General features: G+C 45.5%; 15 protein-coding genes, 2 long non-coding RNA genes, 1 other non-coding gene and 8 pseudogenes across 73 annotated transcripts, besides 59 other annotated features; 13 read left to right on the top strand and 13 right to left on the bottom strand.

Moving 5' to 3' along the window:
* Positions 12,272 to 12,566: a silencer, noted in NCBI's record as "tiled region #10633; HepG2 Repressive DNase matched - State 5:Enh". NCBI's record gives its function as "represses a minimal TATA promoter and a strong SV40 promoter by Sharpr-MPRA in HepG2 cells {active_cell/tissue: HepG2}" and the evidence as "EXISTENCE:reporter gene assay evidence [ECO:0000049][PMID:27701403]".
* Positions 44,820 to 45,846, top strand: OR5BD1P (olfactory receptor family 5 subfamily BD member 1 pseudogene; annotated as a pseudogene).
* On the top strand, positions 73,113 to 74,041 carry OR5AZ1P (olfactory receptor family 5 subfamily AZ member 1 pseudogene; annotated as a pseudogene).
* Positions 120,749 to 121,020, top strand: LOC107984365 (cytochrome c oxidase subunit NDUFA4-like). Its single transcript, XM_047427966.1, has one exon. It carries the CDS (start codon positions 120,772 to 120,774, stop codon positions 121,018 to 121,020), a length of 249 nt encoding a protein of 82 aa, XP_047283922.1. The 5' UTR covers positions 120,749 to 120,771.
* Positions 122,093 to 122,618: an enhancer, noted in NCBI's record as "OCT4-NANOG-H3K27ac-H3K4me1 hESC enhancer chr11:57636197-57636722 (GRCh37/hg19 assembly coordinates)". NCBI's record gives its function as "activates a minimal SCP1, AML or CMV promoter by ChIP-STARR-seq in primed H9 embryonic stem cells {active_cell/tissue: H9 hESC(primed)}" and the evidence as "EXISTENCE:reporter gene assay evidence [ECO:0000049][PMID:30033119]".
* Positions 122,619 to 123,143: an enhancer, noted in NCBI's record as "OCT4-NANOG-H3K27ac-H3K4me1 hESC enhancer chr11:57635672-57636196 (GRCh37/hg19 assembly coordinates)". NCBI's record gives its function as "activates a minimal SCP1, AML or CMV promoter by ChIP-STARR-seq in primed H9 embryonic stem cells {active_cell/tissue: H9 hESC(primed)}" and the evidence as "EXISTENCE:reporter gene assay evidence [ECO:0000049][PMID:30033119]".
* On the top strand, positions 124,063 to 125,041 carry OR5BA1P (olfactory receptor family 5 subfamily BA member 1 pseudogene; annotated as a pseudogene).
* CTNND1 (catenin delta 1) lies at positions 171,803 to 229,541 on the bottom strand. Of its 22 annotated transcripts, NM_001085458.2 has the most exons (21): positions 229,224 to 229,541; positions 202,188 to 202,306; positions 199,670 to 199,958; positions 197,262 to 197,333; positions 195,614 to 195,766; positions 194,351 to 194,886; positions 189,147 to 189,610; positions 187,539 to 187,722; positions 186,563 to 186,680; positions 185,308 to 185,461; positions 184,865 to 184,882; positions 184,360 to 184,428; positions 183,051 to 183,178; positions 182,803 to 182,953; positions 181,877 to 182,069; positions 181,120 to 181,234; positions 179,857 to 179,944; positions 176,970 to 177,032; positions 175,843 to 175,949; positions 175,342 to 175,428; positions 171,803 to 175,046 (listed from the first exon to the last, which is right to left on the bottom strand). In NM_001085458.2, the coding sequence occupies exons 3-21, from the start codon at positions 199,862 to 199,864 to the stop codon at positions 175,035 to 175,037; spliced, it is 2,907 nt and encodes a 968-aa protein (NP_001078927.1). In that variant the 5' UTR covers positions 199,865 to 199,958; positions 202,188 to 202,306; positions 229,224 to 229,541; the 3' UTR covers positions 171,803 to 175,034. The 22 variants fall into 22 exon arrangements, with proteins under 22 accessions (NP_001078927.1, NP_001193814.1, NP_001078928.1 ...); NM_001206885.2 differs by lacking the exon at positions 175,342 to 175,428; NM_001085459.2 differs by lacking the exon at positions 184,865 to 184,882.
* Positions 172,163 to 278,820, bottom strand: TMX2-CTNND1 (TMX2-CTNND1 readthrough (NMD candidate)). Its single transcript, NR_037646.1, is given in 21 exon segments — positions 172,163 to 175,046; positions 175,843 to 175,949; positions 176,970 to 177,032; positions 179,857 to 179,944; positions 181,120 to 181,234; positions 181,877 to 182,069; positions 182,803 to 182,953; positions 183,051 to 183,178; positions 184,360 to 184,428; positions 184,865 to 184,882; positions 185,308 to 185,461; positions 186,563 to 186,680; positions 187,539 to 187,722; positions 189,147 to 189,610; positions 194,351 to 194,886; positions 195,614 to 195,766; positions 197,262 to 197,333; positions 199,670 to 199,958; positions 202,188 to 202,306; positions 253,675 to 253,735; positions 278,536 to 278,820. It is a non-coding gene; the product is annotated as a TMX2-CTNND1 readthrough (NMD candidate) (long non-coding RNA).
* Positions 190,591 to 190,830: an enhancer, noted in NCBI's record as "active region_4733". NCBI's record gives its function as "activates an Ori minimal core promoter by ATAC-STARR-seq in GM12878 lymphoblastoid cells {active_cell/tissue: GM12878}" and the evidence as "EXISTENCE:reporter gene assay evidence [ECO:0000049][PMID:35858748]".
* Positions 198,772 to 199,066: an enhancer, noted in NCBI's record as "tiled region #6223; HepG2 Activating non-DNase unmatched - State 14:Gen5', and K562 Activating DNase unmatched - State 5:Enh". NCBI's record gives its function as "activates a minimal TATA promoter and a strong SV40 promoter by Sharpr-MPRA in HepG2 and K562 cells {active_cell/tissue: HepG2 | K562}" and the evidence as "EXISTENCE:reporter gene assay evidence [ECO:0000049][PMID:27701403]".
* Positions 202,621 to 202,800: an enhancer, noted in NCBI's record as "active region_4732". NCBI's record gives its function as "activates an Ori minimal core promoter by ATAC-STARR-seq in GM12878 lymphoblastoid cells {active_cell/tissue: GM12878}" and the evidence as "EXISTENCE:reporter gene assay evidence [ECO:0000049][PMID:35858748]".
* Positions 206,587 to 207,087: an enhancer, noted in NCBI's record as "H3K4me1 hESC enhancer chr11:57551728-57552228 (GRCh37/hg19 assembly coordinates)". NCBI's record gives its function as "activates a minimal SCP1, AML or CMV promoter by ChIP-STARR-seq in naive H9 embryonic stem cells {active_cell/tissue: H9 hESC(naive)}" and the evidence as "EXISTENCE:reporter gene assay evidence [ECO:0000049][PMID:30033119]".
* Positions 210,854 to 211,739: an enhancer, noted in NCBI's record as "NANOG-H3K27ac-H3K4me1 hESC enhancer chr11:57547076-57547961 (GRCh37/hg19 assembly coordinates)". NCBI's record gives its function as "activates a minimal SCP1, AML or CMV promoter by ChIP-STARR-seq in primed H9 embryonic stem cells {active_cell/tissue: H9 hESC(primed)}" and the evidence as "EXISTENCE:reporter gene assay evidence [ECO:0000049][PMID:30033119]".
* Positions 211,740 to 212,626: an enhancer, noted in NCBI's record as "NANOG-H3K27ac-H3K4me1 hESC enhancer chr11:57546189-57547075 (GRCh37/hg19 assembly coordinates)". NCBI's record gives its function as "activates a minimal SCP1, AML or CMV promoter by ChIP-STARR-seq in primed H9 embryonic stem cells {active_cell/tissue: H9 hESC(primed)}" and the evidence as "EXISTENCE:reporter gene assay evidence [ECO:0000049][PMID:30033119]".
* Positions 212,582 to 212,784: a silencer, noted in NCBI's record as "fragment chr11:57546031-57546233 (GRCh37/hg19 assembly coordinates)". NCBI's record gives its function as "represses an EF-1alpha promoter that drives an FKBP-Casp9 reporter gene in an ReSE screen in phorbol 12-myristate 13-acetate-treated (for megakaryocytic differentiation) K562 erythroleukemia cells {active_cell/tissue: K562(+PMA)}" and the evidence as "EXISTENCE:reporter gene assay evidence [ECO:0000049][PMID:32094911]".
* Positions 238,177 to 247,829, top strand: BTBD18 (BTB domain containing 18). 3 transcript variants are annotated; one of them, XM_047427405.1, is made up of 4 exons: positions 238,619 to 238,697; positions 239,138 to 239,213; positions 240,107 to 240,278; positions 245,195 to 247,829. In XM_047427405.1, the coding sequence occupies exons 3-4, from the start codon at positions 240,155 to 240,157 to the stop codon at positions 247,207 to 247,209; spliced, it is 2,139 nt and encodes a 712-aa protein (XP_047283361.1). In that variant the 5' UTR covers positions 238,619 to 238,697; positions 239,138 to 239,213; positions 240,107 to 240,154; the 3' UTR covers positions 247,210 to 247,829. The 3 variants fall into 3 exon arrangements, with proteins under 3 accessions (XP_016873617.1, XP_047283361.1, NP_001138573.1); XM_017018128.2 differs by having other exon boundaries at positions 238,177 to 239,213; NM_001145101.3 differs by lacking the exons at positions 238,619 to 238,697; positions 239,138 to 239,213 and adding an exon at positions 239,524 to 239,802.
* On the bottom strand, positions 247,793 to 249,852 carry SELENOH (selenoprotein H). 2 transcript variants are annotated; one of them, NM_170746.4, is made up of 4 exons: positions 249,626 to 249,852; positions 249,389 to 249,534; positions 249,096 to 249,226; positions 247,793 to 248,480 (listed from the first exon to the last, which is right to left on the bottom strand). In NM_170746.4, the coding sequence occupies exons 1-3, from the start codon at positions 249,745 to 249,747 to the stop codon at positions 249,126 to 249,128; spliced, it is 369 nt and encodes a 122-aa protein (NP_734467.1). In that variant the 5' UTR covers positions 249,748 to 249,852; the 3' UTR covers positions 247,793 to 248,480; positions 249,096 to 249,125. The 2 variants fall into 2 exon arrangements, with proteins under 2 accessions (NP_734467.1, NP_001308264.1); NM_001321335.2 differs by having other exon boundaries at positions 249,116 to 249,226.
* Positions 249,341 to 249,510: an enhancer, noted in NCBI's record as "active region_4731". NCBI's record gives its function as "activates an Ori minimal core promoter by ATAC-STARR-seq in GM12878 lymphoblastoid cells {active_cell/tissue: GM12878}" and the evidence as "EXISTENCE:reporter gene assay evidence [ECO:0000049][PMID:35858748]".
* Positions 249,661 to 249,710: an enhancer, noted in NCBI's record as "active region_4730". NCBI's record gives its function as "activates an Ori minimal core promoter by ATAC-STARR-seq in GM12878 lymphoblastoid cells {active_cell/tissue: GM12878}" and the evidence as "EXISTENCE:reporter gene assay evidence [ECO:0000049][PMID:35858748]".
* Positions 250,031 to 250,150: an enhancer, noted in NCBI's record as "active region_4729". NCBI's record gives its function as "activates an Ori minimal core promoter by ATAC-STARR-seq in GM12878 lymphoblastoid cells {active_cell/tissue: GM12878}" and the evidence as "EXISTENCE:reporter gene assay evidence [ECO:0000049][PMID:35858748]".
* TMX2 (thioredoxin related transmembrane protein 2) lies at positions 250,370 to 278,750 on the bottom strand. Of its 14 annotated transcripts, none has more exons than NR_144934.2 (8): positions 278,536 to 278,750; positions 253,675 to 253,735; positions 253,317 to 253,507; positions 252,913 to 252,989; positions 252,573 to 252,679; positions 252,315 to 252,369; positions 252,083 to 252,212; positions 250,370 to 251,244 (listed from the first exon to the last, which is right to left on the bottom strand). NR_144934.2 is itself a non-coding variant. In NM_001347895.2 (8 exons), exons 3-8 carry the CDS (start codon positions 253,396 to 253,398, stop codon positions 251,098 to 251,100), a joined length of 609 nt encoding a protein of 202 aa, NP_001334824.1. In that variant the 5' UTR covers positions 253,399 to 253,557; positions 253,675 to 253,735; positions 278,536 to 278,750; the 3' UTR covers positions 250,370 to 251,097. The 14 variants fall into 14 exon arrangements, 10 of the variants coding, with proteins under 10 accessions (NP_001334824.1, NP_001334822.1, NP_001334823.1 ...); NM_001347895.2 differs by having other exon boundaries at positions 252,304 to 252,369; positions 253,317 to 253,557; NM_001347893.2 differs by having other exon boundaries at positions 252,083 to 252,233; positions 252,304 to 252,369.
* Positions 265,355 to 265,854: an enhancer, noted in NCBI's record as "H3K4me1 hESC enhancer chr11:57492961-57493460 (GRCh37/hg19 assembly coordinates)". NCBI's record gives its function as "activates a minimal SCP1, AML or CMV promoter by ChIP-STARR-seq in primed H9 embryonic stem cells {active_cell/tissue: H9 hESC(primed)}" and the evidence as "EXISTENCE:reporter gene assay evidence [ECO:0000049][PMID:30033119]".
* Positions 265,855 to 266,356: an enhancer, noted in NCBI's record as "H3K4me1 hESC enhancer chr11:57492459-57492960 (GRCh37/hg19 assembly coordinates)". NCBI's record gives its function as "activates a minimal SCP1, AML or CMV promoter by ChIP-STARR-seq in primed H9 embryonic stem cells {active_cell/tissue: H9 hESC(primed)}" and the evidence as "EXISTENCE:reporter gene assay evidence [ECO:0000049][PMID:30033119]".
* Positions 272,777 to 273,494, top strand: PPIAP42 (peptidylprolyl isomerase A pseudogene 42; annotated as a pseudogene).
* Positions 275,280 to 275,790: an enhancer, noted in NCBI's record as "NANOG-H3K27ac hESC enhancer chr11:57483025-57483535 (GRCh37/hg19 assembly coordinates)". NCBI's record gives its function as "activates a minimal SCP1, AML or CMV promoter by ChIP-STARR-seq in primed H9 embryonic stem cells {active_cell/tissue: H9 hESC(primed)}" and the evidence as "EXISTENCE:reporter gene assay evidence [ECO:0000049][PMID:30033119]".
* Positions 279,128 to 287,634, top strand: MED19 (mediator complex subunit 19). Of its 3 annotated transcripts, none has more exons than NR_157587.1 (5): positions 279,128 to 279,380; positions 286,114 to 286,370; positions 286,528 to 286,624; positions 286,708 to 287,041; positions 287,237 to 287,634. NR_157587.1 is itself a non-coding variant. In NM_001317078.4 (5 exons), exons 1-5 carry the CDS (start codon positions 279,164 to 279,166, stop codon positions 287,303 to 287,305), a joined length of 735 nt encoding a protein of 244 aa, NP_001304007.2. In that variant the 5' UTR covers positions 279,128 to 279,163; the 3' UTR covers positions 287,306 to 287,633. The 3 variants fall into 3 exon arrangements, 2 of the variants coding, with proteins under 2 accessions (NP_001304007.2, NP_703151.3); NM_001317078.4 differs by having other exon boundaries at positions 286,947 to 287,041; positions 287,237 to 287,633; NM_153450.4 differs by having other exon boundaries at positions 286,708 to 287,633.
* Positions 279,158 to 279,497: a silencer, noted in NCBI's record as "silent region_3357". NCBI's record gives its function as "represses an Ori minimal core promoter by ATAC-STARR-seq in GM12878 lymphoblastoid cells {active_cell/tissue: GM12878}" and the evidence as "EXISTENCE:reporter gene assay evidence [ECO:0000049][PMID:35858748]".
* Positions 286,009 to 287,208: an enhancer, noted in NCBI's record as "BRD4-independent group 4 enhancer chr11:57471607-57472806 (GRCh37/hg19 assembly coordinates)". NCBI's record gives its function as "activates an origin of replication core promoter dependent on BRD2, P300/CBP, MED14 and CDK7 cofactors, and independent of BRD4, by STARR-seq in HCT116 cells {active_cell/tissue: HCT116}" and the evidence as "EXISTENCE:reporter gene assay evidence [ECO:0000049][PMID:35650434]".
* A 2,526-nt stretch (positions 287,635 to 290,160) lies between the features above and the next one.
* On the bottom strand, positions 290,161 to 323,229 carry ZDHHC5 (zDHHC palmitoyltransferase 5). Of its 5 annotated transcripts, none has more exons than XM_011544900.2 (12): positions 323,103 to 323,229; positions 318,149 to 319,322; positions 308,800 to 308,921; positions 302,678 to 302,835; positions 301,140 to 301,312; positions 300,906 to 301,008; positions 298,641 to 298,732; positions 297,428 to 297,560; positions 295,300 to 295,423; positions 294,470 to 294,582; positions 291,925 to 292,784; positions 290,161 to 291,477 (listed from the first exon to the last, which is right to left on the bottom strand). In XM_011544900.2, exons 2-12 carry the CDS (start codon positions 318,250 to 318,252, stop codon positions 291,312 to 291,314), a joined length of 2,148 nt encoding a protein of 715 aa, XP_011543202.1. In that variant the 5' UTR covers positions 318,253 to 319,322; positions 323,103 to 323,229; the 3' UTR covers positions 290,161 to 291,311. The 5 variants fall into 5 exon arrangements, with proteins under 5 accessions (XP_011543202.1, NP_056272.2, XP_011543203.1 ...); NM_015457.3 differs by having other exon boundaries at positions 323,156 to 323,229; XM_011544901.2 differs by having other exon boundaries at positions 322,747 to 323,116.
* Positions 322,151 to 322,788: an enhancer, noted in NCBI's record as "NANOG-H3K27ac-H3K4me1 hESC enhancer chr11:57436027-57436664 (GRCh37/hg19 assembly coordinates)". NCBI's record gives its function as "activates a minimal SCP1, AML or CMV promoter by ChIP-STARR-seq in primed H9 embryonic stem cells {active_cell/tissue: H9 hESC(primed)}" and the evidence as "EXISTENCE:reporter gene assay evidence [ECO:0000049][PMID:30033119]".
* Positions 322,528 to 322,597: an enhancer, noted in NCBI's record as "active region_4728". NCBI's record gives its function as "activates an Ori minimal core promoter by ATAC-STARR-seq in GM12878 lymphoblastoid cells {active_cell/tissue: GM12878}" and the evidence as "EXISTENCE:reporter gene assay evidence [ECO:0000049][PMID:35858748]".
* Positions 322,708 to 322,907: a silencer, noted in NCBI's record as "silent region_3356". NCBI's record gives its function as "represses an Ori minimal core promoter by ATAC-STARR-seq in GM12878 lymphoblastoid cells {active_cell/tissue: GM12878}" and the evidence as "EXISTENCE:reporter gene assay evidence [ECO:0000049][PMID:35858748]".
* Positions 322,708 to 323,428: a biological region, named in NCBI's record as "NANOG-H3K27ac-H3K4me1 hESC enhancer GRCh37_chr11:57435387-57436026".
* Positions 322,789 to 323,428: an enhancer, noted in NCBI's record as "NANOG-H3K27ac-H3K4me1 hESC enhancer chr11:57435387-57436026 (GRCh37/hg19 assembly coordinates)". NCBI's record gives its function as "activates a minimal SCP1, AML or CMV promoter by ChIP-STARR-seq in primed H9 embryonic stem cells {active_cell/tissue: H9 hESC(primed)}" and the evidence as "EXISTENCE:reporter gene assay evidence [ECO:0000049][PMID:30033119]".
* Positions 323,158 to 323,397: a silencer, noted in NCBI's record as "silent region_3355". NCBI's record gives its function as "represses an Ori minimal core promoter by ATAC-STARR-seq in GM12878 lymphoblastoid cells {active_cell/tissue: GM12878}" and the evidence as "EXISTENCE:reporter gene assay evidence [ECO:0000049][PMID:35858748]".
* Positions 323,598 to 324,177: an enhancer, noted in NCBI's record as "active region_4727". NCBI's record gives its function as "activates an Ori minimal core promoter by ATAC-STARR-seq in GM12878 lymphoblastoid cells {active_cell/tissue: GM12878}" and the evidence as "EXISTENCE:reporter gene assay evidence [ECO:0000049][PMID:35858748]".
* Positions 328,333 to 328,402: a silencer, noted in NCBI's record as "silent region_3354". NCBI's record gives its function as "represses an Ori minimal core promoter by ATAC-STARR-seq in GM12878 lymphoblastoid cells {active_cell/tissue: GM12878}" and the evidence as "EXISTENCE:reporter gene assay evidence [ECO:0000049][PMID:35858748]".
* CLP1 (cleavage factor polyribonucleotide kinase subunit 1) lies at positions 329,478 to 333,581 on the bottom strand. 2 transcript variants are annotated; one of them, NM_006831.3, is made up of 3 exons: positions 333,483 to 333,581; positions 331,261 to 331,888; positions 329,478 to 330,578 (listed from the first exon to the last, which is right to left on the bottom strand). In NM_006831.3, the coding sequence occupies exons 2-3, from the start codon at positions 331,864 to 331,866 to the stop codon at positions 329,907 to 329,909; spliced, it is 1,278 nt and encodes a 425-aa protein (NP_006822.1). In that variant the 5' UTR covers positions 331,867 to 331,888; positions 333,483 to 333,581; the 3' UTR covers positions 329,478 to 329,906. The 2 variants fall into 2 exon arrangements, with proteins under 2 accessions (NP_006822.1, NP_001136069.1); NM_001142597.2 differs by having other exon boundaries at positions 331,453 to 331,888.
* Positions 333,938 to 334,107: an enhancer, noted in NCBI's record as "active region_4726". NCBI's record gives its function as "activates an Ori minimal core promoter by ATAC-STARR-seq in GM12878 lymphoblastoid cells {active_cell/tissue: GM12878}" and the evidence as "EXISTENCE:reporter gene assay evidence [ECO:0000049][PMID:35858748]".
* On the bottom strand, positions 338,442 to 352,967 carry MIR130AHG (MIR130A host gene). Its single transcript, NR_186232.1, has 2 exons — positions 352,671 to 352,967; positions 338,442 to 341,045 (listed from the first exon to the last, which is right to left on the bottom strand). It is a non-coding gene; the product is annotated as an MIR130A host gene (long non-coding RNA).
* YPEL4 (yippee like 4) lies at positions 341,431 to 346,256 on the top strand. 3 transcript variants are annotated; one of them, NM_001363487.2, is made up of 6 exons: positions 341,431 to 341,658; positions 343,679 to 343,870; positions 344,052 to 344,376; positions 344,549 to 344,592; positions 344,938 to 345,046; positions 345,273 to 346,256. In NM_001363487.2, the coding sequence occupies exons 3-6, from the start codon at positions 344,236 to 344,238 to the stop codon at positions 345,360 to 345,362; spliced, it is 384 nt and encodes a 127-aa protein (NP_001350416.1). In that variant the 5' UTR covers positions 341,431 to 341,658; positions 343,679 to 343,870; positions 344,052 to 344,235; the 3' UTR covers positions 345,363 to 346,256. The 3 variants fall into 3 exon arrangements, with proteins under 3 accessions (NP_001350416.1, NP_659445.1, XP_047282487.1); NM_145008.3 differs by lacking the exon at positions 343,679 to 343,870; XM_047426531.1 differs by having other exon boundaries at positions 341,431 to 344,376.
* Positions 342,920 to 343,059: an enhancer, noted in NCBI's record as "active region_4725". NCBI's record gives its function as "activates an Ori minimal core promoter by ATAC-STARR-seq in GM12878 lymphoblastoid cells {active_cell/tissue: GM12878}" and the evidence as "EXISTENCE:reporter gene assay evidence [ECO:0000049][PMID:35858748]".
* Positions 347,574 to 348,073: an enhancer, noted in NCBI's record as "H3K4me1 hESC enhancer chr11:57410743-57411242 (GRCh37/hg19 assembly coordinates)". NCBI's record gives its function as "activates a minimal SCP1, AML or CMV promoter by ChIP-STARR-seq in naive H9 embryonic stem cells {active_cell/tissue: H9 hESC(naive)}" and the evidence as "EXISTENCE:reporter gene assay evidence [ECO:0000049][PMID:30033119]".
* MIR130A (microRNA 130a) lies at positions 350,057 to 350,145 on the bottom strand. Its single transcript, NR_029673.1, has one exon. It is a non-coding gene; the product is annotated as a microRNA 130a (primary transcript).
* Positions 351,348 to 351,927: an enhancer, noted in NCBI's record as "NANOG-H3K27ac-H3K4me1 hESC enhancer chr11:57406889-57407468 (GRCh37/hg19 assembly coordinates)". NCBI's record gives its function as "activates a minimal SCP1, AML or CMV promoter by ChIP-STARR-seq in primed H9 embryonic stem cells {active_cell/tissue: H9 hESC(primed)}" and the evidence as "EXISTENCE:reporter gene assay evidence [ECO:0000049][PMID:30033119]".
* Positions 352,774 to 352,833: a silencer, noted in NCBI's record as "silent region_3353". NCBI's record gives its function as "represses an Ori minimal core promoter by ATAC-STARR-seq in GM12878 lymphoblastoid cells {active_cell/tissue: GM12878}" and the evidence as "EXISTENCE:reporter gene assay evidence [ECO:0000049][PMID:35858748]".
* Positions 352,854 to 353,043: a silencer, noted in NCBI's record as "silent region_3352". NCBI's record gives its function as "represses an Ori minimal core promoter by ATAC-STARR-seq in GM12878 lymphoblastoid cells {active_cell/tissue: GM12878}" and the evidence as "EXISTENCE:reporter gene assay evidence [ECO:0000049][PMID:35858748]".
* SERPING1 (serpin family G member 1) lies at positions 376,495 to 393,658 on the bottom strand. 2 transcript variants are annotated; one of them, NM_000062.3, is made up of 8 exons: positions 393,621 to 393,658; positions 393,022 to 393,094; positions 390,966 to 391,464; positions 389,174 to 389,308; positions 385,130 to 385,333; positions 384,796 to 384,935; positions 379,407 to 379,626; positions 376,495 to 377,015 (listed from the first exon to the last, which is right to left on the bottom strand). In NM_000062.3, exons 2-8 carry the CDS (start codon positions 393,070 to 393,072, stop codon positions 376,762 to 376,764), a joined length of 1,503 nt encoding a protein of 500 aa, NP_000053.2. In that variant the 5' UTR covers positions 393,073 to 393,094; positions 393,621 to 393,658; the 3' UTR covers positions 376,495 to 376,761. The 2 variants fall into 2 exon arrangements, with proteins under 2 accessions (NP_000053.2, NP_001027466.1); NM_001032295.2 differs by lacking the exon at positions 393,621 to 393,658 and having other exon boundaries at positions 393,022 to 393,132.
* Positions 408,770 to 408,937: a silencer, noted in NCBI's record as "fragment chr11:57349879-57350046 (GRCh37/hg19 assembly coordinates)". NCBI's record gives its function as "represses an EF-1alpha promoter that drives an FKBP-Casp9 reporter gene in an ReSE screen in K562 erythroleukemia cells {active_cell/tissue: K562}" and the evidence as "EXISTENCE:reporter gene assay evidence [ECO:0000049][PMID:32094911]".
* On the top strand, positions 414,238 to 415,123 carry RPS4XP13 (ribosomal protein S4X pseudogene 13; annotated as a pseudogene).
* Positions 423,308 to 423,667: a silencer, noted in NCBI's record as "silent region_3351". NCBI's record gives its function as "represses an Ori minimal core promoter by ATAC-STARR-seq in GM12878 lymphoblastoid cells {active_cell/tissue: GM12878}" and the evidence as "EXISTENCE:reporter gene assay evidence [ECO:0000049][PMID:35858748]".
* On the top strand, positions 423,408 to 439,681 carry UBE2L6 (ubiquitin conjugating enzyme E2 L6). Of its 2 annotated transcripts, none has more exons than NM_198183.3 (4): positions 423,408 to 423,494; positions 430,911 to 431,006; positions 436,720 to 436,906; positions 438,834 to 439,681. In NM_198183.3, exons 3-4 carry the CDS (start codon positions 436,795 to 436,797, stop codon positions 438,983 to 438,985), a joined length of 264 nt encoding a protein of 87 aa, NP_937826.1. In that variant the 5' UTR covers positions 423,408 to 423,494; positions 430,911 to 431,006; positions 436,720 to 436,794; the 3' UTR covers positions 438,986 to 439,681. The 2 variants fall into 2 exon arrangements, with proteins under 2 accessions (NP_937826.1, NP_004214.1); NM_004223.5 differs by lacking the exon at positions 423,408 to 423,494 and adding an exon at positions 423,671 to 423,758.
* Positions 424,921 to 425,270: an enhancer, noted in NCBI's record as "active region_4724". NCBI's record gives its function as "activates an Ori minimal core promoter by ATAC-STARR-seq in GM12878 lymphoblastoid cells {active_cell/tissue: GM12878}" and the evidence as "EXISTENCE:reporter gene assay evidence [ECO:0000049][PMID:35858748]".
* A 1,389-nt stretch (positions 439,682 to 441,070) lies between the features above and the next one.
* Positions 441,071 to 453,748, bottom strand: SMTNL1 (smoothelin like 1). The gene is made up of 8 exons (NM_001105565.3): positions 453,701 to 453,748; positions 447,969 to 448,702; positions 447,587 to 447,719; positions 447,423 to 447,474; positions 445,307 to 445,462; positions 444,996 to 445,110; positions 444,691 to 444,842; positions 441,071 to 441,375 (listed from the first exon to the last, which is right to left on the bottom strand). The coding sequence occupies exons 2-8, from the start codon at positions 448,698 to 448,700 to the stop codon at positions 441,231 to 441,233; spliced, it is 1,485 nt and encodes a 494-aa protein (NP_001099035.2). The 5' UTR covers positions 448,701 to 448,702; positions 453,701 to 453,748; the 3' UTR covers positions 441,071 to 441,230.
* Positions 443,344 to 443,403: an enhancer, noted in NCBI's record as "active region_4723". NCBI's record gives its function as "activates an Ori minimal core promoter by ATAC-STARR-seq in GM12878 lymphoblastoid cells {active_cell/tissue: GM12878}" and the evidence as "EXISTENCE:reporter gene assay evidence [ECO:0000049][PMID:35858748]".
* Positions 443,414 to 443,483: an enhancer, noted in NCBI's record as "active region_4722". NCBI's record gives its function as "activates an Ori minimal core promoter by ATAC-STARR-seq in GM12878 lymphoblastoid cells {active_cell/tissue: GM12878}" and the evidence as "EXISTENCE:reporter gene assay evidence [ECO:0000049][PMID:35858748]".
* Positions 444,110 to 444,179: an enhancer, noted in NCBI's record as "active region_4721". NCBI's record gives its function as "activates an Ori minimal core promoter by ATAC-STARR-seq in GM12878 lymphoblastoid cells {active_cell/tissue: GM12878}" and the evidence as "EXISTENCE:reporter gene assay evidence [ECO:0000049][PMID:35858748]".
* Positions 447,050 to 447,940: an enhancer, noted in NCBI's record as "H3K27ac-H3K4me1 hESC enhancer chr11:57310876-57311766 (GRCh37/hg19 assembly coordinates)". NCBI's record gives its function as "activates a minimal SCP1, AML or CMV promoter by ChIP-STARR-seq in primed H9 embryonic stem cells {active_cell/tissue: H9 hESC(primed)}" and the evidence as "EXISTENCE:reporter gene assay evidence [ECO:0000049][PMID:30033119]".
* Positions 460,410 to 460,589: an enhancer, noted in NCBI's record as "active region_4720". NCBI's record gives its function as "activates an Ori minimal core promoter by ATAC-STARR-seq in GM12878 lymphoblastoid cells {active_cell/tissue: GM12878}" and the evidence as "EXISTENCE:reporter gene assay evidence [ECO:0000049][PMID:35858748]".
* TIMM10 (translocase of inner mitochondrial membrane 10) lies at positions 460,589 to 462,879 on the top strand. Of its 2 annotated transcripts, none has more exons than NM_012456.3 (3): positions 460,589 to 460,685; positions 461,109 to 461,224; positions 462,425 to 462,879. In NM_012456.3, the coding sequence occupies exons 2-3, from the start codon at positions 461,154 to 461,156 to the stop codon at positions 462,624 to 462,626; spliced, it is 273 nt and encodes a 90-aa protein (NP_036588.1). In that variant the 5' UTR covers positions 460,589 to 460,685; positions 461,109 to 461,153; the 3' UTR covers positions 462,627 to 462,879. The 2 variants fall into 2 exon arrangements, with proteins under 2 accessions (NP_036588.1, XP_024304204.1); XM_024448436.2 differs by having other exon boundaries at positions 461,050 to 461,224.
* Positions 462,978 to 463,258, top strand: RN7SL605P (RNA, 7SL, cytoplasmic 605, pseudogene; annotated as a pseudogene).
* Positions 465,044 to 465,641: an enhancer, noted in NCBI's record as "H3K27ac hESC enhancer chr11:57293175-57293772 (GRCh37/hg19 assembly coordinates)". NCBI's record gives its function as "activates a minimal SCP1, AML or CMV promoter by ChIP-STARR-seq in primed H9 embryonic stem cells {active_cell/tissue: H9 hESC(primed)}" and the evidence as "EXISTENCE:reporter gene assay evidence [ECO:0000049][PMID:30033119]".
* Positions 475,418 to 475,487: an enhancer, noted in NCBI's record as "active region_4719". NCBI's record gives its function as "activates an Ori minimal core promoter by ATAC-STARR-seq in GM12878 lymphoblastoid cells {active_cell/tissue: GM12878}" and the evidence as "EXISTENCE:reporter gene assay evidence [ECO:0000049][PMID:35858748]".
* On the top strand, positions 475,641 to 506,809 carry SLC43A1 (solute carrier family 43 member 1). 7 transcript variants are annotated; one of them, XM_005274358.6, is made up of 16 exons: positions 475,641 to 475,899; positions 476,142 to 476,243; positions 477,219 to 477,385; positions 490,014 to 490,191; positions 490,300 to 490,355; positions 490,488 to 490,564; positions 493,498 to 493,590; positions 495,179 to 495,312; positions 497,172 to 497,350; positions 499,481 to 499,627; positions 499,717 to 499,752; positions 499,981 to 500,119; positions 501,951 to 502,092; positions 502,354 to 502,427; positions 504,125 to 504,248; positions 506,101 to 506,809. In XM_005274358.6, exons 2-16 carry the CDS (start codon positions 476,209 to 476,211, stop codon positions 506,245 to 506,247), a joined length of 1,728 nt encoding a protein of 575 aa, XP_005274415.1. In that variant the 5' UTR covers positions 475,641 to 475,899; positions 476,142 to 476,208; the 3' UTR covers positions 506,248 to 506,809. The 7 variants fall into 7 exon arrangements, with proteins under 7 accessions (XP_005274415.1, NP_003618.1, XP_011543622.1 ...); NM_003627.6 differs by lacking the exon at positions 476,142 to 476,243; XM_011545320.4 differs by lacking the exon at positions 493,498 to 493,590.
* Positions 489,732 to 490,505: an enhancer, noted in NCBI's record as "H3K27ac-H3K4me1 hESC enhancer chr11:57268311-57269084 (GRCh37/hg19 assembly coordinates)". NCBI's record gives its function as "activates a minimal SCP1, AML or CMV promoter by ChIP-STARR-seq in naive H9 embryonic stem cells {active_cell/tissue: H9 hESC(naive)}" and the evidence as "EXISTENCE:reporter gene assay evidence [ECO:0000049][PMID:30033119]".
* Positions 490,506 to 491,281: an enhancer, noted in NCBI's record as "H3K27ac-H3K4me1 hESC enhancer chr11:57267535-57268310 (GRCh37/hg19 assembly coordinates)". NCBI's record gives its function as "activates a minimal SCP1, AML or CMV promoter by ChIP-STARR-seq in naive H9 embryonic stem cells {active_cell/tissue: H9 hESC(naive)}" and the evidence as "EXISTENCE:reporter gene assay evidence [ECO:0000049][PMID:30033119]".
* Positions 496,909 to 498,108: an enhancer, noted in NCBI's record as "MED14-independent group 3 enhancer chr11:57260708-57261907 (GRCh37/hg19 assembly coordinates)". NCBI's record gives its function as "activates an origin of replication core promoter dependent on BRD2, BRD4, P300/CBP and CDK7 cofactors, and independent of MED14, by STARR-seq in HCT116 cells {active_cell/tissue: HCT116}" and the evidence as "EXISTENCE:reporter gene assay evidence [ECO:0000049][PMID:35650434]".
* Positions 501,352 to 501,852: an enhancer, noted in NCBI's record as "H3K27ac hESC enhancer chr11:57256964-57257464 (GRCh37/hg19 assembly coordinates)". NCBI's record gives its function as "activates a minimal SCP1, AML or CMV promoter by ChIP-STARR-seq in naive H9 embryonic stem cells {active_cell/tissue: H9 hESC(naive)}" and the evidence as "EXISTENCE:reporter gene assay evidence [ECO:0000049][PMID:30033119]".
* Positions 507,999 to 508,328: a silencer, noted in NCBI's record as "silent region_3350". NCBI's record gives its function as "represses an Ori minimal core promoter by ATAC-STARR-seq in GM12878 lymphoblastoid cells {active_cell/tissue: GM12878}" and the evidence as "EXISTENCE:reporter gene assay evidence [ECO:0000049][PMID:35858748]".
* RTN4RL2 (reticulon 4 receptor like 2) lies at positions 513,809 to 530,815 on the bottom strand. The gene is made up of 3 exons (NM_178570.3): positions 530,447 to 530,815; positions 523,253 to 523,734; positions 513,809 to 515,181 (listed from the first exon to the last, which is right to left on the bottom strand). Exons 1-3 carry the CDS (start codon positions 530,475 to 530,477, stop codon positions 514,432 to 514,434), a joined length of 1,263 nt encoding a protein of 420 aa, NP_848665.1. The 5' UTR covers positions 530,478 to 530,815; the 3' UTR covers positions 513,809 to 514,431.
* Positions 514,378 to 514,847: a silencer, noted in NCBI's record as "silent region_3349". NCBI's record gives its function as "represses an Ori minimal core promoter by ATAC-STARR-seq in GM12878 lymphoblastoid cells {active_cell/tissue: GM12878}" and the evidence as "EXISTENCE:reporter gene assay evidence [ECO:0000049][PMID:35858748]".
* Positions 514,378 to 515,363: a biological region, named in NCBI's record as "H3K27ac-H3K4me1 hESC enhancer GRCh37_chr11:57243453-57244281".
* Positions 514,535 to 515,363: an enhancer, noted in NCBI's record as "H3K27ac-H3K4me1 hESC enhancer chr11:57243453-57244281 (GRCh37/hg19 assembly coordinates)". NCBI's record gives its function as "activates a minimal SCP1, AML or CMV promoter by ChIP-STARR-seq in primed H9 embryonic stem cells {active_cell/tissue: H9 hESC(primed)}" and the evidence as "EXISTENCE:reporter gene assay evidence [ECO:0000049][PMID:30033119]".
* Positions 515,168 to 515,317: an enhancer, noted in NCBI's record as "active region_4718". NCBI's record gives its function as "activates an Ori minimal core promoter by ATAC-STARR-seq in GM12878 lymphoblastoid cells {active_cell/tissue: GM12878}" and the evidence as "EXISTENCE:reporter gene assay evidence [ECO:0000049][PMID:35858748]".
* Positions 516,537 to 517,037: an enhancer, noted in NCBI's record as "H3K4me1 hESC enhancer chr11:57241779-57242279 (GRCh37/hg19 assembly coordinates)". NCBI's record gives its function as "activates a minimal SCP1, AML or CMV promoter by ChIP-STARR-seq in naive H9 embryonic stem cells {active_cell/tissue: H9 hESC(naive)}" and the evidence as "EXISTENCE:reporter gene assay evidence [ECO:0000049][PMID:30033119]".
* Positions 517,099 to 517,178: an enhancer, noted in NCBI's record as "active region_4717". NCBI's record gives its function as "activates an Ori minimal core promoter by ATAC-STARR-seq in GM12878 lymphoblastoid cells {active_cell/tissue: GM12878}" and the evidence as "EXISTENCE:reporter gene assay evidence [ECO:0000049][PMID:35858748]".
* Positions 522,492 to 522,941: a silencer, noted in NCBI's record as "fragment chr11:57235875-57236324 (GRCh37/hg19 assembly coordinates)". NCBI's record gives its function as "represses an EF-1alpha promoter that drives an FKBP-Casp9 reporter gene in an ReSE screen in HepG2 liver carcinoma cells {active_cell/tissue: HepG2}" and the evidence as "EXISTENCE:reporter gene assay evidence [ECO:0000049][PMID:32094911]".
* Positions 526,326 to 526,921: an enhancer, noted in NCBI's record as "H3K27ac-H3K4me1 hESC enhancer chr11:57231895-57232490 (GRCh37/hg19 assembly coordinates)". NCBI's record gives its function as "activates a minimal SCP1, AML or CMV promoter by ChIP-STARR-seq in primed H9 embryonic stem cells {active_cell/tissue: H9 hESC(primed)}" and the evidence as "EXISTENCE:reporter gene assay evidence [ECO:0000049][PMID:30033119]".
* Positions 526,971 to 527,475: an enhancer, noted in NCBI's record as "H3K4me1 hESC enhancer chr11:57231341-57231845 (GRCh37/hg19 assembly coordinates)". NCBI's record gives its function as "activates a minimal SCP1, AML or CMV promoter by ChIP-STARR-seq in primed H9 embryonic stem cells {active_cell/tissue: H9 hESC(primed)}" and the evidence as "EXISTENCE:reporter gene assay evidence [ECO:0000049][PMID:30033119]".
* Positions 528,565 to 529,103: an enhancer, noted in NCBI's record as "H3K27ac-H3K4me1 hESC enhancer chr11:57229713-57230251 (GRCh37/hg19 assembly coordinates)". NCBI's record gives its function as "activates a minimal SCP1, AML or CMV promoter by ChIP-STARR-seq in primed H9 embryonic stem cells {active_cell/tissue: H9 hESC(primed)}" and the evidence as "EXISTENCE:reporter gene assay evidence [ECO:0000049][PMID:30033119]".
* Positions 530,539 to 530,808: a silencer, noted in NCBI's record as "silent region_3348". NCBI's record gives its function as "represses an Ori minimal core promoter by ATAC-STARR-seq in GM12878 lymphoblastoid cells {active_cell/tissue: GM12878}" and the evidence as "EXISTENCE:reporter gene assay evidence [ECO:0000049][PMID:35858748]".
* Positions 531,908 to 531,967: a silencer, noted in NCBI's record as "silent region_3347". NCBI's record gives its function as "represses an Ori minimal core promoter by ATAC-STARR-seq in GM12878 lymphoblastoid cells {active_cell/tissue: GM12878}" and the evidence as "EXISTENCE:reporter gene assay evidence [ECO:0000049][PMID:35858748]".
* Positions 539,321 to 539,653, bottom strand: RN7SKP259 (RN7SK pseudogene 259; annotated as a pseudogene).
* Positions 541,044 to 541,160, bottom strand: RNA5SP341 (RNA, 5S ribosomal pseudogene 341; annotated as a pseudogene).

The raw sequence follows: 560,937 nt of genomic DNA, 5'->3' as shown, positions 1-560,937 counted from the left end.
CTACAATTGATTAGTATACCTGAAAGTTACCAAGGAGTACTTCCCCAACCTAGCAAGACACACCAACATTCAAATTCAGGAAATACAGAGAACACCACTAAGATACTCCTCAAGAAGAGTAACCCCAAGACACATAATCCTCAGATTCTCCAAGGTTGAAACAAAGGAAAAAATGTTAAAGGAAGCCAGAGAGAAAGGTCAGGTTACCCACAAGGGAAGCCCATCAGACTAACAGCGGATCTCTCTGCAGAAACCCTGCAAGCCAAAAAGAGTGGGGACCAATATTCAATATTCTTTTTTTTTTTTTTTTTTTCAGACAGAGTCTTGCTCTGTCGCCCAGGCTGGAGTGCAGTGGCGCAATCTCAGCTCACAGCAAACTCCACCTCCCGGGTTCACACCATTCTCCTGCCTCAGCCTCCTCAGTAGCTGGGATTACAGGCGCCCGTCACCATGCCTGGCTAATTTTTTTGTATTTTTTAGTAGAGATGGGGTTTCACCATGTTGGCCAGGATGGTCTCCATCTCCTGACCTCGTGATCCACCCACCTCGGCCTCCCAAAGTGCTGGGATTACAGGCATAAGCCACCACGCCCGGCTTCAACATTCTTAAAGAAAAGAATTTTCAACCCAGAATTTCATATCCAGCCAAACTAATCTTCATAAGCAAAGAAGAAATAAAATCCTTTACAGACAAGCAAATGCTGACGGATTTTGTCACCACCAGGCCTGCCTTACAACAGCTCCTGAAGGAAGCACTAAATATGGAAAGAAAAAACTAGTACCAGCCATTGCAAAAAACACACAAAAATATAAAGACCAATGACCCTATGAAGAAACCACATCAATTAATGTGCAAAATAATCAGCTAGCATTATGATGACAGAATCAAATTTACACATAACAATATTAACCTTAAATGTAAATAGGCTAAATGCCCCCAATTAAAAGAAACAGACAGCCAAATTGGATAAAGAATCAAGACCCATTGGTGCGCTATATTCAGGAGACCCATCTCACATGCAAAGACAAATATAGGCTCGAAATAAAGGGATGGAGGAATATTTACCAAGCAAAGAGAAAGCAAGAAAAGGCAGGGGTTGCAATCCTAGTCTCTGATAAAACAGACTTTAAACCAACAAAGATTTAAAAAGACAAAGAAGGGCATTACATAATGGTAAATGGATCAAGGCAACAAGAAAAGCTAACTTTCCTAAATATATATGCACCCAATACAGGAGCACCAGGATTCATAAAGAAAGCTCTTAGAGGCCTACAAAGAGACTTAGACTCCCACACAATAGTGGTGGGAGACATTAACAACCATTGTAAATACTAGACAAATCAACGAGATAGAATATTAACAAGGATATTCAGGATTTGAACTTAGCTCTAGACCAAGCAGATTGAATAGACATCTACAGAACTCTCCACCCCAAATCAACAGAATATACATTCTTCTCAGCACCACATCGCAATTATTCTAAAATCAACCTAATTGAAAGTAAAACACTCCTCAGCAAATGCAAAAGAATGGAAATCATAACAAACAGTCTCTCAGACCACAGAGCAATAAAATTAGAACTCAGGATTAAGAAACTCACTCAAAACCACACAAGTACATGGAAACTGAACAACCTGCTCCTGAATGACTACTGGATAAATAACGAAATTAAGGCAAAAATAAATAAGTTCTTTGAAACCAATGAGAACAAAGAGACAACGTACCAGAATCTCTGGAACACAACTAAAGCAGTGTTAAGAGGAAAATTTATAGCACTAAATGCCCACATAAGAGAATGGGAAAGATCTAAAATTGACATCCTGACATCAAAATTAAAAGAACTAGAGAAGCAACCGCAAATAAATTCAAAAGCTAGCAGAAAACAAGAAATAACTAAGATCAGAGCAGAACTGAAGGAGATAGAGACACAAAAAACCCTTCCAAAAAAAACAATGAATCCAGCAGCCTGTTTTTTGAAAAGATTAACAAAATATATAGACCACTAGCCAGGCTAATAAAGAAGAAAAGAGAGAAAAATCAAATAGACACAATAAAAACTAATGGAGATGTCACCACTGATCCCACAGAAATACAAACTACCATCAGAGAATACTGCAAACACCTCTACACAAATAAACCAGAAAATCTAGAAGAAATGGATAAATTCCTGGACACATAAACCCTCCCAAGACAAAACCAGGAAGAAGTCGAATCTCTGAATAGACCCATAACAAGTCTGAAATTGACGTGGTAATTAACAATCTACCAACCAAAAAAAGCCCAAGACCAGATTCACAGCCAAATTCTACCAGAAGTACAAAGAGAAGCTGGTTCCACTCCTTCTGAAACTATTCCAAACAATAGAAAAGGAGGGACTCCTCCCTAACTCATTTTATGAGGCCAATATTATCCTGATACCAAAACCTGGCAGAAACACAACAAAAAAAGAAAATTTCAGGCCAATATCCCTGATGAACCTCAATGCGAAAATCCTCAATAAAATACTGGCAAACTAAATCCAGCAGTACATCAAAAAGCTTATGCAACATGATCAAGAGGGCTTCATCCCTGGGATGCAAGGCTGGCTCAACATATGCAAATCAAGAAATGTAATCCATCACATAAACAGAACCAACGACAAAAACCACATGATTATCTCAATAGATGCAGAAAAGGTCTTTGACAAAATTCAACACCCCTTCATGCTAAAAACTCTCAATCAACTAGGTACTGATGGAAGATATCTCAAAATAATAAGAGTATTTATGACAAACCCATAGCCAATATCATACTGAAGGGGCAAAAGCTGGAAACCGGCACAAGACAAGGATGCCCTCTCTCACCACTCCTATTCAACATAGTATTGGAAGTTCTGGCCAGGGCAATCAGGCAAGAGAAAGAAATATAGAGTATTCAAATAGGAAGAGAGGAAGTTAAATTTTCTCTGTTTGCAGATGACATGATTATATATTTAGAAAACCCCATCGTCTCAGCCCAAAATCTCCTTAAACTGATAAGCAACTTCAGCAAATTCTCAGTATACAAAATCAATGTGCAAAATCACAAGCATTCCTATACACCAATAATAGACAGAGAGCGAAATCACAAATGAACTCCCATTCACAATTGCTACCAAAAGAATAAAATACCTAGGAACACAACTTACAAGGGACATGCAGGACCTTTTCAAGGATAACTACAAACTGCTGCTCAAGGAAATAAGAGAGGACACAAATGGAAAAACATTCCATGATCATGGATAGGAAGAATCAATATCGTGATGCCTACCAAGCTACCTTTGACTTTCTTCTCAGAATTAGAAAAAACTACTTTAAATTTCATATGGAACCAAAAGAGACCCTGTATAGGAAAAACAATCCTAAGTAAAAAGAACAAAACTGGAGGCATCATGCTACCTAACTTCAAACTATACTACAAGTCTACAATAAACAAAACAGCATGATACTGGTACCAAAACAGATATATAGATCAATAGAACAGAACAGAGGTCTCAGAAATCACACCACACATCTACAACCATCTGATCTTCAACAAACCTGACAAAAACAAGTACTACGGAAAGGATTCCCTGTTTAATAAACGGTGCTGGGAAAACTGGCTAGCCATATGCAAAAAGCTGAAACTGGATCCTTTCCTTACACCTTATAAAAAAATTAACTCGAGATGAATTAAAGACTTAAACATAAAACCTAAAATCACAAAAACCCTAAAGAAAACCTAGGTAATACCATTCAGGACAAAAGCATGGGCAAAGACTTTATGACTAAAACACCAAAAGCAATGCAACAAAAGACAAAACTGACAAATGGGATCTAATTAAACTAAAGAGCTTCTGCCTAGCAAAAGAAACTATTATCAAAATTAACAAGCAACATACAGAATGGGAGAAAAATTTTGCAAGCTACCCATCTGACAAAGGTCTGATACCCAAAATATACAAGGAACTTAAACAAATTTACAAGAAAAAAAAACAAACAACCCTATCAAAAAGTGGGTGAAGGATATGAACAGACACTTCTCAAAAGAAGACATTTATGTGACCAACAAACATATGAAAAAAGCTCATCATCACTGGTCATTAGAGAAATTCAAATCAAAACCACAATGAGATACCATTTCATGCCAGTTAGAATGGTGATCATTAAAAAGTCAGGAAACAACAGATGCTGGAGAGGATATGGAGAAACAGGAATGCTTTTTCACTGTTGGTGGGAGTGTGAATTAGTTCAACCATTGTGGAAGACAGTGTGGCAATTCCTCAAGGATCTAGAACCAGAAACACCATTTGACCCAGCCATCCCATTGTTGGGTATATACCCAAAGGATTATAAATCACTCTACTTTAAAGAAACATGCACATATATGTTTATTGCAGCACTATTCACAATAGCAAAGACTTGGAATCAACCCAAATGCCCAACAATTATACACTGGATAAAGAAAATATGGTACATATACACCACGGAATACTATGCAGCCATAGAAAAGAATGAGTTCACGTCCTTTGCAGGGACATGGATGAAGCTGAAAACCATCATTCTCAGCAAACTGACACAGCAACAGGAAAACAAACACTGCATATTCTCACTTATAAGTGGGAACTGAACAATGAGAACACGTGGACACAGGCAGGGGAACATTACACGCTGGGGCCTATTGGGGGGTGAGGGGGAAGGAGAGAGAGCATTAGGACAAATACTTAATGCATGCAGGGCTTAAAACCTAGATGACGGGTTGATGGGTGCAGCAAACCACCATGGCACATGTATACCTGTGTAACAAACCTGCACGTTCTGCACATGTATCCCAGAACTTAAAGTATAATTTTTTTTAAAAAAGTATGTAGAATAAATGTCAACAAGTAAACCATTACTATATCCTCTCTGCATGTTATTTTGAGCATATGACTATACCTTCTCTGCACTTCATTCTTACATGTAAAAGAGACTTAATAGTACTTCTTTCCGGCATTGTCATGAGGAGTTTCTGGGATTATGTCTGTATAGTGATCAGCAGATAGCAGAAACTCCTTAAAGAACTCCAACACCCCCATCAGAGTTGCTGCTCTCAAACAGTAATCAATAGGAATATTACTAGACCCTACTATATACTTAGCACCTAGGAATCAGAGGGGATGGGGCATGAAATATCAAGAAGAGAGGATACAGGTTGAACCTCAGAGACTGGAGAGCATTAGGTGTTAATTGCAGCAGGAACATTTCACTGGATCATAGCTAAGGAAGTCAAGAAAGGGCCACCAAGAGCTATGGGGCTAGAAGGAACCTAAAAACCATGGGAAGATGAGCCTTTATCTCCAACACGGTCTTTCCTCCAGAACGCAGAATGGGGCCTGAAACCAAGCCTGAAATCAGGACCTCAAATTGGCATCCCAGGTCTGCCACTCATTTTCTATGTGACCTTGGATAAAGTACATAACCTCTGTGGTGTATGTTTTCCAATCTCCACAATGATAATAATTATGCCTAGGGCTCAAGGATATTGTAAAGACATATATATACATATATATATACATATATATGCAGCCTCTTCCTCCCGGATTCAAGCAATTCTCCTGTCTCAGCCTCCTGAGTAGCTGGGATTACAGGCACGCACCACAATGCCAGGCTAATTTTGTATTTTTAGTAGAGACAGGGTTTTACCACTTTGGCTAGGCTGGTCTCGAACTCCTGACCTCAGGTAATCCACCCGCTTCGGCCTCACAAAGTGCTGGGATTACAAGCATGAGCCACCATGCCCAGCAGATTTTTTTTTTTTTTTTTTTTGAGATGGAGTCTCACTCTGTCGACCAGGCTGGAGTGCAGTGGCATGATCTCGGCTCACTGCAACCTCTGCCTCCCAGGTTCACGCAATTCTCCTGCCTCAGCCTTTCACGTAGCTGGGACTACAGGTGCCCGCCACCACACCCGGCTAATTGTTTATGTTTTTAGTAGAGACGGGGTTTCACCATGTTAGCCAGGATGGTCTCGATCTCCTGACCTTGTGATCCGCCCACCCAGCAGATTTTTTAAACTGGAAAAGGTGCTTAGTTCTACAGCATTTTTGCCCCCAGGGCAAAAACAGAGACTGCACATACCCTAACTTAGAAGCAGGAGATGAGCAACACATCATTTACCCACGTAACAAACCTGCACATGTTCCTCCAAACCTAAAATAAAAGTTGGAAGGAAAAAAATAAAAATAAAAAATAAAGGCATTCTTTATGTAAATATATATGTCAACTTGATAAAATACATATTCATTACTTTATAGATTAATACATACTAAATATGAAAGAAATGTATTTTTTTTAATTTTTCATCCAGTTTATGGTATTTTTGTTTTATGGTAATTACTTTTAATTTTATCAGAGTTTTCCTTCATGGCTTGTATATTTTATATCTCATATAAGAAATTAATTTGGTGTATGGTTAAAAAAAAAGCAGCAGGAGATAAGAAGAGAGTTGACTTTGGGATTGTAGAGATAAGATTTTTTAAGTAGTAAAGTATATGTTATAACCAAAATATAGGAATTCCATGACAGCATATATACTCTCTTTGATTCTCAGACACATGACTAAGGCAAAGATCATGCTTTTTGTTCACCAAATCCCATTTATTTTCTTCCTATGGGGCACAAGGAAGACTGGTTCTGGATAATAAAATGCTTCCAGGCTGAAGCAGTGAAAAAACCCTATGTGAACCTCCAGATTCTCTCCTCCTTTGCCATGAAACCAGAAGCACCAGTTAGCTGAGTCCCTCTTCCAGCCTGCTCTGGATACCCAATATGAGCGAGAAATAAAATGTTGTCATGTAAAGAGATATTCAATGTCTGTATGTTTTATTGCAGAATAGCTGAAGCTATCCTAATACAGTAACAGGGAAAAAAAGTTTAAAAGAGAAACATTTTTTGAAAAAGTTTTAATTCTTTTTAAAAGTCGGTGGTAATATTAATCTATTCATAATAAGATAGAACTTGAGGCTAAAACAGGCATTGAATTTTACAATATCATTTTATATTGTTAAAGGTAATTCCATCAAGAAAGTATATCATGAGACCTTGTGAATTTAAGCATGTGACTTCAAAATTTTATAAGAAAATCTGCTAAAAAGTAAGGAAAAATGACATGCATAGAAGAAGAGTCATATGAGAAGCCAATGAAGTGGTTTGAGCAGAGAGGTGACATGGTCTGACTTAGGTTTCAAAAGGATTGTTCTAACTATTGAATTTTGGTTTTAACAGAGTGCAAAGAGGTAAAGGCAGACACAGGAAGACTAGTTAGGAAGTTTTTGCAATAATCCAGGTGGGAACTCACAGTCACTGGGACTAGAGAAGCAGCAGGACAGGTGATGAGAAGTGGCCAGGTTCTGGGTACATTTGGAAAGTATAGGCAACAGGAGTTTTTGACTGGTGGGATGTGAGGTTCAAGGGAAAGAAGAGACGCGAAGACAATACCAAGGTTTAGACTGAGCCACTAGAGGGATGGAATAGCCCCCAGCTCATGTGGGAAAGGTTTGGGAAGAGCAGGTTTGCTGGGAGAAGATCAGGAGTTTGGTTTGGGATCCAACAAAAATTTCCTTTTAGACACATCCAAGCAGAAAGACCAAGTGTGAAATTGGATCCATGAGTCTGAAGTTCAAAGGAGAGAGGACTGAAGATACCATTTTGGAACTCATCAACTTATAGATCATATTTAAAGTAATGAGGCTGCAAGAGAGCGAGCCGGGAGTGAGCGTAGGTAGGGAAAAGAAGCTGTCCAAGAACTATTTCCTGAGCACTTCTACATTAAGAGGCTAGAGAAATTAGGAGCAACCCACAAAAGAGACCGAAGGAGCAGCCAACAGCAAGAAGAAAACCAGGAGAATGAGCTCAGTGAGTGCTAAGCAAAGAAAGTGTCTGGGGAATTCCAAATTGCCAACTGCATCAAATGCTGCCAATTCCTTAAGTAAGAGAAAAACTGAATTCACCATTAAATTTAGTAACACAGAGGCCATTAAAGATGTTAAAAAGAGCTGTTTTTAGTGGAGTCGTGGGAATGAAAGCTTGTTGGAGTGAATTCAAAAAGAAAGGGAGAAAAGAATTAGAAACAATGGGTGTGAACAACTATTTAGAGAAATGTGGCTGTAAAGTGATGCAGAAAAATAAAGCAATAGCTAAAGGAGAAAGTGGGATAAAAAGTAAATTTTTTTCAGCTAGGAGAAATAACCTAATGTTTGTGTGCTATTTGCATGTTTATTTATCTATCCTTAAACGTGTAGTGAGAGACTCTTGGTTCCCAGACCTTCTATTCCAGCAGAGAATGAAAGAATATGATAAGCTCATGACTGCTTCAAAGAAGACACCACGTTCCGCATGACTAGGCCCCAATGGTGCAGCTGTCTCCAAACCCTCACTATTAGTACTGCACCAAGAGGCCAACAGATTACAGATGAGATGGTATATAAGACCATCCCCTCATTACCATACTGCTGTAATTTAACTGTTTTTTTTATTATTATCAAAAGACTTCATTATGCAGTTTAAAGAGTTGAACAGAACCACGAGACTTGTAACAAGAAAAATCTTCCCTGGACCACTCCTCCCTCTGCCCGGGACTCGCACACCAAAGCAATCACTTTCAAATCTGTCGTGTATTTCTCTTGTTTACTGTCATATTTCTAGATCACATGCTTTTAGAATTTTTTTCATTTTGTTTTTCACTTCAAGATTTTAACTTTTTACTTCCTAAAATAGAAAACAGAGATTTAGCTCTTTTAACCTATCTATCATCTCTATATCCCTTTTCTATCATTCTCTCAGTAAAGTTATATCAAGATTTTTTCTTAAGTTACTGTTCAATGTTTGCATTATTGGCTATAAAAATGTAATTCACAGGTTTGTCATTTGGTATGTTATGATCACATATCCTTTCTTGTATGACTTTTTGTTTTTCCTGAATTAATAATTGCCTTAGTTTTTCATTTGCTTACTTTTCTATGTACCCATAATTAACGCTTTCTCAAACTATCCCCAGACTATTCCCAACCAGAACTAAAAACCCATCTCCATGCTAGTATATCAGTTAATCCATTAGTTCAATGTATTTCTCAGAGGCACACGTCCTGGGACCCTGCCCACTCCTGCTCCTCTCTGGACTGGACATTCTCTCAGCTTGATGTGTGGCTCCCTTCCTGAAACTACCCTCAGCATGGGAATTCCTTTCCTGTCTTCTGTCCTCTGTTTGTTGGATCAAAGATCTTCTTCCATGGTTTATTCCCTAATTTTGCCACTTCTTCTGTAGTGTCTTAAGACAGGATGCCCGAGAGGTACACTTTTATGACTTGGCATATCTGAACCATTCTTTATTTCACCATCACATTAATCTAATTGCTTGGCTATGTATAGAATTCAAAAGTTGTGACCACCTTCTCTCAGTTTTTGAGGTTATCATCTCGTTGTCTCTGGTTTCCCGTGCTGTCATTGAGAAGTCCAACATCATTCTGATACTCATCTTTTGTTTGTGATCTCCTTTTACTCTCTGGAAGCTTTACAGGATCTTCTTATTATACCCCGGAATCTGAAATTTCACAATCATGTGCCTTGAAATAATTCTGTTGTCATTTATTTACCCAGGTACCCAGTGAATGCTTGAATTCTGTCCAAATTTTCTGTCCTTCCTTTCTGGAATTCCCATTAGTTTGATGTTAAGATTCTGTGCTATATCTAATTTTCTTATGTTTTTTGTTATTATCTTTTTGTTATTATCTTTTTTGTTATTATCTTTCATCATTTTATTCTGTATCTTGAGGATATTTTCTCAATTTTATTTTGCAAATCTCCTATTGAATTCTTTAAAATTAATTCTTTAAAATGTCTTATTATACTATTAATGTTCCAAAGTATTTTCTGCTTTTTAATGTTTTTTTATAATACTCTTTTTTATTATGGATACAGTTGTTATTCATTCAATCAATATTTGGTGTGTTTGTTGTGGGATTTTTTGTTTTTCAGACAGGGTCTCACTCTGTCACCCCAGCTAGAGTACAGTGGCATGATCACAGGTCACTGCAGCCTCGGTCTCCTGGGCTCAAGTTACCCTCCCACCTCAGCCTCCCAAGTAGCTGGGACCATAAGCACAGAATACCATGCCCATCTAATTTTTTATTTTTTGTAGGGACAGGGTCTTACTATGTTGCCCAGGCTGGTCTAGAACTCCTGGGCTCAAACAGTCCTCCTGCATCAGCCTCCCAAAGTGCTGGGAATATGGGTGTGGGTCCCCACGCCAGGCTGATCAACAACGTTTATTGGAACTCCCCTTGTGCCAGTCATGAGTACTGGTGAGAGAAAAACGGACAAGACACAGTCTCTGGCCTCATAGAGTTTACATTCTGCTGAGGGTGGCAAAGAGTAAACAAAAAACTAAGAGATGTACTATATAATGTTAGGAAGTGATAGTGCTAACAAAAGAAATTAACAAGAAATGGAAATAGAAAATAATTGGGGGCAGTTACTCTGTTTTCTCCAAGTTGCTCCAAAGTCTGTTTATTGACTTTGACCTTATCTTTCATCCTAGTGGCTTTCTCCAAGAAAGTTTAGCTGTCCTTTCATATTTAAGACTGAGGCACAGTTCTGTCTGGGCAGGACTTTCTGGTTCTTAGGCATCAGCAAAGAGCAAGTGAGAGGGGCACTGGCCTTTGGTGGTGGGTAAAATGGGCAGCTCTCTTCTGGTTGGTGGTCTCCCCAGAGAGGACTTCTCCACACTTCTGCCTGGCAGCTATGAGCCCACCTGCCAGCATTCTGGGAGCCAAAGGTAAGTGAGCAAGCTAGAAAACCCTCTTTTAGGTTTCCATTAGTCCCCATGTTCAATCTGGCACCTGACAACTGTCCTCAACTGTGCCTGGTATGTACAAATCCAAAAGCTCTTGTGGTTCAACATTTCCCGAGAGACACTTGCCTCCAAAAATCTTTCGCTGTAGTGGGGTAAGGAATCTGGGATACAATCACTCTTTATTCAGACTTTCAAGCATCTTCCTGTTTTTAGCCCCAGCCTACCCCTGCCTCTAGAATAGCTTATGTCTCCAGCTCCTGAGTCTTTGGGGAGTTCTGCAGTGAGACTTAACTAATGTCTTGCTAGCTCATCCCTTCCCTTCTGTAGGGATTTAAGAGTTAGCTTTCTTCATCTCCCAGGTGCTCTGCTGTCCTTTTATGCTCCCTTTGTCCTTATAGATTTGTACCTTTTTTCCTTTTGCCAATATTTTAGTGGAGTCATGGAAGAAATCACATGTAAAATTATATGCTCAATCCCTCATGTTTGACCAGAAAAACTCCACTGTGGCAGCCACTCCTAATTGGTGCTGACAAAATAAAAAATAATAATTCTAAATCACTGTGATTGTTAATCTGAGTTTACTGCTGGGCAAAGCAGGGAAAATATGATCCAACACAGAGAAATTCAGTCCTGTGGGTTGGGGCCAAAAATAACTCAGAGGCAATTAGCCTAAGCCTTGCAGGTTTCATCATTCATAAACAGGCAGGCACCAAGCCTACCTTCTTGGGCTAAAGTTAGGGTTAGGGTTAGGGCTAAGACTAGGGCTAGGGCTAGAGTTAGGGTTAGAGATAAGGCTAATGTTAGGGCTAGGGCTAGGGTCATGGTTAGGATCAGAGTTAATCCTGAGTGTACATAAAGCCCAGGAACCCTGTGTAGACACTCTCGCCAACTAAAGACAAGAGCAAGATTTGTAAATGCAAAAGCCATAAAGTTCCCAAGAAGGTGAGGCTGTCTGATTTAAACAATGTACTATCTTCTTAGTTTCAGACTGACCTGTAATAAATCTCAGCTCAAGTCATTTGTTGAACTTTTATGTCTATTTTTGTTTTTTTCAAACTGTGTGGTCAACATCAGATTCATTAGATTGAATGCAAATAAGGCATCTGTCTGAGTCACAGACATGAAGCAGTCACAAGTTTACCACCAGGCTGTTTCTCTGCTGATTCTGATGAGTCTTCTGAGAAGCAGTTGCTCTAGTTTTCATTTCTATGGTCCTGATCTTGCAATCTCTCACATTCTCCATGCTCAAGGTCTTGCCTAGAGATAAGTCTGCAAGCCCATGTCCAAGACCTATCAAAAATTGTCTTTATTGCTACTAGATATCCATCCCCACTTCTTCCTTACTTACAGAAAAGCAATATTTTTGAGTATCTGGCAGCAATATTCCAAGCTGAAAATTATATGTTCCAGCCTCCCTTACAGGTGTCCCTGAGATCTGGCCAGCGAAGCCCAAGTGAAAGTTGCCTGTGGATTTTCTAGGACTGTTTTATTTTCCTAACATGAAACTTATCTCTTCTTTTGCATATTCTTCTTTTTCTGCTGCCTGGCGCTCCACTCAGCAAATGGTCAGTTAATGAGTACCTGCCATTCTTCCAAGCTATGGCGATATAGCAGTAAGCAAATATCCTTGCCCTTGTTGTGTGTACATTCTAGTGGACCATCTTGCAGTAAGAAGGAAAGCAAATAGAATCACAATCAGCCTCAGCTTTGACATTTCAAAGCACCTGAACCAAAGATGGGAACTTACTTGAGAAAAATAAAATCTCATTTAGTCATATTTTCAGTTACTTGCAACTGGACACAATTACTAAACATACTACTGCCTTTTTTGTTGGTGGGTGGGGGGTCGGGGGGACGGAGTCTTGCTCTTTGTCACTCAGGCTGGAGAGCAGTTGCACGATCTCAGCTCACTGCAACCTCGGCCTCCCAGGTTCAAGCAATCCACCTGCCTCAGCCTCCTGAGTAGCTGGGATTACAGGCACCCACCACCATGCCCAGCTAATTTTTGTATTATTAGTAGAGATGGGGTTTCACCATGTTCGCCGGGCTGGTCTTGAGCTCCTTACCTTAAGCGATCCACCTGCCTCAGCCTCCCAAAGTGCTGGGAATACAGGTGTGAGCCACTGCACGCAGCTGCCTTTCTTTCTTTAACTACAGGTAAGTTCCTTTATAGTTAAGATATCTGGAAGACACCTTGATGGAATAAAATGGTTTCTCAACCTCAACACTCTTGACATTTTGAACCAGATAATTCTTTGTTGTGGAGCTGTCCTAGGCACTGTAAGATGTTTGGCTGCATTCCTGACATCTACCAACCAGATGCCAGTAGCCGCATCCCCCTCCCAAGATATGACAATCAGAATGTCTCTAGACATTGTCAAGTGTTCCCTGAAAGCCAGATTTTCCCTGGTTGAGAACCACTCGCATATGGATGGTGGTGCTGGCAGAGCTAAGGCAAGCAACAAAAGCCAACCCAAACCCAGAGTATTTGGAAACAAAGCATTACTTCCTCCATCGTGGAAAGAATCCAATACAGCTAATCTACCTCTGGGGAGCTGGCTGCCCTTCCCCCCACCCTCCAGTTATCACAGCATTCCAAGAGCTCAGGGCCACTTGGCCACTGCTGCCAACAGTCCCTGCACTCCACCACAGCAGGTCAGACTTGGTGAGAGGAAAAGGGTTGTTGAGTACAGGCACAGCCTCCCTTCCTGCCACCACACTCACTTTGTGAGCACTGAGGTATCTGGGATACCCCAATTTTTGTGAGCATTGGGATATCTGGGAAAGGAGTCTAACATCTCACAGAGTGGGCCATCCATCCTACTTACGTAGTCACAAAGGCCCCCTCTGTATCAAGGCCTTGTGGCAAGCATTCATGTGGGCCACAAATAGCTCCTCACTTCACATTTACCTGAGAGGTCAGTTCACAGACACCTTCACAGGCCTCCTCAGCCATTTCCCAGTCTTGCTTCTTCCAAACCCTTAACCATCAGAGCGTGTCTTTGTCTATTTGGGCTGCTATAAAAACCAAATACCTGAGACTGAGGGGCTCATAACAACAGAAATTTATTTCTTCCAATTCTGGAGATTGGGAAGTTCAAGATCAGGTGCCAGCACGGTCAGGTTCTGGTGAGGGCCTGCCCCTGGATTGCAGACTGCCAGCTTCTTGCTGTGTCCTCACATGGTGGAAGGGACAAGGCAGCTCTCTGGGGTCTCTTTTATTATAAGGGCATTAATCTCACTCATGAGGACTTCACCCTTGTGACCTAACTACCTCTAAAAGGCCCCACCTTCTAATACCACCACCTTGGGGGTTAGGATTTCAGCATGTGGATTTGCAGGAGACACAAATATTCAGACCAGAGTACAGCCCAATTGCAAGTCAGGGGTTATTTCCTTTTTTTTTTTTTTTTTTAAAAAAAAGAAAAAAGTTCTTTGCTGAAAGAGGTGACTTTCCTCCAAAATCCTAGCAAGCCAATTTGTCCCATGCAGCTTACAAAATTTGCTGGGTCTTAAGAGCCTAGCTGCAGAGCCAATCAACTTAAAAGCTTTTACCCCCTGGAGATGCTTTCCCCTGGCCCAGCTCTCATCAAACCTGGTGGCTTTTCAGATCACCCAGTAAATAGGTCAAATAGGTGTTAAATGTTATTCATAGTGATTTACTAGGAACTACATCAGGATGAGTAGTGTGGTGTGTGTGAAAGTTAATTTTATTCAGCCTCTTAGGGCTAGCTGATTGGCATAAAGAATATTAGAAATAACTTTCACTAGAGAAATTAAAGTTTAAGACACGGTTTACTTCGAAACCACCAATGTGATGATTGATGCAGGTTAGGATTATCAATGGGTGCTAAATCAGTCTCAGAGTATCACCCCACAGGTCGCTTTTTAATAACAAAGAGAAAAAGATACCTAATGGAAATAAAATCTGGCAGACATCAACTTAATTATGTAAACAAATTAATACCACCAGTAATGGGGAAAAAATGACATTTTGTGTCTCCTACATGAGAAGAACACATTATCTGTGTAGAGTTCTTGCCAAAAATATCTAGCCTAAATCTAATCATAGGGAAAAATTCGAGAAGTTTAAATTATAGAGCATTATGCAAAAACACTGGTCTGGACTCTTCAGAACTTTCAGTATTCCAAAATAAAAGTTTTAAAAATCTAGATTAAAATTAAATTTAAAAACTAATGGACACGATAACTAAATGCAATGAATAATCCCTGATTGGACCTTAGATTCAAAATAAATAGATATATTATTTTATTATTAAAACAATTGGGAAAATTTGAATTTGAGTATAGACTGCATATTAAATTTCTTAAACATGATCATGTAATTGTGGTTATGTAAGAGAATGGCCTTCTTCTTAGCAGCTAGTATTTAAGGTGAAGTGTTTAAGGGTAAAGCATCATAATGTTCCAACTACTTTCAAGTAGTTTGGAAAAAGATACATAAGCATAAACTCACATGTTCATCAACAGATGAATGGATAAAGAAAACGTGGTATATGCATTAAAATGGAGTATTACGCAGCCTTTAAAAAGAAGGAAATCCCTGTCACATTCAACATGCATAAACCTTGAGGACATTATGCTAAGTTATATAAGCTAGTCACAAAAGCACAAATACAGCACTTTTCCACTCACATGAGATATCTAAAGTAGTCAAAATTATAAAAACAGAAAGTAAGAAAGTGGTTGCCAAGGACGGGGAGAGTGGAGAAGGAGAATTAGTTTGTTTCTGGCCATCAAGTTTCAGTTTTGCAAAATGAAAAAGTTCTAGAGATCTGTTGCACAACAATGTGAATATACTTCACACTATTGAACTGGACACAAAAATAGTTAAGATAGTAAATTTAATGTGATACGTTTATAACCACAATTAAAAATAAAATAAAAATTTAAAAATATAGACCCATATATGTTCATGACTTATGTATGTGTGTAGGTAAATATATGTATATATTATTTCTTAGAAAGAAAAGTAGGCAAAGCAAATGTGGGAAAATGTTAATAACTGTGAATCTGGAGAGAAGATATGTGGGTATTTTTATATTATCCTTTCCCTTTTTCTAAAAAAGGAAGTGGGGGCTAATCTGTGATTCACTTAGAATTGTGTAACAAGGCTCATGGCCCTTCCATGAATAACGTATTTTTTTAAATTAAGGCAAGCCCAACAGTTTACATGGGGAGAGGATGCTTGGGCTAAAGTCACTTGGGCCCATTTCTCTACTTTTTGGAGGAGTTTGCCCATCCTGCTGTAAGCGGGTATCTGCTTTAGAACGAGATTTTCATTACAGTGCTGGTCAGCGTGGCTGACCACACAAGCAGAGCCCCCTTCCAAACTCCAGACCAGCTGTTCATGCCTGCGAGCCAAGAAAGGACTGTACAGTTGCTGGCATTTGGTCTGAGACTTGCTCTCATACCAACACTCCGGCAGCAGCAAGCTTGTGTGGGTGGAGATGCATAAGGCCTGCACTCGCACCTGCTTCTAACACCACTCACCGAAAATAATCCGACACTCACGTCATGTCGTTTGGCAACAACAGGGCACCAACTGTGGAATGTGCGCCTCTCCAACCCAAACAGGCATACAGTGATGTAATGCGGGGTGAAGGAAGCAAGTTGCGGAACAGTATTTCGGAATGATACCATATGTGTTAGAAAGCAAAAAGGGAGGAGTGGAGAAAGAAAAGGAGGCAGGGGAGAAAAGAAGGGAGAGGGAGAGGAAAAGAAAGGTAGAAAAGAAAAGCAAAAGGAAGGAAAGAAAAAAAAACAAAAACAAAACCCCTGTCTGTGGATGTCTGTATGTATATATATCATATATATGTTATATGTAATATATAATATATGTAATAGATATGTTATATATGTAACATATATGTTATATATGATATATATACACACACATTTAAAATCTGAAAAAACATATATCAAACTATTAACAGTGGTTATTCTTAGAGTGTTTGAAGGTAAGGATAAGATTTTCACTATTTTACTTCTTTTTCTTGTATATTGTATAAATTTTCTGAATTAGTCCATCTTAATTTGAAATTTTCTTTTAATTTAATTTTTAAATTTTCTTTTAATTAAGAAAAATTAAAGCAAAGGACTATTTAGGGGAGGGATCTTTCTCCTTGAAGGAAAGGGGCTGCTGCTGTCACTTTGAAGTAAATAAAGACAAAGTGCAGTCTAGATCAGAGGCCCATACACTGTGGTTAGTGGACCACACATGGCCTGCCCCTATTTTTATAAACAAATTTGCATTGGAACATAGCAGCCTCCCTCATGCTATCAACAACGAAGTTCTATAGTTGTGACAAGACTAGATAGCCTGCAAAGTCAAAAATGTGTATTATCTGGCCCTTTACAAAAGACATTAGCCAATCCCAGTTCTAGATTTATATTTACCTCTGAGATGGAGTTATCTATAAGAATACCAACTCCATTAGAACACCAACTCATAAATTCAAACTCTCAGAGGAAGGAGTAAAAGGTAAAGGCTAAATTTATTTTGTAAACTCTAAAAGTTGAAATCACAAATGCGCCTCATTATAAAGACCTTTTTTTTTTTTTTTTTTTTTGAGACAGTCTTGCTCTGTCACTCCAGCTGGAATGCGGAGGCATGATCTCGGCTCACTGCAGCCTCCACCTCCCGGGTTCAAGCCATTCTCCTGCCTCAGCCTCCCAAGTGGCTGGGACTACAGGCACCCGCCACCATGCCTGGCTAATTTTTGTATTTTTAGTAGAGATGAGGTTTTACCATGTTTGTCAGGCTTGTCTTGAACTCCTGACCTCAGGTGATCCACCCACCTCGGCCTCCCAAAGTGCTGGGATTACAGGCATGAGCCACTGCGCCCAGCCAAGACCTTCTTTATTCACCCAATGTGAGTACATCCTAACACAGTCCTGTCTGTCATTCTTGGTTGATTTTCTTCAAAGAATTTATCACTGATTGATACATTCTCATTTGTTTATACTGGCCTTTCTCATCACAACCTAAGAGCCATGAGAACAGGAATCATCTCATTCTTATTTGTCACTATATCCCCAATGCCTAGAACACAGCCTGGCACATAGTGAGTGCTCAATAACATTTGACGAATGAATGAATAAGTCATTCAATCAATCTATGATTCAGTGGCAAAATGTGTATATCAGGGTAAGGAGGGATGACGATGCACTCAACAGCAATAGGAAACAGACTCCAAAGGTAAAGACAAAGAGCAGTCAGTGAACAGTCCATGAACATCTTTGAAGATGAACTAAAATGCTTAGTAATTGTGTACATGTGGCTTCTATTTTTCAGTTGAATTCAAAAATAACATAGAGAGAAATGAAAGAAATGTCTGCCTGGGGGAAGAGACTGCAATGAGATGCAGCAGCGTCAGGGCTGGGGTGGAGGTGCTTTATTATGACTTCTTTGTTTAAGGCAGGTCTCAGGGTCATCACCTCAAGGGCAAGGTGGAAAGATGTGGGGAATTCAAGCATGTTCCTTTTTGAGGTTCAGGCACAGTCAGTGGCTCAGAGGAGGAAGGAAGTGGCTGAGGGTCCAAGCTGGAAATCCTTCCCTTTCTCTTGTTTTTTGTTTGTTTGTTTGTTTGTTTGTTTGATCATAAAGCTACCTACCAGGTGGGACCCATCAAATCTTCAAGCACAGCCCACTCCCCTCAGCATACACAGTGCAAAGAGGGCTATAAACTGAGGAACTGTGTCCAAGAGGAGCCGGTTCCTCTGGGGGAATCCCAGTCCTGGAGACATAAGAGGGGTACCACAGGGTCTCTCTTTTCCTTTACTCCATTCATCCCTCTGAGGGCAAATTGGATTATCAAATGCCTGGGGGTGAATTATCAACTACTTACAAGCGGTCCTCACACCCCACATTCTAGCTCCCTTCTGAAGGGAGTGGTCCTTCGTTTTTCCAGAGGAATAGATGACAGGCTGAGAGCCTGGAAACCTTGAAAGAAATGAGATTGTTTGCCCAAGAACACAGAGAAAAGAGATAAAGGAAATGTGAAACCTTTCCTCTTTGGAAAGAAAGCATATATGTCTCCTGGGAATTTTTATTAGGTTTTGCCATAGATCAAAACTACCTCCCCGGGACACAGACAGCTTTTCAGTCTCCCCAAGAAATTTTCAGTAAAATTGTCATTACTCATTAATCCTTGGTTGCACTGGATTTTTGGGAAATGATAACAAAGATCCTGCCTCAAGGTGGGTGTAGGGTCAAGAACAGAGACTACTCATGGTGCCCAGTCACATCTGAGTTACAAGAATAGCCTATTGTATTCTGCGGCCCTGGAGTTCTTATCTCTGCCTCGATGAAATGCAGAAAAATGTGCAACCTTGAAATACAGAGAGACCCATTCACTCTCCTAGGTGAAACCAAAAAGGCCTGTACTGTTTTAGAAACAAATTAACTCCCAGTTGGCTAGCAGATACCAATGGAAAACAACAACTCATTCAAAGATAAATTAATCCTTTGTACAAATAGCCGAACTCGAATACCAAAACTAGTACAGACCCACATCCATTTACAATTTCTTCAAACTTTGTACAATATGCCCCATTCTCTCAACTGAACAATCTAATTGTCTGAAACAACCTGCATCTATAATCCTCAGATCCTGGATTTTTCCTTAACTATTTCACTGCAGCTCCTTCCCCGGGCAGATACGCTGTACCTGACTGACGAGTTTCCAACCAGAGAAGGGAACAGCTATATGCCCAAATGTATACTTTATAATCTTAAAGGAATCCAATTCAGAGATTTCTATTTTTATGATCTCCAGATCTCTACTTTTTTCTACAGCATCGGCTTCTCTCATCTATTGCTTTTCCCCATGGGTTATGTGGTATTTATACCATCTCAATTTGAACCTCCAGGAAATTCACAACACAAATGTACAGATTTACCTTTACCCTTGGAGCCTGCACTCCCTAATCAGACTTAGCTGCCTCCACTGTAGTGATCCATCTGGATTCAGACCCAACTTTGCCAGTATTTCCTCCAGGTTTTCAGCAGGTTCCTCTTCCTCCCTCACCTGAGTCAGGTGGTCCTTCCACCTTCCTATTTGTTGCTGGGGCTTAGGGGAGTGGAGTAAGAGGGTGGCAGAGTGCATACATGACAGTACAAAAAAAGTTGCACATAAAAAATGGTATAAAGTGAATGTCCTACTCATGTGTCCCCTGGCCAGGGTAACCACTATTAAGATTTTGTCACATGTCTGATAGACCTTTATGTATATATAGTTTATGCAAACACATACACATGCACACACACAACATGCACATGCACACAACACGCTCACACACACATACACACGCAGGGTCATATTGGATATCTGGTTATGTGACTGGCTTTTTTCACTTGCTTTATATATTCATTCATTCCTAACACACTTAATGAGCATCTATTCTCTTCCAGTGCCTTCTAGGCCCTGGGAACATATTAGTGAACAAAACAGACAATTCTTGCCCTCAAGGAGCTTACATTCTTGTGAAGAAGGTGGACAAGAAAAACTAAGTAAGCAGATGGTATTTCATATGGCAATGTATTCGTCTGTTCTCACGCTGGTAATAAAGACATACCCGAGACTGGGTAATTTATGAAGGAAAAAGGTTTAATGGACTCACAGTTCCACATGGCTGGGGAGGCCTCACAATCATGGCAGAAGATGAAAGAAGAGCAAAGGGATGTCTTACATGGCGGCAGGCAAGAGAGATGAGAACCAAGCAAAAGGGGTTTCCCCTTATAAAACCATCAAATCTCGCCAGGCACGGTGGCTCACGCCTGTAATCTCAGCACTTTGGGAGGCCATGGTGGGCGGATCACCTGAGGTCAGGAGTTGGAGACCAGCCTGACCAACATGGTAAAACCCTGTCTCTACTAAAAATACAAAAATTAGCCAGGCATGGTTGTGGGTGCCTGTAATCCCAACTACTCAGGAGGCTGAGGCAGGAGAATCACTTCAACCTGGGAGATGGAGCTTGCAGTGAGCCAAGATGATGCCATTGCACTCCAACCTGGGCAACAGAGTAAGACTCTGTCTCAAAAAAATAAATAAATACAACAAAGTTAAAAAAAATCAAATCTCATGAGACTTATCCACTACCATGAGAATAGTATGAAGGAAACTGCCCCTATGATTCAATTACCTCCCACTGGGTCCCTCCCACAACATGTGGGAAATATGGGAGCTACAATTCAATATGAGATTTGGGTGAGGACACAGCCAAACCATATCAGTAATAAGTGCTATAAAAAGTGGGAGAGGGAAGATTGGAAGTGGGATATTGCTATTTAAATGATACTGAAAAAAAGTCTCTCTAATAAGATGATATTTGAGCAGAAACCTGGGATTCAAGTTACAGGAGGAAGCTGGAGTGGCTGAAACCAGCAAGAGGGACCTGCAAGCAGCTATGTGGGGTGTGTGCTGGAAGAGATCAAGTAAGGCTGTGAAGGCCACAGTGGAAGCCTTCCATTCTGAATGAGACTCATGCTGAGCATAGAAATATTCCTTTTTTTCTCATTTCCATTCCAAACCATTTTTCCTCCCCTACCACCCCACAACCCTACCTTAAACATTTTTAAATTATTCTTATGTCATCAGATTCTACCCCCACCACCTTCCTGTGACTGTCATACGCAACCCCAAGTCTCCTCTCTTTTGTAGAGACTGTAGCTCCCGGCTCAAGATCCTTCTGTCAGTGACCCTGTTATCCCTGTAACTCAGAGGTTCTCAACCTCGGCTGCACATTAAAATCACCAGTGGTGCTTATAAAAGAATACATGGCTGGGTACAGTGGTTCACGCCTATAATCCCAGCACTTTGGGAGGCCGAGGCAGGTGGATCACAAGGTCAGGAGTTTGAGACCATCCTGGCCAACATAGTGAAACCCCATCTCTACTACAAATACAAAAATTAGCTGGGCGTGGTGGCAGGTGCCTGTAATCCCAGCTACTCGGGAGGCTGAAGCAGGAGAATTGCTTGAACCCAGGAGGTGGAGGTTGCAGTGAGCGGAGATCGCACCACTGCACTCCAGCCTGGGCAACAGAACAAGTCTCCGTCTCAAAAAAAAAAAAATTACCAAAATGGATTAATGAGCCAGTCTCCTCCAATCACCCACCAATTCCCAGATGTTTGAATTCTTCATCTTTCTCTCCATGGCTTTTTCAATCAGTTGTATGTAACCCAAAGAACTGTACGTTGATTTCCTTTGCCCTAGATTCAGAATATTTTGAATCAGAACTTTATTTCCTCTATTCAATGCCATGCAGTCTTTCACCTAAATCTCCAGTGGACCTTTATTTGCTGATTCAAGAGGTTATCCTGCTAAAGATATAAACCTAGTAACATTCAAAAGAATGTCTGTTTTTTCTATATGGTCAAACTGATACAAGTTTATGACACCCCTGAGAAACAGGGGAATTTCTGTAAACATTGTTAAAAACACCACGTTGTTGGTACTCACTTCACAATTCCCTCATGGTCCCAAAGAGCCAGGATAAGCTGAATGCTCAGGATTATTGTTTCCTGACCTTATCAAAGACACAGAGCTATGGGAGCAATTTCAGATGCATGTAGAAGTAAAGCTACCCAGGGGCTGGCTGTGGTGGCTCACACCTATAATCCACACTTTGGGAGGCTGAGGTGGGAGGATCACTTGAGGTCAGGTGTTCAAGACCAGCCTGGCCAACGTGGTGAAATCCCATCTCTACTAAAAATACAAAAATTAGCCAGACATGGTGGCACATGCCTGTAAAGAAGGAACGAAGGGAGGGAGGGAGGGAGGGAAGAAAGGAGGGAGGGAGGGAGAGAGAGAGGGAGGGAAGAAGGGAGGGAGTGAGGGAAGAAGGAAGGAAGGAAGGAAGGAAGGAAAGCAGGCAGGCAGGCAGGCAGGCTACTTAAGAGCTGAGTCAGGAGAATCATTTTAGCCCAGGAGTTCCAGATCACCCCAGGCAACATAAAATTGTCAATACTAATAGAAGTGGAGGGTAGAATGATGGTTACCAAAGGCTGGGTGCTGAGGGTGTAGGGGCGGAGGGGAGAAGAAGGAGGAGTTTTGTTGATCAAAGGGTACAAATTTTCAGATAGATAAGAGGAATAAGATTTGAGATCTATTGTACAGCAGAGGGACTATAATCAATAATATTGTGGTGTCTATTTCAAAATAACTAAGAGTAAATTTCAAATGTTTCACCATAATAAATGACAGATAATTACACAAGGTGTTGGATAAGTTAATTAGCTGGATTTAATCATTACACATTGTATACATATATCAAGATATCACATCATGCTCCATAAATGTATACAATTATGATTTATTAGTCAAAAATAATATTGACAAACATAAATAAAACTGTCATTTGTAGATGATTTGATTGTGTACATAAAATCTCAAGGAAGTGACAGATAAACTACTGTGACTTGAACAAGGTCTCTGGATACAGGATTAACATTCAAAACCTAATTGAATTTCTATATTTTAGTAATAAACAACTAGAAAGAGAAATTTTTGACCATTTACTATTATATTAAAAACTTAAAATACCTAGAAATAAATCTAACAAAAACTATTTAAGACCCCTAACATAAAACTACAGAAAAACTTCAATTAAAGAAAACAAGTAAATTGATGAATACACTATTCTCATGTTCAATATATTCAACATTGTAAGGATATCAGTTTTCCCAAAGTTTATACATAGTTCAATATAATTCTAATCAAAATCCCAGCAGAATTTTGTAGAAACAAACAGATTTTTAAATTTATATGGACTGCATTAAAATAAAAAACATCTACTCATCAAAAGACACCATTGAGAGTAAAAAACCAAATCGCCACGTAGGAGGAGACATAATCATGCATTTATCTGATGAAGGAATGATATCAAGCATTTATAAAGAATTTCTAATAATTAATTTAAAAAAAGGCCGGGCGTGATGGCTCACGCCTGTAATCCCAGCACTTTGGGAGGCCATGGCGGGCAGATCACCTGAGGTCAGAAGTTTGAGACCAGCCTGGCCAACATGGTGAAACCTCGTCTCTACTAAAAATACAAAAATTAGCCGGGTGTGGTGGTGCACACCTGTAACCCCAGCTACTTGGGAAGCTGAGGCAGGACAATTGCTTGAATCTGGGAGGCGGAGGTTGCAGTGAGCCCAGATCGCGCCACTGCACTACAGCCTGGGCAACAGAGTGAGACTCTGTCTCAAAAAAAAAAAGAAAAGAAAAAGAAAAAAAGGCACCTAACCCCCTTCAAAAAAAAAATGGATGTCCCAGTCACCCCTGGGGTGACCTAATCAATAATGCATACTACTGCATCCTTGAATTCCCTCTTCCTTGTTCCTTTTATCAACTCCTTCTCCTGAACTCTGGCTCCCTGGGATGGCAATGCCCAAATAAACTAACCCCATCCAAACTTTTGTCACAGGCTCTACTCTCAGGGGAACCCAGCTAAGACAGCATGCAAAAGTAGTTGAAGCCTGTAGACCTTAAGGCTTCAACCAAAAGGATGGAGACCAAAAGTTTCTATTTTTCACTATGCCAGACAGGTCCCCACGGAAACTGGGTCCTTTGACTGGCCGAAAGGGAAAAGAACACTTCTATATTAAATACTTCTTATGCCTTTTGGGACATTTTGTTTTCTACAGATGTTTCTGAGGCAGCCAGGAAGAGCTCCTTCAAGCTGCACCAAGTTCTTTTGCTTTCCACATTCAGTCCCCCACAAAAGATGCCGCGAAGGCCTCAGCCAGCTCAACATGGGCACGCCTGAAGTATAAGGCAATAAACAAATGTTCCACAAGCAATTCTGGACCAATGACAGAGCTGCAGCATACATCCTTCTTTCTTTCATCTAGATTGTGCAGTATTGACCAGATCTATAACACACATTTTTATTGGTTTTCCATTGAGAGTGAAAATCCAAATCGCCACGTAGGAGTTTCACTTAGTTTCTTAGTTTTGCTTTTTCCAGTCCTTCCCTCCTGTTTCTTGGATTCCCTTCCCAAATAAATGACCCACATCAAAAAAAGAATAATAATAATATAATAATGAGTAAACACTTGAATAAAGACTTCACAAAAGAGGACACCCAAATAGCCAAGTAGTATATGAAAATGGTATTTAAGCATACCATTCAACTCAGCAATCCCATTACTGGTTATATACCGAGAGGAATATAAATCATTCTACCAAAGACACATACACATGAATGTTCATTGCAGCATTATTCATAGCAATAGCAAAGATGTGAAATCAACTTAAATGTCCATGAATGACAGGCTGGATAAAGAAAATGTGGTACATATACACCATGGAATACTATGTAGCCATAAAAAAGAATGAGATCATATCTTTTGCAGGAACATGAATTGAATCGGGGGCCATTATCCTTAGCAAGCTAACGCAGGAACAGAAAACCAAATACTGTGTGTTCTTATTTATAAATGGGAGCTAAATGATGAGAACCCACGAACACCAAGAAGGGAACAATAGACACTGGGGCCTCCTTGATGGTGGAGAGTAGGAGGAGGGAGAGGAGCAGAAAAAATAACTATTGGGTACTAGACTTAATACATGGGTGATGAAATAATCTGTACAACAAATCCCCATGACACAAGTTTACATGTACAACAAATTTGCATATATATCCCCAAATCTAAAATAAATTTTTTAAAAAATGGTATACAACATCAGCTGTCATTAGAGAAATGCAAATTTAAACCATATGAGATACAACTATACACATAGAATGGCTAAACAAAAGGTTTTTTCTTAACTGACAATGCCAAGTGTTGGCAAAGATGTGGAGGAACTGGATCACTCATATGCTGCAAGTGGGAATATAAATAGGTAAAACCACCGGGCACAGTGGCTCATGCCTGTAATCCCAGCACTTTGGGAGGCCAAGGCAGGTGGATCACTTGAGGCCAGGAGTTTGAGACCAGCCTGGCCAGCATAGTGAAACCCCGTCTCCACTAAAAACACAAAAATTAGCAGTGCATGATGGCTTTCTCCTGTAATCCCAGCTACTTGGGGGGCTGAGGCTCAAGAATTGCTTGAACCTGGGAGGTAGAGGTTGCAGCTGAGATCGCGCCATTGCATTCCAGCCTGGGTGGCAGAGCAAGACTCTGTCTCAAAAAAATAAATAAATAAATAGGTAAAACTATAACAAACCTGCACATGTACCCCCTGAATCTACAAAAATAAAATAGTAAATAGGTAAAACCACTTTTGAAAACAAATGGTTAGTTTTGTTTAATACGTACTAAAACTAAACATGTGCATCACCTATGACCCGGAAGTTCCTTTTCTAGGTATACACCTAACAGAAGGACGCATGTGCCAAAAGAAGCATACAAGACTGTTCATAGCAGCATCATGCATAATTAGTCCAGAACTGGAAACAACACCAATGTCACCTACAACAGAATGGTTAAATTGTAGTATATTCCTTCAGTGGAATGTTATACAGCAAATGAAAGAGAACAAATTATTGATCTGTGCAACACTATCACAGTAGGTTGAAGGCAATAATTAGAAGAAAAATGAAGCCACTTTATGTTTGTCTCACTGTTGGGTTATTCAGTAAACTTTCAGAGAGCTATTGCCTGCTGTTGTGCAGTAGAATGTGATGATAAGCAGATGTTTGAGGAAGTGGAGCGTGATATCTGATGGTAGAATCCATAGAACACAGCAAACTCCAGTCCTTCAGAGCGGACTTCTGGATCTCTCCAGGGTGCATCCACTGCCTCCTCTGAGGCCTCTACAGATCTCTCCAGAGTCAGAAGTCTAGAGACAGGGTTTTCTTCATACAAGCTACCTGCCTAACAGGGCTTTGTTTTCCGTAAGAATTTCCCAGTGGGACAGGATATTAAGGATCCCCAACTGCATATGAGAGGTGCTAGTCCCTTCCATCTCCACCTTGGAGAGGCATCCTCTGTAGTCCATTCTTGTTGGCTCTTCCAGTCCTCACACCTTGCCTCAGGGAACCCAAATACAGAGAAAAAAGCAGGATTCTCAGATTCAGAGCAGAGAATTCAGCAGTGGATGAGAAGAAGCTGAGATTCTGAGCACCAAACTAGAGGTAGGCAAAAGAATTCAAAGTGAATGAAACTATTGCACAAACAAACTTGGTACAGAGAGCCCAATATTCGCTCTTTCACCTCCCTGAGGTTTCCTCTATGTGCTTCAGGGGCCAAGCTACCTCATTTCTATCCTGCACATTAAATTACCACTGGGACAGAACCTACATGTGCTCAAAGGATGGAGTTAAAGTGGACTTGCCACTGAGAAATTACACCAGTGCAATGGTAGCCTCCTACTGCACTGGTAGGAAGGCTATTGAGCAGAAATGCTTGTGGACCGATTCAAGATGCTCAAACCAAATGGTTTATTGAATCAATAACAAAAACCAGGGAAAAGCAAGGGGAAAGAGACAAATTTAGGAAACAGTGCAACAAGGTGGAAGAACCACACTAGCTGAATTCTGTGTTACACAGTGTGTGTGAGTGTGAGCCTCCATTTCTCATTCTCTAGCTCTCTCACTCTCTTGCTCTCCCACATCAGCCTTTCTCCTGACATATGATCATAAGAACATTGAGTTGAGAAGGAACAAAGGACATGAGCAGACAGGCGGTGCCTGGGGCCAGCAGGTGCTCCATCAGAGAGATGCAGAAACAAGTATGTCTAACCAACAGCTGTTGCTCACCAGCGACTTGCTAAGCAACCATGCCTTACCTGCAGCATGCCTTGGGAAGAAAACAAATGGAACCAAAAGTGGGGATCACCCAAGGGTGTCCGTCTAAGATTTCATGAATACTGAGAGCTTCATGAAGATATAGTGACTCACATGCCTCATAAATATGAGATGCTTTTTGGTCCTTCCATGGCTTCCTATAAATATTCATCACATATCGTCTCTACCTCCTTTCTCACAAGTTTTTTGGCTCTATATTTCTTTCTCTTATTTTCTATAAAGAGTGTTCTTAAATAATACAAACACTTATTACAGGTCTCTCTGTAAGAAGGATTTTGAATCTGATCCTCAAGACAGAGAAAGTAAAAGAAAGGGACAAGAACCGAAGCCACAGAAATTCACAGGGAGAGAGAGGAAGGACACCTCAGATGGCAGGAGACAGATTCAGGAGCAGCAACTGAAAGAGAAAACATCCAAAGCCTGCAATAATGACAGGTCTAATTTGCAACAACCAGTCAGTATCATTGGTGTGCTCCAGGAGATGACATCCACAAAGCTGCAGTGTGAATGAGGCGCCCCGAAGTTGTGAAATGCAGTATCCAGCCAGAGGTGGATGGGAAAAAAATGAAGACAAATGAATGCAAGCAGAGATCACTTAGGGAAAAAAGGTGACATTTGAGAGGCAGGTTTCAGCCACCCTTTGGGGTGACTCCAGTTCCTATGACAAACAGAACCCCAGTCCTGCAAGGGGCACAAATCTAGAGAGAAAATAGTAGGTATGCTGTTCTCAGAATCTGCTGCTAAAGCAGAGGGCAAGAATCTCTTCAAGGATGGGGATGCTATGGCCTGGAGTGTGGTGTTGAATCTGCCTATGCCTCACCTGAAAATAATTGTTAATTATTTCTGTAGGTGAGACCAGTAATATCAAGTAATTTCAAGATAACTAAACCCTCAAAGGTTGGGATCTCTGGGAAGAAGTAAAGATCAAAAGTAAGAAGAACGTGGTATTGGTCCTGACTCTGCCACTTACCAGATATGACCCTGGACTAGTCACATCACTTCCCTGAGCCTCCATTCCCCGCCCCCGACCTGCCACATAGTATGGAGACAATTACGTTTCCTGAGTAGACCTTAGAGGATTTGTATGAAGAGAGAATAAGGTAAAATACGCAAGCTGTTGCTAAATATACAAGTTGCTTTTATTATTATTCTTACAAGTGATTTGCTGTGTGATCAGAAGAAAATTGGTGATGTTTGTCAGATCTCAGATTTCTCTTATGAGAAAAAGGAAGAACTAATAACCTCTCTGCTGTTAATGAGAGAAAAGAAATGAATTGTCTCAAGCCCCCAGGAAGATGTCATTGTGTGTTTGCTCTATGATAGGTTTCCGTGCAATTCTCCCTCTCTAGAGTTTCACATTCATTAAACTTTAGAGGCCCCCAGGGGTGGGACTTGGTAAATGAAGAAAGTCAGTCCTATACTAGGAGCCCTAGAGGGTCCCAGGCCCAACAGGATCTCTATCTTCAGGCATCACTCCCCATATATCCTGGACCACCAATCATTGGCTTCCTGCTCAGCCCTGGGACAATCCAAAATAAGCCAATTCTCACAGAGGCAGATGGAAAGGCCACAGAAGAGCTCAGCCAGAAGCCTTCCCAGAGAGGAGAGATCCAAGGGTGTTCCAGGACTGTCTGAGAGCACCCACCCCTAGAGGTGGTCCAAAGGACCAAAAACCACAGTGAGAAAAAGTCACTCCCAGGGGTCTCCAAGAGCTGGACTCCAAGGGTCAGTGCACTCAGAGATGATCCCCACCTCCAGAAGGTCTTTTCTCCTTTGCTTTACTTCTTACACTGTACCCTCAAGCCTCTACTTAGAAATAATAACAAGCATTGAATACTTTTTCTGTGCCAAACACAGTGAGAAGTGCTTCAAATGCATTGTCTCATTTAATCCTTCCAGCAATCCTAAGAGTAGAGACTATTATTCCCACTTTTCAGGAGACAAAACCGAGTGAGGTTAAATAACTTGCTCAGGGTCAGGAAACTAGTTAGGACTAGCACTGGGATTCAGATCCACATCTGGCTGATGCCAAGTCTCATGCTCTTAATTGAGAGGGGATAATGTTTTCCAGAAAAGCCACCACAGACACAATAGAGGGAAGAAACTCTTCTAAAAATGCAATGAAATGTCCAACTGTTTGGCAATACATTTGCAGTGGTTGGGGGTGGTGCAGGAAGGGGGGGTGCAGAATCCCTCTCTTCCCCCAACTGTTCTAGGCCATTTTGATGTTATTCATTAGTCCTTGGAACTGGGTTCTCAGGGCCAGATACTCAGGGTCTACATGTACTCCTAGGTTCTGGGCCCCTGGACAAATAAGTTTTCCCCGGACATCTCATTACTTAGGCTGCCCCCAAACACACACTTCATTATGAAATTTAATATTTCTCTTCTATTCACTTATATTAAAATATCTTTTTTAAAAAAGTAACTAGTTAGACCAACTGCTAATCACTGTTCTTTGAGCACACATATGAACTAGAAAATTCTATTAATATAAAGAAGACATGCCTTTTCATCCTATATAAGGGAGGAGACCCTCACATGGCCAGGATTCTCTCTGACATTCTTAGGTCCAAGCTAGAAGGAAAGTATCTAGTTCTCTGGGGCTTCTCCCTTCAGCGACTCCACTGCCTTCATGACACTCCCCTCATCAGCCCTCCAAGTTACTTCCAGATATTCAGACCAAATATGAGGTCACTTTCATGACCAGCCCTAACACAGAGGTCCCAGCTATGAGGCTCTAGCAGTTTTAGGGAGTTTTAGGAACAGGGATGAAGAGCTTCCAGTCTCTGTTCCTCTCCACAGGTATGCACCTGCCTCCTGCACTAAGCCCACTCAGGCTGCCAGCTAGCAAGACTCAAACTCTAAGGAGGGTAGAAATCAGGCGCAGATCTTGTTAAAACACAGATCTGATTCAGTATGTCTGCAGTGAAACCAGATTCTGCATTTCTTTTTTTTTTCTTTTTCTTTTTTTTTTTTTTTTTTTGAGACGGAGTCTCGCTCTGTCGCCCAGGCTGGAGTACAGTGGCGCCATCTTGGCTCACCCACAAGCTCCGCCTCCCGGGTTCACGCCATTCTCCTGCCTCAGCCTTCCAGGTAGCTGGGACTACAGGCGTCCACCACCACGCCCAGCTAATGTTTTTGTATTTTTAGTAGAGACAGGGTTTCACCGTGTTAGTCAGGATGGTCTCGACCTCCTGACCTCGTGATCCGCCCGCCTCAGCCTCCCAAAGTGCTGGGATTACAGGCGTGAGCCACTGCGCCCGGTCAGAAGCACCCAGCGATGTCGGTGTTGCTGGTGTGCAGCACTTAATTACTGACAGGGAAAGATCTCCAAGACATGTTGTTAATTTTTTTAAAAAAGCAAGGTGCAGAACAATATATATAGTTTGTTACCATTTGTATCTTAATGCCATTGAATCTTTTAAAAGGTAGAGAAGAATATATATGTATACATATTGCTTTTATCACCAATGACTAACAATGGAAAGATCCATGAGAAACTGGTAGCTTCCAGGAAGAGAGCTGGGTGGCTGAGGAAGCAAAGGGAGGTGGGAGAAGGACTTATTTTCACTCTAGTCTCTTCTCAATTTTATGCCATAGAAATGTATTTCCCACTCAAAAAATCAAAAACTAAAATTGAAACATAAATCTCTTGCTCATTCTGTGTTTTCAGACACTCAAAATACCAGTGAAATAGATTCATTCAACACACATTTTTGAGTACCCTCTTGGTGAGACCCTGGGAGAGTTACTTCTTCAAACAGGGATTAGAATAGCACTGACCAAAGAGCGTATGCTCAGAAGCTGGAGTCTCTGAGGGTTGCTGATTTCTCTCAAGGGATCCAAGAGACCTGCCACTGAAGAAAAGAATTGCCAGCCTGCGTTCTCTCTAGCTCAAAGAAATTCTGCACACATGGGTCGGATGGCCTCATAAAGGAGGGATCAATGGTAACAGCCTAGGAGGCTTCCACACATGGATCACTGAACTGGAGTCTGTGACTAAGAACTTAAGGTGGAAGAACAATTACTTCCCCTAAAAAATCTTGTAAGGACTCATACTTCACTTAGGATATGTTCCCTTCTCCCGAGTTATTTCTGGTTTAAACATCTGACTTTGGCTGCCTGATTTACAGTAGTTCACCCTATCCACAGTTTCAGTTACCGGTGGTCAATCATGATCTAAAAATATTAAATGGAAATTTCCAGAAATAAACAATTCATTAGTTTTAAATTGAACATGATCCTAAATAGTGTGATGGAATCTTGACTGTCCCACTCCATCCTGCCCAGGATATGAATCAGTCCTTCATACAGCATATCCACAGGTGTATATGCCACCTGCTCATTGGTCAATTAAATAGCTGTCTTGGTTATCAGATTGACTATCACAGTATCCCAGTGCTTGAGTTAAAACAACCCTTATTTTGCTTAATAATGCCCCCAAAGCACAAGAGTAGTAATGTTGGCATATTATTATAATTGCTCTACTTTATTAATAGTTATTGTTGTTAATCTCACACTGTGCTTAACTTATAAAGTTTATGATAAGTATGTATTCATAGAAAGAACATATCGTATATGTAGGGTTCGGTACCATCTGCAATTTCAGGCATCCACTGGGGGTCTTGGAATATATCTGCCTCAGGTAAGGAGGACTAGGGTATTGGGTTTTACTGTACTTCCCTGGTTACCGTGTGTCTTAATTCGTTTTCTGTTGCTTATACTGGAATACCTAAAACTGAGTAATTTATAAAGAAAAAATATTTCTATGCTATGGAGGCTGAGAAATCCAAGGTCAAGAGGCTGAATCTGGTGAGGGCCTTCTTGCTGATGGGGACACTCTGCAGGGTCCCTAGGTGGTGCAGGACATCATATGGTAAGGCGGCTGAGCATCATGGCCCAGGTCTTTCTTCCTCTTCTAATAAAGCCACCAGTTCTACCCTCATGATAACCCTTTAATCCATTAACAACCCATATATCCATGAATGGATTAACCCATTCATGAGGGCAGAGCCCTCACGATCCACTCACCTCTTAAAGGTCTCACCTCTCAATACTACTACATTGGGGATTAAATGTCAACGTGAGTTCTGAAGGGAACAAACATTCAAACTGCAGCACCATATTGTACTTCTTGCTTCTCATTAAGTACATTCTTTAGCTTGCATCATTTATTTTCTTTCCTGATCTACATTATCCCTACCCAGTGAAGAAGGGACTAAGCCAACAGCTCTCCACATGGTCATCCAAGTTCAAATCTCAACTCCTCCATTTGTGACCTTAAGCAGTTTACTCGCTTCTCCACTGAGGTCAGGATGGGGGAAGTGTCTGGCCTAGAGGATAACACAGAGCAGGAGCTCAACAAATATTTGTTTCCCCATCACACTATTTCTTCCTCAGGCCATACCACCTGGGATCATCATAAGCACTTCATTCTTTTCAAAGCGCCTCTGTCCATCTTCTCAGTCTACTGAATCCCAAAAGTCCAGCCAGGATTTGTCCTCTTCACTTCACAGACTCTGCTTTCTCCCATGAGTTGCCCAGTGTCACATTACAAAACGTGGAAGAACTGGACTGTACCCCAACCCCACTCCTATGGCTCCTTCATACTTCTCCCCTCAATCAGCTGAAATCCACAAGTGTTTGGGCTCCCACAATGTACCATTTTGCAAGGGATTCTTTTTAATATCCAAGTCTTTTGTGCAAGAAAAGAAATATCTAAAGCTGTTTTATAATTGGTTATAATATTTTAAGTTGTCAACTTAGAACTTTTTTGACCATTAAATGCAATTACCAAATACCATGTTTAATTATCTATCCACTAATGTTTGTTTTAAATTTTAAAGCAATCACAACTTATCTTTAATTAATATTCCCTTAGCCCAAAAACTTAACAAATTAAATTCCCCCAAATAACTTAAGCACTGTTTGCAGTCAAGTTCTCTTAATTCAAAGTAAAGTCACAGGCTAGGCGCCGTGGCTCATGCCTGTAATCCCAGCACTTTTGGAGGCCGAGACAGCGGATCACTTGAGGTCAGGAGTTTGAGAGCAGCCTGGCCAACATGGTGAAACCCCGTCTCTACTAAAAATACAAAAATTAGCCAGGCGTGGTGGCACATGCCTGTAGTCCCAGCTACTCAGGAGGCTGAGGTGGGAGAATTGCTTCAACCCGGGAGGCAGAGGTTGCAGTGAGCCAGGATCACACCATTGCACTGCAGCCTGGGCAACAGAGCAAGGCTCTGTCAAAAAAAAAAAAAAAAAAAAAACAACTAACATTTAAACTCTGTTTATAGACTTAATTAATTACATTATCTTAAACTTTTTAAACTATAATCACATATTTAATGCACCTGATTACTCAAGCCCTTCAAATGTCTTCATGAGCACTTAAACAACTCTTGAAATATACAGCCAGGCGTGGTTGTTCACACCTGTAATCCCAACACTTTGGGAGGCTGAGGCAGGTGCAGTGCTTGAGACTAGGAGAGTTTGAGACCAGCCTGGGCAACATAGCAAAACCCCATTTCTATCTTAAAAAAGAAGAAAAAAAAGTATATATTTAGTAAATCAAATGTCCTTATGCATTTTAGCAGAGTCAAATCAAATATAAAATTAGTTAATTCAGTGTTATCATCCTCAATATTTCAAGTCAAATTAAGCAGATCCTCTTAAATGTTTCAAACACCTTAAGTATATGCATATGAAATGTATATGTATTCAAATATGTATTCAAATTCATATTAAATTATATAATTATTATAAAAGCACATAGATCTATATACATAGGGTTGTCAGAGATTCAGGACCAGGGTTGTGAATTCAGAGATTTGGGCCAAAATTCAAGACTGGTAGAACAAGGTCGGTAGAATCCTCCCCAGAAGATTCTACCCACCTTTATGTCCACAAGCTGATCCCCCTTCTATAGCCAGGTTCTGCTGCTATGACAACAGGCCACCATAGGCCCTGACTTTCAGCCAGTACTGAGTTTCACCACCCTGTGCCTCATGTTTCAAGTTCGACTCTATCCCAATTCTTATCATACCTATTCTCCAATTTTTATCACCTGATTTGGGAACACGGAATGCTGTTTTATACTTTGTTTTACCTTTTTAAAAATTTAATATAGAGACAGGGTCTCGCCATGTTGCCCGGGCTGGTCTCAAACTCCTGGACTCAAGCAATCCTCCCACTTGGCCTCTCAAAGTGCTGGGATTACAGGTGTGAGCCACTGTGCCCGGCCTGGAATCACGGAATTCTGAATTCATTCATCTGGGTAGTAGTTCTCCTCTTGACAGCCTGTTTTGCTTTGAAGAAATCCTTCTTTATAGTTTTCACTTACCCATTCAACAACTTCTTATTGAGGGCCTACTATGTGCCAATCACTGGAGACAAAACAAGGAACAAAATAGACAAAAATGCCTCCCTTCATGGCCTTTGCATCCTAATGTCAAGATAGAGATCAAAAACAAAACTAATAAGTTATGTGTATATAGCAAGTTAAAAGAAAATAAGTGGCCAGGCATGGTGGCTCACACCTGTAAATCCCAATGCTTTGGGAGGCCTAGGCATGTGGATCATCTGAGGCCAGGAGTTTGAAACCAGCCTGGCCAACATGATGAAACCTCGTCTCTACTAAAGATACAAAAATCAGCCAGACATGGTGGCAGGCTCCTGTAATCCCAGCTACTCGGGAGGCTGAGGCAGGAGAATCGCTTGAACCTGGGAGGCAGAGGTTGCAGTGAGCAGAGATGGCACCACTGCACTCCAGCCTGGGCAACAGAGTGCAACTCTGTCTCAAAAAAAAAAGAGAGAGAAAAGAAAAGAAGTGCTATGAGAAAAAATTAGAGAAGAGAGATCATGAGTGCTGGCATTGGAGAAGGTTTAGTTTTAAATAAGATAGTCAGGGAGAGCTTCAGACAGTAGACATTTAAGCAGAAAATGAAAGGAGATGAAGAAGGGACCACATGGCTAACCAGAGCTAGGATACTCTGAGGAGAGGGAACAGTGGGTGCAGAGGTCTTGAATCCCACCTGGCATGTCCTCAGTGGAATGAGGAAGCAGGTGTAGGTAACACAGAGTGAGAAGCATGAGAAGAGTAGGAAAAGAGACAAAGATAGAAGAGAGGAACGGGGTAGTGGCCAACTGAATAGAGCAGGGCTTTGAGGGCCATCGTGAGGGTCTGACTTTTACTTGTGTGTTAACAGAACCACTCTGGCTGCTCTGCCCACAATAACGAAGCAGGACACCAGTTAAGAGCAATTGCAATGGTCCAAGCAAGATATGACGGTGTCTTGCAAAGGGTGGGAAGTCAGACTTTTCAAGGTAGAGCCAATATAATTTTCTGAGAGATTTAATGAGGAGCGAGAGAAAAAGGGGTCAAAAATGGCTTAGAAGTTTTTGGCCAAAACAACTGAAAAAATTACGTTGTCATTCCTGAGTGAGGAAGACCTTCCTATCTAATTGATAACTAATTTATACTCATTCATTGACACCAGGCACTGTGACAAGGACTAGAACACAAATTCTCAAGATATTAAATAACTCTCCTCCTTCTAGGAGTAAGAAAATTCAATAGAAAAGATGAATAGGCATTTTTAATGTTAAAATACAGTGCCATTAATTCCACTAAAGACCTGTCTTTGAAATTCAGGGGAGAGAGAACAGTGACAGAGCTCTTAACTGGATTTGGAAAGAACAAAAGACATTCTATTAATAATAAGAAAACATAGACTATGGAAAGGCATAGACCATTGTCTTTTCAGAGAAGAAAGTTGTTAAGAATTGCTGGAGGGTAAAATGAGAACAACATGGCATGGACATGTGTCATAGAGGACATCCGGCAGACCAAGGATTTAGACAGTCGTGATACCTAAAATGCAAAAGCAACACACGTATCCCACGATGGACGAATGGAAAAGAAAAATGTGGTGTATTCATATAGTAGAATATTAGCCTTAAGAGGATGGAAATTCTGGGCAGGCACAGTAGCTCACGCCTGTAATCCCAAGACTTTGAGAGGCTGAGGGGGGCGGATCACCTGAGGTCAGGAGTTCAAGACCAGCCTGGCCAATATGGCAAAAACCAACCCCTACTAAAAATACAAAAAACAAAATTAGCCAGGTGTGGTGATGGGTGCCTGTAATCCCAGCTACTCGGGAGGCTGAGGCCAGAGAATCACTTGAACCCAGGGGCAGAGGCTGCAGTGAGCTGACATCATGCCATTGCACTCCAGCCTAGGCAACAAGAACAAAACTCCTTCTCGATTAAAAAAAAAAAAAAAAAAAGGATGAAAATTCTGACACATACACAGCATGGATGAACCTTGAGGACATTATGTTCAGTGAAATAAGGCAGTCACACAAAGAAAAAATAAATACCACATAATTCCAGTTATATAAGTTACTTAGAGTAGCCAAAATTATTGAGACAGAAAGTAGAATAGTAGTTGCCAGGGGCTGGCAATGGAGACAATGGAGATTTGTTGTTTAATAGGTACAGTTTCAGTTTTACAAGATGAAAAGAGTTATGAAGATGCATGGTGGTGATATTTGCACAATATTATGAAAAAAATTTTTTAGACATGAGGTCATGCTATGTTGCCCAGGCTGGTCTTGAACTCCTGGGCTCAAGCAATTCTCCTGCCTCAGCCTCCCCCCTGTGACTACAAGTATGCACCACCACCCCCAGCTGTGAATGTATTTAATACCATTGAGATGTACACTTAAAAATGGTTACAGTGGGACCTGGGCAAGATGGCCAAATAGGAACAGCTCTGGTCTGCAGCTCCCAGCAACATCAGCGCAGAAGGCGGGTGATTTCTGCATTTCCAACTGAGGTACCCAGCTTATCTCATTGGGACTGGATAGACAGTGGATGCAGCCCGCAGAGGTTGAGCAGAAGCAGGGTGGGGCGCCGCCTCACCCAGGATGTGCAAGGGTTGGGGAACTCCCTCCCCTAGCCAAGGGAAGCCATGAGGGACTGTGCCATGAGGAATGGTGCATTCCAGTCCAGATACCCCACTTTTCCCATGGTCTTCGCAACCTGCAAGCCAGGAGATTCCCTCAGGTGCCTACACCACCAGGGACCTGGGTTTCAAGCACAAAACTGGGGAGCAGTTTTGGCAGACATGAAGCTAGCTGCAGGAGATTTTTTTTCATACTACAGTGGCTCCTGGAATGCTAGTGAGATAGAACCGTTCACTCCCCTGGAAAGGGGGCTGAAGCCAGGGAGCCAAGTGGTCTAGCTCACTGGATCCCACCCCTACAGAGCCCAGCAAGCTAAGATCCGCAAGCTTGAAATTCTCGCTGCCAGCACAGCAGTCTGAAGTCAACCTGGGACACTGGAGCTTGGTGGGAGGAGGGGCATCCACCATTACTGAGGCTTGACGGTTTTCCCCTCACAGTGTAAACAGAGCCCCCAGAAATTTCCAACTGGGCGGAGCCCACCACAGCACCACAAAGCAGCTGTCACCACACTACCTCTCTAGATTCCTCCTCTCTGCGAAGGGCATCCCTGAAAGTTAGGCAGCAGCCCCAGTCAGGGGCTTATAGGTAAAACTCTCATCTCCCTGAGATAGAGCAACTGCAGGAAGGGGTGGCTGTGGGCGCAGCTTCAGCAAACTTAAACATTCCTGCCTGCTGGCTCTAAAGAGAGCAGCGGATCTCCCAGCACAGTGCTCAAGCTCTGCTAAGGGACAGACTGCCTCCTCAAGTGGGTCCCTGACCCCCATGCCTCCTGACTGGGAGACACCTCCCAGCAGGGATCAACAGACACCTTATACAGGAGAGCTCTGGCTGGTATCTGGTGGGTGCCCCTCTGGGACAAAGCTTCCAAAGGAAGGAGCAGGTGGCAATCTTTGCTGTTCTGCAGCCTCCACTGGTAATACCCAGGCAAAGAGGGTCTGGAGTGGACCTCCAGCAAACTTCAGCAGACCTGCAGCAGAAGGGCCTGCCTGTTAGAAGAAAAACTAACAAACAGAAATGAATAGCATCAACATTAACAAAAAGGACATCCACACAAAAACCCCATCCAAAAGTCACCAAGATCAAAGACTAAAAGTAGATAAATCCAAGAAGATGAGGAAAAGCAAGTGTAAAAAGGCTAAAAATTCAAAAAAAACAGAATGCTTCTTCTCTCCCAAAGGATCACAACTCCTCACCAGCAGTGAAAACAACTGGATGGAGAATGAATTTGACGAATTGACAGAAGTAGGCTTTAGAAGGTGGGTAATAACAAACTCTTCAAAGCAAAAGGAGCATGTTCTAACCTAATACAAGGAAGCTAAGAACCTTGAAAAAAGGTTAGAGGAATTGCTAACTAGAAAAACTAATTTAAAGAAGAACATAAATGACCTGATGGAACTGAAAAACACAGCACAAGAACTTCGTGAAGCATACACAAGTATCAATAGTCGAATCCATCAAGCAGAGAGAGAAAGGATATCAGAGATTGAGGTCAACTTAATGAAATAGGGCATAACAACAAGATTAGAGAAAAAAGAATAAAAGGGAACAAACAAAGCCTCCAAGAAATATGGGACTATGTGGAAAGACAAAACTTACATTTGATTAGTATACCTGAAAGTGACAGGGAGAATGGAAACAAGCTGGAAAACCCTCTTCAGGATATTATACAGAACTTCCCCAACTAGAAAGACAGGCCAACATTTAAATTCAGGAAATACAGAGAACACCACAAAGATACTCCTCGAGAAGAGCAACTCCAAGACACATAATGTCAGATTCACCAAGGCTGAAATGAAGGAAAAAATGTTAAGGGGAGGCAGAGAGAAAGGTCAGGCTACCCATGAAAGGAAGCCCATCAGACTAACAGCTAATCTCTCTGCAGAAACCCTACAAGCCAGACGAGAGTGGGGGCCAATATTCAACATTCTTAAAGAAAAGAATTTTTAACCCAGAATTTCATATCCAGCCAAACTAAGCTTCATAAGTGAAGAAGAAATAAAATTCTTTACAGACAAGCAAATGCTGAGGGATTTTGTCACCACCAGGCCTGCCTTACAAGAGCTCCTAAAGGAAGCACTAAACATGGAAAGGAGCAAATGGTACCAGCCACTGCAAAAACATACCAAATAGTAAAGACCATCGGCACTATGAAGAAACTGCTTCAACTAATGGGCAAAATAACCAGCTAGCATCATAATGACAGGATCAAATTCACACATAACAATATTAACCTTAAATGTAAATAGGCTAAATGCCCCAATTAAAAGACACAGAATGGCAAATTGGATAAAGAGTCAAGACCCATTGGTGTGCTATATTCAGGAGACCCATCTCACATGCAAAGAAACACATAGGCTCAAAATAAAGGGTTGAAGGAAGATCTACCAAGCAAATGGAAAGCAAAAAAAAAAGGCAGGGTTGCAATCCTTGTCTCTGATAAAACAGACTTTAAACCAACAAAGATCAGAAGAGACAAAGAAGGCCATTACATAATGGTATAGGGATCAATTCAACAAGAAGAGCTAACTATCCGAAATATATATGCACCCAATACAGGAGCACCCAGATTCATAATGCAAGTTCCTAGAAACCTACAAAGAGACTTAGACTGGCACACAATAATAGTGGGAGAGTTTAACACCTCACTATCAATATTAGACACATCAACAAGACAGAAAATTAAAAAGTATATTCAGAACTGGAACTCAGCTCTGGACCAAGTGGACCTAATACACATCTACAGAACTCTCCACCCCAAATCAACAGAATATACATTCTTCTCAGCAACTCGTCGCACTTATTCTAAAATTGACCACATAATTGGAAGTAAAACACTCCTCAGCAAATGCAAAAGAATGGAAATTATAACAAACAGTCTCTCAGACAAAGTGCAATCAAATTAGAACTCAAGATTAAGAAACTCACTCAAAACCACACAATTACATGGAAACTGAACAACCTGCTCCTGAATGACTACTGGGTAAATAACAAAATTAAGACAGAAATAAATAAGTTCTTTGAAACCAATGAGAACAAAGAGACAACATACCATAATCTCTGGGTCACAGCTAAAGTAGTGTTTAGAGGGAAATTTATGGCACTAAATACCCACAGGAGAAAGCAAGAAAGATCTAAAATCAACACCCTAACATCACAATTAAAAGAACTACAGAAGCAAGTGCAAACAAATTCAAAAGCTAGGAGAAGACAAGAAATAGCTAAGATCAGAGCAGAACTGAAGGAGATAGATACAAGAAAAACTCTTCAAAAAATCAATGAATCCAGGAGCTGGTTTTTTGGAAAGACTAACAAAATAGACCGCTATCCAGACTCATAAAGAAGAAAAGAGAGAAGAATCCAATAGACACAATAAAAAATGATAAAGGGGATATCACCACTGATCCCACAGAAATACACACTACCATCACAGAATACTATAACCACCTCTACACAAATAAACTAGAAAATCTAGAAGAAATGGATAAATTCCTGGATGCATACACCCTCCCAAGACTAACCCAGGAAAAAGTCAAATCCCTGAATAGAACAATAGCAAGTTCTAAAATTGAGGCAGTAATTAATAGCCTACCAACCAAAGAAAGCCCAAGACCAGACAGATTCACAGCCAAATTTCACCAGAGGTACAAAGAGGAGCAGGTATCATTCCTTCTGAAACTACTCCAAACAACAGAAAAAGAGGGACTCCGCCTTAACTCATTTTATGAAGCTGGCATCATCCTGATACTAAAACCCAGCAGAGACACCACAAAAAAAAAAGAAAATTTCAGGACATATCCCTAAAGAACATCCATACGAAAATCCTCAATAAAATACTGGCAAACTAAATCCAGCAGCACATCAAAAAGCTTATCCACCATGATCAAGTCGGCTTCATCCCTGGGATGCAAGGCTGGTTCAACATATGCAAATCAATAAACGTAATCCATCACATAAACAGAACCAATGACAAAAACCACATGATTATCTCAATAGATGCAGAAAAGGCCTTGGATAAAATTCAACACTCCTTTATACTAAAAACTCTCAATAAACTAGGTATTGATGGAACGTATCTCAAAATAATAAGAGCTATTTAGGACACCCACAGCCAATATCATACTAAATGTGTAAAAGCTGGAAACCGGCACAAGACAAGGATGCCCTCTCTCACCACTCCTATTCAACATAGTATTGGAAGTTCTGGCCAGGGCAATCAGGCAAGAGAAAGAAATACAGAGTATTCAAATAGGAAGAGAGGAAGTCAAATTCTCTCCATTTGCAGATGACATGATTGTATATTTAGAAAACCCCATCATCTCAGCCCAAAATATCCTTAAGCTGATAAGCAACTTCAGCAAAGTCTCAGGATACAAAATCAATGTGCAAAAATCACAAGCTTCCTATATATCAATAATAGACAGACAGCCAAATCATGAGTGAACTCCCATTCACAATTGCTACAAAGAGAATAAAATACCTAGGAATACAATTTATGAGGGATCTGAAGGACCTCTTCAAGGAGAACTACAAACCACTGCTCAAGGAAATAAGAGAGGACACAAACAAACGGAAAAAATTTCATGCTCATGGAGAGGAAGAATCAATATCATGAAAATGGCCATACTGCCCAAGGTAATCTATAGATTCAATGCTATCCCCATCAAGCAACCATTGACTTTCTTCACAGAATTAGAAAGATAAAACTATTTTAAATTTCATATGGAACCAAAAAAGAGCCCATATAGCCAAGACAATCCTAAGCAAAAAAAAACAAAGCTGGAGACATCACGCTACCTGACTTCAAACTATACTACAAGGCTACATTAACCAAAACAGCACGGTACTGGTACCAAAACAGATATATAGACCAAGGAACAGAACAGAGGCCTCAGAAATAATGCCACACATCTATAACCATCTGATCTTTGACAAACCTGAAAAAACAAGCAATGGGGAAATGATTTTTTTCCCTATTTAATAAATAGTGTTGGGAAAACTGGCTAGCCATATGCAGAAAACTGAAACTGGACCCCTTCCTTACACTTTATACAAAAATTAATTCAAAATGGATTAAAGACTTAAACGTAAGACCTAAAACCATAAAAATCCTAGAAGAAAACTTAGGCCATACCATTCAGGACAGAGGCATGGGCAAAGACTTCATGACTAAAACACCAAAAGCAATGGCAACAAAAGACATAATTGACAAATGGGATCTAATTAAACTAAAGAGCTTCTGCACACCAAAAGAAACTATCATCAGAGTGAAAAGGCAACCTACAGAATGGGAGAAAATTTTTGCAATCTATCCATCTGACAAAGGACTAATATCCAGAATCTACAAGGAACTTAAACAAATTTACAAGAAAAATACAAACAACCCCACCAAAAGTGAGGGAAGGATACGAACAGACACTTCTCAAAAGAAGACATTTATATGGCCAACAAACATATGAAAAAAAGCTCATCATCACTGGTCATTAGAGAAATGCAAATCAAAACCACAATGAGATATCATCTCATGCCAGTTAGAATGGCAATCTTTAAAAGGTCAGGAAACAACAGATGCTGGAGAGGATGTGGAGAAATAGGAACATTTTTACACTATTGTTAGGAGTGTAAATTAGTTCAACCATTGTGGAAGACAGTGCGGCGATTCCTCAAGGATCCAGACCAGAAATACCATTTGACCCAGCAATGCCATTACTGAGTATATACCCAAAGCATTATAAATCATTCTACCATAAAGACACTTGCACAAGTATGTATATTGCAGCACTATTCACAATAGCAAAGACTTGGAACCGACCCAAATGCCCATCAATGATACACTGGATAAAGAAAATGTGGCACATATACACCATGAAATACTATGCAGCCATAAAAAAGGATGAGCTCATGTCCTTTGCAGGGACATGGATGAAGCTGGAAACCATCATTCTCAGCAAACTAACACAGGAACAGAAAACCAAACACCGCATGTTCTCACTCATAGGTGGCAGTTGAACAACGAGAACACATGGACACAGGGAGGGGAACATCACACATGGGGCCTGTCAGTGGGTGGGAGGCTAGGAGAGGGATAGCATTAGGAGAAATAGCTAATGTAGATGGCGGGTTGATGGGTGCAGCAAACCACCATGGCATGTGTATACCTATGTAACAAACCTGCACATTCTGCCCATGTATCCCAGAACTTAAAGTATAATAAATAAATAAATATAAAACAGTTACAATGGATCCTAGATTCAATCCATCTGTGTAACCAAAAACCACTTGTATTTCTAAAGCTACTGAAATTTAAAAATTTAAATTAAAAAAAAATTGTTGGCCAGGTGCAGTGGCTCATGCCTGTAATCCCAGCACTTTGGGAGGCCGAGGCAGGAGACAGGAGTCTGAGACCGGCCTGACCTACGTGGTGAAACCCCATCTCTACTAAAAATACAAAAAATTAACCAGGCATGGTGGCAGGCACCTGTAATCCCAGCTACTTGGGAGGCTGAGGAAGGAGAATCGCTTGAACCTGGGAGGCAGTGGTTGCAGTGAGTTGAGATCGCACCATTGCACTCCAGCCTGGGTGACAAAGCAAGTCTCCGTCTCAAAAGAAAAAAAAAAAAAAAAAAATTACAATGGTGAACTGAGCACAGGGGCACGTACCAGTAGTCTCAGCTTCTTGCAAGGCTGAGGCAAAAGGATCACTTGAGCCCAGGAGTTTGAGGCATTTATTATATTTTGTGGGAAACAATACTAATGTAGATATTATCCTAAGGAAGGCAGAGCACCCTTAACACATAAGCATGAGTGTGACATGATGGGATTCATGTGGGGTTTGGTGAGCAGTGCACCACCTGGGCATAAATGCAGCTTTTCACTTGTAGAAGACATTAAAGGTTACCTTTTTGATAAGGATGTTAGTATTCTTATTTCACTTCCTCTTATTCATTGTCACATAAAAAACACACCAGAGGTTTGGCCTTGGCGCAGAATCACACCACAGTGATGAGATTCATGCTGCTGGGCCTCGGACTACACAGATTAAAAATCACTTCTAGTCCAGGTGGGGTGGTTCATGCCTGTAATCCCAGCACTTTGGGAGGCCAAGGTGGGCAGCTAATTTGAGGTCAGGAGTTCAAGACCAGCCTGGCCAACATGGCAAAACTTCGTCTCTACTAAAACAATACAAAAATTAGCCAGGTATGGTGGTGTGCACCTATAATCCCAGATACTCAGGAGGCTGAGGCAGGAGGATGGCTTGAGCCTGGTAGGCAAATGTTGTAGTGAAGGGAGAGAGTGCCACTGCATGCCAGCCTGGGCAATGAGAGAGAAACCCTGTAAAAAAAAAAAAAAACACTCCTCACTCCTCTTTGCTGTCTTCCTGCTGACCTACTCCGTGACTCTGGTGGGCAACCTGGGCATGACAGATCTGATCTGCCAATCTGCACCAGCTCTGCCCTCCACACCCCCATGTGCTTCCTCCTGAGCGTATTCTCCTTCCTAGACATCTGCAGTTCCTCCATGTGCACCCCAGGCTGCTGATCCACTTTCTCACCACTAACCATCCATCTCCTTTGCAGGTGGTATAATCCAGATGGCCCTCATGACCTTCTATGGCACAGGGGAATGTCTGCTGCTGGCCATCGTAGCCTATGACTGAGTTGTGGCCATTTGCCACCCTTTCCCCTAGCATATCATCATGTCCAAGGGGACTGTGTGCCCAGCTGGTGGTGGTTACCTCTGCTGTGGGGGTGCTCATTTCAGCTCTAGACAGGATGCATTCATCTCGCCCTACCGTGGCCTAACATCATTGATCATTACTATGTTCTGTTACATTCCCCACCCCCATGCTCCAACTGGCCTGCTCAGATGCCACTGTGGCCAACATGATCCTGTTTGTCTCTTCTGCCTTGATCACTATCCCTACCATCTCAGTCATCTTGGTCTCTTACACTTACATCCTGGTTAATCAGTGGGATGAGGTCCCTGGATGCCCAGTGCAAAGCTTTCTCCACTCGTGCCTCCCACCTCACTGCTCACTGCCTGTTTTATGGGTTTGTGTTCCTTGTATACATTCCACCCAACCCTGAAATGGCCTCAGCCTATAACAAAATCCTCTTCACCGTTGTGATCCCCATGCTGAACCTCCTGGTCTAAGGCCTGAGAAATAAAGATGTCAAAGTCGGCTGGGTGCTGTGGCTCTTGCCTGTAACACCAGTACTTTGGGAGGGCGAGGTGGGAAAATCACTTGAGCACAGGAGTTTGAGACCAGCCCGGGCAACATAGTGAGACCCTAACTCAAAATCAAATTACCTTTATGTCTTTAAACAAAACCCTCTTCTATTATAACAGAAATCAATCTTACTAATTTAAAGGGAAGGAGGTGGGATTTATTATGAAACCCAAATGTCAACTGAGGTTCAATATCTTTTTGAGACTCAAATAAAATGGGCTTGAATTCCATTTTGTGTGTAGCAGAATCCCCACATCCCTGACAACCTGTCTGGAGTCTGAAGGAGCAGCGGGTAGGATGTAGATGGCTTGTGTTTTACCTGGTTCCCTCTAACTCTGAGTTCCTGAATTCACTGAATTACTTTAGCTTATGAACCACCTGGTGAGAAGAGAAAGAACGGGGCTAAGACTGTGGATGGTATAAAGGGGAAGTGGGAAATAAAATTTTTACTGTCAAGGGTCCTGGAGGGGAGGAAAAAAGGGAGGTTTTGGCAGGTTGGGTTGAACCAGCACAGCTAGGCTTGAGCTCCATGAAGAAGACAAAGAAGCAATTGCGTCTTCATGGGGCAAAACCTCCTCCTTCACGTGTAATTTTACAGAGTAGTACTGCTTCATTGCTCATAGATGTCAAAATGAAACATTTTCTTAGAAAATTAAGTAATCCATGGGCGAATCTGTTGATCAGTGCTTCAGAATGAAACTAGAATTACATCCTGGCCTTATTTACAGATTTGAGGTAGTTTTTCTTAACATACTAAATATATAGTGGGCTCCAAGCAGGCCCCTATCATCACCATCACCACTCTAACACTCTGTCCCAGACTCAGGAGTTGACAGATTGAAATCTCGTCATGAAAACAAGCCATTTGCTCTCCCTCTCCCTCTCCCCCTCCCCCTCCCCCTCCCCCTCCCCGGTCTCCCTCTGATGCCACCAAAGTTGTGAAAGCCGAGGCTGGACTGTACTGCCGCCATCTCGGCTCACTGCAACCTCCCTGCCTGATTCTCCTGCCTCAGCCTGCAGAGTGCCTGGGATTGCAGGCGCGCACCGCCACACCTGACTGGTTTTTGCATTTTTTGGTGGAGACGGGGTTTCGCCGTATTGGCCGGGCTGGTCTCCAGCTCCTGACCGCGAGTGATCTGCCTGCCTCGGCCTCCCGAGGTGCCGGGATTGCAGACCGAGTCTCGCTCACTCAGTGCTCAATGTTGCCCAGGCTGGAGTGCAGTGGCGTGATCTCGGCTCGCTACAACCTCCACCTCCCAGCCGCCTGCCTTGGCCTCCCCAAGTGCCGAGATTGCAGCCTCTGCCCGGCCGCCACCCTGTCTGGGAAGTGAGGAGTGTCTCTGCCTGGCCGCCCATCGTCTGGGATGTGAGGAGCCCCTCTGCCCAGCCACCCAGTCTGGGAAGTGAGGAGCGCCTCTTCCCGGCCACCATCCCGTCTAGGAAGTGAGGAGTGTCTCTGCCCGGCCACCCATCGTCTGAGATGTGGGGAGTGCCTCTGCCCCGCCGCCCCGTCTGGGATGTGAGGAGCGCCTCTGCCCGGCCTCGACCCCGTCTGGGAACTGAGGAGTGTCTCTGACCGACCGCCACCCCGTCTGGGAGGTGATGAGCGTCTCTGCCCGGCCACCCCGTCTGAGAAGTGAGGAGCCCCTCCGCCCGGCAGCCGCCCCGTCTGGGAAGTGAGGAGCCCTTCCGCCCAGCAGCCGCCCCGTCCAGGAGGTGGGGGGCAGCCCCCGCCCGGCCACTGCCCCATCTGGGAGGTGGGGGGCGCCTCTGCCTGGCCGCCCCGTCTGGGATGTGAGGAGCCCCTCTGCCCGGCCGCCACTCCGCCTGGGAGGTGTACCCAACAGCTCATTGAGAACGGGCCATGATGATGATGGCGGTTTTGTCGAATAGAAAAGGGGGAAAGGTGGGGAAAAGAAAGAGAGATCAGATTGTTACTGTGTCTGTGTAGAAAGAAGTAGACATGGGAGACTCCATTTTGTTCTGTACTAAGAAAAATTCTTCTGCCTTGGGATGCTGTTAATCTATAACCTTACCCCCAACCCCGTGCTCTCTGAAACATGTGCTGTGTCAACTCAGGGTTAAATGGATTAAGGGCGGTGCAAGATGTGCTTTGTTAAACAGATGCTTGAAGGCAGCATGATCGTTAAGAGTCATCACCACTCCCTAATCTCAACTACCCAGGGACACAAACACTGCGGAAGGCCACAGGGTCCTCTGCCTAGGAAAACCAGAGACCCTTGTTCATATGTTTATCTGCTGACCTTCCCTCCACTATTGTCCTATGACCCTGCCAAATCCCCCTCTCCGAGAAACACCCAAGAATGATCAATAAATACTAAAAAAAAAAAAAAAAAAAAAGAAAACAAGCCATTTGCTTAGCAGATATTTTCCCTTTGAATAATAAATTCCCTTAGGGCCAAAGAGACACAAAGGACCAAGGAACAGAGAAGAAGGTGCAAACCCCTCCTTCATCACCCTGATAAATGCAAGCTTTGCTTCCTAACCTCACCCATTCCTATGCACACACCACCCCATGGCCCTAGGCAACCCAGTCATAGACTAAGGAGTCAACAAAATTCCCAGAAATAGACTAGTGAGTGGCCTAAAAAGAATGGAGGATAGGCAAGGCAGAGGGATGAGTGCAGGAGCAGTTAAGTTTGCCCAGACAGACAAGACGTCCAACTCCTTTGGCCCCACACATACCCCATCTCCAAATGGGGCCAGTCCTTTCTACCTGTCTCTCTTCACCTAAAACCATCTTCCACAGAACCTAATAAAAGTCAGCAGATGAGATATTAAGTCCAGTGTTACTGCTCTCAAGAGCATTTGAATTAAATTTGTATGTACACTATGTCTTAGATCGCCTAGAGCCCACCCAGTACCTGAAGATCAGGAAATTTCCATCAGGTGAAAGTGGGGCTGCAGGGAGGGAGCAGGGGCAGATCAAGCTGCAGATAAGAGACTAGTTTGTGGTCCTGGACTGACCACCAAAGCACTGGGCTACAACAGACCACAATGCTGACAAACAGTCAGTATCAGATGCATGCTTATTGTTACCGATGACTGCTGGATCTATCAACTGAGAATAATTAGTTAATCATCCCAGATCTCAGGTCTTCCATATGTGGGATAGAGACATGATCTCTAAAATCACTTGTTTCTGGATAGAAAGGGGAGTACATTGCTTTGGATCCCTGGATATTAATCTTGTTCTCAAGGGTCTCAAATTCATTTAAACAAATCCTAGAGGCCTTTGGGGTGACAGGGGTCAGACGTGGCACTGGGATCTTAGGTGGAGAACTCAAGCTCTCCAGTGGCTGACAGCTGTCACTCACCAAGTGGGATGTCTCTTCAGGCATCACCTCCAGAGACAACTCGGGGCCACCAGTCATCAACTCCCAGTGCTGTCCCTGGAGTAACCACACATATGCCAACCCCCACTGACTCATAGGAACTAAGCAGCACAGGATGGAAGGAGCTGAATGTAGGTGAGCTAGGGGCCTTCCCTTGGAGAAAGCATCCCAAGGCAGCCTGAACACATCTCCAGTTGAAGGTGGTCCGAGGCCACTAGTATCACAGGGAGGGAATGACATCTTCTAGAAGATTCCTGGACACTGCCAGGAAGTGGTCACCCTGCCTCCTCCACAGGTCAGGGTACTGAACTTTGGTCCCCCTCCCCAGAGTGTCATAAACCAGTTCATCCCCACCCTCTCCAAGACCTCAGAGAAACTAGCCACCAGCCCCAAGAGGCTGGAAGAGATGAACAGCAAGCCCAACCCACAGGCAGTGTGTGGATATGCTCCATAAAGATGGATTTGCTCCAGGGAGGGGGCACCAGTCATGCTCAGAGCACCATTTTTCTACTCCTAGGTGCTTATAGAGTATTTTGTTTGCTGTCATTCTAAGAGGCCAAGGTTTCAACGCCAGTGCTCCAGAGCTGTTATTATGAGAAAGCTCTATGCCTGCAGATCTGTGATGTGCTGCCAGATGAACGACACATGTGAGATCCAACCTCCGGGTCCGAGCTGTGCGGCTTCCCTACAGTGTTATTTTTGTTTCCAACAGCATAGTTTGCTATTCTATTCATTTGTGCTTTTAAGCTTGGAACTACAATTCTTTGTAAAAATGACTCTAATTACTCTATGTACACAAAAACTATCAGCAAACAAATGCTGTGAGCAAGGCTGGGGGCTCTCAAATGGTGCCCTAGAAAAACTAAAGCAAGAAGGAAGACCAGAGAAAGACTAAGATCTATGGGCAGATGGAGATCCTTCCACATTTTCTCAGGGGTTCCCACTCTGGCATCTCTGCCTTCATGACTCTTCCTCTTCTGATGTCTCCAGTTCACCAGAGTTGTGCTCAGATATTCTGTCCAAATGTGCGGCCTCACCCTGGCAGCCCCACAGCCAAAGTCCTCAGAGCAGAGCTCCTTGGAGAAGCCATTCTCAAGCTCCCAACATCTCTTTCCATCAAGCAGACATTTTCACTCAGTGTGATTATCACATCCCATGGTTAAATCTAATTCACACATTACTAAACACTCGCAACTTACCAGACATCAGTGATCTCTGGTACATGCCAGCTCACAGATCACTTCTTAGCCATGGGGCTGAGAGCCGCTCATGAATGTGACAAAGGCAAAAGGGATGATGTTAGCTGTTTATTCATGCTCTCACCAGAGAAGAAATCTCTGTTCAAATTGTTCCCATAATTCCAGGAATCTGAAGGGATCTTAATTTTACAACAAGCACAGGCTAGAAGGATCATGCTAGCACTTTTCCTAAAAGCCAAGATTTCTCAGCCTCAGCTTCTTCAACCCAGTATTGGCTTCGTGCAAACTCTGCATTTTTCCTTTGTTTCTTCCTGAGGCCCTGTCTTCTGTGCTACATTAATCTCAGATCACAGGTCCCAGCATGATTAAAACCTTGGGAGAGTAACACAGCTGAGTTACTATTCTGTTACTTGGGTGGATTTCCCAATGTAGGCATGCCAAACATGTGTGTGTTAGCTTGTTTCCACAGTAAGACTGAGGAAAGTGCCAAGGTACAACTCTGCCAATACAAGGACATGTTTAGAAATGGTGCTCATCTTAGGTGTAATCCTCTGAGCAATGCCGAGAGTTGGAAGCACAGGGTCCTTTAGTCCTTTGCTCTCTGACTAGATAGGACTGGAACATCAGCCAGACCCTCTCCATGAGGCACAAACCATTCACATCCCCACTTTTAAGATGAAGAAACTAAGTCACAGAAGCATGACATAACTTGCCTGAGATGCTGGGGCCACAGAAGGGCAAAATGAAGATGTCATTCTGTGTGACCACATCACTGATGCCAGCAGCCAATAGCCTTTTAATGGCCTACGATGAATAATGCTAGGGGAAGTGAGGAAACTGATATCGAATGAGCATCAGCTGTGAACCATGCTCTGTGCTAGGCTTTTTACAGCACAAGTGTTTAATCTTCATACAACTTTGTTTACAAATTATGCCAGGTTTAGACATCAGTCTAAAACCAGATTTAGATGTCAGTACTGTCTGATCACATAACCCATGTAATTTCTGTTTCTGTATCTACATTTTTCTGTCCCATCATTTCTGGTTTCATGGTGAAAGAGAAATAAGGAATGTTGGGTGCATGGCTGTGTAGCCTGGGTAGCTAGTAGACCCTGTTATGCTTGTTGTCACCAGGTGTGTGGCTTCATTAAACATTCTCTACTTGATAGAAATAATATGAGAGATAATATAATAACACAGGTTAGAGCAATTATTCAGTGTAAGGATGACTTTTAACAGCTAATATGTGCTGGGCACTAATTAAAGGCCTGAGATTGTTCTCAGCACTTAATAGATGTTAAATCTCATTTGATTCTCACAAACTCCCTTATGAGATAATTAATATTAACATACTCATTTTCTTGGACAAAGAGATGAAGGTCATACAGCTTTATGTAACAGAGCCAGAATCCAGTCCTAGGTCTGGCTATCTCCAAATTCTGTGTTCTGAACCTCAAGGATATACTGTCTCCCTAAGGAGGAAAAAACAGCGAGACTGGACAAGACTGCCCAGACACAAACACCAAGCTCCATGGAGCCATCACAGGGACCCTGTAAGGCTTTGGGTCTAAATTCCAGATGATCCATTAGGAGTTATTTCAATTGTCTCTTGTTATGTAAAAAACCACCCTAAAACATAGTGTCTTTTTTATTTATATAAATTTATGGGGGGTACAAATACAATTGGTTGCTTGCATAGATTGTGCAGTGGTTAAGTCAGGACTTTCAGGATATCCATCACCTGAATGACATACATTGTACCCAATTAGTGATTTCATAGTGTTTTAAAACTACAAGAGTTGTTATTTCTCATAATTCTGAGGGTTAGACATTTGATCAGGGTTTGGATTGGTGGTTCTTCTGTTCCACATAGTCTCAAGTGATGGGTTAAACTCTAGTCCTGTAGCAGGGCAGCACCAGGACAATTGATCAGATTTCAGAGAGCAGAGTGGCGACTCTAAACCAAGGATAAGCCAAGAGCCAAATATCAGGGGAGGAGGGGTAAGACTTAAAAATCCAAGTCAAGACAAAAAAAGCAGTATCACGAGTGAACTCAGAGTCAGACATGAAGTCAGGACAAGAGATAGTGCTTTGAGGAGCAACACATATATAGGATTCCTTGCCCTGGAGGCCACTGGAGGTCATGAGGAGCCAGACTGAGGATAAAGAGGTATTTCCAGATCCCTTAAGGCTCCTGCTTTTGCACAAAGTTTACTTGGAGTTAAGCATCTTTTGAAGATTCCTCTGACATCCTGGTGACTACACTGACCTCTCCTGTGCATCAGTAGAGGCAGTGGCCAAAGGCAGCAGTTCTGAAGCTAAAATGAAACCTGCTATTATTCCAATACCTGCTTCTTCACCTGTCCCTGTTTTTTTATGAGCTCTCCACTCCCAGGAACAACACACAGACAGAAGCCCATTTGTCACTGGGACAGTGCTGAATTATTCCTGCAGAGTTACATTCCTACAAAACTCTGCTCACTACTGTTATCTGGCTGTGTATCTCACTGCCCCGGCTATACTGCAGACTCCCTGTGGCAGGAATCAAACCTCATCCTTCATTGTATCTACCCCTGAGACGAGCACTGTGCGCAGTACTATACTTAATCAGAGGGTAAGGAATGTGTGTGTGTGTATATATATATATGTGTGTGTGTGTGTGTGTGTGTGTATACATATATATATGCACATATTTCACTTCTTCCTTTTTGAATTTTAGGCTTCCAGGCAACAGATGATAAAAAGGATAGCAGTTGTTTTTATTCTATAAGGCTCAGGGCCTCAATCAAACACTATTCCTTCCTGAAAAATTTGCTTTCTCAATAATGATAATGAATAGCTAATATTTAATGAGCATGTGTTATATGCCAGGAATTCTGTGAAGCACATCGTACATACCATTTCATTTAACTCTCACAATAATTCTATGACTAGGTTACATCTATTTCACATATAAGGAAACTGAGAGTCCAATAAATTAACTGGACTGTGATATACAGTTCATAACTGGTAGCCAGGTCCAGCTGATTTCAAAGTCCGTACTTTCCTATAGTGCCTAAAACCTCTTGAGGTTTTGCAGAAAATTCCATAACAAGTCTACATTTCTACTGTCTTCAAAAAAACCCAAAGTGCTGCTCTCATATTTTCCACTGGGGCCCAGCTTTCTATTAATCCCAGAGAGTCCTGACTCCCACCAGTAATTTTCACTTTCTACACAACACCTGAAGAACAACTTGGAACAGGAAAAAAAGAAATGGGCTAGAAGAAACAAAAAGAATTAGAAAATGAAAGGAGGGCCCCCAGTGCTACTGCCTTGGCCCTACCCCTCTGGCCACCGAAGAGCCTGAATTCCCTAAACCACTTACCTCCTTCTCAGCTCCTTCCTGAGTCCTATCTTAATGCCAGCAAGGAGTTTTCTTTGTGAGTCACAACGAGAAAGGAGGCCACTTCTTTAAACAAGGTTTCAAGAGTGGGCAATCAGTGATTTATTGATTGAATTAAAAATTCGGGACTAGGGCTGGGAGCTGTGGCTCCTGCCTGTAGTTTCAGTACTTTGGAGGCAGAGACTAATGGATAGCTTGAGGCGAAGAATTCGAGACCAGCCTGGGCTACATGGCAAAACCCTATCTCTACAAAACAATACAAAAAAAAAAATTAGCCAGGCACACTGGCGCACAATTGTGGTGCCAGCTATTCTGGAGGTAGAAGTGGTAGGATCATGCCGGGCACGGTGGCTCATGCCTGTAATAGCAGCACTTTGGGAGGCCAAGGCAGGTGGATCACTTGAGGTCAGGAGTTCAAGACCAGCCTGGCCAACATGGTGAAACCTGGCCTCTACCAAACAATACAAAAATTAGCTGGGTGTGGTGTCTGTTCCCTGTAGTTCCAGCTACTTGGGAGGCTGAGGTGGGAGAATCGCTTGAACCCAGGAGGTGGAGGTTGCAGTGTCGCCATTGTACTCCACCCAGGGCGACAGTATGAGACCCTGTCTCAAAAAAAAGAAGAAGAAGTAGTGGGAGGATCACTTGAGGCTGGGGAGATGGAGTCTGCAGTGAGCCGAGTTTAGACCACTGCCCTCCAACTTGGGTAACAGAGCAAGACTCTGTTTCAAAAAAAAAAAAAAAAAAAATAGGGGCTCGGAGAAGAAATGATGTTGCTTGAAGTATCCAACTTGAACATTGTCCCCAAAATCAGAAAGAGATTTGTCCCAGAACCTCAATTTTTCCTTGTGCAAAATGAGGAAGTTAGAAAAGCTGATCTATGTAGGATGCCTTTTCAGACTGACATTGACATACTATATGAACCCTCTTAGGAGTATCAGTGACCCTATATACTGATGAGCTAAACTACATTCATAAAGGCAACTCTAATCATCACCATTAGAGAAATAAAGATGGCCCAAAAAGGAAACAAAATGCCCTCAGGAAAAAAAAAAATGGGATGTAAAATGCCCTCAAGTAACCCTGGGGAAAGAGTAGATTGACAGCTGGTAGCTCTTCAAAACACCACCAGAAAACCTATTGACCAGCAAAAGCTACATTGATTAGACCTACTGTAGAAAGAAAAAATATCACCTGGATGAAATCCCAGTATTTTCTCAAAAGTCCTATATTTATAGGACTTGGGGGTCTTGACTCAAGTGATACAAGGTCACTCTTTCAAGGTAGGTAACAGGATTGGACAAAGTTTGTGACATTATAGTTTAGGATTGACAGGCACAGGAAGGGAAGTGCCTGGAAGCAAATATTAATAAAAAACCATTGTTTGTTGAGCAAATTGTTTGTCCAGATGAGTAATCTATTGTCCTGATAGGAGAGCTGTTGGCCCAGAGGAGTAAACTATTTGTTCGTATAAATTGTTCAGATAAAAGCCAACAGTGATTTATTGGTTTACAGCCATATCTTCCCAGGCCTTAATTTCCTGTAACAATTAGTTAAGTCATATTGCCACAGTAAGTCTCAGTTATCAGTCCCAATAGTTAAGGTATGTGGACATAGATGACCTCAATTCTCAAGTTCATTTTATCATTTCTAAAAACCACTATACTGTTCCTATGGAAACAAACTTCTGTTCCTCTCACTAGTGACACTCTGCCTGGTTATAATCCTGAATATTTCTACAACTCTGTCCCACAGAGTGAGCAACAGGGAAATCATTTCAGCTGGAGAAGAGTTCACTGCCATAGATAGAGAACCTATCCATGCCCCGAATGGTTCAGGAATAATCAGTGCTATGGTCTGAATGTGTCCCCCAAAAAGCATGTGTTGGAAATTGAATCCGCAATGCAACAATGTCGGGAGGAGGGGACTAACAGGAGGTGTTTATGTTCCACCCTCATGAATGAATTAATACCAGTTATGAAAGGGTTAGAGGCCATGAGTTTGATCTCTTGCTCTCCCTCCTGCTCTCTCTCACCACATGTCATGACTCAGCAAGAGGGTCCTCACTTGATGTGGTCCCCTGGACCTTGGACTTCCCAACCTCCAGAAATGTGAAAAATAAATTTCTTTCCTTTATAAATGTCCAAAGGTTGATATTCTGTTTAACAATGCAAAATGGACTAAGACGGTCAGTATCCCCCAAAAATGATACAAAACATCCAGTAGAACTGAGAACAGTAATAAACTACTATGGTAATGTCAAGAAATTTTAGGATTTTTTTAAATTTAGTCAAGACCAGGTCTGCAGCCCCAGATTTCACTGGCTGTGTATAACTTTTGACAAGCACCTTCCCCTCTCTGGGCCTCTTTTCCCACTCCCAGACATTTTGAGCTAGATGTTCCTCAAGAGTTATTCCAACTCCAGCTTTCTGGGTTATTTGACTTCACCCCACCAATGTAAATCTAGCCCTTATCAAAAAGATGCAAAGATGCCAGGCACGGAGGCTCATGCCTGTAATCCCAGCATTTTGGGAGACTGAGGCAGGTGGATCACCTGAGGTCAGGAGTTCGAGACCAGCCCGACCAATATAGTGAAACCCCATCTCTACTAAAAATACAAAAATCAGCTGGGTGTGGTGGCATGCACCTGTAGTCCCAGCTACTCAGGAGGCTGAGACAGGAAAATCACTTGAACCCAGGAGGCAGAGGTTGCAGTGAGCCGAGATCATGCCACTGCACTCCAGCCTGGGTGACAGAGCGAGACTGTCTCAAACAAACAAAAAAAAAATTGCAAAGACAATAAAGGACATCCATTTGGCTGCTGATGTAGCCTTTAGATGGGTTTTCCTTTTTCCTTCAAGAGCCTGTCATCTAAGATCATGGACCCACACTACTCAGAATAGAATGATCACAATGCCATACACAAGCAAGCTCTAAAAGCTCATAGCATATTGTCTTTCCCGTCTACCACAAATGCACTGCCCTTTGGTTCTGCATCTTTCTATTTCCTAGAGGATCCTGCCAGTAAAATGTTGATGGTAAAACATCAACATTTCACTTCCAAGTGAGCTTTTCATGAAAGATTTGCTGGCCAGTATACCCAAGGGAAAAGAAAATAACTACCCCCTAATGACAGACAGGTGTGTTGACTGCCTATGCTTGCTTACTAACGATTAAGTTTGTTTGGAAGAACTTGTAAGCTGGGAAGATTGTGATCCAAGACTTTCATGGCAACATAACAACTATCTATCGGGTTTGCAAGAATGGGTTCATATAGGACCTGCCACTAACAACTAGAACCTTCTCATATTTAAAAACAAAATGACTGCCATAGGTCAATTAGCTAGATGCAGACTCAGTAAGTGCAAGGAAGCTGTTCCACAGGGGAGACAGGAAGGACTCTAACTGACAGGCATAGACAATCTGATAGTCACGATAGAGCTGGTGTCATAATTTAAAAAAGAAGTTTGTCTTTGAAGAATACTTCAGGCAACGGAGGCCGCTGTATTAAAAAACAACACCCAAATCTCATTGCCTTGCAGTAGCAAAAAAGTTTATTTCTTGCTCATGTTAATGTCCATCCATAAGTCAGTGATGAACTTTCTGCTTTTCACTCCAAGACTCAAAAGGATGTAAGAGAATACCTATGCCTTGGACTTCACTGGTGTCAAAGCAGAAGGGAAAGAAGGGAAGTGGGGAACCAGAGGTTGGCTCCTAAGGCTTCAATACTCAGAAGTGGCACAAATTACTTCCATTCATACTCCCTGAGCCAAACCCAATCATGTGGCCAAGCTTAATTTAAATGAAGAAAGAGACTGTATAACCCTTCTTATCCAAGAGCTGCAGGGAGGAACATTGACTCTTAGGCATCATCATAAACTCTACCACAAAAAGGCTGAAAGGTTGTTGCATGTTCATGAGAAGACAATTGACACAATGAAGGGGCCAATTTTTTTGGGAACCAGACAACTTGTACAGGTTGGAATGCAGTGAGGAAGGTCGGAGGACACAGCACTGCTTTACCTCTCCAGGTGAGATTCCGCGGGTCTTTCCCAAGTGAATACCTCTTACCTGCAGGAAACATGGGCAATCCAGTCCCTCTTCTGTTGAGACTTCCTCCCAGATCAGTAGTGTAGGGACTGCATCTCTTTTACACAAACAAGTTATTTGCCTAACAAGGCCCTTTTCTTTGCCTGGTGATTTTCCCTAGGGCTGTGAACACCCAAAGTGCCAGGATCCCAAGGAGAGAACAGTCTCTTCCTACCTACCTGGGAAAAGCAGTCTGTCTACATCATGTTCTCACTGGACTTGGCACTCCAGGCCCCATACCTCCTCTCAGGAGGTGTCTATCAGAGAGCTATCCATAACAGTGAAAAGTTGGAAATACCTTATTGTCAATCGATGGGGACCAGTTAAGTAAATAATGATACACATACAACAATAAAATAATATGCATCCATTAAATATGATGATGTAGGCTACTATTTATTGATATGGGAAAATGTTCATGACATCTTGCTGAGTGAGAAGGTCAATGGCAGAATAGCTTGTATAGTATGAATCTGTGTATGGAAAATTACAGTCATGAACACACTGAGATATTTATGTCTAAAGTAACAATAATCGACTCCCATTATCTGTGGTGGTGGGATTTCAGGTGACATTTTACTTCCTTTTTGGTTCTCTTCCATCTTCTTTAATTTTTTTTTTACAACTAGCATGTGTTACTTTTACAAAGACAATAGAGCTATTTGGAGAGGATGGGAAATGATTTTTTTGAGATGGAGAGATGCGTTTTCAATATTGTTAAGTGAATGAAGCAATTATGGTATAATCATGTGTGTGTGTGTGTGTGTGTGTGTGTGTGTGTGTATACACACAGATATCTCCAAAAAAATACTACCAAGCACGTTTCCCAGGGACATTCAGATGATCAAAGAAAATAACATTTGAGAGCTCCACACCTATGTGTTCAAATACACACAAGTATTGATGATTGACATCACCAGCATTTTCAATCACTTTCTGCGAGACCTGGAGATTATGTTGACATGTGTCCCTGTGTACCACTTGGTCTGCAGAGCCTTTTGAGGTTCATTAAACTGAAAATAGAAGCCCATAAGGGATGGACACTATAAGTGAAGAACATCTAGCCTCATATTTGGTGGAGAATCCCTGCTCCTCAGGGGTTCCCAGACACCCTCACCAAGCAAGATCTCTCTGCCATTCCTTGGAGAAAACTTGCAGTGCTGGGTCAGCCTCTGAGAGATCTCATCAAAAATTCCCACTGGCACATTCCCGCAGGCACATTCCTCAACTCTGAGAGTCAGAATTAAAGCCAGTTGAATCTTAAGACAGGAGTCTTCCCAGCAAAAAGTACTCTCAAAGCTTTGTTACTTACAACTGGCTGAAAAGTGCTCCTGAGAAAGCTGGCCAGAAGCAACAGATGAAAAAAGGAGAGAAAGAACACACAGCCACCACCCCCGTCAAGAGGTCTCCAACACAAAGCTCATGGGTGGATGGTCTCTGTTCAACCACAGGTAAGTGGGCTGGGGGTGGGATCCTATCACTAATAAGAGCTCAGACTCCTTTATCCTCCTTCCTCACAAGTCAGGCCCAAAGTTCCTCAAAATTCCCAGGCAAATGGGAAAAAAAAAAAAAAAATCAGAGCTTAGAACCGAGAAGCAGCATGAAGTAAATAGGAAATTAATTTCCTTGGGAATCTGTCCTGGGGCCTCTTGTATTTCACAGCTCACGCTCTCCCTGGCACATCTTAATCTCTCTTAGCTTCAACTGCCAGTTCTATTGTATATATCCGAGACCTCAGAATCCAACCTGAGTCTGCTCTCCTCCTCACACTGACATCTTCAGTCCATCACCAAATCCAAACATCTCTCAGATTCATTTATCCCTAGCTATATCCCACACTCTAGTTTAAGCTGTAACTCCCACCTGGATGACTTCAATATCCTCTCAACAATCTTGCCCATCCATTGACCCTCCTCCAATCATTTCTCTACAACTGCATTCAGAGTGATCTTGTCAAAAAGCAAATATGACCATGTCACCTTCCTGGTGAAAATTATGTAATGGTATCCCATTAAAAAAAAATTTTTTTTTGAGACAGAATCTCGCTCTGTTGCCCAGGCTGGAGTGCAATGGTGCAATATCAGCTCACTGCAACCTCTGCCTCCCGGGTTCAAGCAATTATCCTGCCTCAGCCTCCCAAGTAGCTAGGATTACAGGTGCCCTCCATTACGCCCAGCTAATTTTTTATTTTTAGTAGAGATGGGTTTTTGCCATGTTGGCCAGGCTGGTCTCGAACTCCTGACCTCAGGTGATCTGCCCACCTCAGCCTCCCAAAGTGCTGGGATTAAAGGTGTGAGCCACTGTGCCGGCCCAAAAAAAACAAATTCTTTAACATGGTCTAGGGGACTAGATAAAAGTTTGGACTCTAGAACCTGACCACCTTAATTCAATCCCCAGCTCTGCCTCTTATTAGCTGTGTCTTTGGGCAAGTTACTTGGCTTCCTTTTGTCTTGACTTCCTCTAATCAACATGGAGATATCAATAGTACCTCCCATAAGATGGTAGAGAGGATTAAATGGGCTGGGCGCAGTGGCTCAGGCTCACTATTTGCCATGCTGTGTTCTAGGCACTGGGGATATAGTGACATAAAATTGAGAAGATTCCTGGCTGGGTGTGATGGCTCATGCCTGTAATCCCAGCACTTTGGGAGTCCAAGGTGGGCCAATCACTGGAGGCCAGGAGTTTGAGACCAGCCTGGCCAACATGGCAAAATCCCGTCTCTACCAAAAATACAAAAACCAGCTGAGCGTGGTGGCACATGACAGTAGTCTCAACTACTCACGAAGCTGAGGCAGGAGAATCGTTTGAACTGGGGAGGCAGAGGCTGCAGTGAGCCAAGATCGCACCACTGCACTCCAGCCTGGGCGACAGAGCAAGATTCCATCTCAAAAAAAAAGGATAAAATGAAGTTAAAGGTATTTGGAAACAATGCCTGACACAAAATAAACACTCAATAAATGTTACAAAACACTGCCACCGGCTTGCGAGGTTCAGCCACACCACACCTCCTCTCTCTTTGTCCTGTATCTACACTGGTCTTTATTCAGCTCCTCTTCCTCACCAACAACCCTCAGACCTCAAGGTCTTTGTGTACACCATTCCCACTCTTCCTTCCTCTGGAAATGTCTTCTTAGGGAAACCCTTCTTGACCTCCCAGAGCCAAATCCCCCAGTTTTAGGCTCATAACATTGGGCACCTCTACTTCAGAGCTACTGTCCCAGTTGCAGTTTTTCAATAATGTGTATGATTGTTTCATTCATGTTTATCCCCCCACCTAAACTATAAACTCTGCAAAAGTAGGCACCATGTTTTTTCCTTGTGATTGTATCCTCACCTCCTACACAGTGCCCAGCACACAGTAGATACACAATAAACATATTTTGAATGACTGAATACATGCCTTCACATCTCCATCTCCTATAGGAAACTCCCTCCTAAGCTTCAGAACAGTACACCCACCAGTCTCCTGAACTTCTGTATTAGACGGTCCCAGACTCACCGCATCCTTCCTCAAATCTGTTACTGTTAGAGTAAATGACGCCACTATTCATCCATTTACCTAAATTAGGAATCAGGAAATCATCTCTGACCCTCTTGTGGGCCACACATCCAATCAATGAGCAGGTACTAATAAACCCATCTTCTAAATACTTCCTTAATCTTTCTATTCTTAAACTCTCTGAAGGCAAATATCTTGTCTACCTTAATTACCATTGTGTCTCCAGTACTATAATAGGACTTAACTATTTGTGAATAAATAAAATAACACTGCCCTAGCTAAGGCCAGTATGATCCTTTGCCTAATGTATCTCCCTGGCTTCTCTCTAATTCGTTTTTACATCTGAGTCTGACCATGTCACCATCCTGCTTAAAACCTTTTAACTGCTCCCCACTTACGGGACTCTGCCTTCAAAGCCAGTCCTCCAGAGGCAAGACAGTATTTTCTCATGGTCAACAATGACCAGGACTGGTTAACAAATGTCTATTTTTAAAAAGGAAGGAATAAAATGTGCCCAGACTACTCTGGTGGTCCAAAAACATCAGTTTCTTCTCCCATTCCCTAAAGCTCTTCCTATCAAAAGGAAAACGAATTATTAAAACAGCTGAGACTACAAACTACTAAGCACTGTGCTTTACAGACAAATATCAAGGAATACAAGTTGTAACCCAAACCAGTGAGTTCCTTAGTGTCCTCAAGAAAAGAGCAGAGCTATCAGAGATAGAACTGGAACCCATCCGTGGTTCTGTAATAGATCCGTGGGGACAGGAGATCTTCAGAAATTCTCAGAGATTCTCCCATCTTCAGATGGCCTCCACTTTCATAAACCTCCCCTCTTCTGACCTTGATAAGCCTCCTCTCTCCTGTCATGTCAGAACACTTCAACATTCAGCCCAAGTGCATTCTCATTGTCATTGCAGCCCCTCCTCAAAGTCTCAGCAGGAGAACTGGAGGAAGCTATTCTCCTGCTCTTTCAATCAGGAATTATTACTGTGAATCCAGAGTTCTCCAAGGCTTTATCACATATCACACCCCAGTGTTACAGCCCACTCATTCCTTAACGATATCAGTTTGCTAGAGATGTGTGAACCCAGCTCATGGACCCATTGAAGAGATAAGCTAGGCAAATTGTCCCTGCCAACTTCCTTCATGTTTTCTCTCTGCTGAGGTCTTTAAGGACCACAATAAACAGCATCTCTCTTTCCTATGCAAATTCTCAACGAATTAAGAGATAAGGTATAGAAGCAAGGCAGATAGGGGGCAAAATATTACCTGCATCGCTGACAAAACTTTTTATTGCAAAACATGATTCATACCTGTAGGTGAGTGGTCTTAAAACTGAACCCCAGAATTAGACAAATTTAATGACCAATTTTAAGATCTACATTACAGAGGAGCAGAACAGAGCAGAACCTATGCTTCCAAGGAGCAAAGAAGAAGGCAGAGCAGAACTATACAAACCCAATCTCTTATATGAAACTCACTGATCACATGAGGCACTCACCCTCCAGGAGAGGGGGGTAAGAATATTATACAATAGCTCTCCTTCCATATGGAGGGAAACATCATGAATAAAGAAGCATCCTCTCTGGCGCTCTCCGCAGCTAAAATCTGCTCAAATTGTTTACATTTCAAAAGGCCTGAAGTTGTCAATAAGATGCTGATAGCACAAAACCACGTTACAGGCTTTGATTAGAGGCCACCTATTTCTAGCTACCCCAGGTTGCTCTAAATGAGGCTCTGCCTTATTCCTTCTTTATTCCCAGCCATTTGACAACCAGTATACCATGGGCACCAAATAATCAGAACAGACACCCAGGCAATCAGAGCAGACACTTACCATTATGCTCTACAGGACCTTACTCATGATTATTTGAAAACCTAGATGATGAGGATCCCAACAAGCAAATTTGTGGGAGCATGAGAACACTGGAGAGAAGTTTCACTGGCATGGAATTTAAGAGGGTATGCCCTTTGACCTTTGCTCCCTGCCTAGAGATCTCCATCACCCATTCTGCCATAAGAACTGTGTCCTTCATACACTCGTATGTTCATCGTACCACTATTCACAGTAGCAAAGATAGATAACCAGCCTATGCCCATCAGCGGTGGACTGGATAAACAAAATGCAGTTATATATACACCAAGGAATACTACACAGCCATAAAAAGGAACAAAATCATGTCCTTTGCAGCAACGTGGTTACAGCTGGAGGCCATAATCCTAAGCAGGCACAGAAAACTTAACACTGCGTGTTCTCACTTACAAGGGGGAGCTAAACACTGAATATATTTGGTCACAAAGATAGGAACAACAGACACTGGGGACTACTTGATGGAGGAGGTTGGGAGGGGGACATGAATTGCAAAACTACCTATTGGGTACTGTGCTCACTACCTGGGTGACGGGATCATTTGTACACCAAACCCCAGTGACATGCAATTTACCCATGTAACAAACCTGCACATGTACCCTCTGAAATAAAATAAAAGTCGAGAGAAAAAAAGAAAGAACTGTCCTTCACTAGACGCCAAAGCCACCAATCTGGCATGTTCTACTGCCTTCAGTTCTTCTTGGCTAAAACAAAAGCACTTGGTCCTTTGACATGGTTTTGTCCAGCTGGAATTCCACATTTGCTGTAGCTACCTATTCTCACAGTCAGATATTTTTCTTAGTAATGAACAATAACACAGACTTTGTTTTCTTTTTTTTTAATTGATACATAATGTTTTACATATTTATGGGGTACATGTGAGTATTTTTTACATACATAGAATGTGTATTGCTCAAGTTAAAGTATTTGAGTTATCCATCACCTTGAGTATTTATCATTTCTATGTGTTGGTAACATTTCAAGTCCTCTCTTCTAGCTATTTTGAAATATACAATATGTTGTTGCTAACCATAGTCACATTACTCTGCTATCAAACATTAGAACTTATTTCTTCTATCCACCTGTAAATATGTACGCATTCACCAACCTGTCTTCATTTCTCTTTCCCACCCTCACATTCTTCCCTGCCTGGGGTAACCATCAGTCTATTCTCTATCTTCATGACATCAAGTTTCTTAGCTCCCACATCTGAGTGAAAATGTGTGGTATTTGTTTTTCTGTGCCTGCATTGTTTCACTTAACATGATGACCTCCAGTTTCATCCATGTTTCTGCAAGTGATATAATTTGATTTTTATGGCCAAATAGCATTCCATTACATATATGTACCACATTTTCTTTATCCATTTGTCCATTATGGGATACTTACGTTCATTCCATATCTGTGCTATTGTGAATAGTGCTGTAATAAACATATGAGTGGAGGTATGCCTTTAATTACTCTGATTTCTCTTCTTTTGGATAGATACACAGCGGTGGGATTGCTGGATCATATGGTACTTCTATTTTTAGATTTTTGAGAAATCTTCAGTATTTCAACCAACAGCATATGAGTTCCCTTTTTTCCGTATCCTCACCAGCATCTGTTATTTTTTGTCTTTTTAATAATAGCCATTCTTGGCTGGGTGCAGTGGCTCATGCCTATAATTCTAGCACTTTGGGAGGCCTAGGTGGGCTGATGGCTTGAGGCCAGGAGTTCAAGACTAGCCTGGCCAACATGATGAAACCCTGTCTCTACTGAAAATACAAAAATTAGTGGGGTGTGGTGGCACCTGTCTGTAATCCCAGCTACTCAGGAGGCTGAGGCATGAGAACTGCTTGAGCCCAGGAGGTGGAGGTTACAGTGAGCAGAGATTGCGCCACTGCACTCCAGCCTGGGCAATAGAGTGAGACCCTGTCTCAAAAAAATAATAATAGTAATAGCCATTCTAAATGGGGTAAAATGACATCTCATTGTGGTTTTGATTTGCATTTCCATGATGAATAGTGATGCTCATCACTAATTATCAGGGAAATGCAAATCAAAACCACAATGTGATACCACCTTACTCCTGCAAGGATAGCCATAATCAAAAAACTAAAAATAATAGATGTTGGCATGGATGTGGTGGAAAGGGAACACTTTTACACTGTTGGTGGGAAACTAGTACAACCACTATGGAAAACAGTGTGGAGATTACTTAAAGAACTAAAAGTAGATCTACCATTTGATCCAGCAATCTCACTCCTGGGTATTTACCCAGAGAAAAAGAAGTCATTACACGAAAAAGATACTTGCACACTCATGTTTATAGCAGCACAATTCGCAGTTGCAAAAATATGGAATCAGCCCAAATGCCCATCAATCAATGAGTGGATAAAGAAAATGTAGTATACACACACACACACACACACACACACACACACACACCATGGAATACCACACAGCCATAAAAAGGAATGAAACAGTAGCATTTGCAGCAACGTGGATGGAATTGCAGACCATTATTCTAAGTGAGGTAACTTAGGAATGAAAAACCAAACATCATATGATCAAACTCCTGAGTTCTCACTCACAAGTGGGAGCTATGAGGACTCAAAGGCATAAGAATGATACGATGGACCTTGGGGATTCAGGGCAACAGGTGGAAGGAGGGTGAGGGATAAAAAGTCTTTTATATATAATTTGAATCAAGTAGTGTGATGCCTCTAGCTTTGTACTTTGTGCTAAGAATTGCTTTGGCTATTTGGGCTCCTTTTTAGTTCTGTGTCAATTTTAGGATTGTATTTTCTATCTCTGTGAAAAACGACATTGGTATTTTTATAGAGATTGCATTAAATTTGTATATTGCTTTGGTCAATATATTCATTTTAACTACATTAATTCTTCCAGTCCATGAGCATGGATGGCTTTCCATTTTCTTGCGTCGTCTTCAATTTCTTCCCCCCAGTGTTTTGTAGTTTTTCTTGTAGAGATCTTTACCTCCTTGGTTAAACTGATTCCTAGGTATTTTGGCTGCAATGCAGTGGCACAATCATAGTTCACCGCAATCTCAAACTACTGGGCTCAAGCAATCCTCCCACCTCAGCCTCCCAAGTAGCTGAGACTATAGGTGCACGCCACCACATCCAGCTAATTTTTTTTATTTTTTGTAAAGATGGGCTCTTGCTATTGCCAAGGCCGGTCTTGAACTCCCAACTTCAAGCAATCCTCCTGCCTCAACCTCCCAAAGTACTAGGATTACAGTCATGAGCCACCACATCTGGCTTATTTCATCTTTTGTACTATTATAAATGGGACTGCCTTCTTGATTTCCTTTTCAGCTATTTCATTGTTGGAGTATAGAAACACTACTGATTTTTGTATGTTGACTTTGTATCCTGCAATTTTACTAAATGTGCTTATCACCTCTAGGAGTTTTGTGGTGGAGTCTTTTGCTTTTTCTAAATATAAGAAATGTAATCCGCAAAGAGGGACATTTTGACTTCCTCCTTTCCAATTTGGATTTGTTTGTTTGTTTTTACCTGATTGCTCTGAATAGGACTTCTAGTCCTATGTTGAATAGAGTGGTGAATGTGAGCATCCTTTCTTGTTAGTTCTTAGAGGAAGGGCTTTCAACTTTTCCCCATTCTGTATGATGTTAGCTGTGGGTTTGTCATATATAGCCTTTATTATTTTCCTCTATGCCTAGTTTGTTGAAAGTTTTTATCTTGAAGGGACATTGAACTTTATCAAATGTTTGTTCTGGCCAGGCACAGTGGCTCATGCCTGTAATCCCAGGCCTTTGAGAGGCTGAGGCAAGAGGACTGCTTGAGGCTAGGAGTTCAAGGCCAGCCTGGGCAACATAGAAAGACCCCCATCTCTATTTTCTTTTAATATTTTTATAATAAAAATTTTTTTTAAATTAATGCTTTTTCATCTGGGCGTGGTGGCTCATGCCGGTAATCTCAGCACTTAGGGAGGCTGAGGCAGGCGGATCACGAGGTCAGGAGTTCGAGACCAGTCTAACCAATATGGTGAAAACCTGTCTCTACTAAAAATTAGCTGGGTGTAGTGGCGCGCGCCTGTAGTCCCAGCTACTTGGGAGACTGAGGCAGGAGAATCACTTGAATCCAGGAAGCAGAGGTTGCAGTGAGCCATGATTGAGCCACTGCACTCCAGCCTCGGTGACAGACCAAGACTCTGTCTCCAAAAATAATAATAATAATAATAATAATGCTTTTTCTGTGTCTGTTGAGATAATCATATGGTTTTTGTCCTTCATTCTGTTCGTGTGATATATCACATTTATTGATTTGTATAGGTTAAACCACATCACTGTTTCCCTGGTATAAATCCTACTTGTAAATGGCATATTATCTTTTATCCAGCCTCAGCTTTTCTTTGTTGGGAAACTTCTGTTTGTCTATTTGTCAGTTTGTTTGTTTTTGAGACAGGGTCTCCCTCTGTTGCCCAGGCTGGAGTTCAGTCATGCCTTCATGGCTAACTGCAACCTCAACCTCCTGAGCTCAAGCAATCTTCCCACCTCAGCCTCCCAAGTAGCAGGGACTACAGGTGTATATCACTATGCTTGGCTAATTTTTTTGATTTTTTTTTGTGGAGACAAAGTTTCACTCTGTTTCCCAGGCTGGTCTCATACTCCTGGTCTCAGATGATCCTCCTGTCTCAGCCTTCCAAAATGCTGGGATTACAGGCATGAGCCACTGCACCTGGCCAGGAAATTTCTTCATTACTGTTTCAACCTCATTACTTGTTATTGGTGTTCAGGTTTTATATTTCTTCCTGATTCAATATTGATAGGTTGAATGTTGCCAGGGATTTATCCATTTTCTCCAGGTTTTCCTATTTGGTTAGAGAATAGTTACTCATAATAGTCTCTGGTGATGTTTTGTATTTCTGTGGTATCAGTTGTAATGTTTCCTTTTTCATTTCTGATTTTGTTTATGTAGGTCCTCCCTCTTCTTTTCTTAGTTAATCTAGCTAGCAGTTTATCAATTTTGTTTATCTGCTCCAAGTACCAACTTTTTGGTTTTTTAAATTATACTTTAAGTTCTAGGGTACATGTTCACAACGTGCAGGTTTGTTACATATCTATACATGTGCCATGTTGGTGTGCTGCACCCATTAACTCATCATTTACATTAGGTATGTCTCCTAATGCTACCCCTCCCCACTCCCCCCACCCCACAACAGGCCCCAGTATGTGATGTTCCCCTTCCTGTGTCCAAGTGTAAGTACCAACTTTTTGTTTCATTGATCATTTGTTTTGTATTTTGTTGTTGGTGTTTTTTTTGTTTGTTTTTTGTTTTTTGTTTTAGTCTCTATTTTGTTTAGTTCTGCTCTAATCTTTATTATTCATTTCCGTCTGCTAATTTTGGGCTTGGATTTTTTTTCTTGCTTTTCTAGTTCCTAAGATGTATCATTAGATTGTCTGTTTGAAATTTTTTTACTTTTTTGATGCAGGTGTTTATTACTATAAACTTCTCCCTTAGTTTCATTCTTCTGCATGTGAGTATTCAGTTTTCCCAGCAGCATTTATTGAAGAGACTATTCTTTCCCCAATTTAACTTCTTGGCACTTTTGTTAAAAACGAGTTCACTCTAGATGTATGGATTTATTTCTGGGTTCTCTATTCTGTTCCATTGGTCTATGTGTCTGGTTTTATGCCAGTACTATGCTGTTTTGGTTACTATAACTCTATAGCATAATTTGAAGTTCAGTAATGTGATTTCTCCAGTTTTGTTTTTTTTGCTCAGGATAGCTTTGGCTATTCTGGGTCTTTTGTGCTTCCACAAAAATTTTAGAATTATTTTTTCTATTTCTGTGAAGAATATCATTGGTATTTTGATAGGGATTGCATTGAATCTTTAGATTGCTTTGGGTAGTATGGACACTTTAACAATATTGGTTATTCCAATGCATGAACATGAAATCTATTTTTTTGTGTCCTTTTCCATTTCTTTCTCCAGTGTTTTATAGTTTTTGTTGTAGAGATATTTCACTTCTTTGATTAATTCCTAGATATTTAATTTCATTTGTAGCTACTATAAATGGGATTACTTTCTTGATTTCTTTTTCAGATTGTTTGCTGTTAGAATATAGAAATTCTACTGATTTTTACATGTTGATTTGTATTCTGCAACTCTACTGAATTTGATTATCCATTATAATAGGTTTTTGGTGGAGTCTTTAGGTTTTTCCAAATATAAGATCATATCATCTGCATACAGGGATAATTTGACTTCTTCCTTTCCAATTTGGATGCCCTTTTATTTCTTTCTCTTCTCTGATTGCTCTAGCTAAGACTTAAAATACTATGTTGAATAACAGTGGTGAAAGTGGGCATCTTTGTGGTGTTCCAGATCTTAGGGGAAAGGCTTTCAGTTTTTCCATATTCAGTATGACGCTAGCTATGTGTCTGTCTCATATGTCTTTTATTAGGTTGAGGTATGTTTCTTCTATATCAAGTTTCTTTAGAGTTTTTATTATGAAGGGATGTTGAATTTTATCAAATGCTTTTTCAGCATCAATTGAAATGATCCTATGATTTTTGTCCTTCATTCTGTTGATATGATGTATCACATTGATTGATTTGCATATGTTGAAGCATCCTCGTATAGTCTCTCTATTGTTTATTTGGCTATAAACAGCATCAGTAGTATCTGTGATTTCCTTGGTGGCATAGGTTACAGTTATTAGTTGAGGCTGTGATGGAGAGTGGGACTGTCAAGTAGATCAGAGTTTGGGTTCCAGTGGTGGCGGCAGTGTGCTGAGTATGTCTGTCCTTGGGCTGCATGACAGTATATGACTGGCACACAAGGTAGGTCAGAGTTTGGGCCCCAGTGGTGGCAGCAGTGGGCTGAGCATGTCTGTCCTTGGGCCGCAGGACAGCGTATGCTGTCTCCAATGTCAGTGGGTCCAAGAGGGCCAATCCTTGGGCACCCAGCTGACTTATTGGGGTAGTAGCAGCAGTGGTCTGGGGTAGTAGCAGCAGCAGGCTGGGCAAGTGGACGGGTTCTTGGGCCCCTGGGCAGCCATTGTGACATGCGTAATGACAACTGCAGTGGCAAGACAACCCTCTGGTCCCAAGTGGTCTGTACTGGTGTTGGTGGTGGCTGCAATAGGCTGCATAGGCCAGTCCCCAGGCCTTCAGGTGATGCGTGCCAGCTATGGTGATAGCAGCTGAGTGGTTAGGCCCAAACTCCGGCCCTCAGGAGAGTTCAGGTGCCAGTGGTGGTAGCCTAGGCTGGGCAATTTACTGGCCCCCAGATTGTGTGCTCTGGCACAAGAGGTAGAGGCTAAGCCAGGCCAGACAGACTTGTCCTTAAGCCCCCAGTGGTGAATGCAGGCAAAGTTGTGGTAGGAAGGAGCAGGGCAATCTTTAGGCCACTGGCAGAATGCTCAAGTGGGCAGCGGCCACACTGCTGCTCTGCCACTGGAGTGGGAATGCTGCCTTCAGTGGTGGGCAGCCTAGGCTGGCAGGTGGGGAACACATGTGCCACTTGCACCTCAATCCCTGCTGCAGTAAATGGTACCTTGCTCATTCCTCAGCCCCAACAGCGGTACTCAACGCTTTGGTTGCACTTCAGCCCCGGGTGTGGGTAGCTTTCTCTCCTAAGCCTCCAGGGCCACCTCAGGCCCCTGGACTCCAGGACAGTGTGCAATCTATTGGGGGCAGTGCTCTAAAATGGCAACTTGCTGGAGCTGCTTAGGTTTCAGAAAGTGTGTGGGACCCAGTGCAAGCTCCCTCCCTTAGGTACTGCCATCACACAATCTCCCCAGCAGCTCCCTATGTTAGTTTCAGGGCCTTGTGAGGGTCAAGGGCTTTCCCGCAGCTAGGATTTCAGGAGTCCTCAGTGGGAATGTGGACTACTAGGGTCTCTCATTTACCCTTTTCCTGTAGTGGGAACCTCTCTCAGCTCCCAGCCAATCTTACCAAACAGGGATCTCAGGATTCCTTCTTTGCTTGAGGTATTTCCTATCACTTTTCTGTTGAATTCCAGTGTTCTCTCCTGGATGATCTAATCAAAGTGTGATTATCTGCTCACTGTTTTGGTTCTTCGTAGTGGAGGAGGTAAATACAAAAATGCCTCTAGTCACCCATCTTGAAACATCCATCCGTTTTCATTTATTTCATTTTCTTTTTGTGGATTATTAGTTCAGTCAATTGACAGAGATCAGTTAAGCCCCATCTTCTGACAATTACCCAAGAGGTCTCTCTCAAAGCGCCACATACTCACCAAGCAGAAGCATCCCTAACTGAGTGTATTCATTTTTTATGGCTGCTATAACAAAGTAACACAAACTGGGTGGTTTAAAACAAAAGAAATGTATTTTCTTGCGGTTCTTGAGGCCAGAAGCCTGGAACCAAGGTGTGAAGCCCTCTGTATCCTCTAGAAGAGTATTCTTCCTCGCCTCTGACAGCTTCTGGAAGCCCCAGGCATTCCTTGACTTATGGCAGCCTAACTCCTATCTCTGCCTCCATCTTCACATGACCATCTTCCCTTGTCTGTCTCTTCACATGATGCTGTCCTTGCTATATCTCTGTTTTCTTTTTTTTAAGACAGAGTCTCGCTCTGTCACCCAGTTTGGAGTGCAATGCCACAATCTTGGCTCACTGCAACCTCCACCTCCCAGGTTCAAGCAATTCTCCTGCCTCAGCCTCCCAAGTAGCTGGGATTATAGGTGCCCGCCACCATGCCAGACTAATTTTTGTATTTTTTGTAGAGACAGGGTTTCACCATGTTGGCCAGACAGGTCTCCAGCTCCTGACAAGTGATCGGCCCACCTCGGCCCTCCAAAGTGCTGGGATTACAGTCATGAGCCACCGCACCCAGCCAGATTTCTTTTCTTATAATGACATCAATCATGTTAGAGTAGAGTTCACCCTAATGAAGTGTGACCTCACATTAACTTGATTAAATCTGCAAAGATCCTACTTCCAAATAAGGTCACAGTCACAGGTACCAGGAGTTAGGATTCCAACGTTTATTTTTGGAAGATATAATTCAACACACAACACTGGGAGAAATTACTGCACTGCGCATTCTAATGACTGGAGGCATCTGATTTCCTGTGTCCCAGGCCTAGGGGACAAGCACTATTGGAGTATTTGCTTCCAAACATGACCCACACTGATCCTTTTAATTATTCCCTCTCTGGGGCAACAGACCAGGCCTCCAATACCTGCTGCAGATGCTGGTTCCCTGTAGAACAGGAAATTTGGGAACAGAAAATGATTCTAACTACATAATAAGGATACAATTCCTAGAACAGGCTGAGGTTTTTTGTGTTTTTTTTTTTTTTTTTTTTTTTTTTGATGGAGTCTTGCTGTGTCACCCCGGCTGGAATGCAGTGGCGCAATCTGGGCTCACTGCAACCCCCATCTCTTGGGTTCAAGTGATTCTCCTGCCTCAGCCTCCTGAGTAGCTGGGACTACAGGCATGTGCCACCACGCCTGGCTAATTTTTTGTATTTTTACTAGAGACGAGGTTTCACCATGTTGGCCAGGCTGGTGTTGAACTCCTGATCTCAGATGATCCACCCACCTCGTCCTCCCAAAGTGCTGGGATTACAGGTGTGAGCCACCACACCTGGCCAGACTGAGTTCTAATTCTACTTTCCTTATGTACTAGCTTTGTGACCTTTGATAAGTTGATCATCTCATTTGGTAAGTTGATCATCTCATTAAATATAAATGGATATAATATTTAAACAGAAGGTATGTATGAAGTTTCAATAGCTGCTTTAAAAATGAGTTAGCACGTGGCTCATAGCAGGTGTTCAATTCTTACCAGTTCCTCTCCCTCTTTCCCTAACACTGTCTATCCTGGGGATATTTAAAAATCTCTGGGCACTGACCCTAACTCTAGGGTACACACGTGTCTTATTTGGTCTCTCTGCAGTGACATGCACACCATGGTGGAGAACCACACCCAAGTCACCTGGTTCCGCCTGCTGGGACTTACAGAGCAGGAGGAGCTCAGAGGCATCCTCTTTGTGCTCTTCCTGCTCATGCATTCAGTCACTGTTATGGGCAACCTGGGAATGATCACTCTGATCCATGCAGACCCACAGCTCCACACCCCCATGTATTTCTTCCTGAGCGTCCTATCCTTGATAGACTCCTCGTTTTCCACAGTGGACATCCCCAGGCTGCTGGAGAGCTTCCTCATCTCAAGCCAATCCATCTCCTTTGCAGGCTGTATGGTCCAGATGGCCCTCATGATCCTCCATGGTACTGCTGAGTGTCTGCTCCTGGCCATCATGGCCTATGACCGATTCACCGCCATCTGCCACCCTCTCCTCTATCACACTATTATATCCCAATGTCTGTGTGCCCTGCTGGTGGTGACCTGCTATACTGTTTCTGTTGCCAATTCAGCTTTGCTGACTGGGTGCATCTTTAAGCTGCCCTACTGTGGCCCCAATGTCATTAACCACTATTTCTGTGACATCCCCCCTGTGCTCCAACTTGCCGGTGCAGATACTACGAGGTTGAGACCATTATCTTCTCATTGTGTGCCTTGCTCATCCTCTTTACCATCACCATTATCCCAGTCTCCTATGCCTACATCCTCGTGACCATTTGCAGGATGCGCTCCCTGCAAGCCCAGAGCAAAGCTCTCTCCACCTGTGCCTCCCACCTCACCATCATCTGCCTCTTCTATAGCACCATCACCTTCATGTATGCTCAGCCAAGCTCTCACAATTCCATGGAACACAACAAGGTCATGTCTGTCTTCTACACTGTGGTCATCCGCAGGCTGAACCCTCTGATCTACAGCCTGAGGAATAAAGATGTAAAATATGCTTTGAAGAGGAGATGCCTGTGCAAGCTGTCTTCATAATCAAGTGTGGAACATTGAGCATCCTATCCCAAGCTGTAACATGGTAGCCACAATATAAAGTATGGATAATATTAACCCTTAGATAGAGCAAAGTATGTGCCAGCACTAGTTTAAACACTTGACACATTATCAACCCATTTAATCTTCACAAGTGTATGAAATGGGCACTATTATTATCCCTTAGGAATCTGGGGCACAGAGAAGCTGAGTAACTTGCCCAAAATCACACAGCTGATAAGAGGCAGTCTGGTTCCAGAGACTATATTCTCAACCAATGCACGGTACTGACTTTTTCTGATGACTACATCTCAAAAAAGAACAATGGCAGCATTCCTTAAATTCCAGATATCATAAGGAGAACCTGGATCACAGCATTATAAAGTGGTGTGGGAGGTTTGTCACTGTATGGGAGGTTGCCTCGATCAGCTCGGGAGGCTTGCATTTATTCATTAAAATTAGTTAACAAAAGCTTGAGTCAACACCATTAGAGGGTAATTGACATTGTGGACTTTCCGAATAAAAAGTATACATCAAAGGCTTAAGGCTTAAGATCACAAGCGTAAACAAGTTAACTAGATAACTTCCCCACATCCCATCGTTTACTACTCTAATTTATTTAACTAAAGGTAATGGGACCAGGCCGCCTTCAGCCCGGTCTATTACCGAGGTCATATGAAAACCCTCAGGCCTTCCAAAAGGGTTTTGTGGCTATCATAACTAATATTTTTCCCACCAGCCTGATCAAATCCCAACATCAGGGACCATGGGGTTTGGAGCCTCTGCACCCACACCTCAGTTCACCTTGCCTCTGAGTGACTCCTTCTCTTGGCCTCTGTGTGATGTTGGGTCAGTCACCTAGATCCTGACCCCCCATTTTCCCAGGTGAAAAGTAGACAGTAACACCCATCTCAACTGGTTATTATTAGGCCTCCATGAGGGAGGATAGGGGCTCCCACAGAGTCTGGCACAAACAACTGTTCACAAACTGTTGGTTTCCTTGCTTTCCTGGGGAAACTGCTCCACAGGATCACATATTCTTATGCATCAACGTTTTTTGAGGGTGAGACCATATTACATAGTGTATTAGTCCATTTTCATACTGCTATGAAGAAATACCCAAAACTGGATAATTTATAAAGAAAAAGATTTCATAGACTCACTGTTCCACATGGCTAGGGAAGCCTCACAGCCATGGAGAAAGACGAAGGAGGAGTGAAGGCACATCTTATGTGATGGCAGGCAAGAGAGCATTAGCAGGGAAACTACCCTTTATAAAACCATCAGATCTTGTTGAGACTTATTCACTACCATAAGAACAGTACGGGAAAACCCACCCTCGTAATTCAATTACCTCTCACTTGGTCCCTCCCATAACACATGGAGATGATGGGAGCCATGATATTAAATAACATTTTGGCTGGGCAAGGTGACTCGCCTCTGTAATCCCAGCACTTTGGGAGGCTGAGGTGGGCAGATCACCTGAGGTCAGGAGTTTGAGACCAGCCTAGCCAACACAGTGAAACCCCGTCTCTACTAAAGATACAAAAAATGAGCTGGGCATGGTGGTGCACGCCTGTAATCCCAGCTACTCGGGAGGCTGAGGCATTAGAGTCACTTGAACACAGGAGGCAGAGGTTGCAGTGAGCCGAGATCGTGCCACTGCACTCTAGCCTGGGCAACAGAGCAAGACTCTGTCTCAAAATAAATAAATAAATAATAAATAAATAATATTTCACTGAATCATGAGAAAGTTCTTTCTTTTCCAATCCTCTTTTTTTTAGCTCTTCTAATATTTTCAAAGTTGAAGTCTGTTTGATACTAGTTTGACTTTAAACCTTCCCTAATCGTGTCTCCTTTTTAACAGAGAGAGCAAGTTTTAGCACTTAACAATAATTAGCTAATATTTAATAATGTTATGTTGTTTTCCTATTTATTTTTATGTTGCGCTTTTATTTATGATTTTAATTTAAAAGGTTTTAAATAACTGTTTAAGACAACCCAAGTTTCAGAAAAATCACAACACATGTGATACGCAGGGCAAAGAAGGTAAACAAATGACTTTAGGAACATTTATATAGGTAATTCATGTTTTTCAAAACATTTTCACGTTCATTATTTTATTTGATCTTCACCAAATGCTGTAAGATAAGTAAGCCAGGTGTTATTACTTCCATTTTACAGATAAACAAAAATAAATAAATCTGAGAGGTTTACTTGATTATCTCTAAGTCTCACTGGAAGGCCACACAATAGCTTAGAACAGAGAACCCAGGGCTCCTGAATTGTGATGGAACCCCCTGCACACAGTTCTCAACTTCCTTTCAGAAAAAATAAATAAATAAAAGTTCTTGATCTTCTCGTATTACGGACTGAATTGTGTCTCCCCTAAATTCATGTTAAAACCCTAATCCCCACCACCATCCCTCAGAATGTGATGGCATTTGGAGATAGTGCCTTTAAATGGGTGATTAAGTTAAAATGAGGCCTTTAGAGTAGGCCCTAGTCCAATCTGACAGGTGTTCTTATAAGAAGGGGGATATTTGGACACAAAAGAGATGCCAGGGGTGCACACAGCGGAAAGACCATGTGAGGATGCAGTGAGAGGGGGGCAGCTGCAAGCCAAGGACAGAGGCTGCAGAAGAAACCAGCCCTGCCAGCACCTTGCTCTTGTATCCATCTCCAGCCTCCAGGACTATAAGAAAATAGATTCCTATGGTTTGAGCTACCCAGTCTGTGGTATTTTGTAATTGCAGCCTGAGCTGACTAATGCAGCTTCCATACTCAAGGCTGCCTCTTGGCCCAATATGGCTGCTGAAGCTCTAGCCATCAGTTCAATGTTTGAAGAAAAAAGGTGGAGGAATGAGAAAAAAAATGCCAGCTGCCTGTTCCCTTTGGTAGCTGCTATGGTGTGAATGTCCACCCCGCCCCTTCCCCCAAAAAAAACTCATGTTGAAATTTAATCATCATTGTGATCTTATTAAGGGGTGGGACTGAAAAAAGGTAATTAGGCCGTGAGAGTTCTGCCTTTATGAATAGATTAATGCCATTATTGAGTGAGTGAATTCATGAGAAAAGCAAGTTTGACCACCACCTCTTGCTCTCTCTTGCTTTTGTGTGCCCTCTTTTGCCCTTTCCCCTTCCACCAAGGGATGACTCAGTAAGAAAGACCACGTCAGATGGAGGCCCTTCAGCCTTGGACTTCCTAGCTTCCAGAAATGAAGAAATAAATTTCTTTTCCCTATAAATTACCCTGTATGTGGTATTCTGTTATCAGCACAAAACAGACTAAGACAGGAGCCTTTCCGGTAACAGCCTCTCGTTAGCCAGAACTTAGTCACAAAGAAGTCACATGTTTGCAAGGGAAGCTGGGAAATATAGTTATTAGCTGGGGACATTGCCATCTTGAGTATTTGGGGATTCTGCTTATAGAAAGCGGTAGAGAATGAATACTGGATAGGCATCTCACAGTCTTGACCATTCCTCCCTTATGTCTACTGCCCAGAGCAGAGGATGGTAGAGAACTGAGGGCACACCCACAACCCTATACTTCCTGCCAATAGATTGTGTGTGGACAGAATGAAACCGCCTTTGCAAAATTATGACTGAGACAGTGAAAGACATCTAACTTAATCGACTCCATCTTGCTTCTAACCTCCAAGTGGTCCTTGTTCATTCCTGGGCATAGGCTGAACTAATTTTGGGAGAAACTTAGTTTATAGTTTATAGTTTTTTGGTTTTTGGGTTTTTTTTTTAGACAGAGTCTCACTTTGTCACCCAGGCAGGAGTGCAGTGGCATGATCTCAGCTCACTGCAACCTCTGTCTCCCAGGTTAAAGGGATTTTCCTGCCTCAGCCTCTGGAGTAGCTGGGATTACAGGGGCCTGCCACCATACCCGGCTAATTTTGTCTTTTTAGTAGAGATAGGGTTTCACTATGTTGGCCAGGCTGGTCTTGAACTTTCTGACCTGAAGTGATCTGCCTGCCTCAGCCTCCCAATGTGCTGGGATTACAGGCGTGAGCCACCACATCCAACCTATAGTTTATAGTTTAAAACAAAGATGATAACAGCCCTTTCCCAAAGCAGACTTCCTTCTTGCCTGGGGACTAAATTGCCTTTGTAGGACTAAAATTAGCCACAAAATTAGAAATTGTGGTTTAGGAGCCATGCAGTTGGAGGCTACAAAATACTGACCCTCCCTAAACTGCTCCTAAGATCAGTGCTTGAGATAGTTTGCAGACCCTGCACTTGACGGATCAGCTGGCACCACTTAGATTGATTACCTGGCTCATCGGATCTTGTGGCCCCTGCACCCAGGAACTGACTCAGAGCAAGAAGACAGCTTCGATTCCCTATGATTTCATCCCTGACCAATCAGCGCTCCTGGTTCACTGGCTTCCCTCAACCCGCCTAGTTGTCCTTAAAAACTCTGCTCCCCGAATGCTCGGGGGAGACTGATTTGAGTAATAATAAAACTCAGGTCTCCTGCACAGCCGGCTCTGTGTGAATTACTCTTTTTCTACTGCATTTCCTCTGTCTTGATAAATCATCTCTGTCTAGACAGTGGGCAAGGTGAACCCATTGGGCAGTTACAAGCATACTAAGTTTAAATTTTCTAGCCAACGTAAAAAATTTGATGAGATAATGTCTTAGACATTTGGGCTGCAAAAATACCATAAATAGAACGGCTTATAAACAGAAATTTCTTTCTTTCTTTTTTTTTTTTTTTTTTTGAGATGGAGGCACCCACCACCACACCTGGCTAATTTTTATATTGTTAGTAGAGATGGGGTTTCACAATGTTGGCCAGGCTGGTCTCGAACTCCTGACCACAGGTGATTCTCCTGCCTCAGCATCCCAAAGTGCTGGGATTACAGGTGTGAGGCACCACGCCCAGCCACAGAAATTTATTTCTCACGGTTCTGGAAGCTGGGAAGTCCAGGGCAGGAGGGCCTGCATTTGGCATGGTCATTCTTGCTGCCTGGAAGCTTCAGTGTCTGGTGAGGACCCACATCCTTGTTCATTGGTAGCACCTTCTCACTGTGTCCTTACACGGTGGAAGGGGCAAGGGAACTCTGGGTTTGTTTTTGGTTTTTTGTTTTTTGCTTTAATGAGGGCACTAATACCATTCATGAAGACTCCACCCTCATGACCTAATCACTTCCCAAAGGCCCCACCTCCTAATAACATCACCTTATGGAATTAGGATTTTAACATATGAACTTGGCTGGTGGGGACACTAACATTTAGACCTTAGCAAAATCATATTTTAAAATTTAATATTCCCAGCTTCTCTGGGAAGGAAAAATGAAAGAGTTCACTATTCTTATTCTCAGCCATAATCATCTGGTGCTGAGTTGCAGCTACGATTTTAGACAGGCAGACTTTCCAGTTCTCCCTCAACCCAATTTTCTCCACCACTCATTATTAAAGGTGTCTGTTGCTTTTTTATCACACCACGTTTTTTCTTACAGTAGACAACCTGTCCTGGCCTGAGCAGGTCATGCAGTTAACATACTTCTTTTTTTGCTAGCATCTTCCCCAGTGCCTGGAAAGTGCGGCTCCCCATTCCTTCTGTCAGAGGCGTGTGAACCACAGCAACTCCATCTTGAATAGGAGCTGGGTAAAATAAGGCTGAAACCTACTGGGCTGCATTCCCAGAGAGTTAAGGCATTCTAAGTCACAGGATAAGATAGGAGGTCAGCACAAGATACAGGTCATAAAGACCTTGCTGATAAAAACTGGTTGCAGTAAAGGAGCCGGCCAAAACCCACCAAAACCAAAATGGTGACGAGAGTGACCTTCGGTTATCCTCACCACCGCACTCCCACCAGTGCTGTGACAGTTTACAAATGCCCTGGCAACATCAGGAAGTTACCCTATGTGGTCTAAGAAAGGGAGGCATGAATAATCCACCCCTTGTTTAGCAAATTAACAAAAAATAATCATAAAAATGGGTAACCAGCAGCCCTACAGGCTGCTCTGCCTAAGGAAGTAGGCATTCTTTTATTCCTTTACTTTCTTAATAAACTTGCCTTCACTTTGCACTGCGGACTCTCCCTGAATTCTTCCTTGTGCGAGATCCAAGAACCCTCTATTGGGGTCTGGATCAGGACCCCTTTCCTATGACATATTTCTGGTGACCACAGCAGGGACTACAGTGCAGCAACCCTGACCTAAAGGCTAACTTTGGGTAAGTGGTGAGGCCTGGTAATATCTTTCTTGTGAACCACAAAAAGGACAATACTGAGGAGGTCCCTGAGCCAAAGGAAATAGACTGCAGCACTGATTGGACAACTTTGGTAAGTGGTGGGGTACCCGGGTAAAGAATGAGATTGGGTTAGAGGCCCAGCTTAGGGGATTTAGAGTCTCTCCTAAGACAGAGTGGGTTAGAGGCCACTCTTAATGAAAGTCAAGGGGGGAGGCTGGCAAGATGGTTGAATAGGAACAGCTCCGATCTGCAGCTCCCAGCGAGATCAATGCAGAAGGTAGATGATTTCTGCATTTCCAACAGGGGTACCCAGCTCATCTCACTGGGACTGGTTAGACAGTGGGTGCAGCCCACACAGGGTGAGCTGAAGCAGGGTGGGGTGTCACCTCACCCAGGAAGTGCAAGGAGTTGGGGAATTCCCTCCACTAGCCAAGGGAAGCCGTGAGGGACTGTGCTGTGAGGAATAGTGCATTTCAGCACAGATACTACGCTTTTCCCATGGCCTTCACAACCCACAGACCAGGAGATTCCCTTGGGTACCTCAGCCACCAGGGCCCTGGGTTTCAAGGACAAAGCTGGGCGGTCGTTTGGGCAGACACCAAGCTAGCTGCAGGAGTTTTTTTCATACCCCAGTAGTACCTGGAGTGCCAGCGAGACAGAACCATTCACTCCTCTGGAAAGGGGGCTGAAGCCAGGTAGCCAAGTTGTCTACCTAAGCAGATCCCACCCCTGTGGAGCCCAGCAAGCTAAGATCCACTGGCTTCAGATTCTTGCTGCCAGCACAGCAGTCTGAAGTCGACCTGGGACACTAGGGCAATCAGGCAAGAGAAAGAAATAAAGGGTATTCAAATAGGAAGAGAGGAAGTCAAATTCTCTCCTTTTGCAGATGACATGATTGTATATTTAGAAAACCCCATCGTCTCAACCCAAAATCTCCTTAGGCTGATAAGCAACTTCAGCAAAATCTCAGGATACAAAAATCAATGTGCAAACATCATAAGCATTCCTACACACCAATAATAGAGAGCCAAATCATGAGTGAACTCCCATTCACAATTGCTACAAAGAGAATAAAATACCTAGGAATACAACTTACAAGGGATGGGAAGGACCTCTTCAAGGAGAACTACAAACCACTGCTCAAGGAAATAAGAGAGGACACAAACAAATGGAAAAACATTTCATGCTCATGAATAGGAAGAATCAATATCATGAAAATGGCCATACTTCCCAAAGTAATTTACAGATTTAATGCTATCCTCATCAACCTACCATTGACTTTCTTCACAGAATTAGATAAAACTACTTTAAATTTCATATGGAACCAAAAAAGAGCCTGTATAGCCAAAACAATCCTAACCAAAAAGAACAAAGTTGGAAGCATCATGCTACCTCACTTCAAACTATACTACAAGGCTACATTAAACAAAACAACATGATACTGGTACCAAAACAGATATATAGACCAATGGAACAGAACAGAGGCCTCAGAAATACCACCACACATCTACAACCATCTGATCTTTGACAAACCTGACAAAAACAAATGATGGAGAAAGGATTCCCTATTTAATAAATGATGCTGGGAAAACTGGCTAGCCATATGCAGAAAATTAAACTGAACCCCTTCCTTACACCTTACACAAAAATTAACTCAAGATGGATTAAAGACTTAAACGTAAGACCTAAAACCATAAAAACCCTAGAAGAAAACTTAGCCAATACCATTCAGGACACAGAAATGGGCAAAGACTTCATGACTAAAACACCAAAAGCAATGGCAACAAAAGCCAAAATTGACTAATGGGATCTAATTAAACTAAAGAGCTTCTGCACAGCAGAAGAAACTATCATCAGAGTGAACAGGCAACCTACAGAATGGGAGAAAATTTTTGCAATCTATCCATATGACAAATGACTAATATCCAGAATTTACAAAGATCTTCAATAAATTTACAAGAAAAAAACAACCCCATCAAAAAGTGGGCAAAGGATATGAACAGACACTTCTCAAAAGAAGACATTTATGTGGCCAACAAACATATGAAAAAAGCCCATCATCACTGGTCATTAGAGAAATGCAAATCAAAACCACAATGAAATATCATCTCATGCCAGTTAGAATGGCAATCATTAAAAAGTCAAGCAATGACAGATGCTGGAGAGGATGTGGAGAAATAGGAATGCTTTTACACTGTCGGTAGGAGTGTAAATTAGTTCATCCATTGAGGAAGACAGTGTGGCAATTCCTCAAGGATCTAAAACCAGAAATACCATTTGACCCATCAATCCCATTACTGGGTATATACCCAAAGGATTATAAATCATTCTATTATAAAGATACATGCACATGTATGTTTATTGCAGCACTGTTCACAATAACAAGGACTTGGAACCAACCCAAATGCCCATCAGTGATACACTGGATAAAGAAAATGTGGCACATATACACCATGGAATACTATGCAGCCATAAAAAAGGATGCATTCATGTCCTTTGCAGGGACATGGGTGAAGCTGGAAACCATCATTCTCAGCAAACACAAGAACACAAAACCAAACATCGCATGTTCTCACTTATAAGTGAGAGTTGAACAATGAGAACACATGGACACAGGGAGGGGAACATCACACCCCAGGGCCTGTCAGTGGGTGGGGCGCTAGAGGAGGGATAGCATTAGGAGAAATAGCTAATGTAGACGATGAGTTGATGGGTGCAGCAAACCACCATGGCACGTGTATACCTATGTAACAAACCTGCACATTCTGCACACGTACCCCAGATCTTAAAGTATAATAAAAAATAAAAAAAATTCAAGGACACTTGACCGACCTTGGGTTACAGGCCCAACTTAGGAGGGTTAGAGTCCCTACTAAGATTTGGGGGATTAGAGGCCCCTCTCAGTAAATTATTTCATGGCTAAGAATAGGTTTGGCATTATGGGCTATTAACTGCCATTCTCTTTGGATTAATCTGCCTTGCGCTCTTTGCTGATGGCTGTGGATGACTGGGTTAGGCATGTACAGGATCATGGGACATGGGAAGCTTTTTCCTCCATAAAAGGGGAAACTTGAGAGTTGATGGGACAGCTGGAAAAGATCCCTTTGCTACTGAGAAGCAGCCGCCTGAACTTTTCAGTGTCACTGCAATGGTTGGGTCTTCCTCTGGCCTCCCTGATTATTTTGCCTTCCCCACCCTGCCACAGGCAATGCTTTTCTCTCTCTCCTTTCTCTTTCTTATCTTTTCTATTACTCAGGGCAGCCATCTTGCCAGAGACCATATGTTGAAACTCTAAGTCGGAGGTTGGATTAAAGATGACAGGGCCCATATGGGTGCAAATTTAAGCCTTGCCAGTTTGATAATGGGTGCTAAGCAGAGTGGCTAATGTCTACGTTTTATCACAAGTATTTTGCTCTGCTCAGAATGAAAAAATAATTTTTCTTTATGCTGCAGCTTGGCCCCCAGGGCAATGGTGCCACAAGCCAGATCGCTAAGGCCTCTCAGGAAAAGGGAACACAGAAGTCTGGCATGCCAGAAAAAGGGTAAGAATTTCTTACCAGTCAGATCTCTGGCTTCACTCTCTCTGTGCAAATGGTTGAATGAATGGTTAAAAAAAAAAATCAGTGTTTATCTTCTCTGTAAAGTTTTGATTAATGCAAAAAAGAATTCTAAGGCTGGTCTTAAGCTGGTGTATTCTGTGCTATGGATCGTTTTTCTGTGTCGAGGTGTACTTTAAGATAAAACACAGGCTTAGAACACCTGTAAGCCTGCTTTTCAAGATGAGCCAGCAAACTGGTTAGTAACAAACTTGGTTACAGGTCCCTGAAACAAACAAAAAACTGGATGAAGTCTCCACCTTGTTTTATGTCCTTGGGAACTTGACTTTTTTGTTTTTTGTTGAGGAGTCTCCCTCTGTTGCCCAGCCTGGAGTGCGATGGTACTATCTCAGCTCAGTGCAACCTCCACCTCCCAGGTTCAAGTGATTCTCCTGTCTCAGCCTTCCAAGTAGCCGGGATTACAGGCGTGTACCACCACACCCAACTAATTTTACATTTTTAGTAGAGACAGAGTTTCACCATGTTGGTCAAGCTGGTCTTGAACTCCTGACGTCAGGTGATCCACCTGCCTCAGCCTCCCAAAGTGCTGGGATTACAGGCATGAGCCACCATGCCCCACTGGGAGTTTGACCTTTTAACCACACGGCAGTACTTTATTTTGGTCTCCATCTTCAGGAAACAGGAATTTTAGGGTTCATGTCATAATTAGCTCTAACAATCATATTAAATAGTTAAAAAGCCTTTTCAAGCTCAAAATTAACTACTGTAGACTCTTTTTGGGAAGGGAAATGATGACTGCTCTGTGCTCTAGCTCAGTAGCAGAGGTTTTGCACTTTCACAGTGGTGGTCGGGGTTTGATTCCCCACCTAGGAAGTAAGTCGTTTCTGGTTTAATATCTGTGTGACTTTGTCTATTCTCTTCTCCTCCACGGACTGTCTCAAATTTTCCTTTCTCTAAGCACCTGGGAGATTACCTTTGGTAAAGTTCAAAAGCCAGAAATATCGACCATTTGGCCTAAGAAATTCTAAAATTAAAGAGTGCTATGGTTAGAATAAGTTTAATTAAAAGTGGATATTCAAGCTCTAACAGCCTGGACTCCTTGGAGGAAAAAACAGGAGGTACCAAAGACCCCTTTCCTGGCCCTGTTCTTCCAAGGGCTCCAGCTTAACCCAGTAGTCCAATTAAGAAACTTAAAAACTGGCAAATGAAAAACCTTACAACTACTGTAGTCATCTTCTTCTGTCTTTCTATGTAGCCATATATGTGTTGTGTGTAATGTTTATATAAAAGAACTCTAATTAATTGGCTTAAACAAAAATATGCACTTAAATCAAATATTTTGAAAGCAAAATAAAAACTGTAATGCCTTTTAGTTCATGTGGCTTTAGTAATCTTTAAGAAACAATAACAGCTTTGAAAATTATTGATAAAATAAAAACATTCAGTCTATATTAGGCAGGTCAGATAAGTTTGCTAAATGCTTTAAGGTCATAAACTACTTCTTTAACTTTTAAAAATTGTTCAATTTACCTACTTTGAAGCCATTAGATTCTAGATAAGGCCTGGAAACATGGAATTAGCCATGCCCCCTGGCTATACAAAGATTATAAAGAAAGAGATTTTATATAAGAAAGGATCTTGTATGGTAAATTCTTGTCCTAAAGTAAAATAACTGGTTATTTAAAAGGAGGGCAAGTCAGAAAGTCAAAGAATGTCTCAGATGGTCTGTGTAAGTCGTGAAAGGATTTGTGAAAGGGAATTTATGCAAGAAACGTTGTACAATTCAAAGGTTGTTAGGCCTCCTAAATGCTTCATAAAATGCCACTATGACTCTTACTGTACAATTTGGTTGCTTAAGTAAGGTAAGGCCTGAGGACATGTGGAGTTAGCCACACCCCCTAGCTATGCTGGAGAGTCAGCCCTTATCTGCCTTTCTGCCTGGTATATCCTGGGTAAGGCTCCACACCTAGTACACAATTAAAATTACTTACTAACCAGGGTTTTCACCAAAGTAAGTTGCTAAAAGTTTAACATTGTCACATATAATTGAGACTATTGAAGAAACAATTTTACATGTAAGGTGTGTAAGGAAAGTAGAATGTACATTTGGTAAAAGATTATAAGAAGGCATAGGAATGTGGATTTTTTTGCCTAAAGAGTTGAAGAATTGTTTTAAGTTAGTTAGAATAAAGCTAAGGTTTAAACAAGTTGTGGAAGGTTTAAACAAGTTGTGGAAGGTTTATAAAAATTAATTGTAAGAGATTCTGTGTGTGAACACATTGGCTAAAGTTAAAGGGGTATTATTCAGTTTTTCTGTAAATTAAATAGAATAAAAGCACAACAGGTTTTTCTTAGAGTACTAATCTGCTCTTTCACAAAAAAAATGTAAAGGGTTATAAAGGTTTATAAGAATCTTACCTTATAGTTAAACATTAAAATTGGGTAAATATGTCTAAAGTTTTATTAAAAATTGGGTTTAACATTAATAATACATTAATACAATAATAATAATAATGCAATAATATACAGTCTGAAAAGGGGAGGCATGAATAATCCACCTCTTGTTTAGCTTATCATCAAAAAATAACCATAAAAATGAGCAATCAGCAGCCCTCGGGGCTGCCCATCTATGGAGTAGCCATTCTTTTATTCCTTTACTTTCTTAATAAACTTGCTTTCACTTTGTGCTGCAGACTCACCCTGAATTCTTTCTTGGCATGAGATCCACCAACCCTCTTGGGGTCTGGATCAGGACCCCTTTTTCCTGTAACACTTCCTTTGTTGGCCTGACAAATCTGTTTTGTCGTTGTTGTTGTGTTTTTTGTTTTTTGAGACCGTCTCGCTCTGTTGCCCAGGCTGGAGTGCAGTGGTGTAGTCACAGCTCACTGAAGCCTCCACCTCCCAGGCTCAAGCGATCCTACCACCCGGCCTCCTGAGTATCTGAAACTGCAGAGGTGCACTACCATGCCTAACTAATTTTTATATTTTTTGTAGAGATAGGGTTTCATCATGCTGCCCAAGCCAAGAATTCCTGGCCTCGAGCGATCCACCCGCCTCAGCCTCCCAGAGTGCTGGGATTATAAGCGTGAGCCACCACGCCCAGCCCAAATCTCTTTATTATTCTAGTTCCAGCATAAAGGTAACTTTTTCTGGGAAAACTTCTTCCTCTCTTACAGATAGAGTTCATTTGTGCTCTGGTTTGCCTTTGTTAAAGAAAAAACAAAAAGTTATCAGAAACCAAAGATTGAATGCTGAATGAAAACAAATTTTTTTACTTTCATGCAGGAAGCCTGATTCGGCACACAGTCTAGGAAAGCCACAGATCTGAGGATGCAGGAGGAGAAACAAGGCAATTTTCTAAAGCTAGAAGACCATAAATTGTCTCCTTCCCATGTTAGCAAACCAAAGTCTCTGGGTGTTACTGACTGGCTGCCAACACTTGGGTTTTTAATTAGACCAGATCTGGCTCTGTTACAGGTGGTCTTCTGCAGACACATGAGGTGGTTGGCCCAGGGTTGTGGCATCCGGCAGCCTCAGCTGAGTACGTGCAGTGCCCGAACCAGGGTGGAGTCACCCAGTTAGCCATGTGCAGTGTGCCTCGCGCGACAGCAGCCTAGGAGACCAGACAGGTTGATGACTCATGCTACCTCCATGCTAGCACTCACCACGCTGCACTACAAATGCCAGTTTTATGTTCTCTCCCAGTAGACATGAGTGACTAGAGCGTTTCTTTGTCAATGTTATGTCTCCAGTCACCCAGCCCCTGGCCCACTGTTGGAAACAGAAAGTATAAACCAAAAATAAAATTCTAAGCCCTCCAATTGACTGAATAGACGCCCCCTTCTTAGCCTGGGGACCCAAAGAAACCTGAAAAACTAGTTCAGGCCACGATGGGAAGGTGGAGTCAGACATGCCATATCCTCTTCTCCCTTTGGAGTTCAGGCGCAACTGACCAACATTAACAGTAAAACAGAGATCCTCAGACTGACAAAACAGGCTCTCTGTGGCAATAAGATACCAAATTCCAACCCAACTCTAGTATAACACCACATGACAGATAAGAAAGGAAATCACAGTATTTTACCCCAGAATATGTTTTTTACCATATTTTGAGAAATGACCCTACACAGCTATCTTTTGTGGGGGAAAATTTGCATCTGTAAAGAATCTCTGTTAACATAACTAGATCTATTCCTTTCCAGGCCCTTCCCATCCTGAAGAGATTAACTGAGAGTCTAGCACCTTTTAAAGGTCTAAATAGGAAACATTTGCCATCAATTGTCACTAAGGATAGCCACCTAAATACTTTCTCTGGATAATAAGAACCTTGATCCCCACAACCCCTTATCTTAATCCACACACTCCTCTCTCTTGATTCCAGGTCTTTAGATAATAACTTAACTCTTTTGACCAACTGCCAATTAAAAAAATATTTAAATCCACCTATGACCTGTAAGCTCCCCAACTCCCACCTCCCCCCACCCCACTTCAAGTTGTTCTGCCTTTCTGGACCCAACTAATGTATATGTCATATGTATTAATTGATGTCTTAATTGTTGCTTGACTAAAATGAGATGACGCAGCGAAGGGTCTGGCATAATGTGTCTGGCACATAAGAGCTGCTCAGCAAATTACAGCTCTCATCCTAGGGTCACATAAGGCTGAATAGTGGGCAGGAATCTTTCTCCCAAGAACAGGGACAGATGCCTCTTCATAAAGCCCAATATAACTGATATAACTGCTACAAAGTGTGCCAGGGCCGCATCTTTCCAGCAAGGAGCTGATACCCCACACCTCCTAATCAGCAAGCTGCACTCATAGCCTTTTTCCCATAGAGACAGCAATCTGGGAGTACCCACTGCCTTGCACCCAGCAGTTCTCCATGGGACAAGCTGTACCTAACTGTGTATGGGCAGTGGGAGCAGGCAGCAGTTCACAGTCTCATCTAATCCTAGGTTTTATTGTTACCTTTGTTTCCCAGAGGAGGTTGCACAGATAGGAAATTGTAACATCAGGATGCAGCCAGAGCCGGTGGGATCCAGAATACAGGCTCTTCCTCCAGCTCTGGGCAACCCCACTCATCACTCTGAGCCCTAGCTGTCTGTTCCTTTGAAGCCTCACTGCCACTGACTCCTCTTTAAAGCCCATTTTTATTTGTTGTGAGTGTTTGGGTTTTGCACCCCTAGCTAGACTATAAATGCTATGAAGGCAGAGAGTGTGCCTTACAGAGCTGGGGTTTATAATCAGGGCTCAATGAAATCTGGTCAAGGAATTATAGAATGGACCTGTCTAAACACCAACAGTGCTGCTCCCCAGAGACCCGGGTTTCTGCAAGAAATTCAGAGGCAAGTTTTTATTCCCTCTGAGAAAACCCTAGCGGCTCCCACGGGCTTCCTCCCTCAGGTGCTCAACATCTGCTCAACAATCCTGGTTCTGGCCAGGAGCTTCTGGTGAGCTCCACGACAGCTGCAGAGGGAGGAGGGAGCAAGAAGAAAAGTAGATGGGCAAGGTAAGAGAATTGGGAGGCCCATCCCCTCTGGGCAAATCTCCAAAGAGCCTATCTCCTGCAGGGAGAGGTCTCTGCCAGGGGCGTGGGGCAAGTGATTCACACCTGGGAAGAAATGCTCCGTTTCTCTCCACCAGCATGAGTTTAGGCAGGCTCAGGAGCACAGGGGAAGGGCCATGAGTCACTGACAATCAAGAAAGAATGGGGGAATGGGACAGGACGGAACAGGTCTCCCCTATTGTGTCAGCATCTCCAGCCTCCCTCCTGACCCCTGTTCAGAGGCAACCAAAGGCCCAAGGCCCTTTCTAGACCTCGGTCAGGGTCTCTCAGCCTTGACACTACTGACATATGGGGCCAGATAATATTTTGTGTAGGGCACTGTCCCATGCACTGTAGAATGTTTAGCAGCATACATGGCCTCTACCCAAGAAGTCAGTAGCACCCTCCCACCAGCTGTGGCAACCAAAGAAGTCTCCAGGCTTTGCCAAATGTCCCCTGGAGATTGGGAGAAATCAGCTGGCTCATTCTTCTTCCCTTCCTTATTCAGAATGTGTGGTGGGGTCTCAGCCTTATCTCCTCTCCTCTAGCTGCCTCTTCTGAGAAATCCCTGAAGATGATCTGTCAGGCCCTTATCACAAAAGGCCTTTGCTGCTGCTTCTTCCAGGGCAGTTGGCAAGAAGTAAATAATGATCATGTAGAAGTAAAAATTTCCAGAACTTAGAGAGGGAAGGAAGAGCCAGGAAGGGAGACAGGAGTCCCCATCTTACGGAAACTGAAAGTCCAGATGGACTGAGGCAGCACTGTCCAACAGAAACATAATGCAGGCCACAAATATGGGCCACCTGTGTTCATTTTAAATGTTTTGAGTAGCTGCATTCAAAAAATAGAAACAAGTGAAATTATTTTTGATAATGTATTTAACCCAATATATCCAAAATATTGTCAACATGTAATCAATATTTTAAAATGAGTAATCAAGTATTTACATTCTTATTTTTCCATACTAAGTCTTCAACATCCAAAGTGCATCTTCCATTTACAACTTATCTCAATTTGGACCAGCCACTTTTCTAGTGCTCAAAAGCCACATGCAGCTAGTGGCTACTATATTGGGCAGCACAGGACTGAGGTTTCCTTACAAAAGGTGAAGATCACCCCCACACTTCTCCTAGCACCAAGGGGCTTCCAAAGGCCAAGACCTTAACTACACAATGGAGCAATCTAGTCTCCAAGTTGATACAGTATTTGTAACTCAGAGAACAAGATACCCATTTCAAGTGCCCACTACCTCAAACACCATGTCCCCTCCTGGGCAGATAAGGCAGCCTGCAGGTTGTCTCTCTGGTCCTTTTCAGAGACTTGGACCTCAACCATTGTTCCACTTCACACCTCTTGTCAGGAAGAAAGTTATAAATCCCTAGGTTGTAAATTACCCTAACTCCATGCTATACACAGACTGTTGCCTAGGAGTCAAGTACCTCCAACCACCCTGTACACACCCAGTATTTCCCCTGGAGCTGAGTTTGCTCACCACTTCTGTGGATCCTGCCCTGTGTACCATTAACAATTCCCTAACCATTTACTCATATCTACTTCCTGGTAGACAGATAATGTCCTCGACTGAGCTGAGCACCTCTCATAAATTGATAAATCCCTAAGCCTTGCTGACAAATTCTTTAGTTAAGGCACAAGACCTGGGATTGAGACTCCTGATGGAGATTTATAGCCTCTGGTTATGAGAGGGATTCTCTGCTTTCCAATAGTTACTTTTCTGTCAATCATCTTCTTTTCTTTTTTTTTTTTTTTTTTTTTAAAAAACACAGGGTCTTGCTCAGTTTCCCAGGATGGAGTGCACTGGCTCAATTATGGCTCAATGCAGCCTCAACCTCCTGGGCTCAGGGGATCCTCCCACCTCAGCCTTTCAGTAGCTGGGACTACAGGTGCACAGCACCACCCCTGGCTAATTTTTTTTTTTTTTGTATTTTCAGTAGAGATGGGGTTTCACCATGTTGCCCAAGCTGGTCTCAAACTCCTAAGCTCAAGTGATCCACCCACCTCAGCATCCCAAAATGCTGGAATTACAGGTGTGAGCCACCATGCCTGGCCCACCTTCTTTTCTTGTTCTGCTAGGATGTGCATCTTGAAATCAACTCACCCTGCCTAAAGGGAAGAAATTCCAAAATCTTCCAAAATTTTTCCACTTGTTATGTTTTCAGATAATCATTCAGCAGCTTTTAAAAAAAAATCTTGATACCCCTAGTACATGATGCTGGGCCTATAGCAGGATCTCAATAAATATATGTATGAATTTGCTGCAGATGGCAAATACAGCTGATACCCTGGGTTGGCAGGGAGATCTCTCAGAGATCTCCATGTTTGAAGCTCAGGAAGGAATGACTCTTTATCTGCACAGTTTCCCAATGCCCTACCCTTTATCCACAGAGGTGTGGGCGGACAGCGAGGTTTATGACTGAAGTCAGTTCCAGCATTCTGCCTGCACCAAGCTGGCAGTCCAGAATCCCCTCCCTTTGTGGATATCAAAGCCACAAGCCCCAGCTGCAAAAACTTACCCATTCCCCTTCTCCTTGGGACCACTGCTTCAAGTTTCACTTACTTTTCTGGCTTTTAAGAGCCTCTTCAGTTCTGAATCTTGGGGACTTTCTTAAGTTTTAAGATCAGTCTATCTTTTGAATTACTTTTGAATTATTTTGTTATTATTCTTCTGTATTTCTGTGTTTGAAATGGGGAAGGAGTTTCTGTTTCTGCTAAGTCTCCCACACTGACTGAAAGTGCCAAGCTGATGTACTAATGCAAATCTGATCATCTAAATAGGCTTAAATGATTCCCCATTTCCTCAGGGTAGAGTTCCAAGAGCAAAACCTAAACACGCGAAGTCATTCAGGATCTGCCCCAGATTGGTTTCCTGAGTTGTTTCTTGGGCAATCCCACACTCACACCCTTTACTCCAATGTCACTAAAATATTTGCTGTGCCCCCAAATTAGCCATGGTCTCTCACACCTCCTGGCATTTAAATATACTGCCTGTCTGCCTGGAACTTTCTTCCTTCTCCTCACTACTCAACCTTTATAATTTACTGGAGATGTTGTTCTCCACAACCAGCATCCCTGACATCTACCCTGCAAGCCTAAATTAATCCCCCACTTCCACTTTTGTGTTCTCTTAGTCTGCTCAAATCTCCTCCCACGGTGTGTTAGTTCATTTTCACACTGCTATAAAGATCCAGAGACTGGGTAATTTATAAACAAGAAGTTTAATTGACTCACAGTTCCACGTGGCTGGGGAGGCCTCAGGAAACTTACAATAATGGCAGAAGGTGAAGGGAAAGTAGGCACCTTCTTCACAAGGCATCAGGAGAGTGAGAGAGTGAAGGGGCAGTGCCATACTTTTAAGCCATCAGCTCTTGTGAGCACTCACTCACTATCATGAGAACAGCATGGGGAAAATCCACCCCCATGATCCAATCACCTCCCACCAGGTCCCTCTCTTGATGTGTGAGGATTACAATTCGAGATGAGATTTGGGTGGGGACACAGAGCCAAACCATATCACACAGTACACAGTATTATAATTGTCTTTCGCTGTAGGATTTTGTTTTGTTTTGTTTTCTCAGGAAACACCCACCTCATCCACCAGGTGAAGTTTCCAGCAACCATTTTGTTCTACAAGACTCTACCTAGAGGCAAATTTTCCATGAAGCTGACAAACCAAAGGCTTCAAGGCTCCTCACTTGCCCAGACTCCAGGCCCAAGGAAGGCAACAGCTATGTGTTTACATGGCTATTTTTTTTTTTTGTAAAAATTTGTAAAAGAAGCTATCTTAACCACAATTGGTTAAAATAAACCCCTGTATCTTTCTACCTTGATTTCCCCTCCTGAAGCTTTAGAGTGGCTGGAGGCAACAGGAGGTCCAGCTAAGGGGGAGTTGAGGTGTAGATACACTACTTTTGGGGAAATCACCTGAGGTCAGGAGTTCAAGACCCACCTGGACAACATGGCAAAACCCTGTCTCTCCTAAAAATACAAAAATTAGCCAGGTGTGGTGGTGGGCGCCTGTAATCCCACCTACTTGGGAGGCTGAGGCAGGAGAATTGCTTGAACCCGAGAGGCAGCTGTGGCAGTGCGCTGAGATCACGCCACTGCACTCTAGCCTAGGCGACAGAGTGAGACCATTCTCAAAAAAAAAAAAAAAAGTGTAGATACACTACTTTTTTTGTATTTATATGGTTTGTAGACACTTTCATATTTAGTTAAATTATTGATAGTCCCCTCAGTGTAGAATGGCTTCCAGGAGCACTGGTATCACCCACTGTACCTGGCATCTTGTTAGAAGTACAAAGCCAGAGTTCAGATCACCATACTCATGTTGCCTGACTCACCTACATGCATATCAGTGGTAGAGGGAAGACAAGGTCTGAAATGCAGTTTGAAGATCGTCTATGGAAACCTCCTCCAACTATCAGAGTTAACTAATATAAACGTTACATCCTTTTTAAAATGTTGTAATGTCTTTGATATTTGTCGGCTTTAGAACATTTTTAATTTGTTGTGATTTATCTTCTCATTCATTCCAAGAAATGATTTTTTTGTGAGTAATCTTGTTTTCTTAAAGAAGGATTTCCAAATGGTATAACATTCAAGCCCCACAAAAATTGCACTTGTCCCTGATCCTATCCCCTTATTACAGCTGACCCAGGTTGGAGCCCATATTCTTTCACACTGAAATTTAGATTCCACTCAGAAACTGAAGTTTCTGTGTGGCTAGAACTGTAACACATAAACTTTAAAGCCACAAGGTGACCATGTTTCTGCCTGTGGGTGAAATACTAGAGAAAGCTGGGAGGCAGAGAGGCCAGAGGAAGGGAGTTCTGTCTACTTCCCAGACTCTGGTTCCTGCCTTCCTTCTTCCCAAGGGGCCTGTTTTAGTTATCTACTGCTGAAAAATAAACTATCCCAAAACTTAGTGTGGCTTATAACAACAAACACTCATTACCTCACAGTGTTCTGCAAGTCAGGAATCTGGGAGCAGCTGAGCTGAGTGGTTCTACTCAGGGTCTCTCAGGAGGTTGCAGACAAGTTATCAACCACAACTGTAGTCAGCCTAAGACTCCACCGGGGCTGGAGGAGCAACCTTCAATGTAGCTCGTTCACATGCCTGTTAGCAGGATACATCAGTTCCCTGCCAAGTGGACTTTGCCACAGGTCAGCTTGAGTGTTCTTGCAACATGGCAGCTGGATTCCCTCAAAGAAGGTGGTCTAAGAAAGAGAGTAAGGAAAAAGCCAAAAGGGCATTTACGACCATAATGCGTTGGATTGTGTATTCTCAAAAATCTATATTGAAGTTCTAACCCCCAGTACCTCAGAATGTGACCTTATTTGGAGATAAGGTCTTTAAAGAGGTAATCAAGTTAAAATTAGGTCATTATGGTGGGCACTAATCCAATATTACTAGTGTCCTTATAAAAAGGGGAAGTTTGAACACAAAGACAGACATAAACATGCATACAGGGACAAGATCATGTTAAGATGAAGGCAGAGATCCAGGTGATGCTTCTATAAGCCAAGAAACACCCAAAACTGCCAGCAAACCACAAGAAGCTAGGAAAAAGGAACAGAATAGATTCTCCCTCACAGCCTTTAGAAGGAACAAAGCCTGCCAACACCTTGGTCTTGGATTTCTAACCTCAGGAAAGGCGACAATAAATTTCTGTTGTTTAAGCCACCCAGTCTACGGTGCCTTGTTACAGCAGCCCTAGCAAACTAATACAATGACCGAGTCTCAGAAGTCACACATCATCACTACTTCCATGTTCTATTTGTTACAAGTGAGCTGCTAAGTTCAGTCCATACTCAAGGGGAGGGGAATTACACTCTATCTCTTTCAAAAAATTTGTGGGCGTATTTTAAAACCACGAACAAGTCCATAAGATACATTTGAAACCTTATGATAAACTCTTCTGTTGTTTAAGCTAACTCCAATTGGATGCAGTAGTTCTTCATTTAAAAGCCTTGTTTTGTTTTGTTTTGTTTTTTGAAAAGTCTTTATTAAGAATTTATCGGGGCCAAGCACTGTGACTCATGCCTGTAATCCCAGCACTTTGGGAGGCTGAGGTGGGGAGATCACATGAGGTCAGGAGTTTGAGACCAACCTGGTCAACATGGCGAAGCCCCTTCCCTCCTAAAAATACAAACATTAGCCAGGCAAGGTGGCAGGTGCCTGTAATCCCACCTACTTGGGAGGCTGAGGCAGAATTGCTTGAACCCAGGAGGCGGCAGTGGCAATGAGCTGAGATTGCACCACTGCACTCCAGCCTAGGCTACAGAGTGAGACTCCTTCTCAAAAAAAAAAAAAAAAAAAAAAAAGATTTTATTTTTATCGGCCAGGCATGGTGGCTCATGCCTGTAATCCCAGCACTTTGGGAGGCAGAAGTGGGTAGATCACTTGAGGCTAGGAGTTAGAGACCAGTCTGGCCAACATGGCAAAACCCCCTCTCTACTAAAAATACAAAAATTAGCCGGGCGTGGTGGTGCGTAACTGTAGAACCAACAATTCGAGAGGCTGAGATAAAAGGATCACTTGAGTCTGGGAGGTGCAGGTTGCAGTGAGCTGAGATTGCACCACTGCACTCCAGCCTGGGTGATCTGGGTGACAGAGTGAGACCCTGTCTCAAAAAGAAAAAAACAAAACAAAACAAAGAATTTATCATAGACTAAAAATGAAGGCACAGAAAAATATATTCCATGCAAATGGAAACCAAAAAGCAAGATAGAGTAGCTCCACTTATATCAGATAGAATGAACTTTAAGTCAAAAACTCTAAAAAGAGAAAAAGCATCATTATATAATGATAAAGGGATCAATTCAGCAAGAGGATATAACAATTATAAACATATATGCACCCAACACTGGAGGACCAAAATACATAAAGTAAATACTGTTAAATTCAAAGGGAGAGATTATAATACAACAATAATGAGGGACTTCAATGCCCCCATTTTCAGCAAAGGACAGATCGTCCAGTCAGAAAATCAACAAGGAAACATCGTATTTAAAATGCATTCTAGACCAAAGGGACCTAACATACATTTACAAAACATTACATCAAACAGCTGCATAATACACATTCTTCTCAACTGCACATAAAACATTCTTCAGGAGAGATCATATGTTAGGCCACAAAACAAGTCTTAAGAAATTTGAGGCCAGGTGTGGTGGCTCACACCTGTAATCCCAACACTTTGGGAGGCCATGGCAGGTGGATCACTTGAGTTCGTGAGTTCAAGGCTAGCTGGGGCAACTTGGTGAGAATTTATCTCTACAAAAAATACAAAAATTAGCCAGGCATGGTGGTGCACATCTGTACTCTCAATGATATAGTTTGGCTCTGTGTCCCCACCCGAACCTCATGTAAAATTGTAATCACCATGTTTCAGGGAGGAACCTGGTGGGAGGTGATTGGATCACGGGGGCAGTTTCCCCTATGCTGTTCTCATGACAGTGAGTGTGTTCTCACGAGATCTGATGGTTTAAATGTGTGTGGCACTTTCCCCTCTCCCGCTGTGCCATGGTAAGATGTGCTTGCTTTCTGCCATGATTGTAAGTTTCCCAAGGCCTCCCAGTCATGCTTCCTGGGAAGCCTGCAGAACTGTGAGTCAACTAACCCACTTTCTTCATAAATTACCCAGTCTCAAATAGTTCTTTATAAGCAGTGTAAAATGGACAAATACACCCAGCTACTTGGGAGGCTGAGGCAGGAGGATCACTTGAGCCTGAAGGGTTGAGGCTGCAGTGAACTGTGTTTGAGCCACTGCACTCCAGCCTAGGCAACAAAGTGAAACCTTGTCTCAAAGTAAAAAGGAAATTTAAGAAGAGAGGTCACATCAAGTGTCCTTTCTGAGCACAATGTTATTAAAAAAAGAAACTGAGTTACAGGAGGAACTTCAGAAATTTTACAAATACACGTAAATTAAACAACATAGTCCTGAATAATCAATGGGTCAATGAAAAAATTAAAAGGAGAATTTAAAATGTTTTGAGGCAATCAAAAATGGAAACATACCAAAACCTACGGAATACAGCAAAAGCAGTTCTGAGAGGAATGTTTATAGGAATAGATGCTTACATCAAAAAAGAAGAAAGATCTCAAGTAAACAACCCAATATTGCACCTCAAGTAACTAGGAAAAAAAGAACAAACTAAACTCAAAATTGATAGAAGAAAAAGAAATAATAAAAATCAGAACAGAAATAAATAAAACTGAGGCTAGAGAAACAATACAAAAGATCCATGAGACAGAGAGTAGGTTTTTTTGAAAATATAAACAAAATCAACAAACCCTCAGCTAGACTAAGTAAAAAAGAAAGAAGACTCGAAATCAAAGGTGAAAAAGAAAACATCACAACTGATACCATAGAAATACAAAGAATCATATGAGACTATTGTATTAGTCTGTTTCATGCTGCTGATAAACACACACCTAAGACTGGGCAATTTACAAAAGAAAGAGGTTTAATTGAACTTACAGTTCCATGTGTCTGGGGAAGCCTCACAGTCATGGCAGAAGGCAAGGAGGAGCAAGTCACGTATTACATGGTAGCAGCAGGCAAAGAGAAAGAACTTGTGCAGGGGAATTCCCCTTTTTAAAACCATCATATCTCATGAGACTTATTCACTATCATGAGAACAGCATGGGAAAGACTTGCCCCATGATTCAGTTACTTCCCACCAGGTCCCTCCCACAACACGTAGGAAATCAAGGTGAGATTTGAGTGGGGACATGGTCAAACTATATCAACTATTATAAACAATTATATGCTAACAAATTGGAAAAAATGGGAATAAATTCCTGGACACACACAATCTACCAAAATTGAATTATAAAGAAATAGAAAATCTGAACAGACCAATAACAAGTGAGAAAATTGAATCAGTAATAAAAAGTCTCCTATTAAAGAAAAACTCAGAACCTGATAGCTGTACTACTAAAATCTACCAAACATATAGAGAACTAATACCAATTATTCTCAAACTATTCCAGAAAATTGGAAAGAAAGAAATATTTTCAAACTCATTCTATGAAGCCAGCATTGCCCTGACACCAAAACCAGACAAGGAAAAAACAAAAAACAAAACAAAACAACAAAAAAAAAACTATAGGCCACTATTCCTGATTAACATAGATGCAAAAATCCTCAACATAATACTAGCAAACTGAATTTAACAGCACATTTAAAAGGTCATTCACTATGTACGTGGGATTCATCCCAGGGATGCAAGAATGGTTCAATATATGCAAATCAATAAATGTGATACATCACATTAGCAGAAAGAAGGACAAAAAGCATATGATCATTTCAATAGATGCAGAAAAAGCATTTGATGAAATTCAGCATCCCTTCATGATAAAAATCTCAGCAAACTGAGTACAGAAGAAACATACCTCAAAACAATAAAGGCCATATATGACAAACCCACAGTTAACATCAAATTGAATGGGGAAAAGTTGAAAGCTTTTTCTCTAAGATCTGGAACTAAACAAGAATACCACTTCTATTCAACATAGTACTAGAACTCCTAGCCAGAGCAATTGGACAAAAGAAAGAAATAAAAGGCATCCAAATTGGAAAGGAGAAAGTCAAATTGCCCTTGTTTGCAGATGACATGATCTCATGTATATAAGACCCTAAAGACTTTACCAAAGAACTGTTAGAACTAACAAATGAATTCAGTATAGTTGCAGGATACGAACATATAAAAATCAGTAGTGTTTCTTATGCTGATAGTAAACTACCTGAAAAATAAGCCAAGAAAACAATCCCATTTTTAATAGCCACACAGATAATAAGGTACCTAGGAATAAATTTAACCAAAGAGGTGAGAGATCTCTACACTGAATATTATAAGACATTGATGAAAAAAATTGAAGAGGACACAGATAAATGGAAAGGTATCCTGCATTAATGAACTGGAAGAATTACTATTTTCAAAATGTTCATACTACCCAAAACAATTTACAAATTCAATGCAATTCTTTTTTTTTTTTTTTTTTTTTTTTTTTGGTGGGGCAGGTGTGGGTTGGGGGAGGGAAGCAGAACAGAGACTCACTCTGTTGCCCAGACTGAAGTACTGGAGTACAGTGGAACAGTCTTGGTTCACTGCAACTTCTGCCTCCCAGGTTCAAGTGATTCTCATGCCTCAGCCTCCTGAGTAGCTGGGATTACAGGCATGTGCCACCATGCCCAGCTAAATTTTGTATTTTTAGTAGAGACGGGGTTTCGCCATGTTGGCCAGGCTGGTCTTAAACCCCTGACCTCAGGTGATCTGCCCACCTTGGCCTCTCAAAGTGCTGGGATTACAAGTGTGAGCCACCATGCCCAGCCCGATTCAATGCAATTCTTTTTGAAATACCAATAACATTCTTCCCAGAAATAGAAAAACAAATCCCAAAATGTGTATGGAACTATAAAAAATGACAAATAGACAAAGCTGGAGGCATCACACTACCTGACTTAAAAATGCACTAATAACCAAAACAGCGTGGTGTTGACATAAAAACAGACACATAGACCAAAGAACAGAACAGAGCCCAGAAATAAATTCACACACTTAACAGCCAACTACATTTGGCAAAGTTGCCAACAACACACAGTGGGAAAGGACAGTCTTTTGAATAAATGGTGCTGGGAAAACTGGACATCCATATGCAGAAGAATGAAACTAGACCACTTTCTCTCACCATATACAAAAATCAACTCAAAATGGGTTAAAGATTTAAACATAAGATGCAAAACTATGAAATTACTAGAAGAAACCATAGGGGAAACACTTTATGACACTGGACTGGGCAAGCATTTTTTTAATAAGACCTCAAAAGTACAGGCAACAAAAGCAAAAAATAGTCAAATAGGATTAGGTCAAACTAAAACACTTCTACATCACAAAGGAAACAATCAACAAAGTGAAGAGACAACCTGTAGAATGAGAGAATATATTTGCAAACTACTCATCTGACAAAAAGTTAACATCCAGAATATGTAAGGAACTCAAACCACTCAATAGCAAAAAATAAATAAATAAATAAATAAATACAATTTTAAAGTGGGCAAAAGATCTTAACAGACATTTATCAAAAGAAAACCTACAAATGACTGACAAGTATTTGAAAAAATGCTCAACATCACTAGTCATCAGGAAAATGCAGATGGAAATCACAAATAGATATCACTCCGCTCCAGTCAGAAGGCTACTATTAGCAAAAAGACAAAAGATAACAAGTGTTGACAAGAATGTGGAGAAAAGGGAACAATTACACACTGTTGGAGGGAATGCAAATTAGTACAACCATTATGGAAAACAGTATGGAGGTTCCTGAAAGAACTAAAAATAGGACTACCATACAATCCAGCAATTCCACTACTGGGTGTATATCCAAAGGAAATGAAATCAGTATGTCTAAGAGATATCTGCACTCCCATGTCTATTGCAGCACTATTCACAATAGCCAAGATATGAAGTCAACCTAAGTGTCCAACAGCAGATGAATGGATAACAGATGAATGGATGAATGTGATATATATATGTGTATATATATACACACACACACATATACATATATACATATATACGTATATATACACATATATACGTATATATACATATACATATACGTATATACACATATACATATATACGTATATATATATACACATATACATATATATACGTATATATATACACACACACACACACAATGGAATCTATTAAAAAGTCCTGTCATTTGTGACAACATTGAGAGGACATCATGTTAAGTGAAATAAACCTGACACAGAAAGACAAATACAGCATGTTCTCACATGAGGAATTTTGAAAAGTTGTTCTCATAGAAGTAGAGAGTAGAACAGTGGTTACCAGAGACTGGAAAGGGTAACAGAAGGGGAGGAATAGGGAGAGGTTGGTCAACAGTCACAATTTGATAAGAGTCACAATTTGATACTCTATTACATACAGAGTAATTACCATTAGCAATAATGTATTATATATTTCAAAATAGCTAGAACAGTTTGAATGCTTTCACCACAAAGAAATAATAAATGTTTAAGATGATGTATGTCCTAATTACTCTGATTTGATAATTATACAATGTATACATGTATCAAAATATTGCATTGTACACCATAAATATGTGCAATTATTATGTTTTAATTTTTTTTTAATTGAGATAGCATCTCACTCTGTCACCCAGGCTGGAGTGCAGTTGCACAATCATGGCTCATTGCAATCCCTGCCTCCTGGGCCCAGGTGATCCTCCCACCTCAGCCTCCCGAGTAGCTGGGACTACAAACGCACATCACCACACCCAGATAACTTTTGTTTTTGTTTTTGTTTGTTCATTGGTTTGTAGAGACAAGGTTTCACCTTGTTGCCCAGGCTGGTCTCGAACTTCTGGGCTCAAGCAGTCTGCCCGCCTCTGCCTCCCAAAGTGCTGGGATTACAGGTGTGAGCCACTGTGGCCAGCTAGAAAAATTTTTAAGAATTTATTTATATGTCACTCTACTCTAATAGGTTCTGGAGGATACTCCAGATTATCTGGAATCTAACCTAGGGCTGGTAACGTTTGTTGTAAACATGAACACATCGATTAATTATGTCAATAAATAACATATTCCATTGGTATATCTTTTTTTTTTTATTGGAGTCTCGCTCTGTCGCCCAGGCTGGAGTGCAGTGGCACGATCTCAGTTCGCTGCAACCTCCGCCTCCTGGGTTCAAGCAATTCTCCTGCCTCAGTCTACTGAGTAGCTGGGATTATGGGTGTGCACCACCAAACCCGGCTAATTTTTGTATTTTTAGTAGAGACAGGGTTTCACCATGTTGGCCAGGCTGGTCTCAAACTCCTGACCTCATGATCTGCCTGTCTTGGCTTCCCAAAATGCTGGGATTGTAGGAGTGAGCCACCACACCCAGCCTCTGCTATCACTTTTTAGACATCATGTAGTGCTTTCCCAGTAGATGTTTGACTTTTGTACCCTTACATAAAGGTATAAAAGTTTTCATACAACTTCATACATTCATGCTTCGAACAAGTATGTATGGAGGGCCCACTATGTCTGCTGGACTAAGCGCAGGAGATATAGTGTGATAATTAAGAAAGTCTGTGCCCTCAGGTAATGTCTAGTCTTGCATTAAAATTCTGTCAGACCATGTGTCCCAAGTTGGCATTCAAAAAACATCTCCGGTGGCTCTGCCTATGTCGGCCTCTGCAACCTGGGCCTTATTTGCCAAGCATTTCCATTTTCTGGGCACTGGATGGTACATTGAGGCCAAGAGCCCCTGCCTTTGAGGAGTGGCTGTTTTAACAGGAGCCAGATGGTGAGAGAAACACAGTTGCCTGAAGTTTAATTTTAATGTTCTGTGAATACTTTTTTTTCCCTTTCATGCTGCAGGGGATCTGGGCCAAGGACTGTGAGTGGTGAAGAGGAAGAGAGAAATGAAAAACTAAAAATGACAAACAAGGGAAGCAATGATACATTCTCACTTGAGAAGTAACTGAGAAGACATTGCTGGGGGTTGCTGGGGGTGTATGCAAATGAGATGTAAATGTGACATCCACGCCAGCTCAAAATTTTAGGGCCTTTTTATTTTAAATACTTGGATGTGGGACATTGGGAATATTCTCCTGGAGTCTACTGTGCGAAGTTATTGACTGCTAACCTCATGCACCCTCACTATGTATTTGATCTTGGCTGAAATGTTTCCCCATTCTGGCCCTTTGTACCTCCTCTCACATGACAGAGTTGGATACATAGTCTTTAAGTTTTCATCCAGCTTTTACATAGGTTCCTAGAGAGTAATAATTTCCTTTGCCATCAGTATTTTCAAGAAATCAGCCCCAGAAGTTGAACACTCCTACAAGGCCTAATCATGGTGAAGATTTGTGGGGTGGGGGGGCGGAGGGTGGGGTGGGAGATGGAGGAAACAGGAAAAGATTGTTTTGGGAAAGAATTAACTACACAGGTCAGAATAGGAGAGACTAGAAAAGATGGGGCTTGCCAGGCGCAGTGGCTCATGCCTGTAATCCCAGCACTTTGGAAGGCCAAGACAGGCAGATCACTTGAGGTCAGGAGTTCAAGACCAGCCTGGGCAACATAGTGAAACCCTGTCTGTACTGAAAATATATATATATATATATATATAAATTAGCTGGGTGTGGTGGCACATGCCCATAATCCCAGCTACTCAGGAGGCTGACGCAGGAGAATCACTTCAACCCAGGAGGTGGAAGTTGCAGTGAGCCAAAATCAGGCCACTGCACTCCAGCCTGGGCGACAGAGCAAGACTATGTCTCAAAAAAGAAAAGAAAAGAAAAGGTAGGGCTGTGCCCAACACAAAGTTGCGAGAAAGTCCCCATGATTTTTTAGGATCCACAGAGATACAGAAACCATAGGTTATCTGTGTCTTCTTGGCAGGTGCACCTAACACAATGCTCTGTACATATTAGGTTATAAAATTTGTTTAATTTTTGAACTGAGAAAATTTCATAGAATTTATTTTCTTGGTAGCTAGTAAATTCTCTAGTATTAAAGGTGTCTGAGCAGAGACTTGATGCCCACCTATGAAGGTTGTTGAAAAAGGTGAATCATGCATTAGTCAATGCCTTTTAGAGTGGTCCTCAATGTCACTTGAAGCCCTGTGATCCTACATTTCTATAAAGTTTAATCAGATTAGATTGAATTGAATCCTCTCAAACTCTCAAATTTTAGGCCTAGCTGCCCCTAAGCCTAATTTGTTTTTTAAGATGGAGTTTTGCTCTTGTTGCCCAGGCTGGCATGCAATGGCATGATCTCTGTTCACTGCAACTTCCGCCTCCCGGGTTCAAGGGATTTTCCTGCCTCAGCCTCCCAAGTAGCTAGGATTACAGGCATGTGTCACCATGCCTGGCTAATTTTGTATTTGTAGTAGAGATGGGGTTTCACCATGTTGGCAAGGCTGGTCTCGAACTCCTGACCTCAGGTGATCTGCCCACCTTGGCCTCCCAAAGTGCTGGGATTACAGGCATAAGCCAATGCACCTGGCCCTGAGACCTAAGTCTAAGTCCTCTTGTAGCCTTCTCTTGCACCAGCACCAACCAATGTTTGGTTATCCCTCCCATCTCTAATCCCCAATCTTTCATTTGGAGCCTAATCTGGGAAAAAATAACAACCTATCAGATTCTCTTATCCTGTACCCTTCCTGAGACACCATCAGTCAACTTTCAATTCACTTGTTGGTTCCTTTCATTTCTCCCGAAGTCATTTCCTTCAGCCAGTTATTTATTGGTTATTACTTCCGCCACATATTTATTCAACCAATAAAAATTTATTGAGCACCACTGTGTATCCTGTTACGTGTTTGGAGCTATCTAGAATACTGAACATGCAAACAGGCCGGGCACAGTGGCTCACGCCTGTAATCCCAGCACTTTGGGAGGCCAAAGCAGGTAGATCTCTTGAGGTCAGGAGTTCGAGACCAAACTGGCCAACATGGAAAAACCCCATCTCTACTAAAAATACAAAAATTAGCCAGGTGTGGTGGTTCACACCTGTAATCCCAGCTACTTGGATGGCTGAGGCAGGAGAATTGCTTGAATCCAGGAGGTGGAGGCTGCAATGATCCAAGATCATGCCACTGCACTCCAGCCTGGGTGAAGGAGTGAGACTCTTTCTCAAAAAAAAAAAAAAAAAAAAAAAAAGAACGTGTAAACAGCAAACACTTTGGTCCCTGCCCTCCATAGAGGCTAAACTGCCACATGTTTAGTAATTTTCAAAATGAGCTTAAGGCAGTTTATTACCAAGAGCTAAGTGGCATATCCAGTGTGAAAATGCTGTAGGATTTCAGAAGAAAGAAATACTACTTTCAGTTAGGGTGGTCTGGAGCAAAGGAAGTTTAAATTAGACATTTAAATATGGGAAAGATAAATCTTGACGGGGAGGAACAAGAAGAAGACAGGAATTAGAGCAGTGTGTTACATGCAAGGGTCTGACTGGATGGAGCACAGGGGAAACCTACGCTGACAGACATGGGAGATAAGACTGATATTTTTTATACAGAGTAGGAGGCAGCTATAACCATGTTTCTGAAAGCTGTCATCCTCAGCATTACAGTCCTGGAGGCTGTGACCCAGCCCCATTAACACTAGGGGCTATTTACGACTGAAGTAGGAAATGTGAAGTCATCAACCCTGAAAGCCTCATTCCAGCTACTTCCTACACGCAGAACCTTCCTAGGAATGAAGCATGTGTTGGCAGCAGCAAGCATCATTTGCAGGAAGGTCAGCAATCAGCCAGCTGGAAGGGAAGATGGGGTGGGACGTGGAGATTTGAGTGAGAGGGTAGATGTAGGTGGAAGGTTGAGGTGACAGACTGTGAGAAGGGTGGAGAAGAGGAGGTGTACCTGAGATATTGTTAGGAAGCACAGACATGTTGAGATAAAATTACTTGCAACTTTGTCTGCAGCACTGTGCTATTTCAGCACCCTTGTGACTGGACAGCACTTTCCCCCTTTGGCCACTCTGAGTCTGTTATGTGATATCTTCTTCCAACTCTACTTCTGATTCACCTTTTCCCTATTCTTTCCAATGGCCATCTCCACTGCCCTTTACCATCCTCAGCAGGCTGCCTGAATGAATTACTGTCATCTCCTTGGAGATGCCTGCATTTAGCAACCCAAGGAAAATCTATTCTACTAGGATGCAATCAAATGGGTTGATTTTTTTGTCTTTGTTTCCTGGAAGACAAAACTACATTTGGCAATTTTAGTGAATCTAAATTGCAACCCATAATCAGTATAAGCTATCATTCACTGGGAGCTAACTAGGTGCCAGGCACTATGCTGATCTACATACTGTGCATGCTATTTCTTGTTTGATTCTCACAACATTCCTTGTGAGGTAGGAATTTTCAACTCCTCTTTACATAGATGAGGAACCTGGCAATCACAGATATTATGTAGCTTATCCAACACTATACCACCAATAAATATCAGAACCAGGATTTATACCTGGTTTAAGTGATTTCCAAGGCCAAAGTGTGGACAACAGGATTTTAGGTGAAACACAAGTTAACAAATGTATTTCAATAGTTATTGTATTAGTCTGTTTTCACACTGCTATAAAGAACTGCCTGAGACTGGATAATTTATAAAGGAAAGAGGTTTTAATTGACTCATAGTTCAGCATGGCTGGGGAGGCCTCAGGAAACTTACAATCATGGCAGAAGGCAAAGGGGAAGCAAGGCACCTTCTTCACAAGGCAGCAGGAATGAGAACAAATGCAGGAGAAACTACCAAACACTTATAAAACCATCGGATCTTGGCCGGGTGCAGCAGCTTATTCCTGTAATCCCAGTACTTTGGGAGGCCGAGGCAGGTGGATTACTTGAGGTCAGGAGTTCAAGACCAGCATGGCCAACATGGTGAAACCCCTTCTCTACTAAAACCACAAAAATTAACCAGGCTGGTGCGTGCCTGTAGTCCCAGCTACTCAGGAGGCTGAGATGGGAGAATTGCTTGAACCCGGGTTGTAGTGAGCCGAACTCATGCCACTGCACTCCAGCCTGGGCAACAGAGCAAGGCTCTGTCTTAAAAAAAAAGATCTCATGAGAACTTACTCACTCACTCACCATCATGAGAACAGCATGGGGGAAACCACCCTTATGATTCAATTACCTCCACCTCGTCTCTCTATTGGGGATTATGGGGATTACAATTCAAGATGAGATTTTGGGTGGGGACATAGCCAAATCATATCAGTTATACATTTATTTTAGTATGCATTAAAGATACAACTGTTGCATTACATCCATGGACTTTAATGAAATTGGCAGGTCTAGACTTAGTTTATTTTTAAATAAGTTGGATTTTTTAAATATTAAGTAAATATTACAACTAGAATGAAAATTGGCAAAAAATATGACTGACTTTTGGAAAACACTGCACTAGGCTAGACTTTGCATATTATTGAGTGATATTTCTGAGAATTTACCCAATCCCCAATCTTGCAAATGCCACTATAGCATATAATTTCCCTATAAAATGCATAGTCAACAAAGGCACACTGATATGCAAATGCTAGGGGTTCTGCTAAATGGACTCACTAGGAAAGTGACTCATTGCAAACACCAGTGGGGCAGTGCAGATGGTTGAAATTCATAGCTCAGCAAAATTGCAAGTTTTCTTTCTGAAAAATCTTCAAGGTTAATTCGGTGAGTTCCTAGAGTCCCTTGTAATCAGCTCTCACCAAGTACCTATTCCTACTTCATCTATATTGATGTCTCCCAACCTGGAATTTTGGAACTTCTGGAGATCCATAAAGATCACAAGAGAGGTATCTTAGATCTAATATTAATATCTCCAAAAGCTGATGAAAGTGACACTTTAGTAAAGCAACACAGGCTAATTAAAAACATCAAGTGTTGCTGTTTATAGTTGGAATAACATAAACTCTATGCAGTAATTCTAATTATTTTTTTCTTTTTTAGAGACGGAGTCTTGCTCTGTCACCCAGGCTGGAGTGCAGTGGGGCAATCTTGGCTCACTGCAAGCTCCACCTCCTGGGTTCACGCCATTCTCCTGCCTCAGCCTCCTGAGTAGCTGGGACTACAGGCGCCCGCCACCATGCCCAGCTAATTTTTGTACTTTTAGTAGAGACGGGATTTCACCATGTTAGCCAGGATGGTCTTGATCTCCTGACCTTGTGATCCACCCACCTCAGCCTCCCAAAGTGCTGGGATTACAGGCGTGAGCCACTGCACCCGGCCTAGTAATTCTAATTTTTTAATTTTTATTCAAAACCTGGTTGGTAGTTAGTCTTTAATTTATAAAAATGAGAACTGCTCAGGTAAGGTGGCTCATGCCTGTAATCCCAGCACTTTGGGAGGCCAAGACTGGAGGATCACTTGAGACCAAGAGTTCGAGACCAGCCTGGGCAACGTGGTGAGACCTCATCTCTACAAAAAAATTTTTAAAGTTAGCTGGGCATGGCGATGCATGCCTATAGTCTCAGCTACTGGGGAGGCTGAGGTGGGAAGATCGCTTGAAGCTGGGAGTTAGAGGCGGTAGTGAGTTGTGATTGCATCACTGCACTACAGCCTGGACAACAAAGCGAGACCCTGTCTCAACAACAACAAAAAATGGGAGCTGCATTACATTAATAAGTGTTTTCGGAGGCAGCCACAATATTTCAGTATATGAAGTTTACAGAATATACTGCTTTGAGGTGAAAGGAGAGAGCCACTCTTGTAAATGATTCCAGGTTTGTTACCTATTAATGTCCTATTTTGTGCTGCACTTTGCTCTATCCAAGGATTTTTTGTATGTAAGAAACAGAAAACTATTCAAGTTGAGCTCAAATAAAGAGGAGGTGTACTGCAAAGGCAGCACAATCTTTCAGATGCTAAACACATCAGGCTTCCTTAGGACTTGGATCTGGCTTGTATGTGGGAGGCTGTCAGGGATGGAGCCTCCATGCATCTCCCTCTTACTGGAGGTGAATGATGTTGTATCTCTGCTTCTTCTTGTATGCCTTTCCCCATCTCTTCACTGCAGTGTGGCCCCCTCTGCTTAGCCATGGTTTCTGCTCCCCACTAATGCAGCTTACACATGGTTCTGGTTGCCATGGTGCCAGCCCCTAGCCTGATTGAAATGGGCTTCTGAGTTTAGCCACCACAAGCACATTTGTTCCCCAGATTCCTGGGAAAGACCAGTTTGGAGATGTCCATTCCTGGTCCAATAAGCCATGCCCAGAGAGGGAGCCATGACATGGTACTCTAGACTATACCTAAGTGGCAGCCTAGACTATATCTCAAACTGAAATGAAAGAGCAGTTCCCAGAGAAAGGGGCTATGGACAGGCAGGCATCCCAACACACATTCACTACAAGCTTTTATTTGCAAAAGATATCAAGTCTTCTTGGAAATGGTCACTATATAAATCTTAAAGAATAGTAATTAATATTAACAAGGAACTCATCAGATATTTATTGAGAACCTGTTATGGGCAGCTGTGTGGATGCTACAGTCTGGTTAGGAGGGAAAAGGATATACACACACATAAATGAAAAGTATGTAATTATTGACGTAAGTGTGGCCCCACCAAAAAGCAAGACAGGAAGTCACTAAAGGGAGGAACCAGAGATCAGAATTGCTTGGCAAGCCCAGCACTTCCCCCTCTCAGCCTATTCCTACTGTTTCATCTCGCGGTGACCACCTTTCCTCTCCACCTCTCTTTAACCTGTATCAATGCAAACCCTACCTCCCTACACCACCCCCCAAAAAATCTTTCCTGATTAAACCAGCCAGAAGTAATTTCTGCATTCATAGAACCTTTCACAGCACTTCTAAGCACTTCTTTTAGGGCACTTAAACCTTTGTGCTGTTCATTATATAATCATTGAAGTACAGTAATATCTCTTCTACCAGACTGTAACCTCCTTGATAATAAAAACCATGATAGTCAAAGGACCTAGGGCAGCTCCTTGCACATGGTAGGCATTTAATTAATATCTATCACATTAATTAATGCATAAAATACCTGCATATAAGCATGAATAAGCAAACAGTAGGTATATGTAGGTAGGATTTGAACATGTGCTACAGAGAGGATATTCAAGGTAAGGTAAGAGAAAGTTTGTTTATTTATTTATTATTTATGTAGGCAGAGTCTCACTGTTGCCCAGGCTGGACTATGGAGGGCAGTGGTGCGATCTCAGCTCACTGCAGCTTCCGCCTCCTGGGTTCAAGCGATTCTCATGCTTCAGCCTCCTGAGTAGCAGGGATTACAGGCATGCACCACCACCCCCGGCTAATTTTTGTATTTTTAGTAAAGACAGGGTTTCTCCATATTGGCCAGGTAGGTCTTGAACTCCTGGTCTCAAGTGATCCACCTGCCTCAGCCTCCCAAAGTGCTGGGATTACAGGTGTGAGTCACCACGCCCAGTCAGATAAGAGGAAGTTTTTGTTTTTCCTTCACAGTGACAGCAGTTTACATGTAGACACCAAATTCATCCAGGGCACATTTTTCTGAGCCTCACCTGGTATCAGTAGATTAAGTAACCATGCTTGTCTTTCTTACCAATCTAAGCCCACTGTTACAGACTCAACAAAAATGTCCACCCTTTCTCTCTTGACTGCATCAAACTATAGAGGCTTGATAAGCCAATTGCTCTTTCCCAGGCCCTTTGTGGCTAGAAGTGATCATATGATATACATCTGGCCAATGAGCTTTAGGAGAAATCAGCCAGCTGGTTCTTGGCTTCTGCAGAAGACATTTCCTGACAAGACCACTGCAAAACTTCTTGTAAACAAAGAATAAATATTCTTACAGCTTAAGTCACCTTGCTTGAGTTTTCTGTCACTTGTAGCTGGACAAATGTAATAGACCCATCTAACAAATATTCCATTAATTCAGCAAGTTATTCTTTTAAGCTCCTACTAAAACCTAAGCCCTATTCTCTTCTCACCTTACACAAAGTTTGCCATCCTCGCACATACTCTATTCTTTTTTCTCTCTTTATCTATTGGGAAATATTGGTCCTTCCTCTCCTCTACTTTACATTTTGTGGGTCCATGAGAAAACACCTGCTTAATTAATTCATTCTATTCCAAAATAGAGAAGGAAGGCAATTAGACTTAACCCATGCTTTACAAACTGACATGCCTCTCAGGTGAATCTTTACAACCACACTTTGTGGTATTTTACGCTCATTTTGCAAACAGAAACCTTAGGCTAATTGTAACCGAGGTAAATGTGATGAAGCCAGATTGTCTTTACCTGTTTAATTGCAAAAGCCATGCTCTTTCGGCCTCCTTGGGCTCTCTCCCACCTACTCTCACTTCCATATAAATTGGCTTCTTTGGGCTTATGCTGTTTAAACAATCAACAAAGTCCACACATTCACCTCCATTTCTATGTCTGTATTTGTCCTTCACAGTCAGCACTTGGTTATCAGCATCCATGGGAAGACAGCAGTTGCACAGATACCCCAAACATAACTCAGTCTCAGAAACCCACAAGGTAATGTGTTTTGACAGCAGATTTTCCTTCTAAGTGCTTGTGGAGGCTAACACTAAGAAAAACTGGAGCTTTCTAAATACTCATCCAACGATGGCAAAGTAAAAAAGCCCAGGCTGAGAAAGGCAGCCACCTGGTAGGGTTAGAAATGACAGCAGGTGGGTGCCGGGCGCAGTGGCTCACACTTGTAATCCTAGCATTTTCGGAGGCCGAGGTGGGAGGATCACCTGAGGTCAGGAGTTCAAGCCAGCCTGGCCAACATGGTGAAACCCCATCTCTACTAAAAATACAAAAATTAGCCAGGCATTTTGGAGCATGCTTGTAATCCCAGTGACTCGGGAGGCTGAGGCAGGAGAATCGCTTGAATCCAGGAGGCGGAGGTTGCAGCAAGCTGAGATCATGCCACTGCACTCCAGCCTGGGCAACAGAGTAAGACTGTCCCAAAAAAAAAAAAAAAAGAAATGACAGTAGGTGGGGTAGTAGGCCCCATGTAGACAGTGGGAAGTTAGCTACACAATTGTATGTTCAGACTCTGAACTCAGAAATTAATACAGATCAAAAGAAAAGCCATGCTCTTTTGACTTTTTCTAAGGAAACGAGGGAGAAGAGGAGGAAGAAACTAGCAGCAGCTACAATTTACTGAGTATCTGCAATGTGTTCCTGTTCTCTCACAAGTAGTCTATCATTTAACTCTTACAGCAAGCCTGGAAGTCAGGAACCATCACATCCTCTCTTTTTAACATAGAGTTTATCATTTTAACCATTCAAATATACAATTTACAATCTAAGTATATTGCATACAATATAGATTGTACATATACAATTTAAGTGCATTCACAATATTGTGCAAGCATCAACACTGTCCCTTTTCAGAATCTTTCATCATCTCAGACAGAAACTCTGTACCTATTAACAACTTCCCATTCCCTCCCTTCTTCCCCCAGCCCCTAGTCTACTTTCTGTATCTATGAATTTGCCTATTCTAGTTATCTTGTATTTGTCTGTTCTTGCACTGCTATGAAGAAATACATGAGACTGGGTAATTTATAAAGAAAAGAGGTTTAATTTGCTTACAGTTCTGAAGACTGTACAGGTAGCATGGCTGAGAAGCCCTCAGGAAACTTTCAATCATGGCAGAAGGTGAAGGGGAAGCAGGGATGTCTTACATAGCTGGAGCAGGAAGAAGAGAGGTGCCACGCACTTTTTTTTTTTTTTTTTTTTGAAATGGAGTCTCATTCTGTCACCCAGAGTGCAGTGGCACTATCTCAGCTCACTGCAACATCTGCCTCCTGGGTGCAAGCGATTCTCATGCTTCAGCCTCCCGAGTAGCTGGGATTACAGGCGGGCACCACCACACCCAGCTAATGTTTGTATTTTTAGTAGAGACAGGGTTTCACCATGCTGGCCAGGCTGGCCTCGAACTCCTGACCTCAGGTGATCCACCTGCCTCAGCCTCCCAAAGTACTGGGATTACAGGTGTTAGCCACTGCGCCCAGCCAGATGCCACACACTTTTAAACAACCAGATATCATGAGAACTCACTCACTATCACAAGAACAGCAAGGCAGAAGTCCTCCCCCATGATCCAATCACCTCCCACTACGCCCCTCCTCCAACACTGGGGATTACAACTGGACATGAGATTTGAGTGGAACACAATTCCAAACCATATCATTGTATAAGTGAGATCATGCAACAGTTGTCCTTTTGAGTCTGGTTTACTTCATTTAACATAAAGTGACGGTTCACACACGTTGTATGTAACCAGATACATACTATATACAGTGGAACACTCTATGGTAAAATTATAGTTAAAATGAATGATGAACTATAACTATGTTATTAGCATTGGCTGGGCATGGTGGCTCATGCCAGCAATCCCAGCACTTTGGGAGGCCAAGGTGAGAGGATTGCTTGAGGCCAGGAGTTTAAGACCATCCTGGGCAACAAAGAGACACCCCATCTCTATTTTTTTTAATAACTATATTAACATCCTGAAGAGTTCTTCAAAATATTATGTTGAGAGCAAAACAGCAAATGGCAAACTAATATGTAAACTCTGGGATTAAATCATAGTTCTTCCACTTTCTAACTGTATATAACTGTGGAATTTACTTCTCTGTGTCTGTTTTCCATCTGTAAAATAAGAATAATAATTGGACCTAATGTTGGTGTCGAGGGACTAAATGGACTTAATATGTACCTTTGCCTTAAAAGAGTGCTGGCACCAATAAATGCTCATGATTATTATTATTACTTATAGATTCACATCAGTAGTAAAATATAGACTTGCTAAAAAAAATTATTCTAAACGTGGAAATAATGGGAAAAGGTGTGGGATGTCCTTTCAATATCATATGGGGACATTATTTAATAGATTTAATAGGTCCACCAAGGGTAATTCAGGAGAATATACTTGATTTGACTCACTGCTTCCTATTGACTAAAAGTCTCAAATTTAGTGAAATTACATGTTAACTTACACATTCTTGTTCAGTAGAGATGCAAATAATTTCTGTCTTATAGAAAAGATAGCCCCAAAGTTTACAGTTTATTGCATATAGGACAAGAACCACTTGAATATCCAATCCAATATCTTATTGTTTTAATTTTTTTGAAAATTATGCTTTCCTGCACTGAAGGATACAAGCCAAATTTATGATAATGGTTGTCTCTCTAGCAAGGGAGAGGCATAGGACTCGGGTAGAATACATAGGGATTTCAATGACCTGTAGTGTGTTATCTGATTAAATATTTATGTAAGGCTGGGCATGGTGACTCATGCCTGTAATCCCAGCACTTTGAGAGGCTGAGGCGGGAGGATCACTTGAGGTCAGGAGTTTGAGACCAGCCTAGACAACATGGTGAAACTCTGTCTCTACTAAAAATACAAAAATTAGCTGGGCATAGTGGCACATGCCTGTAATCCCAGCTACTCGGGAGGTTGAGGCATGAGAATCACTTGAACCTGGGAAGTGGAGATTGCAGTAAGCCAAGGTCACACCACTGCACTCCAGCCTGGGCAACATAGTGTGACTCTGTCTCAAAAAAAAAAAAACACCTTGTAAACTGGGCACAGTGGCTCACGCCTATAATCCCAGCACTTTGGGAAACTGAGGTGGATGGATCACCTGAGGTCAGGAGTTCGAGACCAGCCTAGCCAATATGGTGAAACTCCCTCTCTACTAAAAATACAAATATTAGCCAGGCATGGTAGTGGGCATCTGTGATCCCAGCTACTCAGGAGGCTGAGGCAGGAGAATCGCTTGAACCTGAGAGGCGGAGCTCGCAGTGGGCCAAGATCGCCCCACTGCACTCTGCTTGGGTGATAAAGTGAGACTCCATCTCAAATAAATAAATATGTATGTAGGCCAGGCATGGTGGCATGTGCCTGAAGTCCCAGCTATTCAAGACGGTGAGGAGGCAGGAGGATCGCTTGAGCCCAGGAGTTTGAGGCCAGTCTGGGCAACAGAATGAGACCCCATCTCTGAAAAAATTTTTTAATACAAATAAAAAATAAACATATTTGAAACGTATAACAAAAATATTCATGTTTATTAAGTCAAGTGGTAGACACATCTAAATCTTTGTGTTTTCAATTAAAAAAAAATTACCCAAAAAAATCAAAGTAACAAAGTACTGAAGCTTCTTGTTAGGGCAAGACAAAAAGCTCTGTGCATTCATTTATGCCAAATTATTGACCAGGCACTCTTTGACAGGATGATGGGACCACATAAAGATTTGTAGACTGGAATCCAAGAGACACGGGTTACAATTTTGAGTCTAGAACTAATTAGTTGTATGACCCTGGGTAAGTCACTTCTCATTGAACACCAGCTTTATTTCCTGTTAAGATGAGTGCTGAGCTGGGCATGGTGGCTCACGTCTATAATTCCAGCAGCACTGAAAAATTATGTGCATACCACTCCACTTATGAATTTTCTTTCTTTCTTTTTTTTTTTAGTCAGGGTCTCCCTATGTCACCCAGACTAGAGTGCAGTGGCACAATCTCAGCTCACTGCAACCTCCACCTCCTGGGTTCAAGAGATTCTCTCACCTCAGACTCCCAAGTAGCTGGGTCTACAGGTGTGCACCACCAAACCCGGTTAATTTTTTTGTGTTTTTAGTAGAGATGGTGTTTCGCCATGTTGGCCAGACTGGTCTCGAACTCCTGGCCTCCAGTGATCTGCCCGCCTTGGTCTCCCAAAGTGCTGGGATTACAGGCTTGAGCCAGTGAGCCCAGCCTCACTTAGGAATTTTCTTTAACCCAGTTCCAAACTGAAAAAAAACTTCAGTATAAGGAATTGCAACAAAGTTTTAATTTTTCTATGATGCTTCGATGTTTTTAAAAATTACCATTAAAAGGTTCAAATATATACCAAAGCAGACAGTATAATAAACTGACTTCCATGTACCTATCACTCAGCCTCAACATTTATCATTTTATAATCAGTTCTTGCTTTATCTTTCCACTCTTCCCAGCCAGATTATTTTAAAGCAAATTCCAACGTTCTATCCTTTCCTGGTGCTTTTTAAAAAAATGTCCAAATGAGTCTTTTTTTTTTTTTTTTTTTTTTTTTTGATGCGTCTACTTTGCTGGTGCCCCAAGCATGTTCTTGGTCTTCCCATGTTCGGGACTCCAATCCTGCCTCAGGCACTGCTGTACCGTCACATCTCAGCTGAGAGCCCGCCGGACTGGATACTGTGTAATTCCCTTTAGCTGGAACAATCCATTATTCACAGAACCACAACCACCAGCACTCCAGTAGCCTCAGCTGAGCTCCTCGAGACGCAGTCTCAGGACAGCGGAGTCAGCTGACACAAGCGTAAGGAGGAACCCACCCTCCCACCACAAAGCGCTGTCAGAGAGGGAGGAAAGGAGGAGAGAAGCAACAACTGGGAGATGATCAGTCTGTGTGTTCGCTCCTGGTAACAAATCCCTTGGCTCCTCCTTATGCCCATCAGCATTTCCTGTGCTTAGAAGTTAGCTTCATTTCTGGAAATATCATCTTTTTATTTTTTTATTTTTTGTCTTGTTTTTCCCTTGGATTTTGAGATGGAGTTTCGCTCTTGTTGCCCAGGCTGGAGTGCAACGGCGCGATCTCGGCTCACCGCAACCTGTGCCTCCTGGGTGAAAATGATTCTCCTGCCTCAGCCTCCCGAGTAGCTGAGATTACAGGCATGGGCCACCACACCCAGCTAATTTTGTATTTTCAGTAGAGACGGGGTTTCTCCGTGTTGGTCAGGCTGGTCTCGAGCTCCTGACCTCAGGTGATCTGCCCGCCTCAGCATCTCAAAGTGCTGGGACCACAGAAGTGAGCCACTGCACCCAGCAGCATTTTTTTTTAAATATCATATTTTTTAATTGCTAATATAAACTACCCATTCCATTAACAAGGCCCCTAGTGCCTCCTCCGATGAGTCCCCAGTGGGTGAAGCCTAGAGAGCTTCCTGGAAGGGCCCCAGAGTCCCTGCCCTAGTGTGCTCCCAGCTCCCCTCAGTGCTCCGTCACTGCTGGGACCCAGCCTTGAGCAACAGTGACGGAAGTTTATGACGCAAAAAGGGACTTAGCTCTAGCCCTGGCCCTAACCCTAGACCACTCTCAGCTCCTTACCAACCTCTGAACTTAGTGTCCCCGATTTGTTTGATCAGTATTGAGGCCCACAACAGACCCTCAATGTTCAGCAAAGAAGGCCCCTTGGGTCATTTAGTCAAAAACCTCATAGACTGTCCCCCAGGTTCCTGTAAGCTCCCAAGGGACAAGATGACTTTTCCTCGTTCAGACTTCAGAATCCAAGGAGGAGGCAGGACGTCTCCTACCGGCTCGTGCTAAGACTTTCTACTGCCAAGAACGGAGTGACAATGGCTAGGCATCATGGCTCAAGCCTGTAATCCCAGCACTTTGGGAGAATGAGGCAGGGGAATAGCTTGAGCCCAGGAGTTCGAAACCAGCCTGGGGGGCAACATAGGGAAATCCTACCTTAAAAAAAACTAGAACGACAAACTCCATCTCCTCAAGGAGATCCTAACCCCCCTATCCCCGCTGTGCCTCAAGAACAAAACAAATGCCTGAAATCTAGAGGGAGAGATAATCTCTTCTTCCCTGAGGCCTGAACCTCCCAGGTAGGGAGGTGGTGTGTTTCAAGGACCTTCCAGAGCTCTAAGCCTCCAGAGCCACCAGAGATCAAGAGGAGATGAAGCCAGCTTTATAAGCTCTGGGCAGGACCAAGATGCAACCGTAGCTTCAGTCCTGAATGCCACATCCTGTTTGCCTGAGCTGTGTGTCTTATCAAGTCTGAATGTGTGGCTACCCCAGGAACAGCTTTAGAGAGGAGAAATTGAAGATACAGGCTGGAGTGGAAGGGAGTCCCAGAACTACCCCTACGTGGCTGGCCTGGGAGGATCTTGAGTCCCCCCAGCCATCTTGAGGTATATCGGGCTGGGGAGCACCATCTGCTAAGGTTGGTATTTTTCTATTGCAGATTTTACTGCGTTCCACCAGAGCTGATTCAGAAGGCTGAGGTTGCCTGTTCTCTTCCCCTTCCCTTCAAAATCCACACCCACACCATCCCTTACTCTGTCAGCCTTTAAGCATTTCCTGAGATCCCATGGTATTCAACGGTCTTGAGCAATGTTTTCCAGCTCCCCATTCATCAGGTACGCATAATCTAACTTGGTGGAAGTTAATGTACATCAGGTACCTACCTTGTTTCCAGAAGTGTGCTGAGTACAACATTGACACGCATTGTCTTTCAATCCTCACAGAAACTGAGGCTCAGAGAGGTTAAGTAACTCTGCCAAGTTTCCTGACCCCTTCCAATGCACCTTTTGCCCGGTAAATGTTTACTGAGGTTAATTCCCAGTTCCAGGTGATCGCACTTCCCCATCTCCTCCAACTAGCAACACCTTTCTCATTCCTCAAGGCTCAGCCCCGTGCCTCCTGGTCCTGAAGTCTCCCCAGAGCACCCCAAGCTGCAATCACCCTTCCCTCAATGGGTTCCTGCTGGCAGTGGGCTCCACCCAACTTCACTCGTTTTCATGGAAGCAAGTGTGTCTCTTAACAAAATTTTAAGATCTTAAGTGGCCACAGCCGTGTCTTATGCTATTGTTTAAATACTTTGAACAACTATGATGGTTTAAATACTTTGAACAACCATAATTGTTTAAACCCTTTTGAACGACTGCAATTGTTCAAATATTTTCAGATTATAGTAGTTGTTCAAATAGTCACTGACAGCTTCTTATATAGCTTAAAACAGCCTCTGCTCTCAGAAGTTATGTGATAGGGAAGCAAAGCAACACCATGCAGGAGGGAAGAAAGACTTAGAAACATTGACAGACCCTGTTACACAATTCTAAATATGTGTGTGAGTAAAAATCAACTGCCAGATGACAACAGCACACAAAACAAGGACTCACTGGGGAAAGGGAAGTCTTACTAGAAGGACTGAGGGATGGCATTGCGGGATTATAGAGGAAGCCGGAAGGGATGATAGAGGAGACCTGGAGGGATGATAGAGGAGACCTGGAGGGATGCTAGAGGAGACCTGGAGGGATGCTAGAGGAGACCTGGAGGGATGCTAGAGGAGACCTGGAGGGATGCTTGAGGAGACCTGGAGGGATGATAGAGGAAACCTGGAAATACTCTGCACTTGGGAACCTCAAAGTACACCTGGAAGGCTGTTGCCGAGGTCACAACAATTGAGAATTATTAATAGGTGTGTCTCTGAAGGAATCAAATGGCCATATGGAAGTTGAGATGGGAGCAGTGGAGGATTAGGAGGGAATGCAGTACTGGGCCGTGGGAAGATGGTGGAAGAGAGGGATTGGGAAGGTAAACAAGAAACATTATTTGCTGGATTCCAGGAATTCAGCCTAAATATATGGCTGGGCATGGTGGCTCATGCCTGTTATCCCAACACTTTGGGAGGCCAAGGTGGGCAGACCACCTGAGGTCAGGAGTTCAAGACCAGACTGACCAACATGGTGAAACCCTGTCTCTACTAAAAATACAAAAATTAGCCAGGCATAGTGGCACGTGCCTGTAATTCCAGCTACTCAGGAGGCTGAGGCAGGAGAATTGCTTGAAGCCGGGAGGCAGAGGTTGCAGTGAGCCGAGATCATGCTGCTGCACTCCAGTCTGGGTGACAGAGCGAGACTGTCTCAAAAAAAAAATTGTTTTAAATAATAATAATGCTGAGTATGACTTTGTGAATGTGCGTGCCTAAGGGACTGGTCTGTCATCCTATCAGAGAAAAATGAAAGCAATAATACTCATTGTAGATCAGAGACTCGTGGACATTTAGATTTGAACAGAAGGAAACCCCTAAGAAAGGTAGAAAAGAATAAGCGTAAATGATACATGGGGCATCTGGGTGGAGAAACTGGGGCACAGGCCAGGAGGCTGACTGTGCTAGGTTGAACGTCAAGGGTGAATCACGGATAGGATTCTGCCACACCACCAGGACCCTGACTTTTGAGATCACATATTCTGACCTTTCCAGTAAATAGACGGTCATTCTGCGAAGGGCATGGAATGTTTCTTGAATTCTCCTACAGTCACATAATCACAGGCCCATCTCTGGGAGGGAGGGAGGAGAGGCAGCAAGGGCGGAGGCAGGGTCTTGGAGGTTTCAGTAGCCGGCTAGTTCTTCTAAGGCCACAGTCTTCAAATGAGGGTTGGTAGCCCTGAGGGTAAGTGAAGACTCTTCAAAGGGTTCACAGGCAAGACCTTCTAAGGGCACCGGTTTCCAGAACCTCAATGTCCATATCTATGCTTTCCTAAAACTGACATGCTTGAGAACACCTCTGTGATGAGAATGCTGGACTGTCTCTCATCTCCCCCTTCACAATTGCCCTTCTCCCACTTTTGAAAAGAAATGCATGCTTTTTTTTTTTTGCTTTTTTTTTTTTTTTTTTTGAGATGGAGTCTTGCTTTGTCCCCCAGGCTGGAGAGCAGTGGCTTGCTCTCAGCTCACTGCAACCTTCACCTCCCAGGTTCAAGCGATTCTCCTGCCTCAGACTCTTGAGTAGCTGGGATTATAGGCACACACCACCACGCCCAGCTAATTTTTGTATTTTTAGTAGAAACAGGGTTTCACTATGTTGGCCAGGCTGGTCTCCAACTCCTGACCTCAAGTTATCCACCCTCCTTGGCCTCTCAAAGTGCTGGGATTATAGGCATGAGCCACCACACCCAGCCAAGAAATATATGCTTCTAACCTATGCTGAATCTTATGAGAAGGCATCTCACCAGCATATGCAAATTTCCAGAATACCACACGAAGATATAATTTGATAACTAAGTATTGAAAAAGTAAATAGAGATACTGCTTAGTCCAGAGCCTATTAGCTAGGCTTGTTCTCTCCTTTCGAATCAGAGGTTTCTGCTGCAGACATGCCCCACCAGACCCTTAGTCAGACCAAGAAGAATCCGAGTTTGATATCCTGCTTCATATTTATTGGAGCTGGGAGTACTGGAGCAGCATGGTATGTCTTGTGTCTGGCATCTTTCAGTCCAGATGTTAGTTGGGCCAGAAACAATAACCCAGAACCCTGGAACAAACTGAGTCCCAATGATCAATACAAGTCCTACTCAGTGAATGTAGATTACAGCAAACTGAAGAAAGAAGGCCCAGATTTCTAAATGAAATGCTTCACTGTAAAGCTGCTTAGAATTAGGATCTTCTAGACGCCATCCACACACTTTTCCACTTAACCAGGAAATATTTCTCCTCCACAAACATGAAATCATGCTGGTGTACTGCGTTGGACATTACACTGATGAATAAATAACTGAAACGTGAAAAAAAGGAAAGAAAAAGCAACTAACTTTAGAATGCCTACAAAATCCCTTTTTTGGCTTCTTGTAGAAGGAGCCTTATACTTAACTTGGTATTTGATATAGTTTGGATGTTTGTCCCCACCAAATCTCATGTTGAAATGTGGTCCCCAGTGTTGGAGGTGGAGGCTGGTGGGAGGTGTTTGGGTCATAGGGGCTGATCCCTCATGAACGTCTTGGTGCCATCCCCACGGTAATGAGTGAGTTCCTGCTCTGTTAGTTCACACAAGAGCTGGTTGTTTAAAGGAGCCTGGCACCTCCTCCCCATTCTCTCTTGCTCCCTTTCTTGCTGTGTAACACACCTGCTCCCCCTTCCCCTTCCTCCATGAGTAAAAGCTTCCTGAAGTCCTGACCAGAACAGATGCTGGGGCTATGCTTTTCAACCTGCAGAATCATGAGCCACATAAATCACTTTTGTTTATAAATTACCTAGTCTCAGATATTCCTTTATAGCAACGCAAAATAGACTCACAGAAAATTCGTACTGAGAAGTGGGGTGCCTCTATAAAGATACCTGAAAATGTGGAAGTGGCTTTGGAACTGGGTAATGAGCAGAGGCTAGAAGAGTTGGCAGGGCTCAGAAGAAGACAGGAAGACGAGGGAGAGTTTGAACTTCTTAGAGACTGGTTAATGGTTGTGATCAAAATGCTAATAGAAATATGGACAGTAAAGGCCAGACTGACAAGGTCTCAGAGGGAAATGAGAAATTTATTGGAAACTGGAGTAAAGGTCACCCTTGTTATGCCTTTGCAAAGAGCTTGGCTGCCTTGTGTTCATGCCCTAGAGATTTGTGGAAGGTTGAACTTAAGAATGATGACCTAGGGAGCTGGGTGCAGTGGCTCACATCTGTAATCCCAGCACTTTGGGAGGCCAACGCAGGAGGTTTGCTTGAGTGCAAGAGTTTGAGAATAGCCTGGGCACCCTAGTGAGACCCTGTCTCTAGAAAAAATTTAAAAATTAGCTAGGCATGGTGGCACATGCCTGTAGTCCCAACAACTTAGGAGGCTGAGGTGGGAGGATCTCTTGAGCCTTGGGGGTCGAGGCTGCAGTGAGCCATGATCGGTGCCACTGCACTCCAGCCTGAGTAACAGAGTGAGACCCTGTCTCAAAAAAAAAAAAAAAATGATGATGACTTAGAGTATCAGGTAGAAAAAATTTCTAAGTAGCAAAGCATTCAAGATGTGGAATGGCTGCTTCTAACACCTATGATGACATACTGAAACTTACTAAAATGTTAGTGCAGTGTAAAAATTTGGAAAATCACAACCTGGCCATGTGGCAGAGAAGAAAAAAGCATTTTCAGGAGAAGCCAAGAGGGCTGTGGAGCAACCACTTGCTAGAGAGATTTGCATGAGTATAAGGGAGGCAGGTGCTAATATCCAAGACAATGGGAAAAAGGCTTTGAAGCCATTTCAGAAATCTTTGAGGCAGCCTCTTCTACCACAGGCCCAGAGGCCTGGAGGGGTGGGGGGAATGGTTTCAGGAGCAGGGCCCCAGTCCATGCTGCCCTGCTCAGCCTCAGGACACTGCTCCCCTAATCCCAGATGCCACGGCTACAGCTACAGCTGTGTTTCAGAGGGCCCCAGGTTCAGCTCAGGCCACCATTCTAGAGGGCACAAGCCGTAAGCCTTGGTGGTTTCCATGTGGTGTTAAGCCTGCAGGTGTGCAGAGTGCAAGAGTGAAGGAGGCTTGGAAGCTTCTATCTAGATTTCAAAGGATGTATGGAAAAGCCTGGGTGCCCAGGCAGATGCCCCATGCAGGGGAAATGCCCCCACAGAGAGCCTTTACAAGGGCAGTGTTGAGGGGAAAGATGGTGTTGGAGCCCCCATACAAAGTCTCCACCAGGGCACTGCCCAGTGGAGCTGCAGGAACAGAGCCACTGCCCTCCAGATCCCAGGATGAGCCACTAGCAGCTTGCAAACTCAGCATGGAAAAGCCACTTTAACCCATGAGAACAGCCATGTGGGCCACACCCAGCAAAGCCACAGGGGTGGAGCTTCCCAAGGCCTTGGGAGGCCACCCCTTTCACCAGGATGCAGGACATGGAGTCAAGGATGATTGTGGAGCTTTAAGATTTAATATCTGCCTTGCTGGGTTTTGGACTTGTGTGAGGCCTGTTGCCCCTTTCTTTTCAACAGTTTCTCCCTTGTGGAATGAAATATTTACCCAATGCCTGTACCACTAATGTGTCTTAGAAGTAAGTTACATGGTTTTTTATTTTACAGGCTCATAGGTGGAAGGAACTGGCCTGGAGTCTCAGATGACACTTTGGACTTTGGACTTTTCAGCTGATGCTGGTACAAGTTAAGACTTTGGGGGACTATTGGGAAGGCATGATTGTGTTTTGCAAGGGGAAAGGAACATGAGATTTGGGGGGCCAGGGGAAGAATGCTATAGTTTAGATGTTTTTCCCCTCCAAATCTCCCCAGCGTTGGAGGTGGGGCCTGGTGGGAGGTATTTGGGTCATGGGGGAAGATCCCTTGTGAATGTCTTACTGCCCCCTCCATGGTAATGAGTGAGTTCTTGCTCTGTTAGTTCATGCAATAGCTGGTTGTTTAAAGGAGCCTGGCACCTCCTGCCCTCTCTTGTGCTCCCTTTCTCACCATGTGTCATGCCTGCTCCCCCTTCGCCTTCCACCATGAGTAAAAGCCTGCTGAGTTCCTGACCAGAACAGATGCTGATGCCATGCTTGCACAGCCTGCAGAACCAGGAGCCAAATAAATCTCTTTTCTTTATAAATTTACCCAGTTTCAGATATTCCTTAATAGCAACACAAAACAGATTGAAATTCTTCCTCATTGTACCTTGCACAGATGTAGACGTGCTCAAGTAATACTGTTTGAGTGATTGCCAACTGTAACCTCTGCAGATGACACCTGGAGAACTAGCCCTTGCCAGTGGCAACCACACCCCAGTCACCAAGTTCATCTTGCAGGGATTCTCCAATTATCCAGACCTCCAGGAGCTTCTCTTCGGAGCCATCCTGCTCATCTATGCCATAACAGTGGTGGGCAACTTGGGAATGATGGCACTCATCTTCACAGACTCCCATCTCCAAAGCCCAATGTATTTCTTCCTCAATGTCCTCTCGTTTCTTGATATTTGTTACTCTTCTGTGGTCACACCTAAGCTCTTGGTCAACTTCCTGGTCTCTGACAAGTCCATCTCTTTTGAGGGCTGTGTGGTCCAGCTCGCCTTCTTTGTAGTGCATGTGACAGCTGAGAGCTTCCTGCTGGCCTCCATGGCCTATGACCGCTTCCTAGCCATCTGTCAACCCCTCCATTATGGTTCTATCATGACCAGGGGGACCTGTCTCCAGCTGGTAGCTGTGTCCTATGCATTTGGTGGAGCCAACTCCGCTATCCAGACTGGAAATGTCTTTGCCCTGCCTTTCTGTGGGCCCAACTAGCTAACACACTACTACTGTGACATACCACCCCTTCTCCACCTGGCTTGTGCCAACACAGCCACAGCAAGAGTGGTCCTCTATGTCTTTTCTGCTCTGGTCACCCTTCTGCCTGCTGCAGTCATTCTCACCTCCTACTGCTTGGTCTTGGTGGCCATTGGGAGGATGCGCTCAGTAGCAGGGAGGGAGAAGGACCTCTCCACTTGTGCCTCCCACTTTCTGGCCATTGCCATTTTCTATGGCACCGTGGTTTTCACCTATGTTCAGCCCCATGGATCTACTAACAATACCAATGGCCAAGTAGTGTCCGTCTTCTACACCATCATAATTCCCATGCTCAATCCCTTCATCTATAGCCTCCGCAACAAGGAGGTGAAGGGCGCTCTGCAGAGGAAGCTTCAGGTCAACATCTTTCCCGGCTGAGCCCTGCAAGGTGACTTGTTGGAATGAGGAAGGTATAACATCTTCCAAAGCACACTATGAATTAACGTAACCAATCAAGAGCAGCCCTGGTTTTGGAGGAGATAGAAAAAGTAAATGAGAAACAGCAAATATATCTTGTACAGACCATTACAGTTTATAAAGCATCTTCTTACCCATTATCATATCAAATTCTCACCACCATATTGTGAGGCACCCTTTGTTACAATGATCCCATTTTACAAATGAAAGATACATGACTCAGAAAAAATAAATTAATTACCTAAAGTCATGCCATGAGTGAGAGGGTGAGTATCTAAAATCAGGGATTTCACATCACGACCAGAGATAGTTCAATTACACCACGACCACAAGTTGAGTCTTTATTGGCAGCTTATTGTAACTTCCAAGAAACATCAGACAAGGTGCAACACAGTCATTTCTGTTTTGCCACTGATTTCATGAACTGGGAATGGGCAACAAGTGACTTAGTTCTTTTTTCCTGCTCTAAAAGGAGAGATAACCAGGATAGAAATGTCCTTATTTCTTATTGCAACCACATTTTGCTGAACTGTTCCATGATAACCTCCGGATCCAGACAGATCTTTTCTTGTACGTCTGTATCTTAGCCAAATGTGTGTGTGTGTGTGTCTCATAATTCTCAAGGGTTTGGTGGCAGGGGGACGTGTATGATGATTAGGCAGTTACATCATTATATTAGATACTGTGCTTTGGGAAACTGATGTTTTAAATGTTTATATTTGGCCTATTTTTAAGTGTACATGTATATGGTGAGCACATGTGTTTTATAGAATCACACAAATGATGAAGCTGACCTTGAAGACCTAATTCAGGGTTGAGCACTGGATTAGAAAGCATACTCTTAAACCAATGCAAAGTCCTAATCTGAATGGAGTTGGTTTCAGCCTGAGATTTTTGGATTACTAAAAAGCTTTTTTTTTTTTCAGATATACCTCAAGACAATTATTCTAAATACAGAAAATCTTACTATACAAATAGGTCTATCATAGCAGCACACGTGAAAATGAAAAATTGGTAATGACCTAAATGTTCAAAAGAGAAAAGGATTAAATAACTTATTCCCTAGATGTATTATAACATCAACCATTACAAATTATGCTTGTGAAGACTATGTAATAACATAGAAAATAGCAGGCCAGAACATCTAGAGTGCAATCACAATAATCTAACAGAAACAAGAAGCCTAAAAATACAAAAAATGTACATTATAGTATTAAAGGAGGAAAAATGTTTTTCTATTTTTCTCAAACATTTTCCAAAACTTTTTTAATTAGTTTTTTGTTTGTTTGTTTGTTTGAGACGGAGTTTTGCTCTTTTTGCCCAGGCTGAAGTGCAATGGCGTGATCTCAGTTCACTGCAACCTCCGCCTCCTAGGTTCAAGTGATTCTCCTGCATCAGCCTCCCAAGTAGCTGAGATTACAGGTGCATGCCACCACACCTGGCTAATTTTGTATTTTTAGTAGAGATGGGGTTTCACCATGTTGGCCAGGCTGGTCTTGAACTCCTGACCTCAGATGATCCACCCACCTCGGCCTCCCAAAGTGCTGGGATAACAGGCATGAGCCATGGCGCCCAGCCTAATAAGCATGTTTAATTTTGATACTTTGTTCTTGTTACTAGTGGTGAATCCATACAGCTCTGTAGCAAATTTGATCCTTGCCTCCTTGGAGGGAAAGAATTCAGCTGAGGGGCAGATGTAGGGTTAAGGAAGAGAGAGAGACTGAGGCAAGTTTTAGAGCAGGAGTGAAAGTTTATGAAAAACTTTTAGAGCAGGAATGAAAGGAAGTAAACTTCGAAGAGGGCCAAGTGGGCAACTTGAGAGATCCAGGTGCCTTGATCAACTCTTGACTTGGGGTTTTATTACATTGGCATGGTTCTGGGTCTTCTTTTCTCCTCCTTTGATTCTTCCCTTGGGGTGGGTCGTGCACATGCTCAGTGGGCCGCCAGCACTTGGGAGGGGGGCCACATGCGCAGTGTGTTTACTGAAGCTGTAGGCATGCTCACTTGAGGCATTTTTCCCTTGCCAGTTAAGTGTTCCTGGAAGAAAACCACACAGGCCGGGCACAGTGGCTCACGCCTGTAATCCCAGCACTTTGGGAGGCCAAGGCAGGCGGATCACAAGGTCAGGAGATCGAGACCATCCTGGCTAACACGGTGAAACCCCATCTCTACTAAAAATGCAAAAAATTAGCCAGGTGCGGTGGTGGGGGCCTGTAGTCCCAGCTACTCGAGAGGCTGAGGCAGGAGAATGGCGTGAACCTGGGAGGCGGAGCTTGCAGTGAGCCGAGATAACGCCACTGCAGTCCGGCCTGGGCGAAAGAGCGAGACTCCGTCTCAAAAAAAAAAAAAAAAAAAAAGAAGACCACACAGCAATTAAACTTCACCATTTTACCTCTTAGCATGCATGCATGAGCCCACTCACCCAACTCCTGACATCTTATGGGGAAGCTGCTGATCATCAGCTTCAGGTGTTTTTTGGGGGGGTAGGGGTTTAGGTTGTTTTGTTTTGTTTTGTTTTGAGATGGAGTCTCACTCTGTCACCCAGGCTGGAGTGCAGTGGCACAATCTCGACTCACTGCAACCTCCACCTCTTGGATTCAAGCGATTCTCTTGCCTCAGCCTCCTGAGTAGCTGGGATTACAAGTGCACACCACCACACCTAGCTAATTTTTGTATTTTTAGTAGAGAAGGTGTTTCGCCATGTTGGCCAGGCTGGTCTCAGACTCCTGACCTCAAATGATCAACCCACCTCGGCCTCCCAAAATGTTGGGACTATAGGTGTGAACCACGGTGCCGGGCCCACGTGTTTTCTATTGGAAGACTGTCTCTCCCTGGCACTGGCTGCAACCAGTTATTACTTTAGAGAGACAGTTTAACAACCCCCTGACCATCACTTGATGCTTGCCTGACATTCCTGGAGGGGGGACCTGTCTTGCCCTGATCATGTCTGCCTAACTACCTACCTACCTACTACCTACATTCTAAAAATGAACAATTTAAAAATCCCTTCCAGGAAGCTGAGGGTGAAAATTTCTCATTTTTGTCTTCTTTCATTCAGCAAATCTTTACTAAATTCCTCCTATGCTCCACCTACTTTTAACTTATAAACTAAATTTTTAGTACATTCAGTTGAAGTCAGGACTAGAATCTTATGGTAAAGAGATTTAGTAAAAATTAATCTAATTCATTCATCTCGAAAATATTTATGTGGCAATTAGGTGTAACACAATGTGGTAGGCCCTAGCTTGACAGTCAGAACACCTATTAGGCAGATTGCTTATGCCATAGTAACAAACAAACCCCAAATGTCAGTGACTTCATACCACAAAGCTTTCCACCTATGCTAAATTTGAGACACATCAGGTGACTCTCAGGGAAATTTATCCATCCAGTGTCTCCACATCTGAGCCCCTCTCATCTTGCAATCCTGCCATCTCACCCTTTGACCTCCAAGATCTTAATGGTGGGGGAAATGGTCAAGGTCACACAGCATTTTTAAGCACCTGGCCTGAGGTTGGCTCACATCACTTTGACCCGTGTATCATTGGCCTGAAACCAGTCTTACAGCTAATATATGGCAAAGAAGGCTGGGAAATGCAGTCCTTTTTTCACCCAGAGGAGGAAAAAGAAATGAGATTTAGTAAATACATAGCTTTGTGTGTCACTGGCCAACTGGACATTTGATTAGACCATCATCTGTAAGAAGTAGTAAAACATCACTGGAATAAATCAGAAATAAGGTACTGGTTAACTCATGTTTCTACATAATTGAGGTAGACTGTTTCTTTGGGTGGACATTTTAAAACACTCCTTGCCTGGACTGACCTATCTCTGTTCAGCATTTTTTGAATCACATGCCCAAGTTGTATGGTGCCACTACAGGCAGTAAAACTAATGATGAGACCAGTCATTTGATGGCTGCCTGAAGCTTCACGTCACAGTTACCTCCTTGAATTATAAAACTAAATAATGTACAACATAGTGGTATCTACTAAGAGTGATTTTATCTAAGTTTAACCCCATAATCTATCACCCAAGAAGTGGTACACACACAAACACATACTCTCATGAAGAAAGAAGAAACTACAAAACAAAAACGCATTGGAAAGCATGAAAGTCAGATAAAAATACAAAAGTTGAATGTGCATATCATGTGGCTCAACTGTACAATTTTAGCTAGTAGACTATAAGTTGCTATCCACCTCAACTATATAAATATTGAATAAATACTTACAGGCTTTCAATCTGAGAGTGATAAATTATTATCCTGCCCCATCCACTGTTATATCTTCTATGTCTAGAATAATACCTGGCACATGGCAGGCACTCAATAAACATCTGTTCAATAAATGAGTGAATGGGTATCCACATGATTGTTTTCCTTGGACTAGCAGCACTGTCATCACCTGGGAACTTTCAGATGTAGAATCTGGGGCCCCACTCCTGACCTGCTGAATAAGAATCTGCATTTTGGCTGGGCGCAGTGGCTCACGCCTGTTATCCCAGCACTTTGGGAGGCCGTGGTGGGCGGATCACCAGAGGTCAGGAGTTCGAGACCAGCCTGTCCAACATGATGAAAGCCCGTCTCTACTAAAAATACAAAAAAAAAAAAAAATTATCCAGGCATGGTGGCAGGTGCCTGTAATCTCAGCTACTTGGAAGTCTGAGGAAGGAGAATAGCTTGAACCCGGGAGGCGGAGGTTGCAGTGAGCCAAGATCTCACCACTGCACTCCAGTCTGGGCGACAGAGTGAGACTCTGCCTCAAAAAAAAAAAAAAAGAATTTGCATTTTAACATGATCCCCATATAATTCGCATGCACGTGAAAGTTTGAGAAGCACTGAAACATATGACTCAATCTAGCCCTAAATTTGTGAACAAAGTACGCAATTCTTCTCCTTCCAGAGCTCACAGTTTAGGCCGGGAGAGTGTTCTTAGCAGAGGGAAAAGCATAGCAAAGACCAAGAAGTGAGAAAAGAACAATGTGTCCTCTTCCCTGATCCTCTTTCACCATTGCATGTGATCTACATTAAAATGAGCATTAGGAGGAGAATCAGCATTAACAAAGTCATCATGTTACCTAATGTGGGAAGTGGGATGATAGGAAGGAATAGGTCACTATGGGAATAGTGACCTCTCCCCAGCAAAACTGGCCAAAGTGATATCTAAAAGTAAACTAAGTAATTTTGATAATGGCAAAAAAGTTAAGCAGTTCATATGAGTTCTCACAGCTAGTAAAGATATGAAGGACCTGGTTAGCTAATAAACATGAAAATCTCATTTTTTGAAGTAGCAATTAAAAATCTCAAGATACACTTTCTTGGCTTTTGGTAAGCAATGTGGTTTGTTTTTGTTTAATTTTTTAATTGACGAATAACAATTGTACATATTAATGGGGGCACATACTGATGTTTCGATACACATAATGTACAGTGATCAGATCAGGGTAATTAGCTTATCCATCACCTCAAACATTTATCAATTGTTTGTGTTGAGAATGTTCAATATCCTCCCTCTAGCTATTTGAAACTATATATTATTGTTAACTATAGTCATCCTATAGTGGTATAGGACACTAGAATTTATTCCTCCTAACTAGCTGTAATTTTGTAGCCTTTAATCTCTCCCTATTCCTCCCTTTTCCCTACCCATCCCAGCCTCTAGTACCCTCTGTTCTACTTTTTACTCCTATGAGATCAACTTTTTTTAGCTTCTACATATGAGTAAGAACATATGGTTTTTAACTCTCTGTGCCTGGCTTATTTCACTTTACATAATGTCCTCCAGTTCCATCCATGTTGCCAGGAATAACAGGGTTTCATCCTTTTTTATGGCTGAATAATATTCCATTGTGTATACATACCAATTTTCTTTATCCATTCACCTGTTGTAGAACACCCAGGTTGATTCCATACCAAAATACACTTTTACAGCCACCTAATCTCCAAAAAAATCTGACCAGCCCAGTGTTAGTGGATGTGGAATGTGGGGTGGGGTGTGAATTGGATTGACCACTTTCAACAACAATTTAGCATCAAAATAAACATTGAAGATATATATACTCTATGATCCTGCAGTTCTATTCGTAGGCATATAATCTAAAGAAGTTCTGGCACATTTGCACTGTAAAACATGTACCAGAAATTTGTTTGTCATAGCAAAAAAGTGAAAGCAACCAAATGTCCATCAACAATAGAAATTCATGCATAAGATAGGCCCTATTCATGGCCAAGCGCGGTGGCTCATGCCTGTAATCTCAGCACTTCGGGAGGCCGAGGCGGGTGGATCACCTGAGGTCAGGAGTTCGATACCAGCCTGGCCAACATGGCGAAACCCCATCTCTACTAAAAATACAAAAATTAGCCAGGCATGGTGGCAGGCACCTGTAATCTCAGCTACTAGGGGGGTGCTGAGACAGGAGAATTGCTCGAACCTGGGAGGCGGAGGTTGCAGTGAGCCAAGATCGCGCCACTGCACTCCAGCCTGGGCAATAGCATGAAACTCAGTCTCAAAAAAAAAAAAAAAAAAAGAGGCTATTCATACATCAGAAACTAACAAGTGGCAAAAATTAATGAACTACAGGTCTCCGCATCAACATGAATGTGGCTGTAAAACACAAGATTGAATAAAATAAGCAAGTCACAGAGAATGTACAACTTATTTTTTCATTTGTATAAAATTTTAAAATAGGCAAAACTAAACAGTTATAATGTTTAAAAATGTATTACAGATAAACTATTTAAAATAAAACAAGGAATAATTGATGCAAAATTTAAGAAAGTGTCTACCTCTTATGGAGATAAAAGGGATAGAATTAGGAGAAGCACACGGGAGCCATCTCAGATCATGCTACTCCACGCGTGATCCTTGGCCCACTGGTATCTGGGTCACTTGGTAGCCTGTTAGAAATACAGAATCTCAGACTCTTTCACACACCTACTAAATCAGAATCCACACTTTAAAATGATCCCCAGGTGATTCATAAGCTATTAAAGATATTTGTAAAGTTCTATTTCTAAGGTGGATGGTACAAAAATGGGTGTTTATTTTAGCAATATTCTTTAAATGCCAGAGGTTTTAATACACTTTTGTATGTATCATATATTTTATAATTAATAATATTTTGAGGCCAGGCACGGTGGCTCACGCCTGTAATCCCACCACTTTGGGAGACCGAGGCAAGTGGATCACTTGAGCCCAGGAGTTCAAGACTAGCCTGGGCAACATGGTGAAATCCCGTCTCTATTATAAATTTTTTAAAAAGAAAAATAATATTTTTGAACTATATAGTTTTAATGATGTTTTATTTAAAAATATGTATAAAGACAGAAACAAAAATGAAGACCACAAAGATGACAAAGAACTGAAACCATTTAGACTCAAAATCCAGGGCTATTCTCACTATAATGATATAATAAGGCCCACTACCTTTTTTTTTTTTTTTACATCTCTTGTGCTGCATCAGTAAACAGAACTTTGGTTAGTTTTATGAAATGCAACATCTAACCCCTTGTTTTCTGGGAAAAAGAAACTGCAATGACTTGGAGTTAAGAATGGCCGGGTGCAGTGTTGGCTCAGGCGGGGCACGGTGGTGGCTCATGCCTGTAATCTCAGCACTTTGGGAGGCCAAGGCAGATGGATCACCTGAGGTCAGGAGATCGAGACCAGCCTGGCCAAAATGGTGAAACCCCGTATCTACTAAAAATACAAAAACTAGCCGGGGGTGGTGGCAGGCGCCTGTAATCCCAGCTCCTCAGGAGGCTGAGGCAGGAGAATTGCTTGCACCTGCGAGGTGGATGTTGCGGTGAGTGGAGATCGCGCCACTGCACTCCAGCCTGGGCAACAGAGTGAGACTCTGTCTCAAAAACAAAACAAAACAAAAAAAGAATGTAAGAATGTGGATACCACCTCACTCACACACACTCATTCTCAGGCTGTAAAAAAATCCCTCACCCTCCTTCTAGCCGGCAAGCATACAGTACCATTTGGCAAAGGTACAGCAAAGGTGGGCTTGAGACCCAGGCTCCATCTTTCTCCTCAGTAGCAAAGGAATAAGGCCCACTAACTGAGTGTTTGCCCCAAGACAGTAAATGAACAGACTGCAATGAATTTATCCATTTCTTTTCTTTTCTTTTCTTTTTTGAGATGGAGTTGCACTCTTGTTGCCCAAGCTGGAGTGCAATGGCACGATCTTGGCTCCCTGCAACCTCCACCTCCCAGGTTCAAGCGATTCTCCTGTCTCAGCCTCCAGAGTAGCTGGGACTACAGGTGCCTGCCACCACATCCGGCTAATTTTTGTATTTTTTTAGTAGAGGCGGCGTTTCACCAATTTGGCCAAGCTAGTTTTGAACTCCTGACGTCAGGGGATCCGCCCACCTCAGCCTCCCAAAGTGCTAGGATTACAGGTGTAAGCCACCGGGTGCCCCGCCGAATTTATCTATTTCTAATGGTCATGCTGCAACTGGATGGACAAAAGCCCATGATAAAAATTGATAAACTACTAGAAGCTTCAGTGGTTTGATCATTTTCATTGCAATATTCTGGAATGGGGGGTGGGTAGGAAAGCTATTTTCCCATTCAGACAGTCCCTGCCTTTAATAATACATAATGCTTTCCTGGAAAATGTTTTGGAAAGTAGAATGCCTGAAATTTGAACTTTATACTTAAATGTTTTATTTGGTGGGGGAAGGAGGAAAGGAGGAAAGGAAGGAATTCAATCCATAGAGCTAGAGAAAAAAATTATGACGTCTCAAACATGATATAAATGCTTAACTTGATTTTACATCTGAATGTTATACACCATATGCAGATATTTAAACTATTAAAAACAGATTGTATTTTATTTAATTTATTTATTTATTTATTTATGTTTTTATTGAGACGGGGTCTCGCTCTGTCACCCAGGCTGGAATGTAGTGGCGCAATCTTGGCTCACTGCAACCTCTGCCTCCCGGGTTCAAGCGATTCTCCTGCCTCAGCCTCCTGAGTAGTTGGCACTACAGGCGTGTGCCACTACACCCAACTAATTTTTGTATTTTTAGTAGAGACGGAGTTTCACCATGTTGATTGGGCAGGATGGTCTCCATCTCTTGACCTCGTGATCTGCCCATCTCAGCCTCCCAAAGTGTTGGGATTACAGGCGTGTATCCTTGCAACTCAAAATCCTTCTGGTGTATCCTTGCAACTCAAAATCCTTCTGGTGTATCCTTGCAACTCAAAATCCTTGTTCATTCAGTTTACTTGAAATGATATTTGGCATATTCCTTCTCTCAGGGTTCACAAAGTACCAAGGAATAAGAATGGGACAGAGAGGGATACCTGCATATTGGCATTTACCATAACATCTTTATTCCCATTTGGTTTCCAACTGCCCAACCACGTTGATCATATTTATGACTCCATGTCCCAGAAGGAAAGCCTCTCCAGGCTCTCAGCTACTCCTTTTTCCCTCTCAGAGGGCAGTGGACACATCCATCCACTGTCCCATGCCACTCTGGGTTCATAGGAATATTGTCTCAGACTCTCTCTGCCTGGCCCTGCCACACGAACATTTCTTCTCAATGTCTACACTTCAAAAGGCACAGAAGCGGCCGAACGTGGTGGCTCACGCCTGTAATCCCAACAGTTTGGAAGGCCGAGGCGGGTGGATCACAAGGTCAAGAGATCGAGACCATCCTGGCCAACATGGTGAAACCCCATCTCTGCTAAAAATACAAAAAAATTAGCTGGGCGTGGTGGTGCATGCCTGTAGTCTCAGCTACTCGGGAGGCTGAGGCAGGAGAATCACTTGAACCCGGGAGGCAGAGGTTGCAGTGAGCCGAGATCGCGCCACTGCACTCAAGCCTGGGTGACAGAGCAAGACTCTTATCTCAAAAAAAAAAAAAGAAAAACGAAAAAAGGTGCAGAAGCTCTAGCAATTTGGGCCACTGGATAGATTCCTCCTTAAAGATTCACCAGACTTAGAGCTCACTTCTCCTCTGACTGTCTTCACTTTACAAGTCTAAGGAATTTTTTTCTAGTCTTTAAGAGAAAAGAAGACACTGGAAAAACTGGCTCTGACTGATCACATATTCTCATGTGCCTGTGGTTAAGGCCTGAGTTTATTCTCTGGGTTATTCTCTGAATTTATTCTCAGGATGGTTCTAGCTTTTGAAGTTCAAAAGCTTTTTAATCACAAAGGTTTTTATCTCTACCTTGAGTTTCCAAAACATATTTTAAACCTCAAAGGCCAAGGATTGACTTCTTTGGTATCTGCACTATGCTGCAACAACCCTATCCCGAGGCATGGCTGCCAAGAGGTCAAGTTTGAACTGGGAAGGACCCCCAGGTTAAAAAATATATATATTATCTGGAAAAAAACCTGATACATCAAAATAATATTCTGCTACACGTAGTTGTAAAGATCCACACATTTGTTCCATGACTGCACCTTATTTTTAGCCACAAGCTTTGCCAACATACTTATAACATTTTGTACATGTGTTTTAAGTTTGACTGTTTTCTTTTATAATTGAACACAGTTGTCAGATCTGCTTAAATTTGATAAGCATCAAAATTTACTGTTTCTGGCATACTAAATAATAGCTTCCTTTGACACAATTGGAAAATCATTAACATCAGCACTTTATTTTTCCAATTCCACTATACTTTTATAAATAAGGGCAAATATGCAACAAAATGTTCAAATCACTGCACAGACATTGCCATATTTAGATGGCAACACTGCTAAAATGAAACTATTGGCTGGCAGACAACAGTAACATAATGTAACTTGAAATAGTTATTTGTCTACTAAAATAAGAAAGTCAAAATTTGGTATAGAAAAGTTTAGAAGTGTTTATGTGTAATATATGGAAATGATAGTCATGTAAAAGCTAATGACTACCTGAATTTTGATTCATTAATTTTTGTTCATCTTCACCTAGCTCCATATCTCTTAAATATAAACAATTATTTTAAAAAATTATTTGTAACAGCTTTATTTAGATACAAGTCACATACCATACATTTCACCCATTTAAAGTATATAATTCAGAGGCCGAGGTGGGTGGATCACTTGAGGTCAGGAGTTCGAGACCAGCCTGGCCAACATGGTGAAACCTCATCTCTACTAAAAATACAAAAATTAGCTGGGCGTGTTGGCGGGTGCCTGTAATCCCAGCTACTCAGGAGGCTGAGCCACGAGAATCGCTTGAACCCAGGAGGTGGAGGTTGCCATGAGCTGAGATCTGCCATTGCTCTGCAGCCTGGGCAACAAGAGCGAAACTCCGTCTCAAAAAATAAAATAAAATAAAACTAAAGCATACAATTCAATGAATTTTAGTGTATTTACAGAACTGTACAACCATCACCACAATCAATTTTAGAAAATTTTCATTATCCCAAAAAGAAGCCCTGTACTCTTTAGCCACCATCTGCCAATCCCTCTATACCCTGCAGTTCTTTGCAATAATTAGTCTACTTTCTGCCACAATAATTTGCCTATTTTGACATTTTATATAAGTGGAATCACAAAAAAATGTGTTAGAGATGGGTTTCTTTCACTTAACAAAATGTTCCTAAGTTTATCCATGAAGTACCTTGTATCAGTACTTCATTCCTTTTTATGGCTGAATAATATTCCATTGTATGGGTATATGGCTAGACTACTCTTTATTTATTTATCAGTTAATAGATATTTGGATTGTTTCTACCTTTCAGCGATTGTGAACAATACCGCTATTAACATTCATGTACAAATTTTTGCATGAACATATATTTTCAATTCTCTTGGTTATATATCTAGGAGAGGAATTGCTAGGCTATAGGGAAACTCTATGTTTAACCTTTTGAGGAATTGTCAGACTGTTCCAAAGTGGCTGCATCATTTTACATTTTCACCAACAGTGCATGAGAGTTTCAATTTCCCCACATCCTCACCAACACTTATTATTTGTCTTTTATTATTATAGCCATCCTAATGAATATGAAGCAGTAGCTCATTGTGGTTTTGATTTGCATGTTCCTGATAACTAAAATCTTGAGCACCTTTTCATGTGCTTACTGGCCATTTTGATATCTTCTTTGGAAACAACTGTCTATTCAGATCCTGTGCTCATTATTAGTTGGATTATTTGTCATTTTATTATTGACTTGTAAGAGTTCTTACACAATCTAGATAAAAATCCTTTAACAAATAACATGATTTTCAAATATTCCTCCCATTGAATATCTTTTCTTTTCATTCTCTCATAATGTCCTTTAATTTTTTTATGTTTTTCTAGGGTTTTTTTTATTATTATACTTTAAGTTATAGGGTACATGTGCACAATGTGCAGGTTTGTTACACATGTATACATATGTGTTGGTTTGCTGCACCCATTAACTCGTCAATTACATTAGGTATTCCTCCTAATGCTATCCCTCCCCCATCCCCCCACCCTATGACAGGCCCCGGTGTGTGATGTTCCCTGCCCCGTGTCCAAGTTTTCTCATTGTTCAATTCCCACTTCTGAGTGAGAACATGCGGTGTTTGGTTTTCTGTCCTTGCGATAGTTTGCTCAGAATTATGGTTTCCAGCTTCATCCATGTCCCTACAAAGGACATGAACTCATCCTTTTTATGGCTGCATAGTATTCCATGGTGTATATATGCCACATTTTCTTAATCCATTCTATCACTGATGGACATTTGGGTTGGTTCCAAGTCTTTGCTATTGTGAATATTGCTGCAATAAACATACATGTGCATGTGTCTTTATAGTAGCATGATTTATAATCCTTTGGGTATATACCCAGTAATGGGATCACTGGATCAAATGGTATTTCTAGTTCTAGATCCTTGAGGAATTGCCACACTGTCTTCCACAATGGTTGAACTAGTTTACACTCCCACCAACAGTGTAAAAGCGTTCCTATTTCTCCACATCCTCTCCAGCACCTGTTGTTTCCTGACTTTTAAATGATCACCATTCTAACTGGTGTGAGATGGTATCTCATTGTGGTTTTGATTTGCATTTCTCTGATGACCAGTGATGATGAGCATTTTTTCATGTGTCTTTTGGTTGCACAAATGTCTTCTTTTGAGAAGTGTCTGTTCATATCCTTTGCCCACTTTTTGATGGGGTTGTTTGATTTTTTCTTGTATATTTGTTTAAGTTCTTTGTAGATTCTGGATATTAGCCCTTTAGATGGGTAGATTGCAAAAATTTTCTCCCATTCTGTTGGTTGCCAGTTCACTCTGATGGTAGTTTCTTTTGCTGGCCAGAAGCTCTTTAGTTTAATTAGACCCCATTTGTCAATTTTGGCTTTTGTTGCCATTGCTTTCGGTGTTTTAGTCATGAAGTCCTTGCCCATGCCTTGTCCTGAATGGTATTGCCTAGGTTTTCTTCTAGGGTTTTTATGGTTTTAGGTCTAATATTTAAGTCTTTAATCTATCTTGAATTAATTTTTGTATAAGGTGTAAGGAAGGGATCCAGTTTCAGCTTTATACATATGGCTAGCCAGTTTTCCCAGCACCATTTATTAAATAGGGAATCCTTTCCCCATTTCTTGTTTTTGTCAGGTTTGTCAAAGATCAGATGGTTGTAGATGTGTGGTGTTATATCTGAGGCCTCTGTTCTGTTCCATTGGTCTATATCTCTGTTTTTGGTACCAGTACCATGCTGTTTTGGTTACTGTAGACTTTAGTATATTTGAAGTCAGGTAGCGTGATGCCTCCAGCTTTGTTCTTTTTGCTAAGGATTGTCTTGGCAATGCAGGCTCTTTTTTGGTTCCATATGAACTTTAAAGTAGTTTTTCCAGTTCTGTGAAGAAAGTCATTGGTAGCTTGATGGAGACGGCATTGAATCTATAAATTACCTTGGGCAGTATGGCCATTTTCATGATATTGATTCTTCCTATCCATGAGTATGGAATGTTCTTCCATTTGTTTGTGTCCTCTTTTATTTCGTTGAGCAGTGGTTTGTAGTTCTCCTTGAAGAGGTCCTTCACATCTGTTGTAAGTTGGATTCCTAGGTATTTTATTCCCTTTGTAGCTATTGTGAATGGGAGTTCACTCATGATTTGGCTCTCTGTTTGTCTGTTATTTGTGTATAAGAATGCTTGTGATTTTTGCACATTGATTTTGTATGCTGAGACTTTGCTGAAGTTGGTTATCAGCTTAAGGAGATTTTGGGCTGAGATGATGGGGTTTTCTAAATATACAATCATGTCTTCTGCAAACAGGGACAATTTGACTTCCTCTTTTCCTAATTGAATACCCTTTATTTATTTCTCTTGCTTGATTGCCCTGGCCAGAACTTCCAACACTATGTTGAATAGGAGTGGTGAGAGAGGGCATCCCTGTCTTGTGCCAGTTTTCAAAGGGAATGCTTCCAGTTTTCGCCCATTTGGTATGATACTGGCTGTGGGTTTGTCATAGATAGCTCTTATTATTTTGAGATATGTTCCATCAATACCTAGTTTATTGAGAGTTTTTAGCATGAAGGGCTGTTGGATTTTGTCAAAGGCATTTTCTGCATCTATTGAGATAATCATGTGGTTTTTCTCTTTGGTTTTGTTTATGTGATGGATTACGTTTATTGATTTGCGTATGTTGAACCAGCCTTGCATCCCAGGGATGAAGCCAATTTCATCTTGGTGGATAAGCTTTTTGATGTGCTGCTGGATTCGGTTTGCCAGTATTTTATTGAGGATTTTCGCTTCGATGTTCATCAGGGATATTGGTCTAAAATTCTCTTTTTTTGCTGTGTTTCTGCCAGGCTTTGGTATCAGGATGATGCTGGCCTCATAAAATGAGTTCGGGAGGATTCCCTCTTTTTCTATTGATTGGAATAGTTTCAGAAAGAATGGTACCAGCTCCTCCTTGTACCGCTGGTAGAATTCGGCTGTGAATCCATCTGGCCCTGGATTTTTTTTTGGTTGGCAGGCTATTAAGTATTGCCTCAATTTCAGAACTTGTTACTGGTCTATTCAGGGATTCGACTTCTTCCTGGTTTAGTCTTGGGAGGGTGTATGTGTCGAGGAATTTATCCATTTCTTCTAGATTTTCTAGTTTATTTGCATAGAGGTGTTCATAGTATTCTCTTATGATAGTTTGTATTTCTGTGGGATCAGTGGTGATATCCCCTTTATCATTTTTTATTGCGTCTGTTTGATTCTTCTCTCTTTTCTTCTTTATTAGTCTTGCTAGCAGTCTATCAATTTTGTTGATCTTTTCAAAAACCCAGCTCCTGGATTCATTTATTTTTTGAAGGGTTTTTTTATGTCTCTATTACCTTCAGTTCTGCTCTGATCTTAGTTATTTCTTGCCTTCTGATAGCTTTTGAATTTGTTTGCTCTTGCTTCTCTAGTTCTTTTAATTGTGATGTTAGGGTGTCGATTTTAGATCTTTCCTGCTTTCTCTTGTGGGCATTTAGTGCTATAAATTTCCCTCTACAGACTGCTTTAAATGTGTCCCAGAGATTCTGGTACGTTGTGTCTTTGTTGTCATTGGTTTCAAAGAACATCTTTATTTCTGCCTTCATTTCGTTATTTACCCAGTAGTCATTCAGGAGCAGGTTGTTCGGTTTCCATGTAGTTGAGCGGTTTCGAGTGAGTTTCTTAATCTTGAGTTCTAATTTGATTGCACTGTGGTCTGAGAGACAGTTTGTTGTGATTTCTGTACTTTTATATTTGCTGAGGAGTGCTTTACTTCCAACTATGTGGTCAATTTTGGAATAAGTACAATGTGGTGCTGAGAAGAATGTATATTCTGTTGATTTGGGGGTTGAGTTCTGTAGATGTCTATTAGGTCTGCTTGGTGCAGAGCTGAGTTCAATTCCTGGATATCCTTGTTAACCTTCTGTCTCATTGATCTGTCTAATATTGACAGTGGGGTGTTAAATTCTCCCATTATTATTGTGTGGGAGTCTAAGTCTGTTTGTAGGTCTCTAAGGACTTGCTTTATGAATCTGGGTGCTCCTGTATTGGGTGCATATATATTTAGGATAATTAGCTCTTCTTGTTGAATTGATCCCTTTACCGTTATGTAATGGCCTTCTTTGTCTCTTTTGATCTTTGTTGGTTTAAAGTCTGTTTTATCAGAGACTAGGATTGCAACCCCTGCTTTTTTTTGCTTTCCATTTGCTTGGTAGATCTTCCTCCATCCCTTTATTTTGAGGCTATGTATGTCTCTGCACGTGAGATGGGTCTGCTGAATACAGCACACTGGTGGGTCTTGACTCTTTATCCAATTTGCCAGTCTGTGTCTTTTAATTGGGGCATTTAGCACATTTACATTTAAGGTTAATATTGTTATGTGTGAATTTGATCCTGTCATTATGATGTTAGCTGGTTATTTTGCCCGTTAGTTGATGCAGTTTCTTCCTAGCATCAATGGTCTTTACAATTTGGTATGTTTTTGCAGTGGCTGGTACCAGCTTTTCCTTTCCATGTTTAGTGCTTCCTTCAGGAGCTCTTTTAGGGCAGGCCTGGTGGTGACAAAATCTGTCAGCATTTGCTTGTCTGTGAAGGATTTTATTTCTCTTTCACTTATGAAGCTTAGTTTGGCTGGATATGAAATTTGGGGTTGAAAATTCTTTTCCTTAAGAATGTTGAATATTGGCCCCCACTCTCTTCTGGCTTGTAGAGTTTCTTCTGAGAGATCTGCTGTTAGTCTGATAGGCTTCCCTATGTGGGTAACCTGACCTTTCTCTCTGGCTGCCCTTAAAATTTTTTCCTTCATTTCAACCTTGGTGAATCTGACAATTACGTGTCTTGGAGTTGCTCTTCTTGAGGAGTATCTTTGTGGTGTTCTCTGTATTTCCTGAATTTGAATGTTGGCCTGCCTTGCTAAGTTGGGGAAGTTCTCCTGGATAATATCCTGAAGCGTGTTTTCCAGCTTGGTTCCATTCTCTCCATCACTTTCAGGTACACCAATCAAATGTAGATTTGGTCTTTTCACATAGTCCCATATTTCTTGGAGGCTTTGTTTGTTTTTTTTAATTCTTTTTTCTCTAAACTTCTCTTCTCACTTTATTTCATTAATTTGATCTTCAATCTCTGATACCCTTTCTTCCACTTGATTGAATCAGCTACTGAAGCTTGTGCATGCGTCACGTAGTTCTTGTGCCATGGTTTTCAGCTCCATCGGGTCATTTAAGGTCTTCTCTACACTGTTTATTCTAGCTAGCTATTTATCTAATCTTTTTTCAACGTTTTTAGCTTTCTTGCGATGGGTTCGAACATCCTCCTTTGGCTCGGAGAAGTTTGTTATTACTGACCTTCTGAAGCCTACTTCTGTTAGCTCATCAAAGTCATTCTCCATCCAGCTTTGTTCCATTGCTGGCGAGGAACTGCAATCCTTTGGAGGAGAAGAGGCTCTCTGGTTTTTAGAATTTTCAGCTTTTCTTCTCTGGTTTCTCCCCATCTTTGTGGTTTCATCTACCTTTGGTCTTTGATGATGGTGACCTACAGATGGGGTTTTGGTGTGGATGGCCTTTTAGTTGATGTTGATGCTATTCCTTTCTGTTTGTTAGTTTTTCTTCTAACAGTCAGGTCCCTCAGCTGCAGCTCTGTTGGAGTTTGCTGGAGGTCCACTCCAGACCCTGTTTGCCTGGGTATCACCAGTGGAGGCTGCAGAACAGTAAATATTGCTGCCTGATCCTTCCTCTGGAAGCTTCATCTCAGAGGGGCACCCATATGTATGAGGTGTCAGTCAGCCCCTACTGGGAGGTGTCTCCAAGTTAGTCTACACAGGGGTCAGGGACCCACTTGAGGAGGCAGTCTGTCCGTTCTCAGAGCTCAAACACCATGCTGGGAGAACCACTGCTCTCTTCAGAGCTGTCAGACAGGGACGTTTAAGTCTGCAGAAGTTTCTGCTGTCTTTTGTTCAGCTATGCCCTGCCCCCAGAGGTGGAGTCTACAGAGGCAGGGGTCCTCATTGAGCTGGGATGGGCTCCACTCAGTTCAAGCTTCCTGGCCACTTTGTTTACCTACTCCAGCCTCAGCAATGGTGGATGCCCCTCCCCCAGCCAGGCTTGCCATCTCGCAGTTCGATCTTGGACTGCTGCATTAGCAGTGAGCAAGGTTCCGTGGGGATGGGACCCGCTGAGCCAGGTGCAGGATAAAATCTCTTGGTGTGCTGTTTGCTAAGACCATTGGAAAAGTGCAGTATTTGGGCGGGAGTGTCCCGATTTTCCTGGTACAGTCTGTCACAGCTTCCCTTGGCTAGGAAAGGGAAATCCCCCAACCCCTTGAGCTTCCCCAGTGAGGCAATGCCCCGCCCTGTTTCAGCTCGCCCTCCATGGGCTGTACCCACTGTCCAACCAGTCCCAATTAGATGAACCAGGTACCTCAGTTGGAAATGCAGAAATCACCCATCTTCTGCATCAATCACACTAGGAGCTGCAGACCGGAGCTGTTCCTATTCGGCCATATTGGAATGCTGCAATGTCCTTTAATTTTTATCTATAAAAATCATCGCAATTTATCTACTGCCATGGACTGAATTGTGTCCCCTGCCTCCAAAATGCATGCGTTGAAACCCTAATCCCCAGCATAATGGTATTTGGAGATGGGGCCTTGGGAGATAATTAGATTTAGATGAGGTCATGAGGGTGGAGCCCTCATGATGGAATTAGTGCCTTTATAAGAAGAGACACCAGAGAACTTGCTCGCTCTCTCTCACTCTCTTCACTGTGTGAGGACACAGTGAGAAGGTAGCTGTTTGCAAGCCAGGAAGAAAACCTTCACAAGAACGCGATCATGCTGACACCTGATCTCAGATTTCTAGCCTCCAGAACTAGAAGCCAATACATTTCTGTTACTTAGGCCACCCAGCCTATGGTATTTTGTCATAGCAGCTCACACTAAGACATCTGTTTTTTTCTTTTGTTTCTAATGCTTTTGATGTCATATCCAAAAATCCATTGCCAAATCTAAGGTCATAAAGATTTACCCCCTGTATTTTCTTCTAACAGTTGTATGGTTTCAGGTCTTACATTTAAGTCTTTGATCCATTTTGAGTTAATGTTTATATACAGTGTGAGGTAGGAATCAAATTTCATTATTTTGCATGTGGATATCCAGGTGTCTCAACACAGTTTGTGGAAGAGATTGTTCTCTCTTCATATCAAAAATCAATTGGGGCCGAGTGTGGTGGCTCCCACCTGTAATCCCAGCACTTTGGGAGGCTGAGGCAGGTGGATCACTTGAGGGCAGGAGTCTGAGACCAGCCTGGCCAATATGGTGAAACCCTGTCTCTACAGAAAATGCAAAAATTAGCTGGGCGTCATGGAACGCGCCTGTAATCCCAACTACTTGGAAGGCAGAAGCAGGAGAATCACTTGAACCTGGGAGGTGGAGATTGCAGTGAGCTGAGGTCATGCCACTGCACTCCAGCCTGGGAGACAGAACAAGACTCCATCTCAAAAAAAAAAAAAAATGAAGAAAAGAAAAGAAAAAAAATCAATTGGCTGTAAATATATGGGCTTATTTTTTGACTCTTAATTGTATTCCATTCTATATATCTATTCTTATGCCACTTCCAAATTGTCCTAATTACTGTAGCTTTGTAGTAAGTTCTGAAATTGGGAAGCATGAGTCCTCCAACTTTCTTTTTCTTTTTCAAGAATGTTGTGGTTACTCTGGATCCTTTGAATTCCCATATGATTTTAGGATTACCTTCTCCATTTCTGCTAAGAAGCCAGCTTGAATTTTGACAGGGACTGTGTTGATCTGAAGATCAGTTTGGGGAGTATTGCCATCTTAAAAATATTAAGCCGGGCATGGTGGCTCACACCTGTAATCCCAGCACTTTGGGAGGCCAAGGCAGGCAGATTGCCTGAGCTCAGGAGTTCAAGACCAGCCTGGGCAACACAGTGAATCCCTGTCTCTACTAAAATACAAAAAATTAGCCAGGCACCACAGGGTGATGGCATGCACCTGTAATCCCAGCTACTTGGGAGGCTGAGGCAGTAGAATCTCTTGAAACTGGGAGCAGAGGTTGCAGTGAGCCGAGATGATGTATGATGTTAGCTGTGGGTTTTTTTGTAGATGTCCTTTATCAGGTTAAGAAAATTATCTTCTATTTCTAGTTTGTTGAGTGTTTTTATCATGAGAGCATGTTAGATTTCTGCAAATTTTTTTTCCTGCATCTATGGGAACACACCTATTATTTTTTGTCCTATTGGTTGATTTTTGGATGTTAAACCAATCTTATAATAGATCGCTAGGGCCAGGTGTGGTGGCTCACGCCTGTAATCCCAACACTTTGGGAGGCCGAGGCAGGCAGATGACCTGAGTTCAGGAGTTTGAGACCAGCCTGGCCAACATGGCAAAACCTAGTCTCTACTAAAAATACAAAACTTAGCTGGGTGCCTGTAATCCCAGCTACTCGGGAGGCTGAGGCATGAGAATCGCTTGAACCCAAGAGGCGGAGGTTGCAGCGAGCCAAGATCATGCCACTGACCTCCAGACTTGGGGATAGAGCAAGGCTTTGTCTCCAAATAAATAAATCACTGGGATACGTTTAACATGCTCATGGTGTACAAGCATTTTTATATGTTGATATACCCTGTTTGCTAGTATTTTTTTGAGGATTTGGGAGTCTGTCTTCTCATTTGGGTTTTTTTGTTTGTCTGTCTTGGAGAGGGTCTTGAGACAGGGTCTTGCTCTGTCACCCAGGCTGGAGTGCAGTAGTGTGATAACAGCTCACTGCAGCCCCTACCTCCCAGGTTCAAAAGATCTTTCCACTTCAGCCTCCCAAGTAGCTGGGACTACTGGTGTTCACCACCACACCCAGCTAATTTTTAATTTTTTTTTGTAGAGATGGGGGTCTCACTATGTTGTGCAGGCTGGCCTTGAACTCCTAGGCTCAAAGCCATTCTCTCACCTCAACTTCTAAAAGGGCTGGGATTATAGGTGTGAGCCACCATACCCAGCCAGGGTCTATATTCATAAAGATATTGGTCTGCAGTTTTATTTTTATGTCCTTGTCTGGTTTTGGTATCAGGATAATACTGACCTCATAGAATAAACTGAAAAGTATTCATCCTTCTTTTTTTTTTAGATAAGTTTGTAAATATTTCTATTAATTCTTCTTTAAATGTTTGCTACAATTTGCCAGAGAAGAAATCTAGGCCTGAATTTTTGTTGTTGTTTTTGTTGTTGTTGTTGTTGTTGGCAATTTTATATTACTTGTCCAATATTTTTACTTGATAAAGATCTATTCAAACTTTCTATATCTTCTTGAGTCACCTTTAGTAATTTGTCTCTTTCCAGGGATTTATTCACTTTATCTAAATTATCTAATTTATTGGCATACTATTGTTCATAGTATTATTTTATAATACTTTTTATTTCTATTAGGTCAGTAGTGATGTCCCTTTTTCATTTCTGATTTTAGCAACTTGAGTCTTCTCTTTTTCTCTTGTTCAGTCTAGCTAAAATGTTTGTTGATTTTGTTGATCTTTTCAAGGAATTGGCTTTTGGTTTTGATTTTTTTTTCTCTATTTTTTAAATTATCTATTTCATTAATTTTCACTCTAGCCTTTATTACTTCCTTTATTCTACTTGCCTGAGGTTTGGTTTGCTCTTCTTTTTCCTTAAGTGTCAGGGTGGAAGTTTAGTTTATTGATTTGAGATTATTCTTCTTTTATAATATAGATGTTTATAGCTAAAAATTTCCTTTAAGTACAGCTTTAGTTGTATCCCATAAGTTATTTTTTTTTCATTCTTTTTTTTTTTTTTTAGACAGGGTCTTACTCTGTTGCCTAGGCTGGAGTGCAGTGGCACAATCATAGCTGCAGCCTCGATCTCCTGGGCTCAAGCAATTCTCCCACCTCAGCCCCCTGAGTAGCTGGGACTACAGGCATGCCCCACCACTGCCCAGCTAAATTTTTTTTTATTTTTGGTGGAAATAAGGTCTTGCTATGTCGCCTAGGCTGGTCTTAAACTCCTGAACTCAAGCAATTCTCCCACCTTGGCTTCCCAAAGTGCTAGGATTACAGGCATGAGCCACCACACCTGGCTATTTTTTCTTAGTTTTTATACATCTCAATGAATTTTCTCTTGTATTTTGTGTGTTTTTTGTTGTTGTTGTTTGTTTTGTGTTTGTTTTTAAGACAGGGTCTCATTATGTTACCCTGGCTGACCTCAAACTCCTCAGCTCCAGTGATTCTCCCAACTCAGCCCCCCGAGTAGCTGGGACTACAGGCACACACTGCACTCAGCTTCTCTTGATACTCTTCTTTAACCCATTGGTTTTCAGTGTGTTAATTTCCATGTATTTGTGAATTTCTCTTATTCAGTTGTTGATTTCTTATTTCATTCCATGTAGTTGAAGAACATACTTTGAAGCATTTCAATCCTTTTAAATGTATTGAGGTTTGTTTTATGGTCTAGCATATGGTCTATCCTGAAGAATGTTTCATATGCACTTGAGAAGAATTTATATTCTGCTACTCCTGGAGTATCTGTTAGGATTAGTTTGTTTATAATGGTCAAGTCTTCTGTTTCCTACCGATCTTCCGCCTATTTGTTCTATCTATTGCTGAAGGTATTGAAGTCTCCAAGGACTATTATCAAATTGTCATCTCTCCTTTCATTTCTGTCAGTTTTTGTTTCATGTATTTTGGGATGCTGTTAATAGGTGCATATATGTTTATAATTGTTATGTCTTCCTGATAGATTGGCCCCTTTATTATTATAAAATGTCCTTCTTTATCTCTATTAACATTTTTATTTTAAATTTTATTTTGTCTGACATTGTTATAGCTGCTTCAGATACCTCTGAGGTTCTGTTCATTTTTCTTCATTCTTCTGTCTTTGGATTTCATAATCTCTGCTGATCTATCTTCAAGTTCAATTCTCTCTTCTGCCAGTTCAAATCTACTGTTGAGCCTCTCTAGTGATTTTATTTCAGTTACTGAACTTTTTAACTTCACAAAGTCTACTTGATTCTTTTTTATAGTTTCTACCACTTTACTGATATTCTCTACATAATAAAATATTGTCATCCTATCTTCTTTTGCTTCCTTAAGCATGGTTTCCTTACTTTCATAATGGCTACTTTGAAGTCTTTGTTAAGTCTGACATCTGTCCCTCTCACAAGTAGTTTCTGTTGACTGATTTTTATCCTGTGTATAGGTCACACTTTCCTGTTTCCTTGACGTTAGCATAATTTCTGTTGAAAACAAATGCTTCAGATGATATATTGTAGAAGTTCTGGATATCACTCCCCTCCCTCTGATGCCAAGGCTTGTTATTGTTGTATGCCTGTTTGTATATTGTCTGGGTGGATTATTTTAGTGAAGTCTATTTCCTTCACACTGTAAAGCCTCTGATGTTGTTCCTCAGAAGGTGCAACATTGGGCATATGCACAGGCACCCTAGGATGTCAGTAATGTTATTTTAGCAGGGCTCTCTTCTACTGCCTCTTCCCTTGATCACTCCCAGCTCTTATGCTTCACTAATTGTCAGCTGATTGCTCTATTGTTTGTGACAATGTCCTGAGACATAAATTGCTCCACAGCTAATCCAATTAAATTAGGACTCCCTTGCAGGGTTCATTTTTGAGATGCATGTTTAAGGTTTGCTCTGTCCCCAGGAGGGCTCTTCTTAGCAATCCTTTTCCCTGATGCTCTCTGGTAAACTAGTTGGTAAGTGGGCTCGCTTGTATCTATCATAAAGCCACCAGCTGCCTCTTAATTGCTTTCTAATGAAACTGCCATTGTTTGAGAGAACCCTTAGACTTGAACTTCCCTACATCCTGTATCAAACTCCATTCCTTATGGGAAGACTTTAGATTTATTTGTTTAGAGTCCGCCTCTCCCCCTAGGAAAGATACCAGAGCCACAGTTCCAGAGCTGAGTAGTGGGGATAGAAATCACTGGTGTGCTTCTCTCTAGGTAACAGCTCTGCTTTAGGCAAACTAATTTTTCCATCCTCTGACCTCCCTCACTCTGCTCCTTGACTATAAGTCCCCATTTGTCCTTGTTGTATTCAGAATTGAGCTCAGTTCTACACTGAAGTCTCTTTCCCCTATTGCAGTAGTACTGAATACAATCTGTCCTTACCACCTCTAGTGTCCTGCTCCATTTAACACTCCTCACATTAATATTCCTCACACAGAAGTGAAACCCCACAAAACAATTTTTTGAACACTCTGTCATATATAGTTTCTAAGTTCATAAATCATGGAATTAAAAATTTAGAAATTGTCAAATGTGTTACTTATCACATTGTATTACCAGTATACTTCTAGGGCATTACATAATGTATTACATTCATTCCAAATCCTCATCCTAAGCCCATCTCTCACAAAAGCTTTTCCCTGCGAGTTTTGTTTTTGGGTTTTTTTGAGATGGAGTCTCACTCTGTTGCCCAGACTGGAGTGCAGTGGAATGATCTCAGCTCACTGCAACATCTGCCTCCCAGGTTCAAGCAATTCTCTTGCCTCAGACTCCCAAGTAGCTGGGAGCAATTTATGTCCCAGGACATTGTCACAATGCACCACCATGCCTGGCTAATTTTTTGTATTTTTTTTAGTAGAGACAGGGTTTCACCATGTTGGCCAGGGTAGTCTAGAACTCCTGACCTCAAGTGATCTGTCTGCCTTGGCCTCCCAAAGTGCTGAGATTAGAGGCATGAGCCACTGTGCCTGGCCGTGATTTTAAAGTCCCTAGAATTTTACATGTCTGCTATTATTATCTCTAAAACTTTTCTGTGGGTCTCTTACCTCTCTTCTCAGCACACTGTCAGCAATTAGAGGCATAGACATGTAGTTCAACTCATGTTAGTGGTTGGCTCAGCAGCACAACAGTGTCAAGTAAATGAAAACACAGCAAGTATCTCAGACTTACCAATGTGCATGGCATAATCCTGCTCAAAGACAACATTCTAGACCCCCTAACTGAGCTCTGCATTCTTCAATAAATGCTAATAATCCTAGGTAAGCACAGAGAATAAAAATGGAAGCATTACCCCATATAACTCATCACAACTAAAAAAAATGCTACTGTGCTTCTCCCACATATATGCAAAATATAGGCAAAATGATTTTCAATGAAACATTATTTGATGGAGCAGAAATCGGAAACAGCAAAAACATCCATCAATAGGGGAAAGATCAAATAAATTTAGTGTGGCCATATAATAGAGTGCTCTGCACAGGGACTGATATGGGCAGATGTTCAAATCATACTGTTGAGTTGCAGAACAATGCACACAGAATCATCATTCTTTATTTAAAGAAGGAAGGAAAGGAAGGAGGAAGGGATGGAGGCAGGGACGAAGGAAGAAAGGGAGGGAATGAGGAAAGAAAGAAGAGAGAAAGGGAAGAAGGGAACTGTGCATGTAAAAGTATCTTTTTATGCCTATAAATATATAGGAGGGGTTTTGAATAAAACTCTTAACAGCAAATATTTTTCTGTGAAAAATGAAAATGGAAGTGGAGATGCAGAGGGAAAGGGAAGGCTTTGATGCTTTATTTACTTCTACGTTGTTTGAATTTCCTATTCATTAAAAAAAAAAGACTAAATAGCAAAGAAAAGCACTGATATCAGGAAGAACTGTGTTGGAAATTCAGCTCTGCCACCATGTGTCCATTACTCTTACAAGTGCTTTACAGGCTTTCTCTCATTTAAACCAGACAATAACCTTATGAGATAGGCAGCATTATTATCCCTATATTATGGATAAAAATAGAGTCAGAATTTATAATCAAGTTTTCTTTTTTTTTTTTTTTTTTTTTTTCTGAGACAAGGTTTCACTCTGTCGCCCAGGCTGGAGTGCACTGGTGTGATCTTGGCTCACTGCAACCTCTGCCACCCGGGTTCAAGTGATTCTCATGCCTCAGCCTCCCCAGTAGCTGGGATTATAGGTATGTGCCACCATGCCCAGCTAATTTTTGTATTTTTAGTAGAGATGAGGTTTCACCATGTTGGCCAGGCTGGTTCAAACTCCTGACCTCAAGTGATCCGCCCTCCTTGACCTCCCAAAGTGTTGGGATTACAGGCGTAAGCCACTGTGCCTGGCCTATAATAAAGTTTTCATGACTCCAAACTTTGCATTCTTAACAACTATGCTTCATTCATTGACATTTTTAAAGACCTTGGCTGGGCACAGTGGTTCATGCCTGTGATCCCAGAACTTTGGGAGGCAGAGGTGGAAGGTTCACTTGAGCCGAGGAGTTCAAGACCAGCCTGGGCAACATAGTGAGACCTGTTTCTACAAAATATAAAAATTAAAAAAATTAGCTGGGCATGGTGGCTCCCACCTGTGGTCTCAGATACTCAGAAGACTGAAGCAGAAAGATTGCTTGGGCCCATGAGGTTGAGGCGGCAGTGAGACACGATTGCACCACTGCTCTCCAGCCTGGGTGACACAGCGAGACCCTTTCTCAAAAAATTTAAAAAATAAATAAAAATAATTTAAAAGACCTCCTGTATCAGCGAATTGCTTTGCCAATTTAGACTCCTCTCAGCCATGTATAAGTAGCTTTTCCAACACATTATTAGACAATAGCATTGAAAATTTTTTGGCTAACTTGATAAGCCCAAAAAGTGGAAATACTTTATTGTTTTATTTGCACTTATTTTATTACTAGCAAGAGTAAACAATTTTCCACATATTTATTTGTTATATAACCACTTTTATTAATTATCTGTTCAAGTCTTCTGGCTACATATATGTATATATATGACATACGTATATGTATATATCAGCTTTTCATATAATGAACACATTTAATGATTTGTCATATCTGCTGAAAATATTTTGCCATTTTTTGAATATCTTATTTTGTTTATGTAGGTAACTTTTAATGCCTGTGTACTCTATCTTTTCCTTCTTGATTTACTCAATCATTTAGAAGTTTGTAAGTTACAAAAATGAAAATACAAGCCACAGACCGAAAGAAAATATTTGTAGAACACTTATCTGATGGGCCAGGTGCTGTGGCTCATGCCCATAATCCTAGCACTTTGTGTTTGTTTTTTTGTTTTGTTTTGTTTTTTCTAAATGAACATTGAGTTTATTTATTTATTGACATTTTTCCCTTTCCAACTTTTATTTTAGGTTTAGGGGATACATGTGCAGGTTTGTTGCATGGGTAAATTGTGTGTTGCAGGGGTTTGGTATATAAATAATCTTGTCACCCATTTAATCAGCATAGTACCCAATAGGTAGTTTTTCAGTCCTCACCCTCCTCTCACTCTCCACCCTCAAGTAGGCTCTGGTGTCTATTGTTCCCTTCTTTGTGTCCACATGTACTCAGTGTTTGGCTTCCACTTGTAAGTAAGGACATGCAGTATTTGGTTTTCTGTTCCTGCATTAATTCTCTCAGGATAATGGCCTCTAGCTCCAGCCATGTTGTCGCAAAAGACATGATTTTGTTCTTTTTTATGGCTGTGTAGTATTCCACAGTGTATATGTACCACATTTTCTTTTTCAAGTCCACTGTTGATGGGCATCTAGATTGATTGCGGCACTATTCACAATAGCAAAGACTTGGAACCAACCCAAATGTCCAACAATGATAGACTGGATTAAGAAAATGTGGCACATATACACCATGGAATACTATGCAGCCATAAAAAATGATGAGTTCATGTCCTTTGTAGGGACATGGATGAAGCTGGAAACCATCATTCTCAGCAAAGTATCGCAAGGTCAAAAAACCAAACACCACATGTTCTCACTCATAGGTGGGAATTGAACAATGAGAACACATGGACACAGGAAGGGGAACATCACACACCCGGGACTGTTGTGTGGTGGGGGTATGGGGGAGGCATAGCATTAGGAGATATACCTAATGCTAAATGACGAGTTAATGGGTGCAGCACAGTATACATATGTAACAAACCTGCACATTGTGCACATGTACCCTAAAACTTAAAGTATAATAATAATAAAATAAAATAAAATAAAAAACTACCATTCAATCCAGCAATCCCGTTACTGGGTACATACCCAAAGGAATAAAAATCATTCTATCATAAAGACACATGCACATGTATGTTCATCTCAGCACTATTCACAATAGCAAAGACATGGAATCCTAGCACTTTGAGAAGCTGAGGCAGCATGATCGCTCAAGCCCAGGAATTCAAGACTAGCCTGGGCAACATAGTGAGACTATAGTCCCAGCTACTCAGGAGGCTGAGACGAGAGGATCCCTTAAGTCCAGGAGGTCAAGGCTGCACTCCAGACTGGTTGACAGAGTGAGACCCTGTCTGGAAAACAGCCGGCCGCATTGGCTCACGCCTCTAATCCCAGCACTTTGGGAGGTCCACGCGGGCAAATCACCTGAGGTCAGGAGTTTGAGACCAGCCTGGACAACATGGTGAAATCCCATCTCTACTACAAATACAAGTTAGCCAGTCATGGTGGCACATACCTGTAATCCCAGCTACTCAGGAGGCTGAGGCATGAGAATCGCTGGAACCTAGGAGGCGGAGGTTGCAGTGAGCCGAGATCACGCCACTGCACTCCAGCCTGGGCAACAGAGCGAGACTCTGTTTAAAAAAAAAAAAAAAAAAAAAAAAATTCCACTTATCTGATAAAGGATTGGTATCCAAAATATATGAACTCTAAAAACTTAATTTAAAAAAATTTAAAAAGGGCAAAAGATCTGAAAACTTTACAAAGAAGATATAAAGATGATAGATATGCAGATGAAAAGATGCTCAGCACCATGCATAATTAGGAGACTGCAAATCAAGGCAATGATGAGAGAGAAAACAACAAGAACGAGATACCACTACATACCTATTAGAACGACTGAAATCCAAAACACAAACATTTACACCAAGTGCTGGAGAGGATGGGAAACGGCAGGAACTCTTCCTCACTGCTGGAGGAAAAGGCAATTTCAGTTTACAAAGCTAAGCACAGGCTGACCATATGATTCAGGAATTGTGCTCTGTACTAGTCTGTTCTCACACTGCTATAAAGAAATACCTGAAACTGGGTAGTTTATAAAGAAAAGAGGTTTAATTGTCTCATGGTTCTGCAGGCTGTACAGGTTTCTGCTTCTGGGAGGCCTCGGGCAACTTAGAATCATGGAGGAAGGCAAAGGGGAAGCTGGCACATGTTACATGGCTGGAGCAGAAGGAAGACAGTGAAGGAAGAGGTGCTACACATTTTTAAACAATGAGATCTCATGAGAACTCACTCATTTTCATGAGAACAGCAAGGGGGAACTCTACCCCCATGAGCCAATCACCATCCACCAAGCCCCTCCTCCAACACTGGGGATTACAATTCGACATGAGATTTGGGTGGGAACACAAATCCATACCATATCATGCTCCTTGGTATTTACTCAAATTAATTGAAAACTTACATCCTCACAAAAACCTGCACGTGAATGTTTACAGCAGCTTTATTCATAATTGCTAAAATTTAGAAGTACCCAAGATGTTTTTGGATTTGTTTATCCAGGTAAATGGATAAACTATGGTACAGCCATACAATGGAATATTATTGAGCAATAAGAAGAAATGAGCTATCAAACCATAACATGACAGGAAAGAGCCTTAAATGCTATTTCTAAGTAAAAGAACCCAATCTGAAAAGGCTACATACTCTAATCTTTCTGGAAAATAATTTAGTACTGTATATCAAGAGTCTTAAAAATGTTCATAATTTCTAACCCAGCAATTCCTCTTCTAAGGAAAAAATCCAGAAGAAAAAGTTTAGGTACTAAGATGTTTATTACAGCATATTTATAATACTATACATAGGTATTACACTTAAGTATCCAACAATTGAGCAAAAGTTACATAATGGTATATTTATTTAATTAAATATCATGCAGCCATGAAAAGAAAATACGATTTTGAAGCATTAATTGGGAAATGTTATAAAACAAGGTTAGGCAAAGAAAAGCAGGTAACTGTGTTGTATATATTGTATAATTTCTATTTTTTAAAAAATAGAAAAACACTAGATGGAAGGATGCCAGAATGTTAATAATGGTTGCCTCTGGATGGCAGGAACTAGGATTATAATTGACTTAGCCTCTACTTAAAAAACTAGGATTATAATTGACTTAGCCTCCACTTAAAAAAAAAAAAAAACATTTGCTGTACTTTCTTATTTATTTATTTAAAGATGGGGTCTCACTCTGTCACCCTAGCTATGCAGCAGGTTCAACCTCCTGGGTTCAAGGGATCCTCCTGCCTCAGTCTGCCAAGTAGCTGGGAGTACAGGTACATGCCACCACACCTGACTAATTTATTTTTCTGTAGAGACAGGGATCTCACTATGTTGCCCAGGCTGGTCTTGAACTCCTAGGCTCAAGTAATCCTCCCACCTCAGCCTCCCAAAGTGCTGAGATAACAGACATGACCCACTGTGCCTGGCCCCTTCTGAACTTTCTAAATTATTTTCAATTATTACATTTTTTAAATTGTTTATAGCTAGTAAAAATAATAAATTAAGTTACTCAATACGACCTTCTCTGCTCTGTCATCAGTTTGTTTGTTTGTTTGTTTTTGAGACAGAGTCTCACTCACTCTGTCACTCAAGTTGGAGTGCAGTGACACAATCTTGGCTCACTGCAACCTCCACCTCCTGAGCCATTCTTCTGCCTCAGCCTCCCAAGTAGCTGGAAATACAAGCATGCACCACCACACCCAGCTAATTTTTGTATTTTTAGTAAAGATGGGATTTCACCATGTTGGCCAGGCTGGTCTCAAACTCCTAACTTCAAGTAATCTGCTCACCTCGGCCTCCCAAAGTGCTGGAATTGTAGGCGTGAGCCACTGCGCCCAGCCCTGTCATCAGTTTTGTACCTCAAAGAAGTACCTGGACCTGCTGGGATGTAAGCTTAACTCTGCAAACCTTTTTACTATATCCTACTTAGAGGCACTTACAAGGCATTCTAAGTCTGCACCGCTGGCTACCACACAGGAATAATAATACACCTGGATGCCAACATGCAGAAGCACAAGACATCTTGTATGGTGGAAAGCAACAACTCCAGAAGAGGGAAAGTTCCAGTCTGAAGTGGGGGAAGGTGAGTACAGAAATAATTGATGAGAGATGGACAGAAAGAAGGAGAGAAGTGCAGCTCTCTGGGACATGACTTGGCTTTCTGAATTCAGAACTATACCTGAAAATGAAGAAGACCTGGGCCCACTGTCAGACTCTAGTGCTTCTCCATGAAGGGGCTTCACTTTAGCCCTACAGGAAGGCAGTTGTTCCCTTTAGATAACAACCAGGACTCCAGAGTTTGAACCCCTGTAGCAGGAGTTAAGTGGCTGGGAGCAGAAGATGAGATAGACTATGAAGACAAGCTGAGTCTTTAGGGCAGAACTTCTCAAATCTTAGTGAACTTTAGAATTACCAGGGAGATTGTTTAAATTGGTGATACTGGCACCAGAAATGCTAGGGTAGGACAAGAAATATCGCATATTTTTAAACCAACCAAACAAGCAGCAATAAAGGAATACTGCATTTTTATCAAGAAACTCTCTGCTGTCAAGTCTTCCTGATGCATTTAAATTGCAACGGCTTTAAAATTCAAGAGACTCTCAAATTGTAGGCAAAATACTATGTGTGTGCATTTCTCTGGAGCAGGTCCGTAACAATCATCAGATTCTCAAGGAGTTCCATAATTCAAGAAGGCTAAGATCTTAATGAGCACAAAAAGTAAGAACTAAAGAGGCTTCACTCAAGCATCAAGTCAGAGGGGCAAAGGCAAGGTTAAGAAACATGCGTCCCGCCCACCAGGACATTGTAGACTGAAAGCCAGAGGGATAGAGACACATAAAGATGTACCTAAATGATTTTCACCAAGTCTGGAATGTTTTTTATTTTTAGACAAGATCTAAATGTTATTTTTATTTTTAGACAAGGTCTCACTTTGTCACCCAGGCTGGAGTGCAGTGGCATGATCATAGCTCACTGCAGCCTCAACCTTCCATGTTCAAATGATCCTTCTCCCTCAGCCTCCTGAGTAGCTGGGACTACAGGCACGTGATCCCACACCCGGCTAATTTTTGGGTTTTTTGTAGAGATGGGGCCTCACTGTGTTGCCCAGGCTGGTCTCAAACTCCTGGGCTCAAGCGATCCTCCCACCTCAGCTTCCCAAAGTGTTAGGATTACAGGCACCTAGCAGAGTCTGGAATGTTAATAGTTCATTTTTATTAGCTGTTAGCAGCTTGATGCATGAGTATGTGTCCGTGTGTTTTAAAGGCGCAGGGCTCAGTGAGACATTACATTTGAGGGAGATTACTAGGAGGGAAAGTCAGTGGATTTGCCTAGTCAGACAGACTCTAAGATTTCACAGAAAAGGGAAGAAGAGATGGCTAGTTGTTGGGGTCTTACACTCTGGAGTTTAAGCTGCTATAAGAAGGTAGAGTACGGTCAAGTAGATGTGGTGGTGCATACTGAAAGCAGCTATAGTTGAAACGGAGCAACAATAATAGAAGTGGTCACTGTAAACCCAAACAGCTGGCATCACTCCCTACCTCACCAAATTATCAGTTATGGTGCACAGGAGGACAGACTGGAGACTCTGATCAAAGAAGATGCTGAGACAGTTGTAAGGGAGACATAGTTCTCCGTGTGCTCTGTCAAGAGCCAGATAGAAGAGAAAGGAGCAGGGTTCCAGCCTATTCCCCAGTGGGTGCTAAGAAGGACTGGCTTTCTTGTTACAAGGAGTAAGCATATTTCCACACCCTCTTTGTTGTCTTCCCTAGGAGTATGGCCTGGGAAATAATAATTACAAATATTGTCTTAAAAGGTTTACCTCCTGGGACCAAATCTTCACTGGCTAAATTCCTCTCAAAACAAATGCTTTATTCATTTGCCTCCCAGCTATATTAAAATAGCCTCCCAGCTGATTTCCCTACCTCCAATCTTCTGCACTATGGCTCAAGTGACGGTCTTTAAAATATTCAACTGTTCTCTCAATGGCTACAGAGAAATTTTTTGAAGCCTCAGAATCCCGTTTTTAAACAAAATATTACCTGGAAGCCCAATTTAATAAAAGTTAGAAGCAAAGCTGTTCTTGTTAAAATATCCTAGTATCCCCTCTGTTCAGCTCCTGTCCCCCATCCTTGCTCCAGAGGCTCCACCTCAGAACGCTAGGTCTCCAGGGTGGTGTGAAACTCATTTGCCTGCATGAAAAGAACTTTATAGCCCAAGCACCACCCCTGAGACCCTAACTCCCTTCATAGTCCCATATCCTGCTGCCCTGTATGTCCCTGTGCCTCAGCCACATGGAGCTACTAGATCCCAAATATACCATTTTTAAAAAACTTATTACAGGGAATTCTAATTTTAAATTTTAAATAATATACAGAAAAATCAAACAAAATACTATAATGAAACTTGGTGTACCCATACCCCAGCTTGAATTACCCATAGCCAATTGTGTCACTTATAGCCTCATCTACTCTTCTCCCATACTACTTAGAAGCAAATTTCCTCATCATAACATTTTATCCATTAAAATTTCAGTACATTGCTCGAATTTACAATGAATTAATCATAACCCATGATACCACTGTCATATCTAAAAATAATAATCCCTGAGTAACATCAAATATCCAGTATTCGAATTTCCAATTGTCTCATAAAATGTCCTCTTTATGTTAGAATCCAAATAAGACGCATGCATTGAGACTGATATTTTTTAATCTATAGGTCTGTCTCCACTTTTTTTCTTCTTGCAATTAATTTATTAAAGAAATTGGGTCATTTGTAATTCCTCCCATGTTGCTAGTTACATCCTTATGGTATAGTTAAACATTGCCCCCATCTTCTGTGTTTCCTATAAAATAGTATTTGGATCTACAAGTTTGATCAGACTCAGGCTTGATATTTTTTTAAACTACTTCATAGGTGATACAGATCTCTTTTTGTGATGTTAGCAGCTGTTGATGCTCAATGCCTAAGATCCCTTTATTAGGGATTGCAAAATGATAATATTATATTTCAATCACACCTTCAATTATGAGATGAAATGTTTCTATAAAGAGAAACTTCCTCTTGCCTATGTGGACACCTAATGAACAGCATTCTTTTTATACCTCTGTACTTTTGCACATTATTCTATCTGACTTGAATGACTTCACACCTTCTCCAACTGATGGAATCCTAATTATCCTTTCAAACGAACCAAAATGTCACCTCAGTGAAGCCTTGCCCTCCTTCCTGGCAGAAGTCAACCATCTTCTAAATGTTAAAAAGAAATCATTATAGTAATGCTTACCTCATTAATGAATTTACTGCCTTCATCCCTGGGATCAGAGCTCCTCAAAGACAGGAATAGCCTTAGGCCCTAGCATCTGTATGAAGTAGTTTCCCATCACTAGTGGCATCATAACGGTTGTAGTATCATAACACAATGCATTACTCATGTATTTGTGGTGATACTGGTGTAAACAAACCTACGGCACTGTCAGCCATATAAAAGTATAGCACATACAATTATGTACAGTACATAATACTTGATAATAATGAATGATTATGTTATTGGTTTATGTATTTACTATATTTTATTATTTTGAGTATATTCCTCCTACTTATTAAAAAAAGTTAACTATGCCAGGCAGGGTGGCTCACGCTTGAAATGCCAGCATTTTGGGAGGCCAAGGCAGGAGGATTGCTTGAGCCCAGGAGTTCAAGACCAGCCTGAGCCTGGGCAACATGGTGAGACCCCGTCTCTCCAAAAAAAATACAAAACTTAGCCTGGCATGGTGGCATGCACCTGTAGTCCAGCTACTTAGGAGGCTGAGATGAGAGGATCGCCTGAGCCTGAGGAGTTCAAGGCTGCGGTGAGCCAAAATCGTGCCATTGCACTCCAGCCTGGGCGAGACAGCAAGACACTGTTTCAAAAATAAAAAAAGGTTAACTGTAAAATAGCCCCAGGCAGGTCTCTTCAGCAGATCTTCCAGAAGAAAGCATTATTGCCATAGATGATAGCTCCATGCACGTTATTGCCCCTGAAGACCTAGTAAGACACAATATGGAGGTGAAAGACAGTGATGATCCTGACCCCATGTAAGCCTAAGCTAACACGTGTGTGTGTGTGTCTTAGTTTTTGGCTTCTTTGTGTGATTGATTCATTTTGAGAGACAGGGTCTTATTCTGTCATCCAGGCTGGAGTGCAGTGGCTCACTGTAACCTGGAACTCCTGGGCTCAGGGGACCCTCCTGCCTCAGCCTCCCAAGAAGCTAGGACTACAGGAGTGCATCATTGCTCCCAGCTAATTTTTTCATTTTTTTTGTAGAGACAGGGTTTGCTATGTTTCCCAACCTTGTCTTGAACTCCTGATCTCAAGCTATCCTGCCACCTTGGCCTCCCAAAGTGCTGGAATTATGTCTTAGTTTTTAACCAAAAAAAAAAAATTTTTAAAGTAAAATAACAAAATTTAAATAGAAAATAGCTATAGAATAAGGATATGGAAGAAGAAAATATTTTTGTACAGCTGTACAATGTGTTTGTCTTAAGCTGTTATTACAAAAGAGTCAAAAGTTTTTTTTTAAATTTTTAAAGTTTGTGAAGAAAAGCTATAGTAAGCTAAGGCTAATTTATTACTGAAGAAAAATGGTTTATAAATTTAGTGTAGCCCAAGCGTACAGTAATGTCCTACGCCTTCACATCCACTCACCACTCACTCACTGACTCACCCAGAGCAATTTTCAGTTCTCAAGCTTCATTCACGTAAGTACCCTATGCAGGTAAACATTCTATGTTTAGACGTGCAAATACTTACCATATTACAATTGCCTACAGTATTCATTATTACTATAATAATGGTACACACATGCTGTACAGGTTTGTAGCCTAGGAGTAGTGGGCTATACCACATAGCCCAGGAGTGTAGTAAATGGTACCATCTAGATTTGCATAAGGACACTCTATGATGTTCCCACAACAATGAAATTGCCTAACGATGCATTTCTTAGAACATATCCTTGTGATTAAGTGATGAGTGACAGTACTGATGGGGTCAGGGTTTCACTTTTTAAGTCAGTTTCATGTAAGCAACACTATGGAATGCAGGTTACAAAGCAACTGGCAATGAGGTACCATCACAAGAATATGAGTTACCAGAATTCAAGACACTCTACAGGAAGTAAAGGCGAAGTCAGAGCTGAGATACTGAATGTCCACAGTCAGACATTAGAGAGGCCCAGAAAGGAGAGTTTGGGACCTGATTTCTCCAAAGTACAGAGAAGACATGATGAGAATCAGGTTGAGCCAGGGTCATTCCTGGGAATTCCATCAGAAACAAGTTAGAAGCAGGCTGTAGCCTTCAAACGGCTGGCTAGGACTCAAAGCCAACTGCATTCCACCTCCTTCCTCTGCACTCATTTCACAGTGTCAGGACTGTAGGCTTTGGGATGGCAGGCAGAGCAATCCCTACCTTCAGATAAGATGCAGGTTTAAAAAGCCAAAAATCCTCTGTGTTATGTTCCGAAGGAAGGGGTGGACAGGATACTTAGCATCTCTGCCCAGGGGCACAGAGCAGTAGGAAGCATATTTCCAAATCCTCTGGGGAAGTGAGTTGGAGGCTGATAAGGCTGAATTGTCCAGAGAGGGGGCAAAGCGGCCATACTGTCTGCTCATCCTAACCACAGGATCATGGGCTCTGGACTGAGGTTCCATACTGGGAAAAATGTCTCCTAAGTGGGCTATAGACTTCCATGTTGGCCACAAAAAGATTGCCCAGAAGCAGGAAGATACCAGGTCTAAAATGGCACAGACTTATAATGGTAAAATAGGCAATCACGAGGAAAACAAGGAAGACTAATATGCACTATGGTAGAAAGATGTCCATGACATGCTTTATGGGAAAAAAACAAAATTGCAGAATATGTACATCATACATTCCATTAGAAATAAATGTTTGTGGCTGGGCATGGTGGCTCACACCTGTAATCCCAACATTTTGGGAGGCTGAGGCAGGTGGATCACTTGAGGTCAGGAGTTCGAGACCAGTCTGGCCAACATGGAGAAACCCCATCTCTACTAAAAACAAACATTAGCCGGGCATGGTGGCCCACACCTGTAATCCCAGCTACTTGGGAGGCTGAGGCAGGAAAATCACTTGAACCTGGGAGGCAGAAGTTGTAGTGAGCGGAAATCAGCCTGGGCGACAGAGCGAGACTCTGTCTCAAAATAAAAAATAAAAAAGAAGTCTTTGTTGAATAAGCACTTGGAGAAAGATATCTGAAAGGATATGTAACAAATGGTTAAGAGTAGTTATTCCTGGGGAGTGACATAAAAGAGAGGCAAGAATTTTAATTCCGTAATCTGCCGTGTTAAATCATGTTATTTTAAAAAGTCATATAGGGTCTTTTAATTTAAACCAAAATATTAAAAATAATCGATCTATGAGGCAGAATGGGGTCAGGGTGAGGCAAGGTGGGGTTGGGGTGTGTGCTGAAGGTCCACTCCACTGTTGCTGGAGGTGGAGACTCCTGGCTGGTGATGGGCTCTGCCAGCAAAGGACACTCATTCATTATCTCAACTATCACTAGTGGTTACTATGTACGCCTATGTTCAGCACCTACTATGCTCTGTACTTGGTATTTTACTGGCCTTATAGGTAGAGAGCTGCTCAATAAGGAGAAATCCCCAGCCCGCACTGGTCCCATCTGACCCCTGAAAGCCTGGGTTTATGTGGCAATGAGTCTGTTGGAATCAGAGTAAGGGACAAAAGCAGACAGAGTAAAGGAGTATATGGGTTCTTAGTCAGTCCTGTCAGTCCTCCAGGACTCAGGACTACCCTAAGTAAGCTGGCAATCTCTGCTCTGCAGGAAGGACTCACCAAGGGGGACCACCTCACATGAAGTAGCTTCCTCCTATAAGTCACAGGGTGGAATATGGCTGTGCCCTATTGGCTATGCTAACCACTCTTTGAGGGACAAACTTTTGAGCAGGAGAAATAAAACCAGATTTGTAATTCTTGATAGGCTGCCTGGTCGTAGAGGTCTGGAGTGGAAGCAACTAGAGAACTAGTGGAAATAAATGAAGAGGAAAGCAAAGAAAGAGAGGGATCAAGGGACAAGCAAGAGAGGAGTAGGGAGAACAGGATGAGGCAGGACAGTCAGACACAGGCCTGATGGTGGGAAGAACTGGAACTATTGCCCATTTTGCCCAATCGGTAAGGTGGCCTTTCTGGATTCTGAATCCTGGTTTTATACCAGAGGGAAGGAGAATTAAATGGAAGACTGAATCCATGCTCTCTAGGGTTCCAGACCCCAAAGATCCAAATATTGTAGGAAGATTGGAAGAAAAATTAAATATCCTCCAACGATGAAACAGATCAAAGCAAACCCTACTTTTTTGTTAGTTACTTTGCAATGGGAAGCAGCATTGGCTTCTTAAAAAAAACAAACAGGCTGGGTGTGGTGGTTCAAGCCTCACTTTGGGAGGCCACAGTGGGCGGATCACCTGAGGCCAGGAATTCAAGACCAGCCTGGCCAACATGGCGAAACCCCGTCTCTACTAAAAATACAAAAATTAGCCAGGTTTGTTGGCACGCACTTGTAATCCCAGCTACTTGGGAGGCCAAGGCAGGAGAATTGTTTGAACCCAGGAGGAGGTTGCAGTGAGTTGAGATCGCGCCACTGCACTCCAGCCTGGGCAACAGAGTGAGACTCTCTCTCAAAAAATAAAAAAAAGAAAGAAAAAAAAGAAAATTTAAAAACAAACAAAAATATTCTCCTAAATCAGACTAGTTCCCTAGTCTTTCAGGGTCTCCTTTCCCTTCTTAAATATTTATGTACCAACAGGGTTCAGATCTAAACTCTCCACTCTTCTCATACTTACACTCCCTGGGCCATCTCATATACTCTTATAGCTTAAAGTACATTGCTTAAAGTAGACCGTCAAATCTGTATTCAGAATCCAGGCCTCTTTTGAGCCCTAGTGTCACATATCCAGCTGCCTATTGGATACTTCCACTTCAGTGTTCCTCAATCACTTCGAACTTTACTTGTAACTAAATTTTTCTCTTCCAACATATCCTTCTACTTGCCACTGTTTCCTGTCTCAATCAGTGGCTGATATCACCCAGATATCAGAAAATCATTCCTTTTTTGTTTTACTTTTTTTAGATGGGGTCTCACTCTGTTACCCAGGCTGGAGTGTAGTGGCATGACCTTGGCTCACTCTAACCTCTGCCTCCCAGGCTTAAGCCATCCTCCCACCTCAGCCTCCCAAGTAGCTGGGACCAGAAGCCCCATGACACCACACCCAGCTAATTTTTTGTATTTTTAGTAGAGAGAGGGTTTCACCATGTTGCCCAGGCAACTCTTCTCCTCACCCTATGTTCTTCTCAACTCTTCTCCTCACCCTATGTTCTACCAATTCTACCTTCTGAAGCAATTTATGTTAGTAGTAAAAGAAAAACCCACAGCATTTCTAATCAAACAAATCTGATCAAAAACAAAAAAATGTTTAACCTTTGTCACTGAGTGTAACCTAAGGCAAGTTACTTAACTGCTATAAGATGGGGAGAATCACAGAGTTGTGGAAAATATTAAACAAGAATAATGCATATATGGCTGGGTGTGGTGGCTAATGCCTGTAATCCCAGCACTTTGGGAGGCCGAGGGAGGCAGATCACCTGAAGTCAGGAGTTCAAGACCAGCCTGGCCAACATGGTAAAACCCCATTTCTACTAAAAATAGAAAAATTAAGCAGATGTGGTGGTACATGCCTGTAATCCCAGCTACTTGGGAGGCTGAGGCAGGAACTGTTTGAATCTGGGAGGTGGAAGTTGCTGTGAGCCAAGATCACAGTCTCTGCACTCCAGCCTGGGTGACAGAGCATGTGAAGCCTAGCACGAAGGTTAGCCCCAAAATATTTGCTACTATTATATATGTTCATGTCATTCCCCTACGTATAGGGTTCGTGTGATTAAATGTCAATATATTCAAAGTACTTAGAAAGTTTCACACAGCGCTAAATATTACCTGTTAACATTACTGAACTGGAAATATTCTTTTCTTTCTATACTATATGACCTAGTCTAAGCCACCATTATCCCTTGCCTAGAATCTTGCAGCTTCCTCTGATCATCCAGTCTTTTCTTCTCCATACTCTTCTCTATAGCTAGTGATCTAAGGACTTCACTGCTTGAAACCCTTTGCCCTTGGAGTAATTTACCAAATGTTCCTTGAGGACATGTGCTCACTACATGTCTGTCTATCACCAGTATAGGGCCTAACATACAACAAAATACTTAATAAATGTATGTAGCTTTTTATTCATTCTTTCATTCAATTAAATCCCTTCATATCTCTCATGGGTTCTCATGCCCAAAGATTACTCCTTTATCTCTTGAGGTTTCAGACACACAGAAAAACCTTGATATCTTGTGAGGATGTCTTTTCTCATCTTGGTTCTGAGAAGTCTATGTGTTGTCACAAGCACTACCAGAATAAACAGATGCTTCCATGTGGGCGTGCCATAGTAATCTCTAAGCCTTTAACATTCACTTTTGCAAGAATCATTCCTAAAGGTCCTAACACTTAAGCACCTACAACAGAGCCTGGACAAAAGAGGTCTAAGTACCCACCAAAAGACTAAGGCTATCTTTTCCTAATCTAGGGTGTGGACATGTATACCACTTGCTTGTCACTTTGAGTTCCCCTTGAAATCATCCCTGAAGTAGTTGGACATAATAACTGAGCAATCGCATAGCTAATTATATGCATATATATGTAAAAGCACCTGGTGACAAATACAATAGTAATAATACACTATGTGCCAGGTACTGTTTTAAGTCCAATTACATTCATTATCTCATTACATCTTCATAATATGTAGATATTATTCTTCCCATGATGAAGGGTACCAAATGCTTTAGAAATTTGCTCAAGGTCACACAGCTAAAGTAGCACAGCAAGGACTTGAACTCAGACAATTTGGTTCCAGAGCCTGAATTTTGTGCTGAGTAGTTTAATATAAATGATCATTCTAAATCATCTCAAAAATCTGAGCTAGATTTCAGAGTCACTAACCTCGATAAAAAGAAATAAAAAGCCGGGCACAGTGGCTCACACCTGTAATCCTAGCACTTTGGGAGGCCAAGGCGGGCAGATCACCTGAGGTCAGGAGTTCGAGACCAGCCTGGCCAACATGGTGAAACCTCATCTCCACTAAAATACAAAAATTAGAGAGGCATGGTGGCGGGCAACTGTAATCCCAGCTACTCGGGAGGCTAAGGCAGGAGAATCGCTTGAACCCAGGAGGTAGAGGTGGCAGTGAGCAGAGATTGCACCACTGCACTCCAGCCTGGGTGACAGAGCAAGACTCCGTCTCAAAAAATAAAAATGATAAATAATAAATAAAAGATTAAAGCAAAAGGCATTTGAATAAGACAGTAGATAGTACATCTTGATCCCATATATAAATCTAAGCTTGTTTCACTAGTATAGATATGCTTTAAGTGCACCATAAGGGACAGAGAAATGTCTGTTGCAAATGTGTGACATTGTAATGCACTACCAATTCAAAATTGAATCAATGCCCCTGAGTAAGCCCTTCTTAGTGCCCAGGAAATGATGACCCAGAGATGAGCTTGAATAGCCCAATGCTTCCCTGTGACCTCTCCTACTCTAAAGCCAGTGGTACCTAAAAATGATAACATCTTCATGTCAAAGGGTAGCCTCCAGCTTCAGTCCAGCCCTACTCTGGGTCAAACCCTTTTAGGATATGGGGAGGATACTCAGACAAGTAAGACTTTGCAATTTTTTTTTTTTTTTTTTTTGAGACAGAGTCTTGCTCTGTCGCCCACGCTGGAGTGCAGTGGCATGATCTCGGCTCACTGCAACTTCCGCCTCCCGGGTTCACGCCATTCTCCTGCCTCAGCCTCCCGAGTAGCTGGGACTACAGGCGCCCACCACCACGCCCAGCTAATTTTTTGTATTTTTAGTAGAGATGGGGTTTCACTGCATTAGCCAGGATGGTCTCGATCTCCTGACCTCGTGATCCGCCCACCTCGGCCTGCCAAAGTGCTGGGATTACAGAAGACTTTGCAATTTCATCAGCAAAATATGAAAGCATTTGTACTGACTGTGTCTTTAAGCCAGGCTGACCAACTCACTTACCAGCCAATTTTTAACTTTGCTTTTATAGAAATTGTCTTGGAGCTATTCCCTTTGTCCCTATTCTTGTTCTTCACTCTGCTCTTTGCTGCACACATCTACTTAACTTGCCACACGCTATACCCAGTGCTGTGATATAAAGGTGGGGGCTTCACCACTACCTACCACCACTGCCCTGCAGGCTCAGCTTGTTCCATCAGATGCAGCACCAGTACTAACCTTGCCCATACTCCTTTTGCTTTCTTCCCTCTCTACTTGTTTGGAAGTTATATGTCCTATATTCATTCTTTAGTGGTTATTCCAGCTAATATGTATTAGGTTGGTGCAAAAGTCATTGCAGTTTTTGCCATTTCAATGCAATTACTTCTGTACCAATCTATTTAGTTTTTCAAGTCTTATCAGTATCTTTACTTTCCTCCTGAAGAACCCGAAAATTAGTGTTGTAATTGCTCCCTCAACTTTACATGCTATTGTTGTCCAGCATTTTAATTCTAGTCTGTATTTCTCTCCCATAAATTACACACTCCTCTTACAGTGAAGGCTTTAGCAATTTCGTTCAGTGTTCCTTCTTGCATCTGATTCTCCATCTGAGATCATTTTCCTTCCACCTCAAGGACATCCTTTTGTAAGTGGAAACTCTGCTTTTGTCGGAAAATGTTTTTAGTAGCTTTTTAAAAAGTGTCACCTCAGGTAAGCTTTCATAATAAGTTCCTTTTTCTCTTAACATGATGAAGATAAATTTCACTGTTTCCTGGCTTTCATTGTTGACACAGAAGTCACCATCTGGCTGGTTTTCTACAGGTAGTCTGTATTTTCTCTCCAGATGCCCACAATCTTTTCTTTGGTTTTCTGCATCTCACCCTGATGTACTAGGTAAGTTGGTTTATCTTGCTTGAGATTCACTGGGCTCCCTAAGTCTGAGGTTTGGTGCCTTTCATCCAACCCTAAAAAATTTCTCTTTGAATATTGCCTCCTCCTATCTCCTGATGTTCCAAATAATGTTTATTAGATCTTATTCCATTGTTGTCTCAACCTCTTGCCTATTTTCCATTCTCTATCTGGAGTGCATTCTGTATAATTTCTTATCTTCCAATTCACAAATCCTCCTTCAATTTGTCTAATCTATTTAATCCATGCATTGACTTCTTACCTCAAATTTGTATTTTTCACTTCTAATTCAAAAAGGTTTTTCCACTAATTCAAAAAGTTCATTAATCGTTATTTCATTATAGTCTGTGCAACAATGCCAACATCTGAAGTATTTAAAAGATCAGCTTCTGTGTCTGTCTTTTCACTCATTGTGCCTTATTTCTTTGTTCAGTTTATAATTTTTGGGCAAGAGCACTCATTTGCCTTGAAAGTATATCTATGGGAATTGTTCTGAGGCCTTAGAGGAATTGCATTTGCTTCTGAAAATCACCTGGAAGCATAAACAAATGAGTACCACTTTAAATTCCCCAGTTAAGCTTTTTGGACCACACAGGTAGCCTAAGTTTGGACTGAAAGCCCATAGAAGGCCATTTGTGGTTATAAATCATCAGGGAAAATATTCTATAGTTTCCATGTGCCACTAAGGTTGAGACAAATGAGTTCCTTGCTGCGCCCTTCTATGGAGTGTTTATTTCTTGTTCACCTTTACACTGAGGGTGTCCAGCTTTATGAGGGAACCTACTAGATTTCTCATTTCCTGTTGCCCATACTTTGTGTAATCACTAAAATAGAAGGTTATGGTCTGCTGAATTTGGCAAAAATTCTGAGGAAAAGCTGGCTTTGGCAGTTACTTCCTAGGATTCCAGCTTTTGCTTCATTTTGAAGAGCCGTAGGTTCCTTACTTTCGTGCCTGCTCAGCAATATGTTTAAAAGTATTTTTTATAAATATATTTACCCAGTATCTTGGTTGCTTCTGCTGAAAGGACTTTTCAGAATTATCTAATCCAGCATACTGCCAAAAACAGAGCCCTGAATTAGTTTCAAATACGCACACCAACGCACTCCCCCTGCCCCGATTCTGCCAACGCGTGAACTGTAAGACCAAAGCTAAGCCTGCCTTTAAGGTGGAAGGAAAAGAAGAATTGAGGTGAGCCAGGCATGGTGGCTCACGCCTGTAATCACTACACTTTGGGAGGCCGAGGCAGGCAGATCACCTGAGGTTGGGAGTTCAAGACCAACCTGACCAACCTGAAGAAACCCCGTCTCTACTACAAATACAAAATTAGCCAGGCGTGGTGGCGCATGCCTGTAATCCCAGCTACTCCAGAGGCTGAGGCAGGAGAATTGCTTGAACCTAAGAGGCGGAGGTTGCAGTGAGCCAAGATTATGCCATTGCACTCCAGCCTGGGCAACAAGAGCGAAACTTCACCTCAAAAAAAAAAAAAAAAAGAATTGAGGTGAAGACAAAAATTGGGTAATTGACTGGAACATCACCACAAATATCCCATATTTCTTTTTCCTCAGGCATAAATGTCTTATGGCACTGTCCATTAGCACTAGAGATACTGGGGGAAAAGACAGCAGGGTAGTAATACTTTTGTGTCCTCAATAAAAGTGGAATAACCTGTCTTTTTTAAAAAATAAAGTAGTATATGGAGATAAGTATAGCACTTTTTCTCAGGTAAAAAAAAATTTTAAAGCTAGTTGCCACATGCTTATAGCTCCTACAATTATAACAAGTGTAAAGCTCTTAGTCCATTCATGGATAGCTATCCATGGTCATTTTACACTGCATAAAAGGAGAAAAATGTCAGGTTAAAATGATGCAGACCAATCAACCTATCTTACCTCCTCCAGCTTTCTCTTCATCCATGTCTGTCTCTAAATCCTGGATGGATCAGTTGAAGAACTAATGCTTTAAGTGACACAGGCAACAGAACAGTCTTAAAGCTGTGTGAAAAAAAATTGTTCCTAACAATTATCTTGTTTCTTTTTTGAGCTTTCCTGAGGTAGCTCTTTCTGGAAGCTACCAGAGTGATTTAAGTTTCCAGATGTGGTCTCCTTGGCTTTAGCCAATGGGGCCACTTGCTCGCCAGTTGAGATACCCTTTGTAGCTAGAAGTGACACTTAAGTCAAAGTCGGCAATTCCAGGGGATTCTCTGTGACCTACAGGACCCCAAATTAAGGGCTAGCTTCCTGCCTCAGCAACCTGAGCATTACCTACATATGATTTTCAGGATGAGAAGCTTCTCCTACCCAGATACCACACACCAACCTATCACTTACCATTATCTCAAACTCTATTGAAAGCAATGCATTCCTTTGAGATAAAGTTTCCTCTATGAATGCTCTCTTAAAATGGTGATCACCACATCATATTGTCTACATTCACCATGCTAGTATTACTGCCAGTGGAGTTGAAGCCAGTAATCCTGGGTTCCACTTTGAGGCTATAACCTTAAGCAAGTCACTAGATCAGTCCCTTAAGTCACAGTTAACTGACCACATACATCAGAATAACCTGGATGGGCCAGGCATGGTGGCTTATGCCTGTAATCCCAGCACTTTGGGAGGCCTAGGTGGATGGATCACCTGAGGTCAGGAGTTCAAGACCAGCCTGGCCAACATGGTGAAACCCCGTCTCTACTAAAAATACAAGTATTAGCTGGATGTGGTGGCGGGTGCCTGTAGTCCCAGCTCATCAAGAGGCTGAGGCAGGAGAATCGCTTTAATCCGGGAGGCAGAGGTTGCACTGAGCTGAGATCGTGGCATTGCACTCCAGCCCGGGTGACAAGAGTGAAATTCCGTCTCAAAAAAAAAAACAAAAACAAAAACAAAAAAAAAGAGGATAACCTGGATGACTTACCATGATTTTAGATTCCTCAGTCCCACCTACTGAATCGATTTTTGGAAATGGAACATGGGACTCTGCATTTTCAACAAGCATACAGGGAATTCTTATGTAACTTGCTCAGATATACAGGGCTAGGTCTAGTCAATTCCATCTATGAAAATATTAAGAACCTTTGCTTCAGATATAAAAATAGACAAAATGAGAAAAAAATGATATGGAAAGACTGGTTCTTAGTTCTTCCTGGGTGAGGTGATTCCAGTTTGTAGCAAAGAAAATTAGTTCAGCAAGAAAAACAAGTGGCCGGCCATGCGCAGTGCCTCACACCTGTAATGCCAGCACTTTGGGAGGCCAAGAAGGGTGGATCACTTGAGGTCAGGAGTTTGAGACCAGCCTGGCCAACATGGTGAAATCCTGTCTCTACTAAAAATACAAAATTAGCCAGGCGTGGTGGTACACACCTGTAATCCCAGCTACTCGGGAGGCTGAGGCAGAAGAATCGCTTGAACCCAGGAGGCTGAGGTTGCAGTGAGCCGAGATTGTGCCCCTGAGTGACAGAGCAAGACTCTGTCTAAAAAAAAAAAAGTGGCCAAGTGAGGTCCCAGCTTTGACCTCTGTCACAAAGTACATCAGTGTCAAGAAACTTGTGAGATAGGGCCTTTACACATCATTCTGTGTAACATCTCATTGTATTTAGATATGGCACAGAGAGAAGTGTTTTTAAGATCATAGATCTTGTCTATGGCCATATCACCCTGAACGCACACGATCTCGTCTGATCATAGATCTTAGCTATAGAGGATTCTCATGGATTGCAATCTATGAGAAAAGATCCATCTGTTTCACTCTCTAATCTAAACCTAACCTTGACACAACGCTTAGCATATAGGAGGTGCTTGGCAAATATTTATTGAATGAGATAAACAAATGGACCAATCCAGAAGGAAGAGAGAAGAGTAGGGTTTGTATCTAGCTCAATGCCAAAGGATAAGAACATAACAGGGAAATAAAGTGTTGCTGACAAGCAGCCAGGCTTTTCTATTTAGATAAAAATCATCTCAAGCAGGGCTATCAAAACTCTTTGGAAAGTAAACTCTTAATAGCTTTTTGGCTTTGTACTTCAACCTCTAATCTAACACTACAATTGTTAGACACAAATCAAGCTTTAAAAGCTAGTTGATTTCCTGGTCTCACTAGCCCATGAAAGTTTTCATACCCAAGTCCTAGTTCAATAAAACAAGACAGGACCATCATCAGGAGCAGCTATATAATTTTAATCTAAAGATTTGGGCATACAGAAAGCATTTCACATAAATTCTCTTGAGTCTTTAATTATATGACAGGACATAAGGACCTCAGAAAAATAAGTATCTTCCCATAGATCTTAACCCTTGATCTCTGCAGCAAAGATAGTCCCTGGTAATCCAGGTAATATGGTCTGTAAAATATTAATAAATAGGCCTATTGACTTCTGACTAAAGGACTGCATATAGCCTGAGAAGCAACATTATGGCCCAGTGGTCAGTACTTATATACATGGGCCTTTTGATCCTACATTTTCCTATTACGTAGTTGGGATTGGTAGTTTCTAATCTTCTAGTCCTAAGTGTTATATTTAAGAGAGCTACGTATTACAGTGGGCCTTATTCAAGGTTAGTTTTGTCAAATGTTGCAGAAGAATTCCAGTAATTAAAGTAAGTCATTAATTCTTTATGCTTCAGTTTCCTATCTCTAAATTAGCAATAAGCTCCCATGTTCAACTTCAGCCACATTCAATTTTTAAGAATCTTCAGAAGAAAAAATGTTTCACATATAGTTAACAAGAATGTTGCTTGATAAAGAGTTGGGGCTGAGCTCAAAATAAATCCTGGTATAACCTCCTTCTGGTTGCTCTGGAAAGGACACTGATACATAAGGAAGTAACAAAGATGCAAAGCAGGGAAGAAATAACAGCTTGAAGTGAAGAAATGACACAGACCCCCCACATACACACTTTAAAAACTTTATTTATATAAAAAACTCATTTGTTTTTAAAAGCATTAACAAGACAGAAAGAAAAGAGAAAAGGTATGGAGCAGAACACAAGCCCCTTAGTAGTGTTCGGTGGGAAGGTGGGATTTTTGGTTCTCTGGAATTGAATGTTTAGTGTTTTTTATAAACAAAAGAGAGAAAAAAAAGTTAAAGGTCCCCAAAAGCCCACGGCTGTTCTATTACCCACACCCCACCGAGAAAAAAGAGCACCAGGAAAAGAGCAGAAGAGGACAAGAGAGATCAAGAGTGGAGCCAGGTCTGGATGGGGCAATTTTCCCTGTGCAGTGTGCTCTTAGGGTCACAGAGAGCAAAAGGCTCCTTTTTGCCAGAAAAGGTAGATGAAAGTGGGAAGAAATGGGAAGGGGGAAAAGGGTAAATAAGAAATTTTAATGCACGAGTAAAGGGGGTGGTGGGTTGTGCACTTTTCTCCTACCCCATAGCCTCAATATATAAGGGAAGGGGAAGAGAGGGATAAGGAACTCCAGTTGCATGGAACAGAGCTTTTAGATTAGATTAAGGGGAGTAGAAGGCAAATAAGGAAAAGGATTAGAAATAATAATAATAATCAACCCGCATAGCAGCTGATTTCTCTAGCCCAACCTGCTAATTAATATATGCTAAAGTGAGAGGGGGCAATACTGGAGGGAGGGGAGAATTGGGGAGACCACTTCCCTGTAACTCCTTCAGAGATGATGGTAAATTCTGGGCACCTAAGGAGTAAGAGTCACACCACTCACTTCTCTTACCAGCCTTACTTTGAGATTCATCAGAATAGGATTTTTGCAAAATCCCACCCATATGCTGTTGAGCAAAAGCTTGCTATGACTGAAATCATGGCTATACCAATCCTCAATGAAGAATCTGAGGTTCTCTCGGTCACTTCTCTTCTTTCTGCTATTTAGGGCCAATAGTAGGTAAGAAAGCAACAAAATATAATTTGCAAAATTATGAGAAATGAGACTGCAGAGGCAAAGAAAGGCACATGGAAGGGCGGGAGGAGATGCACCCCAGGCCAAAGGCACAAAGAAGAGGCAAAGCCAGGGGCAATCCCCACCTTGTAAGGGAAAAGGGACAGGAGTTATGTACATCAAGTCCTTTAGTTTGCCAACCAATCCAGGGCAGAGGCAAGGGACAGGCCTATAAGGATAGGAAAAGGAGAAACGGGGGAGTGGGGAAGCCAGTTTCAGACTAATTGCTTCATGTACATTCCTACTAGCTCCTCCTAGAGGTCTTCTTCTTCCCAAAAACACATCTTTCTGCTCCTTCTCTACCAAAAGTCTTCCTTGACATTCTCCCCTTTCTACAGCCTCTTGGAAATGGCCAGGCCAACTCAGCAGACATATCACAGGGCAGGAGAGGTGGGTTAAGGACAGCCTGTGTTTAAGGGGCAGCAGCAATAGCCCAGGGTTGGCATGAGGCTTGCAGAAGAGATGGAGTCTGTAGGTTCTTGATGGTCCCTGCCTTGGAGATGAGGAGAGCAAGGTTTCTTAATCCCAGTTTTAGGAGACCTTCACTTACTCAAGGGTCCTTTGCCAGGTGGCATGTGCCAATGTTGCTGGCCTTCTTTGCTTCAAAAATAGCCATTAGGAATAAGGGAAGAGCTCACACTTTCCCCTCTCTAAAAGAAAATAAAAGTCCCTTCCCCATCAGGAAAAAAATCTTGATTAAGAATCGTCAGTTTATCAGACTGCTGGACATTGCATATACAGCATGTAACTTCCAATTCTTCCCACGGCTTCTAGTGAAGATTCCTATTCTCTCCATCCCTCCCCTCCACAAAAGGCCAGGAGTTCCAGGGAAAACTGGCAAAAAGAACTAATCTGCAGCAGTTTCTCAAAATATGCAAATAATTGAGTCAGGTTTCTTGGGAGAAAAATGGAGGGAATGGGGGAGGGGGAGGCGTTGAGACAATTAAACTTCACAGGAAGAAGTTGGGAGTTGATGGAAAGAAGGCAGCCACTTAGGGCTGTAAGGGCAGGAGGCAGCCTGGCAGTTGGCACAATAGTCCAGCGAAGAAAAAGGAAAATCATCAGTCAATTTCACCACCAAAAAATAAAAGTACATATAAGCCCAGATGGAACGGAGATAGTGGTGCTAAATCTTCTGCTGTGGAGAAAAAAGAGAAAGAGAGAATGTTAATGGGGTTGGGATTAAGGAGACCCCCCCCAAAAAAGTTGAGCAAATCTGGAGAAAGGAAAGCAGCACATAACGGAGAATCAGATCACCAGCTGCATGTCCCAGACTCGTAAGAGGTAATAATCACAAAAGCAGAACCCCTCGAGCCCCATGTGGCTGAGACTACTTAGTCTCTGGCCTGATCAGATTAGCGTGATTGACAAGTTGCTGGCACTCAGGAGCCTCCTTCCTCAAGAACAATCTTGGGGGTGACTGAAGGACATACCATGGAGGGGTAAGACACTTGGCCCCCCTCATCATCCAAAACCAACACATCCAACTCTTCCTCCAGAGATTCCTGCCCCTCGTCCTGCTGTGAACACATGCAATTTGTTAGTATGAGTAGAGACAGGAACCTCATGAGTGTGTGCCAGAGCTAGGGAAACTCTGAAAATTTGTAAACTCAAACAAAACAAGATATAATAGTAAGAGAAGGGCAAAACATTCATAAACAGGGAGGGAGAGGAAAAAGGTAATGTTTGAAAGTAGATCAGTTAGTGTTAGTCATATCAGTAACACTTTTACAGACATGCTTCCCCCATTTTGACCACTGCAGAATAACGGCCCAAGAAATCCCAACATGAGTCAGAACTCTTACTTTTTCCTGAAAACCCCTACCAGAAAAGGATGCGATCTTTCTCTGTACTTTTTTTTGTGTTTCACAAAACACATAGGCTTCAAAATAGAACTAGCCTTAGACAGATAGCAGTATATAAAGAGAATTTACCATCAAGGGTGTTGTTCCCTTCAATGGCTCCATGTCGCCTAGATCCCCCGATCGATCCAGTGTTCTATTGTGGTCTCCTCTCTCATTTGGTGTGGAATAGTTGTTATCTGGTTAAAAAAAAAAAAGTACACAGAAATATGACATTCCCCTCTAGTGTAAAACGTATATCAAACAGATAGGTGTAATTAGGCATCACTGTTGGGAACTGAGCTTGTCAAATGCTCCACAAAGGCATTAAAGTCTGATGGTCCCCGACTTAAAGAACTTGAATCTGGCTGACCGTGGTGGCTCATGCCTGTAATCCCAGCACTTTGGGAAGCTGAGACGGGCAGATCACTTAAGGCCAGGAGTTCAAGATCAGCCTAGCCAACATGGTGAAACCCCATCTCTACTAAAAATATAAGAATAAGCCAGGTGTGATGGTGTACACTTGTAGTCCCAGCTACTCGGGAGGCTGAGGTATGAGAATCACGCCACTGCACTCCAGCCCAGGTGAACGAGTGAGACTCTGTCTCAAAAAAAGAACTTGAATCTAAGATGGAAGACAATATGTATAAAATACCCAGAATATGACATAATAAAGCTAAACAAGAGGTTTGTCTGAAAAGGTTATGGGAATTAAAAGAAGAGCGAGTGAAATATGCTGCAATCGTTAGGAAGGACCTGACAAGGGAAAACAGGACTTGAGTTAAGCCTTTGGAGATAAAGAGAATTTAGAAAGACAAAAGGGAAGGACATACCAGTAAGAGGTATTACATGAGCAGAATCAAACTATAGAGTGAATAGATAGAATAGCAAGCAGAATAGTTGGGCAGAAACAGATGTATCCATTCACTCCAGAGAAGGAGACTGGGGTAGGAATATAATGGGCTACAAACTTGAATGTGTAGTAATAGGAGAGGCATAGAAAGATTTCTGAAAACCTTTGAGCATGTAGGAATGTAGAAAAAGTAGACGGATCAGATTTTATTAAATTTCCTTACATCCTTCAAAATGGAAATGATCAGCCAATGCTCTCCCAGGATGGTAAATGGTAAGGGTATTAGAAAAAAAACTATAGAGCTAGACAGCTCTCCTTAGCCAGTGAAATATTACTCCACATCCTTAGGCAGGAATTAATCACCTACCTAGTGATTTTGTGTTTGATCCCATATTGCTCATCTGAATTTCTTCCCGATCAGGTTTCTTATCTGTATGAAGTCAGAAAGTTATCCATGTCAAAAACAATTCTTCAAAATCTGTACACATCATGAAAATTGCTCTCTGGTCCTCCTTCCTTCCCTTCATTCACACTTCTACTTAGCACCAACTATGTGCATCACAATGCCTGGATAATTTTTAAGCTTTTTGTAGAGATGAGGTCTCACTATGTTGCTCAGGCTGGTCTGAAACTCCTGGGCTCAAGTGATTCTCCCACCTCAGTCTCCCAAAGTACTGGGATTACAGGTGTGAGCCATCACACCTGGCCCCTACAGACTCTTAAATCAAAAAACAATTCCATCTAAACTAGCAGTTTTCAAATTATTTGGTCTCAAGGCCGTTTTACAGTCTTAAAAATTATAAGGATCTAAAGAACCTTCATTGGTGTGAGTTTTATGTATTAATTGTTACCATACTGACAAGTTTAAAGTATCTATTTCACTTAATGGTAAACTTCTTACATGTTATCATAAATAATCTTTAATAACATCCTTTTCATTTTTGTATATCTCTTTGAAATTTGGCTTAGATTCTCATACCTGCTTCTGCATTCAATCTTTTGTGATATGTTATTGTAGTTAATGTATATCAAGAAAATCCAGCCTCACACAGATAAAAAGTTGGAAAAGAGGATGATTTTAATAGTCTTTTCAGATAATTGTGGTTATTCTTCTTTAATAGTATACTAATTAGTAGTAGTTTCTTAAAGGTTGACAGTAATGTGGAATCTATAATTAACAATCACTTCATATTCTGTTTAGTTAAAATCCATTGGTCCATCTTGCACTTTTAACGGATCAATTACCTATGTACGATTTTGACATATGTATTTGTCACTTGCAAAATACTGCTTCAAGTTATCCAGATATTCAAAATGCTAACACATAGCATTACACAATATTTTGAAATCACATTCGTTAACATCACTGTTTATTTCATTAGAAAAGTCTTTTTTCATTTTAATCATGTATTTTTTGAGACAGGGTCTTGCTCTGTTGCCCAGGCTGGAATGCAGTAGCACAATCACAGCTCACTGCAGCCTTGACCACCTGGGCTCAAGTGATCTCCCTGCCTCAGCCTCCCAAAGTAATTGGGACTACAGGAATGTGCCACCATGCCTGGCTAATTTTTTTGTACAGACATGGTCTCATTATGTTGCTCAGGCTGGTCTCAAACTCCTGGGCTCAAATGATCCTCCTGCCTCAGTCTCCCAAAGTACTGAGATTATAAGCATGAGACACTACACTCAGCCTAGAAAAGTCTTTTCAGTATTGGGAAGTTACCAGGCTCACAGTGGCAAATAAAAGTTTTTCAAAACTACAATTTCCACTTGAAAGCTCAGGCAGCAAACACTGTGTTATTTTCCTCAAAGCAACAAGCTTATCGCATTCGTTTTTGAGAAAATGTCTGCCAAATGCGCACATCTGAATAATCCCTTTGTCTACCACACATTTTTTTCCAAGTAAAAACAGTGTTCCATTAAACAAAGTGGCTAGTGTGGCTGAGCGCCGGATGTAATCCTAACACTTGGCCAAGGCAGGAGGATCGCTTGACCCCAGGAGTTCAAGACCAGCCTGGGTAACATAGGGAGACCCCATCTCAAAATAAATAAATAAACAATTAAAAAGTGGCTAGTCTAACTAGTAACTGAAACAATAACACAAGTACATTTCCTTAAGACAACCATCATGCTTTAATATGCTATTTCATCAGCACAGAATATTAAAAAGATGTATACTCAAGGGTAGAAAAACAATAAAAGTGATTTTTTTTTTCTTTTGATACGGAGTCTCAACTCTGTCGCCCTGGCTGGAATGCAGTGGTGCAATCTCGGCTCACTGCAACCTCCGCCTCCTGGGTTCAAGCGATTCTCCTGCCTCAGCCTCCTGAGTAGCTGGGAATACAGGCGTCTGCCACCACACCCAGCTAATTTTTGTATTTTTAGTAGAGACGGGGTTTCACCATGTTGGCCAGGCTGATCTTGAACTCCTGACCTCAGGTGATCTGCCCGCCTCAGCCTCCCAAAGTGCTAGGATTACAGGCATGAGCTACCACACCTGGCCTGATGTTTTTTCTTCTCCAGTTAAGTGAAAATGGCTCTCTGCTTTTACCTATGTGAGTGGCAATGAAGACTACAATGACTCATTCAGCTTTATGTCACTGCCCTGGTTTGTGCTAAGCCACCAGCAAGAAGCATCACTGCTTTCTGTGCCATCAGTACAAATTGTAACAATCTTGGGACTCTCAGACCACACTTTAAGAACCAATAATCAAGGAAAAAGCCAAGTGTGATTAAGATAATAATGGTCACAATATACACTTTATGTGAAAAAGAAAAAATTTACAAAACAAAATATATAATTCATCTCAGAGGAAAAATGTGTTTACTCACATGATAAAAATGTTTTAAAAGATACAAGTGGTTTTCTCTGGATAAAAGAAACAAGTGATTTTTTGTTATTTTTCTGATTGTTTATATTTTGTAATTTTAAAATAGTAACTATTACAATATTAAGTATTAAATGGAAATTTAAAAGGAGAAAAAATAGACAAAACAGACTAGAGTTCACTTTCCAGTGTTTTAAGTTCACAAGCAATGATAAAGGAATCACATTCAGGCTAATTACCTGTTTTGTTTTGATTTCTAATGCTTAAGACCTACCCATTTCTGCGTTAGGATCCTGGAGTGGAAAATTATTCCCCTCCCACAAAAGGCTAGCTAATTCAGAAATAATATATATCCTATTTCTTAGTAAGCCACCTAGAACAGCAAGAGTGGCTAAAAGGAGAGGGTGTGCCTTCTGGATACTGCACCTGATTTTTGGTTCCGGTCAATGAGAGGGAGAGTACTATCATCATATGAATGACTGCTCTGGCTTCGGGAAGCATTGTTTAGATTCACCTAGAGGCAAACACAAATGCGACAATGTGACAGAATACTGAATTCACCCTATCTTATGCTCTAATGGGCATAAACCTCTAGGTTCCTATTCCCAAATAGAATCATGAAAAAGCAACTTATAAGAGTTGAATAAATACCCTAGACAGTGAGACAAACTAGGATATTATGGCTTCTATTTGTGTTCCAGAACAGGAGATTACAAAGGATCCAAATATTGACACTATCAGAAGAAAATACAGTTTCAGAGAATAGTAAAAATTCCCTCAAAGGGCTACGGTAGATTTGGGCAAAAGTCAAAAAGGCCATCATCCTTCATCATCACCTGCACCTAAAGTATGTTATGACATAGAGGGATACCTGAGCTGTGTCGGCAACAAATGAATTGTAGACACATCATCCTTTTGAGGAGTAAACCAAATCTTTTTTTTTTTCTTTTTTTTTTGAGACAGGGTTTAGCTATGTTGCCCAGGCTGGAGTGCAGCAGTGTGATGTCGGCTCACTGCAACCTCTACCTCCTGGGCTCAAGCAATCCTCCCACCTCAGCCTCCTGAGTTGCTCGGACTACTGGCAAACAACACCACGCCTGGCTACTTTTATTTTTATTTTTGGTAGAGATGGGTTTCGCCATGTTTCCCAGGCTGGTCTCACACTCCTAGGCTCAGGCAATCCACCTGCCTCAGCCTCCCAAAGTGTTGGAATTACAGGTGTGAGCCACCACACCTGGCCAAATAATTCCTAATTAAGAAATATGGGTCAAAAATAGATTTAACATGAGGCCAGGTGTGATGGCTCATGCCTGTAATCCTAGCACTTTGGGAGGCCGAGGCAGGTTGCCTAAGCTCAGAGTTCAAGATTAACCTGGCCAACATGGTGAAACCTCATCTCTGCTAAAAATATAAAAAATTAGCTGGGCATGGTGGCATGTGCCTGTAGTCCCAGCTACTGGGGAGGCTGAGGCACAAGAATCACTTGAACCCGGGAGGCAGAGGTTGCAGTGAGCCGAGATTGCGCCACTTCACTCTAGCCTGGGCAACAGAGTGAGACTCTGTCTCCGAAAAAGAAAAAAAAAATAGGTTTAGCATGATGGTGAAATGGAAGAAACGAAAGAAAACAGAAGCATTATCCTGGGACCAAGAAAAAAAAAGTAAAAGTCTTGGTCTCAAAAGTTACTATACCTGAAAGTCTGATTTCTTCCATCCTTCTTTTTCCAGTGGCTTCCGCAGTTCCTTATATCCCCAGATTGTCTGTAATACAAGTGCTGCTGCTCGAACTTCTTTTTCTGAGCGGTTCCTTTGGAGGAAAGTAACACCATACGGAATTTGGATATAAAATCAGGAAAAAAGCTTAGACCCTATATCCTCTAATAACATAAGAATATAAATGCCAGGGGCAGGGCACAGTGGCTCCTGCCTGTAATCCCAGCACTTTGGGAGGCTGAGGCAGGTGGATCACCTGAGGTCAGGAGATGGAGACCATCTTGGCTAACACGGTGAAACCCCATCTCCACTAAAAGTACAAAAAATTAGCTGGGCATGGTGGCACGCACCTGTAGTCCCAGCTACTCAGGAGGCTGAGCCAGGAGAATCACTTGAACCCGGGAGGTGGAGGTTGCAGAGACTGCGCCACTGCACTCCAGCCTGGGTGACAGAGCGAGACTCTGCCTCAAACAAACAAAAAAGAATATAAATGCCAAAATGGGTTAAATCAAATTTTTACCAAATCCTGTATTCTATCCCAAATAGCGACACAAGAAAAGTTTGACATGAATCTATTATCAATTTATGGATCAACATTAAGACAGATAATAGAGCAATAGCTCTTCACACATTACACGTAAATAAGGGGAAATTTCCTTTCTTAGTAACCAAAAGAGGAAAACAACTCTCCACTCACTCAAATTCTTTTGACTGTAATTTTAGGTGGTAAGCTCACCCTGATTTGTTGATCAACACCAGCTTCTCAATACCCTGTGTCTCTCGAAGCTTTTTGGCAGCCTCCAAGTTCTCAGCGATAACCTCGTTGATAGTGTTCAAAATAGAGATGACAGTGTCCTCAGAGAAATTCCAAGAGGAGTTCTGCTGTCCTCCTGGCAGATTCTTTACCAAGTTAGGAATAGCATGTTTACCTAGTAAGAAAGAATGTATGCAGGGAGAAAAGATCAAGTCAGGTCATGAAGAGCCTTACATTATACTTAACTGCATTAATCATATCAAGTGTAGGTGCTGTCCACATGAATCAACTTCATTATCCTATAGGATTATCATATCAAAAGGGCTAAGGACCTGAAATAGCCATGGATTTACTGTCCTACCTATTCCTTTATTTCTTTTCTACTTCAACCACATTGAAAGTGTAAATACTGTATATTAAATAAGCTACACAGTCCTTTCAGATACTCTAATGAAAATATCTTGAATATTATAATAATTTAATAGAAGAGTTATTATGAATTTAAAATATAAATAAATAACTGGGTTCTGCTACTAACTAGCTACATTAACTCTGGGCAATTTACTTAACTTCCATGAGTTATTTCCTTATCCTATTTAAAAAAATGGACCTTTGTAAAGTGGTGAGGATTAAATGGAAACACAGAAGTGTTTAACAACGCTTAGTAACAAAGTAAGTGCTCAATAAATAATAGCAATTATTATTTTATTTTTGAAGAGTTGTCACTTGTTTTCTTTCCAAGAACCATTAAACTAAAACCCTTACCAACTCTCGCATTCATAAACTATGAAGCGGGGGAGGGTCCTTCCCTTCAGTCATTTCAATAAATTCAATAAATTATTAGGCACCTGCTGGACTACAAACACTGTACTAAATTTTGAGGTAACAGTTAGCATTCAACTCCTCACCAATTAATTCTTTGTTGCGAGCATCCACAGCCAGGTTTCTCAGTGCTCCAGATGCAGCTTTCACCACCCGTTCATGTTCATTAGTCAGGAGGTCAGCTATGGCAGAAAGAGCCTTCTCTTGACGCAGAGCAGAGCGGATGTATCGACCATACTAGAATAGCAAATAGAAAGGGGTGGAACAAATTACAAATGGCAGCAAACTAGTTATCTAAGTTTTCCCATCTCCAAATCCCTTTTCTAAAAGGTACCGTCCAGCGCCCAGCACACAAGTTCTGGATAGCTCCAGCTGAGGCTTCTAGGATGGCAGGAGTCTTGCTCTCCTTAAGAAGTGAGATGTATATCCGAACCACCTCTGGCTGAAATAAGAGCTCATAGCCTGCACAAAAGAGAAATAGAAGCAGAGGGTGCTAATCAGTACCAATAAACCAGGCTCTAGCTGGCTGGAGTCCAGCCTTAGTACTCTCAGTTGATGGATTTATGCTTCTATACCATCAGGTTCCCTAAACTCTCTCACACTCTCTACAGCAAACTTAGAGGCCAAATTCCATGTCTTAAGAATAATGAATCCATGGTAAGAGTAGAACAAATATCAACTCATTATACTCAACTCCTCTCTTTCCTTCCTTCTTGCCTCCTCTCCCATAGCTTTGCCTTTGGTTCTACCATGAGCGCTCAGGGGCTCCATTTAGCTCATTGACAGCACTCAAGGTTAAAAATTCCTCATCTCAAATCAATTATTTCTAACTTAACCCAGTCATTCTTCCCACCTCTGCGATTACTACAAGGGTCCATTATAGATTAAACGTTTACAATTTTTATATCCATGGAGAGCTGTGAACTTTGGACTCACTGTATTGATGAATATAAAGATCCAAATTTCTTTTAGTAAAGTACAAAAAGTATCTTTTCTTTTTTTTTTTTTTTTTTTTTTTTTTGAGACGGAGTTTCTATCTGTCGCCCAGGCTGGAGTGCAGTGGCGCGATCTTGGCTCACTGCAACCTCCGCTTCCCAGATTCAAGCAATTCTCCTGCCTCAGCCTCCAGAGTAGCTGGGATTACAGGCACCCACCATCATGCCCAGCTAATTTTTGCATTTTTAGTAGAGACAGGGTTTCACCATGTTGGCCAGGCTGGTCTCAAACTCCTGATCTCAGGTGATCTGCCCGCCTCGGCCTCCCAAAGTGCTGGGATTGCAGGCATGAGCCACTGTGCCCAGCCTAAAAAGTATCTTTCTTGGTAAAGAAGCCTCTTTTAATAGTGAGGTTTAAGTCTCAGGCACTACAGTGGCCATTTATGGTTCCTAAATTTCTGCTCTATACTACCATCAGGACCTTATTCTATCCTCAAGTAACCTGAATAACTGCCTTAACAAGCAGTCCTTTTTAAGTTACTGCTATAATACTATGCAGCTTCCCAATACTTTCACAATCATTTCAAATCTGTAAGTTGGAAAAGAGAGGACAATAAACGTATTACATAAAGTCTGCTGTTAGGTTACTAAATATCTTATCTTTGTACTATGTTTATGAGACCTTTGGAGACTGAGAAGATAACTTACCTCGAGCTGGACTCGTTCTTTTAGGGAAATCCACTGTATCGTTTGCTGGATCCTCTATAGGTTTTTTCCCTACAAAAATGAAAAAGGGCGGGAAAAGGGGTAAGCCAGTTTAAAAAAGAAAAGATTCCACCTGGCACATTTTTCATCCTTCAGTCAGAACCTTTTGATCACAGATGCACCACGAGGGGAAAAGGGGCAGGTGAGGGCAACTTGTTCCAGCAGGGGACTATTCAGAAACAAGGATAGAAAACAGGCAGCAGATAGGTAAGATGAGGATGACCACTGTTGATGCTATTGTCCTGAGTTCTGATAATGGGGACTGCTGCCCAGAAACAGCATGCCGTGAGCTATTAGCTCCAAAGAGCTAAACTTGTTTCAGTGTCTTCCTCAACTGAACTTTCCTACATGCATAGACAGGGAAAGGTTAGGCAAGGACATACTAGGGAAGCTAAAATCAAAACATGCAAATTAGAAGTAGATAAGCACCTTAAAAGACTCCACTCACCTCTGGAGAACCACTCATCTTCCAGTGCATCACCCAAGGTAGAAAGCAGAGAAGAGAAATGAAATAAGAAAAATGCAGGAGAAAGATGTCAGCAGAATCATGGGCAAATAAGCAGGGAAGCACAGAGAAGAAAAGAAAAACACAGAAAATGCAAAGGACGTATGGGGAAGAAGGTCCCAGATTAGTTGAGTTCTCATTTTCCACTGCCCCACTCATTGATACCACCACCACCACCACCACCACCACCACCAACACATCACAACCACCATCCCATCACCACACCTTGAATGAAGCACACAACACAGGGAAAGCAGCAAACCAAAAAGACATCCATAACCAGGCAGACTCCCATACTGTTGCCAAGTATTTTGTACCTTAAGCTAAAGTGTTCCTTCCTTTCCCTATCCCACATTAAAGACTAAGAAACAGGAACCAAGACTCACCTTTGCCCTTCTTGGCCCCAAAGCAACTGGCAGCATGTGGCCCAGTATTGTTGGCAACATTGGGAGCTGCCTCTTGGTAACGCTCTGCCTGTGGGATCTCCCGGTGAACTTGATATGATAAGTTCCGAAGAAGGCAAACACAGTTCTCTACAAGCTTAGGGACATAAAAGGGCCAATGAGAAAAAAGAATGTCTATTGTGATTTCTCCACAAGTACAGGTTTCCATGACTCAGGTATTAAAATGTTGATCTTCAAATGCATAACCCAATCCATAACTTCTCAGGATGCCTCTTAAGTGCTCCAGGCTTCTTGAAATCCCGGTAGCCTCAGGCTAATGGAAGGTCCAACTATGGACTTATTGGCTTCTGCCACTATTTGGTGTGTGACTGAAATTGGATCATCATTCTTACTACTTAGACAATGTACAATTTTGGAAGACAGCTAAGCAGCTTTAAAATACATAGGTGACAGATTTAAAAAAAAAAGAAAAAAAAGCCGGGCACAGTGGCTCACACCTGTAATCCCAGCACTTTGGGAGGCCGAGGCGGGTGGATCACCTGAGGTCGGGAGTTCAAAACCAGCCTGACCAACCTGGTGAAACCCTGTCTCTACTAAAACACAAAAATTAGCCGGGCATGGTGGCAGGTGCCTGTAATCCCAGCTACTCAGGAGATGAGGCAGAGAATTGCTTGAACCCAGGAGGGAGAGGTCGCAATGAGCCGAGATCACGGGACTGTACTCCAGCCTGGGACAGAGCCAGACTCCATCTCAAAAAAACAAACAAACAAACAAAAAACATGTTTTAAGTTGAATACCCACTTTAAGGAGTAAGGGCTTGGCTGGGCACAGTGGCTCACGCCTGTAATCCCAATGCTTTGGGAGGCTGAGGCAGGGGGATCACGTGAGGTCAAGAGTTTGAGACCAGCCAGGCCAACATGGTGAAACCCCGTCTCTACTAAAAATACAAAAATTAGCTGGGTGTGGTGGCACACGCCTGTAATCCCATCTACTTGGGAGGCTGAGGCATGAGAATCGCTTGAACCCAGGAAGCAGAAGTTGCAGTGAGCTGAGATCACATCACTGCACCCCAGGCTGGGCAACAGAGCAAGACTCTGTCTCAAAAATAAGGGGTAGGGGACAGTATAAATATTTAATGTTACTTGAAAGCCTGAGATGATAGGTCTCTGACCTACAGATACTTCATAGTTGTGGTGAATGAAATTCACTCAGCCATTAAAGGTAAGACAGCACTTACCTTGCTGTCTGAATCCTTCTGCCCAATCTCAGCCTGAACAATGAAAATGAGGGCATCAACTAAACCATCACATTCCCGAAGTTTCCGGCGAGCTTCACTCCTCTCTGAGCTTACATTCCTGAGGGGAAACCAGAAGCTTCAAGATGACTCAAATCCAGAAATCCTCCCTTAAATATCCCTCAACACCTACAAGATTCCTGAATATGTTTTTCTACTCACTGTAATAGTAAATACCTATTATAAGCAAGGTACTGCAGTTGAGAGAAAGTTGATTAACAGTCCCTGCCTTCTGAATGTTTATATCACTGTGGGGTAGGGATTAATGATATGTACCAGATGCAGTAATTCAAGATGGAATATATACTTCTCGTATGGAAGTATATAATACATATGTAGAATGGAACACAGCACACAGAGGTGTATTCCAAAGAGAGAAAGATTATATAGCAGCATTTATAGGATATAAAAAGAATTCAGGAAAACTTTAATAAAATAAAGGCACTTGAGTTTAACCACAAAAAGATAAATAAGAAGAGAAAGGCATCACAGAAAGAACAGACCTTCCTCACCCATGCCCTAACCTCCTAGTACTCTGTACCCCTTTTGCTGAATTTATCACAGCCTGACTTGAAATACAAATAACTAGGGCAAGGACATAGACACACACAAGTCCAGGACTAGACCACCTTACATGTGGTAGATGCTGAACAAAAGCTTACCAAAGTAGATGAACAAAGTCAAAGAGGCATAAAAGTGAAGAGGATGTGTGGGGAACAGCAAGAAAACTGATATAGGTACATGTGGTATACATGAGAGAATAGCAACAAAGATAGAAAGGTTGGAGTTACAGTATGCAATACAGATAGGAATGGAGGCTAAAGAATAGGCTAAAGAATTTTAATTTTTTTTTTTTTTTAGGAAATTTAAGTCAGTCCTCAAAAATTCATCTTCATATTCTCAAAGTCCCTACTGTTACCTAAGGCAGCCAGCTGTGTTGGTGAGCACCGATTCCCACTCAATGTGGCGTGGCTTACAGTCTTCATTAGGTTCCCGCTCCCAACCAGAATGAGGAATGATCACTTCATCTGTCAAGGCATGCAGTGCATGGTCCACAATCTCCATTTTGATTGAGTCATGGGATGAAAGATTCCACAGGGTTCCTGGAAGAGACAATTCATCAGATGGCTCTTGAGCATTCAAGACAATATGTCTGAAGAACGTCAAAGAGAATCCCCCTATCGTATCACTTCTCAGTCTTCCCCAGTGACCAAATACCTTATAGTAATATTCAAGCTTTGTTTGCGACCCTCACCAAGAAACATATTCTACATTATAGCTCAAAATAAACATACAGATCATGAAACAAACAATGTTTAACTATAAGCAACGCTCAGGCTGGGTGTGGTGGCTCACGCCTGTAATCCCAGCAATTTGGGAGGCCAAGGCGGGCGGATCACAAGGTTGGGAGATCAAGACCATCCTGGCTAACACTAAAAATACAAAAAATTAGCCGGGCGTGGTGGCGGGCACCTGTAGTCCCAGCTACTTGGGAGGCTGAGGCAGGAGAATGGCGTGAACCCATGAGGCGGAGCTTGCGGTGAGCTGAGATTGTGCCACTGCACTCCAGCCTGGGTGACAGAGCGAGACTCCATCTCAAAAAAAACAAACAAAACTATAAGCAATGCTCAATGCTCTCCGATCTGTCTATACCAGAGTTTTTCAACCTCAGCACCACTGACATTTTCGGCCAGATGATTCTTTGTTATGAGGAGCTGTCTTGTCTATTGTTGGATGTTTACCAGTACCCCTGGCCTTTACTCACTAGATGCCAGTAGCACTCCCTCTCCCCTGTTCCAAGTTATAACAACCAAAAATATCTCCAACACTGCAAATGTCCAAATGTCCTCAGGGCAGGGCAGGCAAAATGGCCCACAACTGAGAAACAATGGTCTATACTACTTTTTCTTTATTCCTTTCCCTTGGAATGCTGATTATGCTCCACAAAATTTTGTTTTATTCACTAACGGATCACACAAATAGATCACAACCCACAATCTGAAAAACTACTGCTCTAAATAAAGCAAGAACCACAAGCTTAAATGTCTATATGGGTCAAGCCGGTGAGTCAAGAGAGGAAGATAATTAAAAGAAATTACAAGCATGTGAAAAAATAGCAGTTGACAGCTCCATGTTTGGGAAACAACTTCCTAAACAGCTGTAGTTGGTCAGATAATAGAATGTGTTGGAGATTAGTGTAAATTAGAGAGCACATGCTCCAATCAGTTCAGACCAAATACTGCTAAGGAAGAAAAGAGATCCATTGTTAACAACTCTTCCACGTTTTTAATAGAAGCCAAGAATCTGGAATTTTAAGTGAAATCTTCTGAATTTTAAACATCAGCAACCAGTTCTTTAAAATTTCAATAATGCTGTGTGATCCAAACAAATCTGTGAGATGGATTTGACCCACAGCCACCAGTTCACAACCTTTCATCAAAAGTAAAAGGTCTGGAAATCCCTCTAGTTCTCAACATCACTAGAGAGTAACACTGACTTAGCAATTTTCCTTAGGCCTAGAACTCACCGGTAATAACTTCAGTAAGGTCCATATCACGAGCCTTTCGAAGCAATCGCACAAGGGCAGGCACACCATCACAGTTTTTTATGGCAATCTTGTTATCCTGGTCACGTCCAAAAGAGATATTCTTGAGAGCTCCACAGGCTCCAAGGTGCACTTCCTTTTTGGGATGGTCTAACAATCCCACCAGTACTGGGATGCCCTTGAGCTTCCGCACGTCAGTCTTCACCTTGTCATTGCGGTAGCATAAGTGTTGCAGGTATGCAGCTGCATTGGACTTGACAGCATCCAAGCGGAATCCAAGCATGGCGATCACCTCTGGCAGCTCTGGCTGTCTCCAATTAGGAGGTGGAGGCCCTCCTTTGCGCAGGCTATCCAAGCTTGCTAAACTTCCTCGCTCATGCTGGGCCAAAGGAGCCCAGTAGTATTGATCCGATGGCACCTCCTCACCAATCATGTCTTCATAGCTCCTGAGAAGTTTTGGAAGAACCAAGAGAATACATCAAGTCATTATGGCTAGCTTCCTGGACATTCCCATTACCCTCATCTGCAAAGGAGGATTAACTGGAGTTTCAGTGTGCTCATCTTATCTCTCCTTTGCATGAATAATATACTGATCAATTTTCCTCAATGGGTTAGTAAAAATAAAAGGTAATAATTTTAAAAACACCTGCAATTTAATTAAAACTACATTTTTTTCTTTGAAGTCTGCAGGCTTAGAAAGTAACAAGCATTCAGGAAAGGCTAATCAAAAAGAAAGAACCAAATCCTTACTACTTATCATTTATTTGAATGATATCTGACAGTTATTAACTTGTCTAGGTAGAGATCAGGATAAACTCTCAGAGAACAGAATTAACCAAAGCAACTGACTCAATGCCACAGAAGTCTGAGAACAGTTCCTTAACCAAACAGGAAATTAGGCATTTACACACAGGAAACAACTGGTAGGATAAGACCTTTAAATACATTTCATATTTAAGCTTCTCCTTATCCTATTTTGGAAATTATAAAAGATGGATTGATAGAGAAAAACTAATAAAGGGCTTCCTGCTACATCACAGGAGGATCTGGCTTTGGTACTGATGAGGTATAAACTTGAAAAGTAATTTTCACAGTCATTCCAAGGTCATGTCTGCTACTCAACAAATGTGTTAAGAGGTAAGATTCCATCCTCCAATTTCTAAAGACAATACCTCCAGCTCTTTCAAAATGAAGCCTATTCACCAACATCACATTTGGGAAGCCCAGCCACTAGGAACAGAGAAAGCAATTGAAAGTAAGAAAAATCAAACCAGGAGACAATTCTTCCTGTTTCAGTACTACCAACAACCACTAGAGGGTGAGTCTGTCACACTATTATTTATTCGTAACTACCAGGAAGGAAGAAACCCATTATCTGTGAGCTCATCTCTTTCTGGCTCCCACAGGAGAGGATAATCTATTGTGTGGAGCTCTCCAAATAAGCCATTGTTTGTTCTACAAAACCACTCCCACTGTCAACAAATACTCAAGGTTGCCCTGAGCAGAAGGCCTGCCTCACAGGTATCAACATCAACTATGCAACAGTGATTCAGATGGACAAAGCATTTAGTAAACCATGACCAAGATGGTCTTAAAATAACACGGAAACAGGACCAGGCATGGTGGCTCACATCTGTAATCCCAGCACTTTGGGAGGCTGCAGTGGGCGGATTACCTGAGGTCAGAAGTTCGAGACCAGCATGGCCAACATGGAAAAACACCATCTCTACTAAAAATACAAAAATTAGCTGGGCATGGTGGTGGGCACCTGTAATCCCAGCTACTTGGGAGGCGGAGGCAAGAGAATCGCTTGAACCCAAGAGGTGGAGGTTGCAGTGAACTGAGATTGTGCCACTGCACTCCAGCCTAAGTGACAGAGCGAGACTCTATTTCGAAGAAAAAAAAAAAAAGGTCAAGATTAAACCCTTCAAATCAAGAAGGGGGTACTAAAAATGCCCAAACAGCTGGTAAAACAAAATTGGTTGTCTTCTAAACTATTATGTATCACTTTTGCATCCACCCCAACCATAAAAATTTTCTGCTTACTATAAAATTAAGGAAAAGTATTTACTAACATTATAAAATACCATGCATGGAACAAAAAGCCTCCTGGGTATAATACCAGATCGCACCACTGCTCTCCAGCCTGGGTGACAGAGCAAGACTCCATCTCAAAAAAAAAAAAAAAAAAAAAAAAAACACGGAAACAAAATGAATAGCTTAGATAGCTTAAAAGTAGGCTATTAAGCAGTATGTTAAGATTCCATTTTAGTAGAGGGAAAATAGGATATAGTTACATGTATAATTAAAAAAACTCAAAGGATATGCACCAAAATGTTAACAGTGGTTCTTTATCAATAGATGGTAATGCTTTTCTGGGTTTTTCAGGCTCTGTATTGAACATGTTTAACCTCTATTATTAATATACAAAATTATAAGAACAATTACCATAACCAAAATTTCCAGATAACTCTATCCTATATCCTTTTCTATACAAAGGCAGTGGATTGGACATTCTTTCCTTTGTTTTACAAGAAACAAAGCTGTGCCTGGGAAGACCAAATGACTTGCTTGAGGCTACTTAGCTAGTGGCAAAGGCACAACTAGAACCAAGGTCTCAGGGTTCAGTGCTTTTTCCACTAATCACTGCCTCACTGTTTAAGTTTGACCTTGTATTACTCTTCTAGCCTGGAACAGGAAGCAGCAAATATGCTTGCTAGTCAAGCAGGTTTCCAAGTCCAGTGCTACCCTGGAACAAACCCAAGAACCAGGCCCAAAACTCTATGTGAACTAGCACAACTAGGGATGGCAGAGAATGACCTGGCCACCCACACCCATCTGGGTCCAATCACTCTTTACTAATGAGGAAGTCAGAAAAAGCAGACTTGCAGTAGAGCCAACACCCTGGACAGACTGCTTCAATGAAGGCTGTTATCTACCACTGCTCTAGGTTGCACCAGCCGAGGTCTGGTGCTCCTGTAGGAATAAAAATGAGTCACATGGGAGTTGGATTAGCTATCCAAGACACCTGAAAGGTGAGTGACTCAGTCTTAGATAATGGGGCCTCTACCCCTGGGCCCAGCCCTGTTCACTCTTAACCAAAGCTACCTAATATATGAGGAAAATGAGCACCAAGGCATTTGCTTTAAAAGGTCATGACCCCATATAGAGAAATTCAGCAACAGCTGCTAGGATATCCTTACCATCAAGACAACCATAAATCATCCCTTGTTTCTTATCATTTCTCTTTACCTGGAAAACACTGTTTCTAATTTATTCTGAAGCAGCATTGGCAGCCCATGGGCCAAACCTGTTTTTGTACATCCCCATAATGCTATTTTTAAAAGATTGTTTGAAAAAAAGAACAACATACGACAAAGATGATACATGGCCTGCAAAGCCTAAAATAGTTCTACGTGGTCATTTTCAGGGGTCTGTCGACCCCATTCTAAAGCATTCTCTCAATGCAACAAGGCAAACCATGTACCAGTCCAAACATCAATCACTCCTTTTTTCACATCACCAAAGAATCTCCAGGAACAAGTAGTAAAGTCAGAGTAGGCAGCTGCTTAGTGACCTTTCAGAGTGTTGCTAATGTATCCCCCGACCCCCACCCAAGGATGCCACCACAATTTCACTTTACAATCAAATAATAAGACCCTAAGCATAGAATGTCAAGGCCCTTGTGAGGTCAAAGTTTGTTTTTAACTTTGGGATTAAAAACACAAGAAAGTTCTTATACACGTCCTCAACTGTCTCTTTTGGTTCTGAATTCCTAAAACCCTCAACTATGTTTTGTTTTGGGGTTTTTTTGGCTTTTTTTTTTTTTTTTTTGAGACAGTCTCACTATGTCACCCAGGCTGGAGTGCAGTGGCGGGATCTCGGCTCACTACAGCCTCTGCCACCCGGGTTCAAGTGATTCTCCTGCCTCAGCCTCCTGAGTAGCTGAGACTACAGGCACGAGCCACAACACCCGGCTAATTTTTGTATTTTTAGTAGAGACAGGGTTTCACCGTGTTAGCCAGGATGATCTCGATCTCCTGACCTCGTGATCCGCCCAACTCGGCCTCCCAAAGTGCTGGGATTACAAGCGTGAGACACCGTGCCCAATGGACTCTGTTCTTAATACCAAATCAGAAACTAAAGAAATTCCCAGGAAGAAGTGAGCAAGAATTCCATGGCCCCAGACATCAGAATCCTCTGCCTAACACACCAAAAGGGGGTCACATCTTAGCCAGAAACAGCAAAAACTTCAGCATAGAAGCAGAAGCAAAGTTCATTCTTCAGGACACAGACTAATAACAATCACAAGTTGTTTTTTTTTTTTTTTTTTTTTGAGGTGGAGTTTCGCTCTTGTTGCCCAGGCTGGAGTGCAATGGCATGATCTTGGCTCACCACAACCTCTGCCTCCCGGGTTCATATGATTCTCCTGCCTCAGCCTCCCGAGTAGCTGAGATTACAGGCATGCACCACTACGCCCAGCTAATTTTGTATTTTTAGTAGAGGCGGGGTTTCTCCATGTTGGTCAGGCTGGTCTTGAACTCCGGACCTCAGGTGATCCACCCACCTCAGTCTCCAAAAGCGCTGGGATTACAGGCGTGAGCCACCGCGCCTGGCCCATATATTCAATTATAGAAAACAACTTGTGGACCAGGCGCGGTGGCTCACGCCTGTAATCCCAGCACTTTTGGAGGCCAAGGCGGGTGGATCACCAGAGGTCGGGAGTTTGAGACCAGCCTGGCCAACATGGTGAAACCCCATCTCTACTAAAAATATAAAAATTAGCCAGGCGTGATGGTGCTTGCCTGTAGTCCCAACTACTAGGGAGGCTGAGGCATGAGAATCACTTGAACCCAGGAGGCGGAGGTGGCAGTGAGCCAAGATGGCACCCCTGTACTCCAGCATGGGTGAAAGAGCAAGACTCTGTCTCAAAAAAATAAAAAATAAAATTATATTATTTTCATTTAAAAAATTATATATATATTTATATTATATATATATAGCAAGTCAATACTAAGCCAAGTCAGAAAAGGGAAAAACAGGGTAGCTTTTCACCCCAAAAAAAAGCAGAGGGGAGGAGGCCACGAGTATCTCTGATCCCAAAAAGCCCCTAGAAGTTGAAGGAAAAGCTACCCCTTGTCCCTGGTCTTGGAAAGACCCTTTTCTCTTCCCCTATTCTTGCCTACCTGAGGCGCCGACGAGGGTCAGAGGGTGTCCCAGTCCGACGGGCAGTGCCATAATCAGACATCATACCATAATCCAGGTCATCATAGCCCATACTACGCTGGTCATCCTCTAGCCCATAAGGCTCTGGATGAAAGCGATGCAGATCCACGCTGCTCCCACCTACCCGAACCTGGGGTTGGGGCCCATACACATCCTGTCTACTAGGTGCCCGGTAGCCTTCCATGCTGGGCCTATACCGCTCCTCAATGCGGGTCACCCGGGACAGACTGCCATAGTTATCACTGCCACCTGGATAACCATCTTCATAGTGGCGACTATAACCATCAGGAGGGTAGTGGAAGTTCCTAGGAAGGGTAGCAGTGCCAGCTTGCCCCACATAGGGACCAGGTCCCCCATTGCCATTCTTGCGGAAATCACGACCCAAAGTCTGGATATAGTTGTTAGAAACTGATGAAGCATCCACAGGCAACCCGTCTGGTCCCATAGCGACTGGCTGTACTGTCCGTGTTGTCACAGTCTTCACTACTTTCTTGACCTGCAAGTAGGAAACAAGAAAAAGAAAAACTAATTAAGGAAGTGAGCAATTAAATTCTTTTTTTTTTTTTGAGATGGAGTCTTGCACTGTTGCCCTGGCTGGAGTGCAATGGCGTGATCTCGGCTCACCTGCAACCTCTGCCTCCCAGGTTCACGCAATTCTCCTGCCTCAGCCTCCCGAGTAGCTGGTATTACAGGCACACACCACCACACCTGGCTAATTTTTTGTATTTTTAGTAGAGACGGGGTTTCACTATGTTGCCCAGACTGGTCTCAAACTCCTGACCTCGTGATCCGCCCACCTCAGCCTCCCACAGGGCTGGGATTACAAGCGTGACCCACCGCGCCCAGCCATGAACAATTAAATTCTATACCACTCCAAAAGAAACAAATCTTTATATCCCTAGGTCACTTTACCTAGGAATGCCTTAAAGCCTACCATCTATCTTTCTTTCCATCCTATAGGAAGTCCCCAAGCAGGAAAATTGCCCTGACAGTAACTATGCTTATAAGGGAAGCTACTATAGACCCTGATATACCTTCTGTCTTCCCTATCCCATAAGATTTTCCCATCTCTTCATCCTTTCTATCTGGCCAGAGATCACTTCATGCAATCAGATCAATAATGGCATATCAGTCCTCCATCTTAATTAAGTGCTTAACCCCTCCCCTAATAGAGAAGAAAAGACCTCTTATCACTTCCAGATCTTACACACGTCTTAGTTTACCGTGGTCTCTGTGCGCCGAGTGGTCCCATCATCTGAGGTCTCCACAGAGACTACAGACATGGCTCCCTCAGGATCCTCCTCCGTGTAGGTCTCCACAATCTGCCCCGGCTCCTGCATCCTGGGGATGGTGCTATATAGAAGGTGACTGTGATCCTATATGCAAAAGAGAAAAGAGAAGAAACTACTATTAAGTGCTATGTATAACAAGCCATCCTAATAAGAAGCATAAGTGGTAAACCTGGAGACAGGGACTCCTCATGCATCTTCTATAGGCCTCAGGATTTTTAGATGGGTGGCTGTCATCTTTTGAACTTGTACAAAAGGACAGTAGACATAATTTCCCAGTTGTAGTCATTTAACAAACATGAACTAACTATAGCCACATCAACATCCAAGTGACAGACAGTAGATTTAACTTCCCAGCTGTGGTCATCTAAGTGAACATGAACTGTGTTAAATGCAGTTTCATCTATATCTGAGTGATCCCTCAAAAGAGCAGCTCACCCAATAAATAAATAACTTGTATTTATTTACTTGAGATAGGGTCTCACTCTATCACCCAAGCTAGAGTGCAGTGGCATGATCATAGCTCACTGGAGCCCCAACCTCCCAGGCTCAAGCAATCTTGCCATTTCAGCCTCCTGAGTAGCTAGAACTACAGGCTCACGCCACCATGCCTGGCTAATTTTATTTTTTTTGTAGAGACAGGGTCTATGTTGCCCAGGCTGGTCTTGAACTCCTGGGCTCAAGCAATCCTCCAGCCTCAGCCTCCCAAAGTGCTGGAATTACAGGAATGAGCAAACCACGCCTGGCCAAAATAAAGAACTTTGTTTTTTTTTTTTTTTTGAGACGGAGTTTTGCTCTGCCTTGGCCTCCCAAAGTGTTGGATTACAGGCATGAGACACCGTGCCCAGTCTAAAATAAAGAACTTTTTTTTTTTTTTTGAGACAGAGTTTTGCTCTTGTTGCCCAGGCTGGAGTACAATGGCATGATCTCAGCTCACCACAATCTCCGCCACCTGGTTTCAAGCAATTCTCCTGCCTCAGCCTCCCGAGTAGCTGGGATTACAGGCATGTGCCACCACGCCTGACTAATTTTGTATTTTCAGTAGAGACGGGGTTTCTCCATGTTGGTCAGGCTGGTCTCCAACTCCCGACCTGAGGTGATCTGCCCACCTCAGCCTCCCAAAGTGCTGGGATTACAGGCATGAGCCACCATGCCTGGCCAAAAATAAAGAACTTTTAAGACAAACCTGAAAATCCCAGTAAGAGCCATCTTTTGACTGGCTTTATGTTACTCTTCAGATACCGTCTAAAAGGCTCAAGACCAGCCAGATTTTAGGTAGGGTTTTTTGCTGCAAAGTAGAAGCCTACTGTCTCTAGAAAAGAAACGCAGTACTTAGGGATCAAATGGGGTGGCAGTGGGGAGGAGGAATAGTCATAAAGATCAATGGTCATTAAAATTCATTCCAAAACAAAACTGCATATATACTTTGGAGCTCCACTTCTTTGTTTTCGTAAATAAAAGAAACTAATTGACGAGTATGTACAATGTGCCAGGCACCTTACAAGACACAAATATGCTCTTATAGGCTGGGGAAATAAGAAAATATGAATGAAGCAACCCAGGTCTTGAGCCAAAGAATTACCTGGGGTCCGTTGAGTTTCAAATCTGAAAATTTCTGTCTTTCAAGGTCAGCATCGCCCACAAACCGGCCGTTCTGAAACACAGCCCACAAGAAGACAATTCATTTTGTGGCCTTCTTTTGCTCTATCAAATACAAACGATCTTTTTTTCAAACAGGAAAAGGGCTTTCAAGAAGATATGTGTGGCCTGGAGTCCTTGTGTCAGTACTCATAAAAGAACCATTCACTCTTTAGTCTTAGCACTTTCCTCAAAATTGAAAATCAGGCCTGGAACTCTGGCAGACAGGGTCTCTGGAACATAAGAACGTAAACTCCACGAGGGCAGAGGGTTTTTTGGGATAAGTTTAGTTTAGTCTAGTGCCTTGAACAGTGCCTGGCACATAACAGGTGCTCAAAAACTATTTGCTGAATAAACAGCACAGACCTAGATAATTTCCCTTACATGCAACCTTTTTGGAAAGCCATAAAAATGTAAGGAAAGTTGGAAGGGCTAAGTTGGGGGGTTTCCAAAGAGCTTTATAGTCTCATGAATCTTCATGCAGTACTACCACTGGAAACTCCCATTCCAGGCAGCTTTTTAAAGAAAGAAGCAAGATGGCTATCATGTCCTAATGTAAAAAACAGAAATTTAATTAAAGAAAAAAGCAAGAGATACGAGTCTCCCTTTCCAAGTACAAAAACAAGCACCCCAACTCCCCTCAAGAAAACAGAAGGCTCAATATCTTTACCAACAATTATTAGAGCCACAGAATACATTCCAAAATGTCATCCAGAAGTTGCTCTGTCTTAAGCAGCAGGAAATAATCTAATGACATTATACCACATAAAAATATATTTGCCTGCTCCTCTTCCAGTAGAATAGTGAGATCCAACCACCTTGGGAGACTCTTCCTCCACCCCACTCCCATTACATAGAGTGTAATGCTGCAGGGAGAGGAAGTTAAACATTACTTTCAGGAAGAAGGAAGGGTGTGGTTTTACTGCTAAGCAGAAGTTAAAAATAAGAGAGCAACCACATACTGAATCCTGGAATTCCCCATGACCTCCAAACCTGAGCAGTCCAGCTTTCTCCTTTCAATATAATTTCATCCCTAACTTTCTATTGTAGTTCCTGTAAAAATCCTAGGAACACTGCAAGCATGCTGCCTCCCTCAAATTCCTTGATCCTCCAACTGGAATTCTGTTCTCTCTCAACTGCAAGGCTCCTCAGTATGAGGGACTTTCTCTATCTTAAAAAAAAAAAAAAAAAAATCACTCAGCCGGGTGCAGTAGCTCACGCGTAATCCCAGTACTTTGGGAGGCCGAGGCAGGTGGATCACGAGGTCAAGAGATCGAGACCATCCTGGCCAACATGGTGAAACCCCATTTCTACTAAAACTACAAAAATTGGCTGGGTGTGGTGGCACACGCCTGTAGTCCCAGCTACTCAGGAGGCTGAGGCAGGAGAATTGCTTGAACCCGGGAGGCGAACGTTGCAGTGAGCCAAGATTGCACCACTGCACTCCTATTTAAATAAATAAATAAAAATTACTCAATGAAAAGGACTATCAGGGCATGAGTACTGTTCTGGTTCCCACTCAGAGATCTCTCGTAAGATGCAATCTATCAGGCAATGTCTACCACACACACACATGCGCGAGTGCGCGCGCACACACGCACACACACACAGAGGAAGACAGACAAAACCTCAGACAGATTACATCACAGCAAAGTCAGACTAGAAAAACCAGAGGAAACACAAGATACTTCTCATTTCTAACACCAACTCTCCCAAGTCACATCACAGAGTCAGCCAACCCAGAGACCACTGGCTCCTGTGGTTATTTGGGTTAAACAGCAGCATGATGCTCCCTCTCCAACTCTAACCAACAGAATTAACAATGACCCCTTCCTCCAACACATGATTTACACAGCCAACAAAAAGAGCACACAAGGACAATATGGAGCAGGAGTACACAATTTATGGATACTGCCACACCTGGGTACAGACTGTTCCCTCAGGGAGACTGAACTAGGGCTGAGAGCACAAGATGCCCAACCATTAAGTGGGCATTTACTTTCCTGATTTTTTGATACCAAGAAAAAAAAATCAGAAAAGAAAAGTAACTTGAGTACAGCTGCAAACTAAACTATCTACCATTACTAGAATTGTAGCCCACCCCAAAAAACCTACTCCAGCAAAACAGGAAGTCAGATGGATGCTTCTAGAGATAGTAACTGCACCCAGCTCAGTCCAGCAGCAATATTCCTTGTCTCTTATCAGCATTTAACACCCCTGGAAAAAAATCCCTGGAAGAACGGGCACTGGACAGCCCATCACCAAAAGGAGAGTAGCTTCCCAAAAAGGATCATAGCCTCTCTGTGACCATGCCAAAGTCCTACCTGCACGTCTGATGGAGAGAGGGGTTACCTGATGCCGGCGGGTGAGTGTGCCGTTGGCCATGAGTGGGTTGGCATCTTGTGGTGAGACCCGGACGCGTTCCAGCTGCGCCGAGACGTGGCGCCGTTCCTCCTCCAGCGCCCGGGTCAGCTTCTCAAACTGGGCCTCTTGTTCCTTCACAGAGGCCAAGATGCTGGCGGTCGACTCCACCTCTGAGTCGTCCATGAAGGTAAGGGGCGGAGCCGCCGCAGGGCAGGGTAAAAAGGAAGGTGAATCACAGAGGAAGGAGAAGGAGGGAGAGAGACCCCCTCACTTCACACTACCGGGAAAGGGTAAGAGAAAGGAGAGAAAAGGTCACAGGTCAGAGAAGACAGATGAATTATTAATCCCAGAGCCAAAGATGCCCTCTCGTGGTTTTACTGCAGTGCAGAAAGCAAGCCACCGCCAAGCCTGGGAGCCCATCACCAGTGTCTGTTCAAGCGGAATCCTTTGCCCACTAGCTTTCTTCAACATCCCACCAGAAATAACTATTGAAAGGAAAGGTGCAATTAAATCTAAGTCTCTACACTGTTAGGAGAGGGAGAATGTGGTGAGGTGCTGTAGTTATGAGATTGGATTATTTTTCCCTGAAAAAAATCTGCTGGTATCAACTCAATGAAATGTGTAACTCCAATGGTACAGACAAGCATTCACTATCCTGCAGGGACAAGCCACTTTTAGAGATAATAGGGCAATACAGATCTTACTTAACCTCTCCCACATCTAAACACTAAAACTGCTGAAGTGGCAGCAAATTAAAAAAAAAAAATTACTATGCTAAACTAAATGCCAATTAAGAAATGAAAAGGCCGGGCACTGTGGCTTACACCTGTAATCCCAGCACTTTGGGAGGCCGAAGCAGGCGGATCACGAGGTCAGAAGTTCGAGACCAGTCTGGCCAACATAGTGAAACCCTGTCTCTACTAAAAAAATACAAAAAAAGGCCGGGCGTGGTGGCGGGAGCCTGTAATTCCAGCTACTCGGGAGGCTGAGACAGGAGAATGGCGTGAACGCCGGAGGTGGAGCTTACAGTGAGCCAAGATCGCACTATTGCACTCCAGCCTAGGCGACAGTGCAAGACTCCGTCTCAAAAAAAAAAAAAAAAAAAAAAACACACACACAGACAAAATTAGCCGGGTGTGGTGGCGTACTCCTATAATCCCAGCAACTCGGGAGGCTGAGGCAGGAGAATAGCGGAGGTTGCAGTGAGCCAAGATCGCGCCATTGCACTCCAGCTGGGGCGACAATGCAAGACTCCGTCTCAAAAAAAAAAAAAAAAGAAAGAAAGAAATGAAAGTAGGTGGCTCACACCTGTAATCCCAGCACTTTACGAGGCCGAGGTGGGTGGATCACTTGAGGTCAGGTTCAGTTGGTCAAGACCAGCCTGGCCAACATGGGGAAACCTTATCTCTACTAAAAATACAAAAATTAGCCAGGCATGGTGGTAGGCACCTGTAATCCCAGCCGAGGCATGAGAATTGCGTGAACCCAGGAGACGGAGAGTGTAGTGAGCCGAGATGGCACCGCTGCACTCCAGGCTGGACAACAGAGTGAGACTCTGCCTCCAAAAATATAATAATACATTCATAAAAGGGCGTTTCTACTTTCCAAACTATACTACTATAGTTTGTTAAATATTATATTGATGGCAAAACGTGTTCCTTGACTAATGGAGACAACAGAGTAACAGAACCACAAAAAACTCTACATGTAAAAAAGCACTGTCTTCAGGAAACTTCACCTCCTTGGGAAGTAGGAAAAGGAGTATTAGCCTCAACCTCTGAAAGTGCACCTCACAGTAGTTCATATCCTAACCTCCACACGTCAATGGCTGGAAGTTCCCACATCTCTGTAATCCTGCAGAAACCTCTAACTCAAGCTTGTCCAACCCTTGGCCCGCGGGACGCATGCAGCCCAGGACAGCTTTGAATGCGGCCCAACACAAATTTGTAAACTTTCTTGAAACATTATGAGATTTTTTTTTTTGCAATTCTTTTTTAGCTCATTGGCTATCCTTAGCGTACATTATGTATGGCCCAACACAATTCTTCTTCCACTGTAGCCCAGGGAAGCCAAAAGATTGGACACTCTTGTTTTAAATAGACTATCTTTTTACCCTTTTATTTGTTCCAACTCAGGATAAATATCCAAGTATCTAGAGGGTCTATGTGTGCTATCTATACAATAAAAGATAGTTATATAAAAATGAAGAGTTCTCCATACCATTATATAAACAGGAGGTTTTACAGGCATTAGTGATACTCTGTTGGACTCAATGGGTTTTTTTCTCTCTTATAGCTATGAAAGACTTTATGCCAGTCCAAAATATACAATGTTGAAAGACAGGTTTTGAAATAAATATTCTCCCCAATTCCCACCCTCTCACCAACCCATAAAGAAAAAAGGTATTTAAAAAGATTTTTTTCTGCTATGACATGAAAGGAATAAAAATACATATTTCTTAAAAAGTAAGATTTTTCCTTCTTAATAAACATATTTCCATACACACCTGTTAAGAGAAGGTCGCAACTGATTGGTTTAACACAGAGAACAGCCCAGTCTAGATTCAAAAAATCATGGAAGAAGCATCCCAGCCACCACAGCAAGGAGGAAGCAGGAAGGAGAGAGCTGCAGAAATATTTGAAGGAAAAATGGGAATGAGAGGAAAATAAAATATACCCAATACATAAAAACAAGAAGAGCAAGGGGCAATATTAGGAATGAAAGGAAGTAATTTAAAATATGACTTGGAATTGCTTAATGTGACAAGTGCCCTTTAGACCTTGTTGTGTTCAGATACCTAGGCCTTGGATGTCATTTTCATTAAAACCTGGATTCTACTGTCAAGTGAGAGCTCCTCTATTTGTATTTCCATATATAACCAGGAACAGGTTATAATATGTATAAAAATCCATTTACCCTGTTTCCAGCAACCAAATTGGGGAAAAAGAAAAAAACTGCTGTTGGAATGCCCTTCCCCCTCCCTTCCCACCCCTAAGGCAGAAACCTCAAAGCCCAGTCCCAGCATGCCCACAAAGACATTGAGAAACCAATGCAAAAGTTGTGTGGGGAAGACATGTGGGGACTAGCCTAGGCTGAGCCTTTTGCTTCAGTTCCCTTTCCCACGCTCCCCAGAGCCCCACCAAGCACAAATGCCCGGGCCTGTTTGGCTTAGAGTGTATGCAGAAGTCAGCAAGCAAGAGTACCCAAAGGAACTGATAAGTAAGTGTCCAATAAACTCCTGAATCAATCCAGTCCCTAAGTTTAAAGAACGTGGTTGCCCTTCCCTAAATTCCTCCTACCCCAGCTCGAAGTTCCCATAATCGCCTATCAACTCTTCTTCCTTTCAGTCCAAAACCCATTGCCACTTTCTCATATTCCCACCCTACATTCCAACAGGCCACTCAAAGGTCTTTCTTGAATAAGCACCCTTATTTTAAAAAAAAAGGTGCTCCCCTTTCATCTCCATTTCTTAAGTACTTGCCCTTATCCACTATGTACAATGACCTATGAACCTTCCACACCAAGAGGACTCTGAGCTCAAAAAGAGATTCTTCCAGTTACTGAATTTCAACAGGGTCTGAAGTGCAATTACCACTCCAGCAGCATCCACCCTATAATCTTCTTTGCTAATAAAAGCCCAAATTACTGCTACCACGGGGGATACAGTGACATTCCCTGCTGCAAAGAGAAAGTGTATAGATGGCCATAAATGGCCCTGCAACTTAAATTCAGTGAAGAAGGTTAGGAAGGGAGATAGGAAAAATACTCAGGGCTCTAGGTCAGAAAGCAGTATCTGGAGAAACATTAGCTTCCACCATCTTCACAGCTTTAAAGCTGACCACCTGGCTCTAATTTGGAAAAGAAGACAGCACAATTACACAAAAAGATCAGATTCCTAGGTCTAAAAGCATGGGGAGATATTCTGCCTGAAAAAGGACAGAAGCAGAGGCCATATGGGATAGAACACAACTCAAGAAGACTGGTCCCAGTTCTGGCTCTACTACTACCCAACAATGGCAGTAAACCCTGTCATATTCTCACTTGTAAGATGCCAAATCCATTTGCCCCGTTTCCAGGAACCAAATTGGGGAAAAAGAAAAAAAATTGCTGCTTCCCAGGAGTTAGGAAATTAGCCCGGTCTAACTCAGAGTTGTTGTGAGGATTAGGTGAGACAATGTATGTTATATACAAATGTCAGGTATTAAGTTGTTTCAAAAGTTGGTTTAACACTTCCAATTACATTACTTCACCGTAATGTCTCAGCCTCAAACTATTTTGTGAACTAGTAGATGAAATCAACTGGATCAAAAACATAACTAGGTTCTAAGGAGTGAATGGGCTGGTTTCCCTACTCCTAATCTATTTACTAGAACGTCCCACCTATACCAGTGTTTCTGGGACAAAGGACACTTCTCTAGTGCCTGGAAGTCATCACATCATTACACATCTGTCATAATAAGTTCTTGATTCTGTATTTGAGGCCTTAACAATTTATTACCTTGGAGAAAGGGAATGTGAAACTAATGATTACTGAATGTTTTACATTTACTATCTTGGCAATCCTTACAACAACCCTAAGGAAGTTTTATTGCAAATAAGACTCATGGGTGAAGAAACTACCCAAGGTCTCACAGTTAATAGCAAATTTTGAATTTAAACCCAGGTCTATGCCATTCCAAAGCCTGTGTTCTCTTTCTATGCCATGGTGTCAAGTCCAAATAGAAGTGCAGTCAGTACCAGATGGATGGTCCAGAGCCTCTCCTCTACAACCTTTGAGAGCTTTCTTCTCAACTATCACAGGAAAACAGGGAAAGAAAAGGGTTCTACTTTGTTTTTTTAGGCTCAAGAGTTACCCATAATATCTACATAGAAGTGAGAAAACAGAAAAAAAATGGGAGGAAAAGGAATGTATGAGTGGGGAAAGAATGAAGCTGTTAGGCAGGCTACAGTAAATGGTCTCATCGCTTGGAGACTTAAGGAAAAAAGATTCTTCTCATGCCATATGCATCAAAAAGATCACACTACAAACCTTCAGCTGACTTTGGCAGACAGTCAGGAGTCGTAATTACAAGTCCAGCCCAATGCCTTTCCAGCTTTGCCACTTACATTTTTTATTTATTTATTTTTTTGAGATGGAGTCTCGCTTAGTGGCCCAGGCTGGAGTGCTGTGGTGCAATCTCAGCTCACTGCAACCTCCACCTCCTGGGTTCAGGCGATTCTCCTGCCTCAGCCTCCCGAATAGCTGGGATTACAGGTGCATGACACCACACCGGGCTAATTTTTTGTATTTTTAGTGGAGACGGGGTTTCACCGTGTCAGCCAGGATGGTCTCGATCTCCTGACCTCATGATCCGCCTGCCTCAGCCTCCCATAGTGCTGGGATTACAGGCGTGAGCCACGGCAGCCGGCCTCCACTTACTTAGATTTTTAAATAGACTACATTTCCTCTCACCAAAAAAAAAAAAAAAAAATCAAAGAATTCCTGAAGTCAGGGGGTTGAGGAAACATAAAGTGAAACTTGTTATTCCCCCTTAAGACTAGATTTTCTGAGAATACCTAGTTTTACTCTCAATAAGCCATTAAGTCCTACATTACTGGATCCCACCCACACTAGAAAGATATTCCTGCTATTACCCAGAGTCCATAGTCCATAGTAAAGATCCTTCATCCAAGCAATGATAATGATAAAAACTCAGTCTCGTCTGTAAGAACTCCCAACCAAAAGAAGTTAAATTAAATCAAATACCCAGAAGGACCAAACAACTAGACAGTGCTAACCAGATAGGAGGTCCAAAAAACAAAAAAATCACTTACCGGCCGGGCGTGGTGGCTCAAGCCTGTAATCCCAGCACTTTGGGAGGCCGAGGTGAGCGGATCACAAGGTCAGGGGTTTGAGACCGGCCTGACCAACATGGTGAAACCCCGTCTCTACTAAAAATAAAAAATTAGCCAGGCTTGGTGGTGCACACCTGTAATCCCAGCTACTCAGGAGGCTGAGGCAGGAGAATCACTTGAACCCGGGAGGCGGAGGTTGCAGTGAGCCGAGATCATGCCGCTGCACTCCAGCATGGGTGACAGAGCTAGACTCAGTACCCCACACACACACACACACAAAAAAATCACCTACCAATAGCACAGTCCCTGGAATGATTTCTTCTACTGTAAACTGACTAAAGAAATACAATTTGGAATTATGATTCTTAAGAGGTTAAGTGTATAGGCTTTGTTATCTGCCTGGGTTTAAGTATAAGATCTATCCTTATTAGCTATATGACTTTGGGCAAAGTATCAACCACTCGAAACTGCAGCTTCCTTTTTTGTAAAATGGAGGAATAAAAATACACAGGGTGGTTGTGAAGATTAAATGAGGCATTTCATGTAAAGTGCTTAGAAAAATGTCTTGACGCACAGAAAGCCAGTAATATTGTTACTACTACAGGGACTAGAGCTTGGGTGTGGTTGGTGGAGTTTTTGAAGTTTGTAAACCAGCCTCCCCAGGCTCCCCTCTTTCATTTGCAGCAGACCTGAAAACTACAGGAATTATTCACTTTTAGAGGGAAAAACAAAATAAAACTCCAGATTAGGGGTCAAAAGACTGGGGGTCCAAGTCTTGGCTCCTCCAAAAACTAGCTAGGAGACCTTGGAAAAGTTATAACCCCTGTAAGCTTCCATTTCTATTACTCTTCATGGTTTAGTTTTAATGAGCTAATATATATAAAACCATAGCCTATGTGAACTCTGAAGTTCACCAATCTTTGGGTTTTTGCAAAAATAATTTTGTCTTCAGAGCCAGTCTCAAAGGCAGCTCTCCTCCTTTCTTCCTATTTATTCATTATAAAATCAAAACCAATGTCATGGCCGGGCACCACGGCTCATGCCTGTAATCACAGCACTTTAGGAGGCTGAGATGGGAGGATCACTTGAGTTCAGGAGTTCGAAACCAGCCTGGTCAACATGGTGAAACCCCATCTCTACTTAAAATACAAAAAAATTAGCCGGGCATGTTGGCACACACCTGTAATCCCAGCTATTCAGGAGGCTGAGGCAGGAGAATCACTTGAACTCAAGAGACAAAAGTTTCAGTGTGCCGAGATTGTGCCACTGCACTCCAGCCTGGATGACAGAGTAAGACTCTGTCTCAAAAACAACAACAACAAAACGAGTGTCACAAATTTATGCTCTCCATCTAAAAACAATGACAGGCAAAACTCCATTTCCATGTCGTTCTAGGGAATTTTTTTTTTTTTTTTTTGAGACAGGATCTAGCTCTTGTCGCCCTGGCTAGAGTGCAGTGGTGTGATCACAGCTCACTACAGCATGGACCTCGTGGGCTCAAGCAATCCTCTTGCCTTGGCCTCCCAAAGTGCAGGGATTACTGGCATGAGCCACTGTGCCCAGCCATTCTAGGGAATGCAAAGGGCTTTTTTCAAAAGCACACTGGGCTGGGCAAAGTGGCTCACACCTGTAATCCCAGCACTTTGGGAGGCCAAGGTGGGCAGATCACTTGAGCCCAGGAGTTTAAAGATCAGCCTGGGCAACATGGCAAAACCCCACCTCTACAAAAAAATTACAAAAATTAACTGGGCATGGTGGTGCACACTGTAGTCCCAGCTACTCAGGAGGCTGAGGTGGGAGAATTGCTTGAGTCTAGGAGGTCCAGACCACAGTGAGCCACAATCACTACATTGCCACCTGGGCGACAGAGTAAGACCCTGTCTCAAAAATAAATACGTAAATAAATAAATAAATAGCATACCAAGCCTCCTACTGCAGAATACTAATCAACAAAATATAGCACCTGTAACACTACAGAACTGTATTACATAACATTCAAGCCAGAAAGGGGCCCTTCAGATACCTAAAAGGCATTTATTTGCCTTAACTGGCACCTGACCCCAAATTTGAAGAAATATTCCGGTTCAACCACAAACAAACTTGCCATTTTGTTTCTAAATCAAAGAAATATATTTTGTCAAGATTTTCTATGGCTTTTTTTTTATTTTGAGATGGAGTCTCGCTCTGTCACCCAGGATGGAGTGCAGTGGCGCGATCTCGGCTCACTGCAAGCTCCGCCTCCCGGGTTCACAGCATTCTCCTGCCTCAGCCTCCCCAGTAGCTGGGACCACAGGCGCCCGCCAACACGCCCGGCTAATTTTTTGTATTTTTAGTAGAGACGGGGTTTCACCGTGTTAGCCAGGATGGTCTCGATCTCCTGACCTCGTGATCCACCCGCCGCGGCCTTCCAAAGTGCTGGGATTACAGGCGTGAGCCCGGCCTTTCTATGGCTTCTTATCAGTGCTTATACCAGAGTCCAAAGTCTAAGTACCCCGCCCTACCTCCACTTGATGTTCCACGTTTTTTTTTGTTTGTTTGTTTGTTTTTGAGATGGAGTCTTGCTCTGTCGCCCAGATGCAATGCCGTCATCTCGGCTCACTGCAACCTCCACCTCCCAGGTTCAAGCAATTCTCCTGCTTCAGCCTCCCAAGTAGCTGGGACTATAGGCATGTGCCACTATGCCTGGCTAATTTTTGTATTTTTAGTAGAGACACGGTTTCACCACGTTGGCCAGGCTGGTCTTGAACTCCCGACCTCAAGTGACCCACCAGCCTTGGCCTCCCAAAGTGCTGGGATTACAGGCGTGAGCCACCATGCCCAACCATGTTCCACCTTCATGCTCAGTCAGAACAGTTCTAGTATTTCTCACTTCACTGGGAAGACTCATCTTCTGTTAATTCCAAGTCCCTGAAGCTGATTTGCGTTAAGATTAAAAGGACTGTGCTCACTTCACAATCTCAACTGAGCACTACTCAAGTCACAAAACCTGTATTATTCTGGATATGGCCTTCTCCTAGTGTTCACTCTTTCTATGCTTCCTCATGGATCTGCTTCCTGCTAGGCCCAACTTCTCCATTTAGAAGTGTTAAATCAAGTTTAGCCTAGGCAAGTTTATGCCTCCTTACATCTTTTAAGTTTGGCCTAAAGATTTATCTGTACATAATGAACTATAACCTAAATGGTGGTAGAAATAGACTGTAACCTACTCTTGTGCCAATCACTGAGTTTTGGCCACTCAAAGGGGGCCAACTGTTCCAGCTGAGCCATAACCAATCCAGCTGTTTCTGTACCTCACTTCCATTTTTTGTTCATCACTTTCCTTTTTCTGTCCATAAATCTTCTACCACGTCTGCACTGGAGTCTCTGAGCCTACTGTGGCTCAGAAGGCTCCCCAATTAGTGAACTGTTCTTTGTTCAATTAAACACTGTTAAATTTAATTTAGTTAAGGATTTTATTTTAAAAGAGGGTAAAAGGCTGACCAAAGAAGTCTTATTTTCATGAGGAAAAACTAGGTGTCCACCAGGAATCTCTCTGATGAATTAAGGAAGGCTCTGGGCAGACCACCCTCCTCTTAGGAAAGAGTGATACATTCTCTCTGATTGGAACGTCAGAGAAAAGAATTTTTTAAAAAACAAAGATATAAACAAGATAATACTCCTTGTTAAAAGGAATTTGAGCTGGCAACCTCTATACATCAACAGGGTACCTTAAACTCCCTTTAGTCTTATAATCCTTACCCAAAGCTACCTGTCAATATTTAAAGTTTTTACTGCAACTTAAAAAAAAAAAAATCACCTCCACCATCATGACCTCCTAAATTCTGAGACCAAATAAAACATTCTTCTTTTTCTCTCTTTTCCCCTCCCAAGTATTCTGAGAACCCCCTCTAAACCATAACATACTAAAATGGCTTAGTGCTGGGCTGGCTTTGAAGCCAAGGAAGGGTGTGGCTCTCAGCTAGTGAGGGGGCCCAGGACTGAAAGGGTACAGAAAGAAAAAAACCTGCTTCTCTGTGGAGCATGCATGACGCACACACAGGACTGGTCTAACAAGTCCTGATCTCTCAGGCCAGGCCGCCTCCTTCTCCTCCCCCATTATCCATGTGCCTCTCCAAGGCCCTCCACTGGGACAGTTCACACTGAGTTTTCTCTAATCCTGAGAAGAGACTGAGTTACTTACCTGGATCCCTGTGCAACCTTGCCAAAGACACCTCACCTAGCCTTAAAAGGAGAAAGCAGGGCTTTAGGGAGAGGCCGATAAGGAAACAAAGATAAGAGGGAGGGGCAAAAAAACAGAGGAAGGTGTTAGACTAAAGGAAGGGGAGAGGCCAAATGCCTTTCTCCTTCCTACAAGAGGAGAGAGATCAGGTACACTATGAAAAATAAGAAAAAGCCTCATTGAAATGCAAAGGTATTGATTAGGTCTCATGTCATAAAAGAGAAATCCTAAAATTAACTAAGACACCTTATATCCTTCCATACCCTAGACTCGGAAAAAAAAAATATTCATGGAAAAGCTTAACCTTAGAGTTTACTAGGGGTCACCCAACTGTTTGAGCTCACATTCCTTTTTTAAAATAGCAGCTTCTCGGCCAGGTGCGGTTGCTCACGCCTGTAATCCCAGCACTTTGGGAGGCTGAGGCGGGTGGATCACCAGGTCAGGAGTTTGAGACTAGCCTGGTCAACATGGTGAAACGCTGTCTCTGCTGAAAATACAAAAATTAGCCTGGCGTGGTGGCAGATGCCTGTAATCCTAGCTACCCGGGAGGCTGAGGCAGGAGAATCGCTTGAACCCAGGAGGTGGAGGTTGCAGTGAGCAGAGATTGCGCCATTGCACTCCAGCCTGGGCAATAAGAGTGAAACTCCATCTTGAAAAAGAAAGAAAGAAAGAAAATAGCAGCTTCTCACCAAACTTTCAATCTATGGCATTCCCCCACCTCTTTGCCCATCATTTGAAAATAACTTGGAAAAGGTGGAAGCATGTAATTGAGCCAGATTTACACAGTCCCAATTCCTCAAAACCCTGAAAAGACCAATAAGGCATTCTTTTCATCAAGTTTGGAGTATGTCTTCCTTTTGAGATAAGCAACAGGGAGACAGAGCATGTCAATCTATAAATAAATCAATCAGAAGTGTTAAGGTCCTTTCTTGGCTTTAGGACAGATAGCAGGAGGAAATGTTTCTCCTTATCTGAAAGAAGAAAATCCCATCTTGAAGGGGAAGAAAGTTGTGCATTATTGCTCTTCCCCTTGAAGTTATCATATAATCCTTTCAACACCTGCTGAGGTAATGGCCTCTTTTTATAAATAAGTATACTACCTATATACCAGAAGTATTTAGTATCTTGCCCAAGCTCATCAACTAGTAGTAAGTAGTGAAAACTCCTATTTTATTCCAAGTCCATGCTCCTTCTTGATAAAGTGGAAAGAGTATGAATTTTCTATGTTTCCTGGGGTTAAAAGTCATTCTTCGGGCCAGGAGAGGTGGTTCAAGCCTGTAATCCCAGCACTTTGGGAGGCTGAGGCAGGCAGACTGCTTGAGCTCAGGAGTTTGAGACCAGCCTGGGCAAAATGGCAAGACACCATCTCTACAAAAAATACAAAAAATTAGCTGGGGGTGGTGGCATGTGCCTGTAGTTCCAGCTACTCGGGAGGCTGAGGTGGGAGGATCACTTGAGCCTGGTGGTTCCAGGCTGCAGTCAGCCAAGATTGTGCCACTGTACTCCAGCCTCAGTGACAGAGTAAGACCCTGTCTCAAAAAAAAAAAAAAAGTCATTCTAGTTCCAATTAAGAAGTTAACCCAAAGTTGACATTTTTTTTACGGAGAGGGGAAGGAGGCAAGAGAAGGTGGAATGGAGCCAGCTAGACTTTTGGGTCTTATCTTCACTTTAAAGAACAAAACCTTACTCAATTTGGGAAGAGTAGCTTGCAGCCTACTTCAGATTTACCTTCCCTTTTATAAGAACCTAGTACTCAGGAGGAAAGGTGCTAAGAACAAAAGAGGCACTACTCTGTAAAAATTACCTACCTTACCACTGGCAAGCCTGCTCTAGAAAGCTGGCTACATGTCACATTCTCTGATCACCCCCTCAACCCTACCACAAGAAAAAAAATCCAATCCCTACTCTCATTTTTAATGTGACATCTCACTAAGCCAAAAGCAAAGATCAGAGATGGGGTGGGAAACAGAAGGAACTAGAGGCAGTAAAGATTGTGCTAGCCAGCATAAGAACAGAGAAGAAGGATTGTTCTAGTGGTATGTTAGCAATCTGCCTCTAGGGCAGCTGTCCTCCTGGACAATCAAAGGCGGGTTTGTGTGTGTGCTCAGGAACCAGCCAGCTTGGCTCAAAGTTAAGGACTCAGCCATCCAATCCACAAAGTGAGAAAAGATGCCTGTTTCACAGCTGGAATGGAAGGCAGGGAAAACACAAAACAAGAGAGAAAAGAGGGCAGAAAAGAGAGAGGGTATTACAGGTGCTATTTCAGTCTAGACATAGGGAAGAAAAATCCCAGGAAACTACCAACCATTCTCTAGTTATGATCAAACATTAGAGAATTGCTAGTAACTCTTAATACTAAGCGGGTAGGTTTCTCCTGATCTGTATGCAGTAGGGTGCCAATTGGAAGGATGAGATATAAAATGTAAAGGACCTCAGCATTACCTGTTTCCTTCTGTCCCTTTTAAACCCAACAAGGTACCTGCAACATATACAGCAAATGAACATTACTTAACATTTATTTCCTTCTAGAATTCCTTTCTTAATTAAATCCTAGAGATCCACAAAGAATAGCAGCACACACAAAACTCAGTAAGCTTCCCAGTGCTAAGAGATCAGGACCATTTATATAACTTAAGTGCTAAAACGCAAAAGGCCACAGTCAGAATTCACACTCTCTAATCCCTCGGAGTAGCTAGATGCTCCGAGACCCATTAGACACACAAAGGCTGCTCTCTTCTCAGCAGAGCTCTGTAGCAGAGCTGCTCTCCAGGGACAAAGAGATTTCACAGGAGAACCACAAAGACATCGACCCTCTCTGTTCCCCCACTCCCAGCTTTCTCACTTCCTGTCACAGTAGCACCAGACCACAGTCTCCCAGAAACAAACAAATACAAAGTGCTGGATTCTGGGCTGCAGGCCAACTGCATTCCAGGGCATCCTGTCTACCAATCACGGGCCAGAGCCCCCACTTTGCCCTGCTCAGCTCCTTATCATGTTCAGGGAAAACAACCCTCCTCTCTGCCCCAAGCCAACACTACGTAGGACAAAGCTCAGGCCTTTAAGAATCAGCAGAAAGACTGTGTGTGGATCTAAAAGTTTGAAGGGGGTGAGGGAATTTTTAAGATTCCTACTTGGCAAGTTTCTTCACTTTGGAGGCACTGCATTAGGGATTTTAAAGCTACTGATGCTGTTAATTCAGCTCAGCTACATGTGACACATCCCATTATGGCAATTTGATTACCAATCTGGATTCAGTCAATGGAATATTCCCATTTGGAGAACTACTTTAGGAACTTCACCTTCCCTATCATCCACCTCTGTTTTCAGCCTTTCAAACTTTCTCCCTACAAGCATAGAGTTGATTACTAAGACAGGCTCCACAGAGAACAAACAAAGGCAGCGGACTCCACCCTACAAAGAGGCAGTTTAATCAGGTGCTGGGAGCAAAGTTCCCCGTTTCCCTAGAGAATGAGAGGACAACCACTAGGAATTGCACAGAAGCCAAATCCTGGCGGCAAAGAGGTCAAGACAGCAACATCAGCTTTTCCTGCTCACAACCCCCTGAAGTGGGTCAGGGGCTGTAAATTTGGAGCCTAGTCAGAAAAGAAAGCCTCCTCTCCTAATAAAGGTCCTCCACTAACTGCAAGAATGAGATAAATGATACATTTTTCTATTATCTTGTACAACCCATTGGAAATTAGCCCTAAATCACAGAAGCAAAAATGCAAACAGAGGTTAAGCTCTATTAGCTAGAGATTCTTGAAATCCAAAGAAGCAACACCCTTTGCCCAAAGGGCTCAATTCCCTTTGCATAAAATGAGCAAGATGCTCAGCAGAGTCCTCCAACCAGAGGGGCACACCAGGAACTAACTGGTAATATGCTATCACTTCTTGTCTTGTCTTCTCCCTTTATTTTTCCTAGATTCCTTTCATCTTCTTAGATCTGCTAGAAGTAGTATGGGCCGAACCCTGGTCTAAAGCAGCACATGATACAAAGGAACTAAGTCTAAACAGACAACTTAGAAGGATTTAGTCCTTGGCCTGGCACAGTGGCTCAAGCCTGTAATCCCAGCACTTTGGGAGGCCGAAGCAGGCAAACCACTGGAGGTCAGGAGTTCGAGACCAGGCTGGCCAACATGGTGAAACCCCATCTCTACTAAAAATAAAAAAATTTGCCGGGCATGGTGGAGCACACCTGTAATCCAAGCTACTCCAGGTGGCTAAGGCAGGGGAATCACTTGAGCCCGGGAGGCAGAGGTTGCAGTGAGCTGAGATCATGCCACTACACTCCAGCCTGGGTGACCAAAAAAAGAAGGATTTAGTCCTTATCTGGATCTGGTATGACCAGGTGGCAAGGGTAGGGCAGTAATATACACAATAGCCATTCTAGGGTTGAATAGAAAAGAATATTTAGCAACACTATGGAACTTCAGCAGCAGAGCCCAGCCATTGCAAACTCTATCACTGAAGCATACACAAAAAAAGTTAACAGTCTCTTACTTGGCATGGTATCAGACTAACTCCCTTTATCTCTCAAGAATACTGAACAATTAGTTATGACTGTTAGTATTCTTATCCAATTCTTCCTTATGCATAGCCCAGACCAAATAAATGAGTTAATTAAGTACCACGGTGTGAAGTAGATATACTAAAGTAGATAAAAATAGTAGCTTTTAGTAGGGGAGAGTTTTCTGAGATACCAAAAAAAAAGTTGTAAAAGACACACCCCAGACAGAGAACTGAACACACCCACATCAATGCTGCTAATCCAAAAGGATGCTTGGCAAGTTCTCTGCATCAAATTGAGCAGGTGAGATAGAAAAGGAGTGCTGACTCAGAAATACAGTAATCCTGGGGTGTGAGGGAGGGAAGACGACAAGTATAGCCAACTGATTACAATTCAACTTAACTTCACCAGAGGTCCCAGTTCTAATTGTATCTCAGACTCTTTGCAGACATATTTAGAAAGCCCAACTAAAGGAATAATGAATGGATATGAAGAAAGCCTCTGGAGGGCCCAAGACCTAAGCTGAATACTCAATGGGTAGGAAGGATGAATCTGTTTTGCTGTCTAACTTCCCACACCCCTCTTTCTCCAAAGCAGGCCCAATGCTGAAAGAATTACAGGGAGGCGAGGCAGAAGAATGTGACTGGGAAAGGTTTAGCTACATTCCAACTAGCCAACATCCCACATAGCATTAAGAGTGCCTGAGAATTCAAACCCACTACATAAGAGTTGCTGAGACTCTGCTAACACACATCTAATTCCTGTGCCACCAACCCCCACCCCCAAACACTCTGAAGAGTAATTGAGATAGCTTGATGAAGGCACCAGCTGTTTCCACCACCACCCTCCCTCGCTCCCTCCCCTCCTGAGACCTCAGTTCAAACTCACATCAAACACTTAATACAATTGACTGGTCAGTAGGAAGGAGAAGCCTGAACTAAAATAGCAGTAACAGTGCCAACTGGCCCCACTTAGAAGGAATGCTTTCTTGGCTCAATTCAAAAATAAGAAACCTCTGTCATCCACTCCCCTCTGCCCAATTATGTTCTCCTTTCCACAACTTACCCCGCTCCGTGTCAAATGAGTTTCAGTTTCTTCCCTCCAACTCTTTGGTGTATTTTCAAATGTCAGAAAATACAAGGGAGGTGTATATAAGGTTGAATGTAAAAGTAACGTCTGAGAGATTAGGCTTCCCAGACTAAACTCAAACCTAGTACAGGGCTCCCATATAAGAACAAGGAAACAGGAGCACACACAGCACCCATCTACATGTTTCAAGTAAGGAAAAGAGTAAACCTTAAGCGGCTATACACGAACATTAGTGGTAACACGATTACTAACATAACCAGCCCCTCCCCCACCCATATTCCAAGTTGGCCAGAGTTAACCAAGGAGGAAGGGAAGGAAGCCAGCGCTTCCTTTTCAGACAGGAAGTAACATTGGCCCTTCCTGTCCAGTTTTAAACAAATTGTCCAGCTAAATTTCAATGCTAACATCCTCTCCTGAATTTGTTCCACAATTTAAAACCACAGATACAGTCTAAAGTTTTCCCTTCCTCCCAATAGGCGAGTCCTCCATACCATGCTAAGTGTTGGCATAACCCCCAAATCAAGAGGTAACATCTTTAATTCCAAAACAATACAGGACACAGAGGTAAATCACTTCACTTCAAATTAACGACCTTCTCGTCATGTCTACTACAATAAACCATCTTCTGTACTTCTCTTGTTTTGTGTGTGTGTGTGTGTGTGTTGTTTTTTTTTTTTTTCGAGACGGGGTCTCCCTATATTGCCAAAGCTGGTGTCAAACTCCTGGGCTCAAGTCTCTCCTTAGCTTCCTAAGTAGCTGAGACCAAAGGCACAGGCCACCGTGCCTGGCTCTACTTCTCACCTTAACTAAATAACCATCCACCTGAGAAATAACATATACATGTAAGCTTAATTCAAATATTCAGGTTTTGTGATCCTCAAACGTGAATGATCAGAATCACCTAGGGAGCTTTTTGAAAAAATTAAATCCCCCCTCTACATCAGTTTCTACAGGGAAGTCTGGGAATTCATGTCTTAAAAAAAAAAAAAAACCCTCATAGGCTGGGCATGGTGGCTCACACCTGTAATCCCAGCACTTTGGGAGGCTGAGGCAGGCAGATCACCTGAGGTCAGGAGTTTGAGACCAGCCTGGCCAACATGGCAAAACCCCACCTCTACTAAAAATACAAAAATTAAGCAGGTATGGTGGCGCATGCCTTAATCCCAGCTACTCAGGAGGCTAAGGCACGAGAATCACTTGAACCTGGGAGGCGGAGGTTGCAGCGAGCCAAGATCACGCCACTGCACTCCAGCCTAGGCAACAGAGTAAGACTCCATCTCAAAATAAATAAATAAATAAATAAATAAATAAATAAATAAACCCTCATAGACTCTTATGGCCTGTTGTGAACCACTGTAGTGGCCTATCCCTAACAACCCACTGACTTTCTTGCTAAAAGGGCACTGGTTATAAAATACATTATTTGGGCCAGTTTTACTGCTCACCAGACAGCTCAGATCATTATTCAGTCTAGATTAGAGGCTCTTTGAAAGCATGAATCTAAATATAAGGATGGCTGGAATGGCACAGTCCTAACTCCTGTACTGCAGACTTAGAACCTAGAAGGAAGAACTGTCTCACTTGCCAGCACCATCTTCTCTGGAATCCCGAGTTGCTACATTGTAGGATATCCCTCTGTACACTGCAGATTGGAGAACACAATTATGTTTAAAACATCTTAGATGGCCTTCAAGGAACAAAGAGCTATGCCAAATTTTCAAAACCTGGTTGCATATTCTATCCCAAAAGAACTCCAAAGTCTTAAATCTACCATTAAAGACCCTAGATAATTCTAAACCACTTGACAACAGAGAGAGAACCAGAAACTCTGGATCCAAGTGGTTACCTCTGACACTTATGCAAGCCACTTTAACTTCTGGTTTGAGTAAGAGCAAGCGAATAGCAAAAGGTCTTTAAAAGAACTAAAAAGTGAAATATTCCCACAAGTAAACATGTGTCACCGAAGACTCAAGAAAGAAGAATGGCATTAAAAGACATACTCTCTCCCAGATCCCAAAGTCAAACAATAAAGGTACATTTAAAACAAAACCAAAAATAAAATTGTTTTGTTTTTTGAGACGGAGTCTCACTCTGTTGCCCAGGCTGGAATGCAATAGTGCAATCTCAATGCAACCTCCGCCTCCAGGGTTCAAGCCATTCTCCTGCCTCGGCCTCCTGAGTATATGGAACTACAAGTACCCACCACCACGCCCGGCTAATTTTTATATTTTTTTTTTAGTAGAGATGAGGTTTTGCTATGTTGGCCAGGCTGGTCTCTAACTCCTGACCTCAAGCGATCCGCCCACCTCAGCTTCCCAAAGTGCTGGGATTACAGATGTAAGCCACTGCACCCAGCCAAAAAAATTTTTTAATTTAAAAAAAAAAAAAAAGACATAGCCAGGCGTGGTGGCATGCACCCATAATCCCAGCTACTCAGGAGGCTGAGACAGGAGAATCACTTGAACCCAGGAGGTGGAGGTTGCAGTGAGCCGAGGTCGTGCCATTGCACTCCAGCCTGGGCAACAAGAGCTTAAACTCCGTCTCAAAAAAAAAAAAAAACATAATCTCAGGTACTCTCAGGCTGGCCACAGTGACTCATGCCTGTAATTACTGCACTTTGGGAGGCCAAAGGAGGAGGATCACTTGAGCCCAGGAGTTCGAGACCAGCCTGGGCAACATATAGAGACCATGTCTCTACAAAAAACACAAAAAGTAGCCAGATGTGATGGAGGCTGAGATGGGAGGATCATTTGAGCCTGGGAAGTCAAGGCTGCAATAAATTATGATCATGTCACTGCACTCCAGCCTGGATGACAGAGCAAAGCTCTATCTCAAAAAACTCTCAAGACAACCACAAACATCTCACACCATCTATATATGATGAAGTAATACATATAAACCAGTTGTTTAAAACAATTTCAAAATTTTGGGTAATCTCTGATTGCCTGGATTATTTCCCATGCAAGACGATACAGTTACCTGAACAAAGGAGGAGATGGGAAGAAAAAAAGTTTCTTGGTTGAGGGCATCCCTAATATTAAGTAACCAGATGACAACCAGATAAGCATAATTAAAGGAAAGAACAGAGGGTAACCAGGTTAAGAGCCAGGGCTAAAAACTCCAAAGAGAGAGGAGGAGACGGGTGAGAGAAAGAGAGAGAAAGAGGGAGAGGGAGAGAGAGAGAGGAGACAGAGCGAGACAGAGAGAGAGAGAGAGAACGAGACAGAGACTCTCACTGAGGGACAGACCAGCTAAACCAGAAATCTTAAGAGGGAAAGTAACAGTGTGTGATTCAAGACATAGGTATTCAATCAAATATCCTTTTACTTTCGTATATGCATGGAACATCAAATCACTAAATAGTTGGTGCTTCTTCCTCAACTCCAAAGTCAACTAGGTAAAGTGGCTCAGGATGTGCTTTAATAACCTCTAATGCCTAAACAAACATAAGGAAAGTTAGTTTCAGGGATAATCATCTCTCCCAATGTGCAAGACAGAAATACGGATATGGTGACCTATAAAGGGGTCCTCAAAGCCATGAATTCTCAACAATCAGGGCATGGGGAAACAGGAGCTTTTTGGTCAAATGAGCAAAAGGAGAAGCAGCAGACAAGTGGGGCAAGCCTATTTGGTCAAAAGCACATAAACCAAACCAATAAATTTTGTCCTCAAAAGGAAACTGTACAGGTCTAGGCTGTCACTCCTGCTTATAGAAAACTGACTAGTTAGATAAGAAGATGGAGAAATATACAGTATTTCTCTTGGAAAGAAAAATTTGGGGGCTGGGCACAGTAGCTCACACCTGTAATCCCAGCACTTTGGGAGGGCGAGGCAGGCAGATCACTTGAGCTCAGAAGTTTGAGACCAGCCTGGGCAACAGGGAAAAACCCTGTCTCTACAAAAAAAAAAAAAAAATACAAAAATTAGCTGGGTGTAGTAGTGCATGCCTATAGTCCCAGCTACTCAGGAGGCTGAGGTGGGAGGATGGCTTGAGCGTGGGAGGCGGAGGCTGCACTGAGCTGAGATTGTTAACACTGCCGAGACAGACCTTGTATCAAAAAAGAAAAAAAAAAAAGAAAAAGAAAAATTTTGATCCCACTTCCCAAAAACATATCAGCTTATTCTAAGTAGCTGCCTTATTATCATTCTCTAAGACAAAGGTAATCAACCTATGCAAAATCTGCTACTATGCAAATTATCTGCTAACTATACTTTCATGGAGATTCCACAATGGGAGAAATATGGAGGTTGGGTCAGGTGCTACCTCAAGTTACAAGAAAGACACAAAAATTCGGTAACAGCCGTTGTCTCTGGGGTTTGAAGTGGAGATAATTTTTCTTTGTACAATATAGTATACAACAAGACCCTACATTATTCCCCTTCCCCCAAAATACATTCCCATTGGTCCTCTCTGGACAGGTCTCTTACTTCTCCTTCCCTCCCCTCAATCTCTTTTGTTCATTGGCAATAACCAGCCTCAGGGCCTTTGCACTTCCTACTCCTCATATCTACATGACTCCATCCTCCATTTCTCTTGGTCTCTCTCAAACATACCTTACACATGAGACCCTCCCTGACCACTCTATATAAAATAACCTCACCCCCACCCTGAGACGTTCTTTCCTCCATACTACTCATTCTACTTTACTTTTTTCTCAATAATATTACCACACTCTGACATACTACATATTTACTCGCTTATTATTTGTCTCTCACAACTAGAATGTAAGCTCTTTGAGAACAAACAGTAGGTCTATTTTGTTTATTGTTGTACTTCAGTGTATGGCATAAACAGACTCTCAAATTTCTTTTGAATGGAGATGTTTTACTTCCTTCTTCAATGAATACAAAAAGTTAAATTTTAGAAAAAAAAAACAACTTTCTTTTCTTTTTCTATACTTTTTTTTTTCCAACTGTGATCTTAGTTAGGCCTATGAAGAGGCCTAGGTAGTCTTACCTGCCTATTTGGCTGACCTTCAGCACGGTAGACATCCAAGAGGCCAACTGTGCCCCAGTTAACAAAGTAGTCAATAGAGAGCAGAACAGCAATGAGGTTACAGAACTTCCCCCATTCCAACAAAGCAGGAAATAAATCAGATTGGCACCAATTTCTCTTTTAAAATAGGCTATTTTAAAAGTGTACTGAATATACACCAGCTACTTTATTTCAATGAGATTTACTTCACTTGCAATGAAATGGGAACTGCAGGTGCTTTGATAAAGGTATTGAGAAGTTGACCTAGTTTCTATAACAATGTCTTATGTCCTCAACCATGAGAATATATTTTAGTTTCTTAAAATATGAGCTTCCTAAAACAAAAATCTTTTCTTTTCTTTTTTTTTATTTTTTTATTTTTTTTGAGATGGAGTCTCACTCTCTCGCCAGGCTAGAGTGCAGTGGCGCGATTTCGGCTCATTGCAACCTCTGCCTCCTGGGTTCAAGGGATTCTTCTGCCTCAGCCTCCTGAGGAGCTGGGACTACAGGCATGTGCCACCACGCCCAGCTAATTTTTGAAATTTTAGTAGACACAGGGTTTCACCACGTTGGCCAGGATGGTCTCAATCTCTTGACCTCGTGATCCGCCTGCCTCGGCCTCCCAAAGTGCTAGGATTACAGGTGTGAGCCACCGAGCCCAACCGTGTAACAAAAATCTTTCTTTTTTTTTTTTATTTTTTATTTTTGAGACGGAGTCTCACTCTGTTGCCCAGGCTGGAGTGCAGTGGTGCGATCTCCACTCGCCGCAACCTCCACCTCACAGATTCAAGCAATTCTCCTGCCTCAGCTTCCCGAGTAGCTGGGATTACAGGCGCCCGCCACCACGCCCGGCTAATTTTTGTATTTTTAGTAGAGACAGGGTTTCACCATTTTGGCCAGGCTGGTCTCAAACTCCTGACCTCAGGTGAACCACCTGCCTTCGGCCTCCCAAAGTGCTGGGATTACAGGCATGAACCACCACCGCGCCCAGCCACAAAAATCTTTTCACTCCACAAAGATACCTCCTAATGTGCTACTGCACTACAACATAGAACAACATAGAAAGCATAAATAAAACAGATGATTTACTCCGGAGAAAGTAATTTTTTTTTTGCTCAACTGTCAACTAAACCAAAATGAGTAATTAATCAAGAAATGCAGATGAAATCTAAAAATCAAAGATAAAACCAATCTGAATCACTAGAAGAGATCAGTCTTCTTGGATTACAATTGTATGCCTAAACTAGATCTAACTGAAATGAAGTGGTATCCTAACAGTTGTACCTTTAGCACATGGGTACAAGAAACAGAAATACGTCTTTATGTTAACTGTTAGTGAGGCAAAGCAACGCCCATGAAGACCTAAGGGAAAACCTAAAGGGAAAAAAAGGAAACCCAACCTAAAAGAAAAAAAAGATAGGGGAGGCAAGAGGAGGCAAAGAGAGACAAAGGAAGACACCACAGAGAACAGGAAAGCAAAAGAAAAGGAGAAAATACAGGAGAATTGGTAGAAGAAATTATAGGTAAAATAAATGTGAGGAACTGAATGTGGGAGGCTACAGAGTGCCAAAAGAAATTAGCTTAAATAGCCAGGCAAGGTGGTGTGTGCCTGTAGTCCCAGCTACTCCAGGGGCTGAAGTAGGAGAATCACTTGAGCCCAGGAGTTGGAGACAGGGCAACATACCAAGACTCTGTCTCTCTGTTTTTTTTTTTTTGAGACGGAGTCTCGCCCTGTCGCCCAGGCTGGGGTGCAATGACATGATATCGGCTCACTGCAACCTCCACCTCCCGGGTCCCGGGTTCAAGCGATTCTCCTGCCTCAGCCTCCCGAGTAGCTCAGATTACAGGCATGCACCACCATGCCCAGCTAATTTTTTTTTTTTTGTATCTTTAGTAGAGACAGGTTTTCACCATGTTGGCCAGGCTGGTCTCAAACTCCTGACCTCAAGTGATGCGCCTGCCTCAGCCTCCCAAAGTGCTGGGATTACAGGTGTGAGCCACCGCGCCCAGCCTCTGTCTCATTTTTAAAATAAAAATGTAAAAAAAAAAAATTATTCAAAGAAATTGGCTTAAGTACTATTTAGAACACTAGTTTCATGGGTTCTTAAGTATGAAGAAAAGGGAGGAAAAGAGAAGGAAAATTCCTAGGCTGGAATAAACCCGCAAGTTTCTAGGCAAGGTTGTATCTAACACATATGTATTTCCCACAGACCACAGCTTGGCTTTTCCACATATAAAAGCTGACTCCTTTCTTAGAAGCACACTTCTCACAGGAAGCATTCATGAACTCATGTCAGTTTTATAAATGTCCACAAATAAGGGTTGCAAATACAGAATGATGTCTGGCTGGGCTTGGTGGCTCACGCCTGTAATCCCAGCACTTTGGGAGGTCGAGGTGGGCGGATCACGAGGTCAGGAGATCAAGATCATCCTGGCTAACACAGTGAAACCCCGTCTCTACTAAAAATACAAAAAATTAGCCAGGCGTGGTGGCGGGCGCCTGTAGTCCCAGCTACTCGGGAGGCTGAGGCAGGAGAATGGCGTGAACCCGGGAGGCAGAGCTTGCAGTGAGCCGAGATCGCGCCACTGCACTCCAGCCTGGGCGACAGAGCAAGACTCTGTCTAAAAAAAAAAAAAAAAAAAAAAAAAAGGATGATGTCCACAAATCATACAAATCATTCTGTTTATCTTCCTCCCACTGACACTTCACTTTACTAAAGTTATCCATTCTCATACTACCGTTGTTTTGAACCTCACCCACACAACTCTCCAATATTACCTATTACTAATTTTTTCCCATTAAAAAAATTTAAAAGTTAGCTTTACCCACTCAGGAAGCCCATATATTCTGTAATGCAAGCACCTACATCTACCACAGATTCTCAGGTTTTAAGAGACCTTCGGACGGGCATGGTGGCTCACGCCTGTAATCCCAGCACTTTGGAAGGCCGAGGTGGGTGGATCATTTGAGGTCAGGAGTTCGAGACCAGCCTGGCCAATATGGTGAAACCCCCTCCTCTACTAAAAATACAAAAATCAGCCGGGCGTGGTGGCGGGCACCTGTAGTCCCAGCTACTCGGGAGGCTGAGGCAGGAGAATTGCTTGAACCCGGGAGGCAGAGGTTGCAGCAAGCAAAGATTGCACTACTACACTCTAGCCTGGGAGACAGAGCAAGACTCCGTCTCAAAAAAAAAAAAAAAGACCTTCAAGGGCATTAGTTCAACAAACGAAATTTGAGTTCTTTGAAGCATCCATTCTAATAGCAAACACAAGACATTACTAGGAGCTCTGCATTACTCTATAAAGTTCACATACATTAAATAACTTAAGTGTCACAACAATCTATAAGATGGTTAATATTATCCCCATTTTACAGACAAGGAGGCCAAGGCAGAGAGAGATTAAGCAATTTGCCCTAGGTTACATGTTTCCTCCGTGGCAGTCTAGCTCCCCATCCATACTCTTAATCATTATGTTATGCTGCCTTGCCTCACCATATTATGGAAGTCTCAGATTGGAAATTCCCTTTTTGGTTAGCATATTTACCAAAAAATATAGAATAAAGCATTTGTGGCAACATGTTAACAAATGATACCTAGGCAAATGAAGAGTATACCAGTTACTGTGCTAGAGCAACTTTCCTGCAAGTTTGAAATAAAAAGTTGAGAAGTGCTTTTGTCATCACATCACATCAACCAACCTGGGACATGTTTTGTGAAAGTCATGACCAAATTACCTACTGCTGACCAGCAAGGAAGGCTTTAAGATAAAATTCTGGCCGGGCGCAGTGGCTCAAGACTGTAATCTGGGAGGCCAAGGCAGGCGGATCATGAAGTCAGGAGTTTGAGACCAACCTGGCAAAAATGGTAAAACCCATCCCTACTAAATATACAAAAAATTAGCAGGGCGTGGTGGCGCGCACCTGTAGTCCCAGCTACTTGGGAGGCTGAGGCAGGAGAATCGCTTGAAACCGGGAGGCGGAGGTTGCAGTGAGCTGAGATCGTGCCACTGCACTCCAGCCTGGACAACAGAGCAAGACTCCATCTCAAAAAAAAAAAAAAAGATAAGAAAATTCTTTGCCTCTTTATAATTCCCCCACTATATGCCTGATCTAAATTGTCCACACCACACCAATCAAACTGAAGGGCTCACTGGAGAAGAAGTGGCCCTAAAAACAGGGAACACGATCCCTGAATAAAGTGGTAAATTCAGGCCCCATTCTCAATGCTTAATATTTAATAATAACATGCAATTCCAAGTAGAATTAGGGAAAAAAATTACTTCCGAAAAATACATTAAACAATTAAATACAAATCAATCCATACCCTAATTTCCCCCTCATTAGTTCTAACCAGAACAGTTGTTCTTGCCTTCTTACAATCTCCCTGCCAGGCTACATCAATGCTCTATTGGAAACCTTGGAGGCAGCTGCATAATTTAGGCAGAGCAATCCCTACTTCAGCTTTGTGTGTCATTTAACCCTTCTTTGAGGGAAGAGAACATGAAAGAATATTTGTACTTATTCACATCCTTATTACCTACAGTTCACTCCTGTAGGCAAGTTCCTTGTTAATACCTTTTAAATTACCCAAGAAAACTAATTTCGGTTCTTAAACTCATAAGCTTCCCAATACATGAACAAAATCTAAAGTTTTGTGGCTAAAACAGTGATTTAAAAAATACACTGATATCCAAACATACTTTCTTTGAAACACTGATGTTCAAAACTATCATCCCAAGCTCTTAACGTTTTTATTAACAAGCACAGAAACCATTCACCTCCAACCAGGGCTGAAAGCAGTACTTTTCTGCTGATGTCTTAATATACTCTCCCCTAGAAAATGGCAACATTTAAGGTTTTCAGTGTTGAAGTTCATTATGAAATGAACGGACTAGGATACTTATTATTTATTTATTTATTATTATTATTTTTTGAGATAGGATCTGGCTCTGCAAGCCCAGTCTGGAGGGCAGTGGCATGATCTCGGCTTGCTGCAACCAGTAGCTAGGACTACGGGTACATGCCACCACGCCCAGCTAATTTTTGTATTTTTTGTAAAGAGGAGTCTTCACCATGTTGCCCAGCGATCCACCCACCTGGACCTCCCAAACTGCCGGGATCACAGGCGTGAGCCACCGCACCAGGCCAGATCCTTACTTTTTATACTATTCTTTGTACCACTTGCCAAGAAAGGAACAGGATTAAAGAAAAGCTAAAATTTTAAATCCTCCATTATCTCTAGAAACTTTGCTTAAAAATATAAGGGAGGGCCAGGTGTGGTGGGGCACACCTATAATCCCAGCACTTTAGGAGGCCGAGGTAGGAGGATGGCTTGAGCCCAGGTGTTTGAGACCAGCCTGGACTACATAGAGAGACCCCATCTCCACAAAAATACACAAAAATTAGCCAAGCATAGTGGTGTGCACCCATAGTCCTAGCTACTCAGAAGACTGAGGTGGGAGCACCACTTGAGCCCAGGAGTTTGAGGCTGCAGTGAGCCATGATTTCACCACTGCACTCCAGCCTGGATGACAAGAGCAAGACCCTGTCTCAAAAAAAAAAAAAAAAAAAAAAATTAAGGGAGGAGACGCATAAAAGGTTAAAACTACAGACTACAGTAAAAGTTGCAAAAGTACATTGCAATTTGATTAATCTATGTTGTTTTGCTTCCTTTCAAGCCTTCCCCACAAATCAGTCCCTCACTGATTCTCATCAAATGCCTTATTTAACCAAGGCTTACTGAGCACCTCAGTATGTACCAAACACTAAGACAGGTGCTAAAAAGATACAGAGATAAGACAGTACCTACACCCAAGCTGCTCATAGTCTAGAGGGAAAGACAAGAATATCTGAACTACCTCCTACAAGCCTGTCCCTGCAAGTTGATGATATCCTATCATTCCAAACCACATACCTAACAAATTCTCTGGAAGAAGAAATTTTACTGATAAACAACGTGTGACACAATTCCAGGAAGTTTAAGAAATTAGGACAGCAATGGTGGGCATATGGATATGGAAAGATTCTCGTTCTAAAGATTAAAATAATATCCATTCTAGCACATCCAGCTCCCCATGGGCTCTATGGAAAATAGATCTTTTGCATACATTATCCCAACAAGGGTAGTGGGGAGTTGGAGGGAGTTGGAAATTTAAGTGAGTACTGCCCCTGTGCCAAGATGAAACACTCCTGCCTCTAGCAAGGGCTCGTTTTAGTTCGAGCTGTTGTTTCCATTCTCTCTGGAGAATGGCAGTATATTAGTGGTTAAGTCCATGGACTTTGTAGTTAGTCAGACCAGGGTTAATCCTGGCCTCAACCATTTACAGGCAGTGAGATTTTCACCAAACCTCAGCTTCTCTGAGGGTCAAATTCCTTAAAAAACAAAACAAACAAAAAAACCAGTGGTGGGAAATTAATAGTTTATGCAAAATGCTTAGAATACACTAAAAACAAGGTGTGGGGAGGTAGGGGGGAATGAGGGCCTTGGCAGTTACTAACAGGGTACCAAAATAGAAGGAGATAAATTATACAAAGCTAATCATTTTGTTATTCCAATTGATAGTGATCTATGCTTAATTTATTTGCATCCATCCTATCTCATTCATCCCTGGAGAGCAGCTACTTCATAAACCTAAGGCTGGATTGTAATTACTTAGTGCTTTTCTTTTTGTTAATATCACCAATAGTCTCAATTTTACCCTAGCTCAGAGAACATGTTGGAGCTTCTCTGACTGTCCATGCTGGAACCCTGAGAAAGGTACTAGAACTCCAACCACCTAAAAGAGAACCGCCCCCCCGCCCCGCAATCTGGAACACAGACCACTACCTTACTCACATAACAAAGAAACCAACCGTACATAGGAGGCAAACAAGGAAAGAAATATCTGAACAGCTCATACTTACCTATCATCATTTTTTACCCCAAAACCAAGACAATGAGCAAAACAAAAAATTTAAAAAATAAAAGATTTACTTATCTGCATCCCTTATAATTCCTGAAAGAACCAGTGGAGGTGAGGTAAAAGACAAATCTTCCATCTTATCACCCCAAAGGCTCTGTACTACACACCAGTCAAAACAACCCTTAGTTCGTGGAAATAGTCCTGGACACTAGGTTAACTAGGATGCTCACTTCAGCTACACAAAGCCCACTATTTAAAGCTAGACCCAAATCACCACCACTCAGTCATCCAGAACCTATTTTCAAACTGCCTTTGTACTCCTCCTTCAGATTCCCTCATCCCTCCCCCTAAAGGTTGAGTGGGAAACAGACACTCTGGAAGCAACATGACCAACACTCTAAAGATCCAAGAAACCTCCCCAGGCTGGAGTCAAGGCAGAGAGAACATTTGAAAGAAAATTTGGAAAATATTAAACAAGAACTACAGTTCAACAGCCTATACACATTGTATTTTTTCTTTCTTTTTAACTGTACTTGTTATAATTATGAGATTCAGACATCAAAAATTTCCTGCAGCCTTTGCCTAGGTTGTATTTGAAGGAGGAACAAAGTTCTGTTTCCTCCTGAAGCCACAACTTCACAAGGATGAAATCGTCTTTCAAGAAATACCCTCATTCTAGAAAAGAAATTCAAGGAAGTCTAGTCTTAAAAAAATTTGTGGCAGGGGGGTGAGGGGAGAACGAAATCAGATTATTAAAGATCCATACCAGTTTAAAGCTAATGAGCAGCTTACACACTAAAGCCCATCTTGTTACAATTAGGACAGCATCTATAATTTTCAGGCGGATTCACATTTTCAAAAAGAGAAGAGAATACCCTAGTTTTTCAGCTACTGATGAGTTGGCTATATAATTATCTAGAATCCGTACTTTTGCAAGAATGTATTTGCAAAAACAAAACAAATCTTAAGATTAAATATAAGATATGAAAGCACAGTCATGGGCCTTCAGCTCTAAGAGATTTCAGATTTCATGGTAAATTAACTAAACAATAAATTCAACTCCAAAAAACAACTTTCAGGTTGGTTTAAAAATAAAAATCTCCCTTGTTTTCTGAAATGTATTTTAAACACTAAACTTTGTATAAATGGTTTTTCTAAACCTAATTTTATTCCACCCTTGGCCCTTTCAGAGTGCAAAAAGCTGAAAATATTTTCAGGTATGTTGCCACTTTACTCAGGTGAAATAAAAAGCATGATTAGAATTTCCTTATCCCTTTAAACACATAAACCAAACGTTATCGTATTTGCAGATTTAACAAACACCTCCACAAATCTTTGCTATCAAAGGTAGTTTAGAAGGAAGAAGGAGATGGCAATTCAGTTAACATGGTTCCATTTGTTTTCTTTTATAAGCCAAAGAAGGGAGACTACATCTAGCAGGAGAATGAGGCTCCCACCCACCGCACCTGGAAAAGTAAGAGGGATCCACCCAGGAACAGCAGGGCTGAAACCGATACGGGCCGTTCAAACTCTCTGGGGGAAAAACAATACCATTTACACTGCAAAGCTCCCTGCAACTTTCCACTTCCACAAATCCAATGATAAAAGAAAAAAAAAGTTTTAAACATATGAAGAACCATCGGTATAACTGGGTTCCGACACGGACAAATTTCTTTCCCAACCCACATGCAACATGCCAAAAAACCAACTTTTGATTTGGGCTCTGAAAACAGAAATATGTTAGCTTAATCCAGAAAAATAAATAAATAAAATCAAAGAACACACCAAAATGTAAATTTTCAAACCTGCTCTTACCCCTCTGGATCTATTCAGCTTCCTGTATTAAAGAGACCTAGAAGTTTGTTTCTAGGTCTTGTATATTTTACCTTTTTAAATATAATAAAATACCAAAATCTCCCCCGCCAAAGTACTGAAAGTAGAAAAGAAAAATAATTGCTTAAAAGTTACTCATCAGCATAACAGACTCTCCCGTTTTTTAATTCCCTCCGGTTACCGTAAGACAAAAATTCGACTTGCTTATCCTCCTTTTCCCGTCAGTACATACATTTTCTTCAAAAGCCACACACCTCAAATGTGGAGTTCTAAAAATCAGTCCTTTAAGAAAGAAACCCAAGGCTTCGCCAAGGTGCTGAGAAAGACAAATCCAGCAGGGCAGTTGATTTTTCGCCACCTCTTCCTCCTTTCGGGATCTTTCCTGCTCTTCTTTCTCTCTCTCTCCCTCTCTCTTTTTTTTCCCCCTCAGATCCAACACCTAAAATGGAAGTTGCACCCAGCCAAAGGCAAGGGAGCCTGGGTGGTGACAAACTGATCTGGCAGCCCTACCCCCTTCGCTTTCCTAAGTGATGTCAGCCCCTGTGAGCTTCCAATAGGAACCAGGCATAAATCAGGGAGCTGACCTTATCCAATAGGAAACTTTATTATAGAAAATTAAAAAAAAGAGAGGAGAGAAAGACAGGGGGAAGTTTATACATATATATATTTATATTTATATATTTATATTTAAAGTGGAGAGACTGTACAATCTCTGAGGAATTACTGCAGAGCTGAGGGGGGCGGAAGAGGCAAGGGAGACAAGGAACAAGGGCTTTTTAGAATGGTACGCCTAAGTCTCAGTTCTCTTTGATGATGAGTTCTTGCTCCCTCTTCTGTACTATCCCAGTGGGGAAATAGAAAAGAGCTGATTTTACTTGCCTGCTGCTGTTTGGTTTGTTGCTTCCTACCCCAAAGCATTTCCCTAAAGGAAGACGGGAAAGAAAGGAGAGAGAAATCCTAAAAACAGGACTACTATATGTTGACTGGGATGGTAGGGGATATCTGAGGTAAACTCAGTTTCACTGTTTTGGATTAATTGCATTAGAGCTATTTTTTTTTTTTTTTTTTGAGATGGAGTTTCGAGCCCAGGCTGGAGTACAATGGTGCGATCTCAGCTCACCGCAACATCCGCCTCCCAGGTTCAAGCGATTCTCCTGCCTCAGCCTCCCGAGTAGCTGGGATTACAGGCATGTGCCACCATGCCCAGCTAATTTTGTATTTTTAGTAGAGACGGGGTTTCTCTATGTTGGTCAGGCTGGTCTCGAACTCCTGACCTCAGGTGATCCACCCGCCTCGGCCTCCCAAAGTGCTGGGATTACAGGCGTGAGCCACCACGCCCCATCTAGAGCTATTTTTTTTTTTAATGCCTAGACTTGTTAACAGTTTTAATCTCCATACTTTGAATTAGAAGGAAGCAGAATCCACTGGGCTGTTAAAGAAAATCACTGTCTTCCCAATTTGTCCCCAAATCAAAATAATGTGGGTTTGTTGGAAAGAGGAAATGAAATCCAATAAACAAGCAATATATTTAGAGGGAATAACAGCATAGGTAAAGAAAGTAAATCTCATGTCAAGAACATTTTATGCCGGGCGCGGTGGCTCACGCCTGTAATCCCAGCACTTTGGGAGGCCAAGGTGGGCGGATCACCTGAGGTCAGGAGTTCGAGACCAGCCTGATCAACATGGAGAAACCCTGTCTCTACTAAAAATACAAAATTAGCTGGGCGTGGTGGTGCATGCCTGTAATCCCAGCTACTCGGAAAGCTGAGGCAGGAGAATTGCTTGAACCGGGGAGGCAGAGGTTGCGGTGAGCTGAGATTGTGCCATTGCACTACAGCCTGGGCAACAAGAGCGAAACTCCTGTCTCAAAAAAAAAAAAAAGAACATTTTATTTCTTTGTGAACTTCAAGCTTAAGATGATCTAGCTTATACATTCTCTTTTTACATTTGACCTAAATAAAGGATTATTGGGGTATTATTTTTCTGAGTTAGGACATATTTTTAAACTGTTAGACCATGATGGACAGAGGCTGGATTTTTTTTTTAACATGCTTGACAAAGATTAGCATTTTATGGTTATTCCCTGATTACTAAAACAAAGACAATGATGAATCAAAGATTTCCTTCTTCTTTCTTACTAATCTAAAACTTACCCTATAGACTGCTGCCAAATGAGTCTTCATCAAGTTATCAAAATCTAGAATAGAAATACGAAACCTTGGCTGGGCACAGTGGCTCACACCTGTAATCCCAGAGCTTTGGGAGGCCGAGGTGGGTGGATCACCTGAGGTCAAAAGTTCGAGACCAGCCTGACCCAACATGGCGAAACCCCGTCTCTACGAAAAATACAAAAATTAGCCGAGTATGGTGGTGGGTGCCTGTAATCCCAACTACTCGGGAGGCTGAGGCAGGAGAATCGCTTGAACCCAGGAAGTGGAGGTTGCAGTGAGCCGAGATCATGCCATTGCACTCTAGTGTAGGTGACAAAGCAAAACTCCGTCTCAAAAAAAAAAAAGAAAGAAATATGAAACTTTAAGAGTATAGGTTTTCACAAACTGCCTAGCTTCAAACTCCACCTCTGTAAGTAAGTACACTTACTCAAATATATGTACTATTATGTGACCTTGACCCAAATTAAATAATCTGAACCTCAGTTTCCTTAACTATAAAATGGAGATAACTATATCTCTCTCACAAGACTGTTGTGGGAATTAAAATACACAAAAAGTTCTTTGGGCCAGGCACCGTAGTTTAAGCCTGTAATCCTGGCACTTTAGGAGGCCGAGGCAGGCGGATCACCTGAGCTCCGGAGTTCCAGACCAGCCTAGCCAACAGGGCAAAATCCCGTCTCTACTAAAAATACAAAAATTAGCCAAGCGTGGTGGCGCACACCTGTAGTCCCAGCTACCCAGGATGCTGAGGTGGGAAAATCGCTTGAACCCGGGAGGCAGTGAGCTGAGCTCGTGTCACTGCACTACAGCCTGGGCAACAGAGCGAGACTCCGGTTCAAAACAAAAGTTCTTAATGTATGGCATGTAGTATAAACTCACTAAGAATGCATTATCATTATTTTTATTATTCAGTAACTACCCTGCCCAAAAACTTGCAGTGGTGAGCCACTGCCCAATAATAGCAACCAATGATGAAGTGTCTACCATGTAAGAGGTATTTTGAGCTCAGTACTTCAAACTTCTAAAACATGACCACAGAAATAGTACTACAACCATTCTACAGATGAGGAAATCAAGGTCCAATAAGGTGAAGAAATTTGCCTGATCTCATCTGGCTAAGTGAACCCTCACCAGTCTCACTCCACAGCCCATGCTCTTTCTATTACGTTACACTATGGTCAAGATAAAGGTCAAGAGAAATCCTAGAAACAGGACTACTGTATGTTGACTGGGATGGTAGGGGACTATCATCTGCTTTGAAGGCACCACATTTATTCATTCAGTACATTAAAGTAACACATTATCAACCATAATCTGACCTTTCTTTACCTAGATAAACTAGAATTCAACAACTCAGCATGAATGTGCTTTTAATCATGCTGATGTAGTCATTATCCACTCCCTTATATATATGGTCTATAGTCTCATAGACCTATATTTGGTCTATAGTGGCCAAAAAGGACTTTCCTCAGAAGTGTTGAAAAACCAAACATGCATTACAGCACTTGTTTGATGGGCTTTAAATAAACTACAGCTGAAAATGAATACATTATAACAAAGATATGAACAGCCTTTAAGCCTCATTACCTAAAAATCTTCTCCTTTTATCACATTTTCTACCTCTATTCCCCATCAATTCCTAGTCCTCCATAGCAAGTTCAAAAGCCAAAGATAATCACCAAAGGAAAACAACCAGCCCAAAAATGTTTGTTGATTCATTGATTCCGAGATCAAAGCCACATACTAGAATGTTACATGATTTTCTACAGACAGATTGGTCTTGTTTGTTGAAGACATCACTACTCACAACTTGCAAGTATTTTGTCTTCCTTTTTCTTTTGTTTTCATTTGTGTGTATGTATACTTCTGTCTCCCCCATCAGAAGATAAGCTCCATGGGCTGGGCGCAGTGGCTCAACGCCTGTAATCCCAGCACTTTGGGAGGCCAAGGCAGGCAGATCACGAGTTCAGAAGTTCAAGACCAGCCTGGTCAACATGGTGAAACCCCGTCTCTACTAAAGATACAAAAAATTAGCCGGGCTTGGTGGCACACCACCTGTAATCCCAGCTACTCGGGAGCCTGAGGCAGGAGAATCGCTTGAACCCAGGAGGCAGAGGTTGCAGTGGGCTGAGATTGTGCCATTGCACTCCAGCCTGGGTGACAGGGTGAGACTCTGTCTCAAAAAAAAAAAAAGTTCCATGAATAGTGTCTTTTTTGCTCATGGTCTATCCCCAGAGCTCAACCTTGTAACTCATATTTAGCAACAACTAAATGAGTGAATAAAGTCTCTTAGCTTGCTAGTTATATATGCCTGGTCAAGGTATTTAAAATTAATGAACATTTAAAATAGGCCGGGTGTGATGGCTCATGCTTGTAATCCCAGCACTTTGGGAGGCCAAGGCAGGTGGATCACTTCAGGTCAGGAGTTCGAGACCAACATGGCCAACATGGTGAAACCCCTTCTCTACTAAAAATACACGCGGGGCATAGTGGTGCATACCTGTGGTCCCAGCTAATTTGGGAGGCTGAGGTAGGAGGATTGCTTAAGCCCAGGAGTTCAAGGCTGCAGTGAGCTGTGTTTGTGCCACTGCACTCCAGCCTAGGTGACCACAAAGTGAGACCCTGTCTCAAAAATAAAATAAGGCTGGGTGCAGTAGCTCACACCTCTAATCCCAGCACTTTGGGAGGTCAAGGCAGGTGGATCACCAGAGATCAGGAGTTCCCAACCAGCCTGACCAATGTGCTGAAACTTCATCTCTACTAAAAAAACAAAAATTAGCCAGGTGTGGTGTTGCACCTGTAGTCCCAGCTACTCGGGAGGCTGAGACAGGAGAATTGCTTGAACCCAGGAGGTGGAGGTTGCAGTGAGCCAAGATTGCGCCTGCACTCCAGCCTGGGCGACAGAGTGAGACGCTGTCTCAAAAATAAATAAAATAATAAATAATAAAATAAAATAGGCTAAAACTATAAATGCCAAGAAGAAATTTTAAAAATTCAACTCCAAAAACCCCACTGGTTATCCATACAAAGAAAAACAAAATATTTTTACTCCTTTCCACCCTCTGGTGGTTACACATTACAATCAAAGTTTGTCATTTTTGAAGCCCTGGATAGGATGGCCATTTATCAATCCCTTTAGAAGTTCTTTTTATCTTTTTTTTTTTTTTGCTCTGTTGCCTAGGCTGGAGTGCAGTGGTGTGATGTCAGCTCACTGCAACCTCCGCCTACTGGGCTCATGCCAATTCTCCTGCCTCAGCCTCCCGAGTAGCTGGGATTATAGGTGCCCACCACCATGTCTGGCTAATTTTTGTATTTTTAGTAAAGACAGGGTTTTGCCATGTTGGCCAGGCTGGTCCCAAACTCCTGACCTCAAGTGATCTGCCTGCCTCAGCCTCCCAAAGTGCTGGGATTACCAGCCTGAGCCACCTTGACTGCATTAAGAAATTCTACCAACACAAGATTTAACTAAAATGATGTTAGATTAAAAAAATAAGAAGTCCTCTCCACTTCTTGAAAATTAATTTAATCATCATGGCAATATATTAATGAGAAGACATACATTTATAATTTCCTTACACCTCCACAGAATCATCTATACTGGTACTCTACCTGCCCAATCAAGTCCTGATTCTATAGTAACAGATGCCATAAACAAGGGTTGTTCTGCCTTCTCTTTTGTTTTCCTTGCTTGTTTACGTGTGTGTGTGTGTGTGTGTGTGGTGCTGTTGTTGCTGCTACTGACAACATCTAAAATCTGTTCTCCTTCTGCTAAGTTTTATGTCTTTCACTAATTGCTTCTTCTTCAAAGTAAGACAACGGCAACCAAAAATGTTTTCTGTTCTTTGTTTCTTTCTCCATCTCAACATCACAGGCCTCAGCATAGGGGAAATAGTACTTGACTTGGAAATGCACTCCCCACACCACCATTTCCACCAACAACCTCAAATCCTTTTTGAAAAGGTGTTAGATATCAATAAAGACATTTGGGCACACTGTACCCTCACCCCTCTATGTTTTGTCCCTTTGCACGTTCCCCTTGTCTTAGGCATTTTTCTTCCTTTCTACCTCCAGTTGGCCTCAGTGGGAGCTGGTTCATTTCAATTCACCCCACTTTGTCACCAGCGGCTTTGGATTCAGCCATTCTCACCCAGAGCTAGACATCACAGAGCATCTACTGAGGGGCAATAACTGAAGCCACGGCCCAGGTCCTAACATACACAGGGGAAAGAACTGCTGTCCAGAATTATACCATGGGTTGGCATTCTCTGTAAATATTTAATCTTGAGATAATTAGGCCAGGCACAGTAGCTCATGCCTGTAATCCTAGCACTTTGGGAAGCCAAGGCGGACGGATCACCTGATGTCAGGAGTTTGAGACCAGCCTGGCCAACATGGTGAAACCCTATCTCTACTAAAAATACAAAAATTAGCTGGGCATGGTGGTGAATGCCTGTAATCCCAGCTACTTGGAGGCTGGAGAATTGCTTGAACCCAGGAGGCGGAAGTTGCAGTGAGCCAAGATGGTGCCACTGCACTCCAGCCTGGGCAACAGAGGGAGTCTCTGTCTCAAAAAAAAAAAAAAAAAAAAATCTTGAGATAATTTAATTTTTAGTATCATCCCTGAAAACAGCTGATTCCAGTCAGGAACTAGGCTAAATAAATTGTCTCTGGTCTGGGCTCGGTGGCTTATGCCTGTAATGACAGCAGTTTGGGAGGCCAAGGTGGGAGGATCGAGTGAGCCCAGGAGTTTGAGACCAGCCCGGGCAACATAGGGAGACGCTGTCTCTATTTTTTTTTTTTTTTTTTTTTGAGACGGAGTCTTGCTCTGTCACCCAGGCTGGAGTGCAGTGGCATGATCTCAGCTCATTCCAACCTCTGCCTCCTGGGTTCAAGCCATTCTCCTGGCTCAGCCGCCCCAGTAGCCACCCCAATGTGTGCCACCATGCTCAGCTAATTTTTTTATTTTTAGTAGAGACAGGGTTTCATCATGTTGGCCAGGCTAGTCTCAAACCCCTGACCTCGTGATCCACCTGCCTCGGCCTCCCAAAGTGCTGGGATTACAGGCGTGAGCCACCGCGCCTGGCCGACCCTGTCTCTCTTTTAAAAAAGAAAAAAAAGAACAAAAACAGCTAAAGAATGAAAGAAAGAATGAACGAAAGAAAGAACACACAGAAGAAAGAAGAAAAAAAAGAAGGAAGGGAGGGAGGGGGCAGAGGAGGGGAGGGGAGGGAGGGAAAAGAAAAAGAAAGGAAAGAAAGCGAACAAGAGAAAGACAGAAGGAAGGGAGGGAGGGAGGGAGGAGGAGGGGAGGGGAAGGGAGAGAGGGAAAAGAAAAAAAAAGGAAAGAAAGCGAACAAGAGAAAGACAGAAGGAAGGAAGGGAGCGAGGGAGGGAGGGAGGGGGAGGGGAGGGGAAGGGAGGGAGGAAAAAGAAAGGAAACAAAGCAAACAAAAGAAAGACAGAAAGAAGGAAGGGAGGAAGGGAGGGAGGGAAGGAGGGAAGGGAAAAGAAAAGAAAGAGAAGAGAACAAGAGAAAGAAAGGAGGAAGGAAACAAGGGAGGGAGGGAGGGAAGGGGAAAAAGAAAGAGAAGAAGAAAAAGAAAATCAGTCCAAGTGCGGTAGCTCACGCCTGTAATGCCAGCACTTTGGGAGGCCAGGGTGGGTGGATCACCTGAGGTCAGGAGTTCGAGACCAGCCTGGCCAACATGGTGTAACCCTGGCTCTACTAAAAATACAAAACTTAGCTGGGCATGGTGGCATATGCCTGTAATCCCAGCTACTCAGGAGGCTGAGGCAGGAGAATTGCTTGAACCCTGAGGTGGAGGTTGCAGTGAGCCAAGATCACGCCTTGCACTCCAGCGTGGACAAGAAGAGCGGAACTCTGTTTCCAAAAAATAAATAAATAAATAAATAAAAGAAAAACAATTAAATCAGCCAGGCATGGTGGCACTTGCCTATAGCCCCAGCTACTCGGGAGGCTGAGGTGGAAGGATTGCTGGAGCTCCAGAGGTCGAGGCTGCAGTGAGCCGGGATCGCGTCACATCCTGGGCAACATTAATTACCTTTTTTTTTTTTTTCTGAGACTGAGTCTTGCTCTGTCACCCAGGCTGGAGTGCAGTGGCGTCATCTCGGCTCAGTGAAACCTCTGCCTCCCGGGTTCAAACGATTCTCCTGCCTCAGCCTCCCGAGTTGCTGGGATTACAGCACGCGCCACCAGGCCCGGCTAATTTTTTGTATTTTTGTAGAGACGGGGTTTCACCATGTTGGCCAGGCTGGTCTCTAACTCCTGACCTCGTGATCCGCCCCCCTCAGCCTCCCAAAGTCCTGGGATTACAAGCGTGAACCACCGCGCCAGGCCTAATTAACATTTTTTTAAAAAATCATCTCTGTAACGATAATGGAGACCGTTCGCGGGGGCGGGGGGGGGGATTTTCTGCAAAACCCCTGGGTCATTAGTTCTCCAAGATTTGGGGTTGGAGTGGAATCAGTGAAGAAACTGAATTCAGAAACTGCCCAAGGACCTTATTCCATAACATCTCTGGTCTTAGGAGATTTCTAAATTAGCCATATGGGGGACCCGGTGTTACCAGAGCCATCCAGAGACTTCCATCACGAAACATGGAGCGCTCCAGGCAGAGCCAAGGGCATCTACTGCCTCTTCAAAGGGAAGACGGACATGACCCTTAACCGCCTTGGCGCCTGCTCTACTACAGCATCCCTACCCTCTTTTTCGGTGTGTTTTCATCAAGTGCTGAGGCAGACGACGGCTTTCACAAGAATTCCTCCCTGACGGGCCCATCCCCCTGCCTCTTGCAGCCCAGCCATCTTCCCTCAGCCCTCAAGTCCCTCGAGACTTAGCCTCCCGCCCAAAGCGCTCCTCCTGTTCTGATTGGTTCTCCCGGGAGCCTTCGGCCAATGGGGATGACGTATGCCGGACGACGTAGGCCCGAGGACTCGGGAGGAGGAGGGGCGTAGGGCTCTGCGACGCGCAGCGCGCTAGGACGGTGGCACGAGGTGTGTGGCGCTGGCCGCGTGGCCTTACAACCCTCGCTATCACTACCACCCAGTGCATGTGGGTGCTGAAGCCCGCAGGGATACAAGGGCGCCAGGGGCTGCCTGCAAAGTCTATGCTGGCGGAGGTGGCCGTGACGGGAAGTCCTGACTTTGGGCCTCCCGGATCCCCACGGTCCATTCCCAGAAACCCTCGCGCCTAGGAGTCTTTCTTCAAAGGAGTTGGGCCAGGGCGCCCAAGCGTGCGGGCCACCCCGCTTTGCAGGGCTCTCCCTGAAGCCCTGCTTTCTCCGCCAACACCGATTCCCTTGCTTCTGGATGGGGAGGTGAAGCACTCAGCCGTTGGCCCACCTGCGCATCTTTGCTCAGCCTCCTGACTCAACGCTGAACATTGAGAGGAAGCAAGGCAGGCTGGACAGAGGACAAGCACAGAGAAGGCAACAGGAGCAAAGTCTACCGAAAAGCTATTTCAAGTTGGGTCTGGAGGCAAGGCCAGGCGATCGTGGATTGAGAAGCTTCCCCAGGGCCCTTGCAACAGCTGCCATCCTCCATCCACATCTCTCTCACTGGGATGGGAATTTTTTTTTTTTTTTTGAGACGGAGTCTCGCTCTGTCGCCCAGGCTGGAGTGCAGTGGCTCTATCTACAACCTCTGCCTCCCAGGTTCAAGCGATTCTCCCACCTCAGCCTCCTGAGTAGCTGAGATTACAGGCGCCTGCCACCATGCCCGGCTAATTTTCGTATTTTTGTAGAGACGGGGAGTCACCATGTTGGCCAGGCTGGTCTCAAACTCCTAACCTCAGGTGATCCACCCGCCTCGGCCTCCCAAAGTGCTGGGATTACAGGCGTGAGCCACCCCGCCCAGCCAAGCCCGCCTTCTCTTAATTTACCTTTTCATTCTTCTTTCCTGATAGTTTTGACGTGAACTGTTCGGACCCTCAGTGCTACCTGATAGAAAACTGCATTCCAGGAAAGGAACACAGCTGTGCAGTGAGTGGGGGGGTTTCGGAGCTAAAAAGCTGGACATAAGCCTGAAGTCAGAATACTCAGTTTGTTTTGGGAGGGGTAAAATGCTTTACTATCCTTGCTGCATTGTTAGCCTGGTAATTAACTATACAAACGTAAAGGCCAAATTCTTTGCCTACTACCAGGGTCAGTCAGGCTCGCTTTGGTCAAGTACACCCAGCCAAGGGTGGCAACGTCCTTGGTTCTGTGAGAGACCTTCCCGCAGAGTCAGAGGCTTCTCTTCTTTATTGTGCACCCTCTGCTGGTTAGTGTGATACAGTGAGCTCAGAGAAAAGGCGCATACGACTTACTAGAGATAATTTTATACCCAGTAATGTTTCCTTAAAAGTGTTAACTTGAAGATTATACCTGTGGAGCTGGGATGTGGTGCTCAGGAAGAATATAAGTAGTCAGCATTGTAGCAGTTGAGTCTCAGTGGTAATGGAAATGAGGAAGGTTGAAGGATAATAATAGTTACCATTTGGGGCTTGGTAGTTATTTTGTGCCAGGCACTCACTGTGCTAAGCAACTTTACCTTCACTGACTCATTTAATCTTTAAAACAACCCTACAAGGTAAGTACTATTATTCTATTTCATGGATAGGAAAGTGAGACTCAGAGAAGTTAGGTCACCTGTGTGAGATTATACAGCCAGGCTAATAAATAGAGCCAAGACCCAAACCTAGGCTTATCTCTGAGCTCCCACATGTAACCACTATGATAATTTTCTTTCTTGAGATATCCTTGGCACAATTTCTGGGCTGATGTTTCCTCAACTCATACTATTATCTCTCACTTTCAAAATTCCCCTGCCATTTCAAAGACAAAAAACAAATTAGATGTAACCATGCCTCTGAAATGTATTATCTCACCTACAGGAGTCTGATCTGTGAAAACCTAGAAGGTTTGTTAAGACTCTTGCCAACATGTGCTCTCCTGCCAGTCCCAAAATCCTATACAGGAACCCCCGGTTCCTCAGGTTAGCTTTTCTGCAGCTTCATCACCAGCAGCAGAGTGATGTGTTCTGTGATGTCCTTCTGCAGGCAGAAGGTAAGAGAGTGGTCGGAATTCAACTGAAAACTCACCATAGAATAAGATAAAATGAGTTCAGAGCCAGAGGGTAAAGGACAAAATCAGCAAAATATTACTGCCTATGACCACTGTAAACTATTTGGTAAAGGGCTGTTTGTTTCTAGGACAATTACTACTGTTTTCAAGAGTGAAATTGTGACTTTGCTTCTTTCTCTTAAATAATGAATCTAATTGTAAAGTTTTATAAGCAGATACATTCTATATAACATGGATAATATTCCAATGGGATGGTTGTGAAGATTAAGAGTTAATGTGGGTAAGCACTTAGAATAGTGCTTTTAATATACTAACCACAATATGTGTTAGATGATACTATTATGTTTTCTTTTTGAGAGTCTCACTCTCTTGCCCAGGCAGGAGTGTGGTGGCACAATCACAGCTACCTGCAACCTCCACCTCCTGGGTTCAAGTGATTCTCATGCCTTAGCTTTCTCAAGTAGCTGAGATTACAGGCATGCGCCACTACGCCCAGCTAACTTTTGTATTTTTAGTAGAGATGAGGTTTTGCCATGATGGCCAGGCTGGTCTCAAACTCCTGGCCTCAAGTGATCCACCCGCCTGGGCTTGCCAAAGTGCTGGGATTATAGGCGTGAGCCACCACGTCCGACCCTTTTCCCATTTTCTTTTTTGTTGTTGTTTTGTTTTTGAGACAGAGTCTCTCTCTGTCTCCCAGGCTGGAGTGCAATGGCACGGTCTCAGCTCACTGCAACCTCCACCTCCCGCGTTCAAGCGATTCTGCCGCCTCAGCCTCCCGAGTAGCTGGGACTACAGGTGCGTGCCACCACACCCGGAAAATTTTTTGTATTTTTAGTAGAGATGGGGTTTCACTATGTTGGCCAGACTGGTCTCGAACTCCTGACCTCATGATTCACCTGCCTCAGCCTCCCAAAGTGCTGGGATTACAGGCGTGAGCCACGTTGCCCGGCCTGCTTAATTTATTTAATCTTCAAATTGATGACTTTTGTTGTTTGTTGCTAGAACTAAAAATGTATAGGTTATTTCCACCCCTTCACTTCACACTGGAAATGTTAATTCAGCATAAAGTAGACCCTGATATATAATGTACAAGGCCCAAGATTAGGAGTCAGAGTTACTAAGTAGATCCTGATATATAAAGGCCCAAGAAATGGGCAGGTAACTTCATCTCTCTGGGGCTCAATGTCTTCATTTATAAAAAATAATTATGATAACCAATATTGTATACCACTCTACAGTTTGTGGATTACATACAGTATAGTGTCTCATTTGATTTTTTTTTTTTTTTTTTTTTTTTTTTTGAGATTCTTGCGCTGTCGCCCAGGCTGAAGTGCAATTGCGCGGTCTCAGCTCACTGCTGTCTCCGCCTTCTGGGTTCAAGCGATTCTCCTCCCTCAGTCTCCTGAGTAGCTGGGATTACAGGGATATGCCACCACACCTGGCTAATTTTTGTATTTTTTAGTAGAGACCGGGTTTCACCATGTTGGCCAGGCTGGTCTTGAACTCCTGACCTCAGGTGATCCACCTGCCTTGGCCTCTCAAAGTGCTGGGATTACAGGTGTGAGCCACACACCCGGCCATGTCTCATCTGATTCTAACAGTCTTGTAAGAGAAGCCTTAGCTATATGGTTCCAATTCTACATATGAATGAGTTGAGGACTACAGTTAAGTGATTTGCCTGCTGCTTCTCTTAGTAAGTGCAGAGTTGAGATTGACTATTTAATTCCAAATAAAGAAAAAAGTATCAGTTGCCTGTTGTATGCTAAACACTGCTACCGTGGTCATACAAAAGTTCCTCTTCTTAAGGAAATCTTATAAGGGGAAGACATTCAAAAATCCAGTGCATTCAAGTAACTGTGCAATATATTAAAAATATAATTGGGTAAGTCATAGGCAGACTTAGGAGGATAAAAAAGAAACATCCTTCACAGACTTGAGGAGACTGGGAGACAAGGGTTAGGGAACTTTTCTTGGAATAACCCCTTAGGTGAGATCTGAAAGACAAACAAGTGGGAGGAAGCAGGGATTTTTCCTGGCAGACAGCAGCACGTATACAGGTTCAGAGATGTGACCACGGGTTTGTTCGTTATTATTAGAGCAGACTATAAAACATGTATTGACCAGAGAGGAAAAGAGAAATTAGTAAACATGTGAGGTCTGAAGTGTCATACAAAGGAAGTAGGTATCTCAGGACACTGGGAGACATACTGAACAGTTTTACGCAGGAGGTTATAATCTAATACCTGCTTTAGAAACAACATTCAGCTTGTTGTTTAGAAACAACATTCAGCCATTATTGGTTACTGAGCCTAGATAGGCAGCTGTTTCATAATCCAGGAGAGAGGGGATGATGATGACCTGAATTAAGGCATTGAGAAGATAAAAATATGAGCTATTAAAGAGAGTTTACAAAAGTTGCTGAAGTGGTTAAGGGCATAGACTCTGTAGCCAGACTTTCTGGCTCAAATTCTTTTTTTTTTTTCTTTTTTTTCTTTTTAGAGACAAGGTCTCACTGTTTTGCCCAGGTTAGTCTCAAACTCTTGTGCTCAAGTGATCCTCCCGCCTCAGTCTCCCAAAGTGCTAGGATTACAGGTTTGAGCCACTGTGCCCGGCCTTGAATTCAAATCTTGTCCCTGCTACTTTGCAGTTGTAAGCATGTTACTTAACTATGCCTCAGTTTACTCATTTATAATAACAGTAGCTACTTTACAGAGTTACAGTGAAGATTAAATAAATTAATATTGGTAAAACACTTAGAACAATGCCTGATGGAACATAATGACTCAACAAATATTAGCTTTAAAAAAACCTGATACTTAATTAGAGGCTGGGCACAGTTGCTCATGCCTATAATCTCAGCACTTTGGGAGGCCAAGGAAGGAGGATCACTTGAGGCAAGGAGTTCAAGACCAGCCTAGGCAATGTACTGAGACCTTGTCTCTAAAAAATAAAAACAGCCGGGTGCAGTTGCAATCCCAGCACTTTGGGAGGCCAAGGCAGACAGATTGTTTTAGCCCAGGAGTTTGAGACCAGCCTAGGCAATATGGTAAAACCCTGTTTCTATTAAAAAATACAAACAATTAGCTGGCTGAGGTGGTATATGCTTGTAGTCCCAGCTACTCAAGAGGCTGAGGTAAGATAATCACCAGAGCCCGGGAGGTTGAGGTTGCAGTGAGCTATGATTGTGTCACTGTGCTCCAGCCTGGTTGGCAGAGCAAGACCCTGTCTCAAAAAAACAAAACAACCCTGGCCAGGCGTGGTGGCTCATGCCTGTAATCCCAGCACTTTTGGAGGCCGAGGCAGGTGGATCACCTGAGGTCAGGAGTTCAAGATCAGCCTGGCCAACATGGTGAAACCCTGTCTCTACTAAAAATACAAAAATTAGCCAGGCGCGGTGGCAGGCAACTGGGAGGCTGAGGCAGGAGAATCACTTGAACCCAGGAGGCGGAGGTTGCAGTAACCTGAGATCGCACCATTGCACTCCAGCCTGGGCCACAGAGTGAGACTCCGCCTCAAAAAACAAAAACAAAAACAAAAACAAAAAACCCTGATACTTAATTAGATGTGATGGGTAAAGGAGGGAAAATTAAAAATGACTTCTGGTTTTCAAGCTCAGGCAACTGGGTGAATATGATGCCTTACTTTGAAGTAGAAAATGAGAGAGGTTTTTTGGGGTGGGGAATAAGTTCATTTTCTGGAAAAGTTGCATTGAAGGTGCTTGTGAGGCATATATGTAGACATGCCAGCTGTGGTATGTTTACTCCCTCAGGAAAGAGATCTAGGCAGAGGTATGGATCTGGGAATCATCAGCAAGCCTTTTGTAATTAAAGCCATGGAAGAAACAAAGTGAGATTGCCTGGGAAGTACCCATTAAATGAGGTGGCTCAGAACAGACCACTGCCTGGTAGGCAGTGGGTAGAGCACAGCAGATCATCCACCTCCATAGCTCTTTCTGTTAGACCACAAGTTGCTTCTATAAAAGTTTTTGAACTCTTGTGTGAGTCAATAAAATTAAATTCAGCAAGAATGATGATCCTTTATTTTGTGTCAGGCACTGAATATATCTCAGTGAGAAAGACAGACGTGGTCCTTGTCCTCACAGAGTTACAGCCTAGTGAAGGAGATGGATAATTACAATACAGATAGCTAAGTGCCATGATAGCTACAGAGTACCTCTGCCCAGGAACACCTAACTCAGACTTGTGGTGGGGTGGAGGAAGGCTTTTTTTTTTTTTTTTTTTGGAGACAAGGTATAACTGTGTTCCCCAGGCTAGCCTCAAAGCCCTGGACTCAAGCAATTCTCCTGCTTCAGCCTACCTAACAGTTGGGATTTCAAGCATGTGGCACTGCACTCAGCCCCAGGAGGCTTTCTGAAGGAAGTGATGACAAAGGTAGATTTTGAGAATAAAGAAACAAGGTAGCGGGCTGGACACGGTGGCTCACGCCTGTAATCTCAGCACTCTGGGAGGCCGAGGCGGGTGGATCACCTGAGGTCAGGAGACCGGCCTGACCAACAAGGTGAAACCCCGTCTCTACTAAAAATACAAAAATTAGCCGGGTGTGGCAGCATGCGCCTGTAATCCCAGCTACTCGGGAGGCTAAGACAGGAGAATTGCTTGAACCCGGGAGGCAGAGGTTGCAGTGAGCTGAGATTGCACCACTGCACTCCAGCCTGGGCAACCAAGCGAGACTGTCTCAAAAAAAAAAAAAAAAAATAGCTAGGCAAAAGGTAATGGCAGAAGGTTCCAGGCAGGCAGAAGAATAATTTTTTTCTTTTACTTGAAGTCCCATGGAAGGAAAATAAAAGAAGGGGCAGTACATTTGGGTAGTAATGTCTATGCTTAGCCCATGAACATGCCAGTCTACCTGATAACAAAAGTATTTGGGTTTCCCTTCAGGTGAGGCAGTTCCAGCTCACTGCTGCATCCTGTCAGCTTGTAGCCCCTTCTTCACAGAGCGCCTGGAGCGGGAGAGGCCAGCTCAGGGTGGGAAGGTGGTGCTAGAGCTGGGTGGCCTGAAGATCAGCACACTTAGGAAGCTGGTGGACTTCTTGTATACCTCAGAAATGGAAGTATCTCAAGAAGAAGCCCAGGATGTGCTATCTGCTGCCCGTCAGCTCCGTGTGTCTGAGCTGGAATCCCTTCAGCTTGAGGGTGGAAAGTTGGTGAAGGCCCCACAGGGCCGAAGGCTGAACCGAGAGTGCTTACAACCAACAAGTGCTGCACCAATCTCTGCCAGAGTGGTGACACCCAGCCACCACCCTCACACCCCACTGCCCACTAATCAAACTCCTTGTCCTCTTGGGGCAATAAGATTGAAGTCCTTGGGGAAGGAAGAGGGGCCCCAGGAAAACAACCGACAGAATGCAGACAATTTGTCTGGCACTCTTCTGCTCAAGAGGAAGGCCAGAGCCTGCCCAACTCCACAAGAAAAAAACTCTTCACCATCAAGCCATAGTCAAGAGCCTAGAGAGAACAAGAATGACACTGCCCTTGATCCTACAGTGCTCTCCCCACCCAGCTTGTACCCCTCTGTGGACAAACACCTGTTGCCCAGAAAGATCAGGCTCAGTCGCTCAAAGCCATCTCCTGGTATCTGTACATCAAAGCCTTCCAGCATTTTAAGTGGATCTAGCTCAGTGCCTGCAACCCCTGGCCGGCGTCTTTGGCGGCAGAGGAGTGTAAATAAAGAAACACCAGAGGACAAGCCAAAACCAGGCAGAGCTAGTCCTCTGCAGAGCACCCCAAACCCATCTGGTCTGGGAAAGACAGGTGGGAGCAGGAAGCGGAGCCCTGAAGTCAGGGCACCTAACTCAGACTCTGCAGAGGAGGGGCAGGTTGGGAGAGTTAAACTTAGGAAGATTGTCAATGGGACTTGCTGGGAAGTGGTACAAGAGACTCCTCTCAAAAACACTCAAGATAGCCCCCAGATCCCAGATCCCGGAGGAGACTTCCAAGAGCCTTCAGGAACTCAGCCATTCTCCAGTAATGAGCAGGAAATGTCACCTACTAGAACAGAACTGTGTCAGGACTCCCCCATGTGCACTAAGCTACAAGACATTCTGGTCTCTGCTAGCCACTCCCCAGACCACCCAGTGGTGAAGTCAGAGTTTGAGTCCAGTCCAGAACTGGTAGAGAAGGAACCTATGTTGGCTATTGACTGCAGAGAACCCTATGCATTTGACACAGCTCTGCTGGAGCAGCCCTGTGAGGCTGAGGAGTACCGAATCACAAGTGCTGCTGCCACCAGTGAGCTGGAGGAGATCCTGGACTTCATGCTCTGTGGCTCAGACATTGAACCACCTATAGGGTCTCTGGAGAGTCCAGGGGCTGAGGGCTGCAGAACGCCTACCTACCATCTGACAGAAACAGGAAAGAACTGGATTGAAGGGGAAGAATGGTGTCTACCAGACATGGAACTCTGGCCCAGGGAGCTCACAGAATTGGAAAAGGAACCTGCTGGTGAGAACAGAGGGCCAACTGAGCTCCTTAGCCCCCTTGTCATGCCCTCTGAGGTGAGTGAAGTGCTTTCAGTAGGAGGCCGTTGGACACCAGACCTTGAAATTACCAGCTCCCAGCCACTGGATGGTCAGGAAGACAAACTTCTCCATGTCAGCTCCCTTGATACTCCCCAGAGGTCTTATGGGGACCTCTCACCTCCCTGCTCAAACTGGGTGGAGACTGGGCTGGAAGTCTCCTTGACTACAGATGAGTTATTATACCCTTCTCCCAAGGCAGGCAAGGAGGTATCTGGTCACTCTGAACTACTAGGCTCACTTCCTGCCAGCTCTGAAGAGGAAGAGATTGATGTGGTGGACTGGACAGCAGAGGGGAGGCTGGTACCCACTACTGTTCCCTCCGTGTGGCCTGACCCTTCCTCAGAGTCAGAAACAGAGGTAGATATACTAACATAGTGGAGAGGGGAGGGCAGGTTAGGGGCCTTGGGAGGGTGGGAAATGTTAGCTAGCAAAAGGCTTACTGGCAGAGAAGCTGGCACGTGCCCTCAGCACAAGAGGCAGGTGTACCCTGGCTCTTTGTAGGTCCCTTCCTCCCTTCCCTAAGCCTCAGAAGCCAGGCAGAAGCCAAGGGTACCATAGATAGAAAATTATGAACTTGTACCATCTTATTTGTAATCTATTTTCCGGTTAGTGACAACTGAAACAAACTGTGTGCTCCCCAATTCTGGTGGGTCATAGGTAACAGCCAAGGCCAGATCTCTCAGGTCATAAGGCATCCAGTCACTGGTAATTTAGGAAAAGCTGAGAAAGAACACCCTCCTCTGTGGTGGGGTATTGTTTAAGAAAATGTTCCAGAGGAAGGTGTGAAGCAGTGTTGGGTGGAATACTAAGTGGGTGGGAGTGATGGATGCTGTCCAGCACCCAACGTGGGGCTTATTCACTGCCAGTATTAGGAAGTCTAGCTAAAACCTCTGCAGGGGCCAAGAAGATGTACTTCCATCATTACTTCCAAAAAGTAAGTTGAAAAAGATACAGTTGCTTTTTTAAAAAATAAATTATTTACTTTGCTCCCATAATTTTTACAAGTATTTCTCATGTTTTACCAGAGATCATAAAAGTTGCAGGTCAGGCCAGGTGCGGTGGCTCATCATGCCTGTAACCCCAGCACTTTGGGAGGTCAAGGCAGGCATATCACTTGAGGTCAGGAGTTTGAGACCAGCCTGGCCAACATGGTGAAACCCCGCCTTTACTAAAAATAAAAATAAAAAAATTAGCCAGGCGTGGTGGTGTGCACCTGTGATCCCAGCTACTCAGGAGACTGAGGCAGGAGTATCGCTTGAACCTGGGAGACAATGGTTGCAGTGAGCCGAGATAGCACCACTATACTCCAGCATGGGTGACAAAGTGAGACTCTGGCTCTTAAAAAAAAATTTTTTTTTAAAAGTTCCAGGTCACATGGCTATCTTGGGCTATGAAAAACACAAGGACTACCAACTCCACAAGGCTGGCTTTGTCCATCCCTTAAGATTAAGTTTTACTCTATTACTCAAATACTTTATTTCAACTTTTATTAAACCAAATCCAGTAACTTTTACAATGCCTTACTAGAGGGTTGCCTCATAACTGAACCTTCATTTCTGGCAGGGAAGAAACCATGGCTTCAGGATCATGACTGAAGTTTGGCCATGTTCCATCATTAATGTTCCAACATCACCAGGGACACAAAGCTGCAAAAATGAGAAGGGAAATAAGGTTAGAGAAAGGATCTGGGCAATCTTAAGGACTGAGGAAGACATGTTCCCCAACCCTTGAACTCACAAACCCTGAAGCTCAAGGATTGCATCCTTCCTCCAAATCTCACTCAACATAATAAGTGCAGAACAACATGCCAAAGCACTGTATGAAGCACTAGGGACAAAGACAAGGTCAAAATCCTTGTAACCAAATTTAATGGTATTGTAATGCAGTGTTAACACAGGACAGTAACAGAACACCCAAGAACCAAACAGAAGAGGGTAGGGATAAGCATAAATGAAGTAACATGAAATAAACTTCCAAATGGAAAACTTGTCCATACCCCCAGGGCAAGTCAACTACAGTCTCCCAAAGGACATAAATTCCACTTAGGGCACACTAGACAGAAAACAATATTGTGTCTTTTTTTTGTTTTTTGTTTTCAAATAGGGTCTCCCTGTGTTGGCCATCCACTCCTGCCTCGACCTCCCAGAGTGCTGGGATTGCAGGCGTGAGCTACCCACGCCAGGTGGGTACTTGTAGCCACACCAAGATCAATGCCTTCTCTTCCTCAACAGCGGTCGCGCCCCCCACTTCCCATTTCAAACCTCAGCATGAGGGCTTCTACCCAAATCTCCCTACGACAGGTACTTCTTCAACTCTTCCACCACCTCTTGAGGCTCAGGGAATTTGAGTTTGCGTGGGGGCCCCTTCTTAATCCCAGTCCAGAGCTCCGCACCTGAAAGGCCAGAATGAAGCGAAGTTACAATACTTCGGAACCCACGAGCACGTCTCTGAAGTCATGAGACTGCCGTGGTTTCTAAGAATAGCGCTTCCTGTCTTCGGAACCCACGTCCCTTTCACCCACGTCCCTCTCCCCCACATCCAGGTCCCCACTTACTGCTGCCGTCCGGGCGCAGCAGCGTCACCTCGAAGCTGCCCCTCCGGGGCTTCGTCGGGTTCACCTTTACTGGAAGCTCTGGGGCCTCCAGGCGCAGCGCCTGGCTCAGGGCCGCGGCGTTGCGCCCATAGACGCGTCAGCTAGTGCTAGGGAGAGACGGAGAGGTTAGAAACCGGGGCCCCTGGCCCCCCCCGGCGCCACTGTTCCCTCTCTCCCGTTACTCTCCAGGCCCCTCACCAATGCTCGATAACAACGGTCGCCTCCTCCATTCCCTCCCCGCCGTTCGCCAGCTTCTCTCGCTTCTCGGCTACGGCGACCACCGCGGCCTCAGCCTTACGCTTCCTCCCGCGGGGAGCCATGGCGCCTAGAGCCCGGCCGAGAATGCAGCGGGACTGGTGGGTGGGGGGCGGAGACGCGACCACTGAGCGGAAACTGGGCAACGAAGAGCGCAGCCCGGAAGCTCTGCTCCTACAGCGGAAACCTCTCTCAAAGGAAGGGAAAGCTTGGCCCGCAGCACCCACGTGGCCTGGAGGCGGACCTTGGGGCACAACCACTTTGCAAGCAGGGAGCGGGAAGGTGCGGGAAGCGCCTGACGGAACCACCCATCGCTTCGGGTGGAGGGGACAGGGGACGCTGGGATGGTGAACACAGCAGGAAGGGGCGGAGACTAGGTCCGACTGCTAGCCTCGCTTCGCGCAATCTTTTCTGTACCTTTGCATGGCGCTAAATGTTGTGTGCCACCATCTGCCGCCAAACTCTCCTCCCTGGCAACCGCAGGCCAATCCCAGAGTAAACCCACCACCTAACAACATGTGGCCGCTATTCTAGATTTATGGAAACTAGACTTCTCCAACTCTTGCCAGTCCTGGGGATCAATGCCCGGCATTTGGTGAAACCAAATAGGATGGCCTTTGCCCTTAAGATGGGCAATTCCTCTGCAGTTGTCAGGCTTTTCTAATACAGAAACACACAAACGCGCAATCAAAAGGAAATCCCAATCTTTTTATTACGGAAAGCCATCAACTGGGTGTGGGGAGTATGTCAGAGGGTTAGTGAAAGTCCAGGGGATTTCTCCTCCAAGTCCTACCACACAAAGGAAAGTCTCAAGCCTCTATTCACCCCTTCTCAATCCCCACAAAATAGGGGGTTGTTCAATATTGTCTTCAATGATAAAAACTTTGTGGTTAAAGGTTTCTCCTTAGGACTAGCGACAAAGTTAGGCTTATACTTTTAATGAAGACCATAAACGAAGCCAGAAGGGCTTAAGGAAGCAAGAGTCCTTGGGGGAAAATTCTTAGCGTTCTATACCCCAGCATCTTACCTTAGGGTTAAATCTAGGTCTAACCAAGCTGTGCAGGTCAACTAAGAAGGAATGATGAAACCACAGAGTTTCATGGAGAAACCATGGAGATGTCTGAATAGCTGATAAGCAGTTAACACACTGACCCAAGCTTGGAGGGAAACCATTTCCCCCTCCGTCCTATGAGATCTCTTTCTTGCTCCAGTGAAACAGTTGGCCACAGCATGGCAGGCCTTCCTGTAGGGTGCCTGACAATTCCCTAGATGCCTCTTTAAAATCAGAAGCTGCATGCTGCCCCACCCAGTCACAGCCAAAGGGAAAACATAAATAAAAGGCTGCAGCCTCAGGCTTGTGGTTATGGAAAGAGCCTGGAATTGACAGGAGAGGAAGCACTGCCAAAGTGAGGATCTTATTTATCCTTCTTGTTTTCCCCATCTGACACTGTGGTGGGGGTTGAAGCCACAGGCTGCTCCTCAGGGATATTGTCTCCAGCCTTTGATAGTTTCTTGGCCCGCTGGTATAGCTCATTTAAGTTAAATTCTCGGATCACATTCTCCTGCACAAAAGAGATGCACACGTCAGGATCTGGGTTGGAAGGGAGAGTAAAGAGCCTGGGAAGTAAGAGGTATTTTACACAAAGTCTGGGAAAGGAAGGAGTAAGCAAAGGACAAAAATCTTCCCTAACCTTCCTCTTTTTTAGGTACCCAGAAAAGTCAACTAATAGTTAAATACCCATTATGTGCCAATCACCGTGCCAAGAATTATACCTAAATTATTTAATGTAATCTGCAAAACAACCCTGTAAGCCAGGGGTTATTACCTCCAATTAACTGACAGGGAACCTAACACCTACAGACAATAGGTGCAGTGGCCTTCGAGACAGAATCTTTTTTTTTTTTTCCTGATGGAGTCTCTTGTTGCCCAGGCTGGACCGCAATGGTGCAATCTCAGCTCACTGCAACCTCCACCTCCCGGGTTCAAGCGATTCTCCTGCCTCAGCCTCCCAAATAGCTGGCATTATAGGCATGCGCCACCACACTCGGCTATTTTTGTATTTTTAGTAGACACGGGGTTTCTCCATGTTGGTCAGGCTGGTCTCAAACTCCTGACCTCAGGTGATCTGCCAGCCTCGGCCTCCCAAAGTGCTGGGATTACAGGCGTGAGCCACCGTGCCTGGCCTGAGACCAAATCTTAACTAATGATTGTTACCCAGTACTAGCAGGTCTGCACATAATATATATTTGCTAAATGAATTAAAACATGAGGTCTAGTAACTAGTCCACACCCTCAAAGCTAATGGGCAAGTGGCAGAGCTGTGAATCAAACCCGGGTAGGGCTTGAAAGCCCACCTACTGTTCTGCACCCTTCATGCACCTGCCCTTCCTTTCAGGTACCTCAGAGAAGGTCCATGAGACAGCCCGTCCTTTCTTGTCAATCTGTGGCCGCCGCATTGCCTCCTTGCCACCTTGGAACAGGATCAGGGTAGGGAGTTGCTTGGTGAGGGGTGATGTGCTCACTTTGTACCTGCAGGGCCCAGAAAGTTCTCTAAATGTCCCTGTATGTATCACTCAAAGTGATTTCCCTGCTCAGACCCTCTGCCCAGGTCTTTACATACCGCGTACTAACATCAGTATAGCGTCCAACATCCACCTTCCCAAAATTTAGCCCTGTACAGTTGTATCTGAAAAGAATATATTATTTAATATGCTGAAAAAAAATAATGGATCAAGGAAAGTGGAAGTATAGATATTTAAGAGGGGAGAGGGAGATGCCTTTGGTTACCATGTGTGAAAATCAAGGCCAAAAGAAAAAGAAAAGCCAAAAACAGTGAGAGGGAAGGCACAGCATCTCCATTTCCACCATCCCTCCCTTTGCACTACTCACTTAAGGGAGAGGTCAGCATAGATAGGGGCAAATGATTGGCAGTCATTAGACCAATTGGCAAAGAACTCCACAATCCAAGTGACCCTCTTGTCCCGTTCTAGTTCCTCCTGCCAAATACAGGGAAGAAAAGTCAGCTGGATCCACATAGCCTCCTGGGAAGGTTCAGACTTTAGCATCTAATTCCTCATCCTGGTGTTCCCTCTCCCCCGGCTCTCATAATGAACCACAGTGCCCGTGACATCCATTTTGAAGCACTGTTGTTCCTCCTAGTGAATGGAGAGCACAACTACAAAATCACCCACAAGGGACCCAAGAAACAGAAAGGGGAAAGAGCACTCACATCAATGGTTTTATCATTGAAGTACTTGATATACTCAGGGCCCATATATAGGGGGGGTTTGCACGTCATCAGGAACACTAAATACAGAAAGAAGATGTCGAAGGAAACATAAAAAGCCTTACACAGGGAATTTACTTCCAAACCAACCCAAGGATTTCAGCCCCCAAATAATACACACTTGTGGATATATGTAGACCACCAACACATTCCCTACCTCTACAATAACAGTCTCTGTAAACTGTTATCATCTGAGCTACATATATAATTCATTAGGTATGAGATATGGAAGAAGGGTATGGAGAAACATGTTTGGGATTGCAACTGTTGGGACTGTGGTTTCCACAATCAAGTCTATCAACACAGTCTTACAAAAAAAAAAAAAGAAAGAAAGGCAGTCTCCTCACCTATGCAGAGTGTGATGTAAAGTAGGCCCATGCGAATATCCAAGCGGAAGAAAAGAATTGTGTTGGCCACTTTACTAAACATGAAAATGTTGCCTATATGTTGCTCCACAGTGACTGAAACACAGAGATGTCACAGGTCAGGCTGGGCTGTGCACTCCTATATCCCATTCTTTGTCCCTCTTCATGGGGCACTTTGAAATAGGAGACAGGGAGGGGATAGAAGTCCAAGTTCAAATTCAGCCTTGGAATTAAACGTAGGACAAATTTACCAAATGATTGCCACTCTCTTAACATGAAGCAAAGCACCTCCAAAGGGCATTAGATCTAACCTTGAGTCTGAGAAGTGAACTAAACTTACTGGATCTGCGGTTCTTCATCATCACAATGGCACTGAGAAACATCAGGATCTCCACTTCTCTCTGGAACAGAATCGAAGTATTATAACAGGAATGCAGTGACTAGAGCTAACTTAGGTGGGAAAGGGAACTAAATATGTAATAAAAACCAATAGCGATCCAAACTGGGAATGGGAACAATAAAGAACTGCAGTTAGGTAAGGTGTACGGGGATAAACATCAGTCAGAAGACCTGGATTCAGGTTCTACTCCTGCCACAAACTTGCTGGTGCTTTTCTTTTTGAGACAGAGTTTCACTCTTGTTGCCCAGGCTAGAGTGCAATGGCGCGATCTCGGCTCACTGCAACCTCCGCCTCCCAGGTAGCTGGGATTGCAGACATGCGCCACCACACCCGGCTAATTTTTTTATTTTTAGTAGAGACAGGGTTTCACCATGTTGGCCAGGCTGGTCTCAAACTCCTGACCTCAGGTGATCCACCAAAGTGCTGAGATTACAGGCACGAGCCACCGCGCCAGGCCTGCGGTGCTTTTCAACAAAGCACTTAATCCCTTAGCTTTGGTTTCCTCAACTGAACAGTATCTATTTCAAAATGCTACTGGGGGATTAAATGAGATAACAGATTAAAAAGAGTTGTATAAAGCATGATATGGTATAAAATCGTAAGATTATTAATATCAACTCAATGTGACGCTGGTAGAATAAAACTTTTCCAGGTAAGTTTTCTTGATAATAGCCCATTAATATAATATCTAGCTATTCCACATGTTTAATTTTTTTTTTTTTTTTGAGACAGTCTTGCTCCATCGCCCAGGCTAGAGTGCAATGGTGTGATCTCAGCTCACTGAAACCTCTGCCACCTGGGCTTGTGTTTCTCCTGACTCAACCTCCCAAGTAGCTGGGACTACAGGCGCACACTACTGTACCTGGCTAATTTTTGTATTTTTTGTAGAGACCGGGTCTCCCCATGTTGCCCGGGCTGGTATGGAACTCCTCAGCTCAGATGATCCGCCCGCCTCGGCCTCCTAAAGTGCTGGGATTACAGGTGTGAGCCACCGAGCCCGGCCCCCATTACTTAATCATTCCTCCCCACCCAATATGCATCGTGATAATCCATGTACTTTTGATATAATTTGAGAGCTGAAAGGGGCTTTCAGAGCTCTCAAAAAGCCCTTTTCAATACTCGTCTTACAGTTTTCTCACCTTCTAGAACAACCTTCTTGTCCAACCTGTGGCTCACATGCAGCCCAGGATGGCTTTGAATGGGGTCCAACACAAATTCATAGACTTTCTTAAAACATTATGAGACATTTTTGATTTTTTTTTTTTTTTAGCTCATCAGCTATCATTAGGTGTTAGTGTATTTTATGTGTGCCCCAAGACAATTCTTCCAATGTGGCCCAGGGAAGCCAAAAGATTAGATAACCCTGTTGTAGAATGTAACCACCAAGTGAGCAAGTGAGACAGACAATAAACATGACAAAGACACTGAGAAGTAATAGAATTCTAAGCCCTGAAGTGACTGAACAGACTCCTTCTTGACTAAGGGGACCCCAGAGAAACCTTGAAAACTGAGTTCTCGGCCATAACAGGGTGTGAGGTCAGACACATCTCTTTATACCCCCTCCTTCACTTACCAACATTAGGCTTTCTTAAACAGAAAGTTAAACAGAAACCAGCCCTCTGAAAAGACTTGCTCCACCTGACATCAACCAACTGCCTGACACTGCCCCTCCCTTTTGCAGTTAGGACAAAACAACTAACCAGCATTGCTTCCTGATAAGAGACCAGTGACCATGCAGTGGATCTGGCCAGGCTAAGGAGAATGCATAGTTTCTGTGTCCTCTGCTTCACCTTTTGACTTGAGAGGGCTGAAAACTCCACCTCAGATCATGGTTAACATTGCCACTTTTGAACATGGGTCTTATGGACAGATATGAAGCTCAACTGAGCATGCACGTGTTTCTCCTTTCATAAATATTCATGACTCTGCCGATAGCTTATTAAATATGTATATTTGGCCACCCTGCTTAGCATAAACTCCTGTTTCCTTTACCCCTCACTCCAAGTGTCTGTTTTTAGCTTCTGAGCGGAGGCTATGCTTCCCTGCCTGACAGGATAGCCAGCAGGTTGCAACTTTTTATGAGAAATAAAGCTCTCCTGGCCGGGTGCTGTGGCTCAAGCCTGTAATCCCAGCACTTTGGGAGGCTAAAGTGGGTGGATCACCTGAGATTAGAAGTTCAAGACCAGCCTGGTCAACATGGCAAAACCCCGTCTCTACTAAAAATACAAAAAAATTAGCCAGGCACGGTGGCATACGCCTGTAATCAAAGCTACTCAGGAGGCTGAGGCAGAAGAATCGCTTGAACCCGGGAGGCGGAGGTTGCAGTGAGCCGAGATCGTGCCACTGCACTCCAGCCTGGGCAACAGAGTGAAACAACGTCTCAAAAAAAAAAGAAAAGAAAATAGGGGTGAGGGAGCATGACAGACTTTGTAAATATTATACCTGAGGCAGAAATTAGGAAAGATTTTTTCTTTTTTTTGAGACGGACTCTTGCTCTGTTGTCCAGGCTGGAATGCAGGGGCATGATCTCGGCTCATTGCAACCTCCGCCTCCCAGGTTCAACCGATTCTCCTGCCTCAGCCTCCCGAGTAGCTGGGACTACAGGTGCCCACCACCACGCCCGGCTTTTGTATTTTTAGTAGAGATGGGGTTTCACCACGTTGGCCAGGATGGTCTTGATCTCTTGGCCTTGTGATCTGCCCGCCTCGGCCTCCCAAAGTGCTGGGATTACAGGCATGAGCCACCCTGCCCTGCCAGGAAAGATTTTCATGAATGAAACTAGGTGGGTTAGAATTGGGAATGAAAGTTGTGGAAAGATTAATTTTATTTATTTTTATTTTTTATTTTTTATTTTTTTTGAGATGGAGGAGTCTTGCTCTGTCGCCCAGGCTGGAGTGCAATGCCACAACCTCAGCTCAGTGCAACCTTTGCCTCCTGGATTCAAGCAATTCTCCTGCCTCAGCCTCCGGAGTAGCTGGGATTACAGGCACCTGCCCCCACGCCCGGTGAACTTTTGTATTTTTAGTAGAGATGGGGTTTCACCATGTTGGCCAGGCTGGTCTTGAACTCCTGGCCTCAAGTGATCCACCTGCTTCGGCCTCCCAAAGTGCTGAGATTATAGGCGTGAGCCACTGTGCCTGGCTGAAAGATGAATTTTAAAAGAGAGTTGTAGTTAACCAGGGGACCAAAGGTAGGACCAAAAGAAATTCTCTAAGGACAGAAAATGGTCTATGGAGGGACTAGCTATTGCTACTGCAAACTTCATTTATTTTCTTCCCAGGCATACTGCAGCTAGACTCTCTCCCTATCTCTTTGCATCCAGGTAGAACTGTGTGACTGTTACTTGAGAATGGAATGTGAATGAAAGTGATTTACCACTTCTGGGTTCAGGCAGTTAAGAAAGTGTGTGCCCTTGCAGTCCTTTTTTTTTTTTTTTTTTTTTTTTTTTTTTGGAGACAGGGTCTCTCTGTCACCCAGGCTGGAGTACAGTGGCGCGGTCTCCTCCGCCTCCCAGGTTCACGCCATTCTCCTGCCTCAGCTTCCCGAGTAGCTGGGACTACAGGCACCCGCCACCACACCCAGCTAATTTTTTGTATTTTTTAGTAGAGACCGGGTTTCTATTATTTCAGCCAGGATGGTCTCGATCTACTGACCTTGTGATCCGCCCGCTTCAGCCTCCCAAAGTGCTGGGATTACAGGCGTGAGCCACCGCACCCAGCCCGCATTCCAGCTTTTTTTCATTTGCTGGCTGGATGATGCTGGGATGACCCAAGGCCACAGGTTGAAGACAGAATGAGCCTTGGGTTCTAGGATGACTCTATAATGCAGAGCCCTTGGTTGTTCTATTTAATTGTTTTAAAACTTTTTATTATGGATAATTTGAAGCATACAGAAGAGAGGATAATTGAATGAACCCCTATTACCCAGCTTCAACAGTAACCAACATTTTGCCACTGTGATTTCCAATTCATATATGCTACCCATTTTTTTTTCTTAGAGAAACTTTAAGCAAATTCCAGCTATATCGTTTCATCTGTAAATTCCTCACTATAGGCTGGGCGCGGTGACTCACGCCTGTAATCGCAGCACTTTGGGAGGCCGAGGCGGGTGGATCACCTGAGGTCAGGAATTCAAGACCAGCCTGGCCTACATGGTGAAACCCGTCTCTACTAAAAACACACAAAAAGTCAGCCAGGCGTGATGGCGGGCACCTGTAGTTCCAGCTACTAGGAGGCTAAGGCAGGAGAATCGCTTGAACCCGAGAGGCGGAGGTTGCAGTGAGCCGAGAAAGCGCTATTGCACTCCAGCCTGGGCGACAAGAGTGAAACTCCATCTCAAAAAAAAAAAAAAAAAAAAAAAAATTCCTCACTGTGTCTTACACGAGGACTTAAAAAAAAAAACACAACCACAGTTATCACTGACACACTGTTATGCTGTGAAATATATAGTCATGTGCCGTATCATGACATTTTGGTCAGCAATAGACCACATATACAACAGTGGTCCCATAAGATTATAATACCATATTTTTATTGTACCTTTTCTGTGTTTAGATATATTTAGATACATAAATACTTACCATTGTGTTAAACTGCTTATTAGTACAGTAACATGTTGTGTAGGTTTGTGCCTGGGAGCAACAGGTTGTGCCATAAAGCCTAGGTGTGTAGTAGGCCATCTAAGTTTGTGTAAGTACACTCTATGATGCTCCCACAAGGACCATATGGCCTAAGGACACCGCATGATTAGCAGGTTAGGACTTTCAGCCCCACCCCACCCCCCACCAGGCTGAAAGTTCAGCTGATCACCAATGGCCAATGATTTAATTAGTCACACCTATGTAATGAAGTTCCATAAAAACCCAAAAGGATATGTTCCAGGAACCTTCCTGTGTTTAGCTATCTAGAAGCTCTGAGAACCTAGTCCCAATCAGCAAGGTAAATAGGTGAACCATGAATTTTCCAGAAAAACAAAAATTGGCTATTAACCCTAAGCATTTTTTAAAAATTCTATCAGAGTAAGAATATAAAACTTCCAGCATTTTGCATATTAGATAAGAGTATACAGGTAAATGAACTTTATAAAAGGTCTCCTATACTTATTAAAAATCTTTATTACTATCCACTTATATTTTGGGGTCCCATTTTCATTGAAGTGGCATCAAATATCAAATGAAAGATCCTCTGAAATAGCAAGGCTACATTTGAGCTAATTGATTATACAGTTTGGGAAAAAGAGGAAGCAGGAAAAGGAAAGAGGAAAAAAATAAGGGAGTGGGTTCTGGTAAAGGTAATGACTCATTTTGGGGGCTGGAAAAAGTACAAAAATTCTGGATGATGCGCCTTCATCTGAGCACAGATGTTGCTTATAGGCACAAAGGTAGCCTCCCCTCCACCTTCTAAAGTTTTGCTGAAAATGAGCTGACAAAAGGCAGATTGACATGAGAAAAGGAAAAATTTATCAACGCACACGGAAACACTAGTAAAAAGAAAAAGACACATGAATAAAGAGACAAAAACCACTTTTGGTCTCCTTTTCCTTTCCAAATTTAAGATTAATGGGAAAAGAACATTTGTATGATTAGTCTTAGGTGTAGCAACTTTGATATGTTTTTGGTATGAATATTCACATTGTCTGATTCTTTTTCTCCCCAAAATAGTCTTTTTCTCTTGTTATATCTTCCTGTGTTATTTTGTCATAGAGTAGGGTACCATAAAGTACAACATCAGAATAAAGCCCCTGTAAGCCTATTGGTCAAGCTGGCCCTCCAGACTGGTGGGTGAGTTTTAAAATTCTTATCAGAATGACATACAAATTGTGCTGTGGGTCCCCAAAATAAAAACCAGATGAGGTTTCCTTCTCATCTTATGTCCTTGGAAGCTCGACTTGTGACCAAGTGGGAGCTTCTTGGTCTCCACCACTTGGAGGCCTTATTTTTGGGTGAAGTCCAGTGGCCAGTGTTGACGAAAAGAGTCAAACTCTGTAAAATATTTTAAGAGATTTATTCTGAGGCAAGTATGAGTGACCATGGCCTGTGACACAGCCCTCTGGAGGTCCTGAGAATATGTGCCCAAGGTGCTCTACAGCTTGATTTTATATATTTTAGGGAAGCATAAGACATCAAATACATTGATTTAATTTTTTTGGTCTCAAAAAAAAAAAAAAAAAAAAAAAAGGCTGGGTGCGGTGTCTCACCCTTGCAATCCCAGCACTTTGGGAGGCTGAGGCGGGCAGATCACCTGATGTCAGGAGTTCAAGACCAGCCTGGCCAACATGGCAAAACTCCGTCTCTACTAAAAATACAAAAATTAGCTGGGTGCAGTGGCGCATGCTTGTAATCCCAGCTACTCGGGAAGCTGAGGCAGGAGAATCGCTTGAACCAGGGAGGCAGATGTTGCAGTGAGTGGAAATTGCACCACTCCACTCCAGCCTGAGCGAGAGTGAAACTGGATCTCAAAAAAAAAAAAAAAAAAAAAAAAAAAACAAAAAACAAAAAACGGAAAGAGTGGCACTTTTAAGATATCAATCTGAAGAATGTTAAAGGAAACACATTACAGAATTTAAAAATTTATTGAATTAAAAATAACTCAATATTTGTAATAAAATCTTGTTTTAACTAAGTTTTGTGTTAGTGCATTTTTTAAATATTAAAGACTAATCTCTAGAAAGATATGATTTTCTTTAATCATAGCCAACCGAATTATACAACCCCTTTAAAAATTCCTTCTTACTAACCGTATTATGACTTACATAGATCATTCACAATGGTTAGGCTGTTTTACCCTAAATGTCTCTCTCTCTCAAGCAACCCAGTTATTTTATTTGAGGGCAAAAATTCACTCTACAAGGTTCTTGGTTTTTTGTTTTTCTTTGAGACGCAGTTTCACTCGTTGCCCAGGCTGGAGTGCAATGGTACGATCTCGGCTCACTGCAACCTCCGCCTCCTGGGTTCAAGCGATTCTCCTGTGTCAGCCTCCCGAGTAGTTGGGATTACAGGCGCCCACCACCAATGCCTGGCTAATTTTTGTATTTTTAGTAGAGACGGAGTTTTGCCATGTTGGCCAGGCTGATCTTGAACTCCTGACCTCAGATGATCTGCCCGCCTCGGCCTCCCAAAGTGCTGGGATTACAGGCATGAGCCACCATGCCTGGCCTTTTTTTTTTTTTTTTTTTTTTTTTTTTAAAGACAGTTTCACTCTTGTTGCCCAGCCTGGAGTGCAATGGTGTGATCTCGGCTCACTGCAACCTCCACCTCCCAGGTTCAAGCGATTCTCCTGCCTCAGCCTCCCAAGTACCTGGGATTATAGGCGCCCACCACCATGGCTGGCTAATTTTTGTATTTTTAGTAGAGAAGGGGTTTCACCATGTTGGCCAGGCTGGTCTCGAACTCCTGACATCAGGTGATCCACCCACCTCGGCCTCCCAAAGTTACTGGGATTACAGGCGTGAGGCACCATGGCCACCACATGCATATATATATATATAATTATTTTTTTTTGTGGGGGGAAACGGAGTCTTGCTCTGTTGCCCAGGCTGGAGTGCAGTGGTGTGATCCTGGCTCACCACAACCTCCATCTCCCGGGTTCAAGCGATACTCCTGCCTCAGTCTTAGTAGCTGGGACTACAGTGCATGCCACCATGCCTGGCTAATTTTTGTATTTTTAGTAGAGACGGGGTTTCACCATGTTGGCCAGGCTGGTCTCAAACTCTTGACCTTGTGATCCAACCTGTCTCGGCCTCCCAAAAGTGCTGGGATTACAGGCGTGAGCCACTGCGCCCTACCCGCTTTTATATATTTTTAAGCCAATTAATTAGAGCTCTTTATATATTTTCAGTAGTGAAAATATTGTATACACACACATAAATATATAGACTTATTAGGTATGCCGATAGAAGCACATGGCATAGACTCATAACAACCTCCTTTTTGTTCCGTTTTTTAAAAATCCTACCCTAGGCAGCTGTCAGCTAAACAGCCTTAAATTTGCATATTAAAGGCAACTCAGGTGAAAATCAGATAGCAAAATTTACATCATAAGGTAAGAAGAGAAAGTCTGGTGTGCTAGAGGGAAATTAAAAGGGTTTCAATTGCCAATTGAACGTAAAATTATATAAGTCTATTATAAAGGCCTTTAAATACACACACACACAGTTCCCATAGCTATTAATTCAATACTTTTGCCATGAGACAAATACAACTTCACCGACTTGCAAAAAAACAGAGAACAGTGGTTTTTATCTCAGTCGAAAAGTAACAGCCGATCTAAAGCAGGCAGAAAAAAAAACAGAACCTAGAACTCTATAGTTTTCAGTTTGACCTTAGGACTCTTTTTTCTTAATGCAAATGTGCACAAAGACCATATTACTTCCATTTTATATCAATTCTGGCAAGTAGAGGTGCCATAAAACCTATGAAGGACCCGAAAAGGGGACATTCTCCTCATTTTCTCCTTAGTCTTAGATTTGTTTCTCGCCTTTTTTTTTTCTCCTTAGAGGAGCTGAGCTGTAGCCTAGGGTTCTTGTGTGGTGGATTGATGTGTGGTGGATTGATGCGTGCTGCTTGCAGGCAGGACTCCACAGTGTCACCACTGAGTCGTTTCTGCCCTCTTAAGTGTCTCTCTCCAGAGGTCTGTGACCTCTGAGAGGGCTCAAAACGCTGGGTGATCAGCCCTCATGTGTGTTTCCTGGATGAGCCATTTTTTAAATTAATTGTTTTTGGGGATTAATCCCTAAAGGGATTTCCCTTTAGGGCCGCTGTACGTCTTGGGGGTCAACCCCTGGACACTCCCACAAAGCCCCCAGTCACCCAGGGGCACCTTTCAGCTGGGAAGAGCAAACACCCTTTCTCTTCAGAGCTGAAAAACTCAGTCTCTATGAAAGCAACAGTTCAGTTCCTCACACAAATGGACACAGATGAACCGAATCAAGATAAATTTTAGGAGAAAAAGCAATAGAGAATTCCCTTCAGAATGCATACCCAAACTACAATCAGGATCCTTAAACAACAACTTCCTAGCAAAAAACCAGCTCAGAAAAAATCAAGAACCATCAGCCCTTGAAGGGAGGTCCGGGGCTCAGGACGACTTAACAGTTCCACCGAAGGAGAAGCTCGAACTCAGTGGGGCTTCAATGGGCCCCTGCTGGTACCTTACCTCCAGTCTCGGGCAACTCCTTTGGGGTTCTGAGTCTTCTCTGAGGCCAACGTTGGGAGCCATATTACTGTTGCCAAAAAGAGTCAAACTCACAGTGAAACCCCATCTCTACTAAAAATATAAAAAATTAGCCAGGCATGGTGGCGGGCGCCTGTAGTCCCAGCTACTCGGGAGGCTGAGGCAGGAGAATGGCGTGAACCCGGAAGGCGGAGCTTGCAGTGAGCCGAGATGGCGCCACTGCACTCCAGCCTGGGCGACACAGCGAGACTCCGTCTCAAAAAAAAAAAGAGTGAAACTCTGTAAAATATTTTCAGAGATTTATTCTGAGCCAAATATGAGTGACCATGGCCCATGACACAGCCCTCAGGAGGTCCTGAGAACATGTGCCCAAGGTGGTCTGGGTAGAGCTTAATATTTTAGAGAGGCATGAGACATCAATCAAATACATTTAAGAAATACATTGGTTTCGTTCAGAAAGGCAGGACAACTCAAAGCGGGGCTGTAGGTAAATTTAAACATTTTCTGGCAGACAATTGGTTGAGTTTGTCTAAAGACCTGGGATTCACAGAAAGGAATGTTCAGGTTATGATAAAGGATTGAGGAGGCCAAGTTTTATTGTGCAGAGGAAGCTCTCAGCGGACTTCAGAGAGAGCAGGTTGTAAATCGTTTCTTATTGGACTTAAAAGGGTGCCTAGCTCTTAGTTGATTATTTCCTGGATCTGAGAAGGAAGGAAAACAAAGGGGAGAGGGGATTCTCTACAGAATGTGGATTTTTCCCAGAAGAGACTTTGTAGGGCAATTTCAAGGTATGGGAAGGAAACAGATTTTGGGGTAAAACATTTTTAGTTTCTTCCTTGTTATGCCAGAGTCAGATAGGAAAGTAAGTCACAATAGATATCCAGGGTTAAATAAAACCCATCTGATGAGAATTTATGGTTTTTAGGGCATGATTACCCAGACCCCTTAGAAAGGAATTTGGGCAAGATAAAAAAAATCATAGCTTAGTCCTCAGTCCCCTCTCTTGGCCAAAAAGCATTCCATAGAATGTATGTGTAGACCAACAAACACCAGCAGGTCCCAACGTGCTAGGAAACCTCATTCCTAGAGTTGTCTGATTTGGCTATCTGGCAGGGTCCCACAGGACTAGGAAGGCTTGTTTCTAGAGTCCTTTGATTTGATGGTAATAGTTTTAAATATTAGCGATTTGGATAATGGGGGGAGGACATGGTCTGACCTGATGTAATAGCCAATTGTTTAAGGGGTGAAATGGAGTCAGGCTTAGTCTAAAAAAAAATCCCGGATCAGATCTATTTTCTGAGCTATTATGATCCGGGTCTTTAACTGTGCCTTTGCCTTTTGCTGTATCTGGCATAATATTTACAAGAAATGCCTAATGCTAATATAATAACAAATATCATAAAGACAGTGAAGATTTGGGCACTCAGGGTTATAGGTAGAATCTGAGGGCAGTAAACAACCCAATCAGCCAGGAAAAACCCTGCATGCATCATCTATTCTTTGAATAGACTTACAGTGTGTTTGTACTCCTTAATAAGGGTTATTTGAACCCTGTGATAAATCTTATTTGAAAATTGTGATACCAACATTAAATTAGAATGTAATAAATTTAATCTCTCTTTCCGCCAATTTATCTCCATAGGTATAGCATCCTGAGGGAGGATATAAATTAAATGGGAGAAATGCCTGGTCCTTGGTGTTTAAATTGTTACAGACTTATTAAAAGTAGAAACCTATTTTTCCCACAACTTTTGTATTGCACCATATACTGGTATTTGGGAGAAAAGGTTTTGTCACAGGAGAAGTCATATAATTCTACAGTGTTTTTTCCTTGGCAGGACTCCCTATGGCTGAGGGCCTTAAGAGTCAAAAGACTTATAGTCAATTGTTTTAGGCCATATAGGAATGGATGTGGACAGGCATTCATTACTTCTTAAAATTATTAAGTAAAAAAAAAAGCCAACAATAAACCCAAAAAACAAAGTTACAAGACTGACTTGTTTTTTTTTTAATCTTATCTTTTATGGAGATGGAGTCTGGCTCTGTCGCCCAGGCCAGAGTGCAGTGGCGTGATCTCGGCTCACTGCAACCTCCGCCTCCCGGGTTCAAGCAATTCTCCTACCTCAGCCTCCTGAGTAGCTGGGACTACAGGCGCATGCCACCACGCCTGGCTGATTTTTTGTATTTTAGTAGAGATGGGGTTTCACCATGTTGCCCAGGGTGGTCTCGAACTCCTGACCTCAGGAAATCCGCCCACCCCAGCCTACCAAAGTGCTAGGATTACAGGAGTGAACCACCACGCCCGGCAGACTGACTTATTTTTAACTTTTATGTGGAGCTACTGTAAGCTTGGTTTCTGTTACAGACTTATAGCAATTAGCTATACAAAACATAAGCATCATTCTGAGAAATAATTTAAAATATGTATATATACATATCTGTATCTGTAGATATATTTATCTTCACGACTTATAATTTGGAGTATTATACCCAGGAGGCTTTGTTCCATGGTACTTTATAATGTTAGTAAATATTTTTCCTTAATTTTATAGTAAGCAGAAAATTTTTATGGTTGGGGTGGATGCAGAAGTAACACATAATAGTTTAGAAGGCAACCAATTTTGTTTTACCAGCTGTTTGGGCATTTTTAGTACCCCCTTCTTGATTTGGAGGGTTTAATCTTGACCTTTTTTTTTTCTTCGAGATAAGAGTCTCACTCTGTCGCCCAGGCTGGAGTGCAGTGGCACAATCTCAGTTCACTGCAACCTCCACCTCCTGGGTTCAAGCGATTCTCCTGCCTCAGCCTCCCAAGTAGCTGGGATTACAGGTATGTGCCACCACACCTGGCTAATTTTTGTATTTTTAGTAGAGACAGGGTTTCATTCTGTTAGCCAGGCTGGTCTCAAACTCCTGACCACAAGTGATCCACCCGCCTCGGTCTCCCAAAGTGGTGGGATTACAAGCGTGAGCCACCTCGACCAGCCAATCTTGACCTAATTTTATCCCTCAAAACCAGCCCTTATAACCTCATGTGCCCTGGCCCAAAGGGAGGCAGCTTGTATAGTTTTAGCAGCAGAGCATTAGCAGTGAAACAGATCCAGGGTCAGTGGGATACCAAATGAGGGAGATTCATGTTTCTAGTCTTCAGAATACCATGATTTCGGTTTCCTTGGAAGTAAAACAGGGAGAGATAAATAATGGCTTAATCTGCACTTAAAAAGTCAGGGCTTAGTTTTTGCCATCAGCCCCGATAAATGCTCCACACAAAAGGCTATGCAATGGAGGATTTACATGAGCAGATTTACATCTTCAGTTTTACAGTACTAGAAAGGGGAAAACATCCCCCAATTAGATGTAGAACCCATTTTCTTTTCTTTTCTTTCTTTTTTTTTTTTTTTTTGAGACACAGTCTCACTCTGTTGCCCAGGCTGGAGTGCAGTGGCACGATCTTGGCTCACTGCAACCTCTGCCACCCGAGTTCAAAGTGATTCTCCTGCCCCAGCCTCCCGAGTAGCTGGGATTACAGGCGCCTGCCACCGCACCCAGCTAATTTTTGTATTTTTAGTAGAGACACGGTTTCACCACCTTGGCCAGGCTAATCTTGAACTCTTGACCTTGTGATCCACCCGCCTCAGCCTCCCAAAGTGCTGGGATTACAGGTGTGAGCCACCATGCCCAGCCTTATAGTACCCATTTTCATAAGACATTTAGGTAAAAGGGGTTACAACTACCTTAGATAAAGCTTGTTTAAACATCTTACATTTTACAGTTCTATTAACCTGTATGTTTTTATGTTCTGGTCCCAGGAAGCCTTTTTTTTTTTTTTTAATCCCCAGACCATTTTACCTTTTCTGGTACAAAGGGTTTGCGTTCCCAGCATGGGGTTGCATCTGTAAGACCTATGAGGGACAGGATATTTGGTAAGGCTTCTTAAACAGACCTATGATTCTGTAGGAGGGCACCCATGTAAAACGGGCCCTCTTAACCTCCAAATTTACCATGACCTGGGTAATAGACATATTTGGTGGGAGGATATCCCAGTTATCATAAAGCTAGTGCAACATGGCTTGTATATGAAACATACTAACTGCTTCATCTGGGGTACTTCACTTGGTATTTTAAAGGGAGAGTTGGGCAGTTCCCTTCTCAGGGCAAAGAGACCTTATAATGGCATTATCTGGCCCACTAGGCTGATTGCTTTTTCAAGAATAAACCCCCTTTGCGTTTGGATCATATATACTCAGTGACTGTTCAGTAATGAGTTCTGGGTCCTGCATTAATTCAAACAAGCTCTTAAATTCTGTAGCATTTAAAATTAAGAATTTTGTCCTTAAAGCAGTTATTTTCACAATCCACTAAAGTTTTTTTTAAAAAAAGAAGCTGAATGATACCAATCTACAAAATGGAACAATTCCTTTACATTACACCCTTTGGTTTTAAATAGTTACTTGGTTTTGCCCTTCCCCTATATTGACTATTTTCTTGGTAACCATAGGGCTCAGAGTTTTGTTGCCCTGGCTTGTTTTGTTTTCCTTTTTAAAAAAAAAAAATCCATTTAGTTTTATCTGTATAATTTTCTTCATTATAAAGCAACTCTTAGCTTATTATTATTATTATTATTATTATTATTATTTTTGAGACAGAGTCTTGCTCTGTCACCCAGGCTGGAGTGCAGTGGTGTGATCACAGCTCAATGCAACCTCCGCCTGCTGGGTTCAAGCAATTCTCCCATCTCAGCCTCCCGAGTAGCTGGGATTACAGGCACTCGCCACCATGCCCGGCTAATTTTTGTATTTTTTTTAGTAGGACAGGGTTTCACCATGTTGGCCAGGCTGGTCTCGAACTCCTGACCTTGTGATCCGCCTGCCTCAGTCTCCCAAAGTGCTGGGATTACAGGCGTGAGCCACTTAGTTTCTTTCTTTCTTTTTTTTTTTTTGCGATGAATTTTTTTTTTTGAGACGGAGTTTTGCTCTTGTTGCCCAGGCTGGAGTGCAATGGCACAATCCCGGCTCACTGCAACCTCCGCCTCCCGGGTTCAAGCAATTCTCCCGTCTCAGCCTCCCAAGTAGCTGGGATTACAGGTGCATACCACCATACCCAGCTAATTTTTTTTGTATTGTTAGTAGAGATGGGGTTTCATCACATTGGTCAGGCTGGTCTCGAACTCCTGACCTCAGGTGATCCATCCGCCCTGGCCTCCCAAAGTGCTGGGATTACAGGCGTGAGCCACTGTACCCAGCCCAAGCCACTTAGTTTCTTAACAAAAAAGAAACTTACATTTTTTTGAGAGTTGACATCCGTGTGTTTATTTATTTATTTATTTTCTTTGAGACGGAGTCTTGCTCTATCCTCCAGGGTGGAGTGCATTGGCACAATCTCAGCTCACTGCAACCTCTGCTTTCCGGGTTCAAGGGATTCTCCTGCCTCAGCCTCCCAAGTAGCTGTGATTACAGGAACACGCCACCACGCCCAGCTAATTTTGTATTTTTGTACAGATGGGGTTTTGCCACGTTGACCAGGCTGGTCCCGAACTCCTGAGTTCAGGTGATCCACCCGTCTCAGCCTCCCAAAGTGCTGGGATTATAGGCTTGTGCCACTGCACCCCAGCCAATAAAATTTTAATAAAAGCATATTTTATGTTTCTACTATCTTAACTTCTAGTAACCCAAATTTCCAGTGGGGGAAAAAAAAACTTGAGGGTTTAAACATGACTTTAAGATTTTTAAATCACTGGAGAGTTTTACCAAGGTTATGTAAATTAAAAGGCATCTGAGCTAGCTTTTACCAATGTGATAAGCACTTACATTTTTTAAATTACTTGATTAGAGCTCTTTCATGTAGTTTGGCAGTAAAGTATCACTTCTATATGACACATATAAAGATACAGATATAACAGGCATGCAGAATAAAAGCCATGTTCAAAAGATACTTTATTTGCCTGTTTTCAAAAACAATTTTTCTCCCTTACTTTAGATAATTAGTAAAAGTTACAGGACACAACAAAAGGTGAAGGAGAGAGCCATCTTTCAAGGCCTTTTCAAAAGAGAAAGAGGGCCGGGTGCAGTGACTCACACCTGATTTTATTGTCTCAACTCTTTTATCTTTTTCTTCTCCTTTTAAAAAAATTCCTTCACTGAAGCTGGGTGCGGTGGCTCACACCTGTAATCCTAGCACTTTGGGAGGCTGTGGTGGGAGGATCGCTTGAGCTCAGGAGTTCGAGACCAGCCTGGGCAACACAGTGAGACCTCCTCTCCACAAATGATTTTTAAAAATTAGCTGGGCATGTATGTTGGCACGTGCCTGTACTCCCATCTGCTTGACAGGCTCAGGTGGGAGGATGGCTTAAGTGCAGCAGGTTGAGGCTGTAGTGAACTGCGACCATGCCACTGCACTGTAGCGTGGGTAAGAGAACAAGACCCTGTCTCCCCCCTCAATTTTTAAAATTAATTTAAAAAATAAATAAATAAAATTACTTCAGTGAGAAGGAAGAAATCTCAACTCTTATTGCCTGGTTAGTCCTGGGCAAGTCCAATCCAGGGAGGGCCTAGCTGGTGTCTCAAATTAATAGGTCTATGATTAGCAGCCCCCCACGTATTGGTGGGATACTACAGGAAACACACACATAAACACCATCCTTAACTGTCTATGAAAACAAGAGTCTTTCGCTATCTTAGCCTATTTTTGAAAGTAAATATTTTGGGGGAATGTGAGGGTTATATCATCTGGTATTCTGAACCTAGAAAATTACCTCTGAGACTTTCCATGAAGAAGGCTTATTGGCTTAAGTCGCTAAGTAAATTGGCTTTATTTAAAAAACATTTTAGACCAGGCACAGTGGCTTATACCTGTAATCCCAGCACTTTGGGAGGCCGAGGCTGGTGGATCACCTGAGATTGGGAGCTTGAGAACAGCCTGACCAACATGGAAAAACCCCATGTCTACTAAAAATACAAAATTAGCTGGGCATGGTGGCACATGCCTGTAATCCCAGCTACTCAGGAGGCTGAGGTTGTGGTGAGCCGAGACTGAGCCATTGCACTCCAGCCTAGGCAACAAGAGCAAAACTCCATCTCAAAAAAAAAAAAAAAAAAAACTTTATTTATTTATTTAAATAAAACATTGATTGATTGATTGATTGGAGATGGAGTCTCACTCTGTCACCTAGGCTGGGGTGCGGTGGCACTATCTCAGCTCACTGCAACCTCTGCCTCCCAGTTCAAGCAATTCTCCTGCCTCAACCTCCCAGGTAGCTGGGATTGCAGGCACACACCACCACACCCGGCTAATATTTTGTATGTTAGTAGAGACGGGGTTTCACTGTATTGCCCAGGCTGGTCTCGAACTCCTGAGTTCAGGCAATCCACACGCCTTGGCCTCCCAAAGTGCTAGGATTACAGCCACCGTACCTGGCCTGAGGAAAAAAAAAAAAAACAGCTATCTTTCTAGTACCCATAAAAAGATACAGAAAGAACACAGCCTTAGAAACTCCCTTGGCAAGATTTTTAAAAGACAGAAATCAGATTCAAAACACAAGTTAAAATTCTTTGTACACTCAAACTGCTTGTTTTGGATCCCCTGAAGGGCCTGCAAAAAGGCACTATGATCTGTGGTCTAGTGGCTGGCAATAAACTGGTTAGCTGCTGCAGCGTGGGTTCGATTCCTTGTAAGGTAACAGTCCATTGCAGATGCAAGTCTTTTAACTCAGAGGAAAAAAAAGAAACACTTATAAAAATTAGTTTGAGGCCAGGCACGATGGCTCACGCCTGTAATCCCAGCACTGTGGGAGGCCAAAGCGGGCGGATGGCTTGAGGCCAGAAGTTCGAGATCAGCCTAACTAACGTGGTGAAACTGTCTCCACTAAAATACAAAAATTAGCCGTGTGTGATGGCACACGCCTGTGATCCCAGCTACTCAGGAGGTTGAGGTATGAGAATCGCTTAATCTGGAGGCAGAGGTTGCAGTGAGTAGAGATCATGCTAAAGCACTCCAGCCTGGGCGATAGAGCAAGACTCTGTTTCAAAAAAAAGAAAAAGTTTTGTTTTGAATTTCCATTTGTTGACTCCTGACTTTTGGGGGTACTCATTCGTTATTGGTACCATATACACAATAAACACATGTATAGACATATACATACATATATAGACACATGTATCGATACAAAAGCCAAAGACTAGAGAGTTTAATTCAAAAGAGAGAAGAGTTTTAAACCTGACATGAACCCATTAGTGACTTTTGGGGCTCTATAAGGAAAACGAGAGGCCCCAAAAGAGAGGGTCAGTGGCACCTTTTTTTTTTTTTTTTTTTGTATTTTTAGTAGAGATGGGGTTTCACCACGTTGGCCAGGCTGATTTTAAACTTCTGACCTCAGGTAATCCACCTGCTTCAGCTTCCCAAAGTGCTGGGATTATAGGCGTGAGCCACCGCGCCCAACCAGTGGCACCTTTTTTTTGTCTTCCTCAAGGGATCTCAGGGTTGTCAGAAGTCCCATCTAGACCCCTTTAAGGGTTATCAAAGGTGGCAAAAGGAAGAAGTAGAAATACATGGAACAACCAGTTTTGGAGAAGCCAATTTGGAGAGATTTTAAGCTTCCCCAAAAGGCTAATGAAATTTTACATTTTCAAGGCAGGGTGCAGTAGTTCATGCCTATAGTCCCAGCACTTTGGGAGGCTGAGGGAAAATGTACCACTTGAGCCCAGGAGTTCAAGATCAGCCTGTGCAACATGGCGAAACCCCATCTCTACAAAAAATACAAAAATTAGCCGGGCGTGGTGGTGTGCACCTATAATCCCAGCTACTCAGAAGGCTGAGGTGGAATACTTGAGCCCGGGAGGTCAAGGTTGCAGTAAGGTGACATCTCACCATTGCACTCCAGCCTGGGCAACAGAGTGAGACCCTGTCTCAAAAAAAAAAAAAAAAAAAAAAAAGACAAAGAAAAAAGAAATTTTACATTTTTCTCAGCAAAGATCATGCCAACAAGAAAGGAAGTGAACACAAGGACTAAACATAATTTTTTTTTAAAGGGGGTTTCAGTGAACTGAAAAAATTTCCCAGGGCATGAGATCCAAAAGAGAAAAAGCAGAAAGCCTTTAAAAAATAAAAAAATTGGCCAGGCACGGTAGCTCATGCCTGTAATCCCAGCACTTTGGGAGGCCGAGGCAGCTGGATCACGAGTTCAGGAGATCGAGACCATCCTGGCCAACATGGTGAAAACCCGTCTCTACTAAAAATACAAAAAATTAGCCGGGCGTGGTGGCGTGCACCTGTAATCCCAGCTACTCAGGAGGCTGAGGCAGGAGAATCGCTTGAACCCAGGAGATGGAGGTTGCAGTGAGCCAAGATTGCACCACTGCACTCCAGCCTGGGTGACAGTGAGACTCTGTCTCAAAAAAAAAAAAAAAAAAAAAATATATATATATATGGCCTGAATATCAGCTTTTAGTTAAGCCAACTTCTGACCAGAAAGCTCTTTTTAAAAATCCTTTGTGGCTGGGCGCGGTGGCTCACACCTGTAATCCCAGCACTTTGGGAGGCCAAGGCGGGCGGATCATGAGGTCAGGAGTTAAGAGACAAGCCAGGCCAACATGGTGAAACCCCGTCTCTACTAAAAATACAAAATTTAGCCAGACGTGGTGGCAGGCACCTGTAGTCCCAGCTTCTCGGGAGGCTGAGGCAGGAGAATTACTTGAACCCAGGAGACGGAGGTTGCAGTGAGCCAAGATCACACCACTGAACTCCAGCCTGGGCAACAGAGTGAGACTCCATCTCAAAAAAAAAAAAAAAAAAAAGAGGGGGGGTTATTTCAGAATAAATGAATGGAGGAAAACAATGATATAGATAAAACTAAACAGATATAAAAAGTTGGGCAAAGAGGCTTTGCTGCCACCACCAGGAGCCCTGTACTATCAGCCATGGTCAACCCCGTGTTCTTTGACATCACCGTGGATGGTGAGCCCCTGGGCCGCATCTCCTTCGAGCTGTTTGCAGACAAGGTTCCAAAGACAACAGAAAACTTTCGTGCTCTGAGCACTGGACAAAAAGGATTTGGTTGTAAGAGTTCCTGCTTTCACAGAATTATTCCAGGGTTTATGTATCAGGTGGTGACTTCACACGCCATAATGGCACTGGTGGCAAGTCCATCTATGGGGAGAAATTTGATGATGAGAACTTCATCCTAAAGCATACAGGTCCTGGCACCTTGTCCATGGCAATTGCTGGACCCAACACAAAAGGTTCCCAGCTTTTCATCTACACTGCCAAGAGTGAGTGGTTGGATGGCAAGCATGTGGTCTTTGGCAAGGTGAAAGAAGGCATGAATATTGCAGAGGCCATGGAGCGCTTTGGGTCCAGGAATGGCAAGACCAGCAAGAAGATCACCATTGCTGACTGTGGATAAGTCTAGTAAGTTTGACTTGTTTTGTCTTCACCACCAGACCATTCCTTCTGTGCTCTCCTCTCAGGAGAGCACCCCTCTACCCCATTTGCTCGCAGTATCCTAGAATCTTTGTGCTCTCACTGCAGTTCCCTTTGGGTTCCGTGTTTTCCTTGTTCCCTTACATGCCTAGCTGGATTGCAGTTAAGTTTATGATTATGAAATAAAAACTAAATAACAACAACAATAAAAAGCTAGGGAAAGAAAATAAAGAATGAAAACAAATTCTGGCCTCTGCCTCTGCCTCTGCCTCTCCCTCTCCCCTCTCCCCTCTCCCCTCTCCCCTCTCCCTCTCGGTCTCCCTCTCCCTCTCTTTCCACGGTCTCCCTCTGATGCCGAGCCGAAGCTGGACTGTACTGCTGCCATCTCGGCTCACTGCAACCTCCCTGCCTGATTCTCCTGCCTCAGCCCACCGAGTGCCTGCGATTGCAGGCAAGCGCCACCACGCCTGACTGGTTTTCGTACTTTTTTGGTGGAGACGGGGTTTCGCTGTGTTGGCCGGGCTGGTCTCCAGCTCCTAACCGCGAGTGATCCGCCAGCCTTGGCCTCCCGAGGTGCCGGGATTGCAGACGGAGTCTGGTTCACTCAGTGCTCAATGGTGCCCAGGCTGGAGTGCAGTGGCGTGATCTCAGCTCGCTACAACCTCCATCTCCCAGCCGCCTGCCTTGGCCTCCCAAAGTGCCGAGATTGCAGCCTCTGCCCGGCCGCCACCCTGTCTGGGAAGTGAGGAGCGTCTCTGCCTGGCCGCCCATCGTCTGGGACGTGAAGAGCCCCTCTGCCTGGCTGCCCAGTCTGGAAAGTGAGGAGCGTCTCTGCCCGGCCGCCATCCCATCTAGGAAGTGAGGAGCGCCTCTTCCCAGCAGCCATCCCATCTGGGAAGTGAGGAGCGTCTCTGCCCGGCCGCCCATCGTCTGAGATGTGGGGAGCGCCTCTGCCCCGCCGCCCCGTCCGGGATGTGAGGAGCGCCTCTGCCCGGCCGCGACCCCGTCTGGGAGGTGAGGAGTGTCTCTGCCCAGCCGCCCCGTCTGAGAAGTGAGGAGACCCTCCGCCCAGCATCCGCCCCATCTGAGAAGTGAGGAGCCCCTCTGCCCGGCACCAACCCCGTCTGGGAAATGAGGAGCGTCTCCGCCCGGCAGCCGCCCCGTCCAGGAGGGAGGTGGGGGGGGTCAGCCCCCCGCCCGGCCAGCCGCCCCGTCCGGGAGGTGAGGGGCGCCTCTGCCCAGCCGCCCCTACTGGGAAGTGAGGAGCCCCTCTGCCTGGCCAGCCACCCCGTCCGGGAGGGAGGTGGGGGAGTCAGCCCCCCACCCGGCCTGCCGCCCCGTCCGGGAGGGAGGTGGGGGGGTCAGCCCCCCGCTCGGCCAGCCGCCCCGTCCGGGAGGGAGGTGGGGGGGTCAGCCCCCCACCCGGCCAGCCGCCCCGTCCGGGAGGGAGGTGGGGTCAGCCCCCCGCCCGGCCAGCCGCCCCGTCCGGGAGGTGAGGGGCGCCTCTGCCCGGCCGCCCCTACTGGGAAGTGAGGAGCCCCTCAGCCCGGCCAGCCGCCCCGTCCGGGAGGGAGGTGGGGGGGTCAGCCCCCCGCCCGGCCAGCCGCCCCGTCCGGGAGGGAGGTGGGGGGGTCAGCCCCTCGCCCGGCCAGCCGCCCCGTCCGGGAGGGAGGTGTGGGGGTCAGCCCCCCGCCCGGCCAGCCGCCCCGTCCGGGAGGGAGGTGGGGGGGTCAGCCCCACATCCGGGAGGGAGGTGGGGGGGGGTCAGCCCCCCGCCCGGCCATCCGCCCCGTCCAGGAGGGAGGTGGGAGGGTCAGCCCCCCGCCCGGCCAGCCGCCCGGTCCGGGAGGTGAGGGGCGCCTCTGCCCGGCCACCCCTACTAGGAAGTGAGGAGCCCCTCTGCCCAGCCACCACCCCGTCTGGGAGGTGTACCCAACAGCTCATTGAGAACGGGCCGGGATGACAATGGCGGTTTTGTGGAATAGAAAGGGGGGAAAGGTGGGGAAAAGATTGAAAAATCGGATGGTTGCCGTGTCTGTGTAGAAAGAAGTAGACACGGGAAACTTTTCATTTTGTTCTGTACTAAGATAAATTCTTCTGCCTTGGGATCCTGTTGATCGGTGACCTTACCCCCAACCCTGTGCTCTCTGAAACATGTGCTGTGTCCACTCAGGGTTAAATGGATTAAGGGCGGTGCAAGATGTGCTTTGTTAAACAGATGCTTGAAGGCAGCATGCTCGTTAAGAATCATCACCACTCCCTAATCTCAAGTACCCAGGGACACAAACACTGCGGAAGGCGGCAGGGTCCTCTGCCTAGGAAAACCAGAGACCTTTGTTCACTTGTTTATCTGCCAACCTTCCCTCCACTATTGTCCTATGACCCTGCCAAGTCCCCCTCTGCGAGAAACACCCAAGAATGATCAATAAAAGAAAAAAAAAAGAAAACAAATTCTAAGAGGTTATAAAAGGTTTATGGAAATTTTATCTTGTCTAGTCAAAGCTGATCAAGATTAGACAGATTTGTTTGTAAAGTTTATTAAAATCAGCTTTAGTATTAAAAGCACATTAATACATATATATTATATATAAAATATATTTTTTTAATTTTATTTATTTATTTATTTTGAGACAGAACTTTGCTCTTGTTGCCCAGGCTGGAGTGCAATGGCACGATCCTGGCTCACTGCAACCTCTGCCTCTCAGGTTCAAGTGATTCTCCTGCCTTAGCCTCCAGAGTAGCTGGGATTACAGGCACCCACCACCACACCCAGCTAATTTTTTGTATTTTTAGTAGAGACGGGGTTACACCATGTTGGCCAGGCTGGTCTCGAACTCCTGAGCTCAGGAAATCCACCCGCCTCAGCCTCCCAAAGTGCTGGGATTACAGATGTGAGCCACCATGCCTGGCCAAGTGTCTTATTTTCAAGGAGGATCATGGAAAGCATGGGAAGAATGCTGACAAATAAAGGTTTCTGATAACTTTGAAACTGTATCACCGGACTGGGTAAAAATTTCCAAAGTCTAATGAAAATAAAACTGGACTCATAAAATTGCTAACCTCCAGACTAATGTTTTCCATTTTTCACCCACTCTTCTGACTTAGAATCACTAAAAATTAAAACGGCCTTTTTTAGCTTGGCGCAGTGGCTCACACCTGTAAATCCCAGCTCCTTAGGAAGCCAAGTCAGGAGGATCCCTTGAGCTCAGGAGTTCAAGACCAGCCTGGGCAACATCAAGAGACCCCACCTTGAAAAAAAATTTTTAAAAATTAGCCAGGTGTGTAGTGCATGCCTTTGGTTCCAGCTACCTGGAAAGCTGAGGTGGCAGGATGGCTTTGCCCAGGAGGTTAAGACTACAGTGAGCCATGATCACATCACTGCACTCCAGCTTGGATGACAGAGCAAGACCTTGTCTCAAAAAAAAATCCAAAAAACTAAAAACCCTGCCTTTTTCCTAAGGCCTTACCAGCTAAAGCTAGTCAACGTGACTTTGAAAAAAAAATCACCACAAAAGCTTATATTTGGACAAACTTTACACACAACCTACAATCTAGGAAAATAGATTGCTATTAATCTTCCCAATTGACTGCCCTCCAGACTCTAAAGAAACTAGTTTATAGACTATACCAGATATTAAGCTTTGTTTGTCTTGTTCCATAGAAATGTCTCTCTTATTAAATACCTGTTTGCCTACATCATATACAGAGGCCTAGCTTTGAGAACTCATCTACAATGCCATCTTCTGAAATGAGACACAACAATTTAATTGAACTGGACTATCCCCCAAAATGAGAGGCTGGTTTAATGGGATCCTTTGCCGCTCAATTACTAGCCCGATTTCTCTCTCCACAGACACCAACTCAGCTTATAGTGAAACTTCTAAGGAAGTTTCAGACAAAGGAAATAAAGAAGACCAGGGACTCACACCCCAAAATATGGCATCCTGTATGCTAATCATTTTAAATTAAAGGTCCCTGGAAACCAGCAGATACTGGAAGCAGCTTTACTCTGATAACTACCTTATCTGCCTAAAGTCCAGACCTGTCAAAGAAGACAACAATTACTTCTGGTCTCTTCCCTGAGTTTTCATTAACTTACTTCAGTACAAGAAGAAAGATGGAAGCCTGTCAACACACCTGGACAGATTTTTGTCAGAAACCATTGTCTGCTCTGCAGGCCCAACAGTCATTGTCCCAGGCCACTGTATGTTCTCCAGGCCACTGAATCACCCTAAAAATCATTTACGATCCACCTTAAAATCACCCACATTTTCCCATCTCCCATATTCCTATGAAAGAGGGTATATAAGCATCTGTACCCCACTGGGTCATTCTCCTGCAATTCCCTCATGCTATGCACGTTAAAATAAAATTTCTATGCCTTTCTCCTATTAATGTGCCCTTTGTCGGTTGATTTTTCAACAAACCCTCAGAGAGCAAAGGGGAAGCTTTTCCTTGGCCCCTACATGCTATATGGCAGAAGGGAAAGTGCTTTAAGTTTATGTTCCGAGCAGTCCCTCCACCCATACCAAGGAAGCACAGCAAGGAGCTTGGGACACTTCCCAAAGAAATCCCAAAGATTTCTTTACAACGTATTTTTTACAATTCCTTTACAGTAGCCCCCAAATTTTATCCACTTTCGCATCTTCAGGATCAAGCAGAGTGCCTAGAGTGTACACTCTAGAAATGTTTATTGAATTAAGAAGCGGCTGACAGTGTTGTGCAGGTAGTGTGGCCAGAAGAGTAGTTTCAAGTCCCAGGCACTCATTAGTTGTATGACCTGGGGCAAGTCACCTAAATATACCGAGATCCATTTCTTCACCAATGAAACAGGAATATTACTACTTGCCTTGTCTACCTTACTGGCTCCTCAGGAGGCTTTACATAATGAGCGGCACTGTAAAACGTTATACACGTGTATGTACAGTTTTGATAGGGCTGTTAATTAGTCTCAATGGTGAAACAGAAAGAAACCTGGACTCAACAGTCAAAAGCTGTTGGGCCGTTGTGCATGGGCTACGACTAACATGTTCCGTTTTCCCATCTTAAACACAAAGTTTAGACTCGATGATGGTTCGGACCCTGCACTTAATAGTCTCTAAGTCCGCTACAGGCTCGGAACCTCAGGTGTCCTCAGAGAGGTAAACCCCAGGGTTCCCAGATACACCTGCAAGGGCAGGGACAGTCAAGGTCGCGGGGTACTAACACGCGGGAGGCTCACCCAGTCAAAGTCACACGGGTTACCGTCTTCGCGTTGGGTGGGCAGACCGTGGCAGAGCGGCGGCAGTTTCCTCACGAGTAGGAAGGCAGCAGAGAGCAGGGCCGACAGAAGGTAGTAAGGTTGGGCGAGCCATCGTGAAAGTCGCGGCACCGAATACACGAGAGCAATTAGAGGTGCCAAGACCGCCATCTTTTCGGCCGTAACGGCCACTGCTCGCCGGCGTCGTAGGTCTCGCCCCGCCTCCCCCACCATAACGACTGCTATTGGGCTATATCGCAAACGTACGGCCTCTAAACCCGGATGTAGTTCTCTGAACGCTGTGGTAGGTCAGAACCCAAAAAAGAACTTAATATTTTATTGGTTAGTCTAGTTGTCGCTTTATCCGCCTAAGTCATTTTATTGGACTGTAGCAAGCAGAGCTAGCAGAAGACTCTAATAAGGTTAAATAGCACTTCCTGAACGTTCTCATAAGGCGACGGAAGTAGTTGTTGAAAAAAGGTAGGCGGTGCCTGAGGCATCCAATGACAAGCGGCTCCTTGAGAAAGGGCGGGGGGGTACTCCTTGAAAGCATTGTCCAATGAAAATTACCAACGGCAGACACGGAGACAGCGCCGGGGCGGAGGGTACGATGGAGAATTTCACGGCACTGTTTGGGGCTCAGGCTGACCCACCACCGCCCCCAACCGCACTCGGCTTCGGACCAGGAAAGCCTCCACCCCCGCCACCGCCTCCTGCGGGCGGGGGACCCGGCACGGCCCCGCCTCCCACCGCGGCCACGGCTCCTCCTGGCGCGGACAAGTCAGGAGCTGGCTGTGGCCCTTTTTACCTCATGAGGGAACTGCCAGGTGAGTACTCGGCCTTGCCAAAGCCAGCCAATCAAATCTTAGAGAGGAGGTGATGGGCGTGGCTCTCAGCCGGCTAGCGGAGGTGCGAGGTAACCTAGGCAACGCATACCCGGACTGTGGAGCCCTAAGTCGGAAGCGCTGTTAGGATTCACAAGCAGAGGGATGACTTGAATTCAACCAGGATGAGTTGAATTCAACCAAAGGGATGAATGGCGGGCAGGGGCGTAGTGCATCTCCGTTACTGTCTTTTGCACCATGTCCAGGCTGTGTCCCTGACACTGGTTTATGTCTCTCTAAAAAATGACCTAGGGCTGGGCGCGGTGGCTCACGCCTGTAATCCCAACACTCTGGGAGGCGGAGGCGGGCGAATCACCTAAGGTCAGGAGTTCGAGACCGGCCTGGCCAACATGATGAAACCCTGTCTCCACAAAAAACACAAAAATTACCTGGGCGTGGTGGCGTATACCTTTAATTCCAGCTACTCGGGAGGCTGAGGCGGGAGAATCGTTTGAACCCCGGGAGGCGGAGGTTGCAGAGAGCCGACATTGCTCCACTGCACTCCAGCCTGGGCGAACGAGACTCCGTCTCAAAACAAACAAAATCCAGGGTTTGAGTTTGGAACTCGAGAGGCCTGATTTAATATCTTTGGGGACCCAAAGTTTTAGTTACAGGTCTCCCACAGACTTGCTATTGGTTTGGGGCAAGTTGCCATTCTTCCTTCTAAGGTTCCGGCATTTCCTGGTCTGATCAAAAAAGGGATAAGAATCGAACCAAACTCTTCATTCAAAAAATTATTTTGTTGAGTACCTATGTACCAAGCACTTTTCTAAATGCTGGAGACAGTTGTGAACAAGACTGACAAGATGCTTGCCTTTTTTGGGATGTACATTTCAGTGGAGGAGGCATTGTAAACAAGATAATGTCAGAAAGTGGTTAATGCTAGGAAAAGAAAACATGATAAAAATTGAAGGTGGCCAGGCGCGTTGCTCACGCCTGTAATCCCAGCGCTTTGGGAGGCCGAGGCAGAATCCCTTGAGCCCAGGAGTTTGAGACCAGCATGGGCAACATGGCGAGACCCAGTCTCTACAAAATATACAAGATTAACCGGGCGTGGTAATGCATGCCTGTAGCCCCAGCTACTCAGGAGGCTAAGGGAGGAGAATCGCTTGAACACAGGAGGTCGAGGCTGCAGTGAACCAAGATTGTGCCACTGCACTCCAGCCTGGGCAACAGATGAGACCCTGTCTCTTAAAAAAAAAAAATTGAGGGGCAGAACTACTTTAGCTAGAGTGGCCAGAGATGCTCTCTTCACATAGCTAACATTTGAACTAAAATGTAAGCATAGACAAAGGGCCAGCCATGTATGGACAGGAGGGAGAGACAATTGTAGATACAAGAAATGAGGTCAGAAACCCTGATGTGAGAAAAAGCTTAGAATATCTGAGGGACAGAAAATCAGTTGGACTCCAGTGAAGTGAACAAAAGGAAAGAGTGTTAGGGAGAGAGATGAAGCTGGGAGAGTTAGGCAGAGGCTTTTATAAAGCAGTAAAGGCATTTAGATTGTAAATACAAAAGGAAGCCATTTAAAAAATTTTTTTATAGACACAAGGTCTCACTGTGTCACCCAGGCTGGACTGCAGTGGTATAATCATAGCTCACTGTAACCTCCAGTTCCTAGGCTCATGCTGTCGTCCCACCTCAGCCTTCCAAGTAGCTAGGACTACAGGCATGCACCACCACAGTTGGCTAACTTAAAATTTTTTTGTAGAGACTGGGTCTTACTGTGTTGCGCAAGCTGGTCTTGAACTCCTGGCCAACAGCAGTCCTCCCGCCTTGGCCTCCCAAAGTGCTAGGATTATAGGTCTGAGCCACTGTGCCCAGCCAAGGAAAGCCATTTTAACATAGGAAGTTGGTCAAATGCACTTGTTTATAATCATTTAAGCAGCCACATGACAAATAGAAAGTGGGGAAATTAGTCAGAAGTTACTGCTCAGTAGTCCAGGAAAGATAATGGTTTGAACCAGAGCATAGCAGGGCATAGAGAAGTAAATGGATACAGGATGTTAGAGGTAGAGCTGACAGGGTTGAAAAATTGAATACAGGGCCAGGCGCTGTGGCTCACGCCAGTAATCCCAGCACTTTGGGAGGCTGAGGTGGGAGGATTGCTTGAGCCCAAAAGTTTGAGACCAGCCTGGGCAACATAATGAGACCCCATCTCTACAAAAAATAAAAATAAATTAGCTAGGGATAGCAGCATGCACCTGTAGTCTCAGCTACCTAGGAAGATGAGGTGGTAGAAATCACTTGAGCCCAGGAAGTTGAGGCTGCAGTGAGCCATGATTGTGCCACTGCACTCCAGCTTGGATGATAGAGGAAGACCCTGTCTCAATTAAAAATATATATTGTATATAGAAGTGAAGGAAATAGAGGAATTGATGCCTTTTTAAGTTTTCGGCTTGAATAATTGGGTGTATGGGTACGGAGACTTGGAAGATGAGGAAGGAACAAGTTTGAAGAGGTGGAAATCAAGAGTTATTTTGGACATGTTTGGTCTCCAAGATGCCTCTTTTTTTTTTTTTTTTAAACAGAGTTTTGCTCTTGTTGCCCAGGCTGGAGTGCAATGGCACAATCTCAGCTCACCACAACCTCCGCCTCCCAGGTTCAAGCGATTCTCCTGCCTCAGCCTCCCGAGTAGTTCGGATTACAGGCATGTGCCACCACACCCAGCTAATTTTTTATTTTTAGTGGAGACAGGGTTTCTCCCTGTTGGTCAGGCAGATCTCAAACTCCCAACCTCAGGTGATCCGCCCACCTTGGCCTCCCAGAGTGCCAGGATTACAGGCGTGAGCCACTGCGCCCAGCCTCCCAGATGCCTTTCATTGTCTCAAGTCTTATTTCCACATCATGACTTGAGGGAAATAGCAACAAATATTGGTATAGTACTTTGAAGTTCACAACACACTTACATGCAGTATTTAATATAAGTAGTATTTAATACTTAGAATAGCCCTTTGAGGTAGCATTACTGTCTACATTTTATAATTGAAAAAACTGAAACATGGAGAAGTTGACATCCCTTTGATTAGTTAGTGGTTGATGTCCACCAGCGGTTTCTTTTAATCTTTCTTTTGCCTTCCCTATTCTGATTGTAGCTATTTGTATCAGTCAGTTGACAGATATTGAATATATGTTCTGGGCAAATGCTGGGTGTATGAGGCGGGTGAGATGGAGAGAGAGATTAGTAATGCTGGTCATTGCTTTTCAAGGAGTTTAGTTAGGAATGTAAAATTTGTGGTTTAAGGATAGTGACTATATTTCCTGTCACCTCCATCTCATTTTGTGCTCATGCCTCACAACAGCAATTAACAATATCTTAGCCATCAATATTAAGAACTACCTAATGGTTTTCAAAGTGTGTTGCTATCCAGAATGACAGTGAGAATAAGATGTCACTTGAGCTAGACCTTGAATAATCCATATTGGTGAAGAAAAATTAGGAAGAATTTTCCTAAGATGAAATAATGTGAGGGGTGTTTTTTTGAGGCGATAAGGAGATCCATTTGGATGGATCAGAAATTTTGCATAGGAGAGTAGTGGTTGATGAGGCCCCAAAGCTAAGTTGGAGTAAGATGTAATTAGCCTTGAGTGCCAGTCAAAGGAATTTGAGCTTTCTCCTGAGGGCAAAAAGAAACCATTAAGATTTGTGAACTGAGGAGTACTGATTTCCAAAAATATCTGGAACATGTGGGTGCCATGGATTGAAATAGAGAAGCCCTGAGTGATGTTGGCAAGATTTGGAATTTCAAAACAATTTTTTTTTTTTTTATCTTGTTGGGCAGGGTGGTTCACGCCTGTAATCCTAGCACTTTGGGAGGCTGAGGCAGGCAGATAGCTTGAGTCCAGGAGTTCAAGACCAGCCTGGGCAACATAGGGAGACCCCTGTCTCTACAAAAAATACAAAAATTAGCCTAGCATGGCAGTGTATGCATGTAGTCCCAGCTACCTGGGAGGCTGAGGCAGGAAAGTAGTTTGAGCCCAGGATGCAGAGATTGCAGTGAGCTAAGATTGTGCCATTACACTCCAGCCTGGGTGACAGAGCGAGACTGTCTCAAAAAATAAATAAATATAAAAAGTAATCTTTGTAGAATAGTCAAAACTGGAATTTGAACTCTCAAGTTACAGTTTAGAAAAAGCACAGACTGCCTTCTCACCTGAGCCTTAAGGATAACCATCTGGACAGAGGAGAGTTGGCAGAGCAGGGGAAATTCAGAAGATTGTAATGGCAAGAGGCAGTGCCCAGAGTTATGAGGAGAGATACTGTGACATTGGGTCTCCTGCCATTACCCTCGCTCAGTCTTCTGAGTTGTTTGGTAGTAAAGGGAAGGAAAAGGATGAATAAGGCCTAGAGGTATAGAGGGAAAGTGCCTTGTTTATTTAATAAATATTTATTAAGCACCTAATGTGTGTACTGTGCTGGGCACTAGCGATACATGAATGAACAAGACATTGTCTGTGCCTCCAAGGAGCTTACAGTTCAGTACCTCAGTTTTCCCAAGTGAATGATTATAAACAAGCCATTTTTGTCATTTGTACCCTCTGTGTCTATCATAATTACAAATGAAGTTGTAGTTAGCTATTTCTACCCTTGCTAGTAGGTCCTTATTAAGTTACTAATAAATGTATATTTTTTAAAAAAGAATCAGCCATGCAATATTTATATGGATAGTGCCTTGCATACATATAATACTTTTTTTTTTTTTTTTTTGAGATGGAATCTGACTCTCCCACCCAGGCTGGAGTGCAGTGGTGCAAACTCAGCTCACTGCAACTTCCACCTCCCGGGTTCAAGCAGTTCTTCTGCCTCAGCCTCCCAAGTAGCTGTGACTACAGGCGCATGCCACCACACCCAGCTAATTTTTGTATTTTTAGTAGAGATGGGGTTTCACCATATTGGCCAGGCTGGTCTCAAACTCCTGACCTCAGGTGATCTGCCTGCCTTGGCCTCCCAAAGTGCTGGGATTACAGGCATGAACCACTGTGCCAAGCCTGATACTTTATGCTTTTCAGCATATTTTCATTTGAACCTTGGGAGAAAATTATGTGTATGTAAGATAGCTATTATTCCATTCCACAGATAAGAGGAAACTGAGGCATGGAAGACAGCCAGAATAATTCTAGTTGCCTGACTTGTTTTTTTGTTTTTGTTGTTTTGTTTTGTTTTGTTTTTTTTGAGACAGGGTCTCACTCTCTCACCCAAACTGGAGTGCAGTGGCCTGATCTCAGCTCACTGCAACCTCCGCCTCGCAGGGATTACAGGTGTGTGCCACTACTGTCCAGCTAATTTTTGTATTTTTAGTAGAGACAGGGTTTCACCATGTTGGCCAGGCTGGTCTTGAACTCCTGACCTCAAATGAGCTGCCCGCCTTGGCCTCCTGAAGTGCTGGGATTACAGGCGTGAGCCACCGCGCCTGGCCATTAGTTGACTGACTTCTAATCAAACATTTCTTCCTGGATGCGTGCTGTGGCTCACACCTGTAATCCCGGCACTTTGGAAAACCGAGGCGGCGGGGGGTGGCGGATCACTTGAGGTCAGAAGTTCAAGACCAGCCTACTCAACATGGTGAACCCCCTTCTCTACTAGAAAAAAATTAGCCAGGCATGGTGGTGTGTGCCTGTGATCCCAGCTACTTGGGAGGCTGAGGTGGGAGAATCACTTGAACCTAGGAGGCGGAGGTTGCAGTGAGCCAAGATCGTACCCCACTGCACTCCAGCCTAGGCGACAGAGCAAAACTCCCGTCTCAAAAACAAAAAACATTTATTCCTTTTAGGCAAGGCATCATACTCAGTATCACGAGGAAGAATAAAGATGTTGGTAACAAGTTAGGCAGTGGTAGCTAGAAAAAAATCTCCCAGTTCTTTTCTTATGTAAAGGTGATTAGTGTTTCTTGCTAGTAAAAAAAAAAAAAAGTCCTTGACAAGACCCTTAAGTCACTGGGTCATATTTGGCCCCCTGAGCATGGTTGTAGCTGAGCTGCAAGGTCGTATTTTCCTAGCTGTGTCAGAGAATATAATTTTTCACTAATACATTTTATGAGAAACACTCAGAACAGCATTTACCACGAAGCAAGCATCATATAAATCAACTCCAGTTAATCTTAAGAGAGTGGAGTGTCTCCTTCATTGGGCTAGAGCAGTTCCTGTCTCTGCCCTATTGGATTTTTGCCTGTTTTTCCCCTTCCCATTGGAACCTACCATTGTGTTGTATTATACTTTTCATGTTATTTACTTTTGCTGTTTTTTTTTTTTTTTTTGAGACAGAGTCTCGCTGTTGTCCAGGCTGGAGTGCAGTGGCGCAATCTCAGCTCACTGCAACCTCCACCTCCCGGGTTCAAGTGATTGTCCTGCCCCAGCCTCCTGAGTAGTTGGGACTACAGGCACGTGCTACCACGCCTGGCTAATTTTTTGTATTTTTACTAGAGACGGAGTTTCACCGTGTTGTTAGCCAGGATGGTCTCGATCTCCTGACCTGGTGATCCACCCGCCTCAGCCTCCCAAAGTTCTGGGATTACAGGCATGAGCCACTGCATCCGGCCTGCTCTGTTTCTTTAAAAATAAATTTTAAATTTTAAAATCTGCACTTAAAAAATGTCTTATTTAGGTTAATATATAGTCCTTCACTCCCTGGGTCTACTTTGAAGACTGATCTTTTTTATTTTTATTCTGCGTTGTCTAGGTAGCACAGAGCTGACAGGCAGCACGAATCTGATCACACACTACAACTTGGAACAAGCCTATAATAAATTCTGTGGGAAGAAGGTGAAGGAGAAGCTAAGTAACTTCCTGCCTGACCTGCCAGGGATGATTGATCTGCCTGGTTCCCATGATAACAGCAGCCTCCGCTCTCTCATTGAGAAGCCCCCTATTCTCAGTAGCTCTTTCAATCCTATCACAGGGACCATGCTGGCCGGCTTCCGCCTCCACACTGGCCCGGTGAGTCCTGTTGGAGGAAGAAGGCAAATGGGGAGGCCTAAACATGGAGATGGTTTTTCTCTCCAAGTCTGTTCCTTCATAATGGAGCAGAATGGATGATAAGAGCAGGAGAGATTTCCTCCCTCTACTCACCTGGACCTTCCTTTGGTTCCTTCAGTTGCCGGAGCAGTGTCGTCTGATGCATATTCAGCCTCCCAAGAAGAAGAATAAGCACAAGCACAAACAGAGCCGTACCCAGGATCCTGTCCCCCCAGGTAAGAAGCAGTTCTATTCAAAGCAAAAAAAAAAAAAAAAAAAAAAAAACCTGACCTTCTGAATCTGGTTTGAACTTCCATAGGTAAACCCAGTTAAGTTCCGTATGGAGCTCTGGACTCCTAAATTCCCCTGAAGAAGAAACCAATGTACTGTGGTCTCTTGGGACTTGGGACAGGGACTCTAGCAGCACCTCTGTATCCTTTCTGGCCATTTGGACAAAAGCAGTTGCCCCGACTTGGGATTTTCCTGTAGTCTTCAGTGGTTCATAACAGTAGAGGATTTTGAGCTTTACAGGTGATAGGTACCTAATGTCTCCTACAGAAACACCATCTGATTCAGATCACAAGAAGAAGAAAAAGAAAAAAGAAGAGGATCCTGAACGGAAAAGGAAGAAGAAAGAGAAGAAGAAAAAGAAGGTAGAGTAGAGGCCTATTGCCACAACCCAGTGAGTTTCCCCAGATCTCACCCCTGTCCTAAATACCCTAGAGTTCTTTGCCTCAAGTTGGACCCAAGATTGAAAACCCAAGGCAGGTTGCAGGTTTCTCCTGTACAGCCTGATCAAAGCCAAGGCTAGTTCCTAGTTGTTCTTACCCTGCTTCTTTCTCCCCCAGAATCGACATAGTCCAGACCACCCAGGTATGGGCAGCTCCCAGGCCAGCAGCAGCAGCAGCCTACGCTAATAGGACCACTGGACTCTTTGCCAGGATGGCTTTTCCTGCTGTACTGAACCTGCTGATAAAAGCTGCCTTCCAGGCTCTTGGACACTGCCTTGGGAGCATCCTGCAGCTGGGACAGAGGCCAGCTCCTGTTGGGCTCAGTTGAGACTAAGTAAATTAGGAGAGAGAGGGACATGCTTTTGTAGGCTCATCCCAGTTGGTTTTCTCATGGACATCTCTTCCTCTCCCAGGAAGCTTACAATTTTCTTCTCTCTCTTTTGTGCAATTTGTCTGATTTAGGACTTGTTCTGTGTTTTCTTTAAAAAAAAAAAAATTACATTTATCAAACTGGCTGAAGTGTGACTGCCTGTTAAGAGGTATGTGCCTTTCTGTGAATCAGGATTTAAGACAAGGCATTCCTAAGACTTGAGGGGATTTGGGTCTTGTCATTACATGATCTCACTAGCAGGCAGGGAACCAACCAAAATGAAAAGTGACCCAAGCTTACTAATACTCCACAGCAGACACGTAACACTCTGCCCATTATGTTGAGAACCAAGCGCCTCGGTGATCTCAGGCTCCATCTGAAGAGCTGATCCAGGTAGGGCTCAACAGTGTATTCTAGGTCAATTTTGTGTCGAAAGAGAATAGCCAACTGAAAACACATGGACAGTCACCCATGTGTTTCAACAAGATTGGTTCTTTAGGTCAGAAGCCTGTGATCTTTTGAGATGAACTTCTGGCAAGCAAAGGTAAAGCTTCCCTTCTCTTTACAAGAACTTTTGACCTGCTTCGGTCCTTAGTTAAGACAATAAAGTTATTTAGCTGATGTGAAAACATTTCTAAAACAGCAACAAAATGTAGCCTAAACCATCAAAATGTGAAAAACAAAAACAAAAAACACTTTTAGTTTTTCCAGCTGGTTAGGTAACTGAAAACATCCATGAGAAAACCTGAATTAATGTAATCTGACTTTAAATTTAACACAGTTAAAATCTGTTGCCGTGAAAGCCAAGGTTGTTCCTGAATCAGTGGGTGGAAAACCACTCATTCAGCTGGTTTAAATCCAGGATTTCAGAATAAGAGTTTGCTGGGTTTTTTTTTTTTTTTTTTTTTTTTTGAGACAGAGTCTTGCTCTGTTGCCCAGGAGTGCAGTGGCATGATCTCGGCTCACGGCAACCTCTGCCTCCTGGGTTCAAGTGATTCTTGTACCTCAGCCTCCCAAGTAGCTGGGACTACAAGTGTGCGTCACCACACCTGGCTAATTTTTGTATATATATATATATATTTTTTTTTTTTTTTTTTTTTTAAATTTTGGAGAAAGAGTCTTGCTCTGTCGCCCATGTTGGAGTGTAGTAGTGCAATCTCAGCTCACTGCAACCTGCACCTCCTGGGTTCAGGTGATTCTCCCACCTCAGCTTCCCAAATAGCCAGGATTACAGGCACCCATAACCAACGCCCAGCTAATTTTTGCATTTTTAGTACAGACGGGGTTTCACCATTTTGGCCAAGCTGGTCTTGAACTCCTGACCTCAGGTGATCCACCTGCCTTAGCCTCCCAAGGTGCTGGGATTACAGGTGTGAGCTACTGCACCCAAATAAGAGTATATATATATATATATATTTTTTTTTTTTTTTTTTTTTTTTTTTTTCCTGAGACGGAGTCTTGCTCTGTCACCCAGGCTGGAGTGCAGTGGCGTGATCTCGGCTCACTGCAAGCTCCGCCTCCCAGGTTCACGCCGTTCTCCTGCCTCAGCCTCCCAAGTAGCTGGGACTACAGGCGCCCGCACCACGCCAGGCTAGTTTTTTGTTATTTTTAGTAGAGATGGGGTTTCACTGTGTTAGCCAGGATGGTCTCGATCTCCTGACATTGTGATCAGCCCGCTTCGGCCTCCCAAAGTGCTGGGACTACAGGCGTGAGCCACCACGCCCGGCTAAGAGCTTATATTCTTAAATTTTGAGTAATTAAAGGGCTCTGGTCAACTGCTTGAGATTTAGTGTCTAAGGATACCTATTTAAAATTAGAGCACAGCTTTTGTCCAATAAAATGCAATATATCTAATTGAACTGACACCGATATCTAGTTAACCTGCCTTCAACAGGCTTTCATACCTGTTACTATGTCACCTTTGGCTGTTTCCAAAATTAGCTTTACTTTCCAGAGACTAAATCCTGTATTAAAAAACAACTGTAGCTGGGCATGGTGGCTCATGCCTGTAATCCCAATGCTTTGGGAGGCCAAGGCAGGATTGCTCAAGGCCAGAAGTTCGAGATCAGTCTGGGCAAAATTGGTTGAGAGTCTATCTCTACCAAAAAAAAAAAAATTAGCTAAGCATGGTGGCATGCAACTGTAAGTCCTAGCTTCACAGAAGGCTGAGGTGGGAAGATCCCTTGAGCCCAGGAATTTGAGGATATAGTGATCTGATTGTGCCACTGCCCTCCAGCCTGGGCAACCAGAATGAGGCCCTGTCTCTTGAAAGAAACAACTTTTAAGAGTTCTCTAAGCTTTCAAATAACAAGCAGTTTTGGTGATTTCAAGAGACCTTTTTTCAGGAATTTTTGAATTAAATCACCCAAATAAAAACAGGACCTGTTGTTTTTAGAAATGGAGTCTCTATGTTGCCCAGGTTGGTCTGGAACTCCTGGGCTCAAGTGATCCTCTTGCCTCAGCCTCCCTCAGTGCTGGGATTACAGGTATAAGCCACCGCACTGGGTCTCTTTTTTATTTTTTTAGTTGTTAAGTGGCTAATTTCATTATAGTCTTGCCTAAAGATGGGCTGGGACCAGAGAAGTTTATGAGGTTGTCACTGATAACTTCCCACCAGAGATCGTTCACCCTGTCTCAACCAGACAAAATAACACAAGTCAGGGGGCGCTGGTTAGATCAGGATTTCTTTTTATTCCTCGTTGGTTTAAAATGGCTAATCAGAATAAAAAATAAAAGGGCCTCTTTGTGGAGGCTGGGATCTCCCCTATTTAGAGGTTAGAACCCAGGTATCCCCTCTACCCAGCACCATAGTGAGGTGGGCTGAGGGGTAACCCCCAAGGGACAATCGGAGGGGCCTAGGCCTGCCACTCCTTCTCTCTATCCCCCGTTTTTGGCATGTGATGAAAAATATTGCTTTTTGGATTCTTCTCTCCTGGCCTTGGATTTTAAAATCAAGTTAACTGTGTAAGCTAGGGGAGGCTCCAAGGGGCCAGTAGGAGCACACTCTAATCCCTCTCCCCCAAGGAGGGGATTATCCAATATTGTTTGAGCTAGGCCAAGTTATTTTCCTGATCTCCCACCACCACCAGTGTCTTGAAGTTTTGACCCCTTTCCTAGGGAAACTAAATGCCAATGAGCCTAGAAAACTAATTCTCCTCTCCAAGTCCTTCCCTCTTGTGACCAAAATTCCAGACTCACCTCTCCCCAGGCTTCTTCCTAATCACACTTAGCACCAGCAGAGGATGCTATTTCCGTAGTTAGTAACTGGGACAAATGAGAGGGAACCACAGGAAAAAGACTGACGTCTCCCCTCTTTTCCTGCTGGTCTGAGGAATGGGAAGAGTAAGATCCCCCTCCGTATATGTATCCCTCCCTCATTTTCCCATCCCAGGATAGATATATAATTTCTTTGATATTTATAATATATATATATATATATTATATGTACACACACACCTGGTAACGCAGAAGAGGAAAAAAATAGAATCCGTAACAATAATAAAAAAAATTATTTCTGGTTTAAAAATGATCTGGTTCCCTCCAGGGCGAGCAATTGCACAAATGTCCACTGAGTCTGGTCCAGGGATCAAGGAAGGGAAGGTCTTAAAAGATAAAAGGGGGGGTTGCTACCCCAGTCTCAGGGCCCCAACTCTCCGACTCCCCAAGCCTACTGCATTTTAGAAAACACTCCTCATCCTCTTGGAATCGGTGGTTTAAAAAATGTCCATGCACGGGAGGGGAGCCCCTTGAGGGAAGGAAGGTGGCCACCTGGGGCCCTTTGGTGTAGGCGCAGAGGCGTTGGGGAGGGGAGGTGCCGAAGGCTCACACCGAAATCTCATAGGTGGTACCACCAACCCCTGACACCTTCTTGACTCCTCCCCTCGTGGGGCTACTGAGAGGTGGCTGGCCTGGGCCAGGGGAGGCTGAGCCTAAGCTCTTGGGCTGCCCGTTGGATTTGCTGTAGGTGGTCTTCAGCTGTACTTCATCTCTGGAAAGAAGAGACAAGACGTAGGTGTCAGGAAATGGGACAGAAAACATTGGAAAGGGAGACAGTTTCAAAGGTTCAGAGAAAAAAATGATGTTCTTTTCTATATCCATACTTTCTTACCCAAACATTCCCCTTTATTGCCCTGCTTAAAATAAGCCTGATTCCCAATCTCTCCTATGTACTACTACTCTCTAGTAACAGCTATCACATGTACTTACTCCCAAGCAAATACTTTTAGGAAGATAGCATTATGGAAAAAGTATTAATCTTCAGTCTCTTAACAGGAATTGCCCATGAAGGCAGGTAGAGTCAAAGTGAAAATAAAGAGCTACCAGGATACCCCTGGGTCCACCTACATTAGGATGTACAACAGAAGCCCTGATAGCTTTTGCAGAGCAGTATGCTAATTTGAAATTGGCTAAGGGTCAGGATAGTACTAATACTTACTTGGGTGTCAGTAATGGCTGCAAGGCCACTTCTTCTGTCTCAGAGACACCAGGTTGGGCTTTTTGGCTGCTGTAAGACATCGATCGGCCCAGGTATGGGGCTGTTGGGCCTGGTTCAGGGGACCCTACTCCCCGGCCCCTTAGCCCATCTGGCTTGCCAAAACGGGGGACAGCTGGGCGTCCCAGTGGAGTCTTGCCCAAAGGTGATCTCTTTGAATCATCTGAGGAGGAACTAGTACGAGGGGCATGGCCCGAGCCTGGTGTTGACTGAATGCCTGAGTCCCCCAAGCCTGGTTCTTCCTCACGGCCCGGGAGTGGGGGTGACTGGCGCAGCAACTTCTCTCGTTCCTGGAGAGAGGCCACAATGTGGCGCGACAGATTGTCGTAACGGACTGGTGAGGGCTCTCGGTGTGTTGGGCCAGTTGGCACCAAACGTGGGTGCCTCTCAGCTTCCCGTTGCTGGGCCAGCCTGGCTGACAGGAAGGGAGAGGTATAGCCTAAAGGTGGGTCTGGCTCAGGCCCTGCCTGCACTGACTCAAAATCAGGGCTGTCTGAAGGTGTGAGCAAGCTGTCATAAGATAGGCTTCCATTGCGTGTCTGGTTGGCCAGGCTCTTATAGGAGGTGGAGGTGGTGCCCTCTGAACGAATGGATTGCAACTGGCCCAGCTCAAAGCCTGTGCCCTGGGCTGACTTGAGGCTGGAGGAGCGTGAGCCACTGGATAGTGGATCGAAGTGAAAACTTTTGCCAAAGGTAGGAGAACGGAAGCTCTCTGGTTCCAAGCTGGGCTCTGAGCGGTAGCTGGGGTGACGGCTGCTCTCTGCAATTGAGGTTGGCTCCTTCAAGCTGTCCCCACGACTCAACTGAGGAAGAAAGTAAAGCAGGCTCTTAGTGCTCCTTTTGTGACAGAAGCTAGACCCCAGAGCTCAAGGAGTTGGTCAAAAAGAGAATTATGTGCCAATAATAAGCTTAGAACTCTTACATGCATTATCTGGGTTAATCCCTCAAGAAAAACTGAATTCAGGCAAATATCATCTCCTTTTCAGATACAGAAAGCAAGACGTAGAAAGGCTGAGTATCTCGCCCGTGGGCAGAACTGGGTTATAAACTCGGATCAAGCACTAATCTATTATGCTATATTGCCCAGTCTGATGAAGGACACAGTATCAAGGAGATTGAGTTCCACGAATGCCAACAATTAGTGAAATGTCCTTTCTTCTGCCTTTTCCTTCCCCTAATCTTCTTTTTTTCCCGTAACAGTTGGCATTTGTTTGTGTGTGTGTGTGTGTGTGTGTGTGTGTGTTTTAAGCCCAGGCTGGAGCGTGATGGTGCAATCTTGGCTCACTGCAACCTCAGCCTCCCAGGTTCAAACGATTCTCCTGCCTCAGCTTCCCGAGTAGCTGGGATTACAGGCGCCCCGCCACCACGCCCAGCTAATTTTTGTATTTTTAGTAGAGACAGGGTTTCACCAAGTTGGCCAGGCTGGTCTCAAACTCCTGACCTCGGGTGGTCCGTCTGCCTCAGCCTCCCCAAGTGCTGGGATTACAGGCTTGAGCCACTGTGCTTGGCCTTTTTTTTTTTTTTTTTTTTTTTGAGGTGTAGTCTCACTCTGTCACCAGACTGGAATACAGCAGTGGGAGCTCAGCTCACTGCAGCCTCCACCTCCCAGGTTCAAGCAATTCTCCTCCCAGGTTCAAGCGATTCTCCTTGCCTCAGCCTGCCAAGTAGCTGGGACTACAGATGCATACCACTACCAGCTAATTTTTTTTTTTTTTTTTTGAGATGGACTCTCACTCTGTCACCCAGACTGGAGTGCAGTGGCGCAATCTCGACTCACTGCCACCTCCACCTCCCAGATTCAAGTGATTCTCCTGCCTCAGCCTCCCGAATAGCTGGGATTACAGGTGCCCCCCCACCACGCCCAGATAATTTTTGTATTTATTTATTTATTTTTTTTTTGAGATGCGGTCTCGCTCTGCTGCCCAGGCTGGAGTGCAGTGGCATGATCTCGGCTAACTGCAAGCTCCGCTTCCTGGGTTCACGCCATTCTCCTGGCTCAGCCTCCCGAGTAGCTGGGACTACAGGCACCTGCCACCATGCCTGGCTAATTTTTTTGTATTTTTAGTAGAGACGGGGTTTCACCATGTTAGCCAGGATGGTCTCAATCTCCTGACCTCGTGATTCACCTGCCTCAGCCTCCCAAAGTGCTGGGATTACAGGCGTGAGCCACTGTGCCCGGCAATTTTTGTATTTTTAGTAGAGATGGGGTTTCACCACATTAGCCAGGCTGGTCTCGAACTCCTGACCTTGTGATCCACCAGTCTCGGCCTCCCAAAGTGCTGGGATTACAGGCGTGAGCCACCACGCCTGGCCTAATTTTTGTATTTTTAGTAGAGACGGGGTTTCACCATGTTGGCCAGGACGGTCTCAATCTCTTGACCTTGTGATCCACCCACCTTGGGCTCCCAAAGTGCTGGGATTACAGGAATGAGCCACTGTGCCTGGCCAGTTGGCATGTTATTACCCCACCTCTTAGAGTACTCAGTACCTTGGCGCTGGAGGAATGCGGCATGGCAGCTGACGTACTGCTGCTACTGTAACCCGGCCGATACTTGTACATGGTAGGTGTCGGGGGGCTGTCCTTGGCCAATAAGCTACTATCTGCAAGAAAAAAGGCCAAGGGGGCACTATTTTACAAGCGGTTTTTTGGTTTAAGAGACAGGGTCTCACTCTACTGTCCAAGCTAGAGTGCAGTGGCACGATTATAGCTCACTGGAGCCTTGAACTCCTGGGCTCCCACCTCAGCCTCCTGAGTAGCTGGGACTGCAGGCATATGCCACCATGCCCAGCTAACTTTTTTAAATTTTTTGTAGAGACAGAGTCTTGCTATGTTGCCCAGGGTGGTCTTGAACTCCTGGGCTCAAGCAATCCTCCTGCGTTGGCCTCCCAAAGTGCTGGGATCACAGGTGTGAGCCACTGCGTCTAGTCTATGAGTTGTTCACTTTATCTGCCTAGGGTTCCTTAAGTACAGGGAGAGGACAAGGTAGGAATAGATATACCCTTCGCTGAAATCAAGACTTTTAAAGACTCACACCAGCCCAGAATTCAGGGTGGGTAAATGCACCAAAAAGGTTCTGTGATGTTCTCTGGTCTGCCTAGAGGCTGACCATTTTCCCGGCAAAAGTCCCATTCACTGCCAATAGCTAAATGGCCTCTCTTCTCTTTCAGTTGCAAAGTAGCACAAGTACCAACTGTTGGGTGTTTAAAGTCACAACACGAGTAATATCTCCCAGCCCTTGCCTGTCTTCCACAGCTCATAAGCAACCTTCTCAATCCTGCCCCTAGTTCTAGTATCTTGCAAATCAAGGCAGCCCTTACCCTCATTAGTAGCCAAGCCGAGGTGTGTTCGCAACCCTGTGTAACGGCTCAGGTCTGGCTTAGGAGGAGGTGGAGGTTCAGCATCTGCAGACTGGCTCTCTGTTATCTCCAGGCTTCCCTTAGACTGGATTGATGAAGGGAGGGAAAATCAGATTTAGAAATTGAGCATTATGGCAACTCAAAGTATTAAATTGATATAAGAGGGAGGTATTTGGGAGTCAATTCTCATGTATTTTTTTTTTTTTTTTGAGACAAGGTCTCACTCTGTTGACCAGGCTGGAGTACAGTGGTACGCATGATCATGTTCACTGCAGCCTGCAACTCCTAGGCTCAAGTGCTCTTCCCACCTCAGCCTCCCAAGTAGCTGGGATTACAGGCACATGCCACCACACCCAGTTAATTTATTTTACTTTATTTTGTAGAGATGGGGGTCTCGCCATGTTGCCCAAGCTGGTCTTGAACCCCTGGCCTCAAGCAATATCACCCCACCTTGGCCACCCTAAATGTTGGGATTATAGACATGAGCCACTGCCTATCATATATTTCTCAACTATACTGGAAGACAAGGCACAAGAATCAGTTTGGGTATAGCATTAGATGAAGAAAAGTTGGGTTTTTTTTTTTGAAATGGAGTCTTGCTCAGTCACCCAGGCTGGAGTGCAGTGGCGTGATCACGGCTCATTGCAACCTCTGGCTCGCAGGTTCAAGCGATTCTCATGCCTCAGCCTCCCAAGCAGCTAGGATTACAGGCATGTGCCACCACACCTGGCTAATTTTTTTTTGAGATGGAGTTTCGGTCTTGTTGCCCAGGCGGAGTGCAATGGCATGATCTCGGCTCACTGCAACCTCCGCCTCCCGGGTTCAAGCAATTCTCCTACCTCAGCCTCCCAAGTAGCTAGGACTACAGGCATGCGCCACCATGCCCAGCTAATTTTGTATTTTTAATAGAGACAGGGTGTCTCCATGTTGGTCAGGCTGGTCTCGAGCTCCCAACCTCAGGTGATCCACCCACCTCAGCCTCCCAAAGTGTTGGGATTACAGGCATAAGCCACTACGCCCAGCCAGAAAATTTTTCTATTTTTTATTTTAGTCTGTTTTAGAGATGGAGTCTCGCTATGTTGTCCAGGCTGGTCTTGAGCTCCTGAACTCAAGCGATCTTCCCACCTCAGCCTCGCTAAGTGCTGGGATTATAGGCATGAGTTACTGTACCTGGCAGAAGAAAGGGTTTAAAAAAGGTTTTAATTCTGTCACTTATTTGCCCATTTAAACCAACAACTACTTGTTTAGCTCCTACCATCTAGCTGTAAGCTGTTAAGTCCTATGAAGACATGGAAATGAATGAATTCATTTTCTATTGTTAATGAACTTAAAGTCTAATGTAGGGCCGGGTGCAGTGGCTCACACCTATAATCCTAGCATTTTGGGAGGCTGAGGGGGTTGGATCACTTCAGGTCAGGAGTTTGAGACCAGCCTAGCCAACATAGGAAAACCCTGCCTCTACTGAAAATAAAAAAATTAGCCAGGCGTGGTGGCGCATGCCTGTAGTCCCAGCTACCCAGGTGGCTGAGGCACGAGAATCGCTTGAACCTGGGAGGCAGAGGTTGCAGTGAGCTGAGATCATACCACTGGAGTCCAGCCTAGGTAACAGAGCAAGACTCCCTCTCAAAAAAAAAAATCTAATGTAGAAAACAAGATTTGTATTTAAGTAATTTTAACCCAAATTAGTAAGTGATAAACACTGTAAGAAATATGGGCCAGGCGTGGTGGCTCATGCTTGTAATCCTAGCACTTTGGGAGGCCGAGGTGGGCAGATCACCTGAGGTCAGAAGTTCGAGACCAGCCTGGCCAACATGGCAAAACCCCATCTCTACTAAAAATACAAAAATTAGCCAGGCAAGGTGACGGACACCTGTAATCCCAGCTACTCGGGAGGCTGAGGCAGGAGAATTGCTTGAACCTGGGAGGCAGAGTTTGCACTGAGCACCACTGCACTCCAGCCTGGGCAACAGAGCAAGACTCTGTCTCAAAAAAAAAAAAAAAAACACAAAGGAAACTAAAGCAAGCTTCCGTCTCTTTGCCTTGGGTGAGACTTCCATGTTATCTAGCTTGACTTCTCTAAATTCCTCACCTTTGTTCTCCTCAGCTCTCCCTGGATGCCATTATCCATGATCTTCACAGTTATCTGCCCATCTGAAACTTCTGGTCGAAGGAAGGGAGGTCTGATTACAATTGTCTTCTCTTTCTTTGGTCTCCCCAAATACCTAAGTGTCGAGAGAGAGAGAGAGAGAGACACAGCGAGAGAGCTTTCATTCATTTATATTTTAAAGTATCTACTGTTTCTGTAAACCATTTTTATTAGGTTGGTAAAAAAGTAATTGCAGTTTTGGCCATCACTTACTTAGCAATAAACAGAATTGATTCTGTGAAGGACTGCAGCAGGACTAGGCCTTTGTGAGCAGATACCTAGCTCAAGGAAAGCACTTTAGAGTGTATCTTATTCACCCTCAATTCTCAAAGATTTACCTTAATACCTGAAGAATATCAATGGAATTCACAGTGTCCACTAAAGCAGGGGTCCCCAACCCCTGGGCCGCAGACCAGTACCGGTTCATGGCCTGTTAGGAACTGGGCCACATAGCAGGAGGTAAGCAGTGGGCCAGTGAGCATTATCACCTGAGCTCCATCTCCTGTCAGATCAGCGGAGGCATTAGATTCTCTTAGGAGCGCAAACCCTAGAACCCTGTTGTAAACTACACATGCAAGCAATCTAGGTTGTATGTGTGCTCTGAGCTCACTGCAACCTCTGCCTCCTGGGTTCAGGCAATTATCCTGCCTCAGCCTCCCAAGTAGCTGGGATTACAGGTGCCTGCCACCTTGCCCAGCTAATTTTTGTATTTTGAGTAGAGAAGGGGTTTCACCATATTGGCCAGGCTGGACTTGAACTTCTGACCTCAAGTGATTCGCCCACCTCGGCCTCCCAAAGTGCTGGGTGTGAGCCGCCACACCCAGCCATGAGAATCTAATGCCTCATGATCTGAGGTGGAACAGTTTCATCCTGAAACCACCCCACCCCAGCCCCCATCTGTGGAAAAAGTGTCTCCCATGAAACCGGTCCCTGCTGCCAAAAAGGTTAGGGACCACTGCACTAAAGGATGGGCATGTAGGTACTTACCATTCTAAGATAGACTACTTACCATTCTAAGATAGAGTGGGTACTTAACATTCTAAGATAGAGAACCCTTCCTAAAGGCTCTCACCAGACCCCTCCTTTACCAGAACAAGCCCAAAGAAGATAAAAGTTCTGACCAATGGTAAACACTAGACCAGAGGGATAGGTGTACCTGGGTGCTGGAGAACTGCAGAGAACACGGCTGACATTGTTACAGCAGCCATTGGTGAAGGGGTTCACACCTCCCCGGAATTTACCCGTAACCTAGAGGGAGAAAAAAAATACCAGGTTAGAAGATGAGACCTTGACTTCCAAAGGCCAAAATACAAATCTATTACAAGTTATTGTGCACTCACTATCTGAGGGCTATGCAAATGAGTAAAACACAAGAAATTTATATATGTTATGGTTAAGAGCAGGGAATCTACAGTCAGGGTCCTTAGTTCAAATCCTAGGTCTACCTCATGGTTGCTGACCCAAAACCTCAGTTTCCTCATGTAAAATGGGATAGCTTTCTAAATATTGAAAACTAAGATAAAGAATAAGCAATTAAGGGCTGGGCATGGCAGCTCACACCTGTAATCCCAGCACTTTGGGAGGCTGAGGCAGGTGGATCACCTGAGGTCCGGAATTTGAGACCAAACTGGCCAACATGGCAAAACCCCATCTCTACTATAAAAATATATAAAAACTAGCCGGGCATGGTGTCAGGCACCTGCAATCCCAGCTACTTGGGTAGCTGAGGCAGGAGAATTGCTTGAAGCCAGGAGGCAAAGGTTGCAGTGAGCCGAGATCGTGCCACTGCGCCCCAGCCAGTGGGCTCCAGCCAGTGGGCTCCAGCCTGGGTGACAAAGCGATACTCTGTCTCAAAAAAGAAAAAAAAAAAGCAATTAAGGTTAGCTACTATTATATGCACAAAAATCATTGCTTTCCTGTAAGCAGCACTATAAGCTTCTTGAGGGCTAGCCTAAGTCTTTCATTGTTTCTATAAACTCAGAGCCTAAATTCTCCAGTATCCAGTGGGCATATAGTAAATGTCTGTTAACTAAGAAGTGGCCTCTATTCTTTTTTTTTTTTAGGAAGATCTTAAATATTTATATGTATATGAACATATATGTACATATACATATGTCTTGCTACACTTTAAATTTAAAAATCTATTAATATGATTTTTGACAAACTAAAGAAAGAATACTATTATTTGGATACCAAGTTCTATGGTGAGTATTGTTTAAAAAACTATCATCTTATTCTTTATGCTATATTGTCTAGTTTCAGTTTGGTTTGGGTCTCTCAATTGATATTTCAGGTGATGATGCCAAACCATCCAAGACTTTCTTTGGAGATAGATATTATTTTGTTATAAAATATATTTTTAGGCTGGGCGCAGTGGCTCATGCCTGTAATCCCTGCACTTTGGGAGGCCGAGGTGGGCGGATCACGAGGTCAAGAGATCGAGACCATCCTGGCTAACATGGTGAAACCCCGTGTCTACTAAAATTACAATAAATAAATAAATAAATAAAAGATATTTTAGCACTTTGGGAGGCTGAGGTGGGTGGATCACCTGAGGTCGGGAGTTCGAGACCAGCCTGGCCAACATGGTGAAACCCTGTCTCTACTAAAAATACAAAAATTAGTTGGGCGTGGTGATGCACATCTGTAATCTCAGCTACTTGGGAGCCTGAGGCAGGAGAATCGCTTGAACCCAGGAGGCAGAGGTTGCAGTGAGCCAAGATCACGCCACTGGATGCCAGCCTGGGCGACAGATCAAGACTCTGTCTCAAAAAAATAAAAAATAAAAAAAGATATTTTAGGGCAAAATTCAGCCTTTATCTCTATTGTCTTAGTATCTCTTTGAGAGTATCTTTATTATTATTATACTTACAGCTCTAGGGTACATATGCACAACATGCAGGTTTGTTACATATGTATACATGTGCCATGTTGGTGTGCTGCACCCATTAACTCGTCACTTACATTAGGTATATCTCCTAATGCTATCCCTCCCCGCTCCCCCTGCCCCACAACAGGCCCCAGGGTGTTATGTTCCCCACCCCGTGACCAAGTGTTCTCATTGTTCAGTTCCCACCTATGAGTGAGAACATGCGGTGTTTGGTTTTCTGTCCTTGCGACAGTTTGCGCAGAATGATGGTTTCCAGATTCATCCATGTCCCTACAAAGGACAAGAACTCATCCTTTTTTATGGCTGCATAGTATTCCATGGTGTATATGTGAGAAATGGCCTCTATTCTTACATGGCCTCTACACTTACATGAGGAACTAGGACTACCTCACTCCCTACCATTAATCTCTACATAATCATGAAAAGTATTCATTAAGCATCTCTTTGTGGAAGCACTACACTGCACACTAATCAGAAGGCTAAAGAGACATGACCTGCTCTTCAGGGGTCTCTCGTCACTTTTCTCCATACCTGTTCATTGGTTGTGCGTCCCCTGGCCACCAGAACCACGTGAAATCCCGTGAGGCCAGCTACAGGGATGAAGAATAAGCCAGCCACACACATTACTGCCATTCTGATGCCAAACAATCAAGGAGAACAGAGCAACATGACCTCACTTTCCCCGGCCCCTACTGCAGCCATTTTCCCTTTAGCCCTCATTCCTCCCCCTTCCAATCCCACAATCTAAAAGGCCTTGAAGGATACGTGACAGCCGTGCGGACCCCTGAGAGTTCCTCTATGTGGTAGAGGACATAAAGGAGGCCAAAGCCAAACACACCCATAATGTGGGCTGTCAGGGAAAGGAGGAAAAGGAAAAAATAACGGTAGTTCCGGCGACCAATACAGTTATTCACCCAGGGGCAGTGATGATCAAATTCCTAGGGACAAAGAGAGACAGATGAGAGGCATCCCTGGACCATAGCATTAAATTACTTCTGTCAAGAAGAGAAACAAATGGCAGCTAAGTTTTGATCATGGTCACCAATTAGTTCAAAATTAAATCCAGTTTATTTTGCTCTATAAATCTGCAAGGGAGACCTTCCAGAGGTTGGTCAAAGGCCAAGGCCAACCAGGCGTAGTGGTGCACACTTGTAGTCCCAGCTACTTGGGGGGCTGGGGCTTGAGCCCAGGAGTTCAAGGCTGTAGTGAACTATGATGACTGCCTGTGAATAGCCACTGTACTGGGCAACATAGCAAGACCCCATCTCTTAAAAAAAAAAAAAAAAAAAAATTGGCCGGGCGCGGTGGCTCACGCCTGTAATCCCAGCACTTTGAGAGGCCGAGGCGGGTAGATCACGAGGTCAGGAGTTCAAGACCAGCCTGACCAACATGGTGAAACCCCATCTCTACTAAAAATACAAAAATTAGCCGGGCGTGGTAGCGCGTGCCTGTAATCCCAGCTACTCAGGAGGCTGAGGCAGGAGAATCGGTTGAACCCGGGAGGCGGAGGATGCAGTGAGCCGAGATTGCGCCATTGCACTCCAGCCTGGGCAACAGAGCGAGACTCCGTCTCGATAAATAAATAAATATATATATATATAAAAAAGACCAAGGCCGGCTCTCAATGTTTATCCTATGTGACCAAGGAACTCTAAAAGTGACGAATGTCAGAGGTTTTGCAGAAACATCAAGATTCATAAGAAAAGAGGATTAGAAGGAAGATTTGGCAGGTAACTGCTTATAGCTAAGTGAAAATGGAATGGAAAAAGGACAAGGGATGCAGAAGGACAGGCAGGAAAACAACTACAACAAATTGAAACACAACAGCATGATTTTCTGGAAGAGAAAATGCAAAGCCAGGATAAATAACCAAAACTGAGCCAATAGATAGAAGGCTAGAACTATAAATCTTGGTGTCAAGAAAGCCTACACCCTGCTAGTGCAATGGCTCATGCCTGTAATCCCAGCACTCAGCACTCTGGGAGGCCAGGGCATGAGGATCACTTGAAGCCAGGAATTTGAGATAGTCCAAGCAACACAGTGAGACCTCATCACTACAAAAAGTAAAAATAAATAAAAAAGAAAGCCTATGCCCATATTGAGTTAAAGCTTCCCTCCTGCAATAATATTTATGCTCTGCCTCTCATGCCATGTCATTATTAACACCATTTGACAGAGCTGGACCATGTGGCCAACGTAGTTAGACAGGACTATACCACATCCAAAGCTAAGAATCTATTATATGGTTAGGATGAAGACAATGAAGGTTAAGCATGAAGTCTTACCCCACCCAGGGTGCTTACCTCCACACAGTTGTCACAGACACTGCAGTGGGAACATCGAGGGGGACGGTAAAAGCGGCAGGTGGCACACCATTTCATGCGCACCTGGATGCCCTTTATCTCCACTGTTTTGTAAAGGGGAGCTCGGAAATCATCTTCCTTGTCCTCATCCTCCTCAGCTGTAGAGAGGAAAAGTCAATTAAAAACAACTATGCCAGAACTGTAGTAAGTGCTAGGGATTCAATGATGTTTAAAATATAGCTTCTGCCTTTGAGGAATTCACAGTCTAATGAGTGAGACTAGGAACTAGGAACTATAAGACTGTGAGGTCAGGTCTTTATACAACACTATGGGAACATGGATGAGGGAGCAATTTATTCTGCATTGGGAAGTGAGGTTCGAGATAAAATGACTCAAGAGGTAGCTCTTGTATGCATCTGCTGGTGTTATTTGGTTTAAGTATATGAATATATTTTAAAGAAATAGTTTACATATCAAAGCACATACATAATGAGTTTGCATAAGAGTTCAGTATCTACATTTATATGAGTGAACTATAGCAATCCAAGAGAGGAACTAACATCAACCTTTTTTTCCAGGCACGAATCCTTTGCCCAGCCAACCATGGTGGCTCACGCCTGTAATCCCAACACTTTGGGAGGCCGAGAAGGGCGGATTGCCTGAGCTCAGGAGTTCAAAACCAGCACGGCCAACATGGTGAAACCTCGTCTCTACTAAAAACACAAAAATTAGCCTGGTGTGGTGGCATGCACCTGTAGTCCCAGCTACTCAGGAGGCTAAGGCAAGAGAATCGCTTGAACCCGGGAAGTGGAGGTTGCAGTGAGCTGAGATCACGCCACTGCACTCAAGCCTGGGCAACACAGCAAGACTTCATCTTCATCTTAAAAAAAAAAAAAAAAAAAAAAAAAACTTTCCCAAAATGTCTTCCCCTACTCTATGAATTTTCTCTACATATACGTATTTCAGTATTATTTGTTGCACAAGCATAAATGCCCTTTCTCTCAATTTTCAGCTATCAGAAACCCACCATCCCATTTCAAAACTTAAAAGACATTATTTGCCTTCTCATATACAGTTAGCAATTTTTTTTTTCTTGAGACGGAGTCTTGCTCTGTTACCCAAGCTGGAGTGCAAGGGCGTGATCTTGGCTCACTGCAACCTCCACCTGCCGGGTTCAAGTGATACTTCTGTCTCAGCCTCCCAAACAGCTGGGATTACAGGCGCACGCCACTTCGGCAGCTAATTTTTTGTATTTTTAATAGAGACGGGGTTTTACCGTGTTCCCCAGGCTGGTCTCAAACTCCTGAGCTCAGGCAATCCACCTGCCTCAGCTTCCCAAAGTATTAAGATTACAAGCATGGGCCACCGCACCCAGAGCAATTTTTATTATTAACCTAGAAAAAAAAAATGTGGGAAGGAAAAATTAAATAGATGATAGTGTGGAATTAAAAATTAAGTTTTCAAATTTTACTGATTTCTTTACATAGCATTTTTTCATATTTACATCACAAGAAATGCTAGGTAAAGAACTGTACAGCTGGGTACGGTGGCTCATGCCTGTAATCCCAGCACTTTGGGAGGCCAAGGAGGGCAGATGACTTGAGGCCAGGAGTTCAAGACCAGCCTGGCCAAAATGGCGAAACCCCATCTCTACAAAAAATATAAAAATTAACCAGGGGTGGTGGCACACGCCTGTAATCCCAGCTACTTGGGAGGCTGAGGCAGGAGAATGGCTTGAATCTGGGAGGCAGAGGTTGCAGTAAGCCAAGATCATGCCACTGCACTCCAGCCTTGGTGACAGAGTAAGACACTGTCTGGAAAAAAAAAAAAAACACACACACACACAAATATATACTGCAGATACATGGTATACATAAATATACACATATATTTTTTAAGTCTTCAAAATATTGCAAGGATATATACCACAATATAACAGTAGTTAGCTCTGGTCTGTGAAATTATAGGTAATGTTTTGCCTTTTTTGTACTTCGTACATAATGAATGTGCACTACTTATTGAAATCTTTAAATAAAAGATTTTTTCTTTTGGTCAGGCACAGTGGCTCATGCCTGTAATCCCAGCACTCTGGGAGGGTGAGGCAGGTGGATCATTTGAGGTCAGGAGTTCCAGAGTAGCTTGGCCAACATGGTGAGACCCCATCTCTACTAAAAATACAAAAATTAGCCAGGCACGGTGGCACGCTCCTGTAATTCCAGCGACTCGGGAGGCTGAGGTAGAATAATTGCTTGAACCCGAAAGGCAGAGTTTGCAGTGAGCCGAGATGGAGCCACTGCACTCCAGCCTGGGCAACAGAGAGTGAGACTCTGTCTCAAAAAAAAAAAGATTTTTTTCTTTTAAAGGGAAAAAATTCAAATGCTATTTTTCTTTTAAGAGAGTTTTGCTCTATCACCCAGGCTGGAGTGCTGTGCTGCGACCACAGCTCACTGCAGCCCTGAACTCCTGGGCTCAACTGATCCTCCAACCTCAGCCTCCCAAGTAGCTGGAACCGCAGGTGGGCACCAGCATGCCCAGTTGCAATGCTCCTTATTTTGAAATGTCTGATCCTTCTACATCATCATCTACCAGAAGTGATCTCTTTGATTACTCTTACACAATGTATTTGTTTTTTGTTTGTTTGTTTTGAGATGTAGTCTCACACTGTCGCTGGAGTGCAGTGGCGCAATCTCAGCTCACAGTAACCTCCACCTCCCGGGTTCAAGCGATTCTCCTGCCTCAGCCTCCCGAGTAGCTGGGATTACAGGCATGCGCCACCACGCCCGGCTAATTTTGTATTTTTAGTAGAGACAGGGTTTCTCCATGTTGGTCAGGCTTGTCTCGAACTCCCAACCTCAGGTGATCCACTCACCTGGGCCACCCAAAGAGTTGGGATTACAGGCGTGAGTCACGGCACCCGGCCCACGGTGTATTTGTTTATAGAGGTGTCTTCCTATCTTCCTTTCTAGTCTGAGCTATTTGAAAGGAATGACCTTTTTATTTTTTATTTACTTTTCTTCAGATGGAGTTTTGCTCTTATCGCCCAGGCTAGAGTGCAATGGGGCAATCTCGGCTCATCACAACCTCCACCTCCCAGGTTCAAGCAATTCTCCTGTCTCAGCCTTCCAAGGAGCTGGGGTTACAGGCACGTGCACTACCATGCCTGGCTAATTTTTATATTTTTAGTAGAGACGGGGTTTCGCCATGTTGGCCAGGCTGGTCTCGAACTCCTGACCTCAAGTGATCCGCCCTGGCCTCCCAAAGTGCTGGGATTACAGGCGTAAGCCACCACGCCCGGCCAGCAATGACCTTCTTAAAAACCCCAAATGACCATCATAGTGCCTTCCATAATACATCAATAAATATTTGATGAATGAACATTAAAGGCTCATTAAAATAGCCTTTCTTGGCTTTAGGGACACAAAGTTCTTTTCCCTCACCCAATCTTTGAAGGGAAGTCACAAACAAAGCACAATGATGTAGGCTTTGGGAGCACAATGAAGTTCTTTTTTTCTTTCTTTTTGAGACGGAGTCTTGCTGTTGCCCAGGCTGGAGTGCAATGGCACAATCTCGGCTCACTGCAAACTCTGCCTCCCCCACTCAAGCGATTCTCCTGCCTCAGCCTCCCAAGTAGCTGGGATCACAGGCACCCACCACCATGTCGGGCTAATTTTTGTATTTTTCAGTAAAGACAGGGTTTTACCATGTTGACCAGGCTGGTCTTAAAGTCCTGACCTCAGGTGATCTGCCCACCTTGGCCTCCCAAAGTGCTGGGATTAAGATGTGAGCCACCACGCCAAGCCTACAGTGAATTTCAGAAAAACTTCATCTCAGCAGAGTTGCCAGCCCGAAACTACTTGTCTCACTCTTGCAAAATAACCTCACATTTGAGAGGAAAACTACATGTCATCAGTGACAACCTTTGTCAACTTATTTTCTTTCTACCTTTTAGTCCACTGATGATGGTTCTCTCCCCTCCTATTCCAGAAAGAGCCTACTTCTTCTGCAAGCATAACCTTCAGAAATGTACTGGAAAGCATCTCCTTCCTCTAAAAGTCCAATTTCAATTATCACCTTTCTTCAACCTCAGCTTCTCTCCTCTGGTTCCATCTCTGCATGCTACAAACAAGCTAAATTCTGTATCCTAAAAAACTCTCTCCTCCCGTAGCAATTCTCCTGCCTCACCCTCCCGAGTAGCTGGGATTACAGGCATGTGCCACCACACCCGGCTAATTTTTTGTATTTTTAGTAGAGATGGGTTTTCTCCATGTTGGTCAGGCTGGTCTCAAACTCCCGACCTCGGGTGATCTGCCCACCTCAGCCTCCCAAAGTGCTGGGATTACAGGCATGAACCACTGTGCCCAGCCAGCTTACTTCTTAAAAGAGTAATTTTGGGCCAGGCGCGGTGGCTCACGCCTATAATCCCAGCACATTGGGAAGCTGAGGCAGGCGAATCACAAGGTCAGGAGTTCAATACCAGCCTGGCCAATATGGAAACCCCATCTCTACCAAGAATAGGTATAGAAAAATTAGCTGTGTGTGGTGGCCCGCGCCTGTAGTCCCAGCAATTCTGGAGGCTGAGGTGGGAGATCACCTGAGCCAGGGGGGGGTCAAGGCTGCAGTGAGCCGTGATTGCGCCACTGCACTCCAGCCTGGGCAACAGAGTGAGACGCTGTCTCAAAAAAAAAAAAAAAAATTAATTATTAGTTACCAAAAAAAATGGGAAATTTGAGTTTCCATACTATTGGAGCTCTCTAATTTCTAATACTGCCAACCATCGGCTATTTGATGAATTTTCCTTAGTTCCCACTTTGTTCTATTTCTCCTCCTCCTAACTCTTCTTACTCAATCCTTCTTCATGGCTCTTCCTCCTCCTCTGATCGTTACAAAAATGTCAGTGCTGATCAGGTCTAACCTCAGTTCTTTCATAATCTCACAGTATTTTCTCTGGACAATCTTACTCCTGTTGTTTCAAATACCACATGGATGAAGATTATTAAATCAAGGTCTTCAACACTGACTATTCAATTGCCCACTGGGTAACTATCTGACTGATTCAAGTATATCAAATTCAACATGTCTAAGAGTATTTATTTTCTGTCTTCCCTCCAAACCCGTTTGACATTCTTGTATCTCATATTCAGGTTTATAAAAATCAGTATCCAACTTATCTCCCAGTTATGAACCTTGAAACTACTCTAGATAATTCCTCCACTTTCTCTCTCTTGCCCAATAAAATCATGAAAAGTCATGAAAAATTATTGAGTCTACTACTAAAAAATCTGTAAATCCAGCCTTGAATTCAAGTTCTCATCTGGTTTATTTCCACAGCCTCCCAAAAGGTAGCTGTAATTCTTACACGAATTATTTTTCTAAAAGGAATTCTGATGTTGAGTCCTCCAATTAAAGACCTCTTCCTATCCAAAGGAAAATGTATGATCTATTTAACTTAGTATGTAAAGTCCTTGACAATTTGGCTCTGGGTTTACCTCCCATCCCTCTGGTCACACCATGCATAACATCCTCTAGCCCCACTAAGTTTGCCATTTCATGGCTACAAGCTTCTGCATGTGCTGTTTCCTCTGCCTAAAAATGCCCTTCCCTCCTATATTCTACTTGGTAAAGTCTTTCCCACCTATTTTCAGCAGCATTTCCCCAATTTATTTGGGCAAAATATGTTCTCATATTTCTTTGTTCTCAATTGTTTGTATTCTCACAGAACCTTGCTCTTGCCTCCATTATAGTCTGCATCACACTGTCATAACTGTCTTAATTCACTGTGGGTATTACTGTACCTAAAAATAGCATCCAACCCATATGCTTTAAATAAATTTCTGCTGAACAAATCACTAAAACTCAAAGATTTGACCCAAAGTGAATCATAGGACTAGAAGTTATGACATATATTCCTAAAGACCCTGACCTGATTTTCATCATCAGAAAATGATAAAAGTATCCCAAAATCCCCGGACTTTAAGGCCCAAGATCAACTGCGTATGCCCAAATCATTATTTTTCATATCCCAAAATCCCAGGACTCTTAAGGCCCAAGATCAACTGTGTATGGCCAACTCATTATTTTTCAAAGGCAGTGTAAGGTGCTTCTAAGAGAGAAGCAGATCTTACCTCGAGGGAAAATCCCTGGGTCCATGAAGGTGGCCATGCTGAAGTTGGCCAACACAAAGAGAAACATAATTGCATTGTAGATGGGCACTGCAGGTGACACATACAGGCTTAGTCCTGGACACCTGCACAGACAATAAAGAAAATGAGGGGTTGCCTCTAATATTTTGGACACGAACCATACATACAAAAATCTGTAAAGACTTAGCCCCTTACCTATAGATAAATCTTGTGTGGTTTACCTTTGCCATCCCAAATTATTATCTTTATCTTTCCCACTAAGTGAGTCTAGTTTCCTATGGGAACTGCTCACTTTAGATAAAAGTACAAGACTCAGAATCTCTCCCATCTTAACCTGTTGCACTAAGGTCTTTGTGCTTCAGATTCATTCCTACCCTGTGGATCTTGCCACATGTTTTGAGATCTGTCCTTATCTCCTTTCTAACCAGACATGAGAACCAGGTACTGACTATGATATCAGCTACACTCCCTTCTCTGGAGCAGCCTGAGGTTTCTGGATCCCAGCTATGTCCCATTGACCTGCACATTGGCCCAAAGCATGGGATACCACCTACCTTTCTAGCCCCCGCCTCCCCCTTGCCAGGGGACTGAACCACATAAGTGCCTAAAGTATCTCCATTGCATTGGATATGCCTGAGAGTTTACTCAACTACAGGCCAGTTCTTAAGGTTGGGAAATTCTTTTAAAACACACAGATGAGAATGGATATCAAGACACAGAAGTAAACCCTTTGATGTCTAAAAATGAAGCAGGAATGGGGGAGGATAGAGACTATCAGACCAAAGAAGCCCTCAATTTTGTAGGAAAAAGAAACTACCCAAACATACCCAGTATTCCACAGCAGTCAACTCAAGATATGCTTTAAGGTAACTTTTCTTGATCAAAAAAACAATTCTCTAGTCCAGAATTAAACTCAGTTTCTTTCAGGATTTGAATCTACGTAGGAATGCTTCAAGAGCTCTTCCTTTCTCTGCTGATTTCCTGGGAGCTGGAAGTTTTGGAAGAACCTGATGTGCTACTTTTTTGTCAGTAGTATCAAACACTCTCGTCTCAGCTCAGGGAGAAGTTCCCACTACCAAGACAGTGGATAAATACTCTAATCTACTTTGTGGCTGAGAACTTAATCTCCAGAATGAGGACAGCATCTGTCCTTGTCCCCTTTATCTGAACCAGTCAAAGCAAAGGAAGAACTCACTGAAGGAAAGGAAGAAGAGGACAGGAGAACAAGACAGCATATGATTCCAGAGAATTAAACCACAGCAGTCTGGGATTCTGTGAAGAAAAGGTATCTGCACCCACCAAAACAAAAAGCACAGCCCTGAGACTGACTCAGAGCAGTTTGGAGGAACTCAGTTCCTTAACGAGATACAAGCAAATCAAGATAAGAGACAAAACTGTCACAAAGCATCTCACAAATCTTTACCACCACCATCTATTTATTCAAATTCCATTCAGCCATTCATTTTGAAAAGTTTTTAGTATTTATTATATGCCAGGCTTTTTAGATAGTAAATATCCATTAGCTGTTTGGTTCTCTTGATATGTCAGTACACAATTAGCAGACAAAATAACGAAGCTGGAGCAAGGGCATCAATTTTAGGGACTAAACAGACCTTCAGTCATAGTTCTATACTATCCTCAAAGAAAGCCCCCCATGGAAGCTTCTTCCTCTGTGAGTTCTTTGGTTCAGAAAAGATGTCTCCATACATTGGCAGGGTTTGGAGTGGAATATAAGCAAAAAGAAGAGTTCCTGCACCGCCTCACCCCAAAGCCTGACCTCCTAGGTTCCTTAAGAAGGAGGGAGAGAAACTGAAAACCAGTCATCCAGGTCAGAGCCCCTCCCTAGTACTAAGTTGTCACTTCAATTTCCGCCTGGGGAAGAAGAGAAAGGGTGACTCACTTGACTCCTACAGCCTGGGAAGATAATTAGAAGGGAAAAAGAAATTAAATCCTTAGAACACTGAGGTGCCCATGATTTAAAAGTCTCATTCCTACAACTGGCCACTGTGGCCTCTTGAGCTTCTGAAAGAAATATTCACCTTAGTTTCCATCTCTGAGAGAAACTAATGAGAGTAAGAACAAGATATGAAACCTCCTGCAGGCCCATGTCAATCTTTCTGACTCGACTCTTTCTTCAGTTTTGTTTTTTGAGACAGGGTCTCGCTCTCTTGCCCAGGCTGGAGTGTAGTGGCAAGATCACAGCTCACTGCAGCCTCAAACTCCTGAGCTCCAGTGATCCTCCCACCCCAGCCTCCTGGGTAGCTGGGACTACAGATGCACACCACCACGCCCGGCTAATTTTTTGTAGAGACAGGGTTTCACCATGTTGCCCAGGCTGGACTCAACTCTTGAGCTCAAAGCGATTTGCCCGCCTCAGCCTCCCAAAGTGCTGGGATTACAGACATGAGCCACCATGCCCAGCCAGTTTCATTTTTAGGCAAAGCAACTCAGTTTCTTGGGGATCCTGCCAACCTATCCCTGGATGATGAACTTTACCCTACAACCTTCTGGATATCAACTTGGTCCAGATAAAGTGTGTAATCCTGGAATGGAATTCCAGTATCTGTTGCCAAAATAAAGTCTGCCCCCACAGTGCCAGAATCTAGAAATGATGCAAATAACAACTTCATGGACAATATTTGCTCCTAGATTCACAGAACCATTGCTTCCAATCAGCACTATAAGGGAACACCCCACCAAGGAGAGGCATGTGTGAGCAGAGCCCGTTCTTGCCATATCCCAAATTCTGCTTGATTTAAGGAGAGGCTTTCCGTTGCTATGGTACTTTGCCAGATTCCTAGGTGACCACCCCAAGTGGCCTGTCTGAATCTGTTGCCTTTGATGGAAGATGAGGCCAGAGCTCAGAACAGGAGATGTTGGGGCTCGTCCTTAGACTATGGCAATAATCATAAAGCTCTAAAAGCCTAGGGAGTGGTCACAGCCCAGAAGGCTGGCTGACTCATTGACAGGACTACCAGACCTATACCATCTCAGGTAGAACGGGTTCTTCTGCCCATCCATTCAGCACTCCTGTTTTCAAGACCAAATAAAATTGGCAGAGTGGGGCCAGGTATGGTGGCTCACGCCTGTAACCCTAGCACTCTGGGACACCAAGGTAAGTGGATCACCTGAGGTCAGGAGTTCGAGACCAGCCTGGCCAACATGGTGAAACTCTGTCTCTACTAAAAATACAAAAATTATCCGGGCGTGGTGGTGGGCACCAGTAATCCCAGCTACTCGGGAGGCTGAGGCAAGAGAATCACTTGAACCCGGGGGGCAGAGGTTGCAGTGAGCCAAGATCGCGCCACTTCACGACAGCCTGGGCGTAAAAGCCAAACTCCGTCTCAAAATATATATACAAAATAAAATAAAAAATAAAAATAAATAAAATTGGGAGAATGGATTCCAATATCCACACTCCTGAAACCCTGTTTCAGAGCACTCCCTAATGCATCCTGTTACAAAAAAATGGTTAAGTTCTTAGAAAGAAACACAAAGTAGGAGTCAAGAATCTTTGGATTTTAATCCTGCCTCAATTAATACTTCTCTATGCAAGGCCTTAGGTAATCCACATGAAACTCTCCAACCTTGTTACTTCAGCTACATAGTACAAACATGAGAATGAAGGAGAAAGATCTTCATTCAAAAGTTATTAGAATTCATTTTTTTTGAGACAGGGTCTCGCTCTGTCACCCATGCTTGGCTCACTAAAATTGCCTCCCAGATTCAAGCAACCCTTCAGCCTTACCCTCCCAAGTAGCTGGGACTACAGGTGCATGCCACCATGACCAGCTGACTTTGCTTATTTTTTGTAGAGACAGGTCTCACTATGTTGGCCAGGCTGGTCTCGAACTCCTGGGCTCAGCGATCCTCCCGCCTCAGCCTCCCAAAGTACTAGGATTACAGGTGTGAGCCACTGCTCCCAGCCGCTAGAATTTTTTTTTTTTTTTTTTTTGAGACAGAGTTTTGCTCTGTCACCCAGGCTGGAGTGCAGTGACGCGATCTCGGCTCACTGCAAGCTCCGCCTCCCGGGTTCACACCATTTTCCTGCCTCAGCCTCCCGAGTAGCTGGGACTACAGGCGCCCACCACCACGCCTGGCTAATTTTTTTGTATTTTTAGTAGAGAACGGGTTTCACCGTGTTAGCCAGGATGGTCTCGATCTCCTGACCTCCTGATCTGCCTGTCTCAGCCTCCCAAAGTGCTAGAATTCTTTTTAAACTAGCTGGCTTGATACTGAGCATTCAGTGGACAGAAGACAAAAGAAAACATTATTAACTATCACCATCATTATCATCATCATCAATTATTCCACCTCTACCTTCCCCTATCTGAAATACTAGGAATTCAAGGACACTTAAAACAGAGACACTAAGCTCCTAAAGAATAGGTCTATGCATTCTGCCCATGCCTAGCATATTGCTTGAGCATATGACTAGTGTTCCTTGTTGATGAGAGAAGGCTGAAATGAATGTTCCACTTCCTGCCCATGGGGATCCTCATTTAGAAATCCTTTCCTCAAGATTCCATGAGAAAACAATTTCTCCCTTTACAGGTGGGCAACCCAGTTTCTCTGAAAACACCTGATTTGTGGTACCCAGACTTTCAACCAGCTGAATGTGAGACGTAGGACCTGGGCACTTATTCCTGGATAAGAAAACAATGTGAGAAGGAAAAGGCACAACCACTGCTCCATTAATGTGCTAAATCACAAGGCTGCTCCCACTCAAATCAGGTGCTAATACCTCTGCAGTTACGGGGGAGGGGGGACCAGAGAGAACTCCATGGAGGTCGGCCAACTTCCTGTGGGTAAAAGGGTTGGAAGAGGACTGAGGCAGAAACTGAAAAGCCGCAAACTATATAATGGATGGGAGCCTGAAAAGACCATCATGGATTTCCATACAACTCTGACTTTATCCTTCCCTTAGATCACGTGAAGTGGCCAGGTGCGGTGGCTCACGACTGTAATCCCAGGACTTTGAGAGGCCGAGGTGGGTGGATCACCTGAAGTCAGGAGTTTGAGGCCAGCCTGGCCATTATGGTGAAACCCCAACTCTACTAAAAATACAAAAATTAGCTGGGCTTAGTGGCAGGCGCCTGTAATTCCAGCTACTCAGGAGGTTGAGGCAGGAGAATCGCTTGAACCCAGGAGGCAGAGGTTGCAGTGAGCCGAGATCACACCACCACACTCCAGCCTGGGCAACAGAGTAAGACTCCATCTCAAAAAAAAAAAAAAAAAAAAATCACGTGAAGCAGAGATCTTATCCTGCCCCCTCCCCACCAGCTTTAGAAATGGATAAAATAGGGGCTGGGCGTGGTGGCTCACGCCTGTAATCCCAGCACTTTGGGAGGCTGAGGCGGGCAGATCACGAGGCCAGGAGATCACGACCATCCTGGCTAACACGGTGAAACCCCTTCTCTACTAAAAATACAAAAAATTAGCCGGGTGTAGTGGTGGGTGCCTGTAGTCCCAGCTACTCGGGAGGCTGAGGCAGGAGAATGGCATGAACCCAGGAGGCAGAGCTTGCAGCGAGCCGAGATCGCGCCACTGCACTCCAGCCTGGGCGACAGAGTAAGACTCCATCTCAAAAAAAAAAAAAAAAAAAAAAAAAAAAAATCACGTGAAGCAGAGATCTTATCCTGCCCCCTCCCACCAGCTTTAGAAATGGATAAAATAAGACCTTAACTGGACTAATTCACAGTTTGATGAGACTTTAAACAAGATACAATTCAAAGTGATTCGAAATGGTGTTACCAGGAGCACTAGGTCTCAGGAGATCCTACACGGTAAAGAGGCGATACCAAGGGGCTGGGCCTCTATATGCCAGCCTCACTTGAACCAGAGCAGCCCTAATTTTTATGTTGGTTTTTTTTTTTGTATATAAGATTTCATTTGAAAAAGGGTCATGTTGCTTAAACAAACTGCTGTAGGTCAACGTTCTCACTGTAAACAGGAAGAACTTAGGTCCACAAAGGTTAACAGACTTCACCAGAATCAATCTCCTGACCTCCCCCAAAGAGGGCTTATCCCACTTACCTAGGACTGCCCCTCTGCCAGTCAAAAAACAAGATTAAACTAAGATAGATAAGCATCCAAGTAGTTATCCTAAATGAAGTCTAGTAACTAACTGGGAGGTAGAAGGTTACTTCAGCAGACACTCTCCCTCCCAAATAGTGAAAACAGAGAAGAATTAAGACAGGATCCCCACCATTCCTTAGTTTTAGTGCTGGACAAATTCAGGGAATGAGAGGGATTAGAGTTCCAGGAGGAAGGCCTGAACTGTTCTGTTCAAGATTCTCTGGGGCAGATCACTATTTCTTTGATGCAAACTCAACTAGTAATTTCTGCTCATAGCTTTCCCCAACTTAACAAAGAAACATGGAAGGTAAATTGTTCCTAACTAGTTGAAGTCTACATGCCTCCACTAATTATGTCTGTTACCTGAAAGGGACTCTCCCTCCTACTCGCATTCCTCTATATCCCAAAGTAATTCTCACCTGGGGCTTCTAATAATGTAGCTAGTTGTAGCCTAGTGAAGAGAATAGGAGGATGATAGAGTAGTTACAGATTTACAGCCCCACATAGGAGCTAGTTCAGAGAGTTTTCCTCTTGCCTCTCCATTTGAAACCCTGAACTCTTTTTTAGGTTGTATGGTTTTAAACAGGGGATTCTCCAGGGAACTGAACCTCGAAAGAGGTAAAATACATGAGAGGATAGTTTTTAAGAACAGTGGTGCCTCAGCCCAGATATATGCTTACAGAGGAAATACTCTAGTCAGATGGAGAAGAGGAGATGAGAATTTCAGAATTACCCGAGCTAGGTGCTAGAGTAAGATAAACAGTGTGTTTGTGCCCCCACAAGGTGACTAGGGGAGATGCTTAGGAAAAGATGGAGCCCAGAAATTGGTCCTGTGGAAACTAGCGCCAGGGGGAAGGAACTCCAGCTATGACTTAGGGTTCTTCTAACTTTGGATGAGAGGCAATAATTCCAAATAAGGTCAATATTGTCCTCCAAAATCCTTTTTCCTAGAGCTAAGAGACCATGGAATAAGGAGGGCTCCTACTTTACTGGCACCAGGGAATGAGAAAGTAGGTTAAACAGCTTCAACTATCAGTTGAGAAAATGCCTATGTCAGGACAACTCTTTGTAGGCAAACTGGTATAACCAGTCAAACACTTCAATGGTTCCAGATTAGCAAATTAAAAACAAGGATTCAGCTTGCTCTATCTCAAGAAGAGGGAGCTTGAAAGACAGAAATCATTTAGTCCCCTCAATTTCCTTCTCCAAAGGCTTTGCCTCTTAAAGGAAAATAGACCCTCCCCAATTGAGCAGAGTTAAGGGTGTCAAACTGGTCTTGTACATACCCCTCTTGACCCAGAACCAAAATTGCTACAGGATACTAAGATATAATATAAATGTCCCTTAGTTAAAATTTTGATTCTACTTCCTGGCCATATTAGCAAAAACCAAAACAAGTTCTGACACCAAAGACTCACCCCTCTTTCTGGTAGTAAATGTATGAAGAAGGACAGAGCACTGAACATGTTGAGTTTAAGCAAGAGGAAAAGGTTATGAAGAAAATATTAAGTCAGAGAAAAGCAGCACTGTCTCTAGATCCTTGAGAGACTCCAGCAGGTATGCTCAAGCTCAGAGCTGGGGGCCAAAAAATCTACAACTTCTCTGCTTCAGAGGAGGTGAGAAGTAGGATGGTGTTCATGCCTTAGATAGTGATTCTTTCTCTCCTTCTTTAAAAACTAGAGAAATACATCAGTATTACTTTGCTGACTCTTTAGACAATGTGACCCACATTTTTCAGAATATCTTTTGGCTTCTAAAGCTAAATATGGGGAGTTTTCCTTCCCTCCTACCTCAGATTTAACTTGTGTATAATTGCCTCCACCCCAATAATCTCTACTTCAATGAGCCCAAGTGTTTTTATTCCCTACCACTTCAATTCACTTCTTCCTCTTTCCAGCAACCTCATGTTGCTCTGAATAACACTTCACAACTAGGTTTGAGCCTGAACCATGACAAAGTAACTTCCCAGAAGATCCAGCATGCTCTGATGATTCCAAGAGCTGCAACTAGAGCACTAAATCAATGACTCAACAGTATAAGGCTCAGAAGCCTGGTACATGTTAATTTATAAACAGGTAACAGCAAGGATGCCTTCCAGATGGTCAAGAGCTTAATAAAAAAAAAAAAAAAACTGAGGAAAAAGGGAAGGTTTAAATCACTCAGTCTCTTCCAATAACAAGTAAATGAAGAAAGTCTGAAGATCAAAGTGAGAATGATGCAGATCCTAGATCCTAAATGGGAAATTTTTTCATACCAACTGCTTTTCCCAACAGAACCAAGTAATGGGAAAATTACTGTCATTCCCTCGGCAGAAACTAACATAAAGGGACTCTTTTAGGACTCTCTTCCCAAATACAACTTACCCTTTCCTTTCTCAGTGGCCTTCACTTCTCCAGGCTTCTGTTCTTAAGAGTACAAAGAAAACCATCTGGGTAGCACTAAAAGCCAAAACTCTCTCATTGGTGTATCTTATAAATCAATTCTGAAATTTTCCAATACTCTCAGTTTCCACAATCTCAAACCTAAGTTTCAGACATCCTGGAAAAAAGCCATTAGCATTTAAAAAGGCTTTAGTCGGCCCAGCATGGTGGCTCACACCTGTAATCCCAGCACTTTGGGAGGCCAAGGTGGATGGATCACTTGAGTTCAGGAGTTTGAGACCAGCCTGGCCAATATGGTGAAACCCCATCTCTACTGAAAATAAAAAAAATTAGCCAGGTGTGGTGGTTGGCACTTTTAATCCTAGCTACTAAGGAGCCTGAGGCAGGAGAATCGCTTGAACTTGGGAGGCGGACGTTGCAGTGAGCCGAGACCGCGACATTGCACTCCAGCCTGAGTGACAGAGCAAGAGACGCTGCCTCCAAAAAAAAGCCTTTAGTCTAGTCTAGTTCTCTTTCTCATAGAATTGACTGCTTAAACTGCTTTAAGCCTCTCTGGTGGTTTCCTCCCACTTCCTTCCTAGCTTAGGATCATCTAATGATGGAGCTGGGTAGAAAAATATGAAGACATCTATGATTCCAAAATAAAGGAGGAAAGGGTAGGTAGAAGATTCAGCGAAGTAAAACTGATAACACGACTGAAAGGACAGGCTTTTTCTCATTTTTCTTACATGTCTCTGGGATTTGGATTTACCTGTACCAGACGCTGAGCCCTCTCAGTCACTTGGCTTTGCAAAACTCAAGAGAAAGCGTTATCTCCTCACTTCCCATGGAGTATCCACCCACCCAAACACCCCTGCTGGGAGAAAACTCACGTAAAGGCAAAGAAGAGTGTCGTAGCTCCCACTAGGAAGATGGCGGCTGCAGAGACCGGGACATACTTGCTGGGTTTGAATCTCTTTCCAGACTCTGCGGGCATGTTGGAGCTCTGATGGGAAATCTGCCCTGCCGCATAGCCCAGGCCCACACAGCGGCAGAACAGACAAGAAAATGGGAGGAGGGAAGCAACAGAGAGGAGTACAAAAGAAAACCAGGGAAACAGAAAACTTTATCACCCTTCCCCCTCCCAAATAAAGCCAAAGGTCAAAAGATCTCAAATGAAGGAAAGCACATGGGAGGGGGAAAGGTGATTCCAAATGATGAATAACCACCTCCCCAGAACAAGGCAGAAGGGAAGATTAAGAAACACAACTTGTACAGTTTAAAAACTGGAGACAAACAGTAGGCTGTACACATGCAAATGGTTGCAGGTGGAAAACATGGACAGTCAGACAGATCAAGATACAGCTCATGGATGGAGGCAGGTCTTCAAAAGAAGGAGAGAATATCAGGGTATGGCAAAAAAACTTTGGGCAAAGAAAAATTCTTCTGAGATACTATAGTACCTCCACGACTACAGTTCCATAAAATGTGAGCTGCACCTAAAAGAGGTGTGCCCTGTGTTTCTATTTCTATTTCAATCCAAGAAGGAACCTGAGGCCCCTTCCAACTTTAAAGAGGAGCTTTGTTTACTGCAGTCTTTGTCTCTTTTAGGTAGTCTTCTCAATGCCACCACTCCCACACCCTGACTTCACCAGGGCTTGTAGTCTGGCAATGGTGGTTTAATTTATTTCTCTCTTGATGGCTAAAGCTGGACAACAGCTGTTCTAAGTTTGAGCTGTAAATCCTTTTCTTTGAAGGGGCAAGGAAAACAGGGCAAGCTTCTCTGTCTTCAATCTCTTCTTGTTATTCCCAAGCCCTTTAAGGGCTCTGTTTCCTACAAAGTTCATGTAAAACTAAAGGGAAACTTAAAATCCTTGAAGCCATGTTCTTCCCAATAGGCAGAATAAGATGAAGAAATCAATTCCAATTGATGACACTTCAAAAGTTTACTGTGGATGAAAACGAAGTTCCAAAGATGTCCCTGTTTCCAGACTAGTCAATGTCTCTTATCTTTCTTCAGTCTTCAGCTTTCCAGATGCAGAGTTCAACCAGGTTACTGTGTCTCACCTGGAGAAAAACAAGTATCTTTATCAGAGAATTCTTTCAGGGTATTTCTTAGACACCAAGGCTAAAATTCCACAGGCTGCTGTTAAAAAGTACTTTCTGAAAGAAAGACTGTTTTCCATTTCACTTACATGTATGTGGGTAAGAAGGGACTCTGAATTCAGAGGAAAACTGACTTGAGAATCCTTTGCTCTGTTCAGATTGGAAGCAGAACATGGCTTCACCTGGCCAAAGGACATCAAAGGACTAGCTCTTGTAAGGGGCCCATCTCACCTGACATAGATGGTAGTAACAAATACCAAGAATATCAAAATCACAAACAAGGGCACAGCAGTGAAGGGCAGTCCTAGAACAAAGATTTCTCTTTGGACAAGAAGAGTGTTTATTGTTATAGTGAAAAAAGAAAAAAATTAACCTCAAAATTAGGAAAGCAAGTCTCATTTTCTTTCTCTGTGTGTTTCTTTTGCTCCTCTATGCTTTTTAGTTACAATCCTGAAGAGGTAGAAGCTGAATTTTTGGTCTTTTGGAATCACCCATTAGAACACTGGGTAAGAAATGTTCTTGCAGAGAAAGCCATGATGCCCTCTATGAGAAACTGAATAAGCATAGCATAGGGTTGGTTCTTTTTTCCCAATTCAACAGTTTATTATTCCTATATTGGCCTAAGGTAACTGAGCCCCACCTGCCCCAATATGATTAAAAGTAACAATTATTTCTGTTGATGACAATAACAAACTAACACCAGCACCTTGGGATTTTATAAAATGCTTTTCATCTGGTGATCTAAAAGCACTTTACTCACATTATCTGGTGACGCAGTCCCTTATCCCACTCTTTAAAATTGAAGGCTACAGAATGCCCGAGGACATTCCACTGAATCACCTCAGGTTCAGAACTCAAGAGGTCACATGCCCCTCTGGTGACACAAACCCTTTCTACCTTTTCATCCACTACCTGCCCAGAGATGATAACTTGGAATCTGCAAGCCAAAAATTTTAAGTTAGAATTTTAAAAGAAAGTAGTTTTATTCCCTTCTCTACTAAAAATACAAAAATTAGCCGGGCGGGCGCCTGTAGTCCCAGCTACTCAGGAGGCTGAGGCAGGAGAATCACTTGAACCCAGGAGGCGGAGGTTGCAGTGAGCCACTGCACTACAGCCTGGGCAACAGAGCAAGACTCTGTCTCAAAAAAAAAAAAAAAAAAATCAGAAGATTCAGATAACAAAATATAAATGTGCCCTATAATGTACCACTTCCTCTCTCACCTATGGCATGGAAGGCAAAGGTGCCTTCCCTTACGATTCATTTCTCTCTTTAAAATTAGGGTTTCAGAGGGCCAAACAGCAGTATTAGAATACAGTGAGCGCCAAAAGATTCTAAGAAACTGTTATAGTCCTAGAAAACATAAATCCTCTCTAGTCCCTGATTTAATGATTATTTAACTCTCAGTTTCCTACAGGAATGGAAGCCTAACATTTGGAATGTAGGCCTCAGTAACTTTGTTAACAAAAGCAAACTCTTGATTTGTAGACAATATGTACTTTTTTTTTTTTTTTGAAACACAGTTTCCCTCTGTCACCCAGGCTGAAGTGCATGGTGTGATCTCAGCTCACTGCAACCTCCGAGTCCCGGATTCAAGCAATTCTCCTGTCTCAGCCTCCCGAGCAGCTGGGATTACAGGAGGGCACCACCACACCCAGCTAATTTTGTATTTTTAGTAGAGATGGGGTTTCACCATGTTGCCCAGGCTGGTCTCGAACTCCTGACCTCCAGGTGATCTGCCTCCTCACCCAAAGTGCTGGGATTACAGGTGTGAGACACTCTGCCCAGCCAATATGTACTATTAAAGCAAACTTTTCCCTCAAAATCCCAAAGACTAGAAAAGATGGAAAATTATACTACTTAAATTTTATCTAGAGTAGAATATCATTTAGATACTATATATTGTTTCATATATTTTCCACAGGAAAAAAGTCACATGGACTAATATTGACATAGTAATACAGAGTCATGAAAGGCCATGCAATTTTGGGAGTATAATACTGGGAACACAAAAGAGAACAGCATCTGAGATGCTTGGGGGCTACACAGTAGAAGGGAAATCAAAAACCTAACAATTTATTGGGTATAAATAAAGATGAACCAATTCTTAGCAAAAGAATGTGCTGCAGATACTAGGATGAAACCACAAGGGTGAGTATGGTTCATCAGAGTCAACAGTTTGAATCCATACTAGTATCAAAAAAGTATACAAGAATATGTATGCCAGCTGGGCACGGGGGCTCACGCCTGTAATCCCAGCACTTTGGGAGGCCGAGGCGGGCGGATCATTTGAGGTCAGGAGTTCGAGACCAGCCTGGCCAACATACCAAAACCCTGTCTCTACTAAAAATACAAACAAATGAGCAGGGCGTGATGGGGCATGCCTGAAATCCCAGCTACTAGGGAGGCTGAGACACGAGAATCGCTTGAACCCGGGAGGTGGAAGTTGCAGTGAGCCAAGATAGCAGCCACTGCACTCCAGCCTGGGCGACAGAGCCAGACTCCGTCTCAAAAATGAGAAAAAAAGTAATATGTATGCCATATTGAGGCACAGAGTAAACTATGAAATGGAAATATGTATATGTAAAACAAACAATACAGGATATGTGGTTTGAAGGCTTTAATAAGGTTTAATACAGGTATTTCCTTAAATAGGTGGATACCAGCAGTACCAAGGACAACACAACTATTTTTTGTTGAAATAAGCGGTGTAACAGTACAATAGAGTAAATCTAAATGCACAGTAATGGAGGTACCATGGAATAATTCACATGTCAAGGTATGGGAGAAAGAGCCAAGAAGTTTAATGTGGGTGTTATCATTATATACCGAGGTAGCAAAATACATGGCAATATAATTTTGTAAACATTAAGTTTATACAATGGGTGATAATGAGCATTCTGAAGATATTTGATCCAGGACAGAGGTATACTGAGATAGAAGGATGATATGCAAATGTTAGATCAACTTGGTCAAGATGGCATTAACCAGGAAGTGAAGAATCCAAGGCAAAAAATAGTCTAGCGTATAACGTATATGTGATCCTACAACTGCCTTCCTAACTTTTAGCAACTTTCTTACTTCTTATTTCAGTGTTTCATTTGGCCAAGTGGGTAAAACACTTTCCACCTGCCTGCCCCAAATATAGGTAAAATATTGACAAACGCATTCGGGCTCCACTTTAAAAAGTACAAAGTACTAAACGCATGGAGCACTCGGCTGGTGGCGGTAGGAGGAGGAAGCGGACGGGTGAGAGAGAACAGGTAACAGGATGAAGCTTGAGCCAAAATAAGTATCAGCAGAGTGGAGCGAGGGACTCGAACCGCAGAGCGGTAAAAGGGAAACAGCACCCGGTCCCCACCACGGGACTGGGGAAAGGAGAATCACCCGTTGGGGCAGGGCTGACGACCGCTGAAACCGAAAAGAAGGAATCCACGGCGGCCAGGCCCACCGAGGTTGAGAGAGCGGGCTGCGGGGACCGCAGAGCCCGAGGGCGCAGGGCCGGGGGCGGAAGGGGCGGCGGCTGGGCGCCAGGCACCGGGGACCGCGGTCTCGAGCTGAGTGGCCGTCTCTAACCCGTTCCGAGCCCTGGCGGTCGTGGATCCCCGGCCTCTACTCGTCGTCCGTTTCCAAGGCCCATGGGTCCCGCCGCGGTTGGAAGACCCGGCCCGGAGGAGAAATAGGGCCTTAATACCCTCCCCGTCTTCGGTCCCCCTTCCCTAGAGGTCACCCTCCCCTCCCACCTCGCTGGTACGGCACTTCCGGTTCCGCAGGGACCGGTGTCCTCCGCACTCACCCGCGAGCCCGGTGCCCGTCACCACCGCCGTCGTTGTCACCGCCGCCTCCCGGCAGTGCCGTCCTGCCTCAGAGAAGCAGCGCGCGGCCCCCGCACGCTCCACGCCCGCCCCGCTGCCGCGCGCTCCCGCCAGGCGTCGCTCGTCTCGGAGCCGGCGCGCGGCCGTTGCCCTCAGTGCCGGGTCTCGAACCCTTCCAGCGTTCCCATTGGCTCCCTAGTCCGGGCTCGCGCGACGTCTCGCGCGGCGCACGTTTGTCTCATTCATGCGGCTCGCGCTGCCGCGCCCAACCCCGCTCACTCTCCCATTCACCCATAGCCCCCACCCCGACTCCGATCTGGGGCGTGCGCGCGAACCCTGGCGACCGCGGCGACCTCGCGGCCTGATTGGCTGCAGCAACACAACGACGTACGCACGCGAGAAGACGAGAGCGCGCACGTAAGGCCGTGGGGTTGCGGGGACAACTAAGAGACAAGGATTGGCCTAATGCACAGGAGTCAGGAATGAGGAAATGGCCAGGCGAGTCTTCCCTTCTCCTGCGTCCTGTTGTATTCCCACTGAATCCAAGCAAAAACCCCCGGAAATAAGAAAAGAATTATGTGTGTGTACTAGAAGTACTCAAAAGCAAGCAGCTACCTTCTCGAATTCAGCAACCCCTCTCCTACTGAGGTGGTACAGTCCAGACAGGCTTCCAGCGCAGCCAATTACCGACGACTATCGCCGCTTCCTGCTTCAGCCCCTTCGCGGCGGATTGGCCAACCATTTGGCGACTAGGCCTCCCTCTTCTCCTTCCCATCTCCTTTTTTTTTTTTTTTTTTTTTTTTGATGGCAAAAACTTTATTTAAAACAATCTTGCTGGAGAAATCTTCAGTCCGGCGAGGTCGCTGGTCCGGGCAGAATCCAGGGCGATGGAATGGTCTGGGCTGTGTCTCCCACATGAAGGGGACGCCCGGACTTGAAGAGCCAATGTAGGGCGAGGCTCCTGCCAAGGGCCGGGGAGGGAGATGAAGAAGAGCAGGCGCCAGCCTTGGAGCCGTAGCGCTAACCGTGAGAGGGAAGCCTAAGGAGCGCGCGACCTGAGGCGGTGGCAGCACCCTCCCGCCCCCGGAGTGCGAGCCGGGAAGTGAACTCCCTGAATTCCATTAGTTTCCCACTGTCACACGTGGGATGGGCGCCCGCATCCCTCACCTCACCCAATCCTAGAATACAAAGCTAAAAGCAAAAGGTTCTCTAGAATAGCTACTGTCCCTGGCGAGCTAACTCTGCATAGGTCATAGTGCTACGCTTTGCCCTGATTAGCCCAAGACAGCTGTGAACCCAATAGCAATGCCCCATGTTCTCTCCCCATTCGGCTCGAGGCTATTTCTTTTTTCGAAAGCAACTCTAGCTATTACATAATGGTCCCTCAAAAAGGTGTTTCACAAGCCACTTCCCTGAAGCCGAGGCCCCTCACCTGTAAAATCCTGAGGACTGTCCTCGGGTTTGGTCTCAAATGTTGCTGGCTTTACTGTGGTTCTGACACTAGCATTAGGCAGTAAGGTAAAAGAGAACTACCTTCTGTTTTCTGGAATCTAGTTCCTTCTCTGACATGGCATATATTATAAGTTCTAGTTTATTCTTGTTAACAGCGTCAATCCAGCATTTATTGCAACACACTTGAGAGTTCTTTATAACGACTTTATATTTTTAAAACAGACCTGGCCTGGCGTGGTGGTTCACACCTGTAATCCCAGCACTTTGGGAGGCCAAGGCAGGCGGATCACGAGGTCAGGTGCTCAAGACCAGCCTGGCCAACATAGTGAAACTCCCTCTACTAAAAATACAAAAATTAGTCGGGCATGGTCGGGGGAGCCTGTAATCCCAGCTACTCGGGAGGCTGAGGCAGGAGAATTGCTTCAACCCGGGAGGCAGAGGTTGCCGTGAGCCGAGACCACACAACTTCACTCCAGCCTGGGCAACAGAGCAAGACTCCGTCTCAAAACAAAACAAAAACCTCTTTAGACCATATGAAAGGTAAATTATTGAAGATACAATATTGATATTTTATTTTTTACTTTTTGAGAGGGAGTCTCACACTGTCACCCAGGCTGGAGTGCAGTGGCGCGATCTCAGCTCATGGCAACCTCCTCCCGGGTTCAAGCAATTCTCATGCCTCAGCCTCCTGAGTAGCTGGGATCACAGGCATGTGCCACCACACCTGGCTAATATTTGTATTTTTAGTAGAGATGGGGTTTCACCATGATGGCCACATTGGTCTGGAACTCCTGACCTCAAATGATCCTCCCACCTCGGCCTCCCAAAGTGCTGAGATTACCGGTGTGAGCCACAGTGCCCGGCCTGATATTGGCATTTTCTACCTGTAAGCCATGTTTCTTTAAGATGAAGTCAGCTTTCATTTTTCTGTTGCAATATTTTTCTTGGATTTTTAGACTTCCTGATTTCCTCCACAAATTAGGCATTTTTATTTTCCTTTCAGCTGTCTAAGAACTTGTAAATAGTGGTGTCTCTTGGCTAGACAGTGCTAAATGGAAAAAAAAAATCAGTCTTCCACCATCCAACCAAACTAAACTCCCCTGGGATACTAACTTGGATTGCCAAGCTTTGTTAGGTGGATGAGCACTAACAGAGGTATAATCACTATCCCAAAGTTGAAAGACAGAGATTCCACTTGTCCAGTTTTCCTTGGGATCACTCAAGATATTTCTTGGAAAGAACGTTTAATAGAACATATGGTTTAAAGTGCCAGCTACTTCTGAAAAGTATCCAGAGTAAAATCTAGGCTAAAACAGTATGATATCCAGACCACCCAAACTTTAAATTACTTTAATATGTTAATGGCTTCTCTCATCTGCGCATCTTTGTTCATCTTGCTCACCACACTCTTCGGCTGCCTGGACTTAGACCCTCAGTAGCATGGGCACCTAAGCACACAGAAAGCTAGAACATGCATTTCCCAATTTTTGTGTTTTTAGGGTTTCACCATGTTGGCCAGGGTAGTCTCCAACTGCTGAGCTCAAGTGATCTGCCTGCCTCGACCTCCCAAAGTGCTGGGATTACAGGTCTGAGCCACTGCTCCTGGTCAACCTCTTTGTGTTTAAATACTGCTCTTTCCTCCTGTCCTTGTGAAATGTCTCTGTATGTGTTAAAGGGTAGTTCTTCCCTTTGTGCTGTGGATCCTATCTCCTTCGCTCCTGCATTTTTTCTGGTGCTGGGGGATGGAGTCTTGCTCTGTTACCCAGGCTGGAGTGCAGTGACGCGATCTCAGCTCACTGCAACCTCCGCCACCCATGGACAATTAATAGCTCATATTTAACACTGCCAAAAACCTCGAGTTTCCCTTGTCCCTCAGGGGGACAACTCCCTGAGTTTTCCCAATCTCATGTCTAACCTAGTGTGTCTTGTTAAAAAAAATCCAGGATGCATCCTTGATTCCATCGTTTTCCTCACCACTCCGTTATGAAGTCCTGCCTTCAGAATATCCTCTCACCAGCTCTACCTCTGCTGCCCTAGTATTTCATCCCCCACCATTTCTCACATTTGCACTTTTACAAAACTCTCCTAATTACTGTCCTTGCTTTTACACTTGCCCTATAACCCACTCTCCACAAAGCAGTGATCTTTTCAAAATGTAAAGTAATCAGCCAGGCTAATCCCAGCACTTTGGGAGTCCGAGGCGGATGGATCACTTGAGGTCAGGAGTTCGAGACCAGCCTGGCCAACATGGCAAAACCCCATCTCTACTAAAAATACAAAAATTCGCCAGGCATGGTGGTGCATGCTACTCAGCTACTCAGGAGGCTGAGGCAGGAGAATAACTTGAACCCAGGAGGCAGAGGTTGCAGTGCACCGAGGTCATGCCACAGCACTCTAGCCTGGGCAACATAGCAAAACTCAGAAGGAGGGAAGGAAAGGGGGAGGGAAGGGGAGGAGAGAGGAGAGGAGGTGAGGGAAGGAAAGGAAAGGAAGGAATAGGAAGGAAGGGGAAGGAATGAAAAAGAGAAGAAAAAAGAGAGAAGAAAAAGAGAGCAGGAAGGAGGGAGAGAGGAAAGAGGAAAGGAAAGGAAAGGAAAAGAAAGGAAAGGAAGAAAGAAAGAGGGAAGGGAGGGAGGAGATCAGCCGGGCGTGCTGGCTTACGCCTGTAATCCCACACTTTGGGAGGCCTAGGCGGGCGGATCACCTGAAGTCGGGAGTCGGAGACAAACCTGACCAACACGGAGAAACCCCATCTATACTAAAAACACAAAATTAGCCGGGCATGGTGGCGCATGCCTGTAATCCCAGCTACTCGGGAGGCTGAGGCAGGAGACTCGCTTGAACCTGGGAGGTGGAGGTTGCACTGAGCCAGATTGCGCCATTGCACTCCAGCCTGGGCAACAAGAATGAAACTCTGTCCCCCCCCAAAAAAAAAAAGATCAAATAATTACTCTACTTAACTACCCCTCCCCTCTGGTTCCCATTGCTCTTAAGAGTAAAATCCATTCTTAAACCAGGTGCTGTGGCATGAGCCTGTAGTCCCAGCTACTCAGGAGACTAAGGTGGGCGGATCACTTAAGCCCAGAAGTTCAAAGCCAGCTTGGGCAACATAGTGAGACACGCCCCATCTCTTTTTTTTTTTTTTTTTTTTTGAGTCAGAGTTTCGCTCTTATTGCCTAGGCTGGAGTGCAGTGGCGTGATCTTGGCTCACGGCAACCTCCACCTCCCGGGTTCAAGCAATTCTCTTGCCTCAACCTCCCAAGTAACTGGGATTACAAGCATGTGCCACCACGCTCAACTAAATTTTTTTTGCATTTTTAGTAGAGATGGGGTTTCACCATGTTGGTCAGGCTGGTCTCGAACTCCTGACCCCAAGTGATCCAGCCACCTCAGCCTCCCAAAGTGCTGGGATTACAGGCATGAGCCACCACGCCCGGCTGAGATCCCTATCTCTTAAAAAGAAATAAAAAATCCTTTTCTTTTTTTGAGACAGAGTGTCCTTCTGTCACCTAGACTGGAATGCAGTGATGCAATCTCGGCTTTCTGCACCTCCACCTCTTGGGTTCAAGGGATTCTCAGACTCCTGAGTGGCTGGGGTTAAAGGCATGGCCACCACCCATGGCACCTGGGCCAAAAAATCCATTCTTCACCGTGGTTTACAAAAGCCCTACATTATCTGGTCTTTGCTGCCCCCTCCAGCCTCATCTTGTACAGTCTTTCTTGGTTCACTAAGCTTCAACCACACTGGCTTTTCTCTTCACCAAACTCATCAAGCTTGTTCCTTTATTAGGGTTTTGCAGTTTTTTCTCACCAGGAAGGTTTTGCCCCAGACTTCACACAGCCATTCAAGTCTTAGCCCAAAATGTATGCTCAGGAAGGGCCTTTCCTGACCACCCAATCTAAAGTAGCCTCCAGTCACTCTGTCTCATATCCCCCAAATTTAAGTCTCTGCATAGCACTTGCCTTTTTAAATTTGTTTATTCTATAATGTAAGCTCCATAAAACTTTTGTCTGTCTTGTTCCCCATCTACAGTGGCTCCTGACAAACAGTCAGTCCTCAGTAAACATTTATGAAAAGAAGGAATGGATGAATGGCATCAGATACTTAAGTAATCCAAGTGCAAACCAGGGACACCAAACAGTCATTTGCAAGAGATCAAAAAGAATGGGCTTTCCCAGTTTCTTACCACCTGAAAGCTTAAGTTACACTTTGACTTAGGGCCTAGTTCCAATCAAATAGACAAGGATAGCTGTACTGGAAGGAAAATGAGCTATCTCTGGAAAATGATTAGATATGAAATCTCATTCCAAGATTATCACCAGCCTCTAACTCCCCACAGTAAATCCAGCACTGACAGCAGATTTACCATCTACTTACCTAAGCGCAGAGGAAAGGTGAACTATCATAAGAACTCACAGCCGGGCACAGTGTCTCACACCTGTAATCCCAGCATTTTGGGAGGCCGAGGCAGGCAGATCATGAGGTCAGGAGTTTGAGACCAGCCTGGCCAACATAGTGAAACCCTGTCCCTACTAAAAGAAATACAAAAAATTAGCTGGGCGTGGTGGCGGGCACCTGTAACCCCAGCTATTTGGGAGGCTGAGGCAGGAGAATCACTTGAACCTGGGAGGCAGAGGTTGCAGTGAGCCAAGATCACGCCACTGCACTCCAGCCCAGGTGACAGTGTGAGACTCTTACAAAAACAACCACCACCACCACCAAAAAAAAAAACCTGACGTGGCTCACAGGTAGGTTTCTTGGTTTTCCCCTCCTCCAAGCATTTTAGCAATAAATCATTCCAATTATGTTTCTATAACGCTTAGGGGAAAAAAATAAATTATACCAACTTCTATGATATGGCAAAAATATTTATTAAAATGATTTTTTTTAAGTTTGAACTTTATTGGAAGGAGTCCCTCTAATTCACACTTTCATCCTAGATAAATGGGTAAGAACCACATATGGAATATAAAGCATTGATTTTTTAAAAACCACATAGTAGCACAGTGAAAGAAATGCAATTCTCCAGGGTCTTAGAGAATTCAAAGTGGCATCTTAGGTGGTCTAAGAAACCAATTACAGTCTCATGGTTTTCCTTTTGGTTCAAGATTAGAAGAGTCAGGTTACCACTACCTGTTTTTAGAGGTAGAATATGAACTTTCTACTAGTCCACAGTTTACTGGTCAGGTGGCCCCAACAGTCTTTTATCTCAGCCCATCTGCCTCTAGGGGTGGCCAGATGATCTCTATGTCCCAGGCAGCAAGGCTTCCTGCTGATCTCTACTTCAGATCCATGAACCGGATATCCATGATGAGAAGGAAGTTCTTAGGCAGTGGGCGAGGGGCTGGAGACAGAACAGTAAACACCTGATGCTCCAGGTCCACACTGGTCACCACAATGAAGCCAGCTACACTTGTCTCGGACAGGTTCTCCTCTGTACCCTCGGCAGTGCTAACACTCAGTAGGTGGTGCACCATATCTCGCCCAGGAGTGACAGGTACTAGCTTGAGCTGATTATCCTCTTGAGACATGCCCAAAGGTAAACAGGAGTCTGGGATGGTGGGTGCCCCAACTTTGTAGATTTTCACATCTGAAAATTTGACATTGAAGGCATGGGGATAGAAACAGCCTCGGAATCCATAAAAATACTCACGGATACGCTCATCCCTACATTCCCGCCGGAAGTCCTTGGAGCGCTCCACCACACCCCCAGATTTAGGGAGCAGCACAGTGCGTACAAAGTGGGGGAGGTCCCGTTTCAGTTCATTGTACAGTCGTTCTTGATCCAGAACAACAACGACATCCACCTCAAAAGCTGAGGCTGCATGCACCAGAGCCTGGTAACCAGAGCCCTTGACCCAGCCACAGGTGTTAATGACACAGCCACTCACAGATGCCCTTCGGTTCACCTCACACCTTTGGTTGAACACATCTGCTAAACGAGATGTAATCTGCAAAAGAGAGGATCAAGGTAAGAACAAAAACACCCAGACAAACCCATGGCTACTTTGTTCCTCTTTAGAATAAGTGCTATTAGATATAAGAAAAATGATTTTTTTTTTGAAATGGAGTCTCACTCTGTTGCCCAGGATGGAGTGCAGTGGCACGATCTCAGCTCACTGCAACCTCCACCTCCCGCGTTCAAGTGATTCTCCTGCCTCAGTCTCTGAACAGCTGGGATTACAGGCACCAGCCACCACGCCCAGCTACTTTTTGTATTTTTAGTAGAGACAAGGTTTCACCATGTTGGCCAGGCTGCTCTCCAACTCCTGACCTCAGGTGATCCACCCGTCTCAGCCTCCCAAGTTGTGGGATTACAGGCATGAGCCACTGTACCCAGCCTGAAAAAATGACATTTTTAATGGCTGTAGTTTTGATACCATAACATGGATTTAATTTTTATGTTGCTGCTTCTGCCTCCTGTTTTATGCCCTAAGTGAAAATCTAACAAATTACTAAGAATAGATCCACAGAAATGTTTAACAATCTGAGACTGACATATTTGGAATTGCCTTTCTAAAGTAATGCAGCAGAAATACCAGCTGAGAAAATGCAGTGTTAACTAGTAAACTTCTCCAGTTTCCTACCCTGATAGCAGCCCTTCCCTCCACCCCACCTTTCTCTGGCTCTGACCTTATTATAAAGCTTGATGTTAGTGCCAGGAGTGGTGGAACCAAAATGATACACCAGAGGGGCCTGGATAGAGAAACCCTCTTCGACATCTGCAGGCCGCTCGATGTAGAGGGCCCCCATGGTACCAGGGATGGACACAGAACCCTGGCCCACATCCAGCTCCACATAAGTGGGACGGCGGCCCAAACGCACTGCGTAGTTGAGCAGAAGGCGACACACTGTAGACTTGCCCACATCAGTGGGGCCCACTACCATCACTCGGGGACCTCGCTCTTCTTCCTTTTCCGCTTGCCTCCGCATCTGTTCCAAGGCTGTGTGAGTGTTGAGGTAAAGCAACATAGGAGTGTCCTTGGAGACATAAGCCACCTCAGTGCGGCCGCTCAGTTGCACAGAACAGCCATGCCAAGTGAAAACAGCCACCTTGGCACCAGCATCAAAGGTGAATTTCTTGTTTCGGGTCAGCTCTGTGCCAAAGATCTCTGCCATGCCAGTCAACAACTCCAACTGAACTGACTGAGATGCCTCCACCTCAAAGCGAAGTTCTGTTTCTCGCTCTAGTTCAAATTTAGTGGTTGGCTTCTTGTCATCATTAGCCTCTTCTCCCATCTCTTCTGTGTAGCTGCTGTGCCTAGAACACAAATTAAATATCAGATCTAATTATAAGTCAGTCTTCTGTTACAAAAACATCCAATGGGGCCAGGCATGGTGGCTCACGCCTGTAATCCCAGCACTTTGGGAAGCCGAGGTGGCTGGATCACTTGAGGTCAGGAGTTCAAGACTAGCCTGGCCAACATGGTGAAACCCTGTCTCTACTAAACATACAAAAAAAAAATTAGCCGGGCATGGTGGAGGGTGCCTGTAATCCCAGCTCTTTGGGAGGCCAAGGCAGGAGAATCGCTTGAACCCAGGTGGCAGAGGCTGCAGTGACCCGAGATTGTGCCACTGCATGCTAGCCTGGGCAACAGAGCAAGACTCCATCTCAAAAAAAAAAAAAAAAATCATCCAATGGGCCAGGCACAGTGGCTTAGGCCTGTAATTTCAGCACTTTGGGGCGCTGAGTTGGGCAGATCCCCTGAGCTCAGAAGTACAAGACCAGCCTGGGCAACATGGTGAAACCCCGTCTGTAGAAAAAATGCAAATATTGGCCAGGCCTGGTGGCTCACGCCTGTAATCCCAGCACTTTGGGAGGCCAAGGTGGGTGGATCACCTGAGGTCAGGAGTTCAAGACCAGCTTGGCCAACATGGTGAAATCTCAGTATTTACTAAAAAATACAAAAATTAGCCAGGCATAATGGTGGGCGCCTGTAGTCCCAGCTACTCAGGAGACTGAGTCAGGAGAATCGCTTGAACCCAGGAGGTGGAGGTTGCAGGGTTGCAGTGAGGCGAGATCATGCCACTGTACTCCCGCCTGGGTGACAGACCAAGGCTCTGTCTCAAAAAAAAATAAAATAAAATAAACAAATAAATAAATAAATAATAAAAACATACAATGAATGTTTCCCCTTACCTTGCTTTAATTCTCTCCATATTTCTTATCACCATCGGTCTCACTATATATTGTGTCTTCCCCGCCTCCTCCACCCCAAAATGTAAGACTTAGGCATTTTTGTTTGATACTATATACTGCTTAGAATACAGCTTGACAGACTGTAGGCACCTCAATACATTGAGTGAATTAATGTCTCAGACATCAGAGAAAAACCATACCTACAGACTGACAGAAGATTTAATTATATCACCCTCCATCACTCTATTGGTAAACTCCAAACTTGAGAAGGTAACAGATGCCCTGACCCCAATCATCCTAGTCAACAGGAAAGGGCGTCTGAAATACGGATGCAAAGCAGAGCACACCGGGTCTGAACTCAGAAAACAGCCTAATCCTCGTCTCTGTAACTACTAGTAGTGTCTTTAGACAATCACTTAACTTCTCTGAACCTTTGAAGCTGTCGACTGGAAGCACTTACACTTCCTCAAATACAGTGTTGTTCTTGGGGTTTACAGGAATTGTGGGAGGAAAAAAAAGCACTTCGTAAACTAGAAAACGGCAAGGAAACGATATGAATTATTTCTGATCCTGGACTGCAGCTCTAGCTCCAGCATTTGTCCCAACCTTCCCAGACACCAAAATCTCCCCAAGACACCAAAATCTCCCCAGACACCAAAATGTCCCCAGACCCCAAGGAGGTGACAGTTGTGTTCCTGCCCTTTTTTTAACTCACCTGCGCAGCCAGGAGCCCAACAGGTAAACTCAGAAGGTCCTCCCGTGCAGAATTTAAACCAAACTACAAGCGGTTCTTGCCCGGACCCACGCCGGAAACAAACGCAGTTCCGCACTTGCGCTGTGAAAGGACACGCGGTCGCGCGCTGCCCTTTGGGATGTGTAGTTTGCCGGAGCAGCCGAGAGCGGGTGCACTCGCTAAGCCGCTCGGCCTTCTGGGAGTTGTAGTCAAAGGATTGTTTTGAACGTGACGCCAAAGGTGGGAGGGGCGGCTGTTGTCATTATTCGTGCAGCCGGAGGGAGGGGTGAGGAGGCGTGGCGGTTGCGCCCCCGCGCTGGGCAGGGACAGGTCGAGGGACCAGGCTTCGGCAGTGCGCGTCCGCGGCGGGAATCTCGCCCCAGATTTCCTGCTCCCCTGCAGCCCAGGAAACAGAAGGGAGGCCCGGGAGAAAGAGAGACTCACTGTCTCGGTCTAGGTCCCGCGACGGCCTGCTTGCCTGGACAAGCCACGAAGCACAAAATCCTTTTTAGGCAGGGGGAAACCCAGGGATAGAGAAAGCGGAGGAAGACAGCCTGACAGAGGTTTCACCAAGCTGTCATCTCCCACCTGACACAGTGCTTGGCACATGGAAGGCATTTCAAATTTTTTTTCTTTAATAAAAGAATAAAAATCCGATGATTTCTTCCAGCTACAAGTCAGTCATTACCCAACAACCTCTCTCCCACTAAACGAGGATTTTTGTTAGGCACTCATTTCCCTCCATAAATCCCTGACAGTTACAGGTCAGTCATTTGCCCCGCAGCCAACAGGTTCCACCACGTCTATAATCCTCTTTTTACTACCTTGGGCTTTGGAATCTTATATTATTTGCTATACTGCTTACATTACTGTGTGACTTTGAGCAAATCACAGGCTTCATCTCTCTGAGATCGTTTTTTTTTTTCTTTTTGTTTTTGAGACAGGGTCTCACTCTCTCGCCCAGGTTGGAGTACAGTGCCGCGAACATGGCTCACTGCAGCCTCGACCTCCTGGGCTCAAGCGTGATATCGTTTTTTGTCTGCAAAGTTGGGATAATAACAGTGCCCAACCTCCTAAAGTTGTTTTGACGATTGCAGGAATGTGCCTGTAAAGTACTAAGTACAATGCCTGTAATATAGAAAAAAATCTGATATCAGCTTTTACGTTTTTATTATAGGCTGGGGCGGAAGGGGCTATAATATCATTCATTCGTGCAATACTTAACATTTTTCAGATCCCTTTCAGGCATCTTCTTTCACAGCCACCCTGTAAAGACAGCTTTATTATATCCAATTTCAGATGGGGGAGGAGACTCAGATAGGTGCAGAGGTTTGCCCAAACATTAACAGCCATTGGTAGAGCTAGGACTCAAACCCAGAGTTTCTGAGTCCGGTTATAATAATAGTAAACATTTAGGCCAGGCGCGGTGGCTCACGCCTGCAGTCTCAGCACTTTGGGAGGCCGAGACGGGCGGATCACCTGAGGTCAGGAGTTCGAGACCAGCCTGACCAACATGGTGAAACCCCATCTATACTAAAAATACAAAAATTAGCTAGGCGTGGTGGCGGGCGCCTGTAATCCCGGCTACTTGGGAGGCTGAGGCAGGAGAATCGCTTGAACCGGGGAGGCGGAGGTTGCAGTGAACTGAGATCACGCCACTGCACACCAGCCTAGGCAACAGAGTGAGACTCTGTCTCACAAAAAAAATCACATTTAAGGCAGGGCGTGGTGGCTCACGCCTGTAATCCCAGCACTTTGGGAGGCCGAGGTGGGTGGATCACGAGGTCAGGAGATCGAGACCATCCTGGCTAACATAGTGAAACCCCGTCTCGACTAAAAATACAAAAAAATTAGCTGGGCGTGGTGGCAGGCGCCTGTAGTCCCAGCTACTAGGGAGGCTGAGGCAGGAGAATGGCCTGACCCCGGGAGGCGGAGCTTGCAGTGAGCTGAGATCCTGCCACTGCACTCCAGCCTGGGCGACAGCGCGAGACTCTGTCTCAAAAAAACAAAAACAAAAAACAAAAAACCACATTTATATACTGTTATATGCCAGATACTGGTCTATGGACTTTTCAGGTGTAAATTCATTTAATCGTAGCCAGAATCCTATGCAGTAGGTACTATAATTGTCATCTCCACTTTACAGGTGAGTACTTTTTTCAGTCCGGCTCACGTAGTTAATTCATATTGAGGAGACTGGGAAGATTTTCTGGTTCGCCAGAAAGATTTTCTCCTGCTGGCCCTACTTAGCAGCACTCCCCAAGCAGTGCCATCCTCACTTATCACTTCTGAGTTTTTCTTTGATGGTTTGCTTTAATTATTTCATTCATTGAACATATATGCATTAGCTTTTTTTTTTTTTTTTTTTTTTTTGAGATGAGGTTTTGCTCTGTTGCCCAGGCTGGAGTGAAGTGGTGCAATTTCAGCTCACTGCAACCTCTGCCTCCTGGGTTCAAGTGATTCTCCTGCCTCAGCCTCCCAAGTAGCTTGGATTACAGGCGTGTGTCACCACGCCCAGGTAATTTTTGTATTTTTAGTAGAGATGGGGTTTTCACCATGTTGGTCAGGCTGACCTCAAACTTCTGACCTCAAGTGATCTGCCCATCTCCGCCTCCCAAAGTGCTGAGAACACAGGCGTGAGCCACCACGCCCGGCCTATGCATTAGTTTTTCAATTAACTATTGTGTGTCCCCTAATCTTCCACTCTTCTTTAAAAATTCAGTTCCAGTCTTCCATTTGCAAATTTTCTCCCTGAGTGGGCTTATCCTCGCCTTTTTCCATGCAATCTATCTCCGAGATCTGTATCTTCGCCTCTACTATCTCCCTTGAGGCAGTTTCTCCCAGTTACCTGAAAGTTGTTTTTATTTGGATATTGTATAACCATCTCAAGCTGAACTTAGGGAAAAGAACCCCTCCTTTCCTTTAGGCTGCTCTCCATTTTGCCTCTAAAATACAGAAAGAGTCAGGACACAACATTTAAAGCATCTGTGCTTGACTACACTCTCTTCTCTCACTTTTTTTTTTTTTTTTTTTTTTTTTAGATGGAGTCTTACTCTGTCTCCCAGACTGGATTGCAGTGGTGCGATCTCAGCTCACTGCAACCTCCATCTCCCGGGTTCAAGCGGTTCTCCTGCCTCAGCCTCCCGAGTAGCTGGGATTACAGGTTTCCACTGCCACACCCAGCTAATTTTTCTATTTTTAGCAGAGACAGGGTTTCACCATGTTGGTCAGGCTGGTCTCGAACTCCTAACCTCAGGTGATCCACCTGCCTCGGTCTCCCAAAATGTCGGGATTACAGGCGTGAGCCACGGCGCCCAGCTCTTTTCTCAGTTTTAATCTTTCACCAAGCACTCCTGCCATCTCCACCCCACCTCCAAACAATACCGTCATCATATGTTCTTTTTCTCCTCTCCAGCTAGATCCTTGATCATTTTCTTTTTGCTTCCAAACTTTCTTTCTTTCTTTCTTTCTCTCTCTCTCTTTCTTTCTTTTTCTTGAGACATAGTTTCGTTCTTGTTGCCCAGGCTGGAGTGAAGTGGCGCAATCTCGGCTCACTGCAGCCTGCGCCTTCCGGGTTCAAGCAATTCTCCCGCCTCAGCCTCCCAAGTAGCTGAGATTACAGGCGCCCGCTGCCATGCCCAGCTAATTTTTGTATGTTTAGTAGAGAAGGAGTTTTGTCATGTTAGCCAGGATGGTCTTGAACCCCTGACCTCAGGGTCATCTGCCCGCCTCAGCCTCCCAAAGTGCTGGGATTACAGGTGTCCGGCCTGCTTCCAAACTTTGAATCCGAGCTGGGCCCAGTGACTCACGCCTGTAATCCCAGCACCTTGGGAGGCCAGGGTGGGTGGATCACTTGAGATCAGGAGTTCGAGACCGGCATGACCAACATGGTGAAATCCCGTCTCTACGAAAAATACAAAAATTAGCCAGGCATGGTGGCACATGCCTGTAATCCCAGCTACTCAGGAAGCTGAGGTGGGAGAATCACTTGAACCCGGGAGCCGGAGGTTGCAGTGATTCTCGATCATGGCATTGCACTCCAGCCTGGGAAACAGAGCGAGATTCCATTTCAAAGAACAAACAAACAAACAAACAAAACAAAAGAACTTTCGATCCATGCCTTGAAAACTAATCATTTGCCTTTTCCCACTTCTCATTGTTCTCCTCAACAATTGCTTTTCAAAATCTTTTTTTTTCTTTTTTTTTTAAATTTTATTATTATTATACTTTAAGTTTTAGGGTACATGTGGTGCACAACGTGCAGGTTTGTTACATATGTATACATGTGCCATATTGGTGTACTGCACCCATTAACTCGTCATTTAGCATTAGGTATATCTCCTAATGCTATCCCTCTCCCCTCCCCCCACCCCTCAACAGGCCCCAGTGCGTGATGTTCCCCTTCCTGTGTCCATGTGTTCTACTTTTATCTCCCCTCTCTTCTGCTGCCCAAACAAAAGCACTTCTCTCTTCTTTCTTTACCTAGCTTTTTCTCTCAATTCCAAATCTCTAGTACTATCCCTCAAGACACCCACATTGTCTTTTCAGAATTTACTTTAAACCCCAGAATCTTCCCTGATTAAATATTTAGAATCCCTTTTTATTTTCATGCTCAACTAGCAATGTCTCCCATTACCCACATTTCTCTGCCTTAACTTTTTTTTCCCTCTTTACGTGTGAGAAGAAAAACAAACCACCCCCAAGCACTGCTTTCTAGAAGTCCCTATCTTTGTCGTACTTCATTTGCTAAATGCTAGACTCTGTTAGAAATCAGGGTTTTTGTCTTAGGGGATATGTTCTGTGTTCACATACTTTAGTAACATGCACAGGACAGCACCCCATGAGAAATGAATTCTGAGTCAAATGAAATTTAACTGGAAGCTGCTAGAAAAATAGCAACAAAAGATGTAATGTCTTCATAAGACAAAAATTTGGCATGTGTCTCTTGAGATATCAGAATTTAATAATAAATCCTCCCTGGGTTTTGGGGGTCATACATTGAGAATGCTGTTTTGGTTTCACTTTTGTTTTTTTGGTTTTGTTTTTTTTTTTGAGACGGAGTCTCTCTTTGTTGCCCAGGCTAGAGTGCAGTGGTCCCATCTTGGCTCACTGCAACCTCCGCCTCCTGGGTTCAAGCGATTCTTCTGCCTCAGCCTCCCAAGTAGCTGTGATTACAGGCATACGCCATCACACCTGGCTAATTTTTTGTATTTTTAGTAGAGAGGGGGGTTTCACCACGTTGTCCAGGCTGGTCTCGAACTCCCAACCTCAGGTGATTCGCCTACCTCGGCCTCCCAAAGTGCTGGGATTACAAGGTGTGAGCCACCTCACCCAGCCAAGAATGCTTTTTTTTTTTTTGAAACAGAGTCTCGCTCTGTCACCAGGCTGGCGCGATCGGCTCACTGCAACCTCTGTGAGTACAGTGGCGCCATCTCAGCTTACCGCAACCTCTGACTTCCTGTTCAAGCGATTCTCCTGCCTCAGGCTCTCGAGTAGCTGGGATTACAGGCACGTGCCACCATGTCCAGCTAATTTTTGTTATTTATTAGGGATGGGGATTTCACCATGTTGGCCAGGATGGTCTCGATCTCCTGACCTTGTGATCTGCCTGCCTCGGCCTCCCAAAGTGCTGGGATTACAGGCGTGAACCACCGCACCTGGCGAGAATGTTGTTTTGAAATGACACTACTGTTTACTGCCTATCATGTGCCAGGCATTTTTCAGGCATTTAAATGTTATCTCACTTTATTCTGCATCTCCATGAGCTAATAATAATAAATATTATTAGCTTCATTTAGCAGAAGAGTAAGACTAAGGCACAAAGATTATCAGTAATTTGCCTAGTGGTTCCTGCCAAGTAATTGGCAGAGCTAAGAGTCTAATTCAGTCTCTTTGAGACCAAAGCCAGACACTTGGTTCATGTCTGAAGATGCAACTCAACTGCTCTATTAATCAGAGTTCTCTAGCGGGATAGAACTAATAGGATAGATGTATATATAAATCAGAGTTATTACGGAATATTGACTCAGATGATCACCAGATGAGGTCCCACAGTAGGCTGCCTGCAAGCTGAGGGGCAAGGAAGCCAGTCCGAATCCCAAAGTTGAAGACCTTGGAGTTCAATATTCGAGGGCAGGAAGCGTCCAGCATGGGAGAAAGACGTAGGCTCAGAGGCTAAACCAGTCTGGTCTTTCCACGTTCTTCTGTCTGCTTTTATTCTGGCCTAGCTGACAGTTGATTACATTGTGCCCATCCAGATTGAGGTGGGTCTGCCTTTCCTAGTCCATTGACTCAAATGTTAATCGCCTTTGGCAATACCCTCACAGACACACCCAGGAACAATACTTTGCATCTTTCAATCCAATCTAGTTGACAATATTAACCATCACCAGTCCACCCCTTGTCAACTTGAACCCATACACGTCTCCTGAAATCATACATGATCTTCAAATAAAGACAATAATAAGGTCATAATTACGCTTAACATAATACAGCTATCCTTTGTACAACCGGAAACGCACCAATCCCCAACCCAAATGCTATTACATAGAGTTAACAACACTTAAGTGCTGATATCAAGTCAGTAAGTCTTATGTCACATGATAAAGGCAAAAGAAAGGAAATAAAATGAAGATATTTTCTTAATACAAGTGTATATATGCACAAACATGTTCCTAACAAAAGGAGGAGGAAATACTCATGACAATTACAGTCCTCATTTTCTGCAGCTGGTCACATGGTCATAGTTCGTATTGATGACTACCTTCTTTGACTACCCATTCTGAATTCCGTTTGCCTTCAGCAAGCACCTCAGCAGATTATGTTTTTTTTACCTGGTGGAGTGACCCAAACCTTCATTCCTGAAGGGTCTGGGCCATTTGTCATCCTGCCTGGATTGGGCTGTTGCAGTTTCCCATTGACCTTAATCACAGGGCATGGTAATATTAAGAGACGCCCTACGTGATCTCCTGTATTCCACGCATACTTCCTTACCGCCATTGTGGAGTAGTAGACTGATTTCATCTTGATAGTCTGGGTCAAACACTGTAACTCCCTTCTTAGCAAGTTGGCTTAAAAGTAAGAAGAGCCCAAAGTGGCCAGGTGGCAATCTTAACTTCCAGTTTAATGGAATCATTGTTGTGTCTCTTGGTGGCAGCATTCCTCCCTCTGGAACTAAGACCTCTAGGCCAGCAGAACATAATGCCGCGGAAACAACTGCTATTTTGGAAACATCTAAATGCACGGGTCTGCACTGGACATTGCAGTCCTGGGATGTAGAGAGTAATTTCCCAGAAGGCCTGTCTCAGGAAGTTTACAGCCCAATAGAGAACTTCATATAACGTAGGTGTCTCCATTCATGAAGCACGCATAATATGGAGGTAGCTGTTAAGGGGTTCCTGCATGCAAAATGTCACATTGGGTCTATTACTCCTTCAGGAGTATTAAACCAAGGCTTTGAGGCTTGGTACAAGTTTGGGGGCACAGTTTGCCATCCATGACAATTAGTACATCTGTCTTTTCCCTGCTTCAGGGCTGGTGTCCAAGCTGAAATGGGAAAGTGTATCATCTTAAATGTGTGTGTGCTCCCTCACTCTGCATCCATCTCTTCCTTCACCAGCCTTGCCACCTCCTTTCCTCCAGCCCTGCCACCCTCACTGCATCCTTGCCCAGCCCTGTCCTTCCCCCAGGTTCTTCGTATCTCCTTGGCCCCACTGCCTTCCTCCTTAACAACCTGCCTCTCCCCTTGCCCACCATCGCCGCCTTGTCCCTCGGCCCCCACTCCTCTAGCCCCGTCCCTTGATGCCTACCCCCTCCCTTCCTTCCGACCCGCCTCCTGTGTCTCCCAGCCCTGCTCTGACGTGGGAGGTGAGGGGGGGTGGGGGGGATGGATGACTCACAGTGTTATGATGCAGTTCCACAACACACAGCCACATTCACCCACAGACCGAGGTACAGAACGAGAGACAACCTCTGCCCCCCCAGCAGCTGGCCAGCTTTGCAGCCCCAGTCTTGAGCCCCCAACTACCCTCCCCCCACCCACCCCCATCCCCTTCCCAATTGAAGGAGCGGAAAGAGAAGAGAGAAGAGTGAGCAGAGAGATTGAGAGATTGAGAGAGAGAGAGAGAGATAGACGGAGATCTCTGGAGCAGACCTCAAGGTGAGGGGGCAGCCCTTCTCCAAATGAATTTTTTTCTCTTTGCAAATTTCCTCCTCCTGCTGCGTGTTGCTTTCTCCCCTTTGCAAAAGCATTATTCATCCACCCTTTGTCCTCCCTTCCCCCTCCCCGCTGCCTCCGCTCCTCTCTCTCGGTTCCTCCATCCCTCTCCAAGCTCTGACGATTCCCGCACTTATTTCCCGGCAACTTTGGCTGCAGCATCAGGCATCACTGTTTATTGTTTTGCTGCTGGTGCAGACCCCCAAAGCCTGCCCTGGGAGCTGGCGGTGCTGCTAATTATTTGGACCATACCATACTGAGAATACCAGCCTGGGGGGTGCCAAAACCTCAGAGCAGATGAGAAAATCCATTGTGAGCAGGTGTCCCCCCCCTTTTCTTTTCCCCCCTGAGAAGCACGAGATTCGCACCTGGTTCCTCCAGCCTCCGCCTCGGCGCCTCTGCTGTCAGCTGTCAGTTGCCCCCGCCAGCCCTCCCTCTCCCCTTTCTCCTACGGTCCAGCCCCGTCTCACTTCAGGGGAACATCTCTCCCCAGCACTCGGCTTGCCTTTGTTTTTTCTCCAGTCATTTGCCCAACTTGCTTCTCCCTGTGATCCGAGATGGGTGAAAAAATGACCCCTACTCCCCTTTGTGATTCTCTGGCCTTCTGTGCAGCCTTTCCTTGGCTTGACTGGGAATTAGGGGAGAGGGAGGGAGGCGTGACGGCCGGAGGCTGGAGAAGGAGCTCAGGATTGGGGACCCAAGCTGCCCCATTCTCCATGCCCCTTGAAGAAGGTGTTTCAAGGTGGTGCATGTCAGAGGGGAACTCGCTGGCAAAGTTGAAGGCAAACCTGTGAAGCAGAGACTGAAAGGTGGTCTCTTGGCAAGGAGGGCCCGTTTCCTGCAGCCGGAGCCCAATGTCACCCTGAACTCAGCCCAAGGTGTCTTCCTGGGACCCAGCCCGGAGGAGAGGACCTGAAACTGAAGATAGTCTCTATGGAGGTTTTGCGGAGAGACTGCCTGGCGGCCTTCAGAGAGAGTGGAACAGCTGGGTGCCTGTGGCCACTGCGGAGGACAGGACGAGGAGAGCCTGTATGCCCTGGCTAACCAGAGCCAACACTGCCTCTTCTCTGCTTAGTGCTCTAGCATTGCCAGAGTGCCCAGCTGGCATCTCTGAACCAGACTTAGGCTAACCACCCACAGTGGGCTGGGAAGCCCTATGAAGGAGAAAGCAGCAGCTCACCTGCTTATCGGAGCCAACAGGGGCCACCTCCCTTCTTATCCTCTGCCTCCAGCACCTTCAGCCACTCGGAGGCTGGCGCGTGGGCAGAAGGCAATCTTCCTCTATTCCTAATCAGAACCCAGCAATTACTTCATCTTCAGTCACCCACAGAGTCACTGCTGTTTGTCCCTGCCCCTGGGAGAAGGTAGAAAGAAACATTTTCTGCCTTGTGCCCCAAAGCACAGCTGTTAAAAATAAGAGTCCCCCTTCTGCTGTTCGTTGTGGCCGTTGCTCTCACCCTACCACACAGCCCTGCCCAGCCCAGGAATCAGGCTCCTCTGACATGCTACCCATTTCCCATTGGCTCCAGCTGTCAGATTGCCTGAAGAAAATGTATTTTCTGCCTAAGTCTTTAACCAAGGGCTAAGGCAACAGTTAGTAAAGACTAGGAGAGAGAAAGACCAAGGGGCCCACAGGCTGGGAAGACAGGCAGGTGCTTATTCTGGGCCAGAATGAGTGAACCAAGGTGCGAGAATGGGCGGCCACACGTGAGGGCTTTGGTACTGTTGGAAACATCTATAAAGTTCTAGTGAAGAGTCCCAGAGCACAGGACCCTGACCTCAGGAGAGAACCGAATCAGGGTTTGTATACCTGCCTGCATGCTCTCCCTCCCCTCACCTTACACCTCCTGCCCCCCTCCCCAAAATGTATAAAGGACCAATTGTATTGCAAACAAAGACCATGTAAAAGAAAGACCTTCAGGCATCCCCAACTCTTAAAAGGCTCTGATCCCCTGAGACACAGTGCCTGTGCGATGCAGAGCCTCACGAAGAACTGAAAACCAAGGAGAGGGCACTTGCAGATGACGTTGCTCCCATGGCAGCGTCTGTGCCCGTGGGCTTCTCTCTGTGGAAAATGGTGGAGGCTGCTTCTGCCCCAGGAGGGAGAAACACCGACTCCCTGGCTTTGGCGCCAGAAGCCTGGATCGGCTGCCAGGTTTGCCAGAGCAGAATGGGGATCCAGGGGACAGGGCGACAATGCAACTGGATGCTGTGGGGGGGTCGATGGTGATGGGGAAAGTAGAGGTATGGGTGAGCTGATTCCCTTTTCCTCCATTCCCTCAGGAGGGGTCCTCCTGAGGTCGCAGCTCCCCTGATGTCCTTTCCCCTCTTCCCAGGTGACTTCTATTTCTATCTGGTTCTCGTCTGGGGGGGCCCTGGCCGGGCAGCCCCCCAACACTTCTCCTGCCCTGAAACACGGCTCTAGCCAACCTGCTCCGCTGCTTCACCTGCGACCGTCTCTGCGGGGGCTGCACGGCGCCAGCCCCTCCAGCCCACCAGGGCATTGTCCTCCAGCCCGTCATGCCCAGCTGTGACCCCGGTCCGGGCCCTGCCTGCCTCCCCACCAAGACTTTCCGCAGCTATCTGCCCCGCTGTCACCGCACTTACAGCTGTGTCCACTGCCGTGCACACCTGGCCAAACACGATGAGCTTATTTCCAAGGTACGCGAAGCGGGGACCTGCCATTCCCCTCCTCTCGCGCACCAGGCTAGCCTGAACATCACCCAGGGGTGAGGCAGCAAAGCTCTTCCTCTCTCCTACACACCCCTGCGGGGATTCAGGCAGTGGGGCTGAAGGCTGCTTGGTAGTCATTGTCTGTCCTATGTCTCCACAGTCCTTCCAAGGGAGCCATGGCCGAGCCTACCTGTTTAACTCCGTGTGAGTCTACCTCTTTCCTTGTGCGTGTGCTTGTGCTTGTGTGTGAGTGAGTAATTTTCCTCTGTGGAGAAAGGGGGGAATCCATCAGGTGATCTTGTGCCTTCAGTCTTTGCCTCCCCTTTTGCAAAGAGGGTCTCAATCTGAAGTTCTCACATGGGGAGCCGGGGGAGAATTGAAATCATAACGGTGGAAAAAGAAGGCCCAGGCTCTAGTCTTAAAGGGGTGGATTATCAAAGGCAGGGGCTGTCCAGTTCTCTCCAGATGGAAGTTCCCTTGGGCTGTCTGGGGACTGGACTGACAGTGCAACCCCACTGGGTGCTGGGTCCTTCCTGTTTCCTGAGACAGGGTCAACGTGGGTTGCGGGCCAGCTGAACAGCGCCTCTTGCTCACGGGGCTCCACTCGGTAGCTGACATTTTCTGTGAGAGCTGCAAAACCACACTGGGCTGGAAATATGTAAGTACCTGAGGAAGAGGGTCACCCTCTAAAGTGGCAGTCCCCATGGCCCTTCAAGCACCAGTGACCATGTCAGGTCCTTCCTTGCATGGTCCAAAGAGGAAAGAAAGAACTAGTCACTGGGTTGGGCTAGGTGGATGACCCTTGGGGTGGGGGCCATACAGGTGACAGTGGGGCCTGGAAGGAAACTGCTTTGTCCTACAATCACTGCTTTCTCCTTCACCAGGAGCAAGCTTTTGAGACGAGCCAGAAGTACAAGGAAGGGAAATACATCATTGAAATGTCACACATGGTGAAGGACAACGGCTGGGACTGAGGGGCTCAGGCAGGGTGTGCCCTTCCTCCGCATGCCCCTCCCTCCCCACGGCCCTGCCAAGCAGTCTATACCAGCATGAGTACTGCCCCACCCCTGGGGGAAACCTGGCTCCAACCAACCCCTCCCCTGCCTCCACCATATCCACTACCAGGCACCCTTTAGAACAGGGGTCTGGGGGTACCCCAGGGGTGTTAAGGCTCAGGAGTGGGCAGCAGTCAGGGAGAGACAGAACTGGGGGAAAGGGATGGTTGTGGGTCTTTCTGTTCCCAAGATCCTGAACATGGAAGCGATGGCAGGGCATAGACTCAGGCAGAGAGGATTGTGGGAGGAATCCGTTTTTGCTCCACCTCTTTTTGAGTGAACAGAGGACAAACCTTGGGTCACAGGGCAAGTAGATCATGGACCACAGAACAGCAGATGAGAAAAGACTTGGGTTGGAGTGAAATTCTGGTCTCAGACACCAGGAGACCAGAGTCTCTGAGGATGAAGTTTCCTACCCCTATTTGTAGGGAAAAGGACTTGAGTGCAGGGAAAACTCAAATCCCAGGCCCTGGGAAATAGTAAAATAATCAAAGGGTTTTCCATTTCACTCCACTTGTTAGTTTATCTTGGCACTGAAGAGGCACTTTCGAGTATCTAACTTTTGCCATTGGGTGGGGTGGGGACAGCTGCTCGCGGAACAGCCCCTAGTCGGCTGCTTCCAGAGTAAGCAGTCTTTATGGGCTTTCTCTGAGGCCCAGTCACTGCTCCTGGGACCCAGTCCCCTGGAGGGGAGGTGGAAAATCAGTGCTACGGGGCCAGTCTTTCCCGTGGCTGCCACCAGCGAATGAAACTTTTGTATGATACATAAAGTGCTTGAGTCTATTTTTAATAAAAAGGGAAAAAGCAACTTGAGGCAACCTGTCCTCTGACTTTCTTTCCCTGTGCATGTACCCATAAACTGTCCCCGTCACACACACACACCCCCACCCACCCGGGCCTGTCCCTTTATACCACTAGGGGGCAGCAGTTGCCCTGTCTATGGCAAGACTACTGCTTGAGCTTTTACCGGGGAATAAGCGTTCAGGTGAAGTTTTGCCTTAGTAAGAGGGGTGGGTTTTGTTAGCTACTCGGCGAGAGCATCCAAAACCGCTTGTGTCTGCTGGCACCCCTGACAGTAAGTCCATTTTGCCTAGATCCAGGATCGGGCTCTGAAAGAGGCTCATCTCAGAATAAGGATTTTCTTGAGTCCCGTGGCTTTTCAGCCTGGTTCTGTAATGCTCTGGTCAGTTCATGGGCACACTTAAGGCTAAAAGGAAAATCAGTCAGCCAAAGTGCTGCTCTGGCAGTTGATGGGAAGTGAAACAAAATAGCTCAAAAATTAGGCCGGGCGCGATGGCTCACGCCTGCAGTTCCAGCACTTTGAGAGGCCGAGGCTGGTGGATCACCTGATGTCAGGAGTTTGAGACCAGCCTGACCAACATGGCAAAACCCCGTCTCTACTAAAAATTCAAAAATTAGCCAGGCATGATGGCACGTGCCTGTAATCCCAGCTACTTGGGAGGCTGAGGCAGGAGAATCACTTGAACCCAGGAGGCAGAGGTTGCAGTGAGCCAAGATCGTGCTGCTGCACTCCAGCCTGGCGACAGGGCAAGACTCCGTCTCAAAAAAAAAAAAAAAAAAAAAAAAAAAAAGCTCAAAATCGCAACATCAATGCCACCATATGACCCAAGGGACATTTTATTGGCAGTGGTATGAAATCCCTACTGTTGTTGGGTGCCCAACAGTTACAGGGGAGACCATATACATCATAAAGATCATTTTTTGGTAAGCTATAATATTCTTTCCAGATTCATTCATTAATATTCCAAATATTTATAAAGCATCTATTACTTGCCAGGCATTGTGTTAAGCACTAGATGTTAAGCACATGGTGAAGATAAGGCAGCTGTGACCTGACTTCCTGGAGCTTTCTGTCCAGTAGGAGATGCAATAACCAGGAAATCCCAGTAGAAGATGATAATAAGGGATCTAAGCAGGGACGTGGAGGAAGCTTGGGAGCTCATAGGAAAGGAACTCAGCTTAGATGTAAGGAGTCAAGGAAGGCTTCACAAAAGCGATGACTACGATGGCATTTGAAAGATAAGAAGTTAGGTAGGCAAAGGCAAAAGTGATGGAAGTATTTCAGACAGAGTATGTGTCAAGTAACTTAAGTTTAGTTAATTGAAGGAAATAAAAGTTGCTTGTGGGCTGAAAGCAGTGGCTCACGCCTTAATTCCAGCACTTTAGGAAGCCAAGGCTGGAGGCTTGCTTGAGGCCAAACTTTGAGGTTAGCCTGGGCAATATAGCAAGATCTTGTCTCAAAAAAAAAAAAGCCATACCTGCACCTGTAGTCTCGACTACTCAGGAGGCTGAGCAGGAGGATCACTTGAGCCCAGGAGGCTGAGGTTGCAGTGAGCCATGATCACGCCACTGCACTCCAGCCTGGGCTGGAGCAAAACTTTGTCTCCTTAAAAAGTGGGTGAGAGGACATGAAAGGAAAGAGAAGCAGGAGCCATAAACTATTTAGGGAATCTAGATTTAATCCCAATGGTATTAGGGAAATATGGGAAAATTATTGTTTTTTAGAGTGGAGTGGCAGTATCAAATGGCTATTTGTGCCCAGACAAGAGGCTCAAATAGAAGTTTTAATAGACTGGAGAAAGTAAGGAACATATGGTAGGGTGCGGTGGCTCACACCCGTAATCCCAGCACTTTGGGAGGCTGAGGTGGGCGATCACTTGAGGCCAAGAGTTTCAGACCAGCTTGGACAACAAAAATTAGCCAGGCATGGTGGTGCACGCCTGTAATCCCAGCTACTCAGGAGGTTGAGGCAGGAGAATCACTTGAACCTGGTAGGCAGAGGTTGCAGTGGGCCGAGATCGCGCCACTGCACTCCAGCCTGGGCGACAGTGAGATTCTGTCTTAAAAAAAAAAAAAAAAGGGAAATAAAGCTAACTGTACTATCTCAAATACTGTTGTTGTGATCAGAATGGAGAGGCTGTCTGGGCAGGAGAAAGGAGGACTAGAACTGGAAGGCACAGAAGTAAAAGGGCAAGGGAAAAAGGCAAGCCATGGAGAGATGTCCAACATCCCTCAACTAAGGCCTCAGGGGAGTCTGACCCATCTTTCAGTTTCTACATGCCTCATGATGCCAAGATCCCTCTCAGGGTCCAGCAGAGGACCTCAAAACCCTATTCCTCTTGGACCCATTTCTTGCACCAAAGTTTAGGGAAGATTTCTCAAGTCCCAAACTCTGCTGTTGAAAACCAGGCACAAACTAGCTGCCTTCTTCACTTGATCTTAGCCAAAAGACCAGGAATACTAGCTGCCTTCTTAAAGAAGCTCCCCAAATATTCCTCTCATTCAATTTATTTTAACAAGTTTTAATTAAGCCTACTAGGCACTGTGGGAGACAGAGAAGTAAATGGCTGAGTCATTGCTCTCAAATTTTTCTTTCTTTTTTTTTTTTTTTGAGATGGAGTCTCGCTCTGTTGCCCAGGCTGGAGTGCAGTGGCGCAATCTCGGCTCACTTCAACTTCTGCCTCCAAGATTCATTCAAGAGTCTCCTGCCTCAGCCACCCAAGTAGCTGAGACTACAGGCGTGCATTACCACGCCTGGCTAATTTTTGTATTTTTAGTAGAGACGAGGTTTCACCATGTTGGCCAGGCTGGTCTTGAACCCCTGACCTCAGGTGATCCGCCCGCCTCGGCCTCCCAAAGTGTTGGGATTACAGGCGTGAGCCACCGCACCCGGCCTCAATTTCCTTGTAATTGGTCCTGGGAGAATCATTCTGTGGGTTGATTCAAGGGATCCTATTAATCTTTAAGATTAAGTCATGGGCAACGCTGTCCAAATCTTGGATGCCCAGACAGGTGTGCCCTCAAGCAGCATTACCATCAAACACCCCGTGACCAAGAGGGAGTGGTGCTGAGAAAGGTAAGTGGATTCAGGGAAGGAGTGAGGTCTTTCCATGCCTCATGAGCCAGGGAAGGAGCTGTAGGTATGGGATGCCAGCAGCACACAGGTCCTTTTCTTTGGGGAGCAATCCTCTCGAGTTAACCCCCTTTCCTTTCTGGTGCATTCCTTTTTTTCTCAAGGAGGCCTACTCTGTACCTAATAGTGATTCTCCTAATCTTTTTCCACTCACTCTCCATTCCGGGCTGAGTCTGGGAATGCTTATCCTTCTTAGCCTAAGGAGTTGCCACCACTTCTGGTCCTTAAAGGTTTGAGGCTTTGGAAGATATCCTCATACAACCAGCAGATGGCATCAAAACCTTCCACCCCTCAGCTCAGGAAATCTCCCAGTTTGAAGAACCTATTCAGATCTCTCCAGATGGGTCTACAAAAAGATGAGTGAGCTGTCAAGACTTAACACAGGGTTGTATCTAGGCTTTGCAACCTAAGAGCTACACAATCTTAGCCAAACTGTTTAAACCTTTCTGACCCTCAGTTTTTCATCCATAAAATGGGGCTGTTACCTCCCAGAAGTTATTAGGTTTCACAGTAACGGAGGCAGTGTCTATCACAAGCACTGCATACAGAAGTAGTTCCATAAATGAGAGCTATTAGTATAACTAACAAGTGAGGCTACCCAGATTCCCACCAGGGTAGCTGACTGGTGCCCAGATGGGAGAGGAATTGCAATGCTGAGGAGGCAGCCAGCGCTGGGTAGCACTACACGGCCAATGCCCTTTTAACATTGCACTGCTAGTGACAGGTGCAGACAGTAGCACAATGTGAAAAGAGCTCTGGCCAGCAGCAGAGGCATGCCGGCCCTGCCTCCTCACTCCTTCTCCCAGTCCCTGGCCCACTCAGCTCACGGGCTCCCTCTGCCCCTTCTTTGCTTCAATACAGCTTTTTTCCCTTTTATTCCATTCTTAGTGTTCATTCTATTTTTTCACCACTCTTCCTTTTGCCGCCTTCTTCACCAACCCCCTGACCCCCAGCACAGAGACCACCTTTTTCTTGGAGGTTTTGGCATGGGAGGACAGGACCCACTAAAGCAGCTGCAGGGATACTTCGGGCTTGATGCTCAGTCCTCAAAGAAAACGGCTATTAGCAATCCCCAAAGTCTGGAGGTCACTCGTATGAGGCTGTGTTCATCTGGATTTGCATTTCCGCTAGCTTACCTTCTAGAGAGGAGCTTGCTGCCCAAGACTACAGAACCCTCTACTCTTCTCTAAGTTTCCATCTCCTTTTAAATTTAGATAAAGCAGAGCTCTAGGCCTCAAGGCAACACTCTCAGATGACCTTCCAGGACCAGAGAGGTGGGAGCCTGTAGTCACAGCTCCCCACGCAGTAGAGAGAAGCTTCCAGGCGGGGAGGTGAAAGCTGCTGGTGAAGCCCCACCCCTGCATCTCCTTTTGGAGGTCCTGAAAGCACTTTGCAGATTCAGCATTAAAATGGTGAGGGTGATTCGCTCACAGTTACTGAGAGTTAGGGATAGGCTTTCACTGGCAGTGGGATTCACATCTGAGTTATTTCCTGTCTTATCCAGGGACCCTTGGTTGGGGAGTCTTCAAGCTCATCCTAGCACTTCCCCATCCTATCCAACCCTAAGGGGGCTTAAATACAGGACAAACAGTCCCCGGAAGATTAACACCCAAAGCCAGAAAGCTGCCCTGGAAGGACACCTGGATATCTGGAGGCTCAGACCCAGGCAGGCTCTATTGTGGCACATTCCAGCTAGGGCCACAGCCCCGGAGCCCAGCTCCAGTTCTGACCCAGTGAACTTTGGGCAGCCCAGAGAAACAGAGGCTGGAGGGTGATTCCTCCAGTGCCCCGATCAACGAAGGGGAGATGCCTTCTTCCCTAATCCACAGCCACCGTAAGGAATAGAGGACAGAATTCCAGTTGGGAGCTCTTCCTCTGGGCTTCCCTCTAGCCTCGTCCCACCCCCTCAGGAAGCAGGAGACGTTCCCTCCCGCTCTCCCCGGCAGAGTTTGTTCCCGTAATCTGCAAACATGGGGCCCTGCCCTACAGTTTTAATGGGCGGAAACCAAGACCCCTCGAGGGTCAGTGACCTCTCTGCTCTGGGGTTGGGCAAACCAGGCCCAGCTGGGAACTGGATCACACCAACAGGGGGCAGAGGGGCAAAGATAAGGCTGCACAGCAAGCTTCAGGGAGGCCAGGGGAAGATTCTTCCCCAAGAAGTTTCCAGGTCTCTCCTTAGGGAGTGCAGGGAGAAAGGGCCAAGAGCCCCTCAGCTCTCACACACCCAACTCATTCCTGAGGAGCAGGCCCAGCGACTCACCAGCCAGCAGGACCCCTCCCCCACCTTGGGCCCAGGAGCCAGCCCCCAGCTCCTTCCAGAAGCGAGTGTAGAGACCGAGGAGGAAATGGGGGAGGGGAGGCCCCGGCTCAAGTTCTCTCCTCTCCCCCTCCTCATTGGCCACCATCTTCCGGCCCCTGCCCCCAGAGCAGCAGGGGATGGGGCCCAGCCTGTGAAAGGGAGAGAAAGGGCAGGTGGGGGGTTAGCTGGAGCAGCAGGGGCAGGGGGCTGGCCCCAACTGTCTCCTCCCACCCCCTCCTCGCAGCCATGGCGACGGGAGGAGGAGACCAGGAGGGTCCTGAAAGCCATGTTCTGTGAATGGGATGAGAGAGGCAGCTGGGAAGTGGGGGGTGAGGGGCGCTCTCCTTCAACACCCAACTGTGCTCCCCCCGAACACACACACCTCGAGGCTGGACCACACAGGCGCACGTACACACCACACACACACACACACACACACACAAACTCTCAGCCATACTTGCTGCACAACTCAGCCCTCATTACACACCCAAACAACAAGAACTGGAGTGTGAGCGCACGCCCCCCACACACACACATCCCCGCACCCCTCAACACCCCACAACTATCAGCTCGAAAACCAGCCTCACACCCCCACACCGCCCCTGGCTCACCCTACAACTTCTGGAGGTGCAGAACTCCCTGCCCTGCTCCAGCCCTTCGGCCCCCGGTCCCCCTCGGAACACTCCACGCCCTCGCACACAACCCAGGTGGAGACAGATGGCCCAGCTCGGCCGTGCCCAGCGGAGCCCCCCATCCCTACCCCACCACGCCCCCCACTGGAAAATGACAGTGAGGCCACCTCAGAAAGACACGCCTGGTGCTTCCCAGTTACAGTGTTTCCAAAGGAAAAAATAGAAAAGATGCCCACGAGTGGAGAATGAGGAGGGAAAAAGGAAGACGAGAGAAAGAGCCCAGACCGTCCCCCTCCCTTCCCCAAGAGAGAATAAAACCGAAAATCGGTGTCGTTACCCTTCGGGAAGCTCTCGATACCTACACATTGCTCTTCGTTAGGATCCTCTGCCTGCCACCTCCTTCTTCCCGGGCTCTTTCTCTGCCCTTCCCTCCCTCTTGGCTCCCCTCCCTGGCCTCGCTCCCCCTCGCTCACGCCCTCTCGCACCCCGCCAGCCCCTCTCCCGGGCCGGGCTTGGATCCCCAGCGGCCGCCCCGCCACCCGCCGGCCGGGACCGAGGTTGCGAGGCCGGTGGGCCGCGGAGACCCTCTCCTCTGCCGATCTCGCTCTTCCCCCCTCGCCCCCTTTCTCCTTCCACACTCCCTGCCGTCCATCTTGAATACTTGGGATTCTTGAATGGAGTGAGCAGGATCCGCTCCCCCAGGCTCCCATTGGCTGTGGGTTAACCCTTTTGAAACGAGATCCTCCCTCCCATTGGCTGCCAGGCTCCCCTCTTCTCCCCCAACCCCCATCCCCTCCGCCTCCCAACAGTCCGCGAGGTCAGGGCGCTCCCGGAGCCCCCTCCCCTGGCTTCTCACCTCAACAACCCCCGCACCAGGACGCCCCTCTCCCCGCTCTTTCCGTCACGCCCCGCACAGGGCTGCAGGTGAAGGCAGATCCAGTTCCCGCCAAATGCGGCCCCAAGGTGGGGCTGGCAGAAACCCTGTTCCCAGATGCCCCTCGTGCTGGATTTGGAGACCTTGGAAGATACAAGGGGTGCAATTTCCTGCCCGTCTCCAACCCCTCCTTGACCAGAAGTACTTCTGCAACAGGGGATCCACTCAGCCTTTCAGCCTCACCCAAGGCGGTGGGAGAGCGTTCCTGAACGCCCGCGCTTCTTGGGCTGGCCAGGAAGAGGGCAGCTCTAGAAAGAAGATCTGGGGCTCTTCACCGAAGCTAATTCCCCGAGTGCCGCAGGGCAGGCCTGACCCGATCAGGAATGTGCAGCATCTGGAGCTCCGCTCCGTCAAAAACATCCCCTCAGACCAGCCCTGCCCCGCCTGGGCCAACGTGCTGTGCGCCCACAAGGGGCTCTGAGGTGGGGGAGCCCAGAGAGGAAGGCGGCAGCAAGGACGAGGGCGATATGTCAGGCCTTGGAGTAAGGTCCGGGGTTTTAGGCCTAGATCTGCCATTAAGATGCAGGGCGAGGCTGGGCGCGGTGGCTAACGCCTATAATCCAAGCACTTTGAGAGGCTGAGGTGGGAGGATTGCTTGAGCCCAGGAGTTCCAGACCACCCTGGGCAACACACTGAGACTCTATCTCTACGAAAAATAAAAAAATTAGCTGGGCGTCGTGGTGTGGCCTATGGTCCCAGCTACTAGGGAGGCTGAGATGGGAGGATCGCTTAAGCCTAGGAGTTCCAGGTTGCAGTGAGCTATGATCGGGCTCGGTGGCTCATGCCTGTAATCCTAGCATTCTGGGAGGCCGAGGCGGGTGGATCACCTGAGTTCAGGAGTTAAAGACCAGCCTGGCCAACATGGTGAAAACCCGTCTCTACTAAAAATACCAAAATTATCTGGGCGTGGTGGTGCTTGCCTGTAATCCCAGTTACTTGGGAGACTGAGGCAGGAGAATCGCTTGAACCCAGGAGGCAGAAGTTACAGTGAACCGAGATCAAATCATTGTACTCCAGTCTGGGTGAAAAGAGCGAAACTCTATCTCAAAAAAAAAGCTTGGCGAGGTCATGTTTCCTTTTTAGCTTCAGTTTCCTCGTTTGCAAAACGTTGGTCTAGGACAGCGCAGTCCTGATAGAAGTTTCTGTGAGAAGATGGAAATGTTCTATATCTGCATCATTGTAGAAAATTACATATATCGTGGTCCCTTTTCAAAATAAAATGTCTCAGATAGGCTTGGGTCCACAAACCACAGGAGAACAAGATCCACTAAGCCCCTACCTTAATAGCTGGCATCTGCTGGTTGGGGCCCCTTAGCTGCCCTCACCCGAACCAAACAGTTTAGTTGAGCTTGAAAGATAGCTAACTTTATCAGCTTGCCTTAACTACCTGGGTCATAAGTCAAACAGTTGAAGGACCCCCCAAGATGGCTGCAATGCATTATGGGCTGCAACAAAATGCAATGGGGCAACCCTAAAGAAAACACCTAAAGCCCCAACCCAACAACCAACAGGCGACGCTGGGGAAGATTGTGACCCCATAGTACTCAGCCTATGAGGAACGGGGGGAGGGATTTGTGCACTAGGGGATAAATTGCTTGTTGTAACTGTCCTGGGTGTGCCTGCCTACCACACACCTGATCTTGCAAGACTGTCATTAAAAGTCTCACTTTCGCTGTTCCTCGTGCCTCTAGGTCCATTCTTTGGGTTTAGATGGGTGAGCATGTTTCTCTCAGTCATCAAACAATATGGTAGCCACTAGCTACGTGTGACTGTTGAGCCCTTAAATGTGCTACCGTGACTGAGGAAGTGGCTTTTTAATTTTATTTCATTTTAATTACTTTCATACAGCCACATGAGGCTAGTGGCTACTATATTAAACGGTCTAGAAAATCTTTGTGGTGTTGCTAATAAGAATAAAATTCTATGACCCTTTTTTTTTTTTTTTTTTGGAGACAAGGTCTTGATGTGTTGCCCAAGTTCAGTGGCGCCATCACAGCTCACTGCAGTCTAGACCTCTTGGGCTCAAGTGATTTTCCTGCCTCAGTCTCCCAAGTAGCTGAGACTTCAGGTACGTGCCATCACATCCAACTAATTTTTTTTTTTTTTTTTTTTAAGAAAGACTTGCTATGTTGCCCAGGCTGGTGTTGAACTCCTGGGCTCAAGCAATCCTCCCACCTTGGCCTCCCAAAGTGCTGGGATTACAGGCATGAGCCACCCCACCTACTGGCCCATTTTATGATCCTTTTCTTTTTTTGAGACAGAGTCTGGTTTTGTTGCCCAGGCTGGAGTGCAGTGGCGCGATCTGCAACCTCTGCCTCCTGGGTTCAAGTGATTCTCCTGCCTCAGCCTCCTAAGTAGCTGGGATTACAGGTGTGCACCACCAGGCCTGGCTAATTTTGTATTTTTAGTAGAGATGGGGTTTCACCATGTTGGTCAGGCTGGTCTCAAACTACTGACCTCGTGATCTGACCACCTTGGCCTCCCAAAATGCTGGGATTACAGGTGTGAGCCACCACGCCCGGCCATGAGACACCGCGCCCAGTTCATTCTATGATTCTTGCTGGGGGAAAAAAAAAACCCTTTCTTTTCATCCTCAGGCATGAATTCCTACAGGTTCAAATCACAAATCATAAAGGGCATCAATTCCCCGGAAATGAGGTTCAAATTCCTGTCACCTTTGTCAGGAATCCTTTCCTTATGAATGTCAACCACTTCTCTGAGAAGGGAGCTGAGATACACCCACCCCACTACACAATGAAAGATTGTGGCTAAAAGGGAATTTGCAGGTTTGTCCAACCTTGTTTTTTCAAAAATAGAAACCAAGACGTTGACGGGGTGGGGATAGGGGCTGTCACTTGCCCAAGGACAGTCAGAACAGCAGGTTGATGTGTTCGCTCATGAGTTAACGTGCACCTGTAAACTTAGTCCATCTCTTTGGGGCTCCTGCGGGAGCACACACATACATGTACATCATTAACTTCATTCAAGAGATGTGCTTCTCTGACCTTGGCCAAATGAGAGCCGAGATTTAAGGGCCAGATGGGTCCTCCAATTGACATGTGGAAATCCAGAGCTCCTGGGTATGCCAGGATTACAAGAAGATGGACAGCCCAGAGCCCACTCCCTGAATATGGTTGAAGGACCCCCTTGTGGCATTGCCACCATGAGAAGAGGAAGCTGAGGGGCGGGAGAAGAAGGACTCTGAGTTTATCCTTGGACTGACCAAGAGACAGAATTAGCTGGGGGTTTTGGAGGATAAGGAGGGCAGGGTGCCCAGGATTTTGGTAGCTACAGGCTATGACTTGTGCATATAGGGCCCTAACCTAACAGAGAGACAACTGCTGCAGGGAGTTGATAAAGGAGATGGCTGCACTGGCCTGAGCTTATACAGTGTTTGTCCAGTCTTGCTTCTGGAGAGCCTTTGCCTGGGTAATGTGCATGAGGGGAAACACAGAGCTTCCTGGGAAATGGCTGCTATCTTGAATATTTCCTTACTACTAGGAGACATTGCTAAATGACTGCTCTGGTGAGAGATATAAGGAGTTCAGAGAAAAGAAGGATTGCTCCCAATGGGGAATGGAATCCAAGAAGGCTTCCTGGAGGAAGCAGCATCTGAGACTTGAAGAATAGAAAGTATTTAGACACAAGAAGATGGGAGAAAGGAAGACAAGGAAATGCCAAGGAGAGAGAACAACACAAAGGCTGAGAGGTGGGGAAATGGTGGGATTGGCTGGAGATTCAGTGGGAACCTGGGGTGTCTGAAGGGGAATAGAAAGGAAGAAAAGGCAGCTGGGACAGATCATGGAGGGCTTGGACACATCTCTCCAGCCTCTACTCTGCTCCAAAGACATCATTTTCCTTGAACATACTTTTATCTTTTCCTCACCAAGACAAACCCCGCAACTATTCATTCAGCTGCCCCAGGGCCTCCATGCTCAGCTCTCTGCCTCTTCTGCCTTAGTCTACGGGCCCGTCTGTTGTCCACAAACATCCTTCCCTGGGCAAAATGGGCTCCAATTGCTCAGTAGAGAATGGACTCTCATTGGTGTCTCTCAGTTCAGTCTCCTATCTCTGGATTCCCAGTGTGTAGGTATGAGCTGCATGAAGGACCCTCCTTTTTCACTCACCACCTTCCAAACCCCCACGTGGCCCCACCCCTTCTCAGGAGAGTCAGAAATGGAGGCCAGGAACAGCTAGACGTGGTCCAACCTGTTACAGGAGTGTAAAAAATGCACCCAGGAGCTACTTGGCTCCTAGCCACCCTACCCCACCTCCACATTCTTCACTCCTCTTATGGGAGTTTCAGAATGCACCTGGGCTTTGCAGGAACCTCCCTTTCCCACCACCCCCACAGCAATCCAAGACTATTCTGGAGGTGCTTCCTTTGCCTCCCTCCCTAACCTCCATTGTCATATACAGATATGGGTCCCTCCATGCCTATTTGGGTAAATCGTGTAGAAAAAAAGGATTGCTCCCAATGGAGAATGGAATCCACGAAGGCTTCCTGGAGGAAGCAGCATCTGAGTCTTGAAGAATAGAAAGTATCACGTAGAATACTATAAATGTGAGACAGGGAGACCATCTGCCCTAAACCTTTGCCTCTTGGAAGGACTGAATCTGAAACGCTGGAGAGAGTTGCCTCCTTGCTTAAACATCAGTGGAGGTAGGTAACTCAACTGCTAATAACACATGGCTTTTTTTTTTTTTTTTTTTTTTTTTTTTTTGAGACAGAGTCCTGCTCTGTCACCCAGGCTGAAGTGCAGTGGTGCCATCATGGCTCACTGCAGCCTTGACCTCCAGAGATCAAGCAACACTCCTGCTGCAGCCAACTAGATGGGACTACAGGCACATGCTACCACACCTAGCTAATTTTTGTATTTTTTGTAGAGACAGGGTCTCCTTATGTTGCCCAGGCTGGTCTCAAACCCCTTGAGATAGGGGATAGGTGATGGCTATCCCTATAGGGGATAGGGGATGGCTCAAGCCATCCCCTTGCCTCAGGCTCCCAAAGTGCTGGGATTATAGGTGTGAGCCACCATGTCTGGCTAACACAGCTCCTAGTTCACTTGAGATGATGATAGAGGCTTTTCCATATGAGCCTCTTTCATTTCCCCTCCTTCCACAGTAAGGTGCCTCTTCACCTTTACCATCCTGCTTCTCTCAAATGCTGCTGTGTCTGAGCACTGCCTGTATGCAAGGCTCTGGAACCATCGCTGGGAAACACTGCCAGCCCGGAAAGTGCTCACAGTTGAGGAGAATGCAAGGCAGACACATAAAGAGGAAGTCACGGCCGACTGCAGTGGCTCACGCCTGTAATCCCAGCACTTTGGGAAGCCGAGGATCACCTGAGGTTAGGAGTTCAAGACCAGTCTGACCAACATGGTGAAACCCCATCTCTACTAAAAATACAAAAATTAGCTGTGCCTGGTGGCACGTGCCTATAATCCCAGCTACTCTGGAGAATCGCTTGAACCCAGGAGGTGGAGGTTGCGGTGAGTTAAGATCGCACCATTGCTCTCCAACCTGGGCAACAAGAACGAAACTCCCTCTCAAAAAAAAAAAAAAAAAAAAAAAGAGAAAGTCACACAGGTGCCCAGGTAGACGTAAGTGCCTTCTTTCTGAGGTAAACCTCTTTCCTTGAGGTCTAGCTCTCATCCTTTACTCCATCAATTGCCCCATTTATTGCATCTCTAATCCCTTTCCATAAACCTAGGGCAAGGGTCAGCCAACTACAGCCCACAGGGCTAAATTCTGCCTCTGCCTGTTTTTTGGTAAATGAAGTTTATTGGAACACAGCCATGCTCACTTGTTTACACATCGTCTATGGCTGCTTTCTACAACCACGACAATGGCAGAGTTGAGTGGTTGCGACAGAGACCATACGACCAACAAAAGCCTGGCATATTTACTGCCCAGCTCTTCACAATAGAAGTTTGCCAACTCCTAAATTTATGGGCAGTTTTAGACCTTGCCATCTCAGAAAGATGTAATAGAACTCAAGAAACGCAACTGAAATTACTCCGAGATGGGAGTGGAAGGGCGAAGCCCAGACTTTTCATCTCAGTCTATACATATGCTCAAGTCTTCCCTCAACCTGTCGTGAAGCTTCTCGAAATGCTAGTCAGCTTTCTATATTATCTCTCCTTCATGGCTCACTCGTTCGTTTTTTTTTGTTTGTTTGTTTGTTTGTTTGTTTGTTTTGAGATAGAGTCTTACTCCAGGCTGGAGTGCAGTGGTGTGATCTCAGCTCACTGCAACCTCTGCCTCCTGGATCCAAGTGATTCTCCTGCCTCAGCCTCCTGAGTAGCTGGGATTATAGGTGCCCACCATCATACCCAGCTAATTTTTGTATTTTTAGTAGAGTTGGGGTTTCACCATGTTGGCCAGGCTGCTCTAAACTCCTGACCTAAAGTGATCCTCCCACCTCTGCCTCCCAAAGTGCTGGGATTACAGGTGTGAGCCACCACATCCAGCCCATGTCTCTCTCATTCTTAAATCTGCGCAATCTGACTTCTGCCCCCCAATTTCCACTGAAATGTTTCCTACTAGGATGCCAATGACTTCCTTATTACTGATCCACAATTCTCCTCTCAATTCTCATCACATGCATCTTCTCTTTAGCACTTGCCAGTACTGACTATATCAGTCTTGAAATGCCCATGACTTCTGGCAGACTGGCCTCTCCTGGATTCCCTCCTACCTCTCCAACTGTTCCTTCTCAGCTCCCTTCCTGTGAGTCCTCTTTACTCCCCTGTTGCCTAAATATACAGATTCTGTGTGGATTAGTCCTTGGTCTTCTTTTCCATCTATACTCTCTCGGTGAACAAAATCATCCACATGCCTGATTTCAACAGTCACTCATATAGACCCAGATTTCTAACAGAAGGTTGCAATTCCTCAGATGTATGTCTTACCAGCCAACTAAGCTGAATTTGGGCAACATCAAACATATGTCTTCCTACACCTCTGCCTTCACCTAATCACCTTTGTCTCTTTTTCCATCTGCCCCTTAATTGTTGCCATTCCTGAGAGATCTGTCCTTGACTCTCCTCTCTTTGGGGGAAATTTCATCCATTCTTACAGTTTTAACAATCACCCATACATGAATCACTGCCAAATCTATATCTCTAGTTGTATTGCCAGCTCCTTACATTCCCAAATAGATGTGTGAGGTGAGCAGCTGGTGCTTTTGCCTGCCCAGATATTCCATCCCCCTTCTGGTAACTACATCTTAGTTTTCCTTTGGGAAGACACCTATTCTCTGACCTCAGACCACATGGTTCACATGAGACTGGCCTCATCTGCCCCTTCAGGGACAGTCACACAATCCAGATATATTAGTTGTCTATTGCTGCATAACAAATTAGTCCAAAACGTAGTAGCTTAAAACAACACACATTTATTTTCTCTGTTTCTGTGGTTCAGGAATCTGGGCAGAGGTTAGCTGGGTCCCCTGATCATGGTCTCTCATGAGGCTGCAATCAAAGTATCATCCAGGGGTTGGGGTCTAATCTGAAGATTCAATGGGGATCAGATCTGCTTCCAAGCTCAGTTTCATAGTTTTTTGGGAAGATCCAGTTCCTCAAGGGCTGTTGGAATGTGGACCTCCGTTCTTTGCTGTTGGCTGGAGGCCATGCTAGGTTCCTTGCAATGTGGGCCTCTCCAACATGAAAGCTTGCATTGTCAAAGCCGGCAAGAGAGAGAGAGTCCACTAGCAGGATGAAGTCACAATATTTTGTAACCTAATCACAGAAGTGACAACCTCTCCACATTGCCATATTCTACTGGTTAGAAGTAAGTTACTCAAGAGGAGAGGATTACACAAAGGCATGATTACTAGGAGGTAGGATCACTGGGGGCTGTCTTAGAGGCTATCACCCACACCAGACTTAGCCAATTAAGTCATAATAATTGGATCAAGGATATCCAATCAGAGTCAATCACAATTAGGCCTAAGATGTTTGCTGTAATCTTTGGGAAAGTGGTATTGCCATCCCTGTTACGCTGGTAGACAAAGCTTGAAACTGCTGATGGCCATAACTGCTGCCGAATGGGGGAAGATCTGCCTAAAATGCCAACATAACAGAGCAAAGCAGAGGCAAGAGATGGAGAGAGACAGGTGCCTGGGAACCTGCTAGAGGCATGTCTACAGGTGAACCTCTTGAGTTTTTATTTATTTTATTTTATTTTTTATTTTTGAGACAGAGTTTTGCTCTTGTTGCCCAGGCTGGAGTACAGTGGCGCGATCTCGGCTCACTGCAAGCGCCGCCTCCCAGGTTCATGCCGTTCTCCTGCCTCAGCCTCCCGAGTAGCTGGGACTACAGGCGCCTGCCACCACCCCCAGCTAATTTTTTTGTATTTTTAGTAGAGACAGGGTTTCACTGTGTTAGCCAGATGGTCTCAATCTCCTGACCTCATGGTCCGCCTCCCTCGGCCTCCCAAAGTGCTGGGATTACAGGCATGAGCCACTGTGCCTGGCCCTCTTGAGTTTTTAATTATGTAAACCACAACATTTCCTCTTCTCCTTATGTTAGTCTCAGTTGGCTTCTGTCACTCATAACCAAAAAAATTCCTGACTGATAAAATGTCACAGAGATGTCTTGGATGCAGTTTGCCCAAACCCAGTTTCATTGTCTTACCTTCACCTTCCCCATCCCCACAAACCTGCTTTTCTTCTTAGATTCTATTTCACAGTTAAAAGCCTACCACAGTTGTTTAGGCTGAAAACCATCACAGGATCATCTTTACCCTTCCTCATTGGCTGCGCCAGTAAGGAGGAGTAGCCCATGCAACATGGGTTGCAGATTGGAGTGTCCCATGAAACATGATCTTAAATACTGATAAACAAGTTACTCTAGGCTATTAGAATCTTACAGAATTTCTGGCTGTGGAGTCACATGATTTAGAGGATAGTAGTGTATCTGACTCTCCTATCTGAATACACCACGTACTAAAATGAAATTCTGAGAAACTGCCTGATGACCTTGTGGATCAGAAGACACCTGGGGTTTGATTTGTGAAACTTTCTATCTCCAGGCAGATTAAAAGAATTTGTGTTTCAAAGTCAATCAAAATTTCTTTTACATCTTTTATCTTAGGGTTGCAATCATAATTCTAATCCTTACTTCTCTTACTCTCTGCCACCTTCACCCAAATTGCCCTAAATCCTGTGCATTCTACCTCTTAGATGACTCCTTTTCTCTCCATTCCCCTGCCCCTTGAGGGTTTGTGTCATCCTCTGAATAACTTTCCTTTCAAGTCCCATTCCATCAGCGTGTAAGTCTAAAACACAAACCTCAGATCATTCGTGTGTCCCGAATTATGATGGCTCTCTAGTATTTATTTATTTTAATTTATTTTATTTTTTGAGACAGGGTCTCACTCTGTTGCCCAGGCTGGAGTGCAGTGATGCAATCTCAGCTCACCGCAACTTCTGCCTCCCGGGTTCAAGCGATTCTCCTGCCTCAGCCTCTGGAGTAGCTGGGACTATAGGCGCTTGCCACCACACCCAGCTAATTTTTGTATTTTTAGTGGAGATGGGATTTCGCCATGTTGGCCAGGCTGGTCTCCAACTCCTGACCTCAAGTGATCCGCCCTCTTCGGCCTCCCGAAGTGCTGGGATTACAGGTGTGAGTGACCACACCTGGCCTAATTTTTGTATTTTTTTAGTAGAGACAGGGTTTTGCCATGTTGGCCAGGCTGGTCTCGAACTCCTGGCCTCAGGTGATTTGCCCTCCTCAGCCTCCCAAAGTGCTGGGATTACAGGTGTGAGCCACCATGCCTGGCCCCTAGTATTTAGATAATGCTTCCTAAACATTATTGGATCACGGACACTTAAAAAAAAAAAGCTGATGAAACCTATGGGTGACTCTTTCTAGAAAAATGTTTTTTGTTTTTTTTTTGTATTACGGTATTGATATGGTTTGGCTCCCTGTCCCCATTGAAATCTCATGTTGAATTATAATTCCCAGTGTTGGGGGAGGAACCTGGTGGGAGGAGATTGGATCATGGGGGTGGATTTCCCCCTTGCTGTTCTGGTGATAGTGATTGAGTTCTCACAAGATCTGATGGTTTAAACTTGTGTAGCCTTTCTCCCCTTGCTCTCTCTCTCTCCTGCCACCATGTGAAGAAGGAGCTTGTTTCCCCTTCGACTTCTGCCATCATTGTACATTAACTAAGGCCTCACAGTCATGCTTCCTGTTAAGCCTGTAAAACTGTGAGTCAATTAAACCTCTTTTCTTCATAAATTACCGAGTCTTATGTAGTTCTTTATGGCAATGTGAGAATGGACTAATACAGGTATACATCTCAAGGGGATCGTGAACCCTCTGGAGTTCATTCACATACCACTGCCCCCAACACACGCTCTAATCTCCTCCAGGTCAGAACTTCTTCAAGAGGATACATTCCAAACTTCTTAGCATGGAACTCAAGGCCTTCCAAACTTATTCCGAGTTGCCTGTCTAGCTGCACCTACCACCTGTGCTGTTATGATTATTTTGTGTCTAATTCCTCATCAGACCAAGATGCTCCCTGAGAGCAGAGATTGTGCCCTTTCATTTTTCCTTTTTACATTTCCCCAGATCAAATGAAAGTTTCTCAGGAGGAGTAATCTGAACCCTTGGCCTAGCTAGAAAAATCGTTGATTGACTGCTAGACATGACTAATTTCCAGCCAGCCAGAGGGTTTTAGGGTCATGAGCCTAGTGAATATAACTACAATGTTCTATTCTCCAAATATATTTGGGGAGAGCTTTGATTCAAAATTTTCAGTTTTAGCGGATCCCATAAATATGGAGACTTCTGAGACCTTGTGCCATGATTTTAGTTTAGAAAATGTAGGTCCTCAGTGGTGAACTTACCACATTTGCCAGTTAATTAGTGCCAGGGATCTCTTTTTGGTAGCTACAGCTCTTTGGACCCTGGAGAAACTGAAAGAACTAGTCTGGTTTGTGGATTCTTAGGAGAATTTACTGATTTCATAATGTAGCCCTGACCTAATCCCAAACCCCAAGATAAGCCAGGGCAGGACTGTCTCCCACATTACTCCAAAGTGGACATTCTAAGGAAATCTTAGGCAAGAGAAAATCAGTCTTCCACGGCCACATTTCAAAATTTTCCCCACATTTCAATTGTTTTCCCACATCCCCTACACACACTGGGACACTTCATATCACATGGAGAGAAGTGAAGGGAGACATTACCAGTCCATTAAAGTTCAGAGAACAAGAGCTCTGTCTTGTTGAACAGTTTGTCCGCTGCCACAACAGTGCCTAGCACAAGTAAGTACTCAATTAAAACTTGAATAAATGAATGGGAAAATGGCAGAAGTCCTGACCTCAGAGGATCCACCCGCCTTGGCCTCCCAAAGTGCTGGGATTACAGGTGTGAGCCACCACACCTGGCCTCTTAAAAAAAAAAAATAGGACTTTAGGAGGCTGAGGCGTGCGGATCATAAGGTTAGGAGTTCGAGACCAGCCTGGCCAATATGGTGAAACCCCGTCTCTACTAAAAATACGAAAATTAGCTGGGCGTGGTGGTGGGCGCCTGTAGTCCCAGCTATTCGGGAGGCTGAGGCAAGAGAATTGCTTGAATCCAGGAGGCGGAGGTTGCAGTGAGCCGAGATCGCAACACTGCACTCCAACCTGGGCGACAGAGCAAGATTCCATCTCAAAAAAAAAAAAATTAAAATAGCTGGGCATGGTGGTGCGGGCCTGTGGTCCCAGCTACTCAGGAAGCTGAGGTGGGACCTGAGCTTGAGCCCAGGACCTCAAGGCTGCAGTGATCTATGATTGAGGCAGGAGAATAGGGCCTGGAGGCAGAGAACCTAAGGACTTTCTAGAACTAAATCAAATGGAAACACTTCAGCTGTGACAGGAAATATCCTCTTGTTTACATAGGGTGTACACAGAGTAAATGACTTTGTAACTTTCCTTCATCCTCTTCATTTACATAAGGCGTACACCAAGTAACCAATGGAAACCTCGGCTCACTGCAACCTTGGCCTCCCAGGTTCTAGCGATTCTCCTGCTTCAGCCTCTTGAGTAGCTGGGATTACAGGTGTGCACCACCACACCTGACTAATATTTGTATTTTTAGTAGGGATGGGCTTTCTCCATGTTGGCCAGGCTGGTCTTGAACACATGACCTCAGGTGATCCACCCGCCTTGGCCTCCCAAAGTTCTGGGATTACAGGCGTGAGCCACCGCACCTGGCCAGTAGATAATATGTATAAATTAGTGGAAAGCAAGAAGGCCTCTAGGACGATAACAAAGTATAGATTCTCTTTAGACGGCCTATTTGAGTAGATAAGGCAATTCACAGGGCTGTGGCCTTGTTTAATCCTAGAACAATTCCAGACTCCAGGTGCTTACTTACTTAAAGGGTAAGAATCATCTTCACCCCTTCTGACTAAAGCCATGGAGTCCTGATCCCAAGAATCAAAGACACGGGGCAGCAGGGAGGAGGAAAGAACATCCAAACACAGAGGTATAATTCCTCTAGTTGAAAGATAATTTGTAAGGCAAAACCCTAGCTGATAATGACTATGAGAAGCTATGCTTTGGTATTCCTAGCTCCACCAGTCTCCAGAGGAGATACATAAAATAAGAATAACATTAATGTCATCATTGTAAAATAAAAAACTTTGCTTGGCCATGTGCGGTGGCTCACACTTGTAATCCCAGCACTTTGGGAGGCTGAGGCGGGTGGATCATCTGAGGTCAGGAGTTTGAGAGCAGCCTGGCCAACGTAGTGAAACCCCATCTCTACTAAAAATACAAAAAATTAGCCGGGCATGGTGGCAGGTGCCTGTAATCCCAGCTACTTGGGAGGCAGAGGCAGGAGAATTGCTTGAACCCAGGAGGCGGAGCTTGCAGTGAGCCAAGATTGTGCCAACTCCAGCCTGGGCAACAAGTGCAAAACTTTGTCTCTAAACAAAACGAAACAAAACAAAACAAAACTTTGCTCAAATATAGACACTGCACACTTTGAATCAAAAGTGTTTGCTGACCATTTATAGGCATAGGTGGGACCAGAGATGTCCTGAATCAGATTCACAAGGAGTTTCCTAGTGGTTGGAGGGGAAAGCCAAATATTTGTGTACATGCTACTGATTTTACATGGCAGTGTAAGTTCAGCACTATGTCTAAAGATGGAGGAGGTGCTATTGGCTGGGAAAAGCAGAAAACACTGTTGGAGAATTGCACTGGGCTTAGAAGAATGGCAGCATTTAAATGAACAGGATCTGTAGAGACCAGGCTGGTGGCTCATGCCTGTAATCCCAGCACTTTGGGAGGCCAAGGCGGGCAGATCACTTGAGGTCAGGAGTTCGAGACCAGCCTGGCCAACGTGGTGAAACCCTGTCTCTACTAAAAATGCAAAAATTAGTCGGGCGTGGTGGCGTGTGCCTCTAATCCCAGCTACTTGGGAGGCTGAGGCAAGAGAATCACTTGAACCCAGGAGGCCAGAGGTTGCAGTGAGCTAAGATCGTGCCACTGCACTCCAGTCTGGGCAACAGAGCGAAACTCTGTCTCAATAAATAAATAAATAAATAAATAAATAAATAAATAGGATCTGGAAATGCATTTTTGTTCTGTTTTGTTTTGCTTCATTTTATTTTAGCTAATATGTACTGAGTGTCAACTCTGTAGGTTCCAGGCTCCATGCTCAGAACAGAGGATAATGACAAAAAGATACGGTCCCTGCCTCCTAGGAGATTTTAAAAATTATTTCAGCAAGAGGGCAAGTGTTCTAGTGAGGTTCACTCTGGGCCCCAGAGGAATCGCCAGGAAACTCAGTTCTGATGAAGCAGAGCTAGATGGCCAGGGACTGGGGCTCCAGGCCTGACAGTCTGGCTGTAGCAGCAGAGTAGGAATCGGCTCTGATGCTGCTCCCTGAAGCCAGCCGGCAGACAGGCTCACTGTGACCATGACCACACCATCGTGGTCCATGGACAGGAACCATCCTCACCCTGGTGGTCCTGTTGCCATGCATTTTCTGCTAAGCCCCTAACCCATAGCCCTTGGGAATGGTATTTGGTCTACTATATTAGTCTACTCTGGGACTAATATAGACTTTGGTTCTTTTTATTTATTTATTTTTTGAGACAGGGTCTCACTCTGTTGCCCAGGCTGGAGTGCAGTGATGTGATCTCGGCTCACTGCAATCTCCACCTCCCAGGACTCAGGTGATCTTCCCACCTCAGCCTCCTGAGTACCTGGGACCACAGAGTAGCTGTGTGCACGACCACACCCATCTAATTTTTGTACTTTCTGTGGAGATGGGTTTTTGCCATGTTGCCCAGGCTGGTCTCGAACTCCTGGGCTCAAGCAATCTGCCCACCTCAGCCTCCTGAAGTGCTGGGATTACAGGTGTGAGCCACCACACCTGGCCAACTTCGGCTTTTTAAAAAATTACTATTATAAGCAGACGCGTTCTGCCTTTGTTGCCCAGGCTGGAGTGCAGTACCTATTCTTAGGCACAATCCTGCTACTGATCAGCAAGAAGGTTTTGAAAGACTTTGACTTTTAAGTTGACTTAGGAGACAAGATGAGGAAGAGGTACTTGTGGGACTTCCAAGAGGAAATGCCCAGTCACAGAGCAGGCCCTTTAAACCTAAGATAGTGAATTGGGGCATCCTGGGGTAGGAGAAGGACTGGAGAAGACCCAGGGGTGGGGTATGCAATTAGCAGACCTTGGTTTGAATGTCACCTCTGCCCTTCCCAGCTGAATCATCCTGGGCAAATTTTTTCCTTCCTTCTTTCCTTCCTTCCTTCCTCCCTTCCGTCCTTCCTTCTTTCCTTTCTTCCTTCCTTCTTTCCTTCCTTCCTTCCTTCTTTCATTCCTTCCTTCCTTTCTCTCTTCCTCCCTCCCTCCCTCCCTCCCTTCCTTCCTTCCTTCCTTCCTTCCTTCCTTCCTTCCTTCCTTCCTTCCTTCTCTCTCTCTCTCTTTCTCTCTTTCTTTCTTTCTTTTTTTGAGACAAGGTCTTTCTTTGTCATCCAGGCTGGAGTGCAGTGGTATGAACACAGCTCACTGCAACCTTGACCTCCCAGGCTCAGGTGATCCTCCCAACTGAGCCTCCTGAGTAGTTGGGCCCACAAGCATGTGCCACTACACCCAGCTAATTTTTGTATTATTTTGGTAGAAACAGGGTTTTGCCATGTTGCCCAGGCTGGTCTCAAACTCCTGGGCTTGAGCGATCCTTCTGCCTCAGCCTCTCAAAATGTTGGGATTACAGGCATGAGCCACTGTCCCCAGCCCAAATTATTTCTCAGAAGCTCCTTTTCTTCATTTGCAAATCTGGCAAAACAATACCAATAATGGGATTATTGCAAAGTTTCAATGAAATACTGAAAATAAAGGCTAGAGTGGGGCACATGTAAAAGCCAACTGAAAGTGGGCTCACACATGGGTAGAGGCTATTGGGGAGCTTCACAGGAGCTCTCAGGGTGTGTAGAGAGATGAGCAGAAGGTGTCCAGCTGAGCCTGGGCATGCCTATATTTATGTTTTTGGAGAGGATTGAATATTTGGCCAAAATGCTTTTCAGATCTGCAGTCACTCAAGGAGAAATGGAATGGAATGGGGGAGGGGGCTAGGAAGCCAAGAGGCAGGCTGCATGGCCAGCCTGTCACTCCAGGATGATGGATGAGCCTATTTCAAGGCTTGTAATTAGTGATGACTAGCTTGGAGATCCTTCCCGTGAAGACGCATGTATTCCCTGCTCCTCTGTGCCCAAGAGGCCCTCCTCAGGAATTGGGGCTGGGACTGGAATATAAAGTTTGTCCCCAAACTCTGGCACAGACTTCCAGAGGATGGTGTGCATGTGCTTTTGTACACGTGCATAAATACAAGTATGTGTATATTTTTGCTGCTTCTATCAGTGTGTGCCACTACGCCCAGCTAATTTTTGTATTATTTTGGTAGAGACAGGGTTTTGCCATGTTGCCCAGGCTGGTCTCAAACTCCTGGGCTCAAGTGACCCAGCCACGCTGGCCTCTCAAAGTGCTGGGATTACAGGCATCAGCCACTGAGTCTGGCCCAAGAGAAAGATTAAATAGGGTAAGAAATGGGAAGAATGGGTCAGATGTGGTGGCTCATGCCTATAATCCCAGCACTTTGGGAGGCCAAGCCAGGTGGATCACAAGGTCAGGAGTTCGAGACCAGCATGGCCAATATGGTGAAACTCCATCTCTACTAAAAGTACAAAAGTTAGCCAGGAGTGGTGGTGTGCGCCTGTAGTCCCAGCTGTGTGGGAGGCTGAGGCAGGAGAATTGCTTGAACCCGGGAGGCAGAGGTTGCAGTAAGCTGAGATTGCCTCACTGCACTCCAGCCTGGGTGACAGAGCAAGACTCAGTCTCAAAAAAAAAAAAAAGAAAAAGAAAAAAAGAAATTAGAAGAATGCTTAAAATCTATACTTTTGTCTGGGTCACGTGAAGCAGACTCTCAGTTTCAGAGAAGTTACCTGACTATGACTAGATCCTGTCAATATGCAAATGTGGTAGGCAGACCCTGCTCCAGTGGAGGAAATAATAGAAGCTTCTGTGCTTCTATGGAAGCTACCACTTGCTGCGGTCCCTGGTCGTCAAAGCAGGTCAGGAGAGAAGAGAGGTCCCAATTTGCAAAAGGAGTTTGTTTTTTTTTGGAATAAGGGGGATCCATATTTCCCCAACATTTCTTCCTAAGATTCAAAATTATGGAGAGCTTTGGGATGGATTGGTATAATTTCAACAAAAGCTCAGGACAAGGAATATCACTGAGTTCTCTAACATGAAATTACATTTTGAGAAATGAAAACTTGGTTACTGAGCACAAGTTCTAGAGTCAGATACTGGGGTCTATTCCTGCTTCCACTCTTTACCATCTCTGAGATCTTTTTTTTTGAGACGGAGTCTCACTGCATCGCCCAGGCTGGAGTGTAGTGGCATGATCTCAGTTCACTGCAACCTCTGCCTCCCAGATTTAAGTGATTCTCTTGCCTCAGCCTCCGGAGTAGCTGGGATTACAAATGCCCACCACCACCCCCGACTAATTTTTGGTAGAGATGTGGTTTCATCATGTTGGCCAGGCTGGTCTCGAACTCCTGACCTCAAGTGATCCACCCACCTTGGCATCCCAAAGTGCTAAGATTACAAGCATAAGCCACCACTTCTGGACTTCTGAGATCTTGAATGAGTAGATCAATTGCACTGTAAGGTTTCATTTTTCATCTATAAAAGAGGATAATAATGAGGTGGTACTACTGTATATTATATAAATTTGAATTATACAAACTTGAAAAATTGAAAATCTCCCTAAATTAAAAAAAATCATCAAGGGTTGCATAATTTCAAAATTGGTGGGCTGAGTGGATTGTAAACTATACTCATAACTATTGGTACATGATAGTGGCACTTGAGCTGGTGAAAGTAAATAACTGCCATCACTGCTCATAATTGTGTGAATCAGCTATTGTTTATGTGCATCATAAATTCTGACAGTGACATTTGTGACTAAGGTGCTGTTATTTTAACATTCAGCTTTATCATTTAAAATATTTCCTGTATTCTACAATGATGTCATCTCAGAGTTCATTCATTAAGTCATGGCACTAGTGCTAAAAACACCCTCCAAAATCAATAACTTTGTAATGAAAGTTAGATATGATAAGACACTATGAAAAAGCCCAAATAGCTGTCCTGATATGCCAAGCAGTTAATTTAAGAGTGCCTACTCTGAGAAATATTAGAGATTTTTGTATTTAGAAAATAAACAATAGTTTGAAGACAAGAAATTCTACAATGGTTGAAGATTCTCTCCCTACCTTTTACAGTTATTATTCTGGAAAACTTAGTATCAAATTATCTAAATTTTGAATTATCTAATATATTCAGTAACATATCCTTTTCTTAAGTCATGATCTCTCTTAAATGAAATAACATAATCCATGTAAAATTCTTAACACAGTGCCTGACAGCATGGCAAATGGTTAATGCATGTTAGGTAGATACATGGCTAATGTGGTTATCAACCATGAGTCAAGACAATGTCCTAAGGGTTCATAGGGATGAGGCTGATTCTGACATAGCCTATGGCTCATGTTGGAAGCCTTCTGCTATCCAGAGAGAACTAAAGGTATTGATCTTTGAGAAACAGTGGCTGAACAAGTGTAAAGTGTAAACTTTGGAATCAAAGTTTAAGTCCCCACATCAGCTGTTTAAGAATCTGGAACCGGCCAGGCACAGTGACTCACACCTGTAATTCTAACACTTTGGGAGGCCAAGATGGGTGGATCACTTGAGGTCAGGAGTTTGAGACCAGCCTGGCCAACATGGTAAAACCCCATCTCTACTAAAAATACAAAAATTAGCTGGACACATGGTGGGTGCCTATAATTCCTGCTACTCAGGAAGCTGAGGCAGGAGAATCCCTTCAACCTGGGAAACAGAGGTTGCAGTGAGCCAAGATCGCACCATTGCACTCCAGTCTGGGCAACAGAGAGAGATTCTGTCTCAAAAAAAAAAAAAAAAAAGAATCTGGAACAGCAAAAACATCTCCCTGAAAAGGCAAGTGTCCATGGGGCTATGCAGGACAAGCCTTCAACAATGACACCAAGTGGCAGCAAAGACTCATTGCAATGGAACCCTAATCTCACCTTAAGGTTCTTCCCCAGACAAATCCACGTGTGGAGGGGTCTACAGTTGGGGACAGGAAACAGATCACTGAAAATGGATCTGTGGACATACAGGCCTTTGTCTACCCCAGAGTAGAATTGCAAGGCAGGGCAGAAAGGTGGGGGTTGTAAGGGTGTGTGTGTGTGTGTGTGTGTGTGTGTGTGTCTATGAGTGCATAGCCCTCTGTCCATCTTTCTCAAGGGAAATGGAAATGAAGATAATTTATTTATTTATTATTATAAATACTCAGGCAGCTCTGTATTTATAATAATTTATTCTACAACACAGGCAGCTGGAAGAGCCAGAGATTGTTAAATATGCCACAGAGATAGCAACAGAAGATTCAATTTATATGCAAACGACTTGAAACTTCATGTAACAAAGTGTTTCTAATATTATTATGATCTCGACAAAAGCCCTTGATTCTTTAGGGAAAAACAGAGTGGCAGGTTGCTGGGGAAAGTTGCTAATAGTTGTTTGCAACTATGTAAGACCACATATGGTATACTGGAAAAGTGGCCAGAATTATTCACATTTCGTTATATTAATGCCCTTAGCAGAATGACTTTGCAGGTCTTTTCTTTAACAGGTAGAGATTCTTTCCTTACCTTGAATCTAAACTGGTCTGGTGACTTGCTTTGGCTGCTAGAATGAGGCAGAAGTGATGTTCTAGTAGTTCCTAGCTTCGGATTCAAGAGGCCTTGCATGCATGCCTCTGCTTGCTTTCTTGGACTTTTGCAAACTTCGTATGAATAAGCCAGACTAGCTTCCTGGAAGACCAGAGATCACTTGGATCAGAATTGGTCATCTGGTTGATCCCAGCCAAAGTCTAAAACATGTGAAAGAGCCTATGCAAGCTCAGTGAAATCAAACCTCAACAAACCTTCAGCTAACCCCCAGCTGACTGTAGCAGGTACATAACTGAGGCTACCCTAGATTTGCCAAGCCCACACTGGGTCAATGACTCATTAGCAAAATAAATGTTCAGGCTGGGTGCAGTGGCTTATACCTGTAATCCCGGCACTTTGGGGGGCCAAGGAGGGCAGGTCACCTGAGGTCAGGAGTTCGAGACCAGCCTGGCCAACATAGTGAAACCTCGTTTCTACTAAAGATACAAAAATTAGCTAGGCATGGTGGCACAAGCCTGTAGTCCCAGCTACTCGGGAGGCTGAGACAGGAGAATTGTTTGAACCCAGGAGGCGGAGGCTGCAGTGAGCCGAGATTGTGTCACTGTACTCCAGCCTGGGCAAGACAGAGCAAGACTCCGTCTCAAAACAAAAACAAAAACAAAAAACCAAAACAAAGCAAAATAAATGTTCATTGTTTTAAACAAACGAAAAAAGTGACACATGCCCTCTTATAAGAAAAGCTTCAGAAGAGAAAATATTTAAATTATCTTGGGTGTGGTGGCTCACACCAGTAATCCCAACATTTTGGGAGGCCAAGGCTAGAGGATCTCTTGAGCCCAGGAGTTCCAGACCAGCTTGGGCAACACAGTGAGACTTTTTTTTTTTTTCTCCAAGGCGAAGTCTTGCTCCATCCCCCAGACTGGAGGAGTGCAGTGGCATGATCTCGGCTCACTGCAACCTCCACCTCTTGGGTTCAAGTGATTCTCCTGCCTCAGCCCGCAAGTAGCTGGGATTACATGTGCCTGCTGCCACGCCTTGTTAATTTTTGTATTTTTAATAGAGACGAGGTTTCACCATGTGGGCCAGGCTGGTCTCGAACTCCTGAGCTCAGGTGATCAGCCTGCCTTGGCCTCCCAAAGTGCTGGCATTACAGGCATGAGCCACCGTGCCCAGCTGAGACCCTGTCTTTATAAAAAACAAAAAATGTAGCCAGGTGTGGTGGTGCACACCTGTGGTCCCTGCTACTCAGGAGGCTGAAGTGGAAGGATCACCTGAGCCCAGGAGGTCAAGGCTGCAGTGAACCATGTTCAAGCCGCTGCACTCCAGCCTGGGTGATAGAGCAAGACTCTGTCTCAAAAAATAAAATAAATAAATAAATTCTCTTCATTTCCAGATTTTTCTATGCTTTCCAGATGGGTAGGTATCTCCTCTTTCCCTCTACCTGGATGTGATAACTCATTCATTTAATCATTCATTTCATAGTTTTTTTTTTTAGACAGTCTCTCACTCTGTCACCCAGGCTGGAGTGGAGTGGTACAATCTGGATTCACTGCAACCTCTGCCTTCCAGGTTAAAGTGATTCTCATGCCTCAGCCTCCCGAGTAGCTGGGATTACAGGCATGCACCTCAACACCTGGCTCATTTTTGTATTTTTTAATAGAGACAGGGTTTCGCCATGTTGCCCAGGCTGGTCTCAAAACCCTGGCCTCAAGTGATCTGCCTGCCTCCGTCTCCCAAAGTGCTGGCATTATAGGCATGAGCCACTATGCCCAGCCTCCATAGTTTTTTTTTTTTTAAGTGCAAGACACTTTGATAAGCTCTGTAGGGTCACATGGTGCAGGGAGTAAGAAGACACAGATTTAAGTTACAGTCAAGTTTGGGCAGAAAGGAAATAAGCCTGCCCAAATAAGTTATCTACTACACTTGAATTTGGATAATGTGGGATCGATTTGCAGCAGTCTGACCTTTGGATAGTTACTTAACCTCTCTGAGTTTTGGCTTCATCATTTCACAAACGGGAACATTACCGGGCTCAGCATGATTGGAAGGGTCAAAGAGATTTGACCCCCACAGGGGTCAGAATCACCTTCCACCTCCTGACTTTGTTGGTTCACAATTCAGGTTGGTGCTGAGCACCACCTTCATCATGTCAGGATCTCCCCAAGGAGAGGGGAATCTTCCTGAATTTGGGGGGTGCCTTTGCTTTCAACAGTTCCTCACATAAGAATCAAAGCGGGACCCACCCAGACAGGAATTTGGGGTCTTCCCAGCAGCCTGAGAGATTGACTTTGGGAAACTGAGAAGGGAAGGTGTGGGGTGGTTAAATTTATGTGTCAATTTTACTGGGCTAAGGGATGCCCAGACAACTGGTAAGATATCATTTCTGGGTGTGTCTGTGAGGTTGTTTCCTGAAGAGACTGGTATTTGAGCTGGTAGACTGAGTAAAGAAGATTGTTTTCACTAGGCCGGGCACAGTGGCTCACACCTGTAATGCCAGCACTTTGGGAGGCTGAGGTGGGAAGATCACTTGGAGTCAGGAGTTTGAGACCAGCCTGGTCCACATGGTGAAACCCCGTCTCTACTAAAAATACAAAAGTTAGCTGGGCTTGGTGGTGCACGCCTGTAATCCCAGCTACTTGGGAGGCTGAGGCAGAACTACTTGAACCCGGGAGGTGGAGGTTGAGTAAGCCAAGATTGCACCACTGCACTCCAGCCTGGCCGACAAAGCAAGACTCCATCTCGGAAAAAAAAAAAAAAAGAAAACCTGTCTCTACTAAAAATACAAAATTAGCCAGGTGTGGTAGTGCATGCTTGTAATCCCAGCTACTTGGGAGGCTGAGGCAGGAGAATCACTTGAACCCAGGAGGCAGAGGTTACAGTGAGCCGAGATTGTGCTATTATACTCAAGCCTTGGCAACAAAAGAGAAACTTTGTCTCAAAAAAAAAAGAGTCATAAGAGGTGCTATTAAATCTCAGTTTCATCATTTCCTAACTACAGGACTTTGAACAAGACTTAGCCTCTCTGAATTTACCATATAAATTTATTGTGAAGATTAAATGCCTGCAAAACTCTTAGCAGACTGCCTATGTTCCCAACGTTAGCTACTGTCATTATTGTTGTCAGAGTTGTTGCAGACAAATAAGCAAGATAGGGGCTGTGAGAAATGGACTGCATGAATAGTCCCCAATTAACGTCTCTTTGCCCTGTCACTTTGTAGTGCTTTTCCAGTCTAACTCTAGGTTTGGTCCTGTGATTTGCTTTGGCTGCAGGACAATGGTAAACAAAAAGAGACTGGCTGTTTGACTCTTTTCCATTACAGACTAGCCTGTTGGAAGGACATACAAGACATGTAGAAGAGCCAAGTTGTCCTGGTGTCATGGCTGAGGCCACAGAAGACCAGTCATCCCCTAACCAACCCAACAACTATACCTTACAGATGTATGAATGAGCCCAGGGAAGATCAGCCAGGTTCAGCCCAGATCAGCAAAACACCTAGTCAACTCTGAAACTTACATAAAATAACAAAGGGTTGCTGTTTGAAGCCACTAAGTTTAACGTGACTTACTATACAGCAATAGCTGGCTGATACAGGAACCATGGGCGCTCTTGTCCTTTAGTATTGAAGCAGCTGATATTCAAAGGCAAAGGAGAGGTATGGTGTGCCTACAATCCCAGCACTTCGGGAGGCTGTGTTAGGATGATTGCTTGAGCCCAGGAGTTGGAGACCAGCCTAGGCAACATAGTAAGACCCTGTCTTTACAAAAAATTTAAAAATTAGCTGGGCATGGTGGCAAGCCCATGTGGTCCCACCTACATAGGAGGCTGAGATGGGAGGATTGTTTGAGCTCAGGAGGTTAAGGCTGCAGTGAACCATGATCTCACCACTGTACTCTAGCCTGGGTGACAGATTGAGACCCTGCCTAAAAAAAATAAAAAATAAAAAATAAAAAAACAAAGGCAAAGCAGAGAAAGTCATGGTCTGTCAGGTTTTATTTATAGAGTCTGGTGAACTTGAACTAGAGAAAGCTGCAAAAAGTGGTTTGGAGAGCATGGCAGGGCCATGGAGAAGGGCTAATAGAAGCAGGTCCCTTGCCCAGACCCTCAGGGAGCCCTTTTGGTGGATAGCGGACACCTGAGGCAGGAGGTGGCAGGGGCCAAGTCCAGGCAGGCAGCAGCAGGGCTGCAACTGAGAGCTGAGGCTGGAGAGGTAGCGCTCGCCCTAACCTGATCCTGCAGGTCTCAGGCCCTGGGGTCATATACTCGCCCCATGAAGACAGGGAACTTGTGCTGCTGGTCCCAGAGCACGAAGAGGAAGGGCTGCTGCACTTCAAAGACCAGCAGGGTGCGGGCCACAGAGATGGCGGAGGCTGCAGCCGCCTCCACCCCAGTCTCTGTCAGTTCCAGCACTGTCTGGTGCTGCATCGCAGAAACCTGAAGATCTGGGTCCTCTGTCAGCCCACACAGGTTAAGGTCATAAGAAAAATCGAAGAATTCTAGGGCAAAACCAGAGAAAAACAGAGTCAGAAGCCAGCATGATACCCTCAGCTGATGGAGACCTTTGTCCTGAATTCTCTGGGTTCATCCTGAGTCCCAGTGCTCTCTTCCTCTTCCCTTGTTTGCCAGATTACATACTGTACCCTCTGGCAGTTCGTGGGATCCTCTATTAGTGGGCCCAACACTGCCACTCTCTCTCAAGGTGAGAGGCCTTGCCCCTCATCCCTAAAACAACCCTGAAAAATGATGTCATTGCCTCCTTATCTCCCAGGACCTTGGAAGTGAGGTAATAGATCAGAGATAGGTCATATATGAAAAAATGAGGTTATATGCAATGCCATGATGCTGTGAAATAATGGGAAAATATGCTATAGGAGCATCTTTAGCTCCAAATATTAGACCATCTAATATTTGGTCTCCGATCCCAGTTCCTGACACAGAGCTACTAGATCCCTTGGAATTTCCTGGGTCATAGGAATGCCTTTTGTGCTAATGAGGCTACTCCTGCTGGCTCCTGGATTGGGGCTGGTCACCAGAAAGACCAAGTGTGATTAGAAGCTTGGAACTTTCAGCCCCTCTCTCCATCCTCTGGGGAGAAGAGAGGAGCTGGAGATTGGGTAATAATCAATCATGCCTACATGATGACTTCTCCTAAAGTACAGGGTTCTGAGAGTTTCTGGTTGGTGAACACATACATGTGTCAGGAAGGTAGCAAACAGAACTCCACAGGATAGATGCTGCTGGGCCCAGGACCCTTCCAGATTTTGCCCTATGTATCTCTTCAACTGGCTGTTCATCTGTATCCTTTACTTAATCCTTTACATAATAAACCAGTAAATGTAAGTGTCTCCTGAGTTTTGTCAGCTATTCTAGCAAATGATGAAACCCTAGCAGGGAGTTGTGGGAATCTCCAAATTATAGCTGGTTGGTCTGATGCACAGGTGACAACCCAGTCTTGTAACTGACATTGGAAACGGGGGGAAATTTGCTGGGGCGGAGCACTTAAACTGCACGGGATCTGATGTTATTTCCAGGTAGAGTGTTAGAATTGGATTCAATTGTAGGACACCCAGTTGGTGTCCCCAGATAACTGGAGAATTGCTTAGAAAACACTCCCACACCTGTTTGGTGGCCAGAAGTGTTGAATGAAAATAAAAAAGAGGTTTTCTTCCTATACAGATGACATATACAAGGAAATGGAATCATGTGTTAGGCGGTCAAATTCTCTAACAAGAAATGAAGTGACAGGGCTGGACATGAGATCAAAGGTTAGAAAATGAGGCTGGGCACAGTGGCTCACACCTGTAATCCCAGCACTTTGGGAAGCCGAGGTGGGTGGATCACTTGAGCCCAGGAGTTCAAGACCAGCTTCACCAACATGGTGAAACCCCATCTCTACTAAAAATACAAAAAAATTAGCTGGGCGTGGTGGTAGGTGCCTGTAATCCCAGCTACTTGGGAGGCTGAGGTAGGAGAATCACTTGAACCCAGGAGGCGGAGGTTGCAGTGACCCAAGATCATGCCACTGCGCTCCAGCCTGGGTGACAGAGTGAGGCTCCGTCTCAAAAACAAACAAACAAAAAAACAAAGGTTAGAAAATGGAGTCTCTGGGCTGGGCGCGGTGACTCATGCCTGTAATCCCAGCACTTTGGGAGGCCGAGGCAGGTGGATCACAAGGTCCGGAGATTGTGACCATCCTGGTTAACACAGTGAAACCCCGTCTCTACTAAAAATACAAAAACAAAATTAGCCAGGCGTGGTGGCGGGCACCTGTAGTCCCAGCTACTCGGGAGGCTGAGGCGAGAGAATGGCATGGCGTGAATCTGGGAGGCGGATCTTGCAGTGAGCAGAGATCGCACCACTGCACTCCAGCCTGTCCTGGGTGACAGAGCAAGACTCCGTCTCAAAAAAAAAAAAAAAAAAGAAAATGGAGTCTCTGTTGCCTCTCGTAAACTCAGAAGCCTCCAGATCTGCACTTCCAGATAGCTTCTTGCATATTCCACGGGGTGGCTGACTGTTTTGAAATGTGTCTGGGGAAGGAGCATCCATAATTCACCTCGGTTACCTGTCCCACTGTTCCACTGCCTATGTCACAAGGAACCATAGAAAAAACTCAGGAGAGCTGGAGACCTGGGTCGGTGTTCTGGTTTGCCTCTGACTAGCTCAAGGGTAAATCATGGAATCTCTGGGTAAGTCACATAAAGCTTCTGAGCCTCCATTTCCACAATGATCCAATGGGATAATAGCACCTACCCCTCTAACTTGCAGGGTTGCAGGACAAACTGAGATTATGGATGTAAAAAATACTCTAGAGAATGCTAACTACATCTTAGGGATCCCCCCTTTCTCCTCTGATGGCCTGGGAGTAACCCTAAGCTGCCAGAGCTCACCCAATTTCTCCATGATTGAGAGCATATCCTGGCTGGTCGTCACTTTGATGCGGGGTAGTGTTAGGAGAGTGGGCTGGAACTTGGACATCTCCAGTTTCTCCATGATGGCCTTGAAAACAGAAGGGCTGAGAGCCTGTTCCATGTCTTCAAGACGATGTTTCAGGTTCTGGGGTACCAGGATCACCAAACTCAGATTGTGGGAGAGCTGCAGCTGCCCCACCTAGAAAATAAGAGATGCATCTTAACAGTCTTCCTACCGCATCTCTCTCCTGGCCCCACCCTCTGTCACAATGCTGTCCTGCAGTCTGCTCCCACAGTCTGTATTTCAACAAGCATCAGTCAGACCTAAGCTTCCAGGCTTTACCATGAAATGGGGATACCAGCTGGGTGAACAGTGCTGATCCAACTCTGTGCTGGGGAGAGGTAGAGGAAGGAGCATGAGTTTCTGATTATACCCTGACTCCACCACTGACGAGCTATGTAATATGGGCAAGTGATTTGATTTCTCTGAGCGCTGTTCCCTTCCTTCCTAATGTGTTGTGCATATAGTATATAGCATGCACATTGAACCGCCAGAGTTATCAGGTCAGCCTCTGTAAAAACTATTGATGGCTCTTCACTGCCTATGAGAATAAGTACAAATCTTAGTATGGCATTCAAGATTGTTCACAGCCTACCTTTCCACTTTGCTATTAGAAGGACTTTTGGTCATGCACGGTGGCTCACACCTGTAATCCCAGCACTTTGGGAGGCCGAGGTGGGCGGATCACGAGGTCAAGAGATTGAGACCATCCTGGCCACCATGATGAAACCCCACCTCTACTAAAAATACAAAAATTAGCTGGGTGGTGGCACGTGCCTGTAATCCCAGCTACTCAGGAGGCTGAGGCAGGAGAATTGCTTGAACCCGGGAGGTGGAGGCTGCAGTGAGCCGAGATCATGCCACTGCACTCCAGCCTGGTGACAGAGCGAGACTCCATCTCAAAAAGAGAAAAAAAAAAGAAGAAGGACTTTCAACTGGTGACCAGACAAAAGTATGTAAGAAGTGCAGGGCCCCTGGGTTTAATACAGGGGTTGTCAACTCGGAGTGAATTTGCCTCTCAGTGGACATTTGGTAATGTCTGGAGACATTTTGGTTGTCATAGCTGGCAGGGGGCAAGGAGGATGTGCACACAGTGCTACTGGCTTCTAGTGAGTAGAAGCTAAGGAAGATGCTAAATTCTACAATGCACAGGACAAAGAATTATCTGACCCAATATGTCAATAGTGCCAAGGCTGAGAAACCCTAGTCTAATAGGATATGAGACTGTCATTAAATGGTATTATGATTGAGGCTGAAGGAACAAAAAGAATCTAGAAGAATGCAGAATTCAACTGGGCAATAAAGAAATTAACTGAAAGCAATCAATTGTCGGAACCTGAATAGCCCAGAAGAAGTAGATAGTAAGCCAATTTCGACTGAAAAGAGTGGACATGGGGTCCCTGTTGATGTAGCACTCAAGTTGGATATACTCATTTGAGTAGCATGTGCCCTTCAAGTCCTATGTATGAACCTTGAATCTCTGAAGAAAAATTTACCATGCTGTGGTCTTGAATTTTCAAGCCAGTAACCTCGGTGTACCTGAGCCGGTAAATCTCACCCCCTTCCTTGGGTAAATATCCTTAAGTGCCAGGAAGATTTAGAATTTAGTATAAGAATGACAAAAGAAACCAACTTCATCATGTTAAAACCAGGTGTTAAGTTCAGGGTAACCTGTATGTTTGTTATTTAAAATAGTGATTGTAATTTTTAAGAGACTCTGACATGCTAGTTTTATGCTTTTAAGCAAAGTTGTAGGATAATTTCATTAAATGTGAGAATGATATTGGAATGTTGGCTAGAAGTTAATTCACCCTTCAAATTTAATTTTCAGTTTACAAGTGAGCTTTAGGTGTTAGGATGATATGGCCAAGCACAGTCGTAATTACGACCTGTCAGGTATTAGATGTGTTTAAAAAGAAAATCAGCTGGGTGAGGTGGCTCATGCCTGGAATCTCAGCTACTTAAGAGGCTAGGGTGGGAGGACTGCTTCATCCCAAGGAGCTTGAGGTTACAGTAAGTGAGGATTGTGTCACTGTACTCCAGACTGGGTGATAGAGTAAGACCCTGTCTGGGAAAACTACATAAATAAATAAAAGAAAAAAGAAAATCGAGCATATTAAATTTTTAAAGGGAGCTTAAAATGCTTATGGGAATACTAATTATGTTTGTAGATAGAAAAAATGGTTTAAAGGAGTTTAATCTGTTCAATATGGCAATTAATTCAAGAACAAATGAGAGTGTTTTTATATAAAAATCACCCTATTTTTTTTTTTCTGAGACAAGGTCTCACTCTGTCGCTCAGGCTGGAATGCAGTGGCATGATCTCGGCTCACTGCAACCTTCGCCTCCCGGGTTCAAGCGATTCTTCTGTCCCAGCCTCACAAGTATCTGGGATTACAGGCGTGCACCATCACACCCGGCTTATTTTTTGTATTTTTAATGGAGATGGGGTTTCACAATGTTGGCCAAGCTGGTCTCGAACTCCTGACCTCAGGTGATTCACCTGCCTCGGCCTCCCAAAGTGCTGGGATTACAGGCGTGAGCCACTGTACCCAGCCTATTCTTTTTTTGTGTTTTGAGACAGAGTCTTGCTGTGTTGCCCAGGTTGGAGTGCAGTGGCGCGATTTTGGCTCACTGTAACCTCTGCCTCCCAGGTTCAAGTGATTCTGTGCCTTAGCATCCTGAGTAGCTGGGATTACAGACATGTGCCACCATGCCTGGCTAATTTTTGTATTTTTAGTAGAGACAGAATTCCACCATGTTGGCCAGGCTGGTCTCAAACTCTTAGCTTCAAGTGATCCACCTGCCTCAGCCTCCTAAAGTGCTGGGATTATAGGCATGAGCCACTGCGCCCAGCCAAATCACCCTACTCTTAATGTAGCAAGTTCAGCTTAAAATTAAAAGGCATAAGTAAAATTTTAATTTTGCATTTGTTAGTACATTAAATTAATTATCTGTTTAAAACCTAAGGAACTCTAAATAGTGGCTTTTGTGCACAAAACTACTCCTCCTCCTTTGGCTTAAAAAAAAAAAAAAAACTCAGGCTGGGTGCAGTGGCTCACGCCTGTAATGCCAGCACTTTAGGAGGCCGAAGACGGACGAGCACTTGAGGTCAGGAGTTCATGACCAGCCTGGCCAACATGGTGAAACCCCATCTCTACTAAAAATACAAAAATTAGCTGGGAGTGGTGGCAGGCACCTATAATCCCAGCTACTAGGGAGGCTAAGGCAGGAGAATCGCTTGAACCTGGGAGGCAGAGGTTACAGAGAGCTGGGATTGTGCCACTGCACTCCGGCCTGGGCAACAGAATGAGACTTTATCTCAAAAGAAAAACAAACAAACAAACAAAACTCATATTGGCTTGGGGAGATAGAAATTACTCTTCATATTATACCTGCTTTGTATTTGAATATTTATTATTGATATTATATGTCCAGAATGCTCACCTTAACCTATCACCTCACCTCAATGGTTTCAACAGTCTACTCCCAAGGGATTTTTACAATGATTTTTGGTTTAGAGTTTTGTGTGAAACTTTAAAAACATTTTTAGAGAGGAAATACTTGTTCTTATAATTCGAATAGTTACATTTAAACCTAACTTGTTAAGTTCTTAATTCCTACTTTCCACCTAACATCTATGGCTTTGATTAAATAGCCATTCCAATTGATTTGAAAAAAATCTCATATTTATACCTCCCCCAACGTATCTTGAATTTGAACAATGCTCTGGACCTGTCACATATATTCACTCTTCTGTGCCTTATACAGGCTGTCCTGGTTCTGCTAAATGAGTCATGAATGGTCAAATACATTAGATAGGGATGGATAGATGGGTGGATAAGTCCATGAGTGGATAAATAACTGAGCAAAGAATGGTCAAAAATAACCTCCTCAGCTGGGCGCTGTGGCTCATGCCTGTAATCCCAGCCCTTTGGGAGGCTGAGGGTGTGGATCACTTGAGGTCAGGAGTTCGAGACCAGCTTGGCTAACATGGTGAAACCCCGTCTCTACTAAAAATACAAAAATTAGCCAGGTGTGGTGGCGGGCTCCTGTAGTCCCAGCTACTTGGGAGGCTGAGGCAGGAGAACTGCTTGAACTCGGGAGGCAGAGATTGCAGTGAGCTGAGATCATGTCAATGCACTGCAGCTTGAGTGACAGAGTGAGACCCTGTCTCGAAAAAAACCCTCCTCTATGAAGTCTTCCAGCCACTTTTACTGAGTAGCTCTCTTTGGCACCCTCTATTTCATTCATTCATTTATTCAGCAAACACTGAATGAGCACCTATGATAGGAGGCATTGTTCTAGGCACTACAGATACAGAAGGAAACAAGACAGGTTCCTGTATTCAAGTAGAGAGACAGTATCTTAGGGAGACAGACAATGTCCTAGGCAAATAAGCAAATAAATGACATAATTTCAGATGGTGATGAGTGTAATGAATATAATAAAACAGGAGTGATATTACAGGGTGAGGAGGAGGCTGCTTTAATGGGGAGAAGACTTCTCCACCAAGGTGACCTCTGAGCTGACACCCAAATGACAAGAAGGAACAAGCTATGTGAGGATCTGAGTGAAGAGGGATACAGGCAGAAACAAAAGCTAAGGAAAGCTCCCAATGTGGAACCAAGCCTAGCATGTTCCAAGAACAGAGCCTTTGTTTCTCAGCCAGGTATTGAGACATTGTCTCTTACTGTTTTCTGTCTCATAGGTCTGTGTTTTGCCATCCTAAAAAGGTGGAAATATCTGGTAACTGGGGATGAGATAGCTTGCCAGTTGGGATCCTCTGGGCTCCATATTCTGTCTTCTCTCCCTCCCTACTCATCAAACTAAATTGTTCAATTTCTGCTAATGCACTTAAGCCATTTAACTCATGTGCACACATGCACTTACCACATATATGCATATACAAGGATATACTTATACACGTCTACACATGTATATGTATGCTGTACACAGGTACCCACATACACACAGGACTTGCTAAGCCACCAGAGTCTTCTGATGAGTTGACTGGAAAAAGAAACAGATGTGTAGAATAGGAACACGACTCACATTTTGCCATTCAATATAGTAGAGATGCATGAAGAAACTTGAGAATCCTGTTTCCAGCCTAAAATATACAATGTCTGCCTTGGCCAAGGCTAGAGAAAGGAGAAGGAGAAAAGATAGGGTGGAAATACAGATGGAAGGAGTAGAAGTGATGAATTTGTAAGCATGTACCCCAAAATGATGGGACTACAGCAGAAAAAAAGTCAGGAGACTCAAGTAGGTTTCAAACAGGAGAAGGAAAGGTTAAGAACTTACCTTGGCTTTCAAAGTTTGGTCAATGAAATGGGCCACAGGGTACTTCTTGCTATTCATCATGGGCACTTTTATAACTGAGTTTTTGAAGTGAAAGGGTTCCATTCTGGTTTTCTTGGGATCAAATGTTGTCTTCCACTTGGCTAGAGGGAAGAGGTGGGAGGGTTGCTCTAATGCAGGTAGGAAAAGGATGAAGAGGAGCTAAAAGCCTTGTTAGCAAAGAGTAGTGCAGGGACATTGAGATCCGATTGTAGAACTTGGGGTTAAGTGGGCTTTGAAGCCAGGAGGGGAAGAAGGACCCAGAATGGGAAGACTAACTGGCTAAGGGCACCCTTACCACTCAGGTAGATAGCATTGAGGAGGACAAGGCGGGTATCGGAGGGCAGACTGTCTAGCAGCCGGCTGATCTTGTTGTTGGTGTTCTTGGCCACCCAGGTGTTGATGAGCTCCAAGTTGGCGTCACTGTTGTTGCTTAGGACTCTGGGGCTGCTGCTGTACAGGGTCCGAGAGGCATTCACAAAGGTGTCCCTTATGGCCAGGTCTGGGGGTATGTTGAGAAAGGGAGGCATGAGTCCTGAACACGTCGTTCTTTCCATGAGCACGATTTGAGAGTGAGCATGCTTTCTATGGTTCTATCTGCTCACTTAGTGAATACGGCATGGTGGAGCGCGGTCCAGCCCACTCCTCTTACAGATGTGGCAAATAAGGCCCAAAGAAGGTAAACCCAGAACCAAGAACAAGAGAAGTAGCCCCAAGCCTCCGCTGCCTCAGCTTGCTATGTGACTATGGCTCGGCAAGATAATCTTTTTGAGATATTAAATTCCATTTGCCTAGATTTTCCCTCTTTTCTTCCCTTAATTTTGGCACGGAATAGACTCTGCTTCCTGGCCTTGGTGGAAGTTTGTGACAAAACTTCCTGGCTTTTGCTCTGCAAAAGCCTTCAGTCCACTGAAAAAAAAAAAAAAAAAGCACTTGAAAGATAATTTTTCTAGGACTAAGTAGATTAAAGATATTTTCCCCAGCTGGGCATGGTGGCTCACACCTGTAATCGCAGCACTTTGGGAGGCCAAGGTGGGTGGATCACTGGAGGCCAGGAGTTCAAGACCAGCCTGTAATCCCAGCTATTCGGGAGGCTGAGGCAGGAGAATCACTTGAATCTGGGAGACGGAGGTTGCAGTGAGCTGAGATGGTGCCACTGCATTCCAGCCTGGGCGACAGAGCGAGATTCTGTCTCAAAAAAAAAAAAAAGATATTTTCCCAGGCTTTGCTGATGCCTAAGTACAACATAAGACCAAGAACCTTGCTTGGCACAGCTCCAGTGTGCAGCTAGATGGGGATAGAAGCCCTAATATTGAATGCTGTTACGTATTTTTCACCAACCTAGCAAGACAGCGGATAAAGCTGACTTACAGCTTTGTAAGTAATAAATAAATGCAACATTTCTTGAACACCTCTGAGCCATGTTTTTCCCACATCTGAAAGAGGGTGTTTTTCAGATGATGGGGTGATAGGTGAGTTTTTAAAATTTAAATTAAATTTTTTTTTTTTTAGAGACAGGGTCCTACTCTGTTACCCAACCTAGAGTACAGAGGCATAAACATAGCTCACTCTAACTTCGAATTCCTTGGCTCAAGCAATCCTCCCGTCTCAGTCCTTCATAGCTGGAACTACAGACACGTACCACACCCGGATAATTTTTAAAATTTTTTGTAGAGATGAGGTCTGTCTATGTTGCCCAGAGGCTAGTCTCGAAATTCTAGCCTCAAGCAATCCTCCTACCTCAGCCTCTCAGTGTTGGAATTACAGGCACACTGAGCCAGACCTAAGTATTGTTTTTACAGTTTAAAAAAAAACAAAAAACAAAAAAAACAGCTTAAAAAAAAGTTTTCCTTTTTTTTTTAAAAAGGGAGGTGGGTAGATTAGTTCAATGGTTATCAAACATTTTAAAGCAGCAGAACTGCTTTCAAACAAAGGCATGTCTGAAGCCCACAATATAAAATGGACCCTGGCTGAGGCTGGGTGGGGAGCTCAGAGCCCAGCTGGTCCGTTTCCCTCTCACAGGAAGTGGTGAACCCTTCCCCACTGCTCAGGCTCCCCACACCCCACTCCCACCATGACTCCAGAAACAGCTTTGCAAAGTCCTAGGGCTCCGAGGAACAAAGTCTGAAAACAACTACATTGGATCGTTTTGTAAGTTTATTATTAGTATTATCATTATTACCTACTTAATAACATAATACATGTAAATGATAACAAATTCACATAACACAAAAATTAAAAGAATTAGAGTCCCAAGACTCCTTTGACCCAAAAATGAGCAAAAAAATTTTTTGTCTATTTTATGTCTATAGCTCTCTAGCCCTCTAGCCCTATATATTAATGAATGCATATGGGTATTCTTCTTTTTTTTTTTTTTTTTGAGACAGAGTCTCGGTCTGTCACCCAGGCTGGAATGCAGTGGTGCGATCTCAGCTGACTGCAACCTCTGTCTCCCAGGTTGAAGTTATTCTCCTGCTGGGACTACAGGCGCGTGCCACCACACCTGGCTAATTTTTGTATTTTTAACAGAGACAGGGTTTCCTGGTGTTGGCCAGGCTGGTCTTGAACTCCTGACCTCAAGTGATCCGCCCACCTCAGCCTCCCAAAGTGCTGGGATTACAGGTGTGAGACACCGCGCCTGGCCCGCCCGCCCCATTTTTTTTTTTTTTTTTTGAGATGGTGTCTCGCTCTGTTGCCCAGGCTGGAGTGCAGTGGCGCAATCTCGGCTCACTGCAAGCTCCGCCTCCCGGGTTCATGCCATTCTCCTGCCTCAGCCTCCCAAGTAGTTGGGACCACAGGCGCCTGCCACCATGCCCGGCTAAGTTTTGTATTTTTTTGGCAGAGACAGGGTTTCATCTTGTTAGCCAGGATGGTCTTGATCTTCTGACCTCGTGGTCCGCCCGCCTCAGCCTCCCAAAGTGCTGGGATTACAGGCATGAGCCACCGCGCCCGGCCTTTTTTTTTTGAGACAGAGTCTTGCTCTGTCATCCAGGCTGGAGTGCAGTGGCGCGATCTCGGCTCACTGCAGCCTCTGCCTCCCAGGTTCAAGCGATTCTCCTGCCTCAGCCTCCTGAGTAGCTGGGATTACAGGTGCACACCACCATGCCAGGGTAATTTCTTGTATTTTCAGTAGAGACGGAGTTTCACTATGTTAGTTAGCCAGACTGGTCTCGAACTCCTGACCTTGTGAATCGCCTGCCTCGGCCTGCCAAAGTGTTGCGATTACAGGCGTGAGTCACCGCGCCTGGCCTTTTTTCTTTCTTCCTTTTTTTTTTTTTGAGACAGAGTTTTGCTGTTTCACTCAGGCTGGAGTGAAGTGGCATGATCTCAGCTCACTGCAACCTTCACTCTCTTGGGTTCAAGCGATTCTCCTGCCTCAGCCTCCTGAGTAGTTGGGATTATAGGCGCCTGCCACCATGCCAGGCTAATTTTTGTGTTTTTAATAGAGACAGGGTTTTGCCATGTTGGCCAGGCTGGTCTTGAACTCCTGACCTCAGGTGTTCCACCCACCTCAGCCTCCCAAAGTGCTGGGATTACAGGTGTGAGCCACCATGCCCAGCCGTACCCCCAACTTTTTTTTTTTTAATGGAGACAGGTTTCGCCATGCTGCCCAGGCTGGTCTTGAAGGCCTTGGCCTCCCAAAGTCCTAGCATACCTTCAACTCCTTGAACTTACAGATGAGAGCCACCATGCCCGGCCCGGCTTTCTCCTTCTTTGTTTTTTTTTTTGTTTTTGTTTTGTTTTTGTTTTTTTTTTTGAGACGGAGTCTTGCTCTGTCGCCCAGGCTGGAGTGCAGTGGCGTCATCTCGGCTCACTGCAACCTCCGCCTCCCAGGTTCAAGCAATTCTCCTGCCTCAGCCTCCTGAATAGCTGGGATTACAGGTGCCCGCCACCATGCCCAGCTAATTTTTGTATTTTTAGTAGAGACAGGGTTTCACCATGTTGGTCAGGCTGGTCTCGAACCCCTGACCTCGTGATCCACCTGCCTCGGCCTCCCAAAGTGCTGGGATTACAGGTGTGAGCCACCACGCCCAGCCTGGCTTTCTGCTTCTTAATCTTTTGAGGTAGATAGCATCATCACTATTTTACTGTACCTGCCCGGTTATTTTTATTCTAAAGCAGTTGATGAATGCCAGAGACTTGTCTAAGGTCTCATTAGAAGAACAGTCTAGTTCCTGGAGTGACCTAATGCTCCTGCCAAGGTCTTCACCTGCTCTGCAGTCCATCCCTGATACTGTAGCTCCAACATTCCCTCTGTCCTTTCTTTCCCCAGCGCTGGGTCCCCCTTCAGAGTCCTCTCAGGACCCTCCTCTGCAGACACTGCCCATTCCTGGGCACTCACCTGGGCTGTGGAAGATCTGAGAGACTGAGGTGACACCTTTGGTCGTGAAGCCCTTCAGGGCCTGGTGGACACAGGTGAAGTCCTTGGGGTAAGAGAGGATGCTCTCCAGGTTTGTTTTGGTGTTCTCCCCAGCCCCTGCAACAAAGGGCAGAGATGAAAGATACTTGCAGGATGAGTCGGGGGCCTTCCTTGGGAATGAGGGTTGGGGACCAGGCTGGAATGGAGGGTATTCCCTGCTTTGGAGGGGATCACAGATCATCTGAGCTGGAAGTGTTCTCTCAATCTCTCTTTTTTTTTTTTTTTTTTTTTTTTTTGAGACAGAGTCTTGCTTTGTTGCCCAGGCTGGAATGCAGTGGTGCAATCTCAGCTCACTTGAATCTCCAGGTTCAAGCAATCCTCCCACCTCTGCCTCCCAAGTAGCTGGGACAATAAGCATGCATCACTATGCCTGGCTAATTTTTGCATTTTTAGTAGAGATGGGGTTTCAACATGTTGGCCAGGCTGGTCTTGAACTCCTGCCTTGGCCTCCCAAAGTGCCAGGATTATAGGTGTGAGTCACCGTGCCCAGCCAAGAAAGATTCTGTAGCCTTTTTAGAATTCTCTCTGGGGAGTAATAGCTCTGTCCCCACTGCTTGTAGTAATTTGTTTGTGCCATTCCTAGGGTAATTACCAAATGGGACTTGACAGTAATCCCTCAAGATGGCAGAGGATTTACATTTTTTTGACCTCCCACTAAGTCAGACACTAGGCTGCTTCTTTTTTTTTTTTGAGACAGAGTCTTGCTCAGTCTTCCCAGGCTGGAGTGCAGTGGCATGATTTCGGCTCACTGCAACCTCTGCCTCCCGTGTTCAAGTGATTCTCCTGCCTCAGCCTCCTGAGTAGCTGGGGTTACAGGTGTGCACCACCATGCCTAGCTAATTTCTTTTTATTTTTAGTAGAGACGGGGTTTCACCATGTTAGTCAGGCTGGTCTCGAACTCCTGACCTCGTGATCTGCCCGCCTCGGCCTCCTAAAATGCTGGGATTACAGGTGTGAACCACCGCATCCGGCCTGGCTTTCTGCTTCTTAATCTTTTGAGGTAGATAGCATCATCACTATTTTACACAAGAGGACTCAAGGCTCAGAGAGGTTAAAGTGATCTGCCCAAGGTCACAGAGCTAGAAGGCAGTACTAACCACATCTACTCTAGGTCTATCTCTGATAATTTTTTTTTTTTTTTGAGACAGAGTCTCGCTCTGTCACCCAGACTGTAGTGCAATGGTGCGGTCTCGGCTCACTGCAACCTCCACCTCCTGGGTTCAAGCGATTCTCCTGCCTCAGCTGCCCAAGTAGCTGGGATTACAGGCATGCACCACCACTCCCTGATAATTTTTGTATTTTTAGTAGAGACAGGGTTTCACCATGTTGGCCAGGCTGGTCTTGAACTCCTGACCTCAGGTGATCCACCCGCCTTGGCCTCCCAAAGTGCTGGGATTACAGGCGTGAGCCACTGCGCCTAATTTCATCTTTCTTATCACCTCTCCTTGCCATGAAACATGGTTAGTGGCTGCGACCTTATTTTATATGTTCTTGTATAGTCACAGAGTTTTACAAGCAATCGTGCCTATTACATCACTGTGAAATGATGGAATGTTCAAGAATGAAAAGATACATCCCTCTACCCCACCCCCAATATATAATAGCCCATTTTTACAGCTTCTTCCCAGAGGCATGGCTTTGTAAGTGTCTGGATTGGTGACTCTTATGGGAGTGTCCAACAAATGACCTGGAGAGAATTCAAGCAGGGTCTTACCGAGCAGGACCTGGGTAAGGAGGCTGGCGATGCTGAATGGGGAAAAGGCCATGTTGGTCTCCACCTTCTTCATTGCTGAGAAGGCGTGGTAGAGCTTCAGGGAGAAATCTACCAAAGCATCCCCCAACACGGCCTCTGTTGAATGACTCTCCAAGTCAGAGCAGAGAGTAACAGGTCCTGGGCAGAAGGACCCAGTAGTGGGCTGGGTAGGAGAATCTGTTGGGAGCTGGGTAGTTGGTTGGGTGGGTTGGATGGTGGGTTGGGTGGTGGGCTCTGTGGTGGGTTGTGTGGTGGGTTCATCAGTGGTATTAGCTGTTATTTTGGTGGCTGAATTGGTTGTTGAGTTGGTTGTCGGCAAGCTGGAAACCTCCAGGATGGGTTCAACGAATAGCATCTTGGAGATAACTGTTGTTGCGACCTTCCCTTCGCCTCTGTCTTGCAAACTCTCTGGATCCTGGGAGCTGGAGCTGGTAGCATTTGGATTTGAGGAGGCTCTATCCTGTGGTTCAAGAAACTGAGTTTCATTTTTTTCTTACTACGAGGCACAGTCCTCTAAAATACTCAAAGCAGGAAGAGAAGGTGTGGATGTGGAAAATGTCCTGTACAAGAGAGTAATTTCTGACAGTGCGGCAGATGAGCAATCTGTCTTAGAACCACCACCACTAATTCCTCAGAGAAGGGGCAATACAGGGTGAGGGTGGGGGTGCACAGGAATGTGCTCTGCAGAAGATGAGGGATAGTCAGGGACTCTGTAATCTCTGACCAATTACTGCCCTGTAGGAAGTTGTTTTCCAAACAGTGAAGCTGAGTGTTGTCATTTATCTATGTTCTTGCAATTTCCTGTAAATATCTACCTGTTTGACTCACTTGCTTGGCTAGTACAGACATTTGAACTTGTGCTCCTTGATTTAGAACAGTAAATTTTTAAACTGTGGGTTGCAACCCATTAGTGGGTGTGGAAAAACAGTACACATTAGGAAGGGAACGAAGAAAGGGAAGGAGGAAAGAAGGGAGGCAGGAAGGGAGGGAGAGAGAAGTAGTATAGGCCAGCGGCTCTGAAACAATTTTGACTCCCAGGGGATATTTGGCAATGTCCAGAGACATTTTTGGTTGTCACAGGGAGACAGCAGGGAAGATGCTACCGGAATCTAGTGCGTAGAGGCTAGAGATATACTGCAAAACATCCTAAAATGCGCAGGGTAGCCCCTCAGCAATGAATTATCCAGCCCCAATGTCAACAGATCCTCCACTGAGAAACCACGCATTAGCTCCATTTCACAGGTAGAGAAACTCATACCGACACATATTAACTAGTCCAGGGTCTCACAGAAATGGGAGAAACAGCTAGGGGTCAAAACAAGGTCTCTGATTCCAAACTCCCTGCTCATAACTACATCATCTGCTGAGTATGTGATACCAACTTGCGCGTGCACACACACACACACGCACATACACACACCCCTACCTACCTTTCTCCTGGGATCCTGCACTTCTTAGCCTTATTTCTAGTCCATGACCTCCCAGACCACTGGGACCTCTCACTGCTATTGACCCCCACCCAGACCCACGTATGTTTGCTACCATTCTTCCCTGTCTTCACAGGCCCTAGCCTGGGACCACCGTCTGTGTCACAGCAGCCAAACCTCTCCTCCCCACAGCTCTTTTCTACAACAAACTCTTGCTTTGATATCACAAAATGCTTCCCATCTCCTTGCCCTATGTGATCCTCCTGCCAAGCCTGCTTGGTGGACAGGGTGGGATCTGTTTATTCAACATTTTATAAATCAGGAGGAGTAGGCTGAGAAAAGTGACGTCCTCAGGACCACGCTGCGCAGCTCCTACATGGCCCGCCAAGATTAGAACTTGCATCTGTCTGAGTCCTGAGCTCTTTCCACCATCTACGAGTGCGTGTGCAAGGATCACACTCAATGATCCCAAGAGGAGCTCTCCTCATTCCCCGGAGCCTGAAGGGTTAATCCTCAGCCACCGCCCGCACCCCGCACCATCCCGCCTCCCGTCTCCACCCCCGTCCCCCATCCCACAAGGGACCACATACCCCAGCCAGCAGCAGCAGCAGGAGGGTCAGCAGGGTCAGCCTGGAGGCCATCTGGGCGGCGACGTCAGCGGACCTGCGGAGCCAGCCAGCCTCGGAGCCAGCTCCCACCCTGGGAGCCCAGGGGCCCCCACCCCGCCCGGGGCCCGCCCCCATTCCGTCTCAGGCCCCAGTCCCTCTTAGCGAATTCCCTCCTCCTCCCTCCTGGGGCCACCTTCTCCCTGGCTCCTCCCTCTGTTTTGTTTTCCCCAAACCGCTTCCCTTTCCCGGCACCGGCTGGCCCTTCCTCTCCCCGTGGGCCCGGGTCTCTGTCCATCTGTTCAGTCGGAGGGGAGGTGGTGGGAGGGGGAGGGGGTCCTGCTTTAACCAAACAATGAGGCCAGAGGCGTGGGGGAGGGGAGGTCCTGGGGGGCTGAGCACAACAGGCCTGAGGCGGGAGGGGCTGGGGTAGGAGGAGGCAGAAGTCCCAGGTGGAAGCAAGCCTATAGAGACCCCCGAGATCAAGGCGGGCAGGAAGGCGGGGGTGAGGAGACCCCCTCCCTAGACCTCTTCACTCCATGCTTTCCACCCTACTCCCCACCCCTGCCCAGCACCAAACCTACTCCAAACTTCTGGTCACCAGGCAGCTCCAGTGCAGACTGAGTAGAGAGTCCCCCAGGGTCAGGGAGGGTGGGGTGCGGGGGGGGCAGTCTTAGCTATTGGCTGGCCCGGGACACTGCCCAGTTACAAATTAAGGAAGATTGATCGCTGGTGTGAGTTCCTGTAAATCAGGATGGGACGGAATGGGACTGACCGCTTGGTCTTCTTTGTGGGCCAGGCCAGGAATTTAGCCCAAATCCCCTGGTAGGTGGGGTGAACGGGGAAGCTTGGGTGCAGTTCTCAGCTTTACACAACCAAAGCTTCCCCCGCGTCTTCATGAGTAACAATAAAAACAGCATGTACACAAAATGTGCTCCGCAGTTTTTAAAGGAATGAACTTTTTGGAAATTGCTCACCTCCGTTATTCCTCAAAGTAACCCTTTGTGCCCCATTGTACCCATTTGATAGTTAAGATACTGAGCCTTAGAGCAGTGAAATGTCGGGCCCTGATCACCCTCATTTGGAGAAGTATTCTGAAGCCTAATCCCTGCTCCCATCTCCCCTGTGCCCTGTAGGTGTTCTGCCATTTTTGCTCGTAGAGACCCATAATCAGTAGTTCTTTGTATAACAGACAACGGATGTGAGGCACCCAGCTCAACAAGCATTCAACCTAATTAAAAAAAAAAAAAAAAAAAAAGCTAGCCGGGCACGGTGGCTCACGCCTGTAATCCCAGCACTTTGGGAGGCCGAGGTGGGTGGATCACTTGAGGTCAGGAGTTTGAGACCACTCTGGCCAATATGGGGAAACCCCGTTTCCGCTAAAAGTACAAAAATTAGCTGGGCAGTGCAGGCGCGCACATGTAGTCCCAGCTACTAGGGAGGCTGAGGCACAATCACTTGAATCTGGGAGGCAGAGGTTGCAGTGAGCTGAAATTGCACCACTGCACTCCAGCCTGGGTGACAGAGCAAGACTGTCTCAAAAAACAAATAACTAACTAAATAAATATTTAAAAACTTGAAAGCTGGGGTGTATGTGTTTGCGACTAGGGCTCCACAATAGACCTGGCTGGCTGTGTGAGCCAGCAAGTTGCTTTCCCCCTTGACGTCTGGCTGTCCTCGAAATCTGGCTGTCCTCGACATCTAGCTGTCCTCTCAGCATTGCCAGATAAAACACACGAAGTAGGCAGGCCTGGGGGTTCATACCTGTAATCCCAGCCTTTTAGGAGACTGAGGCAGGAGGATCCCTTGAGCCCAGGAGTTCAAGGCTGCAGTTAGCATTGATCATGCCACTGCACTCCAGCCTGGGCAACAGAGTAAGACACTTGCTGTCTCTAAAAAAAAAAAAAAAAACTTACATTGGGATATACTTATGGTAAAAATGCTTACATTGGAATATACTTATGGTAAAATAAATTTTGTTGTCATTGTTGTGTATCTGAAATTCAAATATAATTGGCATTTTGTATTTTTGCTAAATCTGATAACTCTGCCTCATCTGCAAAACAAACAGGTTGTCTCTGATGACCTAATATAGCTATCATGTTCTATCGTCATCTCACTGCAGGCCTATCCTCTGGCTGTGTTTGGAGCATTCAGGAAAGTTTGCTGCTAGCACCAGAACTGCTACTCTAAGGGACTGACCAAGGACAGAAACAGGAGAATATTTGTGTGTCTCCTCGGGGGTCCTTGGACAAGACCCAGAAAGAGTCTTCCCCAGCTTTGTGCTTTATTCTCTGAAGCCACTTGGGAACCTCCTAAACCATGGGAAAGTTATATAACATCAGAGCCATCGTTTGAACAGCTGCACACAAAACAACGTTTCTCCATCCCCAGTGCTCAAGCTGGTGGGCTCAAAGGGACTATGAGCTTGTGGATTCTGGGAAATGGGTCAGCCAAAGGAAAAGAAGGTGGTGGAAAGCAACCTAATTCACTGAGTGCTCACCATGCATTTACATTCATCCTCTCACTAATTCTCATCACCTATGAAGTAGGTGCTATATTAATCCCATCTTAAACAAGTTAAAATGAGGCTCAGAGAAATTAATTGATCTACCTAATATCACAAAGCCAGTAAGTGACAGAGCCAGGATGTGGACCAGGTCTGTTTGACCCAACAGTTCTTTATTAACCCTTACAAATTATTGACACACACCAGGGGCTAACCTGAAGCAGACAGCAAAGGGAATATTCTGGGTACAGCTGCAAGAGTACGATGCTTTGTGGGCCAAAGTTCCAGGGTGAAAAAGCCCCAGTGGAGAGGTTTTCCCAGCTTGTGGGTCTACCTCCTTCAGCCATCTATAATAGCTCTCTGGCCAAAGCCATTCCTGCACTCTGCACATTTAAATGATGTCTGCTTTGTGAAGTCTCCCCTGCCTGCTGAAGCTGGAGCTGAAACTGACTTAATCAGGATGTTTGCGGAATTTCTCCCTAGTGTGGATGTTGAGATATTCAATCAGTGTAAGGTTGTGAATTCAGTTCTCTTCCCACTGGGAGCAGGTCTAGGATTTCTCTGTAACAAGGACCTTTCCTTCTGGTGACTGAGGAGAGTTGAACCCACAGAATCCCTCTTCCCTCATGTTGTAGGTGCACATGGCTTCTCTCGCCTGTGAATTTCCTGATGTTGAATGAGGTACAAGTTCTCACTAAAGCTCTTCCTGTACTCAGAGCATTTTTATCAGGTTTTTTCCTAGTTGAGTCCTCTAATACTGAAGGTACAAGTTGCTGTAGCTGAACTCTCTCACATTATAGAGTGTGAAAAACTAAACACCTTTAGTTTTCCTTCTTAAGAGAAATTTTTCGGCTGGGCATGGTGGCTCATGCCTGTAATCCAGCACTTTGGGAGGCTGAGGTGGGCAGATCACTTGAGGTCAGGAGTTCGAGGTCAACCTGGCCAACATAGCAAAACCCCATCTCTACTAAAAATACAAAAATTAGCCAGGCATGCTGGTGCACGACTGTAGTACCAGCTACTTGGGAGGCTGAGGTGGGGGGATTGCTTGAACCCAGGAGGTGGAGGTTGCAGTGGGCCGAGATTGCGCCACTGCACTCCAGCCTGGGCAACAGAGTGAGACTGTCTCAAAAAAAAAGAAAAGAAAAGAAAAAAAGAAAAATTATCCAAAACTTGGAAACAGGGCAAAAGAATTCTGAGAAATCAGGGTCACTCCGTTCTTGGGACACAGAAAATGGTTGGAGGGACTATTTTCTCAACTCTCCCACAGATAGTACACAACTAGCACCACTCTAGTTTCAGAGGAGAGAAGTTGATTGATTATCAACAAATAATGCGCTGGGCAAATTAGGGCTCAGTCCTTTCTTTGGAATCTTGGTTGAGAAATGCTATTCTAGAGGAATAGAATTTTCTCTTTCTTATTTTTCTAGATTAGGGCTCAGAGTCTGTAATGTCAGATGTTGACCTGTCAAAAATGGATAAGATGCAAAGGGTTTTTGTCTGGTAGAGATGTGAATGAGATGATAATGATAACCCCAAAGGTAATGGTCTTGATGCAGGGCAGGTGAGCCCCAAAGTGGGGCTTAGCTGGTAAGCGTTCTTAGCTTTGCCCAGGAAAGAATTCAAGGGCAAGCCGGAGGTAGAAGAAAACAGTTTTTTTGAAGAGGCAGTGTTACAGCTCAGTGACTGCTCCTGCAAAGGAGGGGTACTCTGTAGGCAGAGAGTAGCAGTAGCTCAGGGCAGTTTTGCAGTCATATTTATACCCACTTTCCATTACATGCAGATTAAAAAGCAGTTTAAAGCCGGGCGCGGTGGTTCCTGCCTGTAATCCCAGCACTTTGGGAGGATAAGTTGGGTGAATCACCTGAGATCAGGAGTTTGAGACCAGGCTGGCCAACACAGTGAAGCCCCCTCTCTACTAAAAATACAAAAAATTAGCTGGCGTGCTGGCAGGCTTCTGTAATCCCAGCTATTCGGGAGGCTGAGACAGTAGAATCTCTTGAACCTGGAAGGTGGAGGTTGCAGTGAGCCGAGATCGCACCGTTGCATTCCAGTCTGGGCCACAAGAGCTAATCTCTGTCTCAAAAAACAAAACAAAACAAAACAACAACAACAAAACAAAACAAGAAGCAGTTTATGCAGAAATTTCTAGGGAAGGGAAAAGAACTTTTGGATCATCAGGTCATTGCCATGGAAAGAGGCAGTGACTCCCAGGTGTTTCCATGGCAATGGTAAACTGACATGGCGGACTGGCTGGCAAATCTTATGGAAAACTGCTTCTGCCCTGGCCCTGTTTTAGCTAGTCCTCAATCTGGTTGGTATCTGAGCCCCACCTCGGGAGTTGAGTCCTACCTCCTATTTCAGTCTTGTTGGCCTGCAGGGCAATAGCCAGTTTTGTAGGTAACTTAGCTGTGTTATTCCAGCACACACACACACACACACACACACACACACACACACACACCAGTTTCTCAAATCATTCTTTGAACCAACTTTGTCATCCTGACAGTTATCTTGTGAAGGTTCTCACTGTGTATTTGTGTGAGAATGACAGTTCTACCATTTTGAGAATTATGTTGTGGCACACCCTTTACGTGGGGCTGTTGATGCTTTGTAAGTAAGAACGGACCACAGGCTGAACTTTGTCCCTTATTTCCTACAAATACAGTAGTCCTCTCCGGAGAAGGGCACAGGTTTGGCAGCCATGAGTGAGGGAGCTGTGGGGGTTCCTGCTCCCACTGTATCCCCACCTTCTTCACTGATTCCCTTTCTCACCAGCCCTGACTCATTCACATGGGCTGTTTCCTGCCCAGCTCTCCAGGGACTGGACCTTCCCAGGAACCTCACTAGAGAGTCCTCATGCACAGTACCCTTCCACTAACGACCCTCTTCTCTTCCTCTTCCCTTCAGTCTTTAACTGGTATGAGGAGGTGGATGGGGATCAGAGATGAAGACAGAGATGAGATCCAAATAAGTGTTGAGACACAAAATCCCCAAACCTCAGGCTCACACCCTATTTGCAGATCCTGGCAGGCCGAGGAATACAAAGCTTCTTCGAGTAGAATAGAAACATTTGATGAGTCCTCATAGATATTCTAAATTGGTCCATTCAATCATTTTTCTAAGGATCTTTAAAATTATTCTTTTCCTGGGTGCAGTGGCTCATGCCTGTAATCCCAGCACTTTGGGAGGCTGAGACAGGGGGATTGTTTGAGCCCAGGAGTTTGAGAGCAGCCTGGACAACATGGTAAAACCCCGTTTCCACAAAAAATAAAAAAAATTAGCCAGGCTTGGTGGCTCATGCCTGCAGTCCCAGCTACTCAAGAGGCTGAGGTGGGAGGATTGCTTGAGCCTAGGAGTTCGAGGCTGGAGTGAGCCGTGATCACACCACTGCACTCCAGCCTGGGCGACAGAACAAGACCCTGTCTAAAAAAAAATTAAATGATTCTTTCAAAGTTATTGCTACAAAGTCATATACGTGCTTTGTAAAACTTTTCTGGCTGGGCGTGGTGGCTCACGCCTGTAATCCCAGCACTTTGGGAGACCCAAGTGGATGGATCACCTGAGGTCAGGAGTTCAAGACCAGCCTGGCCAACATGGTGAAACCCCGTCTCTACCAAAAATACAAAAATTAGGTGGACATGGTGGCACATGCCTGTAATCCCAACTACTCGGGAGGCTGAGGCAGGAGAATCGCTTGAACCCAGGAGGTGGAGTTTGCAGTGAGCCGAGATCGTGCCATTGCACTCCAGCCTGGGCAACAAGAGCAAAACTCTGTCTAACAAAACAAAACAAAACAAAACAAAACGTTTCTAACAATTCAGACACTTACAAAATTAAAAGTTACCACAGACAAAACTGCTGTTAATAATTCTGAGTGTATGCTTTTATATTTGCCTATTTATAAAATCATATCTACTTCATCTCTCCCCACACACATAATTATTACTCTTCCATAATTTCTTTTCTTTTTTTTGAGACGGGAGTCTTGCTCTGTCACCCAGGCTGGAGTGCAGTGGCCCTATCTCGGCTCACTGCAAGCGCTGTCTCCAGGGTTCACGCCATTCTCCTGCCTCAGCCTCCCGAGTAGCTGGGACTGCAGTCGCCCGCCACCACTCCCGGCTAATTTCTTTTGTGTTTTTAGTAGAGAGGGGGTTTCACCGTGTTAGCCAGGATGGGTCTCGATCTCCTGACCTCGTGATCCACCCGCCTCGGCCTCCAAAAGTGCTGGGATTACAGGCATGAGCCACTGTGCCTGGCCTAATTTCTTTTCTTAATAAAGTAGCATGGGCATTGTTCCATGTCACTGCAGGCAGCTCTATCTCATTCTTTCTTACAGCCGCACGGTATTCCATTGTATGGATGTATTACAAACTATTTCTTTGATCTCACCCTGAGAGAGACATTTGGATTGATTCCCAAACCAATCCCCTTAACTACATGCCGGTTCCAGAAGTTTCCCTCTCACTTACTATCTTTTCCACTTCTTGCACAGCAGCGTACCTGCTTTCTCTGCTACCTTTCTATTTCTAGCCTTTGTTTCCAATTCTCCGTTGCCAGCTCTGTAGATGGAAGCGCTAGGTTTGGACTGTTGACTCAGCTGTGAATTTGGCTCCATTCAGATTGTGGCCCCTTGCTTTGACCTGCTGTTTCTGCTTCCATGCACCTCTCCTGAGGGTAAAAATGCCTGCTCCACTTCCAGAAAAGCCAAAATTCACCTTGCGTTCCTCAATGCCTGTTGAGAAACAGGGAGCCACCCTCCTTGTTCTGCCCAACTTGAACATGAAGCCCCATGGTCACTTCTCCAGTTACAGACTTTTCTTTTCTTTTCTTTTCTTTTTTTTGGAGACAGAGTCTTGCTCTGTTGCCCAGGCTGGAGTGCAGTGGCATGATCTCGGCTCACTGCAAGCTCCGCCTCCCAGGTTCACGCCATTCTCCTGCCTCAGCCTCACAAGTAGCTGGGACTACAGGTGTCTGCCACCACGCCCAGCTAATTTTTTTTTTTTTTTGTATATTTAGTAGAGATGGGGTTTCACGTGTTAGCAGAGATAGAAACCCTGTCTCTACTAAAAATACAAAATTAGCTGGGTGTGGTGGTGCATGCCTGTAATCCCAGCTACTTGAGAGGCTGAGGCGGGAGAATTACTTGAACCAGGGAGGTAGAGGTTGAGCCTGGGCAACAAGAGCAAAACTCTGTCTCAAAAACAACAACAACAAAAAATTGTGACGGCACCATGTTTAAGTTCTGATATTCAGTAGACCAAGTCCTCACATTTTATTCTTCTTCAAGAAGATCTCTGCTATTCTTGATCCCTGAATTTCCATATATACTTAGAATCAGCTTACCAGGCTCCACAAAATAAAAGGGAAAAATATGTTGGGATTTTGACTGGTATTACCTTACATCTATAGATCATTTTGGGAGTGAATTGACATCTTTATAACAGTAAGTCTTCTAATCCATGAACATGTTATAGCTTTCCAACTATTTGGCTCTTCCTTAATGTTTCTCTGCTGGGATTACAGGTGGGAGCCACCACGCCTGGCCTGTTTCTCAATATACTTGTTGATATGTTTAGGCTTTGTGTCCCCACCCAAATCTCATCTTGAATTGTAATCCTCATAAACCCCATGTGTCAAAGGAGAGACCAAGTGGAAGCAATTGAATCATGGGGGCAGTTTCCCACATGCTGTTCTCTTGATAGTGAGTGAGTTCTCACGAGATCTGATGGTTTTATAAGGGGCTCTTCCCTCTTTGCTCAGCACTTCTTCCTGCCACCTTGTGAAGAGGGTTTCTTGCTTCCCCTTCACCTTCTGCCATGATTGTAAGTCTCCTGAGGCCTCCCCAGCCATGCACAACTGTGAGTCAACTAAACCTCTTTCCTTTCGAAATTACCCAGTCTTGAGCAGTTCTTTATAGCAGTGTGAAAACAGACTAATACAGTTATATAGTTTGCTCTGAAGACGTATTCCACCTATTTCTGTTTATTTCCAGGATCTTGATTTTTTTTTTCTGCTATTGAACACAGTGCATGTTTTAGTTCAATCTATGTCATTAAAAAATCATTTTTGTGGCAGGGCACGGTGGCTCATGCCTGTAATCCCAGACCTTTGGGAGGCTGAGGCAGGCAGATCACGAGGTCAGGAGTTTGAGACTAGCCTGGCCAACATGGTGAAACCCTGTTTCTACTAAAAATACAAAAATTAGCCAGACATGGTGGTGTGTGCCTGTAATCCCAGCTACTCAGGAGGCTGAGGAAGGAGAATTGCTTGAACCTGGGAGGCAGAGGTTGCAGTGAGCTGAGATCATGCCACTGCACTCCAGCCTGGGCAACAGAGCAAGACTCTGTCTCGAAAAAAGAAACAATAATTTCTGGGCCTCATTTTCTCTCTCCTTTATGTAACAAGGCCTAGTTTTATCACTGGCCTAAAAGTCTTAGATTTTGTATTTACTTTTCAGTTCCAGGTTCCTTGAACTTGATTGGGTTTAGGTCTTTAATCTTGGGTCCTAATTTGAGCCCTTTATCTCCACCTCAGGTCACTATAGGAGGTGGTAGAAGTTGAAATAGCCTCTCACCCAGAGGGATTAGAGGAGCTTGATCTTTCCCTACATCCAGCCCATCATCAGACCTTTTGGTAGTATCTTCAAAATGTATCCTGAATCCACTCAGTTCTCTCAATCATTGAGGCCATGAACCCAATCTAGCCACAACCATCTCTCACCTGGGCCACTGAATAGCCTCCTGCCTGGTTTCCATGCTTCCACTCTGTCCTTTCCAGATATTCTTCAATCCACAGACAGAATGATAATAACTAATATAATATAATATAATACATGATAATCAATATAAATTGGTTTTCCATGGGAGACCTTTTTTTTTTTTTTTTTGAGACAGGGTCTCGCTCAATTGCCCAGGCTGGAGTGCGGTGGCACAATCTCAGCTCACTGCAACTTCTGCCTCCTGGGTTCAAGCGATTCTCATGCCTCAGCCTCCCAAGTAGCTGGGATTACAGGTGCCCACCACCATGCCAGGATAATTTTTTATTTTTTATTTTTATTTTTTAGTTGAGACGGGGTTGGCCAGGCTGGTCTCACACTCCTGACTTCAGGTGATCCACTCACCTCAGCCTCCCAAACTGCTGGGATTACAGGCGAGCTACCGCACCCAGCCAGGAGACCACTCTTATAAGAAGTCACTTATGAGCCTTTCTCTTCACTCTTGTAATAAAATCTAAACTTTTGACCCTGGCCTACAAGACTAGGTCCAAGCTGACCTCTGCCTCCCTGTCCAACCTCTGCTTGTATTACACAACTCCTCTTATTACATCTAGTGCCTGGCCTTCTGAAAGTTTCTAGAATATCTGTATTAGTCCATTCTCACATTGCTATAAAGAACTACCTGAGACTGGGTAATTTATAAAGAAAAGAGGTTTAACTGACTCACAGTTCCACAGGCTGTACAGGAGGCATTGACTGGGGAGGCCTCAAAAAACTTACAGTCATGGCAGAAGGGCAAAGGGGAGGCAATTGTGTCTCCACATTGCAGCAGGAGAGAGAGCAAGTGAAAGGGGAAGTACTACACACTTTTAAACCATCAGATCTCATAAGAACTCACTCACTATCATGAGAACAGCAAGGGGGAAATCTGCCTCCGTGATCCAATCACCTCTCACCAGGTCCTTCCCCCAACACTGGGGATTATATTCAACAGGAGATTTGGGTGGAGACACAGAGTCAAAGCATATGATTCTGCCCCGACCCCTCCCAAATCTCATGTCCTTCTCATAGTTCAAAATACAACCATGTCTTCCCAGTGGTTCCCCAAAGTCTTAACTCATTCTGGCATTAACTCAAATGTCCAAGTCCTCTGCAGGGGTTGAGAGAATTCAAATAAAAAACAAAACAAAACAAAAAAGTCTAAGTCCAAAGTCTCATCTGAGACAAGGCAAGTCCCTTCCACCTATGAGCCTGTAAAATCAAAAACAAGTTAGTTACTTCCAAGGTACAATGGGGGTACAGGCATTGTGTAAATGCTTCCATTCCAAATGAGAGAAATTGGCCAAAACAAAGAGGCTACAGGCCCCATGCACATCCAAAATCCAGCAGGCAGTTATTAAATCTTAAAGCTCCAAAATAATCTCCTTTGACAACATGTCTCACATCCAGGGCATGCTGGTGCAAGGGGTGGGCTCCCAAGGCCTTGGGCAGCTCCTCCCCTGTGGCCCTGCAGGGTACAGCCCCTGTGGCTGCTTTCACAGGCTGACGTTGAGCACCTGTGGCTTTTCTAGGTGCACAGTGCAAGCTGTTGGCGGGTCTACCATTCTGGAGTCTGGAGGACAGTGGCCCTCTTCTCACAGCTCCACTAGGCAGTGCCCTAGTGGGGACTCTGTGTAAGGCTCCAACTCCACATTTCCCCTCCACACTGCCCTAGTAGAGGGTCTCCAGGAGGGCTGTGCCCTTACAGCAGACTTCTGCCTGGACACCAGGCATTTCCATACATCCTCTGAAATCTAAGTGGAGGTTCCCAAACTTCAACTCTTGCCTTCTGCGCATCCACAGGCCCAGCACAACATGGAAGCTTCCAAGGCTTGGGACTTGCACCCTCTGAAGCAGTGGCCTGAGCTAAAGCCCTTCATGGCAGAAGGGCAAAGGGGAGGCAAGCCTATTTTCACATGGTGGCAGGAGAGAAAGCTAGACAAGGGGGAAGTGCCACACACTTTTAAACTATCAGATCTTGTGAGGACTTACTCACTATCATGAGACCAGCAAGGGGGAAATCTGCCTCCATGATCCAATTACCTCCCACCAGGTCCCTCCCTCAACATAGAGGATTACAGTTCAACATGAGATTTGGGTGGGGACACAGAGCCAAACCACATCAATACCTTTGCTGTTCTCTGTGCCAGGACTGCTCTTTCAGCAACTTTCTACATAGTTGCTTCATCCTTCAGGTTGGGATTTTTTTTTTTTTTTTTTTGAGACAGCGTCTCCTCTGTCCCCCAGGTTGGAGTGCAGTGGCACCACCTAGGCTCACTGCAGCCTCCACTTCCCAGGCTCAAGCAATCCTCCCGCCTCAGCCCCCTGAGTAGCTGGGACTACAGGTGTGTACCCTCATGCCTGGCTAATTTTTTAAATTTTTTGTAGAGACAGGGTTTCACCATGTTGCCCAGGCTGCTCTCAAACTTCTGGGCTCAAGCAATACACCCGCCTCAGCCTCTAGAAGTGTTGGGATTACAGGCATGAGCCACTGTGCCAGTGGGGACTCTGTGTGGGGGCTCCAACCCCAAATTTCCCGTCCACAGGTTGAGATCTTTAAAAGTTTATCTGCAGGGAAACCTTTCTGACAACTCTCCTTATTCTCCACCATCATGTCTCTTTGGTTTTCCAAATCACATTTACCACAAGAGGGACAATCATTTCATTGCTCTGTGTTTGCTAGATTATTGTCTTCTTCACCAGACTGTGAACCACAGAAGAGCAGGGACCCTGTCTGTCTTATTTACCATTGTATCTTTGGCATATGGTACTGTGCTTACCATGTAGAAAGTATACACACACACACACACACACACACACACACACACACACATATATTAGACAGGGTCTCGCTCTGTCACCCAGGCTGGAGTGCAATGGTGCAATCTCAGCTCACTGCAGCCTCAACCTCCCAGGCTCAAATGATCCTCCCACCTCAGCCTTCTGAGTAGCTGGGACTACAGGCACACACCACCACACCTGGCTAATATTTGTATTTTTTCTAAAGACAAGGTTTCGCCATGTAGCCCAGGCTGGTCTCAAACTCCTGAGCTCAAGTGATCCACCCGCCTTGGCCTCCCGAAGTGCTGGAATTACAGGCATGAGTCACTGCGCCCGCTCTATAAGATATTTCATAAATGTCTGTTAAATGAATGTATACACCTTGCCTAAGCCAGAAGACAGAAGTTGGAGCACAGGGATCCCTGACAAAGGCCACAAGAAATCTTCCGAGAGGCTCAAGTGATTGTGCATAATGATTAGTAATGATGACATGTATGTCTGGGAGAGGGGATGGGTGAATTAATTGAGAATCAACCTAGCACAAAAAAGTTCTTCACCTAGTTAGAGGCCACTTGAGAGGCCCATCTGTTGGCCCCCTAACAATTCCATCTTTCTGATATGTCTCCCTCTTTCATCTGAATAAGTGAAAGGAAGAAGAATACCAAAAAACAGGAAGAGTGGGGTGTTAAAAGAAGCAGACTGTTTGCACACTGGTGCCACCTGCTAACTTCTGCTGTGGCTGGGGGCTACTGTGGGGCACTCATGGGGATGTCCATTGTGGTTCAGGGTCAGAATTCTTGCCTGCCTTGTGGGAGGCTCAGATTCCATTTCTGGTCTGTGCAACTTCCTTTCAGCCCACCACCTGGCACACAGCAGAAACTCAATAGATATTTGTTGAATGATTGAATAAGCAAGGTCCTTTGATATTGGCTATCAAGGACACAGATTAAATGGTCCAACTGTGCCTTCTAGCAGTTATTATCGCCTATACACTACCCATTTCTACAGCCTCTTCTAGCAGCTGCTGCCAGGAGACTGGTGGTGCTTGTTACCTCCTCTAGGTAACTGATAAGAAAAAGAAAGAGAGAGAAGAGACACAAAGATGTTGCATGGAGATGGGGATGGAGTGGGGAGAGCAGGACCTCCCCCAAATTCCAGAGAAACAGCTGCTCCAGGAGAATATTAACACTTCAGTTTGAAGGCATGTTTTGGACTCCACGGCCCCCACCCCAGTGTACTTCAGTCATCTGATCATTATGACTTCTTGTCTTGGGTTATTTTCATTTTCCACACCAGTTTATCAAATAGATACAGAAAATGTAAACACATGAGTTGCCTACATTTACGTGCAACAACAAAATGATCTTCTGGCAAAAATTGCTTTAAAAACCACCATAACACACAGAACCAGACCGATGCTTTCTCTCCAGCCCCTGGTTGTATTCTGTCATTGCTTAACTTCATCCCAGGTTTACTTGCTCGGTTTAGTGTTCATTTAGGATTCCAACCTGGCTGGGTCTTTTCATGTAGTCAGAAGCTTCGTAGGGCCTTTCTGGGTTCTGCTTCAGGCCACAGAACAGCTTAGACTAGTGGCAAAGCTCTTAACTCACAGGACTCTTTCTGTGTCCGCATTTTCACAGGGGACACTTTCATCTGCCACTGCCATTCTAATTTGCCATCCAGATAGCTGACCTGGAAAGCCGACCCGGAAAGCGCACCCATTGGTGGATTCCAGCTCTCCCGCTAGGCCTCTGGACTTTCTCTTCAGCCTCTTCTCCGTTAGGTTAAAATAGAAGAGTAGACAGAACAAAAAGCCCGGGGGGATGGGGAAGTCAGGGGCCCTGCTTTCTATCTCAGGGATGTGTCCTCTGATCAGGACGTGGCTACCTGGGTGACAGGAGTCAGTCTTCAGGCCTTTGAAGAAGCCCCCTAGTTTGAATGCTAATTTACGCTTCTTCAAAGCTCCCTCATTTTTTTTCTTTTTCTTTTTTTTTTTTTTTTTTGAGACGGAGTCTCGCTCTGTCGCCCAGGCTGGAGTGCAGTGGCATGATCTCGGCTCACTGCAACCTCCGCTTCCCGGGTTCACGCCATTCTCCTGCCTCAGCCTCCCGAGTAGATGGGACTACAGGCGCCCGCCATCACGCCTGGCTAATTTTTTGTATTTTTAGTAGAGATGGGGTTTCCCCGTGTTAGCCAGGATGGTCTCAATCTCCTGACCTCGTGAGCCGCTCACCTCGGCCTCCCAAAGTGCTGGGATTACAGGCGTGAGCCACTGCGCTCAGCCTCTTTTTTTTTTTTTTTTTAACAAGGTGAGTCAGCTTGGATTTAAAGGGACTTTGTCCTTTGTTGGCCTTTGAATGGTTTCAAAGCATGATCTGATGGAAGCAAAACCCAATTCTGAAGTAGTTTTCTCCAAGAGTCTTCTGGGAAGCCGACTACCTAGGCCTAGGTCTTGGCAAGGGCAGGCTGTGGGGTAACTTGGGAGCTTCCCGCATCACTGTGGAGTTGGTCCCTGGCTGCTAGGGAGGGATCATCTCCTTCCCAGGAATGTGCTGGGGGGAGCTGCAAAGTGTCCTGAAGGGTCTGGACAGCCTAGGAATTTCTGTCCCACCTCCACAAGGTGTTATATCCCTAGACCTCAGTCTCTTCTCCTCTGTAAAATGAAGGGCTTTCATTTTTGCCATATTATTACCACCCCATGTACTATTATTTGGTTTCATGTTGTCTAATGGACTCATTTTTGTTTACTTGAATACACATAAAAAGGAAATGACGTCTCCTCTATAAATGGAGAAATGGCAGCACTCTCCATAAATAGAATGGATCAGGGCCAACCAGGCACAGGACCTTGAGTCTGTTGGCTTTTCGGGGACCAATGGAAATGTTATAATTGTAATTTCTTTTCAAATTAGGAGGAAAAAAATAAATATAATAGCAATGCATAAATAATAAGGCCTGGTGTGGTGGCTCACACCTGTAATCCCAGCACTTTGGGAGGCCAAGGGCATGGATCACTTGAGGTCAGGAGTTTGAGATCAGCCTGGCCAACATGGTGAAACCCTGTCTCTACTAAAAATACAAAAATTAGCCAGACATTGTGGTGGGCACCTGTAATCTCAGCTACTCAGGAGGCTGAGGCATGAGAATTGCTTGGACCTGGGAGGTGAAGGTCGCAGTGAGCCGAGATCATGCTGCTGCACTCCAGCCGGGGCAACAGAGTGAGACTTTGTCTCAAAAAAAAAAAACCAGAAAAAAAAACGCCGGGCATGGTGGCTCACGCCTGTAATCCTAGCACTTTGGGAGGCTGAGGCGGGTGGATCACTTGAAGTCAGGAGTTCAAAACCAGCCTGGCCAACATGGTGAAGCCCCGTCTCTACTAAAAATACAAAAAATTAGCCGGGCGTGATGGTGGACGCCTGTAATCTCAGCTACTCGGGAGGCTGAGGCAGGAGAATCGCTTGAACCCAGGAGGCGGAGGTTGCAGTGACCTGAGATCGCACCACTGCACTCCAGCCTGGGTGACAGAGCGAGACTGTCTAAAATAGTAATAATAATAATAATGAATCTAGCCAGGATTATATTCTTATTTATACCAATGCAATCATAAGGTATAATTTAAAAAAAGTTTTTTGGCTGGGCACGGTGGTTTATGCCTGTAATCCCAGCACTTTGGGAGGCCGAGGCCGGCGGGTCACCTGAGGTCAGGAGTTTGAGACCAGCCTGGCCAATATGGTGAAACCTCGTCTCTACTAAAAATACAAAAATTAGCTGAGGGTGGTGATGCACGCCTGTAATCTCAGCTACTCAGGATAGTTGGCTGAGGCAGGAGAATCGCTTGGACCCAGGAGACGGAGGTTGCAGCAAGCTGAGATCACACCACTGCACTCCAGACTGGGCAACAGAGTGAGACTCCATCTCAAAAAAAAATTTTTCTTTTTAGGCAGGGTCTCACTCTGTTGCTCAGGCTGGAGTGCAGTAGCACAATCACAGCTTACTGCAGCCTCGACCTCCTGGGCTCAAGCAATCCTCTTGCCTCAGCCTCCTGAGTAGCTGAGACTACAGGCACATGCCACCACACACGGTTAGTTTTTAAATTTTTTTTTTTTAGAGATAGGGTCTCACTATGGAGAAAGAGATACACCAAGGCGAAAGTGCTTAGGGCCCATGAAAGTCCAAATGCAGCCCTGGAATGAATGCACCTGTAAAATAAACGCAGCAAAAACAGAATGGTGTTACTAAATTCTAGCTGATTCTGCCTGCTGACATCTCTGTAGTAAAGCTTCCTCCTTCCGTGTTAAAAATGGAGTTAGCATGTGTTAGGTATTAAAGAATGAAGAGCATTAAACTGACACTTAGTCCTTGAGAAATCAAAGAGGATCAAAAGAAACTGAAAAAGAAAAAATGTTCTCAATCTGTGATTTCGTTGTTATTTAATACCACCTAAAATTGCTTGACATCCCTTTGGTGGATCCATCCCGTACTTGGCAGACACAGGATTTGATGATGTTGACAGTGACAATTATGTCTATTATATGATTGTGGTCCAGGTTTGATGTGAGTGTTTACTATATGCCAGGCCCTGGGTTGAAAAATTTAATATGCAAATCTCATTTTATCTTCACAGTGACATTGGAAACAAGGTACCATTATCTCTACTTAACAAATAAACTACAGCTTAAAGAGATTAAGTAACTTGCCCAAAGTCACTTAGAGAATGTCAGACCTTTAGGGCCAGGCACGATGGCTCACACCTGTAATCCCAGCACTTTGGGAGGCCAAGGCAGGTGGATCACCTGAGGTTAGGAGTTCGAGACCAGTCTGGACAACATGGTGAAACCCCATCTCTACTAAAAATAAAAAAATTAGCCTGCCGTGGTGGTGGGTGCCTGTAATCCCAGTTACCTGGGAGGTTGAGGCAGGAGAACTGCTTGAACCTGGGAGGTGGAGGTTGCAGTGAGCCGAGATTGCCCACTGCACTGCAGCCTGGGCAACAAGAGCAAAACTCTGTCCCCCACCAAAAAAGAAAGAAAATGTCAGAACCTTAAATCCAACTTTGGTTGACCTTAAATCCCATGTTTTTACTCACTAGGTTATAATTCCTATTTTTTGTTTCTTCTTTTCAATTAGTTTTCTTTTCAATTACTTCTTTGAAAAAAAGAATACAAAAATTGTACTTGTTTATAGTTTTGAATGGATACTTATTCTATTGAAAATTTCTATTCAAATTTTTGCCCAGCGGGGTGGCTTACGTCTGTAATCCCAGCACTTTGGGAGGCCAAGGCAGGCAGATCACTTGAGCTCAGGAGTTTGAGATCAGCCTGGCCAACGTGGTAAAACCCTGTCTCTACTAAAAATACAAAAATTAGCTGGGCGTAGTGGCATGAGCCTCTAATCCCAGCTACTCAGGAGGCTGAGGTGGGAGAATTGCTTGAATCGCTTGAATCTGGGAGGCAGAAGTTGCAGTGAGCTGAGATGGCACCACTGCCTTCCAGCCTGGGTGACAGAGCGAGACTCTTTCTCAAAAAAAAAAAAAAAGAAAAAAAAAAAGAAAAGAAAAGAAAAAAAATTTCTATTTAAATTTTGTAGTATGAAAAATTTACAGTAGAAAGTAAGTCTCCTTTCTACTCCATCCCTAGACACCTCTTCAAACTGATGAATCACTCTTATCCATTTCTCAAGCATCCTTCCAAGTTAGACTATAATTGTTCAAAGATAAGTTTCAGAAAAAGGTAAAATAATGACTCTCATAGATACAATATGGACACGCGTTAAATATTTCATTCTACTCTTTTATCAATGAGAGAACCAGACAAATGTTAGAATCAAAGAGATGTTAGAATCAAAAGAGATTCTGAAAACAGACACATTTATAGATCAAGAGTATTGAAATGAATACATAAATAAAGGCAAACTGGTTCTTCCATGGGGTGAGGGGAAGGAAGTTAATGAAGCCTCTGTAATAACTCAAAGACAGTGAAAGGCAGACAAAGTGAAAGGATATGTTATATGTAGACAAAACTGTTTTCCTCCCAAATCGATAACCACTCTATCAGATGTTTAGGTATCTTTCCAGGTTAGTATCTAACATGCAAACATAAATGTATATATGGTAGGGTTTTTGTTGTTGTTGTTGTTGTTGTTTGTTTTTTGTTTTTTTGAGATGGAGTCTCGCTCTGTCGCCAGGCTGGAGTGCAGTGGGGCAATCTCTGCTCACTGCAACCTCTACCTCCTGGGTCCCGGTTCAAGCAGTTCTCCTGCCTCAGCCTCCTGAGTAGCTGGGATTACAGGCACGTGCCACCACACCCAGCTAATTTTTGTATTTTTAGTAGAGATGGGTTTCACCATGTTGGCCAGGCTGGTCTTGAACTCCTGAACTCATGATCTGCCCTCCTCGGCCTCCCAAAGTGCTGGGATTACAAGCGTGAGCCACTGCGCCCAGCCTTGTTCTGTTTTTTGAGACAAGGTCCTGCTCTGTCAACCAGGCTGGAGTACGGTGACACGATTACGGCAGACTGCAGCCTCAACCTCCCAGGATCAAGTGATCCTCTCACCTCAGCCTCTCAAATAGCTGGGACTATAAGCACGTGCCACTGTACCTGGCTAAATTTTAAATTTTTTTAGAGCTAGGGTCTCACTGTGTTGCCTAGGCTGGTCTGGAACTCTTGGCCTCAAGCAATCCTCCTGCCTTGACCTCTCAAAGTGCTGGGATTATAGGCATGAGCCATTGTGCCCAGCCCATGCTGTTGTCTTTAAACACACAGGTATGGTGCCATGCCATCTACAGTGTCTGAAAAGCCTTTTTCCCCCCATTTATTAATATATTTCTTGACTTTGTTAGAAAGTCTCTAAGATCCTCTCTAACTCTGTAATTGAGCCTCCTCCAACCCAGACAGGGCTGTCAAAAAAGATGTTTATAGCCAGGCACAGTGGCCCACACTTGTAGTCCCAGTTACCCTGGAGGCTAAGGCAGGAGGATTGCTTGAGGCCAAGAGTTCAAGGCTGTAGGGTGCTTTGGTTATGCCTGTGTGCCTGTGAATAGCTGCTGCACTCCAGCCTGGGCAACACAGTGAGACCCCACCTCAAAAAAAAGTTTGTCTCATTCAAGGGTGGTAGATGACAATAATTCTCCGCCATGAAGTACCTGAGAGAGACTTGAGCAGCAACCAGGCACTGCCACACCTTCTAGGACAGGTGCACAACTATGCCTGCAAAGGCCACAGATGTTGTGGAGCATAAGAAACCCTGATCCTAACGAAAGGAAAGAATCAGAGGTAGGAGGTTAACAAGTGAAAAGAGACTCCAGAACACCTGTTACCTTACAAGACCAAATGACTAAAAAAAGCAGGTGATGCTGGCCAGGCCAGGAAAAATAGGAGGTGATGAAGACTGTGGCATACAGGGGTATGCATTCCTGGTGTAGAGGGGCAGCCCTGCTGAGCTCCAGCCAAGCTCTGCCCTGAGGGAATGTTGGCCTTGTATTGCCAAGAGCCTCATGATTTTTTTTTGTTTGTTTGTATGTTTTTGAGACAGGATTTTGATCTGTTCTCCAGGCTGGTGTGCAGTGGCACAATCGTGGCTCACTGCAGCTTGCAACTCCTGGGCTCAAGCAATCCTCCCACCTCAGCCTCCCAAGTAGCTAGAAATATAGGCATGTGCCTCCATGCCTGGCTAATTTTTTTATTAATTTTGTAGAGACAGGGTCTCCCTATATTACCCAGGCTGGTCTCGAACTCCTAGCCTCAAGCCATCTTCCCGCCTTGGCCTCCCAAAGCACTGGGAATATAGATTGGCATGAACCACCACACCTGGACTTAATTTTGCAAGAGAAGCCAGAAATAAATATTTTACTTTCTTTTAAAAAATGTTTTTCTTTTTAGGATAGCAAAGAAATAAACATTTTAATGCAAAAATCTTTTGGGTTAAAAAAGAGAGAATCTTTATTATTTAATTGAAATGTTATCTTTTTTTTTTTTTTTTTGAGACAGAGTCTCAGTCTCTCGCTCAGCATGATCTCTGCTCACTGCAACCTCTGCCTCCCAGGCTCAAGCGACTCTCCTGCCTCAGCCTCCCGAGTAGTTGGAATTACAGTCACGCACCACTACCACCCGGCTAATTTTTGTATTTTTAGTAGAGACGGGGTTTCACCATGTTGGTCAGGCTGGTCTCGAACATCTGACCTTAAATAATCCATCCGCCTTGGCCTCTCAAAGTGCTGGGATTACAGGCGTGAGCCACCGCGCCTGACCGAAATGTTATTCATTTTTAAAGAGGTAGTTCATTCACATCATTCCAAAAATGAAAGGAAATAGGATATAAAGTAAAAAATCCCCTCTATCTCCTCCAATTGATCAGCACGTTACCCTCTCCAGGGACCATCACTGTCCCTAGTATCTTGTATTCTTCCAGAAATGTTCTAAGCATATGAGGCAAATGTTATTTTTCCTTTATTCACACAGATTATAACATACTTTTCACAGGATACTATATTTTGTCTTTTCCCCTTAAAATTTATCTTAAGAGCCTTCTCTATCAATACGTAAACAGATTCCTCATTCTTGCTTACAGCTGCCTGATATTTATTTATTTTTATTTTATTTAAAAAATAGAAAAAATAAAAATAAAATAAATAGACACAGGGTCTCACTATGTTGCTCAAGCTGGCCTTGAACTCCTGGGCTCAAGGGATCCTCTTGCCTCGGACTCCCAAAGTGCTGGAATTACAGGCTTGAGCCACCGCTGGCATGCCTGATATTTCTTTGTATGAATGTACCATCATTATTTAGCCAGACCCTCTTTGTTAGACGTAGAGATTGCTTCCAAAGTTTTGCTATAATAAACAAGCCTATATTTATAGTATTTCACACATTGATAATATATCTATTGGATAAAATGCCTAGAGGCAAAACTGATAGGTCAAAGGAATTCATATTTATGATTTTGATAGATACTGACAATTTACTCATCATAGGGATTGTACACATTTACATTTCTTTCTTTCTTTTGTTTTTTTTGAGACGGAGTCTGGCTCTGTCACCCAGGCTGGAGTGCAATGGCGCAATCTCATTTACATTTCTATCAGTAATATATGAGAGTGACTGTTTTCCCACACTCTCCCAAAGACATGCATTATCAAACTTAAAAAAAAAATTCTTTTTCTTCTTTCTGTGCCTAATGCAGCCATGGCTCATGGTCCCAAGAAGCATCTGAACCACTACAGCAACTCCAAAACATTGGATGCTGCATAAATTGACCAGTGTGTTTGCTCCTTGTCTATCCACCAGTGTCCACAAGTTGAGAGAGTGTCTCCCCATCATCATTTAAGAACAGACTTAAGTATGCCCTGACAGGAGATGAAGTAAAGATTTGCATGCAGCCGTTCATTAAGATCGATGGCAAGGTCAGAACTGATATAACCTACCCTGCTGGATTCATGGATGTCATCAGCATTGGCAAGACAGGAGGGAATTTCTGTCTGATCTATGACACCAAGGGTTGCTTTGCTGTACATCATATTACACCTGAGGAGGCCAAGTACAAGTGGTGCAAAGTGAGAAAAATCTTTGTGGACACCAAAGGAATCCCTCATCTGGGGACTCATGATGCTCGCACCATCTGCTACCCTGATCCCCTCATCAAGGTGAATGATACCATTCAGATTGATTTGGAGACTGGCAAGATTACTGATTTCATCAAGTTCAACACTGGTAACCTGTGTATGGTGACTGGAGGTGCTAACCTGTGTATGAAGAATTGGTGTGATCACCAACAGAGAGAGGCACCCTGGATCTTTTGACGTGGTTCATGTGAAAGATGCCAGTGGCAACAGATTTGCCACTCGACCTTTCAACATTTTTGTTATTGGTAAGGGCAACAAACCATGGATTTTTCTTCCCTGAGGAAAGGGTATCCGCCTCACCATTGCTGAAGAGAGAGACAAGAGACTGGTGGCCAAACAGAGCAGTGGGTGAAATGGTCCCTGGGTGACATGTTAGATCTTTGTATGTAATTAAAAATAATGTGGCGTGATTAATTAACATTTTTTTGTCAATCTGGTGAAAAATGGTACTTTGGTGTGTTTTTCATGTGTATTTCTCCTATTATGAGCATAGTTGATCTTTTCACACATTTAGGAAGAATTAATATGTTCTTTTCATTGAATTATCTTTTACATGCTTTGTTTTCTATTTTTTTTTTTTTTTGAGATGGAGTCTTGCTCTGTTGTCCAGGCTGGAGTGCAGTGGTGTGATCTCAGCTCAGTGCAACCTCTACCCCCTGGGTTCAAGCAATTTTCCTGCCTCAGCCTCCCAAGTAGCTGGGACTACAGGCATGTGCTACCACACCCAGCTAATTTTTGTATTTTTAGTAGAGATGGGGTTTCGCCATGTTGGCCAGGCTGGTCTTGAACTCCTGACCTCAGGTGATCTGCCCACCTCGGCCTCCCAAAGTGCTGGGATTACAGGCGTGAGCCACCACCCACGGCCCTTCTTTTTTTTTTTTTTTTTTTTGAGACAGAGTCTTGCTCTGTCTCCAGGCTGGAGTGCAGTGGTGTGATTTCAGCTCACTGCAACCTCTGCCTTCTGGTTTCAAGCAATTCCCCTGCCTCAGCCTCCTGAGTAGGTGGGACTACAGGCATGTGCCACCACACCCAGCTAATTTTTGTATTTTTAGTAGAGATGGGGTTTCACCATGTTGGCCAAGCTGGTTTCAAACTCCTGACCTCAGATGATCCACCCACCTTGGCCTCCCAAGAGCTGTTGATATTTTTATTCATTTGTAGGTGCTCTTTATATATTATGGAGATTAATCCTTTGCTTGGAATAAGTTTCCTAGTTTGGTACTTCAGTTGCTTTTTTTTTTTTTTTTTTAAAGAGATGTGGTTTCACTTTGTCACTGAGGCTAGAGTGAGGTAGCATGATCATGGCTCACTGCAGTCTCAACCTCCCAGGCTCAAGTGATCCTCCCATGTTAGCCTCCAGAATAGCTAGGACTACAGGTATGCACCATTGCTCATGGCTAATTTTTTTTTTTTTTTTTTTTTTTTTTGAGATGGAGTCTCACTCTGTTGCCCAGGCTCTCTGCCCAGGAGTGCAGAGGCATGATCTCGGCTCACTGCAACCTCTGCCTCCTGGGTTCAAGCGAGTTTCGTGCCTCAGCCTCTTGAGTAGCTAGGATTACAGGTGTTTGCCAGCATGCCCGGCTAATTTTTGTATTTTCAGTAGAGACGGGTTTCACCGTATTGCCCAGGCTGGTCTCGAACTCCTGACCTTAAGTGATCCACCCACCTCGGCCTCCCAAAGTGCTGGGATTACAGGCGTGAGCCACTGCACCTGACCAAATTTTTAAAAGAAATTTTTGTAGAGCTAGGATTACAAGCATGAGCCGCTATGCCTGACCAGTTCTCTCATTTTTAAAAATGTTGCATTTATGGGGTTAAGGATATGCTACTCTAATATGACCAGAATATGTCATCCCAAAATACGCTTCTATCACTGGAAACTCTCATGAAGAGAAAAAGCAGGGACTTAAATCTGCATAACAAATCTTACCCTTGTTTATGGTGTTTTTCCTGGCCACCTCACTTTTCTTCTTTGCTTCAGCAGGCAAAGGTATTTAGGGCATCTCTTGGAGATTTACTCATTTCCCTCAGTATCTCCCATGTATTCATAAGGTGTATATGTTAATAAACTTGTTTTTCTCTTAATCTGTCTTTTGTTACAGGGGTCTGCCTCAAATAAGAACGATCACGGGTAGTGAAAAAGGTACTTTTGTTCCCCTATGACATCATATTTTAAAACATGTATAAGCCACATACAGCCTGCAAAATCAAACTTGTTTCTGAGCCACCAGTTTGCCACCTGTACTTGCTAATCGTAGGAAAATGGATGGGAAAACCAAGGTAGGGAGGCTATAAATTGCATGGGCCAGAGTCATGCAGCTGTGACCATGGAACTCACTATATCCTGGTTCAGGACAAGGGGATGCTTCTTGAATACCAGCTGTTCCTGATGGCAATCCAGCAGTGAGGTGGAACCCCGCTGCTCCCACCAAATGGCCCAATTTGGAAAAATTCATGGACGAGACTGAGGCTGAGCCTGTTGGGAAGAACCTGTAGAGCAGTAAGTAGACCAGGACTAAGCTCCCCTGAGTTCTAATCCACGACCTGGGGCAAGGCATTTCCCCTATCTGGGCACCTGTTTTCTTATCCCACCCGGTGGGATGTGGTGGGGAGTGGTTATATAACACTGAAGTTGACCCTTGAACATGGGCTCAAACTGTGCAGGTTCACTTACAGGTAGACTGCCTTCTGCCTCTGCCACTCCTGAGACTGCAAGACCAACCCTTCCTTTTCCGCCTCCTCCTGAGCCTTCTCAGCATGAAGACAACAAACATGGAAAACATGATGATCCACTTCCACTTAATGAATAGTAAATGTATTTCATCTTCCCCGTGATTTCCTTAATAACATTTTCTTTTCTCCAGCTTACTTTAAGAATACAGTATATAATCTCTATAACATACAAAATATATGTCAATCAACTTTCTGTTCTCAGTAAGGCTTCTGTTCAACAGTAGGCTATTAGTAGTTAAGTTCTGGGGGAGTGAAAAGTTATCTGTGGATTTTCAACTGAGCACGGGGGTCAATGCCCCTAACCCCTGCATTGTTCAAGCATCAACTGTAGATGATCTCAAAGCTCCCTTCCAGTTCTGAGATTAAGGGGGGCTAATTTGAATGTCCTGGGACAGCCACATTTTAGAACACTTCTATCATTGGATATTTTCTGCTTAAGGAAAACAACTTATATGTGCACATCTCACTTTGCAGGAATCAAAGTCTTCCAGGTAAAACCCCGCATGAAGTAGACAGGGCAGAGATTCTCACCAGTTTTTTTTTTTTTTTTTTTTTTTTTTGAGATGCAGTTTCATTCTTGTTGCCCAAGCGTGAGTGAAATGGTGCAATCTTGGCTCGCTGCAACCTCCACCTCCCAGGTTCAGGCGATTCTCCTGCCTCAGCCTCCCAAGTAGCTAGGACTACAGGTAGGCGCCCCCAGGACTGGCTAATTTTTTTGTATTTTTAGTAGAAACAGGGTTTCACCATGTTGGCCAGGCTGGTCTCAAACTCTTGACCTCAGATGATCTGCCCGCCTTGGCCTCCCAAAATGCTGGGATTACAGGTGTGAGCCACTGCGTCCGGCCTTCTCACCCTCATTTTTAACATGAAGAACTTAAGGCCCAGACAGACGTGGCAGTTAATAAGCAGGAAGTCAGTAGTTCTGGGTTTAAGTTCCATCTTAGAGAGTGTGTGACCTTGGGCCAGTAGTCACCTAGCCTCAGTTTCTTTACCTATAAAATGGAGACAAGGCTGGGTACAGTGGCTCATGCCTGTAATCCCAGCACTTTGGGAGGCCAAGGCAGGAGGATCAATTGAGTCCAGGGGTTTGAGAACAGCCTGAGCAACACGGTGAAACTCTGTGCCTACAAAAATACAAAAATTAGCCAGGCATGGTGGGACATGCCTGTAGTCCCAGCTACTTGGGGGACTGAGCTGTAAGGATCGCTTAAGCCTGTGAGGTTGAGGCTGTGGAGAGTAGTGATCATGTCACTGCACTCCAGCCTGGGTGACAGAGTAAGATTCTGTTTCAAAAAAAAAAAAAAAAAAATCTGGTAACAATAAAAGAACCTATTTTAGGAAGTTAGAGAGAAAATTAAGCAAGCATTATTGAATGGATCAATTATGATACTGCATGTCAAGCACTTAGCACAAACCTATGTTATGGAATAAATGTTTGTGTCCCTCAAAATTCACATGTTGAAGCTGTAACCTCCAGTGTGGTTGTATTTGGACATGGGGCCTCTAAAGAGTAATTAAGATTAAATGAAGTCATCAGGGTGGGGCCCCGATCGGACAGAATTCATGTCCATGTGAGAAGCGACACTGGAGAGCTCACTTTCTCTAATACCCACATTGCCTGCACAAGCACCTGAGGAAAGGCCATGTGAGGACATAGCAAGAAGGCAGCCGTCCACAAGCTGGGAAGAGAGCCCTCATCAGAAATCAAATCAGTTAGAATCTTAATCTTGGACTTCCAGCCTCCAGAACTGTGAGAAAATAAAACCTGTTGTTAAAGCCATTTGGCCTGTGGTATTTTGTGATGGCAGCCCAAGCTGCTGATACATCCTTGCACATCCAATATACATTAGTTATTGTTGTTATCTGTTGTTAACTGTTACTTCTCATGTCCAAAGTCCCACAACAAGGAAGTCAGTGAGTGGTTGAGCCCCACTGAGGAAGCAGGTCCTTCACTCATCAGGCCACCTTCCTGCTCTTGTGGCAAGAATACCCCCAGCTCCCCTCCTGGGACTCCCTGACTCCTTGATTGCCTCTATCCATCCCTCCACCTCAACCACAAGGGCAGGGCTCATGGTACAGGAGGGGTGTGTGTGTGTGTGTGTGTGTGAGACTAACCCAGAGGAAGGGGGGGTGTGGGGTAAGCACGAGGATCAAAAGAAGCAGGAAATTCTCTTCTGTCTCTGGTTCCTGGGAACTTCTTCTTTTTTTTTGCCTGCTCTTGTTGCCCAGGCTGGAGTGCAATGGCTCGATCTCAGCTCACTGCAACCTCCACCTCCCAGGTTCAAGTGATTCTCCTGCCTCAGCCTCCCGAGTAGCTGGGATCACATGCATGCACCACCACACCTGGCTAATTTTGTATTTTTAGTAGAGACAGGGGTTTCTCCATATTGGTCAGGCTGGTCTCGAACTCCCCACCTCAGATGATCTGCCTGCCTTGGCCTCCCAAAGTGCTGGGATTATAGGCACGAGCCACCGCACCTGGCCCAGGAACTTCTTTAAGCTCTAGGAAGATGGGGAGAGCTGGGGTAGTTCTGAGATTAACCGTCCCTACTCCAAATAGGAACAAGCCCAAGGAATGGGCATGGAAAGAAATCAACTGATCCTTCCTGATCCAAGTTCTTCCTTTGAAGATGCACTGAAGGTTCTTGGAGACATTTGAAAAATCTGAACCTCTTGCCCAGAACTCTAGAGGCATTATAAATAGATAACGTACTTTCACACCTACAAGGTGTCTGCTCACATACACCATCTCATTTTATCCTCATAAGAGACTGGCAAGCCTTACAGCTGGCAGAGCTCAGTCTTGGAAGAGACATACCTCATATGTGCACGTCACTTAAGAGGCCTTTCTCCTACCACCTTTTGTCATCACACAGATGTGTGTCTCTTCCTCTCAATGGTGAAGACGAGCCAGCCTAACCAATCAATGCCTGAATCCCATCGAGTACCCCATACAGGGCCTTGTATAAGTAGGTGCTCAATAAATTTTGTAGATGGATGAATAAATGCCAGTGACCAGATCAGGGAGAAGTAAAACAGGGTCTCCTACTGGAGAAAATAGTGTTGCTGTTGTTCTAAGGGAGCAAGCTCAGGCATCTGTTCCTACAGCCTGGTACATTCACTCTGAGGCAGGCACCTGACATCATTTTAATATTTATTATGTTATCATTATCATAACTGTCACTTATTGTCCACCATTCAAAGTTAAGTTCTTTGCAAATATCAACTCATTGTTTCTCACATCCACTGTTATGAGCTCCATTTAACAGATGAGGAAATGGAGGCACAGACAGGTTAAGTAATGTGCCCAAGGTTATTTAGCCAAAAATAGTGGAGCTGGGATTCAAACCTGATTGTTTATATCCTGGAATTACAATTTTCTTGTTTTGCTTTTTGAGACAGAGTTTCGCTCTTGTCGCCCAGGCTGGAGTGCAATGGCCCGGTCTCGGCTCACTGCAACCTCTGCCTCCCAGGTTCAAGTGATTCTCCTGCCTCAGCCTCCCCAGTAGCTGGGATTACAGGCGCACGCCATTACACCTGGCTAATTTTTGTGTTTTTAGTAGAGACGAGGTATCGCCATGTTAGCCAGGCTGGTCTCGAACTCCTGACCTCAGGTAATCCGCCTGCCTTGGCCTCCCAGAGTGCTGGGATTATAGGCATGAGCCACCATGCCAGGCCTCGGACTTAGAATTTTCTTTTCTTTTTTTCTTTGAGCGGAGTCTTGCTCTGTCCCCCAGGCTGGAGTGCAATGGCGTGATCTTGGCTCACTGCAACCTCTGCCTCCTGGGTTCAAGCGATTCTCCTGCCTCAGCCTCCTGACTAGCTGAGATTACAGGCACCCACCACCATGCCCGGCTAATTTTTGTATTTTTAGTAGAGACGAGGTTTCACCATATTGGTCAGGCTGGTCTCGAACTCCTGATCTCAGGTGATCCGCCTGCCTCGGCCTCCCAAAGTGCTGGGATTACACGCGTGAGCCACTGCGCCCGGCGACTTACAATATTCTAAGTTCCTCCACTTCCCTCAGCTTAGCCTCACAATGGTCCTGGCAAGCAGATAGGAGTTTCCGCCGACCACCCAAGGCCATAACTGCACATGGGGGCAGATGTGGAACTAGAACCCAGGTCTCCCTGGGGCTTGTTCTGACACACAAAGGTCTGCATTGTGAAAGGACATGAAAGGCACACCAGTGGGCTGCCCCACTGTGTGGGGACTTAGGACCCAGCTATATCCATGACTGTTAATTCACCTCGGGATGCAGCGTTCCTGTAAGAAAAGAAAAGGAGAGCTACGATACGTGGACAGAGGCTTTTGCTCCAGTTTCCATAGACACTGCCCCGTTTGCTCATGCTGTTCCCTCTTGTTAGAACATCTTCATCCCACGCTCTTACTTCTCGCTGACTCATCATGTTTCACAATACACTTGGATTTTTCTCTCTTCCGGGAAACCTCTGCCCCTCCCTGAAGAGGGATAAAGTGACCCTCCTCATACTCCCAGAGTACCAGGTGATTCTCTATAGCATTATCATTAAAAATCAGGGGCTGCATTCTCTCCCTCTGTCCCAGTAGTCTGGGAACTAACTCCTCAGGAGCAGGGACTCCCCTTTCTCATCCTGGTGTTTCCTATTGGCAATGCCTGCCACTCAGTAGTAGGCGCTTGTTGACTGAGACTATTGATCACAGGCAGGTTCGAATGTCTTTGTTCCCTCATCTCTACCCCTGTTAAGGGATTACGGAGTGTCCTATTCATTTCGGGCATATAGAAAATGCTGTTAAAGTTCATTGAATTGAATGAAACAATTAATCGTTCTGCAAAATCTGAGCAGAGAAGTCATTTGGTTTCAAAATACTTGGATAAAAACATTACGGTGGCTCACGCCTGTAATTCCAACACTTTGGGAGGCCGAGGCGGGTGGATTACTTGAAACCAGGAGCTCGAGACCCTGACTCTACTAAAAATACAAAAATGAGCCGGTCGTGGTGGCGCGCGCCTGTAAATCTCAGCTACTCAGGAGGCTGAGGCACGAGAACAGCTTGAACCGGGAGGCGGAGGTTGCAGTGAGCCGATATCGCCACTGAACTCCAGTCAGGGCGACAGTGAAACTCTGTCAGAAAAACAAGAAACAAAAAAACTGTGAGGTACTGAGATCACAAACTGGTGCTCAAAATATACTGATTTCCTTTCTCGTCTGGACTAAACGGGGGTAGGGAAGGGTGAGAAGGAGGGGATCGGCCCTCCCAACAAGTCTCATCTTCCCCAGATGCTGCTTGGTGCTCAGGGGCTGCAAGTACTCTGTCCTTGCACAGAGGGTTGGGGACTCCAGCTGTGCATGGGGGCACACATTAGGCCCACAGCTTGTAATGGACCAGTAGTAAAGTAAGGGAGGGGAAGCAGACTCTCTCTTGGAAAGGAGGCTCCTGAGTCCTTCTTGGGGCTTCCCCCACCAACTGTTTCCCAAACCAGCATACAGTAGGCACTTAGTAAATACTAAACCTAGTAAAGGACTGAATGATGGTAGACCGAACCCCCAAAGCAAAAGAGAAAGGGTCCAACAGCGCCTCCTTGCGGTGCTCTGCCCCAAGCCACGGGGAGAAACGTTGCAGCCCGCGCCGAACGCCGGGCAGCACAAAGGATCCCCGACTGCCGGGGAGCGGTGCTCGGAGGGCACAGGTCTACGCCATCCCCCACGCAGTTTCGGAGATGGAGCGCTGGGCCCATGGAGGGAAGGCGGCAGGCTCGGCGGCTCCGGCAGCTTGCTGGGGCAGGGGCTCAAGGCGGCAGTCCGATAGTGGAGGCCGCTGAGAACTGTCACGGAGCTGCGTCTGTACAGCGAGCATCCCTTATTTATTCAGGGCGAGTGTGTATTTGGGGCGGCGTGCAGGGGGCTGACAAAGACCGGAGAGCTCCCGGTGCGGCCGCCGGCGGAGCGAAGACTGGAACCCGTATGAGCGCCCCCCAGCGCCCCTGAGCGCTCGCCGCCGGTGCACGGCGCACCCCGCGGGAGGCAGGGATCAGCAAAGCCGTGCGCCCCGAGGCCCGCCCCCGTCTCCGCACAAAGACCGTGAGTCCCGGGTCCGAGCCTTCCGCGCGGGGATCGGGCGGTTGTCCGGCGGGTCGTCCTTCGACGGCCTCCTGGCCTCGCCGGAGCGGGTGCGGGGAGGCCCACGCAGCGACGGCTGGAGGAGGGGTGGGCGGGGCTGCCGGGGGTGGGGTCCCCGGGGCGGGGCGGGGCGCGCTGTGTCGCGGGTCGGAGCTCGGTCCTGCTGGAGGCCACGGGTGCCACACACTCGGTCCCGACATGATGGCGAGCATGCGAGTGGTGAAGGTAACCGCGTATAGGATGACCCCTTTCTCTTGGCTCCCCTCGCCTCCCGCATTCCCTCCTCCCTCCATCCCCTCCGCGGCTCTCCGAGCACATTTATTTATTTGTCTGGGCACCAGGGCTGGCTGAATCCCTGTCCTCCCCGCCCTCTACTCAGAGGAGGACTGGCCTGCAAGAGTGGCCAGAGCTGGGGTTTTGGGGGTTTGGAGGCCTCTGCTTGAGCCGTTCGCGTGGTGAAGATGAGCCGGCTCCCCCAAAACTGGTTTCAATTTCGCTTTTCCTGCCTGAAACTTGTGATAACAACTGGGTGCATCTCCAGTGCAGGAAAAGTCCTTGGCATCTTGGTGCCAGGCATTCTGCTACTGCTGGTGGTGGGTTATGAACACAGATGACCAGGATGAAGTCCTTGCCTTGGAATAAGCCCATAGCCCATCCCATAATTTGATGCCTGTATTACTAGAGTCCTGAGAAACACGGAATGCTGATTAGAATTTGGGACAAAGTTCCCTGAGTATTCTCTGGAGGAAAAGATGCGGAGGTGGACCTGGAAGGCCTCCTGGAGTAGGTGGCTTGCGTTCGTGAGTTCTACAAGTGTTGAATGCCTACATGTGCTGGCCCTGTTCTAGGAGGGGGGGGGGGGCGGGCAGAGATGAACACAAATCCGGCCCTTGTTGAATTTTGTTCCTATCAGGGACACAATTTGAAATAAGATCTGGAAGGATGGGGAGGGGGCAGTTTCCTCCAGAAGGTGGGAAAACCCAGGGTGTTTGGAGATGGATTAGGGAGGAAGGTGATCCTGGTGAAGTGAGTCTGGCACCCCAAGTCTTTCAGAAGTGCCCCTTCCAGTCTGCAGGGTGGAGGGGCAGGCTCTAGGAAGAGGGTGCCTGCTACCCTCAGCCTCTGAGAAGAAAATGGCCTCAGACTGGGATGCCCAGAGCAGGCTTGGCCTAGATACTAAATCTGGAGGTTGGCAGCAAAATGAGGCAGAGGGTCTTTCCAGCCAAGTGGAAGAGAGATGGGAGCCAGAATTTATTGCATTGGAACCATTACATGCCAAACGGTTTACATGGTTATTTCATCTAATTCGCACAGCAGTTCTGTGAGATAAGTAATATATACCCGCATTTTACAAATGAGGAAATTGAGGCACAGAGGAAATAACTTGCTTGTCCAGAGTCTTTCAGTAAGGAGCAATGGGACTGGAATATGAAACCAGGTCCACAGGCCTCCAGCCTGCAGGCTCTCTTAATGGCCTTTCTACTTTCATTTTCTGTTCCTCTGAGTCAGGTGATTTCCTAGTAGGCAGTAGGAAAGAACTGTGTGTTTTAGGTTGGGTTTCAACTTCCTCAGGCTTTGGGAAAGTTCTGGCAGAACTCATCCTAAACAGATAAAGTTCAAGTGTCTTTATCTTTCCAAGACCTGGAAAATGTCTATTCCAGATCTTCTCCGGTCAGCCCTGGGCTTTGTTCTTGCCAAAGAGTCACAGATGATAGAGAAACTCTTACAAGTGCAGATGCTTCTAGTTTGGGGTAAAGATAAATGAAGGGCCATTGACCCTGGGTGGAAGGCACCAGAAGCAGCTTATTGGTTGAACAGAAATAGAACATAGGCTGAGGGATAGGAGGGGGGCATGGGATGTGTTTATATTATATGTTGGGGGTGGGGGTAAGGCAGAGAAAGTTCAAATGGTCCACAGTGTTAAAGGACCCCTCCCCACTTGTGGACTGGGTTTGGAGAGCTTCAGTTTCTCAACCTCATCACTACTGACATTTTGGGTCACATAACTGTTATGTATCCATTGTATGTTTTTAGATTTGAGGTTACTACAAGGTTTGTAAATAATATCTTATAACCTGTTATTTTAAACTGATGACAAGTTAACACTGATTACATAAACAAACAAGCAAAATGAAAACTAATGAAGGCCAGGCGTGGTGTCCCACTCCTGTAATATCAGCACTTTGGGAGGCTGAGGTTCGCGGACTGCTTGAGCCTAGGAGTTCGAGACCAGCCTGGGTAACACAGCCAAACCCCATCTCTACAAAAAGTACCAAAATTAGCCGGGCATGGTAGCACACTGCTGTAGTCCTAGCTACTTGGGAGGCTGAGGTAGCAAGATCACCTGAGCCCAGGAGGTTGAGGCTGCAGTGAGCTGTGATTGTGCCACTGGACTCCAATCTGGGTGACAGAGTGAGACATTGTCTCAAAAAAAAAAAAAAAAAAAAAAAAAACAACTAATACAAACTGTATACTTTAACTTCGTCTTTCCGCTTACTAACTTTTTGTTGTTTCTATTTCTTTCCTTCTTTCTTTCTCTCTCCCTTTCTTTCCTTCCTTCCTTCCTTAAGATGGAGTTTCACTCTTGTTGCCCAGGCTGGAGTGCAATGGTGCCATCTCAGCTCACCGCAACCTCCGCCTCCCAGGCTCAAGTGATTCTCCTGCCTCAGCCTCCTGAGTAGCTGGGATTACAGGCAGGCACCATCACGCCTGGCTAATTTTGTATTTTTAGTAGAGACGGGGTTTCTCCATGTTGGTCAGGCTAGTCTCGAACTCCTGACCTCAGGTGATCCACCCACCTCAGCCTCCCAAAGTGCTGGGATTACATGAGCCACTGTGCCCGGCCATTTCTATTTCTTTCTTATTGTACTGTCTACCTCTTGAAAAATTGTTGTAGTTATTATATTTAATTGGTCATCTTTTCCTCTTTCTACTTAAGATATGAGTAGTGTATATACCATAAATACAGTGTTATACTAATCTGTGTTTTTCTTTCTTTTTTTTTTTGAGACGGAGTTTCGCTCTTGTTGCCCAGGCTGGAGTGCAATGGCACGATCTCAGCTCACTGCAACCTCCGCCTCGTGGGTTCAAGTGATTCTCTTACCTCAGCCTCCCGAGTAGCTGGGGTTACAGGCACCCGCCACCACGCCCAGCTAATTTTTGTATTTTTAGTAGAGATGTGGTTTCACCATGTTAGCCAGGCTGGTCTCGAACTCCTGACCTCAGGTGATCCACCGGCTTTGGCCTCCCACAGTGCTGGGATTACAGGCGTGAGCCACCATGCCCAGCCCAGATGATTTTTTATTGCTCATTAAAATTTTTTTAAATTTCTGATTGAAGAACTCCTTTTTAGCATTTCTTGTAGGACAGGTCTGGTGTCGATGGTATCTCTCAGCTTTTGTTTGTCTGGGAAAGTCTTTATTTCTCCTTCATGTTTGAAGGATATTTTCACTGGATATACTATTCTAGGGTAAAAGATTTTTTCCCTCAGCCGTATTTCATTTAAATATGTCATGCCACTCTCTCTTGGCCTGTAAGATTTCCACTGAAAAGTCGCTGCTGGACATATTGGAGCTCCATTGTATGTTATGTGTTTATTTTCTCTTGCTGCTGTTAGGACCCTTTCTTTAATCCCTGACATCTGGGAGATTGATTATTAAATGCCTTGAGGTAGTCTTCTTTGGGTTAAGTCTGCTTGGTGTTCTATAACCTTCTCATGTTTGGATATTGATATCTTTCTCTAGATTTGGGAAATTCTCTGCTACTATCCGTTTGAATAAACTTTCTAGCCCTGTCTCTCTCCCTACCTCCTATTTAAGGCCAGTAACTCTTAGATTTGCCCTTTTGAGGCCATTGTCTAGATCCTGTAGGCATACTTCATTCTTTGTTTATTCTTTTTTTTTATTTTTGAGACGGAGTCTCGCTCTGTTGCCCAGGATGGAGTGCAGTGGCACAATCTTGGCTCACTGCAAGCTCTGCCTCCTGGGTTCATACCATTCTCCTGCCTCAACCTCCTGAGTAGCTGGGACTACAGGCGCCCACCACCACGCCCGGCTAATTTTTTTTTTTTTTTTTGTATTTTTAGTAGAGATGAGGTTTCACCGTGTTAGCCAGGATGGTCTCGATCTCCTGATCTCGTGATCCACCTGCCTCGGCCTCCCAAAGTCTTTGTTTATTCTTTTATTATTTTGCTTCATCTGACTGTATTTTCAAATACCCTGTCTTTAAACACTCTAGTTCTTCTGCTTGATCAATTCTGCTGTTAAAAGACTGATGCGTTTCAGTATGTTAATTGCATTTTTTTCTTTCTTTCTTTTTTTTTTTTTTTTGAGACAGAGTTCCACTCTTGTTGCCCAGGCTGGAGTGCAATGGCATGCTCTCGGCTCACTGCAACCTCTGCCTCTCCAATTCTCCTGCCTGAGCCTCCCAAGTAGCTGGGATTACAGGCCTGCACCACCATGCCCAGCTAATTTTTGTATTTTTAGTAGAAACAGGGCCTCACCACGTTGGCCAGGCTGGTCTTGCACTCCTAACCTCAGGTGATCTGACTGCCTCGGCCTCCCAAAGTGCTGGGATTACAGGCATGAGCCACTGCACCCGGCCTCAATTGCATTTTTCGACTCCGGAATTTCTCCTTGATTCTTTTTAATTATTTCAATTTATTTGTTAAATTTGTTGATGGGATTCTGAATTCCTTCTCTGTGGAGGAAATATTGAATTTCTTTGAGTTTCCTCAAAACAGCTATTTTGATTTCTCTGTCTGAAAGGTCACATATCTCTGTTTCTCTGGAATTGGCCCTGTGTGCCTTATTTAGTTCGTTTGGTGAGGCTGTGTTTTCCTGGATCGTCTTGAAGCTTGTGGATGTTTGTTGGTGTCTGGGCACTAAGGAGTTAGGTATTTATTATAGTCTTTGTAGTCTGGGCTTGTTTGTACTCATCCTTCTTGGGAAGGCTTTCGAGGTATTGGAAGGGGCTTGGCTGTTGTGATCTAAGTTTTGGTCACTGCAGCCATGTCTACATAAGGGGGCACTCCAAGCCTAGTAACACTGTAGTTCTTGCAGACTTTTAGAGGTTACTACCTTTGTGGTTTTGGATAACATCAGGAAGAATTCTCTGGATTACCAGGTAGAGACTCTCATTTTCTTCCCTTACTTTCTCCCAAACAAATGGAGTCTTACTCTCCGTGCTGAGCTCCCTGGAGCTGGGTGAGGTGTGACACAAGCATCCCCATGGTCACCAGAATTGGGACTGCACTGGGTCAGGCCTGAAGCCAGCACAAGACTGGGTTTTGCTCAAGGCCCGCTGTAATCACTACCTGGCTATGCCCTACGTTCGCTCAAGGCCCTAGGGCTCTGCAATCAGCAGGTGGTGAAGCCAGCCAGGCTTGTGTTCTTCCCCTTAGGGTGGTTAGTTCACTGCTGGGCCCCAGAGAGGTCCACAGTTGCTGTCCATGGGCCAGGGCCTGGAGTCGGAAACCTTAGAAATCTCTCTAGTGCTCTGTGCTACTGCAGCTAAGCTGGCACTGAAACCACAGGACACAGTCCTTCCCACTCTTCCCTCCCTTTTCCCCAGATATAGGAGTCTCTCCCCTTGTCCACCACCACCACGGGTCTATGAGGAGTACTGCCAGGGTACTACTGCTGATGTTCGCCTAAGGCCCAAAGGCCCTTCAGTCAGCTTGTGGTGAATGTGACCAGGCCTGAGACTCACCCTGCAGGGCAGCGGTCTCCCCTCTTGTTCGGCCAGATAATTCTTTGTTAGGATGTTTATCAGCATCTCTGGCCTCTATCCACTCTCCCGATTTATGACAACGGAACAATGTTCCCAGATATTACCGAATGTCCCTGGCTGGGTAAAATCGCCCCTGGTTGAGAACCACTGGTTTGTACCAATTCATTGTTCCAGAGAAATGTGACCTGCCCTTGAGTGTCTTTATCTTCCCCAACAAGAAAAGGCCTGTAGTCCCACAAGATGGACTCTAAAAGAGGGGCAGCATTCCTTTGTCAAATACATTTGAGAAGTACTGCATGCTGTGGGCCCACAGCTTGGTCAATCACCATACACAATAGCATATTAAAGGCTGTGGGAAGTTCTCCAGTGAAGAAACCTCTTTAGCCGAGATTTACCAAATGTACTTGACCTTGGAACCCTTTTCCTGTACTACCTATTAACCTTCTGCAGGACATACTGTACTTATGTTTCCCATCTGGGCCCTCTGCCCTGGTGCTTCTCCCCTTCTCTGCTTTATGGATTCCTGTTCATTCTGCATGGCCCAGCTCACAGAGTGCACCCTCTGTGAAACCTTCCTTCTCCCCTCTCATCTCCTTCCTTACCGTATATCCATACACATTCACATAATCACATCCATGTTTCGTCCATTACTCTATTGAAATTCTTGAGGACTGGGTCCTGTCTCAGTTAAATGTCAGTAGAAGATGCTCAGTAATGGCTGTTGGGAGAATTCAGAAGGGATATTCAGGTGTTTGGGCCACAGTTTTGGGAAGATGAGTCACTCCTTGCCCCCTTGTTTCCCCACTTGGTGTGTAGAGTTCTTCTCTGCTATGGTCTTCCGGAGTCATTTCCCTTCTCCAGCCCTGATCTGGCAGAGTTTGAAGCGGTGGGGTCATGTCTTTGCTGCAGATGCTCAGTCGATGCTTACGGAAGGAAGAAAGGAAGAGAGGAAGGGAATTAGAACCTAGTGACTTTCTAGGAAGAAGGCTAGAGAGCAGAGGTTAAGTACCCTGCTTTCAGGAGAAAAGCCTCCTAAGAGCACTTACTCCCAAGTTTTAATATCTGGGAGAAGTGATCTATTTTTCCCTGCACCTAGTACCTAGGTGTACCAGAGTTGTGGTGAGGCCACAGTCAGAAAATTCACTTAAAGCACCAGCACCGGCTGGGCGCGGTAGCTCACGTCTGTAATCCCAGCACTTTGGGAGGCTGAGGCGGGCGGATCACGAGGTCAGGAGATCAAGACCATCCTGGATAACACGGTGAAACCCCGTCTCTACTAAAAATACAAAAAATTAGCGGGGCGTGGTGGCGGGCGTCTGTAGTCCCAGCTACTCGGGAGGCTGAGGCAGGAGAATGGCGTGAACCCAGGAGGCGGAGCTTGCAGGGAGCCGAGATTGCGCCACTGCATTCCAGCCTGGGCAACAGAGCGAGACTCTGTCTCAAAAAAAAAAAAAAAGAAAAAAGAAAAAGCACCAGCACCATGCCTGATACATACTAAGTGCTCAGTAAATGTAGGCTCTGACTTTACCGGCTTCTGCCCCTAAGATGGCCAGTTTTGAACTTGGGGCAGCTTGCTGCTGGGGCAGGGGGAGGGGGCTGAAATAAGGAGGACTAGGCCAACTGCCCACTCACTTGTGTCCCCTGCAGGAGCTGGAGGATCTTCAGAAGAAGCCTCCCCCATACCTGCGGAACCTGTCCAGCGATGATGCCAATGTCCTGGTGTGGCACGCTCTCCTCCTACCCGTGAGTATCCATGGGGACCATGGCTTTGGATTGGGGCCAAATTAGGCCAGGGACATGGGCAGGGAGGGTTAGGACTAGGCAAGAATTTTCCCTGCTTGAGATCCTTTTACTGGAGGTTATCATTGCTGGAGGGGGCTTCTCTCTGAATTGATTGCTTCTGAGATCCAGATACTTCTGAGGTTCACCTTCTGATAAAGATGCCAAAGGACTTTTGACTTAGTAGGAGACCCCTTCCTTAAACCGGTAGCCACCAAGCCCACCACAGAACTTCAGGAGACAAACAGCATCAAAAAGAAGAAGAAATAAAGATTTCTTGGACCTTTGTCAAGGGGTAGGGATAAACTTCCAGGCTCTCACAGTTGGGAGAATTTGCTCCCGCAAACCTAAATTGTATTTTGTTTTTCTGTAGTCTTATTTCAGAAAATTGTTACATATGAAAACACAAATAGCTCATTTCTACTGTTCTTATTTTTCTCTGTTTATTATTTGGTATTTTCTTGATAAAGTCTCTCTGAAAGCAGTATTCCAAAATAGTTTTCAGAGTGCAAGATCTCTCTTTTTTTCATCCGATTATTAGTGACTAAAGATACTTTGAGAAATTAATCTACACTTTTCATTACTTGGAAATAAAATTTAAGACATTGAACTTTTTGTTAGTCAAAGCTCTTTGGAATATCAAAGGAACAATTCATCTTATCATTTAGGATTTGGACTTGTTTTTTTTTTTGAGACAGAGTCTTACTGTGTCACCCAGGCTGGAGTGCAGTGATGCGATGTTCGTTTCCTGCAACCTCCACTCTGGGGTTCAAGCGATTCTCCTGCCTCAGCCTCCTGAGTAGCTGTGACTACAGGCACGTGCCACTATGCCTGGCTAATTTTTGTGTTTTTAGTGGAGACAGGATTTTGCTATGTTGGCCAGGCTGGTCTCAAACTCCTGGCCTCAAGTGATCTGCCCACCTCGGCCTCCTAAAGTGCTGGGATTACAGGTGGAGCCACCACACCCGGCAGGATTTACTTTTTATTGACAATGCAGTGGCCTAGGTTGTGTCGTCTTCTCTTTAAACTGACCTATAGTCCAGAAAAGTAGAGAAAGGCCTGAGTCAGGTCAACATGGGAACCTCTGTCAAGTCCCTTGGGTTACTGTGTTGAAACGATCCACTTACCTGGCTTAGAGTGAGGACACCTGTTCTAGGCCTCAGGTGCCGGGAGAAGATGCTCAAAGGAGCTCCAGGGACTGATTATATCTCCAAGGAGACCAACTTTGAGATGATGAAAGCAGGGGTGATAGGAAAACCTAGGAAAGGTCTCGTTTGGCAGAGTACTATGAAATCAGAGGACCTCAATAGTTGGCAAGACCAAGGTGGTTAAGTGCGCCCCAGGAACTGGCCACAGACCTTCCAGCCATATAGGAGTCCTGAAGAAACATGATACTTGGGAGGAATCCCAGAGCTGGAGGACCAAAGCTTGATGTAAGTCATCAGCTAAGGGGGCCTGAAGGTGCCTGGTGAGGCCATAAAGGAGGGGATGGTTGACTGGCAGAGGAAGGAGAACCAGGAAAGGTCTTTTGGAATAGCACACAAATTCCTCCTCAAAGGCTCAGTCTCAGTTTATGTGTTCACCAAAGTGGCCCCACTTGTCACATCTTGGTCATGGAAGGATTCAGCTCGATGAGTCTTTCGAAGCTAATAGTAAAATTCTCATTCCTTGAGAGTTTCCTGTGGACCAAGTGCTGTTTTAAGCACACGACATATGAGGTCATATTGAATCCTCTCAACCATCCAGTGAGGAAGGTTGTCTTCCTCTTAAAATTGCAGAGATGGAAACCAAGGAGGTTAAGTAACTGGTCTGGGGTCACTCAGAATAAGGTGGCAGGAGTGGAATTCAGCGGACTCCAGGGTCTTCTCTTTTAACCACTCCATGAAAAATGAATAGTTTTCAAAATTTTTTAAAAAGTAGCAGGCCGGGCACGGTGGCTTACACCTGTAATCCCAGCACTTTGAGAGGCTGAGGTGGGTGGATCACTGGAGGTCAGAAGTTTGAGACCAGCCTGGCCAACATGGTGAAACCCTGTCTCTAGTAAAAATACAAAAATTAGCTGGGCATGGTTGTGGGCACCTATAATCCCAGCTACTCAGGAGGCTGAGGCACGAGAATCACTTGAACCCGGGAGTTGGAGGTTGTAGTGAGCTGAGATTGGGCCATCGCACTCCAGCCTGGATGACAAGAGCAAAACTCTGTCTCAAAAAAACAAAACAAAATAAAGTAGCAAAATCCTTTATTTAACCTAGAACTTAGAAGGTAGTGGGACTTTCTCAACTGACTGTAAGATACAGCATGGAATCCTCTGGTCCAGCTTCTCCATTTTACAGACGAGGAAACTGATCCTCAGAGAAAGCTCAGTCATACAGCAAGCCCGAGGCAGAGCTGGGACAGGTCCCCGGAGCTCTCAGCTCCATGACTCTGCTACCTCCTTCCTCTGTTAAGTCCTACGAAGCCCAGAAAGAAGCCCCTTCAGGCAGGACACACTGATACCCCTGTCTTAGTCCATTAGTGTTGCTGTAAAGGAATACCCGAGGCTGAGTAATATATAAAGAAAAGAGGTTAATTTGGCTCAAGCTTCTGCAGGCTGTACAAGAAGCATGGCGCTGGGCATGGTGGCTCACGTCTATAATCCCATGTCTTTGGGAGGCCGAGGAGGGCGGATCACCTGAGGTCAGAAGTTCAAGACCAGCCTGACCAACATGGAGAAACCCTGTCTCTACCAAAAATACAAAATTAGCTGGGTGTGGTGGTGCATGCCTATAATCCCAACTAGTTGGGAGGCTGAGGCAGGAGAATCGCTTGAACCTAGGAGGCAGAGGTTGCGGTGAGCCGAGATCACGCCATTGCACTCCAGCCTGGGCAGCAAAGTGAAACTCCATCTCAAAAAAAAAAAAAAAAAGAAGCATGGCACCAGCATCTCCTTCTGATGAGGCCTCAGGAAGCTTCCACTCATGGTGGAAGGCAAAGGGGAGCCACGTGTACAGATCACATGCAAGAGAAGAAGTGAAAGAGAGAGAGAGCGAGCAGGTGCCAGGATCTTCTAAACAACCAGCTTTTTCAGTAAGTAATAGAGTAAGAACTCTCTTATGACTGTGAGGTTGGCACGGAGCCATTCCACGGAGCCATTCGTGGGAGGTCTGCCCCCAGGACCCATACGCCTCCTGGTAGGCCCCACCTCCAACATTGGGGATCAAATTCTTTTCTTTTCTTTCCTTTTTTTTTTTTTTGGTGACAGAGTCTCACTCTGGAGTGCAGAGCAAGACTCACTGCAACCTCTGCCTCCTGGATTCAAGCAATTCTCATGCCTCAGCCTCCTGAGTAGCTGGGACTACAGGCACATGCTACCACGCCCAGCTACCTTTTTGTATTTTAGTGGAGGCGGGGTTTTATCATGTTGCCCAGGCTGATCTCAAACTCCTGAGCCCAGGCAATCCATCTGCCTCAGCCTCCCAAAGTGCTAGGATTACAGGCGCGAGCCACCGCCACGTAGGTCTTGGGGATCAAATTTCAACCTGAGATTTGAGGAGACAAAACATCCAACCACAGCACCCTCCCATCCTGCTCTGAGGCCTCAGCTGTTGGCCTTCTCTGACTGATAGGCACAGCCTTTTCTCCTTACTGAGACCATAAAAAATGAGATATTTTCTTTATCTTCCTACTTTTTTTTACTCCATCTCTCTTTTTTTTTTTTTTTTTTTTTTTGAGACGGAGTTTTGCTCTTGTTGCCCAGGCTGGAGTGCAAGGGTGTGATCTCTGCTCACCACAACGTCAGCCTCCCAGGTTCAACTTCTGCCTCTCGGTTCTTGCCTCAGCCTCCCGTGTAGCGGATATTACAGGCATGCACCACCACACCCGGCTAATTTTGCATTTTTAACAGAGACAGGGTTTCTCCATGTTGGTCAGGTTTGTCTTGAACTCCCGACCTCAGGGGATCTGCCCACTTTGGACTCCCAAAGTGCTGGGATTACAAACGTGAGCCATCGTGCCCGGCCTAGTTAGATCACATGGCTAGTGAGTGTCAGAGCCGAATCACACCCAGGCAGGGTGGCTCCAAGTGCTGGGATTACAAACGTGAGGCACCGCACCTGACCTAGTTAGATCACATGGCTAGTGAGTGTCAGAGTTGAATCACACCCAGGCAGGGTGGCTCCGGAGTCTGTGTGACCCCCATACTCTGTTGCACAGGCTAATGCATGTCAAACCCTTAGCACAGGACAGCACAGACAGGTGCTCAGAAAAGTGTTCAGGTGGCTCAAAGTCTAGAGGGTCTTCTGCTGGCTCCTTGCAGCTCCCAACCCCTAGGTCACTCCAGCCCCTGAGTTTGTTTGTTTTTAATCATAGTAAAATACACATAACAAAATTTACTATCTTAACCATTTTTAAGTATATAGTTCAGTGTCATTAAATAGGATTAAATAGGATTACAGCTGGGCATGGTGGCTCACGCTCGTAATCCCAGTAATCTGGAGGCCAGAGCAAAAGGATTGCTCAAGTCCAGGAGTTCAAGACCAGCCCTGGCACAGTGAGACCCTATCAAAAAAATTTTTTTAATTAGCCAGATATGGTGGTGGGCCCCTGTAGTACCAGCTACTCAGGAGGCTGAGGTGGGAGGATCACTTGAGCCCAGAAGTTTGAGATTACAGTGAGCAATGATAATGCCAGTGCACTCCAGCCTGGGTGACAGAGCGAGACCCTGCTTCAGTAAACAAACAAACACACATTGTTGCACAACCATCACCACCGTTCATCTCTAGAACTTTTTGTCTACCTGTACTGAAACTCTGTACCCCTTCAGTAACTCCCCATTCCTTTCTTTCCCCAGCACCTGGTGACCACTTTTGTATTTTGTTTCTATGAATTTGACTATTCTGGGTACTGCACATAAGTGGTATCTTGCAAATCTGTCCTTTTTTTGTCTAGCTTATTTCCTGTAGCATAGTGTCTTCAAGGTTCATCCGTGTTGTAGCATATATCAGAATTTCATTCCTTTTAAGGCTAAATAATACTCCATTGTGTGTATATGCCACGTTTTGTTGATTGATCCATTGATAGACACTTGGTTTGCTTTCACCTTTTGGCTGCTAGAAACATTGGTATACAAATACCTGTTTGCTTTCAGTTCTTTGGGTGTCTACCCAGAAGTAGAACTGCTGGATCATATGGTAATTCTGTGTCTAATCTTTTGAGAAATGGCCATACTGTTTTCCATCACAGCTGCACCATTTTATTTTCCTAAGCTCCTGAGTTCTTAGGATTTCCTCATTTTCTCCATTTCCTCACCCCCATTCTAATGTTTTAAGAAAGGATGTTCCATCCTTTTCTTCCATAATCTCAGAAAGTCTTGAAAGCTGAGATGGTCCTTAGAGCTCATCTAGTCCATCTTTATCCACTTTTCAAATGAGGAAACTGAGGCCTAGAGGTGGGAAGTGGCTCACCCGTGGTCACACAGCAAAAGCCAGGATCAGACTTCTCTGCCTCCCAGGCCAGTGCCCTTTGGTGATTTCACATTTTCACTAATCCATGACTCAATTGTCAAATGAATGCAGGTGCTGTGTGTGTCCTGGCTCATGATTCCTCCTGGGAGTGAAGCAGAGGATGCCTAGGACCCTCGGATTGGGGCAGGAAGGGAGGAAAACCAGACTGGAGCTTGACCCCTTTTCTCTCTGCACAGGACCAACCTCCCTACCACCTGAAAGCCTTCAACCTGCGCATCAGCTTCCCGCCGGAGTATCCGTTCAAGCCTCCCATGATCAAATTCACAACCAAGATCTACCACCCCAACGTGGACGAGAACGGACAGATTTGCCTGCCCATCATCAGCAGTGAGAACTGGAAGCCTTGCACCAAGACTTGCCAAGGTGGGGTTGGGCTTTGCTTGGAGGAGGGACTGATACTGGGTAGAGATTACTGGAGAGGGGGTTCACAGCTTATTCTGAGCTTGAAAAGCCCCAAAGAGAGGAGATAAAAATTGTGAGTCTTGGCTGAACTTACTATGAGATAGAAGGGATGCTTCCTGGACAGACTGACCTCCTCCTGCCTCTCTTCTTATACCTGTGCAGTTGTGACAGAGGAACGTTGCTGCGGTTCATGGGAGAGGCAGCTTGGCTGCACAGGGAAGGGCTCGGGAAAAGAAAGCCCGCTGTTCCCTCTGTGGACTTTGGGCAAGTTTTCGTTCCTTTCTGGGACTCGGTGTCCTAAATGACAGTGGAGGGAACTGGCCTCATAATGATAATACCTGTCACTTGACTGAGCACTTTCGGCACTGTGCTAAAAACATCACCTGCCGACTTCATTTTTATTTCCCCAACAAGCCCGTGAGGTAGTGTTGTTTAGTAGACCCGGACATCTGAGGCATGTGAGAGGTGAAGTGGTTGCCTAAGGTCATACAGATGACAAACGGCAGCACTTGGCTGACTCGCAAGCCACATGTGGCTGTTGCAACTGAAGAACTCAATTCTTTTTCTTTTTTAAGACAGAGTCTCGCTCTGTCGCCTAGGCTGGAGTGCAGTGGCGCGATCTTGGCTCACTGCAACCTCCACCTCCCAGGTTCAAGCGATTCTCCGGCCTCAGCTTCTTGAATAGCTGGAATTACAGGCGTATGACACCACACCCAGCTATTTTGTATTTTTAATAGAGAGGGGTTTTGCCATGTTAGCCAGGCTGGTCTCGAACTCCTGACCTCAGGCGATCCGCCTGCCTCCGCCTCCCAGAGTGCTGGGATTACAGGTGTGAGTCACTGCGCCTGGCCAGAACTCAATTCTTAATTGTACTTAATTTTAATCCTTTTTGTTTTTTCTACTGAGACACGGTCTGTCTCTATTGCCCAGGCAGTTAGTTCAGTGGCGCAATCTTGGCTCACTGCAACCTCCACCTCCTGGGCTCAAGCCATCCTCCCACCTCAGCCTCCCGAGTAACTGGGACTACAGGAGCATGCCACTATACCTGGCTAATTTTTGCATGCTTTGTAGATACCAGGTTTTGCCATATTGCCCAGGCTGGTCTCAAACTCGTGAGTTCAAGCCATCCACCCATCTTGGCCTCCCAAAGTGGTGGGATTACAGGCGTGAGCCACCGTGCCCAGCCTGATTTTAATTCATTTAAATTTAGATGCCTGCATGTGGCTAATGGCTACCATATTGAACAACACAGCTCTAGAGCCTGTGGCTGAATCAGTGTGCAATCCTCCACCTGGACCAGCTCAGGAGTTTTTAACTCAGGAAATGAAAGTCCTTAGGTTGGTGGGAGTGGGAGCAGGGAGAGGAGTGGTCCTTGGATGAGCTTCAGGGGGTCTGGGAACTGTCTGTTTTGCATGTGGATGTGCACATCTGTCTCGGGAGATGGGCTGCTGCCTTCACTAGGTTCCCAAAGGCATCTGTGAAAGATGAAGAGCCAGGGGGCAGTGGTGGTTTTCAGTCTTTAGCCTTAGACCTCTTTTGCCCAAGGAAAAGTTTATTTGGACTACCAATATAATGGAGGAAAACAGAGCAGTTTTTGTTGAAATGGGGATAAGACCCAGAAACCTCACTTATCTCAGTGGCCCCTGTGATGAGGAGCTTCTCTGAAGCCATGGAATGTAGTTGTTTGAAAACCACTGATGTAATCAGTCAAGGCCTTGGGTGTCACCAGCCAAGAATGAGCGGGGCGTTTGATCTGGTCGTAGAGTAATCCTAAGCGATGTAACCTTTCCCCCAAGGAGTGAGTGTGGAGTGTCAGGACATTGGGAACGGGCAGCCATGACTCCCTTCCCTCTGCCCTGATATCCTGATCTGGCCTGTCTCTCCCCAGTCCTGGAGGCCCTCAATGTGCTGGTGAATAGACCGAATATCAGGGAGCCCCTGCGGATGGACCTCGCTGACCTGCTGACACAGAATCCGGAGCTGTTCAGAAAGAATGCCGAAGAGTTCACCCTCCGATTCGGAGTGGACCGGCCCTCCTAACTCATGTTCTGACCCTCTGTGCACTGGATCCTCGGCATAGCGGACGGACACACCTCATGGACTGAGGCCAGAGCCCCCTGTGGCCCATTCCCCATTCATTTTTCCCTTCTTAGGTTGTTAGTCATTAGTTTGTGTGTGTGTGTGGTGGAGGGAAGGGAGCTATGAGTGTGTGTGTTGTGTATGGACTCACTCCCAGGTTCACCTGGCCACAGGTGCACCCTTCCCACACCCTTTACATTCCCCAGAGCCAAGGGAGTTTAAGTTTGCAGTTACAGGCCAGTTCTCCAGCTCTCCATCTTAGAGAGACAGGTCACCTTGCAGGCCTGCTTGCAGGAAATGAATCCAGCAGCCAACTCGAATCCCCCTAGGGCTCAGGCACTGAGGGCCTGGGGACAGTGGAGCATATGGGTGGGAGACAGATGGAGGGTACCCTATTTACAACTGAGTCAGCCAAGCCACTGATGGGAATATACAGATTTAGGTGCTAAACCATTTATTTTCCACGGATGAGTCACAATCTGAAGAATCAAACTTCCATCCTGAAAATCTATATGTTTCAAAACCACTTGCCATCCTGTTAGATTGCCAGTTCCTGGGACCAGGCCTCAGACTGTGAAGTATATATCCTCCAGCATTCAGTCCAGGGGGAGCCACGGAAACCATGTTCTTGCTTAAGCCATTAAAGTCAGAGATGAATTCTGGAGTGCAGCTGAGTCTTTGATGAGGGGATGGGGTGGTTTCATCAGGACCATAGAGGACTAGGGATTTAAGCATAAATTTCTGACCTTGCTTCCCTTGAATGTTCCCTAAACATCATAAGGAATGTTGGCCATGGAAAAATAGGCCATCCTTGGACAGAGGAGCTTTCAGAAGGTCCACAGGGGTGACGTCCCCATTTTATTTTATTTATTTATTTATTTATTTATTTATTTATTTATTTAAGACAGAATCTCACTCCGTCGCCCAGGCTAGAGTGCAGCAGTGCAATCTCGGCTCACTGCAACCTCCGCCTCCTGAGTTCAAGCGATTCTCCTGCCTCAGTCTCTTGAGTAACTGGGATTACAGATGCCCGCCACCACGCCTGGCTAATTTTTGTATTTTTAGTAAAGATGGGGTTTCACCACATTGGCCAGGCTGGTCTCGAACTCCTGACCTCAGGTGATCCACCCGCCTCAGCCTCCCAAAGTGCTGGGATTATAGGTGTGAGCCACCATGCCCGGCCAACACCCCCATTTTAAAGATGAGGCAATTGAGGCACAGAGCACTTCAGTGGATTGCTGGGGTCCACTCTGCCAATCCACACCCCTGCAGGTGAGCCAGGGTTATGGCTGGGGTGTGTTTTGTTTTCTGTATTTTTCATGAGCTGCTTTCATCAGCACACATGCCCCAAATGGCTGATAAAGCCAGACTGGATAGTTAGCAGGAAATTGTAATCAGCTCAGGGGTTTGTATCTCATGAGCAATGGAAAAACAAAAACAAGCCAAAACTTCAGCCAGGGATTAACTTCAGTTAAGGGATTAACTTAACCCAGAAGAAGAACTTTCTGGTTGCAATTGTTGTAAGCTCCTGGAATACTGCTGGCTTTTCAGAGATAGAATATGGGGTGATTTGAGTCAAGGAAGTCACCCAGATCCCACTAGTTTCTAGAGAATCTTCTCCAGCTCCTGCCCTGGAGTCCCCTAACCTGAGAAGAAGTGTGAAAAGAGGGGAAGATAACCAGAAGAAGTGCCACCAGAGTCAAAATGTAAGTTTTTTATTTTTGGCGACCACTTACTGAACACTTGAGTGGCAGGACTGGGCAAAGCTTTTTGCCCATTTCATTATCTCGTTTAACTCTTGCAACACCTTCATAAGGTTGGAACTCTCATTATCCCCTTTCAGACTGTAAACTGGGGCCCAGAGAGGTTAACTGTATGTGTCACACAGCTGGTTAGTGGTGGGAACCAGGCCATTGTCCTTTCCCAAACACCTTGCGCAGTTATTGAGACCTCAGCAGGTGAGGAATCCCCTATGGCCAGAGTTTATTATCCCAGAGTGCAGAGGTTCCTGGGCCAAGTATGGAGAGAGCACTGAGGGGCCAGACAGGATTTTACAAAAGTACTTTTAATGCAGTTAAAACCAACGCCACACACCCTTGCCTAAGCCCCTGGCTCTGGTGCCTCCATGGAGCAGAAGGGAACCCCCGGGCCGTGGCTGCTGAGCTGGGCACCCTGCCCATCTCTGCCCACAGAGCCAGTCACCTCCTCACTTCTTCTTGGTCTTCACCAGTCCTTTCTGCACAAGGCTGCGGTACAGTTCCTGGATGTATGTGTAGACGCACTTGGAGTCGGGCACAGCCAACCGCACCATGTCATCCACGTCCAGCAGCTGAGCACAGTCAGCCAGTTTCCTAAGGAATGGGGTGGAATGAGGAGCAGAAGGTCAAAGGTGAAGGATATGGGAGCCAAGGGGATGGGTGCAGGCAGCCCAGCAATGACGAAGCCCATAGGATGGGCTGGGATGTTGGGGCTGGGAGATCATCTAAGCCAATCATCCCATTATATATCTAGATGAGATAACTGAGACCCCAACAGAGTTAAGACAAACCCAGGCCAGGTGCTGTGGCTTCCTTTAGGTAGGTCACAGGATGTAGACAGGTAACCCCAAAGCCAACACCAGTGAATAATTCAATAATGAGTTTTAGGCCAGGCACAGTGGCTCACACCTATAATCCCAGCACTTTGGGAGGCCAAGGCGGGAGGATCCCTTGAGCTCAGTAGTTCGAGACCAGCCTGGACAACCTAGTGAGACCTTTTCAGAGAATGGGAGCTTCTCCAAAAAATAAAAACAAAAATTAAAATAAAAAAAGACTCAAACCCAGCTGGGTCTGATTCCAAGCCCACATTTTCATTGCACTTATTGTCCTCACATGGGCGCAGGACCCTCTGGTCTCTAGTTCTACATTAACCCACCACTTCCACATGCGTATGTATCTGTCCTCTGGAACCGGGGAGCTTCTGTTAGACCAGGCCCCTCAGGAAGAATTTAAAGGGGCCAGGTGTGGTGGCTCATGCCTGTAGTCCCAGCACTTTGGGAGGCTGAAGCAGCTGGATCACCTGAGGTCAGGAGTTTGAGACCAGCCTGGCCAACATGGTGAAATTCCATCTCTACTAAAAATACAAAAATTAGCTGGGCATAGTGGCAGGCACCTGTATTCCCAGTTACTCGGGAGGCTGAGGCATGAGAATCACTCGAACCCAGGAGGTGGAGGTTGCAGTGAGCTGAGATCATACCACTGCACTCCTGCCTGGGCAACAGAGTGATACTCTGTCTCAAAAAAAAAAAAAAGAAAAAAAAAAGATAAAGGACAGAAACCAAATCCTAGCCAGAGTCCTGGCTTGCAGCTGCAGCATCTCCAGGAGCATCACTCATTCAGTCTCTATGTACTTATCAGGAGCCTATTATGTGCCAGGCCCTCTTCCAGGCTCTGAGAATTCATCAGTGAATAAAACCAAAACTTCTGCACTCTCATGGCATAGAAATTCTTGTGGCAGGAGACAGTAAGCAACACACAAAGTAGATGGTACATCAGATGGTGAGAGGTGCTAAGGAGGAAAATAAGGCAGGAAGGGAGACAGGGTATGTTCTTATGTTGGAGGAGATCTGGTATTTTTTATATATTTTTAATGTATTTATTTATTTATTTTTGAGATGGAGTCTTGCTCTGTTGCCCAGGCTGGAATGCAGTGGCGTGATTTTGGCTCACTGCAACCTCTGCTTCCCGGATTCAAGTGATTCTCCTGCCTCAGCCTTCCAAGTAGCTGGGATTACAGGTGTGTGCCACCACGCCCAGCTAATTTTTGTATTTTTAGTAGAGACAAGGTTTCACCATGTTGGCCAGGCTGATCTTGAACTCCTGACCTCAAGTGATCCCCACGCCTCGGTCTCCTAAAGTGCTAGGATTACAGGTGTGAGCCACTGCACCCAGCTGTGGTATTTTTTAATAGGGTGCTCAGGGTAGGCCTCTTAGAGTAAGTCATGTGCACATCTGGGGAAAGGAGTCCAGGCAGAGGAAACAGCAGGTGCAAGGGCCCCGAGGCAGGAATGCTTGGTGTGTTTCAGGAGCTGCTGGCACTTAGCAACAAGTCCTCTTTTTCTAACTTCGCAGCTGCCCTTTGGGGCTCTGTGACACCACTGGCTTTGCTGAGGCCGACAATCTGAGCTAATCAGTGTTGGGACCTCCTGCCCACCTCATGCTTTATCAGGTGCTTCCCCTTGGACGTTCTCATAGACTCCTCCCCTCCATCCTCAGCCAGCAGAAGAGGAAGCGGAGACTCAGAGTGTTTTGGTGGTTTGCCCAAGGCCAAAGTGAGCAACACAACCCCGGGGGCCTGTCTGACACCTCTGGCACCCTTTCTCTGAAGCTGGGTCTCAGCAGTCCCTGCCTACCAAAGCCAGCCATAGGTGCTGGCATAGGAGAAACCAGGGCCCCAGAGGAAATCCTCCCTTGGGGCTGAGACTGCAGGGCCAAAATCCACGCCAGACTGGGAGCTGTGGGAAGGACACACACTGGAGGATTTTGGAGAATGGGACAAGCTCCCTGCAACCAATGCAGTGCCCCATGGTTTTGGGTTAGGGTGCTGTCCCTCTACGTGGGAGAGGCAAAACCTTCATTCCCATTGAGCCTGGGGCGTGGGTGGGGAAGGGCTTCGCCACTGGGGGCTTCGGCATTGGCCACTCCCTCCCCTCATCCCCGGACTCCATGGGAATCGGAGGAGAGTTCTGGAATGGGCAGTGGGGTGTGATGACTGTGGCAGACACTCTTTCCTCTTCACACTTAATCTTCACAACAAGCCCTGTGATGTGGGGCCTCTAGAGAGGTTAAGCCAGCTGGCGAGGGTCACAGAGCTAGGGAGAAGCAGGGAGGATTCAAACCCAGGCACCTCAGCTTCTATTCTCCTCTCTCCTTCTCCACACATCCCCACGACCTCCTGGGCTTTCAGCTGCCTGATGCCTCCTGTCGGCCTGTCTTTGTCATCTGATGACTCCTCCCACCTTCCAGTGGCTCTGCCTGACTCAGAACCAGAGTCCAGGCAGCTGCAGGAGCAGGACAGTTGGTTCACAGCCTGCAGGTCAGGAGCACTTGGTGAGAGCAGAGCTGCTTGCCCTTCTGATATTCACTTAGAGCTGTAAGTCCAGACTGCAAGTTTCCCTTTCATTTTTTAAAATTGTAATTTTTTTTTAAAGACAAAGTTTTGCTCTGTCACCCAAGCTGGAGTGCAGTGACTCAATCATGGCTCACTGCAGCCTTGACTTCCTGAGCCCAAGTGATCCTCCCATCTCAGCCTCCCGAATAGCTGGGACCACAGGTATCCACCACCATACCCAGCTAATTTTTTGATTTTTTGTAGAGATGGGGGTCTCACTATGTTGCCCAGGCTGGTCTTAAACTCCTGGCCTCAAGCGATTCTCCTGCCTCGGCCTCCCAGAGTGCTGGGATTATACAAGTGAGCCACTGCGCTTGACTCAAGCAGAGATTTTTGTCTTTTTCACCCACTGCTGTATCCCCAGGGCCTGAAACAGTGCCTGGCCCTCAAAAAATGTCTGTTGGATACATGAATGTGTGGCACCAGCATCGGTGTAACTGCCTCACTACTCAACCCCTGTGAATCCAGTCCTCGCCTAGGCTCCCATCCAGCTCTGCCAGCCCATGGCTGTGGCTTACTCTGCTGTGGAGAAGGCCAGGGTGAAGTTGTGCCGGCGCTTTGCGGGATCCAGCTCTGCGTAGTCAAAGGCGTCAGGGAAGAACTTGTGGATGAGGGCACAGAAGGCCATACCACTGCTCCAGCTGGAGGAGAAGTTCTGGATGTCCACATGCTATGGCAGGCAGGGCACAGAGGAGGCCTCAGTGAGGCTCAGCCAGATGGCCTGGACTTGGCCCCCTTCCCACCCTCCCACCCTTTGGGGTTTGCACCACTTGGACCCTCCCTGGACCCCTGCCCCACCCACGCAGCTCTGCCCCATGCCCACCTCGTATTTTTTTGTCATGGCTCGGCACCACTCCAAGAGCATGTTCTTGACACCACCAATGGCTGCCCCGGCTGCCTTAGTGTTGCGGAACAAGGCCGTGGGGCCGGAAGCTGCCCTGTGAGGGGAGAGGGGTGCAAGGCCAAGCCAGAGAGGCAGGAGGCCATGAAGGGCCCCACTGGGAGGATCCCCAGCCCCCAGGTGTCAGTCCTCCTGCCTTGGCCTGGGCTGTTCCCACTGCCCCTGAGGCCACCCTCCCACCAACCCAGGGTTCCTATGGGAAAGCCCAGCCCAGCCCCTGGCCTGTGTCCTACCCGCCAAACTTGTCCACGATGGCTTTGCGGTTCTGTGCCCGGGGCCCCCGGGGCCGAGCAGGGGCTGATACCCTGCGCTCTGGTGCCTTCTCCTTCTTCTCCCCTGAGGAAGGGGACTCAGGGGGACTCTGGGGCACGTCGCTGGGTGAAGACTCACTATATGGAGAAGTCCAAAGACGTGTGAGAGAGGCTGGGACCAGCACTGCAGGACACAGGGAGGGGGCTGTGGGGCTGGAGGGTGGGTGGCACTGCAGTCTAAGGGGGTGTGTGCAGCTGTGCCCAGCACTGGGAGGACATTGAGAAGGAATCGTGAGTCTCAGTCTAACTTGGGGGAGAATGTGGTCTGGTGAGGACATGTGGGTAGAGCTAGGACACCTCTGAGGTCTGACCTGAGTTTGGAACCTGGCTTTGCTTCTCTTTTTTTTTTTTTTGAGACAGAGCTTTGCTCTTGTTGCCCAGGCTGGAGTGCAGTGGTGTGATCTTGGCTCATTGCAACCTCCACCTCCCGGGTTCAAGCGATTCTCCTGCCTCAGCCTCCTGAGTAGCTGGGATTACAGGTGCCCGCCACCACACCCAGCTAATTTTTGTATTATTAGTAGAGATGGGATTGCACCATGTTGGCCAGGCTGGTCTCAAACACCTGACCTCAAGTGATCTACCCGCCTCAGCCTCCCAAAGTGCTGGGATTATAGGTGTGAGCCACTGCGCTTGGCATGGCTTTGCCTCTTATTTGCTGTGTGATCTTGGGACTGTCACATTGTTTGAGCCTTAGCTTCCTCATCTGTAAAATGAGGACAAGAATACCTACCTGCCCTATGTAAGAAGGTGAATGTAAAGCATCCAGCTGTGCCTGCTGGGTGACTATTCACTGGTTATCTTTCCCTAAGAAAGGGACAAGGAGGCCGGGCACAGTGGCTCATGCCTGTAATCCCAGCACTTTGGGAGGCCAAGGTGGGTGGATCACCTGAGGTCAGGAGTTCAAAACCAGCCTGGCCAACATGGTGAAACCCTGCCTCTAGTAAAAATACAAAAATTAGCCAGGCGTGGTGGCGCGCACATATAATCCCAGCTACTTGGAAGGCTGAGGCAGGAGAATCGCTTGAACCCGGGAGGCAGAGGTTGCAGTGACCTGAGATCGCACTATTGCACTCCAGCCTGGGCGACAGATCAAGACTCCATCTCAAAAAAAAAAAAAAAATGGGGGGAGGACAAGGAGGCAGATTTCAGCTCCAGATAATCCTTCTAATGACTGAAGTTGTGCAATGGCAAGCATAAGCCTCTTATTTTATCCAGCACCTGCCAGGGACCAGGCACTGGGCTAAAGTGCTTTGCACTTGTTACTCATTGAAGCCTGAGAATAATCCTACGAGGTAGATACAATTGCTATGCCCACTTCACAGATGAGAAGAGGTTCAGTGACATGGCCAAGGTCACACAGCTGGTACATGGCAGAACCATTGTCCCAACTCGGGCTTTCTGATCATGCTTTTTGGATGACTGGCACCATGGAAACATGTTCAGCTGAAAGATAAGGAGCTCCTGTGAAGTGTCAGGGATGCCACAGGGCAGACTTCAGCCATGGCATGGGAAGTGGACCAGGTATCCTTCGTGCTCCTTTCTGCCTCTGGTTTTTTGTTGTTGCTGTTGTTGTTGTTTTGAGAGGGAGTCTTGCTCTGTCGCCCAGGCTGCAGTGCAATGGCGCAATCTCGGCTCACTGCAACCTCCACCTCCTGGGTTCAAGTAATTATCCTGCCTCAGCCTCCCGAGTAGATGGGATTACAGGTGCCCACCACCACGCTCAGCTAATTTTTGTATTTTTGGTAGAGACAGGGTTTCACCATGTTGGCCAGGCTGGTCTCGAACTCATGACCTCAGGTAATCCACCCACCTCAGCCTCCAAGAGTGCCGGGATTACAGGCGTGAGCCACTGCAGCCGACCATGCCTCTGGCTTCTTTTGTTTCCTGGGCTCTGCCCTGGGATAGGAAGCTGAATGCCAGGAATCCTCGAATATCTTGAAATCAGGTGCTGGGGGAACCCAGACTGAGTTGATGGTGGACGCTGAGGGAAGCAGGAGGTAGGGGGAATTGGAGCTGGAGCCCCAGAGTTTGACATTACCTGGCTGAAGGACTGGTCTGTCCGGAAGCTACACAGTCTGGACCCAGCCCATCTGGAGGAAAGTGAAAGGAGGGAGGGAAGCTGGGGCTATCCATGGCATGCTTCTTGCGCCCCTCCCCCAGGTGGCCTCTGCAGCATCCCATGGGCTCTGGGCTCTCACTCACCTGTGCTGAGGTTGTGCCCCTCCCCAGTGGGGCTCTCAGGCCACTCCTCTGGGGAGCTGGGAATCACCCCTGCCCCTCCCTCTGGCTCTTTTTCCACGTCCTGCTCCTGCTCTTCGCTGGGACTGCCTGGCTCCTGGAATGAGCATGATCTGCGTGAGCTCATGGTCACACAGCACCTGCCCTGGCTTCATGAGGACTTCAGAAAGTTCTGAAAGGCAGCCTGGGACTACGGTGCTGCACTCCTTGTCCCCCCTCCCCCACCCTGGGCTCTGGAAATCATCAGGAGGAAAACTGGACTTTCCCAACTGACTGAAGCAGAGGGGGCTTGCTTCCAGAAGCAGGAGACGACAGAGCCTCCTTGCTCCTTTCCTGCCTCACTCACTGCCTCCTCTGCATCCTCCGCCTCCTCTTTTGCATCAGCCTCCTCTTTTGCACCATGTTTGGCCTCCTCTTTCCCATCGGGCTCCTTGGGTTCAGCCTTAGCCTCATCCTCCACAACAGCCTTCTGCGATTCAGCCTTGGCCTCTTCATCAGTAGCCTTCTCCTTGGGTTCAGTGCTGCACTCTTTCCTCTGGCCTGTCTCCTCCTGAGAGGCTGTCTTGGCGTCCTCCTCCTCAACTGTTGCCTTAGGTTCAGGCTTGTCTCTGTCATTGGCATCGGCTTTCTGCCCAGATTCAGGTTTGGCCTCTTTCTCCTCAGCCTTCTGCTTCTCAGAGGCCAGCGTGCTCTCCTTTTCCTCAGCCTCTTTGGGTTCAGATTTGGTCTCTTCTTTCCTGCCAGTCATCTCCTGAGAACCCACAGTGGTCTCTTCCTTCTCACCATCCTCCTTTTTAAGTTCAGCCTCAGCATCCTCTTTCCCACCAGCCTCCCTCTGAGATTCCACTTTGACCTCATCTAATCCATTTGCTTCCCCCTGGAGTTCTGCTGACATGCCGTCCTCGGCTGGTGCCTTTTCCTGCTTTCCTGACTCAGTGGGAGGCCCCTCATTGATGGCCTTTCCAGCTGTGCCTTTGGTCTCCTCTGCAGGGGCTCCACCTCCTGACATCTCAGGGTTGTCCGCAGCTGGGGAGACGGTGGTCCCATCCTCAGAGAGCTTCCCTTCCTTCTGCTCCATCTCTGGAAAGAGAAGACAAGCAGACCTGGTCATGCCCCAGCCCAGCATGAGGTGAAGACCCCACCCTCAGAGAGCTCTGGCCTGGGAGTCAGGAAGTCCGTGGTTCAGTCTTGGCTCCTACTTGGACATGGGGCCCAATCACGAAGGAGAGAGAAGTGCTTCCCCAAAGCTGGGATGGTTGGGCTACATTGACATGACGTTGGATGGTGTTCACCTGATGCCCCTCGGTAGGTTCTGGCTTTGGCTTTAAAGAACATTGAATCACATAATGCCTTTTCAGTCATGTTGCCTCTTTTTGATTAAGCCACTGAGGTGGTCACAATTTTATTGTATTATTTATTTTTTGAGACAAGGTCTCGCTCTGTCATCCAGGCTGGAGTGCAGGAGCACAATCTCAGGTCACTGCAACCTCTGCCTCCTGGGGTCAGGTGATCCTCCAACCTCAGCCTCCTGAGTAGCTGGGACTACAGGTGCTTACCACCACACCTGGCTAATTTTTGTGTGTGTGTGTGTGTGTGTGTGTGTGTGTTTTTTTTTTGTAGAGATGGGGTTTTGCCATGTTGCCCAGGCTGGTCTCAAACTCCTGAGCTCAAGCAATCCACCTGCCTCGGCCTCCCAAGGTTCTGGGATTGCAGGCATGAGCAGTGCCTGGTCACAGTTTTATACTGGCATCCTAGAACACCTATGGAACAATTGCTACTCTCCCCTGAGAGCCTAGGCAAGCAGAAGTATCTAGATAGAATTGAATAACACCATTTTGTTTCCATTGTATTTATTTTTACAGTTACTTTCTATCTCTGGTAAGTGATACTGAGTTTCCATTTCCAACAGTGATACAGTGTCTTTTAAAAATACATTTACTGAACTTAAAAATAAGTTGATTCAAAGGAAGTAATTCAGGAAACTGGAATATAGGCAGTGCAGATGTAGCAAAATTATAGAGGTGGTGTATAAAAATGGCTGAAATTTGGGAACCCCAGGGCCAACTGGTCTCTGGAGCTTTGCCAGCTCTACCAGCCTGTGGTTTTTGGAAAAGGTGGGCCTGGGCAAGGAAGCGTTTCCTTGAGTGAAGAATGGAGCCGTACTCTCCCTGGCCTCTGCTGAGCAATCTGACTCTCCAACTGCCCCCGGGAGCATGGGGGTAGATTATGACATCTTAACTCGGAGTTTCCTATTTAAGTACTGTATATACTGGAGGATCTACAAAAACAGGTGTGTGGGGGCCCCGGGTTAGCTCCTTCATGCTCCTGCCCTTTTTGGGGGGTGTAGTTACAAAGAAAACAATCCCCAAATAGGGCTCAGGGCATGACTCAGGCAGTAAGAAAAGTGGACACTCCTGTCACACACTAAAAATACCCCCTGCCCTTGGCAGTACCATCTTTCTCAGTGATAGTACCGAGGGCACCTGGGTAATTGGGCAGAGGACAGGAGGCAAGAAGACAGGGATAGGGCTTTTTTCCCACCACCCACTGGGGTCTTACCCAGAGTCCTGGGGTTCCTGAATTCGATGCCCTCACTATTTCCTAAAAGTAGGCTGGGATTTGTAAAGATGCTCACACTGTCCTCTGATTCCTGCTAGAGCCCCTTCCTGGTTCAGCGGCTCCAGCAATGTCTTAAAGTAAGAGGGAAGATGACGCCGGGCATGGTGGATCACACCTGTAATCCCAGCACTTTGGGAGCCCGTAGCGGGCAGATCACAAGGTCAGGAGTTCAAGACCAGCCTGGCCAATATGGTGAAACCCCATCTCTACTACAAATACAAAAATTAGCTGGGTGTGGTGGCAGACGCCTGTAATCCCAGCTACTTGGGAGGCTGAGGCAGGAGAATTGCTTGAACCCGGGAGGTGGAGGTTGCAGTGAGCCGAGATCGCGTCACTGCACTCCAGCCTGGGCAACAAAGCGAGACTCCGTCTCAAAAAAAAAAAAAGAGGGAAGATGAGCCAGGGGGATGGACGCACATCAGCAGAGATGCCGGGAGGTGTGAAGTTGTGGAGCTGGCTGTGACCTGCATCTTCCAGTCCCCACTGAGACCTGAGCAAGTAGTTTTCCCTCTCTGGGCCTCAGTTTCAACTGACAATGATGGGGTTCATCTGGATCAGGTTCTCCACATTGTGTTCTGTGGAAAACTAGGGTCTCCCGTGACATGGATAGGGTTTTCTGTGGGGTTGGGAGAAAGGATATTCTCTGGCTAAGGTTGCTCCACAAAAAAGCCTACTCTTTACCCTCTTAGAGATATACAGTTTCAGCCAGGCGCAGTGGCTCATGCCTATAATCTTAGCATTTTGGGAAGCCTAGGTGGGAGGATTACTTCGGCCCAAGAGTTCAAGACCAGCCTAGGCAACATATTAAATTCTGTCTCTATAGTAAGGAAAATAAAATTAAACAAAACAAAACAAAACAAAAACAGATATATAACTTCATTAGCATTTAAATAGATTTTAGAAACCAGATAGTCAAGAAACCTAAACCTTGCTTAAACTTCATTTAACTCACTTTTTTCCAAACCTATTTGACCATGACTTTTTTTTTTCCTCCCTTTGTTTTCTTTTCTTTTTGCTTTGATTTTCCCTGAGGAGCATCTACCACTCTCTCTAGCAGCAGAAGAAAGCATGGCAAATGCTGGTCTAACACAATCCCTTCCCCTCTTTCTCTCTGCTCTTGTTTGGAAGGTGACATGGACTAGCAGTGAAAATCATTGATTCTGGTGTCTTCCTGTGATGGGATCTCAGCTCCCATGGGTTACTAATTGTGTTAACCTTGAGCAAGCTATCCATCCTCTCTGTGTTTTGATTTCTGCAGACAACAATAGGTCCCATCCCATAGGGATGGTGGAGGATTAAGAAAGCCCATGCTTAGAAAATATCTGGAGCCAGACGTGGCGGCACATGCCTGTGGTCCCAGCCACTCAAGAGGCTGAGGCAGGAGGATCACCTGAGGCCAGGAGGTCAAGCAGTGCACTATAATGATGCCTATGAATAGCCACTACACTCCAGCCTGGGCAACAAAGTGAGACCTCAGCTCTTAAAAAAACAAAACAAAACAGGATTCAGAGGCATGCTTGGCATGAATGAGTACTCAGCACCCATCAGCTCGTATGATGTGGGTTGGCTGTGCCCAGCCCTGTGCCAGGGCAAGGTCCTGACCCAGCCTTGAGGGCATTTATCAGTGAGTCAAGGCAGAGAGAACTGAATGCCAGTAGGATGATAACAAGCCCTTTTTATACCTCAAAGTATGACACTATTTGGCTAAGACATAGCTGAGTGCTCCAGTCATCTTTTATTTTTAAGAGACAGGGTCTTACTCTGTTGCCCAGGCTGGAGTGCAGTGGCTCAATCATAGCTCACTGTGACCTCTACCTCCTGGACTCAACGGATCTTCCCACCTCAGCCTCCTGAGGAGCTGTGACCACAGATGTGCACCATCACACCTGGCTAATTTTTTGTTTTTTATTTTTTTTATAGAGATGGGGTCTCGCTATGTTTCCCAGGCTGGTCTCAAACTCTTGGCCTCAAGTGAACCTCCTGCCTCGGCCTCCTAAAGTGCTGAGTTTATAGGTATGAGCCACTGAGACTGGCCGCTCTAACCATCTTTCCTTCTGCCTACACGCTGCATACTTAGGGTGGTGGAGGGGAAGGGTAGGTGCACGCACACGGACACACACCTCGGCTATCCTGCGTGTTTATCACCTCAGCTTTCCACCCTCCAGGCTTGTCACAAATAGAAAAGGAGTGAAGATGCTCAGAATGCTGAGAAACCAGGACGCCACCACCCACCCCCAGCATTCACAGCCCTACAGCAGTTTACAGCTTATGCTGCGGAGGCCCTGCTTTCTCTTGGTCATTTCTTGCTCCGACCCTTCAGAATAGGTTATTGGCCCCATTAGGGAGCCAATGGGGATTTCAGGCTCAGGGAGTTGAAGTCCCTTGACTAAAGTTATAGGACAAGTGGCCTGGCTCTCTATCTAGAATCCAAGTATCCCAACTTCCACTCCAGAGCTCACATCAAATATATGCTCCCACTAGCTCCGCAGCCCAGTGTCCCTACAAAGGCCCTGGCCCAGAGTGGGGGCACCCCACCAGTTGGGAAGGGCAGTCAGATTCAGCCGAGGAGTTCCTCCCTCTTTCTTCTAGGTGCACAGTAGGCCCTTCATGAAAGTTTCTCTGCCCCCACCTTCCTTTCTTATTCTCTCCTTTCCTTCCTCCTTCCTTCCCCAGGAAGTCTCCAAACCATCCCTGTTTTGTGTCCAAAGCAGCACTGCAGATATCTCCCCTCCCTCTCTCTTCCTGTTTCTTCTGGCAGACCAGGAGGAAAGGGACCCAGGAGCCCAAGATCCAAACTCCCAGTAGTATAAACACTGGATGTTCTGTGGTGCGTCTGCCACCCACTGCAGCCTCATCTGTCATCTGGTTGTCCTAAGGCTTCCACCTTCCCCACTCAGCCAGGGGCCCTCCCTTGGAGAGGCCGACCTCAATTGCTTAGACTAGGGGTATCCAATCTTTTGGCTTCCTTGAGCCACACTGGTAGAAGTAGAAGTGTCTTGGGCCACATGTAAAATACGTTAACACTAACGATAGTGGATGAGCTAAAACAAAAATTGCAAAAAAAAAAAAAATCTCATAATGTTTTAAGAAAGTTTATGAATTCATGTTGGGCTACATTCAAAGCCATCCTGGGCCACAGGTAGCCTGTGGGCTGGACAGGCTTGGCTTAGACAGTCTACCCCCCAACCCAGTTTGACTCTTGAGACTCCCAAGGTCCCCTCCCCTGCTCTGTGGCCTCCTCGTGGATGGCCACTTGCAGTCTGCTCTGTAGGTGCTCTGGTGCAGGGCTGAGACCCCAGGCATCTAAAGAGAGTAGACATTGTGGTGGAGAGAATTAGAAAGGAGCCTGGATTTCTCCAAATGGGGGGCCCTCCTGGGAGGCTCTGGCCCTTGGACAGTGGGAGTGAGAATTGGCAGATGGGGAGGGACCCTTAGAAAGGGTGCCAGGGCTTCTCCTACCTGTGGGGCTTCTGCCTGTGGCTTGGGAGCTGTCTCTTTGCTCCAGCTGAGTGGCCTCACTCCCAGGCTGCCTTTAAGCCCCAGTGGCCTCTAGCCCCCAGCTCTTTGGTCCCGCCTCCCCCCTTCCTCTCCCTCTTCCACCCCACCCCCACTTCAAGAGTCTTGGGCTGCCTGAAGAGCATTGTTTACTGGCCTGTTGGTACAACACTTTACCCTAGACTGGGAGGCTCGGATTTCCCGTGGAAGATCTGACAGGTGGCACCTTTCAATCACGGCACGTCCCTTCCGCCCTGAGCCTGGCAGCATCCGTCCTGTGGTCATCTTTCTCCCCAGTGGACTCTCCTAACCCTAGGGACCTTGACAACCATCTTCAGGACTCATTTAGAGCATGGCCCTGGCCTCCACTGCTCATCCAGAGCCCAGGCGAGGCCTCTTGTGCTCCCTTCACACCCACCCCGCCACGTTCCTTACATAGCCCCTTTCCCTCGTCCTCAGACAAAAGCAGCTGCTTAAGGCTGGGCTAAGGAGGGGGCGAGTAGGGCAGCTGCCAACACAGGGGATGTGTCTTGGGGCTCACAGTTGACTGAGAGATTTGGAGGGGGAGGGGCAGAGAGGGCAAAAGTGATGGGACAAGCTGACGGATCACTGGACGGAGCCTGGAAAATACAAAACTCCTGAGTTCTATTTTGAGCTGAAGTGACAGGTACACAGTAGGCTCTGAACACATTTTTATACTGAACTGACATTTTGCTAAGAAAAAAACAAAACAAGCCTGGGCATGGTGGCTCATGCCTGTAATCCCAGCACTTTGGGCAGCCGAGGCGGGTGGATTGCTTGAAGCCAGGAGTTCAAGAACAGCATGGTCAACAGGGTGAAACCCTGTCTCTACTACAAATACAAAAATTGGCCGGGCTTGGTGGCGCATGCCTGTAATCTCAGCTACTTGGGAGGCTGAGGCACGAGAACTGCTTGAACCTGGGAGGCAGAGGTTGCAGCAAGTCACTGCACTCCAGCTTGGGTGACAGAGACTCCATCTCAAAAAAAAGTCTTCACTTTCTCTGTGTGTTTTACAATCTAAGAAAGGCACTACTTTTGGAGAATGGGTGCAGAGGACACTCCCACGAAGCTTGGGATCCCCCCCAGTCCTCCTACCCCAAGCCCCACCACTGGGCCACACTGGCCTCCTTCCTATTCCTTAAATAAATCCATCCCTTTTCAGACTCAGGACTGGTTTTTCCTTCTACTCTTTGTAAGACTGCCTCCCTCTCATTCTTCTGGACTTAGCTGAAATTTCATTCCCTCAGAGAGGTTTTCCATGACCTTCAATTCCTCTCCCTCATTTCAGCAGTTTTTATTGTCCTCATAATACTAAATCTAAAATTACCTTATTCATTTCCTTATTATCTGACTCTCTCACTAGGCTTTAAGCTCCATGAGGGCAGGGATTTTATCTACCATACTCATGGCTGTATGCCTAGATCCCAGCAGAATTGCCTGGCTCATATTAGGTACTTGATAAATACATACTGAATGAAATAACTAATTAATTAACAGAAATATGACAGGAACTTGGAGGTCTTGCCCGGGATGATCTGAAAGAGAGATCTTTCTGTGCATCTAGGTTTGGGTACTAGTCATGAAATAGTCCAATATTAATGGTTGCCAGCCGGCTCTAGTAATACTTGAAACCCGGCTGGGATTATAGGCATGAGCCACCATGCCCAGAGTATTTTGCTCTTTTCAATATCTAATGACAGTAGGATAAGAGAAATGAATTTAAACAAAAAACCAGCAAGCCAGAGAGAGATGTGGAAAAACTCGCCAATCTTGGGCAGATATACTCTGGATGGATGCTGTTTTGAGAATAAAGTGAAGAAGCATGGATAGAAGTGGGGAGAGCAGTCAGGAGACAAACTCAGTGACCCTGGTGCAGGATGGTGGTGGCTTGGACCACAGTATCAGCCATGGAGGTAAGAAGAAGTGATGGGAAACAGTAATAGTGCAGACAGTGATTAAGCCAGGGCCAGCTTTTTCTTCAAGTGAATAGAATGACGTAAGCCATTTCATCACAAGGGAGGTTACAGGAAACCTCTGTTTTTGTATTCTCTGCACCTCTCATGAGTGGTCAGGGCCCACTTGAAGTGATTCTAGATGAAAACTCTGCATCTCTTCTTCTGGGGCTGGGGTCCCACCCAAGAGGACAATACTGACCCACGATGAATGACAAATATACAACTCACCTTTGCAAGGTTGGGAAGGGGTAGAATGCAGGGTAGAATGAGGAGCCAGAGTTTCAGCATGGTGTTGACAGAGATCAGTAGCTTTGGATGACATATCTGGAGTCTAAGGATATCTTCAAAGTCTGAGGCTATCTAAACTGTCTTCTACAAGAAGCAATTCAACTGGGACCATTGGAGATTCCTACCTGTAGGTCTCCACATAGAGGAAAGACACAGTCTCATAGTAAATAATCATAATAACAATAGCATCATCATCAATAAGAGCAATGGTTTTCCAGAGGCTGAGCAGCTGGGGAGATGGAGAGTTGCTGTTCAATGGGTATACAATTTCAGTTATGCAAGATGAATAAGTTCTAGAAATCTGTGTACAATATGGTACATATAGTTAACAATACTATTTTGTGCACTTAAAAATTTGTTGGCCGGGCGCGGTGTATAAAGCACTTTGGGAGGCCAAGGCAGGTGGATCATGAGGTCAGGAGACTGAGACCATCCTGGCCAACATGGTGAAACCCCATCTCTACTAAAAACACAAAAATTAGCTGGGTGTGGTGGCATGCGCCTGTAGTCCCAGCTACTTGGGAGGCTGAGTCAGGAGAATCCCTTGAACCTGGGAGGCAGAGGCTGTAGTGAGCGGAGATCGTGCCACTATCCTCCAGTCTGGTGACAGAGCGAGACTCCGTTTAAAAAAATTTTTTTTGTTAAGCAGGGCCCAGTGCAGTGACTCATGCCTGTAATGCCAGTGCTTTGGGAGGCTGAGGCAGGAGGATCGCTTGAGGCCAGGAGTTTGAAACCAGCCTGGACAACATAGCAAGACCCTATCTCTACAAAAAATTTTAAAAACCACTCAGGCATGGTGGCTTGCGCCTGTAGTCCTAGCTATTCAGGAGGCTGAGATGGGAGGATTGCTTGAGCCCAGGAGTTTAAGCTAACAGTGAGCTATGATTGGGTCTCTGCACTCCAGGCTGAGCGACAGAGACCCTGTCTCAAGGAAAAAATAAATAAATAAAAGGGCTTTATCTGTTAGAGATAAAAATAGATGAAGAAAATATGGACAAATGTTAACAATTCCTAAGTCCTGGTGATGAATATATGGAAGCTCAATGTCCTGTTCTCTCTGCTTTTCTGTATGTTTTAAATATTCCATCTGGGCATGGGGTGGCTCATGCCTGTAATCCCAGCACTTTGAGAGGCCAAGACAGGAGGATTGTTTGAGCCCAGGAGTTTGAAACCAGCCTGGGAAACATGATGAGACCCTATCTCTTAAAAAAAAAAATTAGCCAGGCATGGTGGCTCATGCCTCTAGTTCCAGCTACTTAGGAGGCTGAGGTAAGAGGATTGCTTAAGCCAAGGAGTTCACGATTGCAGTGAGCACTGATCATACCATTGCACTCAAGCCTGGGTGACAAGGCAAGATCCTGCCTCAAAAATCCTAAGTAAAAATAAAAATAAATTTGCCCCAGTGAAAGTTTAAAAATGAAAAAGAATGAAAACAATGATTTATTTTTATTGAGCATCTACCATGGACTAGGTACTTTACTTACACAATCTTTTATATAAATATTTTTCTTTCTTTCTTTATGGCCAGCTCTTACTCATACTTGTATAATCTTATTTGTTTTCTTTTTTGTAGAGATTTTTAAAACTTTTTATTTAGAAATAATTATAGTTTCACAGGAAGTTGCATTAATAGTACAGAGAGGTCCTGTACGCCCTTTACCAACTTCCACTAAAGGTTAAATCTAACATAACTATATTCAATATCAAAGCCAGATAATTTATATTGGTACAATGTGTGTGTGTAGTAGTTCTATGACTTTTTTTTTCTTTCTTTTTTTTTTTTAGACCGAGTCTTGCTCTGTCGCCCAAGCTGGAGTGCAGTGGCACAATCTCGGCTCACTGCAACTTCTGCCTCCCGCCTCCCGGGTTCAAGCGATTCTCCTGTCTCGCCCTCCTGAGTAGCTGGGACTATAGGCGCATGCCACCACACCCGGCTGATTTTTTTTATTTTAGTAGAGACGGGGTTTCACCATGTTAACCAGGATGGTCTCGATCTCCTGACCTCGTGATCCACCCGCCTCGGCCTCCCAAAGTGTTGGGATTACAGGTGTGAGCCACCGCGCCTGGCTTTTTTTTTTTTTTTGAGACGGAGTCTCACTCTGTCGCCTGGGCTGGAGTGCAGTGGCACGATCTCGGCTCACTGCAACCTCCACCTCCCGGGTTCAAACGATTCTCCTGCCTCAGGCTCCTGAGTAGCTGGGGTTACAGGTGCCCGCCACTACCCCCAGCTAATTTTTTGTATTTTTAGTAGAGACGGAGTTTCACCAACAAGGCTGGTCTCGAACTCCTACCTTGTGATTCGCTCGCCTGGGCCTCCCACAGTGCTGGGATTACAGGCGTGAGCCACCGCACCCTGCCAGTTCTATGACATCTTATCACCTGTGTAGATTCTTGTAACCACCACCACAATCAGGATACAGAATTATCCATCAACACAAAGATCTCTCTTGTGCTACCCTTTACAGGTACACTTCTATCTCCCCATCAACCCTAACACTAGACAATCAGAAATCTCTTCTCCATCTCTATAATTTTGTGATTTTGAGAATGTTACTTAAATGAAATCATACAGTATGCAACCTTTCATAAGGCCCAGTAGATATTGCAAGATTCCTCTTGTAAGAAACCATCTCCTTTTCCCACGCAGTTTCTTAACTTTCCATAATGTTTCTTTTTTGCGGGGAGTGGGGGGTCGGAGTTTCACTCTTGTTGCCCAGGCTGGAGTGCAATGGTGCGATCTTGGCTCACTGCAACCTCTGCCTCCCGGGTTCAAGTGTTTCTCCTGCCTTAGCCTCCTGCTTAGCCTCTTGAGTAGCTGGGATTACAAGCACCCGTCACCACACCGGGCTACTTTTTTGTATTTTTAGTAGAGATGGGGTTTCACCAAGTTGGCCAGGCTGGTCTCGAACTCCTGACCTCAGGTGATCCACCCACCTCAGCCTCCCAAAGTGCTGGGATTACAGGCGTGAGCCACTGCACCCGGCCAATGTTGACTATATTTTCAAAGGCAAAAACCAAGGCAAGATATGTCCATCTGTACAAGAGTATCATAGCAGCATTATTGCATAATAGGCAAAAACTGGAAACAATCCAAACATCCACCAACGGGAGAATGGATAGATGAATTGTGGCATACTCATACAATCAAACACTAGACAGCAATAAAACAGAAGGAATAACAGATGCACACAACAATATGGAGGAAATCTTACAGGTACATTGAGCTAAAGAAGTCAGGCACAAAATAGAAAATAATGTATAATTCCATTTACACGAAGTTCAAGAACAAGGAAAACTAATTGATGGTGATAGAGGTCAGAATAGTGGTTAACTTCGAGAGGGGGTATTGATGGGGAAGGAACACAAGATAACTTTTTGGGGTGCAGGAAGTATTTTATATCTTGATCTGGATGGCGGTTATACAAATGTACATATATAGATACATATATATTTAATTAAGCTTAACATTCGTGTATTTTATGCACTTTATGAATGTTATACCCCAATCTTTAAAAATCAGGGCACAAGTTTGGCAAAGATGAGTCTTCAAAGCAGTAGAAAGGTCAATTGTTTAAAATTAGGATGGTCTTGGACAATTAGGGAAGCTTATGATGACCACACAGAAAATGTCTAGCCCACCTTTTCCAATGGGCAATGTGCCCTTGCGTCATTAATTTACATCTTGTAAATTTATTTTACCAGGAAATTGTGTGACAAATCAAGGGACTGAGTATTGTTTCCTTGTTTCCTTCTTTTTAGTGGGGAATGAGTGAATGGTGCAGTTTGAAGAACACATTAAGTCTTGAAAGTTGGAAAGTTCACCAGTACCCTTCTTTCCCTCACCCAAGATTAGCCCTGGTGGCAGCCGAAATTGCTTTTATTATCTCTTTGTGGCTGAGGACCTCTAACTGTTGAAGAAAACATATTTTACACGTCTTGTCTTTCTGCGAACAGGAAGCCTATCTCGCTTATCTTTGCAACCCCAGACGGGGCTTAGTGTGACCTACACACAGCAGTAATCGCACAACGTCCCGTGGAGCACTGCTTCTCAAATTTGGCTGTACATACGAATCACCTGGGGAATTTTAAATTGTATTGCTGCCTGAGGAATTTTAAACTGTACTCCCAGAGATTCTGATTTAATTGAAATGAGGTGAGTCCTGGGCACTGGGATGTTTAAAAACGTTCCAGGTGATTTTAACGCGAAACAAAAACAGAACCGCTGTTTGGGGGCGTTCTTCCTTCTCCACGCCTGATTTGCGCACAGGAGTCGGCTGTCTGGAACGGGGGTGAGGTTCACAGGTGTCTGTCGCCACGCCTCTTCCTACAGAACCAATAAACTGAAGCCGCTCGGTGACATCCCAAAGGACTTGAATTCTGATCGGGCTGCAGACGCTCTGCACCCCGCCCAAGCTTCTATGGTACTTTGGTGTCCTCTCTAGCACTGGCAAGTCGCCTTCCTCTTCGCCCGGCGCCAGCCGCTCCCTCTCTATGATCGCCGAGTTCCCGGCGCCGTCTCGTTGGTATTTAATTCCGGAAGCGAGTTTGAATCAAAGAAGAGGCGGGACTTTCCTCCCGGAAGTAACCCACGTGCTTCCGCTGGAGCCTCTCGGGAGGCGGGTAACGTTATAGTATTTGTCAGAAGTTGGGGTCTCCGTGGGCATTGTGATCCGTCCCAGGCAGTGGTAAGTGACACATGACCTCTGAATTCAATGTGGCCCTGATGATGGCGTCGCCATTTCAGAGGTGTAGCCTTTGGGCTGGGTCCCGGTCGCCTCTGTTCAGCGTATGATCCCATTCCCAGGGCCCTGGAGGTTCAGGTTCGTGGGTTAGAGAGTTCTCCTCCGGTCCTCGATCTCCTGAATAGAGGTGACCTCCAGGAACTGGGGCATCAGAGATCCGGGGCTCGATTTCCAGGCTCGCCATAGACGTCCTGTGCGACCTTGGGCTAGGCCTCAGTTTCCACATCCGTGAAATGGGGTGGTTAAGCTCACTGAGGTTAGTGGCCCGTGGTGGTCTGGCGCCCTGTGAGTCCTCTGTATCCTCTAGCCCCAGGGGTAGGAGAGTGAACGGCGGCGGTGGGTGCTGATGGTGATGTCTGCTCCCAGGATTAGGAGGCCAGAAGGAGATCCCTTCCACGGTGCTAGGCTGAGATGGATCCTCTCAGGGCCCAACAGCTGGCTGCGGAGCTGGAGGTGGAGATGATGGCCGATATGTACAACAGGTAAAGAGAACTATGTGCTACCCTGTCTTGGAAAATAAGTCTTGGTCACCCTTATCGAAGGTGAATGACTTATGACAAATTCCTTCCTGAATGTAGGGGAGCCTGAGGCCCATGCTTACCCTCCCCACACCCACCTTCAAGGTTGATCCTAATGTAGATGCAGTAAAGGGTCACTAGAATGAGTTGGGCATTTAGATGGGGATGGAACTGGCAATGCAGGAGCCAAGCAGGAAGAGAAACTCCAATCCAGGCTCTGGTTAGGTTCCAAGAAAAGCTGAGTATTTGCCTCTTGACAAATAGCACATAGCCAGCCCATTTAGTAGTTAACATTTTAAAACCCTTTATTCTGTGTCAGGCACTTGTTAATCTTCAAAATAATCCAGTGGGTTAATTTTATTAGTCCCGTCTTAAAATGAGGAAATTGATGATTCTAGAGGTTAAGTAACTTCCTTAGGGTCGGCAGCTGGTCAGTAACAATGCCAGAACTAGCACCTCAGTCTGATTCTGCAACTAGTGCTCATAACCATTTGGCAAATTTGGGAACAAATCCTGGCTCCACCAATCACCAGCAGTATAATTGGACATGTTACTTGCACTGTTTGACAATTGGTTTCCTCATTATGAAGAAGACATAATGATACCTACCTCATAGGACATCATAAATATTAAATCTAAAAATATATGAAAGCCCTTAGCCTCAAGCCCAACACTTAGTGAAATGTCTGCTATTTTTATTGGCTTAAGCTCTCTTGATTGGTTGGTTTATCCTGAAGGCTATAAATTAGAAGGATTTTTAAGTGTAGACTGTGAGGTCAGATGACCTGGCTTCATAACCCAGCTCTGTGTGATCCTTAGAAAATTACTGAGCCTCTGTTTGCCTTAATTTCCTCATCTGTAAAATGGGGATACATGTCTCTTAGGGTTATTGTAAGCATTGCATAACAGAATGCAGGTAAAGCACTTAGCAGGATGCCTGGCATGTAGCCAGTCCTCAACAAATGGTTTCTACTTAGTTAGTCATATACATGGACTTAGACAAGTTTCCTACTTGCAAGGACCTTCCAGTGGTTGAGGTGTAAACTGAGGATTTACACTGCTTTCTTGGGGGAGGTGAAATCAATATAGCAGGGCTGGAATGGTCAAGGTTCCTGGGATGTCACAGGATGCTGCTGACATGACCTTGCCCCTCCCTCCCTCCAGAATGACCAGTGCCTGCCACCGGAAGTGTGTGCCTCCTCACTACAAGGAAGCAGAGCTCTCCAAGGGCGAGTCTGTGTGCCTGGACCGATGTGTCTCTAAGTACCTGGACATCCATGAGCGGATGGGCAAAAAGTTGACAGAGTTGTCTATGCAGGATGAAGAGCTGATGAAGAGGGTGCAGCAGAGCTCTGGGCCTGCATGAGGTCCCTGTCAGTATACACCCTGGGGTGTACCCCACCCCTTCCCACTTTAATAAACGTGCTCCCTGTTGGGTGTCATCTGTGAAGACTGCCAGGCCTAGGCTCTCTGTAGAGAGTCTTCAAGATCCCGGAGTGGTAGCGCTGTCTCCTGGTGAAGGAGTATTTGTCACACTGGAATGTGACTGTGTGTGTATGTATGTGTATATATATATATATATATATATATATATATATAAACAAGTTTGTTGACACCTACTATGTGCAAAGCAGTGTGCTTGGCATTTGAGAGTAAAGAAAACAGACACAGCCCCTACCAGCAGAGGGAGATTAATGAGTGTTTAAGAGTAAGACAGGCCGGGCAAGGTGGCTCATGCCTGTAATCTCAGCACTTTGGGAGGCTGAGGTGGGTGGATCACTTGAGGTCAGGAGTTCAAGACCAGCCTGGCCAACATGGCAAAACCCCGTCTCTACTAAAAATACAAAAATTAGCTGGGTGTAGTGGCGGGTGCCTGTAATCCCAGCTACTCAGGAGGCTGAGGCAGGAGAATCGCTTGAACCCAGGAGGCGGAGGTTGCATGAGCTGAGATTGTGCCACTGTCCTCCAGCCTGGGCAACAGAGTGAGACTCCATCTCAAAAAAAAGTAAGACAGCTTAGGTTTGCCTGCTGTCTGCTGCTTTTTGTGTGGCCCTGCACCTGTCACTTTTGTGTGCTTTAGCTTCCGCATCTGTAAAATAGGGTTAGCCCCCTGACTAATCCTGTTTTACAGATGAGCAAGCTGAGGATTTAAGAAGTAAGTTGCTTGCTGGAGCAAGCTTGCTGGAGGTCACACAAGCAGAACAATACCATGGAGGCCAGACCTGACTGCTGCGTTTGCTGTCTCCAGATGGGACTGTGGTTGACACCAGTGCCACTGTGACAGCAGTACCTTCAAAGTGGGCCTTCCTGGTAGAAGTGTCTGGGATGTAACTAGGTCATTGGAGTAAAGGAGACAGAATAGAGGCAGTGAGTTTGGGGCTTGTGAGTGCAGGTTCAAGCCAGACTGCTTAACTTTGAGTTTCTACTGAAATTTTCTAGCAGTGTGATCTTGAGTAAGGCTTTTTAACTGCTCTGTGCCTCAATTACCCCATCATAAAATGGCAGTAAGGTTACCCACCTCATTAGGTAGTTGCAAAAATTAAACGTGTTAATAACCAAAGCACTTAGGAGAGTGCCTAGCATACATTGAGTATCCAATAACATTAGCTTTTTTCATTGCTAAGTTTGGTGGGAGGTGAAGATACCGGATGTACTGGAAAACTTCAAAGCCATTACTAGTCTTTAGGGTAGAAAGAAAGAAAGTTCCTTTCCAGGTACTGAAGTGCAGATTTTGGTCAACAGGTGGCGCCGTCTGCTCATGGTCAGCACTGCTGTGGACAATTCCGCACATTTTATCATTTGCCTATTCTTTGCTGGCCTTGTTCTTGAAAGAGAGGACAGGTGAGGAAAATCGATATTGTGCATACCCTCAGGTTTAGCAAGAAACATCAAGAATTCTCTGTTAGCACATAGCCAGAACATCTAGAAGGGGTGGTAGGAGTGGGGATTAGAGGTTCCAGCTGGAGGCAATGGCACTTGCAAAGGCTTTGTTGAAGTGGCGTAAGTGTGGAGGTGGAGCATTCAGGAAAGGAGAGCTTCAGCTTCAGTGTGGCTGGAGTGCTGGGTGTGAAGAGAGGTGAAGATGAGGCTTGGAGGCTGGGCAGATTTTGCTCCAAAAGAGCTTGGTGAACTGTGATAAGGAGTTTGGATTTTCTCCTACTAAGGACAACAGCAAACTATTGAAGAGTTTAAATCGTTCAGTGACAATGACACGTTTGCGTTTTGGTGGCTCACTCGAGCTGCCAGCCAGGTAGACAGTGGCAGAAGATGGAAGATAAAGCACTAAAGGGTGATGAGGCAGGAAGCCAGTGAGGAGAGAAAGGGGACGATGTGAGTGACAGTAAATCATTTGTTGGGTTGCTATTGTGTGCTAAGCTCTGTGCTAAATTCTTCACGTGTATTATTTCAGCTAATCCATCTAACAACTCTGTAAGGCAGGTACAATCGTTCCCAGCTGAAGAAGCTGAGGCTCTCAAAAGCTAGTAACTTGCCTAAGTTCATGCAGCATGCAAGTTGTCCAGCCAGGATTCTAACTTAGACACCAGAGGCCACTTTTAACCACTGCTCTAGGACTGGGGGAAATGGTCCCTAGTGAGATATGTGTCGAGTTTCATATTTCATTCAACAATATTGTTGGCCTGCTACATGTGAAGAGCTGTGGAAAGCGCCCAAAGTGAGTTAGATCCCTATGAGCAAGTGGGATGGGGGTGGAGTGGACAGTAGGAGGGCTGGAACACACATAAAAGGGTATAAGAAATAACAATTAGGCCGGCCAGGGGTGGTGGCTCACGCTTTTAATCCCAGCACTTTGGGAGGCCGAGGAGGGTGGATCACTTGAGGCCAGGAGTTTGAGACCAGCCCGGCCAACATGGTAAAACCCCATCTCTACTAAAAATGCAAAAATTAGCTGGGCTGGTGGTGCACGCCTGTAATCCCAGCTACTTGGGAGGCTGAGGCACGAGAATCACTTGAACCCAGGAGGCAGAGGTTACAGTGAACTGAGATTGCACCACTCTACTCCAGCCTGGGAGACAGAGTGTGACCCTGTCTCAAAAAAAGAAAACAAAACAAGTAGGTACTTTCTGCCATAGGGAGGATTCATAAACTGCTAGTCCTCAGGTGCATTTTTGCTTATCAGTTTTAAAAATCAGAGAATGTCTCAAAGAATTAGGATGTCAGCTTCTTTTGAAAATTTGGGCCAGAAGCGGTGGCTCACGCCTGTAATCCCAGCACTTTGGGAGGCTGAGGTGGGTAGATCACCCGAGGTCAGGAGTTGGAGACCAGCCTGACCAACATGGCGAAACCCCGTATCTACTAAAAATACAAAAATTAGCTGGGCTGGTGGTGCATGCCTTTAGTTCCAGCTACTCAGGATGCTGAGGCATGAGAATCACTTGAACCCGGGAGGCAGGGGTTACAGTGAAATGAGATTGCACCACTGCACTCTAGCCTGGGAGACAGAGCAAGACCCTGCCTCGAAAAAAAGAAAAAGAAAATTTGGAAGATCTGACAACAGTTGACCTGCATTCCTGCTCGGCAACAGCCTGATGGTGGATGGGCAGAGGCTCAGTTGTCTGCCAAACCTCCCATCACTGATGTCTTCCCTCGCTGTCATCATCTGCTTGACATGTAGGCATTTGGTGTGTGCCTTCTGCTCTGGGTGCCCAGATGAATTGGATGCTATATGAGAAAACATTCTGTAAATGTCTTGTGGTAGGCAACCTCAAAGATCACTGGGGCCTCCAATGATCCCTCCTTCCTGGTATTCATGCCTGTGTATAATCCTCTCCCTTGAGTGTGTACTACACCTGGATACTTGCTTCTAATAAACAGAACACAGCAAGGGTAATGGGATGCTACTTCTAAGGTTAAATTACAAGAGTGTAAAGTCTGTCTTGTTTGTTTCCCTCTCTTGATCTTCCTCTCATTCTCTCTCTCTCCCTCTCTCTCACTTTCTTACTGTCTTGTCCTTCCCTTTGTTTACTCTGATGAAGCAAGCTAGCAAGCATCCATGTTGTGAGCTGACCTATGAAGAGGCCCATGTGGTGGTAAGGAACTGAGGGCAGCCTCTACCCAGCAAGGAACTGAGTCACTCATCATATGGGTGAGCTTGGAGACAAATCCTTCCCCACTTGAGCTTTCAGATGACGGCAGCCCTGGCTGATGCTTTGCAGGCTTGTGAGAGACCCTGAGACAGAACACTCAGCTAAGCTATACCCTATCTCCTGAGATAGAGTATAATACATGTAGTTTTAAGCTACTATGTTTTGGGATAATTTGTTACTCAGCAATAGATAACCAATACATATACCATGTACATAACTGTTTCAGTTGTCTGAGACTATATTTAGTCATTTTACACCTACATCAAGAATGTGTCAGGCACCATTCCAGGTACTTGGAATACATCAATTAACAGAATAGGTAAAGAGGCCAGGCATAGGGCTCACATCTATAATCCCAGCACTTTGGGAGGCCCAGGTGGGAGGACTGCTTGAGCCCAGGAGTTGAGACCAGCCTGGGTAAAATAGTGAGACACTGTCTCAACTAAAAAAAAAAAAAATTAGTTGGGCACAGTGGCACATGCCTGTGGTGCCAGCTGCTCAGGAGGCTGAGGTGGGAAGATCGCTTGAGCCCAGGAGTTTGAAGCTCCAGTGAGCCACGGTCACAAAACTGCACTCTAGCCTGAGCAACAGAAAAAGACCCTGTCTCAATTAAAAAAAAAAAAAAAAAAAGGAAAGAAAGAAAAAAATAGGTAAAGATCCTTGATTCTTGCCCTCTTGGAACTTCTATTCTAGAGGGGGATGGTTTTTCACAGTAGAAGTCTGTGTTGACAGCGCTGTTTAAAGCTCCTTCAGCATCTGGGGAAAAGGTTCTTCTTTCAGATCTTAGGCCTCTTTGAAAATCTGACAAAAGTCACAGCCTGTCTCCTGAATGCACATAGAATTTTGCATGCAATTTTAGAGATTTTCTTTTTTTTTTTCTTTTTTATTTTGAGACAGAGTCTTGCTCTGTCACCCAGGCTGGAGTGCAGTGGTACAATCTCAGCTTACTGCATCCTCCGCCTCCCGGGTTCAAGCAATTCTCCTGTCCCAGCCTTCCAAGTAGCAGTATTACAGGTGCCTGCCACCATGCCCAGCTAATTTTTGTATTTTTAGTAGAGACAGGGTTTCACCTTATTGGTCAGGCTGATCTCAAACTCCTGACCTCAGATGATCCACCCGCCTTGGCCTCCCAAAGTGCGGGGATTACAAGCGTGAGCCACTGTGCCAGCCACAGTTTTAGAGATTTTCATAAGAGCTCTTGTGGGCTGACCTAAGAGGAGTCTTGTGACAAGCATCGTTTTAGGTGCTGGGGCAAAGAAGATAGAAAATCTAAACCAGTTGCGGTCAGGTACAGTGGCTCATGCCTGTAATCCCAGCATTTTGGGAGGCCAAGGCAGGAGGATCGCTTGAGGCCAGGAGTTTGAGGTCAGCCTGGGCAGCATAGTGAGACACTCATCTCTACCCGCCCCTCAAAAAAGAGATGTTCAGCAGGGTGTATAAAGGAATGTGTCCCATTGTCTTGGTGCTCAGGGAAGACTGCCTCCCAGAAGGTAATAGGTGAGTGAGATTTGAAGGATGGTTAGGAATTTGTCAGGCAGGAGGCATGGTGGGTGGTGAGTTCTGTGTTAAGTGGTGAGAGGATAGTGGTGAGGAAGGTGGGCAAAGGCCCTTGCCCTCTGAACTGTCAGAGGAACAAATATATGATGAGTTTTATCAAAGGGAAACTCAGATGTTATATAGGTTACATTGCAAAAGGATTCATTGCTGGAGTCAGGCTAGTTACTACAAGAGGTCAGGCACTTAAAGGAAATGATCATTAAGATCTGAAGTGTTGCCTGGGCACAGTGGCTCATGCTTGTAATCCCAGCACTTTAGGAGGCCGAGGAGGGTGGTCATTTGAGGCCAGGAGTTCGAGACCAGCCTGGCCAACATGGTGAAAACCCACCTCCACTGAAAATACAAAAATTAGCCGGGCGTGATGGTAGGTGCCTATAGTCTCAGCTACTCAGGACGCTAAGGCAGAAGAATTGCTTGAACCCGGCAGGCAGAGGTTGCAGTGAGCCGAGATAGATTGCACCATTGCACTCCAGCCTGGCAACAGAGCAAGACTGTCTCAAAAACAAACAAACAAACAAACAAACAAACAAAAGATCTAAAGGGTTAGTTGGCTAGGCTAGTGCAGAGAATGTTCCAGCCCAGGAAGAACTTGAGGTAGGAGAGAGCATGGAGTATTAATGGGTGTGAAGGAGGTTACCATGGCAAAGACACAGAGGGCAGAGGGCAGACCCAGATGGCACAGGACTCAGGGGCCATCATTGGGAGTTTGTGCATTTCCCCGAGGGTCACAGGAAGCCTTTCAAGGGATGTGGCCTGATCAAATCTACATCTCGATTAGTCCATTCTGATGGGCTATTGGGGTCATGTTGCGGGGGTAGGATTGGGAAGACCCGGTTAGAAAGGTTGCAGGAGTCCAGGCCTGAGCTGATGGTGATCTGGGCTTGGGGGATGGTAGTAGCTGGAGATGAGAAGTCTTTACGTGGTAGGACCCACAAGCTCGCTGATAGGCTGGATGTGGAGAGTGAGGTGGGGAGAAAGCCTGGGATGACTTGAGTTTCGTGTCTTAAGCCACTGGGTAGAAGAGGGTGGTGCTTTTATGATACGGGCAACAGTGGAAGCAAGCAAGTTAGGGAGGAGGAAGGTCAGTTTCGGTCGTTTGAGATTATTGCATACTCTTTATTGTCTCAGAAGATCCAATGTAATTAGTGTTTTACCTTTCCAGCTGCAACCTCACACCACAGGCTCTGCATCCTATGTGCTTTGTTCACACCAGCCCTTGATCAGCTCTCGGAATGTCTCCGCATCCTCCTGTTGTAAGATTTTTCATTTGCTGTTTCCTCCTCTGGAGGATTGATAAATTCTACTGATTCTGACATGGAAAACTCTGAGCACAAGCATCACCCTGAAAGATTCCTCCCTGAGCCCCAGTCTAGATGAAATTCCCTTCTCTAAGCGTATGTTCTCATGGCACCATGTCTTTCTTCCATGGCGCTTCCTATAGATGATGTAACACTTGATTCATCTGTGACTCTCTCCTGCTGGGCTCTGTGTTCTCTGAGGGTAGGGTCTGTGTCTTATTCAGCATCGAATCCCTAGTGCCTGACACACGCAAAGGTTTTTTTTTTTTTTTGTTTTGTTTTTTTTAAATTGAGATATAATTCGCACACCATACAATTCAGTCTTTTAAAGAATACAATTTAGGCCGGGAGTGGTGGCTTACACCTGTAATCCTAGCACTTTGGGAGGCTGAGGTGGGCGGAGCACTTGAGTCCAGGAGTTCAAAATCAGCCTGGGCAACATAGCGAAACCCTGTCTCTACTAAAAATGCAAAAATTGTCCAGGCATGGTAGCACATGCTGTAGTGTCAGGTACTCAGGAGGCTGAGGCAGGAGGATTGCTTGAGCCTGGGAGGCAGAGAGATTGCAGTGAGCTGAGATCGTGCCACTGCACTCCAGCCTGGGTGACAGAGCGAGACCTTGTCTCAAAAAAAATAAAATATAATAAAGTATAAAATTCAGCATGTTGTATATTCACAAAGTTTTACAATGATCACCATTATCTAATTGTACAACATTTTCATTACCCCAAGAAGAAACCCCATACCATTAGCAGTCATTCCACATTTCCCATTATCTCCTCCCTCCAGTCTCTGGCAACCACTAATCTACTTTCTGTCTCTGTGGATTTGCCTATTCTGGGCACTTCATATAAATGCAGTCATACAATATGTGGTCTTTTGTGTCTGGTTTCTTTCACTTAGAATAACATTATCAAGGTTCATCCATGTTGTAGCATGTATCAGTACTTCCTTTTTATGGCCAAATAATATGACATTGTATGGGTATACCACATTTTGTTTCTCCGTTCATCAGCTGATGGACTGCTGGGATGTTTGCACTTTTTAGCTGTAATGAATAATACAGCTATAAATACTTGTATACACATTTTTGTGTTAACAAATATTCTCAATTCTCTTGGGTGTAGTATATTTAGGAGTGGAATTGCTGGGCTATAGTGGTAACTCTATGTTTAACTATTTGAGGACCTGCCAAACTGTTTTCCGAAATGGCTGCACCATTTTATGTACATTCTTCATGCAGAGATTTTTTTTTTTTTTTTGAGACAGAGTCTTGCTCTGTTGCTCAGGCTAGAGTGCAGTGGCACGATCTTGGCTCACTGCAGCCTCTGTCTCCTGGGTTCAAGCGTTTCTCCTGCCTCAGCCTCCTGAGTAGCTGGGATTACAGGCACATGCCACCACACCCAGCTAATTTTTGTATTTTTAGTAGAGACGGGGTTTCACCATGTTGGTCAGGCTGGTCTCAAACTCCTGACCTCAGGTGATCTGCCCACCTTGGCCTCCCAAAGTGCTGGGATTACAGGCGTGAGCCACTGTGCCCAGCCTAAATATTTATAATAGCTATTTGTTAGGCTAAATAATTCATTAAATAATGAATTGAATTGGATACTTTTATTTTCAGCACTTAACAGACTAGAAGAGTGAGGCTCATGAGATGGAGTGATTTGGACAAAATCACACAAATAATCAGCTGCAGAGCCAGGATTTAGACCCACCCTGTCTCAGTGCTCTTGTCCATTAAGCTGTGAAGCAGCCTCTAGCCAGGAGCCCACATGACAGCCAATGTGATAATGCTGTTATACTTAACCTATGAGTAGTGTCAGGAGAACAGAGTTTAGGAAGGAATTAGTTTTGGGGGTAGAGGAGAACGTTGATAAATCCTATTGATTCAGATATGGAAATATATCTCAGGTGTCTTTCCTCTTCTCTGTTTTTTATTATTTTATTTATTTATTTAGAGACAAAATCTTGCTCTGTTGCTCCAGGTGGAGTGCAGTGGCACGATCTCAGCTCACTGCTACCTCCGCCTCCCAGGCTTAAGTGATTCTCCCACCTCAGCCACCTGAGTAGCTGGGATGACAGGCATGCACCACCACTCCTGGCTATTTTGTTTGTTTGTTTTATATTTTTTGTAGAGACAGGGTTTTGCCATGTTGCCCAGGCTGGCCTTGAACTCCTGGGCTCAAGAGATCTGCCCGCGTTGGCCTCCCAAAGTGTTGGGATTATAGACCTGAGTCACCATGCCTGGCCTATTTTTTATTGTTTTAAATGGGAATTATTTTTGTTTGTTTGTTTCTTCTTGGTTTTTTCTTTATTTCTTCTTAAAACAAAACAGGATCCATGTGCAGAATGTGCAGGTTTGTCACATATGTATACGTGTGTCATGGTGGTTTGCTGCACCTATTGTCCCGTCCTCTAAGTTCCCTCCCCTTACCCCCCAACCCCCACTCCCCAACGGGCCCTAGTGTGTGATGTTCCCCTCTGTGTCCATGTGTTTTCAATGTTCAGCTCCTACTTATGAGTGAGAACATGCGGTGTTTGGTTTTCTGTTCCTGTGTTAGTTTGCTGAGGATGATGGCTTCCAGCTTCATCCATGTACCTGCAATGCAATGGCACGATCTCGGCTCACCGCAACCTCTGCCTCCCAGATTCAAGCTATTCTCCTGCCTCAGCCTCCTGAGTAGCTGGGATTACAGGCATGTACCACCACGCCTGGATAATTTTGTATTTTTAGTAGAGATGGGGTTTCTCCATGTTGGTGAGGCTGGTCTCAAACTCCTGACCTCAGGTGATCCGCCTGCCTCAACCTCCCGAAGTGATAAGATTACAGGAGTGAGCCACCATGCCTGGCCTCATTCCTTTTTATGGCTGCAAAATGTGAACTATTATGGTGGTCTCCTAACTGCTTTAAGGTCTCTGTCCTTTCCAATATATGCTCCATTAATTAAACACAAAAACCTGACGATAACGCTACCCTTCATTAAAAACAAACAAAACCAAAAGAAAACAAAATCCAGGAGTTTCCTGTTACCTACCCTGCAAGACTGAAAGTCCTTGGCCTCCCAGAGGTAATTCCAAACTGATTTTAGCCTACCTTTTCAGCTTCCTTTCCCACCATTCCCTTTTCATTTATTCAACAAATGTTGGCCGCAAGCTTATTAGGCGCCAGGCCCTGTGATAGGCAGCAGGCACACAAATCACCTACCACGTGGTGGTTCCTGCCCCCACAAGATGTACATCTCATGGGGCGGGATGGGGGCAGAAAACTAAGCTGATTATTCTAGATCAGTGTGGGGACTTCCATAGAGGTAAGCAGAGTATTTGGTGGGTATGTGGACAAGGCCCTGAATCCAGCCTAGAGTAGAGCTTCCAGAGAGAAGTGAAACTTGAGCTGAGTTGTGAAGGATGAGTACATTAGAAATGAAGAAGGAGGCTGAGCGCAGTGGTTCATGCCTGTAATCCCAACACTTTGGGTGGCCAAGGTGGGTGGATCACGTGAGGCCAAGAGTTCAAGACCAGCCTGGCCAACATGGTGAAACCCCATCTCTACTAAAAAAATACAAAAAATGGCCGAGTGCAGTGGCTCACACCTGTAATCCCAGCACCTTGGGAGGCCAACGTGGGCGGATCACGAGGTCAGGAGTTCGAGACCAGCCTGTCCAATATGGTGAAACCCCGCCTCTACTAAAAAATACAAAAATTAGCCAGGCATGGTGGTGCGCGCCTGTAGTCTCAGCTACTTGGGAGGCTGAGGCAGGAGAATCACTTGAACCCGGGAGGTGGAGCTTGCAGTGAGCCGAGATCACGCCACTGCACTCCAGCCTGGGCAACAGAGTGAGACTCTGTCTCAGGAAAAAAGAAAAGAAAAGAAAAAAATATCAGCTCACAGGTGGTGGTGTGCACCTGTAATCCCAGCTACTTGGGAGGCTGAGGCATGAGAATTGCTTGAACCTGGGAGGCAGAGGTTGCAGTGAGCTGAGATCGTGCCACTGTACTCCAACTCGGGCAACAGAGCTGGAATCTGTCAAAAAAAAAAAAAAAAGAAATGAAGGAAATCTGTCATTCCCACAAGAAGGAATAGCAGGTGCAAAGACTGGGAGGTGTGAAACCAGCTGACTGACTCTTCACTGCACATGTGCTGAGTGCCCCTTAGGTGAGGTGCTGTTCTGGGTGCTGGGATACACAGCAGTGAATGAACACACCAAATGAGGCCTGTGTCCTCATGCAGCAGACAGTCCAACTCCATGGAAATGTGGGTTGAGATGAGGAAGAGCAAGTGTTCCAGCCATGGGGGTCCATGGACCACTAGAGCCTCATGGAAAGGGTCCATGAAAACCTTGAAATGTGAATGTTGATGAGTGTGTGTGTCCATGTTCACACAAGCATTTTTGTCAAGAGTAGATCAATAACATATTTCTTCTTTTTTTTTTTTTTTTTGAGACAGGGTCTCTGTCACCCAGGCTGGAGTGCAGTGGCGAGATGTCGGCTCACTCCAGCTTCCTGGACCTCCCAGGCTCAGGGATCATCCTACTTCAGCCTCCCCAGTAACTGAGACTACAGGCACATGCCACCATGCTCAGCTGAATTTTTTGTAGAAATAGGGGTCTCACTATGTTGACCAAGCAGGTCTTGAACTCCTGGGCTCAAGTGATCCTCCTGCCTCAGCCTCCCAAAATGTTGGGATTACAGGCATGAGCCACTGCCACCGCGCCCACTGTCTTTTGTATTCTCAAAGGGATCCATGACTCTCCTAGCTTAGAAAGTTGACTCTAGGTCCCCCTGTGTAGAGCTGAGGAGTTTGACCTTGATCTGGAAGTTCTGGGAGGCAGTATTGCATTTTAAGAAGTTAAACCATCAGAGCCTGACATGTGCTTTGGCCACCGAGAACTCCTTGTGCCATTCCCACAGCTAAGCCTTTGCTCTTGCCATTCTCCTTCTGGGAGGAATGGAAGGAGCCGTACTTAAATGCCAGGCCGACCTGACTCTGCATCCTACCTCTAACCTTGCTCCAGCTTCAAGCCTGCAGTTTCTCCCTCTGTGAAAAGCTATGAGGTTTAAATGGGACCATGATGTCTTGAGGAATTAATAACAGTATTTTTATTTTGGAAAGTGCCCTGTCTATGGTAGCCATTAGTTCCTCTCTTGGCTTGGTGGCTCATCTGTTCAGGGGTTCCCTTTTATCTGAGGCCTTCTTGGAGCTTTCTGTAGTCATTCTTGTTTTGTTTTTGAGACAGAGTCTTACTCTGTCACCCAGGCTGGAGTGTAGTGGCATGATCTTGGCTCACTGCAGCCTCCATCTCTCCAGCTCAGTGATCCTCCCACTTCAGCCTGCTGGGTAGCTGAGACTGCAGGTGCACACCACCATGCCTGGCTATTTTTTTTTCTTTTTTGTAGAGACGGGGTTTCACCATGTTGTCCAGGTTGGTCTCGAACTCCTGAGCTCAAGCGATCCTCCTGCCTTGGCCTCCCAAAGTTCTGGGATTACAGGCATGAACCACCACACCTGGCCACCAGTATCACTCTTTTTTTAAAAAAATTTTATTTTTATTTTAAGTTCTGGGGTACATGTGCAGAATGTGCAGGTTTGTTACGTAGGTAAATGTATGCCGTGGTGGTTTATTGCACCTATCAACCCATCACCTAGGTATTAAGCTCAGCATGCATTAGCAGCACTCTTAACACACAATTAAACTCACATGTAATGAGATTACTTCTCATTACTCCACACCATAGTAGTCTATTTTACAGATGAGGATACTGAGGCTCAGGGAGGCTGAGAGATTTACCTGGAGTCAATCAATTGTTGATCTGGAAGCATCCGATCACCAGGTCTTCTGAAATAATGACAGCAGCAACAATTAACATTATGCTTACTATGCCAAATGCTATGCTTAGCATTTTACCTGCATCACAATCGCGATTCCTTTGGGCAGTTAGGTAGGTTCCATTTTAACCGAATTTAAAGAGGAGGAAGCTGAGGCTCAGAGAGGTAACTTGCCCTAGGTAACCCAGGGTAGTCAGTTAAAAAGTCAAGACTCAGACCTCGATCTGACTAACTCCAAAGAAACCCGTGCCACTCTGCCTCTCGGAAAACACTGCTTCCAGCTGCACAGTTCAAAACCCCACCCAAGGCGGCCCTGAATCGCGGTCAGTCGGCTTCAGCCGAATCGCACTTTGTTTTGAACAAGGATACAGAGGGCGCTGCCTGATGTTAGTCTGGGGGCTTGGGGGAGAAGATGGGGGTCCAGGGTGGAAATGTAGGTGCTGGGGCTGTGCCAGAGGGAGAGTGTCCGGGACCAGCGGGCGAGTCACGTGCGCGTGAAACTCGACCTAAGGGGAGGGGAAAAGAAGGGAGCCCCCGCCCCCACCTCGGGGCGCAGCTCCGGACGCGTGTAAATACAACTATCAACTCCGCAGATCCACTTCATCCAAGCCCAGCTTCGCAGACCTCTGGCGCCCGGCGGGTTCCCAGTTCCCCCGCTTCTTCCGAGGAGACAGCGGAGGCGAGGCCACCGGGCTGTCAGGCTGAAGCTCCGTGGCCGCCGGGTCCTGCACGCAGAGAAGACCCCAGCGCCGGCGCGGCTCAGGGCTGGGCCCACGGGACTCCGGACGCGCCGCGAAAGCGTTGCGCTCCCGGAGGCGTCCGCAGCTGCTGGCTGCTCATTTGCCGGTGACCGGAGGTGAGCAGCGTGGGCGGGGAGGGGGCGCGCGTAGGGTCTCCGGCTATGCGTCGGCTGAGAGACACCGAGGCCGGCTCCCGCCGACACTGCCAGGCTTCCCAAGGAAAGACCGTTACTTGCGCCCGCGGTCCCGCGGCACAGTGTCCCATCTCGCCAAGCGCGTCCTTCCCTTTTCTTTTCTCTGACCCCTCCGACTCTTCTCTTCCTCCCGGGTCCCCGCTCGCTGCACTTCCTCTGCTTAGAGCTGCGCGTTTGCCAGAGTTCCAGCGGACCTCCTGGAGCGCTTGAACCCAAAGCCCCGTTTCACAGATGAGAATACCGAGTCCCCCTGGAAGAAGTGACTGGTACTTCCTCCCCTCTCTCTGGGTCTTTCTTGCCCTTCTCCTCTCCGCTTTCCTCGGTCTCATCCCAGTTGTCGCTCCCCGCCCCCGCGCCGCCCGCGTTCCCTCTCCTCCCGCCGAGGCTGCAGCGGCCGCGGCGGGGGGAGCTGGGGCTCTTTCCCTCCCTTTGGTAAACACACCCGCCCGCCAGCCCATCCGCCACCGCTGCCCTTATAAAGTCAGCAGCCGCCAGACTTCCTGCCGAAGTCCGAGCCCCCTCCCGGGGCTGGAGGGGGGCAAGCGGGTTCCGAGGTGCAAAGCCTGGTGCCCCGAGCCCTGCGGAGTGAGTGAGGGGCGCGCGGGGGAGGAGGGAACCGAGGAGAGCCCGTCCTGGGTCTCCCTCCACGTGGCAGCTGTTGGCTTGGCCCGAGAGACTGTAGGGTCGTGGGTCACCTGATACGGAAAGGGGGAGGGCTTGCTGTCGCCCGGCCCCAGAGGGAAGGAGAGGTCTTGGAGGGGCAACTGGAAGATGGGGTCGTAGGGTAGCCTTGAACTTGCCCTTCTTCCTGCCAGCTTCTAGGGGTCTTTCCTGGCGCGAGAGTCCGGACATGGGCCCGCGGTGCTTCAGAGCGCGCTCTGCCCCTTGCTGTCCTCTGGGGACCTGGGCAGATGCGGACTTTCTCCCCAGCAGCCCGGCCCTGAGCGCCCTGGCCTGGGTGAGAGAACCCGGCAGCCTGCTAGGAAGCTGCAGCGCGCAGACAGGACCTTCCTTGTTTCCGATAGTGGCTCAGCGGGAGCCCCGTGCCGCGTGCACCTCTGGCACTGCTAGTGCGCGCGGAGCCAGCTCCTTGGCACCGGCTGGGAAGCCCAGGGCTCTATGGGGCCTCCATGAGGGGCTCCTCGCGGGCTGGCCCGAGAGGTCTCGGGTGCCACCATGATGCAGGACCCTTCCCTGGGGCCACTGGGGGGCCCTTCACCCAGCGCTCTGTTTCTGTGCAGGCTCGGGGCCAGCATGGCCCCCACGCTGCAACAGGCGTACCGGAGGCGCTGGTGGATGGCCTGCACGGCTGTGCTGGAGAACCTCTTCTTCTCTGCTGTACTCCTGGGCTGGGGCTCCCTGTTGATCATTCTGAAGAACGAGGGCTTCTATTCCAGCACGTGCCCAGGTATGCCTGAAAATGGGCTGGGTGGGCTGGGGGGAGGGATGGCAAAGGGGCAGGTGGAAGCCAGAAAAGGTTAGGTGGCCAGGTGGACAGAAAGCAGGGTCAGCAGTTGGACAGCCTCACTTCTCGACCTCTTCAAACTTCAGGGGGAGATTGGGTGGCACTCTGCCCACTGTTTCATTTATCTAATCCAGTGGTCACTGAATGCCAGGTGTCCTGCTGGTCATCCAGACCCTGGGACTAATAGGCAGAGTCCTAAGCCTCTGACAGCCTCAGGTCTAGAGCTCTTTGAAGGAGACGTGCTGGGAGAGGAATTTCTTAATAGGGCTATCATAAGACAAGGGAGAGCTGCACAAAGTGGAGTATGAATATAAAGGGCCCCACATCCTTCCCTTTTCAGGAGCTGGGAGCCCCCAGGTTTTCAAATTACTCATTTGGACAAAGTTACATAGCCTCATTTACTCTAGGAGGGCATTGTGGAGAGTCTCTGGTTTCCACTTCAATCACCTTGTGTGAGTGGCCCCGAAGCTGGGAGTGGGAATTCTAACACTCTTTGGGAGCAGTAACTACAGCCATAGGCTGTCTGCAGCTGCCTTGGGGCAGGGAGTTACCACTGCTGGTGTCTAGGACTTGCCTCTGATGGGTATCTTCCTATTCTGGGAAGGAGAGAGCTGTGCTGACAAGCTCCGCCTCAGGAGCTGGGTGGAAATGGAATTGGGCTCCCCTCTCTTTTTATCCCCTTTCCCCAACCTCTGTGTTGTGGAGTAAGCTTGGAAGGAAGTTTAGCTTGGATTTGAATCCCAGCTTCCATCACTTTTATCAGTTGGTGACTTCGGTGAGTTCCTTAAACATTGAGCTTCAGTTGCCTGGTCTTCAGAATGGGGATAATAATATCGATTCCGTGGGAGTGCTGTGAGAGTCTGCAGTGCTTAATAAATGTTAGTGTCCTTCTCGTTGCTCCTGGCTTCTCGTTTCAACTCCTTCCTGCACAGCACCTGATGTGGCTATGGAAGAAAACCGATTCCTTGAGGGGTGGAGATGGGGAGGTCTTGATCACTGCTCTGAACAGCGGCTGCTCCACCCCAGGATCTGCCGCATCCAGCCATGGTTATCTGTAAAGATGCAACAGATGGCACCGAGAGATGGCGACTCTCCCATGCCTCCTGGCCCCAATTATGGGGTGACAGGGGCTGGAGGAGGTGGGGTTGGCAGCCAGGCTGGGATGGCTGGGTGGGTTGGGAAGAAGAGGCCTGACATGAAATGATACACATAAGAGTGGCTGCAAGAACCAAGTGGAGGGCTATTAGGGACCCACATGGCATCTAAGTCCCCTATGAGTTTATCCTGGAGATAGGAGAGACCCTGCCTGCCCTTGACACCTGCCACTGTCCCCTATGTAACTTTTTTTTTTTTTTTTGAGACAGAGTCTCACTCTGTCACCCAGGCTGGAGTGCATTGGCATGATCTTCGCTCACTGCAACCTTCTCCCCCTGGGTTCACGCGAGCACGTCTGGCTAATTTTTGTATTTTTAGTAGAGACGGGCTTTCACCATGTTGGCCAGGCTGGTCTCGAACACCTGACCTCAAGTCACCCACCCGGCTCGGCCTCCCGCAGTGCTGGGATTATAGACATGAGCCACCACTCTTGGCCTACCCCTTGTGTAACTTCTTCCTGCCTTCTCCACCTGGTGCTGGTGGTGTTTCTTTAAAATCAACTTTCTTGAAGATTACATCATACATTTTGATGAGGTCTGACAAATTTATATGCCTCAGTACCCACCACACAATATTTAGAACCTCCTCAAACTCCTGCTTCTCTTTAGAGGGCTCATCCCTCCACCTGCATTTTTAAATATGTAAAATATGTAAAACAGCTTTATTAAGATATAATTTCCATGCCTCACAAGTCACCCATTTCAAGTATATAATTTAACAGTTTTAGTATGTTCAGAGTAGTGCAACCATCACCAGAGTCCATTTCAGAACAGTTTCTTTATCCCCAAAAGTAACTCTGTACCATTAGCAGTACTCACTCGCCTCACCCCCACCTCTGCCCCCAAGCACTAGGCAACCACTCATCTATTTCCTGTCATAGCTTTGCCTGTGATAAAAGTTAGATTTACCTATTCTGAACATTTCATTTAAATGGAATCTTGTAATATGTAGCCTTTTGTGATTGGCTGCTTTCACTTAGCATAATGTTTTTGAGGTTCATCCTTGTAGCATGTATCAGGACTTCTTTTTATTGCTGAGTAAATACTCCATTGTATGGATCAACCACCATTCTATTTATCCATTTGTCAGTTGATGGAGATTTGGGTTGTTTTCACATTTTGGCTATTATGAATAATGGTCTGGCTGGGTGTGGTGGCTCATCTGTAATCCAAGCTTATTTCAAGGCTAAGGCAGGAGGATCACTTGAGGCCAGGAGTTTGAATGTGCAGTGAGCTATGATTGTGCCACTATACTCCAGCCTGGGCCACAGAGTGAGACCCAAATGTTCTTCTGGACTTTTTTTTTTTAATTTTTTTGAGACAGGGTCTCTCACTCAGTGACCCAGGCTGGAGTGCAGAGGCACAATCACAGTTCACTGCAGCTTCAACCTCCTGGGCTCAAATGATCCTCCCACCTCAGCCTCCAGAATAGTTGGGACTACAGGCCCGCATCAACACATCCAGCTAATTAAAAAAAAATTTTTTTATAGAGACTGGGTCATGCTATGTTGCTGAGACTGGTCTCGAACTCCTGGGCTCAAGTGATCCTCCCTCCTGGGCCTCCCAAAGTGTTGGGATTATAGGTGTGAGCCACCCCGCCTAGCCCTTGTAAAGTTTTTAATGTCGAGGTATGCTTTCATTTTTCTTAGGAATTGCTGGTCAGTTGCAAGGGTAACTATGTTTAACATTTTGAGGAGCTACCAAATTGTTTTCCAAAGTGGCTACACTATTTCATATTCTTAAAAAAATTTTTTTTTTATTTTTGAGACAGAATTTCTCTCTTGTTGCCCAGGCTGGAGTGCAATGGCGCTATCTCAGCTCAGGGCAACCTCCACCTCCTGGGTTCAAGCGATTCTCCTGCCTTAGCCTCCCAGGTACAGGCGCCCGCCACCATGCTCGGCTAATTTTTGTATTTTTAGTAGAGATGGGGTTTCACCATGTTGTCCAGGCTGGTCTTGAAATCCTGCCTCAGGTGATCCACCCCCCTCGGCCTCCCAAAGTGCTGGAATTTACAGGCGTGAGCCACTGTGCCTGGCCTCCTTTACATTTTTTTAAATTTAATTTTAATTTTTTAATTTTTAATTTCTCATATATATATATTTTTAAGACTAGCCAAGTGAAGCAGTGGGAGTGGAAAAGGAACTGGTTTTGATCAATAGGTGTAAACACCACTGCACTGGGACCAGCCTATTTTACATTCCTGTTAGCAGTGATGAGGGTTCACTTTCTTTGTAGCCTCAACAATATGTGTCGTTGCCCATCTTTTTTTTTTTTTTTTTTTTTTTTTTTGAGATGGAGTCTCACTCTGTTGCCTAGGCTGGAATGCAATGGCATGATCTCAGCTCACTGCAACCTCCGCCTCCCAGGTTCAAGTGATTCTTGTGTCTCAGCCTCCTGAGTAGATGGGATTACAGGCGTCCACCACCACGCCCGGCTAATTTTTTGTATTTTCAGTAGAGATGGGGTTTCACCATGTTGGCCAGGTTGGTTTCGAACTCCTGACCTCAAGTGATCCGCCCACCTCGGCCTCCCAAAGTGCTGGGATTACAGGCATGAGCCACCGCGCCCGGCCTGCCCATCTTTTTTTTGTTATAGCCATCCTAGTGGATGTAAAGTTTTTTTGTGATTTTGATTTGTGTTTCCCTACTGATCAATGATGTTGAGCATCTTTTCCTGTGCTTATTGGCTTTTGGTATATCTTTGGAGAAAGGTCTATTCAGGTCCTTTGCCCACTTTAAAATTAGGTTATCTTTCTATTACTGAGATGTAAGAGTTCTTTATGTTCTAGATATAAGTCTCCTACATATGATTTGTAAAAATTTTCCTTCCATTATTGGGTTGTCTTTCACTTTCTTTTGGTGTCCTTTAGTGCACAACAGTTTTTAATATTGAAGTCCAATTTTCTATTTTTCTCTTTTGCCACTTGTATCTTGGTGTCATGTTTAAGGAACTATTGCCTAATCTCAGGTCACAAAGATTTACACCTGTGTTTCCTTCTTTCCTTCCTTCCTTCCTTCCTTCCTTCTTTCCCTCCCTCCCTCTCTCCCTCCCTCCCTCTCTCCCTCCCTCCCTCCTTCCCTTCCTCCCTCCCTCCCTCCTTCCTTCCTTCCTTCCTTCCTTCCTTCCTTCCTTCCTTCCTTCCTTCCTTCCTTTGTCCTTCTGACGGAATCTTGCTCTGTCACCCAGGCTGGAGTGTAGTGGCACGATCTTGGCTCACTGCAACCTCTGCCTCCTGGGTTCAAGCAATTCTCCTGCCTCAGCCTCCTGAGTAGCTGGGACTACAGGCACACACCACCATGCCCAGCTAATTTTTGTATTTTTAGTAGAGACGGGGTTTCACCACATTGGCCAGGATGGTTTCGATCTCCTGACCTCGTGATCCACCCGCCTTGGCCTCCCAAAGTGCTGGGATTGCAGGTGTGAGCCACCATGCCCGGCCTGTGTTTTCTTAGAGTTTTGTAGTTTTAGCTCTTATAGTTAGATCCTTGATCCATTTTGAGTTGATTTTGTATATAGTGTGAGATATCCACCTGGTGTTGTAAATTGCCCAGAAGTGGGTATGCTTCTAAATCTGGCTGTTAGGGATTACTAGAGGTGACCAAAGTGAATTTTTTCTTTGTTTCTTTTTTTTTTTGGAGACAGAGTCTCCGTCACCCAGGCTGGAGTGCAATGGCTTCATCTTGGCTCAGTGCAACCTCTGCCTTCTGGTTTCAAGCAGTTCTCCTGCCTCAGACTCCTGAGTAGCTGGTATTACAGGCGTGTACCACCATGCTTGGCTAATTTTTGTATTTTTAGTAAAGATGCAGTTTCACCTGTTGGCCAGGCTTTTCTGGAACTCCCGGCCTCAAGTGATCCATCTGCCTCTACCTCCCAAAGTGCTGGGATTACAGGTGGGAGCCACCGTGCCCAGTCCTTTTCTCAGAATTTATTTGTTTTTTTTTGTTTTGTTTCATTTTTGAGATAGGGTCTCACTCTGTCAGCTAGGCAGGAGTTCAGTGGTGTGATCATTGCTGCAGCCTTGAACTTCTGGACTCACGTGATCTTCCCACCTCAGCCTCCTGAGTAGCTAGGATTACAGGCATGTGCTTCCACACCTGGCTAATTTTTTAATTTTCTAGGACTTATTTGTCCATTCTTGCAAAGCAGGGTACAACATGCCTATCTCTACCTACCTCTCTTCCCTTCAAGGGACTCCAGCCAAAATCCTTGAGGCTCTCGGGCTGACTGTGGGTGCTGTTGCCTGATCTGCCTCAGTCATGCTGCATGATCAAAAGTGTCCGTTTTCTGCTTCTTGGAACTTTATTCACTTTGGGTGTCAGTCTTCCTCTGCAGTGTCCCAAGAACACAGAATTAGACCAGGAATCTGTGTTGCCATAGTGTGTGGAAAGAGGCAGACTTCCAACTCCGCTATGTGCTGTTGGGTGATTGAAGCTTAATTTTCTTTCTATCTTTCTTTCTTTTCTTTTCTTTTTTTTTTTTGGAGATGGAATCTCGCTCTGTTGCCCAGGCTGGAGTGCAGTGGTGCGATCTCACCTCACTGCAACCTCCGCCTCCCAGGTTCAAGCGATTCTCCTGCCTCAGCCTCCTGAGTAGCTGGGATTACAGGTGCATGCCACCATGCCCGGCTAATTTGTGTAATTTTAGTAGAAACAGTGTTTCACCATATTGGTCAGGCTGGTCTCGACCTCCTCACCTCAGGTGATCCACCCGCCTTGGCCTCCCAAAGTGTCGGGATTACAGGCGTGAGCCACCGTGCCTGGCACTTAATTTTCTTAATACCTCAATTACCCCATATGGTAAAATGGGACTAGTAATCCATACCTTATAGCGCTGTTGTGAAAATGAAATGAGGGTAAGCAGATAAAATTTCAGACTACGGATGGGATTGTTACTACATTCTGAACCTGGCTTTGCTGTTATTTGCTATGTGACCTTATCTTCTCTGGATCTCCATTCTTTCCAAGTCTATAAAACAAAGTGGACAATTGTCAACCTTTCTTCCAAAGAGCAATGATTTAAGGATCAAATGATGTCATTTAACAAAAATATGAAGAGCTCAACAAATGAGGAACTCATTATTATTATTACAATTATTATTATTTTAGAAATAGGGTCTTGTTCTCTTGCCTAGGCTGGAGTCCAGTGGTATAAACACAGCTCAATGCATCTTCAGCCTCCTGGATACAAGTGATCCTCATGTCTCATCCCCCTAAGTAGCTGGGACCACAGGCATGTACCACCACGCACGGCTAATTTTTTATTTTTTATTTTTATTTTTTGAGACAGTCTTGCTTTGTCGCCCAGACTGGAGTGCAGCAGCGCAATCACCGCTCACTGCAACCTCCGCCTCCTGGGTTCAAGTGATTCTGCTGCCTCAACCTCCCAAGTAGCTGGGATTACAGGCCTGTGCCACCATGCCCGGCTAATTTTTTTGTATTTTTGGTAAAGACGGGGTTTCACCATGTTGCCCAGGCTGATCTAGAACCCCTGGCCTCAAGTGATCCCCCTTTCTTGGCCTCCTAAAGTGCTAGGATTACAGGCGTGAGCCTCTGCACCTGGCCTCGGCTAATTTTTTATTTTTTGTAGAGACAGGTTCTCACTATGTTGCCAGGGCTGGTCTTGAACTCCTGGGCTCAAGTGATCTTCCCACCTCAGCCTCCCAAAGTGCTGAGATTACAGATGTGAGCCACTGTGCCTGGCCTGGAACTCATTATTGAAGCATTCACTAGTATCAACTTTGGGGTTACCTGGCCACATCCTCTGACCTACCTATAAGGGTATCACAGCTAACGGAGCCTCTGTTTCTCAGAATTTAGGCAGAAGCAGTTCAATTTATCACAAACTACTCTATATCCAGCATAAGTGCCCAAATAAAACAATTGCTAAAGTTCTTTAGGCATTTACTGTTTGTTAGTTAGATATTTAGTCCTCACTACAAATCTGTGATACAGGTATTATTTTTATTAACCCCATTTTATAGAAGAGAAACCTGAAGCTCAGAGATGCTAAGTAACTTGTGCAAGGTCACACAGCTAGTAAAGGGCAGAGTAAAGATTTAGTTTCACATTGGACTCCAGAACCTTTCTACTGGGACTCATGGGAATAGTGTGGATGTCCCTGACCTTCAGTGGCCCAGGGCTCTCCTGGGGGAATCCAGCCATAGACAAGACACCAGCGAGAGCCCAATCCTAAGATTTTGTTTGTTTGTTTTTGAGACAAGGTCTCACTCTGTCACCAGACTGGAGTGCAGTGGCATGATCAATGCTCACTGCAACCTTGATCTCCCAGGCTCAAGCAATCCTCCCACCTCAGCCTCCTGAGTAGCTTGGACTACAGGTGCACACCACCACACCTGACTAATTTTAAAATTTTATTTAATTAATTACTTACTATTATTTTTTGAGACAGGGTATCACTTTGTCACCCAAGCTGGACTGCAATGGTGTGGTCTCAGCTCATTGCGTCCTCCACCTCCCAGGTTCAAGTGATCCTCCCACCTCAGCCTCTGGAGTTGCAGGGACTGCAGGTGTGCGCCACTATGCTCAGCTAATGTTTTTATTTTTTGTATAGATGGGGTCTCACTATGTTGCCAGGGCTAGTCTCAAACTCTTGGACTCAAGCGATCCTCCTGTCTTGGCCTCCCAAAGTGCCGGGATTACAGGCATAAACCACCACACCCAACCCCTAAGGTGTTTTTGCTGAATGTGACCATGTCAGAGGCAGGAAAGGGAAGCATCATGGGGTTAGGAAAGGAACACTGAGCAGGGAGACAAAGAAAATGGGATCATTTTGTGAGTGTTCGCTGTGTGTGTATGTGTGACAATTCTCAGAGCCAGCCTCTCAGGTGGTTGAGACCACAGTCCCCATTTCCCAGATGAGATAATGGAGCCTCAGAGAGTTTCTGCAGCACAGCTAGTGGAATTAGAATTTGAACCCGGCTCTTCCAGACTCCAGGTGCTTCACAACCATCCCAAACCTAGTCATTTGCAGTTTACCTTCATGATTTTACCATTTCCCTTTGCCATAGCTAGTGTTATTTACTTAATAATTCCTTTTGAATCAGTCTGCTTAAAAAAAAATAGCTTCATTCTAAAGTGTAATATTCTTGGAATATCGGGTTTGCTGTTACCCACCCCCACACGTTATACATATACATGTATGTTTCTAATACATATATATGTACGTATATACGTGTATCGTTTTTTGTTATTTTTTTTGTTGTTGTTAGTTTTTTTTAGATGGAGTCTCTCTCTGTAGCCCAGGCTGGAGTGCAGTGGTGTGATTTCGGCTCACTGGAACCTCTGCCTCCTGGGTTCAAGCGATTCTCCTGCCTCAGCCTCTGGAGTAGCTGGGATTACAGGCACCCACCACTACACCCGGCTAATGTTTGTATTTTTAGTAGAGACAGGGTTTCACCATGTTGGCCAGGTGGGTCTTGAACTCCTGATCTCAAGTGATCCACCTGCTTTGGCTTCCCAAAGTGCTGGGATTATAGGTGCGAGCTACTGCGGCTGGCCAATGTATGTTTTTAATACACATTCAAATAACGAATAACTATGAAACCTGAAAAACTGCTCCATGTTACTTCCTGAACCCATCTTGAGTGCTCACATGCTGTGCATACCACATATTGGGAAACACTGCTTTCCCTGGCTTCCAAGCCCAGCTTAATCACTGTCCCATCCTATGCTTCGCTTTATTTGTCTATAAATGTTGGGGTTGGGGGTTGATGCCAAAGACCTTTTCTGTTGTCATTAACATGGACACAGCTCTAAGAGGTCTTGGCATCTTGGGCTGGCTCTCCTTTTAGTTCAGAATTTGGATTTTTATCCAACTACTCAGAGTGATCAAGCCTTCCTTATGAATGAACTCGTTGGTCAAACTCATAAAAGGCTGATCGATAAAACAGGAATGAATGTATGAATTGACACTAAGTCATTAGCATTTCACGGGAATGGATTCTCCGTTAGTGGAAGAGCACATGTCCTTTCTGGCACTGATGTGTGCTTGGGAAACTTACTGAGCTAACTGGCCCATGTAACACAGAGGCCCTTTGGTGCAGTGGAAAACTGTTGACTTTGGAGATTATCTTGAGTTTGAATCTGAGCCTGCCTGTAAGAAGCTGGCTAACTGAATTGCTTTGCTTCTTGGACCCTTACCATTTATAAAATGGGGACCATTGTACTCACCCTTTAGGGTTATTGCATGGATTAAATGGGATTCTCTATAGAAAATATTGGCACAAAGTAGGTGTAAATTTGCACGCTAGTGGGATTGTTTGTGAGGGAAATTGTCATTTGATTATCAAAGACTTAGGAGCAGGAACAGTGTCTAATTCAGGGACTGCAAATGGAAATGCCAGCTGAGGCCAGGCATTTGCTAATAATTGGGTAAAGCAGGGCAGGTGTAGAATAGCAATGTCTGGGAATTAAAAGAGAGGTGAGGACGTGTATGACCTTGAGAAGGCAAGCCCTGGCAAAAGGGGATGGCCTCCACTCAGCTACAGTCATGCCTAGATCTTCTAACTTTTTATTTTTATTTTTATTTTTTGAGACGGAGTCTTGCTCTGTCACCCAGGCTGGAGTGCAGTGGCGCGATCTCGGCTCACTGCAAGCTCCGCCTCCCGGGTTCACGCCATTCTCCTGCCTCAGCCTCCCAAGTAGCTGGGACTACGGGCGCCCACCACCACGCCCGGCTAATTTTTTTTTTGTATTTTTAGTAGAGATGGGGTTTCACCGTGTTAGCCAGGATGGTCTCGATCTCCTGACTTTGTGATTTACCCTCCTTGGCCTCCCAAAGTGCTGGGATTACAGGCTTGAGCCACCGCACCTGGCCGATCTTCTAACTTTTTAAAGAGAAGCAAGACATCTGGATTTTTATGTGATAACTCCTGATTTTAAACTGGCACCCAATTATAATTTACAACACTATAAGGGTCAACATTGCCAGCAGAGCAAAACATGGGTGGGGGCAACTGCTGGTCACCGGTGTGCAGCCTCTGGTCTAAAATCATCTTTGTATTTCTTCTTGCTTTACGCATTGTCCCAGCACAGTGCTGTTGTATAGTAAATATCCAGTAAGTGGGTGTAGAATGAATAAACCAATGCAGATAAACCTGTAGAGAGGCCGGGCACAGTTGCTCATGTCTGTAATCTCAGCACTTTGGGAGGCCCAGGCAGGCAGATCACTTGGGCCCAGGAGTTCGAGACCAGCCTGGGCAACAGTTGAAACCTCATCTCTACAAAAAATACAAAAAGTAGCCAGGTGTGGTGGCATGCACCTGTAGACACACCTACTCAGGAGGCTGAGGTGGGGGTATCACTTGAACTCGGGAGGTCAAGGCTACAGTGAGCTGGGAAGTCAAAGGTGCAGTGAGCTATAATTGCACCACTGCACTCCAGCCTGGGAGACAGAGTGAGACCCTGTCTCAAAAAAAAAAAAAAAAAAAACCTGTAGAGAAATGACAGTGATCATAAAGATCACTAAATTATAGGGCTAGCCTGATCCCCAAAGGCTGTGTGGTCCAACCCCTAAGTGCTTCCTGGAGGTGTCTGAGCACTTTCCCCACCTCCTTGGCAGCTGGTACTGAAGAAGACTCTCTGTTGTCCAGGACAGTTCCTTCCATGGCTGGTCAACACTCAGGATCTGCCAGGCCTTTGTGTTCTTCCTTATGTCAACACACAGATTCCTTTATCTTTACTCTTCTGCCAACTGCATGACCTTTGGATATGTAAAGTCAGGGGTCATTTTCACTACTGAGGGCAGATGTCCTCTACCACCCCCTAGTATCCAGGCATTATCACATCCCCTTGTCCCCTTGTTGGTTTTTTTGTTTCCTTTTTCTTTTCTTTTCTTTTCTTTTTTTTTTTTTTTGAGACAGGGCCTTGCTCTGTCACCCAGACTGGAGTGCAATGGTGTGATCATGGCTCACTGCAGCCTCGACCGCCCGGGCTCAAGCAATCCTCCCACCTCAGACTCCCAGGTAGCTGGAACTACAGACATGCATCGCCATGCTCGGCTGATTTTTAAAATTTGTTTTGTAAAGACAAGGTTTCCCAATGTTGCTCAGGCTGGTCTTGAACTCCTGGGCTCAAGAGATGCACCCACCTTGGCCTCCCAAAGTCCTGAGATTACAGGTGTGAGCTACTGCACCTGGCCTGGTTTGTTCTTTTAGCAGCACCTGTCACTCTAGAGCTGAGAACTTCCTGTCTCATGTAGTGTGGATGCCCAGCTCCTAGAGTACGTGCTTACCACATGACCCACCAGGAGGGTCAGCTACCCCTTCCTCAGATCCTTCAGGAGCACTTTCTCTGGGCCAGGCACTGTGCAAAGCTCTTTGTTTACTGTCTCCAATTTAATCCTCCTAAGGAGGTCGTGGGTTAGGCATTCTTTGGTCCGGTTTACAGACAAGAAGAAAGTTACTTGGTCAAGGTGCACAGCTAGTAAGGCTGGTGGTGGGAATTCAGACCCTGGTCTGTCTGCCTGCTCCAGGTGCACCCTGAGTTTGCCCTTGGCAGTGCTGCCAAGTGACAACTTGGAGGCCTGGGGGCAGCCACCTCATGACTCACTGAGCATTGAGTAAAGCGAAGCAGCCCTTTGTCTCCTATCACTAGCTTTTCTCCTTAACTTGTCACAACTCCAAGTTGGCAGTTTACCGTTAAGGACAAGTCCTCCAAGTGGACTTCTAGAGGGGACTGGAGGGCAGTGCCTGGTTCTCATTCTGTGCCTCAGCTTCATCACCTAGGGAACGGGATACTTTATTAACTGACTTATGGGGCTGTTGTGTTTAGAACAGTGCCTGGAGCATAGTTAAGTGCTCAATAAGTATTAGCTATTATTTTATCAGACTATCATTTATCGGGAAAGCTTCCTCTAAGTTTTAGTGTTCTTTCTAAATTTCTTTTTTTTATTTAGAGATGGGGTTTTACCATGTTGCCCAGGCTGGTCTCAAACTTGTAGGCTTAAGCGATCTGCCTGTCTCAGCCTCCCACAGTGGTGGGATTACAGGCATGAACTACCACGCCGGGCCATTTTAATGAATTCTTGTTATAGCCATTAGAGTACCACTCACTGCCTTTGCCTTTGCCTCTAGATATGGGGGCACTTCTTGTTGGGGGTCCACAACCCCCTAAGCTTGGACACTGAGTGCATATTACAACTTAGTAAATACTTTTATGTCCAGTATTTCATTTGAGCTAGTTGAAGCCTCAGGCTGTGTGTGCACAAGACTCTCCCAGGGTCAGGTACTAATGGCTGCCATTTCTGGAGCAGCCCCATCAGAGGAGATGTGACTCTAGGGTACCCCCAAAGGCACTTGGCATGGGATTTGAAAGCAGGCCGCCTGACTGTGGGCTGCTGTCTCCTGTGCCCAGCTGTTCCTGGTGTCATGTGCTGAGCCCTCCCTTCCCCCTCCTCAGCTGAGAGCAGCACCAACACCACCCAGGATGAGCAGCGCAGGTGGCCAGGCTGTGACCAGCAGGACGAGATGCTCAACCTGGGCTTCACCATTGGTTCCTTCGTGCTCAGCGCCACCACCCTGCCACTGGGGATCCTCATGGACCGCTTTGGCCCCCGACCCGTGCGGCTGGTTGGCAGGTGAGGTGGCTGGGCTATGGGGAACGGGAGGACAGGGACCGTGCTGCAGGGGGAGGGGAGGGGGGGTGCTCACAGGCCAACCCCTCGCCCTTCCCTGTGTCTCCACAGTGCCTGCTTCACTGCGTCCTGCACCCTCATGGCCCTGGCCTCCCGGGACGTGGAAGGTGAGTTGTCTGTCCTCTTGTGGCCCCACAAGAAAAGAATAGGTGGGATGAAGGCGGATGTTTACCCCAGCTCCCGCCCTTGGCTTCCCACAGCTCCCCAAATGCCCTCATCTGCTGCTTTCCCCTTTCCAGCTCTGTCTCCGTTGATATTCCTGGCGCTGTCCCTGAATGGCTTTGGTGGCATCTGCCTAACGTTCACTTCACTCACGGTGAGTGTCACAGGCCTGGCCTGGCAGCAGAGTTCCCCCGAGTGGGGTGAGGGCAGAGTGAGTGGGGTGAGGGCAGTATGAATGGGCTGGGGGAGGGGCCTGTGGACGCAGATCACTAGATCAAGTGAGTGTGTGAGAAACTGTGCAGGTGGCTGCAAAGAGCAGGTGTGAGGCTGTGTGTGTGTGGATGAGGCTGTGTGTCGGGGTGTATGTTAATGTGTGTGTTTGTGTGTACAGAGCCCATGAATGTCCATGGAGCTCTGTTCTAGGTCCTGGACTACAGCACAATCAGGACTGACCGAGTCATCCTCCCTGCTGGAGGTTACATTTTGGGGGTGAGGGGCACAGATAACCCAATAAACAAGTAAACTAATAAATTATGTCAGTCGTCATAGGTGCTGGGAAGAAAATAAAACTGGGTAACATGATCTTGAGGGGGAGGGAGCAGCTTGAGATAGCGTGTGCACGCTTGCCATGTCGTGGGAGAGTGGGTGTGTGACCCCGTCCCTGTGAAAGCCATGAGTTGGTAGGTGTGTTTGTGAGTGTACTAGGTTGAACCATATGAAATTGTCGACACCTCGTCGTGCACATGGCTTGACCTATTACATGTGGTGAGTGGTGTATGTGTGTTGCTCAAAGTGTGTTTATTTATGTGAGTGTGTAAACGCGTTAAAGGCTTAGGAGTGTTAAAGGCTTAGGGAGGTTGGAGGGGAAGGTTCCTGGCCGGGCTGGCTCGGACTGTTTATCTCTGAGAAGGGCTGCCTGACTGGGTGGTTTTGGCTGAATTTCACCTCTCCCCAGCAGCCGCCTTTAATTCCAACCGGGGACATTTCACAGCTCTAAAGGAAGGAAGCGGATCCCTTTCTCCCCGCCCCTCTGCGCAGCCCCTTCTCCCTGCTGTGCAACTTGGCCCAGGGCCCTAAATCCCTTCTCTCCGGCGCTTGACCTCAGACCCTCCCTGGCGGCCGGGTGGGGCTTGTCCAGCGGCTCCTCCCTGCTATGTCCCCGCCTCCTGTAATCTCCAGCCAATGGCAGGGTCCGGCGCTGGCACCGCCCCTCAGCCTCTCCCCGCTCCCTCTGGCCGGCCCCGCCCCCTGGGCCGCTGCTCTTGGCCCAGACTTGGACGAGGACGTCCCGTGCTGAGTCTTGCGGGCCCAGCTGCTGTTGCCACGCACGCTGCAAGGCCGCCAGCCCGGGGTTAGCCGGCCGGCCTCGCCTTACCCACGGTACTGGGCGCAGACAGCGTTTGTGGCCCCTTGGAGGGGAGGGGGCCCTGCCCCTCTCCAGGCCTGGCAGCCTTCCGTGGCGTCCTTGGCAGTGGTGCCTCACGGATGCAGGGTGCAGGAAAACCTCTGCCTGAGTGGGTAGAGGTTTTTCCTGAGCCAGCCACTTCAGGGGAAGGGGGAAGGATAATTTAGTTATATGTGTTTAAACACCATTTTTTTTTTTTTTGTTGAGACGGAGTCTCGCAGTGTCGCCCAGGCTGGAGTGCAGTGGCGCGATCTCGGCTCACTGCAACCTCTGCCTCCTAGGTTCAAGCAATTCTCCTGCCTCAGCCTCCCGAGTAGCTGGGACTACAGGTGCACGCCTCCACGCCCGGCTAATTTTTTCGTATTTTAGTGGAGACGGGGTTTCACCGTGTTGCTCAGGCTGGTCGCGAACTCCTGAGCTCAGGCAATCCACCCGCCTCGGCCTCCCAAAGTGCTGGGATTACAGGTGTGAGCCACTGCGCCCGGCCTAAACGCCTTTTTTACCAGAGCTGTTGAGGCCTCCCTTCAGAGTCTCAGTTTCCCCCTCTGTGGAGTGTGTTTAGGCTTTGTACGGATCCTAAGGTCCTTCTCAGCTGTGGGATCTAGTGACTTGGGGAGGATGGTGGGGCCAGAGGAGGGTGTGTGCGAAGGGCATCCTGACTTTGCCTTCCCCTGCCCTGAGGGCTTGGCTGAGGCAGGTGAGTGGAACACATGATCAATTAAATTCTCTCCTGGTGTGGGTTCTGACCCTGCTCTGCGTCAGAGCCACCTCCTCTGGAGACTGTCTGCCCTGGCTCAGTTCCCTCCCTTATTTCCACCCTCACCTCCCAGGATGTGATTTGTCCTGATTAGGCAGAAACTGGGCTGGGACGTCAACCGAGAGGGTTAAGAGGCACTGCCTATTACCGGGACACAGCCATGGTCACAGCCTTGGGTTAGGGCTGGGACAACGACAATGGGGAGAAAGCCATTAATGTGCTCTGTGAACTTGAGTACACTTTTCCTCCCTGGGTCTCAATTGTCTCATCTCAAATGGGTTGGACAAGATCACTGTTTCTTTCTTTTCTTTTCTTTTTTTTTGGGGGGTGGGGACATAGTCTCGCTCTGTCACCCAGGCTAAAGTGCAGTGGTGCGATCTCGGCTCACTGCAACCTCCACCTCCCAGGTTCAAGCGATTCTCCTGCCTCAGCCTCTGGAGTAGGTGGGATTACAGGCGCATGCCACCATGCCTAGCTAATTTTTGTATTTTTGGTGGAGATGGGGTTTCACCATGTTGTCCAGGCTGGTCTTGAACTCCTGACCTCAAGCTTCCCACCAGCTTCGGCTTCCCAAAGTGCTGGGATTACAGGCATGAGCCACTGCGCCCAGCCAAGATCAGTGTTTCTTAAGCACCTATTCCATGTGTTTTTCAGAGGTGTTACGTAACAAACTTGGGAAACCTGGAATTAAACAAAATTAACAAAATGTCTCTCTGAGGGGTGTCTGGGAGCCTTTTTGAAGCTAAAGGGCACTGTGACTGTGTAGGCAGGGGGCAGAGTACAGTTTCCCACATTGATTTTTCTGTTTGTTTTACCTTGGGGCTTTTCTGCTGCGTCTCCTGGGGCTATTGTATGGAGCAGGGCTGGGAATGCTGGGCAAGGGTCACGGTGTCCCCACCTCATGGGTGCTGCTTTCCCTCCTCAGCTGCCCAACATGTTTGGGAACCTGCGCTCCACGTTAATGGCCCTCATGATTGGCTCTTACGCCTCTTCTGCCATTACGTTCCCAGGAATCAAGGTATGAGGCCACCTGGGTTTTCTTTTTGTCTTGACACAAGAACCGGGTGGGGCCGAGTGAGCAGCAGCTAGTGCTGACCCACGGGTCTGACTTCTCCGCTCTCCTTTCTCTGTCATCATCCCAATGCAGGCCTTCCCCCTCTCTCCTGGGCCACAGCAAGCTTTCTCAGCTGGTCTCCCTGCCTCTGATTCTTTTTCTCTGTACTCTGTCACTCACGTGACTTCCAGAAAGATCTCAGATGGGGAACTGGCTCACACACTGCTGAAAAACCTTCAGTGGTTTAGCTTCACCTACAGAATCAAGTCCAGCCCCTTCACATGCGTTCAAGGTCCCTGACTCTCTGGCTTTATTCAGCCTTTGGGGCCACATTTTTCCACACCTTCCAGAGAGGATGGGTGGTTTGGTCCAAGGTCACAAAGTGAGTTTATGCCAGGCTGGATCCTGGACAGGTCAACCTGGTGTACCTCGAAGCCAGGGGACCAAAGTTTTAGCTCAGTGCAAGATGGGGGCCTCAATTTCCTCTGTCAAATATCAAAGGACCCTTTGACTGAGCCATGCCATGCTCCTCAACCTCCACGGTGGGCAGTACCAAACTGCATACCGTTTTGCACTTTACAAAGAGTACTAAAGAAGGTACTTTTGCTCAGTGTCTCCAAAGGAGTTTGAGAGAGCGCATGGGTGGGGGGGCCATCAGTTGTTCTGGTGGGCAGGCATGGAGGGTGGGCAGTTCTCCCTTCTTTTCAACTGAAGTAGTGTTTGAAGAGCCAGATCTTACCTCCACACATTTGGGGGTGTGGCCCTTTGAAGCTCTGTCCTGCCCCTAGGGAGGAAAAGGCACCAAGGTCCAAGACTGCAGAGAAAAAGGTTTGAGCAGGAGCCTGAGGGGAGAGCAGACATTAATTATCCTGGTCAGATGGTATGGGGAGGACAAGAGGACAGATGGTGCATCAGCTTCTTCCATAAGAAGGGCTGACACATTTGCACAGAATCTCATTCAATTGAGAACTTACCTGCCCTGGGGTTGAGAGCCCTTGGGCAGAGCACTTGCACCTCCCTCTCCCCAACCCCCCCAGTTGTTGCACGTGGGAGGACCTGGGAAAGGTGAGAAAAGGCTGAGCATGAGCAGTCTGGGTTTGCCTTTTCCCCTGGGGAATGTGCCAGGAAGGGGCAGGATAAACACGATTAGGCCCGGTAAACCTAGAGCACTAAGTTTCCTTTGTACGTACTATGAAATGGACATTTTTGTGCGAACATGAACATGAATGTTTGTGGAGTCATAGGCAAAAATGTATGTATTTTTTTAAGATAATGGAAATTTCAGAGATATTTTGAGCCAGTGGCCAGCAACTTCAGGCTTTGTGGAGACTATTTCATAGCTCTCTAGGGGGCCTCAAGTGAAAAAGAAAAAGGAATGATGGGTCTTCTGAGTCTGACTCTAAACTTCTGGTCTTGGTTTCCTCATCTGCAAATTGGGCACAAGGACAAGGGGAGAAGAGAACTTCTTTAAGGCCTCTGAGGCCTGGGATCTACCTTGGTGGGGTCTGGGGCCAGGCAGTCTCCCCCACGGGCCTGCCCCCTCCTCTCACAGCTGATCTACGATGCCGGTGTGGCCTTCGTGGTCATCATGTTCACCTGGTCTGGCCTGGCCTGCCTTATCTTTCTGAACTGCACCCTCAACTGGCCCATCGAAGCCTTTCCTGCCCCTGAGGAAGTCAATTACACGTGAGTGGCTGGAGTGGGCAGAGACTCTCCCTGGGGCAGAGAGGGCTGTGGTGATATGATAGACGGAATTAACTTTGGATTCAGAGAGACCTCGGCTTGGACCTCTGCTTGGCAAATCGCTTGAGCCCTCCAAGCTCTGCTTTCTCATCTGTACTATGAGCCTGTTCCTACCTACCCACAGGTCGCTTTTGTTTGTTTGTTTGTTTAGAGGCAGTGTCTTGCTCTGTCACTCAGGCTGGAGTGTAGTGTCTTGGTCCTGGCTCACTGCAACCTAAAACTGCTGGGCTCAAGCGAACCTCTCCCTCTGCCTCCCGAGGAGCTGGGGTTACAGGCACACACCACCATGCCCAGTTAATTTTTTTATTTTTTGTAGAGACAGGGCTTACTGTGTTACCTAGGCTGGTTTTGAACTCCTGGCCTTAAGGGATCCTCCCCCCTTGCCCTTCCAAAGTGTCCGATTACAGGCGTGAGCCACTGTGCCCAGCCTCCCATGGGTGTTTTTAAGTAATACAGTTGGCACATAACAGGTGGTCAAAACATGGTAAATATTTATTTATTTATTTATTTATTTTTGAGACAGAGTCTCATTCTGTCGCCCAGGCTGGAGTGCAGTGGCATGATTTCAGTGAACTGCAACCTCTGCCTCCTGAATAGCTGGGATTACAGGCACGCGCCACCACACCCAGCTAATTTTTGTATTTTTTAGTGGAGACGGGGTTTCACCATGTTGGCCAGGCTGGTCTTGAACTCCTGGCCTCAAGTGATCCGCCTGGCTCAGCCTCCCAAAGTGCTGGGATTGCAGGCGTGAGCCACCATGCTCAGCTCATGGTAACTATTTATGTGGGTGCAAAAGTAATTGTGGTTTTTGCCATTAAAAGTAATGGGCCAGGCGCAGTGGGTCATGCCTATAATCCCAGCACTTTGGGAGGCCGAAGAGGGTGGATCGCCTGAGGTCGGGAGTTCTAGACCAGCCTGACCAACATGGAGAAACACCGTCTCTACTAAAAATACAAAATTAGCTGGGTGTGGTGGTGCATGCCTGTAATCCCAGCTAGTCAGGAGGCTGAGGCAGGAGAATCACTTGAACCCTAGAGGCTGAGGTTGCGGTGAGCCGAGATCGTGCCATTGCACTCCAGCCTGGGCAACAAGATCAAAAACTCCGTCTCAAAAAAAAAAAAAAAGTAATGACAAATACTGTTTTCATCCTTTCTGGGTTTGGAGGAGATCTGAGTAGGAGGCACCTCAGCAATGGCACTCGATGCCATGTGGTCCCAAAAAGAGGGACATAAAAGAATCAAGCACCCCATCTTTTGTGGAGCCACCTGAATGCCAACTTTTTCCAGCCCCCTGTCAGTTCAGCAGAGGCAAGAGGTGATACTCCACACCAAGCACATAAGGTGACATTACAGAACTGACAGTTATGCCAGGCACTGTACTTAGCCCCTATACCATCCTCAAACAGCTGTATGATGTAGATTGGGTATTAACCCCATTAATAACAAAAGTACAGGGAACAAAGTGACTTTCCAAAGGTCATGCCATTCAAAGGAGGGTGAATCTTAGGTTGGACGCAGGCTGTCTGACTCTGGAGTCTGAGGTGTTAATGCTGCCTCCTCCATGGGAACAGCCCAAGTGAAAAACAGCTGATCCACTCTTCATTTACTTGGCATCTGTGCTAAGCTGGTCCCTGAGCCAAGCTCTGAGCAACAGAAACAGAAGCTCTGCATTAGGAGCTTGTGAGCATGTCAATGCCGGGTAAAGGAGTGCTGGAAACCGCTGGGATGGCCGCCGAGCACTAGGCCGTTGAAGGTGGGCTCTGTGTGACTGGTTCCTCTACACTCTGGCCTGGCTGCCTGCAGGAAGAAGATCAAGCTGAGTGGGCTGGCCCTGGACCACAAGGTGACAGGTGACCTCTTCTACACCCATGTGACCACCATGGGCCAGAGGCTCAGCCAGAAGGCCCCCAGCCTGGAGGACGGTTCGGATGCCTTCATGTCACCCCAGGATGTTCGGGGCACCTCAGAAAACCTTCCTGAGAGTGAGTGTCTGGTCAAGGTGCCGGCCTTGGGGGATAGTGATGGTGGGTCCTCATATTCAGTGAGCACTCATGGTTGAGTATTTATTCGCACCCCTCTTCAGTCCTTACAACACCCCATGATGTAGGTGGGGCATGCTCCTCATTTACAGATGGGCACATCAAAGCTCAGCTAACGCTGGGAAGTTCAGATTCAGGGTTACCCTGCTGGATTCCTGGGATTGGGGAGGGAGGAGCTTCCAAAATGGGGACAAGGTCTCTGGGCCTGTCGGGTAGCTGGTTTCCTCAGGGCCCCTTGCAACCTCTGAGCTTATTGCATCAGGTGCAGCCAGGCCCGTGAGCCTCCTGGCAGGGGTCCTCCACACCTGGCTGTCTTTTGCCCCCTGCTGGTCACAGGAGGAGCTGCAGCACCTGCCTGGGCTGCTTCTCAGGAGGGTACATGAAGATCCCAGGACCGCCAGCTCCATGATAAGTGGAAGGAGCTCCTTGGAGTCAGGAGCGGGAGTTGAGGAGTTTGAGTCCTGCTCTCCAGTTATAGGCTATGTGACTTGTGTAGATCACCTAACCTTGCTCTTGATTTCCTTACCTCTTAAACTAGCACTAAAAGCACCCCACAAACTGTAAAGTTAGTTGTGATGATTGAATGACACCATGGGTGTGGAAGCTCTTTGTAAAGTGCAAAACGGTGTGCAGTTTGAGGGTGGTTACCCCCAGTGCCGATTCTCAGAGGGCAACATGGCTAAGGGCACGAGCTGGAGTTAGGCTGACCTGCTGCTTCCAGCCCTGTGAGCTTGAGCAAGTCATTTAACTTCCTGAGCTGCAGTTTCCTCATCAGTAAAATGTGATAAGGATAGGGTTGTTGTAAGATTTTATTAAATGGGGTAATAAATGTCAAGTATGTAGCCCATAGTGAGTGCTTCAGAGTTTTTTTCTTTTGTTTCTTTCCCCCCCGCCCCGAGATGGAGCCTTACTCTGTTGCCCAGGCTGGAGTGCAGTGGCATGATCTTGGCTCACTGCAACCTCCGCCTCCCGGGTTCAAGCAATTCTCCTGCCTCAGCCTCCCAAATAGCTGGGACTACAGGCGTGCACCACCATGCTCGGCTAATTTTTGTATCTTTAGTAGAGACGGGGTTTCACCATGTTGGCCAGGCTGGTCTCGAACTCCTGACCTCATGATGCTCCTGCCTCAGCCTCCGAAAGTTTTGGGATTACAAGTGTGAGCCACCGTGCCCTGCCAGGTTTTTTTTTTTTTTTTTTTTTGTAAAATAGAGACAGGGTATTGCTGTTGCCTGGGCTGGAGTGCGGTAGTGCAATCATAGTTCACTGCAGCCTTGACCTCCTGGGCTCAAGTGATCCTCCTGCCTCAGCCTCCTGAGTAGCTGGGAATACAGGTGTGCACAACCATGCCTGGCTTATTTTTTTATATATATATATATATATATATATATATATATATATACACAAAATTATATATATTATATTATTATATATTATATTATATATTATATTATTTTTTATATATAAATTATATATATATTTATATTATATTTTATATATATATATATTTTTTAGAGATAGGGTCTTGCTATGTTGACCACCAGGCTGGTCTTGAACTCCTGGGCTCAAGCAATCCTCCTGCCTCAGCCTCCTGAGTAGCTGGGAATACAGGTGTGCACCACCATGCCTGGCTTATTTCATATATATATATTTTTATATATATGTATATTTATATATATAAATATATATATAATTTCTGTATATAAATAAATAAATAAATATATATATATATTTTTAGAGATAGGGTCTTGCTATGTTGACCACCAGGTCTTGAACTCCTGGGCTCAAGTGATCCTCCTACCTCTGCCTTTCAAAGTGTTGGGATTACAGGCGTGAGCCATGGCACCTAACTGAGTTATTTTTACCACACGAAGCATAGGACATACATCCAAAAATGTTCTGAGCTGAGCAAGAGCCTGGAGGCAAGTGAATCTGAACTTTCCCGTCTTTGAAGAAACCAGTCTCTCTCCAAAGTCACATAGTTAGTGTCACTCCCCCCAAGAACTGCATGAGCTGGGACAATCAGAGGGCAGTGGAAGGTCTGGGGCTCAGGGGCGCCCCCTGCTGTCTCCCCAGGGTCTGTCCCCTTACGCAAGAGCCTCTGCTCCCCCACTTTCCTGTGGAGCCTCCTCACCATGGGCATGACCCAGCTGCGGATCATCTTCTACATGGCTGCTGTGAACAAGATGCTGGAGTACCTTGTGACTGGTGGCCAGGAGCATGGTGAGGCACCGCTGAGGCCCCTGGGGGTTGGGGGCACAGGCGGGTCACCCTGGCTGAGCTCCCCTCACCATACGTTTCCCTACCCACAGAGACAAATGAACAGCAACAAAAGGTGGCAGAGACAGGTAGGGCTATGAAAGCAGGGCCCTGGCTCACGCCCACCCCACTGCAACCCGCTTCTCAGGGGGCGGGACTCCTCTAGGCCTGGGCCCACCCAGGTAACCCTTTTGTGGGATGTAAGAGTCTGGGTTCAGAGGAAGGCTATTTTGGTGCTCTCTGGCCTCCGCTGGAAGGGGTGATAGTGTCCACTGAGTGCCAGTTCCTGACCCCACTGCCCTTCCCATCCTGCCCAGTTGGGTTCTACTCCTCCGTCTTCGGGGCCATGCAGCTGTTGTGCCTTCTCACCTGCCCCCTCATTGGCTACATCATGGACTGGCGGATCAAGGACTGCGTGGACGCCCCAACTCAGGGCACTGTCCTCGGAGATGCCAGGTGACCTGCCTGTACAGGGATGGTGACAGCAAGTGGTCAGGCAGTGCTTTTCATTTTCTCTGTGCGTTTACATCCAGCAACTTGTTGCTTTCTCCCAAGAACCCTAGGAGATCAGGGGTACCTCCCCATTTTACAGATGAGGAAACTGAGGCTAGGAAGGGACCTGGCTTGCTTAATAATAAGAATAGCTAATGCAGAGTGCTGACTGTGCACTTGGCACCTTGCCTTGTTTAGTCCTACAACACCTCTTTGAGGTAGATGCGTTAATATCTTCATTTTGCAGTTGAGGAAACCGAGGTACAGGGTTGCACAGTTAGGTCATTCACCCAAGATCACACAGCTTTCAGTGGCAGCCTCCAGAACCTGTGTTATAAGGGTACACGCTAAAGTCTTGTTAGGGCTAGAATAGGTAGAGTTGGTATATTAGATATTTATTGCTGTATAACAAATCACCCCAAGGCTTGGCATTTTAAAACAACAAACACTTCTCATCTCATACAGTTTCTGACAGTCAGAAATCAGGGAGAGACTCAGCCGGCTGATTCTGAGTCACAGTCTCTCATGAAGACATAGTCAGGCTGTCAGCCAGGGCTGCAGTCATCTGAAGGGCTGACTGGGGTTGGAGAATCTATGTCAGTTCAATTACCCCCATGGCCTCTCCATAGGGCTGCTCAGGACACAGCACCTGCTTTCCCTTGAGCAAGAGGGCTAAGCGACAGAGACCCCGTATCTTCTCTCACATAATCTCAGACGTAGCATACCATCACTTCTGTTACGTTCTATTATAGGCACAGAGCAACCCTGATATACTGTGGAAGGAGACTGGACAAAGCAGGGGAATACCAGGAGGCAGGATCCTTGAGGGCTGTCTTGTTGGCTGGAGACCACCATTGAGGGTTTTTTTTTTTTTTTTTATTGAGACAGTCTTGCTCTGTCGCCCAGGCTGGAGTGCAGTGGCACGATCTCAGCTCACTGCAACCTCTGCCTCCCAGGTTCAAGCGATTCTCCTGCCTCAGCCTCCCGAGTAGCTGGGATTCACCATGGAGTCTTGAACCCAGATTCTGTGACTGCTTTTGCTCTTTTTGTGTTCATCCAAACAGTCCCTGTTTATCCTAAGAGGATGGGAGAAAGAGACTGGGAGAGAAGGAAATCCAGTGGCCTCCCTCCCTGCTAGCAGAGCCTGGCCCTGGCACTGAGCCTTCCTCCTCTACCCTCTGCTCCTAATGGTGAGGGTCCCCTAGCAGGGCCCTTCTGTCCAGGACACATGGGCCGCCTGTCCTCACCCCAGCCTACTGACCTCTCTCCTGGGCTGGCCTCAGTGCCCTTGATTGTGCCGGAGAGAGGAAGCGCTGGACAGTCAGGCCAAGCTGCTGTCCCCAGGAGGGCATCTGCTTATGTCTAGGGCAGGGACACCTTCCTGAGGACTTCTGATGAGAGACGGTGTGAGAGCTTCCCACTTCCCACCTTCCTTCCCATCCTTGGTTCTCAAACCTTCAAGTGTGCATGAGAATCACTTAGTGGGGGATATTTGTCCAAATGCAGATTTGCAGATATCCCCGCTGAGATTCTGAGGGCCGAGATGAGGCCTGTGAATCTGCATGTTAAGAAAGCACCCGCTTTGATGCGTGTGTCATTGGGTAGGGGAGCAACACTTTGAGAAACATGGAGCTAGAGAACGTGGGTTTCTATGGGTTTCCCATAGAAACATGGATTTCTGTGTTTTCTGCTGCCCTGACATCGAAGGCACATCTGAAGGGGGAGGGGCCAGGCCAAGAACCAGGGAGTCCTGGGAACGTAGAGGCAGCAGCCAGTGACTTCCCGTACTCCTCAGGGACGGGGTTGCTACCAAATCCATCAGACCACGCTACTGCAAGATCCAAAAGCTCACCAATGCCATCAGTGCCTTCACCCTGACCAACCTGCTGCTTGTGGGTTTTGGCATCACCTGTCTCATCAACAACTTACACCTCCAGGTACCCACCTTCATCCTTCCCCTCTCCCTGCCTCCCGAGGCTCCTCCAAAGGGATGGTCCATCCAGCACCTGCCTTCCAGGAAGCGCAGTTCTGGTCTTCTGATCTGGATCTATTTTCCGGGTTCTCCAGGAAGTGTTTCTAGTAGATTGGGTTGGCGAGGGGGTGGGAATTGAGGCCCAGTTGGCCTCTTCGCCCTACCCCTCCTTCCTCCAGCCTCCACACACTCTCCTAACCTCTTCACTCTCTCTTTTTGGTTTTAGTTTGTGACCTTTGTCCTGCACACCATTGTTCGAGGTTTCTTCCACTCAGCCTGTGGGAGTCTCTATGCTGCAGTGTGAGTCTGTTGGGCTGAAATGCCTTCCTGAGCTTTGCAACCGTGATCAGAGAACCCCAGGGAAGGGTTGGGAGGGCCCCAGGCATCCCCTAATGCACCTCTCTCTGAGACCCTCTGATGGCAGGGAGCTCACTTCCTTAAAGGCAGCCTATCCTGCTGTAATTGACTCCCCCTGTTGGAGTCTTCCCTTAGAGGAAGCTGAAATACCTGGCTTGATGACACTTTGGTTCTATGTCTGCTGTTTGAAACGGCCCCCAGAATGGCCTCCCCTCCATGCCCACCCTGAAGAAATTTCCCAAGGGCAGCCATTTGCCTTATAATTTTCCTCTTCATGTTGGACAGTCCCCACTTGCATCTCTCTCCTGGTTTCCCCTGCTGGGCGCTGCTGAGGGACTCTCCCCTGTGTATGTGATGGAGTAACAGGACATTACAATAATGATGACAAAATGACAACCATTATCAAGTGCTCCGTTGGTGCAGGCAGCAGGCAGGATCCTTGACCATCACTCCCTGAGTTCAGCCTCACTGCAGCGGTCTCGGCAGAGGGCAGCTCTCTTTCCTTCATCTGCTCAAGCCAGAACCCTGGAGTTTCCTTGATGTTTCTCTCCCTCACACTCCATGTTCACTCCGTCCTCAGTACAGCCAGCAGCAGCTTCTACACACCCCAAATCTGACCCTTCTTGTCACCTCCACTGCTGCCTCTCCAGTCCTAGCCACCAACATCTCTAGCCTGGATTATTGTGGCAGCCTTTAGTCTCCCACATCTGCCCTGGCCCCGCTGTCTCAGTCTATTTTTAACACAGGGGCTGCAGTCACCTGTCAGGACATAAGTCTCTTCACATCACTCTGTGGTGTCCTGTCTCATCTGTCTCAGAGTAAAAGCCAAAGGCTTTACTATGGCCTAAAAAGCCCTGCAAGCTCTGGCCCCAGCACTTCACTCCCCTCTAGCTCCCCCTCCTCCATTGTTCACTCTGCCACAGCCACAGTGCTTCCTAGTGCTCCGGAAGTCTCAAGTGTGTTCCCTGCTTGGCATCTTTGCATGTACTAGTCCCTGTTTCTAGAACATTCTTCTCCAGATATCTGCAAGGTGCCCAATCTTACCTTCTCTCCTTCTTCAGGTCTTTCCCTGACTGTCCTCTTCTCAGTGAGGCCTCCCTTGGCTGTCCCATGTACAATTGCAACCTCCCTACTGCCCGCTTCTCTGCTTGGTTTTTCTCAGCGTTTATCACTAACACTCTGCCTATCTCTTGCTTATTGTCTGACCGCCACCTGCTCCATGGGAATGCCACCTCCTCGATGGCAGGAATCTGTTGACTTGCTTGATCGTGGTATCTCCAGCACCTAGAGCAGTGCCTGGCACATAGTAGGTTCTCAGCTAAATGTTTGTTGACAGAATACAGTGGACAGTCCTGCGAGGTCAATGCCATCCCTGTTATTAGTGGAGGAAGTGGGGCTCAGGGAGTTTGAGCCACTTGCCAATATCACACATACAGGAGGTGTGAGAACCCAGCTCAGTGGCCCTGAAGTTGGAGCATTTGCCCTCAAGGCTGGGGACCAAAGAGCCCATGCAAAGAGCCCGAACGCTTAAGCACCACCCTGCCTGGCCAGCGGGGACCATGGTGGGGAGGGGATAGGAGAGGTGCTGGCCTGGGCTGGAGAGGGCCACACACCCCTGATACTCCCCGTCTCGTGGACAGGTTCCCATCCAACCACTTTGGGACGCTGACAGGCCTGCAGTCCCTCATCAGTGCTGTGTTCGCCTTGCTTCAGCAGCCACTTTTCATGGCGATGGTGGGACCCCTGAAAGGAGAGCCCTTCTGGGTGAGAGCGAGGGTTGGTGTGGGGGGAGCAGGAGCCACTCTCCTGGGGGCAGGGGTAGGGCCTTGTATGTGGTGCCATCCCTCACTCATCTCAGCCAGAGGCACCTCAGAGGTCTCTAATCTGCAGGTTTCCAAGTTGTCTGCCTTTTAGAACCCCTCACGGAGTGTTAAAAATACAGATTCCCCAGTCCCCTGAATCAGGATATCTCAGCCTGACTGTAGGAGTCTGTTTTTGTTTTTAATTTATTGTTATTTTATTTATTTATTTATTTTTATTTTTATTTTTTGAGACGGAGTCTCATTCTGTTGCCCAGGCTGGAGTGCAGTGGTGCGATCTCGGCTCACTGCAAGCTCCGCCTCCCGGGTTCATGCCATTCTCCTGCCTCAGCCTCTCAAGTAGCTGGGACCACAGGCGCCCACCACCACGCCCAGCTAATTTTTTTTTTTTTTTTGGATTTTTAGTAGAGACGGGGTTTCACCATGCTAGCCAGGATGGCCTCGATCTCCCGACCTCGTGATCTGCCCTCCTCAGCCTCCCAAAGTGCTGGGATTACATGCCTTAGCCACCGCGCCCGGCCCTATTGTTTTTTTTTTTTTGTAGAGAAGGTGTCTTGTTCTGTTGCCCAGTCTGGAGTGCAGTGGTAAAATCACAGCTCACTGCAGCCTCTGATTCCTGGGCTCAAGCGATCCTCCGGCCCCAGCCTTCTGAGTAGCTGCAACCACAGGTGATGGCTACCATACCTGGCTAATTTTTTAAAAAAAAATTTTGTACAGATAAACAGGGTCTTGCCATGTTGCACAGGCTAGTCTTAAACTCCTGGCCTCAAATGATCTTCTCACCTTGGCCTCCCAGAGTGCTGGGGTTACAGGCGTGAGCCACAGTGCCTGACCTCCTAGGAGTCTGTTTTTAGTAAACTCCAGGTGCTTTGTGAAGTGGCCAGTCCTGACTCTTGGGCCTGTGTTCAGGCACCATTGGTCCAATCCAGTTCTACCTAGTGTGGGATCCTGTCTCCAGCACCCCTGAAAGGGGACCCTTCCCTCTTAGCTTAGATACCCTCAGTGGTAGGGCACCCACTCCTGCACGAGGCAGCCCTGCTGCTGTTAGTAAGTCTTTTCCTTACATTGAACTCATCTGCCTCCCTGACGCTGATCTTTCATCTGCCCTGTGGGGCCACCCACACGTAAACCCTCCTCCCAAAGAATTGTGATGAAATAACTGCTTCTATTTACCAAGCACTCACTATGTGCTAAGCATGATGCATACTTTTTTTTAACTTACATCTTCGCCACAACAGCCCTGAGAAGGAGGCACTCAGTAAGAATTGCCATTATTTGCCCAAAGTCACACAGTGAGTAATGCAGAGTGGGATGTGAACCGAGTCAGAGCCCGCGTGTCCTGGGCCTTCCAAGCCTTCTGTCCACCAGGCTGTGCATCCCAGTTCCTTGAACTGTGTCTGAGAGCCTCCTCTCGCCACCCTGAACGGGATCCCATTGGTTAACATCTCCAAAGGTCAGAGGGGTGAGCCCAGAAGGCCCCATTTCGGGAGCAGCCTGACCAGCCCAGACTCCTACAGTGCTGTGCCTTCCTCATACCTACCTAGTGAGTGCCATATGGTGTGGGCACCCACCAGGCCCTGCCACTTGTTATACCTGAGAAGTCTCATCTCAGCCACTTTGCAGAATTGCTGAACATTAAGTGAGATACTGGTGGAACAATGACTACACATAATAAGTACTAGCTGTATTTATTCTGGCTCAGGACCTGGAGAAAAATGGCCGCCTTCTCCTCCCTGTGGGAGGCTAAGGGCAGATGACTACCTACTTGACTCTGTTTCTCTCTCCTTGCCCTAAAGGTGAATCTGGGCCTCCTGCTATTCTCACTCCTGGGATTCCTGTTGCCTTCCTACCTCTTCTATTACCGTGCCCGGCTCCAGCAGGAGTACGCCGCCAATGGGATGGGCCCACTGAAGGTGCTTAGCGGCTCTGAGGTGACCGCATAGACTTCTCAGACCAAGGGACCTGGATGACAGGCAATCAAGGCCTGAGCAACCAAAAGGAGTGCCCCATATGGCTTTTCTACCTGTAACATGCACATAGAGCCATGGCCGTAGATTTATAAATACCAAGAGAAGTTCTATTTTTGTAAAGACTGCAAAAAGGAGGAAAAAAAACCTTCAAAAACGCCCCCTAAGTCAACGCTCCATTGACTGAAGACAGTCCCTATCCTAGAGGGGTTGAGCCTTCTTCCTCCTTGGGTTGGAGGAGACCAGGGTGCCTCTTATCTCCTTCTAGCGGTCTGCCTCCTGGTACCTCTTGGGGGGATCGGCAAACAGGCTACCCCTGAGGTCCCATGTGCCATGAGTGTGCACACATGCATGTGTCTGTGTATGTGTGAATGTGAGAGAGACACAGCCCTCCTTTCAGAAGGAAAGGGGCCTGAGGTGCCAGCTGTGTCCTGGGTTAGGGGTTGGGGGTCGGCCCCTTCCAGGGCCAGGAGGGCAGGTTCCCTCTCTGGTGCTGCTGCTTGCAAGTCTTAGAGGAAATAAAAAGGGAAGTGAGAGACTGGCTGGTGTGCGCCTGTCTTTGGCGGTTGGTGGGGGGTGTCTTCCCACACCCCCATCCTTCTTCACCCAGGCTCAGCTGGGCATTAACTAGGACGCTTGGCATGCCAGCCCGTTCGCCTCTGGCTGTCTGGCTCACCTCCCTGTTCCCAACCATGCCCTGCCCTTAGTGCTTGGAGGGAGTCCAGCTCCTGCCCCCTACTTCCCAGGATTTGGGGTACATCCAGGAAGCTGGCTTTTCTCCATACAGAGGATTAGGACAGAATGCTTTAGAAAGAATGCTAAGGTATGACTCAAACTTCCCACCATAGCATCCCTAGGGCCTGCCGAAAGTAACACTTTTTTGGAGTCTCCTATTTTATCTTAAAACTTTATGCAAATTTTGAGCTTCCTTGTTATACTATATTTACATTTACCTTTAACATTAAAGTGAGGCTTTAAAGTAAATAAATAAATAACGTGAAGCTTTAAAATTATCTATATCAAGAGAAGACACCATCAGTGAGGACAAGAGATCCTGCAGAAAGACATACCTTATTTATCCAGCCCTGCACCTGCTTGTGCCTCTGGGACATAAGCCCTGGAGGTTAGAGCAAGTCCCCAAATGAAGGGAAAACTAACATTGGTTTAGGATCTGTCTGTTCTACACAGCTATCTCATTTTATCCAAACTATAGCCTAAGAGGTTGGTGTTGTCATTCTTTCTTGTCGCTGTAGGAAACAAGCCCAGAGAGGTTAAGGCACACACCCAAGGGCACACAGTGTTAGGTGGTGGAGCTCAATTTGGAACCTCGGCAGTCTGTGGAAAGGATAGCTCTGCAGAAAGGAGGTCCCAAGCTTCTTTCCGGTTCTCAGCTGCTCCTGGGGCCAAGAGTGACCTCAGAGGCCTTGGCCATCTCCCCCACCTCCAAAGGTTGGCTCTGTAAGACAGCATTCCAGCTAAGCCATTTTCCCTCCCTTTGTCTTTGTTTCTCTTGAGAAGTTAATAAGAGAGACTGTCCCCTCCGTTTTCAGATAGGAAAACCTGTCCTCAGGGGTCTGGAGACTTGGCAAAGTCACATCGCAGATCCCTGCTGCTCTGAGCCCAGACTCCCGACTTCCAACACTGACTTTTTTTGTTTTTGTAAAGTACAAAATCAGAATTGGCTAGCACCCACCAGCGGGTTCGGCTGGCTTTCAGTAGGCTTGCCGGGGTCTCTGCACTCTGTGTCCGGGATCCTCAATTTGCGAATAGTCTGGGGAGGCTGAGCGCGAGCCAGGAGCGGACCCGGGGGTGGGGGTAAGCGCCACGTGCGCGCCAGGTCCTTGGTGTGCCCGGCAGGCGGCGCTGCGTGGCTGCGGCTGGCTCCGAGGGTGCGGGGGGCGGCGACCCGGGAGGGAAAACCCCTGCCTCTTCCCGGGGCTTGCTCTGCCCGTCCTTTAAACTCGCCCTACACCCTCCCCGACTCCCGTCCTTGCAAGCGTTATCTGCAGCCTCACCGGCCCTCGCAACGGTGGTGGTGGTTGGTGGGGGGTCTCGAAGCTTGCCTCTGGCCAGCCGGACCCCGGTGGGAGATGGAGGCAGAAATTCCGGCCTCCTAGGAGAAGGGCGTCTGCTCACTCCCCCACTCCCCGGGGCTTGGGGAGGGGGCTGGGCAGGGGCGGAAGCGAGCTGGAGCCGTGTTTGTCGCGGCGCTGCGGAGTGGAACAGATGGCTGGGGAGGGGAGAGGGTGCGTGGCGGGGAGGAGGAGGGGTGCGGGGGCCGGAGGATAGGGAACGAGGAATTTCGAAGCCTGGAGTCTCCCAGGAGAAGCCCCCCTCCCCGTCTTTTCCCAGAAAGGGGGGCATATATGCGCCTGCCTTTTTCCCGGAGAGCCCTGGCCTCTGCCCTGTGGCAGACCCTGCCGCGCAATCCTCTGCCCCAGGGCGCGCCCCTCACCCCCAAACCCCCGCCGCGGGACGGGGTGGCGGGGTCAGGACCGCCAGGAGCGGCCCGGGTCGCGAGGGTTAATGGGGCCGCCCTCCCAGGGGCGAGGAGGCGGCGGGAAACGGGCTCGGGGTGGGGAACGAGTTCTGGGATCGCAAATAGCAAAGGAAAAACATGTTAATTGGAGCTTTATGCAGATGAGCTAGGACTGGGGACTGTGGGGTAGAAGGAGGGACAAGGTCGGACCTCGAGGAGCGTTGGTGGGCTCTGGCCGGGGGAGTGATGGACGCCTATCCAGGTATCTGCGTGTTGAGCCTCCCGGGAAGGCCGCTGGTGCCCGGGGATGAGAGGCTTCCTCTCTGACCCACCCCCCAGAAACAAGGTTGGGGGCTCTCCAGGGTCTCCACGTCCTCGGTCTCAGATTGCCACGAAGAGAGGGCGGGGTGCACCCTGCAAGTGTCTGCTTCGGTTTCTGGCTGCTGACCTGTCTCACCTTGGCTGTGGCCCCCTCCTCCCCGGTCTGGCTTGGTCTCCACTCACTTTGCCTCCTCTATCTGTTACTCCCCACACCTGGCATCACCCTTTCCACTCGGTATTGTCTGAAACCTTCCCCAAGTGTGACCCCTTCCCCCTTTGCATTTTCCTTTCTGCCCCCCACAGAACCACTCCACCTTTGAGGCGTGTCTCAAACTTTGGAGTGCTTCATAACCCACCTCCGCTTGCTAAAATGCAGATTCCAGGGCCCCCTTAGCTATCTGATTCAGCAGATCTGAGGGGCTCAGGAATCAGCTTCCTACTTAAATCAGATGCAAAAGGCCCTTATTTTATAGAAACACTGGGCAAGGGATTGGTGGGCTGGAAAGATTGGGTAAGTCTCCTTTGACAGCCCCCACCCCTTCCTCAGTGCTCACCTCTCCACACAGGAGAATTGAAACTTTCACCAAGTGCAGTCCTCTCTGCTTCTGTATGATGATACCAGGCGTGGAGAAGATGGAGGGAAGGAAGGAAGGAAGGAAGGAAGGAAGGAAGGAAGGAAGGGAGGGAGGGAGGGAGGGAGGGAGGGAGGGAGGGAGGGAGGGAGGGAGGGATGAAGGAATGAGTCTGTGCCTGGCTCTTCTCTCTCTGAGCAGGGTCTTCCCTTCCTCTCTCCACTGCCCACTTCCCTCCCCTCTGCTAGGGCTTCGCCATCTATCCTCCTCTCTCACTCCACCAGCCTTGCACACTTTCTTATTTCTCTGCCACCTCCTCACCTGAAGTTTCTACAAAGGCCAAAGGATCTTGAGGTGGGGAGTTTGGGCCTGAAGAGAAAGGGGAGAACCAACCAAAGTTCCTACCTTCGAAGCAATAGCCAGAGACATCTTTGGGGTTGGAAGAAAAGCTGGAAGAGGGAGGCAGAACTTGAGGAAAGAGAATAATAACAGCAAGCATGTAGGTCACTTTGCCATGGGCTATTGCACTGAGTCCCCACAACAAATTGATTTAGGCTGGCACTATTGTCCCCAGCTTACAAAACAAAAACAAACCCACAGAACTCTAATGTTCAGAGAGGTTAAGTAACTTGCCCAAGGTCACACAGCTTACTAGTGGGAACATAACTAGGTCATTTACCCTTCTACTGTCCCAAAACCGTTTCTCCAGAGGCCACTGAATATCTGTCCCAGGCCTGCCCTCCTGCAGGGGCAATGGGGTTGGAGAAGGGCATCATGTACAGAGGTGAAAGGAGATGCTCAGTTTTCAGAACATCTGACAAGTCTATCTGGAAGCATTAAAAATTCATATAGAAACCTGACCCCAGCTGGACCTTGGGCCTGCCACCTGGTCTATCCCTGGCCTCCTGGACTCTCAGAGTCTGTTGGGAAATTTCCCTTCCACAGTGTCCTGAGAGTCCCAAGTCTGTATTTCATTGGAGAGGAGTTCCTCTCGGATTAGGGATCGAAAATTGGGAGCCCGCAGCTAGGGAAACAGGGCTGAGAACCGTCCCCCCCCTACTCTGGGTGTAAGAACCTTAGAGGCTTAAGGGCTTATAAACCTTATCATCTGGTGTCCTAGTCCTCTCCCCAGGCGGTTAGATGCTCATTCTCTGTTCTAGACGACTGAAGCCTGGCTGTGCTTCCCAAGGTGGCCAGTCGGGGGCAGCCGTCTGCTTGGAGGGAGCCAGAGCCTGAGCCTCTGTCTGCTGCTTTGAAGAACCCCTGTATATGGTCAGAGAGGTGCAGTCTTGGCCTTGGGAAAGGGCTCTGGAGTCTGAGATCTGAGGAGGGGGAAGAGGTTTCCTACTTCAGGAGAGACTGAGAAATTTTAGGGGGGCACTCAAAGTCGGTTGGTGGGTTTCACATACATGATAACTGGTGGCCAGTATGATACAAACGTTCTAGCTGGAGTGAAGGTTTGGGATGAGATTGTGAGAGAAAAGGCTAGAAAAGCAGTTGGTACCAGACTCTGAGGGATCTTTGATGCTCTGCTAAGGTGTTTTACCTTTACCCTATAGGCATTAGGAAGCCATTACAGGCTCCTGAGTGACATCATAACATATGCAAATTTTGATCAGATGAATCTGGTCACCACGGTATGGCTGGGTGGGAGGGAGGGAGAGATTCCATGTAGGAAACCAGCGAGGAGGTTATCGCAGTTTTCTTTTATATTCCAGGCATGAGGTAATGAGTAGCTGGAGCAGGGAGGTGGTGGGGAGAATGGGAAGGAAGGGATAGACTGTGGCTGGGTGGGGGACTGGGTAACTGAATAGATGCAGGAAATTAGAGAAAGGGAGGAGTTAATTACAACTAGGCTGGGTGTCTGGCAGACGAAAATGCAGAATGGGGGTACACTCAGAATGTGGGAGGTGAATGAATTTTGCTTTTTTCAGGGGATAGAGGAATCTCAGACAAATCCCTTCCTTTCTATGGCCTCAGTTTCCCCATCAGAGCATTGGTGGGGGTTGGGCTGGATGGCCTTGAACATCCCTCCTATCTCAGGGTGTGTGGGTCAAGGTGGTGAATCTGGGTTGTTTGGAGAGTTTGGGGGTCTGCGCATGTGAGATCGCTGGAGGTGATCTCTGCTGGGTCCTGATTGAGTGGGTGTGCATGTCAGTGTGCATGTCAGAATTTAGGGGACACCTGCCTGTTTGTGGGACCCGTGGGTGGTTGGTGTGCTTGCACGTGCTACATGGCTCTGCTTGGTGCGAGTGTGTGTGAGAGCTCGGGAGTGTGGGTGTGCACGTGATGGGCGTCCGTGGGTCTGTCTGGGCTGGTGGTGGGAGGGGTGGGGGTTGGTGGAGAGTGGCTTTGCTTCAGGCTTCTTCCTGAGGCTCACACACTCCTCTTGCTTTCACTGTTCTGAAATAGCATCTGGACCGATGGCCCATGAATATTTCACAATGATAATTCTATGACCTGGACAGCCTGCCTCTAATTTACCAGCAGCTCCCCTCCCCCTGCCCAGGCCCCAGCAGCCCCTCCTCCACCAGAGCTCTTGTCTGGCTGTCCCTCCAATCCAACCCATTAACCTCCTCACAGCCAGCCTGACACAAGCCCCTGCAAGACCCCAGACTCCGAGCTCCCTGGGTTTCTGACCAGCTGCTCTCACTCTCCCCCAGCCCACCCCACACCCTTAACCGGAGTCTACCTGCCTCAGGCTTAGATGCTGATTTCTTCTCCTTTCTTCTCTTCTTCTCAAGATCATTTGACCTCCCTAGCCAGAATCACAGAACCTCAGCCTGCTTCCTCAAGCCCTAGCATCTAGGCCCCCTCTATCTTTCTATTCCCACCTCCCAAGCTAGATTTTTTTTTTTTTTTTTTTTTTTTTTTTTAGACAGAGTCTCTGTCACCCAGGCTGGAGTGATTCTTGTGCCTCAGCCTCCTGAGTACCTGGGACTATAGGCACCCGCCGTCACGCCTGGCTAATTTTTTTGAATTTTTAGTAGAGACGGGGTTTCTGCCATGTTGGCCAGGCTGGTCTTGAACTCCTGACCTCAAGTGATCTGTCCACCTCAGCCTCCCAGAGTGCTGGGATTACAGACGTTGAGACATCACACCCCACTCCAAACTAGATTCTTAAAAAAACATTTTTAAGAGACTCAGTCTCGATATGTTGTCCAGGCTAGTCTCAAATTCTTGGCCTCAAGTGATCCTCCCACGTCAGCCTCCCAATTAGCTGGGATTACAGGTGCAAGCGACCACACCCTGCCCAAGCTAGATTCTTAGCTCCAAATTCAAACTACCAAACTTCTCTCCAAGTGCTCAGTCTGATGAGACTCACCCCTAAATCCCAACCCAAGTCCTTCTTAGCCTGAGCTCTTCCCAGTCCCCAGCCTCTCTTCCACACACCAGAAAGATGAAGGTTCTGATTGTACCTCAAGCCAGTAATGCATCCCAATTTGGGATTCCTGTCCCTCTGATCACCCGAGTTCCTCGGTCCCTCTTCTAGCCTGTTTGGAAACCTGCTTCTCTGACCTGGTTCATCCCTGATGGCTTCTACCTCACAGGAGCTGAGAGAGAGACCACATACCCACAGGGTTGCTGTGTGCAGGTGTGTACGCTGTGCACTGCACAAGGGCACTTAGCCAAGGAGGCAAGTGTACGCGGAAACCCAGCCTTGGTCTCTGTTTGCTAAGGTGTTTGCTCTGGCATGGGGCTGTGTTTCCCTGAGGGAGCAGTGCCTTGTTCACATTTACCCAAAGCCATGTTGGGGCTGTCTGTGACCAGGAGTGTGTATGTGACTCCTCCTTGCAGGAGAACTGCTCTTGTTTCCTGAAGGAACAGGGTCTGGAAGAGGGCTGTTAACCAGACAGCAGGTCTTCCCCAGGCTTAGTTCCTCAGGCGCCAGACCACTCAGGGTTGGCTGCAGCTCTTCCCCTGGACAAATGAAGAGAAGAGGTGCCACCAGCACCCACTCTTGGCTGCCACACTGCGCCTCACCTAGAATGCAGGGCTTCAGCTCCTCCTCATGGCGGGGGAGCGCACACCACCTCCAGCCACCAGGAAGCTCTTTGATGGCGGGGGACGGCTCCCCTTCTCCAACCCTCCTGGCCCTGCAATCCTTACATTCTGAGACCTCATCCCGCTTTCGGGGTCCCAAGTCAACAAATCTTACAGTAGATAAAATAATAGAATTTTTTAATAAATTTTTTTTCCCAAACAACTTCTTTTGATCTTCACCACGCAGGGGCCACAGTGGAGAGGAAAGTTCTCTCCAGGTGCCCTAAAAAGTGTCCAGGGTAGACTTAGGAGAAAAGTATTCCTCCAGTGTCAGGAGGTTGAGGGGACTAGGGTAAGCAGGGGTCAGGGTCAGCCTGGCCCTGACTGAGGCATCCCCCAAAGGGTCCTGGGTGGGGCTCCCTGGGGGAGCTTCCAAAGGCTCTGCTGGTGGAAGACGCTCTGCAGACAAAAGCCCCTCTGGTGTCCGCTGTGGGCCCTTAGGAGTGCGGGTCAGCGGCTGCCTGGGGGGCCCCACCCCAGCCTTGGGATGGGGAAGAGTTAATGGCCAGAACTGGGGAGGGCAGGGCTGAGCCACCACACACGCCCTCTTGGGGCTGCCACAAGTCAGGACAGCCCAGGGGGCAGGCAAGGAGAGGCGGCCTGCTCCCCGGGGAGGAGAGGAGCTGGGAGGGGAAAGGGAGGCAGCAAGGCCAGGGAAGGTGGGGCGACTGGGGCCGGAGCCGCAGCCCCGGGTGGACGGGAAGCGGGGATCGGACACTGGCCTCTTCGATCTCAGCACCGCAGTCAGAGGTGGTGGGGCACCAGGAGCAGGAGGCAAAGCAGAGGGCTGGGGAGCCCGGCCGAGAGCGCAGGGCCTCGGGAGTCCGGGGGCGCCTGGCAGGCAGCGCCGGGGCACATCTGCTCCCCTCGCTGGTCCTCACCCCCGTAGCCCCCCCAGTAGTCGTCCTCAGTAGGCGCGTCCCCGCCCTGGCGCCCCCGCGAGTCTTCGGCAGGCAGATCTCGGTAGAGGGTGGAGGGATCGGCTGGGGGCGCCCCGGCCTCGGCCACCCCGTACAGGTGGTTGGAGGAGCTGTTGCCGCGGGCGCGGCTGCCCGGCCGCGTGGGTGCCGCGGGCGGACACGCCTGGAAGTCGGCCTCGCGGAGCGCGCGCAGGTCTCGGCCCTGGCGCTCCGGGGGGGTGGCGCAGGTCACGTCGGAGCTGGACACGCGCGCGCGCTGGAACCAGGCCCAGAGCGGCCGCGCGCGGCAGTCGCACGCCCAGGGGTTAGCGTTGAGCCGCAGGAACTCGAGCGAGGGCAGGTCGGCGAGCGCCTCGCCGGGCAGCGAGGCCAGGCTGTTGTTGAACAGGTAGAGGATGGTGAGGCGGCTGAGGCCGCGGAAGGCCGCGCGGTGCACGCCCTGCAGCCGGTTCCCGTGCAGCAGCAGCCGGTCCAGGCTGCCCAGGCCGCGAAACACGTGCTCTGTGAGCAGCCGCAGGCGGTTCCCGTGGAGGAAGAGGTGGCTCAGGTTGGCCAGGTCCGCGAACAAGTCATCCTGGGTGGGGTGGAGTGGGGCACAGAAGAAGAGAATGGGCCTGAGGTAGGGTGCAGACCCCGCTGGGGCCTTGGCCGGGGGAGGGAAGGGGGTGCACCGTGGCAGAAGAGAAAGGGTTGACCTTTTGATTCATAGCATCCTGGATTTGGATTCTGCCTCCTCTAACCTATTTGCTGTGGAAAAAGTGGTATTGGTGAGGTCAGTGGTTCCTAAACTTTCGGGTGTATTAGGATCCCCTGCGGATCTCTGAGCGGGGTGGGGCGGGGGGCAGAGTTTCTAATTCAGGAGGTTTGGGGTGGAGCCTGGGAATCCCCATGTCTACAGGTTCCCCAGGGAAGCCAGTGTGGCCATTGGCAGGACCACAGTTTGAGTTTCAGAACTTCTGGTTTGGTGAAGTATGGAGACTGGGGAGCCAGCCTTTCTGATTTCAAATCTTGGATCTGTCATTAACTGATGCCACCGTGGGCAAGTCACTCAGGATATCTGTGACTCAGTTTCCTCATCTGTATAATGTAGAGATTAAATGAAGCAGCATGTATGAAGGTGCTTAGAACACCTTTCCTTGTGGAGTTCTATGAGTTCCATGAGTTAGCCATTATTCTTTTTTTTTTTTTAATTTTTGTTTTTGTTTTTGTTTGTTAGCCATTATTCTTAACTTGGCCAAGCCAGTCATCTCTCTGTGCCTGTTTCCTCATCTGTAAAATGGGGATGAGTATACCTACTTCCTGGGTTTGTTCTGAGGATTCCAGAGGATGGTTCACATAAAGATCATATGAGGGAAGTGCTGGACACGTGCCCAGCACACAGGGATTTGGTCCAATTATGAAGCCCACAGGCTCAGCACTTAGAGCCCTAGTTCAAAATCCAGCTTGCCTTTTCCCTAGCTGTGTTATTTTAGGCAAGTTTTAACCTCATGGAGTCTCAGGTTCCTCAGTATGTACAATATTCCTTATTATGTATAACCCCCTCAGCAGGCTAAAGGAGGGTTGGATGATAAATGCTGTTAAGGGTACAGTATCTGGCAGGTGCATAGTCAACCATCAATAAATGGTGGCTACTATGACAATAGGGGCTCAGTAACAATTGGGTCCTGTCCCTTTTCTTTAAAAGAGGAGCTCCCTGGGGGAACCAAAGTACTGCTACTAGGCTGGGTATTGGGGTGAGGGGCATCAGCTCCACCCCCAGAGGCGGCAGGGGAGGAGAGGAAGGAAGCCACATTGCATTACTACTCCCCTTAGAGGCGCTGTCCCACCTGCCTGGTGCTAGGGAGTCACCTAATCAGGCCACATTAGTGCAGAAAGGACCTTGGAACTATGGTTCAGAATTAACAGCGGGGGGCGGCGGGTGTGTGTGGCCCACGGCCAGTGGGGATTCCTGGACTCTGCATTATAACCAGCTCACCAGGGGATTCTGATGATCAGCTGACTTGGGAGCTAATGCCTTGGCACCCATCAGCCCAGCTCACTTTTTTAGAGGAGAGCACTGGGGCTCAAAGAGATAAGGGCTTGCCAGAGAGGGAAGCAGGACTTCAGCTCCCTGACCTCACTGCCTTGAGGTCCTCCCCTCTTGTGCAGGGCATCACTGTGGTCAGCAGGTTCCAGGAGGTCTGGGTCTCAGAACAGGAGCATCCACTCTGCTCAGGCCAGTTCACCCAGGGGGCCTGTTCCCTGACTGTGGCACTCCCTCCCTCACTGCCTGGGGAGACGCTTTCCTCCCCATGCCTGCCACCCAGGAGCCTGGTCGGAGGCCTCAGGTTGGGGGAGGGCATTGACTCCCAGCCTACACCCACAGCCTCCACCTTCCTGTGCTCCTGCCTGTTCTCGCCCCCTCCCATCTGGCTTCCGCCCTCTTCGCTACAGGAACTGAGCGTGCCAAGAGCCCTCCTCTTGGCCACATTGAGATCCGTCCCCCTCAACCTTCTCGGCTGCCTCTGACACCACCATTCTCCGCCCCCTGCTGCCACCACCCCAAATCCTGGCTCAGGCCTCCAGCTGGCTCCTTGCACCTCCCTGGCCTCAGCCTGACTCACCATGGCCTGGTGCTCTTGTTCTCTTCCAGGCCCATCCAGGGGGTAGGCTTGGAATCCCTGCCACTCAAAACACCTAAATGGGGTTCCTCTTTTTATGAAGTGTCAGCAAGAGTAGGACACACCCAGAGATGTATGGTCAGAGGATCGATAAGGGGCCGGGGGTTGGGGGAGAGTGAGCAGGGGTAATCCACATTTTGGGGGACCTCGGGAGGTCAGAAGAGTAGACCAAAGTTCCAGAGATCCTAGGGAATTCAGGTGCCTTTGACCCACAGCCCCAGGTTTTGGCCCACAGAATTTCTTGATTCTAACCTCCTCTCCTCTCCTTTTGTTTCTCTGCAAAAAGTCCTGCCCCTCCCTTCTCTGAGCCTCTGCCTTGGGGTCCATTGCCTCCTCCCCCCATCCAAGCTGTTGCCAAATCCCGTTGCCACTTCCTTGAATGTAGCTTTCAAATCCGGTCCTTCCTCTCTCCACTGTTAAAACCGTTCTCTATGCATTAATAAGCTCTTGACTTTCACAGCCCTAGCCCTCCCCCCGCCCCTCCCTATCTCCCCTCCCTATCTCCCCTCCCTCTGGGCTGAGAGCCTCTGCTAAAGTCATCCTCTTCCATTTCAAAAACCACATTTCCCTTGCCTCCCCACTGGCCGGTTCACAGCTCTCTGCATCCATTTGGAATCTTAACACAGCATCCCTGCCTGCTTCCCTGACAGCATCCTGTTCTTAACCTTGCCTCCCTCCAAACTCCCAGCTCTTGGCTCTGACACTAATCAAATGAGCTGCTTGGCTGTGTGACCTTGCGCAGCTCCAAGCACCTCTCTGGGCCTGGGTCTTTTCATCTGTGAAACAAGGGACTTAGGATAGGTGATCTTTAAGATCCCATCTGCATCTGATTTTTATGAATTGGTGAGTTCTGGGATGTGCCTCATTCATTCCACAGAGCTGTACCGAGTGTCTACTCTGTGCCAGGCACCCCCGCTTACAGAGCTCATCAGTCTAGGATGGGTATCATCGTCATCATCGGCGTCAGCATTGTCAAGCAGGTAACTGATTGAGCTCTTACCATGTGCCAAGCTCTGTGCTACACAGATCCTATATAGTAACTTAATTGTCACAACCCTATGAGGTGGATACTATTATTATCTCCATTTCAGAGATTACGAGATGGAGCCTCAGAGAAGTGAAGTGACTCGCCTAGGGTCCAACAGCTAATATGCAGTGGAACGTGGCTTCCAACTCCAGAGACCTCTGAACAACTGCACTCTGGAGTCAGACAGACCTGGGCCAATTCTAGGTCATGTTCCTTACTAGCTGGGTGACCTTGGACTGTGCTTTTATTTTGCTGAGCTTCAGTTGGTGTCCTCCCTGGTGTTAATGGATAGCTACCATTCATTGGATACTCACTTTGTACCAGACATTGGGCTGTGAGCTCAGTAGTATCTCCTTTAATCCTCACAACCCCTGCTCGCCAAGGTACAGGTTATCCCCATTTCACAGATGGGTCCATCGAGGCTCAGAGTGGTTAAATAACTTGCACAAAGCCATAGAGCAAATTAGAGGTGTGGCTGGAATTCAAACTGAGATCTGATCTGCTTGAGCATAAAGACTATTTTTAAACCATTCAGGCCAGCTGTGTACGGTGGCTCATGCCTGTAATCCCAGCACTTTGGGAGGCCGAGGCGGGTGGATTGCTTAAGTTCAGGAGTTTGAGACCAGCCTGGGCAACATGGTGAAACCCCGTCTCTATAAAATAGAAAAATTAGCTGGACATGGTGGCACATGTCTGTAGTTCCAGCTACTGGGGAGGCTAAGATGGGGGAATTGTTTGACCCCAGGAGGTGAGGCTGCAGTGAGCCAAGATTGCGCCACTGCACTCCAGCTGGGTGACATAGTGAGACTGTCTCAAAAACAAAAACAAAACAAAACAAAACAAACAAAAACCATGCAGGCCACTGTAATGACTGAAAGAGAAAACAAGTGTCGGCGGGTGCGGTGGCTCACACCTGTAATCCAACACTTTGGGAGGCCAAGGTGGGCAGATCACCTGTGGTCAGGAGTTCAAGACCAGCCTGGCCGACATGGTGAAACCCCGTCTCTACTAAAAATACAAAAATTAGCCAGGCATGGTAGCACATGCCTGTAATCCCAGCTACTTGGGAGGCTGAGGCAGGAGAATCGCTTGAACCTGGGAGGCAGAGGTTGCAGTGAGCCGAGATCGTGCCACTGCACTCCAGCCTGAGCAAGAGAGCGAGACTTCGTCTCAAAAAAAAAAAAGAAAGAAAACAAGTGTCTTTATCATCTGGCTACACTTGAGTAGGGAATATGCTCTGGGAGAACAGGGCCACTGTTTCTGTTCTCTCCTGAATCCCTGGCACCTGGAACATTGCCTGGCATGTGGTAGATACTCAGTAAATATCTGTTGATGAATGAACTCACCTGGCACAGTGCCTGGCCCTTCCCCATTCTGAAAAGCTGTGGTCCTCTGGTGGAGTTTCCTCCAAAGCTCCCCTTTGGGGCAGGCCTGGCTCCATCTTGGGTCACACCTGCACCCTGCGGATCTCACCCCAGCCCATGTTTCCTCACCTGCCTGTGGCATCTCCCAGCCCAGCCCTACCAGGCAGTTCACAGGCAGAGGCTGTGTTTTCCATCTCCTCTATAAAAGGCCAGGTGTGAAGTTGCTTCCTTCCCATGATGCCTGGTACCATTCATGCCAGGGGCGTAGAGAACAAACACTTCCCATTTCAGAAGACCCCAATGTCCACCTGAGGTCCCCTCTGCCCAAGCCTTTGCTGACCTCAGGTCCTGATTGCTGTTGTTGGCCTGAGAGTCAATGGAGGATGGGGTCATAATAACATGATTTCTTCAGCACTGAACTATGGGCTTTTTTTTTTTTTTCCTTTTTTGAGACAGAGTCTTGCTCTGTCACCCAGGCTGGAGTATAGTAGCACGATCTCAGCTCACTGCAACCTCCACCTCCCAGGTTCAAGTGATTCTCCTGCCTTAGCCTCCCTAGTGGCTGGGATTACAGACACCTGCCACCCCGCCTGCCTAATTTTTGTATTTTTAGTAGAGACAGGGTTTCACCATATTGGCCAGGCTGGTCTCGAACTCCTGACTTCAAGTGATCCACCCACCTTGGCCTCCCGAAGTGCTGGGATTGCAGACATGGGCCACCACACCAGGCCTGAACTATGGGCTTTCTATACACTAACTCGTTTCCTATTTACAGCCATTCTTGGTGGAAGGTATTATTTTCATTATTCCCAGTTTGCAGATAAAGTAAGTGAGGTTCAGAGAGGGTTAGCAACCTGCTTAAAGTTAAATAAGTCAGAAAATAGTAGATCGGGGATTCAAGCTCAGGCCCTCTGACTCCAAATTCCTCCTAAATAACTAATATATATTGATAAGGAGATTTTGAAAGCATTAAATGCATGATCAATTTGTAGTAGTATTTGATCTCAGTATTAGTAGTAGTAGTAGTAGTAATTATTATTATAGTGCCCATATGTGCTAAATGCCTTACATTTTAATCCTTGTGCTAAATGCCTTACATTTTAATCCTTACAAAACTTCTTAAATAAGGATTATTATTGGCTGGGCATGGTGGCTCACACCTGTAATCCCAGCACTTTGGGAGGCCGAGGTGAGTGGATCACCTGAGGTCAGGAGTTCAAGACCAGCCTGGCCAACATGGTGAAACCCGTCTCTACTAAAAATACAAAAAATAGCTGGGTGTAGTGACACATGCCTGTAATCTTAGTTACTCAGGAGGCTGAGGCAGGAAAATCACTTGAGCCTGGGAGGCAGAGGTTGCAGTGAGCCGAGATCGCACTACTGCACTCCAGCCTGGGCGATAGAGTGGGACGTCGTCTCAAAAAAAAAAGATTATTATTAAGTACTATCCTGATTGCCATTTTAGAGATGAGGAAATGGAGACTGAGAGAGGTTAAGTAATTTGTCCAAAGTCATATATATAGGAGCCAGGATTTGAACCTAGGTCTTGCTGAGTCCAAACTGTGTGCTTTCAAAAATGAGCCTGCTCAATTGTACTCCAGAGTACTGTCCCCTTGTAGCCAGACCATGAGGTTCAAGCGCCAGCTCTTCCTGGGTGTGTGGCCTCAGGAACATTCATTCCATGTCCCTAGTGCCCCTAACTGTCCCTATCACCAGGTTGTTGTGAGGCTCAACATGATGGTGAGAAGACATAAGCCTCCGGTCACACCGACAATGGTTGAAAAGATTTATGATTGGAGGTGACTATATCTCTATAGGGTCTTCAGGGCCCCCAGCCTCAGCTTCTCCATTGTTAACAAGGAGGTGAAAATAATCTCCCAACTGGGCTGTAGAAATGAGATGAGGTGGCTGAGTGCACTTCATAAACTGTGAGGTGCAATTTCTGGGACTCACTCATGACCTTAGTATAATCCTTGAAGTTGACCCACATCTTCAGGATGGAGTCCAAGTTGGGCCACTTCACTGAAACCAATGTTAAATAAGGCTCGTTTCTTTTTTTAAAATAGTATTTTAACAAGCATTTATATAGCACTTACCGTATGCCAAGCACTATTCTAAGTGCTTTACAAATTATTCATGCATTTAATGCTTTCAAAATCCCTAGGAGATGGGTGCTCTTGCTACCCCATTGTACAGATGAGAAAACTGAGGTCTGAGGAGGTAAAAAAAAAAAATGTCACACGCTTGTAAATGGCAGAGTGGATACCTATAAAGTGCTTGGCACTGTGGCTGACCCTGTGTACCCACTAAGTGGTGGCGGCTACTGCTATTACTGTCACTATTTAGGCAACAATAAGAATAATATAAGACATATTTTTCCAATATACCGTGCATTTTACTTCTTTCCCTCCTCATGGGAATGGTATCTCTGTGAAGGCAGGGGGTTTGGTCTGTTCTGTTCACTACTGTATTCTTAGCATCTAGCTCGTAGTGGGTGCTCAGTATGTTTGTTAGGTTGTTATGGCTATTGTTATTATCATTAGCATCATCAGCACTGACCTGATTTTCCAACTAGCAGATTGATAACTAGTTAGGCACTAGCCCTGGATGAGGCAGAGGAAGCACGTTCCAGGTTCAAGTAGGGAGAGGGCAGAATTTGGATATTTTCACCCCCTTCCAGCCGGAGGCTCTGTAGCCAAGGGAAGATTTTCTCTCAGGGTGGTTTGGAGGGTGTGTTATTGCTTCCTGGGGAAATGGAGTGGGATGATTTGCGTGTCAAACAGTCAGCATAACAACAATAAACAATAATTAGATCAATAATAATAACAATGAATAACAATTACTGGTATTCCTTCCATTTTCAGAGCATCCATTCTCCAGCTGCATAACAGAGATTTACCCTTTTCTTTCTTCCCCTGCATTGAGATGACAGGTTTGGAAAATGGGAATCTAGAAGGGGTGTGGGCTTCTCCCGTCCCATTGCCCAGTGAATTGGAGAGAAGCGCAACTTTCTGTGGGATGCCAGTGGCTGTGGCTCTGCCTTCTCTCTCTACTTCACCGTGATGTGGGCAGACTTGAGGGTGGGTGAGAAAAACAGCTGCAAAGGCCTTTGGGCAGGGGACCCTGGGGGAAGGCAGAGTGCCCTGAAGGCAAACACGTGAGATCACAGAAAGAGACAGATACACACACGCAGACAGACATGGGGGTGTATGCGGAGTGGGTGTGTGAAGGGAGACAGACAGAAGAGGCAGAAGACAGATGGGGGAGGCAAGTTAGTGAGAGAGGCAGTGATGGATGGAAAGGGATAGACAGACAGACAGGCAGAGGCAGAGAGGTGAAGGTTGTGGAGTTAGAGGGAGAGAGAGAGAGAGGAACAGCAAGGGACCTAAACAGGTAGAGAGGCAGAAGGGAAAAAGTAAAGCCCCTGGAGAATGTAAGAGAGAAAAGAGACATAGACAGAGAGAAATGGAGATGCTGAGGCAGGAAGGGTGGCCTGGGGAGAGAGGAGGGACGCACGCCAGGGTCGGGGAGCAGAGGGGCCCACAGAGAGAGGAAACCAGAAAGGGGCTGAGGGTGGGGGCAGGGCAGGCTCACCTGTAGGTGGAGCAGGCTGTTCTCCTGGAGGTAGAGGTACTGCAGGCTGACCAGGCCTCGGAAGATGTTGCCGGGCAGGCTGCTGAGCTGGCAGCGGTACAAATGCAGCGACTGCAGCCGCTCCAGGCCCTGGAAGGTGTCGGGCTCCAGCGAGCGCAGGTGCCGGTTGTCACCGAGGTCCAGCTCCTCCAGGGCTTGCAAGTGGCGGAAAGTGCCCGGGTAGATGGTGGAGAGGTTGTTGGAGAAGAGCCACAGGGTGAGCAGGTTGGACCCAAAGGTGCCTGGCCGCAGCGTGCGGATGAGGTTGTTCTGCAGGAAGAGTCGCTGAGTGCTGGGTGGCAGGGACAGCGGCACAGAGGAGAAGTTGTTGGCCTGGCAGCTCACGGTGGGCGGGGATGAGTAGCAGGTGCAGAGCATGGGGCAGCTGGGGGCCGCCAGGGGCAGGGCCAGGAGCATCAGCAGGAGGCAGGCCGAGGCGGGAGCTGTGGGGAGGGGAAGCAGAACTTACTAGGTGGGCTTCCAGGGCAGGAGTGCCAGCTGGGGGCCAGCCCCCCAACTTGGTAAAAGGCCTAGACCCGGCTGAATATGGTGGCTCACACCTGTAATCCCAGCACTTTGGGAGGCCAAGGCAGGAGGATTGCTTGAGGCCAGGAGTTTGAGACTATCCTGGGCAACATAGGGAGATCCCTGTCTTTACAAGAAAAAAAAAAAAATTAGCCAGGCATGGTGGCATGTGCCTGTAGTCCCAACTACTTGGGAGGCTGAGGCAGGAGGATCGCTTGAACCCAGGAGTTTGAGGCTGTAGTGAGCAACGATCACACCCTTGCACTCCAGCCTGGGCAACACAACAAGACCCTGTTTCAGGGGAAAAAATAGAAAATAAAAATAAAGGCCTAGAGCCCTGGTGCTCCCATGTCTGGGGGCTCAGGGGACAACGTTATAGCCTCAAGTGGCCTGGCCACTTCCACTTTCTGAGGCTTCTCATATATTAAAAAATAATGCCAAAAGGCCATTGTAGAAAGCACTGCAAATTGGTTGAAGAATGATCATCTCTTCATTCCTGTTTTCACTATTGCATGTTTGACCTTGTCTAGAGATTAATGTCAAAAGACTAACGTCAGGGTTTCTCTGCCTCAGTATTGACAGTTGGGCCGGATAGTTCCTCGTTGTGGGGGCAGCCCTATATAAGGCATTTAGCAGCATCTCTGTCTTCTACCCACTAGATGCCAGCAGCACCCTGCCTCCAGTTGTGACAACCAAAATGTCTCCAGACATTGCCAAATGTCCCCTGGGGGGCAAAGTCACCCCATTGGAGAATGACTGGAAGTAACTTGGGACCCTTTGGAGATCTGAGGCCCGTGTGAAATGGACTCACTCTGGGGTCTGGTCTTGCCAGCCCACTGGTGCCCAGTGCCCTTACTTTCCTGTACTTTTCGCCCTTGCAGAGTCAGAGCCTCTTTGTGCCGGGAGGGGCCTTAAGGGTCGGGTCTCTAAGTGAGGCCACCAGCCAGTCCTAGGAACTATGCAGAATTCCTGGGGGGACAGCCTGGGAATCTGCATTTTACACCCCAGGCTCTCCTCATTCGCAGTTACTTAAAAACTTCTTTCTTTTTTTCTTTTGGAGACAGGGTCTTGCTCCATCGCCCAGGCTGGAGTGCAGTGGTACGATCACAGCTTATTGCAGCTTGGATCACTTGGGCTCAAGCAATCCTCCTGCCTCAGCTTCCTGAGGAGCTGGGACCACAGGCCCGTGCCACTGCACCCAGCTAATTTTTTAAAAATTTTTGGCCGGGCGCGGTGGCTCACGCCTGTAATCCCAGCACTTTGGGAGTCTGAGGCGGGTGGATCACGAGGTCAGGAGATCGAGACCATCCTGGCTAACACGGTGAAACCCCGTCTCTACTAAAAATACAAAAAAAAAATTTAGCCGGGCATGGTGGCGGGCGCCTGTAGTCCCAGCTACTTGGGAGGCTGAGACACGATAATGGTGTGAACCTGGGAGGCGGAGCTTGCAGTGAGCCGAGATCGCACCACTGCACTCCAGCCTGGGTGACACAGCGAGACTCTGTATCAAAAAAAAAAAAAAAAAAAAAAAAAAAATTGTAGGCATGGGGTCTTGCTATGTTGCTCAGTCTGGTCTCAAACTCCTGGCCTCAAACAATCCTCCCACCTTGGCCTCCCAAAGTGTTGGGATTTCAGGCATAAGCTACCGCATCCAGCCAAAGCTTTTTTTTTTTTTTCCCCCAAAGTAACTTTTGAAGGTTGGATATGATCCATCCTTATTATGATACTGATGGAAAAGCAGGCCCAGAGAGCCTGGGGGCTAGAGAGTGGAGTGCAGGTGTCTGTACTCATATTTTAATAGGGGTGCAGGGCCTCCCATCATCCCTGGCCTTTGCCGTCACTATAGCTGATAAAGTTCTAGGCCGGAACTAGCTTGACCTCTACACTTTCTTATGATTTCCAGGTGACTCCTGGGATTTTCTTCTGGCAGTTTTGCCTGGGGAAAAAGGGAGCCTGCACCCCCAAAGCCAGGCAGTCATTCCCTGGGCACACAGTGACTGAACACCTTCTGCTTCAAGCAACGTCCTAGGCTTTTGAAGGCAGAGGGGAGGAAGACTTGTTTCTGCACTCTGACATCCTGGGGCTCCTTGGGGTTCAGAGACCCTGGGAGAGACTGAGGGGTTGGTGATTTTGAGTGTGGGGTCTCCAAGGCTGCAAATTGCACTTGCTTAGTGGTGGTTTTGTGTGTGTTGTGTCACGCTCCTGAGGTTGCCGTGTGCGTGAATGTGTGTATGTATCTGTGATTTTGGGTAGTGGCGTGAGCCAGGTGCTCACCAAATGCAGTGCTGCTCAGCCAGGTGTGCACGCATGGGACTGACAGGCCCCGAGTGTGGCGCTGGCATCCCAGCTGCCCTGGTGTTCCTCCTCCAGAGGGGGGAGCACACAGGTGCGGGGTGGAAGATCCACACTCCCAGTGTGCTGCTCCTCGCTTTTGGGCCCCACCGTGAGTGTCCCCGGCCCCTCCTGGCGCTGCGTCGGTGCTGCGTCGGTGCGTGCTGGCTGTCCTCCGCGTGTGTGTGAGCGCCGGGCCCCGTGCGTGTGTAGGCTGGGTGTGATGTAATACTCAGTGACACAGCGGCTGCTGTTCCATTCGTTCACACCACCTCCGCGTTTCTCGGCCCTTCTCACCCCTCCCCCGTGCGGCGTTTCACGATTACTTTCTCCTCCCGAGTTTCTTAGACCCACGTGGGGTGGAGGAGCAATGTCTCTCACCCCTCATCTGAACCAGGCAGAGGTGGAGTGTGGAAGCACAGTGGGGACCCTGAGTGGGTTTCATGAGGGTTGAGGTTTGGGGCTTAGAACTGGAGATTTCAAAGCCGCAAAGGTCCCCTCGATTCCTCTGGTTCAAGCATCAGTTCTACTGAGGTGATGACTGGAGCTCAGAGAGAGCAAGCGACTTACCCAAGGTCACACAGCAAAGTGTTGGCAGGGAAAGGGCCAGAAAAGTCTCTTGATGCCCAGCCAGGGCACTTCCCTTCCTATCAGAGTCACCCTCTGATCTCCACTTCCCTAAGGACTTGACACCAAAAGAAGCCAAATCCTTCTCTGATCCCTTAATCCTACCCCTTATCCACAAGCTCACCAGAGTGTGAGCCCTGATGGCCGCTAGCCCCTGGAGGATTACAGAGCTTTCCCCCAGCCTCCGGACTGACCGCTGCCCCAGGAGAGACAGAGGGAAGGATGTGCAATCTCAGAGGCAAGGCCCATTCCCCTGGCATCAGGGTTCCTTCCGGCCTTGAGGGTAAACTCTGCAGGAGCTGGCAAGGGTGCCTACTCCTCTTTCTCTCCCTAGACTCTCCTGCTCCCCACCTGCCCACATTAGACTACTTCTCTTCTCTTTCCCCACTCTCCTTCCATCTTGTTCCCATGTCTCCCCCAACCAGGGCTCACCTCCCCCAGCCCATGATAGTGGTCCCTGCAGGCTCTCTGAAGAGCGACCCCGTGCTGGGGGCTCCTCCATAACAGCTGCTGCATAACAGTGACTCTGTTGCCATTTCTGGCCCTTGCCACTGCCGTGCAAAGCAGCTGTAACCCAAGGAGCTCATCCATAATTCACGCAGCGGCTCTCACTGGAGGCAAGGAGGAGGGGAGGGGAGGGGGCTCTGGGCTTCACTGCCCCAGGCCTGCTGGGGCTGGAGCGAGCACTCCAGGGCAGAGGTGGTGGGACTGGGGGGTTGGGGGACTAGAGAGCTGTGCCTTTCCCTCTCTCCCCCGCCCTCAGTCCCTGCCCTGCCCAGTGTGTGCCCTTTTCTTTCTTGCCACGTCCCTTCCCCACCCCCTGTTCTCACTCCTCCTCAGCACCACCACTCCTTCCCTCCAGGCCCAGGCCTCCTGTCTCTCCCGAGGACCACGGCTCCACTCCTGGCCTTCATTTTGTGAATTCCCGGTGGAGACTGGGGCAAGATGCACAGAGTATCAGAGCTGGAAAGGGGGATACCTCGGTGGCCACCTAGAGCCGACCCCTCACATCATAGGTAACACCATTGAGGGCTGGGGAGGGGAAGTGTGAGTTTCTGAGCACCCCAGGCCTCCTGACCAGGTCTCTACAGCTCGCCTTCATTGTCTTTCTCAGAAGCCTTCATTTCATCCCTCCACTACTTCATGGACAGAGGAAAGCCCTTTGTAGCAGCCTCCCCCACCCTCTCTGCTCACCCCCTCCTCTAAAGTCAGCAGGGGATGGCTAGAGCTGCAGGGGAGAGTACAGCAGGGTAGGAGGAAACCAAGAAGCACCTATTTTGTCCTAGGCACTGCATTTGTACAGGTTAACTTCTTTATACATTGAACACAACACACATAATCCCCTGGAGGTCAATATTGTGGCCCCCAATTTGCAGATGAAGGAAGGGAGCCCCAGAAACATGACACAGTGGCCTCAGGTCATGCAGCTAGTACAAGGTGGAACCCAGATTGGAAAAGAGGGACATCAAGCCCATGTCAGAGAGACACTCTGATCTTTCTTTAAGAGGTGGCCACATCCTCCGCAGAAACCACGCCTGAATGTGTGAGACACTGCCCTTGAGGTAAAGACAGGAGAGAAATTGCACCCAGGTGCCTAGGGCTGGGCCAGCCACAATGCTGAGTCTGTTTGGCTATTCAGGGTCAAGGCAAGGAAGGGACTCCAGCTCTCTCTGCAACTTTCACCTCCTAGGCTTCCAGTTGCGGTTGTTCTAGAGTAGTGATTACATGTGGGAGTCAAGAAGAGATGACCCCTGTCCAGAATATATGGCCAGAACTGACCAGGGGAGGGAGCCAAGAGAGGCCAGAACATGGTATTGATCCCGGAAGGCTGAAGTGTCCAGAGCCAAAAGTATCTGTTCACTGAGGGACCACTGTCCAGGACTCTGGCTATCAAACCTTGGAGTACCAAGGCTCAGAAACAAAGTTCTCAGCCCACAGGCCACTCTTTGGGCCGGAGGCCCCTGTAGAAGAAGGAACTTGAGGAGAAGAAAACTGGACCCAAAGTAGGGGGCAGGATCCAGGCTACCCACCCACAGGGCAGAGTCGCTGGTGCAGAGTGGTCCCAGGAAAGGATGCTCCCTGGAAAGGCAGCAGAGGCCTCTCGCTCTGGAAGGAGGGGCACAGGGTCCCAGACGAGAAGCAAGGGCTCCACACCCAACGGGCTGCTTCAGGGAAGGGCTGGGGCCTGCGGGCAGATGCTGAGGGGGCAGGGGCTGAGGAGGTGGGAGCTGAGGAGTGGGATGGAGGTGGTGGTGATGCCAGTGACGCAGGGGCCTGGGGAGGCACTGACGCGGGTGACGGAGGTTTAGAGCTGCTGCAAACAGCTTCTCACTCTGCCAGAATGTAACACCCCAAAATAAGCAGCCACCGTGGTGGCGGCAGCGGCTGCAGAATCCAACGTCCAGGCCGGATAAATAAATGGCAGCACAGGAGCCAGCCTGTTTGCCCACCCTCGGAGGCTGTCACTCCCCTTCCAAAGTCCTCACCCTCTGTCCCTCACAGCCACCCCCAGGGCCCTGAGCTCAAAGCACCCCCCATCTGGCCCACCAGCCACTCCCTGAGAGAAGAAATGTGGCAGGCAGGCGCTTTGGGAATGGAGGGCTTCCCACGTGGAAGTGGTTACCAGAAGCCTCTTTGTCTCATCCCTGGGCAGCACCCCCAATCCCCAGTCCCTCTCTCTCAGCCTTTCTCTTCCTCCTCCTCTTCCCTCCTCTCCAGCCCCTCTCCCATCCATGGTTCCCTGTCTCCAACCCTCTTCGCCGGTTCCTGATACCCCTTCTCTAGTCACCATCCCCATCCTTCTCTGGTTTCTGATCTTTCCATTCTCCTTTTCCATTCCAGTCCCCAGGGTCCCAGTCCTGATTCTCTTTCCCGCTACCTCCATCCCAGGATTCTGGGTCCCTGTCCATAGTCTTCTTCCCATCCCTCCCCTGATCTGGTCTTTCCTCTCCTTCCCTCTTCCTTGGTCTTCACCTGGGTCCCACTTCCCTCCACGCTTTTCCCATCTAACCTTTATTCCTTCTCCCCCTCCCCCGCTCCATCTCCCTCCTCCTTTGAGCTTCCCTCACCACTTTCTCCATCTTTGAGTTCTCCTTCCTATCCCTCTCCCCCTGACCCCTCCCCACCCCACCCCCAGTCTCTGGCCCACACCCTTATCTGTCACTCAATCAGTAGAACTATCCTCTTTCTAGCGCCCTCCATCTCTCCTACCAGAGAGGGCCACTTGGATTTCCCTCTGCGCCTCCTACCTCCCCAGACAGCCCCCTACCCACATCTCCTGTCTTCCCAGGTGGCCAGAAAGTGCTGAGGCACCGGGCAGGAGGAGTTGCTGAGTCGGCGCTTCCCCAGCCGGCCCGAGTCCTCAGCGTCCCCCGGAGCAGGTGGAGCGGGGACAGCGGAACCTGAGCCTCCCTCCCCGCTCCGGGCCGGGTCCACCTGCCCCCTGCGTCCCACCTCGGTCACGAGCTCCTCGCACGCGCCCGCGGGCTCCCAGCCAAGTGCCCTCCTGCTGAGAACAGCCCTGGCGGCGGGGGCGCGGCCCCAGCGCTGAGCTTTTCCCCTTCCCCAGGTTACCCCACCTCCCCAACTGCCCCACCCTCAATCCCTGAAAGAGGGGACGCCCTGCTTCTCTCCCCAGGATGCCCTCCGCTCTCCCGCCGCTGGCGTTCTTACCTTGCAGCAGGCGCCTGAGCCCGGGCAGCATCTTGTCTCGATGCTCGGGGGAGGGGGCAGCGGGGGGAGGGCGCTCCCACTCGCTCCCTGAGCCCGCCGGATGCACGGCGGGGACCCCGCGGGGCTCCGGGAGGGCCCGGGAGTCCCCGGGCTGCGTGGCCGGGCCGCGGCGCTCTACCCTGCGCCGCCCGGGCTGCGGGCCTCGGGAGGAGCCATCGGCCCCGACGGGACGGGGCGGGGCGCGACGGGGCGGGGAAGGCTGGGGCTGGCCGTCGACGCCCAGCGCCCGCGCCCCGCTAGCTGCGCTGTCCGCTCGAGAGTCCGTCAGTCCGTCTGTCCGTGTGCCCAGGCTGCTAGCCGAGGGAGAGTGGGGACAGCGAGGAAGCTCTTCCCAACCACCCCCACTCCTTCCCGCACTCGCTGGCTCCTCCCTCGTTTGCTGGCTTGCCGACTTAACCCTTTCTCGACCACTAGGAGGCGGGAGCGGCTTTCTAACCCCCTCCACCCCGCCCCCCTCCCCCCCGCTTAAGCGACCCGGAGGACTGTGTTCGATCGTCCTCGCGGCGCCACTCTTCTAGAGAAATCCCTTCTTGGGGGAATGCGGTAGTTTAGAGGAACGCCGTGGACTTGTCCTGTTCCCCCCTCCCAACTTTCCAGGAGAAGATGAGCTTCTGGGTCACCCCCTCCCCCGCCCCCAGCCGCGTCCCTCGCGCCAGTGTCCCAGCCTCCAGCATTTCTGTCCCCTGGGACAGCTCCAAGATTCCACTTTTCCTTCCACTCCCAGACCTCAAGCCCAGTGTGCGACTATAAGAATAGTATATGCAAGAGTTTGTGCGTGCAAGATCGAGTGCATATGAGCGTGCACGTGCGCGCAAGGATGCTTGTGCAGGTGTGACTCAGGATGCTTGCCCGTTACCCTTTGTACGGGCTTGGGGAAGCGGGGGGGGGGGCACGTGAGTGTGCACACGGGTGAGCCGCTGAAAGTCCGCCAGCGTGCATGTCTGAGCTGGTGGGAAACGTGAGGCTGTGCGAGGTTTTGCGCTTGCGATCTTGGGGATGGGTGGAAAGAAATATGTGCCCGGTGTGTGTATGCCCCTTAGTGCATTTACAAGCGGGTGCGAGATGGGCGCGCGTGCGAGTGTGTGCGTTTTTTTGTGTATGTATGATGTGTCCGGGAGGGGAGACCTTATCTCCCGCGGGGGTGCAGGAGAGGACCCAAAGCTGGGGAGAAGACTGTTGGCTTCGCGTGAACTTCCTCTACCCCCTTTTAAAGAGGGGCGGATTATGGTCTCACTGGAGCCCCTCTGGCCCTTCATGGCCTGGTCACAGGCGGTATCAGCAGACCCATCACCTAGGCACTTCCCTACAAAGGCTGCAGGGCGGTTGACCCAGGTCTTGACTCGGCCCGGCGCGTCCGCGGAGCCGCCCCGGCGTAGGATAGGCTCGGGGCCCTCGGGGGAGCCGCTTCGGGTACGGTGGCCAGGCAGCGCTGGCGGGGTTGGGGCTGCTGGAGCCTCAGGTGCGGCGGTGCCGGGGCTGCTGAGCCCCCTGGGCTGCCGCTCCCGCGAGCACAGAAGCCCCTCGCCCCGCTGCCCGCGCCGCGGCTCCTCCTTTCCTATCCGTGCCAGGGTCCAATGCAGTGCCTGGCATACAGTCGGCTCTTGATAAATGTTGGTCTTATTCTTCCCATTCATTCTCTGCTCCCTCCACGGTCTCTCGTTCTTCTCGCGTTCTCATTCGATTTCTCTGGTTTTCTCCCCCGACTCTTACTCATATTTCGTGGTCTCTGTCTCTCTGTTCCCTCCCTCCCTCACTCTCTCTCGGACCTTTTCTGTCTCTACTCGTCTGTTTCCCTGCCCGGTCTTCTGTCTTTCTCACTGTCTCTCTGTGTCTTCGTCTCTCTCCTCCTCCCCGCGGGGCTCCCTGCGTCTCTGTCTCTCGTCTCTGTGTGTCTCGGTGTCTCTGCCTCCCTTTCTCTCCCCCTCTTCCCCAGTTTCATTCCCAGGCTCCCGGCCCGTGGGCACCTCGGCTCTCGGGTGCCCCCTGCTGGTTCCATTTTCGGACCTTCTCGGCCCCCCAGCTCCTCTCTGTGCCCCTAAATTTCCTTTCCCGCCCCTCTCGTTTTCGGATCAGGTAGAAACAGAAAGAAAAGTCTCTGGGGCTCCCGTCTTCCCTCACCCAGGGCTCCCCCTATTTCCAGGAGGCAGGACAGGACCCTGCGTTTCCCCAGGACCCACCCCGACTAGGGCCTGCGCCTGGGGGGAGGGCCTGGAGGCGGCGGCGGGGAGGGAGTGTTGGGGGTAGCAGGGTGGGGTTTGGCGTCCTTCCCCGGAATGAGCCGCGGCACAATCTGTCGCTGGGTTTGTTTGCCGAGCTGCCTCCGGAGCGCAGTGGGGCTGGCTCCCGGGGAGCGAAATATCACAAGATGCGGAGACAGACGCTGAGGGGCGGGTGGGCGGCGGGCTGACTCAGGTGTGCTGTCATCGGTTCCCGGGGCCCGCGCTCTTCGGGGAGGGGTGGGAGGGGACCCCGGGCCCCCAAGGCAGGCGGAACCCCGAAGCTGGGGGGGAGCTCCTCCTCCTGGGACGAGCTGCGAGGAAAGGGAAGCCCCGTCCGGGAATCCCTGGCTCCAGGCAGTCGCAGCCCCTCTGCTCATCCCCGCCCCTTATACAGGTGTCACGGTTTCCCATAATTATCTGCTGACTCACCCCCTCCACCCCCAACTAGACTACCAGCTTTTTGAGGGCAGGGAACTCGTGTCATCCATTGTCGTGTTTCCAGCAGGTGCCCACTGAAGACTTTTAGGTGGCTGGCTGGTGGGTGGGTGGCTGGCTGGTCTCATTTTACAGTAGGTGCCACAATGCATTTGGTCTTCTCTGTAGAGCACTCTGACCCCTCTTACCTCCCCCCATCCACATTTGCTGTCCCCACCCCACCTAGCTCCGGTTAGGGTTGGGGGGAGGGGGGACGAATTGGAAATTTGAGTCTGGAGATCAGAGTTCTCCAGGTGACCCTAGACAATGTACTCCCCTTCCTTGTGCCTCAGTTTCCTCATCTGTACGGTGAGGCTACCCGGTCATCGCGAGGCTGCATTAAGTCTCCAGGCACCCCAGGCATGAGAAAGTGCTTGGTAAAATGAGGTGTGTTGGTGTGTGGAGGGGTGGTAGGTAGCTAATGTCGTTACTATTTTGGCAGTAATTCTTTGGTGGCAATGATTGTCCCAGTAGAATCAGACACATCATGCCTGAACATGAGTTGGGCTTCTGCAGTTAGACATTTTGAGATCGAGGACTCGGCCTCTGGCTGGACTCTTGGACACTGGGCTGGAGGCTTGGCCGGGCTTTGGTGTGCTGGGTCTTCAAGCCTTGGCCGCAGTGCTGGCCCGCCCTCTGGTGGCTCTAGGTGGATCTGCAGCCCCACGGGAAGCCAAGATCTCTGGAGATGGGCTCAGCGTCGGATTTTCCCTGAGAAGGAGGAGGACACCCGCCCCCGCCCACCCCATTGTCTGGAGAACAGCTGGCTTTGGAAAGGAGACCAGGTAGAAGGAGGGGTTTATTGGCACAGACTGGATGAGTCTGGACTTCCGAGTTCTCACTTACTAACAGCGCAGCTACTCTCAATGTGCCACCCAAGATCCCCCTTCCCTCTGGGCATACCCACCGAGTGAGTCCACAGAACCTCCCTGGCTCTTCCCTTCACCTCTTTGTCACCTTCACTGTGTAGAACACTTGGCGGTTAGTGTACGAGGTCCGGTGGCTCAATGGGCGAGAGCACAGGCTTTGATGGGTTTGTGCCCTGGCTCTGAAGCTCTCTAGCTAGGGAGGGGACCTTGGGCAAGTCGCTTACCTTTTCAAACCCCAGTTTTCCTATTCAGAAGATGGGAGGGGCTGGGCATGGTGGCTCGTGTTGGTAATCCCAGCAATTTGGGAGGCTGAGGCGGGCGGATTGCTTAAGACTAGGAGTTCAAGACCAGCCCTGTCGACTTAGCGAGACCCCTGCCTCAAAATTAACCAGTCAGTCAATCAATCAATCAATCAATAAAAGAAATTGGGGGGTGGTGACACTAGTTCCTAGCTCAAGTTTGAGGCCATCCCTGGTGACTTAGAAGGACCTTGTCTCAAAATAAATAAATAAATGAATAGATAGATAAATACATAGATAAATAAATAAATAAGATGGGAGGAAGAAGGACGATACTTGTTCCCAGCTCATAGAGTTGTTTGAGGCTTAAAAGAAACAAAGCATGAAAGAACATAACAGAGTAGCTGACCCTGTATTTGGTAAATGCTGATAATATTATTTTTACTTTTATCCTAGTGACTACCTGGAGAAATAGGCATTGCAGTCTAGAGGCAGAAAGAAAAATGATGATCTGCTGTCATTTATTTATTTATTTTGAGACAGTGTGTCATTCTGTCTCACTCTGTCATCCAGGCTGGTGTGCAGTGGCATGATCCTGGCTCACCGCAACCTCCGCCTCCCAGGCTCAAGCAGTCCTCCCACCTCAGCCTCCCAAGTAGCTGGGACTACAGGCAGACACCACCACGCCTGGCTAATTTTGGTAGAGGTGGGGGTCTCACTATGTTTCCCAGGCTGGTCTCGAACTCCTGGAATCAAGCAATCTGCCTGCCTTGGCCTCCCAAAGTGCTGGGATTGCAGGTGTGAACCACTGCACCCAGCACCTGTGGTCTCATAAGGAGTGAGTGGCAGAGCCAGGTCTGGGGGTCAGTTCTTAGATATGACTTCCTACCCACGTGTACTACCCCTCGGATGACCTTCACAGTTCCACCCTACCTGGCACTTGCTAGGGCTGCCCACTGTGGTAAAAGGAATCCTGGTCCAAATTAAAAGTCCTGAGTTCTAGCCTGGTCTCTGCCTCCGAATGGCTGAGTAACTGGGACAGACCTCTCCTCTGTGGGCTTCAGTGTCCCATCATTGAAGGGAATATCTTGGACTCCATGTTCTAGAGAGTCCTGCAAAGCTACATCTTCGTATCATCCAGGTGTCTCTGTGACTCCCAAACTAGAAGCTACCAAAAATGGAGCCTCTCAGCTAGATCCCATGCTGCCTCCACTTTCCCAGCTCTGGGCACGTGATGTGGGCCCTGGGGGAAAATCAGATTTTCTAGGGATTCCTTCAGACCCCACCCTGGGCTCCTCAGCTCTCCCACTGGTCACCAGGCCTGCTCCTGAGCCAGTCAATGGAGACACGTGCTGCCTACTGTGCTGGGAGGTGGAGGGACGGGGCTGCACTTGTCACCCAGAACCCTTCCACAGTGAGTTCCACACCTTGTTCTGCCTGGCCTGAGGGGAACAGGGCTCCTGTCCAGGCCCTTTCTAAAACAGGCAAGAAAACCTAAATTAGTATAAAGGGCAAGGTTGTCAGAACATGTTTTTCTCTTTCCCTGTCTCATTTTTAGGGTCCCTGTCCATGTATTGTATGTATGTATGTATGTATGTATGTATGTATGTATGTATGTATGTGTGTATTTATTTATTTTGAGATGCAGTCTTGCTCTGTCACCCAGGCTGGAATGCAATGGTGAGATCTTGGCTCACTGCAAACTCTGCCTCCCGGGTTCAAGCAATTCTCCTGCCTCAGCCTCCCAAGTAGCTGGGACTACAGGTGCACGCCACCACACCCGGCCAATTTTTGTATTTTTGGTAGAGATGAGGTTTCACCAGGCTGATCTCAAACTCCTGACCTTGTGATCCATCCTCCTCGGCCTCCCAAAGTGCTGGGGTTACAAGTGTGAGCCACCAGGCCTGGCCTATTATTTATAGTACAACGGGTATATATTAAGCCCTTGCTTCATGTCATGAACTTACGTGTGCTGGCTGATGTAGAGTAACTCTAGCGGGGAGAGTCTATTAATGTCCCCTTCTTACAGATGGAGAAACAGGCTCAGAGAGGTAGTGCTGCTCTTAGATCTGGTCAAAAAGAGTCCTTCCCTGAGCCCTGTGCTTTAGAGGGCTCTGCTTTGGCCCTCATCTAGCCAGTTTCCCTCCATGGGGGCAAGAAGTCCCTAAGACCAAGGAATGTGCCTCCCAGAAGCTGCATCTCTCTTCTAGACCACACTTAGGTTATCCTGGACCCTGGAATCTCAAAAAGCCCAAGTGGACTTCCCGGCCCTTTGTGGGCTTCTTCTCTGAACTACCTTTCTGCCAGTGCATGAACCCATGGCCAAAGGGTGGCCAAGGGGCAGATGTTTGGAGAGGGTGTGGTTGGGCCTTAGACATGTTGGTTGGATATTCATGTGCATGGACATGAGGCCCCTTGTTGTCTGAGATGGAGCTGTGGTTGGGAAGTGGAGGGAAGCTGCGTGTGTTTTGTTTTTTTTTGAGATGGAGTTTCGCTCTTGTTGCCCAGGCTGGAGTGCAATGGCACGATCTTGGCTCACTTCAACCTCTGCCTCCTGGGTTCAAGCAATTCTCCTGCCTCAGCCTCCCAAGTAGCTGGGATTACAGGCGTGTACCACCATGCCTGGCTAATTTTGTATTTTTAGTAGAAACGGGGTTTCACCATGTTGGTCAGGCTGGTCTCGAACTTCTGTCCTCAAGTGATCCACCCACCTCAGCCTCCCAAAGTGCTGGGATTACAGGCGTGAGCCACCGGGCCTGGCTGCTGGCTGTATTTCTGTATAGAACTTCAAGGAGCTGGATCATTCTAAATTTGAACCTAGATTTCAAAGGTGAGGTTCCTTTCCAAGTGCAAGATTGATGCTTGCAGTTGGGAGGCTAGGGATGCCTTGGGGGCAGAGGTTGCCCGGCTTGCACTAGTGGGGTGGTGCCTCCCAGGCTGTGGTACCAGTGCCTCCCTTTGCACTCCAGCCCTGCCCCTGCAAGTGTTAGGGGCAGCTGGGTGGAGAGGTCACATAACTTCATCAAAGGTTACATGACTTAAAAGCTGCAAAGCCAGGCTATGAACTCAAGTCTGGGTGAATCTTTTCTTCTTTAATGAAGCTCCACACCAGTCTTAACCAGAAGTCAGAATTTTAGCTCCCTGGAGTTCTCTTGGTTAGAAAGTTGAGTCCCATTGTTTCTTGGAGTTACCTTCCAGTGAAGAGAGCCTCCCTATCCCACTTGACTCTGAACTTGCTGAGTTCAGGGTCCATGTTGTCTTTGGCTTTGTTTATTTTGTGCACCTGGCACAGCCCTGCAGAGTAGGTGCTCAGCAAATGTTGCTGACCTATCAGAAACACAGTCTACTGTGGGAGGTGCTAATCAAACAATCATGGTGCAAGGTGCTATGGGTAACATCTGTGTTCAGCAGAGTGGGTAAAGTCTAGGATGGAGGTGGGGTTGGGGAAGCATTGGGAAGCCCTGCCTAGAGTGGCCGTGAGATTAGTTGCTGTAGACTCTCTTAATTTGAGAACCCTCTATCATGGGGCAAGAGACTCTGATGATTCCCTGTTGCATTTTGCACAACTCTCCAACCCTCCCCCATTTCCTTATAGGCACCGTTGGGGATGGCATCCCTTCATTAGGTGATCCCATGTGAACAACGCTTTTCTCATTTCTGCAGTAAGTGAACAGGACAGAACAATTCCTTTCCCCTTAAATTCTGTGGGTTGAAGCCACTAGATTTGCAAGGGAGAGTGAGTACATGTATGTGGGGTATTGTAGGAGGTGGGGCAAATGGAAGTGCCGCAAGCTCTAATATGGGGGACACATGGAGCCTCCTGCTACTGGTAGTGGGGGACTCAGGCCGTTGCCCCAGTTCAGGCCCCCACTATAGGATCAAACACAGTAGGCCAGTGACACATATCTCTGCCTCTCAGCCCATTTTCTCCAATTAATTTAATCTGTCCAGGGTGTAGTTTTGATCATGCATTCCCCTGCTCAGGAGCCTCAGTGGCCAAATCTGGCTGGAAGCAATTAATGTCTATTGACTCTGAAGTGCTCGCTCACATTTATAAAACAAGCCTCAAGACTTCAACAGATAAACAGGTGAAGGAAGTGGATGACTACTTCACCCAAGAGGGTATGCAGAGAGTAAACAAATACTTGGAAAATAGTTCAACCTGTTAATGATCAAAGAGATAGAAATGAAAGCCGTGTGAGGATAGCATTTCATACTTATTAAATTAGCAGAAGTTTATAAACACCATCACCCAGCACTGGCAAGGTTGGATGACGTCTGTGTTCCTACATCTCTGGGAGCAGTGTGCAAAACTCTGGAAAACAATCTAGTAAAATATAACAAGAGCCTTGAAAATATTATTACTTTTTGACTGACTAATCTCACTGCTGGGATTTGATCTTAAGAATATAATGCAATAGACAAAAAAAAGCTCCAGGCATGACCCTGGCATTATCCTCCATTTCCCCAGACAGTGAAATGGTTAAGAAAACTGCAGTTAACATAGTCAATGCAATATTATGCAGCCACAAAATGATAATTATAAAGAATATGCAGAAACATGGAGACCGGTTTATAACATCATATTTGTTTATAAAAGTCAGGATAAAAGAATTTGCATGAACACTGATTGCGACCATGTAAAGTAAGTATTCATGTTGACAAAGTCTGGAGAATATGCAAAATTGAAAATTATTGAAGGTTGGGAGAATGATGGGTGGTTTTCCTTTTACTTGAAGAATGTTCTTTGTTAATGTTGGAAAATTATTTTCACAACATAATGAGTTCTGTAAAAACAAATCCTCTTTTATTGCTTATAGAATAAAGTCAAGATGCTTTAGCCTGTGCTCACTGTGATGATTACAATGATCACATTTATTAGGTACACTTACTACATTCCAAAGAGAGAAGTGAGCACGTTGCACAGGTGATTTATTACTATTATTATTCTTTTCTTTCTTTCTTTCTTTTTTTTGAGACAGGGTCTCACTATGTTGCGCAGGCTGGTCTCAAACTCCTGGGCTCAAGCAGTCCTCCTAGCTCGGCCTCCTGAGTAGCTGGGATTACAGGCTCATGCTACCATGCACAATAAAATCTTGTGATTTTACTGAGAGCTCCTTCGGAGATTCTGGCAGGACAGAACAGGTGCTCATATACCCTTGACTGAAGAATGGTCCTCCTCTATCAGGAAAGGTCTTCCTCTTTGACCAAGTGTGCAGTTTCGGGAGGAATGCATGCGGAGTGGTGAGGGAGAAAGGGGACACCTGCCCAGCCAGCCTGATCAGCCGAATCAACTCTGGAGATCAGTGGGGTGACAGGTGTCACAGCCAGATCATCCTCACATGTTGTGATTTTATTGAATCTTCACAACAACTCTGTGAGATAAAAACAAACATTATCTTCAATTTACAGACTAGACATCTGAGATTCAGCGAGGTTAGCCCTCCTGCCTAATTTTACACAGTTAGCAAAAAAGCTGGGTTTCAACCCCAGCCTGTGTAATTGCAGAATTTGAGCTGAATTCTGGAATTGGCATTGTATGTTGATGTTTAAAGAACTTCAGTCATTAATGTATCGCTATCATGATTTTGGGGATAGCTGTGGCTCACACATTATGTACTATGACTTAGTAATTTTAAAATTTAAATCAACTCAATTTTTAAACATGTGAATGCCTACTTTAGCATTTTTTGTAAAAGCAAGAATCCCCTTGGAATCATTCATTAAATATGTTGGTTTTGTTTTTCAGTGCGCGATAAAATGAAAACATTAACAGTATAAAGGAGTCATACGAGATCGTTTTGTACACCCCCCTTTGGGAAAAACTGAACTGCCTTATGCTCCAGCCTCCCATTCCGGTCTTATCAGCACCTGCCTGGTCTGTCTCCCAGACCTTTCCCAGCCTCACTCTGCTGGGGAAGCTCAGACCACCCTATACCTCCAGTTGCCCTCAGTCTCTGCCCTTCCCCAGGTCTTGCCTGAGCCAAATCCAGATCAAAGCCATTAGTGGACAAAGAGGACACAGATTCAGAAGGCTGCCCACTACAACAATGAATTTCCAGTTATTAAACTCCTACTGTGTGCCAGGCATTATTCCAGAAGCTTTATATACATTATCTCTATTGGCTTTTTATAATGACCCTTGAAGTGGGTATGATTTTTACTTCTATTTTATATGTTAAGAAAGTGAGGCACACAGGGGTTAAGGCATTTGCTTATCACACGATGGGTAAGTAACAGCCAGGGTTCAAGGCTAGTACTGTTGAGCCCCAAAGTCCTTTCTCTTACCACTCTGCTTTTCAGTCTTTTTATTTTTATTTATTTTATTTAATTTATTTCTTTTAGAAACATGGTCTTCCTCTGTTGCCTAGGCTGGAGAGTGCAGTGGTGCAGTCGTAGGCTCACTGCAGCCTCAAACTCCTGGGCTCAAGCAATCCTCCTGCATCAGCCTCCCAAGTAGCTGGGACTATAAGCATGCATCACCACGCCTGGCTAATTCGTTTTTATTTTTATTTTTTGTGGAGACAGAGTCTCGCTATGTTGCCCAGGCTGATCTTGAACTCCTGGCCTCAAGCTATCCTCCCACCCTGGCCTGCCAAATTGCTGGGATTACAGATGTGAGCCACCGTGCCCAGCCCTCTCTTTACTGATACATTATATTTGTACATATTTATGGGATACGTGTGATATTTTGTTACATATATAGAATGTATAATGTTCGACAGGGTATTTAGGATATCTATCACCTCAAGCATTTATCATTTCTCCCATCCAAATACTAACCAGGTTCAACCCTGCTTAGCTTCCAAGAACAAACAAGATCTGGCACATTCAGGGTGGCATGGCCGCAGACAAGCATTTATTATTTCTATGTGTTGGAATATTTTAAGTCCTCCATTCTAGCTATTTTGAAATATACAATACATTGTTGTTAACTATAGTCACCCTCCTCTGCTATCGAACATTAGAACTTATTACTTCTATCTAATTGTATGTTTGCACCCACTAACTAACCTCTCTTTCTCCCCCCCCACCCCCAGGCTTATTAATGACGAGGGTTATATAACGGCCAACAGCTTCCTCCACCATGCACTCCAAAGTGGGCCCATAAATTTTTCATCTCTCCAGGGTGTGGGGAAAAAAGGCACTCTCATTCATTACAGGTCGGGGTGTTAATTGGTACGACCACTTTGGAAGACAATTTGACAAATATCTATTAAATGTAAAATGCATATCCTCTTTGACCCAGAAATTCTCATTTTAGGAGTTTATCCTGCAATTATTCTAGAAATGTTCAAAAAGACATTTACAGATGGATAGTCAATGCAACCTTGTTTGTAAGTTTCATATGATGCTGAAGACATAACTTAAATATTATCAATAGGAGATTGGTTACACAAATTTTAGAACATCCACCTACAGCCATCAAAAAGAATAAAGAAGGTCTATACATTCCTTTTTTTTTTTTATTGAGACAGAGTCTCGCTTTGTTGCCTACCCTGGAGTGCAGTGGCGTGATCTCGGCTTACTGCAACATCTGCCTCCCAGGTTCAAGCAATTCTCCTGCCTCAGCCTCCCAAGTAGCTGGGATTACAGGCGCCTGCCACCACACCTGGCTAATTTTTGTATTTTTAGTAGAAATGGGGGTTTCACCATGATGGCCAGGCTGGTTTCGAACTCCTGACCTCAAGTGATCCACCCATCTCAGCCTCCCAAAATGCTGGGATTACAGATGTGAGCCACTGTGCCTGGCCAGGTCTATATGTTCTTATATTGAGCAGTACCAGAGATACCAAGTTAATAAAATAATGTACAGAACAATTTAATAATATGCTACTATTGATGTCAAAAGCTTGTGGGATGAAATATAGATATAATAATTATACACATATGCCAATGCATGCATGGATATCTCTGGAAGAACATGGAGGACACGGGTAACAACAGCTGCCCAGAATCATGTATCGGAAGGACTCTGGTTGAGAGGGCAGGGCTGGGGAATGGTTTGCCGCAGGGTTTGCCCAGCCATCAGACTGTCCTCGAGACTCAGGCTAATTTGAGGAGTGTGGGAATATGAGTAACAGAGGTCATGGAGAATCCTAACTTCTCCCAGTGCCACCTTCACCCACATGTCCACACCAGCCCCACAGGCACTTCCCGATGGATGAAATCTGGTTGTTTAAAAGGTGTGTGGGGCCTGGCATGGTGGCTCATGCCTGTAATCCCAGCACTTTGGGAGGCCGAGGCGGGTGGATCACCTGAGGTCGGGAGTTTGAGACCAGCTTGGCCAACATGGCAAAACCCTGTCTCTACCAAAAATACAAAAATTAGCCGGACGTGGTGGCGCATGCCTGAAATCCCAGCTACTTGGGAGGTGGAGGCAGAAGAATCGCTTGAACCCGGGAGGCGGAGGTTGCAGTGAGCTGAGATATCGCACCACTGCACTCCAGCTTGGGCAACAAGAGCCAAACTCCGTCTCAAAAAAAAAAAAAAAAAAGGGTGTGTGGCACCTCTGTCCACCAACTCTCTTTTGCTCTTCTGCTTCGGCTCTGGCCATGTGACACGCCTACTCCTGCTTCACCTTCTGCCATGAGTAAAACTTCCTGAGGCCTCCCAGAAGCTGAGCAGATGCTGGCGCCATGCTTTCTGTATAGCCTGCAGAACCATGAGCCTCAGGCTAATTTGAGAGGTTTGGGAATATGAGTAACAGAGATCATGGAGAATTCTAACTTCTCCCAGTGTTGCCTCTCACCGACATGACCACATCAGCCCCGCTAGGCACTCCGTTAATGGGTAGGAGGCTTGCTTGCTTGCTTGCTTGCTTTTTCTTTCTTTCTTTCTTTCCTTCTTTCTTTCTTTCTTTCTTTCTTTCTTTCTTTCTTTCTTTCTTTCTTTCTTTCCTTCTTTCTTTCTCTTTCTTTTTCTCTTTCTTTCTCTTTCTTTCTTTCTCTCTTTCTCTCTTTCCCTTCCTTCTTTTTCTTCTTTCTTTCTCTTTCTCTCTCTCTTTCCCTTCCTTCTTTTCTTTTCCTTCTTTCTTTCTTTTCTCTTTCTTTCTTTCCCTTCCTTCCTTTCTTTTCTTCCTTTCTTTCTCTTTGTTTCTTCCTTTCTCTTTCTCTCTTTCCCTTCCTTCTTGTCTTTTCTTTTCCTTCTTTCTTTCTTTTTTCTTTCTTCTTTCTTCTCCTCCTCCTCCTTCTTTTTCTTCTTCTTCTCTCTCTGACTCTCTCTCTGTCTCTCTCTCTTTCTTCTTTTTTTTTTTGAGATGGAGTCTGGCTCTGTTGCCCAGGCTGGAGTGCAGTGGTACAATCTCGGCTTACTGCAACCTCTGCCTCCCAGGTTCAAGCATTTCTCCTGCCTCAGCCTCCCGAGTAGCTGGGATTACAGGCGCCCGCACCACACCTGGCTAATTTTTGTATTTTTAGTAGAGACAGGGTTTCGCCATGTTGGCCAGGCTGGTCTAGAACTCCCAACCTCAGGTGATCCACCCACCTCAGCCTCCCAAAGTACTGGGATTACAGGCGTGAGACACCGTGCCCAGCCAGGAGGCTTATTTTCTTGATAAATTACCCAGTCTCAGGTATTTCTCTACAGCGATGCAAGAACAGCCTAATACATCCAGGCTCAGCATCAGTGGACCCAGGTGGGAGAGCTTAAGATGTCAAGGTCTGAATGCCGCTTCCACACACCTTTGGGACCTAGGTACTCCCTCTCTTTTTCTTTTTTCAGTAGAAGATGTTATCTTCTCCTTTCTCTGACCAGTAGTTGGTGATGGTTTCAGAGATAGTTTTTCAGTCAAGATATATTTCAGTGGCTTCACTGAGCCCAAGTTCCCTCGCCTCTCTAGGACTTTATTTCCTTGTTTCTAGAAGAGGGATAACACATATTTTCTAAGGTGGTTGTGAGATTAAGGGAGCTGGTACCGGGTGGTGCATAAGGACAGGATAGAGCAATGGTGAGACCACTCAAAAAGCGAAAAGTTGACCTGCGAGGGTGACACTTATCAAATCAGCACACAGTGGGAGTGGAAGGAATGTCCCTCATCAGTTACAATATTTGGAGAGTGCAAGTTATAGAAAACCCAGCCCTGGCCGGGCGCGGTGGGTCATGCCTATAATCCCAGCACTTTGGGAGGCTGAGGCAGGTGGATCACGAGGTCAGGAGTTCAAGACCAGCCTGACCAACGTGGTGAAACCCCACCTCTACTAAAAATACAAAATTAGCTGGGCGTGGTGGTGTGTGCCTGTAATCTGAGCTACTCAGGAGGCTGAGGCACGAGAATCACTTGAAACCGGGAGGTGGAGTTTGCAGTGAGCCGAGATCGCACCACTGCACTCCAGCCTGGGCAACAGAGCGAGACTCCATCTCAAACGAAAAAAAAAAAAAGAAAGAAAACCCAGCTCTAACTGGCTTAAACAGTAAGAAGATCTATTATATTATCCATCTCAGGCAGCAGCAAGCCCAGAGGTAGGGGACTCCAAGGTTGGTTGATCCAGGGCTTAACGATGTCATCAAAGACCCAGGTTCTTTCTGTCTCGGCACCTCTGTCTGCAGGGCCAGCTTCATCCTAAGCCAGATTGTTCTTGTCTTGATTACAAGTTGGCTGCTGGGCCAGCAGACGCTGCCTGCCTCCCTGTTCATCTTCAGAAGTAGAAAGTGGCCCTTCCCCAGTCATGGAATGAAAGAGTTTCCTTTCTGTCTGGGATTGCTTAGGTCCACCCACCTGAAGCCAATGACTGTCACCAGGAAGGTAATATACACTGATTGTCTTAAGTCAGGGTTCCTGAGCCAGTCTTGGGCAAGGAGTGTGATACTGTCATGATTGTCTTGGGCTCATCAGGGCAGCTCTGCAGATGAGATCAAACTCCAAGCTACATTATTCTGAACAGTGGGAAGTAGGAAAGAGACATTTTGGGAGATACAAAACACAATGTCTATCCCATATCCCTAGGTCCAGGTCACAGTGTCTTGGTTGGACATCAAATGTAGAAAAAGAAAGACTGTCCATCCATTTATCTACCTATTCATCTGGTTTTTGATTTTTTTTAAATTTTATTTTAAGACAGTCTCACTCTGTCACCCAGACTGGAGTGCAGTGGTTTGATCATGGCTCATGGCAGCCTCAACCTCCCAGGCTCAAGTGACCCTCCCATGCTCAAGTGATCCTCCTACCTCAGCCTCCCAAGTAGCTAGAACTAAAGGTGCATGCCACCACGCTCAGTTAATTTTTGCATTTTTTGTAGAGATGGGGTTTCGTCATGATGCCCATGCTAGTCTGGAATTCCTGAACTCAAGCAATATGCCTGCCTTTGCCTCCCAAAATGCTGGGATTGTAGGCATGAGCCACTGCTCCTGGCTCATCTGTTTAATAATTTATGAAACAACTACTGGGTGCTGAGCACGGGGCCAGGGGCTGGAGATCTAGCAGGGACCAGGCAGATCTCTGCCAAGTCCTTGGTTTCTTAAAGGTTTTGCTCATAATTCCCCTTTTCTTTTCTCTTTCGTTTTTTTTCTTTTCTTTCTTTCTTTCTTTTTTTTTTTTTGAGACAGAGTCTCACTCTGTTACCCAGGCTGGAGTGCAGTGGTGCGATCTCAGCTCACTGCAACCTCTGCCTCCTGGGTTCAAGCGATTCTCCTGCCTCAGCCTCCCGAGTAGCTGGGACTACAGGCGCCTGCCACCATGCCCGGCTAATTTTTGTGTTTTTAGTAGAGACTGGGTTTCACCATATTGGCCAGGCTGGTCTTGAACTCCTGACCTTGTGATCCGCCCGCTTCGGCCTCCCACAGTGCTGGGATTACAGGCGTGAGCCACGGCGCCCAGCCAGTTTCCCTTTTCAATGAGGCCTCCCTGACCTCCATACTCTACTCCTCCACCTGGCCCACTCAGCTCTACTTTTTCTTCCCCATAGCACTCAAGACCTCCTAACATACTACATAAGTTATTTATTTACTAGGCTTACTGTGTATTGTCTGTCTTCCTCTACTAGAATGTAAACTCCATGAGAATAGAAATTTTTGCCTTTTTATTTAGTGTGGTGTCTGCAGCCCCTGGCTTAGTCCCTGGCATACAACAGTCACTCCACCCACAGTTGCTGAATAAGTGACTAAAGGTCCCTGCCCTCATATTGTTATGAGGGAGTGTGCATGTTGTTAGAGAAAAATCTGAGGCACAATAAAATTTTATAGAGTTTAAGTTTTCTTTTTTAAGCAATCCACGAATTGGGGTAGTTTCAGAGGTAGTTTTTCAGTCATGACGTATTTCAATGGCTTCACTGAGCCCAAGTTCTTTCACCTCTCTAGGACTTTATTTCCTTATTTCTAGAACGGGGATAACACATAGTTCATAAGGCAGTTATGAGAGTAAGGGAGCTGGTATGGGGTGATGCATAAGGACAGGATAGAGCAGTGGTGAGACCGCTCAGATGACAAAGCGTCAGAGACCAGTATTTACGACGGAAATGTGGAAGCATGATAAAGAAATTATTTGGGCTGGGCACAATGACTCACAACTAATAAAACTTTGGGAGGCCAAGGTGGGAGGATCACTTGACTTGCAGAAGGTCAAGGCTGCAGTGAGCTGTGATTTTGCCACTGCACTCCAGCCTGGTCAACAGAGTGAGACCCTGGCTCGAAACGTTATTTGATTGGTTACAGTTATACAGTTGCCTTATTTGGTCTATTCCATTTGAAAGTTCCTAGTTCTATAATTTTAAGTTTGTTGGCTGTTTCTGATTGGTTAAGCTTAAGTTTTGTTTTCCTTTAATACAGTTAAGTGCCCCATAATGACATTTTGGTCAAGGACAGACCACATATACAGTGGTAGTCCCATAAGATTATAATGGAGCTGAAACATTCCTATTGTCTATGGTGTAGTGGTCCTGATGTTGTAGCGCAATGCATTAGTTATATGTTTGTGGCAATGCTGGTGTAAACACACCTACTGCACTGCCAGTGATATAAAAGAATAGCACATACAGTTATATATAGTACATAATATCTGATAATGATAATACATAACTATATTACTGGTTTATATATTTACTATATTATTTATCTTTATTTTATTTTTGAGACAGAGTCTCATTCTGTCACCCAGGCTGGAGTGCAGTGGCGCGATCTTGGCTCACCGCAACCTCCGCTTCCTGGGTTCAAGTGATTCTCCTGCCTCAGTCTCCTGAGTAGCTGGGATTACAGGTGTGCACCATGACACCCTGCTAATATGTTTTGTATTTTTAGTAGAGATGGGGTTTCACCATGTTGGCCAGGCTGGTCTTGAACTACTGACCTCAAGTGATCACCCCGCCTCGGCTTCCCAAAGTGCTGGGATTACAGGCGTGAGCCACCACGCATGGCCTATTTATAATTATTTTAGAGTGTACGCCTTATACTTATAAAAAAAAGCTAACTGTCAAACAGCCTCGGGCAGGTCCTTCAACAGATATTCCAGAAGACATTGTTATCATAGGAGATGACAGCTCCGTGCATATTATTGTCCCTGAAAACCTTCTAGTGTGGAAGTGGAAGACAGTGATATTGATGATAGGACCCAGTGTAGGCCTAGGCTAATGTGTGTGTTTGTGTCTTTGCTTTTAACAAGAAAGTTTAAAAAGTTAAAATAAAATACAAAAATTTTTAAATAGAAAAAAGCTGCCCAGGAACAATGGCTCACACCTGTAATCCCACCATTCGGGGAGGCCAAGGTGGGTGGATTGCTTGAGCTCAGGAGTTCAAGACCAGCCTGGGCAACATGGTGAAACCCCATCTCTACAAAAAATACAAAAATTAGCCGGGTGTGGTGGCATGCGGCTATAGTTCCAGCTAATCGAGGGGCTGAGGTGGGAGGATCACTTGACCCCAGGTGGTTGAGGCTGCAGTGAGCAGTGATTGTGCCACTGCACTCCAGCTTGGGTGACAGAGTGAAACCCTGTCTCAAAAGAAAAAAAAATCTTAAAGAATAAGGATATAAAGAAAGAAAATATTTTTGTGTAGCTGTTCAATGTTTGTATTTCAAGCCAAGTGTTATTACAAAACAGTCAAAAGTTTTTAAAAATTTAAAAGTTTATAAAGTAAAAAAGCTAAGTAAGCTAGGGTTAATTTTTTTATCGAACAAAGAAAAATATCTTTGTATAAACTTAGTGTAGTCTAAGTGTACATTGTTTTTATTTTATTTATTTTTTATTTTTTTGAAATGGAGTTTCACTCTTGTTGCCCAGGCTGGAGTGCAATGGCATGATCTTGGCTCACGGCAAGCTCTGTCTCCTGGGTTCAAGCGATTCTCCTGCCTCAGCCTCCCAAGTAGCTGGGATTATAGGCACCCGCCACCATGCATGGCTAGTTTCTTTGCATTTTTTTTTTGAAATGGAATTTTGCTCTTTGACCCAGGCTGGAGTGCAATGGTGCAATCTGGGCTAAATGCAACCTCCACCTCCCAGGTTCAAGAGATTCTCCTGCCTCAGCCTCCTGAGTAGCTGGGATTACAGGCATGCACCACCACACTCGGCTAATTTTTGTATTTTTAGTAGAGACAGGGTTCTCAACTAAAGAGAACCATGTTGGCCAGGCTGGTCTAGAATTCCTGACCTCAGGTGATCCACCCACCTCGGCCTCCCAAAGTGCTGGGATTGCAGGCATGAGCCACCATGCCCAGCCAGTATACAGTGTTTATAAAGCCTCCAGTAGTGTACAGCAATGTCCTAGACCTTCACATTCACTTACTACTCACTCACTCACTCACCCAGAGCAACTGCCAGTCCTGCAAGCTGCATGCATGATAAGTGCCCTATATAGGTGAACCATTTTTTAATATTTTATACTATATTTTTACTGCACCTTTTCTATGATTAGCTACACAAATGCTTACCATTGTGTTACAACTGCCTACAGTAATCAGTACAGTACTATGTATGGGTTTGTAGCCTAGGCTATACCATGTTGCCTACGTGTGTAGTCGTCTATACTGTCTAGTTTGTACACTCTATCATGTTTGCATAAAGATAAAATCACCTAATGACACATTTCTCTGAGTGCATTCCTGTTGTTAAGCAACACATGTATAAACATTTACAAGAAATAGCTCAAATTTTTTTTTCTTTTGATACAGGGTCTTGCTTTGTCACCCAGGCTGGAGTGCAGTGGCGCAATCTCGGCACACTGCGACATCTACCTCCCCGGTTCAATCGATTCTCCGGCCTTAGCCTCCTGAGTAGTTAGGACTACAGGCACGCACCACCACGCCTGGCTAATTTTTTTGTATTTTTATTAAGAGATGGGGTTTTGCCATGTTGGCTAGGCTGGTCTCGAACTCCTGACCTCAGGTGATCTGCCCGCCTTGGCCTCCCAACATGCTGGGATTACAGGCATGAGCCACCATGCCCAGCCATTACGTTTTTTTGGTTGTTTAATTTTTTTTTTTTTAAGAGACAGATTCTCACTCTGTCATCAAGGCTGGAGTGCAATGGCACAACCATAGCTCACTGCAGCCTCCAACTCCTGGGCTCAAGGGACCCTCCTGCCTCAGCCTTCCCAGTAACTGAGACTACAGGTGTGAGCCACCATGCTCAGCTAATTATTTTTTATCTTTTATTTTTTGTAGAGGGGGGGTCTTTCTATGTTGCTCAGGTTTGTCTCAAACTCCTGGGCTCAATCAATTCTCCTGCTTTGGCCTCCCAAAGGGCTGGGATTACAGGTGTGAGCCTGAAAACCTTCTAGTGTGGAAGTGGAAGATAGGCCCAGGCCACTTATGTTTTCAAGTTAAGCAAGGTTTAGGTCACTTATGAAGCCTGACTAGTTTTGTTTGCTTAAGGGATCTGCAGGCCTGACCTCGGTTTTCATTTGTTTTAACAGTGTCTATGTGTATGTGTGTGTTTATGTACGTGCATGATGGGGGGAAAGCTCAGAAATCAAGTAAGCCAAACACAAACATGTAATTATAAGCAGGGATAAATTCTATGATGAAGAAGTATGGGCCACGGGAGAGTACTTGTGCCAGTCTGGTGATCAGGAACAATGTCCTTTGGGAAGTGACATTTGAGCCATGCCCTGAAGTATGGTAGGAGTTGGTTAGGGGTGAGGCAGTAAGACCCAGAGCTGGGGCTTCCTGCACAAGCTCAGCTGGGCACTGAGGACCCAGTGGACTCTGCTACAGGGCAGTGAGGAGCAGAAAGGCTGAGGAAGGCTGGGTGTGGTGGCTCACACTTGTAATCCCAGGGCTTTGAGAGGCTGATGGGGGAAAATCGGTAGAGCTCAGGAGTTTGAGACCAGCCTGAGCAACATAGCAAGACTCCATCCCTGTAAAAAGCTTTTAAAAATTAGCTGGGTGTGGTGGTATGCATCTGCAGTCTCAGCTACTCAAGAGGCTGGGGTAAGGATTGCTTGAGCCTAGGAGGTGGACGCTGCAGTGCGCCATGATTGTGCCACTGTACTCCAACCTAGGAGACAAAGCGAGATCCTGTCTCAAAACTGAATGAATAGGCTGTGTGCGGTGGCTCACTCCTGTAATCCCAGCACTTTTGGAGGCTGAGGTGGGTGGATCACCTGTGATTGGGAGTTTGAGACCAGCCTGGCCAATATGGTGAAACCCGATACAAAAATTAACTGGGCATGGTGGCTCACATCTGTAATTCCAGCTACTCGGGAGGCTGAGGCATGAGAATGTCTTGAACCCGGGGGGCAGAGGGTGCAGTGAGCTGAGATCGCACCACTGCACTCCAGCCTGGGAGACAGCGAGACTCCATCTCAAAAAAAAAATAATAATAATAACAATTAAAAAAAAATTAAAAGGCCAGGGAGCACTGGCAGCCTGTCCAAGGTTTCAGGTCACTTTAGTAAAGGGAGAACAATGGCTCCTCCCAGGACCTCTGGGATCTCAGCATTGATACGACAGTCATGGAAATGCTAGGGCCCAGGCAGACCATCTCAGGGAAAACAAGTGGCTCTGCCCTGCCTTGGCCACTTCCTGGCCCTCTGCATGCCCCAGGGTCTCAGCACCAAGCTGTTCTCAGTGAGTAGCTCTCATTTAGTGCCAGGGCTCTCGGGCTTACATCCTACGATGACGATGGAATGCATAAAGGATGGGGCTGTGATAGCCCAGAGCTAGGGGTTCGAATCTCATGAGATGTTCATGGAGCCCTGGGAGGGAGCTCAGTGCAAGTTCATTTCTCTTTTTTGGTTGAGATGGGGCTCAGAGGAGGAAGGACTTGTTCAAAGACACACAGGGAGTGTTTCAGTGTGGGACGGAGGTTTATGGAGAAAGGGTGACCATCCAAGGCTTGGACAAAGATCATGACTTCGACCAGCAAGCCTCAACTCTGTAGACTTGGTGGGGGCCAGGCCCTCCCAAACACACCTGACAGGTGTCTGTGGTCTTGGGGACATTGTCGCTCCCCTTCCTGCTGATGCTCTGCTGTCCCTCTCCCATGAAGCGTATCTCTTCGCCGTCTCCCATCCTTGCTGAGAGAGGATGGGTTCTCTTCTGACCAATACTGAAGATCTTTAGTAAAGTTCTCTTTTTTTTCATTTTCTGAAAGTCCCTCTCTTGAGAAATCAGGACAAGTGAGTCAGGGCCAGGACAAAAAACAGTGTGGGACGAGTGTGGTGGCTCACGCCTGTAATCCCAGCACTTTGGGAGGCCAAGGTGGCGGATCACTTGAGGTCATGAGTTTGAGACTAGCCTGGCCAACATGGTGAAACCTCGTCTCTACAAAATACAAAAATTAGCCAGGCGTGGTGGTGCATGCCTGTAATCCCAGCTATTCGGGAGGCTGAGGCAGGAGAATCACATGAACCCAGGAGGCGGAGGTTGCAGCGAGCTGAAATTGGGCCACTGCACTCTGGCCTCTTGGCAACAGAGCCAGACTACCTCTCAAAACAAAAACAAAAACAAACGACAAACAGTGTAGACTTTGTGTTTTTCTCAAAAGCACTGTCAAGCCAGTGCCCGCAGCAGTGGGCCTAGACACCTCCAGTCTTGCCTCAGGGTCAGTTTCCAGCCTCCCTGGACACTTCCCCCAGGTATGTGTACTTTTTGATTGTCCTAAATCCAGAGTCTGTGGCCTGACCTGGTTTGTCACAGCTCTCAGTCCCTCCCCATCCCGAATCCCAGGGAGCCGCAGGTGTGTGCAGAAGAGGCACACCACACTCAATACATCTTGCATCCTCGCTGGACCCAATCCATTGGCTTGGTGATGTACAGACTGAGCCTCATTATAGCCGTTCGTTCCTGTTGACCTTTCCAGATCAATCTGCCAGCTTGGCTTCTCCGAGTTTCGCTTGTCAGCATTTCTCCAATCCCATCATGTACTTTGGACCTCTTTGTTGGGTGGCTTGCTTTATCTGAAATTTTCAGATTTGACTTCAGGTCTCTCCTTTGTCCCTTAATATGGCTTAATGGTGGACCCTGTCAGGGGTAGAGAAAATATTGAGGAGCCCTGACTTTGAGGTGCACAAGTTAGAGGGTTAGACAAGTCCAGCCACAACCAGCCCAAGCTGCAGTGTAGGGAGGCCTGTCCAGCTGCTCCACGGTTGAGGGTGGAGCATACAGGAAGGCTTCCTTCTTGCTGCAGCCCAGGTGTTCTGGCTGCCCTAGCTGCCTGGCTTTGGTAGAAGAAAGAAAGGCTCTGTCTCTGACTTGTCAACTAATGGCACTATGAGATTGCACATAATTAACCTGGGTCTGCTCTTCCAAAAGCCTTGGGCCTCTGACTGCAACATGGAGTCTGGGTATCACTCCCCATCCCTGCGCCACTCACCTGCTCTGGCGCTAGGCGTGTGCCTAATCACTTAATTTCTCTGTGCTGCCTCTTAGGTATCACTTCCCCTGATCCCAAATACTTACCAGGTGTGGGATGATACCTGACTAGTTACTCCTTGGAGGTATCTGCTTCTCACCGGGGACTCCGAAACCAAACGAAAAGCAAGGCCAAGCCCAGCCTAAAGGACGCTTCCTACATGACTTCAGGCTTGCGGGGGCTGGAGCGTGGGGGTGGCAATGGAGTTGGGGGGGGCTCAGGGAGGGGATGTGGAAGTGCTTTGCTTTGCAAACTCTAGAGAGCCGTGTAAATAGGAGTGATTATTCTGTCCCTTCCCTTTCTTTCCAACAGGAATCAGCATCCCACAGCCCATGTTCAGCTATGAAGAATGGAAACTGAGGCTCCGGGAGGGGTATAGGGAGGAGCCAGCAGGGTCTTGAGTTCATATTAGTGCCCTTTCCTCCATAGGCACATCTGTGTTTTCTTTTATTTTATTTTGAATTTAATTTTTTTTTTTTTTGGCAGAGTCTTGCTCTGTCGCCCAGGCTGGAGTGCAGTGGCGCGGTCTCAGTTCACTGCAATCTCCGCCTCCTGGGTTCAAGTGATTCTCCTGCCTCAGCCTCCCGAGTAGCTGGGATTACAGGTGTACACCACCACACCCAGCTGATTTTTGCAATTTTAGTAGAGACAGGGTTTCACAGTGTTGGCCAGGCTTGTCTTGAAATCCTGACCTCAAGTGATCTGCTAGCCTCGGCCTCCCAAAGTGCTGGTATTATAGGTGTGAGCCACTGCGCTCGGCCACATCTGTGTTTTAAATGAGAGGAAAGGGGATAATGTGCATTTTGTGGAAGCTTGGGCCGTTTGTGTCTAGGACTCTTATGATCTTCATAAGTTTTCCCCCAGGGAGGACACTGTTCCACTTAGGGAGTCAGGACCCCCAGTCCTTACAAGATTCAGCCTCTCAAAATGGAGACAGCAGTTCCAGGCCTGGGCTGGGTTCTGTTCACACTAGGAGAGGGCAAGTGAGTGGTGTTTGGGATGTGGGGAAGTATTATGAAAACAGAGATGCTCCAATTCCTAGTGATAGGAAACCATTAAGCTACTTGGCATCTTAAAACCAAGAGCGGTTCAAGTTCTGAGATTGTTAACACACCTTACAACACCGCCGCCGTTATTAGGAAGAAGCTCTGTTTGATGACGTCCCACACTGTGGGTACCTTTATGAACAGGAATTTGCTTTTTCAAATCCCAGAGAAGTAAGATTAAAGTTGGCTGTTCTCCATCCTTGAAAAATTTGGTTTTAGGGTGAATTCAAGAATGACTGACCATACAGAATGGGGAGCAAACTTGGGAAGAAAGAAGGCACAGTTCAGAGCTCTCCCAATAGTCACCCCTGAACTGCACCCGGACCATCAGTTATCTCTGTGGGTAGAGCTCAGGAATCTAAAATCCATTTTAAAATTAAAGTATATCGGGGCTGGGCGCGGTGGCTCATGCCTGTAATCCCAGCACTTTGGGAGGCCGAGGTGGGAGGATCACGAGGTCAGGAGTTTGAGACCAGCCTGGCCACATGGTGAAACCCCGTCTCTACTAACAATACAAAAATTAGCCAGGCATGGTGGCAGACACCTGTAGTCCCAGCTATTCGGAAGGCTGAGTCAGAAGAATTGCTTGAACCTGGGAGGCAGAGGTTGCAGTAAGCCAAGATTGTGCCACTGCACTCCAGCCTGGGCAACAGAGGGAGACTCTGTCTCAAAAAAAAAAAAAAAAAAATTAAAGTATGTCATACATACTGTTACAGGCACAGACCTTAAGCGTACAGCCCAGTGAAATTTTACACATCTATACAGCTATATAACTACCACCTATATCAAGACACATTCCAGGAACTCAGACTCCATCATACCCCTCCTCAGCAGAGGTAACAGACCCACACCTCTCCTGCTCCGGTGGTAATTAACCACTATTCTAACTTTTCTATCAATTAGTTTTGCCCATTCTTGAGCTTCACACAGATATACATTGTCAGGCATGATGACTCATGCCTGTAATCTCAGCACTTTGGGAGGCCGAGACGGGAGTATCACTTGAGCCCAGGAGTTGGAGACTACTCTGGACAACATAGTGAGACCCCCGACTCTACAAAAAAAATAAATTAGCTGGTCATGGTGGTGCGTGCCTGTAGTCTTAGCTATTTGAGACGCTGAGAGAGGAGAATCTCTTGAGCCTGGGAGGTTGAGGCTGAAGTGAGCCGTGATTGCACCACTGCACTGCAGCCTAGGTGACAGAGTGAGATTCTGCCTCAAAAAAGAAAAAATATGGCCGGGCGCGGTGGCTCAAGCCTGTAATCCCAGCACTTTGGGAGGCCAAGGCGGGCGGATCACGAGGTCAGGAGATGGAGACCATCCTGGCTAACACGGTGAAACCCTGTCTCTACTAAAAATACAAAAAAAGAAAGAAAAAAAAATTAGCCAGGCATGGTGGCGGGCTCTTGTAGTCCCAGTTACTTGGGAGGCTGAGGCAAGAGAATGGTGTGAACCCGGGAGGCAGAGCTTGCAGTGAGCCGAGATCGCACCATTGCACTCCAGCCTGGGCGACAGAGTAAGACTCTGTCTCAAAAAAAAAAAGGAAAAAGAAAAAATATATATACATTGTGTACTTTTTGGCATCTGGTTTATTTTGCTCAATATCACATCTGCGAAATTAATCTACACTGTGTGTATGAAAGGTTGGTTCTTTTTGTTGTGATGCAGTATTCCGTCGTGTGACTACGGGACAATTTGCTTATCCGTATTCCTATCGGTGGGCATTTGGGCTGTTACCAGGTTCTGGCTGTTATGAATAAAGTTGCTATGGATATTCTTGTACACTACTTCTGGTGAGCGTATGCACTCATTTCGCTTATGTAAATATCTTGGGTGGAATTACCTGATCATAAGGTAGGTGTGTTGGCTTTGTAATGTGCTGACTTGGTTATGTTGAATTCCCTTTTTTGTGTATTTCTGGTTAGAGCGGAACATGAGGGTGTCTCTTCAGGGAATCTGGAGGGTGGAAGGGAAGCAGGAGTCGGTTTCTGGCTCACACATGTTGTGACTGAACTGCTGGTACACCTGGTTGGCATGGAGCTGGCTTCTCCTTTGGCGTTGCCTACTGTTGGGGCAGGTGTGTATGTGGTTAGCTCCATGCAATGAACCCGGGCTTCTGCAAAATACATTAACAACGACAGAGACAACAAAAGCTGATGTGGATTTAAAGGCTTCAGTTCATCCTCATGGGGTTCCAGTTCATACTTATGGGGCTCAGTTTGCTCTGTCTTGCCCACTTTATATCCATCTTCCTTTCCCAGTTGCCTGACCTGTGGAATTCAACTGCAACATGACATGCAAAGATAATAGCCTTACAAGATTGCTTAACTACCTCCTACAATTGAGTAAGGCCAAATCCCTGTAGCAATCCACAGAGAGAGTGGTTCCACATCCCTGGTTGAACTTGGCTGATTCATTAAGTGTTTGTTTAACTTATTTCGAAACTGCCAGACACTTTTCCAAAGTGGTTCTTACTGCTTACTCCCTCCAGTTGTTCTGCGTCCAAGCTCCACCTTGATATTTTCATTCTTTTAAATTTTACCCATTCCGGTGGGTGGATATACCTGATTTTTAAACAAGCTCTCCTTCAGCTTGTTATGAAAGCGAATGGGTAAGAAACTAGTCTGTGGAAAGACTTTAGTGCTTAAAGGATGCCAGTTTGATTTTCAATGATATCTTCACCACTTACTGGCTGTATGATCTTAGTTGACTTTTTATCTCTCTAGGCTTCAGTTTTTTCATCTATGAAATGAATTATTAATCATCGCTAACAAGTATTGACTGCTTACCAGATGGCAGACACTGTTCTGAGCACTTTATGTGTATTCCCTCATTGAATCCTCTTGACAGATGTTGAGGTGGGTGCTATTATTATCCCCAATTCAGAGAAGGGGAAACTGACTTAGGTAATCTGCCCGAGGTTGCAGAGCTTATAAGTAACAGAGCCAGGATTCAAACCCAGACGGTCTGGCTTCCAAGTCCATGTTTTTACCATCTCTGTCCCTCCATTATAAGGAAGCATGAGGATACAGTGACAACACAGAAGTGAATTCTCTGCAAAGGGCAACACAACTAGTATGTATTGATTATTCCTCTTCAGTGGGTCTCAATGGGAAATTGCCTTTCAGTTCTATTAAATACGCAGAAATTAATCTAAGCAAACAAGGAAACAAAAAGCCTTCCACAATCATGATAAATGCAGCCAGAAAGGTAAGATCTTCATAGGATCCAGAAAAATCCAGCACTGTCCAAAGGAGAGGACACCCAGATGGCTCCCTGCCTTGGATATTCTGATCCTTGGCAGGATGGAGGCTTTATAGAGGTATGTCAAGCTTCACCTATGTGTCAATCCATCAACTCCCTTCCCTCTGACTTTGTACTCAACAAAGAACCTTCTGGTATTGATTTCCTTTCCCAAAAGCCTGTCCTTCCTGAAAGAGATTGTGCTGACCAGTCAGCCTTAGGATTCCCATCTGCTGGGTGGTTTCATTTCTCAGTGTTAATTAATAAATTGCATTTCAGGTTTATCAATCAGTCTCTTATGAGTTTGTTTAGTGTGGGTCATTTCCCCTATACTTAATCACAACAACTAAGCTCCCAGGGAGGGGTAGGGGAGGGAACACCATTGGAGTAGTATAACAGAGATGTCCAAAGAATGGTATGAAAAGATATACTATCAGGCTGAAGAGGACACAGAGAGGACTTCTGTATGGGGAAGGGAACATCAAGACAGGATTCCTGGAGGCAGATCACATTGGCACAGGAAAAGAGGTACTTCAGCATAATGGTGAAAACATGGGCTCTGGATACTGGGAAGTCTATCTCTTCCCATTTACTGGCTGAGTGACTTGGCCAAGTTACTTCATCTCTTGAGGCCTCAGTTTCTTCATCTTTAAAGTTGGCATAATGATAGTACCTCCGCCTCCTTATGGGGTGGCTGTGGGCATCAAATAATAATATATATTACATATAGCTCTTAGCCCAATGCCTGTCCCAAAAGCAGCACTCAGTAAATGACTGTCATTACTGTTGTCATTATTAATACCCAAAAGGGTGCTTTCATTGAGAATTCTAGAAAGGCACACATTTGAGGCCTGCTGCCTCCCTGATGCCCCTGAGGCAATTTTGTCTTAAAAGGAATAAGGATTGAGTCTGTGTTTGCTTTAAGACCTGGAGGGCAGAATGCTTTTTGCAGATAGGGCTCTTTCCTTGAGAGTGGTCACAGCCCATCTTGCGGTTTTGCAGCCCACGAGGAGAGCTGCATGTACAATCTATAAGAACCCATCAGCCCCGGGAACTTCCGTGGTTTCTGAGTCACTCTCAGGCCACTTCAGCTTCCAAGCAGAGGCTCCCAGGGCGGACTCACCATATAGGCCTTTTCTGCCCTCTCCCGTGCAGCATCTGGAGGAACATTGCAGCACCCCACGACAGATCCCTGCTTAATGTCAGCCTCTGTACAGAGTCCCAGCATTTCAGCAAGTCAGGGCTAAGAGAGGTTCAGCACTCGCTTCACAGAGGTAGGAATGGAGGCCCCAAGAGAGAAAGGTGCCCGGGGCAGCCCACCCAGGGGGCTCCAGAGCCAGGACTGGACCCTGGGTCTCCCACTTCCTTGTCCAGTGCTCTGTCTACAGTCCGCAGTGGAGCCTTCCCTAATTTCACCACAGACTTGCTTCTGGTCTAATGCCATGCCTTGAGTATCATCTGGGGTTCCCATCCTACATGTGCTCTCCTGGCAAGTGGAGGTTCCCCTCCACCCCAGCTTCTCCTTCTCCCTCCAGCTAATCCCTACCCACTTCCCCATCCTCCAGCACCATGGAAACTGTTCCAGTCTCTTCCGGCTTCCCTTTGCCTTTTTCCACAACAAAAGTCCAGTGTTCAATCGGCCCCAGCAGTTTCCTGCTCTTTTCATCTTTGGGGTGTTGGGCAAAGCTCTCAATGTGAAAAACCCCGTTGTTTTCACTCAGGAGTCGTCTCCTTCTCCTGGATCCATTTCCTCTTTTCATGATCATGCGTGTGGGTGGGTGTGGTGTCTGTGTGAGCAGGGCAGGGAGACACAGAATCACAGAGAGGCAGCACTACTCTCTTGTTTTAATCAAGGGTGCTGTCTGAAAGAATTACCCATCTTCATTCCTATTAGTAATAACTGGTACCCCCATCAACCCGATTCCAGAACTCATGCTCTGTGTAGCTCTTGGGAAGCCTCCCAGGAAGGCTGGGTAGGGCACAGATTAAGAGCATCAGCTGGCTGGGCATGGTGGCTCACGCCTGTAATCCTAGCACTTTGTGGGGCCAAGGCAGGCAGAACACTTGAGCCCAGGAGTTTGAGACCAGTCTGGCCAACATGGCGAAACCCCATCTCTACAAAAAATGCAAAAAAATTAGCTGGGCATGGTGGTGCACGCCTGTAATCCCAGCTACTCGGGAGGCTGAGGCAGGAGAATCACTTGAACCTGGGAAGTGGAGGCTGCAGTGAACTGAGATCACACCATTTCACTCCAGCCTTGGTGACAGAGTGAGATGCTGTCTCAAAAAAAAAAAAAAAAAAAAAAAAAAAAGCATTAGTTTCAGTCAGAGCATCAGGTTTCTATCCCAGTCCTGACACTGCTACCTGGTGATGTTGGGGGAGTTGCTTCGTCCCTCTAGGCCTCAGTTGGCCCAGATAATAGATGCTAATAACAACACCTATCGTGAGATTCAGTGACAGATTAAGCAAAAAGCGCTTCGAATCAGATACATAGTCAGTGCTCAGTGCCCAGCAGGTATTATTGATATTCCTTATTTTTCTTCTCAGGGGTAGGACGTGCCTCCATGTTGACACAGTGTTCCCCAGCCTAGTCCTTAGAGTTGCAGGTTTAGATATTGTCAGTGCACTGAGGCATTCCTTTCTAGCAAAGTCTATCGGGAAGTGCAGTTACCAGTAAACAGTTGCTTGATGAACATAGAAGTGGAGCTGGGGCTTGGGAGGGTGGGTAGCAGTAGCCTCATAAGCCCTGGTGTGGTGGGGCTTGGGGCTCTGCTTTCTCTTAGGCCTGGCCCAGTGCTTCCAGTATCTGGTCTGGTGGGGGAGCTCTGTTTTCTGCATGGTGAAAGGGAGGCTGATCCAGGCTGATCCTCTGCTGCCTCTAGCATCCACTGAAGCTGAGCTGGCTGCTCTGAGGGGCCAGAGTGGCCCCCACCCTCCAGTGCCTCTTTGGGTATCCTTTCAGATTCACCTCTGTTAAAGAGAAAGGTCTCCCCAGAGCAAGGAGGCCTCATATTTACTTGGCTATGTAGTAGTTCCCCACCCTCCTGAGAACTGCTTTGAACACACTAGGAGATACCCTGAAGAGCCAGCTCTAAGACTCCATCCCCTTCCTGTCTACTGTGGCTCATGAACAGACTTCCCACAGCTTACAGGACAATCCAAGCCCCTGCCTTAAGCCCAGACAGTCTTGGGGGGTTGTACTGAGTGCATTTGGGTGTCATCTAGAGATCAGTTCTCTAGGGTGGGACTTCTTAAGCAAGGTAAACTGAGCTCACCCATTACTTAGTGGTTTTCCCCCTAATTTATTTCTTTTTTAGGTTAGGAACACTTTGAAATTCTCCCTAAATGTGACTTTATTTCCTCTTTGTTTTCCAGTAAGTCAATAATATTTGTTAACAACAGTAGCTGCTATTTATTAATAGTGTACTAATTGGGCAGTTTTCATACATTATCTTTAATCCATACAGCTCGATTCCAATTTTATAGATGAGGAGACGGAAGCTCAGAGATACCAGTAATTGGCTCGATAGCAGTGTGCTTGTATTATTTTTGGCACTGCCT

This window comes from Homo sapiens, chromosome 11 (assembly GCF_000001405.40).
Source record: "Homo sapiens chromosome 11, GRCh38.p14 Primary Assembly".
NCBI classification, from domain to species: Eukaryota; Metazoa; Chordata; class Mammalia; order Primates; family Hominidae; genus Homo; species Homo sapiens.
Note: the sequence above shows the minus strand (reverse complement) of the source record. Positions and strands in the feature narration are given on the sequence as shown.

Coding starts and splice junctions, on each gene's coding strand:
- SLC43A1 (XM_005274358.6), top strand. CDS start 476,209: ATGAGAATACCGAGTCCCCCTGGAAGAAGTGACTG. Junction 490,192..490,299: donor CCCGTGCGGCTGGTTGGCAG/GTGAGGTGGCTG, acceptor GTGTCTCCACAG/TGCCTGCTTCACTGCGTCCT. Junction 502,093..502,353: donor TCAACAACTTACACCTCCAG/GTACCCACCTTC, acceptor TTTTGGTTTTAG/TTTGTGACCTTTGTCCTGCA.
- BTBD18 (XM_017018128.2), top strand. CDS start 240,155: ATGTGCTCTCCTGCCAGTCCCAAAATCCTATACAGGAACCCCCGGTTC. Junction 240,279..245,194: donor TGTCCTTCTGCAGGCAGAAG/GTAAGAGAGTGG, acceptor GTTTCCCTTCAG/GTGAGGCAGTTCCAGCTCAC.
- TMX2 (NM_001347890.2), bottom strand. CDS start 278,724: ATGGCGGTCTTGGCACCTCTAATTGCTCTCGTGTATTCGGTGCCGCGA. Junction 253,736..278,535: donor ACCCGTGTGACTTTGACTGG/GTGAGCCTCCCG, acceptor ATTCTGTTCCAG/AGAGAAGTGGAGATCCTGAT. Junction 252,680..252,912: donor TCAATGATAAAACCATTGAT/GTGAGTGCTCTT, acceptor TGTATTTGGCAG/GAGGAACTAGAACGGGACAA.
- UBE2L6 (NM_004223.5), top strand. CDS start 423,732: ATGATGGCGAGCATGCGAGTGGTGAAG. Junction 423,759..430,910: donor CGAGCATGCGAGTGGTGAAG/GTAACCGCGTAT, acceptor TGTCCCCTGCAG/GAGCTGGAGGATCTTCAGAA. Junction 436,907..438,833: donor TTGCACCAAGACTTGCCAAG/GTGGGGTTGGGC, acceptor GTCTCTCCCCAG/TCCTGGAGGCCCTCAATGTG.
- SERPING1 (NM_000062.3), bottom strand. CDS start 393,072: ATGGCCTCCAGGCTGACCCTGCTGACCCTCCTGCTGCTGCTGCTGGCT. Junction 379,627..384,795: donor ACCAAACTTTGAAAGCCAAG/GTAAGTTCTTAA, acceptor CTTATTTTCTAG/GTGGGGCAGCTGCAGCTCTC. Junction 377,016..379,406: donor CTCAATCATGGAGAAATTGG/GTGAGCTCTGGC, acceptor GTTTTGCCCTAG/AATTCTTCGATTTTTCTTAT.
- LOC107984365 (XM_047427966.1), top strand. CDS start 120,772: ATGCCCCACCAGACCCTTAGTCAGACCAAGAAGAATCCGAGTTTGATA.
- TIMM10 (NM_012456.3), top strand. CDS start 461,154: ATGGATCCTCTCAGGGCCCAACAGCTGGCTGCGGAGCTGGAGGTGGAG. Junction 461,225..462,424: donor ATGGCCGATATGTACAACAG/GTAAAGAGAACT, acceptor CCCTCCCTCCAG/AATGACCAGTGCCTGCCACC.
- CLP1 (NM_006831.3), bottom strand. CDS start 331,866: ATGGGAGAAGAGGCTAATGATGACAAGAAGCCAACCACTAAATTTGAA. Junction 330,579..331,260: donor ACATCAAGCTTTATAATAAG/GTCAGAGCCAGA, acceptor TCTCTTTTGCAG/ATTACATCTCGTTTAGCAGA.
- YPEL4 (NM_145008.3), top strand. CDS start 344,236: ATGCCCAGCTGTGACCCCGGTCCGGGCCCTGCCTGCCTCCCCACCAAG. Junction 344,593..344,937: donor GCCTACCTGTTTAACTCCGT/GTGAGTCTACCT, acceptor TTCCTGAGACAG/GGTCAACGTGGGTTGCGGGC. Junction 345,047..345,272: donor CCACACTGGGCTGGAAATAT/GTAAGTACCTGA, acceptor CTCCTTCACCAG/GAGCAAGCTTTTGAGACGAG.
- RTN4RL2 (NM_178570.3), bottom strand. CDS start 530,477: ATGCTGCCCGGGCTCAGGCGCCTGCTGCAAG. Junction 523,735..530,446: donor GCTCAGGCGCCTGCTGCAAG/GTAAGAACGCCA, acceptor CCCTCCCCACAG/CTCCCGCCTCGGCCTGCCTC. Junction 515,182..523,252: donor ACAGCCTGCTCCACCTACAG/GTGAGCCTGCCC, acceptor CACCCCACCCAG/GATGACTTGTTCGCGGACCT.
- MED19 (NM_001317078.4), top strand. CDS start 279,164: ATGGAGAATTTCACGGCACTGTTTGGGGCTCAGGCTGACCCACCACCG. Junction 286,371..286,527: donor TCCGCCTCCACACTGGCCCG/GTGAGTCCTGTT, acceptor TGGTTCCTTCAG/TTGCCGGAGCAGTGTCGTCT. Junction 286,625..286,946: donor CCAGGATCCTGTCCCCCCAG/GTAAGAAGCAGT, acceptor TGTCTCCTACAG/AAACACCATCTGATTCAGAT.
- CTNND1 (NM_001085458.2), bottom strand. CDS start 199,864: ATGGACGACTCAGAGGTGGAGTCGACCGCCAGCATCTTGGCCTCTGTG. Junction 189,611..194,350: donor GACCCTCGTCGGCGCCTCAG/GTAGGCAAGAAT, acceptor AAAACTTCTCAG/GAGCTATGAAGACATGATTG. Junction 186,681..187,538: donor AACACAGCTGGCTGCCTTAG/GTAACAGTAGGG, acceptor GTTTCCCCTCAG/GAATGTAAGCTCAGAGAGGA.
- SMTNL1 (NM_001105565.3), bottom strand. CDS start 448,700: ATGGAGCAGAAGGAAGGGAAGCTCTCTGAGGATGGGACCACCGTCTCC. Junction 445,463..447,422: donor CAGACCAGTCCTTCAGCCAG/GTAATGTCAAAC, acceptor TTCTCCATATAG/TGAGTCTTCACCCAGCGACG. Junction 445,111..445,306: donor ATCGTGGACAAGTTTGGCGG/GTAGGACACAGG, acceptor CTCCCCTCACAG/GGCAGCTTCCGGCCCCACGG.
- ZDHHC5 (XM_011544900.2), bottom strand. CDS start 318,252: ATGCCCGCAGAGTCTGGAAAGAGATTCAAACCCAGCAAGTATGTCCCG. Junction 301,313..302,677: donor TCTGTGACAACTGTGTGGAG/GTAAGCACCCTG, acceptor CTTTGTCCCTAG/GAATTTGATCATCACTGCCC. Junction 298,733..300,905: donor GACGCACAACCAATGAACAG/GTATGGAGAAAA, acceptor TTCTCCCTCTAG/GTTACGGGTAAATTCCGGGG.